We start from the raw sequence: 576,716 nt of genomic DNA, 5'->3' as shown, positions 1-576,716 counted from the left end.
AGGGGCAGAGGTGTCCTAATGCATTACTGACTTGTTCAGTTTGTGAAGCTCTTTTTCTTGAATAAATCCTGTAATTTTTCTGAAAATGTAATCATTTGTCCATCTGTACATGTGCACCACATCTACTGATTTCCATCACATTTATATAATTGCTTTGTGGTGTATTTGGGTATGTGTGATGTTTTAGAGAGTGTATGATTAAAATGAATGTCATTTTATTACATTGTGCAGTATATACAGTTATCTTCAGCTATAGTGAACCAAAAAGTAAACCTGTTATCAATATGCCTCTCAGCTTTTATGCTGCATTGTTGTAAATCAGTTTGTCAACTGAAATCAACTGCTTCCAGGACGCTTCAATTTTGTCCATGCTTTGCAGTACATCTTTCTCTAGTTTTGTTAATGCAATAGACAACTTTTTAACATTAATGAGGTAGCTAATGAAGTGTTCCTATTTGTGAATGTGCATAATGGATACAGGGAAAGTCATACCAACTCCGTTATATGAGTAGGGACAAATAGAGATAAAGGTCTTATATGTTTTCATCCCATAAATATTTTAGCTTTGGTCATAGCAAGCTTTTGAAGCCATGTTTACTTCTGTTGTGATGACTGATGTTGGTATTTACAATGTTTTTTGTGCTTCTAATTTCCTTACTTCTTTTTGTCTTTCTAAGGGCTAGGACCATGAATGGGTGGCTGTAGGGATTGTGGCTGTTGTAGGCTCTTGATGAAGAGTTGACTATAGTGAAGGATCCAATATCTCTCTCTCTCTCTCTCTCTCTCTCTCTCTCTCTCTCTCTCTCTCACACACACACACACACACACACACACACACACACACACACACACACACACACACAAAGATAGATATTGTGCTGATATTGAAGGGACTAAACAGGAAAAAAATATTAAAATTCAGCATTTAAAAATATATTAATGTGTGATGATACTACCATGGCAAGTTTTATTGCTACACATGCTCACAAAAGAGAAGTCTGAAACAAGCACTCTTTTATTGTAAAGTAATTTCAAAATGGATAAGGCATCTCCATTGTGGGAAACATAGCTTGCATTATTAAGACGCACTGTCTCTCTTGTATTAGGTGCAGATGAACAGGTACATTCTTTCCTCTTAGATTTCTGAAGGTTGTTTCACTCTGTAGCATGTTGTGTGGCCAATAACCACTACAGTCATATGCCGAATCTTCACAAGCATAAAATTGGCTCAAAGAATTTACAACTGATAGAGCCCATTACATTATACTTGATGGTGAATGTTCAATGGAAATTAAAGAAGCACCAAGGGTTCCCCAAGGAATGCTGGCAATTATTTTTGTTGCACGATTGTAAGGAAATACAGAAATGAACAAAATTTCCACATTGTGGCAGATCTCAGTGAAAAATGGATAAATGCAGCGTAATACCCATAAAATAGAGATTGGAGGTATCCATTTATAAAGATATTGTTAAACTTTTGGATGTAGTCGCATTTTCATTTTACATTGGATGAACTTGTAAAACTAGTTGGTGAGAAGGTAGCCAGAAACCTTAAATTTGTAGAAGTGCTCTTAGAAAGTGGAATGGATTCTGTAAAGGTAATCACATATAAGACCAACTCTAGAGTACTGTCTTGTATTAGGTGACATGTCAACTGACATCAAACAAATTGAGAGATGCACTGCTAGGTTCATATTTGTATCACACATACTAATATGTAATAGAGTTGAGATTGTGCTATAATTCTGATGCATCCATGTATATCTCATGGCGGCTTGAGGAGAAGATAAGAGAAATTAGGGCATGTATTGAGGCTCAGTATGCAGATGGAACAGGACATGAAACTGCTAAATTGCTTCAAAGTAAGTTGTCTAATTTGGAAGAGGGCATTTTAGGCTGAAAGCTTCCTTATTTCACAGCCTTTTTGTTGTGCCTTTCTGTGACTCAATATCTTTGCTATATGGTGAACAGCAATCTATTCTTTTCATAATACTGTCAGCTAATAATAGTGAATACACTGTTCAAAATTCACAAGAGGAAAAGGTATACTCGTGAAAAGGCCTGGAGACACACAAAGATTTCAGCTGGATTAAATCATCATCAGACAGATTCCAGTGTCAGATATTGGATTGTAAGACATATGCAGGAGAAGATATAGACTCAGATCACAATTTAGTAAGTGTGAAAAGAAGACTGAAGTTTATGAGAATCATCTGGAAAAATCAGTGGTCAAAGAAGCAGGATAATGAAGTACTGATGAATGATGAGATGTGTTTGAAGGTCTCTAAGGCTGTAGATACTGTGATGAATATCACAGTAGGCAATTGAGTAGAAGAGGAATGGACATTTTTAAATAGGACAATCACAGGGGTTGGACAGACAAACATAGATACAAGAAATGTAACTGCAAAGAAACCTTGGATAACAGGATAAATTCTTCAGTTGGTCAGTGAAACAAGGAAGTTAAAAATGTTCAGGAAAGGACAGTAATACAGCAGTATAAGTCACTTAGGAATGAAATAAATAGAAAATGCAGGAACATCGAGACAAAATGGCTGCTGGAAAAATGTGAAAAATCAAAACATAAATTTGTTGGAGTGCTGAGATAAGGAATGAGGAGATTCTCTACAGAACATTTTCAGCATCTGTCTACAAATTCACAACTCAAATGCTTTGATTCTCTTCATAAACTGGTGTTCCTACAACATGTGATTCACTACTACAGAAACCTATGCTCCAGATGTACATTCTCAGAGATTCTGCAGAGAACCTCCTCATTCCTTATCTCCAACAAATTTTCAACATCTGTGTATAGCATCACAACTCAAATGTGTTGATTCTCTTCTTTGTCTGTGCTCTTACAACCCATGATTCATTACTACACAATCCTAAGCTCCAGATGTACATTCTCAGAAATATCTTCCTCAAATCAAAGCCTATATTTGATAACTATTGATGACTTTTGGTCAGGTATACTGGCTTTGACTGTGCTTGTCTGCTTTCTGTGTCTCTACAGAACAGGTGAGGAAAGGAAAATATGGAAAACACTGAGAAGAAAATGGGACAGGATGACCGGACATGTGTTACGAGACCAGGGGATAACTATCATGGCACTAGAGGCAGCTGTGGAGGGTAAAAACTGCAGGGAAAGACCTAGATTGGAACACCAGTACATAAAAAAAAGTTGAGGATATAGGCTGCAATTGATACTGTGATATGAAGAGATTGGCAGAAGAGTAAAATTCATGGTAGACTGTGTCAAACTCATTGGAAGACTGACAACTAATAAAAATGGTGCCTAAGTGTTTTCTTTCAGCTTTAATCACACGAATTACCCAACCTAATGCCAGAGTAATTCATTGTGTGCCACTAGGAAGTGCATTGTTCTGTGATAGCTGTCTTTTTGTGTCATTAAGAGTAAGAGGCTCTGGCATCCCTTTTACTATTTTTGACTATATGAACTGTCTGTTCAAATAATGGCAATAATGCTGTATCACATCTGCAAGGAAGTCGTAAATAAGAGATCTCCATAGGTGTCAAGTCATTTTTGATTGGAGAGGACAAACAATGAACCTTCATCCACTCAATGTATGGTTTTCTTTTATGTTGCTAACTTTAACTAATATGTCGCTGACATAACATAAATAGTCCATACTGTTCTTCACTAAGCTCTTTCCATTTGGTGCAGACTCTCTACAGAAAGCATGCTAAATTCGACACATCGTGTACCTGTTGCTAAAGAAACATGCTTTCCTAAGCTGTAGGGAATAACCCCATGATCGTGCTCAGAATCCATGTGCACTGCCTCTGTGCTCTACGAGCTGGACTCGGGCAAGCCCAATGCTTCACTACGCATGCTGTCCGAAATGAGTTTGAGCCAACTGGCAGCACTGTAGTGTGTGCTCTATGAATGATGCCTGGACTGACAGTCGGCAACACTCAGAAGTAACTACAAAATGTTTTCAAGATTTGTTTATCAGCCACAAGGGTTGCAGTACCTAGTGTTAGTGATACCTCGCATGTGGCTCTGGCTTTTCTGTTGCCTGAAACAGGTACTTCATTGGGTAGTAGACAGGAGTAAACGTGTCAAAGTATGTAATATCCTCATCAGTGCATGGTGGGCTATTTAAAGATTATTAAAGTGGTAATGAATGATCTAGTAAAAGCTTTTCAAGCAGTGGTGAAGTTAATGATGATGAAAGCTGTAGTGACAGTGGTACAGAAATGTCAAGTGGGAAAGGTGAAATCATAAAAATGCTGACTACTGACATTGGTTGTACAAGAACAGGGTCTGTTAATTGTAGTGCAAATAGGAGTACATTTGCATTTACAGGTACACCAGTTGGAAAAATTAATTTTGCAGATAAACCAAATTTTCGCATTCATTTTTGATCATGGGTTGTTAATAATGAAAACTAAAGAGATGAGAAAATTTGCTGAACAGTTTGTAGTTTGATATGTGGACACTCCGAAACAACGATCGTATACGTACAAAAGTGAATCAACAAGCAAATATAGAATTATATCCTTGTTTGTGATGTTATTCCTAAAAGATATTTTGAAATGTATTATACAAGGAAATAAATTCTGCAAGCATCAATTTTCCAAAAACTAATATCATAAAGTAGATTTAGTCTTCTGTTGAAGTTTCTTCACTTTAAGAACAAAAGTTTTTATTCAAGATAGTCTGTTATTCCTGATAAATTGTGCAAGTTAAAATCATTGGCTGACCATCTGTAGAAAAAGCTTGAAAAAGAGTGTAAGGGCATAACATTTTTACTGGCAAATTTTATACAAGTCCCCACTTATTTTATTTTATTGTTGCAAAGCACAGTCACCAGTAACAGGAAGGAAAACTCCAGCTGCTTTGAGGGAGACAAAACTCTAGAATGGGGAAGTTAAGAGTTGTTGCAAAGGGAAATTGATGGCAATGCAATGATGGGATAAGGAAAAGTATTTACATGTTGTCAACTATTTACAGTGACCAACTACAACAAACTCAGAAGAAGAAAACAGTGACAACAAAGTCATAAATTATCTTGAAATACATTGACAAAATGGATGATACCGACATAGATGACCATTTCATCAAAAATTATCCAGCAACACGGAATCATCCCTGAAAATATAACATTTTGCCATCTGATGGATGTTGCAACTCTAAATTCATACTTTCTGTACAAGAAACTTGGAAAATTTGGGAGACTTGATTCCTGAATTAAGCTTTTTGAAAGTTTAGTTGAAAAATGTAATGCACTTGTTAATTCTTCATCTCAACAAATAAAAGTGAGTCACCTTTGCCAAATTTCAGCCTCACAATGATTGGATGATGCTTTTCATAAACATATTCCTTCTAGTGAGAAGAAACAAGACCCTGTCAAATGTGCTGCAACAAAACATACATCAAGGGAAATAAAATAAGAAGATAAACCTGTTTGTTGCGAAGAGTGCGGTATTCGACTATGTGTAATATCTTGTTTGGAATTGTACCGTATGAGAAGTAATTTCTAAGTGAATATTGTACAGCAAAAATCTATGCATTGGTTCCCGCAGTAAAATCCTACCAAAATGATTCAAAAGGAATCTGCTATTTTTCATAATACATGTTGCTGTTGCACAAAGTTTTGAATTGTTGGCAAATTACAATTGCAACAATCATTTGATTTGAGAAAAGTGCAGTAAAATGCATCAGATTATGCCACACCGTAAGAAAGCATGGTGAGGCATGCGAAGAATTACATGAGTGGGAGCAGCTAGTGGCCCACTCTAATCCCTGCAGCAACAGCACCACAGTGGCAGATATAACCAACACAATGGTCATTAATTCAGTGCGAGAAACAGCCAAATTGTTGGGTTTAAGCAACCTTATATGTCTAGTAAACTACACCTGCCATGTGACCAAGTTACTAACATTTTGTCAGTGTAGCAGAAGAAGGTAACAGAGTTCATTAAAGATAACCTCTGCATTTAATTTTTAAAGACTGCAGTTAATTAGTAGACAGTAACAAATTTATAGGCACCCCCCTTAAAAGTGTCAACTGCCTATTCATGTTTTGTCCATTATTATTTGTCTAAATAAAATTTCAAATTCCAGGTGGAAAGGGAAAGAGCAAAAGATGCACAGAATAATGTTAAAATTGCCCAGGTGTTGGAAGGATTTGTGCAAAGAAAAGTGATCAAACAGACTGTTATGACAACAGTTTATGGAGTCACCAGATTTGGTGCAAGGTTGCAGATAGCACGCCAGCTGAAAGGTGAGTTTCAAAAATTTAAATTTGCATTACATTGAGTTGTTAGATGAAATTTGCATACAAATGAGAAGAAATATTGCAAATAAACATGCAAAAATGTTAAATTGGTTAGGTGATATAAAATAATTAACAAACAAATCAAATATTCTTACCATGAATCATTCATTTATAGGTATATCATGTCCCATATTCCTTTGGAGAAAGAGAATGTTGTAGGCTGTGGATCAAGCTTGGTATAAATCAATAAAATCCACTACTGTAGGATATATTTACAGTTATCTGATATTAATATGCTGTATTCAGTTTGTGTTTAGAGAAGTTGTAAAGGGACGTAGCAAAATATTAGAAAAGCTGTATTTCCAGGCATATCGAACAGATGTTGCCTATTTACTAATGCTTCCTTAATATTTACATCTATACACCAATATCTGTAATGGAATGATCATACCTACATCCCCTAATCATGGACATATTTATAACAATCATGAATACTTGTGCTGCAAACAAGTTTTTGTAGTTCTTGCATCTTCGTAGATCTTTGCACTAATTTTTGAGACAATTGCTCAGAATTGGTTCTGCATTTTTGTAAAATGCCATTGATACTGATATGTTATTACATGATTGATATGCATTGATAAACTGATAGTAAGAATGTGCCTATATGTTCCCAAGTTGATATGCATGAAGTAGATGGTATGTGATATTGATTGAAACGGGGTCCTCTTTACATTTGGAAGATTTATTGAGGAAAGAATAAAGATGTGTACTTGTATAGAACACTTCTTAATAATATGTTAGATGCCATACACCATCCAGCTAAGGTCCTACTTGTGCTCAGTGGGTTTGAGTCGTAGAGATCTAAAGGCTCAGGATAGAAGGGGTAAACTGTGTGTTGTATTGCCCCTGTGGTAATCTCAATCTACCTCAACAACTATGCTCTGCAAGCCACCTTACAGTGTGTGGTGGATGGTACCTACGGCACTGTTATTTTTCTCCCAGCCCTGGGCTCTAATTTCTCTGATTTTCTCATATTGGTCAATTCGCAAGATGTAAGGGAATCATCTTTGAATGTATGCTCCTCAAATTTTAATGCTAACCATCTCAGTGATACAAAAGGCACCTCTTGTAGTGACTGCCACTGGAATATATTTAACATCTCACACTTACTAAATGATCCCATTACAAAATGTGCTGCTCTTTGTAGGATCTTCTCCATCCCCTTTGTTAATCCTACTTGGTGTGGGTACCAGACTGACAGGTAGTATTCAAGAACCTTCTATTTACACTACGTTGATAGTCCCTACAGCAATTGTTGATCCTCTGCAAGGCTTCTTGCATTTCACTACAGTCTCCTAGCATTGCAACTTTCCCATAGACAACAGCATCATCTGCAAAAAAAACTGTGTGGCACTTCCAGTGTTATCCATAGATCATTTGTGTATTTCATAAACAGTAAAGTCCATGAAGACTACCTTGGGGTACTTCAGAAATTGCCTTTACATTTAAAGATTCCTGTTCTGAATAAAATATTGAATTTAATCTTGAATCCAATCACAAATCTGGACCGATACTTGGCAAGCTTGAATTCACTAAACAGCTGTGTGGAACTGTATTCAATGCCTTCCAGAAGTCAAGGAGCATATCATCAATCTGGTGCCTTTGTCTGTAGAATTCTGAATTTTATAGACAAGCAGAGAAAGCTGTGTTTTGCAGATACCTGTTTACGACATCCAAGGTGAGTCGTATAGAGGAGATTTTCATTCTCTAGAAATGTTATAGTGCGTAGAATGATCCATATTGTTCTGTTTGCTGGAATACCAGATCACGCAAGGTGTCCTTTTACAATGTCATAAAAAAGAAGAGTTAACATCAATGATATATAAACCACTTATCACTGGTTGCTGGATAAATGCCAGAGGTAACTGGGGTGTGTAACTCATAGCTGAGAACAGACTACTCGTGTTGCTCTAGACTGGAGAGTGCAAACATGTGAGAGGTACTCTTGGTCATCAGTATGTCTATGAACATAAACAGAACTATCATTTTTTCCTAGACAAAAGTGATTCTCACCACTAATTTCTACTGGTTTAGATCAGTTCTCAAATGTGCTCTATTTTGTAGACTTGTGTCTAGCAAATTGCTGTTGAGTGTAAATGTGGCAAAAAAATATTGGATTACAGACCCACTTTCTGCAAGTGATTGTTTACCATTCATGTGACCACATTTGCATCACGAAAGCTTTGCTTTCTGGACAGTTGCTACACTGCTCACCACGGTGACTATAGTGATTCCCGTATCCACATGTTTATCATTGCATGGAGGTTGCACTAACAAAACACATATTTGGAGGGAACTTTCTGCTCTCGATCATCTCCACCATTGGTAGATTATTGTTATATCACAATCCTCAAGCGTTGCAGTTCTTTGGAATCCTATCCCACAAGCCTACTATTCATCCATCTTTTTCCACTTAATCACACAGTTAGTCTTTATTGTCATGTTCTTGGCACTACAGACACTACTGTGAGAAGCGTGACATACAAATTCACTACTTTGGGGCATTCAAACGAAACCCAGTTGCTAGTGTAAAGTAACAGTAATGATTATATTAGCTCAAAAATGTATTTATACACAGTACTCATACTCAGAAATAGTCGCAAAAACTGTTGGCACATTGATCCCATTGCGACACTAGCCGGTCGATTCCATCCTTGAAGATGCTAGTAGGCTGCTGTCAGATCCAGGTCTGGACCCAGTCACACACTTCATTGTCTGTTGCAAATCGATGTCTGTGAATAGCTTGTTTTAGAGGTCCAAACACATGGAAGTCACACAGTGAAAGGTCAGGACTGTGCAGCAGATGTTCCAGCATTTCCCTGTGAAACGGTTGCAATGTTGTCTTCACTGCATTGGCCGTGTGTGGGCGAGCATTATCATGGAGGAGGATAATGCCACTCTACAACATGCCTCAGCATTTCGACTTGATGGCTTGTCTAAAGTGGCTTGATAACGCTGGGCATTGATGGTGGTTCCCCGTTCCAGGAACTCAACAAGCAGTGGCACCTTGTGGTCAAAAAAGGATACCATGACCTTACCAGAACTGGTGTGCATGACCTTTGATTTTATTGGAGGTGGTGAAGTCGCATGTTTCCACTGCTTGCTCTGATGCTTGCTTTTCGGTTCAAAATCGTGACACCATGTTTCGTCACCTGTGACAGTAAATGACAGAAAGCCGTATTCTTCCTCATGATAACGTTGCAGATGACTCAAAGACAGCGCCATTCGAGTATTGCACTGTTCGGCAGTCTGTTGGTGGGGAACCCACTGTGCACAGATTTTTTCAAAGTTCAAGTGTTGATGCATTATGGTGTGGGTGGTGCCCACGCTAATGCCCAGTAACCAATGGACCTTATCCTCAATGATTCAGCGGTTGTCCATGACTAAAGCATTCATTTCCGCAGCCATTTCCAGTGTAATGAAATGATAAGCATGTCCAGGATGAGCATTGTCTTCCAGCAACTCGCACCCCCCAAGGAATCGTTCGTGCCATTCCACAACACTTGAAAGACTCAGACTGTACTCGCTGTACACAGCCTTCAACTGTTGATATATTTCACGGCCTCAAACTCCCTTCATTGCCAAAAATCGAATCACTCCTCATTGTTCCTGCTTACTCACCTACTTGTTCAGTAGTAGACGAGACTTGTCAGACCATCTCCTCTTCGGTGTGGAACCACTCCTGCACTATGCAATATCAAACTGTGTACACGCATCAGTCTCTCTACCAATAGATGCTGCCACCATACCCCCGGTTATGTGGTGCCAAATTACGTGTAAGGCTAAGCTAGATGCACTGAGCAGGTTTCATTTGAATGAACCTCATAGTTTGCCAAGTTGCTGACTCATCTTGCTGGTAGGTGTGTGAACATGAAGAGCTAAATTGCAAAGATCTCTCTATAACTTTTTTTTCTTGCGCCTTAGTGCAGGATTGACGCAGTTGTGAATGGATTTGGTGTGATTATTTTAAGGGATGTACTGGTGCCCTTCCTCTCGCCATTCCTGGAATGGAATATGTGTACCCCGACTGTTTGCATGTAGTGTTATTCATGTGAAAGTGAGTGAAAGTTTCTTCTAAATTTTGTGAATTGTCTTATTGAGACAGTTTGTGGGTACCAGCCTGGTATGCACATAGTGGAATGTGGGAAACCATCTAACAGCAACATCCAGGCTGGCCAGCACACTGACCCTCATTGTTAATCTGCTGAGTGGTTTTGATCTGTGGCTGGCACACCTCCCCATCCCAGAAGTGGTGCTTTAATACACTCGGCTATCAGGGCATGTGCAGACCTCTTTATATATGTGCATGTTATATTGCAGTATCTGCCCACTTTAGGCATTTTTAACTCTGTGTTTTTGGTGTGTTCCATCAGTGTACATTGTTAGTATTGAACAAAACAGTGTGAGTGATTTTTATTATGACAACATTGTATAACTCTTAATCAAATTCAGTTTGTGTACATAGTGTACAAACAAGATTGTTATATTTGGGATTTATGTATTTATGCCCCAATGACCCTGCACTGTCCCACAAGCAACACTGGGCTCTTGCCCAAACGTCACTCTCCCGCTACCCTGTATCCCTCCCCTCTTCTCCACACACCTCTTCTGTCCCTCACTACCCACTCCAACAAGGACTGCTGCTCACCTTATATGCAGTCAGTCAGACGTTAGTGCACAGAGATGACAACGTGTGTGTGTGTGTGTGTGTGTGTGTGTGTGTGTGTGTGTGTGTGTGTGAGTGGGTGGGTGGGTGGGTGGGTGGGTGAATGAATTTTTGGGTGCAGCCATCCACTATAATGAATTTTGTTGTCTTCTGTATGATGAAGGCCCTAGTCTGATAGTTGAATAACATCCAGCTGTTTTTTTAATTCTTTTCTGTTGTGGCTGTCTGCCATTCACAACATCCTTTATGTGGTGTGTAGCATAATGTAAGTTACATTTTATTTTATCCATGTTTGCAACATTCCATTGTCACCAAGAAATTGCCTACAAAACTGAAAACCAAAAGAAATACAGTTTGGCAGACCATTAGGCAGTGTTTCCTATTTAATATTGTTATCATGTTCTGTCAAACACCAATAGAAATTTTAGTTAATGTTAATATAAGGTTTGTTTTTGATTCATTGGATACTAGTTGTAGAGTTAAACATTTTGGTCTAGGACAGTAATTGTAAGTCCTAATGCTGAATGGTATAAGTATTGTCAGTTATGTTTTATATTAATTATTTTAGAAAATGCATTGGGTATCAGTTCAAGGATTTTGGTGATAGTGTCACATCTTGTTCTTTTGGATAACAACACTCGGGCTGTTCCCAGTATTAAATGTTGAAATAAAATTGCACTTCACATTCAACAGAGAACTCTTTTCTTTAGTTCTGGTTGCATTTGTAACCAATGAGGAACTTATTATCTCTGAGACAGATTCTAGAGAAAAATATGAAATAAAAAAATGATTATCATCTATGGGTGCAAGATTTGCCTCCACACTTTTCCCTGCACTCATCATTGATCATATTTAGTCAGGACTGTAGGCTGTGTTAAATCAAGGATGTCAGAGTGTATATGACCCAGGACATCTGGGAGATACGGGAAAATTCCGTGAATTTTTTAGAATTCCCTTAAGTTTACGTTGTTTTAATTTTCAGTTTAATTTTTTGGACCTGTGACTGGTAAGAACCAATTCTTTAACAAAGGATATTACTATATCTCACTACTGCAGAATAATACTGCAGTAGTAAAACACGAACAAGAAGATGGGGGGGGGGGGGGGGGTGGAGAGAGGGGGGGGGGGGGGGGGAGAGAGAGAGAGAGAGAGAGAGAGAGAGAGAAACTTAAGTTGTGAAGGAAATGCGCCATATATAACAGCAAAATGCAGTGCTCATTCAAGCGTATGTCAACGGCAAAATGTGTCAAAGGCTTTGGGAAGATTATGCAGTGCTTTATAACAACAAAGTGCCTCCAGTGAGTGTGACTTCACAACTGGTTACATTAGATTCGTTTCAGCAGCTGCAAGCGAGTACATGCGCATGTGCAGTTGAGTCGCATGTGAGTAGTACATCCTCCCACTTCTGGCTACAGAAGTGTTGCAGTTAGCAGTATAGGCAGTAGCAGCAAGCAGCCAGATGTTAACCAGAAAAACTTTACTGGCCCGCCTAAGCTGCTACATTTATGCATGCGCAACAGGCCCAGATATAGGGGTGGGGACAAACCAAGGTATCTGCCTCATATGGCAATTTCGGGGGGGGGGGACCTTGTTTCACAAAGTGCCTAGCATTCAGTGCACATTGGTCTATCATTATTCATATGATTTTGAAACATATCACTGTTCATTTTTTAACAAATTTTAAGTTGATTTCTGAATGAATCATAAGATGATTTTTGAATTGTGTGATGTGTCTGCCAAGGGAATCCCTGTCGTGTCTAGAAATAAACTTTCCTGCAGACAAAAGGGAATGGGGCTATACGAGTGATAACAAGATTGTTTGTTAGAATGAGGAGGGAGAAGAAACAGGTTGTTATTGTTATTGTTGTTGTTGTTGTGGTCTTCAGTCCTGAGACTGGTTTGATGCAGCTCTCCATGCTACTCTATCCTGTGCAAGCTTCTTCATCTCCCAGTACCTACTGCAGCCTACATCCTTCTGAATCTGCTTAGTGTATGCTTCTCTTGGTCTCTCTCTACAATTTTTACCCTCCATGCTGCGCTCCAGTACTAAATTGGTGATCCCTTGATGCCTCAGAACATGTCCTACCAACCAATCCCTTCTTCTGGTCAAGTTGTGCCACAAACTCCTCTTCTTCCCAATTCTATTCAATACGTCCTCATTAGTTATGTGATCTACCTATCTAATCTTCAGCATTCTTCTGTAGCACCACATTTCGAAAGCTTCTATTCTACTTGTCTAAACTATTTATCGTCCATGTTTCACTTCCATACCATCTAAAAGCCACATCCAGACTGGCCAGCACACTGACCCTCATTGTTAATCTGCTGAGTGGTTTCAGAAACAACTTCCTGACACTAAAATCTATAGTCGATGTTAACAAATTTCTCTTCTCCAGAAACGCTTTCCTTACGATTGCCAGTCTACATTTTATATCCTCTCTACTTCGACCATCATCAGTTATTTTGCTCCCCAAATAGCAAAACTCCTTTACTACTTTAAGTGTCTCATTTCCTAATCTAATTCCCTCGGCATCATCCGACTTAATTCGACTACATTCCATTATCCTCGTTTTGGTTTTGTCGATGTTCATCTTATACCCTCCTTTCAAGACACTGTCCATTCCATTCAACTGCTCTTCCAAGTTCTTTACTGTCTCTGACAGAATTACAATGTCATCGGCGAACCTCAAAGTTTTTATTTCTTCTCCATGGATTTTAATACCTACTCCGAATTTTTCTTTTGTTTCCTTTACTGCTTGCTCAATATATAGCTTGAATAACATCGAGGAGAGTCTACAACCCTGTCTCACTCCCTTCCTAACTACTGCTTCCGTTTCGTGCCCCTTGACTCTTATAACTGCCATCTGGTTTCTGTACAAATTGTAAATAGCTTTTCGCTCCCTGTATTTTACCCCTGCCACCTTCAGAATTTGAAACAGAGTATTCCAGTCAACATTGTCTAAGGTTTTCTCTAAACCTACAAATGCTAGAAACGTAGGTTTGCCTTTCCTTAATCTTTCTTCTAAGATAATCCGTAGGGTCAGTATTACCTCACGTGTTCCAACATTTCTACAGAATCCAAACTGATTTTCCCCGAGGTCGGCTATTACCAGTTTTTCCATTCGTCTATAAAGAATCCGGGTTAGTATTTTGCAGCTGTGACTTATTAAACTGATAGTTTGGTGATTTTCACATCTGTCAATGCCTGCTTCCTTTGGGATTGGAATTACTGTATTCGTCTTGAAGTATGAGGGAATTTCGCCTGTCTCATACATCTTGCTCACCAGATGGTAGAGTTTTGTCAGGACTGGCTCTCCCAAGGCTGTCAGTAGTTCTAATGGAATGTTGTCTACTCCCGGGGCCTTGTTTCTGTCAAACTCTTCACGCAGTATCGTATCTCCCATTTCATCTTCATCCTTTTACATTTCCATAATATTGTCCTCAAGAACATGGCCCCTGTATAGACCCTCTATTTACTCCTTCCACCTTTCTGATTTCCCTTCTTTGCATAGAACTGGGTTTCCATCTGAGCTCTTGATATTCATGCAAGTGGTTCTCTTTTCTCCAAAGGACTCTTTAATTTTCCTGTAGGCAGTATCTATGTTACCCCTAGTGAGATAAGCCTCTACATCCTTACATTTGTCCTCTAGCCATCCCTGCTTAGCCATTTTGCACTTCCTGTCGATCTCATTTTTGAAACGTTTGTATTCCTTTTTGCCTACTTCATTTACTGCATTTTTGTATTCTCTCCTTTCATCAATTAAATTCAGTGTCTCTTCTGTTACCCAGGGGTTTCTACCAGCTCTTGTCTTTTTACCTACTTGATTCTCTGCTGCCTTCACTATTTTATCCCTCAAAGCTACCCATTCTTCTTCTACCATACTTCTTTCCCTCACTCCTGTCAATTGTTTCCTTATGCTCTCCCTGAAACTCAGTACAACCTCTGGTTCTTTCAGTTTATCCAGGTCCCATCTCCTTAAATTCCCACCTTTTTGCAGTTTCTTCAGTTTCAATCTACTGTTCATAACCAATAGATTGTGGTCAGAGTCCGCATCTGCCCTTGGAAATGTCTTACAATTTAAAATCTGGTTCCTAAATCTCTGTCTTACCATTATATAATCTATCTGAAACCTTGTAGTATTTCCAGGATTAAGTTATGCTCTGCGTAAAATTCTACCAGGCAGCTTCCTCTTTCATTTCTTAGCCCCAATCCATATTCATGTACTACGTTTCCTTCTCTTCCTTTTCCTACTGTCGAATTCCAGTCACCCATGACTATTAAATTTTCATCTCCCTTCACTACCTGAATAATTTCTGTTATCTCATCATACATTTCATCAATTTCTTCATCATCTGCAGAGCTAGTTGGCATATAAACTTGTAATACTGTAGCAGGCATGGGCTTCATATCTATCTTGGCCACAATAATGCGTTCACTTTGCTGTTTGTAGTAGCTTACCTGTACTCCTATTTTCCTATTCATTATTAAACCTACTCCTACATTACCCCTATTTGATTTTGTATTTATAACCCTGTATTCACCAGACCAAAAATCTTGTTCCTCCTGCCACTGAACTTCACTAATTCCCACTATATCCAACTTTAACCTATCCATTTCCGTTTTTAAATTTTCTAACCTACCTGCCTGATTAAGGGATCTGACACTCCATGCTCTGATCCGTAGAACGCCAGTTTTCTTTCTCCTGATAATGACGTCCTCTTGAGTAGTCCCTGCCCGGAGATCCGAATGGGGGACTATTTTACCTCCGGAATATTTCATCCAAGAGGTCATCGTTTAACCATACAGTAAAGCTGCATGCCCTCAGGAAAAATTATGGCTGTAGTTTACCCTTACTTTCAGCCATTCACAGTGCCACAACAGCAAGGCCGTTTTAGTTAGTGTTACAAAACCAGATCAGTCAATCATCGAGACTGCTGCCCGTGCAACTACTGAAAAGGCTGCTGTCCCTCTTCAGGAACCACACGGGTACATCACACGCATTGTGGAAGAATATGACGAATACAAATTTATATAAAAAGTTTGTACTGCTACTTTTTGATCTCATGCTTTAGAAGCTAGAGCGTATGAATGAAATGTGAAACAATTTTCTAACATAAAACGTTTTGCTTGTAGTCGGCCTAATAGGCATTTGATATTGGTACTTAGTGAATTATATTCTGTTGTGTTATAAAAAGGACCATTTGTGCCAAAAGTGTTAGTTTATTTGGTGTGTGTTACAATTGCTGCAATAATGGTCAGGCCTATTTCGTTTCACCTAGCAGACAGTGAGAAAATATATGTAGTCAGATCAAGAAATCACAACCAGTCTTGGGTATTATTTGTATTAAGAGCTTTTTCAGTGTTAGACAACTACATTTTGTTTTTTCATCTAGCAAAATGTTTGACGAACTTTGATGAGGTAATATATTTTTTCCCAGAAAGGAAAGCATGCCATGTAAAGTTGTAGCAAGATTAGAGAAGAAAAAAATGCTAGTAATTTAGGATTGAAGAAATGTGTACTGTCTTCGTTGTCTCTTGTCATTACAGGTTTTATGTATCAATACCAGAGAAGGAAAATTGCTACTCACCGTATAATGGAGATGCTGTCGCGATAGGCAACAATTAAACAATTCACACAATTAAACTTTCAGCCATTAAGGCCTTTTTCAGCAGTAGACACACATAAACACATGCACACATACATACACACTAACATAAACGCAACTTGTACACACATCTGCAGTCTCAGAGAGCTCAGACCACACTGTGAACAGCAGCACCAGTGTATGACGGGAGTGGTGATTGGGTGGGGGTAAGGAGAAGGCTGGTCCGGGGAGGGGGAGGAATAGTATGGTGGGAGTGGCGGCAGTCAAGTGTTGCACTTAAGACGGAGGGCAGGAGAGAAGGTGCGGAGGGTGGGAGGGGGTAAGTAGCAGAAAGGAGAGAAATAAAAGAAATTAAAAGACTGGGTGTGGCGGTGAAATGACGGCTGTGTAATGCTGGAATGGGAAAAGGGAGGGGGCTGGATGGGTGAGGACAGTGACTAACGAAGGTCGAGGCCAGGAGGGTTACGGGAATGTAGGATGTATTGCAGGGAAAGTTCCCACCTGCGTAATTCAGAAAAGCTGGTGTTGGTGGGAAGGAATTGTGTGAATCTTTTTATTGTGCCTATCGCGACTCAGCATCTCCGTTATATGGTGAGTAGCAACTTTCCTTCTCTGGAATTGTTACATTCCATCGTAGATTTTCCATTGTCAGGTTTTATGTATCCTATATTTAATTTTATGCCACACAAAATAGCAAATTTTTAGCTAATAGGCAATAAAAGGTGCAAATTTTCAGAGGGGTTCTTGTTATCCTGGTTAGAAATAATTCCATCCAGTAGTAATTGCAATTAAAAGAGAGAGAGAGAGAGAGAGAGAGAGAGAGAGAGAGAGAGAGAGAGAGAGAGAGAGAGGGGCAGGATGTCAAACTGGCCAAATGGGAGCAGGAGAGGCACCACAGTATATTTTAAGTTCCACTGTCCTGAATGTAGTTTGGTGGCACCAATTACAAAATAGTATACGTTTTAATTCCACAGAGCAAAATACAGTGATGTGCGATAGAAGAATGTTGTGTGAAGAGATGTGGCACTCTACTTTGGCACACTTAAGACCAAATAACGTGTCTTACATTTCCTCGGACACACATGTTTTACATATCAGACTCTTCAGAAAGATGTGCACTACGAAATGGACATATTTTTGAGAAGTCGATTTTTGCCTGACATACAATGGCAAGCAGATAGAAGAAGTGGATGGTTTTAAATTTTTGGGATTAGAGCTTGATAATAAATTCAACTTCGAGGAGCACACCACAGAACTGCTGAAGTGTCTTAACAAATCTCTATATGCAATGTGAATTGTGTCAGACATAGGGGATATAAAAATGAAAAAGCTGGCATACTATGTTACTTTCATTCCATAATGTCATATGGAATTATATTTTGGGGTAATTCATCAAGCCAAGCTAAAGTTTTCCGGGCACAAAAACGTGCAATAAGAGTTGTATGTGGTGGGTACTCAAGAACATCCTGCAGAAGCCTGTTTAGGGAACTAAGGATACTAACTACTGCTTCCCAATATATTTATTCCTTAATGAAATTTGTCATTAAAAATGTATCACTTTTTCAATTCATGGAATCAATACTAGAAACAAGAATAATCTTAACAAGGATTTAAAGTCACTTACTCCTGTACAAAAAGGTGTGCATTATTCAGTATCACACATTTTCAATAACTTGCCAGCAGCCATAAAAAGCTTAACAACCAATGAAATTCAGTTTTAGAGAAGCATATATAGTAATATGTTCATTGTAAATAAGTATTGTAGTATTTTTATTATACATTTATTATCTTATAAATAAAAAAACATATTCTTTCTACATTTTAAATTCAGTGCATTAATGTGATCTTAGTAAATGGGTGTTGTATAATGAATCTTTCATATAGTGTTCCATTGAAAAAGGTTCATTGGTTTCTTTGTTTTAGTTGTAAATGTTTGTCATGTATTATTGTTTTTCTGACATGTTCTACATCCTGGAGGACCTCCTCACTACGGATCAACTGGAATGAAAGAAAAAAGTAATATAATCTTATCTTCTTTTGTTGTAGTTGGCTCCAGTTCTTGATGTCTAGGGATCTGATTCTTGAAACTGAAATTTTCACATTTTAGGTACTCATGTTTCAATTGAAAAAATTTTCACATTTTAGGTTCTCATGTTTCAATTGACATAAATAATTTTGATGAATGACTATGTAGATTTTTTGTTTTTGTGATAATTTATTGTCTCGCATTGTACTATATCACACTGCCTTCAGAATTTTCAAATTAAGAAAGCAGAAATTACATTGTTCTTCCAAAATATAAAAACACGCCCGATCACATCAGAGGCATGCCAACTACTACCTCCTCACTCTACAGGGATAACAATTTTCCAAAGAGTTTACAGATTTTCTTGACAAATGAATTTCTATTAATTTTGAACGAATCCAAAAATAAACATACTAAGCAGTATCAGATTACATAATTAATAATAGAAATTTTAAGTGTGCCAGATATTTCATAATTTCAAATATTTGTTAAAAAAAGATTTCAAGTGTGCAGAAGAGTTGGTACATATCGATTGTAACAACAAAAATAAAGTAATTCAATTTCATAGTTATTAGCTTGAAATATAACACATTGTATGTAAAATTATATGAAATTTTTCATATAAACAGTTGAGATAATATTGACCCATTCAGAATTCAAAAAAGTAGTTCTGGTATTGACTACTTCTGTTGAGGAAAGGTTATGCTAGAGTAAGATGTCCCTTTACAGTACTCAGATACAGAGGTAAGTAAACAGGGCATAATATGTTGCTGCAGTCGGCAATGCCTATATAAAACAACAAGTATTTGGCTCAGTTACTGCTGCTACAGTGCCAAGTTATCAAGATTTAAGTAAGCTTGAACATGGTGTAATAGTTAGTACACAAATGGTGGGACACAGCATCTCCGAGGTAGCGATGAATGGAGATTTTCCCATATGACCATTTCACAAGTGTACCTTGAATATCTGGAATGCAGTAAAACATCTAATCTTCAACATTTCTGCAGCCAGAAAAAGATACTGCAAGAACAGGACCAATGACGACTGAAGAGAATTGTTCAAAGTGACAGAAGTGCAACCCTTATGCAAATTGCTGCATATTTCAATACTGGGCCATCAGCAAGTGTCAGCGTGTGAACCATTCAACAAACCATCATCAATATGGGCTTTCGTAGCCGAAGGCTCACTCATGTGCCCTTGAAGACTGCATGACACAAATCATTACATCTCGCCTGGGCTCGTCATCACCATCATTGGACTGTTGATGACTGGAAACATGTTGTCTGGTCAGATGAGTCTTGTTTCAAATTGTACCGAGCAGATGGACATGCATGGGGATGGAGACAATCTCATGAATCCATGGACCCTGTGTGTCAGCAGGGTACTGTTCGAGCTGATGGAGGCTCTGTAATGGTGTGGGGCATGTGGAGTTGTAGTGAGATGGGATCCTTGATATGTCTAGATATGATTCTGACCGGTGACACTTACATAAGCATCCTATCTGGCCACTTGCATCCATTCTTGTCCATTGTGCATTCCGATGGATTTGGGCACTTCCAGCAGGACAATGCTCCACCCACACATCCATAGTGGCTCCAGGAACACTCTTCTGAGTTTAAACACTTCCGTTGGCACCAGACTTCCCAGATATGAACACTAATGAGCACATATGTGTTGTCTTGCAATGTGATGTTGAGAAGCGATCTCCACCCCCTCATACCCTTATAGATTTATGAACAGCCCTGCAGGGTTCATGGCATCAGTTCCCTCCAGCACAACTTCAGACATTAGTCGAGTCCACGCCACATTGTGTTGTGGCACTTTTGCATGCTCGCAGGGACCTTACATGACATTAGACTGTTGTACCAGTTTCTTTGGCCTTTCATTCTATATATATTTAATTTAAACCATTAACTTTTCCTATTTGTGAGTTCACATTACTTAACAGTAACATCATTATTGGTTGACTACAGAATGTGTCCCATGCTCTGAATATATGGTCATTGGCTGGTGAGATCATGTGACACAAGCTGTGATTCATTGACAAAAGTGTTTCACGTCACAATTTTAATGGTTTGGAAACTAATGTGCGTTACTTGATGGAATTCATATTTATACTTTCATAATAAGAAAATACGTGGTGCACATGTTTCTGCGCATGAAACATCTTTCCAAAACATATTTTTCTTCCATATTTCTTTTCCTAAAGTGTTGGGAAGTACTATGACTGTGTATAAAACCTTTACTGTTCAAAAAATTGATTAATTTTACAGTTCCACAGGAAAGTATACTGTCCCTTAACAAGGAAAAGTATATTTACTCCCAGAAAAAAACATATTTTTATCTGGGAAAAATCCATAATATTTTTTTCTTGTCCATGTATACACCCAGAAATGAAATAACACTGGAGGTGTAATTGAAGTCTTTATTCAAAAGTAATCACCAGAGGCCTGAGCATAAATATTCCACTGTTTCACGAACTGAAGGATTCCCTGTTCCCAGATTTCCTGTGGCTCAGTCAGGAGCCAGTCATTCACTGTACCATTCAGTTTGTCATCCGAGTTGAAACACTTTCCTTTGAGGTGTTTTTTTAGCAGACCAGACACATGAAACTCTGGACTGTAAGGTGGATGGTCAAGCTGCTCCCACTTCGACTTGGCCATTACACTTGGTGTGACCTGGGAGATGTGTGGACAAGTGGTGTTGTGGAGCAGAATCACTCCCTCTGTCAGCAGCTCAGGCCATTTCTTCTTCACAGAACTTTGTTGGCTGCAAAGTGTCTCACTGTACATGCCACTGTCCATAGTGTTTCCATGCTGGAGGAATTCAATGAGTGTCAGACCATGGATGTCTTTGAAGATAGTAAGCATCATCTCACCTGCTGATGAAGGCTCACCATTGAATTTTGTTGAGGGAGGTGACGACACATGCTTCCACATCCTTAGAAGTCTCATAACATTACCCCAAACACCATATGCAAATTTCAACGGGTTTGGTTGTTACAAAGTTTTGCATCTTTACATTCGAAAAAAGAGGGAGGGGGAGGGGGTAGCCTAAGAAAAATATCAAAAAGTTTAAAAAGTAACCAAATAAGAGTGCCACCCCCTAGTGGCCATTTTACTCATTAATACTGTCATTAGATGGCTCTCATTTATTGGTCTGACTAAGAACTTTACCCTTGTTAGGTACAATTCAAAAGACTTCGGAAGCCACACCATGTATACCTGTATGGTCTGGGGTTAAGTAATTCTATGGTTAGTTTCTGGTGTTATCCCTCAATCCAATAATTATTCTTAAATTACCTTCAAAAATCTTTCCAATTCTGGAATTCTTTTTCATTAAGCATTCCCCTTTATCCAGCTTCGACCTGAAGTTACCTTGATATAAATTTAATGTTCTTTTCATCATCACACACTAGTGGAAAAGCATCTTCAAATGTCTTCAAAGTGACTATAGGGTGTATTTTCCTTCAGGCTTGAAAAATGGAAACTTATTGTATGCATAACCTTCACTTACTAAACAAATTATCTCCCACTGCTTATTCGGATTTCTCACTGTCATTCTGGCTGAGGGCTTAGTACTTCCTTTTAATTTTCCTCTGGTTGCAGATTCCTCAAATTTCTCCTTCAAATGAATAGTATAAGTCTCACCATGTCTATCCCCACTATCTTTATTAGTAGTACTATCTGTACATTTAACATCAGTGTTGTTAGCGATCTTTGCCATCTGGCTAGTAATTTCATGTAACTTATTCAAGGTATGCTCTGATCTGTGTACAAAATCTATTGGTATTTAGTGTAATATTCCCATTTCGCTAGCCAGATTTTCTTGAAATATTTCTTTCAGTTCTGTAATCAAGTGAATGTTACAGTTGACCTATTTGTGTATAGCTTTGAATTCCTGTCAGTTTTTCCGTAACTCAGTTGCTACATCCAAGAAGCCATTTCCCATAATTTTCTTTGTGAATTTACATCAGATGACACTTCCTGCACAAATTCCAAGACTTCAGTTCTCAGAACTACTAATTATTATTAAACTCTTCTTTCAAACACTTGTTATTTACATCAGCTCTTCTTCTAATGTTAATTTTAAATTGTTCAGTTATCAATAATTATATTAATATCTAATATTAATTGTTCCTTTTCTGCTTGCAACTTTGCAGTATGATTTTCCAGTTGTTTGTCAAGTTTTGGCATATTTTCATTTAATTCAACAAATCAATGAATATTACATTGGTTAGATGCTTCAGTGGCAGCTGACAAGTTCTCTGTTTTTTTGTTTTGGCTATTTAGCTTTTTAGTTAATTATCCACTGGGAGATTTAATAATTTGTTTTGATTTGATATCTGCAGGCATAATTCTTGTTTAGCCCTACTATCTGTAGGTGTGATTAACTGCCATTATCATTTCATCTAAGTCATTGTTGTCTATAATTATCATTACTTTAGCTGCTAACTTTAATGCAGAAAAGAACTTATTTGTACTTTCCTGGTGTTCCTTCCACTGTTAAAGTTTCAAAAACTCCATCAGTCCGCACTGCAGGTTCAAAAGCTGCATTCATTCTCATGATGATGATCATAGGCATTGAAGAGACAAGAGGCACTGCAACCACAGCATTGATAACAGCCTTACTCGGAACAGCTGTCTTGGCTGTTCATCACAAAACTAAGACAAATATAATATGGGAATGGACATATTTCTCGGCACTCACTGCTGCTGTAAAGATCAGTCTTGAGTGAGTAAGATTAAAAGTTTATTCCCAGTTAATAGCATGATGTTGAATAAAGCACTTTAGTGTTCAAAATAACTTTTCGGTTGATGACCACATTCCTTGTAGGCACAGAGGGAAAGGGATTTGCTAGATTTTGTAGACCATCAGAAGATCCGACTAGAGGAATCGCGCGACTAAAGCATTTATATGGCAATCTTAGTGTACTCACCTGAAATGTCACGTAGTTTATTTAATCACATAATAAGATTATTAATTTCAGTAACAATATCATGTGTAGAAGTAAGTGATCAAGTACTACTGAATCATAGCTGGTAATGTTGTGAGTAAAATCATGTAGCAAAACATCAAAATTAAGGTTAGAGCACTTTGATTAAAACTACGCATTCTCTTCTGGCAATTAAATTTTACCCCATAATTGTATAGGCTTCTTGATATTCATTACATTTAGTATTATAACCCTGATATTCTCTTGATTCCGTCATATTGTTGGTTCCCATTCTCAGATGCTTTGTCCTGTATCTATTCACCGTGTTTTGATTGCATTTTTATGTACTCGCATACATTATTATGTACCCCCTCAAAAAATTAATAAATAAATGACATAAATCTTACAAAAGGGTCCCTTTTAAAACATCACATTCAAATTTCTGTATCTATATCACATTGGTTTTATAGTATATTCCGTTAAGGTGACAAAAAAGATATCTAACAATGGAAAATCCACAATGGAATGTAACAATATTGTCACAGAAGAAGCTGAGTAGGACCATGGTGTAATGGTTATGATACTTAACTGTTGCATGGAGGGTCATGAGTTTAAACCTCACTTGGACTGTACAATTTTAAGTTCTCTATTCGGTTCGAGTACATTCTAGAAGTATCCACAAATGTCACGAATCATTGTACTAGAATCATTCTGTAGCTGTATATATACTGTATATGTTCTGGCTGGATGCAGTTCCCTCTGTGCTCTTGTATGTGCAATTACTGAATAAACCTTTGTTAAATGAAGTGAGTGTTCGTCATTCATCTAATTACACCTTCTTCTACGTAACATTATTCTGGTGAATTGGTGAATTCTGGTGAATAGACGATGGCCAATATCAAAACAAGTGACTGAAGGTATATGAGCGTATAGCCAAATTTAGCAAATGGGATGACACCATGTGTTTGGCTAACATGTCTCTCTGCTTGGAGGGCACTGACAAGCAATGGTATGAGAACAATAAGGAGAAGTTCACAAGCTGGGTAGTATTCCAGGCAGAACTGCGCAATTATTTTGGCAACACGCAATGAGAGAAGTGCAAGGCTGAAGATAAATTAAAGTGCAGGACACAGCATCCAGGAGAAACTACAGCATCCTACATTCAAGATGTCTTGGAGCTATGTAAAATAGTGGATCCTAGAATGAAGGAGGAAGACAAGATTGCACATCTCATGAAGGGTGTTGCTGAGGCCATGTATCAAGCCCTACCTCTGAAGGAGGTTTTGACAGCAGACCACCTCATAAAATTGTACCAGTATATCAAGACAATGCGTCAAAAAAGAATTACACAGAAGAAGTTCGAATGGCTTCCAAATGTTGTATTGATGTCTGTGATAAAGGAAGAATCAGATTTCTGAAGTATTCTTCGTCAGATAGTGAGAGAGGATGTTCAGAAGGCACTTGGATTACACGGCGAGCCAAAAAACCGAGATGCTACAAGAGGTAATAAGGGAGGTAGTGGAACAGACATTGAACCCAGTCTCTCGTCCTTCATTTCCCTTTAAAAAGGTGAAAAATCGACACCCAGGCGAAGTTATGTTCCTGCAATGCCGCATGAGGGACCTGTTTGGGCACCAAGGAAGACTGACATCTGGAGGACCCAGGATAACCAGCCAGTATGTTTCCACTGCAGACGACCGAGACATGTGGTGTGCTATTGTCTAGAAAGGCAGCCCACGCCAGAAGACAGCAGACCGATATTAGCCGACGCCAACTCTGGGACGACAAAGATGAACAAGAAGATGTGGGTGCAGGACGATGTAGGTCACCATTGCAGCAAGCTAGCCGCTGGAGAAGACGCTCCCCAACACACCGATCAAAGTCTACATCGCCGTTTAGAAGCTCCAGCCGATCACCTAGCGGCCGCAACCTGCAAAACTAAAGTGTGCAACAGCTTGCAGGTGAGGCCGCCAAAGAGAAAAATCCTCCGCCGTTGATGACTACAAAAATGATAGGAAACTACGTCGATATCCTCGTGGATGGCTGACCAGCCCAAGCTCTTTTGGACTCTGAAGCATCGTATTCACTCATTTCGGAGAAGTACCATTGCCAGTTCCAGAAAACTGTATTCGTCGGCATCAACACATCTTTGCTGAAGGTGGCTAATGGGAAATATGTAAAACCTACAGTAAGATGTATCATTCATGTGGGTATAAGTGCCCATATGCAGCCCTTAGTGTGTAGTCATGACACCATTCTCGGATGAGACTTTTTGAAAGCTTCTCAGGCAGTTATAGATTATTGTCGCCTGAAGATTATGCTAGACGAGATGAGATACTGTGGACAGGAAGTTGTGCATCTGAGTGTGTGGAGACTGTATGGGCTGGAAGAAGTGATCATTTCTGCAGTCACCACTAGAAAGGTAAGTGGCACATGTCATGCCATGCATCAACCCTTGGATCTTGTAGTGGAGTGTGAGAGAAGCATACCACCGAAGAACAACTTGGTCATCCCAGTCTCTGTCATCTCATTTAAGAACAGATTTGATGAATTGTGGAGAGTTAACTGTCGCTGAGAGCCACAGATCCTTCCAACATGCATGTACATAGCAAACGCTGAGCCATTAATTGCAGAATAGCTGAGTGTCATAGAAACCTCCCATGCCGGGTCTGTGGGCGAAATTAGCGCTACCACTATGAGACAAGATCTTCTAGCTCAACTATCACCAGATCTCACAAAGGAACAGCAGAAGAAGCTACTTGCCATTCTTCAAGAGTTCTCTGATTGCATCAGTCCACAGGTGAAAAGCAAATTAGAAAATCGACGGTGAAGCAACGGATTAGCACTGGAGACCATCAACCAATAAGCCAGAGAGCATACCATGTGTCAGAAGCGGAACCTCTAATAATTCGCAATGAGGTAGAGCAAATGATGAAAAATGACATAATTCAGCCTTCGCAGAGCTCATGGTAGTCACCAGTGGTCCTCGTCAGGAAGAAGGATGTCAGTTGGCACTTTTGTGTTGGTTGCAGGAAGCTTAATAAGATAAAGAAAAGGAACATTTACCCTCTTCCATGAATTGACGATATACTAGATGGTCTGAAGGGGGCCAAGTTTTCCTAAACCATGGACATGTACTTGGGATATTGGCAAATAGAAGTAGATGAGGCTGATCATGAGAAAACTGCATTAATCACCACTGAGGGCCTGTATGAGTTTAAGGTAATGCCATTTGGTTTGTGTAATGCACCAGAAACTTTTGAATGGATGGTGGATAATCTTCTAAGGCACCTGAATTAGAATATGTGTCTTTGTTATTTAGATGACATTATAGTGTTCTCAGAGACATCTGATGAGCATATAAAAAGACTGAGGGCTGTTCTTAAGTGTCTCCGACTAGGCGGACTGAAACTTAATCCAAGAAAGTGTCTGTTTGGAGCAAAAGAAATCAAAATATTTGGACACCTTGTGTCAAACAAAGGTGCACAGCCAGACCCAGAAAAGATGAGATCCATAACGTAATTTCCTATTCATAAAATTATTATAGATCTGAGAGGCTTCCTTGGATTATGTTCTTATTACTGTCATTTTATCAAGGACTTTTGTATCAAAGCCAGGCCACTCCAAGAGGTGTTAAAAGCTGATGCTAAATTTATCTGGGGTGGTGCTCAACAAGATTCTTTCGATGTGCTATGAAAAGCTCTGATGACTGACCCTGTACATGGTCTGTATGATGAGAGAATACCTACAGAACTACAGGTTGATAGTGTTAAATTTCTGGGATTGCAACTCGATAATAAATTCAGTTGGGAAGGGCATACCACAGAATTGCTTAAGCACCTAAACAAGTCTGTATTTGCCGTGAGAAAGATGTCAGATGTAGGAGATATAGATATTAAAAAGCTTGCATATTTTGCTTACTTTCATTCTATTATGTCATATTGGATCATATTCTGGTGCAACTCATCAAACCAAGCAAAAGTTTTTAGAGTGCAAAAGCGTGTGATAAGAATCATTTGTAGTGTAAATTCAAGAACATCTTGTAGAAACCTGTTCAAGGAACTTTGTATTCTAACCACTGCTTCTCAGTATATTTATTCCTCAATACATCTCTATTTCAAACCAATAGCTCAGTACACAGTATCAATACTAGGAATAACAATAATCTACATAAAGGCCTAAAATCACTCACCTTGGTCGAAAAAAGGGTCAATATTCAGGAACACACATTTTTAGTAAATTGCCAGCAACCATTAAAAACTTGGTTTCAGATAAAGCACAGTTTAAACAGAGTTTGAAAGACTTATTGATTGGCAACTCCTCCTACTCCATAGTTGAATATCTTAACAGAGACTGTTAAGTCAGCTTAAGTAAAAATACCTGTTAGATTTCAGTTTTAACAACACTTGGTCATAATAGTAAAGATTAGGTAATTTGCATATGGTAAATTTATTAATAGTGCACAAACAGTGTTTCATTCTGACAGTGTGTTAATTCTGTAAATATTAGCTGTCCCAGTTTACTGCATTGTATCAACTTATTTTCCTGACAAATGATCAGGGTAGTAAGTATTATATTCAAATGTTTTATGTTTCTGTGTCATACTTTCTGACATGTTCCACACCCATGAGAATCATCTCATTTTTTGGCTCATGAAAGAAAAACCGAATCTAATCTAACCCAATCAACACATATGCCAGCAGGTATGGGATCGGTGCTGTTCTGGTTTAATTTCAGATGAAAAAGAGAAGGTTATAGCCAATGCTTCTAGGACACTTACAAAAGCCGAGAGAAACTACTGAACTACAGAAAGAGAATGTCTTGCTGTGATCTGGGCCATGTACAAATTTCGACAGTGTCTCTATGGAAGACTATTCACAGTTGTTACAGACCATCATTTACTTTGTTGGTTGACAGGTGTTAAGGAACTAACAGGAAGACTTGCAAGATGTGCACTTCTTGTTGAAGAGTATGACATTACCATAGTGTACAAAAGTGGAAGAAAACACCAAGATGCCAACGGTCTCTCAAGAAAACCTGTGCAAGACCATCAAGACTATGATGAAGATAGTGATTGTCTCGCTGCACTCCAGGATCTCTCAGCTGACCAGAAGGAGGACAACAAGATATCTCAAATTATGCTTGCCTTAAATGACTCGGAGGATGTGAAAGGACAATTTAAGGTAGTTAATGGATTACTTTGCAAGAAAAACTTTGATCTGTTTGGAAAGAGGTGGCTACCAGTGATTCCTAAACACATGTGCTTAGATGTTCTACAGAAATTCTATGACATATCTCAGGCCGGACATTTAGCTTTTATTAAGACATACGATAGTATCTGCAAGAGATTTTTCTATCCAGTTTTATTTAGGAGTCTCCGTCACTGTGTGTCGCACTGTCGAGAGTGCTAGAGGAGAAAGGCAGTTTCTCAGAAACCACATGGCTGACTCATACCAATTCCACCAGCCGAAACGCCTTTACAGTGTGTTGGGATTGATGATTTCCAACATTTGCTTGTGGCAATAGATGGATTATTGTTTGCACTGATTATCTGACATGCTATGCTGTGCAAAAGCCATGAAAACAGACTAAGCATCCGAGGTAGCCAAATTCATCATGGAAGACATTGTATTAAAACAAGGTGCTCCGAGGTCATTAATTACGGATCGAGGGAAAGTTTTCCAATCGAATCTCGTGACAGATAGAAACTGTTGGTGCAACATTACTCATCACATGACAACTGCCTACCATCCAACTAACAGGCTTACTGAACCCTTAATGAGACCTTGGCTGACATACTATCAATGTTTGTCAGTGTTGAGCAGAGAGTGGGATGAGGTGCTACCTTTCATGACGTTTGCCTACAACACCGCCAAACAAGACACCACAGGATTTTTGCAAGTTCTCCTGGTGCATAGGTGAGAGGCAACTATGACGAAGGGCACTGTGTTTCTGTTGCATCCTGATGACGTGGAAGATGACTACATTAACCAGAGCTGAGGAAGCTTGACAGTTCGCTCAATTCTGCATGCTGCAGGCTCAAGAAAACGGCCACCGAAGGTATGATATGAGCCACCACCCTGTTGTCTACCTCATCTGGATCTTCACTCCTGTTTGGAAGGTTGGTCTCTCTGAGAAGCTCCTATGACACTACTTGGACCTTATAAGGTTGTAAGACTGTTATCTGCTGTTACTTATGAAGTTGAAGATTTCGACCCCGACAAAGACGATGAATGATCAGAGATACAGTCCACTTCCTTCGAACGAAGCCCTATAAGGACTCTGCAGCCCAGGGTAAATTCGAAGCTCCAGCGACAGGCAACAAGTGGAAAGTTGATGAAGAGCGTAGCGGCAAAAGAAGTTCTAAGAAGTTCACCGCCAGGTCAAGAATCAGTCATCAGTAGTAGGAGTATGCAGGACAGATGACTCATTCCCAGACTAGGAGGACATGACACCAAGACACTGTTCTCTTAAGGGGGGAAAAATGTCACAGAAGAAGCTAATTAGCACCGTGTTGTAGTGGTTATGAAACTAAACTGTTGCATGGAGGGTTGTGAGTTCAAAACTCACCTGGAATGTAAAATTTTAATTTCTATATTCAATTTGAGCATTCTAGAAGTATTCACAAATGTCAGTAATCATTGTACTGAAATGTTCTATAGCTATATATATACTGTATGTGTTCTTGCCGGAGGCAGTTTGCTCCACGCTCTTGTATGTGCAAGTGCTGAATAAACCTTCATTACGTGAAGTTAGTGTTCGTCATTCATCTAATTACATAGTCGCTACTCACCATATAGTGGAGATGCTGAGTCACAGATAGGCACAACAAAAAGACTGTCACAAAATAAGCTTTCAGCCAACAATGACTTTGTGAGAAATAAATGACAGACACACACAAACACACTCACATAAACACAGCTCTCACACGTATGACCACAGTCTCCGGTAGCTGAAGCCAGACTACCTGGTAGTGTGAGTTGCATTTGTGTGTGTGTGTGTTTGTGTTTATTTTTGACGAAGGTGTTATTTGCCAAAAGCTTAATTTGTGACAGTCTTTTTGTTCTACTTATCTGCAACTCAACATCTCCAAAATAAATTACTCTTATATTGAATGCATGTTGAATTATTTTCTTCTAACTGTTTATTGCAGATCTGGAAGGCTTCCCAAAGGAGTTTGTGTGGCCAGCATCAACTTACCTCGTAACTAAAACATTTGATAGTTTGCGAGAGATGTTTACATCCACGAAGGAGATACAGGTACTTAATTATTCTCATGATTTGGTCAGCTATCAAGCCTTGGAATAAGTGTATTTAATCTGGTTTTGTGAACATAATTTATTGCATAAGTGTATAGAATACAAGGGTTCTCTCTTTCTCTGCTTATGAGCTGTTGCCAAAGTTTTACATTTATCCTGACTCTGGAAGCAATCAAATTATTTAATTTTATTTTTATCATAAAATGTAAAAATTATTGAAGGAACAAGCTGCCAGAAACTATTACATTTGTAAAAATTTCTTTTGGTGACAACAAGAGCCAAACTCAAGTTGTGGAGTGCCAAAGGAATTATAAATAGTCTAAACCAAACTGTAAACAAATATAAGTAACGGATTTCTCTACTTACTATTACATGATCAGAGCTGCCTATGGGATCTGTGACATTTGTACATTTGTACAACTGCAACACTTTGCAGCAGTGTCCCATAACCTGCAGAAAAGCTTGTATTCAGCACTTCTCAATAGCCCCCCCCCCCTTTTTTTAACAGTCTTTTCGTATCTCTTCACTGTATTTACCATGTCATCATTAATATTTGAACCATTACTTCACTTGCATAAATCTGTTCTGGTCTTTTCTTTAATGTTGCAAGTAAAAATTGTATATTTCGTTGTTTTGCATAGTACGTATTTTGGTGTGACTCTGGTCAGATAAGTAAGTATCAGACTACAACTTACAAGGCCTGAGGTTCAATCCTTAGTTGGTCCCAGAACTGTGTCTGTCACTCATGTTTTCTTTTACATGTGGAAATGGTTTGTTAATTAGAGAAATGCCAAATTATGACCTGGTTCTGAGTCCCCCTATAACTAAGTTAGTTTAAAGCTTTGAGGCCTCCAGTAGGACAAAAGTACAAAGTTATAACAATGAATATTATAAACTTATACAACTAGATGCATCATATACCTAATAATGAATTAAAGAAATATGAAGGTTGTTCAAAAAAAGGCACATAAGAACAATGTGGTTGTAAGTGAAGTCTTTATTCAAAAGTAATCACTACAGGCCTGAGCACAACTATCCCACTGTTTCTCGAGATGTAGTATTCCCCGTTCCCAGAATTCCTGGGGCTATGGCAGGAGCCAGTCCTCCACTGTGTTCTTCAGTTTGTCATTCAAGTTAAAGTGCTCCCATTTCAGATGTTTTTAGCAGGCCAGCCACATGGAAGTCACAGAAGACATGTCCAAGCTGTAGGGGGATACTTAGGCTGATCCCACTTCAGCTTGGACATTATACTTTGTGTGACCTTGGAGGTGTGCGACATTGGAGATGTGTGGACTGGAGCAAAATTACTCCCTCTGTGAGCAGCCCAGGCCATTTGCTCTTGATGGATTTGCACGGACTAAGGAGTGTCTCACAGTACACATCACTGTTAATGGTTTTTCCGTGCTCGAGGAATTCAATGCATATCAGACCTCGGACATTGACGAAGATGGTGAGCATCACCTTGCCTGCTGAGGTCACTGTCTTGAATTTGTTAGGGGAGATTACAAAACTACATTCACATCCATCACTGACTTACTACATTATCCCAAAGTGACATACGCAAATCTCAACCACTTTGAATGTTACAACATTTTGTACCTCTTCATCTGAACGATCCTTATGTAAATGAAGCAAATTCTGGATAGATGTCAAGAGATTATTAAGTAACTCTTAAGAAGTGCTAACAACTGCCCACATTAGGCTACCAAATGTCATAATTCAGCTGCAAGAGATTTAGTATAGCTCAATTTTTACATTTGTACAACTGCAACACTTAGCAGCAGTGTCCCATAACCTGCAGAAAAGCTTTTATTCAGCATGTCTCAATAGCCCCCCCCCCCCCCCTTTTTTAACAGTCTATTTCGTATTGCTATGAAATGATACTGCATTGGAAGTGTTACTTGAATTCCAAACTTTTGGCATATTCTGTCACTACAAACATTAAACATAAACAACTATTAATGCACAAAAACAGCAAATGGTGAAGTAGTGAATGTCCATCACCGTCCACACCAAGACAAGTATGGAATTGGAGAGCATCTGAACTTCCTTAACTGATATGCTGTAAGTCAAAAAATAGAGGAGGCACCAGTGAATGCAAAATGAACATGACCAGATACTGTTTTCTCTCACACACCAACTGTTTACAATGAGAGAAACTTCATTTCACTAATGCATTTTTGTTAGTGTTTGCTCCTGTATAAGCCAGACTTTGCAGAGGTCTGTGCGTAGGCTTTGACTGGGGCACTCAAATAAATAAATGTCATCGGGAATAAGAAAGGAATGCTGGTTTAAGATCTGCCCTTTCCAGTATAGTATGGCTGACAAACACAAGTCATTGTCACTAAAAGAAGCAGTAGCTGATGAAATTAAGCATGTGATGGGCTGGGAATAGTAGTGAGAGCACAAAACCTTTTCAGTACCTCTTGTCCAGTAGTAAAGAAGAATGATGGATCAGCCAGTATGTAGTATGTTTGTAGATGTTTGGTTGCTAAATTAACTCATGCAGATGAAACAAGACTGACTGATTGCTATGGACATACTTATGGATAATTTCTCAGGGGCCTAAGACATTAGCAGTGTGGACTTCATGTTTGGCTACTGGTGGATGCCATTACACCCTGAAACACATACATACACTACTTTATTTATTTTTATTTCTAAGCAAATCATATAATTCTGTGTGTTGACAATTGGTTTTAATGTATCCGTAACAGTATTTATAAGAGTTTTAAGCTCATATCTTGGAGAAATATTGTGAGAAAAATTAATTAAGTATATAGATGATGTAGTAATTACCAAGATTGTAGAAAAAGGGTATTGCATCAGTAACCTCCCCATCATCCACATACGGCTTTCCATGGAGTGTATTCTTCATTGGGCCAAACGGGTGGAAGTCAGGAGGTGTGAGATCTGGGCTGTAGGATGGGTGAGGAAGATGAGTCCAATGAAGTTTTTTGAGATCCTCTTGGATGCACAGACTTGTATGAGGTATTGCTTTGTCATGGAAAATTTGAAATTCATTTGCAGTTTTGTGATGAGGAACACACTGAAGTCATTTCTTCAATTTCCTGAGAGTATCACAGCCACACTTTATAACCCTACCTTTACTATTGTAATTTATATGTTTTTATCTGAATAACAGGAAACCCTGTCTCAATGTTGTCGCATATACCATACCCCAACAGAAAAAAATGGTGCTGTTACGGGAAATGCTACATATAACACTCTTACTAAAATTTAGTTTAGTTTCCAACTAAAGTACACTATGGGAGGATATTCCTCTTACTAGGAAAAGCTAATTAATAGAGTTACTCTCTTTACAGGATTTGACCTTGTGTTGTGTCTAATGGATAAGTAAATCAGTCTATTCAATTCGTTTCCTAAGATTTTTACCCAGCAGTTAAATAGAAATGCAGAATGAATAATATTATACTGAAGCTAGGACAACTCGGTTCCAAGTACATTTAGTGGTTTAAAACATGTACTAATGGTCGCCAGCCTATCCAGGCAATGAAACACTGAAGTATTGGAAAAACAGAAGTATGAATTTTGCCTACTTTCTTCGTACTGTTTAATTTGGTTTTCCAAATTAAATATTACTGCACATAAACAATATTGGTGCAGACACTGGAATTTCTTTTTGACTACTGCACCCTTATACATTATATTTTTAAAAGAGAGAAAGCCCAGTAGATTAGGAAACTAAAAAGTTTGGCCAGGGGGGAGCTATAGAAAAGCATTTTCTATAATAAACAACTTAAATACGTAATTACTTAGATACTAAAGCACACACTTTTTATACTGATCAATTCATTTCAAGAAAACCTCTTCCTCACTGGAATTTACTTTCAAAGGCTATTATTATTTGAACAAACTCTGTATAGTCGTTTACCAGGTTCTGATAACTTGGCTACGTTCTGATTGAATTTTACCTGAGCAAACTTTTACTATAACACTTTGCAATTGTAAAGAAAACACAAAAATAATTGAAATGGTATGTCTTTATATTAACTTGGCACTTAATAAGTCTGTAAAATAGGATACTCAGATTCATCACACACCAGAAAGGAACCCTATACAGGTTTATGATTACGATGAAATAACAGGGTGAACTACTTTCTTTATAGTTCAAGAATGATTATTAAAATACAGTTTAAATTAATGTTTCACACTGTACAAAAGTAAATTTACTATAAAAGTCTTATCTGGTAGCTGTAGCCTCCGGTGTGGCGAACAATTATGGTGGTTACACTACCTGCAGTGCGACCTGCAAATCTCTTGCGGTATGGCTCAATTTCTCTCCTTGGCATCAGTCAGTTCTACATACAGTAGCCCAACAACTTGTAGCTATGCTGTAAGCCATTTGCAGTCTCCATCCAAGGCATTTTGTGTGAATTTGCAGGCAAAGCTTCTCCTGCTCCACACAGGTGTTGTGTCAATCACTGCTGCCTACAGACTGTGTGATTTACTTCCTGTGCTTGCTCTAGGTAGCATGTCAGTTTGCCCTTGCCACCTTTTCCGCTCCTCAGAGCCACTTTCGTTTTAAACAAAAGCACACTGGCTTTTACATAACACCTGTTTCTTATATTGTTGCTAAGTGTGACCATTTCTTAAATTGTCATATTTACAACAACATGAACAACTTATGCACACAAATATTTTTAAATACGAAAGGTCATCAGAAAATTATTTAACATAATAAACAATTTACATAGTATTTTACTTACATTACTCACATACAATACAAAGAACTTCAATCTCCTGTATAACACACTTTTCTTTACATATACAGAAAATATAGTACCGATATGCGAAAATTTTAAAGGAAAAAAAATTATAACAAAATTAAGTGAACCATAAACAAATATTGTTATAATGTCAGAGTTGATTGTTGCCTATGAGAGAGAATGTCAAATGGAATAACCCCTTCAGAGCCTCAGAAGACTGTTGCAATGACTTTACTGTCTGAGAATGTGGCTTTGAACGTTTTCTTCAGAGATTGCCATTTTGTTTCCAGTTCAAAGTGATGAACCCAGGTTTCACCACATGTGATGATGTACACAAAAAAATTATCATGATCAGCCTCGTAACAGTAGCATTTCAACACATATGGCCCTTCATTGCTCTTTATGGTCTTCTGTTAGGCAGTGAGGAACCCAGCATGCGCACACCTTTGAGTACCCCAACTGGTGGGTGAGTGTGTCAGCACTATCAGCAGAGAGATCCAGTTACCAGTGAGGTGTATGATTGTGATCCATTGATCACCTTGAATAAGAGTGTCTGCATGTTTCAGCATTGCTGGAGTCACAGCTGTGTGTGGGCTGTTGGCACACAGGAGATCGGACTGGTTTTCATGATTGCATGATCTTGTGATGATGACAAACTCCTTGTCCAACAGCTCACCATACATTTGTTCACTGCCAGATCTCTATAGACATTCTACAAGTGCCTGTGATGCTCTGGTTTTCCACCAAAAGACACTCAATGACAGCTCTCTGCTTGGAATGCACCTCCTTTACAGACTCCATTTTGAAGGCTATATTATGACGTCGCCACTTATCAAGACTTCATGAAACTATAGGGACTGAAATAAGTTCTGCATTTTTTTCAACTGAAGTCGGCCAAGAAAAATATGTGTTTCACTACTTATTGAAAGCCCCTCGTGCTATCCAAATTTTTCGATTTAGATTTCAAGCTTGCAATGAATGATTCAAACTATGGTATTGATGGTGAGGTGTTTCAAAGAGCACTGTATGTTGCAGGTGGGCCAAATCATATTATTGCTTTTGCAAGTACTATCTGGAAATGTCACAAGTCGAATTATTTGTTTGAAGAAGAAGAAGAAGAAGAAGAAGAAGAAGGAGGAGAAGAAAAGTAGATACCCCATAGCAGGATGAAAAGCCACTGTGTATACTGAGAATATATTACGTATCTCAAAGTTTTCAGTAAACAGCCGCGTAATCACTTTTGTGCTTTATTTGCAAAAGTTTAATTTCAAAGTTATCAAGGGTACCCATAATTTTGTACCTGATGCTTAGCCATGATTACCATTGTCATTGCCACTGCCATTGTGGAAACAAGATTCTGTGCAACAAAGTAATACAGAACCAGATATCAGGGTTTATTTTGTAAAAGGATTGTGTGATTTTTTGGCAGTACAAATAATGTAGGTAGCAAAATTGTTGGAGTGATGAGTGATGATTAGGCTCATAAACAAGGCTGAGAACTTTGCCAACTTTCATCTAAATCCTCTGTCAGAACTAGCAAGGACGTACTCATGAAAGCATTGTGCTCATATCCTGTAATCCTCCTGGCCTCAGTCTCCTCTAGCCCATGCCCCCAACACCACCCCATCACCCTAAATTCACCCATCCTACACCAGCACCCTCTTCTCCACAATCTCCGCCTTCATTTGTTCTATCTCTCCCTGCTAATCCACTCCTCTGTGTCATAATATGCTGCTTACAACCACTCTGCCTGTGGGCAGAACAAGCACATTGGTGCCACATCCCTATCCCGTGTGCAACTGCCTCTTCATCGCACCTGTCGGTCATCCTTCTCCAAACCTTCCCCTTACTCCTCTCCTCTGCTTTCTACTGGCACACTCCACTCAACATAACCATCTGTTGCAGTGCCACCACAACATTGTGTGTGTGGGGGGTTGTCTTACTCTAGCTCAGAACAATGATTAATCCAAAAGCTAGACAATTTCTCATTGTTGTTTATGTGTTTATCAAAACTTCACAATCACAGCTGTGCAGTTAGTTGATTCCTTTACTACTTAAATTATTTATATTGCACCAAGGATTTTTCAGTGGTGCAGTTATTCAGTTTTATTACCTTTCTAATAACATAATTTGTGCACATTTCTAAATCAGATGTCATGAGATTTAGCTTCACCTCATTCTACTATCTTTCCAATATACAATTCAGGAAATGTGCTTCTATTTCTCTTGACTGCATTACTTTTGAACGCTAGCCTCTGTATTCATTAGTAATAGAACCAGTTGCAGAAATCTGAAATAAGTGTATAGTAATATCAGTGGTGCTGTTGTTTGTGTGTAGTTTCTCTGTTTCATGTTAAAACTATATTTCAGGTTGTCCTTATGTTTAGAAAGAAACTTGCATATGAAGGTGCCGTTATTAAGTGTGGTTTAGTAAATGTATTTCCAGAATGTTTGATTGTAATTATATGGCAATTAAGTGTATATAAATAAAGCTGTGATGAATGCAGAAGTTGGTTTGAACACTACATTCCTCTACTAGGCATGGTTCTTTTGGAGATGGTATACCATTGCCTTCCTCCAAACTTTAGACTTTACTATGCACTCATTTATAAGGCTCCCTACAGTTCAACACTGACCCCAGACTATGGTGCAAGTTGGCATTTTCTCATTAACAAGTTTATATTATTTTAAATGTATTAGACACATGAAATAAAAACAGAAAACTTCTCAGAAAGCATTCTCAGGGTAGTCATGTTCCAGAACATTCATTGCTGATCAGTCATGTGGGGTTAATGTGATACAGCCCTTGGATGTGATTGTATAACACATCTCTACATGTTTATAGGTAAAAAATCTACTCACCAATCAGCAGTAGAAGAAAACACACAAAAAGTTGAGGAAATGTGCAAGCTTTCAGAGCCAGTGATGCATCTTTTGGCAGAAGGGTTGGAGGGGAAGGAAGAGGGGTAAAGGAAAAAGGGTGATGAGGTTTAGAAAATGGGGAGATTTATGGGAAAATGGAAGCTCATGGAAGGCTTGCCAGACTGTAAGTTATTGCGCCTTCAGCCCTTCTGCCAGAAGAATGAGCCACTGGCTCCAAAAGCTTGCACATATCCTTAACTTTTTTGTTTTTTCTCCTGATGCTGCTTAGTGGCTAGATTTTTTACCTATCCTAGTATATTATATTTTCAAAAATTGATTTTTTCATTGATACAACAGCTCTTTATGTGCAGGTCATGTTTTGGTATCCTGTTTTTTCTATGTTTTAATTAGCTGGTCCCTATAGTTGTATATCTTTTGTGTCATTATTTTGAATTATGCTTGGTGTAAATCACATATCTGTTCTAGGACTGGTTTACGGAATGTGCACGGTTGATATCTCAAATATGTGGTCAGAATGTAGAATGGATTACACCTTTGGGCCTTCCAGTAGTGCAACCTTATTTTCGACCACCAAAGAATTTGAAGTTCAAAGAATCAAAAGTTGAAGATCACTTTCATGTGGATATGTTTGAGTACGTACACTTTTTTTTGGTTTACCATTAAAGGAAGATTTACAGTTGTAGAACTTATCATTTTGTAGATATAAGTACCTTCTAGAAAAATTTCCATGTGAACCAATTGCATTAATTGGGGTTACATACAGTGTGTTAACTGTATGTTGGCCTGTTGCTAGAGGGCATTATATGGAGTGGATGTGAATGAGGCAAGCTGAACCCCTGTATAGACCACCATGAAGTGAGGAGCCACTGGGGGAAAAGGGGGGGGGGGGGGGGTGGAATAGCCCTGACTATCTCCTACAGTGCAGACATCTTAACTTGTGCTTCACGCTTCTGTTAAAGCAGAAGCCATGAACACAGGTAAAAAAGTAAAACAAATTTATTGAGTTCACTTGGTTCTTTGGATTCCCACTTATAACAGTTTGATTTTTGTTTTGTGTTCGAATGAAATTGCCTAGAAAATGGGTGAGTCTAGACCGACACTTGTTGATGACAAGCACTGGGATGAGACTCTGGCTGGTGCATGTGTTAGTAATAGTCCACTTTACTTGATCATTTCTTTGCCATTTTGCTAGTATTTTGTGCCCTTTCTGATACTGCAGTGTTGTGGAAAAATAACAGGTTAGGGTGGTGAAAGACTTTTATAGGAATATTGGACAAAATATTGAAGTGAACTGAATTATAGTTCGTGTAATTATGCTCATAATCTTTGCTTTGTGGCTATTCAGAATTTGGTTATGCCCATAGGAGGAAATCCTCTCCCTCATTACATCTTTCCAGTGCCATTAGAAGAAGGCAAACGCATCAACAGAGAGTCTGCAGCAAGTTATAACCCAGCAGAACTTTCGGAAACCTTCCAAAATGTCATCCAAAATCTATCAGAACAGCAGCACACAGTATTTGAACACATTTGTCAGTATGTTGACAGTAATATGGAAGAAATTCTATTTCTGGATCCACTTAGTGGGACAAGAAAAACGGTCCTCTCTAAAATCTTATTATCACAATTACAAGCCCAAGCAAAAATAGCTCTTGCTATGACTTCATCATGAATAGCACCCAGTTTGTTACTCAGTGGTAATACTGCTCATACAACTCTGATACATGTGGATGTAACTGAACACACAATCTGTGACACCTCTGGGAACAGCGACAAAGCTTGGGTTCTACCCACTTGCTGCTTAATAATATGGGAAGAGCACACCATAACTAAACGAAAATCAGCATGCTTGAAGAGCTCAAGTCTGTGGCAACACATCATGTGGCTGCATGTAACAGCTTAATTGCGGCTGTGAATAGGAGCTTTTTGATATAGTGTATAAAGTTGATGTGGGCACATATCCAAAAGAAGAGGGACAAATAATTTTGCCTGGTAATTTGTGCTGTGCAGTACTTCCACTTTAAGACATCATTTCTTCTATTTATGATGATCAACAAAGGCAAACAGCAACTAATGAAAACCTTTGGCTTTGTGGAAGTGCTATATTGACACCTAAAAATGATCAAAGTGCTAGAATTAACTTGTACATCCTTACTCATGTTGAAGGAGAAAATGTAGAGCATATCTCTATTAACAGAGTTATGGAGCAATTATCCACTTAAATTTTTAAACTCTTTTAGCACATCTGGCCTCCCATCACACTAAATTAATTTGAGAAACAGCATCTCAATTATTCTGTTGCAGAATTTAAGCCCACTGAAATTGTTTAATGATGTTGTTGTTGTTGTGGTGGTCTTCAGTCCTGAGACTGGTTTGATGCAGCTCTCCATGCTACTCTGTCTTGTGCAAGCTTCTTCATCTCCCAGTACCTACTGCAACCTACATCCTTCTGAATCTGCTTATTGTATTCATCTCTTGGCCTCTTTCTACGATTTTTACCCTCCACGCTGCCCTCCAATACTAAATTGGTGATCCCTTGATGCCTCAGAACATGTCCTACCAACCGATCTCTTCTTCTAGTCAAGTTGTGCCACAAACTTCTCTTCTCCCCAATCCTATTCAATACTTCCTCATTAGTTATGTGATCTACCCATCTAATCTTCAGCAATCTTCTGTAGCACCACATTTCGAAAGCTTCTGTTCTCTTCTTCTCCAAACTATTTATCGTCCATGTTTCACTTCCATACATGGCTACACTCCATACAAATACTTTCAGAAATGTCTTCCTGACACTTAAATCTATACTCGATGTTAACAAATTTCTCTTCTTCAGAAACGCTTTCCTTGCCATTGCCAGTCTACATTTTATATCCTCTCTACTTCGACCATCATCAGTTATTTTGCTCCCCAAATAGCAAAACTCCTTTACTACTTTAAGTGTCTCATTTCCTAATCTAATTCCCTCAGCATCACCCGACTTAATTCGACTACGAGACCTAAAGTTACTTCTCTCCCATGTAAAATCATAGAAGCAGAAGAAGCGGCATAAGCAAGCAAATTTTTATACCCTGAATCCCATTTACTCCTAGCAATTTCCCACTTTGCTTTAAACATCCGCAATTCCCAGTGAGCTTATATTATTCCATGACAGAGGCAGCATTTTATTGGCATGGACCTAATTGGCAGTAGTTTTTGCACGGCCAGCTGTAGGTGGATGTCTCTCATGTTCGTGAAGCAAACAAGCTCTTTGTTGATGTCACCAATTGTACTGCTTCAAACCTTGTATACATAGAAGCTTCATAAGTCAAAAATAAATTCCATACATACAAAGGCTTGGGCACAGGTATAAATACACTGAAGAGTCAAAGAAACTGGTACACCAGCCTAATATCGTGTAAGGCTCCCGTGAGCACGTAGATGTGCTGCAGCATAATATGACATGGACTCGACTAATGTCTGAAGTTATGCTGTAGGGAATTGACACCATGAATCCTGCAGTGCTGTCCATAAATCCGTAAGAGTACGAGGGGGTGGAGATACCTTCTGAACAGCATGTTGCGATCCGTCCCAGATATGTATAACACTGTTCATGTCTGACGAGTATGGTGGCCAGCGAAGTGTTTAAACTCAGAAGAGTGTTCCTGGAGTCACTATGTAGCAATTCTGACCATCTGGAGAGTCACATTGTCGTGCTGGAATTGCCCAAGTCAGGCAGAATGCACACTGCACATGAACGGATGCAGGTGATCAGACAGGATGCTTACATACGTGGTACCTGTCAGAGTCGTATCTAGACGTGTCAGGGGTCCCATATCACTCCAACTGCTCACTCCCCACACCTTTACAGAGAACCCAACAGCTTGAACAGTACCTTGCTGAAATTCACAGTCCATGGATTCATGAGGTTGTCTCCATATCTGTACACATTGATCTGCTCGGTAATATTTGAAAAAAGACTTGTCCAACCAGGCAATGTGTTTCCAGTCATCAAAAGCCCAATGTTGGTGTTGACTAGGCCAGGTGAGGCATAAAGCATTGTGTCATGCAGTCATTAAGGGTACATGACTGGGGCTTAGGCTCCAAAAGTCCTCATCGATGATGTTTCACACAATGACAGTTGTTGATGATTCGGCACTGAAATCTGCAGCAATTTGCAGAAGGGTGGCACTTCTGTCATGTTAAACGATTCTCTTCAGTTGTTGTTGGTCCCGTTCTTTCAGGGTCTTTTTCTGGCTGCAGCGGTGTTGGAGATTTGATGTTTTAGTGCATTCCTGATATTCACAGTACACTCGTAAAATGGTCATATGGGAAAATCCCCAATTCTTTGCTACCTCGGAGATGCCAGTTACCCCTCCAATAGCTTCTTTTATACCCTCAGTAGAGATATGTAAAGAGGCAGAAGAAGGCACTGTGGTCGCCAATGCCTATATAAAACAACAAGTATCTGGAGCAGTTGTTACATCGGTTACTGTCGCTACAATGGCAGGTTATAAAGATTTAAGTGAGTTTGAAAGTGCTGTTATAGTTGGGGTGCATGAGCAATGGGACACAGCATCTCTGAGGTAGCAAATTGGAAACAGTCTGCAAATCAGTGCATGGCTTCAGCGAGGCGTGTTTTCTTCCTGGTATGTGTGTGGAAATGCGCTGATGGTTCTCTTGAAACTGTTTGTTTAGGCTGTCATGTCCATGCTCAGTGACGCTTCTGCCCTGCCACCACTTGTGGCCTGTTGATCTGTGATAGCTGACAGCCAGAATGCCGGAAGTTTGTGGCCATCCTCTCTACTGATGTTGTCAGGCTGTTTAATGATTTCAGTCACCTCTTGCCAGCACACGGGCTTCCTGAAACGTAATAGGCTGTCCACAATCACGGTGGTGTTCCACTATTGTTAGTTTATTATGCTGTGCTAATCGCACAGAGCATCCATGTTCCACTGTTTGTGTGATAATTTTTTAGGCAGCCCCACACTATACAACATACTTCATATACTCCTGCAGTATTTAGTTTGTTGACTGCAGTCTTGGTGGGGCCTATCATGTCATGATCCTGTGGCTGCTGCGGAAAATCAGTCTGAAACCTCATTGGCAGACTGTGTTGCCTATCCATTCACTGATACTTTTCATATGTGGTAAGTGCACTAATGGAAGCTGCTCTTCCTTGTCCTCCTCCCTTGTTTTATTTCTTTTGGCCTTTGTCATCTTTCTTGTAGTGTTGTCATAACCAGTGGTGCGAAAAATGTGGTTTAGTGCCCTCAATTCTTCTTTGATGTTGTTAGTATCACTTATCTGTTAGGCATGGGTAGTCAGCATGTGCAGAACTTAATTCCTGTAAGTTGGGTTTTGGTGGCTCTCCAATCTTGCCCTGAGGAAGGCCATTGTAATAAGGTCAAAATGTTGGTTTTAAGTTTATAATTAAAGTATTTTACTGTGATGTGGATAGCACCCAGAAGAATTTCATTGATACTTCCTGCCAGATTAAAACTGTATGCCAGACCGAGACTCGAGCTCAGGACCTTTGTCTCTCACGGACAAGTGCTCTACCATCTGAGATACCCAAGCACGGCTCACACCCCGTCCTCACAGTCTTACTTCTGCCAGCATGTCGCCTCCAAACTTCACAGAAGCTCTCCTGCAAACCTTGCAGAACTAGCACTCCTGGAAGAAAGGATATTGTGGAGACATGGCTTAGCCACAGCCTGGGGAATGTTTCCAGAATGATATTTTTACTCTGCAGCAGAGTGTGTACTGATATGAAACTTCCTGGCAGATTAAAACTGTGTGCCAGACCGAGATTCGAACTCGGGAACTTTGCCTTTTGTGGGCAAGTGCTCTACCATCTGAGCTACCTAAGCATGACTCACGCCCCCTCCTCACAGCCTTACTTCTGCCAGCATCTCATTTCCTACCTTCCAAACTTCACAGAAGCTCTCCTTTCTTCCAGGAGTGCTAGTTCTGCAAGGTTCACAGGAGACCTTCTGTGAAGTTTGGAAGGAAGGAGACGAGATACTGGCAGAAATAAGCCTGTGAGGGTGGGGCATGAGTCATGCTTGGGTAGCTCAGATGGTAGAGCACTTGCCTGCAAAAGGCAAAGGTCCCGAGTTCGAGTCTCTGCCAGGAAGTTTCATATCAGCACACATTCCCCTGCAGAGTGAAAATCTCATTCAAGAATTTTATTCATCGTGACTCCAGCTGCAGTAGCCTATGTAGTTAGTCAACTCCAAAATTTCTTTTTTGTGACTGACAAAGAAATTAAATAGAGAAAAGACACAGGCAAGTGATAGGCTTAGCAAAGAATAGATCAGCGTACCCAGACCATAAGGTGAACAGACAGTGGTTGTCGTGAAGAAGTAGATAAAAATGAATTTCAAATAGTCATAGTAGTAAAAAAAGTGAAAATCAAATAACAAGTATTGCAAAAAGTAGACCACTTTAGTCAGAGCTTCAGATGAATATGGTTCAAATGGCTCTAAGCTCTATGGGACTTAACATCTGAGGTCATCAGTCCCCTAGACTTAGAACTACTTAAACCTAACTAACCTAAGGACATCACACACATCCATACCCGAGGCAGGATTCGTACCTGCAACTGTAGCAGCAGTGTGGTTCCGGACTGAAGCACCTAGAACTGCTCAGCCCCAGCGGCCGGCTCAGATGAATAGACAGGGTCAGTGGCGAAGAAGCCAATAAAAAATGGTAGCTATGATTGATATTTGACTCTGATTGTTAAATGTTGCCCCACCTTTCTGCAGTGGACAAGTATGACTATTACTTGCCTTAGTATGTGTGCAGCTACCATTTGATATTTGATTTAACTGATCAGTATATTCTACAGGTCACTTATTTCTATATGTGTAAACCTTTTTTTCTGACCTTTTTTTTCATGAAGTGCCATATGCAAGTCAGTATATTTTTTTGTAGCTGTTATTCTGAAAATCTAAAAATATGTTTGTCAAATTTGTTTTTATTAATTTCCAATTGCACTTAAAAATATCTGCCATCGTATTTCACTAATCTCATTGATTTCTTTTACAGACGCCCAAATGTGATGAAACAGAAAAATGCTTTCCCACCAAATTTTATTCATTCTCTGGACTCTAGCCATATGATGCTGACATCATTGTTTTGTGAACGAAATAATGTAACATTTGTATCAGTTCATGATTGTTACTGGACACATCCTTCAACTGTCAATGTTATGAATAAGGTAAAAGTTAGCTTACATTCTATGCGATTAGGAATTTGTGCATAAAAGTATATTGACCTGGGCATCATTTTGTTACATTGTCATTTGAGATAACATGAAAATACAACTTGTGGTCCACATATTGCATGTTTGAAATCTGATAATGTATGTGTGAAATTGAATTGTTTAATGACACATTATTCTCAAATTATAAGTTACAAGTCAAAAGCAGCATAGTCATTTTCTAAATTATTTTATTAATGTTGTTGCAGTATAAGTTACCACTAACATCCAATTGACATCCATTGCTGGACAATAGCTTTTAAAAGACTTTTCTATGTATGATGATCTTCAGTTGGATACTGTCTTCTGTTAAATACTTCCATCTTTCTTCTGCATATTTCATAATATCCATTAAGTTGTTATATTGGTCTTTTCTTATCTTGTGAAATCCAGCAAAGAATTTCTTCGTCCATGTACCATCCATTCTGTAGAGTAGACGTGCAGAAATGAGGAATTGTTTCATTAAAGAGGAACTGTCATACATTTAAGAACATACACATTAATAAATTTTACTTATATGCAGCTCATTGAAGAGAATTTCATATCATAGCCCTTACAGTAGTTAGTGTATACCAAATATCTGTTTGGATATAAATCACCTTGAAGTTCTATTGGCCTGTTTACTCCTGCTGTAAAATTCTTAACTGGGTAGCTAATTGCCCAAAAACCATTATTGATAATATATTTATAGAAATGTCTAATGAACAATATTTAACCAGTAGTCTGTGGCCTACCAGATTCTGACATGCAGTCGCTTGTGTTGAGTGGTAATGCTGAAAACAATACATATCAGTTCAGCAAATGCATTACAAGAGAAAGATTGTCACACCAGACAATGAAATGAGGACAGTATGAGAAATAGCCAAGTAGGAGAATAGTAGATCCATAGATGAGGAAGCGGAGCAAGTAGCTTCAAAAGTAAATGATACATCAGTAACAGATGTTTATGATTTTAGAAAGTTTTTAATAAGCATTTCATACCACTTATTGAAAAGATAGAGTTGCCAGGTAAGTAGCTGCTGCCAGGATAGTTGCTTCCTGTGAAGGAGAATAATAACAGCATTGTTCTGATTTTGGAGAATTGTCATCATCTGCAAATATTGTGGAAACTGTTTTTATAAGCTCTTTTTGTATTACTGTTCCCTCTAATTTTAACCATCAAATAGTTGTATGCACCCTAACCACCACTACTCCTGGAATGTCGTTATCTTCATTGCCACCTTTATCTGTTTCTTGTTCATCTCTTGAACTGTGAAAGTGTTTAAAGATATCTTCAAATACCTGTACACTCACTTCTTTTCGAAAACACTTTAAAATAGTTTTTTTTTTTTTTTTTTTTTTTTTTTTTTTTTTTCATTCGGCATATTCTATCACATTCCCATTATTGTTTACATTGAACTGCTGCCTCCTCTTTAATGTCCTCCTCAATCCATTTGACTTGTTTTTTAAGTTGCTTCCTTTGTACCTGGAACACCTGTGTTATGTGCACAAGTAACTTGCTTAAATATTTTCTTATTTTATCCAAGATGGAATGTAACAATATTATGAAAGGATAGTTGCTACTCGAAAAATAGCGCAGATGCTGAGTCACGACTCAGCATCTTCTTATGTTATCGGTGCCTTTAGATTTTTGTTTTCTAAGATGCTGATCTTATTGCTTAATTTAATCAGTAAACAACCCCAGAGTGTGGCTTGGTTGATAAGTGTCATGTTATATAAATCCAAAGATCTGTGGTTCAGTTCTTAGATGGTCCTCGGAATTTTTCTGTCACTTGTCGCTTCATTCAGGTCAGCCAATGATTATTAATTTGAAAAATTATTTTACACATATACCTCCTCAGTGTCATAATCTAGATTCCAACTTCAGACCTAATGAATCTGTTTTTTTCTAACTTCATATCTATTTTTACTCTGCATATTACGGGTCTACGACCATTTAAAACTCTAAAGTGACCTTAACATCATGCAAAAAATTCATTATTCTTTCATAAAATGTGATTTTTAGCTCCAATTGATCCTTGCCAAGTCCATTTTCCTTTTGCTTTCTTCTTGGGAAAAAAAGTGCGCATTGGAAAATTCTCTTAACATACAAACTCCGGTATTTACATTATCATGTCAGAAGTTTTCCATTGTTTTTTAGTTTTACCCTACTTTTGCATTAAAAGCCTGTAATTTAATCTTGTAGTGCAATTTGTTGTCATTTATCAGCTCCTGTAAGAATTAAAAGTAATCTGTGATCTCATCGTAATATAAGCTTATTGGAGCATTGACTTGGAAAGATTTCTGTCTAATATATTTGATGTATTTTGGGAACAAGTCTTGCTATTCTATCCGAGATCCTGTCTGTACCTTTAATGTTGTTCTTAATTTTTATGTTTATAATAAAACCTACACTTTTGAATTCCTGTGTGCTCTGATCCTCTGTTGTGAAAAGTATGCTCCTGTAAGAAATGTGGTACCAGTGGGAGTGCATATGTATTAAATGGTACATGGAGTGTGGTAGACAGATCCTTACTTTATTTGCTGGGCAGAGTTACATTGTACTCTTTACCAGTCAGAGGTTTGACACATACTAAACCATCAAGGATATTATTGTTCACTCTACTGCACAGGACAGAGATGTTTATTTTGTAAGTCAGAGGTGATGTATAGTTGCTTTGTCACCAAGGAACCTCTCCCCAACCCCTTTCACCCATACTGTGGAACACAGGTGAAGGGGAAGTATTGCGAGGAAGTGAGGTGTCAGCGTTGATGTGTGGTAGGGCAATGGGCACTGTGATGCCAGAGATCTCATAGTCTCGTGAGGTGGGCAGGAGGCTGGAGGGCGTGCCCATAGTGGGAAGTAGCCGTTCCGTGTGGCAGCTAGACAGGAATGTTCATGGAGAACTTTGATGATAACTCCAATGAATGGGTGTTGATAATCGCAGCGTAATAACAAACCGTGGACGAGGTCAGGAAGCAGGTAATAGTGACACAGAAAGTCTTGTCCTGGGGCCGGCTTGACCATCTTGATGACAAGGAAGGTCCAGTGCATGTGACTCTCCACCCTCAAGTCCATTGTGATTGAGGTGGTGTCTGCAACTGCGATGACAGTGTTGTTTGTGGCACGTAATTCGAGCGATGATGGCAAGAGAGTAGTTTGCACTTGAGATGACAGAAGGGTGCTGACAGTGCCCATACTGACAAGGAAGTAGATTGGCGTCAGACAGCCTTAAACAAATAAGCGTGAGCTACCGGAAGGACAATGTGAACGGCAGGCCACTGTGCTTTGTTTGGATAGGCACAAGGCACTCTGCAGTGTTTAGTCTCCTGCCCGAATCTGCTATGGAACCAACAGTATCGCTCGCCCGTCGAAGGTGCGGAGGCGGGTGGCATTGTTCTTCGAAGTTGCATCTGTGTCTAAAAAGTGCTATGCAGCAGTGGGCTGGGGAGATGAGCACATTCGCTGTATTGTTCAGCGATTGTTGTTCGTCGGCACTGTGAAGGTCGCGTGGAGTGGTGGTGAGAAGGGGCTTGGTCCTTCTACATCTACATCTACATCCATACTCCTCAAGCCACCTGACGGTGTGTGGCGCAGGGTACCCTGAGTACCTCTATCGGTTCTCCCTTCTATTCCAGTCTCGTATTGTACGTGGAAAGGAGGATTGTCGGTATGCTTCTGTGTGGGCTCTAATCTCTCTGATTTTATCCTCATGGTCTCTTCGCGCGATATACGTAGGAGGGAGCAATATACTGCTTGACTCTTCGGTGAAGGTATGTTCTCAAAACTTTAACAAAAGCCCGTACCGGGCTACTGAGCGTCTCTTCTGCAGAGTCTTCCACTGGAGTTTATCTATCATCTGCGTAACGCTTTCGCGATTACTAAATGATCCAGTAATGAAGCGCGCTGCTCTCTGTTGGATCTTCTCTATCTCTTCTATCAACCCTATCTGGTGCGGATCCCACACTGCTGAGCAGTATTCAAGCAGTGGGCGAACAAGCGTACTGTAACCTACTTCCTTTGTTGTCGGATTGCATTTTCTTAGGATTCTTCCAATAAATCTCAGTCTGGCATCTGCTTTACCGACGATCAACTTCATATGATCATTCCATTTTAAATCACTTCTAATGCGTACTCCCAGATAATTTATGGAATTAACTGCTTCCAGTTGCTGACCTGCTATTTTGTAGCTAAATGATAAGGGACCTATCTTTCTATATATTCACATCACATTACACTTGTCTACATTGAGATTCAATTGCCATTCCGTGCACCATGCGTCAATTCGCTGCAGATCCTCCATTTCAGTACAATTTTCCATTGTTGCAACCTCTCGATACACCACAGCATCATCTGCAAAAAGCCTCAGTGAACTTCGGATGTCATCCACCAGGTCATTCATGTATATTGTGAATAGCAACGGTCCTATGACACTCCCCTGCGGCACACCTGAAATCACTCTTACTTCGGAAGACTTCTCTCCATTGAGAATGACATGCTGCGTTCTGTTATCTAGGAACTCTTCAATCCAATCACACAATTGGTCTGATAGTCCATATGCTCTTACTTTGTTCATTAAACGACTGTGGGGAACTGTATCGAACTCCTTGCGGAAGTCAAGAAACACGGCGTCTACCTGTGAACCCGTGTCTATGGCCGTCTGAGTCTCGTGGACGAATAGCGCGAGCTGGGTTTCACACGACCGTCTTTTTCGAAACCCATGCTGATTCCTACAGAGTAGATTTCTAGTCTCCAGAAAAGACATTATACTCGAACATAATACGTGTTCCAAAATTCTGCAACTGATCGACGTTAGAGATATAGGTCTATAGTTCTGCCCATCTGTTTGACGTCCCTTCTTGAAAACGGGGATGACCTGTGCCCTTTTCCAATCCTTTGGAACGCTATGCTCTTCTAGAGACCTACGGTACACTGCTGCAAGAAGGGGGGCAAGTTCCTTCGCGTAATCTGTGTAAAATCGAACTGGTATCCCATCAGGACCAGCGGCCTATCCTCTTTTGAGCGATTTTAATTGTTTCTCTATCCCTCTGTCGTCTATTTCGATATCTACCATTTTGTCAACTGTCCGACAATCTAGAGAAGGAAGCACAGTGCAGTCTTCCTCTGTGAAACAGCTTTGGAAGAAGACATTTAGTATTTCGGCCTTTAGTGTGTCATCCTCTGATTCAGTACCATTTTGGTCACAGAGTGTCTGGATATTTTGTTTTGATCCACCTACCGCTTTAACATAGGACAAAAGTTTCTTAGGATTTTCTGCCAAGTCAGTACATAGAACTTTACTTTTGAATTCATTGAAAGCCTCTCGCATAGCCCTCCTCACACTAGATTTAGCTTCGCGTAATTTTTGTTTGTCTGCAAGGCTTTGGCTATGTTTATGTTTGCTGTGAAGTTCCCTTTGCTTCCGTATCAGTTTCCTAACTCGGTTGTTGAACCACGGTGGCTCTTTTCCATCTCTTATGATCTTGCTTGGCACATACTCATCTAATGCATATTGTACGATGGTTTTGAACTTTGTCCACTGATCCTCAACACTATCTGTACTTGAGACAAAACTTTTGTGTTTAGCCGTCAGGTACTCTGTAATCTGCTTTTTGTCACTTTTGCTAAACAGAAAAATCTTCCTACCTTTTTAATATTTCTATTTACGGCTGAAATAATCAATGCAGTAACCGCTTTATGATCGCTGATTCCCTGTTCTGCATTAACTGATTCAAATAGTTCGGGTCTGTTTGTCACCAGAAGGTCTAATATGTTATCGCCACGAGTCAGTTCTCTGTTTAACTGCTCAAGGTAGTTTTCAGATAAAGCACTTAAAAATATTTCACTGGATTCTTTGTCCCTGCCACCCTTTATGAACATTTGAGTCTCCCCGTCTGTATCCGGCAAATTAAAATCTTCACCCAGAACTATAACATGGTGGGGAAATCTACTCGAAATATTTTCCAAATTATTCTTCAGGTGCTGAGCCACAACAGCTGCTGAGCCCGGGGGCCTATAGAGACATCCAATTACCATGTCTGAGCCTGCTTTAACCGTGACCTTCACCCAAATCATTTCATAATTCGAATCTCCGTCAATTTCCTTCGATACTATTGCACTTCTTATCGCTATAAACACGCCTCCACCTTCACTGTCCAGCCTGTCCAATTTGAGTTTAGGATTGCATTACTGTTTACATGTGGTTTCAGCCAACTTTCTGTCCCTAGTACTATATGGGCGTTGTGACCGTTTATTAATGAGAGCAGTTCTGGGACCTTTCTATAGACGCTCCTGCAGTTTACTATTAGCACATTAATATTGTTATTCCCTGTTGCATTTTGCCTACTCCTGCCTTGCCGCATCTCAGGAGGCGCCTTGTCGGGCCTAGGGAGGGAATTCGCTAACCTAAAAAAAAAAACCATGTGCACTCCACACGTACTCCGCTACCCTCGTAGCCACTTCCGGCGTGTAGTGCATGCCTGACCTATTCAGGGGGACCCTACATTTCTCCACCCGATAGCGGAGGTCGAGAAATTTGCACCCCAGCTCTCCGCAGAATCGTCTGAGCCTCTGGTTTAAGCCTTCCACTCGGCTCCAAACCAGGGGACCGCGATTGGTTCTGGGAACGATACTACAAATAGTTAGCTCTGATTCCACCCCGCGAGCGAGGCTTTCCGCCTTCACCAACTCCGCCAACCGCCTGTACGAACTGAGGATGACCTCTGAACCCAGACGGCAGGAGTCATTGGTGCCGACATGAGCAACAATTTGCAGTCGGGTGCACCCAGTGCTCTCTATCGCCGCCGGTAGGGCCTCCTCCACATCTCGGATGAGACCCCCTGGCAAGCAGACAGAGTGAACACTGGCCTCCTTCCCCGACCTTTCCGCTATTTCCCTAAGGGGCTCCATCACCCGCCTAACATTGGAGCTCCCAATAACTAATAAACCCCTCCCCCCGTGTGCCTGCTCGGACCTTGCTGAAGGAGCAGCCACATGTCCACTCACAGGCAGAGCGGGAGATGCCACACGGCCAGCCTCCACATTGACCCTCCGCCTCGTGCGCCACGAACGCCGCTGAACCCGCCACTCCCCTTGGGGAGAGGGTGGCCCAACCGCGCCCGGTACCCGCGAAGATGTCTCGGCAGCAGGGACAGTGCGTGAAGCATGTAACACCTGGGGTGTACCCTGCGATGCACCAGACTTCCCCCTGCCGCTACACTCCGAGGCAGCAGCCTGAAGACGGCTGACTGCGGCCATCAACATGCTCAGCTGTTCGCGAAGAGTGGCCAGCTCCTCCTGTGTCCGTACACAGCAGTCACACATCCCATCCATCCTAAGGAATCAATTTACTGAAGAGACTTAATCAACTTTTAACTAGACTGCTAATTCACTAAAGGCAGCTGATTATTGACTAAACAGTGATTGTTAACCAGTTCTTGTAGAAAACAATGAAAATATCACTACCTGTCTCTGGACTGTATTGAAAACAAACACTAGCACTACTTGCACTATGACTGACTAAAGGGACTCTCTCTGACTGTATTCAAAACAAACACGAAATCTATGGAAGACTATTACTAGCACGCGACAATTAAAGCTTCCTAAAAGCAAAAACACACCGAAGAAGAAGTGACAAGTAAGAAAAATACAGTTAATACTTAAATTAAGGTAGCTCGCTGCACAGCAGACGTGAAGCAGACGACGGCTAGGGTCCTTATCGGCCAGATTCAGCTGAGCTCGGAAGTGTTTCAACTGCGCAAAATGGAGGCAGTCGTGGCGGCTGGCAGCAAGTGGGGGGGATCTCTGGCCAGCTCGGCAGTAGTCGATTAGCCGCGGTCACTTCATAGCTGAGCAGGGCGATGGCCTTGCTGCCATCGGAATAGCTGTTGATGAGAGTATGATACTGCACCAGAGTATGAATTCAGTCTACAAGGTGAAATCTGGCATCAAGGGGTAATCCTTGTGCAAGACATTGTGGGTTGGATGTGTGTGGGAAGTTTCAATATCCACTGTGTCCAGAGCACGTGATCACATATAGCATAGGATCAGTCTGTGTCCATAGGCATTGCCAGAGAGAGGATAGTGGGCTGTCTCTGATGGTTTCTTCATGCGTAACTATGTGTAGATGCTGTTCCAGGCAGTGTAGAGGCGATGGAGCAGCAAAGCCTTAGTCATCTTGTACTTTTGGCTGGGTACTGCCAGGAGTTGGTTGCAGATTATGTTCTAGTCATTGTCGAGGTGGCTGAGTAAGGTCATAAATATTCCGTTGGGATCAACGATCCCATTGGCAGGCATCAAGCACTCGAATAGAGCGAACCATAGTGTTGGGAGGTCAGTACGGAATGGCGACAGCTTAAAACGAGGCCGGATTGTGTGGAGACTGTCCATTCCTGTTCCTGTCTGGCAGCGACACTGAAACACATGATGCGGATGGCATGGACGTCTTGTCGTATGGAGCATAGATTGTGGGCGATGTACCATACTGTTGAGGCAGTTGCAGAAGCACGGTGTTGTGTGGCTCAACAACCATTGCTGCTGGCAGGGGATGTATAATGCCCAGTCAATCTAACAGATGCATTCCATCTCTGTGAGCAACGTACAAGGGATTAATTATGTGCAGAGCAGCTGACGCATATTTGACGTCAGACGTGGGTTGGCACAATGTAGATGGAACCTGAAGGGGTTAATGTTGCAAAATTTCAGGTGTGCAGAGCATGTTACCACTGTATGGAGAATGCACCTGAGAGGTGTTAGAGGCATTGTGTGTAGCTGTGAGTAGGTTAAACGCAGTATGTGTCACGAGAGGTGCGGCTGGAACAAGTGTGATGTCACTGCTCAATGCACTGGGATCACATTTGAGCAGAATGAACATTGCAGAAATAGTTGTGACATGATATTCAGACACCATGGCTGGCTTGTCCATTGTTGCAGAAATAGTTGTGATATGATACTCAGACACTGTGGCGGGATTGTCCATTGTAATTTGCTGTCTGTACATCGAAGCAGTTGATTAAATAATGGCAAAATTATTTGACAGAATCCACTGTTGCTATGTTGGAAATGTGCTGTTAAGAGCTTCCGTGTAGCATTGTTGCTGGAGAATATCACTCTAGAAGACAATGGAAAGGTTTGGAAGTCTGCGGGTTGGCATGGGACCTAGAACAGAGGAGAAACTAAGCGTACATGAGAACAGTTGTAAGATAAACAGGCCACCATTATTTGATACTCCACCCAGCATTGATTCTGTCTAAATCACTGTGCTGAAGTTCCTCTAGTCGAGGTCAAATGTTACCTTGTATATTGTCACATGCATTGTTTGTATCACATCGTGGCACTGTATGAGAAATATCCTCAACACCATCATTGATAAAGTGAGGTGATGCGGCAAACAGTGGCAGCATTTTTGAGGACCCAACTGCCATGGCAGATTTGCACAAAATCACTAAGTGGAGTGGTAGACAGAGTCACCACTGTAAGGACTGTGGTTCCAGTGCGAGTCCATATGTAATAAATGGTTCGTAGAGTGTGGTAAACAGATACTTACTTAATTTGCTAGACAGGATTACATCTTCGTCTACACCTATCAGAGGTTTGACACATACTACATCGTCACAGATATTATTGTTCAGTCCACTGCACAGCACAACAATGTTTATTTTGCCAGCCAGAGGTGATGTATAGTTGCTATGTTTTGACACTCTCATTTAAATTTTGTTCGATCTTCATTTTTTTACAGCTCCTCTAATAGTAAAATTATATTCCATTAGTATTACTTAGTACCTCTTCTGAATCCACTCACCAGTCTTCAGATTCATAAGTTATCTCATTTTTTGCTCCTAAATACTAAGCAATAGAAGCACTTAGGTTTCAATGTTGATATTACCTATTTAGACAAACATGTTGGAAAAGCGGAGATGCTGAGTCACAGATAGGGAGTGTGACTGCAGTTGCCAGAGACTGCAGTCATGTGTGTATGAGTTGAATTTGTGTGTGTGTGTGTGTGTGTGTGTGTGTGTGTGTGTGTGTGTGTGTGTGTGTTTTGTCTATTTTTGATCATGGCCTTACTGGCCAAAACCTTATTTGTGGCAGTCTTTTTGTTGTGCCTATCTGCTACTCAGCATCTCTGCTATATGGTGAGCAGCAAAGTTTCATAATATTGTTACATTCCATCCTGGATTTTCCACGTGAACACAGAGATTGCTGGATGTGGCCTGTAGCCTGAAGCCATTGTCTGCACACTTACATTTACATTTGAATACTTATTCTGCAAGTCACCGTATGATGCGTGATGGAGGCCACCATGTACCAGTGCTAGTCATTTCCTTCTCGTTCCACTTGCAAATAGAGTGAGAGAAAGTACTGTCCATATGCATCCATATCAGTCCTAATTTCTTGTAGCGTATTGCCAAGGTCCTTATACAAAATGTATGTTGTGGCAGTATTGTTGTTCTGCAATCAGTTTCAAATATTGCCTCTTTCAATTTTTTTGGTAGCATTTATTGAAAAGAATGTCGCCTTCCTCCCAGGGATTTCCATTTCAGTTCCCTAAGAATCCCTGTTATACTTGCATATTATTTGAACCTACCAGTAGAAAATCTAGCAGCCCACCTCTGAATTGCTTCGATGTCTTCCTTTAATCCAGCCAGGTGTGGATCTCAAACACTCAAACAGTACTCAAGAATAGGTCGCACTAGCAACTATATGCAGTCTCCCTTCAAATGACACACACTTTCCTAAAATCTACCAAAAAACCAAAGTTGATGATTTGGCTTCAAATATTGATTTGCAGTGTTATGCCCTAACAGTTAAACAACATGACTGTGTCAAGCAGGATCCTATTAATGCTGTATCTGAACATTGCAGGTTTGTTTTTCCTACTCATCTGCATTAACTCACATTTTTCTCATTTTTGATTGATACATTTTTCTCAATAATGGATGACTTGATGGAGACCTTGGTTGAAGAAATCTGTATTTTGGGTTCTTCAGGATACACTCCACATTGAAATTCACACCACTGTCATTCTGAAAAATTCCTTCAGTGCAATGTCTCCTTCATCCCAGGAGAAGGGAAGAAGTCACTGGACACTGTTTCAGCAGAATATGAATAGTGAAGCAAAATTAGATAACCCAAAGAATTAGCTTGTGTAACTGTGCCCTATGTGGAATTAGCTGCACATTGTCACAGAGCAAAACCACCCGTTGTAACGCATCAGCAACTGTCTGCAAATTCTGGTTGATGACAGCGTCTGTTTCCTGGCCTCTCGGGGATGGGAACTGTTTTCATGCTTGGAGAGAAATGGGTGCTCCTTGCTTAAGCTGGCTAACCGGTGTGGTTTGGTCTGACTGGGTGGCTCTCAAGGGGGACTGTTTTGCACAGAATGGCTGCTGTTTCCCAGTATCCTTTGTGAACAAACTACTGAAGTTGTTGGCAAACAGCACTGGTTTACGGTGATGGCTGCTACTACGAGCATTAGCAGGAAGTGGCCAGTAGCCTACTTACTTTCTGCTCTGGATGCTGATTGGCCAAAAGTCCATTTGAAAAGAATGTCATGGAGCTGTGAGCAGGTGGCTAATTTGAAGAGTTGGACTGTGGTCCTGGATGGATTCAGGGTGTGAATTTGAGCCCTCTGGAGCAGAGATGTGTGGAGGTGTATTTGGTAAGTTTATAGTCACGGATCAGTAATGTGGAGTGAATGGAAAGTTTAGAAATTGTTCAGCAGTGCATTTCTTTTCATGCACATGGGAAGCGTCTTAGCCTATTCGTGTTTTCAAGGCGGGTGTTGATGTTTAGTGAGCATACACAGACTGTTTAGGAAGAGGCTGACTAACCGAGTATCGAACAACTGGCTAGGTGGAGGCATTGGTGAACAAATGAGGTGAACTAGGCAAGGAAAGTAGAAGAAAATAAACTGTGTGTAGTTTATGGAGGAGATGGTAGGAACCGGTTGGTGGCAGTGCAGAGGTTGATTGCAGTGTTTGTTGTCCAGTTCAGTGGTCAGACTTGGGAATCTTTTTAGAGTAGCTATATTGCTGCAAGGCATGGACAAGTGGTATAGAGAAAGTGACTAATTTAACCCGGTCTCTTGAGTCAAAGCGAGACTGGTGGCCCTTATTTACCATGATAGGGTATGTGTAGCAGGGCTTAGAAATTATTCGGGTCTGGCAATAAATGTTTCGGAGAGAATCTTCGGAGCAATATATATGACGTGTGATTTGTCTCATGCACTGCATGGCAGTAAGAGATTGTTGACCATGACCATGACCATGACCATCACTGTAAGGGGGACTTCACCAGATTCTGCAGAAGCTCCAAGACATTGGATGAGGAGAAACATTTCACTTGTTGACCATTGCACAGAATTTTTCGAGCCAGAGACATTGACGATTTGCTGCAAAATGCAGAATACCGAGCGTGGTAAGTCAGTGTGGTGCTGTTTTGCGCAATCGTTGGGCCTGGTTGCTTTTGTTGGAGGTATCCTCTTGATTGGGGTGGACTCCTAACATTTATTTGAAATGTGTACCATTTAAATGAGAAATGTTTGAATAAACACTAAGAGTATCTATTTTGGTTGAGTTTGGGGAGTGAAACAAAGAAGGAAATTGAAATAAATTTAGTGCACATAAAAATGTATCAAATAGCAAAATTGTTGGCTAAGTAGGAGGCAGTAAAGAAAGTGAGAGTGGCAAAAAGAAAGATAAAGAAAGAAACTAGGAAGGCACAGAAAGAGGGTGAAAACGAAAGGAATGAAGCTGAGAATAATGCTGAGGAAGAGTGTAAGATGAAGGAAATGGAGGAAGAAGGGGACAAATGGTGTGAAGGGGTAGCAGAGAAGTTCAGATCATGCAGCAAGCTTGTAAAAATAAACTAAAGGAACTAACAGGACAGGACACAGTTGAATTAGAAGACAGAAGTTTAACCTCAATAGATGGGACAAACTGTCAAGAGCATGGCTCAAATGTTGATCTCCCACAAAATAATTGAGAGATGGATAATGTTTTATCCTCACAGAAACGGATATGGCCATGCTCCATGCCTCCAGTAACAAAAAGGTTGGGAACCAAGGAAGAGACAGTTTCACCTGAACTAGAAGATGCATCTGGAAAGAGGAGATTAGATTTTGAAAATGTTGTGGCACACTCTCATTGCTGAGCAGTTGGCAATGACACTTAATAATGAGCTCCCAGAAATAAGTTCCCTATAGAAGCCAGAAGTGGAAGGTGAATTAGAGGGAATCAGATATGCAGAGTGAGAAAACTATTATTCTGTTATCAAGTGTGAGAGGACTTAACGTAAATATTTCAGAGAGAACGAGTAGTAGGAAGAAGAGAAGAAGAAAAAGAATTTAAGGAGATTGAGAATTTTTTTATAATTTAAGAACCAGAGGAAAGCAAAATGTAATTCAAAAACTGGTACAACAGCACAACCTGCTATTAGGTGGCACATCTACAAGATAGGCGACATACAGAGCAGAGATCGCATATGAAGTCAATGATGAAGCGCAGATGGACCTGGAGGAGGAACCATTTCCATGGGTGCATCGTTGATTTATGAAATTGCAGGGTGAAGAATCAAATCCTCCCCAACAGTCTATGTGACCTCCACTACATCAGATGTTGTCCCAGCCTGAATCCTCCTCAGTGATCCCACGTAGTGATAGGAATTTCCAGCAAGTTTGCAGTGATTATTATCAGTGGTACATGTGCACTCCAAATATGGAGATGCTTCTTGCTTAATTTATTCAATGAAAATGTATGTGGATCATGAATATCATGGTTGTGTCAGTGACCATTGGGTTCTTATGTCTTGACAAATGATTTTTCAGTAATGAGCATTTTTCATTTCTTTGTGATACAGGTATGCTCAGCTTTTAATAGATGACTTGACAGTAGCAAATTCCGTTATTGAATGACAATGTAGGCTTCATTTTAATTTAGTTTCTTATAAATATATCCTACTTGGGGTTTTACCTGCTCACTTCATAGGCATTTGGTTACCAATAATGTGGTGGACTGGCAGATCTTTTAAATTTTAGGCTCTTGAAGTGTTTGTTTACAGTGCTTCTGAGATTAGAACTGATCTCACAGTGATGTAAATTTAATCCATTATTCCAAAAAATTTAAAGGTGCAGAACAGATTTATTTTGGCTTTTTAATATGGAGAATTATGTTTTGTATGTTTTCATGTTATTTACTTTGCACTGATTGACCCTGATGTATTGTTTCTAAATTTATATTCTAATATTTAAATCAGTTATTTCGTGTTGCTTAGGAGAGTTGTAAGTTTATTTCTTTGTCAGGTTCATGTTTCTTGTGGAGGGCTGCAAAGTTATATTCATATTATGTTAGATGGTTGAGTATTTCTTTTTATTTGCTAATTTTTTTTTTACATTATGAGAAATGATTGCATTTTTGAAGCAGTAGATGGTAGCAGCCAATTACATGGTGTTGATTTTTTTTCCTGTCATATAGACAACTACGTTTAAGAAGTATTGTAACTGTTACCTTTTAAATTGTTGTGTCTTTATTTAATTTTTTAAGATCAAGTACTGGAAACACTATTTTGTGTAACATAGGGCTGTACGTCAAGTTCTGTTCTCAAACAACAGTTGAGAAGTGTATATATGGCGTGTGTAAACAACATCTATGTTGCTATTGTTCCTTCATGTTACATGAATGTTTCAGTTCCAAGATTTTCATTATCCTAGCTAACAATAATGTCACCTGTCACTGAAAAATGAGAAGCTCTGCAGTGGTTCATTTCTGGGCCACAACAGTTGCTGAATGGTGTTCGTTATTGCAGGCGAAGTGTGTTTCCTGGTGTCTGGGATCAGGAACTGTTGTTATGCATGGAGCAAAGTGAGCGGTCTTTGCTTAATCCAGCTGATGGATATGACTTGGCCTGACTGGGAGGTTTTCAAAGGCAAGTGTTTCATGCAGAATGGCTGCCGTTTCCTAGTACCCTTTGGGATCAAACTATTGAAAGTGTCATCAGGCAGCAGCAGTTTATGGTAGTAGGTAGTACTATGAGCATTACTATTAGCAGGAAATGACCTACAGCAGTGCCAACTTGCTGTTTTGGAGGTTGATTGGCCAAAACTCCTGCATTTGGAAAGCATGTTGTGTGACTGTGAGCAGCTGGCGAAATCAAGGAGTCGTTTTGTGGCCCTGGTAGGAGCAGGAGGCAAGTTTCATCCCTCTGGAGTGGAGGGGATGTGGAGGCGTATTTCAGAAGTTTGTATACATTTATCAGTAAGGTTGTTCTCTATGTATAGAGAGTTCAGAAATTGTTTGGAAGTTGTTCCCTTTTGCACGCATGGAAAGCAAGTTATTGCCTAGTTTTTGGTGGGTGTTAATGTTTAGTGAGCATACATAGACTGCTTAGGATGAGGCTGCCTAGCAGTGTGTGGAGCAACTGGCTTGGCGAGGAATATTAGAAAACAATGGAAATGCCTGAATGGAAGTTTGATCTGTGGAGTTCTTGTGTATGTCCTTATCATCTTCAGCTGGAGATTGTGAACCTGTGTAGTTTTGGTTTGGAAGTCTTTTGTGAATAGTGGTATAGTGGAAATGACAAATTTAACCTGATCTCACAGGTCAAAGTAAGGTTGGCAGCCCTTATTTATCTTGATAACATATGTGTAGCAGGGCCTAGAAATTACCCAGGCCCACCAATGAACGTATCAGTAGGTGTCTACGTAGCAATACAGGGCATGATTAGTCTCATGCACCACACGATGCTAACAGTTCATATACTTCAGCCTTGGCTGTGAGTGGGCTTCACCAGAATCTGTAGAACCTCTAAGACAAAGAAACATGAGGAACGTTTCACGAATGGGCAGTTTCGCGTGAGGTTTTGTCTCACTGGCCTTCCATGACCACCTCAGGAGATTTTGGTAGTATGCTCCTGTGACAGTTTGCCCCTTACGAGCACGATCTGTTGCCACCACATAATCAATATTCTGAAAAATACTCGGCATCACCTCGCCTAATTGTGGTTGCTTTATTACTCATATTGACAATGATGAATCCTTGTTTCCAGTACTTGCATTGCTCCTTTGTCTTATGGTCATAGTGATACACCAGTACTCATCCCCAATAATTAGGTGGCTAAAAAAGTCGTCTCGATTGGCCTAACATTTTCACTGCTGCATCAGTTCAGAAGGCATTTTGAATGGTCGTGAGCAATTGGGAAACCTATCCGAAGACCTTTGTCCTATTTAATAGATGTTGAAAACTAATTCAGGACTGATTTTCACATTTTCTCATATCAGTTATGATGCACTGGTCTTTAACCGCCAGTGCCTCCTTTTACTTGAATTCCTGGTTCTTCACAAACGGATGATCTGCCAGTTCAGTTTGTCACTCAAACTTGTTTGGTGACACTGGAAGCATCTGTATCACTTAACCACTATGTCATTTAATGCTGCATTATTCTCATACTGTTCTAGTGCATCATTTTCTGCACTGTGGTACAGTGGCACAGGACTATGTACCAGGACCAGTCACATATACCTGCAAGCAACCAAAATATTAACTACATATTATTTTTTTAGTTGAAACTTTATGCCATGTTTTCCATTGAACCAAAATACTAAAACTGCATGAACTCTCACTTGTTAGTGAGTCTTCTACAACCCTGTAAAGGACACAAAGCATTGGGTGAAATGTGTGAACAGCGGTAAACCATGCAAAGCAATGATGACAACAGTGTCAGCTCAGATCTCAATGTTTCTTAGCGTCAGAGCCTGAGATCAACATGAGCAGTTTGCTTGTTAACCATGTGCACAGAGTCCTCAAGTCTCCAGTCAGTATCATCATTTGGCAGTCACTCGGTCTGTCTGTGTATTCTTAATACATTTACACCAGAGTGGAGCAGTCTTTGATTTACCACATTGAATGCAGGTTGGTGAGCAGCCCATATATATTTGCTCACTATAAAGTGATTCATCAAGATTTTTACCGTATGGGTAATAGCAGCTGTGTGGCTTTATTGGTTTCTATCCTAGTTCCTGTCCTTTAGTGCGCACACAGTGTAATTAAAAGCTTCCCCCCTCCCTCTCCATTCTTCACAGATTTTCTCTTTGTAGTATACCATGTACACAGGGTGAGCAAAATAAAACTGGCCTGGAAGAAATTATAATAAGACTGACATGGGTTTGACCCTTGTTAATGAACATCACAGAAGATGCTGGAAATGGCCACCATACTGTGCTGTGCTTAATTTGTCAAATTTTGAGATACATGTAGCAGCTCTGCATGAGGGGTACCAGCAGCTGCATTTTCAATGTTGTTGTAGCTCTTAAAGTGTGTGAAGATGACTTGAGCACAACTGAGCCTTCAATTTGCCCCACAGGTAAAAATCACACAGAGAGAGAGATCATTGATAGAGGTGGCCAAGAGATTGTGCTGCCTATGCTGATTGTCCTCTCCTTGCTTCACACACTCATGACAAGGTTGTTTAGTTACTATGTGCTGTTGTTATGTTATACTGAAAATTATATCCATACAATTATTGGTCTTCTGTGAGTTGACCCACACTTGGATTAAACAGTTTCTGGACAAACTAGTTAGCATTAACTGTTTGGTGAAAGAATCGTTTTATGATTTGAACACCAGGTGTTGCACAGTAAACACCAACCTCGAGCCTATGGAGTGGCTGTTTACTGTTCTGATGAGGATTTCATGATGCATATTGGCACATGTTTTATGACTTCACGTATTCTGTCGGGCTGAACCAGGCCTCATCTAAAGAAATGAAAAACTGAGGATCCACAAGTCACGATTCCGCTTTATGCAGAAATTAAGATTATGACTTAGTTTGGCATTCTGATCTTGATGCCATGATAGGAACATTGTCAATAACAATAGAGGGGTAAGAAATGTCGGTTGGTCGGTTGATTGATTTGGAGGAGGGGACCAAACAGCAAGGTGATCGGTCCCATCAGATTGGGTAAGCATGGGGAATGAAGTCAGCTGTGTTCTTTCAAAGGAAACATCCCAGCATTCACCTGAAACAATTTAGGGAAGCCACACGAAATCTAAATCAGGATGGTTGAATGCAGGTTTGAATCGCTTACTTCCCAAATGCAGGTCAAGAACAAGTGTTAGCGCTTTTCCCAATTTTGGTATTAGCTGGTCTATGAATACTTGGTAAGTGCATTATGAATCATTTCTTCATGGTAATCTCCTGACTTCTTTGATTTAAATTATAAGACAGAGTTTCAGAGAAAATCTTGTGATGCGCATACATGCGTGAAAGCAAAATGATAACTCCATCTCCCATGCAGTTATTCCTTCATTTGTGTCATCTGTTCAGGCTTGCTTGAATATGTGGCTAGAAGTCACCCAGTTTGATCAAACCACACGTCTGTGTTGATAATTACTTCCACAGACCTGTCTTAAAACTGGCATAACCACACAGCTATATTCTCCCTCTCCATAAAAAGCTTACAGACCTTGGAGTGACCCTAGTGGAACACCATGTTTTGCAGGTCGGTAAATAATGATTTATCTTCAGAATGGCCCATCACCTAAAGGGAAGTCGATAATTAACTGAGTATCAGGTGTTCCATTCTGTGATGATAATCATGAACATGATAATGTGTCATATCTTAAACAAATGAATCTGTCCTGGTAATTCCTTCATCAGTACAATGTTTTTTCTCCAGAGTTTGCAGACCCAATAATTTTGCAATTCCTTCTTTTTTTCTAAAAATTGAAGTAGGCAGCTAAAGCACATACTACTTCTGTCGGATAAATAGTATAGAACATTAGATGGATCCTTGTGGAGTCCCATATGTGATCTCCCCCTATGACAGAACAATCTCACCCGCTTACATTGGTTGAATTATTTAGTGCAACTTTCTGCATTCTTCTGAATTATCAAGCCCCATCATTCTGGCCTGAGGCTGATCAGTTGGGTCCGATAGACTGCTGTAGCATTCTCAGCCAATGGTGTAATTTGGATGCGATAAGGAGAGGTGTGGGGTCAGCACACTATCCTTCTGGCCATTGGCAGTTTTGCAAACCTGGGAGCTGCTACTTCTCAGTTGGCATCACAAGGCTATGTAGACCCCATTCCAGCCCTCCTACCAAGGAAAAATCCTTGTCAGTACTGGGAACTGAATCTGGGTCCTCTGCCTGGCAGTCAGCCATGTTGACTAATCAGCTACAGAAGCAGACATTCTTTTGATTTCATATGATGATAAGCATTGGTTGGCTCTACTGTAAATTTCATGAAACCTCTGTTTATCTGGACAGATCTTATAATTCACACAGTGGAAGGCCTTCATTTTCCACATTTTCATATGCTGATTTTTAAGTTTTTATTTCCAGATAAGATTTACAGTTTAGGAAATTGTTACACAATTTGATGATCGTATCACCATCCGGTGAATGTTATTCTGTTTAATCTGAGACTGCATGTGTCACATAGACATGTGGTGTGTTGTTGACACAAATGTGAGACAAGAAGATTATGTGTGGTAACATATTACTTGTGTAGAAGAGAAGAAACATTGCTGTATGCTGCCACCGTACATCACGTATCTGCCAAATACATATCTTATGAGCATATTACAAATGCAATCTAAGACATATATAGAATGAAGGTTATCTGGTGGGATGGTGGTCGTGTCAATATCAATGATGACACTGCCATCAATACACATAATCAACTTAGCTAAGGAGCGACTGACACAGTGTGTTGACTATATTTTGTGTATTAATATTTGTACTAGGTAACATGTACAATAACCAGTGGAGTAACAAAGTAAGAATAATTTGTTGTTAGTATAAAAAAAATAAATCCACAAAAATAAAATAGAACATTTTTATACATGTTTGGCTATGTAATGAAGTGTCAGTGCTTATGGTCTATGCCATAAGCAACCAATGGAGCTGAGGTAGAATACTGTTCATGATGTTCACCCTACATTACTAAGGGATCAGTGCTATTGTTTGTAAGTAATGCTTAGAGGCCTAAGTGTTAAATGGTTCAAATGGCTCTGAGCACTATGCGACTTAACTTCTGAGGTCATCAGTCCCCTAGAGCTTAGAACTACTTAAACCTAACTAACCTAAGGACATCACACACATCCATGCCCGAGGCAGGATTTGAACCTTCGACCGTAGCGGTCGCTCGGCTCCAGACTGTAGCACCTAGAACCCCAGGGCCACTCCGGCCGGCTCCAAAGTGTTATTTTGGAGAGAGTTGCACTCTGTCTGGGTCTAATTAGACAACATCCAGGACTGTTGTATTCTTCTCAGGTTACTTAAGAGCCATAATTTGTAGGTAACTGTCATCAGTGGATAACCATTATGAAGCAGTTCTTCAGTGTTTTGTCTCTCTCAGTAATGATTGAATGTTTGAAAGACATTGCAGTGTTGTATGCCAATTCATTATGGAACTCCTTGTTCAAACAATTCTTGCTGTAAAGTTACAAGGAACAAATGGTTTGTGCTTGAAATGATCGTTTGAGGCATGTCGACAGACTTTACAGTACACAAGATGCATTTTCCCATTCACTATTCTAGGCAGTGCTCTCTATTGAACTTTTTAAACATAAAGTGCAAAACTTATTATGACTGGTTTATGTCATAGAGATGGTATAAAATATTGATAAAAAACTAAACTTGACATTTACTATTAGCCACAGTAATTATTATTTATTTGAAAAGGAGATTGTTTTGTAAAACAGTGTGTACATTTTCTGCTCAACTACTGTTCTGTGAAAGAGATCTTTGAGAAATGAGAGACCTTTTTGAACAACAGATGTTTTTCTATTTCTTTCATTAACACTCTCAGTTTATGCAGATATTATAACAAAATTATTGTAGGACTTTGTCTCATTAATTTTCCCAATAATTTCATGTCTTAAATTATACTTTTCTGTTTCAGATTTGCAGGGATCAGTTTGTTGCACTGCACTCTCAGCCAATTCTTGAATCTTTATCAAGATATTTGGTGGAAAAATATAGTTATCCTACCAGGTATAGATATGTTTTGTGTTACATCATCCTCTCTTTTTCATATATTTTTTTAATTTTGTTGATTTATAACAACTATTTTCTCTATTATTGACTTTAAATATTATTCCACCTGCTTGTTATGTTAATTTAGGCTCAAAACTCATACCCTCTCCCTACCCAAATGAGTTCGTAACACACATCATTTTATTCCTCATGTATTGCTAACTGGTCCCATGTTGCTTTAACCCTCCAGAGGATGCGTTGCCTTTTTCTAACATGAGCGGGTTTGTGGCATACTATGTACACAGGTAAAGAATAACAGTTTTATTAAACAATGATAAAATAAACCCTCACTGCGAGTATACGACCCGGGACAACCGAGAGATCTGGGAAAAACCCGGGAATTTTTTCATCCAGGAGAAAACCGGGAAAAACCCGGGAATTATTTAGAATTCTGTGAATTTTTCATTGTTTTAGTTTTCAGTTACATTTTTGTAATTTTGATTGGTAAGAACCGATGCTCTAAAAAATGAAGAACAGGTACTGTATCTTGCCACTGTAGAATAATATTGCAGCAATAAAACATGAACGAGAGAAAAAATAAAACTTAAATTGCAAAGGAAATGTGCATATACAACAAAGCACAGAACACATACAAGTGTGTGCCAACAGTAAAATGTTTCAAAGGCTTTAGAAAGATTATGCAACACTTTGTAATAACAAATTGCCTCCGATGAACGTGATGTCACAACTGTTTACCTTAGATTCATTTGAGCAGTTGCGAACGCGCTCTTGCGCATGCACTGTTGAGTTGCATGTGAGTAGTACCTTCACCTGCTTCTGGATACAGAAGTGTGGCTGTTAGCTGTACAAGCAGTAGCAGCAAACAGCCAGATGCTTCCTGGAATAATTTTACTAGTGCGCCCAAGCTGCCAGATGCGACCATGCACAGGAGGCCTGGATCTAGGGGGCGGAAGGGAGGGAGGTGTTTGATATTGGTACTTCCTGAATTATATTTTATCATGTTATAAAAAATGACCATTTGTGCCAAAGCAGTCTCGTTAATTTGATGTATGTTATAAGGGCTGCAATATTAGAAAGGCCTATTTGTTTTATCTAGCAGATAGTGACAAAATTGACGAAATCAGATTGAGAAACCACAATAGTCATGAGTACTATTTGTATTAACAGCTTTTCAGTATTAGATAATAGCATTTCGATTTTTCATGTAGCAAAACATTTGATAAACTTTGATGAGGTAATAGATTCTTTCGCAAAAGGAAAGCACACCATGTACAGTTGTAGCAAGATAGAGAGAAAAAATAGCTAGGACCGGAGGATTGAAGAAATGTATACTGTCTTGCGTGTTTCTTGCCTTTACTGTTTTTATGTATCCTATGTTTAATTTTATGTCGCACAAAACAGCAAGTTATTAGCTAATAGGTAATAAAGTGTGCAAATTTTCTGAAGAGTTCTTGTTCTCCCGGTTACAAATCATGCCATCCAGAACTTATTGTGAGGGTTTTTTTTTTTTTTTTTTTTTTTTTTTTTTAAGAGGTGTAGGATGTCAAACCTGTCCTGAATATAGTTTGATGGCATCTATTACAAAATATACACATTTGAATTCCACAGAACAAAATTCAGTGACATGCAATGGAATATTAATGTGTGAAGAGGCATGGCGCTGCACTTTGGCACACCTAAGACAAAATAACATGTCTTACATGTCCTCGAATATATATGTTTTAGCTATCAGACTCTTCAGAAAGATGTGTGCTACAAAATGAACATATTTGTGAGAAGTCCTATGTCAGACACTCACAGGAGGGGGTAGGGGCACTATCTAGTACTGCCCCAGTTCGGAAATATCATAAATCTGGGGCTGATGCGCAGAGCAATCTGAGCTGTAGTGGGGAGGTGGGTCATCCTCACCTGACCCGTGTTTACGTTTAGTAACTTTGCTGTTTCCTCTTTGTTTACTGCTCTCATGTCAAATAAAAACAGAACAGATTTCTGTGGCCTGTAGCTATCTAGTGAATTAAAATACATTCACATAATTTCAGAAGGCTAAAATGTGTTGTTAGCATTAATCACCTTGCAGGACAATTAAGTATTTTTGTTGGTTTGCTACAGAAATTTGGCTTTTATTAATCTTTTTCACTCAGGCATCAATTTATTTGAAACAAAGTTTTTAATTCGACACTATTGGCCAGTTTCAACTGTCCGCAGCATTTCAAGTGCACGTTTTCAGTTTCTGGTACCAAACATGAGAAAATTTACATCCCGAAAAGCACGTTGAAAAGCCTACTTCATTGTCGAGGCCTACTTCATTGGGAATCTGGACATACGAATGTGCACTTTAAGCCAGATCATGCATTTTAGTTGGTTTACAAAATTCCGATGCTTTTGGAGTAGCCTCTGATGTCTTATTTCTTTTATGACATAATATAAAATCTATTAATGTTTTACACATATGAACATATGGGCTTCCCACATCATCGTAGCTACCCAAGCCCAATGAAGCCTATCTGGTGCTCTGACAACTGCTGGAACAAACCTGTTTCTAGCAAGTCGCAGGAATATATTGCGAATGGTGGTTTGAAAAGCGTTACTTTCAAAGTAAATTTCCTTTTACGCAAGATGAACTATTTGTGAGAATGTACAATGAATTTCTTACATCAGAGCATTTGACTCTCATTTAAAAATCAACTCTATGATGACGAGACAGTTAGAAGAATTTCAAGCCCGGAAGATTAGACATTTATGTCGTTATTAAAAATTTTACATACGTGTTTGTGTATGTAAAACATGCAAAAAAGATCAACATTATTTGTGAAAGCTTACCTTCTCTTGCACCTTATTAATCTTCGAGGCCAATATTGTATGTGAAAGCTTTGCTGTTCTTGTAGCAACACTATCTATATTAATTTAAACCGTAACTTTTCCTATTGACGTGTTCACACTACTTGACAGTGCTGTTGCTATTGGCTGACTGCATCACGTGTCCTATGCTCTGAATATCAACTGTCATCGGCCAGTGAGATCATGTGAGATGAGCTATAACTGGCTTACAAAGGGCATCAGTCTTGATTTTGATGCTTCAGAAAGTAGCATGCGGTGTTTAGTGGAATTCAAATTTAAATAATATGAAAATATGCAACATACATGTTACTGCATTTGAAAGATCTTTCCAAAAAGTGTTTTTTCCCCGTGAGTTTCGTTTTCTAAAGTGCTCGGAAATTCTACACCGCTGTATAAAACCATAACCATTCAAAGGATTGATAAGTTTTACAGTTCCGATGGAAAGTATACTGTCACATAACACGGAAAAAGTGTATTTTCACCAGGGAGAAAGTGTGTCTTTAACCGGGAAATCCGGGAATTTTTTTTCTTGTCAACGTATACACCCTGTTACATTATATGAGCTAAATCACTGTTTAATTAAACAATAATAAAAAAACTTTCATTACATCATTCTGATGCGCATACAGGTGTTACCCCATGGTAATGACACACTCAAGGTGTTAAACAGCACAGCTGCATCAAATTGCAGCCAGCTATTTATTTGATTTGCTAATTATCTTGTAGACTACTGCTTCTATGTGGAATTGTGCTGCTAGCTTGGAATCGGGAATTTTCTTGCATGGATTGTACATTTTTTGTTGCCTATCTTGCTGTTCATTTTACATTTCTGCTGCTCAATTGAACATAAGATGACACGACTTAGCATTTTGTTAGCTGAAGCAATAATGAAAGAATAGATATGGGCTCACAATTTTAAAACAACAGTTGAATAGTACAAGACAATGTTATTTGTGGTGGGCGCACTTTATATGTAGGCGCGCCTGCTCAAGGGTTAATAAAATCAATAAAGTACGCACTTAACATAATTCTGAGAGCCAAAGTCCAGACAGGTGACAATCAAGATAAATAGAATAAAAGAAACTTCATGTACAGTAAATAGGGGTAAAGCTAAGGGTAGTATCAACTAACTTCATCAAAATATCAGGGGAATAAAAAATAAAGTAGGTGAGCTATTAGTGTGTTTAGATGATCTCCAAAATAAGATTGAGATTGATATACTCTGTCTGAACACGATGTTACTGTGGGCATGGATAGTGTCAGTATAAGTGTGTATAATTTAGCATCTTACATTTGTAGATCTAGGATGGATAAAGGAGGAGTTGCCATTTTCATAAAACAAGGGTATAAATGCAAAACTGTAGAAGTAAGCAAATTTTGTGTTGATCAGCACTTTGAGGTTTGTGCATGTGAACTTCAGCTAGATAATGTGGTATTGATATTAGCAACAGCGTACAGGTCCCCATTAGGAGACTGGGAGCTGCTCATAAAAAAGTTTGACTCCCTATTATGCTGTCTGTCAGACAAAAAGAAGAAGTTATTAATCTGTGGTGATTTCAATGTAAACTTTCTAAGTAAGTCTGGTAGGAAAAGTGAACTAGAAGTGTTATTAACAACATATAACGTAGAATCAGTGATCCAGTTACCTACACGTATAGCTCAGGACAGTAGCACACTAATAGATATTGTATTTGTAGAAAAAGAGGATGTAAAACAAACACGCGCTTTCCCTGTGGTAAATGAATTGTCAGACCATAATGCACAACTGATTAACTTACAAAACCTAGCAGGGTGTACAGTTCAGAAACAATTAAGTTAAAGTGTGAGGTCATTCAACCCGGTATCTATACACCACTTCAGAGAAAGCTTCAGAAATGTTAATTGGGGAGATGTATATAATGAGCGAAATGCTAATGATAAGTGCAAAATATTTCTTGATAAATTTATATCCCTCTTTGAACATTGTTTCCAAAAAAAAAAAAAAAAAAAAATTAAATTTTGCTAAGTGTAACACCACGCACTTTTCAAAGAAACCTTGGATTACCACAGGTATGAAAGTGTCTTCAGAAAGAAAAATAAAACTGTATGAGACAGCAAGAACTAGTAAAGATCCAGAAGTAGTTGTAAACTATAAAAATTATTGTAACATACTGAGAAAAGTTGTAAGGAAATCAAGAAATATGTATGTTGGAGAAGAAATTAACAACTCCAGCAATAAAATCAAATCAACATGGAATGTTGTTAGAAGGGAGACAGGAAAAGTAACCGCTGGGGATAGTATTACTTTTAAAGAGAACGAGACCATCCTAACCAACAGTACACAAGTAGCTAATGTATTTAACAATCATTTCTTAAGTGTAGGAGAAAAAATTGGTGATAACAGTTCCAAAGAAAGAGCTAGGCAGTACATGGAAGAGTCTGCGTTGAAAAAATGTAGTCAGATTAAGTTTCACCTAACAACCTCTTGTGAAATAAGCAAAATTATTAAATATCTGAAAAATAAATGTTCTGTTCTAACAAGATATTAAAACAATGTGGAGCAATTACAGCTGATGTTCTGAATCACATATGTAATGCATCACTAACTCAAGGTATTTTCCTAGACAGGTTAAAATATGCCATTGTCAGGCCTCTCTACAAAAAGGGGACACCACAGATGCCAATAATTATCGGCCAGTATCCTTGCTTACAACATTCTCAAAAATCTTCGAGAAAGTAATGTACTCAAGAGTGGTTAGCCAACAGTAAGGGATACTTAGTAAATCACAGTTCAGATTTCAAAAATGCTGTTCCACTGAGACAGCAATATACAATTTCACTGTCCACATAACAGAGTCTTTAAATAGTAAAATGTCACCAATAGGAATATTCTGTGACTTGTTCAAAGCATTTGATTGTGTGAACCATGACATTATGTCACAGAAATTACAATCCTATGATATAAATGTAATAGCATATGAGTGGTTTAAGTCATACCTACAGAACAGGAAGCAAATAGTTTCCTTATATGGGTCAAGTGATTTAAATAAGTTTGCCACTTCATTTAACTGTGATGAAATTACATTAGGTGTTACACAGGGTTCAATCATGGGTCCCCTTCTGTTCGTGATATGCGTGAATGACCTCCCTTCCTATCTGAAACAGGAGGCTGAACTGACACTGTTTGCTGATGATACAAGCATCATTATTAGTCCAGTAAAAGAAAGACCAATTAAAAATGATACAAATATGGTCTTTGGAAAAGTCATTAATTGGTATTCTGCAAATGGGCTTGCTCTAAGCTTTGAAAAAAAAACACAGTACATCCAATTTTCTGGTGCAAAAAGTACGGTTCCTTCAATAAATATAACACATCAACAGAAGTCAGTTGACAGGGTAGAGCATACTAAGTTTTTGGGTGTACATATAGGTGAGAATTGTAATTGGAAAATTCATATTTTGGATCTCCTAAAGTGACTAGGTTCAGCAACTTTTGCGATCAGAATAATTGCCAATTTTGAGAGTACAGAAATTAGTAAGCTAACATACTTTGTATACTTTCACTCTCTGATGCCATATGGAATAATATTTTGGCGTAACTCAAAATTTAGACAAAAAGTATTCACTGCTGAAAAGAAAGTGGTTAGAATAATGTGTGGGGTTCATAGTCGCACATCTTGTAGGCATCATTTAAAAGATTGGGGGATTCTTAAAACAGCCTCACAACACATCTACTCACTAATGAAATTTGTTCTCAATAAAATGGACCAGTTTAAAAACAACAGTGATATTCATTATTAAATACCAGAAAAAAGAAAAACTTACTCTAGCCTTTGCTCAACCTATCTTTGGCACAGAAAAGGGTAAAATATGATGCTATAAAAATTTTCGACAAATTACCAGATGAAATAAGGTGTCTGACAGACAGTAGTAATAGCTTCAAAAATAAATTGAAATCATATCTCCTTGAAAACTCCTTCTATACCATAGATGAATTCTTGAATGGGAATAAATAAATCTACATATATAGTATATGCATTTTGTGCCATTTAAGGGAATGGGGTACATAGGAATATTAATCTTTAAATATTAAAAAAGCTTTTTTGTTTCATATGTGCATTTCTTGTGCACTTGACACGTTCCACATCATAACGGCTACCGTCAATGGAACAAGCAACCAGCCAACTAACTAACTACCTACCTACCTATTAGGGACATCATAAATTGCATGCAGAGATACACAACTCCATACCAAAGAGATTTCATTTAAATTTCAATATAAACATTTCACTCCAACACTTCCCCTAAATGTATATAGTGATATGTATAGTAACAAAAGCATTCCAATTAATGATTTAAAATATTCAAACTGGAGACATGGTACTGGTTTGGTGAGAATATCTGCAGCTTCCTCATTGCTTGGTACACATTTGATGGCTAACTGACCTTCTTGAAGTTTCTCAAGGATGTAGTGCATGCATACATCAATGTGCTTCAATCTCCAGTGAAGTTCAGGGTTTTTGCCCAATGTAATGGCACTTGCATTATCAACAGGGAGAACATCGATACACTCCAGTGGTGAAATTTCTTCAAAGAGTTTGAATAGCCATATTACTTCTCTTTCCCCTTCACTAGCAGCCACATATTCCTGAGTTGTTAGCAATGATGTGCATTGTTGTCACTTACTTGTGCAGGTAATTGCTCTTCAACAAAATCTTGCAGACACTCCACTGAGAATGGAGTTGCTGGATCACTGGCACAATAAATATCAGTATATCTCAAGTCTTCCATTTGCATGGCTAGCTTCATACTTTATACCCAGTGGCACTGAACCTTTGACGTACTTTTGAATTCTTAGTACCAAAGACCAGTGATGTTCTTGAAGATTCTGTAAAACTTTTGATGCACAGCTTAATGCAAATGTTACATCAGGCCTTCTTCCAATAGCTAAATACATATTATAGTTAATTACTTCTTGATATGGAGAGTTCAGTGGTTTATCTTTGGTCACCTCATGTGGATGTAGATATTGCCTGATTAGATTTGCCACAGGTTTTGCATTTGTCATGTTAAACTATCAAAGTATGCCTATAGCATAAGTTTCTTGATTAGTCTTTACTGATCCATTCTCTTGACATATTAACACCATGTTTAAAAATACCATACTGGCTTACCAGTAACCTTAAACACATCTTGAATTTCCCTTTAATTCATCTTTGACATACAGAACTACCTTCAGTTTGTCATTATTCTTGCCGATAGAACAAGCAGGGATCTGCCTTATTTCTACAATGCCAATATTCACTGGGAAGTCCATGGTCCATTGAGTCCAGCACCTCGACCACTGCTTTAATCCATACAAACTTTCATGATGCTTGCACATCCGATCACTCCATCATTAAATTCCTTAGGCTGCTGGTATATCTCTCTTCTTTTAGTAATCCATTCAAAAAAGTGGATATTACATTAAACTGTGCCAAATGATGGTGCTCACTAGCAACAGCACTCAAAATTGCTTGAATTGTATTGTATCTAAGTAGTACTGCTTTATAGTGACCAGTTTTCCCACACTTCACTCCATAAACCCAGTAACGGGGTTTATGACATGGTGGCAGAGGTTCCAAAGTTCACATAGCATTTCTTCCTTAATGAAAGAGTACATTGTCCATTGTAGGCTGTACTGTGCTTTATTAAAATCGTGCTATTAGCTAATTTCGCCCATGAGCCATCATCAAGCACATTTGCTATGTCATGTATTTTGTATCGTGCCCATCACGTTCATGTATGTCACATACATAAAACCAGAATTCATACTTCATCGTAACACTCTCTTTAGTGCTGCAGTCTGACAGGCTTGATAACGGCACACAGCCAAAATTAGCTAATAGCACAATTTTAATAAAGTGCAGTATGACCAGTGGCTATGGGTCCCCATGGAAACAAAATCTTCACTTTCTTCACTGATTGTGTTTCTCCAATGTTCATGGCCTGCGGACTTAATAGCCTCTGTACAATTCTTAGTCTTGTTTTTGTTTCAGCCAGCAGTATTTCAATAAGACTTTCTGTTTTTCCAATTCAGTCCACACTCATTTGTGCCCTCAAAATCTTAGGCAAGTCCTGAGATAGCAACATGATTTGACCTAGTTCCACAACAGTTATGTTGGTTCTCTCAGCACATATGTTCTGCTCTGGAGAGTAAGAATTTAAGATGATGAGTTGTATGCCACTTAATCTTACATTTCAGTATTGTCAACTTCCCATCTGCCACCATATTGAAATGCTTTTGGTGGGTGTCCACAAATTATTCACAGCACTCAGCATTTCCTCAATATTCTCTGCAGTTTCAGACTTCTGCTTAAGAAAATAAACTGTGTGTCATGTTGAAAAAAAATCACAATTACAGTACAGAAAGTATTCTTATCCTCCCAGGGATTTAAATTTCCTAGGTCCACACAGGTCAGCGTGAATCACTTCTCCAGGTGGTCTAGCACACAGCTGTCATTAGTGAAAACAGATACAGTGCTACTTACCCTTAACACATGCCTCACAAAATTCTTTACCAACGTCTTCACTGTCATTGTCATGTTGTTGTTGTTGTTGTTGTTGGTGGTGGTGGTGTTTTTTTTTTATGTGTTGTTTGTTCTGATGACCCAAGCATTCCCACCAAATTTATAGAGATTCTATTGATGAAAGGTTTACTGCAGGACTATGAGGATGAATAATGTTCTCACTTGAATCAACATCTTCAACAAATTGCCAATTCTTATGCCATATGCTTTTACAATGCCATTGTTTCAGAACTCACACTTGTGTTTCGACGAGTAAATGTCTAATCCCTTATCCATAGCAGTAATATAGAAAAGACGTTTCTTCATCCATGTGCAATGTATAAAACATTGTCCATATGGTGTAACTTTCACTCTCCACCAGTAAAATCTCTGAAGTAAATAGTACTCCTCTGGTGTGTTCTTAGTCGAATCATTCCCCATACACATCTGCAGTGGTTTTGCAAACTTGTAATGATGTGTACCACTCAATTTTTCTTAGGGTGTGATTTGTCACTCCGCAATCAACGATTCACAAGTTCTTGTCCAATTCAATGCTCATTACTCCACCAATGAAAGCTTTGTCAAACGTTTCACTTTTATATTGTTAATTGACACTCTTTGCGTTTTTGTTTAATATTCGGGTACAGTTAATATGGTCAAATCCACCATAAAAGATTCACTTAAGCTTCTTTTCGTTTGTTGATTTTTGTGTTTGTTAGATTTAATCCTGCCAGAGGCACCATCTGCATTTCTCATTTCTTTAACATATGCATTGGTAGCCAACAGAGCAGCTCATTCCTCTTGTTTCTCCTTACAATAAGCACGAGTACTTTCATCAGATGTTAACACATTCATTAATTTTATTAGTGTGAGTTGCGCACCACAAATGTCGTAGACTTTCATAACTGTCAGGCAGTGTGTCAAGCAGTTACACCGTAAATAATGATTCACAATTCAAATGACACATCCAAAAATATTTCCAGAATCACAAAAGATTATAATCCCCAATTTTTTTTTCTTTGAAAGAACCACGGACTTGTTTCAAGAGTTATCACAGATGGCACTGTTATTATATTTAGTACAAGTCAGTACAAAAACAACATGTAGGTTTTTTGCTGTTAATTGGAAACCAATTTTGTAGATAATTTTTTTCATATCTAACTCCTCTGGAATGCAGAGATGAGCAAGCAAGATATTGCAGCGTTCCTGTGTTATCCTTAATTTTCTTCATCCATCAGTAAAAATTCAAAGATATTTCATTTGAATGACTGGACTTTCAGCCATGGGCTGGGCATCCTGCTGTATTCATTTCTTCTTCATCATAGTCAAAAAGCCCTGTTACATGCTTTCTTACAACATTAAAAGCTGATACGTCTAGTTTGATTCAAAATTTTATCACATATTGTTACTCTAAACTGAGCAATATTTTCACTGTAATTCAGTATCCTGGCACTCCGCTGGTACAGATCAGAGATGACATAAGTTGTATAGTATTCTCTACCTAACATTACCATGAAACTGCTGTTTTCAGCAGATACTAGTGCTCATTCTGCCAATTTTACACTTCTGAAGATAACTGTATTATCCAAGTTGCGATTTTCATAAGAAATTTTCACCTTGGTGTATGAGGTGTGTTGCTGGAAAGAGAATTCATAAGAAAATGATTGTATACAAAGTTTGTTTAATTAAGCATTCCCCTATGTTTCGTATTTGATATCTGAACTATATGTCTTGAGACTAGATTAAACCAAACTTATTTGAGCTATTCACTTGGGCACTAGTGTTGTGAAGGGACATCTGCTGCTGTGAAGGCATTGTGCTGTTTGTGTAGACATTGTGTTGGAGGGAAGGAATATGTAATGTACACAAGGAGACAATGAAAACTGATACCCTGAAGAAGTTGTGTCAATATGTATACCATTTTATTCACATTTTACACAGATTGTAAAGTGTATATTATAATAATCATGGGGTTCATTCAATTCACACATGGACAGATTCTCTTGAACAATTTTTCAGCATCTTGCTTAGCCACTTCTATTGTACTGTTTTGCAGTTGTGTGTAGAGATGATCAAGGAGACAGAAGATAGCATTCCAAGCTACTACCACTTGTTACTGAAGTTGATCAGTGGGTTTCGAGTTAATGCATTCAAGATAAAGACACCATCCAGCCATGTACCACACTTGATCAAAGTAGGACACATCTAGTGTACCTACTAGCCAGGGGATTTGATGATGGTCTTGGTGAGAGCATTGGGTAATGTGAAGGCAGAGCTATTGCCCTCCCATGAGAGCACATCTCATTGACATTACATGAACAGCAACAGAATGAGTCATCGCTAGTCAGGATGTATCCTACACTGTTCAGTGCTCCCTTAACAAACACAGAAATGTTCATATAGAGTGGGATGTGCCTCCTTCCTGCATGGTGACATGATTATATGTGCCATTTTGTTAGCATTATCAATGTCCATCACTGATTTCAAGGCAGAATTTGGTGTAATGAAGAAACATATCTCCCCACCATTTATCCATCGAAATGCTGCTTTTGCTTCACAACTTGTGGCAGACTGCACAGGACAAAGTGTAATGGATACAATATTGTGCCTAATTGGTGTTGCAGTCATTGAGGATGCAGTAATAGTTGTCCATCTAGTGTGGTGGTTCACAAGTCAGACGTAACTGTAATGGGTGCAGAATTTTCATGTTCAGTGTATGGTTCATACTCTCTGAACATCACAGGCAAGCAAATATGGTGTTTCTACATCATATCTCATTCATTTTTAACTTTCTTCTAATATGGAATACATAATTATCAAATTAAAAGTACTTGTGTTCGCTGGTGGATCACAGATAGTCACAAATTAACATAACTAGGATTAGCATTTAATCCGAATGTAAATTTAATGGTAAGTGGGAATTTATTATCTGGAAGTATATTAGTCATCAGTGGATTAATACAAACCACTAGTTATTAGAAACCAATAATATCATTCCTAGATATCCATGATGAAGATCTGGTTAATTAAATTAATCTGAACATTGTGATGAGCTTTCACATCTTGTGTCTACAATGAAATGGTTGTTGTCAGAGAAGATGGCCAGAAGTAGATACTAGGAACACAGGGTTTATAAGTATGTTAAATTATTCCAATTAAGATTCCATGTTAGCAACAGATGAACATCAGGCAAATGAATGGCTGAAAAGGAGAGAAAAAGCAAGAAAGGAGAATAAGAGTATCTAGAACGAACAATATCAGACAAAAATAAGAAAGGAGACCCTACTGAATAAGTAAAAACTGTGGAAAAATAATGGAAGAGTTTTAAGAAGACAGTGTTAAAAGCAGCAGAGAAGATGTGTAGAAGAACTGGTAATGTGAAAAGTTACAGACAGACACCTTTATTGAATTTTGAAACTAAATAAGCAGTGTTTCAGAAGCATAAGATGCTCAAAATATTATTTGAAATAAGGGCATCAAAAGCAAGGGAGTAATTTAGCATGAGAAAGAGAGAGGCACAAAATGTTTGTAGAGGAAAAGAGAAAGTGGATGGACAAATGGGCCACAATGTTGGGGCTGGTTAGTGAAGGAAATATGAAACATACCATATGGTGATCATATGTAGTAGAGGCTGAATGAAGAAGAATGCAAAAATGGTTGGTAAATATGTGAATGGCATAGAGGAGGAGGACCTCAAGGAGATTTATTTATAATGTACATTGCCTATTTCATTTAACTTGTTTTTATCTTATTTTAATCCTACATTATGTAGTTACAGATATCAGGGATAAAAATGAGTTCCTTGTATGGATAATTAAAATAATACAGAATCTTGAGAGCTTTTCAAACAATTGTCTTTGTTGACATGGAACAAGTAATGGGTCATACGATTTTCCTTTTGATATAGCATAATTTCATGGTGATGAGTGCTTTCAGGTTATTTAAGTTAATAATTAGCATTGTATTTAACTTCTGTTTTTTGAGGGTTTTATATTATTTTACAGGGATATTAAGGATGATGGATCTCTGACAAGTGCTGCTAAGTTACGACTCAACAAAATACTGCAAAAAGTGCCTCAGAAAGGTGATTTCAATTTACAGGAAGTTCTTGAGTCTATATATTTCTTCAGTTGATCAAGAAATTATGGTAGCCTATGTTTCTTCATTGAACTGTACTGAATTTACAGTAAGCACTTTAATAATTTCCTCTGTTGTATCACTTCAGTGTAATCATGGATTGAGTCATATGATGCCTAGTTAAAAAGAGGCTGTAAATAATCATCCATCACTTTATTTGTATAGCACCATTTTTGTGTGAGTATATAAATAATTGAACCATGTATTTATAAAAATAAACACTTTTTTATGTATTGTGTTGTCAGACAGTAATACTGTGTCATTTTCAGATTGTCTCTCATACCAAAAGTGCTGGGCATCTTTTTTCCCCTTTCTTAGATATGGAAAAGAAATAAAAACTTAAAGGTTTGCTGATGACACTGTAATTGTTAGAGATAGCAAATGACCTAGAAGATTAGTTGAAAAGTGTTAGAATGTTGTATACTTAAATAAAGCGATGCTGGGGGGAATCAGAATAGGAAATGAGATCCTAAAATTAGTTGAGGAGTTTTGCTGTGGGGGTGGCAAAATAACTGATTGTGGCCAAAGTAGAGAGGATATAAAATGCAGACTTACAATGGCCCCAAAAGTGTTTCTGAAAAAGGGAAATTTGTTAACATCAGAAAATTTAAATGCTAGGATATCTTTTCTGAAGATTTTATCTGGAGGGGTGTAGTCTTGTATGGATGTGAAACATGTATGATAAACCTTTCATACAAGGAGTGAAGAGAAGCTTTTGAAATGTAGTGCCACAGAAGAATGTTGAAGATAATATGTATAGACTGCTAACTTATGAAGAGTTACTGAATCAGGCCAGGAAGAAAAGATATTTATAGCTCAATTTGACTAAAAGTCTGCAGGTAAAAAATTGGAGAGTAAAATTAACTACAGTAAGCAGGTTCAAGCGGATTTGGGTTGCAGTAATTTGGCAGAGATGAAGAGGCTTGCACAGGGTAGTCTAGCAAGGGGAGCTGCATCTAACCAGCCTTGAGACTGAAGACCCCACAACAGCAACAACAATAACAACAAGGCAGGGGAAAAAGAGACATTGAAAGTAGATATCTTTATTAGCGTGTAATAAATTTTCCGTTCATTGCACTGCATATGGATCACACATGTAAGAGTCTCATAATGCTTTTTTCACTGAAATCAATTAGAAGTGAAGGGATTATCCGAAAAACTTAGTTGCACCTCATAAGTTTTGTTTTATTGATCTTCGTGCACTTGTCCTTTGACAAACTCAAACAACTGTTAACATGAGGGGACCCATCTGGGTTTTAGTGAAGGTGTGGAAGGGTTTCCAAACATTTATTGTTGATTTGTTTCCTTGGGAACCATTATGTGTATTGATGAATATCGTCATGTTGCAGAATAATGTTACTATTTCTGTAAATGTTTGCTTTGTTGACATTGTAGTTTCTGCAGTATTTCAGGTAAAAGGAAAAGGGAAAAACTCACTATGTACTCTACTCAGTTATTTGCCAGAGTTACAGTGCGAGTTGGAAAATTCCAATATTGGTTTTCTATCTTTAAAATGTTTATGAATTAAGTGATCACTATACTACATACTAAAATTATTAATGAAGCATTAATTTACCATGAGTGGAAAGTGGCTGATTAACCATAACTGTTAGTTCAGGGTATGGTGTGATGGACGTTTAGTTGTTTTCATGGTGTGGCTGTAGTGGTGTGGGAATTAGAGAAATAAATTAAGCTCTTTGTAGGATATGCAGTAGAGATAGGAAGCCAGTGGAACAGGGGGAAAAATTGCTGTCCTTCAGGCTGAATTTAAGGCCAGGTAAGATCTGGACAGATTAAAGAGAGAGAAGGGTTAAGAGAGATGGGAGGTGGCAATAGGTAATAGAAAGAACAGGCAGCTTGGCAATGAATGTGGAAAATAAGTTTGACCTGTTTGCTTCAATTAAAAATGGATGTGTCTCAGACTAATGCAAATATTGACAGGCTACAATAAACTTCTGCAATGGATTGAAAATTTATAATTTATGAAAGGTCCATAAAGAGAAAGAAAGTTTTGTCGTTAGGCAGTTCTCCTGTAGAGGAGTAGGCTAACTTTTGGAAGATGAACTAGGATCCATATATCAGGTCACCAACTTCGTAAAACCCAGTGTTGGTCTAGATCATGTGGTACGATTTAGGATCAATTTGTAGAGACTTCACTAAAGACGACATTGTGGTTATAGTGAGTGGACCACACTATAGTATTGACAGAATCTTGGGTACAATAAAGGGTGTGACCTGCATCAGCGTCAAGACATACCAGTGTTCAGAATGTATCTGTTCTGAGATGCCTTGGCTGACCTCATTTGAAAAATTAATTTGGAGTTGGAAAAACTGCTTGTCAGGTGCAAGGTTACATGTTGGTATGGCTTCTGTTGATGCTGTCAGTAGATGGGATTATGCTACAGCTCTGGCCAGGCATATTATCGGTTGCCTGTAAGTGCCATGATACCTCATCTAATCTTGCACAACGCTCTCTCTCTCTCTCTCTCTCTCTCTCTCTCTGTCTCTCTCTCTCTATCTGTAATATTAAAAAATGGCATTGCTGAGCATCTATAGTCTGTTGACCCGTAGAGTGTCACTAGCGAGGTGGTGGTGCAAACGCTTTTAGACAGTCCTTGTTTTTTGTTCCTCATTAAGTTAGTAGTTGTGGTAGCTTGACTCAAAATAAGAAAGTTTATTTTGTGCTCCTATTTATGCAATTTATTTGCCAAGTGTAAGTATTTGTGTAAGTTGAAAATGGAAAACCAGGAAGAAAGAGAGATTTCCCCTGTGCACAACAGTGCAACTGAAAAAGGCAGTTGAGCTTCAGTTGCAAAGTAAATCCGTAATCCACAATTCTCCTGATGTGCAACAATAAGAAGCGGTGTGACTGTGGATTGCAAGCAAAATCCACATCTCTCTCACATCAGTTGACTTACTAGATTTGTGCAGCCGATCTTCTTTTCTGGATTGCTGGCTCCGTCGATCTCCAAAACCTTCTTCTGCGAAAAATAATGCTGATTACGGGAATTTATAAGACACTCTCTCTATTTTTGAAATAATTTAGTACTCGAAGAATACTTTTAACTCAGACATGGTATATTTCAACTTCCACAGAGAACAAATTAAATGTTTCTCTCAACAATATTCGAATGTTTATAAGTCAACTGACTCATCTCGCATTAGACTTGATAAAATACATCTGCAATAGTAGTTTTTACAACCACATAATTTATGAAGATGTCTGGCTTCTGGCAAGTCCAACACCTGAAGTACAATTAAATGTCTATAATCAATTGTTCATTTTTTCTTTAACAATAATCACAGTCCCTAAAACAGCAAGGAATACTACATGATTACTTCTTGGTCTTCCAATATGATTTTCGAGGCACGAGCTGAAAACACTTGTCGATGCCCTTCGACCGTCGCGTCTACCTTGTGCTCGTGACTCCTTTCCCCTGCACACACAAACATGTGTCACAGTATGTACGTTCTCTCACACTTATTTTTAAAATATCGAGATGGTAGAAGGACGAGTGGCTCTGGAATTTACATGGAAATTCTCGAAGCACTACATATCCCTCACCTCAGCTCAAACAAGTGATATTTTATACATACTCATTATGTACATTAGTGTTACATAGAATAACAATTCATAATTCCATATATATATATATATATATATATATATATATATATATATATATATATATATATATTCCTGTGTGCACAGTATAGGTGAGCCTTTTATAGGACTGCCTATCCGCCCTTTTTCTCATCCAATAAATGTTGAGTGCGCCCTCCGTGTCCTTCTTGAGTATTCTCTGACAAAATTACTAATCTACTTTATACCTCAACTCCACTTTCCAACCCTCCCTCTAATACCCGAGAGTCGTCTTTCACTCTTCACTCCCACTATGTAAACAGACATCATGCCTACACACAGTAGATGCTATGTCTACCTGTATTTACCAACTCCCAGTACATACTATGCCTTTTCTCAAAAGACTAGAACAACTAACTCCAATTAACTTATCCCTATTTTATACTTATTGCTCCAGTTCTCGTGCTCCTGCTTCTCTAGGCACATGCATTGTTTGTTATTCTCCTGTCTTTATATACATGTAAATATATATGTGAGAGCAATAAAAAAATTATGATGCAGAACCGTCACATATCAACAATGTAATATGTGCATCTACTCAGATGTACAAATGTCTTTATTCCCCTACATCCCTTGGCAGTTCGGACATCACTTCAATTTTCTAATCCGTAATTTTCACGTTTGTGTGTAAGTTTCTCTTTGTGTGTGTGTCTATGTGTTTGTTTAGCCTGATTCTTTGGCCTACTTATATGAAATAAGTTTTAGGTTCTTGGAAACCACGGAATATAAGGAGGACTTCAGTGATAGAAGTCTATGCATATGGAAAGAGGGAAAGATAGACTGGTACTCAGATAAGAAGTAAGAAAGGAAAAAGTATAAATGGTTGCTAAGATTGAAGAAGAGAAAGAAGATAGCCCCAAAGACAGGAAACCCTTCCTATCTCCCTTCCCCAGGATCCTTACTTCACCCGTACTTGAGTGAGGAACCCAGAGGTATAATGTTAAACGTCTCCTAAAGAACGGACGTTCTCACCTTCATCTTTGAGGTCCCCAAAGAAAAATCTTAGCAACCCCTATGGAACAGCATATGGCGAAGAACCAGTCTCACTTGTCTGCATGGGTTGTGTGAAAGGTGTGGTGTGGGTTTAGTGTTAGTCATGCTTGTACTTACACTACCCACCCCTTCCAAAACTAATACAAACCCTCCCCTATGCATCACATCTCATTAAGATAAAAATGTTCTATAAAAAATAGAAAATTATACACTACGATAATATAGTTGTTTAGTCATTCAGTTTATACTATACTTTTATACACACACAAAATCCTCTATTCAGTTTATGTCATCTCAACATCACTTGGTTTAAACAGTACCATCATATCACACTTCCGACCAATATAACATTCTATTCGTTTCGCTTCATGTCTAGAGATCACTGTTCATCCATGATTCTCTTAAATTGGTCTCAATCTTACAGACATATCCAGTTTCCTATGTACTAAAATTATAGGATAGTTTAAGAATTCAAGAATAAATTACAGAATAGTTTAAGATTTGAAAGGAATTCGGTGCTGGAAAAATAGTACAGAAGAAACACCGAAAACAACTAGGGATGTGACAGTCGTCACTCCGCCCGCTAACACAGAATATTAATGTCCCTGGGAGATATACGTGACCCCAGCCAGACCCCATGGATCTGATATTGACTTTACTTAAGCAAGTGCAGTCTAGTACTTCTCATTAAATTTTGAGTTAAAGTTTCCCCACAACAAGACAATTACTACTTTACTAGGAAAAACAACGTTAGGTAAAGTTATTCTATTCCCTACTTTGTCATGGACAAGTTTGAATTCTTCACACAAGTCATCCATAACCTTGCTTTCATCATTAAGTCGAAAAAAGCAACCATGAAAATGTTTCCAGAGATTATACTCTCGGTAACTTCTCAATCTTTAATTAGTTCAAATGGTTCCACCAAACTACTTACATATATAATGTCAAAGTTGGCTATTTTTCCTTTAAAACTTCGTCCTATATTATGTACTCATGAATGGACAACTTGTGTACTGACACCTGGGATTTTCGATTGACTAATCAACATTACTTTCTTAAGGTCGATCTGTGCTCTCTTCCAGAGTAATCATTTCCTGTCATACGAAATTAAATTTAACATTACGTACATTTTTACAAGATTCTAACTTTTCATTAAGATCGGCTTCTTTATTCATATATTTGACATCAATAACCAATTCCAAATTTTTCGCGAAGTACAGAAATTGGTGACTCTGTGTCTGACTAAAGTTACTGAACAGTTGGTTTACATGACTACTTAACGAACCAGTTAATTCCTCTTTCAAATATATTTTAAAATTTTCCACTTTAGCAGTTAAAGCGTTAAATTCAGTCTTCAAATTTCCCATATCTTCACATAAATTACTAGTCTTTACTTTGTAAATCTAACTTATCAGTTAACAATCCTAAAGTTTCTTTCTGAACATCCAATTTATTATTTAATTGAGTATTCACTGTGTCCATTTCTCTACTTAAATTAGCACTCTGTGCATCGAGGTTTTCACTTTGAGTTACACTTATTTCATTTCTCAAAAGTATTTTGAGCAGTTAGTTCCTTCCTTAAAGCTTCTGAATCTACCCTTTGGGCATTCATTAAATTTGCTACTTCAGACCAGTCAGACACCTCCTTACTCTCTTTCATTGCCATGGCTGGTTCTGGAGTTTCCCCAGTTCTATTATTCAACAGTTTCTTTTTAACTTTACTCTCAATTATTGTTTTGTGCTCACCCAGCATAGAGTTCTAGCTGTGTAGTGAGCAGATGCATAGTCAGTGCCGATGAACAGCACTGGCGCTGTCAAATGTTGGTTTCGGTGTCGGTGGGCGTATATCAAATCAGCACTAGTGATCAGCGACTGGTGCCAGCATCGTTGGACTTAGGCTGGTTTCCTCATATGCGTCCCCTCGATGTCTGAGAGCTGCTTACTCCTCACACTGAATCTTCTTCGATGAATTATTTGCATCGTATTTCTTCTTAGTCTAAACTGTTGAGATTTTCCTTGCGTCTTTCCTTGTATGGTTTTTTTATTGTTCATACAGAATTTAACTCTGCGAAACAGTTCTCTTGTCTTGTTGTACCGGGTTGCTATGGCAACACATCATATCTTATGCTTTGATTTCCTCTCAAAATTCCTATTTTTTCAAGTCCTTTCCACTGGTCACCATGCTCTAACAATGTGGATGATAGAAAGTGCAGTACATATACAAACTTCATATTTTCACCAATTAACGATGTAGTTAACTATGCAGAATAACATTCTAAATGAATAATGGAAAATCTCATATAAAGATGTGAAACAAATACTAACAAAGAGATAGAGGGGCTGGCCAGTACTTACCTCAGCCGATAAATACACAAAACAGAACAGAAAATTTACATTCGTAGCTTTCAGAACTTTGTCCCTTCATCATGGAGGAGAGAGAGGAAAAATGGGAAGAAGGGAAAGTGGATTCAGTTACTCACAACCCAGGTTATGAAGCAACAGGGAAAGGTAAACAGGGAGTGTAGCAAGGATGGAGGCATGGTTGTCAGAGGGAAGCCAAAGATATTCTACTGTTAGTAACAGTGCCAGCTTCAAACCAAAGAGGATGCTTACAGAAGTAAAGAGGTATATAGAATAAACACAACTATGTAGGATGAAAAGATGCGTGAATGACTAAAGAGGAGAGGGAAAAAGGAAAAGACTGAAGAGTAAATGGGAGTGAGGCTGGTTAACGTAGGTCAGTCCAGGGGGATGGCAGGATGAAAGGATGTGTTGGAGTGCAAGTTCCCATCTCCGCAGTTCCGAGGGACTGGTGTTGGGTGGGAGAAGCCAAATAGCACATACGTTGTAGCAGGTTCCTAGGTCCCTAGAATTATGCTGCAGGTTCCTAGGTCCCTAGAATTATGCTGGAGGGCATGCTCTGCTACTGGGTATTGGACATCTTCTAGGCGGACAGTTCGTCTGTGCCCGTTCATGCGCTCAGCGAGTTTAGTTGTCGTCATACCAATGTAAAGGGCTATGCAGTGCAGGCATGTCAGCTGATAAGAGCCCCTGCCTTGAATTGTGTATGTTTTGCCAGTAGCGGGACTGGAGTAGGTGGTTGTGGGGGATGCATGGGGCTGGTTTTGCAGCGGGGTTGGTTACAGGGGTAGGAACCGCTGGGTAGAGAAGGTAGTCTGGGAATATTGTAGGGTTTGACAAGGATGTTACGGAGGGTGGGGGGACGACGAAAGGCAACTCTGGGTGGTGTGGGGAGAATATTGTCAAGGGATGATCTTATTTCAGGGCTTGACTTGGGAAAGTCATATCCATGGGGGAGTAATTTGTTGATGTATTCGAGGCGAGGATAATACTGAGTGACAAGGGGGATGCTTCTGTGCAGTCTGGGGGTAGGAACATTGTTGTTGGACGGGGAGGAATGTATTGCTTGGGAGATCTGTTTGTGGACAAGGTCTGCAGGATAGTTGCAGGAGAGGAAAGCAGTGGTCAGCTTATTGGTGTAATTGTTGAGGGATTTGTCACTGGAGCAGATACGTTTACCACGAATACCTAGGCTGTAGAGAAGGGAGCATTTGATGCAGAATGGATGGCAGCTATCAAAGTGAAGGTACTGTTGTATATTTGTGGATTTGATGTGGACAGAGGTGTGGATGTGAGCTTGACCAAGATGAAGGTCAACATCCAGGAAGGTGGCTTGGGTTTTGGAGAAGGACTAGGTAAAATTCAGATTCGAAAAGGAGTTGAGGTTATGGAGGAAATTAAAGAGTGTTTCTTCACCATGAGTGTAAAGAAATGTAGCATCTATGGTGACAAGAAAGGTTTCAGGTGGGAGGGGACTGGGAATGGATTTGAGGTGTTCAAGGAAGTGACCTCGAATACATCAACAAATTACTCCGCCAGGGATATGACTTTCTCAAGTCAAGCCCTGAAATAAGATCATCCCTTGACAATATTCTCCCCACACCACCCAGAGTTGCCTTTCGTTGTCCCCCTAACCTCCGTAACATCCTTGTCAAACCCTACAATATTCCCAGACCACCTTCTCTACCCAGCAGTTCCTACCCCTGTAACCGACCCCGCTGCAAAACCAGCCCCATGCATCCCCCCACAACCACCTATTCCAGTCCTGCTACTGGTAAAACATACACAATTCAAGGCAGGGCCACATGTGAAACAACACGTCATTTATCAGCCGACATGCCTGCACTGCATAGCCCTTTACATCGGTATGACGACAACTAAACTCGCTGAGCGCATGAACGGGCACAGACGAACTGTCCACCTAGGAGATGTCCAATACCCAGTAGCAGAGCATGCCCTCCAGCATAATTCTAGGGACCTAGGAACCTGCTACAATGTACGTGGCATTTGGCTTCTCCCACCCAACACCAGTCCCTCGGAACTGCGGAGATGGGAACTTGCATTCCAACACATCCTTTCATCCCGCCATCCCCCTGGACTGAGCCTTTCACGCATCTTTTCATCCTAAATAGTTGTCTTTATCTTTATACTATATACCTCTTTACTTCTGCAAGCATCCTCTTTGATTTGAAGCTGGCACAGTACCTAACAGTAGAATATCTTTGGCTTCCCTCTGACAACCATGCCTCCATGCTTGCTACCCACCCTGTTTACCGTTTCCTGTTGCTTCATAACCTGGGCTGTGAGTAACTGAATCCACTTTCCCTTCTTCCCTTTTTTCCTCTCTCTCCTCCCTGATGAAGGAACAAAGTTTTGAAAGCTAGGAATGTAAATTTTCTGTTCTGTTTTGTGTATCTATCAGCTGTACTGAGCCCAGGTAAGTACAGAATAACATTCACACATTCCACATATAAATATCTTCGTCTTCTCATATTTCACTCTTAGTTAAAGAGCTTTAGAAACATGGTTTTTACTTCTTGCTCTTCCAATACGACTTCCATGGCGTGAGCAGATAACACTTGTCAATGCCATTCGACCGTCGCATCTACCTTGTGCTCGTGACTCCCTTCCAGCCTGTACACCCAAGCATGTATCACACAGTATGTACGTTCTCTCACACTTATTTTTAAAATATCGTGTGTTTGAGATGGTAGAAGGACGAGTGGTTCTGGAATTTATGCAGAAATTCTCGAAGCACTACACAGTGTCTACAAATTTTAAAACATCTTTTAGACAGTGATGGTGAAGAATTTCACGAGGTAAATATACTCCATAGCAATGATATTAAGAAATGCAGTGATATGTTATCGTGGGGGGAAAAACAGCAAAAAACAGCCATTGTAAAAAAAAAAAAAAAAAAAAAAAAAAAAACCTTGCTGATGTACAGGCTATTTGTGCTGCAGTTATGGCACTGGATTAAGAACTATCCAGAATGTGTGTCATAAGGGAGAATCCTCAACATCTGATTCTCTCAGGAACAAAAATAAACAACACAGTCCATTAACCAAACTAAATGACTTTGATAAAGTGTGCCAAGTACTGTTTGTTAGCCATGAATTGAGCTGCAACAACAAAAACACAGATGCCAGATGTAACTGCTTGGTTAACTGTGGGTGATATTGCCTTCTCACCTACAGAGAGAAGAGCTGAGATTTTGGATAAGTTTCATATAAACCAAGAACAACATATTTATTAGCTGGATGTAGTCGCAAATGGAGTAGAGGAGGGCACTATCATACATTGTTAAATGCCAGTAGTTACAATAGTCAGAGTAGCACCTTTCTTAGGATGTGGAGGATAGAAAGAAACAAATTAAGTAAAGCTGGAATTGAAACTAACCTGCAGAAATTAAACAACATAATTCTGGAATTCTGCATCGATACAAACAAATTTTCAGCAGTCACCAGAAATTTTATTTACACTCAGTTATATTTCAGTCAGTGTGAATTGCTAGCTGTCTTTAGTGCATCAAAATATTTGAGACCTGCAAAATAAAATTAATTAGCTGCTTATTTGCATTGATGATTTACAGTTATCGAACCTATTTGACAAACTTTGCCTCTCTGAATGTCGTGTGACCACTGGTATAGATTTGTTAAATGTTACAGGATTTATGTTATCATCTCCCTTCTGTAGAACAGAAATGCAGAAAGGAGGAATTGCACCTTCATTAGGTATTTTCATCGACTTAACAATGTAAACTTTCACAAATTTTGCTTAGAGCAATGCATGGTTGGGTGTGTGACAGTAGCACACTTTTATAATAAAAATCCTTAATAATAGTAAGTGTATACCAATTAATGTTACTATCTTATTGTTTCAAAAGAAACTTATTATTTGATTTTCGCAAGAACAAATTCCTTTTACTGGAGATGTAATTTAGAATGTTAAACCAAAATGTTTCATTACAAGTTAACTTTTAATTAGATATGGTTAGAACAGTAATAACATGAATACTTACCTTTGTTGTTGAATATAGAGGTCCTGGGTTCTACAATGTATTTAATAATTTGACTACTTTTTCGTCTGACTTCCCATTTATTTTGTTCAAGTGCAGCAGATGAAATTCACAAAATTTTAACAAACTTGGATTCTATTCATCTGATTAATTCACTTACAATTACTGATATTATGAGTAAATATCTTACACTTCATGCAATAGCTGCTATGATATCACTTAAACAACCACTAACTAATTGATTGCACAGACTCATGCAGATGCAGCTGCCATGGTGTATGTAAAGATACAGCAACACAAGATTATAGCCATATTAATTATCTTACACTGAAGAAACTGTATATTCACAAACATTTAAGTGTAATATTGTGCTTTACAATAAAGATTAGTTTTAACAAGATTTTCTATGCAACATTTCGTGAAACAGATATCTGCTACAGAACTAGTTACTACTATGATGCTTGATTATTTTAATTAGTACAAGATTCATAATTGTTTCAGACAGTATTATATAATGAAAAATAAGTTTGAAAATGTATTCACATAATAAAACAGTGTGATACAGTGTGTTGTGTTTTTCGTTAATCAGACTTATCATGCATAAATTTTATACATAAGTGTCAATTTCAAATTCAGGGCTTCAAAGATACAAAATATGTAGTCAAATATTAAATGTCATGTGGATATACTATTAGTACCTTCAAAAATGTTCAAAAGTCAAATTATGTAAGTATGTTACTAAGTATATCTAAAGTTAAAGAAGAATCAACTCTATCTGCAGTGTTAGTCTAACGTGATTACACGATTAATCAATGTATACAAGTTATACATACATTTTCATCAACTGTGGATGGCATGGCATTAATTTGGCGATGTGAGCAAATGTTTAAGAAAGACATGTACATTACCTAAAATATATTGTTATTTTATACAAATTACAAATGTAATTATTAGGCAAGGCTGCACCATTGCAAGACACAGGTGTTCTCATTACAGTGCTGGAATAAACTCACAATTGCTGCACATACCATAAATCTTGTTCATACATAGACTATCCCACTGAAATAAAATACTTGTTTAGTATATTCCTTAGTAACAGAGGAGGGAAACTGATCATTATTGTACTTATTTGTCAATAAACTGGTTGATACCATTTTCTACACTAAACATATCTTCTCCGACCATTTTTAATGTGATTTCGAGACAAAAACTCCATACTCTTTTTATATAGATATTGTACCATTAAACTGAAAAACTAATCTGCAAATGGCTACTAAGTGTTAATATGTATAAAGCAAGAAAAAATTGTACTGTGATTCATAAATACGATATGCAGAAAAAAATCTGGTTATTCCTTTGCAGTCAACATTTTTCACATATCCAGTAACAATAACTCCCCAGTTTATTTCTTAAATTCTTCATTAGTTGTCACTGTTTGTCTGTCACAACTTGTTTCTACTATTCTCTAGATGGTACTTAGAACATGACAATTACATCTTCAATAATTATTCAGTTAACTGATGCTGAATCATTTTATCTCATCTACTGTGTCTCTCAATAAAGTAAACTATTCAATTCAGGCATTCACTACCCTTTCACATTCATAAAATAAATAAATCACGGATGCTATATTTCATTTGATCTTTTCACAGTTAATCACATTCACAAAATTACTTATACTTCATCATCAATACATTCCAAATGATTCCATGAACACAACTCACTATAATCTCATCTTTCTGGTGATATTTGTTTTATGGTCATTAGGCCTGGTCCAAGACATATTTCTTTGCCTAATATTTCATCTTCGAGAGCTGGGGACACCATCAGCAGCTCTAATAACTCAGAAAGCAGTTACAACCGCAAACATGATCATTAAGCTGTACAGTTTGTGTGTTTCCACTCAATAATTATCTCTCACCTAATGACAACATTATGAAAATAGTGCTCTATAATTCATCTAATCATGACTTCAGTACACACAAAGCAGGGTGTATACGACCCGTGAGATCCGAGAAAAACCCGGGAATTTTTTCATCCGGGATAAAACTGGGTAAAACCCGGGAATTTTTTAGAATTCCGGGAATTTTTCATTGTTTTAGTTTTCAGTTAAATTTTTGTAATTTGGACTGGAAAGAACCGATACTCTAACAAAGGATATTACTGTATCCCGCTACTGCAGAATAATACTTCAACAATAAAACATAAACGAGAGAAAAAAACGAAAATAAATTGCAAAGGAAATGGGCCATATAACACACAGTGCTCACTGCTCATGCAAGCGTCTGCCAACAGCAAAATGTGTCACAGACTTTAGGAAGACTATGCAGTGCTTCATAACAAATTGCCTCCAATGAGCATAACGTCACAACTGTTTACATTAGATTTGTTTTAGCAGTTACGAGCTGGCGCATGCGCAGTTGAGTCACGTTTGATCAGTAGATTGTCCCGCTTCTGGCGACAGGAATGTGGCTGTTTGCTGTGCAAGCAGTCGCAGCAAGCAGCTAGATGCTACCGGGAAAAGGGGATGCCAAATTCATATTCTTTAGGGGAAAAAAACTTGTTTCACAAAGCGCCTAGCATCCAGCGCACGTTTGTCTATGGATTATTCATATGATTTTGAAACACTTCCCTGTTTGTATTTTAACGTTTTTGAAAACATTTTAAGTTGATTTTTGAACCATCAATACCTGCCAATTCGGAATGTTTTAGTCCATTTATTGCTTTAGCTACTTCATCTTGTGAAACAGAACTGATGTACATTGATCCTCTACATGCACTTATTTTATATTCATTTGCCTGGGTGTTCTTTACGTTTGATTGCAACACATTATCAGCAACACCTGTGAAAAAGTTGTTAAATGTGTTGGCTACTTCTAAGGGGTTTGTTAACTTTTTATTTTTATGTGATACTGTTATGTTTTTGCAAGGTTGTCTGTATTCTCCACATTCTTTTTTTTATAACACTCCACATAGCCTTTGATTTATTAGCTGAATTATAAATGTTTTCATCATTATGCATTATTTTTGCTGCTTTTATTACTTTTCATGATATTTTGGAGTATTTTTTATAGTATGCGCATACTACAGGTGAGGAATTTTTTGAGTTACAATTTCATGAAGTAGTCTTTTCTTCTAGCATGAAACCCTTATTCCCTTTGTGATCCAGCTGTTTGTTCTAGAGTTCCCCGTATGGTTAATGTTTTCAGTGGGAATGCAAGTTCAAAGAAATGAATTAATGTATCAATGAAAGTGTTGAATTTTTCATTTATATCGTTCATTTTGTACACTCCTAGCCATTTTTCGTTCCGTAATAAGTTGTTGAAGTAGTTTACATTATGCTGAGTATAACTTCGATATGCTGTTCTGAAAGACATGTTCTTAATAATACTGCCTTGTACTTTTATGCTTAATATTTGAGCAATATGGTCACTAAAACCTGCATCGAAAATTTTTAGTGAGGTGTTGTGTAAACTCTTCTTGACTAGAAACTGATCAAGAGCTGTTTGGCAAGTTTCTGATACTCGGGTAGCTGCTTTTACTTCAACCTTTAAATTTTGGGATGTTGCAAGGTTCAAAATTCTCTCCCTATTTCCACGATTCCTGGGGAAGTCACCACAGATTATCAATTCACAGTCCATTTTATTTACTTTATTTAGCAATGACTCCATTTTGTTTAAGAATAGCATTCCCAGATGGTGATTGGTAAACTGTAGCAATAACCAGATTGAACTGAGTAATTTTTATAGGTGCAATTTCATAATCCTTTTCGACATTTGCCATAGTTAAGTCAGGTAGTGTAATGAAATCTACATTATCCTTTGTGTAAATTGCTACCCCACCCTGCTTGATGTTTTTCCTGCAGTAGTAAGCAGCCAAGACAAATTTGTTTATTTTCGTATTCTGGGTTAAGCCAGTGCTCAGAAATGCTTAACACTGAGATATCGCCGGCCGCGGTGGTCTCGCGGTTCTAGGCGTGCAGTCCGGAACCGTGCGACTGCTACGGTCGCAGGTTCGAATCCTGCCTCGGGCATGGATGTGTGTGATGTCCTTAGGTTAGTTAGGTTCAAGTAGTTGTAAGTTCTAGGGGACTAATGACGACAGCAGTTGAGTCCCATAGTGCTCAGAGCCATTTGAACCATTTGAACCACTGAGATATCATTAAGTTCATGTGTTAATAGGGATTACGCAGGGATTGCACATTATGGTGATAAATTTTTAGTTCGGGCGTATTCACCATTTGGTAATTGGGAATCATATTTACAGCATCACATACCTCTAGATTAAATTAGGAACGTCAGCAGTGTTGTATTTTCGTTCTTCTTTCTTGTTTACTTTGTTGTCCTCGCTGTTGTTGGAAGGATGTTCAGAAAGCTGATTGTTCTATCCCTTGCAAGTCTTTCTTTAATTATTCCACTAACACGATCACAAACAAACCTTTTCCCTTCATAGTTCAAATGCATTCCAAGGCTCCGTGCGCAGATTTCGATGCAGTTTGCTTATACCTGTATGTAGTACATCGCACTTAGTGTATTGAGAACACAGTTTCTTTATTTTAATGTTTGTGTTCTGAATTTCTTTGTTTACATACGAACTATAAATCAGATCATGCCTATGAGGAAGTGTGGCAACTACTATGTTTGTGCATTTATTAGCTTGTAAAAAATTCTGCAGCGTTTTCTCGCGTTCTCTGCTTCATTTTTTGCCACATCGTTTGAACCCATTATACAGACGTAAAAGTCATTTTCTTGCATTAATTTCGTCTGAGAGTTAATGTTTACAATATTTTTACATCCCGCTCCCGGTTTCATTACACTAGTCACTGCTATGTCTCGATTTTTCTCACGGAGCATGCTGGATAGATTTCTGCCATTTCAGATTTTATTTTATTACCACCTTTCTGACAGTCAAGCATTAATCGCCTTGCAGAGCAATGAAGTTATTTTTGCCTCTTTGCTAGAGAAATTGGACTGTATTAACCTTTTCCGCAGAGGCAGTCTGTGTATTCGAAATGAAATGTTGAATTCCACAGTACTGGCTAGTTTCAACTTTTCGCTGCATTTCAAGTGCACACTTTCATTTTCTAGCACACATGGCATAATGCCATAATAAAGAACCAAACATGATACAATAGAGTAATGGAACTCCAAGAAAATTTACATCCCGGAAACCACACTGAAAAGCTTAATATCAGGTGGAGGTCTATTTCATTGGGAATCTGGGCATACGAATGTGCACTTAAAGTATGCTCATTTCAATATGGTTCACGAAATTCTGATGCTCTTGAAATATCTACTTATGTCTTGTTTTTTTATTACATAATTTATGATCTTTCAATGCTTTACACGTACATATAGATGGGCTTCCTATGTCTTGGTAGCTACGCAAGCGCGGTGTCACCTGTTATCTAAGCCCTCTGGTAACTGCTGAAAGGACCCTATTTCTAACAGGTCGCGAGAAAATATTGCAAATAATGGTTTGAAAAGCATTACTTTCAAAGAAAATAAGTATTCTTTTACGTAAGTTGAACTATGTGCGATAATGTACCATGAATTTCTGAAAACACAGAGCATTTGACTCTCATTTTAAAAATCAACTCGGTGTAAATAAAACTTTTTTTACAGTCACGAAAGATGGAATATTTATCAATATTACATACGACACCTAACTGGCACTTAAATTAAATGAGATTTGTTATACAGTAAATTTTATATGAAATTTAGGTATCTTGTCCACATTTCATTCTCAACATTGTGGCAACTAAAATCGACCATATGAAAGTATACACTACGGACTTTTACCTCTGCAAACTCTTCAAAATTTTGTGCAACGGTTTACTACATTTAATGCTACACAACAACTGCATTGAACATCGAAACAAAACGAAGTCATTTATGTGGGGAAGGGAACAGTCAAGAAGATGTGTAAAAATCAAATTTTTGGGGCAAATAGTTTTTGTTAAATCGAATGATAAGTGTGTCAAAGCAGTCGAAAACAGCATGTGTCTGCACAAGTGAGCAGTGCAGTGATTACAAAATCGTGCACAGTGCGGGGAGCACATCTCTGTAGCAGTGAAAGGGTTAATGAAGAGACAAAGCACTAGAAATTTCAAAAAATTACATGAAGTAAAACACTTCAAAATTCCTTTTAAATAAAGAAAACATTAAGCACCGCACAGGGTTTGAACTCTTTTGCTTCGCAGCCCAACATTTTCACCATTACACTAAAGCAGCTCGTCAGTCGATGAAAATAATTGAGGGCTCTAAACCCTCACACAAAATACCGACATGCACTCTTGATATGACTATGAATTGCTCACACTTCGTCGAAGTACAATAGGAAATAAACAATTACCACTGTACTTTATTGCGAAAAAGCGTTTCGTGAGATTGATACAACACCTTTCCTTGATATCGCCTGAATTAGGAGGCTTATTGCTTGTTTGGTTTAATTAATTAATAGAATATGCAGCAATTGGTATAAAGAATGCTTTTTCCAAATTTTGTTTAAAAGAAAGTCTGCTATCAAGACATTGCTTTTGTGCTATTACTTTATTTATGACTGAACGTTTCTAAAACTGCAGACACTCATCTGTGTTCTGCACTGCAGTGGAGCTCTGGCAACGTCATTCTCTGTTCATTGGCTGACTATGATTTGTGACGTCAGATGCGCAGAACGAACCTAAACTCTGCCGTCGTAATAAATGAAGCGCACAATAGTTACAGAAGTGTGGCTGGGCGCCACTACTTAATGTTGCACCTATTCAGAAATATCGTAGATCCGGGACTGATGCACTGAGTAGTACGAGTTGTGGTGGGGAGGTGGGTCGTCTCAACGTGACCTGTGTTTACATTCAGTGACTTTGTTTCCTCTTCGTTTATTGCTCTCACCTTAAATTATAACAAATCGGATTTTTGCAGCCGGGAGCTATCAAATGAATTAAAATACATTCGCATAATTACGGCAGGCTAAAATATGATAATAGTTTCAGATTTTATTTCCACCTTTGACAGTCAAGCATTAATGGCCTTACAGAATAATGAAGTTATTTTTGCCTGTTTGCTAAAGAGATTTGGCTTTTATTAATCCTTTCTACTGAGGCAGTCAATTTATTTGAAACGAAATGTTTAATTTCACACTATTGGCTAGTTTCAAGTATTCGCTGCATTTCAAGTGCACGTATGGTATTATGCTATAATAAAGAACCAAACATGAATACTGGTACTCCAAGAAAATTTACATATGGATTTTAAGCTGAATTATGCATATTAGTATGTTTCGCAAAATTTCAATGCTCTTGAAGGATCCTTTGATGTCTTGTTTCTTTTATGACATAATGTAAGATCTTATAATGTTTTACACATACAAACACATATGGGCTTCCTGCGTCATCGTAGCTGCGCAAGCGCGGTGACGCCATTTATCTGGTGCTTTCTTGCAACTGCTGAAACGAAACTGTTTCTAACAGGTTGCAGGAAAACATTGCGAATGGTGGTTTGAAAAGCGTTACATTCAAAGCAGATTTCCTTTTGCGTAAGATGAACTATGTGTGAGAATGTACGATGAATTTCTTAAATCACAAATCTTAAATCTCATTTAAAAATCAACTCTTTGAGGATGACCATTTAGAAGAATTTTGAGCCCAGAAGATCAGACATGTGCGTCGTTATTAAAAATTTTACTGGCACATTTGTGTGATGTATCTCAAAGTGTAACACGCGCAAAAAAGATCAACATTATATGTGGAAGCTTAGCTTCTCTTCCAAGTTATTAATCTTCAGGACCAATATTATATGTGAATGCTATGTATATTAATGTAAGCCATTCACTTTTCTTATTTGTGTATTCGTGCTACTTAAGAGTGATCTTGCTATTGGCTGACTACATCACTTGTCCTATTGTTGTCACCAGCTGGCGAGATCACGTGAATTAGCTATGGCGCTTACAAGAGCTCATCGCATATCGATTTCAATGCTTCGGAAAGTGACATGCATTGTTTGGTGGAATTCAAATTCATACCTTTGCAATATGAAAATATGCAGCGTACATGTTGCTGCACATCAAAGGTCTTTCAAAACGTGTTTTTCCCCCTGAGTTTCGTTTTCTAAAGTGCTGGGAAATTCTACGTTGGTATATAAAACCATGAGCATTCAAAGGATTGATGACTTTTCAGAGCCGAGGAAGAGTATGCTGTCACTTAACACAGAAAAAGTGTATTTTCGCTCGGCAGATAGTGCATTTTTAACCGGGAAAAATCTGGGATTTTTTTTTTCCTTGTCCACGTATACACCTTGTTCAACAGTTGGATTACTTTTTCCTTCTGTATCTTTATTTTCTACTTTAGTGAAAAGGTATTTGGATAAAGGTCCAGCAAGTGATTTAGCTCCTTCAGTCTTTACTTTACTTTGCTTTCCTTTCTGAGAGCCAAATGAGTGAATTCTTTTCACTATGATTATTTCAATGACAGATCATGGCCTACATGCACATTAATTGTAATTTTTTCTCTTCATGTAGCCTGTTGGCTCATAGTAGAGAGTAAATAGGTACTATTGTGATTGTAAATTCATGGTCATTTCTATATAAATTTTGTGTGTAGCATTTATGTTGCGTCTGACATTAAGTTTATTTTTATTTTAGTGCTTGGTAAACCATTGTTTATTTGTTAAACATCATGATTCTACTATGTGTAACACATTTTGATATTATAACAAATTGTTATTAGCTGTAAAACAGTTTAAAGAATGAATATAATGTTTGCAAAGGATTATAGCTTTTTAAGTGCCCATGCATTTCTGATCCTGATAGTATGTACTGGAAAATTTCAAGATAATAACAACACAATTAGAAATGTAGGTACTTATTTTTTGGGCCGTTCTTAGATACACCATAAGAAACTAACTGTGTAAACTCGTTTCTCTTGTCACAACAACACTCAATGAAAAACTGCATGAATTACATAGCATTTCTAATTGAGTTTTATGAAATATGAAACATGATGAAGTTAACATTAAAGTCAACATATTCTAAAGTGTATGCATGAATGGATTGCTTGGGTTTTCTCTGTTCTGATGGGTATTCACTGAGATTCTTAAATGGAAGTCTGAGGGTAGTCCCCTAATGGTTACTATCTTCATCTGACCTCCTAATGAGTTACAAGCTATAAAATAATTTATGAGACTAAGGTTCAAATTGATTGCCCTCATTGCTATTCTTGAATAGTATGTTGCTCCTTTTATGGAAGAATTTCTCTCTTGCTAAGATCTATTATTTACATTTCATCTCGAGGCTGCCATAAAGCGAGTCGAGTGCACACCTGTAAGGTGCTGACTGTAACTAGATAAAGGTTTATGTGATACTTCATCTGTTCAGCAGATAAAAGTTACAAAATGTTTTTCTAGAGATAGTTACGAAAGCTCATCTAGTCAGGGTTTCAGGTTCATAAAATAAACTATATAATTATTATGTATAATTTCTGGAACAGTAATTTTTAAAATGTAATACTGTAGTTAAAAAAATTATATATCACTGATAAGCTCTTCACTGCACTTGAGCATGTATCTTTAAGCTGTACTTATAGTACACCTGTGGGGAAGGTACAGATATCAAAAAACATTTCATGTAGGATAAATTTGTATAGCATACAACTGATTATCATTGTATACTTTTAGAATTCATGCAACATTCTATACTAAACATCCTGAACACACCCATTGACAATTGCCATGGCCTGATAAAACGAGGGCTGTTCGGAAAGTAAGTTCCAATTGGTCACAATATGGAAACCACTGTGAAAATCACAAATGTTTTATTTGCAACAGTTAGCTACACCTTACAACTGTTTCTCTACATAGTCACTGCTCTAACGTATGCATATGTCATAGCGTTGTACCAACTTTCCAATACCCTCATCACAGAAGGCAATCACCTGTGCTTTCCACCAATTCTCTACACCACAGCTCATAGATCTGTGACAAAATGTTGTCTTCATAGCCAGCGGTTCATGTGAGCAAAGATGAAACTTAGGCTGAGCCAATCACAAGCTGTGTTGTGGTGATCAAAGACTTCCCACCGAAAACAAAGTAGAATCAACTCCATTGCCCCTGCAGAGCACAGCCAAGAACAGTCATGAAGATTGAAAGGCATGAAAGTTACATGGGCTGCACAATGAGATGTGAAATCTCTGAGCAGGCTCTCATACTTGGTGGGAGATACTAATTTCTATGCATCTTTACATGCTCATTGTATGCTCAGAATTGAAAGAGCGACATGCCGCGATTCATGCGAATACTAGTGCCACTACCAAACACATCTGTGCAAAACTTCTTCGGATTTTCGCAGTGGTTGCCGTTTTGTGACTGATCAGAACTTACTTTCTAGCCCTCATACATAAGTAGTCACCTATGTTTATATTTTGCATATATCTGACGTCTCCACATCCAAGCTGCCTCTTAATTACTGAACATATTGTGGCCTTGTTTGGGATTTGATTAAAACTGGTTTGGTCCTGGAGAGACCTCCAAATTTCGAGGTCCTTGAGATTTGGAGGGCCCCCAGGATAAGAGGCAAGTGGTGGACTACCACCTCTGCCCTTTCCAACCCACTAGTGACAATCAAACTTGATATTACTAAATGTTTTTTCTAGAACTTTCTGTTCATTAAGTTTACATGAAAACAAATGCACTACAGAAATCTCACTAGTACTCCTCCACCTTTGAGAACATTTCCTCGGCAAATCACAACTCATAAATACACTGTTACAAATTATTAAAATTTTCAGACCTCAGCCATTGTACATCAGGAACAACTTGGTGGAGCCATCTAGTTGCTTCTCATGTGAAACAATAGATATCCGAGATTGCTGACAGTGCAAAGAGTGGGGCAGGGTGTGGTGTCACTTGATTACTGCTATCAGTGATGTCTCTGGATGTGACCGTACACAGCTGACGATGGCTATGAAATTCCTCCAGCAAGTGGGTGCCTCCCTCATGACTCAGGCCAGGCTGCATTGTCTTGTGGTCAAACACACCCTTACTGTATTCCAGAATGTTGCTGTGGGTGTCATAGGCTCATGGTACAGGCTGTGATATTGAGGCAAGTGATGTAGTAATTGAATGTCCGAGTACTTACACACTCCAGACTTTGTTCATTTAGGGCTTAAGTTACGTACTCTAAACACTTCAGTGGTGGCAAACGAGGAAAGGCTTCCACCCTTCCACTAGCTTATTGCAGCATCAGCTGTTGATAGACCATGCTCAGCTGGCTTTGCTTCGCAGCATCGATTGGTTGTTTTTTGCTTTGCAATGCGTAAAACACTTGCCTACCTGGGGCTGACTGTTGCAACTCACTTCTGCTCTTGTGTATTTTTTGACCAAATACAGTTGCTACACTTCATTGCCCTCCTTTTTTTAAAACCCAGTCCCTTGGGTCAACCGAACTAGATTATCCTATACATTAGAGTTCCAGCCATTCTGGCCCTGTTTTGTCTCGTAAGAATTATTCTAACAGTTGGTTCCCTTAACCCTATCACTTAATCCTACACATTTCCGCAGGGGCCCTTTCCCTGCTCCTTAACTAAACACCATGGAACTTATTTCATTACCAGCCTCCTTTCACAATCACTTCTAACTCTCTATTCTGAAGTTACAACCCAAAATTAATCAATTTATCAGCTTCCTTCTGCCGCTGTATGCTTGGGGTGTCCAATCCACTGGTGTGTGGATGATGGCTCAGTCCAAGCTGCTTTGTGCTTCATCTTCTACATACCAAATACAAGGACTAAGCTCAGCAAAACAAATGCTGCTGAGGTAGCTGGTATGACAATAGTCACTGTTGTGTCTTTCCAGTACTGATTTTCCAAATGTGGTTTCCAGGAAGACTCGTCCCTGCACCTGGTTGAGAAGCGTGTTTATACACTCCTGGTAATGGAAAAAAGAACACATTGACACCGGTGTGTCACACCCACCATACTTGCCCCGGACACTGCGAGAGGGCTCTACAAGCAATGATCACCCGCACGGCACAGCGGACACACCAGGAACCGCGGTGTTGGCCGTCGAATGGCGCTAGCTGCGCAGCATTTGTGCACCGCCGCCGTCAGTGTCAGCCAGTTTGCCGTGGCATACGGAGCTTCATCGCAGTCTTTAACACTGGTAGCATGCCGCGACAGCGTGGACGTGAACCGTATGTGCAGCTGACGGACTTTGAGCGAGGGCGTATAGTGGGCATGCGGGAGGCCGGGTGGACGTACCACCAAATTGCTCAACACGTGGGGCGTGAGGTCTCCACAGTACATTGATGTTGTCGCCAGTGGTCGGCGGAAGGTGCACGTGCCCGTCGACCTGGGACCGGACCGCAGCGACGCACGGATGCACGCCAAGACCATAGGATCCTACGCAGTGCCGTAGGGGACCGCACCGCCACTTCCCAGCAAATTAGGGACACTGTTGCTCCTGGGGTATCGGCGAGGACCATTCGCAACCGTATCCATGAAGCTGGGCTACGGTCCCGCACACCGTTAGGCCGTCTTCCGCTCACGCCCCAACATCGTGCAGCCCGCCTCCAGTGGTGTTGCAACAGGCGTTAATGGAGGGACGAATGGAGACGTGTCGTCTTCAGCGATGAGAGCCGCTTCTGCCTTGGTGCCAATGATGGTCGTATGCGTGTTTGGCGCCGTGCAGGTGAGCGCCACAATGAGGACTGCATACGACCGAGGCACACAGGGCCAACATCCGGCATCATGGTGTGGGGAGCGATCTCCTACACTGGCCGTACACCTCTGGTGATCGTCGAGGGGACAATGAATAGTGCACGGTACATCCAAACCGTCATTGAACCCATCGTTCTACCATTCCTAGACCGGCAAGGGAACTTGCTGTTCCAACAGGACAATGCACGTCCGCATGTATCCCGTGCCACCCAACGTGCTCTAGAAGGTGTAAGTCAACTACCCTGGCCAGCAAGATCTCCGGATCTGTCCCCCATTGAGCATGTTTGGGACTGGATGAAGCGTCGTCTCACGCAGTCTGCACGTCCAGCACGAACACTGGTCCAACTGAGGTGCCAGGTGGAAATGGCATGGCAAGCCGTTCCACAGGACTACATCGAGCATCTCTACGATCGTCTCCATGGGAAAATAGCAGCCTGCATTGCTGCGAAAGGTGGATATACACTGTACTAGTGCCGACATTGTGCATGCTGTGTTGGCTGCGTCTATGTGCCTGTGGTCCTGTCAGTGTGATCATGTGATGTATCTGACCCCAGGAATGTGTCAATAAAGTTTCCCCTTCCTGGGACAATGAATTCACGGTGTTCTTATTTCAATTTCCAGGAGTGTAGACTGCCCTCTGGCCAACACAAATGAGGCTGCAGAATATTCATGTCAGTTATCCCTGAAATCGTGGGAGCCAAACGGAAAGTAGAGCCCATTATCTCAAATGCTGTTTCATTTAATAACAAACCACTCCTGTTTAATTCTAGCCTCTTTGCTTCCCCTGCTCTAAATGACTTGCCACTAATACCATCTTCTCAAAGGTACAGTACAACCAATGCGCCTCGACCTGCTGAAACTACAATTCCAACTTGATCACTTCTTTACTGCATTCTCTTACCTCCTTTTGTCCCATTACCAATTTTATTGCACAGGAATCATGCCCTCATATTCAGACAGACTGTGATTTCCTCTTGGTGGCATTTTTGTAACTTTGCTTTCTCCTTTTCTACATACCCTCCCTTGCCTTTGGAATTAATAGCAGTCACTGCATTTTTATTGTTACAAATTTCTTCAATATCCTCCACTTTGACAGGTTACACATGTACTATGTAGCACTCACAACGTCCTTGTTTACCTCCTACTGGTATAGAAACAGAAATGTAAACTGTCGTGCCATCAGTTCTCACCAATACTGTGGTACGTTCAAATAAAAAGAAAAGTTTTAGTGCTCGGATTCTAAAATCAACCTCAACTCCAGTGGTAGTTCCTTCTGTACTTTCGTTAGATCCTCTACATACTGCTCTGGCAACACCAAGTTTATTTCTAGCTGACCTCTTACAGCCTGCTGTATAGCCTCCTGTAGTTCTGTTACTTTCTCGCATCCTTCCCAAACGCTACCTTCTATGGATTGCAACCATTTTGTCATTACTACTTCCCTATGTAAGGCTTCTACTTTGGTTCGTTGGTTTCCTGATTAACTGCCTCTTCTGCGGCTTTGGCATACTGCATTACTTTTCCAGTCAGCTGTCATAGTAGATTTGTTATTCAGTATGTCCTCTAAACCTCACCTACGGGCAAGAATACCTATTACTGTCCTCCGTCTGAAATTCACTACTGCTCCACAGCTGCTTATACTAATTACACTCATTCTATGAGTGACTGTCTCCTAGGCCTTAATCCATACAGGTTCCTCATTACCGTTTCATTCACAACCTCTTATTTATCTTCCAATACCTTTCTCCTCACTCTCCCTTTCTGGTCTGAATCTCCTACTCCTGGAACTTCTGGATTCCCTTGAAAGGATTTCAACCACCCTACACACACAATTATCATTCTTGTTGCAAATGAATACCAACAATTACTGGGGTTGTCATCTCAACCACTTGGTATGGCACCTGATACTTTGCAAAAAATTTCTTTGCTTTTCCCTTTAGCACATCTGCCCCTGAAAATGTCTTACAATTTAAAACTTGATTCCTAAATCTCTGTCTTACCATTATGTAATCTATCTGATACCTTTTAGTATCTCCAGGATTCTTCCATGTATACAACCTTCTTTTATCATTCTTGAACCAAGTGTTAGCTATGATTAAGTTATGCTCTGTGCAAAATTCTACCAGACGGCTTCCTCTTTCATTTCTTAGCCCCAATCCATATCCACCCACTATGTTTCCTTCTCTCCCTTTTCCTACTGTCGAATTCCAGTCACCCATGACTATTAAATTTTCGTCTCCCTTCACTACCTGGATAATTTCTTTTATCTCATTATACATTTCATCAGTTTCTTCATCATCTGCAGAGCTAGTTGGCATATAAACTTGTACTACTGTAGTAGGTGTGGGCTTCGTATCTATCTTGGCCACAATAATGCGTTCACTATGCTGTTTGTAGTAGCTTACCCGCATTCCAATTTTCCTATTCATTATTAAACCTACTCCTGCATTATCCCTATTTGATTTTGTGTTTATAACCCTGTAGTCACCTGACCAGAAGTCTTGTTCCTCCTGCCACCGAACTTCACTAATTCCCACTATATCTAACTTTAACCTATCCAGTTCCCTTTTTAAATTTTCTAACCTACCTGCCCGATTAAGGGATCTGACATTCCACGCTCCGATCCGTAGAACGCCAGTTTTCTTTCTCCTGATAACGAAGTCCTCTTGAGTAATGCCCACCCGGAGATCCGAATGGGAGACTATTTTACCTCCGGAATATTTTACCCAAGAGGACGCTATCATTTAATCATACAGTAAAGCTGCATGCCCTCGGGAAAAATTACGGCTGTAGTTTCCCCTTGCTTTCAGCTGTTCGCAGTACTAGTACAGCAAGGCCGTTTTGGTTAATGTTACAAGGCCAGATCAGTCAATCATCCAGACTGTTGATCCTGCAACTACTGAAAAGGCTGCTACCCCTCTTCAGGAACCACACGTTTGTCTGGCCTCTCAACAGACACCCCTCATTGTGGTTGCACCTACGGTACGGCCATCTGTATCGCTGAGGCACGCAAGCCTCCCCACCAACGGCAAGGTCCATGGTTCATGGGGGAATAATAATAATAATAATAATAATAATAATAAGATCCATTACAATTGCCCCCCCCCCCCCCCCCACACTGTACACTGGTGTCATACAGAGGTGAACTGTGTCTGAGCTTATTTCTCTTATTGTGGGTTGATAAACCTGGTCGGTATGGGCATAGCCTTTATTTTTCAGCCAGTGGACTTATCCTGTATGGTTATCAATTTATATGGCCTCGTCAGCTTCCCTTGACACAAACAGATGTAAGTTTTATTTTATAACAAAGTGCTTGCTGTAATCACATTGTCAGTCAGTATCTGCCCAATGTTTAGCTTGTGAAGTACACGTGCGCAGCTGGATGTCCGTTACCATCTTCGCTTGCTCTCACATGTGTAATACAAAGTCAGTGTGTCCATGTTGTGTGTTCACAGTAGGCTTCACTGCACAAATTTGTGTTCAGTGGCTCAATCCTTTGTGAAATCTTTGATGCAGTGACAACTGGTTCCCATATCAGTGGTCGAGGAATTTATTTCACCTCATTTCTCTCACTTATTCAGTGGCAACCCCAGCCGCACATCCGACATCTGTTGACAAGGTAAGTTTCTTGCCACTTTTATGACATTGTCAGGCACAGAAAATTCATGTTTTTATGACATTGTTGAGCTTAGAAAATTCATGTGACACCAAGTATTATCATCTTTAGTTTGCCATTATCGTTGTTTACATACATTATAGTCTGATTGTCATTTTGTTACAGTACATTTTGTCAAATTATAATTTCATTACATTGTTCAATTCCAATCATATGATTACACTTTTTACTCTCATTTGGTTTTAAATTCTTTACATAACGTTCATACTATAATAGATTCTGTTTTCCTTTAAGGCATAAATTGACACACATTTCATTTCAATTCATAGTGACTCCTTGTCGGAGCATATTTATCAAATCCAAAGAGTTAACGAAGTAAACAATAGTTGCTACAATAGACTCTAAGCACTGCTCAAATAACTACACATGGCTTCAGCTCTCTAGCATTCTGTAGGAAGGATCTGCACGCTATGGGGTAAAGGAAATTTCACGGAAAGGCATTTATGTGATCAGATATGTCTTATTACTGGTCTTAACTGTGTTCCCAAGAACAAAATAGACAACACAAATCTGACAATACCAATCCTATCAAATATTTATTCAGTGTTTAAAGTGCAGCTCAGTATTGACTTGTTATGTTGATTGTATAAAGGATAACCATTTCATATGGTGAGGTATACAGGATTGTATCATCAATACTATATGTTATGTACAATGAGTGTAAAACAGTGTTTACATAAGGGGAAGAAAAAACAATAGTAGTTCAATGTAAATCAGGTATTTGGCATTTTCATGGGTAGTCGATTTTCACAGTAGTTTGGTTTCGACCCCTTGTTTATTTGGTAGTGCTCCACCTTAGTTCAGCTCATGATATGTGACATACTGCAACTGTTTTATTCTTCCCATACTTTCACACTATCACATTCATACATATCATAAACTTATAACTATTGTCTTGCAGTGCGGTCCTCCTTATTTTTACGTGGTACCTAACACTCTGCAAGCATTTATCTTTCTTCACTTTAGGACGTGTCAATGCATAGTTCACTGAAAGAGAAACTTAACAATAACTTAAAACTAAATCTTCATAGAAAAGTGCACAGTGGCTCAATGGCTACTAATACCTCTTTCATATTTTCAACTATGTATTCATTCACTTCAGTGTGCAGTCATGCTGTCACAAACTCATTTAATATCATGTGTGCTTCTCTACTTACCTTACTAATCTGAAAGATAGACTGTATTATAGGCGTGGTGCACCCTCTTATTCAGTTTGCCACTTATACCGTACTCGCTTGTTTACCTTTCTGGTCCATCAATTGTAATTAGTGTGTATACTTTCAATACATATATTTGTAAATATTGTACATACATAAATATAATGTATACAGTGGCATAACTTAAGTAAATATTTTGTAGTTGAGGATAAATTTCCATGGTATATAATCCCTTAGCTTATCTTTGTTTGTGTGTATTGTGTAGATAGTCTTAATTGTAGTACAGACTCTCCCTTAATTTTCTATGTCCCTGTTTATGCAATAGGCTTTAAAAATGCTAGTAAAGGTTGTAGCTCATAGGGTTTGCTTGTTTTGGGTGATCCAACACTTTGAGCTGTGCCTGTCTGATGTGCACATGCTTGCATTTTGTTGACTAGTTTGCTCCCCAATGTACATGCGCTGCGTCACTCTGATACCACTAACGTCTTGGCAAGTTGTGTATTGCATTGCGCCCTACTGTGTGTTTCACAAGATCATTTATTTGTTTACAACAGGCCTACATGCAAGGCAAAGCATTGTATTTAAAGTATCATTGTCTCTAAACACATAAAAATAAAATTCTTCCTTGTTACATCATCTCATCTTATCATTTTCACATTTGACGTATAGGAAAAAACACATTTTCAGATTTGACGTATAGGAAAAAACACAGACAAAAATTTTCCTCATCAACTAACAACAAAAATTCTGGAATATGCTTTTTCAGCTTCCTAAATCTAATATTATTATACACATATACAACTTAGAAGGTATCCAGCCGTTCTTCAATATATAAACTTTCTCAAGTCTTTGTGTGGTAAAGGCCTTTGTCTTTACCTGTGCTCCTGTGTACTAATCTGTGTGCTCCCGGATAGGGGATTTTGGTAACTATGTATGGTCTGGTGTATAGCAGTAATGTTATGTGATCTACCCATCTAATCTTCAGCATTCTTCTGTAGCACCACATTTCGAAAGCTTCTATTCTCTTCTTGTCCAAACTAGTTATCGTCCATGTTTCACTTCCATACATGGCTACACTCCATACAAATACTTTCAGAAACGACTTCCTGACACTTAAATCTATATTTGATGTTAACAAATTTCTCTTCTTCAGAAATGCTTTCCTTGCCATTGCCTGTCTACATTTTATATCCTCTATACTTCGACCATCATCAGTTATTTTACTTCCTAAATAGCAAAACTCCTTTACTACTTTAAGTGTCTCATTTCCTAATCTAATTCGCTCAGCATCATCCGACTTAATTCGACTATATTCCATTATCCTCGTTTTGCTTTTGTTGATGTTCATCTTATACCCTCCTTTCAAGACACTGTCCATTCCATTCAACTGCTCTTCCAAGTCCTTTGCTGTCTCTGACAGAATTATGTCATTGGCGAACCTCAAAGTTTTTACTACTTCTCCATGAATTTTAATACCTACTCCAAATTTTTCTTTTGTTTCTTTTACTGCTTGCTCGATATACAGATTGAATAACATTTGGGAGAGGCTACAACCCTGTCTCACTCCTTTCCCAACCACTGCTTCCCTTTCATGTCCCTCGACTCTTATGACTGCCATCTGGTTTCTGTACAAATTGTAAATAGCCTTCCGCTCCCTGTATTTTACCCCTGCCACCTTCAGAATTTGAAAGAGAGTATTCCAGTCAACATTGTCAAAAGGTATCTCCAAGTCTATAAATGCTAGAAACGTAGGTTTGCCTTTTCTTAATCTTTCTTCTAAGATAAGTCGTAAGGTCAGTATTGCCTCACGTGTTCCAACATTTCTACGAAATCCAAACTGATCCTCCCCGAGGTCCACATCTACCAGTTTTTCCATTCGTCTGTAAAGAATTCGTGTTAGTATTTTGCAGCTGTGACTTATTAAACTGATAGTTCGGTAATTTTCACATCTGTCAGCACCTGCTTTCTTTGGGATTGAAATTATTATATTCTTCTTGAAGTCTGGGGGTATTTCGCCTGTCTCATACATCTTGCTCACCAGCTGGTAGAGTTTTGTCATGATTGGCTCTCCCAAGGCGGTCAGTAGTTCTAATGGATTGTTGTCTACTCCCGGGGCCTTGTTTCGACTCAGATCTTTCAGTGCTCTGTCAAACTCTTCACGCAGTATCTTATGTCCCATTTCATCTTCATCTACATCCTCTTGCATTTCCATAATATTGTCCTCAAGTACATCGCCCTTGTATAAACCCTCTATATACTCCTTCCACATTTCTGCCTTCCCTTCTTTGCTTAGAACTGGTTTGCCATCTGAGCTCTTGATATTCATACAAGTGGTTCTCTTCTCTCCAAAGGTCTCTTTAATTATACTGTAGGCACTATCTATCTTACCCCTACTGAGATAAGCTTCTACATCCTTACATTTGTCCTCTAGCCATCCCTGCTTAGCCATTTTGCACTTCCTGTCGATCTCATTTTTTGAGACGTTTGTATTCCTTTTTGCCTGCTTCATTTACTGCATTTTTATATTTTCTCCTTTCATCAATTAAATTCAATATTTCTTCTGTTACCCAAGGATTTCTAGCAGCCCTCGTCTTTTTACCTACTTTATCCTCTGCTGCCTTCACTACTTCATCCCTCAGAGCTACCCATTCTTCTTCTACAGCGTTTCTTTCCCCCATTCCTGTCAATTGTTCCCTTATGCTCTCCTTGAAACTCTGTACAACCTCTGGTTTAGTCAGTTTATCCAGGTCCCATCTCCTTAAATTCCCACCTTTTTGCAATTTCTTCAGTTTTGATCTACAGTTCATAACCAATAGATTGTGGTCAGAGTCCACATCTGCCCCTAGAAATGTCTTACAATTTAAAACCTGGTTCCTTAATCTCTGTCTTACCATTATATAATCTACCTGATACCTTTTAGTACCTCCAGGATTCTTCCATGTATACAACCTTCTATTATCATTCTTGAACCAAGTGTTAGCTATGATTAAGTTATGCTCTGTGCAAAATTCTACCAGACGGCTTCCTCTTTCATTTCTTAGCCCCAATCCATATTCACCCACTATGTTTCCTTCTCTCCCTTTTCCTACTGACGAATTCCAGTCACCCATGACTATTAAATTTTCGTCTCCCTTCACTACCTGAATAATTTCTTTTATCTCATCATACATTTCATCAGTTTCTTCATCATCTGCAGAGCTAGTTGGCATATAAACTTGTACTACTGTAGTAGGCATGGGCTTTGTGTCTATCTTGGCCACAATAATGCGTTCACTATGCTGTTTGTAGTAGCTTACCCGCACTCCTATTTTTTTATTCATTATTAAACCTACTCCTGCATTACCCCTATTTGATTTTGTATTTATAACCCTGTATTCACCTGACCAGAAGTCTTGTTCCTCTTGCCACCAAACTTCACTAATTCCCACTATATCTAACTTTAACCTATCCAGTTCCCTTTTTAAATTTTCTAACCTACCTGCCCGATTAAGGGATCTGACATTCCACGCTCCGATCCGTAGAACGCCAGTTTTCTTTCTCCTGATAACGACGTCCTCTTGAGTAATGCCCACCCGGAGATCCGAATGGGAGACTATTTTACCTCCGGAATATTTTACCCAAGAGGACGCTATCATTTAATCATACAGTAAAGCTGCATGCCCTCGGGAAAAATTACGGCTGTAGTTTCCCCTTGCTTTCAGCTGTTCGCAGTACTAGTACAGCAAGGCCGTTTTGGTTAATGTTACAAGGCCAGATCAGTCAATCATCCAGACTGTTGCCCCTGCAACTACTGAAAAGACTGCTTCCCCTCTTCAGGAACCACATGTTTGTTTGGCCTCTCAACAGATACCCCTCCATTGTGGTTGCACCTACGGTACGGCCATCTGTATTGCTGAGGCACGCAAGCCTCCCCACCAACGGCAAGGTCCATGGTTCAAGGGGGGAGGGGGTGGGGGGTATGAAATATGGATACTAAAATGTGTTTGATTTGGTTGGAATCTTCAAATTCTTTCCATTTACATCCAACAAAATATGAGGTATTATCTGTTAACATGACTTCTGATTTCTCTACTCTTGCAAAATAATCCTCTTTAACTTGTCTGATAATTGAACTGGCTGTATACTGTTCTGTATAGCATACAGTTTTACATATTTTGTGAAAATATCATTCAGGCCCACTATATATTTTACTCCCCCCTTACCTCCAGTTTAGGGTCCAGCCAAGGACCAAATTACAGCCAAACCCTTCAAATCCGCGACTGAATATGAACGTTTAGCTTTGGATAAAGTGTGGCTGGTGTAGCTAATTACTTAAGGGATGAGATTTCCCTCTTCTTCTACCATTTGAAGAAAAGCATGCACCCAGACCAAGAGAAAACACGTCGGTGTATTAAAAAAAATCTTTCTTCATGTCTGGCTGAGATAAAATATTTGCATTTAATAGGGCTTGTTTTATGTTCTCGAAATCAGTTTGACATTGCTTGGCTCATAACCAAGGTCTGCTTTTCCGGAGAAGATTGAGTAGAGCGTCTCTGTTCATAAGATGGTTAGGGAAGAATTTCCTGGAAAATGAGACTAGGCCTAAGTCTGCCTTTAATTTCTCCTTTTTTTGAGCAACAGGGCAGTTCTTAATGGCATTAAGTTTTTTTAGGATCTGGCAGTATGCCTTCCCAAGAGATTGTGTGTCCTATAAATTTTACTTTTTCTTGTCCAAAATTAGATTTCTTGAGATTTGTTGTTACTCCATATTTAGAGAAGTCGCTCAATACCTGTTCTTAAATGTTCTACCCAAGTAAGTGTAGTGACTAAAAGGTTGTCCACATACACTGTTAACTTACTCAAAAGTTCGGGCCCTAGCACTCTGTCAAGTGCAGAGATAAACACACCTGCACTTATATTTCAATCCAAACAGTAATACTTGACATTCGAAGCTCTTGCCCCCCGACTTTCTTAATGTAGTTTTATTTGCCAATATGAAGACCGGAGGTTGATTATAGTAAGAAATTTAGCATTATGGAATTTCATGAGCTGTTCATCTAAATTGTCTGGGTGTGTTCGGAGTGGTACAATAATGCTACGTGCGTCGAGGACCAAGCACACCTTGCCATCTGGCTTTCTCATGGCAAAAATATGACTGCAATAAGGGGAAAATGATGGTTGTATTATGGCCCATTAAAGCATTCTGTTAATGTCTTTGCTTACTGCTTCCGTCATTGTCCGTGGTATAGGGTATGAGGTAAAACAAAAAATTTCGTGAGAATGCACTTCCATTTCATACATAAAATTATCAATAATTCCTGGTCTTTTTTAAAACACCTTTGTGCTTACTGTGTCAGCATTTACTACTTCTGCTGCCAACAGCCCATTATTATATGTGTTGACAAAGGTAACTGTGAGATTTAACAAATGAGCTTCAAAATAGTGAGTAACTTCAGTTTTACATCTATTAATACTTCCCCTGATTAGGCCTATTAAAAATAATTGGTTATTTACAGTGAAATGACATTGGCCTTTTCCTTTATCAATTTGTACTTGGTATGTACTAAATGTATCCATACCAATTAAACAATCGACTAATAATTTCTCTACTATAAAAAATTGCATCATACAGAAAACTATTCTAAATGTATGGGAATTAAGGCTTGTATTTTGACTCCTTTCAATTTCTGACCAGTGGCACTGCACCTTGGAATTTTGCAGTGGCAGTGTGGGTATATGCCCACGTTTCTTCAGTTCTTGAATGAATCCCTTTGACATTCCATTCTGCAAACTTCGCTATTTTCCTTCAATTGGCTAGCCCCGGGTTGTGGATAACCAGTGAAAGTGTATAACTTCTTTAAAACCATGGGTTTATTTTCTGTCAAATGTTGTTTTGAAGTGTCAGTAGTTTCAGTAACACTGCCTCGTAACCTTCCCTCTGCTTCCTTTAACCCTGAATCTATTTAGCAAGAAGCTGACTTTCTTCCTCTTTTAGAGCTTCTTCTACAGCATCTACATAAATTTTGCACTCTGACACTACCTTCAGCAAGAGTGCTGCCCTTATCCAACATCCCGGCTTAGCTTCCTCAGTTATTTCCTTTACTTCTTCACATATTTTATCTCTCTGTTTTCTGACAAATTTTGGCTCTAAACTTAATTGGTCTACTCTTAGACTTAACTTTTATACTTCTGAAGGTAAGTTTTTGCATATGTCTTGCAGCTCACTGACTGCATTTGTCACATTTTTGCCAATGCATCCACTTGGCATTGCGTCTCCTGAATTTGAGAATATGGTTCACTAAGGTTTTGTAACTCACCTGCAAGCTGTACCTGTTTAACAACTACTGATGATACTTTTTCCGTTAAAATATTTATATGGCGGGACATGTCAGTAATTATTTCTTGTTTTAGTTGTTTACCGAACTCTGTCAACTTCCCGTATAGTTCGTCCAATAATTCAGTGCATATAGTTTTGCTTACCTTACTGAACAGTTGACTAATACTATTCTTGAAATCATTCAAGGCCTGGTTTTGGTGTGTAAGCTATTGTCCTACATGTTCCTGGTGTTTTGTGACCTGTTGTGTGAACTGTTGTGTTACTAGTTGCATGAGTTGTGTCAAATTGAGTCTCTCACTAGTATTTACATTGCTTTTACGAACTGTTTCCTGTTCTTGCCTTCGCGACATCATGAGTGAATACTCAAAGGAATTTTCGGTGTTGCATGCTTCAGTTTCACTATTTGAAAAAATGTTTCCCAGTGAGAACTGAGAAATTGTCTCATCAAGCATCATAAAAGTGACATCATGATTCGTTATATTACCAGTGTCATTTTTTAATAGAGGGATGCCAATCCTGTTGTTTTTGTAGCCATTGGCCAGTTCACTAGTTGGCGCATTACTTTCAACTGTTGTCAAATTCAGATTTCTGACATCTTGGCATATGATTTTGAAACGCAGCTCAGTTGGGATGGAAGTCATTAAAGCAAAGACGTTTTTTGTCGCGGCGAGATCTAGTTACGAAATTTCAGTCACCAACTTTCTCTTCCGAATGCGAAAATATTTTGTTGAACCCAACCTACATAGGTAGGAATGATCATCAAAATAAAATAAGAGAAATCAGAACTTGAACAGAAAGGTTTAGGTGTTCGTTTTTCCCATGCGCTGTTTGGGAGTGGAATGGTAGAGAGATAGTATGATTGTGGTTTGATGAACCCTTTGCCAAGCACTTAAATGTGAATTGCAGAGTAATCATGTAGATGTAGTGTACGTGATGTCTCTGCCAGGGGAATCCCCTGTGCATCTAGAAATAAAAAACTTTTCCACAGACAAAAGGGGATGGGGCCAGACAAACTGAGCCAAATAAGCCCGAATGGGTGAATGCCAATCACTGTTTGTTTATGTGTGGGTGATTGGGTATGTGAATGATTGGCATTATTATAATTATTGGCAAAATCCTTATATTCAGTCTACCAGAGTGGAAATAAATGACTAACAGGGATAAAAGGCAAGAAAGATCACATATTATCTTCTCGGTGCAAAAAAAAAAAAAAAAAAACCCACAGATTTTTTTTTGCCAGAACCCTGCACTACTAGTGGCCAGTTTTACAGTCCCCGGTTAGCAGCTGGTTAAGTCCTATTCTCAGAATAGTGCGGAAAATGCATTGCACAAACATGTAATAATGCCTAACCGGAGAATGAACACAGGATAACTGAACTGGTGATTCTGGTAGGGTTAGGGAAATTAACCAGAGTTAAGTTTTGACAATGGCAGGAATAGTTACAGAATTAGTGATGACAAGATTGTTTGTTTTGATGAGGAAGAAGAAGAAATGGGGCCATTACACAAATTATATGGAGGAATCTAATGATTCCAATTTAAGATAGGAATCTCATACTACTGGTTTTCGATCTCGTGCTTGAGAAGTTGGAGTGTATAAATGAAATGTGAAGCTATTTCCCAACAAAAAGCTTTTTGCTTGTAGTAGGCTTAATAGGCATTTGATATTGGCATTTCGTGAATTATATTCTGTTGTGTTATTTATATAAACAAGGTACATAAAAATGACCATCTGTGCCAAAACAGTCTTGCTTTTGTGGTGTGTTACAATTGCTGCAATATTAGGAAGAGCTATTTTGTTTTATCTAGCAGACAGTGACAAAATAGATGTAATCAAATTAAGAAACCATACCAACCTCGGACACTATTCATGTTAACAACTTTTTCAGTATTAGACATCTTGATTTTTCATGTCTCAAAATGTTTGACAAACTTTGGTCAGGTAACAGATTCTTTCGCAGAATCGAAAGCATGTTGCATAAAGCTGTAGCAAGATTAGATAGAAACAAAAATGCAGGGACCTAACAATTGAAGAAATGGGTACTGTCTTGGCTGCCTGTACCTATATTTAATTTTGTGTCACACAAAAGAGAAAGTTATTAGGTAATAGTGCAACTTTTCTCAAGAGTTCTTATTCTCCTGGTCAAAATAATCCCACTCACTATGGACAAAATACAGTGTCATGCAATAGAAGAATGACATGTGGTGGAGTGTGGCACTGCACTTTGGCATACTTAAGACCAAATAACATGTCCTGCATTTCCTCAAACACGTACGTTTTGTATATCAACCTCTTCAGAAAGATGAGTACTTCAAAATGAACTATTTTTAAGTCCTATCTCAAACACTTGTGGGCATGGGCAGTGGTGGGTGCCACCACTATCAGTTTTTGCCCCAGTTCGGAAATAAAGTAGATCCAGGGCTGCATAAATATCATTTTAATGTTAGTTGCCACACAATTTCTAATACTTTTACTTATATACAAATTTATACATGAATTTGTCCCATCATTTTTGATACTTGCGTAACAATATTTACATACGAGTGAATAACAAGAAGTGGTTTTTGACTTCAAAATTCATAAGGCATAATTTCCATGACAATTTATTTAATATTAATTATCATTACTAAATGATTTATTTTTACAACTTTTACAGTAAGCTGGTACTCCCTTTAACTTTTAACCTCATGACATGATCTTCGTTTACATGAATAATCTGCAAAACATGTTACATGTCAGGACTGAAAAAGCAATATACACATATGCAATCTGAAAATATGCATGGACTACCGCTACCATCTTATTTAACTGAAGCAATTGTAATTCCAAATTGCTAATGATAGGAACAAAGAACTTCACTCTCGTGTTCCCAACACAAGAAAGCATAACTGTGCTTAGCCACACTTCTCTCAAATCTACCAGATGGTGGTCTACAAATGTACAGGGAGTTATCAAAAGGAACGGAAAGAAGCATTCATCACCTCCTGCTGAAATCCATTGCTTATACATCACACAATAACAAATAAAATTCTCTGTGAATGCTTCCTTGCATTGTGTAACAAACTATTTACTCAATGTTTGTAGCATTGTAGATAAAATTGGAAATAATTGTGTATACAAGTTTATTAATGTCATTTTCTTAAAAACACCTGTAATAATTGTACTTCAGTGTACTTAATTTATACTTTTCACTGCAAGGTACAGCTCCTCTGTACTATAATATGTATATATGTAAATCTTTGCTAAAAAAAAGTTGTGTCCAAATAAATGTTCATGGAAGGACAGTCAGATAAGCCGTGATCATGTGTAATTGTCTTGAATACTTGTATTCATCATTCATATCTGATAGTTGCGTTCTTCAATACATGGCGTGAGGCCACCGCCCCCCCTTCCACCTTAAAAAATCCTTAGGGTAGTACAGAACCTCAACTACATTTCACAGCATTTTATGTACTATAATTTTTTTACATTCATACACATATTTATATAAATAAGTTATTACTCATATTGTGGTGTGGCCCATTTCTTTTGGTACCGGCTACCTAAATCATCCTTATTCTCACTATTGGAAAGTATCTTCCCTGTAAAAAAAACTTAATATTACCTTACGAATGAAGTACATCGTTGCTCCAAGACCAGCCGACATATAATGTTTTTATTTCATTATTTTCTGACTAATTCTCAGAATTCAACCTTTTTTTATGAGTGCAAATATTAACAGCATGTCTCTCTCTTCAATTTACCTTTTCCATCTCTTCCATATTCGTACAATGAGCGCACATGAAACTAACAGGTATCTTTCTAGGCGAGGCAATGTCGTTACTCCTTCTTATAACTTATTCAGAGCATGAGCATAACCCTAGAATTATTCATTCATTCATGGTATGTGCAGATTTCTTACACTATAGTGCCTAGTTTATTTTTCATATAGCCATAATGTGGATCTTTGAGTGTATATTGTATATAGTGACCTAGTGTGTTGATATCTTTCTGCAGTTAATTCATTTTCATTCCTTCCATGTAAATATTTCCTGATCTTAATTCTCTTTTCTTATATTAGTTTTATTCTTACAGAGTATATCCTGGCATTTATTTTAGTAATCAATTTATATTTATAATCTTTTGGGTATATTACACTTGATGTACAGATACTAATATTAGCTTAGCATCTGGCACGTTAAGCAGCATGTTGGGCTCATTTTTCCTTCACGCTGTACTAATATGAGAATTTCTGTGTAAATTATAGAACCACTCAGCCTTCTACCATCTTAAACACACAATATTCTGGACATGAGTGTGGGATGGTAAAATCCTAAATACTGCGCGTCACATGTTTGTGTATGCAGGTTTCAAATCAGTTGCAGATAAAAGCAGACGCAGTGGATGAACGGCACCAACAAATACCTGCCGGGTACTAATAATAATTTCCGGGTATGCAGCCGGATCCCGTCGACATTCTGCCACGATATATCGGCCCAGAGACGTCCGGCCATCATCAGGTGAGTACACAACTACTGAAGAGCCCAGGTGCAGTATACCGCGACTGCACCTGGGCTCTTCAGTAGTTGTGTACTCACCTGATGATGGCCGGACGTCTCTGGGCCGATATATCGTGGCAGAATGTCGACGGGATCCGGCTGCATACCCGGAAATTATTATTAGAACAAATACGCCGGGAAAATTTCAGAAGTCACACCTGCCGGGTAATCCATAGATGTTTCACCGAGTGAGTAAGGAAGAACCATGGAGTTCATATGCAGCTCTGTGCTTATTGTGTCATTGACTATTGTTATTAAAACAAGGACAGTTGATAAAGAACTCTTGACGTGACCTTGCTGTAGGCAAGACTTTTTCTGATTCATGTTAAGAAAAGTAACGGTATCTAAACCAACTTTCTTTTAACTGTAATCAATTTGTTTCTGAAGTTTGGCTGTACAAGAGACTTACAGGAAGTTACATATGTATGAGGAAACTGAGAGTTTTATTGTGTATGGAGGGCAAATACATCGTTAATAGACAAAGAGTAAAGTTTGTATGTCTACTTATTTCATAAGTAGAATGAGTCTAAAAATTCCTGTACCTAACATTATTTGATGGAGAAGTCAAGAGTGTTTCCAGGAGCCGGCTAGACAGTAAAGAAGAGTGGCTGCAAATTCCAAGTCACCTCATAAAGAAGTGGAAGGTGGTTTGGAAGAATAAACTGATATAACCCAGATTCACACTCGCACTTTAAGTCATTAGAATGCATGCCCCAAGATCACTATCCTGTGTTGCAAATCTCTACTGTGCTCACGCGTTGCCTCTGTTCATAGCGCTACATCACTTATTTCTCCCCACCAGATTTATTAATTTGTGGTTGGAAGGTGTATATATTTAAGTAGTGAATTTGCATGATGGTGATTAAATTTAGCTTTTTAATTATTTCCTTTTATCAGGGAACAAAATCTAAAATAAATAACGACTTGTCATATTTCTATTTATACACATACGAAGGTAAGTCAATTATTATCTGCAAAGTAGATATAAAATTTTATTGTAATCAAATAGGAAACTTACAAGAACATCATTTTTTAACATAGCCTCCTTGCATTTCAACACACTTGGTCCATCATTGTACAAGCTTCTTTATGCCCTCATAATAGAAGGTTCTCAGTTGAGCTGCGAGCCAGGAATGCACCACTTCTTTCACTGATTCGTCCGAGGCAAACCGACGGCCCATTTAATGCATTTTTGAGTGGACCAACAAGTGATAGTCAGAAAGGGCAAGTTCGGGACTATATGGAGGATCATCCAGTAGTTCAGATTCAAGTTTCTGAAGCGTTTCAGCAGTGTGGGCAGCAGTACGCAGACGGGCATTGTCGTGCAACAACACAACACCTTTTGACAGCAATCGTTGGCGTTTTCTTCGAATTGCAGGCATTAGCCTGGCAGTAAGCATCTCACTGTAATGTACACTGTTTATTGTTGTGCCCCTTTCCCCATTATGTTGCAGTACAGGACCTTCTGCATCCCAAAAAACCATAAGAATCAGTTTTCCTGTGGATGGTTAGGTCTTGAACTTTTTCTTGCATGGCAAATTTGGATATTACCATTCCATACTCTGCCGTTTACTCTCCGGCTCATAATGAGGGACCCATGTTTCATCACCAGTAATGATCCTGTGTAAGAAGTTGCCCCCTTCATTCCCATAGCAATCCAAATGGTTTTTGCAGATGTCCAGGTGCGTTTGTTTATGCAACTGTGTGAGTTGTTTCGGGACTCATTTTGCACAAACTTTATGAAACCCAAATCTGTGTGGGTGATTTCGTAGGCAGAACCATGACTAATTTGCAGACAATGTGCCACTTCATCAATAGTTAATCGTCTGTCTAAGAGAATCATTTCACCTGAATGCTCAATGGTTTCTTCATTTGTGGCGGTAAACGGTCATCCAGCACCTTCATCATGCGTAACACTTGTGTGACCATTTTGGAATTTTTCAATCCGTTCATAGACACTTCGTTGTGGCAAAACATTGTTCCTATACTGTACTGGAAGTCTTTGATGAAATTCGGTCCCTGATATGCCTTCCGATCGCAAAAAATGGATCACTGAACTTTGCTCATCTTTGGTGCAAATAGACAACGGAGCAGCCTTGATTAACAGCAGGGCAGCAATAATAAAACTAACCTAGCACCTTGAAAATTGCAAAGATATAACAACAAATAAACAAAGCATGTGTCATCAATGTAAAATGACAGTACTACCAAAATAAACAAAAATATAACTGAATTGCAGATAATAATTGACTTTCCCTCATATAAATTACAAGAAAGAAACTTATCCTAAAACTAAGTGAACATCTTTCATAATTTATAGTGAAATTTTTCACTGTACTTAAACACAATAACTTCACGAGTTGGTTTAACCTTTTGTCAAACCCAATTTCAAATAATTACTTTCAGCTTTTATTTGAAAAGTGTGGAATTGTTATTCTGAAACACGTCACAATATAACTCTAGCTGAAGTATATTACCAGTTTTTCAGATTGTATATTTTTATACTTACGACATGATCCTTTTTCTCATGATGTCATAGGACGCAAAACTTTTTTTAATCCATTTGACTTCTTCTGTTTTGTTAGGTTTGTGCATAAGCTCACAGTGTTTTTGTGTTGCACGTTGGTATTCTGGCTACTATGGGTTTATTTACCAATTGTGATTTTCTGTTTGTAGTTCACTGTTGCTATTTGAGTAAGTATATCGTTATTTTGGGATAGTGAGTGGAGCTGTGGATGCTAGAAAATGGAGTGCCAAGTGGAGAAATCAGAACATTTCTGACATTCCTTCTGTCTGAGCTCAATAGAGGAGTGACAGTATCGAAGGCAGACAGAAAAATTTGCGCTGTGTTTGGGCCTAATGCCAAGAAACGGTTTTCTTGTGTTAAGGAGGATCATTTTTGAGATTAGTTACTTTCCATGTTCAAAAAGACCTTCAGTATTTGATAAAGATTGTCTAAATGCATTAATCCACAATGATCCTGTCAGTATATTCAAAAACTGAAAGATTTGATGAACTGTGATTATTCCATCCTCATGCGACATTTGCATGCAACGGGGAAAAGTCAGCCATCAAGCATATGGGTACTGCATGCTCTACACCAAAATCACAAAAATCAGCAAGTGGCCATATGTGCATCTCCGCTTGCTCATCATCAATTGGCTTTTGAACAACACCAACATTTCTATCCTGCACTGTTACTGGTGGTGAGAAATGGTATCTTTATGCCAGCATAAGGAAAAAGAAAGGAATGGTTACACCCAAACAAAGCAGCAACTCCCCATCAAAGACATGGGCACATCGACAAAAGATATTGTTATGCGTCTGGTGAAACAGCGATGGTGTAATGTACTACAAACTGCTTCCTCAATTTGTAGCCATCTCTGCTGAGATGACTCACAGGCACAGTCCAAGAATGATGACCAAGAAGACTGCATGAAGCGGTGCTACCCCACAATAATGCTCACCCGCAACTCTATACAGGAGCTGGGTCGGAAGTCATTCTGCACCTCTCTCATTCACCTGATCTTGCACCCTCAGATTTTCATCTTTTCCGCTCTGTATCGAACAACCTTCAAGGAATTTCCTTTCTAGATATTTGTACGATGTGTTTTTCCCCACTTCAAATCACCCATCTAAGGGGTATGTCACATCAATCACTTCTTAGATGTTCTCTTTTTCTCCCAATAGTTCTTCATTCTATCTGATCTCTTCTTTCTGAATTGGTTTCCTACTTTTGTCTTTGGTCATGGTCTTGGCTGTACCAGTCTGTCAGGATTCATTCGGAGTAAGTGTCCATACAAATCAATCCTCCTTTTCTTGTGAATCTCTCCGACTTTGCATTGGAGGGCTTTGTTTTTATAGAAAACTTGTCTGTTATTTTGGAATTTGGGACCCATGATCTTCCTCGAAATTTTCCTCTTCTTCCAATTTCTCCATTTTCCCTTTCCTCCTTGTGACTAGTTTGTCTGCTAGATAGTGTCTGGCTTAATTACTGTGTTATAATGCCATATTTTGGTGTTCCAAGAGCAGGCTTTATTATTGTATGTGTTTTTGGTTTTCCGGAAAGCTAGTTCCATTTTGGTCCTCCTTGCTTCCATTGCTTTCCCTTCGAGGTTGTTCCATTCAATCCATTCCTTTAGATACTTGAATTCATTCTCTTAGGAGTAAATAGTATATTTGTCATAATCTTTGTGTGTTTTTTTTTTTAAAGAAATCTTAAGTCCTATCTTCCCTGCCTGCCTTGTAACTCGGTGATTTGTTCTAAAAGCTTCCTCCCACGTTCCTGCAAGTAGTGCCATGTCATCAGCAAATGCTAAACACTTAATCATGATTCCTTTGTTTTTTTGTTCCAAGTTGTCTGTTTAAACCCTTTTAGTGGAAGAAACTGTTAGAAAGATGAAATTTTTCTAAATATGCAGTTAATTGAAGGAGTTAAGTTTCAATTGTAATTTCTGTAAGTTAAACATCAAACAATGTGTAGTTTCAGTAATTATTATTGTGATGATTATAAGGGCTCAATTTTTGGCCCTGAGACAGTCAGTCCACAGCTGAGTTTCAGACGAGGAACCCGTATTTGTTAGATCAACAACAATGGATCCACTCAACTGTGAAATACATGTAATACGCCATGTGCTAAAACAATGGCAGTGTCTGTTCAATACGTACCATATTATGCGGCAAGAACTGTGTGGTTTGGTTTTTACTGCTCATAGATGTTCAACAGTAAACTCCTGTAGCAGTATGTTGATATTTGCTTGCAACCTATTAATAAGACTTATTGCAAGTTAAACAATAGTACACTGGCCACATAACTGTGTATTATTAGGGGTTTGTGAACAGTTAAAGTAACAAACTGTGAAATGCAAATGTGCACCTATCACCTACAATATTTAAAGTAGTCGGCGTGGAACTTCCAACACCCATTTTTCAGCCAGTGTAGCAACGCAGTACATCAATGCCGAGGACGATCAATGAGGAAATAACGCAGGCGAACATCACAAGAAGAGCACTTTCTTCTGTGTCAACCTTGTTCTCCCCCCCCCCCCCCCCCCTGCCCCCCTCCTCCAGCCACCACAAGTTTCAAATGACCGAACAATGAGGATAATAAGGTTCAGTTATGTTTCTGCCTCTAAGTATTCTATGAGGATTATTCCTTGAGTCTTGCAAATTGTGACTATAAATCACCAGACATTGTGCTGAAATGTTGTGCCAGGTGCACTTTTGGTTGACTGTTAGCAGTCATGTCACCCACCCTTTTTATAGCCTGTTCTCAGTGATGGATAGTATGCACTCACCTAGTTGAGATGCGTAAAGTTTCCGGAGTACCATGAATCTTAATTTGGTATTTCTGCATTACCATATCATGGATTTTGTCAAATGTTTCCTTTGTGATGCCCTCAATTGGAGAACTGGAGCATGCTTTATATTCAGTGCTTGTCCGACTACATTTAAATTCATTAATCGAAAAGTACTCTTCAGTGATGGTGCAGAGTCTATGAGAACTTCATCCAATTCTCTTCTAATTTGTGTGGCAATGAAACCTTTAATAACAGCATGAAACACTGTTTTCTCGATTTTCAATTGCAGTTTACACACTGACCAATTCAGATGTATGTTGACAACAAATTTTATGCTGTACATTGTTGACATTTATTACACGATACTTCAAATAGTCATGCTTACCAATCCCAAAGGTGATCCTGAATGGAGCATTCCATTATTGCCAAGGCTTATAACATTTAGTTTGGATCGATATGGATAAAGTTGATTGTAAAAATATGAAGTTTTTGACTGACTGGACTGAACAATACTGCTTTATGCTGCCTGATGGCTCTGGAGCTGTTCCAGTTTGCCTCATATGCAAAAAAACAACTGCTGCTCTTGTTAAAAGTGCCAATTTAAAGTGACACTACGAAACAACTCATAAACAGTTCCATAAAAATTTACCTCTGGGTAGTGAAGTTCAACAAGAAAAACTTCAGGCCTATGCAGCTTCTTACAAAAAAGTATGGCCTTCCTAGTTCACTCTATGAGCAAAAGCGGCAATGTGTGTGTATTGGACTTTTATAAATACCAGAAGCCATTTTCTGACTCCGAGATAATTCTTTTACTATGCTGGAAGCGGCCGTGGCACTTTTTGAAGAGAAAAAGGATGTTATTGCTGCAATTCAAGATATTCCATTGTCAGCAAGTAGTAATACAAGAAGAACCAAAACTTTGGCTCCTGACAAGAAAGACAATTTGCTCAAACTTCTAAATCACCTTGCTACACCATGGCACTAGATGAATCGTGCAATGTTGTTAATGAAGAACAAATGTCCATTCTCACGCAAATTTTGGATACTGAACATAAAGAATAAAGGGAATAAGTGCGAGACCCGCAGATTATTCCAGACTCCTGATGACTTCATGAAAAAATCAAACAATAGTTACGATAATATGGTTTCTCTTTCAACTGGTGGGGACTCAGCATTGATCGGCAAAGAAAAAGGATTAGAAAATATAATTAAAATTAAGAATGCTGGTCTACCATCTTATCAGTGCACAATTCACCAGACAGCCCTTCGTGAAAAACTGAATGTGGCTCTGAAAAAGGTAATGGACAGGTTGATCAAGTTGATTAATTTTATGAGGTCTCGTTCTGCTTTTGGCCACAACAGTTCTAAGCAAGAAACCATCTGGAGTTCCTAGAACATGAAACACAGTACACTACTTGAAACATTTAAATGCCATAAAATACCTCGTAAGAGGAATACATTGCAACTCAAGAATTTTTTCACTTTCCAGCAACTTTTAATATAAAAATAAATAAAATATTCAGTATTCTTAAATTTTATGTCATATCTTAAGAAGGAATTTGCAACAAGATTCCAAGACTTTCAGAGATAGAGAAGCTATTCCAATTCTTAAAATTGTCTTTAGAAGTTTCTCCAGTGGCAGGATGGATGGGTGTGAAGTAGTTCTGCCTTCCAAAGCCTTTACTCCAATGGAGATAAAAGACTTGCAGGAAGACATTTCCTTCCAAATGTATAAAACTGCATCCATTCAAGAATTCTGGAGTGGGGAAGAAGAAGAAGAAGGAAAAAAGAGGGTAGGGGGTCTTGTGCCTGGCTACTACATTTGTCTTTGGTACTCTCTCTCTCTCTCTCTCTCTCTCTCTCTCTCTCTCTCTCTCATACAAAACGAAGATGCTGTAACTTAGCAAACGAGAAAGCGCTGGTATGTTGGTAGACACAATAAAAAACACAAACACACACACAAATATTCAAGCCTTCGCAATCCAAGGTTGCTCCATTAGGAAAGAGGGTAGGAGAGGGAAAGACGAAAGGATGTGTGTTTTAAGGCAGAGGGTAAGGAGTCATTCCAATCCTGGGAGCAGAAAGACTTACCTTAGGGCACACACACACACACACACACACACACACACACACACACACAGGCAGATTTATGTAAAGGCAAAGAGGTTGGGCAGAGATGTCAGTCGAGGCTGAAGTACGAAGGCAAAGATGTTGAATGACAAGTGATGTACAAGGCGTGGCAAATTGAAATTAGCGGAGGTTGAGGCCTGGTGGGTAACGGGAAGAGAGAATATATTGAAGGGCACGTTCCCGTCTCTGGAGTTCTGATAGGTTGGTGTCAGTGGGATATATCCAGATAACCCGGACAGTGTAACACTGTGCCAAGATGTGCTGGTCGTGCACCAAGGCATGTTTAGCCACAGGGTGACCCTCATTACCAACAAAAACTGTCTGCCTGTGTCCGTTCATACGAATGGATGGTTTGTTGCTGGTCATTCCGACATAGAAGGCTTCACAGTGTACGCATGTCAGTTGGTAAATCACGTGGGTGCTTTCACACATGGCTCTCTGCCTTTGCTCGTGTACACCTTCCGGGTTACAGGACTGGAGTAGGTGGTGGTGGGAGAGTGCATGGAACAGGTTTTACACCGGGGGCAATTACAAGGGTAGGAGCCAGAGAGTAGGGAAGGTGGTTTGGGGATTTCGTAGGGATGAACCAAGAGGTTATGAAGGTTAGATGGACGACGGAAAGACACTCTTGGTGGAGTGGGGAGAATTTCATGAATGATGGATATCATTTCAGGGCAGGATTTGAGGAAGTCGTATCCCTGCTGGAGAGCCACATTCAGAGTCTGATCGAGTCCCGGAAAGTATCCTGTCACAAGTGGGGCACTTCTGGGGTTTTTTTTGGGGGGAGGTTCTGGGTTTGAGGAAGTGTCTCTAGCTATTTGCTTCTGTACCACATCGGGAGGGTAGTTGCGGGATGCGAAAGCTGTTTTCTGGTTATTGGTGTAATGATTCAGGGATTCAGGACTAGAGCAGATTTGTTTACCATCAAGGCCTAAGCGGTAGGGAAGGGACCGTTTGATATGGAATGGGTGGCAGCTGTCATAATGGAGGTACTGTTGCTTGTTAGTGGGTTTGATGTGGACGGATGTGTGAAGCTGGCCATTGGACAAATGGAAGTCAGTGTCGAGGAAAGTGGCATGGGATTTGGAGTAGGACCAAATGAATCTGATGGAATCAAAGGAGTTGAGGTAGGAGAGGATATTCTGGAGTTCTGCTTCACTGTGAGTCTAGATCATGAAGATGTCACAATAAATCTGTACCGAACTTTGGGTTGGCAGGCTTGGGTAACCAAGAAGGCTTCCTCTAAGCGACACACAAATAGGTTGGCTTATGAGGGGGCCACCCTGGTACCCATGGCTGTTCCCTTTAATTGTTGGTATGTCTGGCCTTCAAAAGTGAAGAAGTTGTCAGTTAGGATGAAGTTGGCCAAGGTAATGAGGAAAGAGGTTTTAGGTAGGGTAGCAGGTGATCGAAGTGAAAGGAAGTGCTCCATCGCAGCAAGGCCCTGGGCGTTTGGCATATTTGTGTATAAGGAAGTGGCATCAATGGTTACAAGGATGGTTTCCAGAGGTAACAGACTGGGTAAGGATTCCAGGTGTTCAAGAAAGTGGTTGGTGTCTTTGACGAAGGATGGGAGACTGCATGTAATGGGTTGAAAGTGTTGATCTATGTAGGCAGAGATACATCCTGTGGGGGCTTGGTAACCAGCTACAATGGGGCGGCCAGGATGTTTGGGTTTGTGAATTTTATGAAGTAGGTAGAAGTTAGGAGTGTGTGGTGTCAGTGAGGTCAGGAGGTTGATGGAGTCAAGTGAAAGGTTTTGTATGGGGCCTAAGATTCTGAGGATTCCATGAAGCTCCGCCTGGACATCAGGAATGGGATTATCTTGGCAAACTTTGTATGTAGTGTTGTCTGCAAGCTGACGCAGTCCCTCAGCCACATACTCCCGACGATCAAGTACTACGGTCATGGAACCCTTGTCAGCCAGAAGAATGACGATGGATTAGTCAGCCTTCAGATCATGGATAGCCTGGGCTTCAGCTGTGGTGATGTTAGGAGTAGGATTAACGTTTTTCCAGAAAGACTGAGAGGCAGGGCTGGAAGTGAGAAATTCCTGGAAGGTTTGGAGAGGGTGATTTTGAGGAAAAGGAGGTGGGTCCCGCTGTGACGGAGGACGGAACTGTTCCAGGCAGGGTTCAATTTGAATAGTGTGTTGGGAAGTTGAATCATTAGGAGTAGGATTAGGATTATTTGTCTTCGTGGCAAAGTGATATTTCCAGCAGAGACTACGAGGGTAGGACAGTAAATTTTCGACGAGGGCTTTTTTTGGTTGAATCTGGGAGTAGGGCTGAAGGTGAGGCCTTTGGATAGGACAGAGGTTTCGATTGGGAGAGAGGTTTTGAGGAAGGTTAACTACTGAATTGGGGTGTTATGGTTCCAGATTGTGTTGATTAGAATTTTGAGGTTTTTGTGGGAGTGGAGCTGCAAGTCTGTGTGCAATGATAGGAGGTTGAAGTTTTTTGGAAAGGTTATGGAGGGTGAGTGAGTTGCCTTTCTGGAGGTGGGAAACCAGGAGATTGGATAGTTTTTTGAGGTGGAGGGTGGGATGCTGTTCTAATTTGCAATTGGCCTGTAGGAGGATGCTGTGAACAGCCGGTGTGGATGTGGGAGAGGAAAGATTGAGGACTTTGATTAGGGATAAGATTTGACGGGTGTTTTCATTGACTGAGTTGATGTGTAGGTGAAGGATTAGGCAGGTGAGGGCTATGGTTTGTTCGGTTTGGAACTGGTATAGGGACTGATGGAAAGAAGGGTTACAGCCAGAGATGGGAACTTTAAGTGTGAGGCCTTTGGTACTAATGCCAAATGTCAGAAAAGCCTGAGTAAATAAAATATGGGAGCTTAATCTGGCTAGGGCGAAGGCATGTTTGTGGAGGGAATGTAAATAAAACTTAATGGGGTCGTTGTGGGGATGTTGTGAGGGTGACATGGTATTTAGAAGGTAGGAAGTGTAGCATAAGGCTAAAATAAAAATGAAATAAAAATATATGGGGAGAGATAAAGGTGAACTAGAAAGCAACTGGAGTTCCAGTGTGTAAAAGGTCAAAAAAGTGTTGGTTAAAGCTGAGCTATGTTGATCCTGTGGTGAACTTAGGTTGGTAAACAAAGGTTAGGTAGTTGTATTGCCTCCAAAACACGTTAAAGGGTGAAGAAATTTGGGAAAATTTCAGAAAAAACTGCGTGTAAATGTATTAAAAGGGCTGGTTATGTGGTGGCAGATTATGAAACTGAGGCTAACAATTGTCAGATGAAAGAATAATAATGTTAAAACCTGTGGGAAGCTGCTAAAAAATGATCGCTGATGTGGGGAAAATGGGAATGGAAATAAAGCGAAAGTTGTTAGAACTAGCTGAAATGGTTGTTTAATATGTGAAAGGAACTGAAGCTGTGAAGTAGTATTCACGAGGTTACACGAGAAATGTTTGAAAACTGGGAATGGTGGCTTTTATAGCAGCGGTAGTGTTGAATGTGGTAAAAAAAATTTTGTTATGGTTTGGAAGTAAGTTACATATTATTGAGTATATCTATTTTTTTCCTCCTAAGGTAAGTCTTTCCACTCCCAGGATTGGAATGACTCCTTACCCTCTGCCTTAAAACCCACATCCTTTCGTCTTTCCCTCTCCTTCCCTCTTTCCTGATGAAGCAACCTTGGGTTGCGAAAGCTTGAATGTATGTGTGTCAACATACCATTGCTTTCTCGTTTGGTAAATTACAGAATCTTTGCTTTTTATATATATTTTTCCCACGTGGAATGTTTCCCATATGAAATTTCACTTTCAAAAATGAATTTTTTGAAGAACAAATGCCGCTCTAGATTAACAGCTGCCCACCTTAAAGACACTACTCGCATAAGTTGCTCCCCACCTGAACTTTTGTTTAAACTGGCTCAAGACCACAAATGTAATTTCTCTCATTGATTTTTATGCAAATATGCCTATTTCTTGTATTTCATATTTTGTGAGGGAAAATCGAAATAAAAAATAATACAGAGATTTTTTTTCTGGATTTTTTAATACAAATATATCTGTGTTGTATTCCATGTTAGTATGAGAGTGAAAATTAAAGTAAAAAAATAGTATGGAATACGAGATTTTTCTGGACTTTTGAATACAAATATGCCTCTTTAATGTATTTCATATTATTTTGTGAGTGAAAATTAAAATAAAAGGTTAGTAAGGAATATGAGGTTTCTCTTCTGGACCTCGATAAAAATATTTGAAAGTATCCAGACTCCATCTAAAATTACTTGCCAACCCCTACTCTAAATATTCTCGATTGGGGAGATACAGTGACCTTGCTGCCATGTGCGGGAGGAAATTATCTTGCTGAAAGGGAAGCCCAAGATGGCTCATCTTGTAGGGTCACAAAACAGGGCGTAGAATATTTTTGACAAACTGCTGTGATGTAAGGGTGCTGCTGATGGTACCCAAAGGGATTCTGCTAGGGTGGGGGAAAATTGGCACCACAGACCACCCCTCCTGGCTGTCAGGCCATATGCCAGGCGACAAGTCACGTTGATATCCACTCTGTCTGTGGTGTCCCCAGACAATGCTTTGCTGATCATTGGGGTTTAATTCAAAGTGGGACTCATCAAGACAATTCTATTCCAGGCCCAAGATGTGTCTGGAGATAGGTCAGATAGCCAGGTGCAACCTCCTAGTCACAGCTTTTGACTGTGTGAACCACAATATCCTAACACAAAAGTTAAAATATTATGGAAAGTCAGAGATGGCAGGTTTGTGGTTTTTTTCGTATCTGAATGACAGAAAGCAATGAGCTGCAGTTCCATGTCAATCAGATGACAACAGGCACTCAGAATTTTAAGAGAGCAGTTTACCACAAGGTTCAATTTGCGGTCCTCTCTTGTTTCTGACATATATAAACGATCTTCTACTTGTTGTTTCATAAGATGCAGATTTCGTCCTTTTTACAAATGATACAAGTATAGGAATGAAAAGTAGTCCAGTCTCCATATTCAAAAAACAGCAGTAAATGGGTCACAGCTAAATGGCAGACCCAGTACATACACTTCAGTGCTTGTAGAACTCCACAAGCTATGAAAATAGGGTTCTCAAACAATGAAATCCAAGAAGCAGAACGTATTGTTACATTTTAGAACTACATATAGATCACAGCCTTAATTTACAGGTAGTTGGGTACATACACTATCAACAACCAGAGCACATTGAATGTCATCTGATCAGCTGGTGGAGCTGAAGAGTGAAAGAACTTTCTGTTAGGCAACTATTTCTACTCCACTGAAGAATACCTGCAGAGAAACTCAAATTTGATGTTTTAGTTCACAATGTTAAGTTGATAGTTAAAATTGGCACTGAAATAGTAAAGTCATTTCACTGTATCACAATTTAATTATGTGTAATGCATATCCAACCTCTTTCCAAATCCCAGAGACCACTTTCTGTGGGTTCCATAGATTTCAGGAATGTAAGCTTAGATAGTTTCAGGTGCGGAACCCACGTGTGAAAAGTCATATTTCATAATTTTTTTTTGCAACTTCCAGTGCAAGCCAACAGCTGAAATATTGCACATGGATTTTTCTGGAAAATTTACTAACAAATTTCAACACAGGATTGCTTATGACACGTCTTGACCACTCCCTTGTCATGTACAATGTGACAGCTCGGTATTACTATTCATAATATAATACATCACAAAATCTTGCACTATACAATGCATCTGAAACAATATTTGTATATAATATAAATAACTACAGAACTACAATAATTTTTAATTCAAGTGAATGGCCACATAAGGTGTTGAATGTATTAACAATTGTTATAAATGTACAATGTAAATAAATATTTTTTTGGCTCTATTTACATACACATAGAACCAATGAGGTATTATATACTTACTGTTATGATTAAATTACATATAAAATATGCTAAGTAATATACAGTTTAGAACTGTTATTAACAAATTAACCCAAGAATGATACCAGGACACAATTTTCCTCTTAATTGATTAATTCCTTTGAGATAACACTTATGAGATTTGACCACACAACCACTGGCCACTCCTTATTTTGATCTGGTACTCAAAAATCCTCAGACTTACAGTAATTAGTCTATTATATATCAAATACATCAAATATTCTCATTTATTTCTATAATGCTTTTCATATGTCAGACCCACCTTGAAAACAAACTCATCTGGTAAATATTTTTCCCCAAATATAAGGTAGTGTGCATAAGTGTTTACTGATAAGTATTTTCTGAGTAACTTTTGTACACTGTATACATGCACATCCCAATTTTTTCTTTCACGAATGCAAGCCGTAACTTCGGTACAAAGTACTTTTACAAACTCTTCGCACTTTACACTACCATTGAGACCAAATTTTCTGTCAAATTTTGGTAAAATATGATTATAAAATCTCTGATTAATCCAAGGCTTTGGACGTGCCAGTTTAGGTTTGTGATATGGTTCACCGTCAATCAAGAAACGAGCGTGTACTGTTGTTTTACCATGAGTTTGCTTGAGATCTGATTTTTTTTGGTGAATAATACATTTACTTTCCTCTGGAGGCACTTTGTTAATCACTCGTCTCTCCTCCTCTGTACCATCTGCATCATTATCTACCATTGGTTGTGGATGGACGTCCACATAGCTTCGTCTTTCACTTCTCATTTGGCTGTTTCTATTTATACTGTCTTTGAAGTGGTCATCATTTGGCGTTTTATCATTATTTGCATTAGACAGACCATATGAAACTGAGTGAATTATTTTAGCATTTGAAAGAGGGTTAACTATTGAATTTTTGTTGTTTTCCTTACTTCTCGCTTTACTGCTGTTTTCAGTGTTCGGCGAGAAGTTTTCCTTGTGAGATGTATTTATCTGAGATGCTGAGCGAGGAGGTGTAGTCAATTCTCTTAACCCTCCGATAACCACTGAAGTCCTTCCTTCTGCACCGTTTGCATCATCATCATCATCATCATCATCATCATCATCATCTGTCAGTTGTGGTTGGGTGTCAGAAAAACTTTGTTTCTCATTTTCGGTTTGCCTGTTTCTGTGGAAACTGTCTTTCAAGTACTCATCATGCCCTTTACCATTATTTGCTTTAGAGAAACGAGGTGAATCTGAGTTAACAATTTTTGCATTTGACACATTGTTAGCTGTTGAATTTTTGTTCACATTTTTTCTTACTTCACTGCTGTTTCTAATGCTCAAGGAGAAGTTTTCCTTGTGAGATGTTTTATTTATATGAGATGCTGACAGAAAAGGAGAAGATAATTCTCTTAATTCTGGTGTTCCTTTCGATGTACAGTGTTCCTCACTAAAATTAGATGCTACTGCATAATCAGTTTTATTTTCTATGGAAGCACCTGTCATTTTGGTGATACTCCTCACGTTACTGCCTTTTTTGCTGGTTGAGACATCTGTCTCAATCAATTTACTAGATGAAACTGCCACATACGAATAATTTGAAGACTTTCTGCTCTCAGCTCTCAAACTTGCTTTGTCACTCTTTCTCAGATTAAGCTCTTCAACTTCTGAATTACAAATTTTCTGAGCAAATGTGTTAAATGGAGATATCTGGTCAATTTCAGCATGACTTTGACACTTTTCTTGTGCTTTACTAGTAGAGTATGAAGAAATGCTTCCCATACAAGGCAAAGATACACTCTGTTTGGTATCACACCCCATTTTTTGGAATACAATATGATCAGGAGAGTTTGTAAGTTCACCAGGAGCACTTTTATTGTTTCCTTGCTTTTTCTTCTCATTTTTACTGTCTGCATTGATTAATTCGTCTTGAGAATTTAAGGATCTACTTTTTGCCAAGCTTTTGGTTTTGTTTCTCACATGTCCCAACACTTGACTAACATCGTTATCACAAGCAGACTGTTCTGATGTCCTGTAGTTTGATGTTAGGAAATTCAAAACGTTTGAGGGAATGCTTTCTGTAATGGGTTTGTGGTCTGACACAGCATGTAAGTTTTCTGGCACAGGAATTTTGTTAGCAAAACTGGCATCTTTCCTTACAGTATTTGAGTGATGCTCATTTGTTTCTAATTCACTGTATTTCATTCCATTGACATTTATTTTATTTTCAATAGTTGGTTCGTTTCCACTTTCCCTGCCATTTAATGTGAAATTATTATTTCTGATACCTGCTTTCTCTGTCCCTGAACTAACTGTTTCACTACTTTCTGTGGAAACATGCACTAACTCCAGAAATGAAGCTGCCAGGCTCCTTCTCGTTTTAGTCTCTATTTTGTGCATGGCAGAAGGTGGATGTTCCTTCTTACTGCTTGATTTCACCATTGTTGAATGTGGTACATTGTCTGGATCAAATGTTAAATCTGATGACAGAGTGTTGTCATAAACACTATTATAACATTTCTTTCTTTCCTTACAGTTAGTTTCCTCACACTCATGATCTGAAAATCTTGGCTGGTGAGCAATGGGGTTATCTGACTGATACGTTTGTTTCTCTTTATGAGTTACTTTTAACATGTTAGATGTTGCCTCTTGCTGAAGTGCAGCCAGAGTAGGTGGACACTGTTCTATAATCTCATCTTTATCCACAACGATCTTAGAAGATGTAATTTTTGGTTTGAATTTAGAGATTGTAAGAGAATAACTAGGTGATTCCATGGGTCTCCCAAATTCAGGTAACGTGTGACAATCATATTCAGAGGTACGTTTAAGGCCATGGAAGGCTTTTCTTTTAACTAATTTATCAACTGAGTGGTTATAGTCCCCATCATTTGTTTGTCTACTACCTTCTAAGTTGTGATTTTTATGTGAATCCCCCTGCATTCCTGAAAGCTCGAATGTGTGTGGTGACACTGGATCAATTTTCTTACCAAGTACCTTCATTATAAATAAATTTGTGGCAGAAACTTCTACACTATCCTTTGTATTAGCTGCCAATCCATTTTGGGCATAATTCTCGTCCAAGGCAATATCACTGTGCTGTTTCTCAACAGTGGGCTCAGCACTTTTGTCATTACTTCCAGCAACTAATTCAGAGTAATTGGGCTGAAGATGTTTTTTGTTTCTTTTACCAACAATTTTAGCAGATGCAGGAGCTTTCAGAACATCCATTTCTGCAGAAATACTACCTGCAAATGTATTTTTTGCATAATTCTCAGCCAAGGCAATATAATTGTTCTGCTTCTCAATATTTTGTTCAGCACTTTCATCATTATTTCCAACAACCAATTCAGAGTAATTAGGCTGAAGATGTTTTTTGTTTCTTTTGCCAACGATTTTAGCAGATGCAGGAGCTTTCAGAACATCCATTTCTGCAGAAATACTAGCTGCCAATGTATTTTCGGCATAATTCTCAGCCAAGGCAATATCATTGTTCTGATTCTCAATATTTTGCTCAGCACTGCCATCATTATTTCCAATAACTGATTCAGAGTAATTGGGCGGAAAATGTTTTTTGTTTCTTTTGCCAACAATTTTGGCTGATGCAGGAGCTTTCCGAACATCCATTTGTGCAGAAATGTCTTTATTCTGTTGCTCATTGGTACATGTATCATTCGCCTGCATGTTCCGAACAGAATCCTCAGCAACAGGATTCTCAACTACTGAGTCAAACATACCATGCTTCAGATGTATCTGCTTAAAATTGTATCTGACATTTTTAGGTACTGGAGCAATGCTACTAGCTGATCCTGAAGAAACATTTCCAGTTTTATTTTCTAATTCAGCTATAGGATCAACGTTATTGCTGGTACCCATCAAAGATTCATACGGATTTTTCCCATGAGGCCTTGACACCTTCTTCCTCAATGTATTTTTTGGTCTCACATTCAAAATAGAGTCTGCACTTGATCTTGATTCAAATATTTTTGGTTGGTCACAACTCTTGGTGGTTTCTGGATCTACATCAAGTTTACCAGTCTTCTTCAAAATATCTTTCATAAGTTGCTTCGTCTGATTTAAAACAGTAGGTGATGTTATATCAAATAAATCCTGCTTTATTACTGCATATTTCTTCTTCTTGAGTTTATGTTCTGGTGTTCTCTTTTTGGAAAAACTGGTATCTGATGATTCCATGCTATTACTCATCTCTCCTTCTCTTCTCGTCTGAGTATGGTGTTCGCTTATGTCAAGTGCGTCATCATATATTTGTGGTTTTCCGCCACTTGTTCGTTGTTTCTTTTTCTTCCTTAAGTGTATGTCCATATCAATATTGTAATCAATCGCATTCTTTGAATTTGTTTGTTCCTCATTATTTGAATTTGAAAGTTGACCTCTCTTACAACTGCTTTTGAGCTGATGACTATTATCTGATAAAGAGGATGAACCATCTGATCCAGGGGAAATTCTTGAAGTCTCCCTCATATGTGCCAAAAGATACTGACCAGAATTTGACATTTCAAGAAATTTCTCTGAACAGTGTGCTGTTTCCTCAACTCTAGTTGTATTTGGGATGAAATTTTCTGTGACTGAACTGTCTTCCAAATGCTTCTTCCACATCTCCCTTGCTGAAAAAAAGTAAAGAGTTAACGTCACTATCTAATTTTACTACACCATAATAGAATTACGAGGGGCATTTGAAAAGTCTGTGCAAAAACAGAAACTACTTATGTGTTTGGGGTAAACCTTTTTTTATTTTTCAACATAGTCTCCTTTTAGACTTATACACTTCGTCTAATGCTGTTCTAATTTGTTGATCCATTCTCAATAATAGGAATTGTCGAAGTCTGCAAAATAGCTATTAGTTGCTACAATCACCTCCTTGTTTGAATAAAATCTTTCTCCCACCAGCAATTTCTTCATATTGAGGAACAAATAGTAGTCCAAGGGAGCCAAGTCTGGAGAATAGGGGGGATGTGAAACGAGTTGGAATCCTATTTCCATTAATTTTGCAACCATAACTGCTGAGGTGTGTGCTGGTGCACTGTCGTGATGGAAAAGGACTTTTTTGCGGTCCAATCGCAGGCGTTTTCCTTGCAGCTCGGTTTTCAAACGGTCCAATAATGATGAATAATATGCACCTGTAATAGTTTTACCCTTTTCCAGATAGTTGATGGGGATTATTCCTTGTGAACCCCAAAAGACAGTCACCATAACTTCTGGCCGAAGGAATGGTATTTGCCTTTTTTGCTGCAGATTCTCCCTTGGTAGCCCATTGTTAAGTTTGTTGTTTGGTCACAGGAGTATAGTAATGTACCCATGTTTCATCGACAGTGACAAAACAACACTTAAAGTCCTGCGGATTCTTCCTGAACAGCTGTAAACCATCATTGCAACACTTCACATGATTCTGTTTTGGTCAAACGTGAGCAATGGCAGAAGCCATCTTGCGGATAGCTTTCTCATGTCCAAATGTTTATGCAAACTGTTATGTACTCGTTCATTTGAGATGCCCGCAGCACTAGCAATCTCATACATCGTAACACTTCTGTCATCCATCACCATATCATGGATTTAATCAATGATTTCTGGAGTCGTAACCTCCACAGGGTGTCCAGAACGTTCAGGATTAGTTGTGCCCATATGGCCACACCGAAAATTTCAAAACCATTTATAAATTGTTCTAATCAAAGGTGTAAAGTCACCGTAATGTTTATCAAGCTTTTCTTTAGTCTCCTGAGGCATTTTGCCTTTTATAAAGTAATGTTTAATCACCACACAAAATTCTTTTTTGTCCATTTTTTGATAATTACTCAACTTCCTTGATTCACGCGAATGCCAAACACAAAGAAATAGACCAATATGGCTGAAACTTGGAGTGCGTTCTTTCCAAAGATGCTACTAAGTAAACATGACCTCAATATGCGCCAGTGGTGCATCTCTCGGACTTTGCACAGACTTTTCAAGCAGGTCTCATAGTACAAAATCACAAAGCAGATAAATAGTAAATACAAATTATTTTCCTTGTATTACATTTGCAACGATAATTCACATCCTGTTATTCCTTTCTCTGTACACAAAATGGTGAAAATTATTTCAGTCCTCTAACTTGTTGCTATTCAAGGTTTAGGATTCATGTTATCTTTCTTTAAACACAGCAGTGATATCATAATCATTACAGAAGTAAAGAACTACATATATTCACAAGGTCAAAGATGAGTTTATCTTGGTCCAAACTAAGGCATATAAATAAATAGTAAGGCAAAACATTCTTGTAAAAATACATAAATAATGTGGTGGTGGTCGTGGGAGGAGGAGGAAGCTGTTATTCTATGCAGCTAACAAAAAGACCCTGTTTTTGAAACACTGATTTGAATCACCCTTTTCCTTGTTTACCATCACTCTCATTGAAATTTTTTTGAGAATATACATACTTTAATATTAGTTTTAAACTTTAATGCACCATACTTGATGTCTGTTCATTGTAAAGATACATTTTCAACTACATCCTGGTTTTTCCAACAGCAAACACTTTTCCTCCTGATGTGATTACAGCACAGCCAATGTGTCAAGGTCTTCCAAACTAATTTAAACAAAAGTTGGTGGGTATTTTGTTATGTTATGACACAGGCTTTGTTTCTAACACCAAAACAGTTAGAACATAATAAAGATGATAAATAACTTTTGAACAGTATATTCTCAGTTGTACTCCGTGGGAAAGAGGGGGGACGAAGACTTGGGCAAAAGATTAGTTACTCAGAAGAACTATGAAGGGATACACCTCATCCATAATAACCATTCTAGCTGATAGCCATCTTCCACAGAGGTTAGGCAGACTGCTACTCTGTCTCGAGATGGCTCATCACGGCAACACATTGGGAATGTGCTTGTGTGACAGATGATGGTAGGGAGGGTGCTGCAAAGACTATGGGACAAAGGCTTTGCCTTACAATACAATACAATGTAATGTGACCACACTATGGGAGGTTCAAGATATTGGGTGGCAGGCAATCTGAGACCGACAGTAACAGCACAATTCTAGCAACTGCAATGCTGCTCCTACTGGTCAAGAGTTATCAGGGCAAACAGTTTAAATGGTTGCGGGAAACACATATTCACCTGTAAACATCAATGGAGATGCCTAATTTTACATGTGCACATTGTGTTGCCAGGTTGCATTTGTTAGCACAGTGGGATTTCATTTCCACACAGTCAGCATACACGGGCTAATGTGCAATGGTTTGGATGGGCATTAGATTAAACAGGCAAACACCTCTCATCATAGTGACGCCTCCACGATTAAATGTCCAATGCTAGTGGGACAAGATAGTGGAGCTGTGCGTCATTCTGGAGGCTGCAGTGTTTGGACCATGCTTAACACTGATGCAGGGCAATGTTCAGGCTCACATCACCTGGCCCATCCATGATTGTCTCAATACACCGGATATCTCAGTTATGGAATGGCCTGCCAACAGCTCTGACTTAAACCCAACTGAAATTAAAGTGTGTGAGATTTCATGGGTCGAAATTGAGAAACTGCCCGATTCATACAAAACATCTGGAACAACATCACTCAGGCCTACATCAATTTCATATCTGTAGCTTTGGCCATTGATATCACGATGTCATTAATTTTGGAGCTGGAATCATCTGTTATTAAGAATTCATTTAAATCAATAAGAATAGCCTTAAAATTTGAACTTTTTTCCTTTCTTTGTCCTGAAATTGATTTGTGCAACAAAACAAAGTAGCAGTGTAGCGCCAAAACGCTGCTGCAGCAGCATTGCTGGCAGCATGCGAAGCCTGAGTGGTGTATGAACAGTTGCTTATCCCGGTGGCTCTTATGGAGCAGTGAATGGCCAGTTTCTGTACAAGGAAATGTTTAAGGTGTCCAAAAAAGATGCATGGGTGCCACAGAGGGTTTTGCCGAACAAATATCCCATGCTCACACCACAGGAGGGTGAGGAAAGGAGGATTTCAAAAGCATTAACACCTTTTTCTGCTTTGGATTTACATTTTGAACAGTCCCCAGCTGGTTGGTTGGTTTGACGTTTAAAGGGACCAAACTACGTGGTCATCGGTCCCTTGGTCTATTGAACTAAGTCCATGGGATAAAACGGAAAACAAACAGGACACACCACAGGAGTTCTAGATGGGCAAACCAAAAAAGAAAAAACACAAAGCTGAACACACTAGGGACAAAAGAACACAAGAAAAGCACAAACATACAAGAAACAGGCAGAAGAGCAGATGTCCTGGGACGGCTAATCATGAGGATAAGAAAGGATGAGCCAGCCACTCTGCAACACTTTAAAGTCTCTAACCTAAAAGTACTAGGATAGAGAGCACTGGGAGACAAAGTACAGAAACTAAAATTTAAACCGAAGAATAATAACCAGTGTCACATAGAAATTGTAAAACAAAGTTAGCTGTGGAGGCATTGTCTCCTAAAATCGAAGGAAGGGAGTCAGGGAGATTAAAATTTCGTATTAGAGTGGCTAGATGTGGACAGTCCATCAAAAGGTGGACCACTGTCAAACGGGAGCTGCAGAGACAACATGGTGGGGCCTCACGCCAGAGAAGCCAGCCAAGTGCGGCCGATGCAAAGGCAGCAGAGGACCACAGAGTCCCTGTGAGGAGCCTGCAGAGAAGACTTCCAATGAGTTGTGCTCTCCTTGATGGTATGGTGTTTAGTGAGCGTAACCAATCTACACCATTCAGCATCCCAAATCCTGCAACCCTTGTGGCTAACACTGATTGGATGTCAGGTTTGGGTATTCCAATCACCAGAAGCAGCTTACGCGTGGCCTGTTTGGCCAGCCTGTCAACGAGCTCATTTTCTGGGATTCCAACATGCCCCAGGGTCCATACAAAGACTAGTGATATACCAGATCGTTCGAGGGCATAAACCGACTCCTGGATAGTTGCTGCCAGAGGATGACATGGGTAGCACTTATCAATGGCCTGTAAACCACTGAGCAAATCACTGCAGACCAGGTAGGACACACCGGAGCAGGAACAAATATGCTCAAGGGCATGAGAGATGGCCACCAGCTCGGCAGTGAAGACACTGCAGCCATCTGGCAAGGAGCACTGTTTAATATGCACCGAGTGAGCATACGCAAAGCCTATGCAACCATCAACCAGTGACCCATCAGTGTAGATGACTTCAGAACCCTGGGATGTGTCATAGATCTATGAAAAGTGACTGTGGAGTGCCTCAGGAGAAACAGAGTCCGTATGGAATAGCAAAAGGTCCAGCTATAGTATCGGCTGAGGCATACACCTCGGAGGCATATGTGCATGGACCCGCACGAAACGCTGTACAGAAAATGACTGAGTTCAGACTACAGGGAATGGACACGAACAGCGATCGTTATCCCTGACTGACGCCGCCATTCCGGGAGATGAACCACTGTGTTTGGGGACAAAAGACAGTAATTCGGATGCTGAGGCAAGCTATGGGCATGCGCTGCATAGTGGGCGAGCAGTCGGCGGCGCCTGATGTGCAATGGAGGGACTCCAGCCTCCTGGACTCGTTCGAAAAGTGCCCGTCGCTAGACAGCCCCCACAGTGGTGCACAGGGGCTAGCAACTTGAATGCTGAGGGCGCTGACGAACCATACGCTACACTCCCATAGGCAAGTTGTGAATGAAGTAGGGCTTTGTAGAGCCGCAGCAATGTAGAGTGATCAGCCCCCCCACCCCCCTCCCCCCCACCCCCGACCCCGCCAGGTGGTGTAGCTCATGCAGCGGAGGGCGTTAAGATGCCGCCAGCAATTTTGCTTAAACTGACGAATGTGGGGGAGCCATGTTAGCCGGGCGTCGAAAACCAGTCCTAAAAAGCGATACGTTTCGACTACCTGCAGTGGATGGCCATCAAGAAGAAGCGCAGGGTCAGGATGGACTGTCCGTCGCCGATAGAAGTACAAAACGCAGGTCTTGTTGGCAGAGAAATGAAACCTGTGGGTGAGATCCCATGACTGCGCATTCTGAATGGCTCCCTGTAGTTGGTCTTCAGCATCACCAATGGTGAACTGAAACAATTGCAGAAATCGGCAGCATATAAGGAGGGCAACACTGGCGGCCCTACAGCTGCTGCTAGGCCACTTATAGAAACTAAAAAAAGTGGAATGCTCCATACAGAGCCCTGTGGGAACGCATTTTCTTGGATACAGTCCCCAGTGATTCCATCATGTATACCAGAGCAAAAATTGCAGTGACGCTGCACTCCAAATGGGTGAGATCATGCTTAGTGCCGTTAGAGAAGGGTTGAATTGTCCAGGGATGTCAGCAGTGTCAAAGTTTGTCAAGATCGTCATCCTGTTGCTTATCACACAACAAACTGTTGTTTTCAACTGCAAAATGTGTAGAAATTAATGCCACAAGGCAATGAGTATTTTCATTCACACTCTTTTTGCACCTCCTGAGGCATTTTCGTGATGACTCTGAGCAGCCACTGTCATTAGTCAGCCATTAGAAAACAGCACGATTTCCATCCTGGGCATTGCAGTTCTGATATCTGTCACACAGTCTTCAAGAGAAGGAGTGAAATGGGTAGGTAAAGCGAAGTCTGATGACCTTCTCACAGAGTGACCCATCCACAATGGCAATGGGAAGAATTGTGGTGAAATGTGATGTCAATGAGATATCATTAACCTACCATTAATCTCACACAGATGTGTGATTCATGTGTCAATAGTTTCTGCTTGAAGTGTCGCTGAGCCTGAGGTGATGTCACATTATTACAGAGAAAAGATGAAGGCACCTTTGAGCAAGATTTCAAACCTCTGGGTCACAAAGGGAGAAAATCGCATGGCCTCAAAAAAGTCCTTGAATTTTGTTGCGCAATGTAGCTGGTATACAAACAAAATTGATGTGGTACTAATTGCACTATGCAAACTATCAGCAGCACAATAAAATCCACCCTTATCACATCGTTACCATCCTTGAGCCACATAGCATCAACTAAGGCATGGCACAAAAAGGGACTCCTTAGAGAGCACCACAAGATTAACAATAACCCTCAGCTACCAATTCATAATAACATATCTGACTAGGGCTTTAGAAAACCGATATCAAAAAGACCAGCACTATTCAGACTCAAAACTTTGACGTTCGCAATGCCTGGACACAACACGGGTAAGATCACTGCCCACCACAATGCCCAAGTTTCACTATCACATCCTGAAAAACAAACAACCTGACACATACTGGAAGAAAATCCAAATTTTAAACCTGCAAAGTACCCACCTCTGATTGAGTATAAAAGATGCTTGTATATTAATCTGTGGCTAAGTGGGGCACGTAACATGTACGTATGCATTGAACCATCTTACCTTTAATATTATATGAATAAATATGTATAAATATGTACATCTTACAATAGATAAATAGTTCAAATATCATGTTCTGTAAATGCAGTCATATAGATCTTAGGGCAAGTCAAATTATACATTCACAGAAAGCCACCAGAGGCTACTTCTATAAAGTAGCAAGGTAAAGTTCTTTTCAATGTAATGGTTAGTTTCAACAATAATGATCTTTACTGGACTTGGTCTTACTGGAAGTGGTATGCACTTGCCTCCCTCCAGTCTTTGAATTGCCTTGTCCAAACCATTATGTACTCTAGTCTACGGTGGAAAAATCAGGGGAAAAAATTTGTGTGGTCAGAAATTTTTTGTACTGTGGTAGGGGGGAGTGCCATGAGCAACACACAAAAAACTGTGACTGGTGGGGTGAGAGTGTTGGGGTGGGTGTGATGGTGGTGATGGTTGTGGTGGGGATGTTTAAGGTAAATGTTTCATGTATTTCTTGAATTTTTTAGCAAAAATGTTTACTAGCAAAAAATTAAACTACATTAAATTTCCCACAAAACATGTCCTATTCATTCTGTATCTAGGGCTTACAGTTTCCGCATTGCATGGGGCAAAACAATCACAAGTTATTAAAAATAATATATTAATAGTATAAAACTAATTTTGTTCTATGATGAAGTAGGTAAAGAACAGATATTAAACGAAACAATGGAAAATCCACGTTGAAATGATGACAATATTATGACAAGGATAGATCAGTTTGTTGATTTGGCAGAGGGGACCAAACAGCAAGCTCATGAGTCCCGTTGGATTAAGGAAGGGACGGGAAGGAAATCAGCTACGCCCTTTCAAAGGAACCATCCCGGCATTTGCCTCAAGTGGTTTAGGGAAATTGCTACTCACACCATATATTGACTATTTTAGGACACTCCTCAGAGACATTCACTGGACTGATGTTTACAGTGCTACATCTACATCTACATTTATACTCTGCAAACCACCCAACGGTGTGTGGCAGAGGGCACTTTAAATGCCACTCTCATTACCTCCCTTTTCTGTTCCAGTCGCATATGGTTCGCGGGACGAACGACTATCGTAAAGCCTCCGTGCAAGCTAGAATTTCTCTAATTTTAAATTTGTGATCTCCTCAGGAGGTATAAGTAGCGGGAAGCATTATATTCGATACCTCATCCAGGAACGTACCCTCTCGAAACCTGGCGAGCAAGCTACACTGCGATGCAGAGCGCCTCTCTTTCAGAGTCTGCCACTTGAGTTTGCTAAACATCTCCGTAACGCTATTACGGTTAACAAATAACTCTATGACGAAATGCGCCGCTCTTCTTTGGATCTTCTCTATCTCATCCGTCAACCCGATCTGGTACAGATCCCACACTGATGAGCAATACTCAAGTATAGGTCGAACGAGTGTTTTGTAATCCACCTCCTTTGTTGATGGACTACATTTTCTAAGGACTCTCCCAATGAATCTCAACCTGGTACCCGCCTTACAAATAATTAATTTTATATGATCATTCCACTTCAAATCGTTCTGCACGCATACTCCCAGATATTTTACAAAAGTAACTGCTGCCAGTGTTTGTTCCGCTATCATATAATCATACAATAAAGGATCCTTCTTTCTATGTATTCGCAATACATTACATTTGTCTATGTTAAGGGTCAGTTGCCACTCCCTGCACTGTTGCCACTCCCTGCACCAAATGCCTATCCGCTGCAGATCTTCCTGCATTTTGCTACAATTTTCTAATGCTGCAACTACTCTGTATACTACAGCATCATCCGCGAAAAGCCGCATGGAACTTCCGACACTATCTACTAGGTCATTTATATATATATTTTGAAAAGCAATGGTCCCATGACACTCCCCTGTGGCACGCCAGAGGTTACTTTAACGTCTGTAGACGTCTCTCCATTGATAACAACATTTTGTGTTCTGTTGGCTTAAAAACTCTTCAATCCAGCCACACAGCTGGTCTGATATTCCGTAGGCTCTTACTTTGTTTATCAGGCGACAGTGTGGAACAGTATCGAACGCCTTCCGGAAGTCAAGGAAAATAGCATCTACCTGGGAGCCTGTATCTAATATTTTCTGGGTCTCATGAACAAATAAAGCGAGTTGGGTCTCACATGATCGCTGTTTCCGAAATCCATGTTGATTCCTACAGAGTGGATTCTGGGTTTCCAAAAACGACATGATACTCGAGCAAAAAACATGTTCTAAAATTCTACAACAGATCGACGTCAGAGATATAGGTCTATAGTTTTTCACATCTGCTCGACGACCCTTCTTGAAGACTGGGACTACCTGTGCTCTTTTCCAGTCATTTGGAACCTTCCGTTCCTCTAGAGACTTGCAGTACTCGGCTGTTAGAAAGGGGGGCAAGTTCTTTCACGTACTCTGTGTAGAAGCAAACTAGTATCCCGTCAGGTCCAGTGGACTTTCCTCTGTTGAGTGATTCCAGTTGCTTTTCTATTCCTTGGACACTTATTTCGATGTCAGCCATTTTTTCGTTTGTGCGAGGATTTAGAGAAGGAACTGCAGTGCGGTCTTCCTCTGTGAAACAGATTTGGAAAAAGGTGTTTAGTATTTCAGCTTTACGCGTGCCATCCTCTGTTTCAATTCCATCATCATCCCGGAGTGTCTGGATATGCTGTTTTGATCCACTTACTGATTTAACATAAGACCAGAACTTCCTAGGATTTTCTGTCGAGTGGGTACATAGAATTTTACTTTCAAATTCACTGAACACTTCATGCATCGCCCTCCTTACGCTAACTTTTACATCGTTTAGCTTCTGTTTGCCTGAGAGGTTTTGGCTGTGTTTCAACTTGGAGTGAAGCTCTCTTTGCTTTTGCAGTAGTTCCCTAACTTTGTTGTTGAACCACAGTGGGTTTTTCCCACCCCTCACGGTTTTACTCGGCACGTACCTGTCTAAAACGCATTTTACGATTGCCTTGAACTTTTTCCATAAACACTCAACATTGTCAGTGTCGGAACAGAAATTTTTGTACTACTCTGTTAGGTAGTCTGAAATCTGCCTTCTATTACTCTTGCTAAACAGATAAACCTTCCTCCTTTTTTTTTATATTCCTATTAACTTCCATATTCAGGGATGCTGCAACGGCCTTATGATCACTGATTCCCTGTTCTGGACTTACAGAGTTGAAAAGTTCGGGTCTGTTTGTTATCAGTAGGTCCAAAATGTTATCTCCAACAGTCGGTTCTCTGTTTAATTTCTCGAGGTAATTTTCGGATAGTGCACTCAGTATGTCACTCAATGCTCTGTCCCTACCACCCGTCCTAAACATCTGAGTGTCCCAGTCTATATCTGGTAAATGGAAATCTCCACCTAAGACTATAACATGCTGAGAAAATTTATGTGAAATGTATTCCAAATTTTCTCTCAGTTGTTCTGTCACTAATGCTGCTGAGTCGGGAGGTAGATAAAAGGAGCCAGTTATTAACCTAGCTCGGTTGTTGAGTGTAACCTCCACTCATAATAATTCACAGGAACTATCCACTTCCACGTCACTACAGGATAAACTACTACTAACAGCGACAAACATGCCACCACCGGTTGCATACAATCTATCCTTTCTAAACACCGTCTGTGCCTTTGTAAAAATTTCGGCAGAATTTATCTCTGGCTTCAGCCAGCTATCTGTACCTATAACGATTTCAGCTTCGGTGCTTTCTATCAGTGCTTGAGATTCCGGTACTTTACCAACGCAGCTTCGACAGTTTACAATTACAATACCGATTGCTGCTTGGTCCCCGCATGTCCTGACTTTGCCCCGCACCCTTTGAGGCTCTTGCCCTTTCTGTACTTGCCCGAGGCCATCTAACCTAACAAACCACCCAGTCCACGCCACACAACCCCTGCTACCCGTGTAGCCGCTTGCTGCGTGTAGTGAACTCCTGACCTATCCAGCGGAACCCGAAACCCCACCACCCTATGGCGCAAGTTGAGGAATCTGCAGCCCACACGGTCGCAGAACCGTCTCAGCCTCTGATACAGACCTTCCACTTGGCTCTGTACCAAAGGTCCGCAGTCAGTCCTGTAGACGATGCTGCAGATGGTGAGCTCTGCTTTCATCCCACTAGCGAGACTGGCGGTCTTCACCAAATCAGATAGCCGCCGGAAGCCAGAGAGAATTTCCTCCGATCCATAGCAACACACATCATTGGTGCCGACATGAGTGACCACCTGCAGATGGGTGCACCCTGTACCCTTCATGGCATCCAGAAGGACCATTTCCACATCTGGAATGACTCCCAATGGTATGCACACTGAGTGCACATTGGTTTTCTTCCCCTCTCTTGCCGCCATATCCTTAAGGGGCCCCATTACGTGCCTGACGTTGAAGCTCCCAACTACCAGTAAGCCGACTCTCTGCGACTGCCCGGATCTTGCAGACTGAGGGGCAATCTCTGGAACAGGACAAGCAGCCACATCCGGCTGAAGATCAGTATCAGCCTGAGACAGAGCCTGAAACCGGTTCATCAGACTAACTGGAGAGGCCTTCCGTTCAGCCCTCCGGAATGTCTTTCGCCCCGTCACACCTCGAGACGACCTCCCACTCTACCAGGTGAGGGATCAGCCTCAATGTGGGCAGTATCCTGGGCAGCCACAGTCGTAGTCCGATCGGGGGATGCGTGGTACGAGCTGGCCGTCCCCGACAAACCCCCATCCGGACCCCCACAGTGATGCCCATTGGCAACAGCCTCAAGCTGTGTAACTTAAGCCAACACTGCCTGAAGCTCGGAGCGAAGGGATGCCAATTCAGCCTGCATCCGAACACAGCAGTTGCAGCCCCTATCCATGCTAAAAACTGTTGTGCAAAGAACGTCTGAACTAATCTACAGAGAGCACAAAAAAATCAACACAAAATTTAAACAGTTATTAAAATACAAGATTGCCTGGTAAATGCACTGCTCGGTGGCGGAAGGAGACTACGCGATTTTACACTATTCATGTACTAAAACGCGATGCTACAACTCTCAAATACTATAATACGCCCGAAATTTATGAATAAACAATGCAAGTATCAAAAACACGCAAACAAATTAAAAATTAAACTATGTAACAAACAAGTGAGCTAGGAGTATACGACTTTCTGCTGGCAGCTGCTTATCCAACGGCGGCAGGGAGCACACTGGCATGGCATGAATGAAAAATATAACACTTTTTCTAATAAAGAGCTTACCTTATTTGAACACTGTTTTCCCCCAAAACTTACCAATGTTAGAGCAAAGTCTACAAAGAAGCCATGGATTACTCAAGGAATAGGGGTATCTTGTAAAACAAAAAAAAAACTGTATCTGTCAATCCGAAAGAGTTCCGGTGTTGCTGCTATAGCACATTACAAGAAATACTACAAAATATTGAAGACTGTAATACGGACATCAAAGCAAATTATTACAAGGAAAAGATAGTCATATCAGATAACAAAATAAATACTATACGGGATATAGTGAAGGAGGAGACCAGTAGAACCAGAAATGAAGAGGGACAAATAGCATTAAGAGTAAATGTGACAGATGTGTATAGTATTGCAGAACTTTTTAACAAACATTTTATAACTGTTACTGACAAGATGGGGTTGTCAGGTTCTGTAGATGCTGCTATGGAATACCTCAGACCAGACATTTCAAGTAACTTCCATAAGATGAATGTGACGCTCACTACCCCAGGATGAAATATCAACAAAGGTAAATAAAGAATGTGATTCTGAGTTAAGTAACATATTAATGTATCTGTGTAACCAGTCGTTTATCAGTGGTATTTCCTGAATGGTTGAAATATGCTGAAGTGAAGCCACCGTTTAAGAAGGGAGATAAAAAAAATAGCATCAAATTTCCGTCCAATTTCACTTTTGCCAGCACTGTCAAAAATTTTCGAAAAAGTAATGTATAATCGGTTTTATAACCATCTTATCTCAAATAACATACTGTCAAAGTCACAGTTCAGATTTCTAAAGGGTTCTGATATTGAGAAGGCTACCTACACTTACAGTGAAAATGTGCTTAATTCATTAGACAAAAAATTGCAGGCAACTGGTATATTTTGTGATCTGTCAAATGCATTTGACTGTGTGAATCACAATATCCTTTTAAGTAAATTAGAATATTATAGTGTAACAGGAAATGCTGCAAAATGGTTCAAATCTTATATCTCTGGCAGGAAACAAAGGGTGTTATTAGGAAAGACACACGTATCAAGCTATCAGGCATCATCCAACTGGGAACTAATTACATGTGCCACAAGATTCCATTTTAGGGCCCTTACTTTTTCTTGTGTATATCAATGACCTTTCATCAGTAACATTACCAGAAGCCAAGTTCTTTTTGTTTGCCGATGATACAAACATTGCAATAAATAGCAAATCAAGTTTAGTCTTAGAAAGGTCAGCTAATAAAATATTTGTGGACATTAATCACTGGTTCCTAGCCAATTCTTTGTCACTGAACTTTGAAAAAACACACTACATGCAGTTCAGAACTTGTAAGGGGTGTCCCAAGAGTATATGCCTAACATACGATGACAAGCAGATAGAAGAAGTGGACAGTGTTAAATTCTTGGTATTATAGCTTGATAATAAATTCAACTGGGAGGAGCACACCACGGAACTGCTGAAGCGTCTTAACAAATCTCTATTTGCAATGCGAATTGTGTCAGACATAGGAGATATAAAAATGAAAAAAGCTTGCATACCATGCTTACTTTCATTCCATAATGTCATATGGGGTTATTTTGTGGCGTAATTCATCAAGCCAAGCTAAAGTTTTCCGGGCACAAAAATGTGCAGTAAGAGCTTTATGTGGTGTGAACTCAAGAACATCCTGCAGAAGCCTGTTTGGGGAACTAGGGAAATTAACTACTGCTTTCCAATATATTTATTCCTTAATGAAATTTGTAATTAAAAATATATCATTTTTTCAAACCAACAGCTCAATTCATGGAATCAATACCAGAAACAAGAATAATCTTCACAAGGATCTAAAGTCACTTAGTCTGGTACAAAAAGGTGTGTATTATTCAGGAATACACATTTTCAATAACTTGCCAGCAGCCATAAAAAGCTAACAACCAATGAAATTCAGTTTAAGAGAAGCCTAAAGGATTTATTGGTGGCCAACTCCTTCTACTCCATTGATGAATTTCTCAGTAGAAGCAACTTATATATAACTTCTGCACAATTTCAGTGCAGTAATGTGTTCATTGTAAGTAAGTATTACAGTATATCTAAAAACAAAGGTGCTATAACTTACCAAACAAAAGCATTGGTATGTTGACAGAGACAAAAAACACACACACAAACTACAAGCTTTCGCAACCCATGGTTGCTTCATCAGGAAAGAGGGAAGGAGAGGGAAAGACGAAAGGATGTGGGTTTTAAGAGAGAGGGTAAAGAGTCATTCCAATCCCGAGAGCGGAAAAACTTACCTTAGGGGGAAAAAAGGACAGGTACACACTGGCGCGCACCCACCCACCCACCCACCCACACACACACACACACACACACACACACACACACACACACACACACATATCCATATCCATCCGCACATAGACAGACACAGGCAGACAGGAAGACAAAGAGGTTGGGCAGAGAGGTCAGTCGAGGTGGAAGTACAGAGACAAAGATGTTGTTGAATGACAAGTGATGTACGAGGGGCAGCAACTTGAAATTAGCAGAGGTTGAGGCCTCTCCTAATTTCAAGTTGACGTCCCTCGTACATCACTTGTCATTCAACAACATCTTTGCCTCTGAGACCTTCTTCATCCAACTGTGACTGTCCTAAAACTTTTCTCAGGCAGCGTTTGACAGATCCCACCATCCGTTCCCAGAATCCTCCACACCAAGGCGCGAGGTACTTGTGCATCTTGCTTGTCATGAGAGCCCGCCAGAGCTCCTTCAGCTCTAAGTGCGTGGCATGAAAGATAGTAGCATTAGCAGTGTAAATTGTGCTGGGCACTCCTCGTCTTCCGACAAACCATTGTAGGGCTTGAAGAAATCTGTCAGTTGACATATCTGAGCATAGTTCCAGGTGTACCGCTTGTGTTGTTGCGCATGTGAATAGAGCAATATATGCTTTCTTCATAATATGTCCTTGTCTGACATATAATGGATCAGCAAAGCCAATACCTGTTTCTGTAAATAGTTTCAGTGGTGAGACTCGTTCAGCTGGTAATGGAGCCTCAGTTTGTTGAACCACGTCAGCTTTCACCATCTTACAAGGTAGGAAATGGTATAGAACATGTTTAATTGCCTGTCGAGCTCTAAGGATCCTGAATTCTGTTCTCAGTTCAGATAACACTATGTTTACTCCAAGGTGATGCAAACGAATGTGAGTCTGCTGGATCAGTAAACGTGTGAAATGATTATGTCCTTCAAGAAGAATCGGGTGGCGTTGATCTCTGGGTAATTCTGCAAACTGCAGCCGTCCACCGAGACAAATGAGACCATTATCCAAGAAGGGGTTGTAGCGAGCTATCTGAGAATTATGTGGTAGAGGCATGTTGTTGTATGGTGCATGCAGTTCGAGCGCAAAATGTTGCTGTTGAACAATTTGATTTCAGTAAGTGCGTGCTTCGCCCAAATCTGATGCTCTTAGTTTTCTTTCAATAAGTGCCGATTAAAGCGAAGTACCCATCCTGTAACTCTTAACAGCTTGAAGTAGCTACTGTACCGTGTAGCTGTTAAAATAGGAATCATTGTTTGTACCATGAAGACTTGGTCTGTTAATTTCTTCTTTTCTTGTAAGGAGTGCTCTTCCATCTGTAAAATTCGAGGCCACTGTGTTCTGTTCTTTCCTAACCAAGCAGGTCCATGGAACCATACAGAAGCATGGTGAAGTTTATCTGCTGTGTACCTCTGGACGTTAGATCAGCTGGATTTTCGTCACCAGGGCAGTGCCTCCACTGTGATGGATTCGTAGTATTTCTGTAACACAGTTTGACACAAAGGTTTTCCATCAATTAGGGTCATGTTGTATCCATCCTAAGGCTACAGTTGAGTCAGTCCACAATGTTGCACGACTTGCATTATAGCTCGTGGCCTTACAGAAATAATGAAGTAGTCTTGATACAAGAAGTGTCGCTAGAAGTTCCAGCCGTGGAAGAGTTATTTTTTTCATGGGAGGTAGTTGGTTTTTACTGCAAACTAAATGGACTGATACCATATTTGTTGTGGTGCACAGTACATAAAGGACTGCTCCGTAGGCCTTTTCTGATGCGTCACAAAAGACATGGATTTATGGCTGAGTGTTTCCAGATACACCAACCCATCGGGGCACTTTTATGTGTGAATATGACGGCAATGTTGATACCCATATTCGCCAGCGCTTGCTAAGTTCAAGGGGTAAAAGCTCATCCCATTCAATTCCTCTTGACCAAATTTCTTAAAAAAATATTTTTGCAGTGAGGGACACAGGCGACAACAAAGCCAGCGGGTCATAGAATATAGCAGTGTTTCCTACTACTTCTTGATTAGTGGCAGAAAGATTTATAACATTGTCGGTAACATTGTTGTGAACAACACTGAGCGTATCAGTCTGTGTGTTCCAGTGGACTCCCAGTACCTCCGTATCTGTAGTGTTTATGACACCTTCTGATTGCCATATTCCAATCAGATGGTTTGAATTTGTAGCCCACTTTGCCACTGGTAGACTGGTCTGTCCCATGAGTGATGTAAGCTCATAATATAAGTTAATTACGGCATTGTCATCTTGAGAACCTGCTACAAAATCATCCATGTACATATTATCTTCAACAAGTAAAGCACCTTGCGGAAAATTCGTTTTGTGCATTACAGCAAGTTCTTTCAGCATGGCTGCAAGAAGAAACGGACTGCAGGTAAGTCCGAAAGGTAGCTGGGTGAAGCGGTATGTAATACTTTTGTCAGTTGTAATATAGTTTCCTTGTTGATCTACGATTACTTTGTACCAAAAAAACCTCGTGAGATCTCCATCTTTCCTATGAAGAACTAACTGTAGAAATGCTTGTTTGATATCGGCAATTAAGGCCACTTGATGTAGACGATATCTCAGTAATATTGAAAGAATTTCAGGAAGTAAATTAGGACTTATTTCTAAAGAGTCATTCAATGAACGTGCATTCTGGTCGTGTGACGAACCATCAAATACAATCCTCCATTTGATGACACCTAACTTTTCTTTCTTTACTGCATGATGTGGCAGACAAAATGCGTCACGCAATTTCTGTCCAGAAGGGGTGACTTCCACATGTTTCTTCTTGATCTGTTCTATCATTTGCACCTCGTAAATTTGTTTCAGTTTCTTGTCCTTTGTAAATTTTTTCTCCAGTGAAGCAAATCTCTTCTCTGCTTGCTGAATATTATTAGATAACATAACATTGGGTTTTCTGGGGAAAGAGCATCAACAGCCGCACAAAACTGCGTAGCATTAGTCCTATCCCTAGTTCGCTTTCTTTTGAAGTTTGCTAACTGTATCTCTGATTTGTCCTGCATTATGTCTTACTAAAGACGACTGTTGTAAGATTGTTTACAAGTGCACTTGTGAATAGGTTAAATGTTTAACAAGCAGTGTATGCCCAAACATAAGTGAACGAAAACTTTTCAACAAAACTAGCTACTCTAAGTACAAGTTTCAGGCTTGCAACATAAAGCCACAAAAATTGTTTTGAAGCAACCAGTTCATGCAATCATATCATATTGGAATGGACATAGCTTGTGATGCGGTGCGACATCGTCTCTTGTTTCCTACAGCGTGAAGTAAGCCGTTAATTGTTGAAATCACGCAGGAAATCGCAATTTCTTCCCGGGTTTTGGCACCAAAATATTATGGACACACAACACCGTGATTCCAATACAACATTAATTTATTTCTCCCCAAGGAACGTACACATGGATATAAAACATTAATCCAAGGATAATCAATATTTCCAAAGTGTCTATAATTACAAATATCAATCTGCAACACGTCTTACAACCTTTCTAACCCAAGTACTTAGTTCTTGACTGTCCTCTCATATTATTCCCTCTTGGCTCTTGTACATATTGTATATTACCTGTCTCTCCCTATAGCTTACCACTATTTTTCTCAGAATTTTGAACATCTTGCACCATTTTACACTGTCAAATGCTTTTTCCAGGTCTCTTGATTTTTCTTTAGTCTTGCTTCTATTATCAATCACAAATTCAGCATTGCCTCTCTGGTGCCTTTCCTTTCCTGAAGCCAAACTGATTGTCATAACACATACTCAGTTTTCTTTTCCATTCTTGAGGGCAGGATAGAGAAACCACTCTATATTACAGCCAAGATAAACACAAAGCTCACACTGACCATAGTAGTAGAAGTTAATATGCCAACTAGATCCACAGCTGATGAGGAGATTGAAGAAATGTATGATGAAAGAAGAGAAATTATTCAGATAGTTAAGGGAGATGACAATTTAATAGTGATGGGGGACTGGAATGCAACAGCAGGAAAGGAAGAGAAGCAAATATAGACTGGGGAAAAGGAATGAAAAAGGAAGCCGCCTGGTAGACTTTTGCACAGGGCATAATTTAATCATTGCTGACACTTGGTTTAAGAATCATACAAGAAGGTAGAAGAGACCAGGAGACACCAGAATGTTTTAAGATTGATTATTTAATGTTAAGACTGAGATTTAGGAAACAGATTTTAAACTGTAAGACATTGCCACATGCAGGCGTGGACTCTGAACACAATTTATTGGTTATGAAGTGTAGATTATAACTGAAGAAATTGGAAAAAAGTAGGATATTAAGGGGATGGGACCTGGACAAGTTGAAAGAACCAAACATTGTTGACAGTTTCAGAGAGACATTAGGCAACATTTGACTAGAACAAGGGAGATGAATACAGCAGATGACGAATGGGTGGCTTTGCGAGAGGAAAGAGAGAAAGCAGCAGAGGATCAAATAAGTAAAAAGACAAGGGCTAGTAGAAGTCCTTGGGTAACAGAAGAGATATTGAATTGAACTGATGAAAGGAGAAATTATAAAAATGGAGTAAATGAAGCATGTGAAAGGGGATACAAACTCCTAAAAACTGAGATTGACAGGAAGTGGAAAGTGGCTAAGCAGGAATGGCTAGACGGCAAACAAGAATTTAGAAGCATATATCACCAGGGGAAAAACATTGTGGAACTGTTACGTCTGGCAAACCACCTTCCCTAACCTCTGGCTCCTACCCTTGTAACCGGCCCCCGGTGTAAAACCTGTCCCATGCACTCTTCCACCACCACCTAATCCAGTCCTGTAACCCGGAAGGTGTACACGATCAAAGGCAGAGCCACGTGTGAAAGCACCCACGTCTTTTACCAACTGACATGCCTACACTCTGAAGCCTTTTATGTGGGAATGATCAGCAATAAACTGTCTATTTTTTCATGAACGGACACAGGATGACAGTTTTTGTTGGTAATGAGGATCACCGTGTGGCTAAACATCTTGGCACAGTCTTGCACCGTCAGGGTTATCTGGATACTTCCCACTGACACCAACCTATCAGAACTCCGGAGATGGGAACTTGCCCTTCAATATATTCTCTCTTCCTGTTACCCACCAGGCCTCAACCTCCACTAATTTCAAGTTGCCAACCCTTGTACATCACTTATCATTCAACAACATTTTTGCCTCTGTACTACCGCCTCGACTGACATCTCTGCCCAATCTCTTTGCCTTTACATATGTCTGCCTGTGTCTGTATATGTGCAGACGGGTGTGTGTGTGTGTGTGTGTGTGTGTGTGTGTGTGTGTGTGTGTGCGTGTGTGTGTGTGTGTGTGTGTGTGTGTGTGTGTGTGTGTGTGTGTGTGTGTGTGTGTGTTAGGGCGCGCGCGCGAGAGTGTATACCTGTCTTTTTTCCTCCTAGAGTAAGTCTTCCTGCTCCCGGGATTGGAATGACTCCTAACCCTCTCCCTTAAAACCCACATCCTTTCGTCTTTCCCTCCCCTTCCCTCTTTCCTGATGAAGCAACCTTGGGTTGCGAAAGCGTGAAATTTGTGTGTGTGTGTGTGTGTGTGTGTGTGTGTGTGTGTGTGTGTGTGTGTGTGTGTGTGTTTTTTATTGTGTCTATCTACTAGAAGCTGTGCAAGGACTGCAGCAGAGCTGATATATGACATGGTTGCTTCTACAGGTAACTTCACTCTGATGGGACAGGATAAATCTGAGACAGGAATATAGTGGAACAGGAAGTGCAGGGTGGGTGAATTGGGCAGGTTTTGCACCTGGATCTTTCACTGGGATATGATATCTGTGACAAGGATGGACTAGGATGTTGTGGAGCTTGAGTGGGCAAGTGTCGCACGCCCATGCTTTCTACTAGAAAGAGCCAGAGCTTACAAGCTAGTGAACACTTTTCTGTTGTTTGTGTCTTTGCTCAAACATCAGTCCACTATAGGTGAGTGGTTGTCTTCCCCTTATTTTACATATTACTATATTTTGATGTTAGCAGAGGAGGTGGTCTCATCTTTATCCTGGTTGTCATAAAATTACTCTCTGAATCTCTTGGAAAAGCTTTGAAATAAATAAATTCACGATTCAATCAATACACCGTGTAATACAAAAGTTGCTTTTAGGTTGTTCTTGTCACTATCCCATCTTCTGGTTGTTTTTGGCAATGGGTGCCACTCTGTGTCATATAGTGGGAGGTAGCACCACTGTCCAATATACTTGAGCTTCTGTTACAAAAAACTCTGGTGATTTTACACCACTGCATCGAAGCTGTAGTGACCCTTATCTAGAGGCATCATTTGTGATACCAATATTTAGTATGTGATCTGGAAACTTTAATTTCTGCAGTAATGGAACCAGGAACTTGCATTTTACCAAGTATTTGATCTTTGGGAATTGATATGGAGGCCATGCTGTTGGAGTCTACCGCAAAACTTTTCAGTTTGTTGCAGATTTTTCTCTAGCGGTGGTACCAAGCATATTATGTTCATAGTATACCAGAGCCTATGGGAATTCCTTCATAAAATCCTCTGTGATGGTGTCGTTGATAAGTATTTACAAAAGAACTAGCAAAGTAGATCACTGGTACTCTTGATGATAGCAGCTTTATGACAGTCCTGCTGTGCATTTCACTAGGCTGCCAATGCCTTCACCCAGCTAAGAAGTATCTCTGGAATATCACAATCCCATCAACTGCTGGGGCACACAATCAAAGGGTTTTCCCAAATCAATGAAAGGCAGGTAGAGGGGCTTATTTTCTCTCTGTGTTTTTGTGTAAGCTGGTAAACTGAAGAAAATGGCATCAGATGTAATTTGTATGATTTTATCATCATCGTTTAACACTGATTATGCCTTTCAGCGTTCAGTCTGGAGCATAGTCCCCCTTGTCAATTAGAGGTGGGACTCCATCACCTCCAAAGGTCCGAGGCATTTTGCTCTGATTAGGATTATCATATTCTTAAAATAATAATAAAAAAAATTGTATACTATCTATATTGTTGTTGTTGCTGTGGTCTTTAGTCCTGAGACTGGTTTAATGCAGCTCTCCATGCTACTCTATCCTGTGCAAGCTTCATCATCTCCCAGTACCTTCTGCAACCTACATCCTTCTGAATCTGCTTAGTGTATTCATCTCTTGGTCTCCCTCTACAATTTTTAGCCTCCACACTGCCCTCCAATGCTAAATTGGTGATCCCTTGATGCCTCAGAACATGTCCTACCAACCGATCCCTTCTTCTAGTCAAGTTGTGCCACAAACTCCTCTTCTCTCCAATCCTATTCAATAGCTCCTCATTAGTTATGTGATCTACCCATCTAATCTTCATCATTCTTCTGTAGCACCACATTTCGAAAGCTTCTATTCTCTTCTTGCCCAAACTATTAATCGCCCACGTTTCACTTCCATACATGGCTACATTGCATACAAATATTTTCAGAAACCTCTTCCTGACACTTAAATTTATATTCAATGTTAACAAATTCCTCTTCTTCAGAAACGCTTTCCTTGCCATTGCCAGTCTACATTTTATATCCTCTCTACTTCGACCATCATCAGCTATTTTGCTCTCCAAATAGCAAAACTCCTTTACAACTTTAAGTGCCTCATTTCCCAATCTAATTCCCTCAGCATCACCTGATTTAATTCCACTGCATTCCATTATCCTCATTTTGCTTTTGTTGATGTTCATCTTTCAAGACACTGTCCATTCCGTTCAACTGCTCTTCCAAGTCCTTTGCTGACTGTGAGAGAATTACGATGTCATTGGTGAACCTCGAAGTTTTTATTTCTTCTCCATGGATTTTAATACCTACTCCGAATTTTTCTTTTGTTTCCTTTACTGCGCAGTGGTCAGCACACTGAACTCGCATTCGGGAGGACGACGGTTCAATCCCGTCTCCCGCCATCCTGATTTAGGTTTTCCGTGATTTCCCTAAATCGTTTCAGGCAAATGCCAGGATGGTTCCTTTGAAAGGGCACGGCCGCTTTCCTTCCCAATCCTTCCCTAACCCAAGCTTGCGCTCCGTCTCTAATGACCTCATTGTCGACGGGACGTTAAATACTAACCACCACCACCTTTACTGCTGGCTCAATATAAAGATTGAATAACATCGGGGAGAGGCTAGAACCCTGTCTCACTCCCTTCCCAACCACTGCTTGCCTTTCATGCCCCTCGACTCTTATAACTATTCTTTTCTGCTGCCGATCATAATTACCAGAGTAAAACTGAGTTTTTCAACTTTGGACTTTACTTTCAATTTTATACACCGTAAAAATGACACTGCATCTGATTTCACCACAGCTGTCCTCATCCTCATTTTAATCATGCCTCTGTCACTTAACATTCTGAGATTGTAGGTGAATAATTTTGGTGGCCAAAATAAAACTAGCTGAGAAAGTAACAGATCACACAACATTAGCATTGTGAGACATCTGTTGAATGTGACAATGAAATTTTTCTGATCTACAATTGCATGTGTTTTGTGCGCTAAATAAAGTATAATCTGAGGAAATGATAAAAATCTAGGACCCAACTGTCCGGTATCACTTCATTCAGACCTGAATACATGCTGGTTTCCCTGGAATCTTTAACTCAAACACAACAGAATTTTTTGAGAATAAAGATGCAGGTGCTTTTTGATAATGTTGTTCCAGCTGTAATGCTCACAAGCACAACTAACCAGTGTTAGAATTTGTTGGACTTTTTCTGGAGACCATCTTTCAAATAAAAACTATTACTGGTGTTTTGACTTATTTTTGAAAGTTTCTAATAATCTCTGTTGTTTGGATTCCACTGTCATAACGTGCTGATAACCTGCTTTATTTTGACCATTCTTTAAAGATAAAAAAATATAATGCTACTTAGTCCGGGAAAGTTGGTTTACTGGCCAAAGGAACAAATAAATTCCCATGCGTCAGAATCTGTCTGTCTGTGTCTGTTAGTCAGTCATTTACTGATAACTAGCTTAGCACCTTCTCCTTCGCTCATGTAGACTGTATGATCTGCACAGATTTTTTTCTCCCTTTAATTTGTATGTTGTTCACAAATTCCAACACCTAAATTTTTCACACTATAAAGCATAGCATCCTCCAAATGTACATCTGATCAATAAACAATTCTTGTAGTAGGACAGCAAGGTTTTTGTTAACCATGCATTTTGCTACCTTGTGGTGATATTTCCATAGAAACCCTCATCCCTTGCACATATTTCATTGTGAATAATTGAGAAGTGAAATACAAATTTTCATAGATTTAACTTTAATAAAATATCTCCTTAAAAATTTTCATCCCCTATTTCACCCTTTTAGGGGCTGATTACCCAAAATCACTGAAACACGTAATTTTTTTTATTTCTAACAGAGAAGAATAATACAAATTTTCATGATTTAGCTTTGAAGATGCTTTCATAATAAAATAGGTTCAAAAATCTTTTATCCCCTATTTCACTCCCTTATGGAGCTGAATTTCCAAACAAACTGAAATTATATTCTTTAATTTGTAACTGGAAAGGCAAATACCAATTTTCGTAGATGTAGCTTTAAAAATCCTTTAGTAGTTCTTTAATAATGATTTTATTTTCAAAAATGTTGAAACACATACTTTTTTATTTCTGACAGAAACCAAATACAATTTTTGTTGTTCTAGTTTCAAAATTGTCTTAATAGTGACATATTTTCAAAAAGCCTTTCGTCACCTATTTCACATCCTTATGAATGGAATTTCGAACAATCCCATCTTAAACGATGCCTAAAATATGAGATCCACACCCTCTCCAAATTTCAATTTTATATCCTCTGCAGTTTGCACTGGACAATGAATCAGTCACTCTGTCGGGACATTGCCATATTACTTACATTCCTGCACTTTTTCTTTAATCTGATTTTCCATAGACTGCTTAATTTGCTCTGGTCTTGTTTAGGTACACAGAAAATCTGTTGAACTCTTCACAAAGTTTCAGCAACTCTCATCTTGCCTATTGTTTTCCTGCTGGCTTGCAATTACTGATGGACCTCTTGTACATCTGAACTATTTTCTGTTGTCCTCTGACGTGTCCTTGACTTATGAGAACCTTTAATAATAAGACAATATTTTTCGGATAGAGTTTATGACAAATTGTGGATGTTATCTATTGCAGCGGCACCACCATTTAGGATAGGGAAAGTTAGTTTTGTGCAATATTCTGAGTACAAGTTACAGCCAGGTGTGGGCCAGATTGCAGTGAGTTACTCATACCAACAGTCGTGAATCAGAATAGAGGCCACAGGGCCATCAAATTGCTGAAAGAGTATACGTAGCAGTTTTGCACGTCGCAAATCACAGGCAGAAGGGGCACACTGGCCAACCTAGTGTGTTACGACTATGTGACAGGAAGCAGCGCGTATGGCAAAACAGAGGCATGCAGCCGCGCATAAATAGGTGCGGGTTTCTAACGTGAGTCATTCCAGTGTGGCAGCTCTCCTGGACGGTGGGGCATGTCACACCACCAACTAACAGCAGCAGCAGATGGGGCACCAGCGTTCCAGTCCATGGCGTGTAGCCCGTTCAACCCTCTGAGGCCAATGCAGGGTCTGTAGACAGCCAGCGGCAGGCCACTCTATGGCTCGCTACCGCGGGCAGTCGTCCTGGCTTCCAACACACGGCAGAGGCATCCTGGGGCAAGGGCCGCAGATTCAGATGCCGGATTGCAGGCGCTTGTTGCTGCCACATCGTAAGACACACCGATGAGGGAACACAGCATGGACAATCTTGCAGTTGTCAGCGGGCTGCTCAGCAGCTCCTCGGAACGGCGCTTACACAACAAGGATGCGGACAGTTAAGTCAGCAGGCGGCACATCCTGATGCCATAGGAGCTCTGCAGATGGCCGAGGCCGGCTTGACACAACATTGCATTGCACGGGCCCCTGGGGTGCTACCTCAGCATTGCGGGGGCCCTGTGACGCAGACAGAGGTGTACAAGGGCACTGTGGTTGGAAACAATAAATAATTTGGAAAGCTCACACGAGTCTTAATACAGTGCCTTCTAACTCTTCTTGCTCAATTTGGGGATCCTAATACATTCAAAACAAATCTCCATGCCTTATCTTCCCACTCACCCATCTCCCACAACCTCCCAATGTCTCACCGCCCAGCCACAGATTAGCATTCCCCTTGTGAATCAGTACCACCCAGGATTGGAGCAATTTAATTACATTCTCCACCAGGGTTTCACTACCTCTTGTTGTGACCTCAAATGAGAAAGGTCCTGCCCCCTACTCTTCCCACCCCTCCTATAGTAGTAATTCCTCCATCCACTGAACCTACACAACATACTCGTTAATCCCTACACAACCCCTGCTCCCAACCTCTTACCTTATGGATCATATACCTGTGGTTGACATGGATGAAAGACCTATTCCATACATCCACCCACCACCACCTACTTCAGTCCAATCACAAACATCACCTATCCCATCAAAGGCAGAGCTACCTGTGAAACCAGTCATGTAATCTACAAGTTAGGCTGCAGGCAATGTACTGCATTCTATGTGGGCATGACAACCAACAAGCTGTCTGTCTGCATGAATGGCTACCAACAAACTGTGACCAATAAACAAGTGGATTGCCCTGTTGCCGAGCACACTGCCCAAATGACACCCTTAATTTCAATGACTGCTTCTAAGCCTGTGCCATCTGGATCCTTCCCACCAACATCAGCTTTTCTGAATTGCTCAGGTAGGTACTGCCCCTGCAAGTGAGGTGTGTGTGTGTGGGGGGGGGGGGGGGGGGGGGGGCTACTTTTACTAAGACCTTGCTGGCCGGAAGTGTATTTGTGACAGTCAGGGTGAGAGGCAACTTTCCTTTCAATAATATTGTTTTTGGTTCTCTCTCTCTGCATTTCGCACTTGATCTCCAACACTTGTCTATTAATCAGTCTGCTGCCTAAACTTTACTTTAATATCTTACATTCTTTCTGGACTAATATAATGACTAGTCCTCATCTATTTATAGTCAAAGTCTCCAAAGCTTACAATCTTTCTGGTCTGACAACCATACTGAAGTGTCTTCACTTCGCACCAATGCTCAGCAACTTCTTATTATAGACATTTTTGTCAGGTTACGCACTAGGTATAATTTGCAGATTGTAAGATTGACCATTTCCTCTTCTAAAACATTAGGTTGGATTATCCCATCTAGGTATATTAATTTTCCTTCACAAAACAATCATTCCTTGGTTTAAAATCTTCCATTCTGGTCCATTGCTGTTTGTCATGTATTTTGTCTTCTCAAAGGAGATATGTAATCTAACTTTCTCAGCTATAGATACACATCAATACACCAATCTGTCAGACTGCCGTGTTAATACTGTTGGCAAAAATGGTTAGGTCATCCGCAAAGCCCAAGCAATCAACATACATCCATTTCAGTTTGGGTCCTAGTCTGAGCCATTTTTCTTTCAGAATTTTTCCGGGTTGTATGGCTGTGGTCCATGGGACTCTTCAACCCTGATGTTTCGTCCAAGGCTACGTTGGACATCTTCACAGATGCTCCTGGTTGTACTGAGTCTTGCCGACTGACGAGTCGGACGTCAAAGAGTGGCCTAAATACCGTGGAAAGTGGGCGTAGTCTGGACATCACATAATAGCAGAGATAAACATTGTCAAAGACATTTTTTTTAACATATCAATTATAGTACTGTAGTGACACAGTCCATATATCACTGAGTTTCATGGCTTCTCCTTTTCTATTAAAATTATCCCTATGTTTATATATTTCGATAGCTTCTCTATATAGCCATGATAATAGATCGTCATAGTACATAAAACTTCAGTTTCCGAAAATTTCACTACGTGATCACCTGATTGAAGAGCATATTCTGCCACGGCTGATTCGTCCATTTTGCCTAGTCGCAAAGACTTCTATGTTCCTTCAACCGTGTATTCACACATCTCTTTCTAGTTCCAATGTAGACCTTGCCACATGTACACAGGATCTTATATACACCACTTGCAGACAGAGGGTGCGGTGGCCCGGTGTAATGTTAAGCTCTCTCTATACAGCTTAAGCGTTTTCGTGGACATACTTGTTGAAGAATGCTGGATCTGCTTTCTTGCAGCGCCGATGTCTTCTGCTAGCACCGGACGCTTCTCCGAAGATTTCACTGCTTGGAAGGGGAAATTTTCACTCTCTCTCTACTTATTTTTTAAAAAAATACGCTACTCTTGGAATGTCATTCAATGCACCAGAACATATTTATTTCCATTTGTACAAAAAAAAAAAAAAAACTAAACTTTATGACGTAAGTCCACACATTACCGGGCACCCAGAATCAGTTAATTACACATTTTGAATACAATTAATACATAAGCTTTTAGCGAGGCTGACTATCCACGTCCAGTCCATGTACTCTCAACAGCAGTTCAACGTTTAATAAACAGTCACTATTTCAAGTCTCTCCATTTGTTTTTTAACAATACAATGCTACATTACTCTTTGCAGCCAGCCACGGGCCATATTTGCTTATTCTTGGCAGGTTGCACTGAACACTTGCCAGCGCGAATGAATTATCTCCCTTCCAGTTTCGCCTGCCGCCAAACAATAAATTGGTGCAGTATCCCATGCTCATCCTTATGCCCTGCTTTAAAATAACGCATGTTCGAAATGGCTGGAACACAAGTGTCTCCAGACTTTCGTAAAATTCTGGGGCTGATACTTAATGGAATGAAGTGCTTGGACTATTTTCTTAGTTGGTCTGAAAATCAGTCGAACGTCGTGTTTCCTTAGAATCTTGCCAATCTGATCCGTCACTTTTTTTGATGAAGGGTAGAGAAACCCTGTTCTTCCATCGCTGTGCCCTACCGTTGCCCTTAGGCCTCCTGTTATTTGGTCACAAAACTCTATTTATTTCCTTACTAGAGGATCAATTCTTCTCAAAAGCCTGCTTTAGATGTTTTAACTCAGCGTCCAGGTGTACCGGCGTACAAATTCTTTTAGCTCTGTCCACTAGACTTTTAAATACACCTCTTTACTGTTGTGGATGATGACTGGAATCCTTATGCATGTATCTGTCGGTATGTGTAACCTTCTGAAATACTTTATGTTTCAAGCTGCCATCAGTCTACCTCATGATGAAGACATCCAAGAAGGATATTCCATTGTAAACTGGATATTTTGATTTATACTATTTAAATAACAGAAGAATTCCTCTAAAGCTTCTTTGGCATGTGACCAAACAACAAATGTATCATCCACGTATTGATCCCATCAACACGGTTTCTTACTCACTTTTTCCAGAGCTCATTGTTCGAATTTTTCCATATAAAAGTTAGCAATCATAGGACTCAATGGGTTAGCCATGGCCACACCATCATCCTGCTCATAAAATTCATCTTCGCACTGGAACTGACTAGAGGTAAGGCAGTGTCTGAAATGAGCAGTCAAATCTGCTGGGAAAACATCCACTATGTAAACCATAACTTTTTTAAGTGGAATCACAGTGAATGAAGACACTATGTCAAAACAGACAAGAATATCCTCAGGAGCCAAAGTTAATCCCTTGAGCTTCTCAGTAAAATGATGAGAGTCTTGTACATAAGAATCAGTTTTGCCAATATGTGGTTGTAAACCAGATGTCCAACGTAGCCTTGGACAAAACGTCAGGGATTGAAGAGTTCCATGGACCACGGCCATACAACCCAGAAAAATTCTCAGCAGTTGAAACATCCGGTCGGGAAAGCCTTCATTGTATCATTTATCTTTCTTCTCTTCTTGTTTCATATTTTCCTCCATTATCAAATAATCTTTTTGAAGGCACAGTTAAAAAGGGGTGGAAAGAGCTCACCACCTTGACCTACACTGGTTTTGATTTCAAAGGGGTCCAATTTCTTGTAAACGAACTTCAATCTTAACACAGACTTAGTGTCTGCAGAGTAATCAAACAGGGTTCTATATTTATGACCCATCCCAAATTCTTCTAGAATATTCAATAATGACCCACAATCAACCAAGCTGTACACTCTTTAAAGTCAATGAGCACAACCATATAGTCGTACCTACCAGTCGTCTTATACCTGATCATATTTTTCATATTGAAAATCTGCTCTGGGCAAGAATGTCCTTGCCTGGAACTTGCCTAGTACTTGCCAACCTTTTTATCAAGATGATCTTTAATTCTTTTCTGGGGAACTTTGGAGAGGATCTTGCATGGTACAAATATTAATGGTAATGGAATATCCCAGTAATTACTTATGTCCTTTTTGTACACCTTTCTGCAGAGTAGAAAATCAAACACGGAATCAAGTATGGAATAATGGCAATATTATGAAAAGGATAGATTGATACTCACTGTATACTGATGATGTTGAGTTGCAGATAGGCACAATGAAGAAACAGCTAAACACATGAGCTATTGATCAGAGGGTCTTCTTCTGAAGTAGAAAATACACACACATACATACACACACACTGATCTCTGTCTCTGGCCAATGAGGCCGGACTGCTGAGTGGGTGGATTAATGTCGACTGCAACTCAGAGGCTAATTTAAATAGTAGTATTGTAGACACCCAATTGTGGAGTCAGAAGCATACATCTATCTGGTGCTTTGGTAGGGGAGGAGGGAGGGTGGAGGCCTCAGTACATGTCATACTGGATGTCCCTGGCGTTTGACATTTATCATTCAGTTACAAATGCTACCAGTCGAATATTTCCTTGTCAGTTATGCACTATAACTAAAGATAAAAACAACATATTCTACATGCAGAAAATAAATTGTATTTTCTGGAAATTAGTTTGAAATACTGGCAGGACCAGTTCCAAATAACTTTTTTAAAGTAATATTTCCTCCTCTTTGTGTTTCCCATGTAAATGGTAAAACTGACATGTTACATTTCATTTGGACCAGTTCTGTACAGGACTTTAACTCTGGCTGTGATTACCAATAACCAAATTTAGTCTTGTGCAGACAACAATATGACAAATGAACAAATATTATGCTGTTTACATTCAACCAAAATATCATCGATATCTTATTTGAATATTCTCACACATAAGTTAGGCTGTTATTTCACTATAATAGTTAAATTGAACTAAGAATTAAGTGTACAACATAAAAATAATTCATGCAGCAACAATCTGATGTCAGTTAACTATGATCACTTACGTGATACAGAAATCTTGACTTTAGTGCCGTTCATCAAATAGTTTATTCCATCCATATGATTCATATTCTGTTCTTTGGGCACTGAAGTCCCTGTATGAACCCTTGCTTTCCTAATATTCCTTCTTTGTGTTTTTAGCTCTCCATTTGGAGCCCGTTTGGTGTGAATCATTCGTGCTTTTGTATAGCAGCTAAGAATACAAGAACCAAAGCCTGCCAGAAATATCTGTAATTACAACAAACATTTTAATTATTGGCTTGTGCTTACTTCAGGAGAAAGAAAACTGACATTCTATGGATCGGAGTGTGGAATGTCAGATCCCTTAATTGCGCAGGTAGGTTAGAAAATTTGAAAAGGGAAATGGGTACGTTAAAGATAAATATAGCAGGAATTAATGAAATTCGGTGGCAGAGGAACAAGATTTCTGGTCAGGCAAATACAGGGTTATAGATACAAAAGCAGATAGGGGTAATAGTGCAGGAGTAGGTTAAATAATGAATAAAAAATAGGAGCACAGATAAGCTACTACGAACAGCATAGTGAACGAATTATTGAATGCAAGATAGACATGAAGCCCAAGCCTAATACAGTAGTGCAAGTTTATATGCCAACTAGCTCTGCATATGACAAAGAGATTAAAGAAATCTATGATGCGATAAAAGAAATTATTGATAGTGAAGGGAGACAAAAATTTAATAATCATGGGGGACTGGAATTTGATAGTAGGAAAAGGAAGAGAAGGAAAAGCATTAGGTGAATATGGAATGGGGGTAATGAATGAAAGACGAAGCCATATGGTAGAATTTTTGCACAGAGCATAACTTAGTCATAGCTAATATTTGGTTTAAGAATCATGGCAGTAGAGGCCTGGAGACACTGGAAGATTTCGGATAGATTATATAATGGTATGACAGAGATTTAGGAACCAGGTTTCAAAATGTAAGACATTTACAGGGGCAGATGTAGACGCTGACCACAATCTATCGGCTACGAACTGTAGATTAAAACTAAAGAAACTGCAAAAAGGTGGCATTTTAAGGAGATGGGACATGGACAAGCTGAAAGAACCAGAGATTGGTGAGAATTTCGGTGAGAACGTTAGGGAACGATTGACAACAATGAGGAAAAGAAATACAGTAGAAGAAGAATGGGTAGTTTTGAGAGATGAAATAGTGGTGGCAGCAGAGGATCAACTAGATATATATATATATATAAATAAAAAAAAAAAAAAAGGGCTAGTAGAAATCCTTGAGTAACAGAAGAGATACTGAATTTAATTGATGAAAGGAGAAAATATAAAAATGCAGTAACTGAACCAGGCGAAAAGGAATATAAATGTGTCAAAAATGAGACTGACAGGAAGTGCAAAATGGCTAAGCAGGGATGGCTACAGGACAAACATAAGGATGCAGAGCCATATTCCACTAGGGGTAAGATAGATACTGCCTACAGGAAAATTAGACAGACCTTCGGAGAGAAGAGAATCACTTGTATGAATATCAAGAGCTCAGATGGAAAACCATTTCTAAGCAAAGAAGGAAAGGTAGAAAGGTGGTAGGAGTGTATAGAGGGTCTATACAAGGGCGACATAGTTGAGAGCAATATTATGGAAATGGGAGAGGACATAGGAATGGGAGATATGATACCGCATCAAGAGTTTGACAGAGCACTGGAATACCTAATTCAAAACAAGGCCCCGGGAGCAGACAACATTCCATTAGAACTACTAACAGCCTTGGGACAGCCAGCCCTAACAAAACTCTATCATCTGGTGAGCAAGATGTAGGAGACTGCGAAATACCCTCAGACTTCAAGAAGAATGTAATAATTACAATCCAAAAGAAAGCAAGTGTTGACAGGTGAGAAATTACCAAACTACCAGTTTAATATATGAAGATGGTATCTGTTCTTCTTCAGTGTAGATGCACTCACATTGCTCAAACTCTTACGGGAATCGGTAGAGTTACTGCCGCAAGTAATGGGTATAGTGGGTAGGGGCATTACAAATGTAGTGTGTGGACAGTAAGTTGGAAGTGTGGGTCTCAGAGGGAGCGTGTCAGAGGTAAGTCCCTGCAGCTGCACTATCCCGTGTCTTTGATGGCTCAATCGGATAGAGCGTCTGCCATGTAAGCAGGAGATACCAGGTTCAAGTCCCGGTTGGGACACACATTTTCAACTGCCCCCGTGGATATTTATCAATGCCTGCAAGCAGCTAATCGTCTGGATTTCATTGTAATGTCAGTTTAATAAGTCACGGCTGCAAAATACTAACACGAATTCTTTACAGGTGAATGGAAAAACTGGTAGAAGCTGACCTCGGGAAAGATCCGTTTGGATTCCGTCGAAATGTTGGAATATGTGAGGCAATACTAACCCAACAACTTATCTTAGAAGATAGATTAAGGAAAGGTAAATCTACTTTTTTAGCATCGATAGACTTAGAGAAAGTTTTGAACATGTAGACTGGAACACTCTCTTTCAAATTCTGAAGGTGGCACGGGTAAAATACAGGGAGTGACAGGTTATTTACAATTTGTACAGAAACCAGAGAGCAGTTATAGGAGTCGAGGGGCATGATAGGTAAGCTGTGGTTGGGAACTGAGTGAGACAGGGTTGTAGCCTATCCCCAATGTTGTTCAATCTGTATATGGAGCAAGCAGTGAAAGAAACAGAAGAAAAATTTGGAGTAGGAATTAAAATCAATGGAGAAGAAATAAAAACTTTCCAAGGTTCACCGATGACAATTTACTGTAATTCTGTTAGAGACAGGTTTGCCGATCAAATAGTAAGTCTGTCAGAGACAGTAAAGGACCTTGAAAAGCAGTTGAACGGAATGGACAGTGTCTTGAGAGGAGGATATAAGATGAACATTAACAAAAGCAAAACGAGGATAATGGAATGTAGTCGAATTAAATCGGGTGATGCTGCGAGAATTAGATTGGAAAATGAGATACTTAAAGTAGTAAAGGAGGTTTGCTATTTGGGGAGCTAAATAACTGATGATGGTCGAAGTAGAGTGGCAAGGAAAACATTTCTGAAGAAGAGAAATTTGTTAACACCAAGTATAGATTTAAGTGTCAGGAAGTCGTTTCTGAAAGTATTTGTATGGAGTGTAGCCATGTATGGAAGTGAAACATGGATGATAAAATGAGATGATGATTCAGTTTACATAATGGTAAGACATATTATGAAAGCCAATTTTAAACTGAAAAACATTTTCAGAAACTTAAGAATCCTTATGCTACCTTAATAGTTACAAAATACAGGCTGTGTAAGTTGAAATAATGTGAGATTGATGAGATTTTGAACGTGCACACTAGACTGCAAGAAGCTAAAATGGGTAAAGGGAATATAACAAAAGATGAATGAGTGGTTCTGGGTGATACAACAGTAAAGGCAGCAGAGGAAAAACTAGGCATAATGGTAAAGTCCAGCAGAAATGTTTGCACAACATATCAAAATATTGAATTTTATTTGATACAATGTATTGAACTGAATTGACATAAGAAGAAAATATATGAATGCAGAAGATCCCTTAGCGATCAAACCAGGTGCAAGACCTGTCCCACATAACCTCCTGCCATGGTCCACTCATAGACATCATTCCCTCTGTGCAATAAAAAGTAAGGCAACATGTGAAAGCAGCCATATCATACATCAGCTATGCTGCAATTACTGTACAGGATCCTATGTGGGCAAGACAGCTAAGGAACTGTCTTCTGATTATCCACCACAAAAAACTGTGGCAAAACCACATATTTCACTATCTAGTTGCCAAACACGTTGCAAATTACATCAGTAAAGATGTCACTGGCTATTTAGATATTTCCCACTGCAAAAGTTTCTCAGTTGTGAATTCAGCACACCCTGTGTTCTCCCCCTGGCCTAAATATCTGCTAATCTGTTTACCACTGTCTCACATTACCTTTTCCCCTTCTCTTCTGTCCACACTACTCTCTCCTCCTTGCTGATTGTGTACAGCCTTCTCCCAATACTCTTCTTCCTCCCTCTCCATTGCACTCACTCCACACATACACACACACACACACACACACACACACACACATACACACACACACACACACACACACACAGCTGAAAGACCTGCCTCACACTACCCTGTTATCACTCTGTGCCTCGTGCATCCTTCCCTATCGCAACGCCTCCCCACCCCCATCTGCACAGTCTTGCTGATACCCAGGGAGTGTACTTTTGAGTGTCTGTGTGGTTGTGTGCGTGTGAATGTATATATATATTGTACTACAAAAATAGCAAGAGCTTAAAAGCTAGTGTGAATATAGTTTTCTGTTACAGGTTTTTGCGTGCCACACATCAGTTTCCTTTAGGTGAGTATGGTACTTGTATTTCCCTTATTGTACATATTTTTCCACCCACAAATTTCCGTTATTAGAATACTAACATAAATTATTTACAGAAGAATGAAACAAATGGTAGAAGTCCATCCTGAGGTTGGTCAGTTCCAGATATATGTAGAGATGTGTGAGGTAATATTAACCATTCAGTCTGTCTTAGAAGTTATGTATGAGAATACCTGTGTATTTAGCATTTAAAGATGCTGAAAAAGCTTTTGACAACATTCTCTAGAATGCCCTCTTTGAAATTCTTAAGTTATTGAAGATAAAATACAGACAACAAAAGCTTGTCTATGGCGTGAATGAATACCAGGCTGCATCAATATGAGAATAAGGGCAGGAAATAGAAGCACTAATTCTTGACAAGGGGTGAGTGGTCTGAAGCTTGTGTCTCATGTTATCCAATCTATGCATAGAGCAAGCAGTAAAGGAAAATGAATTAAAATTCAGAGGGAAAAAAACTTTATTGTCTGCTGAGGACCTAATTGTCTGCATATGCGAGGAACTATGTAGATCAATTATACAGAACGGACTTCGCTTGTCAAGAGGTTGTATGAAGAACATAAATAAAATGAATATAAAATGTAGAATGCCAACAGCAAAAAAAGCTATGCTAAACTGTGGAATATGTTAACATCTAATATACATTTAAGTGTCTGTAGGTATTTTCTGAAACTATTTGTCAGCAGTGTGGCTCTGTACAAGGATCACTTTTAATTTTTTTTACAAACAACCACTAGAAGACACTACTGAGACATGACACTGACATAGTTTTAAAATTTATTAGTTTTAAAACAAATGTAGGTCAGACATCACCTGACTAGTTTCTTTACAAGGAATATTTAAAGAAAAAGCATTGTGTAGAAATGGAAATTTTATGTGCAGGTTTCCACAAACAAAATTTTTGAAACTTATTTTAAGAGACCAACTCAACAACCATGTTGAATTGCTTCATTCAACTTTTGGTAAACAGCCACCTCCAGAAAGTTAGCTAGTTTCAAGATCCATGGATATTTTTGCACAAAAATAGTGATGATGTGGAAAAAGTCAAAGAGAAACTTAACATGGAATAAAGAATGTCATTACCATCTGGTATTGTAATTATGTACATCATTATTCCTTTTGAACCTTGGTGTATTATTTATAATAAACTACTTGAGGCAATAAATAACTGTGAGGCAGTAGACAGAGTGCCTGACTCCTTACACAGATGTCTACAAGATGATTATGGGTGAGCTCCACATATTATTTTTACAGCACACTTTTGAGCAATGAAGACTTTCGTAAAGATGAATTATCCCAGAACATTATTTATATGACACTGAATGAAAATACGCAAAAAATGTCACCTTACTGATCTGTATCTTCCACAAGATCAATAATGATTCTAAATGCATTTATTATTTCCTCACCATGTGTTACATGTATCATTGGCACAGTACCCCTGGATGCGCAGAACTGAATATATTGTAAGCAAATGAAATTAGATGGTTCCGGAGACTTTTTCACCTTTGAAATATCTTTGCTGTATATATACCAACAGAAGTAATGAATGAAAATTTGTACGGGATTTAAAACCGGGTCTTCTGCCCACTAGGCATTTGTTCTAACCACTATACTGCCCTGACAAAAAGCCTATGAAATTTAGATAAAAATTAAGTGCCTTATGAGTTCCAATAGCTTTCTTTACAATTTTTCGCCCTGTGGAATGGTGGAAAACAAAGAGGAGCCTTCAGGTGTAAGGGTAATATATGGCATAACCCACATGATCCCAGAATCAGAATTCCTGAATTACATGTTTTTCTTTGACAATTGTTTCACCAGTATTGACACACATATCACATCAGAAAATAAAAGCTATTGGATCGATAACAGACATATGAACTAATACATGCCTCCTTTGTTGATTATTTTAAAGTAATAGTAATAGTAATAATAATAATAATAATAATAATAATTGGGGGAAGAAGAAGAAGAAGAAGAAAAAGAATGGGGAGGAGGATACACAGGATAGGAAAATTGTTAAATAATAAGCACCACAAGTCCACATAATCATTTTAGATGTCAGACTGAATTCTATTAGACTCTCACAAAATACTATGTTACATTCTGTACTGAAACATGTTAGTGCAACAGAACATTTTCTTTTACTAATGTGTAAAAAGAAATGTGATTGTTGTTAAGTACTTGCTGATAACTACACCACTTGGAGAGCAACACATGTACCTTATACCTTATGAATAAGGTGAAATTGTCACCAGCTAACATGGTAATGTTGGTAAACTGGCTCGTTGTTTCGTTTTTGTCATTGCGCCTGCTTCGTGTAGTCTATCTTTGAGTCACTGCCCCTCCTTCCTGTATGTACAATGCCGTATGTTTCTGTAAATTAAGGAATTATGAACATTGTAATTATTTGCATCATAAATCATATTCTACTAACAATACCCTAACTAATTACATCTGATTGTGACGATGTAAAAGGGGTAATAACCCCCATGAACCAAACACCTTGAGAGTAGTTGGAAGGCTTGCATGCATCAGTGATACTGATAGCCATACCGTAGTTACAACTACAACAGAGGGTATCTGTTGAGAGACCAGACAAACATGTGGTTCCTGAACAGTGCCAGCAGCTTTTCAATATTTCCAGGGGCAACAGCCTGAATGATTGACTATGGGCTTGTAACATCAACCAACACGGCCTAGCTGTACTGGTACCGTCAATGACTATAACCAAGGGGAAACTACAGCCATAATATTTAACGAGGACACACAGCTTTACTCGACGGTAAAATGATGATGGCATTCTCTTGGGTGGGTAAAATACTCCAGATGTAAAACAGTAACTCATTCAGATCACATGGTGGCTAAGCAGGCAATCATCATTATCAGCAGAAACAAAACTGGCATTCTACCAATCGGAGTGTGGAATGTTAAGATTGCGTCATTGGGCAGGTATACTAGAAAATTTAAAAAGGGAAACGGATAGGTTAAAGTTAGATATAGTGGGAATTCATGAAATTAAGTGGCAGGAGGAAAAAGACTTCTGGTCTTTTGAATACAGGGTTATAAATACAAAATCAAATAAGAGGACGCAGAAGTTGGTTTAATAATGAATAAAAAAACAGGAATGTAGATAAGCTACTACAAACAGGATACAGAATGCATTATTGTAGCCAAGATAGACACAAAGCCAAAGCCTACCACAGTAGTACAAGTTTATATGTCAACTAGCTCTGCAGATGAAGAGATTGAAGAAATGTATCATGCAATAAACGAAATTATTCAAATAGTTATGGTAGATGAAAATTTAATATTCATGGGGGATTGGAATTCGATAGTAGGGAAAGGAAAAGTAGTAGGTGAACATGGACTAGGGATAAGGAATGAAAAGTAAGCAACCTGGTAAAATTTTGTGCAAAGCATAGCTAACACTTGGTTTAAGAATCATGAAAGAATGCTATATGCAAGGAAGAGGCCTGGAGACACTGGAAGGTTTCAGATACATCATATAATGGTATGACAGAGATTTAGGAACCAGGTTTTAAATTGTAAGACATTTCCATGGGCAAATGTAGACTCTGACCACAATCTATTGGTTATGAACAGTAGATTAAAACTAAAGAAACTGCAAAACGGTGGGAATTTAAGAAGATGGAATCTGGATAAACTGAAAGAACCAGAGGTTGAAGAGAGCTTCAGAGAGAGCATTATGAAACGATTGACAAGAACGGAAGAAAGAAATACAGTAGAAGAAGAATGGGTAGTTTTGACAGATGAAATAGTGATAGCAGCAGAGGATCAACTACATAAAAAAAACAGGCCACTAGAAATCCTTGGGTAACAGAAGAGATATTGATTTTAATTGATGAAAGAAAATATAAAAAAGCACTAGGCCCTAAATGAAGCAGGCAAAAAGGAATACAAAAGTCTCAAAAAATGAGATCATCAGGAAATGCAAAACGGCTCTGCAGGGATGTCTAGAGGACAAACGTAAGGATGTCTAGTCATATATCACTAGGGGTAAGATAAATACTCCCTACATGAAAATTAGACAGACCTTTGGAGAGAAGAGAATCACTTGTATGAATATCAAGAGCTCAGATGGAAAACCAGTTCTAAGCAAAGAAGAGAAGGTAGGAAGGTGGTAGGATTGTATATAGGGTCTATACAAGGGTGATGTAGCTGAGAGCAATATTATGGAAATCGAAGAGAATGTTGATGAAGACGATATGGGAGATATGATACTGCGTGAAGAATTTGACATAGCACTGACAGCCTTGGGGGATTGAACCATGATAAAACTATCATTTGGTGAGCAAGATGTATAGAGGGATGAAATACCCTCAGACTTCAAGAAGAATATAATAATTCCACTCCCAAAGAAATGAAGTGTTGACAGGTGCGAAAATTATCGAACTATCATTTAAATAAGTCACGGTTGCAAAATACTAACACAAATTCTTTACAGACGAATGGAAAAACTGGTAGAAGCTGGCCTCGGGGAAGATCAGTTTGGATTCCGTAGAAATGTTGGGACACGCGAGGCAATACTGACCCTACGACTTGTCTTGGAAGATGAGATTAACGAAATGCAAAACTCCTGCCTCTCCTTGCAGCAAATCACGTTCGTTAAAATTCCAAGTTCCGGACAGTGTCGTCTTAGCAACAGTGATTGTCAAAGGATTTTTTACTGTAAGGAGAGCGTCGAGGAAAATCCGCAAAATCTGAGACGTACTAAGATGGGACTTTTTGGATCAAACTGAATTTTCGGTACCACATATTCGCTAACAGTGTACCTAGCTCAACAAACACAATTACGCATTGAATGCGGCTTACTGTCATTACGAAAAACATAAACAAATATAACCACTCCAAAGCCAAAAGCTTAATAAGAAAACTAGTACATCGAAATTACGCTTCGCATTTTCACACTACGGAAGACAATATAGTTTCACAGTCGTAGACGTTCTAACATCATACATACCTTGTCAATTCATAGAATATTTCCCGGTACTTCTATCACAATGTCAACAAACAAACTTTCTTTGGGAGGAAAACAACTGAACAACCACAACATGTCAACAACGTTTAAAATTTCATTTTCGTTGCAAAGATAACAGCATTGAAGATATACCTACTGTAAACAACTGTTACTTTCGTTTTATTTTCATAAGTTCGAGTTCAGCTACTAAAGAGAAGCCTTTAAAAATGTTGGACATAAGTATTACGTTATTTTGAATTATACATAACAGCATTTGGGTAACCTGATAGAACCAGGGGCTGCAGAGAGTTTCAGAGAGAGTATTAGGGAACGACTGTAGAAGAAGTATGGGTAGCTCTGGTGGAGGTAATAGTGAAGGCAGCAGAAGATAAGTGTGTTATAAGGTAGTGATGGGCTAAACTGCGATTTTCCGATATCAGTGAATTCTGTGAATGCTACTTTTCAGTATCTGTTCTTCTTAACTGCGATTTGTCGCAGTTAAGGAACGTAGGTCGTGTATCCCTCCTCCACTGCGATTTCTGCTACTTTCGCGATTTTTGTGACTTCTGCTGGTTCCGTGATTTCTGTGACTTCTGCGACTTACCAACGTATGAAAAAGTTACATCTGCCCACACAGAAAATTGCATCCCAACAAACCTATCATTGGTAAGTATGTTTTACGTTTGTTCTTCCGTTGGCTTTAATTATGTATTAAAGAAACAACTGTGAAAATATTAATAGTGTAATTAATATGTAAGTAGCCATACAGTAGCGTAATAGTTAGTGTTTAGAAAATGAATTCTAACATATTATGTTCACAGGTACCCGAACTACATTTCAGTCACTCAGTAAATTGATAACTCAAAATATCATTGTCAACAGGTCTGGAGAAATTGCCACTGCGTCTTTAGGCCGTTTTCGTCAGACAAGAGGTTAGTTTCTAAGTGTTTCGATGGACTTAATTACTTCAGTAAGATCGTTCTTGCAAATGTGAAATATACCCCATTGAGTGGCTTTTATTACAGCAAATATTAGCAATCTACTCTGTCAATTATATTGCTTGTAATTAGTGACAGCAAAAATTGTTTAATAATCCTTGTGATTTTGCAGACACAGTTCTGACTCTTGTTTACTGGTTGCTGTACGTATCTATCCACACCAAGGCTGTTGAGAGAGACTCGTGAAGACTCAAGACAGCTCTTAGAGGATTTGCAGTTTAAAAGTGACATAATTGTGAAATACGTGTGCAGTTGAGTGATTAAACTGTGTTTTATTGAAGTTGTTATGCGATTTTAAAGGAATAATAAATGTTAAATACAGTGAGTGAATAATGAAAATCTCATTTTCCTCATGTTTAAGCTGTCCTATACCCGTAATTTTCCGCCACTTATTTACTGGTAAACACTAGTTGGAGAGTGACATGCCTCCCCCCCCCCCCCCCTTCTCCACAATCTTGGTGTGACACTGACCTGTAACATAGCCCAAAGTCTACAATATGCATTTTGAGGCTGTTGATATGGAAGTGGGAAGTACAGATCTTCCAGTTAAATCAGAAATAGCTTAAGTGCAGTACTTGAAAGTAACACAGGAAAAGCTTACTTATGTAGGTGGTGGTAGTGTCGGCAAAAAGTTCTTGTGTGTGAAGTTGCCATATAGAACACCAGGTGTAAAACTTTTATCCCGAGTCTTGAACTGTGTCGGAAAGAAGTGAGGCATTCATATGACTCAATAATGCTGTTTTCATTTCGCTACACTTATACAGATGTCTGAGTTGTGCTGTGTTAACATTGCAAAGTCCTGTAGGCATGTGGAGTATTAACCAAAACTGTCATATTGGAAGCAGAATCCATTTGTTACGTTACTTGATATTTTCAGGAGAAAAATGCAATGTTGCTTCTTATTAATATAATACATTCAGAGTCACAGCTGTTTTTGTCCAACCATAAGTGATGCTGAATGTGCATGTCGTCTTCTAATGTGAAGGGCTTATTTCAGTAGTGGTACAAGTCCATTACCTCCACTTTTCTGTCTATAATGCTTCTGAAATTAATGAACGAAACAAACATTAATAAAGGTTAATTTCTAGCAAGAAGCCATATGCTCGAATATTTCTGGTATCTCAGCTGCAGATTTTTCAGCGCTCATTTAACTTTACGACTCCGTATCTCAAAATGAACAAAAATGGACTTGTACCACTAATGAAATAACTCCTTCATATGCACAAACAGCACACCGATCTCGTGAGGCACAAGGCTCTCATAACGAAGTACGTACGTCGTTCAACAGATGGTACTAGGAAAAGAATGTTAACTGCGCTTTTTAGTTTCTACTTGCGACTCTTAGTTGCGATTTGTCACGGAAATCGCAGTTTGACTCGGTAGCGAATAGCATAGTACGAACTTTGGCCAAAAGATGGCACTGTTAACTGCGCTTTTTAATTGCTACTTGCGACTTCTAGCCGCGACTTGTCACTGAAATCGCAGAAACCAGTACGGAATTCAGCCAACAGATGGCTCACGGCGTTGAATGTGAAATGCTACTTGCGACAGCTAACTGTGACTGAAATCGCAGATAGATTTTGTAAAGTTGTTATTGTGATATCTGTGACTTCTCAATCACTGTGATTTCTAACAGATACGCGATTTCCTGCCCACCACTATTATAAGGCGAGGGCTAGTAGAAATCTCTGGGTAACACAAGAGATATTGAGTTTAACTGATGACAAGAGTAAATATAAATAGCAATGAATGAGGCAGGTGAAAGGGAATACAACTTTGAAATCTCAGCTCTTGAACTAATGTCTGAAAAAACTATTATTTTATGTGTGTATAGATCTCCTGTTGGCAACACAAGTGTTTTTTTTTTCGAAAAATTGGATCTTGCTTTAGGCAAACTTAAGACAACTGGGAAAACAATGGTACTATGTGGTGATTCTAATGCTGACTTTCTGAGCCATAGCCCTCGCAGGGAAACGTTTTTAAATATTATAAAAGCCTACAATCTTTGTCTGACTGTAATCTCTGCAACACATGTAACAAAAACTAATGTAACTCTCCTTGATCAGGTATGTATAAACATGGACAAGTGTACATCAGAAAACTTTGATAGCGCCTACATTTCGATCAGTATAGAAAATGTTATCCATAAAAGGATCTATAGTAGAAAAAATATTGAATACTTCCAGTGCCTAATCAGTGACAATCTTGGAGAGAAGTATATGTTACCTTTATTACCAACGAAAAGATGGAACATTTTTTTGACATTTTCAAGCATAACTTTGACATAGCTTTTCCACAAAGGAAAGTGATTTCCAAAAGCACAGATAGATTCAAAAACTGAATTACACGTGGCATTAGAGTATCTTGTAAAAGGAAGTGGGAATTTTTTCTGCAGTCAAAAACTCACAGCAGGTCAGAATTTATTAATTATTTCCAAAACTACAAGCTACTTTTGAAACGTGTCATAAAAGAGGCAAAATTTAAGGAAAATGACAAACATATTATGAATTCATCCAATGAAACTAAGTCCATGTGCAAAGCTATGCAGGGTCTTACATGGAAGAAGACAACTCACAAAAATACTGTGACATCACATGATGGCAAGAATGTCACTGACCCTAGGGCAGTTGCAAACAGTTTCAGTTCTTATTATGCAACTCTTGCTGGAAAGTTAGTGAAGTAAAAATTTGGAAATCCACCTAATACAACATGGAAAGAACTTTCATCTATTGAAATAAATAACATATCCATGTTCCTCAGTCCAATAAGCCCAACAGAGCTCCTAAATGCCATTAATTCATGAAGAGTAAGTATTCAACTGGTATTGATGATATTTCTGATTATATTATAAAAATAACAGCAAGACAAACACTTTCGCCTGTATTGGACACATGCAATTCATCCTTATAATGTGGTGTCTTCCCTCAGCAACTGAAAATGGCAAAAGTAATACCTCTATATAAAAAAGGTGGTCATCAATGTGTCTGTGTCTCTATTGTCAGGGTTTTCGAAAATTATTGAAAAAGTGTCCTTTCAAAAGTAATTACATTCTTCAACAAGAATAATATTATTTCTGGATGTCAAGTGGCTTCAGACCACAGCAGTCAATTGAAAATGCCACTTTCAATCTGATAAACCATGTCTTAAATGCAGTGGACAACCACAGAAATATCTCAGGTTTATTCTTGGACCTAACAAAAGCTTTTGATGTGATTGATTATTCTATGGTTCAAATGGTTCTGAGCACTATGGGACTTAACATCTGAGGTCATCAGTCACTTAGAACTACTTAAACCTAACTAACCTAAGGACATCATACGCATCCATGCCCAAGGCAGGATTCGAACCTGCGACCGTAGCGGTCGCGCGGTTCCAGACTGAAGCGCCCAGAACCGCTTGGCTACCAGCGGCCGGCGATTATTCTATGCTCCTGAGGAAGCTTGAATGGTATGATGTAAGATTAGGTTAGATTAGTTTTTCGTTCCATAGATCTGAGCTGAGGAGATCCTTGTGGATGTGAAACATGTCATTTTTTTTATTTTTAAGCTGAAGTAACAATACTAACAGTATGAGTATGTACAATACATCATTTTTTAAGCTGAAATAACAATACTAATGGTATGAGTATATACAACACATTTGTTTCTCTTAAAAAATTCGTCAACTGAGAGGAAGGAGTTGGTCACTAGTAAGTCTTTCAGGCTCCTTTGAAACTGATCTTTTTTGTAACTAAATTTTTTATGTGTGCTGGAAAAATTATTGAAGATAAGTGTTCCTGAGTAGTGTACCCCTTTTTGAACTGAAGTGGTTTCAAGTCCTTGTGTAGATAATTTTTGTTTCTGGTATTGTATGTATGAACTGTTTGTTGGAAAAAGAGATATATTATTTAGGACAAATTGCATTAAGGAGTAAATATACTGAGAGGCAGCAGTTAGTATACCCAGTTCTTTGAAGAGGTTTCTACAGGACACCCGTTAATTTACCCCACAAATAATACGTATTACACGCTTTTGGTTGACTTGTAGAGTTACCCCAAAATATTATACCACTGACACTATGGAATGAAAGTAGGCAAAGTATGCAAGCTTTTTCATTTTTATGTCGCCTATGTCCGCTAACACTCGAATTGAGAATACAAATTTGTTAAGGCCTTTCTGCAGTTCTGTGGTGTGCTCCTTCCAAATGAATTTATTATTAAGTTGCAATGCCAGGAATTTAATACTGTCAACCTCTTCTATCTGCTCTTCTTCATTCTTTATGCATATGCTGGGTTGAAACCTCTTACAGGTTCTGAATTGCATATAATGAGTGTTTTCGAAGTTTAATGTCAGTGAGTAGGCTTTAAACCATTTATTAATATTCATGAAAATATCATTAGCAGATCTTTCTAGAACAACACTCGACATACTATTTATTGCAATACTTGTGTCATTTGCAAAAAAAAAAAAACGAACTCTGCTTCAGGCAGTGTAACTGATGAGAGATCATTAATGTACACAAGAAAAAGCAATGGCCCTAAGATGGATCCTTGTGCGTCACCACATGTAATTTCTTCCAATTCTGATGATGACTGATGACCTAATTCACTAGTCCCTTGCACTGACACCCTTTGTTTCCTGTTGGCGAGGTATGACTTGAACCATTTTGAAGCACTGCCCATGACACCATAGAATTCTAATTTATTTAAAAGGATGTTGTGGTTCACACAGTCAAATGCCTTTGACAAATTACCGAAAATACCTGCTACTTGTAATTTGTTATTTAATGAATTAAGTACATTTTCACTGTAGGTGTAAATAGCCTTCTCTGTATCAGAACACTTCAGAAATCCAAGTGTGTTCTTGATAATATGTTATTTGTGGCCAGATGGTTGAGAAACTGCCTGTATATTACTTTTCCTAAAATGTTTGAGAATGATGGCAAAAGTGAAATTGTCTGTCGTTTGATGTTATCTATTTATCCCCTTTCTTGAACAGAGTCTTAAGCATCTGCATATTTTAGCCAGTCAGGATATGTCCTAGTTATGATTGTCTGGTTACACAAGTAACTTAGAATTGTACTAAACTTACAATAACATGCCTTAATTAACTTTCTAGATATTTCATCGTAACCACTAGAATGCTTTGTTTTTAAAGAATTTACTATGGAAGTTATTTCTTTGGGTGAAGTAGTGACAAATTCATGTACCTGAGGCTATTTGTAAAGGCTAGTTTCAGATTTTCAAGAGCATTATTTACTGAGCCTGACAATCCCATTCTATCAGTAATGGATATAAAGTACTTGTTAAATAGATTTGCCACACTATGCCCATCAGTTACTCATGTGTCATCTACCCTTAATGCTATTTGCTCCTGTTCCTTTCTGGTTCTACCAGCCTCCTACTTCACTACATCCCATATTGTTTTTATTTTGATCTCTGACATTGCTATCTTCTTCGCATAGTGCATTTGTTTAGATGTCTGAATTACGTTTTTAACATTTTACAGTATTCCTTGTATTTAGCTAAATCATCAGCATTGGAACTATTCTTGGTTGACAGATAAATTTTCCTTTTTATCTTACCGGAAATCTTTAGTCCTTGTGTAATCCATGGTTTTATTACAGACTTCTGTTTAATTTGAGTAACTTTTAGAGGAAAACAGTTTTCAAACATGGTACTGACATGAATGTGTTATATTTTTCGTTAATGTCATGAGCACTATAAACATCCTTCCAGTTCATATCTTTGAGCAGTTTTCTAAAACTCTCAATTTTTGGTTGATTGACTACTCTCCTGTAATCAGATTTAGCAGTCTTGATAATCTGCTTAGAATTTACAACTAAAACAAGGAGCTGTATGTCATGATCTGACAATCCATTTATTACAGGTTTTATGATATGATTTTGTTCCTTTGATTTGTCTATAAGAATGTTATCAATGGCTGTCCTTGAGGATTTAGTGATCCTAGTTGGAAAGTTTACGGTGTGAGTTAGATTGAAAGACAACATTACTAACACAGTAAATGTTTACTGGAAGATTGCATTAGAAAATCTGTATTAAAGTCACCAGCAATCAAAATTTCTTTGTTTCTTCCTGTTAAATAACCCAAAAGAGCTTCTAGATTATTTGTGAATAGACTATAATTTCCTGCAGGTGCTCGGTAAATAGTTACTATTATATTGGATCTGTTATGGAACTCTACTTCTGTTGCACATGCTTCTAGATGCTGCTCTAAACAGAATTTATTAATGTAAATGTTCTTGAATTTATGGCAGTTTTTAATAAATGTGGCAACTCCTCCTCCATCCACATCTAGTTTGCAGAAGTAGGAAGGTAGCTTAAATCCTGAAATGTCTAACATATTTATCGCAGTGGTCACTTGATATTCAGAGATGCAGATTATGACAATTTGGTGATATGAATTCATTTCATCAATACAAATGATTAGTTAGTTAAGAGGTGTGCCAAATCAGTGGATTAAATCATGTTTGGAATATCGCTCTCAGGTAACTGAAATTAAGTACATGAAAGGAAATAAACTGCAGGTACAACTTTCAGAACCATGTGGACTAAGTCATGGTGTTACACAGGGCTCCCTTTTAGGTCTCTTTCTTTTCTGGCCGACATTAATGATTTCCCATCACACGTTAGGGACTCTGAACCAGTACTGTTTTCAGATGACACCAGTCTATTGACTGAAGGGAATAAAGAAGAAAGTCTTACCATATCTGCAAAAGATATTACAAAAGGATTGTGTCTGAATGGTTTAACAGAAACAGGGTAAAAGTTGACCCCCAAAAAACGGTACTCATAAATTTCCACATTGATCAAAATAAAAATCTAGCACATCCTAGTATAGATAACCAGAACATTAATGCTGTCAATGAAATTAAATATCTTGTGATTCATATCCAGTAAAGTCTTAAATAGAGCACTCATAACACAGCCCTAAATTCAAAACTACCAAAAACGAGCTATGTAGTAAGAATTCTCTGTAACAGTACTAGGGCTGTATACTTTGCTCGTGTACATTCAATACTGAATATCTTTTTCTGGGGAAATGTACACCAGGCCATAACAGTTTTCAGGAAACAAAAGGCAGTTATAAAAATAATGAAACAAGTGAGCAGCAGAAAACCATGCATACCTTTCGTTAAAGATCTAAAGATCCTATCCCTTCCCTGCATTTATATATTGGAAGTAGTCACACATGAAAAAAAAAAGCAAAATGAGAAAAGAGACCCTATATCCTCAAAACAAAAATGTCCATGGTTACAGTACCAGGTCAGTGACATACATGTTAATCATTGCCACAAAAGGTGTACATCATACAGGAACAAAACTTAACAACAGATTACCAAGACATATAAAATCTCTTCCTGAACTACAAAGCTTTAAAAAGTCTCAGACACCCTATCTTCTGAAAAACTGCTGCTATTCAATCTCACAGTATCTTATGCAAGAAAAAATGTAATCTGTATATTTAATTGTAGAAATAAGTTATAAATATACAGTATTTGAAAAATTTGTAATTATTAACTGTATAGATCCAATTTGTCATAAAAATTAAAATAACATATGTTTGACAATTGAAAAACCAATAGCTAAAAAGGCTTTGTGTCCAATATCTTGTGTACAATATATGTACTGAAAAAGAGATTTATATGGACAAATAAATAAATAAATGTGATAGACAGGAAGTGCAAAATGGCTAATCAGAGATGGCAAAGGGGCTAACGTAAAGATGTAGAGGCCTATATCACTAGTGGTAAGACAGTTTCTGCCTACACAACAATTAAAGAGACCTTTAGAGAAAAAAGAACCACCTGTATAAATGTCAAGTGCTCAGATGGGAAACCAGTCCTAAGCAAGGAAGGAAAGCAGAAAGGCGGCAGTAGTATATAGAGGATCTATACAAGGGAGATTTACTTGAGGGTAATAATGCGAAAATGGAAGAGCATGTAGATGAAGATGAGAAGGGAGATATGCTACTGTGTAAAGAATTTGACAACGCACTAAAAGATTTAAGTCGAAACAAGGCCCCAGGAGTACACAACATTCTGTTAGAGGTACTGATAGCCTTGGGAGAGCAAGCACTGACAAAACTCTTCCGTTTGGTGACCAAGATGTATGAGACACGTGAAATACCCTCAGACATAAAGAAGAATACACTAATTCAAATTCCAAAGAAAACAGGTGCTGACGGGCTTGAAAATTACTGAACTATCAGTTTCATAGGTCATGGTTGCAAAATACTAACATGAATCGTATACAGAAGAATGGAAAAACTGGTTGTAGCCTACCTTAGGGATGATCAGTTTGGATTCTGGAGAAAGGCAGGAAGACGTGAGGCCATCCTGAACCTACGACTTCCCATAGAAGATAGGTTAAGGAAAGATAAACCTATCCACATCTACCTCTAAATAGATACTCAGCAAGCCACCGTATGATACATGCAGAGGGTACCCTTACCAGTACTTCTCATTTCCCTTCCCAGTCTACTCGCAAACAGAGCGAGGGGAAAACGACTGTCTGTATGTGTCCGTAACAGATCTAATTTCTGTATTGAGCTTCAAATGATGGTTCTCTAAATTTTCACAATAGTGACAAGAAAAGATCGTCTCCTTCCCTCCAGAGATTCCCATTTGAATTCTTGAAGTATCTTCACAACACTTATGTATTGTTCAAACCAACCGGTAACAAATATAGCAGACGACCTCTGAATTTCTTCAATGTTTTCCTTCTATCTGACATGGTACAGATCCCAAACACCTAAGCAGTACTCAAGAATAGGTCGCACCAGCATCCCATATGTGGTCTCCTTTACAGTTGAGCCACTCTTTCGTCAAATTCTCCCAATAAACTGAAGTCGACCATTTGCCTTCCCTACCACAATTTTCAAATGCTCGTTCCACCTCAAATCACTTTGCAGCGTTACACTTAGATATTTAGAGGAATTGACTGTGACAAGCAAGACACTAGTAATAATGTAGGCGAGCATTACAGGTTTTTTCCTCCTACTCAGCCACATTAACTTGCATTTTTCCACATTTAGGGCTAGGTGCCATTCATCATACTAACTGGAATTTTGTCTAAGTCGTCTTGTATTGTCCTAAAGTCACTCAACTTCGACATCTAACCGTACATAACTGCATCTTCAGCAAACAACTGCAGACTGATGCCCACCCTGTTCACCAAATCACTTATGTACGCAGAGAACAACAGTGGTCCTATCACACTTCCTTGGGGCACTCTTGACGATTCTGCCATCGAGGACAACATACTGGGTTTTAAGAAGTCTACGAGCCAATCACAAATCTCTGAACTTATTCCATAAGCTCATACCTTCATTAACAGCCAGCAGTGGGGCACTGTGTCAAATGCTTCCAGGAAATCTAGAAATATGGAATCTGTCTGCTATAGAATTTGTAGACATAGAGAAAGCTTCTGACAATGGTGACTGGAATACTCTTTCTCAAACTCTACAGGTAGCAGAGGCAAACTATAGAGAGTGGGAGGCTGTTTAGAATTTGTACAGAAACTAGATGGCAGTTATAAGAGTTGAGGGATACGAAAATGAAGCAATGGTTGAGAAGGGTGTGAGACAGCATTCTAGCCTATCCCCGATGTTATTCAATCTGTATATTGAGCAAGCAGCAAAAAACGTAAAAGAAAAATTTGGCGTAGGAATTAAAGTCCAGGGGGATGAAATAAAAACTTCGAGGTTTCCCAGTGGCATTGTAATTCAGTCAGAGACAGCAAAGGACTTGGAATGGCAGTTGAACAGAATTGAGTGTGTCTTGAAAGGAGAATATATGATGACTATCAATAAAAGCAAAACGAGGACACTGGAATGTCTTTGATTTAAATTAGGTGATGCTGAGTTAATTGGATTAGGAAATGAGACACTTAAAGAACTAGATGAGTTTTGCTATTTGGGCAGCAAAATAAGTGATGATGGTCAAAGTAAGGAGAATATAAAATGTAGATGGACAATGGCAACAGGAGCTTTTCTGAAGTAGAGAAGTTTGTTAATATCTGGTATAGATAAAAGTATCAGGTATTCCTTTCTGGAATTATTTTTATGGAGTGTAGCCATGTATGGAAGTGAACTGTTTAGATGTGAACAGTTTAGACAACATGACAACAGCAGGTTTTGAGTGGTGGTGCTACAGAAGAATGCAGAGATTGAATGGGTACAACACATAACTAATGGTGATATATTTAATAGTATTGGGGAGAAGAGAAATTTGTGGTACAATCTGACTAGAAGAAGGGATCAGTTGGTAGAACACATTCCGAGGCATTAAAGGATTACCATGTAGTACTGGAGGGAAGCATGGAGGGTAAAAATCGGAGAGGGAGACCAAGAGATGAATACAGTAAGTAGCTTCAGAAAAATATATGTTGCAGTAGTTACTCAGAGATGAAGAGGACTGCACAGGTTAGAGCAACATGGAGAGCTGTATCAAACCGTCTTTAAACTGAAGACCACAACTATAAAATAGTAGCATGTAATACACTAATGAATTTTAGTGTATTATGCCTCACATCGAAGGCTAGAGTGGCCGAGGGGTTCTAGGCGCTACAGTCTGGAACCGAGCGACCGCTACAGTCGCAGGTTCGAATCCTGTCTCGGGCATGGATGTGTGTGATGTCATTAGGTTAGTTAGGTTTAAGTAGTTCTTAAATTTTAGGGGACTGATGACCTCAGAAGTTAAGTCCCACATGTCTCAGAGCCATTTGAACCATTTTTATACCTCACATCAGAAAACACAATCTTGCATAGTTTTTTATGTCATCATTTTATTTACGATCTGTTGATAATTATTATTCGGGCTCTGAAACTGAGTCATGATTTTACTCAAGACTGAGCACAGGAGCTACATGACGGCAGATAAATATTCTATCTAAGAAGTCCGAATTGGGTAGTAACATATGGTCAAACATAGAAACGCGAATTGGGAAACATATTTTTTTGTGACCAACGTAGAATTATATTTCGTTTTTTCATTTAACTGACGGTGACAGCCTTCATAATCCATAATGTGACTCTGCTGTGGGAATTCTTTGATGAGTGCTATTTTGTCAAAACTGAGATTTTAAGCCCTTGTCTGTGTAAAAAACATAGTTTGACCCTTACACAATAAATTAGAGCAACCAGCCACTTTTAACACTGCTATTTATTTATTTAAAAAGCGCCCTTACCGGTTTCGAACCGATAGGTTCATCTTCAGACAGCTAGTTCACGTTTTACATTACATTTCATGTTTTGTTTCAGCACTCGACGAAACTTTCTTGGGGTGGTGGTGCCCTACAACCAAAACAAAAGTGAGATTACGGGTTTTTAATTGTATTTGAGCCTGACGACGATTTTAAGTGCTGTAAACAAATTATTATTATTCATTGTAAGAAATCGAAACATCTTCCATTTAATATCAATAATTTGTTTACACACACTTAAAATCGTCTTGGGGCACATTTAAAAGGACATTGACACGCTTTTTTGTTGTTGTTGTTGTATGGCACCACCACACCAAGGAAGTTCCATCAAGTAGGGAAACAAAACATGAAATGGAATGTAAAACTTGAACTAGCCATCTGAAGATGAACCTATTGCTTCGAAACCGGTAACGGCGCTGTTGAAATAAATAAATAGGTAAATAAGTAGGATTGTTAAAAGTGGTTGGTTCCTGTAATCTTTTGTGCAGGAGTCAACCTATATCTTTGATGAGTGTCACATAGGCGTCGCTGGTCAGAGTTAAGCAACTGCTTTGTGTGTACTGTGCACTCAGCACTGTGTATAGTGTTTACTGTCTGTGTCTGGTGTTGTTGTGTGCCATGCGGAGTAGGGGGCGAGAGTGTTGTTCAGTGGTAGTGTGTAAACATTAGTGTAGTGCGAGTTACTTTGCGTTGCTAACATAATCACAGTTTCACATTTAATATGGCTTCTGATGACGTTGATTATATGTCAGATGACATATTGTTTCAATGGTAATGGAAGTTTATTTCTCAGTTTACTGACAAAATAATGTTACCGAACAAAACTAAGGACCACAACTGGCTAGTTGATCACCCTCATCACTGTCGAACTTCTGCAGTCTGTCTCTTAGCATTAGGTTTTATAATGCCGTGTTAGACAATATGCATCTTCTCAATATTTACTTAAATGTTGTAAATGCCACTACCAGTGAATGAATTCGTGCTAGGCTACCTTATCGGAGAAAGTTTCATATTTATGATTCGTCCTTTTACCATTCGCCACAACACTGTGGTTAAGTTGCATATAGTCATATTAACGATTACTAGTTGCAAAAGCTTGCATTCATTTTCGAATCAGTCTTTAAATGATAGCGTACAATGTTAATAAAAACATGAAATACAAAACGTTAAAATACATACGTAGTTTTCCAACACTCCGTATTGTTGGGTATTTCACACATAATGTGAGTGAAATATTTGTGAATGATCGTTTTATCAAATGGCAATGAAACGTGCACACAAGGAATGAACATCTACATCTGTACCCTGCAAACCACTCTTAAGTGCATGGCAGAGTGTGCATCATATTCTGCCAGTCAGTGTGATTTCTTTCTGTCCAGTTCACGTATGCATCGCAGGAAGAATGAGTGTTTAATTCCTCTGTGTGCGCTAGAGTTAATCTAATCATGTCCCCATGATCCCTATTTGATCCCTATAGATGGTTGCAGTATATTCCTTGAGTCATTAAGTAAAGCCACGTCTTTACAGTTTGTAATTAGTCTTTCTCAGTATCATTTACTTGTATGTTCTAGAGTTTGTTACTTGAGCTTCTTCAGACCCTGTGTGACTCTCCCACAGCTTAAACAAACCTCTGATCACTTGTGCTGCCATTCTCTGTAAATGTTTACTATCCCCTGTTAGTTCTATTATGTTTGGGTCACACATACCTGAGCGATTTTCTAGACTGGTCCACACAAGAGATTCGTAAGCAATCTCCTTTGACGATTTAGTGCATTTCCCCAGCATCCTATCAAGAAACTGAAATTTGCCACTTACTGTATGCATGACTGAGCCTGTTTGATAATTTGTATGAGTTGGCCAATTCCAACTGCAGCTCATTGATTTTATATGTTGTTCGTTTTGTGAAGTGCACAATTTTACGTTACTGAAAGCACAAAGCAAGTTGCCAACCTTTCGCACCACTTCGAAGTCTTGTCAAGATCTGACAGAATATTTATACAGCCTCTTCCGGGCAATACTTCATTATAAATAATTGCATCATCTGCAAAAGTCGGTGTATATGGCAAAAGCCCGAGGTTGGTATTAATATTCTTCACGACGTCATCAATATGGGTCATTACCACGTCAAACGGGCCAATATTAGAAAGGTCCCCACGTGACCACCTCCAAATGTAATGAACTTTTGTGTGAACTTCTATATGGTCTTTGATGCTTATATATAAAATTTCAGTTCAGTATGTTGAGTGTTTTATTAATTTTTAGAGGTAGGCAGTTTTAAAAGCTCTAGAAAACATTTGATGATTCACTTTAATGTACATTGACAACATTTGATGCTGAATCACACCATGGCAAAGATTGGGGAGTTAGCAATATCTATAAATAAATATGAACCTCTAAAGTGGCTATAAAAATCGATGCACAATTCAGGGAACCTATGTTTGACTGAACACTGCTTCTGTTAATGTGAAACAATCACAGCAAAACTTCAGAGGGTTATTTCTATCTGATATCTATATATGGGTCAAATTTAATTGACATTGAATGCCTAGAGGGAAAAGATATGCTTCTGCAAATTCGGCCTCAAAATTTTCTACATGCAAATTATAGGGTAATATCTCTACTGTCTTGTTCAATCCTCTTCTCCTCCCCCCCTTCCCCCCACATACACACACAGCTTGAAGGTGCTGCTTTAAGCTTTCGGAGCTACATTGATTAATTTCTGGATCTTACAGTTTGATTAGTAAGTGTACCTATCAAAAGTAGGGAAAATGGATTATCGATAAACAAAAAAAAATTATTACAATTTGAAGTTGTAGGCCTATGTCAAAATATGTATAAATTGTGGTGTCTGTCAGTAGTATAAGATTTACCTGTGATTTAGGGACTGTAACTGTGCTAATAAGAAATATTTTTATATTATTTTACAATATAGAATACAAATACAATAAAACCTCATAAAATCTTCTTAACACTATAAGACCCAGAAGATCATAATGGAATGCAGTGTTGCTTCAGAACGTTTTAACCCTGTAATGTGTATTGGTGCATATATAGGTGGGGGATTCCATGGTGACTCACATTACATTTTGAAATCAGTGTTTTATAATGTTGACTTATTATTAATCTATAAACCCATTTTTTTCTTTTGTAAATCATCATTATAAATTGTATTATTCAGGCAAAGATCTTCAAGTGGTACTGAAGCAGGGAAGAGCATTAAAATTAAAGAACAAGAATGCAATTTATGTTGTGACTTTCATTACAAATTTGGGCCATCCTATTTCTGATGTGCGTTTTAGGTCAGAAGTGTCCTCTAACTATTAGGAGAATCAATATGGTTTTTATCACAGAAAACACATATTAGGTTGACATTCAAATGACAGCGTTACAGATTTCTAAAAATATTTATACCATGTGAAATATTGTAATATGCTGAAAAAGGTGCGTGACTCAGTGTTCCATACCTCATGTTACTTGCTGCTTCTTGTTGGAAAAACTCTTTTTTTCTGCAAGCAGAGAAATGAACAGATGACATTTTGTGCCAAATAAGATAAACCAAGAGTCCCCCTTGCATCCTTCTACTTTGGTGGATCAGATGAAACTGCCATAAGTCATCACCATTCAATTACGGCAAAAGTCAACTACAACCACTTAAGGAAATGTCACCAATGGACAAGCAGCTTCTATGACATAGGTCTGGGCTTGATTTTACTGAAGATAGGCTACATCAATTTGTTTATACCATGTGTCTTCTTGATGACAAAATTTCAATCTTGCAAAACACTTGCTGCAGTGCATTTGCAAAAGAAAGACACTTAACCAAGAAGGCTTTAACACCAGTAACCATTGCAATGTGTGCTTGGTTGAAGTTACTTACTAATGAAGTTTTTAAACCTGATTAGAAAATGTGTAACAAATGTAGACATGAAGTGGCCCAAAAAGAATCACCCCATCAAGATAAACAAGAATCACCATCCAGAAGACATCCATATCTTTGATGCTTGTTTTGCTACTAATACGTTATTATTCTCACTTGAAGAGTTACCGTCAGCACTTCAATGGATCAGCTAAAAGGGTTCAATAGGATATTTAATGTGCAAAGTTACAAAAACCGAAGGCGGCATTACTAAGGTAATTGCCCCAGCTACTGGTGCAAGCCAATTAGATACTGCTCACATTCAAATGCAGGAGTGCCAAAAAAGTAAATGTATGGACAGCTTAACTGAAGAACTTAAAATTAAACTCCAGGCTTGAAGCAGTTGCAGTGAAGTTCAAATTTTGACCCTATCTGCAAATAGCTAAACTATTCAAAATAACACCTAAACATTTCACTCTTCCAACCATAGTGGTGAAGAAGGCCAGGCAACCAAGGACAGAAAGTGGGATTTTAACACCTGCAAATCAAAAAGGAAAAACAATCAATGGTGAAGTAAACCAAAACGTCTGCACTCATTTATGCCCAGGCAAAAAGGATTGTGTTGCAGTAAGACTGATGAAGGAGGAGAAGATTCACAAGCAGAAACACCTATTCCTTCCTCATCGGCTTTATGCAGCCACGTGGTTCTGTATGTTCCTTCCCCAGGCCAACTGCTGAAGGCACTTGCTAGACTCATGAGGAACATCTTTTGTGACTTAAGAAGCATCATCATCATCAAGACAATACAGCTATCCACAATCTGTCCTTTACAAAAATTGTAGAACTGTTATCTAAAAATGGAACTGACTGTTTAGTATTTTGTTTTACAAATTTGCTTTGTTGTGTATTGTACTTGTTTTTATGGCATGTGTTAAATTAATATTTGAAACTGATTCACATATTCAAATAAAAATTAATTGCCAGTAGTGATATGAGCGTTAATGAGCAAAATATTACACTTTTTAATCTTCTTGAAGTGCTAAAATAATAACTTTTGAAAAGTATTCTCACTCATCAAAATGCAAGATCCAGAAATTAAACGATTTAGCTTTGAAAGTTTAAAGTGTTCTCCTTTCAGCTGTGGCAAGCAAAAAGATTGAACAAGACAATTGAAATATTACAACCCCCCCTCCAAAATTTGCACTTAGTAAATTTTGGCCAAATTTACTGATGCATATATTTTCATCTAGGAATCCAATGTTAATTAAATTTGTTCCATACATAGTCATCATCAGTGGGAATAACCCTCTGAAGTTTTGGTGTGATTGTTTCATATGAAAATTAGCAGTGCGTGGTCAAACATAGGCTCTCAGAATTGTGCGACAAATGTTTTAGCTACTTTATAGGCCTGTGTCTATATTTAGGTATGACAAAATGCCTAATTTTTGCCATGGTGTGATTCAACATAAAAAGTTGTCTTTGTATATTAAAGCAAATGACCAACTGTCTGCAAGAAATTTTTAAAAAAGCCTAGCAAACATAGCAAATTTGCACCTTCGTGCATGATGCAAATGTGAGTAGTCTCTTTTAAAAGCCCCTAAAAGTTCAACTACTGAATATACTGAACTGAAATTTGAGTCGGGATCTTTAGTTCCCTTGACGTGGATTATATATATATATATATATATATATTTCCCTTGTAGGCAAACCCGAAACTACTTCTACATTGGACAATGACTCTACATCTAAGGTAACATGTTAGTTTTTATCTTTTAACACGTCTAGTTCCAGAGGACCAAATTGAGGAGCAAATCTCCAAGATAATGGAAATTGTAACATAAAAGTAATAACAGATAAAATAAAATGTTGACGAACCCAAAAAGACAAGCCACAAGTTTATATAAACACAATCAACAATATAACACAGGAATGAGCTTAATTTTTCAAGGAACTTCTCAACAGAATAGTAATAACGCGCGAGGAAACTTTTCAGTTTTGATTTGAAAGTGTGTGGATTACTGCTAATTTTTTTTGAATTCTTGTGGTAGCTTATTGAAAATGGATGCAGCAGTATACTGCACTCCTTTCTGCACAAGAGTCAAGGAAGTGCAATCCAAATGCATACTGGAATTCTGCCTAGCATTACCTGAGTGAAAGCTGCTAATTCTTGGGAATAAGTTGTTTATGTAACAAGAAATGACAAAAAAATATAAATATTGAAAGGCCAATGTCAGAATACACAGACTAAGGAGTAGGGTTCGATAAGAAGTTCACAAACTTACACCACTTATTGCCCGACCTGTTTCAGGGCCAAAAATATTCTTTGACAGTAGGAAAGAGTTACCCCAAGATATAATACCATACATCATAAGCAAATGAAAATAATCAGAGTACATTACTTCTCGTGTAGAACCATCACTTCCTTTAGATACTGTTCAAATAGTAAAAATGGCAGGATTAAGTCTTTGAACAAGATCCTGAATGTGGGCTTTTCATGATAGTTTACTACCTATCTGAACACCTAGAAATTTGAATTGTTCAGTTTCACTAATCATAGGCCCATTCTGTGAAATTAAAATGACAGGTTTTGTTGAATTTTAGTGTAATCACCTCTTGGTCTCCCTCGACGATTTTTACCCTCCACACTTCCATCTAATACAAAACTAGTGATCCCTTGATGCCTCAGAAAATGTTCTACGAACTGATCCCTTCTTTTAGTCAGGTTGTGCCACAAATTCCTCTTCTCCCAATTGTATTCAGTACCTCCTCATTAGATATGTGATCTAGCCATCTAATCTTCAGCATTCTTCTGTAGCGCCACATTTCAATAGCTTCTATTCTCTTCTTGTCTAAACTATTTATCGTCCATGTTTCACTTCCATACATGTTACACTCCCTATAAACACTTCCACAAAATACTTCATGACATTTAAATCTATGCTCAATGTTAACAAATTTATCTTCTTCAGAAATGCTTTCCTTGCCATAGCCAGTCTGAATTTTACTACTTCGACCATCATCAGTTATTTGGCGCCCCAAATAGCAAAACTCATCTACTAATTTGTGTCATTTTCTAATGTAATTCCTTCAGCATCACCTGATTTAATTCGACTACATTCCATTATCCCAGTTTTGCTTTCGTTGTTGTTCATCTTATATCCTCCTCACGAGACACCATCCATTTCATTCAACTGCTCCTCAAGGTCATTTACTGTCGCTGACAGAATTACAATGCCATCAGCAAACCTTAAAGTTTTATTTCTTCTCCATGGATTTTAATTCCTACTTCAAATTTTTCTTTCCTTTACTGCTTGCTTAGTATACAGATTGAATAGGCTAAAACCCTGTCTTACTCCCTTCTCAACCACTGCTTCCCTTTCATGCCCCCTCGACTCTTATAACTACCATCTGGTTCCTGTACAGATTGTAAATAGCCTTTTGCTCCCTGCATTTTGTCATTGCCACCTTCAGAATTTGAAAGAGAGTATTCCAGTCAACATTACCAAAAGCTTTCTGTAAGTCCACAAATTCTAGAAATGTAGGTTTGCCTTTTCTTAATCTTTCTTCTAAGATAAGTCATAGGGTCAGTATTTCTTTTTGTGTTCCAAGATTTTTATGGAATCCAAACAGATCTTCCGTGAGGTCAGCTTCTCGTAGTTTTTCCATTCATTTGTAAAGAATTTGTGTTAGTATTTTGTAACTGTGACTTTTAAACCGATAGCTCGATAATTTTCGCACCTGCCAACACCTGCTTTCTTTGGGATTAGAATTATTATATTCTTCTTGAAGTCTGAGGGTATTTCATCCCCCTCATACACCTTGCTCACCAAATGATAGAGTTTTGTCATGGCTGGCTCTCCCAAGGCTGTCAGTAGTTCTAATGGAATGTTGTCTATTCTGGGGGCCTTTTCTTGACTTAAGTCTTTCAATGCTCTGTCAAATTCTTCAAGCAGTATCAAATTTCCTATTTCATCTTCACCTTCTTCCTCTACCATTTTCCCCTCAAGTACTTCACTCTTGTATAGGCCCTCTATATACTCCTTCCACCTTTCTGCCTTCCTTTCTTTGTTTAGAACTGGCCTTCCATCTGAGCTCTTGATATTCACACTGGTGGTCCCCTTTTCTCCAAAGGTCTCTTTAATTTTTCTGTATCTGTCTTACCCCTAGTGATACATACTTCCACACCCTTCATTTGTCCTCTAGCCATGCCTGCTCAGTCACTTTGCTCTTCCAGACAATCTCCTTTTTGAGACTTATGCATTCCTTTTTGCCTGCTTCATTTACTGCATTTTTATATTTTCTCCTTTTATAAATTAAAATCAATATCTCTTCTGGTACCCAAGGATTTCTACTAGCCCTCATTTTTTTATCTATTTGATCCTCTGCTGCCTTTCATCTCCAAAAGCTACCCATCCTTCTTCTACTGTATTTCTTTCCCCAGTTCTTTCAATTGTTCCCTTATACTCTCTCTGAAGCTCTCTACAACCTCTGGTTCTTTTAGTTTATCCAGATCCCACCTTCTTAAATTCCCACCGTTTTGCAGATTCTTTATTTTTAATCTACAGTTCATAACCAATAGATTGTGGTCAGAGTCTACATTTGCCCATGGAAATGTCTTACAATTTAAAACCTTGTTCCTAAATCTCTGTCATACCATTATATGATGTATCTGAAACCTTCCAGTGTCTCGAGGCCTCTTCCTTGTATATAGCCTTCTTTCATGACTCTTAAACCAAGTGTTAGCTATGATTAAGTTATGCTTTGCACAAAATTTTACCAGGTTGCTTCCTCCTTCATTCCTTATCCCTAGTCCATGTTCACCTACTACTTTTCCTTTCCCTATTATCGAATTCCAGTCCCTCATGAATGTTAAATTTTCATCTACCATAACTACTTGAATAATTTCTTTTAGTGCATCATACATTTCTTCAATCACTTCATCTTCAGAGCTAGTTAACAAATAAACTTGTCCTGCTGTGGTAGGCTTGGGCTTTGTGTCTATCTTGGTTACAATAATGCATTCTGTATCCTGTTTGTAGTAGCTTATCTGCATTCCTTTTTTTTTTATTCATTATTAAACCAACTCCTGCATTCTCTTATTTGATTTTGTATTTATAACCCTGTATTCACCTGACCAGAAGTCTTTTTCCTCCTGCCACTTAATTTCATGAATTCTCACTATATCTAACTTTAACCTATCCGTTTCCCTTTTTAAATTTTCTACCACACCTGCCCGATGAAGCGATCTGACATTCCACTCCCCGATTGGTAGAATGCCAGTTTTGTTTCTGCTGGTAATGACGACCTTCTGAGTAGTCCCAGCCCGGAGATCCAAATGGAATAGTATTTTACCTCACGTGTATTTTACCCATGAGAACAGCATCATCATTTAACCATACAGAAAAGCTGCATGCCCTCGGGAAAAATTACGGCTGAAGTTTCTCCTTGCTTTCAGACAGAAATTGTGTGTTAGAAACTGTAAAAACTGGGTCTCACTGCGACTTAGCATTAGTTTATTTTCTACAAGCAATGAACTTATGCCTTGAAATGTGCTCTTTGAAACAGTGCCAGTGTTGCTCACAACATCTTTTACTACCAGGCTACTGTCACCAGCAAACAGAAATATTTTAGAATCACCTGTAATAATACAGGGCACATCATTTATGTAAATGAGGCACAAGAGTGGCCCCAGCACTGATCCCTCAGGCACCCCCATTTAACCATGCTACTCTCAGACCCCAAATTATAGCCATTATGAACAGGGTGGAGAATGACATTTTGCTGTATGTTATTAAAGTAAGAGGTGAACTAATTGTGAGTTGCTTCACATATTCCATAACGGTCCACCTTCTGGAGCAATATTTTGTGTTCAACACAATCAAATGCCTTAGTTAAATCAAAAAAAGATGCCTAGACTTCGAAACTTTCTCTTTAATCCTTGCAGTACCTCGGGGACAAAAGAGAATATAGCATTTTCAGTTGTTAAACCACTTCTAAAACTGAACTGTACATTTGATAGCAAATTATGCAAAATAAAATAATCAATTATCCTTACATACACAGCTTTTTCAATAACTTTAGCAAACGCCGATGACATAGTAATAGATCAAAAATTGTCTATATTATCCCTTTCTCCCTTTTTATAAAGTGGCTTTACTACTGAGTATTTTAATTGTTCGGGAAACTGACCTTTCTTAAAGAAAAATTATATGCTCGGCTAAGTACAGGGTGAACACGAGCAGCACAGTACTTTAATATTCTGCTAGGTACTCCATCATATCCATGAAAGTCCTTAGTCTTGAATGATTTAATTATTGACTCAGTCTTGGAAAGGCGTTTTCAAAGAGAGTTATACAATTCCCTGTAGAAACTAAGTTTTTATTTAATTCACCAGCAATGCTCAGAAAGTGATTGTTAAATACTGTACATATATCTGACTTACATTTTTTGCTATGAACTGACTTTGTATCTTCGACCTTGCCCTGCTAACCACACACTTGCTTCATGACTGACCATATGGTTTTAATTTTACCATGTGAATTAGCTATTCTCTTTGTGTACCACATACTCTTTGCCTTCCTAATAACATTTTTAAGCATCTTACAATACTAAATATTTGTAATGGGCTATTGTAATTCAGTTGTGACTACTTCTAACATTTTGATATAATCCCCACTTTGTTCTACATTACATCCTTATCCCACTAGTCAGCCACCCAGGCTGCCATTTGCTTCTAGTACCACATTTAGAACACACTAATGGAAAGCAACTTTTGAAGAGCACGAGAAATCTGTTAAGGAAAGCATTATATTTGTTATTTACATTATTGGTACTATAAACATCCTGCTGCTCTTATTCTTTAATGAGGTTGCCATTGGATTAGCTTTTCTACATAGTTTGTAATTATGTATAACTTTTGTTTGGGTATAAAAACCTTATAATGTTAAAATTTGTGCATCATGGTCTGAAAGCGATTCACCCTTTTAGTAACAGAATGCCCATCTAATAATGAAGAATGAATGAAAATATTGTCTATATTTGTGCTACTGTTCCCCTACACCCTGTTTGGAAAAAGCACAGACTGCATCATATCATATGAATTTTAAGAGATCTTCCAGTATCCTTTTTCATGCACGATCACATAAGAAGATAATGTTGAAGTCACCAAATATAACTAAGTTTTGGTACTTTTTACAAAGTGAACAAAGAACCCTATTTGGCCTTAGCAGAAATGCTCTGAAGTTAGAGTTAGGGCACCTATACATAACAATGATTAGAAGTTTAGTTTCACTAAATTCAACTGCCCCTGTACAACATTCAATTATCTGTTCAGTGAGTCTACAGACTCCAGTGGAATACTGTTTTTTACATACATGGCCACTCCCCCAGTCCGCAAAGAACTCCTTGAAAAATTACTAGCTAGTCTTTATCCTGGTAAAGAAAGCATCTGAATTTTCTAATTATTTAAGTGGTGTTTCAATATTCCAATTTTTGTATCCTGTCTGGACAGGCATGTGGATCAGCTCCTGTGAACTGCTTCTGCAAAATAGGCCGAGAGTGAGGTAGGCGAGCAGGAGCAGGAAAAGATGAAGTCCTTCGGTACTGCATGTAAATTTAAAGCATCTTTACTATAGGAAGAATATGAAAACATGAATTGTTACTTAATTTTGGCTGGGATGAGCACATAGCTGCGAATCCGTACATCAGTCAAAGATAACATCAACTAGAAGTTACTACGGCAAAATCTGTAGTGGCTCGTGCTCTATGCGATAGAAACAATCTTGCTAGGTCATCTGCTCATGACCAAAAGGGGTGAATGTGGAGCAGCGCATGTCGAGCTCCACAGTGTCGGCTAGAGTTCGCTGTGGTCGGCGCTGTTCATTCGCTTTCATAGTGCCCAACTACGAGAGCGCACCTACGTTTTGGCATCATAGCTATCTGTACCACACCAATAATGTCAGAGCCAACATCTATAAGCAGTTCACTAACATTATCTATGTTATTGTTGTGGTCTTTAGTCCTGAGACTGGTTTGATGCAGCTCTCCTTGCTACTCTATCCTGTGCAAGCTTCTTCAACTCCCAGTACCTACTGCAGCCTACATCCTTCTGAATCTGCTTAGTGTATTCATCTCTCGGTCTCCCTCTAGGATTTTCACTCTCCACGCTGCCCTACAATACTAAATTAGTGATCCCTTGATGCCTCAGAACATGTCCTACCTACCGATCCCTTCTTCTAGTCAAGTTATGCCACAAGCTCCTCTTCCCCCCAATATAAGAATTCCAATCCCAAAGAAAGCAGGTGTTGACAGATGTGAAAATTACCGAACTATCAGTTTAATAAGTCACAGCTGCAAAATACTAACGCGAATTCTTTACAGATGAATGGAAAAAATGGTAGATGCGGACCTCGGGGAGGATCAGTTTGGATTCGGTAGAAATGTTGGAACACGTGAGGCAATACTGACCTTACGACTTATCTTAGAAGAAAGATTAAGGAAAGGCAAACCTACATTTCTAGAATTTGTGGACTTACAGAAAGCTTTTGACAATGTTGACTGGAATACTCTCTTTCAAATTCTGAAGGTGGCAGGGGTAAAATACAGGGGGCGAAAGGCTATTTACAATTTGTACAGACACCAGATGGCAGTCATAAGAGTCGAGGGGCATGAAAGGGAAGCAATGGTTGGGAAAGGAGTGAGACAGGGTTGTAGCCTCTCCCCGATGTTATTCAATCTGTATATTGAGCAAGCAGTAAAGGAAACAAAAGAAGAATTTGGAGTAGGTTTTAAAATTCATGGAAAAGAAGTAAAAACTTCGAGGTTCACCGATGACATTGTAATTCTGTCAGAGACGGCAAAGGACTTGGAAGAGCAGTGGAACGGAATGGACAGTGTCTTGAAAGGAGGATATAAGATGAACATCAACAAAAGCAAAATGAGGATAATGGAATGTAATCAAATTAAATCGGGTGATGCTGAGGGAATTAGATTAGGAAATAAGACACTTAAAGTAGTAAAGGAGTTTTGCTATTTAGGAAGTAAAATAACTGATGATGGTCGAAGTAGAGAGGATATAAAATGTAGACTGGCAATGGCAAGGAAAGTGTTTCTGAAGAAGAGAAATTTGTTAACATCAAATATAGATTTATGTATCAGGAAGTCGTTTCTGAAAGTATTTGTTTGGAGTGTAGCCACATATGGAAGTGAAACATGGACGATAACTAGTTTGAACAAGAAGAGAATAGAAGCTTTCGAAATGTGGTGCTACAGAAGAATACTGAAGATAAGGTGGATAGATCACGTAACTAATGAGGAGGTATTGAATAGGATTGGGGAGAAGAGAAGTTTGTGGCACAACTTGATTAGAAGAAGGGATCGGTTGGTAGGACATGTTTTGAGGCATCAAAGGATCACAAATTTGGCATTGTAGGGCAGCGTGGAGGGTAAAAATCGTAGAGGCAGACCGAGAGATGAGTACACTAAGCAGATTCAGAAGGATGTAGGTTGCAGTAGGTACAGGGAGATGAAGAAGCTTGCACAGGATAGAGTAGCATGGAGAGCTGCATCAAACCAGTCTCAGGACTGAAAACAACAACAACAATAACAACAACTTATCAGCTGACTTCAATCTAAAAAAAAAGTTACAGTGCTAACACCAACAGGTACAGTAATTTTTTGTTTAGTGGTCCCACCACAGGCCACACAACACTGTCACCTATAAGCTTTGCCAGCCTCCCCTTCCCATACCTATTGAGGTGCAGGCCATGCCTAATGAAACCTGATCTATTGATAAACTCAACTGGCACCACTGTGGTGTCAGCTAGACCCTCCACCATCAATGCCTTTTGCAGCCCCATGTAACATGCTTAACAGCACCATCAAGATGAGGCCAATCAAGATGCTGAAATAGTAGCATGAAATGCACATTAGTGCCGTCAGCTTTGCTAGGTCACCACCTACATCATACTCCCCATTCCTGTCAAGACTATTCCCAGCTCCACCAACAATCACTGCCTGATCCTCTTTCGTAAAATTCCTACATAACTTCCCTACATTAACTGTCACCTGAGCCAACACTGCACTAGGCTTCGCAGAGGTGGTGACCTGGTACTCACTGCTCGATACTTCCTGCAATTGCTGGCCCATACCTCTGCCATACGAACTACGTAGCAGCAGAACCTTCTTCTTTCTATTAGAATTTGCAACTGACTAACATCCTCCCTATAAAAAAATTCTTCGTCCAATCACAAATTTCTATTGATACACCATATGATCCTACCTTTGGCAATAAGAGTAGGTGTGCTGAGTCCAATGGTTTTCGAAAAGCAAGAAATACTGCATCAGCATATCTCTATGCTATGTGAGTGTAGAACTTTGTCGTCTAAGCATAGAAATGCAGCGCCCCTGTTGGTCCATGTGTCTTGCATATCATTTGTTGTAGTTTGGCAAACTGTGTGTGACAAAGGATTCATCACTTATTTCTTGTTTTGAACTATATGTAAATATGCAATGTAACAGGCTGATGTGGGAGTAGAATCGAAAATTATTATCTTTTCCTGTTCCAATGACATTTCTAGCAGCCACGGTATATTTTGGCAATAAATGAAATATGAGCATCTATGGCTGACCCTATCAGACAGCTAGAGTTTTACTAACTGTGGGGTGGAGTTCATTATCTGGGTTGTATAGAGACCACTGCTACATACATATGAACAAAAGACAACCACAGAGTAATAGTAACAAAATGAAGTAAACAAAAAACTGTTGATAGGCTAGGATTTGTAAATTGATGTCCCCTTAAATTGACATTGACACTCAATGTGAATTTCAAATGTACAGTGACACCTTACATGAAGTCACAAAGCTAACGTTTTTTACACATTTTGTGTTTTGGATTATGGACAGGTTTTGTAAAAGTATTAGCTAACATTTCTTTAATAGGTAGATGTTCAATATTAATAGCATCCGGCTTCAGATACTTTCTTGTAAAATAATATGAAGGTTGGAGCTTTAATAGTGGCAACTATTTATTTACAGCTCATACGAAGTAGATACGTGTTTCAAAGTTTTTATGACCTTCAAAGTAGTCACCAGCATTGTGTATAACCCATTGTCAGCAATGTGGAAGTCGTAGGATACTCTTAGCAGTGTCAGTTGTGTTGACAGTTCGAGCAGCACGGTCTGTTGCCCGATAAATTTGTAGCAGTTCTGAAGTGAATGCCGTGAAGCGTGTCCTTCAGTTTAGAAATAGAGTTGAACTTCCGATGGCTTACGGTAAGTCAGGGGAGTGCAGTAGGTGGTGTAGCACTTATCAGCCCCATCTGTCAAACAAATCAGCAACAGCTAGCACTGTACATGCTTGAGCATTGTCCTGCAAAATTCAAATGGCTCTGAGCACTATGGAACTTAACATCTGAGGTCATCAGTCCCCTAGGACTTAGAACTACTTAAACCTAACTAACGTAAGGACATCACATACATCCATGCCCGAGGCAGGATTTGAACTTGCGACTGTAGCGGTCGCGCGCTTCCAGACTGAAGCGCCTAGAACCGCTCGGCCACATCGGCCGGCTGTCCTACAAAATGATGGTCAAGTCTTGCAGAAAGTGCCATAACTTCAGTCCCTATGCTGTTCATTTTTGGAACACAACCTACGACCAGTTTAGAGACAGAAGTGATGACACTTTCTGCAGGATCTGACCATCATTTTGTAGGACAATGCTCAAGCGTATACATTGCAAGCTGTTACTGATTTGTTTGACTGATTGGGCTGCTAAGTGCTATACCACCTACTGCACTCGCCTGACTTAAGCCCTCGTGAGTTCAACTCGATTTCTAAACTGAAGTAAACACTTCACGGCATTCACTACAGAACTGCTACAAACTCGTTGGGCAATACACCACGCTGCTCGAACTGTCAACACAACTGGCACTGCTAAGAGTATCCTACGACTTCCACATCGCTGGCAACGGGTTATACACAATGCTGGTGACTACTTTTAAGGTTGGTAAAACTTTGAAACGCGTATCTATTTTGTACGAGCTGTAAATAAATAGTTGCCACTATTAAAGTTCCAGCCCTCATATTTTGTATGTATATATAGATTCTTGCTAACCAAATGGCTCCTTTATCATCAAAATATGCTTTAAATGACTTGTGACACTACTTGGATCTACCTCAGATATGTTGTCGTAATCCTGAGCAGTTTATGTCTAAGCCATATATTCAGCTGCACATGTGGAAACTACAGTAGTTCTTTTTGTCTCCTAAACTGCAAAATTAAGTGGTTTTATGTTTTTGTGCATGAACCAGTTACATAGTATCAGCCCTTGATTTTATTTCTCCTATCTGCATCACTAAAGGCAGTTGTTTTCCTATTGGCTATTGCCATCTCTAGAAAATTCTAGCGTGTAACCCAAGGCCCCCTTTAAATATCTAAAAATTCTTTTTAGTCATAACCAATAAAAAATCTCTTCAGAGAATTTTTAACTTGATTCAAAATACTTCTGTCATTTGAGAATAATAGCATGTCATCAACATGGAAAGCTATGATGACTAGTTTGGTGTCATCTCTATGAAAGCAGATACATAGATCAATGTTAGATCTGTTCAATTTCACTTTACTCAACGTCTCATCAACTGCATGATTCCAATTCTGACCAGCCTTTTTTAAGTTGATAAACGGCTTTCTTCAGCCTCTGTACTTTTCCAGGAACTGCAAAATTTTCTGATGGAATAATATAAAGTTCTTCCTTTAGGTCTCCATAAAGATTAGTAGTAGTGATGCCAACATGGTCAACCTTCAGGAACTCTCGAGCTGCCTTAGATAAGAAATGTCTTATGGATGTATGCTTGACAACCAGTGTGGAGGTTTCATTGTAATTAACACATTGTGCTTGAGACCACCTTTTTGCCATTAATCATGCCTTAAATGTTTCTGGTTCTGCTAATTTATCTTTAATAACCACTTAGTTCTGGAGAGATTCTTGTCCCCTGGGTGGCTACACCAGAGGTGAGAATTATTTCTTCATTGTTTTTTCCATTCTGCTTTATTTGTCCATTTCAAGACCTCTTTGACATCATTGTCTTCACTTGGAAGCCCTTCTTGCGCATGGTAAGTAAAATGATCAGGCCATTTCTTGTAGTTTGTTTCTCTGCTTGACCTTCGACATTTGATGACTCGTAGAATTATAGGATCCATGTTTTTACTCTGCTGTTCCTCATATTGAGCTTCAGTTGTCATTGGATCACTCTCAAAAGCATAAAAGAGTTCATTGTCATTGTCTACTCGTGGGATTTCTTCTCCAATATGTGAGGTATTGATGTTATGAAGAATTGCTTCTTGTTCTGATAGTAAGATATTTGTGTTTGTCCCCCCCCCCCCCCCCCTTTTTTTTGTGAATGAGCATAATCTTCCAGTTTTCGGGGATTGCTTTAATGTCCCAGACCTTATCTAGTTTTTCTTTTATGATTGTAACACCTAGATATCAACTAGATTGTAGAATTTCTGCAGTGAGGCTATCTTCGCCTGGGTTTGTTGTGTTTTGTTTGATGTAACTTTGAATCATATCAATGCTTGGTGGTTTTGAATTTTTTTTTGGAATATTATCATGGAGGTCCAGTTGTTTGATTGGTTTTTCACAGTTCAGTAGCTTTTCTAAGCATGCTACCAGTAGCTTACACTTTTCTTCATTGTTAAGCGAGTTTTCCATTTTCATCCCTGAAGCACAGCAGTTGCTGAATGTAGATAGACATATAATTCTTCAGTGCTTTGTGATAGTCTCTTGTATGATTTTTTTAAAAGTGGTCTTCTATGGGTGTAAGTTGCTCCCGTTCAAAGCATTTCATTTGATTCTAATAATTTTATCTGCTTGCTTCTTCTCAAACTGATAGTGTTTCCTGTACTTCTTGTCTTCCTGCTATGTCAGTTGTTCCAAACTTTCTTTTTTTATGCAAGAGCTTCTTCACAATATTATTGAAATGTCTATGCTTTCTTCGCTTGTTTTCTAGTTCTATTTCATATGCAATATCTGTAATCATTTCTGTAAAATGGTTGGCTTCAATATCACTTCTTTCATTTTCTTCTGAAAGCCGCATTCCTTTTCTCTCAAGGTTTTGTTACTAATTCTCTTAGTCATACTGGCTTGTTTCATGCTTCTATGGGTAGTGATTTGAATCAACTTCCATTCATCTTTTAACTCTTGATTTCTCGATAATTGTAGCTGCAGATGGTGACATGACCAATTGGAAATCATTACATAAATAAAATATATACAACATAGGATAGGATTAGTCAAGGATTGCCAGGAAATCGTTCATGGCCTTATCAGTGGAACTGACTCAGCATTCACCTTATCAACTGGGGAAAGTAGGTCAACTGAAAGTTGCAATTCCACCCCTACTGCTTTGTCCCATGAGTTAAGTGTTGTGTTGTATGACATTGTGCTGATACTGTGTTCTTGAGTGATGTGTTCCAAACTGTTTGTGGAGAAAAAATAATGTTGACATGATGTTGGCCATCCAGTAGTATTTACAGATATTACGTGGTTAAGTTTCTTTACACCAGGGTGCTCTACTCAGTGGATTTTAACCGCTAAACATGTAAAAGTTGGAACAATTCATACCATTTCTCCCACTGCTGCCAACCTCTACTTGGCTTGGTGGCTGATGGGAGTAACTAGGTTCCTTCAAATGAAGATATCATGACTAATCACAACCATTTCCAAACTGTCTCTACTTTACAAATGCAGTTTCGTGATTGTTGTGATCAACGTGACAGCTTTGTTGAACCATATTTAGCATGTTTCGGCGTATGGCCACTTGGAGCGCTAGTTGACACAGTCATTCACTTTGTGTTGCTCAAATGTTTTTAGTTAAACACTGTGTCAGTTACGTATTTTATTCATGCTGAGCAAACCATGTTTCGAGAAATTATTGTTTCGAGAATTTATTCTCTTTGTCAAGGACAGTATTTATGAATTTCTTTTTGTGGTGTTACACAAACAAACAGTGTGGAGTTATAGTGTGTGTGTGTGTGTGTGTGTGTGTGTGTGTGTACACACATAACTGATGAGGCAGCGTACCTGATAATCTCAAAGAGATGACTACATTGCAATGGATGCAGAATAACACATATTCAAACGCCACACAAAATACTTATTTATGATGTAAATAAAATAGAAAGAAACTTCCACATGGGAAAAATATATTAAAAACAAAGATTCCAAGACTTACCAAGCGGGAAAGCGCCGGCAGACAGGCACAATGAACAAAACACACAAACACACACACAGAATTACTAGCTTTCGCAACCGATGGTTGCTTCTTCAGAAAGGAGAGGGAAAGACGAAAGGATGTGGGTTTTAAGGGAGAGGGTAAGGAGTCATTCCAATCCCGGGAGTGGAAAGACTTCCCTTAGGGGAAAAAAAGGACAGGTGCACACACACACACACACACACACACACACACACACACACACACACACACACACACATCCATCCGCACATACACACACACAAGCAGACATATTTAAAGGCAAAGAGTAAGGGCAGAGATGTCAGTCGAGGCGGAAGTACAGAGGCAAAGAAGTTGTTGAAAGACAGGTGAGGTATGAGCGGCGGCAACTTGAAATTAGCGGAGGTTGAGGCCTGGCGGATATCGAGAAGAGAGGATATACTGAAGGGCGAGTTCCCATCTCCGGAGTTCGGATAGGTTGGTGCTGGTGGGAAGTATCCAGATAACTCGGACAGTGTAACACTGTGCCAAGATGTGCTGGCCGTGCATCAAGGCATGTTTAGCCACAGGGTGATCCTCTGCCCTTACTCTTTGCCTTTAAATATGTCTGCTTGTGTGTGTGTATGTGCGGATGGATATATGTGTGTGTGTGTGTGTGTGTGTGTGTGTGTGTGTGTGTGTGTGTGTGTGTGTGTGTGTGTGTGTGTGTGTGTGTGTGTGGGCGCGCGTGCGCGCGCGAGTGTACACCTGTCCTTTTTTTTCCCCTAAGGGAAGTCTTTCCGCTCCCGGGATTGAATTGACTCCTTACCCTCTCCCTTAAAACCCACATCCTTTCGTCTTTCCCTCTCCTTCCTGAAGAAGCAACCATCGGTTGCGAAAGCTAGTAATTCTGTGTGTGTGTTTGTGTGTTTTGTTCATTGTGCCTGTCTGCCGGCGCTTTCCCGCTTGGTAAGTCTTGGAATCTTTGTTTTTAATATAAAATACTTATTTACGTATTTGCACTTGACAACGAGACAAAATTTTCGAAACGCGTCATGCTGAGCATGAAAAAATATGTAACTAGTGCAGTATTTCATTATTTAAATAATGAATGAGGGCTGCAGACTTTCAACAACATCAATTATGACATATGAAATTGAATCAAATGTTCCTGCTTCCCAGACAGTTATCAGTTCCAGTTACATCAGCAGTTTTTATTAGATAATAAACCTTCATTAGATAATAAACAAGCCCCTGACAAGTCTTTTGATGCCTGTTATATACCCATATCCTACATAAAGTGCAAGGGGGTATCCTATAAGTAACTTTTACAGCTTAAAACATTATTTACCACATTTTACATTTTCCTGCATTTTACACCATTTTTCTGAAGTCCCTTGAAAAGTGTAAAAACGGGGTTTCACTGTATTTGGTGGCACTCTCTTCTGATGGTGTTTATTTTGAAGTTGTTCACTACATCAGTAAGTCATTTGACATTGTGACTTAAGCAAGTCAAGATTGCACTGAAAGATTTTGTGCTGGTTTTCTAGTGAAGTACTTTGATTTTGCATTTTAGGGGTGATGAATTCATTTTTGTTTTTGGAGCTACAAGTGCCATGTTTATCTTATTGTTAGAGATTTAGTATTATTTTTCTTTTTTTGTGTCTCATTTATATGACATGGAAATGTACAAGTATGTCATTGATTATTGCAATGGGCAGAGATACACATTGTACACTGTAAACGAGTCTGTGGTCATGTTTGTTCCTTTATTTATGAATGTATATCTTGATCACATATATTATACAGAGTTACATTACCGATTTCTGCTTACTGCCATCATCAGATAATGAAAAGTGTTCTGATACAAATATCATAGCTGAATAATCAACAATATTATGAAAGGGATAGATTGCTACTCACCATAAAAATATGTTGAGCCACAAGCAGGCACAATGAAAAGACTGTCACACATTTAGCTTTCAGCCAGAGTCTTCTTCAGAAAAGAAAAGAAAATGCATATTCACACAAGCAAGCACTTGTCACACATGTCTGCTAACTCTGGCTGCTCTGGATTATTTTGATCAGGGGGCAGAATTTAAATCTTACTTTAGATGACAAAAGTATTGATGAAATGAGTAAAGAAGTATCAACTCCTAAAATACTGAATGCTTCTTTTGTAAAAGTTACTCGGCCGGTTTCTTCCAAACCTTACCTTTAAACTGTGTAAAATAAAGAAAGAAAGTACAAATCATTAGTTTCACATTTTCCTAACATACAGGCACAATTCCTGGAAGAACAACAAACACATAATGGGGAAAAAATTATTTATATGTGATGTGTGCTGTTTCAGACAAGTGCGAAAGAATTCTTTGGGACGTGTCTGTAAGAATTGATGCCTTTTGACCCAATAGCCGCTTTGAATTAAGCGCATACGAATTACAAATGCTGGCTGTGCATAGCCATTGATTGAAATCAATGGGGAACGTTGAAAATTTGTGCCAGGCTGAAATTCGAGCCCGTGTCTTCTCCATACTAGACGATGTGCTGACCACTGGGCCAGCAGGATAATACCCAAATTCTCAACTTATCCGTGCTCTACTTATTGGTTGAGAAAAAGTGTTTATGTTGAAGGGACCAAAAGATGGAGAAAAGGTCTTTTAACAAGTCCTTTATGGCTGAACTAGTGAGTGGGGCAAATGGTAAGTCCTGTGTAAGGAACTGATACTTCTGTGGGAATAAGTATTGTGGAGGAAATGTTTATGGCTGTGTTTCAAGTCTGTTTTGATTAGGATTTTGTGTGGTTATGGGAGGGAGCTCTTGAGGCTGTGGTCTAAGAGACAGAGTTTGTCAACTATGAAGAGATGTGGGGGAGATGTAGAGATTCTTGTTGACATTTTCATAGTGCTAGTCTAAGATGGGAGTTGCAAGCTACTCTAGTTAGTGAAGGGCAAGACTTTGTGTTTGAATTGCAGAGCAGGAGAATTCTACAGATGGAGAAGATGTATTGCAAGGAGGTTTGAGCCTGATTTACATAGTTTTGCAGGATTGAGATGGTGAGGACTATGGACTGATGGAATTTGAACTGATACAGGTCTTAGTGGAAGGTGAGTTTGCAGCCAGAGTTGGTCAGGTCATTTGGAGGGATTCCGTAAGCTAGACAACAATGTGGGAACAGTATGTGGGAATGGGTTCTGGCTAGAGATAGGGAAACTTTTCTGTGTTGGCACAGATGGAATGACAAAAGATAAAAAATGGGTAAAACTGCATAACAAAAATGGAAGAAGCCTGATGTAAATACACAGTCACCCTGGAATAGCTCACAGGAAGGATAGACTGGGTGAAGTATGAGACAAAAGAGGTGAATCATGAGGGAGTAGAGCCAGTAGTGAAAGGTGAAAACAAACTAAAAACAATGTGAAAACACAGAAATCAAAGAAAAAGTAAATAAAAAGATGATAGTGGGATGCAATTTGATGGATTAGTATTACTCATGAGAGGGCACAGCAGGTGTAAATGGATTTTGTGAGGTTAGTAAGTGCATTCTGGAATAAAGGAATAGCAAGGGGCAGGGGCATTGGTAAGCTCGAGGTTCAACAAGTTTTTGTGGCACAGGAAGGTATGGAAAACACATGAGAATATGTGCTAGAGTGACAGAGGAAGTGTAATCAATTTGAAGGTCTATGATTGATTACATCAGTGATAAGAACGTGACATGAGATGTCGCACCAACAGTCTGCACAGTCACCTAGTCAAGTGGTGTGCGAGCACAAGATCATCTATACAGTTTGAGTTGTAAGTGAGAGCTTGTGCAGTCTGGAAGGTGAAAGAAAACAGGCAGACACGGAGTAAAGCAATGCTTGAGAGAACAGTAAGAAAGGAAAACAACACTGGGTTCTGGGAGGGAAGAAAAGCCATTATGCAAAATCAAACAATGGATAGTCCAGGATGGAATATGAGTAATATGAAAAGGATGGACTGCTACTCTCCTCCTCCCCCCCCCCCCCCCCCCCCCCCCACACACACACACAAAAAAGGGAGTAATTACAGTTTCTCTGGCTCCAGGGAAAGAAAATGGTATAGAGGAAGAGAAATGTCAACATTAAAATGGATTCTGTCTTTCGGTATAACATAAATGGAATTTATATTAGGAACTCAAGGGGTACATCTAAGTAACCTGTCAGCCAGTTGCAGAAGCGTTGAAAAATTTTCCAGAAAAGTCTCTTCAGTGTGAAGAGGGCTAAAAATGGAGTGATTGTATTTCACCTGTGATGGAAACCACTCCTCACTTCCTCCACTCAACATTTCACATGCAGCTACTATAACTATGTACATCCCACACAAGTCAACTTTTATGTTCTTTGTACCTGCCTCCTATTGTTTATTTGAACCTAGTAGCTCTCTGTCACCTTATCATACAGCCTTCCCACCCCATCCTCCTTTTTGCTGACCTTCATGCACATAACATGTTAGGCTCTACTGCCAACTGTCTCTGGAGTTGGATTGTTGGGAGCTACATCTTCCCAAAAACTTTGTCTACTGTAAAAACACCAGAGGACACATTTTAGCACTGCTACATAGCCATTGTCTGCCATTGATCCCTTGATATGTTCTTCTTTTCTCTGTGATGGCTTTGACTCTGCTGACCACTTCCCCAGTTGGATATACGTAGTTGGTTGAGCAGTGCCCAAGAGAGAGACACTGAAATGGATGTCCAGTGAGACTAACTCAAGTCTCTATAGTCAGTAGGCTATGTACGAGTATTCTAGCAGTGCCCAGGAATGTTTGGATTGAATATGATCCACCAAGACACTAATGTGTCCATTATAGTCTTCAGGCTATTCCTGAAGACTCCTTATCACCTTACAGAGTGAAGAGTGCCCACTTTGCAATTAAGGGCAGGACTGTAACTGTATGATGACTCGGTTGGCAAACACCAGACAAAAATCTCACAGCTATTCTGTTATTGTATGTCAAATACAGAGAAATTATAAGGGAGAGCAAGAAGCTGTTGTGGAATGTGTTCTTGAAATCACCAATCATGCCATTACATTTGCAGTAGTACGGACATGGTGCAGTGGTGAAATCTCCAGATCATCCTGGGAGACAGTGTGTGCAGACATGGATGGACCTGTTCTTAGAAGTGACCACCACTCCCACCCAGAATGTAGCCTTCTGCCACCTCATGTATATCACTGAATGGGGAGTTGGGACTTGAGTTCCATGAAAGATTTTTGTAACTAACCACTTGCATATATTAGAACAAGATTTGGTGTTTCCTGTTACATTTGACACTTTACCTGGTCATTATAAGGGAATGCATTGTTCTGCCTTGCCTAGCCCTATTCAGTTGAAGGAGTCAGGACATTTATCAGACTCCTGGTGGCAGAGTATATTAAGCTATGGAACTAAGGAAGGGTCATACCTGTCAAATTGGTTATCAAAGTATTTCAGTCAAGAGTGCCATAGGATAGTGTTGTGTTTCATATGGTTAAGTGAATTAGTGATATCCAGGTTCACAACTTATTAGTACTGCCAATATAGAGTCAGAAGGTGTCATTCCATCATTAGTAACCGGACCAGCTGTAAGTGGCTACGTGTTGTTAGGGTTTACAGTACCACTTAGAGGAATAATATATGCAGACACTTTCACCAGTGGGGCTTATGGAGACATGCCCATATCATTATGCTCTCCTTCCTGTGTAAATCATTTTCCCGCTGCCAATTTGGAAAAGTCTTATCAGATTGATTTGAGCATCTGTAAATTGTCCCCTCCAAGGAAGCAGCATAAGCACCTTTACTAATACCAAAACATCCATCACAAGGAAGCCAGAACAGTATTCCACATTTATGGACAATTCCAATATATTTTGCTCCTCGCCCAGCTTTGTAACAACAACATGTCAGTTTTAGCAATTACCTCAGAGCTGCTTTCCAGGGCTTTGGTAATTAATTTCAGACCAACAAAACAAGGGCAGGTAGACTTTAACTGAAGAGCTTTAGTCCACTTCATTACCAGGTGGTGACTGGTTTGTAATCGGCATCAGCAGCATGATGTCCAGGCTATGACACAAGGAAAAGACAGCCATTGCAGACAGTGGTGGGTGAGAGCTGCAGTAGCCAGCTGTTCTGGGCCAAGCATCTACCAGCTAAGATTCTGAAGGCGCGTGGTGGGATGATGTGCAATGGCAAGAGGCAGTTTACCACATAGCGCTTCAGCCAGTCAGTAGCATCATATTGCCACATTATCTTGTTGCTGCATTTTGATTTGCACATATAATATTTAGCATTGATTTTCGTGTAAGTTTTGACTTGGTGAGAGTACGTACCCAGTACAGCATTTGTTAGGGTGATATAAAGCAAATGTAAAAAGGATTACAGTAAGAAGCAACAACAGTGATAGTTTCTGAGCATATAAATCCTACTAGGGAGACTCACTAGCAGAAACAGTGGGCCGATTTAGAGCTCACCTGTGTTGCTAGTTACCAAAGTTGGCAGTGGCTTGAGAATGTGGTGTGGGGCTGAGATAAAGTATAAACTGGCGATCCTGCAAAGTTTTCTATGTCGCTTGCTGCACAGGATGCATCACCTGGCCACTTTCTTCCATGCATACCACTAGACAATTGCTTTCTTGGTCCCCTACTGTGATATTTTCTGAGGGAAACGCTTTTTCCTGTGACAAGGTGACATGGACGTTCCCTGGAGAGACTCATCATAAGTTTCCAGCAGTTATATTTACTGCTAGTCGAACTGCTAATGTACCTGGTTGGATAACATTTCTGATTGTTTCAATTAATATTATAAATAATATTAATGCAGGTGGTGTTCCTTGGGGTACAAGGTGTGTAAATATATGATTAGTGTGATTGGTTCATCCAAATAGTATAAATCTTAGTCATATAAATGAAACAGTTGTAAATGTTAATGTTGTCTCTTACTGTGTTAGTGCATCATTTATGTAGCAACAATGTTTTGAAACTTGTAGTTGATAATATAAGTACAAGTGGAAACACTTCTTTTGTTGAATATATTTTTGAGTCTTTATGTAAATGTCTTTTGGATTCTTACAAATGTGCTCTAAACTATTATCGTGATATGTTGTAAAAAGTTGCCTGAGTGAGCAGCTTTCGTGGTAATTTCTTTGCTGTTATAGGTAAAATAATTGTTAGAAATGACTTGTATCAAGATAAATGTAATGTAATCTGAACCTTTCCAGTGAACAACAGGACATAAGACCGGGCTTAATACTTAACCACAGTCAGAAAAGATCACATACAATATATAAACAAAAATTGGTGAAAGATGCAGAAAATAAGAAAATATTTCCAAGAAAAAGTGTGCTTGAGGAAGAAAGGAGGGACGAAGGACTAAAAGAAGCAATTTCCAGTGACAATAAGGGGTTTGCGCTTCTGCAGAAAATGGGCTACAAACCAGGATCAGCTATTGGAAAATCAGGTTAGAGTCATGAAGTTTTCCTTGTTACTGTTTCAGACCTTCATACTACAACCCATCCCACATTCAAAAAGTCATGTTTGTGAAAAAATATCTTGTAGCTCACAATTCTTTTTCCCCTGATAATTTTGGAAATGTTTGTTTCCTAAAAGTTTTTGCTGTTAAGCAATACTGATGTGTTGCCACAGGAACAGTTTGTGAATTCACTATTCAACCTCAAGATTTTAGTGCCTCATTTGTTTGTGTGTGTCAGCACAAGTGCCCCCCCCCCCCCCCCCCCCTCCCAGAATGGAAATTGATTGTTGTGATATTAATTTTGTTAAGTATAAACAATGTTGTTCAAACTGTGTCAACAATGATTGAAATAATAAAACACTACACCAGTTATTAAAGCTAATTAAACTGGCAAAGGCAATAAGAAACAAGAAAATGTCCATACTCCTGACAGATATGCCAAGAGAAGGGGAATTTGCAGTATATTTAGATGACCATAGGAACAGAGAATATGCATTCATAAACATTCTTTCTCAGGGATAAATGTTACCATGCTCAGTCTTAAACCTACTCATTTCAGATTTGCTAAAGCTCATAGTATAAGCATTTGCATATACTAGTGATGTGGCTGTAATAACACAGGCAACAACATTTAAAGATCTGTGAAAGATAGTACTAAAGGACTCACAGCCAACACATGTTGCGATAAAAAAAAGCCATCTAATGCTAAATATGTGTAAGGCAGTGGGCTCAGAGGTGCTCCTGATTATCTGGTTTGTGCACAGAAGCCACAAACAAACAATCAGGGGCTAACCTGCCAGTCGTGTTTCAACTCAAGATCTAGAAGTTAAAGTAGATTGCTTACTACCATACAGAGACCATCTCAAACAATCTAGATATTAAAAAACAGAAATATCTTATCATGAGACCTGAAGGGAAGTATTGGGACGGTAATGCTAACACCTTGAATACCTGAGCCTTGGCCTTAGTGTACAGTGTTGGGGAATAAGACTGGTTTTGCAGAAGGAAAAGTACCCATATTTATTGCAGACAATTGATTTGGGTGAAACCTCATATTTGTGCAACTTTATTGGCTCTAGAATATAATAAGCTAGTCTTGATGAAAGGTAAAGAGTAGGACAGAAGCTATTCAAGGAGTATACAGCTTATCACTGTTTGGTGACAGTATGTAAATCAGTGGTTTGCTTCTGGTGGGGGCATGTTTCTATCCTGGTGTACGTGGAAATGCACTGACAATTCCTCTTTTACTGTTTGTGAAGGCAGAGTTCTGTGAGGCTTCTGCCCCATGACTGCATGCAGCCCATTGGATTGCGATAGTCAACAACTGGGATGCCAGCAATTGTGCTTTAAAAATGAAATGATCGTATTGCATTGTTGGCTGGGAAGTCCCATTCAGGTTCGCCCGTCAAGTGCAAGTCTTACTTCAGTCGGTGCCACATTCGGCGACTTACAGCCAATGATGATGAAATGATGATAACATAACACCCAATCCCCGAGCGGAGAAAATCTCCAACCCAGCTGAGAATCGAATCCGGGCCCAGTGCATGGGAGGCAAGCACATTACCACCCAGCTAAGCAGCGGATAGCAGTTGTGCTTTGTTAATACCACATAGATTCACATTCCAGTACTCGCGTCTGACTGTCCTACCCGTCTCACCTATTTAGGTAGTTCTGCACTCGCAACATAGCTCAAATGTGAAACTTCCTGACAGATTAAAACTGTGTGCCGGACCGAGACTCTAGCTTGGGTCCAGCACACAGTTTTAATCTGTCAGGGCGTTTCATATCAGCGCACACTCCGCTGCAGTGTGAAAATCTCATTGTGGATAGCTCTTATATTCCTGCAGTATTAAGTTTGTTCACTGCATCCTTGGTGAAACCTATAAAGTCATGGATCCTGGCTGCTGCTGAAAGTCTGTTGGAAACCTCATTGGTGGAGAATGCTGATGACCGCCACGTATAGTAAGTGCACTAGCAGAAGCTTACTTTCTTCTCTTGTTATGTTCCAGTTAGGCTTGGCTGACTTTCTTATAATGTTGTTATCATAAATGTTGGCACAAAATATGCACTGTAGCTGTCTGCCATCTGAACAGCCTTTTCCAGACGACAACACCTGATTGCTGCCTTTTTTTGACTTACTTAAAGAATACGACACGACTTGATGACATCATATCCTTGCCACATTGTATGAGTAGGGTCTCTGGGGGACCACTCCCAATTTTTATCCAAAACTTCCTGTCACTCCGTACTTTGCGTGTCCAAGTTGGTGACTCCCATAGTTCCATTCATATCCAGGAGAATGGAGTCCCGCAGGGCTCCGTATTGAGTGTCTCTCTATCTTTAGTGGCCATTAACAGTGTAACAGCAGCTGTCAGGCCCTCCATAGCACTTTCTCTGTATGCAGACGATTTCTGCATTTCGTACTGCTGCTCCAGTATTGTTGTTGCAGAGCAGCACCTTCAGGAAGCCATCCACAAGGCGCAGTCATGGGCTGTAGTGCATGGCTTCCAGTTTTCAGCTGCAAAGTTGTGTGTCGTGCACTTCTGTCGGTGTTGTACTGTTCATCCGGAACCCACACTTTATCTTAATGATGAACCAATCACTGTAGTGGAGACATATCAATTCCTAGGACTGGTTTTTGATGCTATATTGATTTGGCTCCCAAATCGTCATCAGCTTAAGCAGAAGTGCTGGCAGCACCTCAATGCCCTCTGTTGCTTGAGCAACACCAATTGGGGTGCAGATCGCTGTACACTACTGCAGCTCTACAGAGCCCTTGTCCAATCCCGAATTGATTATGGGAGTGTGGTTTATGGTTTGGCAGCACCTTCAGCATTGCATTTACTTGACCCTGTGCACCACTGTGGGGTTCTATTAGCAACAGGGGCTTTTAAGACGAGTCGGGTGAACAGCATACGGGTGGAGTCTGGTGTCCCTCCACTGCAGATCAGATGTGCGTAACTGCTCGCCAGTTACGCAGCACACATTCATAGTTCCCCCTGAGCATCCAAATTACCCTCTCCTTTTCCTGCCTGCGACAGTCCATCTCCCTCATCAGCAGCCCATATCGGGGCTAACGATTGTGGTTCGCGTGCGGTCCCTTCTCTCTGGACTGGAGTCCTTCTCTTTACCACCTCTACTTGCGGTCCATTCATGTAGACCTCCATGGTGTACGCCTCGGCCACAGCTTTGTCTGGACCTTTAGCATGGCCCTCAGGCCTCCATTAACCCTGCCACTTTCCACTGTCACTTCCTCTCGATTCTTGACGTGTTCCAGGGCTCTGAAGTGGTTTACTCCGACGGCTCAATGGCTGATGGTCATGTAGGCTTCGCATATGTTCGTGGAGTACATGTTGAGCAGCACTCCTTGCCAGTTGGCTTCAATGTTCTCACTGCAGAACTGGCGGCCATATCTCCTGCTCTTTACATCTGCTCATGCCCTGGTGAGTCATTTCTCCTGTGTACTGACTCATTGAGCAGCCTGTGTGCTATCGACCAGTGCTACCCTCGCCACCCTCTGGTAGCATCCATGCCGACAGGCTGGTCAAATGGGTGACGCGGAAACAGCTTCTGGAGATAGGCATCTCCGAAGCTGACCTGTGTTCTGTCTTAGGCCACAGGGTTTTCCGGCTTTGGGAAATGGAATGGCATAACAGCACACACAACAAAGTGTGTGTCATTGAGGAGGCTATGAATGTGTGGAAGTCTTCCATGCAGGCCTCTTGCAGGCAATCAGTTGTCCTTTGCCGACTCCGCATTGGCCATACGTGGCCAACGCATGGTTTCCTACTCCATTGCAATAACCCACCTCAGTGTCGCTGTGGCTCCCAAATGACAGTTGTCCACCTCTTGCTGGACTGTCCACTTTTAGCCGCTCTGCAGCAGACTTTTAACGTTCCCAGTACCCTGCCTTCGGTGTTGGGCAACAATGGCTCCGCAGCAGCTTTAGTTTTACGTTTTATCTGTGAGAGTGGGTTTTATACTTCTATGTAGGTTTTAGAGCATATCCTTAGTCCCTCCATGTCCTCCACTGTAGTACTTTTAGGGTGGAGGTTTTAATATGTTGCAGAGTGACTAGTATTCCCTTTTTATTCTCGTGGTTGGCCAGCCACTGTATTCTGCTTTCATGTTTTACTCTCTTCTGTTTCTAGCATGTCTCTGTTGTTTTCTTGTCCTCTTTTGTTTCTTTTGGTGTTCGTTGCCTTCCCTTCGTTCTTGTGGCTTTTCCTTTCTTTCCGTTTTGTGTTATGTGTTTTGTCCATTTTATTCTCACCCTTGTGGCATTGTTTTATTAGGAACAAGGGACGGATGACCTCGTAGTTTGGTCCCATCTCCCACCTTTAAACCAACCAACCAACCAACCTGTACTTTGGCCAACATCAGTTTTTTTGCTGATGCAACTCATCTGCTGCTTTTAGTGTCCAATTTTCTAATGTAATTCTATCAGCACCACCTGATGCAATACAGTGTTCTTCCATTAGAGTTGTTTTACTTTTTTGCTGTTCTTCTTATAATTTATTTTTAAGACTATCCATTCCGTTGAGCTATCCTTCCAGATCCTTTGTTGTCTCTGACAAAATCCAATGTCGTTAGCACAGACCGAAGTTTTATTTCTTTTCCGTGAACTTAAATTTCCTATCCAAATTTATCTTTGGTTTCCTCTAATACATGCACAATACAGAGGTTGAATTATGTTGGAAATCGCTACAACCCAGTCCTTCTCACTTCTCAGCTGCTGCTTGTCTTCCACGTCCTTTGATTATTATAGTTGAAGTTGGTTTTGTACAAGTTGCAGATAACCTTTCACCCGATATATTCCAACTCAGCTACCTTTAGAATTCCAAAGAGCGCATTCTAGTCATAATTGTGAAAACATGTTTCTAAATTTACAAATGTTATGAACATAGGCTTAGATTTCTTCAGTCAGGTTGTAGGATCAGTATTGCCTCTCGTGTTTCTGCATTCTTCTAGAACTCAAACTGATCTGTCACAAAGTGTGTTTCCAACAGTTTCTCCATTCTTCTGTATATAATTCCCGTCAGTATCTCGCAGCCATGAGATACTATATAATTAAGGACATAATGTATATAGGCTACCATAACCATTCACAATTTAATGAAAGACATTGTATTGGTATTAAAGTTACCTAGATGGTGTTTGTTTTTGTTGACATGATTCATTAAACTAATGGCCCAATAATATTTGTACTTGACAGCATCTGCTTTACTTTAAATATATTTTTCCTGAGGTCTGAGGATACTATTTCACCTATCTCATATACCTCGCATACCAAGTAAACTAGTTTCATCATTACTGGCTGTCCCAAATATCTCAATAAGTCTGAGATAGTGTGATAAGGTACCTTCTTTTAAGTCTTTCAATGCTATGTAAAATTCTTCTTCCAGTACTATACTACACCTCTACTTTCTCTTCTCTTTCTATAATATTTTCTTTAAGTTTTTTTCCTTTTTATAATCTTTCTAAATATTCCTTCCACTTTTCATCCTTTACTTTTCGTATTTTGTGCTGTCTTGTCATCTGTGTTCTTGATATTCATACAGCTGCTTCACTTTTCTCCATATAGTTCATTAATTTTTCTACAGGTGGCATCTACCTTTCCCATAATCATGCATGCTTCCCCAGATTTGCATTTCTGTTCCAGGCGTTCTTACTAAGCCATTCTTTACTTTTAGCGATGTCATTTTTTTTTAAATTTTGTACTGCCATTTGGCTGCTATATTTGCTGCATTTTCATATGGTCTCCTACCATTGATTAAATTAAGTATCTTGTGTGTTATCCAAGAATTTCTACCAGGCTTTGTCTTTTTGCCCATGTAATCTTTTACTTCTACAGTTTTTTATCTATCGAAACAATGTGTTCACCTTTTATTGTAGTCCTTTTCTACTTTTCTTTCATTCAGTGCCAATACTCCCTTTGAAACTCTCAACAACCATTAGTTCTATCACTTTATTCAATTTCCAACTTATTAGTTTCTTAACTTCCTGCAGTTTGTTCAGTTTAAGCTGCAGTTCACAACCAGTAAATTATGGTCAGTCCACATCTGCCCTTGGAAACGCTTTGAAGTTCAAAAACGGGTTTCAAATTTTTTATCTTACCTTTATACAACCTATCTGAAACTCTCCAGTGTCTCCATGTCTCTTCCACATATGCATCTTTCGTTCATGCTTCTTAAACTGAATGTTAACAATGACTCAATTATCCTCTGTTCAAAATTGTACCAGGGGGATCTCCCTTCCCTTCCATTCCTTTCCACCAGTCCATATTTGATGAAATGTAGTCTCCCATCACCACCTGTTCCTTGTTAAACGACTGGAAAATTTGTCATGATGAAATTTTTCAGAAAATTTGTAGGGAGATTGTGTGTGGGCATTTGCTATGTGGTAGTCACTTACATTGTTTCTGTAGTCTGGATAAAATGGGTGTAGGCTCCTAGCTCCATTCAATGAGGAACACTAGCTTGCCACACTTGAGAATCTTTTTGTACATTTCTATTTTGAAGAAGTTAACCTTTCATGAAAATGCTGTACATACATCTACAAGGTTACAGCTAGAATTGAAACTGGGTAGGAGGTTGTACAGATCCCTTAGGTAATTTCTGTAAAAATGTCAACAAAATGAATTATGGTCATGCTGGTAGCTCTAGTTCCCCTACTAAGACTACAAATAATGACAATAATAATAATAATAATAATAATAATAATAATAATAATAATAGTGATAGTAATAATATGGTGGTGAAGGTGACGACGATGATAGTAATGCATTTGAGTATAAAAGTGAGAAGGTATGACATAGCTCTCAGAGAGGAATTCAGATAAACTGCCCCAGCTAGGGATTTAGGAAAAGGAGGGTACTTAGTTCTGACAGAGCAATGGGTGCAGTCAAAAACAAGAACAACCTTATAGTTCTTATGTGATTCAGTTATCCAGTATTGTGAAGGAGATATTCCAAAGTCAGGTTCCAGCCACTAGATATACTTTGGAGTAGACACTTGTGTGAATACCTTGGTCATTTTAGGAACATAGAGCCTTACTGAGGAATGACTGACTGTGTTCAAGGGTCAGAATCAACAATTCCCTCAGGAAGGATATAGACCCAAAAATAAAAACCGAGGATCGAATATCTGCTTAATGCTGGCTCAATCTGTTGTGGTTTGTAAACACTTCATTAACAACTCAATTTTTTTTCCATTCATTTTCTGTATGGTTTCCCTCTTATAATAAGTTTTAAAGCATGTGAGCACCTTGACCTGAAAGATAATTAATTGTAGAATTCACTCTATGATTTTAGTGTTCCCATAATAAATATTATGATAAGGTTAGATTGCTACTCACAGCGTGTGTGTGTGTGTGTGTGTGTGTGTGTGTGTGTGTGTGTGTGTGTGTGTTTATTTTAGAAGAAGGGCTTTTGGCCGAAAGTTCAAATGTATAGGAGTCTTTTTGTTGTGCTTATTAGCAACTCAGCATCTCTTCTATATGATAAGTAGCAATCTATCCTTTTCATAATACTGTCATTATTCCATCCTGCATTTTCCATTGTTTCATTCCCATAAACATTATTTCATATTGTGCAAAGTGAATATGTGAATATGTGAAAAGGCAAGCAACTCAATGTTTATTTGTGGTCTAGAAGATTTAAACTAAAATACCAACTCAAAATTTGTAATTCTGTTTAGAAATTCAGAAGTTTTGTAAATACTTCACAACTGTCTCTTGAAAGAATGTGTGAATTTCTGACTGTCTAGCAAAAGTTAAAAAATCCTGAGACTACACTGTACTGATAACTGATGTGTCTTTTTAGATACAACATACAGTTTTATAGTTTTGTTTTTCTAATCTCAAGTTTTACAATGTACCATAATTCCCAATATATATTTCATTATTAGAAATGTGTTTAATTTAAAGCAAAGAATATTGTCTTACCTAGGTTCAGGAATTGTGGAGCCCGTACCAATAGCTGTGAAGACAAATAGAGGAGGTCTTGGGAGGGAAGCAGCATTGAAAGAAATTAAAGAACAAAAACTGGCAATTAAGGCAAGATTATTAAAACACAGGAATCAATTAAATGATATAGAAAGTTACAGAAGTCAGATGACAAGAAAAATGGAAGAACGTCAGAATGAAGCTGATCTAAGGAAAAGTCAGAGAATTTGTGAGCAGCTTGACAAAAGAAAGGTTTGGTATTTTAATCTAGTTGTTCTGTTTATAGAAGACCATTTGTTCTTTTCCTGTGGTCCATTGCAATAATTCATTCTCACATTTAATATTTTTATGTATAAAATATTACGAAATGTTGCAGTCACTCTATGTACAACCTTGTGTTTTGTTAACCACATATCTGTGAGCAAGTGGAAGGGTTATGTGTGTAATCTGGACGTGATAAAAGGTCTAAATATTGTCATTGTTGACCAAAATTAATTACCAAATTAATAAACTTTTATAGTCCCTGATTGGGTATATAATAAAATAAATAAAAGTAACCATTCACTGTATAGTTGAGAATATGTTAAATGGCCTACAGGTACATAAACAAGTTGACATTTCGAGAATTGCTACGATTGTCTCCTGTAAGTGACACAGAAAAAAAAAAAAGTTTGATCTATTTGCTACTTCAGTGCCAACGATTCAGTGGGGGAAAAAATCTGACATGTGGCACCTCATAATGAACAAAAAAGGGTAGTTTCTAGTCATTTGTTAATAAATTTAGTTGCAAATCCCTTTCCCATCATATGTGTAAGTTTAAGTCCTCAGCGGACACCAGAATCCCCACTTCATCCACTTGATCTTGGGGACCTTCTTTTTGGATTTCTCTCTCTGTTCTTTGGGTTTCACTGGCAGGGAGGACTTCACTGGTCCAGTCTCCGGGACTGATTATGAGCATGAAACCCTACAACCAGCTGATTCTGGGCTCTTCAGCCACTGATGGGTGTCATCTTTCCCATTAGGAGAAACCTGGGAAGGTAGTGACCCTTCCTAGCGAGAGCAGCTGAAGAAGTAGTACGCTTCTCTGGCTTAGAAGTGGGGACAGATGTCCCTGATGGTTGAGGGGTGTTGCTTCTGAAATAGGTGGTGCAGGAGCAGCAGGGAGGGAAGTGCCCCCCACCATCAAGGGGGCAGGTTTTGTCTTCTGACTCTGAGAGGTGACTAGGGTTGGCAGAGCTGATGGGGCTAGAACTGTTGTAGCTGCGGTGTAAGACGATGTCGTGCATACAATATGTAGGCATTCAAATTTCTTCTTAGCCTCAGTGTAGGTCAGTCGGCCCAGGGTCTTGTAGTCCATGATTTTCCTTTAATTTCTGGAGAATACTGCAGTCTGGCGAGCAAGGCGAATGGTTCTCTCCACAGCTGACACAGATGGGAGGCGGGGCACATGGAGTATTGGGATATGGTGGGCATCAGCGATCTCGACATGTGACGCTGGAAGTGCAGCAGGAAGACATATGGCCGAACTTCCTACATTTAAAGCACCGCATTGAGGGAGAGCTATAGGGAGCAGGGGTTGTGTAAGGATGAGCGAGTATATTGTGTAGGTTCGGTGGACGGCGGAATACCATGGTAGGAGGGGTGGGAAGGATAGTGGGCAGGAAATTTCTCATTTCAGGGCACAACGAAAGATAATCGAAACCCTGGCAGAGAATTTAATTCAATTGCTCCAGTCCCAGATGGTACTGAGTTACGAGGGGAACGCTTCTCTGTGGCCGGACTGTGGGACTTTGGGAGGTTGTGGGAGACTGGAAAGATAAGGCACTGGAGATTTGTTTTTGTAGAAGGATGGGAGGATAATTATGGTCAGTGAAGGCTTCAGTGAGCCCCTCGGTATATTTTGAGAGGGACTGCTCGTCACTGCAGATGCGATGACCACAGGTGGCTAGGCTGTACGGAAGGGACTTCTTGGTATGGAATGGGTGGCAGCTGTCGAAGTGGAGGTGTTGCTGGTGCTTAGTAGGTTTGATATGGACGGAGTTACTGATGTAGCCATCTCTGTGGTGAAGGACATCTAGGAAGCTGGCTTGTTGGGTTGAGTAGTACCAGGTGAAGCAATTGTTACATTCCATCCTGGATTTTCCATTGTTTGATTATTGCTTTTTCATCATACTATGCTGAAGACTCATTGCCCTAGGAGTCATTTGAAACAATGTCATTGTTTTCAATGAATTTTTCTCGGATGCCTTCCTTCAAAAAGTCATTTTCTTCCAGAATTTCAGTATGGCATACACACTTAATCCACTCTTGCACTGTGACATCATCAGCTGCTTCCTGAAGTAAATTCAGATCTTTTGTTCTGACTGTGCAGTTTGTGGATGTGAACTTTCCTTTCACTGTGGTCCATAGATCTTTTGTTGTTGTTGTTGTTGTTGTTGTTATTGTTTTCAGTCCAAGGACTGGTTTCATGACAGCTGTCCACTCTACTCTATCCTGTGCAAGCCTTTTCATCTCCAGATAACTACTGCAGCCTACATCCTTGTGTATTTCCTTGACGTATTCCTTTATTGCTCTCTCCCCCCCACAATTTTCCCCCTCACTCTTCGTTCCAGTACTAAAACCCCTTGTGTTGTTGTCTTCAGTCCTGAGACTGGTTTGATGCAGCTCTCCATGCTACTCTATCCTGTGCAAGCTGCTTCATCTCCCAGTACCTACTGCAACCTACATCCTTCTGAATCTGCTTAGTGTACTCATCTCTCGGTCTCCCTCTACGATTTTTACCCTCCACGCTGCCCTCCAATGCTAAATTTGTGATCCCTTGATGCCTAAAAACATGTCCTACCAACCGATCCCTTCTTCTAGTCAAGTTGTGCCACAAACTTCTCTTCTCCCCAATCCTATTCAATACCTCCTCATTAGTTACGTGATCTATCCACCTTATCTTCAGTATTCTTCTGTAGCACCACATTTCGAAAGCTTCTATTCTCTTCTTGTCCAAACTAGTTATCGTCCATGTTTCACTTCCATATGTGGCTACACTCCAAACAAATACTTTCAGAAACGACTTCCTGATACATAAATCTATATTCGATGTTAACAAATTTCTCTTCTTCAGAAACGCTTTCCTTGCCATTGCCAGTCTACATTTTATATCCTCTCTACTTCGACCATCATCAGTTATTTTACTTCCTAAATAGCAAAACTCCTTTACTACTTTAAGTGTCTCATTTCCTAATCTAATTCCCTCAGCATCACCCGATTTAATTTGACTACATTCCATTATCCTCGTTTTGCTTTTGTCGATGTTCATCTTATACCCTCCTTTCAAGACACTGTCCATTCCGTTCAACTGCTCTTCCAAGTCCTTTGCTGTCTCTGACAGAATTACAATGTCATCGGCGAACCTCAAAGTTTTTACTTCGTCTCCATGAATTTTAATACCTACTCCAAATTTTTCTTTTGTTTCCTTTACTGCTTGCTCAATATACAGATTGAATAACATCGGGGAGAGGCTACAACCCTGTCTCACTCCTTTCCCAACCACTGCTTCCCTTTCATGCCCCTCGACTCTTATTACTGCCATCTGGTTTCTGTACAAATTATAAATAGCCTTTCGCTCCCTGTATTTTACCCCTGCCACCTTTAGAATTTGAAAAAGAGTATTCCAGTCAACATTGTCAAAAGCTTTCTCTCAGTCTACAAATGCTAGAAACGTAGGTTTGCCTTTTCTTAATCTTTCTTCTAAGATAAGTCGTAAGGTCAGTATTGCCTCACGTGTTCCAACATTTCGACGGAATCCAAACTGATCCTCCCCGAGGTCTGCATCTACCAGTTTTTCCATTCGTCTGTAAAGAATTCGCGTTAGTATTTTGCAGCTGTGGCTTATTAAACTGATAGTTCGGTAATTTTCACATCTGTCAGCACCTGCTTTCTTTGGGATTGGAATTATTATATTCTTCTTGAAGTCTGAGGGTATTTCGCCTGTCTCATACATCTTGCTCACCAGCTGGTAGAGTTTTGTCATGACTGGCTCTCCCAAGGCCGTCAGTAGTTCTAATGGAATGTTGTCTACTCCGGGGGCCTTGTTTCGACTCAGGGCTTTCAGTGCTCTGTCAAACTCTTCACGCAGTATCGTATCTCCCATTTCGTCTTCATCTACATCCTCTTCTATTTCCATAATATTGTCCTCAAGTACATCGCCCTTGTATAAGCCTTCTATATACTCCTTCCACCTTTCTGCCTTCCCTTCTTTGCTTAGAACTGGGCTGCCATCTGAGCTCTTGATATTCATACACGTGGTTCTCTTCTCTCCAAAGGTCTCTCTAATTTTCTTGTAGGCAGTATCTATCTTACCCCTAGTGAGATAAGCTTCTACATCCTTACATTTGTCCTCTAGCCATCCCTGTTTAGCCATTTTGCACTTCCTGTCGATCTCATTTTTGAGACGTTTGTATTCCTTTTTGCCTGCTTCATTTACTGCATTTTTATATTTTCTTCTTTCATCAATTAAATTCAATATTTCTTCTGTTACCCAAGGATTTCTAGCAGCCCTCGTCTTTTTACCTACTTTATCCTCTGCTGCCTTCACTACTACATCCCTCAGAGCTACCCATTTTTCTTCTACTGTATTTCTTTCCCCTATTCCTGTCAATTGTTCCCTTATGCTCTCTCTGAAACTCTGTACAACCTCTGGTTCTTTCAGTTTATCCAGGTCCCATCTCCTTAATTTCTCACATTTTTGCAGTTTCTTCAGTTTTAATCTACAGGTCATAACCAATAGATTGTGGTCAGAGTCCACATCTGCCCCTGGAAATGTCTTACAACTTAAAACCTGGTTCCTAAATCTCTGTCTTACCATTATATAATCTATCTGATACCTTTTAGTATCTCCAGGGTTCTTCCACGTATACAACCTTCTTTCATGATTCTTAAACCAAGTTGTGCTCTGTGCAAAATTCTACTAGGTGGCTTCCTCTTTCATTTCTTAGCCCCAATCCATAGTCACCTACTATGTTTCCTTCTCTCCCTTTTCCCACTACCGAATTCCAGTCACCCATTACTATTAAATTTTCGTCTCCCTTCACTATCTGAATAATTTCTTTTATTTCATCGTACATTTCTTCAATTTCTTCATCATCTGCAGAGCTAGTTGGCATATAAACTTGTACTACTGTAGTAGGTGTGGGCTTCGTATCTATCTTGGCCACAATAATGCATTCGCTATGCTGTTTGTGGTAGCTTACCCGCATTCCTATTTTCCTATTCATTATTAAACCTACTCCTGCATTACCCCTATTTGATTTTGTGTTTATAACCCTGTAGTCACCTGACCAGAAGTCTTGTTCCTCCTGCCACCGAACCTCACTAATTCCCACTATATCTAACTTTAACCTATCCATTTCCCTTTTTAAATTTTCTAACCTACCTGCCCGGTTAAGGGATCTGACATTCCACGCTCCGATCCGTAGAATGCCAGTTTTCTTTCTCCTGATAACGACATCTTCCTGAGTAGTCCCCGCCCGGAGATCCGAATGGGGGACTATTTTACCTCCGGAATATTTTACCCAAGAGGATGCCATCATCATTTAATCATACAGTAAAGCTGCATGTCCTCGGGAAAAATTACGGCTGTAGTTTCCCCTTGCTTTCAGCCGTTCGCAGTACCAGCACAGCAAGGCCGTTTTGGTTAATGTTGCAAGGCCAGATCAGTCAATCATCCAGACTGTTGCCCCTGCAACTACTGAAAAGGCTGCTGCCCCTCTTCAGGAACCACACGTTTGTCTGGCCTCTCAACAGATACCCCTCCGTTGTGGTTGCACCTACGGTACGGCCATCTGTATCGCTGAGGCACGCAAGCCTCCCCACCAACGGCAAGGTCCATGGTTCATGGGGGGGGGGGGGGGGGGGGGGGGTGGGAAACCCTTGAGATCTCATAATATGTCCTATCAACCATTACCTTCTAGTCACTTTGTATCACAAATTTCTTTTCTTCCTGATTCTTTTCAGTACTTCATTAGTTATGCGATCTATTCATCTAATCTTCGGCATTGTTTTGTAGCGTCATATTTTAAAATTTTCTGTTATCTTTTTGTGTAAACTGTTTATCATCCTTGTTTCACTTCCATACATGTCTTCACTCCATACCAACATTTCCAGAAACACCTTCCTGATGTGTAAGTCTATATTCAGTATTAACAAATTTCTCTTTTTCAGAAATGGTTTTCTTGCCATTGCCAGTCTACATTTTATATCCTCTTTACTCCAGCCAGCTTATTTTTCTGCCCAATTAACAGAACTCATGTACTACTTTAAGTCCTTCGTTTCATAATCTGTTTCCCTCAGTGTCACCAGATTTAGTCCGACTATGTTCAATTAATCTTGTATTGCTTTTGTTGATGTTCATCTTATATCTTCATTTCAAGGTGCTGTCCATTTGTTCAACCACTCTGAGTCCTTTGATGTCTCTGACAGAATTACAGTGTCATTGGGAGCTTCAAGGTTTTTATTTCTTCTGCCTGAACTTTAATTCCTATTCTTAATTTTTCTTTGGTTTCCTTTACTGCATACTCAATGTACAGATTGAATAACATCGGTGATAGGCTATAACCCTGTCTATTCCCTTCTCAACCACAGCTTCCCTTCCATGCCCCTTAATTCTTATAACTGTCATTTTGTTTCTGTACAAGTTGTAAATAGTCTTTCACTCCCTGTATTTTATCCCTCCTACCTTCAGGATTTTAAAGAGTATTCCATTGACATTGTCAAAAGCTTTCTCTATATCTACAAATACTATAAACTTAGGTTTGTCTTTGCTTAAACTATCTTGTAAGAGAAGTCGTAGGGCCAGCATTGCCTCGCATGCTACTACATTTCTCTAGAATTCAAACTGATCTTCCTGAAGTTGGCTTCTACCAGTTTTTCCATTCTTCAGTAAGGAATTCGTGTTAGTATTTTGCAGCTTGTTCAACTGATAGTTCAGTAATATTCTTACCTGTTGGCACCTGCTTTTGTTGGAATTGGAATAATTATATTCTTTTTTTAAGTCCGAGCCCTTGATATTCATACAGCTGCTTCTCTTTTCTCCAAAGACGTCTTTAATTTTCCTTTAGGCAGCATCTTTCTTTCTCCTAGTGACCCATGCTTCTCAGTTCTTAAATTTGTCCTCTAGCCATTCCTGCTTCACTATGCTGAACATCCTGTCTATTTCATTTTGTTAGACTTTTGTCTGCTTCATTAATTGTGGTTTTATGTTTCCTACTTTCATCAGTCAGATTAAATATCTCCTGTGTTATCCAAGGATTTCTTCTAAGCCATGTCTTTTTACCTGTTTGATCCTCTGTGGCCTTCAGTGTTTCCTCTCTCAAAGCTACCCATTCATCTTCTACTGTATTTCTTTCTCCTGTTCTTCTCAATTGTTGCCTAATGGTCCCACAGAAACACTCTACATCCTCTGGTTCTTTCAACTTACCCAGATCCCATTTGCTTAATTTCCTACCAATTTGCAATTTATTTTATTTTAATCTACACTTAGTAACCAGGAAACTGTGGTTGAAGTTCATGTCTGCTCCTGGAAAAGTCATACAGTTTAAAATCTGGTTCATAAAACTCTCTTTTAACATCATATAATCAGTCTGAAACATTCCGTTGTCTCCAAGTCTCTTCCACATGTGCAGTCTTTTATCATGATTCTTTAACCATCCTACAATTTTTCGTTCTTCTCTTCCTTCTCTTCCTTGTCCTACTATTGGTTCCAGTCCTCCAGCGCTAGCAAATTTCTCTCCCTTAACTATCTGAATAATTTATTTTATCTCACCCTACATTTCTTCAATCTCTTCGTCATCTGCAGAGTTAGTTGGCATATAAACTTGTACTGTGGTGTCTGTCTGCTTATTGTCTATCTTGGGCACAATAATGTGTTCACTATGCTGTTCATAATAGTTTACCCCCATTCTTATTTTCTTATTCATTATTAATCCTACTCCTGCATTACCCCTATTTGATTTTTTTATTTATAACCCACACAAATGTGTGGTTCCTGAAGAGGGGCAGCTGCCTTTTCAGTAGTTGCAGGGACAACAGTCTGTATGATTGACTGATCTGGTTTTGTAAAACTAACCAAAACGGCCTTGCTGTGCTGGTACTGTGAACGGCTGAAAGTATGGGGAAACTACGGCCATAATTTTTCCCGAGGGCATGGAGCTTTACTGTATGGATAAATGATGACGGCGTCTACTTGGGTAAAATATTCCGGAGGTAAAATAGTCCCCCATTCGAATCTCCGGGTGGGGACTACTCAGGAGGACGTTGTTATCAGGAGAAAGTAAACTGGCGTTCTGCGGATCAGAGCGTGGAATGTCAGATCCCTTAATCAGGCAGGTAGTTTAGAAAATTTAAAAATGGAAATGGGTAGGTTAAAGTTAGATACAGTGGGAATTAGTGAAGTTAGGTGGTAGGAGGAACAAGACTTTTGGTCAGGTGAATACAGGGTTATAAATACAAAATCAAATAGGGGTAATGCAGGAGTAGGTTTAATAATGAATTAAAAAAAAAAAAAAAAAAAATAGGAATACGGGTAAGCAACTACAAACAGCATAGTGAACGCATTATTGTGGCCAAGATAGATACAAAGCCCAAACCTACCACAATAGTACAAGTTTATATGCCAACCAGCTCCGCAGATGATGAAGAAATTGATGAAATAAATGTATGATGAGATAAAAGAAATTATTCAGGTAGTGAAGGGAGACGAAATATAATAGACATGATCGACTGGAACTCGACAGTAGGAAAAGAAAGAGAAGGAAATGTATTAGGTGAATATGGAATGGGAGTAAGGAATGAAAGAAGCAGCCGCCTGGTAGAATTTTGCACAGAGCATAACTTAATCATAGCTAACACTTGGTTCAAGAACCATGAAAGAAGGTTATATACATGGAAGAAGCCTGGAGATACTGGAAGGTATCAGATTGATTATATAATGGTAAGACAGAGATTCAGGAACCAGGTTTTAAATTTTAAGATATTTCCAGGGGCAGATGTGGACACTGACCACAATCTATTGGTTATGAACTGTAGATTAAAACTGAAGAAACTGCAAAAAGGTGGGAATTTGAGGAGATGGGACCTGGATAAACTGACTAAACCAGAGGTTGTACAGAGTTTCAGGGAGAGCATAAGGCAACATTTGACAGGAATGGGGGACAGAAATAGAGTAGAAGAAGAATGGGTAGCTTCGAGGGATGAAACAGTGAAGGCAGCAGAGGATCAAATAGGTAAAAAGACGAGGGCTAGTAGAAACCCTTGGGTAACAGAAGAAATATTAAATGTAATTGATGAAAGGAGAAAATATAAAAATGCAGCAAATGAAGCAGGCAAAAAAGAATACAAACATCTCATAAATGATATCGACAGGAAGTGTAAAATGGCTAAGCAAAGATGGCTAGAGGACAAATGTAATGACGTAGAGGCACATATCACTAGGGGTAAGATAGATACTGCCTACAAGGAAATTACAGATATCTTTGGAGAAAAGAGAACGACTTGCATGTATATCAAGAGCTCAGATGGAAATCCGGTAATAATCAAAGAAGGGAAAGCAGAAAGGTGGAAGGAATGTATAGAGGGTCTACACAATGGCGATGTTCTTGATGACAGTATTATAGAAATCGAACAGAATGTAGATGAAGATGAAATAGAAGATATGATACTGTGTGAAGAGTTTGACAGAGCACTGAAAGACCTAAGTTGAAACAAGGCCCCGGGAGTAGACAACATTCCATTATAACTAATGACAGCCTTGGGAGAGCCAGGCCTAACAAAACTCTACCATCTAGTGGGCAAGATGTATGAGACAGGCGAAATATCCTCAGACTTCAAGAAGAATATAATAATTCCAAATCCCAAAGAAAGCAGGTGTTGACAGATGTGAAAATTACCGAACTATGAGTTTAATAAGCCACGGCTGCAAAATACTAACACGAATTCTTTACAGACGAATGGAAAAGCCGACCTCGGGGAAGATCAGTTTGGATTCTGTAGAAATGTTGGAACATGTGAGGCAAATTTACGTTTCTAGCTTTTGTGGACTTAGAGAAAGCTTTTGACAATATTTAGTGGAATACTCTCTTTCAAATTTGGAAGGTGGCAGGGGTAAAATACATGGAGCGAAAGGCTATTTACAATTTGTACAGAAACCAGATGGTAATAATAAGAGTCGAGGGGCATGAAAGGGAAGCAGTGGTTGGGAAGGGAGTGAGGCGGGGTTGTAGCCTATCCCCAGTGTTGTTCAATCTGTATATTGAGTAAGCAGTAAAGGAAACAAAAGAAAAATTTGGAGGTAGGAATTAAAATCCATGGAGAAAAAATAAAAACTTTAAGGTTCCCTGATGACATTGTAATTCTGTCAGAGTCAGCAAAGGACCTGGAAGAGCAGCTGAATGGAATGGACAGTGTCTTGAAAGGAGGATATAAGGTGAACATCAACCGAAGCAAAGCGAGGATAATGGAATGTAATCAAATTAAATTGGGTGATGCTGCGTGAATTAGATTAGGAAACGAGAGGCTTAAAGTAGTAATTCAGTTTTGCTATTTAGGGAGCAAAATAACTGATGATGGTCGAAGTAGAGAGGTTATAAAATGTATACTGGTAATGGCAAGGAAAGCGTTTCTGAAGAAGAGAAATTTGTTAACATCAAGTATAGATTTAAGTGTCAGGAAGTCATTTCTGAATGTATTTGTATGGAGTGAGCCATGTATGGAAGTGAAACATGGACGATAAATAGTTTGGACAAGAAGAGAATAGAAGCTTTCGAAATGTGGTGCTACAGGAGAATTCTGATGATTAGATGGGTAGATCAGATAACTAATGGGGAGGTATTGAACAGAATTGGAGAGAAGAGAAATTTGTGGCACAACTTGACTAGAAGAAGGGGTCGGTCGGTAGAGCATCAAGGGATCACAAATTTAGTATTGGAGGGCAGCGTGGAGGGTAAAAATCATAGAGGGAGACCAAAAAATGAATACACTAAACAGATTCAGAAGGATGTAGGTTGCTGTAGGTACCGGGAGATGAGGAAGCGTGCACATGATAGAGTAGCATGGAGAGCTGCATTAAACCAATCTCTGGACTGAAGACCACAACAACAACAACAACAACAACAACTCCATATTTGCGTGACCAGAAGTCCTGTTCCTCTTGCCACTGAGCTCCAGTGATACCACACTATCTAACTTAAACTGAGCCATTTCCCTTTTTAAATTTGCTAACCTACCTGTCCAATTAAGGAATCTAACACTCCACATTCCAGTCTCTAGGCTGCCAGTTTTGTTTCTCCTGATGACTACATTCTTTGGAGTAGTCCCCGCCCAGAGATCTGAATGTGGAGCTATTTTACCTCCAAAATATTTTACCGAAGAGGATGCCATGAACGTTTAACCATACAGTAGGGATGCATGGCCTTGGGAAAAATTATGGCTGAAGTTTCCCTGTGCTCTCAGCCATTCACAGTTGCATCACAGCAAGGCCTTTTCAATTGATGTTACAAGGCCTGATCAATCATCCACACTATAGTCCCTGCATCTTTTGAAAAGGCTGCTGGTGCTGTTCAGGAACCTCACATTTGTCTGGTCTCTCAACAGATACCTCACCATTTTGGTTGCACCTAGAGTACAGCTATCTGTATTACTGAGGCATGCAAACCGCCCCACCATTGGCCAGGTCCATGGTTCAGAGGGGAATAGATTTTCTGTCGGGTTGTGTTGGTAGTAGTAAGGGGGCAACCTCATGGTCCACTTTGATGCTAAACTGTCAAGTTCATATTGACTATAAAGGGCTTTGTCATGCCCGAATTCCTCCAACATCCTCGCTTTTGTATTGCAGGATGAAATTCAGATACTTTTCTTTTCCAGCCACTGTGCAATTTCCTACTTCTCTGTATGTGAATTAAAAGTTTTCTCCTTTTTTCTTGAATAATAACTGCCTTTAGCTACCTGACGACTGCACAGCCATCCTCTAAACCATGTAATAAATGTAAAACAATATTTAAATACATCATTATTATTTTCTTCATGATAACCACTGGATTTGCTGTATGTAAATATAAGCTATGCACTTTTGATACAGCCATATTCAGAGAATCCTGCATGACAGACAACAAGGTACTTTCAGCCCTCAATCGCCTTTCGAATCCTGTCAGATGTGCTTGCTGGTACGATTTTGATAGAGCCAGGCCTCTTCAAGATAAAAAATAAGTGATGGTAATTGTCTTTCTAATCATTGTCTATAGATCGCAAATCACCATGAAGTGCATGCCAGAACCTCCCTCCTGGGGGCTCGCTGCTCTTTGGCGGGTATGTACTTGGCTACCATTGGCCCCCAGCCTTTGCAGCATCTTTTCCCATCCATGCTGCATGCCAATTCTCTTGCTGTTCTGTTTCTCCTCCCTGGGGGAACATGTCTGGGATGTTTTTGGAAATTGTTCTGCATTTTCAGTAGCCAATATCAAACAGTCTTTACATTGTTTTTCGTGCATTTTTCTTTCTTTGTTCCCCTTCTCCTATCCTTCCTCCTTTTCGGCATTTGAGGTTCCTCATTTTTCCTTCTTCCTCCCTGTGATCTGCTGAAGACCAACCCAAGCATCCAAGGTATAACAGGTGACTGGGTAACATGTAATTCCCAGCCTGAGGTCAACAGGTAGGCTTTGCCCATACCCCCTGGTACAGGCCAGGCCCAGGGAGGGGTGATACCAGAACTGCTACCTTCCGAAATTGCCAACTGTCCCTCTATCAGGTGTTTGGAAGGTGTGACCTGAGTTGTGAACAATCACCTAAGGCAGGTACAACCCCCCTCTGAGGGTGCCCCAGCTGGAAGGAGTGCACAATTGGAGACGCTGGCAATCATGGGGATTTTCTCACAATCAGCCAATCATCATCTTCACAGTCAACGTCACTACATGTAAACGGAAGAAGGCTAATGACTACAAGACCCTCCCAGCTGCACCATAGTCCCTTGTGGTATCACACACTGAAGGTGGTCAGTCCCTTGCTACAGTAAAACTGTTTATTATTCAGATGCAATTGCCGGCCCTGTGAAATCCTGTTCTTTTTTACCCAATGGCACTTTGCTTTGGAAGACTACTTCTGATTCTCAAGCACAACAACTGCTTGCAGCTTCATTTCTGCACGGCTATCCCATTCATGTTGAACGCTGAATTCTTCCTGTAGTGTTATCTACACTAGACTGCTTGATGGTCTGACTGAGGCAGAAATCCAAAGGTACTTCTCTGATCAGGGTGTCGTTGCAGTCCATTGGATGATGAAAAAGGTAGATGCATTCTTAGTGCCCACACAAACTCTTTTTTTCGCTTTTGATAGAGTGGTGCTTCTGTCAAAGATCAAAGCACACTATGAAGTTATCACAGTCCGACTGTACATTCTGAACCCAATGCACTGCTACCAGTGTCATCATTACAACCACATGCTAATGTTCTGTTGACACCCAACTAAATGTGTACCCTGTGGTAGGGATGCTCACATGGGCGATTGTCCACCTCCTTCTCCCCTCTGTATCAATTGCATTGGCGACCATGCCACTGCCTCCCAAGATTGTCCTATGTATCTCAATGAGTCCAGGAGATACGGGTAAAGGAAAAAGTGCCTTACCCAGCTGCTGGTAAGTTGGCTAGTTGAAAACTTTGCGTTCTACCAACTGACACTTTCAGTACTGTTCTTGCTACATCTCGCTCCATGAAGCACATGGCCATGCAGACAGGAGACCTCAAATTCAGCACTGCATTTGTAAAATCCCCCAGTGTCATGGTAGCATCCCTGTGTCCTACTCCAGCTGTGCAACAAGTCACCAAAGTTTTGCCTCCTGGGGCAAAGTCATCTACTAGATAAACAGCAGGCCGGAAAGTACAGAAGGAATACTCCTGTGAAGACTTCTAATGTCCGTTCAGCCAATAAACGTCTGAGTCTTCCTCTGCCAACCGGAAAGGCTCCAAGAAATCAAACAAAGGCAATCGGTCTTCTCCTTCACCAAACCGGAGATCCTCTTCAGCAGTGTCGCCACATGATACCCCCCTCCGGCCGACTTCCATGTCAGCAGTGTGCACTGCTAGTCCTTTTTCTGCCCTGGACTCTGCAGACTGACAAAAGGAGAATGCCAATGCCTCTGTAGATCTCATGGAGCAGGATCCTCCAGCCTCTGCACCATGTAGCAGTGAGTCTTTGTAGGCTGGCACTTGGCAGTCGCCAAGGTGACACAGCTTCATTTTTTCCCAGTTCCCTTTTCCTCATTATGACTCTCCTCCAATGGAATGTTTGAGCCTTTGATCCAACAAAAAGGACTTACGGCTGCTCTTGGAAGTGCTGTGTCCGCTTGCTCTCTGCCTCCAGGAAACAAAGTTACATCCTCATGACCGCTTTCAGCTCTCGCATTTCTTCCCAGTCCGCTTCGGCATTCCCCCAAGGATGGCATTCCGTCTCAAGAAGGAGTTGTACTGCTCCTCCGGGATGATGTTTGTAGTCAACCCATCTCCCTGACTACCCAGCTTTAAGCTGTTGCAGTTTGTGTTTTCCTTTCTCACTTGATCTTTTGCCTTGGTATCGTTTACATCCCCCCGTCATTCTGTGTCACCAGGGCAGACATCCTCCAGCTTATTGAACAACTCCCTCACCCCTTACTGCTGCTCAGTGCCTTAATGCAAACCATCCCCTTTGGGGTTCTCCTAGAACCTGTCTGAGAGGTGCCCTCTTGTGACCTCATCTCCCCTAAAACGGGAGCACCCGTATTCCTTTCAGACCCGCGCATACCTGTTCCCATTTGGACCTATACTTCTGCCCTGCCCAGCTTGCCCGTAGTCTCGAAATGGTCCATTCTCTTTGACACATACTCGAGTGACCATTTCCTGTGTGCTATCCGTTTGCTGACACTCACTCCACCTATGTGCACAACCAAATGGCAATTTACTCAGACTGACTAGAGGCTTTACTCCTCCCGCACGACCTTTGACGAACATCATTTATTCAGTTATGGTGACCAGATAAATTATCTCACAAATGCTATTCTTACCACTGCAAAACGTTCTGTTCCTTGCACTCCCTCTTTATCATGCAGTGTCCTGGTCCCTTGGTGGACTGAGGTGTGATATGATGATATTTGCACTTCATCATCCTACAATTGCAATTCTTTACAAACAGTTGCATTCACAGTGTCATCGCGTCATCGAATCCTTAGGGATAGCAAAAAAGCAAGCTGGTTTTCCTCTACTAGTTCTTTTAATAGTTCCACTCCCTCTCCGGTGTGTGGACCAACCTCCGACAGCTCTCTTGAGACCGATGTCCATTCCCCAATTTCTGGCCTGACAGTAGTAGATTATGTCATAGTGGATCCTGTTGCTATCTCCATCACCTCGGGCTCCTATTTTGCGGAGATTTCAAGCTCCACCCACTATTGCCCATCATTCCTTCATCAGAAATGAGCAGAGGCAGCTCAGTCGATACCGTTCTCTTCTCATAATCATGAGTGCTACAATGGAGCATTTACTATGGAAGAGCTGAATCTCGCTCTCAATTCATCCCAGTCCTCGTTCCCAGGGCCGGATGATTTTCACATTCATATATTGCGGAACCTTTCTCTTTTGGCCAAGCACTTTCTCCTTCATACACATAATCGCATCAGAGCAGAGGGCATGTTTCCCAGACTCTGGTGTGAAACTGCTGTCATACCCATTCCTAAGTCCAACTTCCTTCTAGTTATCACCCCATTTCTCTGACCAGCTGTTTTTGCGAGGTGATGAAATGTGTGATTCATGCATTTTTGGTATGGTGGCTCGAGTCTCGAAATTTACTAACCACTACACAGTGTGCATTTTGAGTGCATCATTCTGCTGTTGACCATCTTGTCACTTTTGTCAACCCATGTCATGAATGGTTTTATGCAGAAATACCAGACTGTGGCCGTGTTTTTCAATATGGAGAAAGCCTGTGATACCTGCTGGATGACTGGTATCCTCTATACTTTCTACACATGAGGCTTCGATGGCCACATGCCCTGTTTCCTTCAGGAATTTTTAAAAGACCAAGTGTTCAAGGTATGTGTGGGTTCTGCCTTGTCGGACACTTTTATCCAGGAAAACTGCATGCCTCAGGGTTCCATTCTGAGAATCATCCTCTTTGCTATTGCTATGAAACCTATTATGGCCTGACTCCTGTCTGGCATCTCTGGCTTCCATTTCATTGATGGTTTTGTGATCTATTGCAGTTCTCCATGGACTTGTCTCCTTGAGTGGTGTCTTCAGTGATGTCTCGATCGTCTTTACTCATGGAGCATCAGTAATGGCTTCTGCTTTTCCATTGACAAAACCGTGTGTATTAATTTCTGGCGGCACAGTTGGTTTCTTCCACATCTTTACATTTTGGGCCTGTCACTCTTCAATTCATTGAAACTACGAAATTTCTGGGGCTCATACTTGATAGGAAACTTTCTTGGTCTTCCCACATGTCTTATCTGGCTGGCCACTGTATGCAGTCCCTCAGTGTCCTGTGTGTTCTCAGCGGTACTTCCTTGGGAGCAGATCGGACCACCCTTCTCCATTTGTGCCAGTCCCTTGTCCATTCGAAAATAGACTATGGCAGCTTAACTTCATGCTACCTGCCACTTTCCCAATGTGCGTGAACCCTTCACCACTTCATGCGGCATCCCGTGTTCACCTTACCCTTCATTTGCTTCCTAAGGACTCTACTCCAGCATGGCTCTATCACTGTAGGTTTCACAACCTTCGTATAGAACTTCACGATAATACCTTTGTGTATACTGATGGCTCTTGGACTGACTGTGGTGTTGGGTGTGCTTGCATGATTGGCAGTGATGATTTTCAGTATCGGCATGTGGAACATTGCTCAGTATTTTCAGCAGAGCTATTCACCCCATATCTAGCCACACAGTACATCTAATGACATAGGTGTTTCAATTGCATCATCTGCTGTGACTCTCCCAGTGCCCTTCATAGTCTCTGTGTGCTGTACACCATCCAACCCTTAGTGCAATAGGTCCAGGTCACTTCCTCTTCCTTAATGTAGCCACAGTGATTTTTCTGTTGGTTTGTGGTCATGTTGGTCTAATGGGAAATGAGGCTGCTGATCCTGCTGCCAAGGCTGCAGTCCTTGTACCTCAGCCCTCTTCTTCCATTCTCTCTGATGATATCTGTGTTGACGTCAGTCAGCAGATGGTGTCACTTTGGCATCACCACTGGGAACCAGATCTTGGGAATTAAGCCTCTCACAGTGGCTTGGATGACCTCCTCTCGGCCCTCTTGCCATGAGGAGATCATTTTAGCTGGGTTGCATATTGGGCACTATCTTTTTAACTGCTGCCATTTGTTAAGTGGTGCTCCACCACCACTTTGTGCTCATTGCTCTCAACCTTTGATGGTTTACCATTTCCTGATGGAATGCCCTTTTTCTAACAACTTAGATTCTCATTTATGTATGCCATCTGAGTTATCGGCCATTTTAGCGAACAGTGCGCGGTCTGTCGACTGCATTTTACTTTTTATCCATCATACCAATATAGCGAAGGACATTTAATCTTCAGTCAGGACCTCCATTTCTCTATGGCATATTTTATGGATCTTTCTCAGAGTCCCTGTTTTTAGCTGTCTTTCCTCCTGTTGATTGGGCTTAATGTGTAGTCATTTTTAACTCATTTTTCGTCTTCACATTCTACGGTTCTGTCAAGAACACATATGACCCTAGTTGTTTTGTGCCCTTAAAACAAAACAAAAGCCATTGCACCAGTTATTAGGGTTTCCTCCTGTTCCATTCACGTACAGATTGCGGGAGGAATGGTTGTTTGGCCATCTGTGTGCATGCTTTAGTTATTCTAACCATATCCTCACAATCCCTATATGAGCAATATGTAGGGGATTGTAGTACATTCTTAGAGTCATCATTTAAAGCTGGTTCTTGAAACTTTGTTAATAGACTTTCTCAGGATAGTTTACATCTATCTTCAAGTGTCTTTCAGTTCAGTTCCTTCAGTACCTCTGTAACACTCTCCCACATATCAGACAAATGTGTTCTCATTTGTGCTGCCCTTCTCTGTATACATTAAACGTCTGTGTTAGTTCTATTTGGTATGGATACCACACACTTGAGCAGTATTCATGGATACCACACACTTGAGCAGTATTCTAGAACCGGTTGCATGAGTGATTTGTAAGCAATCTTCTTTGTAGACGGATTGGAGTTCCCCAGTATTCTACCAATAAACTAAAGTCTACCACTTGTTTTACCCACGCTGAGCCTATATGAGCATTCCATTTTGTGTTCTTACAAAGTGTTAACCCAAGTATTTATATGAGATGGCCTAATTTCAGCTGTGACTTATTGATGTTATAGGCATAAGATACTAAGTTCTTTCTTTTTTTGTGAAATGCACAATTTTACATTTATGAACATTAAAAGCAAGTTGCCATCTTTGCACCACTTTAAAATCTTATTAAGATCTGAAAGAATATTCATGCAGTTTTTGTCAGATAGGACTTCATTATAGATAACTGCATCATCTGCAAAAATTCTGAGGTTACCATTAATATTGTTGCAAGGTCATTAATGTATAAAATGAACTACGAGAGTCCCAACACACTTCCCTTTGGGAACATCTGGAGTTACAACTGACAGTGACTTTCCATCCAAGATAGCATGCTGCATCTTCATTACAAAATGTCCTCAATTCAGTCACAAATTTCACTTGATTCACTATATTATCATACTTTTTGCAGTAATATGTTCTGCATTTTTCACAGAAAAGTAGACTTAACTGCAACAATATCGGATGTCTCCCTCAGAATGTCTCTTCCATTGCTACATTTTCTGTAACAGAATCTGAAAGATTTCAGACCCCTTGTGCAAGCAAGCAATCTTGTTGGTTAAAACATCTGCTACCTTTTGGCTTATACGATACTCTCCACACTCATAAAATTGTAATACAGTGTGACGAACAACGCCTTTCTGGAAAGAAAGTCATGACAGTTCTTCTTCCACTAATATCTTTTTCAGAGACTTTATTTCTTGGCACAGTTTCCCGTTGGCTGTGTTTCTGCTATTATTCTTTGCACAGTTCGTCTTGAAGCACCAAGTGTCTTTGCTGTTGTAGTCGATTGTGCTGTTAAGGTTTTGTCTCTTCTGGCACATTTTTGAGGCTATGGATAAATTTGTATACCTTATTTGGCTGTGTGTGTCAAAATTCAGCCATGTAAACTCATAGACTCAATACTACCCGATGAAAATCACTGCTGGATAGTGGGTAACAATAAAATTGTGAAGCCTTGTCTGCAGCAGCATGAATGAAATGTAGTATTGGCATATAAACCCTTTTAATGATAGGGTGCTTGTCTGGTAGCGGTTGCTTCTAATAGGGCTACCTGGACAGCACCTGTGGTGGAAATGACACTGTGGCAACAGTGTGAGCTAAGAGCCACGGACTGAGGCTGACTAGGCCAAAGGCTTCTCATTGGCACTTAGAAACAAAGTGAAGATGAGGTATGGGAAAGCTGACCTAGCCTTCTCAGCTTCTTATTTAGCAGTCACATTGGCTGTATGAACGTTTTTCATTCGCTCTCAGGGTTTCAGTGGCTCCACTTAATGTGAGACAGCTGATTGACATTAAATCTCTGACTGTCACATCAGTTATACAATTTTTTTGCTTAGTCTTCTGTTTTGAGTGATTTCATTTACATACTTTTCAGCCTTTTTGGCTAAATGTGAATCATGTCTAGTACTGCCAACTTCTTTGGAGAGAAGTAACATATCTTATTTCAATAAGAGGTGGATTAAAAACATATCTCTAAAAATTAAGAATTTTCAAAAAAGTTATTGAATCTTCTTGCCCTGCTAATTTACACCCAGCACTGATAATTCTGATGTGGCATGAATGGAAAGGATAAAAGATACAATTTTATTAATTGTTTGGTGACTTAATCACTTGCTGTTCAACTAAGTAATTTTCTGTGAATTTCTTTACCCAATATAATTTCAGAATATGAATTATCCTTAGAGATACTGTATGTTGTATTGACTCTATCCTGAAGATCACTTTTCCCCCATCTTAGGATTTCTTCCAGTCCCACATCACTTGAGTGTTATGGCATTTCGATATATTTCACTATTATGAAAATGTCTCTTCATAAACATGGATGTAAAACTCAACTGAAAGCTAATCACTGGCATTTGATAAAAATGAAGCAACAGAAAAACAGTAACAGTAACTAAGGGTGATAAACAAGTACGGTGAATGATAATGATTTAACAGTGCCAAAACAACTAAAATGTTTTCACGCAGAACAGAATTTGCTGGGAATCCGGCTTCCCCAGGTGTTATTGCCAGCAGCTCAGAGGGATGCTAATGTGGTTACAGACAGTTTACAGTGGTGGCCATGATATGCTTAACTGTGAAATTGAAGTACCAATATGTGAATGTGAATAGTACGTGTCCTTGCTCATGAAATAGCATACCTGTTACTTTTCAAAGGCTCTAAAATATAAACAGTTTTGCCTGCGTGGATACAGTTCATATGTACATAGACAGCATTGTAAATTTGTGCATATTATATTTACTTCCCACACAAATAAATGGCTATTCTGTTTATGGGCAAAATTCAAATTATTTTTAATTAACCCTCAAGCAGGTGCGCCTATTCTAAAGTGCGCCAAACACAGGAAGCTTTATTCTTGTACTATTCTGTTAGTTTTACAGTTGCAAGCCCATACCTATTCCTTCATCATTGTTTCAGCTAACACAATGATAAGTTGTGTTGTCATACTTCCAAGAGAGCAACAGTAATATAAGATAAACTGAGCTAAATGAGAAAAAATTTATGACCTGAAAATGACCCAGATTTCGTGGTAGAAGCATAATACCATGTCGAGGAAATTGTCTACAAGATTATTAGTAGTCAAATAACTGTTTAGCAGCTGTGCTGTTTAATGCTCCGAGGGGTCATTACTGTGGGGTAACACTTGTACATGGCAACAGAGTGATACAATGGAAGTTTTATTATGTTTAACTAAACTGATTTAGCTCATTTACTATAAGTTATTTTATTGTTTTTTAACCAAACTAAGATTAAATTGTTATTTTGCTCATACATGTTTCCATAATAACACAAAGACAGCTATTTTTTACATTTTTATGAGATATGGCTTGTGCCATATGATGTTACAAAAATCAGTGTGGCTGCTTGACCGTTAATGAACTTTGTCACACTTTTTCACCAAAACAGAATGCAGTCACTAAAATTTAGCAATTATCCTTTCTTTTTCATGTACTTATAAGGGAACTTTCAACAATTGAAAATTCAGGATGGAATGTAACAATATTATGAAAAGGGTCATTGCTGCTCATGATATAGTGGAGATGTTGAGTCACTGAGCATCTCAATTATATCCTTTTCATAATATTGTCGCATTTTAAGGGAACTGTGTGTCATTGTGGGGAGGGGGAGGGGGGCGGTAGGTACATAGTTGACAATAAGTGTAGTACTAGGAACAAAAAGTTGGTTCAAACTGGAAATGGACAACAAAACCCTAAACACGGATTGGAATATAAATTGTAGGGATAGGTTAGATATCAATGGTAGTTATGTATTTATTACAGTAAAGAATTCGGTAATATTTAATGAGCTTATTACAGATTCCGAATGTCAAATAATATGACTGAAGTTGAAGTTGGGTATCAGAGGGGAAGCCATTTTTTTTTCCTTCAAAACAATGGAGAGATTTGTAGTTCTGCCTGTGAACAAATCACTGTCTGACAGTGGTGCCATCAACTGTCGCATGCTACTTCCTGCTGTAGTACGCATATGTGTGTTGCCTGATAGTGCTTTCGTCAAAGTTATCTGTTTCAGTGGCACAACACGATTACCTCGTTGACTTTCCAGGCTTGCAGCTGAATTGGCAGCCTCTTTATCATTTGTGACTCTCTTCACTGCCGCTGTAGAGATGTTCAATGGTTCCGCCACTCTGTCAACCACTTTACTAACTGATACCAAAGGCCCATCATTGTCCCTTCCCCTTTCAAAGTAAACACACAATCTGTATATAAATTCATGTACTTTGGATTTCAGTGTAGCTCTTTTCCCAAAAGCCCTCTTCTCTGCACTGCAGGCAGTCATTTTCCACTTATACACACTTTTCCACTTATACACATGGCAAGAAACTCACAGAAGTAGCAGAGAGCGCACGTATAGACACAAACCTGAATGTAGCACGTGGCACAACTGACTGAAAGCAGTGGTCGCCCAGCACTACTGCAACACTGGGGCGTTGCCATGAAAATGTAAACAAAAGCTCACAATCTGATTGGCTGTCGTGAATGTGTGAAGCATATGCGCCAAGGACCCGTCAACTTCTCTAGCCATGTGGAGTATATGTTTCCAAGTATTGGACCAGATTTCTTCCTTGCAAGTAGAACTCAACATTTCACACTTAATAAAACAAAACTGACATATGGAAAGGTAATTTCAGGAGAACCCCAAGAAAGTATGACAGGGCCATTGCTGTTGCAATATATGTAAATATGTAGTTGATAATGTCAGATGCTCCAATAGGTTGTTTACAGATAATGCAGTTGTGTGTTAGAAGGTAACAATGCCAGAGGACTGGTGAACTGTAGGACGACCTATAGAGGTATTTGGTAAATGGTGCTGGAACTGACAGTTGGCTCTGAACGTAAATAAATTTTAGTGACAGATTGCTGGAAACAGTAACTACTGGAAAATACTTCAGAGTAACCATCTGGAGCAACCTTAAGATGAATTACCACCTAAAACAAGTAGTGGGAAAAGCAGACACCAGGCTAAGATTTAGAGGAAAAATCTCAGGGAAGTATAGTCATCCATAAAAGTATTTGCTTACAAAACAATTGTTTGGGCAATTCTTTAGTTTTGCTTATCAGTCGTAGACCTATACCAGGCAGGAGTAATTAAAGAAAGGCGCAAGATACAATCAAGAGTGGCATGTTTTGTCATGGGATCATTCAGTCAGCATGTAAGCATTATTAGATGCTAAACCAACTTCAGTGGTAGGCACTTCAAGGCAGGCACTGTGTATCATTTAGAGCTGTACAGTTGACATTCTGATATGTTCAGGGAAATGTGTGACAACATATGACTTCCTCTCACATACATCTTGCAAAATGATTGTAATGAGAAAATCTGATAAATTTGAACTGACACGAAGATTTACCAACAATCATTCTTCACACACACCAAGGAGGTAGGGCAGAGGTAACCTATGCAGCACATCGTCAGGTGTCTTGCAGTGTACAGTTGTAGATTGTGTGTTAATAGCGTCTGGAATAACTTAATCCACAGCAATATAGTAATCAGTTTTAAATGATGAAAAGAAGACTGTCCATTCATTAAATAATTAAATGAATATGTATAATGCTTGTAAATTATAGATTGCAGCAGTCAGTTGTCCTTTTTAAATTTTATTATCAATGAACTGTGGGTAAAGCCCGATCAACGGGCACTTACATGCTTTGAGCGAAAATAATAGTGCATTGAGAATGGCTAACTTCTACCCAAAATCTAGATGTGCATAATAAAACTTAAAAAGGATGACTGATTGCTGCAATCTATAATTTACAAGTCAATATAACAGTCACTGAGTGCAACCGCTTTCCACATGGAAGGAAACATGATGTATAATGCTTTTTTTACTTTGGTGTATCCCCTGTGATGCTTTCACTTACCCCCAGTGGCAGGGCTACCCTTCGGGAAACTAATGATAGTACGGTAGTGGGCGGGTTGTGTAATGACCGCTGGTGGGTGATGGGAGCCACCAGGAGGCATTCAGCTCCTGTTTGAGATGTCCGTGGCTTGGATGATAGTGAGGGGAGGCAGATGGACATTTTGTGTACTGCAGAGAAAAAATTTCTGGGCAAAACATTTTTTTAATTATTCCATTAAGTTGAACAGCAGTTTGAGTGTGCAATCAGTCTCTGGAATGGTGTAGCATTTCTCTCTTAATATTTCCTCTCAGTGCAACGGGTGAGGTAGGCATAGCAAACAGCTTGCAGCGACTGGCATTACTGAAATGCTGGGCTGTTCAGTTGGTGGGAGTGGTTAAGGACCTCGGGGTGGAACAGATGGCCAACTGCAAGACAGTGAAGGCCTCTCTGTTATAGCAGTAATGTCGTAGTGGCACAACAGCGAGCAGTGCTGCCCAGGGAGATGAACCCTGGGCTGCACGCTGCATCGGGCAGTGGCCTTTCCTCAGCAGTGCAGAGCTGGCTGGTCGTCCGTACACGCCTCAGGCCAGGAGATGGAAGCAGCTGCAACAGCAAGGGAACTCATGGAGACTGTGGTGGATTGTTGGCTGCCAAGGAGCCTGGCAATCAGGCAGCAGTTGGCAGTGTATTGCCTGATAACAGTGGTGACAACAGTATCATAGTTATGACGTAGATTCCAAGACCAGATTTGACACAGCCTGAGCATGGCAACATTGCCGAGCTGTGCAGAATGATGATGGGCTTGTCCTGTTATGAAGGGAAGAGAGGTAGAAGCTAAGGTTTTGAATCACATGAAAATGTCTTGAACAGGGGCCAGTGACTTAGGTTCAGCTGTTGCCATACAGTAGTAGTTGGCGGGTATCCCAGGTCATTGCCTTGTTGACGTCCGATGTGTAAATGTCTCACTGCTGTATATATATGTCGTTAGGTAGGCAGATTGTTGTTCGGCGATGGTCATTGCTTGAGACTCAGTGCTCTGCCTATGGCACTGGCACTGGCAGTGTTCTAGGCTGTTACTGTGATGCAAACATACATAAAAAACGCGAGGCACAGAAAAATACATGTTGCAGAAAAAAAATCTGGTACCGAAAAAGCACTGATAATGTTTTGGGGGGAGAGGGGAATCGCGGGGAGGGGGGCTGATCTCAGAAGTTAGGGAAAAGAATAAGTGGATAGCTCAGTCAACTAAAACACTTAAGAATGGTTTTAGTTGAAATAATGAGTTAATGTTTCAGTCAACACAACAACAACAACAACAACAGACTGGTTTCAGTTGAAAAGAAAGAATGAATAATTCAGTCGATATGCTAACCTACAATGGGTCGTGTCGGCTGTTTTGATTCGGCCAACCAGGATGTAAATCTACAATTGAATAAGTTGATTGTTTTCCGTCAAATTACTGGATCGATAGTTTGCATTCAGTTGTTCCTGTAATTCATTAATTGAGAGAACAACCTGCCCTTTGTGGTATTGCTCTCTGTTTTAAAGTGATCTTTGTTTCATTTCAGCATATCTCTTCAGAGTGATTAACTTTATTTCTGACTAATATTTTTTTCTAATGTATATTAAATTTTACATGTACAGAGTGTTACAAAATTATGTTTTAAAAATTCAGAAAATTAGAGGACAAAATTGAGAATGTCATTCAATAAGCAACCTGTTACAGCAAAGACAAACACGATTTACGGAACATAGAACTTAATAGTGCAACATGTAAGATACATGTTGTGTGCAGCACTGAGCACATTGACTGGACAACAGTAATACAGCTTAATTAATAGGCTGAGCACTCATTTGCGATCACATAAATGATGCTTTTTCTTTGATGGATTACCATAGTGTGTCAGGGAGCCTATCCAGGTGACCTCTATAAGTGAGCCTGCGAACTGTATGGACACACACACTCTCTGAAATTGTGCCCTTCATGAGTGAAGGTACGTACATACAAACATAAAAGAACACTAGACACAGAAAATAATCTGATACCAGATAAGCACTGGTACTGTGGGTAGGTAGGGAACTGACCTCACAAGTCATGGAAAACACCAATGATGACACTGTATGACAGCAATCCCCCACATTCATGAGAGGCCATAGGTCAGGACCAGTGAAGGTGTCTCCATAGCAGTGTCCTTGTCAAGATCAGCAGCTGACGTCGGAGACAATGGCCTTACAGGTCCCAGTAATGGAGGCAGTGTCAGCAGTGGTGGCAGTGTCATTGCAGCAGGGGTTGCACAGGTGACAGGAGTTGAGGAGTGAGGGTGGAGGCAGGAACCCTAGACAGTGCCAGGCAGCGACCCCCTCTGTGGCGCAAACTGACAGTAAGCAACACAGGAACAGGCATCGGTGGCAGTGGGGGCGGTGGAGGTGGTGGGCCCTCCAGAAGAGGCCTGCTGTGCATGGCCGCAGACCAAGTGAGGTGGCGCAGTGGTTTGCACACTGGACTCGCGTCAGGAGGACGATGGTTTGATCCTGCATCTGGCCATCCTGATTTAGGTTTTCCATGACTCCCCTAGATTGCTTCAGGCATGTGCTGGCATGGTTCATTTGAAAAGGCACAGCTGACTTCCTTCTCCATCCTTCCTAATCCGATGGGACCAATGACCTCGCTGCTTGGTCACTTCCACCAAATCTATCAATCCTGGCCACAGCTGGTAAAAGTGATGGGACATTGTAGTGTTTCAGGATATTTGTAAAAATCCCAACACACCATTGGAAAGCCGTTGACAAAAGATGCTCGTGAGTAAGTTGAATAAGAATAAATGTAGTGGGAAAGGGAAACTGTGTGTTTTCCTTTCTTGTATGCAGTGAATGTGCAGCAGTGGTGCAGCTGGCAAGGAGGGGACCAGTAAAAATGGTATTGCAACCACTGGTCGTCCAGGAGTCATTTGTGCCATGGCGCAGCAAGTGCCTGAATCTGAGAACCATGGAATAAATGACTCACCATCATGGCATAGTTGTTTATCTTTGTTACTCTTTCATGTCCTAAAGTACGCATGTACGGATGTTTTTGAATGCACTCACGTGAATGGTATTACCGTAGCAATTGTTTGTTGTGTTGTTAAATGAAATAGTGAAAATGTTGGGAAAAGTATACCCGTGTTTGTGCGAAGTATGGCTATTTATTTAGTAGTGCAGTAGAGGGAACTTGCAGAAACATTCCAGAAATCTTCACCACAATTGGATCGACAGGGAGGTGGCATGGAAGGATCTGGACCACCAAACAACTACCCTGAGAAGAGAGGATAAAGGTAATACTACTTTCATCTGGTGGTGTATTAGGGTCAACAATATATTGCCCAGTTACATCGGCTAGGGACGCAACTCCCTGCTACTGCTGGTATGAGGTCCACCATAAATCCTATAAAATATACATGAGCAGGAGAAGAGGGAAAAAATACACCCTAACATCCACCCAGCTTGAGTGTGGATGACACACATTTGCCAGCCCCAGTGAAGCTTGATGGGGGCAGGAACCCAGATCAGCCCATGGCTGAAACCATGGAACCAAACGGGCACACCCAGCCGGAACTTTCGTGGAGCCGGCTACACTGGTGCATGTGGCGTTGGATGCAGCAGGTGATGGATGTTTTGTGGTTGGCATCCATGTAGCACCTCCTCTGGGCTCTTATACCCCAGCAGAGTGAAAGGGTATGAACTAAAAAAAAAAGGCGTAAAGCAGTTTCATGGACTTGACGGATACATACTTCAGTTGCAAAAATCTTAGACAGGTCCAAAATAGTCGCCGCTGCAGACATGGACAGACAACACACCATGCAGGGAAATTTGTAATAGGCGTCCACTACAATGAGCCAGTACAGTTTTGGAAAGGGTTCAGCAAAATTGACATATAGATGCTCCCACAGGTGCTGCGACTTCAGCCATGGGGACAAAAAGACGCCCTTGGGGCTGCCTTTTTTCTGAACACAGTGAGTGCAAGCAGCGGTAAACTGTGTGATGTCCCAATCTATGCCCAGCCAATACACATGCCGGAAGGCCAAAGCTTTGGTGCGAGAGGTCCTCTATGACTGAAATGCAGAAGCCACAGTTTATTAAGACCTAAGGAAGTGAGAATCTCAACCAGGGGAGCAGTGTCCTCCATAGCTAACAAAATAAACTTCGTCAAACACAGAAAGGCGGTGCTGGAGGGATCCGAGGCATGGCCTGGGGTTTTTATGGCCACTGTGCTGCACAAAAGAGAGGACCCAACTAAGTACAGGATCCACAGCAACTTGTGGTTTCCAGTATCTAAATAGAAACAAAGCAACTCTCCCTGATCAAATGCCAGGTCCAGCCCAATTAGAAGGCAAGATAAGGTATTGTCCAGTAATTGATCCGATAATGATAATGGAAGAGGAAGAACGCTCACTGCTGCAAACAATGCACCTGCCTTGTCTGGTACAGAAGTCAAAGGGTTAAAAAGAGTAACCAATGGTTTGTAATCCATGATTAAATGGAACTTAGAACCATAAAAGAAGAAGTGGAATTTCTTGAGGGCAAACACAATTGCTGAAGCCTCATTTTCGATCTGAGAATACTGCTGCTGAGCAGTAGTTAAAATATTAGAAGCGTAAGCAAGGGGCCGTTCAATACCATCCCTGTATTTGTACACCAACATCATGTCAAGACCGTGCTGACAAGGGAAACTCCCCATCGCACCCCCACTCATATTTAGTGGTAAGATGGCCCATCACATAGCCCGTCAAAAAATGAACACAGATCAAACATGAAAACAGGAAGAAAGTGTACTGAACTGTGAAAAAGAAGCAAAATAGAAACAGTGAATGATCCAAGATCAATATGTGCAACACTCAGCTTCTTACAAGAAGAATGGTGTCATGCTCATGTGGTCATGGTGCTGGACTGCAAGGGGGCAAATCTTGGTTCAAATCTTCCTCATACCTGACTCTTTCCTTGTTTCTTTCTTTCCTTCGTTTCTTTTTCTTCTTCTGCTTCTTCTTCTTCTTCTTCTTTTTCTTCTTCTTGTGAGAGGCATTTGTAGCCAACACAAGATGCTGACCTGGCTGAAAAGTGGCCAGACAAGGGGCAGATTGAAGCTTAGATTTAAGCAAAGCAAGTGCTCAGTCACAAGCTGGGGACCAGAAAAAAGGCACATTTTTATGCAACAGCGCATGTGGTAGTTGAGCAACTGTTGATGTGTGCAGTAAAAACTTATGGTAGTGTGCAACTTTACCTAGAAGCGCCTTCAGTTTCTTAATGGAGGTTGGCCACAGCAGTTGCGTCAGTATGGTGGTTCAGTGGCTTGACTCTTGTGTGACAAACCTCAAAACATAAGTACTCGAATGAGGGCTGAAAACATTGAGATTTGCCAAGATTGCTCTTGAGACCAGCAGACTGAAAAACAGAAAACAACGATTGGGTATTACTAAGGTAGTCTTCAGGAGAAGAACCTGAAACAGTGATATCATTGAGATAATGGATACAGAGTGTGCAGAGGCTGTCAGCTGTTCTAAAAAGTTGTGGATGCTCTAGTGACACCATAGGGCAAGTGTTTATAGACTGAAAGGTTTATTGGCAATGAGAAGGTGCATGGTGGCCTCATGCAAGGGGAGTTGGAGGTTCACTTCCGACAAATTAATCTTGGAAAGCAGAGGTCTCGAGCAACTCATCAGGACAGAGCAAAGGGTATGTATCTATCACAGTCTGTGCAATAATCAGGATACTGAAGTCACTAAAGATATGAAGCTTACCCATCGATTTCTTTACGATGATCATTCCTGTAGTCCATTCACTCGAGGAAATAGGCTGAATGACTTTGAGTGACACCAATCAGCCTAATTCGACCTCGACAGAGTCGAGCAACACAACAGCCACCTATCACACCCAAAAAAAAAAAAAAAAAGGGCAGATGGACTCTTTCACGGTATTGTGGGCTCGAAAACCAATAGCACAGCCAATCTCAGGTGAAAACAGAGATGAAAACTCAGAGTGGAGGGTCCCAGTTGCTGATATGGAACTGGAACTGACATTACATTTACCTCATCGGCAGTGGAGAAACTGAATGCATTAAATGCATCTAACCTGAACGGGCCTGTGTTATAGGAATGATCCACGAAGGTGAGAGGATGAACAACAGATTTGTAAGAGACAGGAGTGGAGAGCTGACCTAGGATTGGAATCTGCTTTTTATTGTAGCTAACCAAATTCCGTGAAACTTGTATGAGGGTAGGGTAGCCCAAGTCCACGTACATTTGTGCATTTACTTAAGTCACTGCGGCTCTTGCGTTTTTAGTGGAGGAAGTACTACAAGCGAGACAGAAGGAGGACGTGGCTGCTGCTGTGACGTGGCCTGTTGCTGCTGTGGCCATAACTGAAGCTCCCCCATGCAATGCTTAACTGAAGGTTGTACTGCTGCAACAGTTTCCCCTGTCGTCCTGAACACTTTCAGCAAGCCTAAAAGAAGTTGACTGAGCAACTTCAGATACCTCCCCCCGCGCAACAATCTGGTAGCCTGTGGCTGGTGACACTTCCAAGGACTGTGCTACATTGAGTGCATCTGTAAACATTGGATTCTCATGCTGAAGTGCTTTTTGTGGACTTCCCTATCTTTGGTTAGATGAATAATGACATCACACACCATGTGATCAACGTAGGATTTGTGATGGGTACTAGTGACAAGTTTATGATGGCGGCTCAGCCCGTGTAATTCTGCAGCCCAGGCTTTGTAAGATAAGTTTGAGCATTTCTGACAGTGGCAAAATTTTACATACATTGCAGTGACCTGCATTCTGTCACAGTAATAGGTTGAGAGAAGCTTGCACATTTCTTCAAATCATAAGTTGGCTGTTTCTCACAAAGGTGTAAAGTTGTCACAACTAATACATGCGTGGCAAAAGCCAGGGAAGAAAGAAAGCCCTACACAGTTTTGCATCATCCACACAAAAAAGCTGGAAATTTTGTAGCCATGTCTCTTAGGAGTCCCAATCTTCAGCCAATCCATCACATACCGGAAAGAGTGACGGTTGCACTGATGTGGGAGTCCCTTTCAGTGAACGTGCAGATAACACTTGAAACCAGTGGCAAGTGTGCAGTTGTGCAAAAGCTTGCTGCTGGGCAATGAGACGTTTGAGTATTTTTTCTATTGAGACATTTATCGGGTAACATAGGACAGACACTAACAAGCGGAAGAAACATAACCCTCACTCACCGCCAAGTTTGATGCAGCAAGAACAAATGTGATTTATGTAACAGAGTACTTTATAGAGCAACATGTGAGATACAGGTTGTACATAGCACTGAGGTCATTGACTAGACAACAGTAATACAGTGTAAAGAATAGGCTGAGAACTTGTTTGTGATTGCTTAAATCATGCTGTTTCTTTTGTGGCTCACCAGACTGTGCCAGGCGGCTGACTCAGGGGCCCCTATAAGTGGGCCTGTGAACTGTATGGGCGCACAGTCTCTTGAAATCATCTGTGTCATGAGTAGAGATACATCAGAACTACAGCTGGAAATAATAAATTAAGTTTCGTCGGCGGTAAGTGGTGTTTGATCTCACTTGGGTAGCTACCCTTCCATCCATTGATGTTGTGTTATTGCTGCAGATGGTGGACTGTAAAGACGCAACTACAGTAGTCTATTTGAGGCTACGTACAGGAAGTTGTTTACTTAGTGATTGTCATCCTTCAGTTCAGTCTTTCTATCCATTGACATTGTGCTACAATCACACATGTAGTCAAAGTGAGTGCAGTTGTCTTCTAATCATGCTTTATGCACTGCAGTTAAGTTCTGACTTCATGGAGGGTAATTATGTATTCAGAGAACTTGCCGATTCCTTTTTTGTTGTGTTAAAGTTTGCAAGAATGCCATTGCAGCTCATTGGTTGTGCACAGGAAGACAACCAAACAGAGGACTCCCTAGCATCCCATTATTAATATTGATCGTCAGGTGAGGGGGAGATGAACCTTGGAAGCTGATACATGTCCATCAGGTGCAGGGAGGGCAAAAGCTCTTGAATTTGAAGAAGGTATTATGGAAAGTGTTGCTGTTAATTGAAGAACAAGTACATGTGTAATTGCCCATGCAGTGCACATGTGTCACGTGTATGACAGGTGGATTTTATGCAGTGCCCACCTACGTTCATGCAATGAATAACCAGTACAAACCAATCTCACAGTGGTTGCTTCCTCATTGTGTTGCTATCTCCATTTTTTCAGACCTCGTACTGTTTACTGTGAAAGGTATTTTAAACTCCCACAACAGCCACCAATGGACTTTTGAAAATCCTCTCTTTGCCCAGGCAAGATTCTCCGTAAACTCTTAGCTGGACTTTTTATAGATCATCTTATTGGACCACACACCTTACCAAATTGTTTGACTGGTTCTTGGTATTCTAACTTTGTGGAGAACAGCTTGTCTGAACTTCTGGAGGACATTCCATTGCAGTTGCATGCTAGTTTGTGGTTTCAACAGGACAGTGCTCCAGCAGGCTCCATTCATCAAACCAAAGTATGTATCACAGACAGCTTCAGGCAGAGAGTAATTGGTAAGGGATGACCAGTCCCTTAGCCCATATGCTCACCTGCCCTTACCCTTCTTCAGTTTTTCCCTGTGGTTATATACAGACTATTGTTTACTCAACACCAGTAGGAACAGTGCCTGAACTTATTGAGTGCATCTTTGCAGTGTTTGATATCACCAGAGGGAAGTGTGGAATCCTATAGACAATAAGACAAAACATAGTTTGTTGTTGCACATTATCAAACAAAGTTGGTTGTCATCACATTGGACATTGACTGTAAAGTATTGATACTAAAGATTTGATCTGCAGAATTTGATTGTAGTCACTAAGTTTTCTAAACGGGCAGAACTTTGGTGTTTCATTGAGACCAAGTGTAGAAAGCACATAGTGCTGTAGAAACCTTTCATCATGTTTCCAGTTGTAAGTTCCTCATTGCAAAATTTTCTGATTTTCGTCCTCTGAGATCACCCAGATTTTCATTTTGGACCCTCTACTCTCTCTCGACCTCTTGCATTGGTCAATTCACACAGATCAGCCAGAACATTATGACCTACTGCAGATATAAACCCAACCAGGGAATAGTGGCATCACCGGGCTCAGCATATGGCTAAACTAAGGTGAAACCATGTCAAGACGTCATGAGGTTGGGCAGTCACCTTTCATTATGGATGTCGGACCTCATAAACTGGGCAAATTAGTAAAATAGGACAGGCGGCAAACTGTGGTGGAAGTAACGTCAGACCTGGTGGGCAGAATACAAGTGTGTCTGAACTACACAGTGCACCAAACACTCTAGCAGTGGGCCTTTGTAGCCGACCAGCCACTACTCAGCAGTAGACTCAATAATGACACGAAGTGCACGGTATATATTTTTTTGGGGATCAAGGTCAAATCATTTATTAAAATAAAAACAAATTATACATCATGTTATAGATCATGCATGGTAATACAAAGTAATATCACCATTTACAACACTTCCATTAATACCACTCTGCTTAACCCAAATATAAATTCCATCATCTGAAACAAGACGTCGTCTTCCTCTTGTCCTTATCCACATAGGTGCAGTAGACTCAATGTAGTTAGTACTGCACCTATGTGGATAAGGACAAGAGGAAGACGACGTCTTGTTTCAGATGATGGAATTTATATTTGGGTTAAGCAGAGTGGTATTAATGGAAGTGTTGTAAATGGTGATATTACTTTGTATTACCATGCATGATCTATAACATGATGTATAATTTGTTTTTATTTTAATAAATGATTTGACCTTGATCCCTAAAAAAATATATACCGACCATCAGCAATTGAAATGGCATGTGACCATCGACCATTGGCACTGGACTTTGGTGCAGTGGCATTGTGCTGCATGGTTTGATGAATCACGATACCTTCTTCATTATGCCGATGGGATGGTCCAAATTTGTCTTCTTCCAGGGGAACAGCTCCTTGACACCTGCACTGTGGGATGGCGACAAGCTGGCAACGGCTCCTTTTGCACTGTGGAGAACATTTGTGGGGGCATGCATGGTCAAGTGGAGCTCGTGCAAGGCACCTTGATGGCCAAAGAGTATCGGACAGTGGGTGCAGACCTCGTACACCTCTTCAGGATCATCACGTTTCCCAACTGCAGTAGCATTTTTCAACAAGATAATGCACCATGTCACAAGGCCAGTGGTTCGAGGAACACAGTGGTGAGTTCCAATTGATGTGATGGCCCCCATAGTCGCCAGATCTGAACCCGATTGAAGACATCTGGGACGTGATTGAACGTGGCATCAGAGCTCATCAACACTCTCCCCAGAATTTACGAGAATTAGGTGACTTGCATGTGCATGTGTGGTGCCAACTCCCTCCAGTGACTTACCAAGGGGTTATGGCTTACATGTCGTCACACATCGCCTCTGTTATCCATGCCAAAGGTGGTCATATCGGTAAAGTTCAGAATGTGCTAGGCGGTGGTGACAGGTGCTGGCGTGCAAGGCCCACAGCACCAGATAGGCACATACAGGTGAAATGGCATGGCATCCTGAACCCAGGACCTTGGTGAAAGATGCAGTATGGATAGCCTACAGACATAAGTATGTGGCAGCAGAGAGCGTGTGCCACACAGGCAGTGGCTCGTCAGTCAGTCATGAGCGAGATGTGTAGGCTCCTAACCTGACACTCTTTGGAGATGTCCAGAAGCCAGTAGATTTTATCCTAGAGGTAGCCCCAGCTGGATGACTGTATCAGGTCTAGGAGTGACCCATAGAACAGTAGCTAGCAGAGATAGCAGCTAGATGTAGATGGGGCTAAGTGACAGAAATCGGGTTGTTGGATGGTGTAAAGAACATCTTGATGGCAAAAGTAGCTGAAGACAACATACTTGTAGGTCTCTGGAATTTCAGTTAAATTTCCAGAGTCTTTAGTGTATCAATACTCAGTGTTTGTGACAGAAAACATAGTGAATTCTTGATATAATAATGTATTAAATTCATGTAGCAAAATTCTTTGTGGTAATTTTTATCTCTTATTTTGAGTTTGTTTGATCCAGATTCACATGTAACTCAATGGGTGGCATGTGAGAGTGTTCTGTGGGACAAAATGATGATCAATTATTATTCTTGAAATATCTTCCTTTCAAATATATTTATTATTATACTCTCCCTTGTACTATCCACAGGATTAAATAACCACAACCATTTATTGCTTGATTCTCTACAACCATGCTAGCAATATGGAACTCTGAATACAACTTTGAATACAAGCTCTCAACTTTTCTGTACAGATTGTTATGTACGCATTCTCGCATGAACAATAGTTTCCATTGACAATATTGGACATTTCTTATTCCGAGGTGCTCCTCATGGCATCCACACCAAGTTGGAAGTTCTGTGTCATACTTGCTATGATGTAAACATGTCTGTTGATGAACTTCAAAAGCCACATGGCACCCAAGGAGCACCTGAAAACATATATTTGTACTAACATATGTATCATATTAAAAATGAAAATCTTTGCTCTGTTTGGAACATTCTCTTTTATCCTGCATTTAATAAACTACATGATTACGAATTTATGTGCGATGATGAGAGTACAGAAAATTTCATCTCTCTTTCACTTAAAGGAAAATTCCAGTTTTAACTACACAAAATTCTGTGCCCTCACAGTATATACATACAGATATTTTCTTTAATGAAGGTAAACAAAAGGGTAATTCCTCTCTTGTCAACAATTTGTCCAATTTCATTAACTGTGAAAAGTGTCTACACCACTAGCATGTTTACAAATAAAGTCTGTAGAGCAGATACATGCTTTGAAGTTAGCCTTATCACTCATAAGGTCTCAAATTCAATTTTAAGTGCAGTCTGACTGATAACAGCTGACATCAAGTGTAACTTTTTTTAAATCTTTATCTACAACAATGTTTGATACATTTAACACCACCATATACATATTGTCCATTCAGAAATTTAGCTGTGGAGTAAAAGAAATTGTCAAGTAGAAATTATTTCAATTTGTTTCTAAAACTTTCATTATCTGCGTGCATGTTTAATTCACAATGGAGGTGGTCATATAAGAATAGATACAAAGTTTATTTTAACTGAGTCAAATGTAATGGTTCAAGGTTAAATACACACTAGACCCTGACTGAAGGTGCAGAAGACAGTGCAGACAGGGTGTCCAGCATCCAGGAAAATGCAGAAAACTCACTTAATTTTTGCATTTTGTCTAAAAACCTTGGAAAAGAGCCACTTTGTTTGATTTTGGTCAGAGGCATTGGCTTGTCTTCCACTTGGCCTGATACAGTGTCATACTCAATGTTCACCCTTAGCTCACTGTTATATATGTGCCCGCCACCCCTCTTCATTCCCCTCTCTCAGTCCACCAACACGGTGGCCAGCCAGCCAAGACAGGCTGAGCTGTGCAGAGGTTTGTTGTTACTGATACTAAATGGCTTGCATCCCCGTCACTGCAGCCTGGCCATGCTACCCTGGTTTGTTGTTGTGGTGTGCTTTTGTGATATGATGTGACCAGCAAAGAGCTGTGAAGAGTGTTTGGTGTGGTTTACATTTACATTTGTTCAAAGGTAAACATTGCCTTGTTTGCTAACACAGTGTGATGACAGACATGTGATTTTAGGTGAGTTTCCGGCCTATTCAGATTCATTTATTTTGAAACAGGGATACTAGGGCATGGTAGGTTTGCATGCTATACATTGTTTTGGATATACACCAAAAAATTACTATTGAAGCATGCCAACACCTATTCATCTGATTGCTGTTGTGTAGGAATAAGATTGATTATAGATTGCCACACATAAAATAGTGTCATCAGAACACTTATGAGCAATAACTGGGCTAACGGTATGCAGTGGTTGGTTGAGATAAAACAGAGCTAAAGTATGCAATGGGAACTATGCAATGCAGGTGTCCAGAGGATGAGTGAAGATTGTGCGTGTAGGGGACTTGGACAATAGGGGCAACTCTTTGTGTCATTTCTACCCTCGTTGTCTAACATTTCAATGCTGCTATGGCTCTTAATTGACACAAACTACTTACAATTCTGCACACACTAGGAAGGTTGTATTGCCTTTCTTTCGACGAAGTCAAGGAGGAATGAGGTGAGGGAGGGGGCGGAAAAAGCAAGCCTGTGTCACAAAATTTTTCTTTTTTAAGTAGCATGTTTCCATCTTTCTGAACTCTTGGCCATATCTCACTGTGTTGTTTAGGTATGAACCCCTCTAATGCATATGTCAACGAAGGATTTACGTGGTGAACTGGAAGTGGGCATTCAGCACCTACTGGGCTCAGGATCCAGAATTTTGGTGGGTTGAAGAGCACACATCTGAATTAATTCAATGTTCAGTTCATGCTCTGTAAAACAAACTTCTCCCTCAGAAAAATAGGCAGTTAGAAGGAAAAGAAGCATACTTGTCCTGAGGCTACTACACTACTGGCCATTAAAATTGCTACACCACGAAGATGACGTGCTACAGATGCAAAATTTAACCAACAGGAAGACAATGCTGTGATATGCAAATGATTAGCTTTTTAGAGCATTCACACAAGATTGGCACCGGTGGCGACACCTACAATGTGCTGACATGAGGAAAGTTTCCAACCAATTTCTCATACACAAACAGCAGTTGACTGGCATTGCCTGGTGAAACGTTGTTGTGATGCCTCGTGTAAGGAGTAGAAATGTGTACCATCATGTTTCCGACTTTGATAAAGGTTGGATTGTAGCCTATCGCGATTGTGGTTTATCGAATCGCGACATTGCTGCTCGCGTTGGTCAAGATCCAATGACTGTTAGCAGAATATGGAATCAGTCTGTTCAGGAGGGTAATATGGAATGCCGTGCTAGATCCCAACTGCCTCGCATCACTAGCAGTCGAGATGACAGGCACCGTATCCGCATGGCTGTAATGGATCGTGCAGCCACGTCTCGATTTCTGAGTCAACAGATGGGGATGTTTGCAATACAACCACTATCAGCACATACAGTTCGACAATGTTTGCAGCAGCATGGACTGTCAGCTCGGAGACCATAGCTGCGATTACCCTTGACGTTGCATCACAAACAGGAGCACCTGCGATGGAGTACTCAACGATGAACCTGGGTGCACGAATGGCAAAATATCATTTTTTCGGATGAATCCAGGTTCTGTTTACAGCATCATGATGGTCGCATCCGTGTTTGGTGACATCGCGGTGAACGCACACTGGAATTGTGTATTCATCATCTCCATACTGGAGTAATACCCAGCGTGCTAGTTTGGGGTGCCATTGGTTACACATCTCGGTCACCTCTTGTTCGCATTGACAGCACTTTGAACAGTGGACGTTACATTTCAGATGTGTTACGACTCGTGGCTCTACCGTTGATTTGATCCCTGTGAAACACTACATGCCAGTAGTGTAGGAAAAGTGGTTCAAATGGCTCTGAGCACTATGGGACTTAACATCTGGGGTCAGTCCCCTAGAAATTAGAACTACCTAAACCTAACTAAACTAAGGACATCACACACATCCGTGCCCGAGGCAGGATTCGAAACTGCGACCGTAGCTGTCGCACAGTTCCAGACTGAAGTCCCTAGAACTGCTCAGCCACACCGGCCGGCACTACTAGGAAAGTTACAGTTCCTGTGTCCGTGCCAATTGCCACAAACGGTCATGGCTTCAATGCCATTGCATCAAACATAGCACCTCGAGTGCTGCCTGTCACTGCTGGACACACTCACCTCATCTTCGACTCTTGACAACAGAAAGAACAATCCTGACAGAGTCGTTGGTGCGGTAAATGCACTGGAAAATAAAATTACTAATTTCAAGGAGGTCCTCATGTAGCTGTGATACTGGTAGGGAGTGCGCCGTGCAGTTGTGATGTCCTACCCCAAAGCAATCACATCAAGCACTTACTGCAGGAACACTTGGATGGTGGCCGATGATGCTACATTATGTGCAAAGGGATACAGAGACGAAGGCAGATACCAGTTTGTGTCCGTTGCCTGCTGTGAGACACCATTCTTCTTAGGAAACTGGCTGCCTTGTTAATATCTTACCAAATGTGTTCACAGGCTATAACATTGCCTACAAAGTGCAGCTTCAAAAGTCAAAAGTAAATTATAGCATATTGTCTGGGCTTGGCGTTTTTCATGCAACAACTACAGGATATTGTTGCTGCCAGTGACATGATCATGATTCGGTTTGTTGAGAGTTTGAGTAACGGTTATCAAAACCAGCAGATTGATCTGTGTGTTCGCTTTGGGTTAGTTCATTGTGCCAGGTTTTGATTAGATTCCTCACTTCAGTATTTTTCAGAAAAAGGTGCTGCAGGAGATTTAGTTGGAGGATTTGAGGCAGGTGCAGCCCAATCAAATGTAAATCTGAAAAGCCAAGTTGTTCAGGCCTCCATGAATGGCCCTAATGTTACTAAGGCATTCCTAACAGAACTGAAAGGCAAGCTTAAAGTAGAGGGTAATCCTTAGGACCCTGTGCTTTTGGACTTTGAAACATGTGACTTGCATCCAGTGCATGGTGCCCTTAAGACAGGTTGTACTAATTCTGGCTGGAACTTTGTTGAGTCAGTGAGAACCCTATATAATCTGTATAAAATCTTTCCTTCCCTCCATGCTAATTTCCATAACATTACAGCTACATCTATTTTCTTGCAAATGTTTGGAGCTGTTTGGTGGGTGGAAAATAAAATGGTGGCAGTTGGGCTCAGCAAATATTAATAACTGTTGAAAAAGTTTGAAGGAAGTAGAAAGGATAAAAAAGGAACAGAAGAAGGTAAAACTGAAACCGAAAGTCACTTCTGGACTTTCTGAGAGTCATAGCTAGTAGTGTGTTAGTCTTCAAGAGAAAGGTATCAGATGCCCCATTAGTTCCCTTTCTCTGTACTTCGCTCCAGTCTATGTTCTACATTTACATCTACACTCGGCAAACCGCCATGAAGTAGATAGCAGAGGGTGCATGTTCAGAGAATTAATGAAAAAAAATTGTCAAGCAAGAAGTTTTGTTGAAACAGACTAACTTCAAAATAAATCTGAGTGGCAACATAAATTTGTTGCAACATCAGAAACTGGACATCAGGTACAGAACCAAAAAAGCTCAGAGTCAATGTGACTTATTAGAGAAAGATACCATGGTACTCCAGAATGAATGCCTTACTTTTATGAAGTTACAGAACTAAAATTCTGGATAAATCACCCCTGGTGTATTCCTTTACAAAGGACATCACGCGTTTTAGACCCAGAAGTGGCTGTTAACACAGACATTAAGAAGAGGCAGTTAGATATAGCATTTTTTAAATTGCTTTGGTGGTAATGAGGCTGATGCCATTGCCCATGAGTTCCAAAATCTATTAGAGATAATGCCAATGAAGGAAATCCTCAAAGAACATGAGGGGGATCATGTTTGTTTCATTCAGTTCTGAATGATGGTCTTCTGGTTTAAGAGTGGTCATGAAGAGATATGTCAAACTTGCTTGCATTCTCTTCCACGGCAATCCCAGCTTTGGAAGAGGTTTCTCTGACAACTTCATTTTGTTCAGAAATTCCGTGGAAGTGCCTCTCATAGCTCTTTGTGCTGTTCATGTTTTGGTTAAGGTCACTGGGATGGTTGGATCTGTAAGCTTCATGAAGTGGTTAACCCACAGCTTCCTAAATACACATGGTAGCTACAGTGAAGCAGTAGCAGAGGAAAGGGCAGATGAGAAGTCCTTGAAAGAAATGAGAGAAAGAGTTGAAGAGTAGAGAGAAGACAAGAGTGCCACAAAATAGGAGAAGAAAACTCATGAAAAGTGCTGAGAAAGAGATTTTTGTCAGACTGAAGTACTACTTCTATCAATAAAAATCGCCTGCTTGTGACTTCACTTTATGTTCATGTACATGTCCTTGCCAAACTAGTCTATTACTGTTCCTTCCATAATTGTTTTAAATTATTTTTTACTTTCATTCTTGGATATCTCTGTAAAAAGAGTACTTTTTTACTGAAGTAGATAAATGCTCATTGTTTTTATGTCAGTGTAGTTTTCCTGTAATTGTTTTTGTTCGTGTCAAGTTTTACACAGAAAGATGATCAGCATTGGCTATAATACGGTCAGTGCTAACCTTCTTTCTGTCCTGGATTACATCACGGTCGTGGGGCACAATAGTCTTGTGAGATCCTACTTGCTTTTACGCGTAATTCTGTTGTCAGATTGTGGTGCATTTATGTCTGTGTTAAAACAAAACACACTCATTTTAAGGGCTTTTTTTTCCTTTTAACTCCAAGTATAGCCCCACCCCTACCCCAGTATGTTCCTGTATTTTGACAAATTTTGTATATTTCGTCATAAAATTGGTTAGGAACTAAGGACAGTATGACCGTGGATAAATACAAAAATTGGCCTGGAAAACTTATGGGATTTTGACACCATGTTGTTTAACTTTCACTCATTACAAGTAAGATAGTTGTTTTTGTTAATTACATGTTAGTAATTCAATTCATTTCATTTTTATAGGACATTGACATTCCAGCAGAACCGTGGTTTTGGCCTGATGGTTGGTCACAAGAGGAAGAAAATGGGTCAGATGAAGAGGAGGAGGAGGAAGAAGAATGTGATGGGGATGAGGAGGAGGAGGAGAGCAGTGAGGAAATAACATTTCAGGTTGCATTGCATTATTACATTTGTTTTCCTTGAGACACTTGTGAAAAAAGTTTACATTAATAACATTTTATATTTATGTAAGGGCCTAAGATTTTATGGTTTATTTTAAAGTGTCATTTGAAATAACAACTTTTGGTTACATTATCATTTTGAGTTGTTATAGATACTTAGGTTTTTAGAAATTATGGGGAAAATTACAAAAAAATAACAACTTAAAAATTAGTACCATGTAATGAAAGCCAAAGTGTTGAACATTTGATGTATAACACATAAAAGCTTAATTTCAGAAATATAGTTTATGAGACCTGAGTTTGTCGCAGTGTGAACCATGTTTGAGTAACTTAATGGGAGTGCAGCCGGATGACATGATTGGGATGACATGATTGACAACTGCTGATATTTTGAAAAGCACACACACCGTCATTTTCAAGGAAAAACTGCAACAAGAAATCATGGTGCAAGAGAGTTTAAACCTTAGTACGCAGAGCAATTCTGGAAAGATAAAAAAACACACATACACACACTGTAAACACTAGCACCACCGCACAAGATGACTGAGATCAAAGTTATCAACAGCACAAATTAATAAACAACAGATGAGGAAGCATTACCTCTGTCCCTCTGTGTTTTTTTAAAACCAGGGGGAGAGAGCAGTATTCCACACAGGGTTTAAGCAGAAACCTCCATTTCCCTTTATAAGGCTACTTTCTAATTTAATTTCGACTACTTCCTTAATAACACTAACCAAATAGCTGGATGTGTGTGCCAGAATCTCAGTATTACATTTCCTGCTGTTGAAATTAAATTAGCAAGTTACCTTATAATTGGAAATAGGAGTGTTTACTTAGATTCTGGATGAAATCTTGCTCTCTTCCTACTCTAAAAATGGAGTGACAAAGTTTATGCTACCTCAATCGTTGGTTTTGCAGTTGTGCTAGTGTTTACAGTATGTGTGTGTGTGCGGGGGGGGGGGGGGGGGGGGGGGTTGGAGGTGAGGGTGCATTTGCGTGCACATTTCCCCTTGGCGCAGTTTTGCCTTGAAAATGACAGGGCCTGCCCCTGTCAAAATAGCGGCAGTTGACAAGATCAACTAGCTGCATTCCCATAAGTTATTTGAACAAAATTATTTATGTTAAGACCTAGAATTTATTGAAGTACAAAACAAGTGTATCATTTGCTGCAGAGTGTGAGTGTCTTTAACTGCAATTCTGTCTTTAGATGCAATTCTGCAAAATTTTATGCTGTAAATTAGCTGTCTGTGAGATGCAGAAAAGTGAATGTAATTCTCTTGCAAAGCTGTTCTCAGTGTTGCAAGAGCCAAGAAAGGGGTAATGACACATCTTCCAAGAGCGTACCAAATAATGCTGTTTAGGATTTATGTCGGGCTCAGTTCACAGGTAAAGCAGTTGGCAGGCTTTAGTTTACTGGTGCCCATTTGTCAATTGACACTTTCTGCTGCCCTTTCATTGTAATTTACTTTAAGAACATAATGGTACGCTAATTACTGCTGACCGACATAACCTGAAGAATCTCTGGTTATTAGCAACTGGAGACATTCGTGATAGTAATTGTTTCACATTTCAGTAACTGGTATATCTCTGAGTGCTCCTGGTATCTGCAGTGACATATGCAAAACACTTAGAAAGATTTGATTGAATTGTTTATCAGGTAGATAATTTCAGTAAAATGTTATTAATGAAATGTAAAGCACACATACAAGCTATCATACAGGCTGCTTGATACAATCTGCTATAAAGTTGGAGGGCAGGTAGCATGATCCCAGATAAGCAGTTTTTATTTATCATCAAAAATCTCAAATGTAGCAGTGTTACACCACCCATATAATTACATCTACCATGAACATTAGTGACTGGAATGATCAGGGCTTTTGTATATTTTTGATTTTAATCAGCATAATAGATACATATTCACACTTGTTTGCCTTCAAGGAAATTTATTTTGCTGTTCCTTTTTAACAAAAAGAAATACAAAAATTTTGTTTATCTGCTCAGCTGTTGCCTGGTGCTAGCACCTAATGAATTTACATCTTTCTCACCTTTGAGTGCTTTGACAATTTTCTACTTAACATACTTCGTTTCCTTCAGTATTTGTCCTGTGCACATCTTGGAGCCCAAAAGCACCCATGATTATATATTATTGTATTGTGACATTATATTGTCTTCAGACCACCCCATTACTTCTGCGACTCATGTCAGCTACAAAAGTAGGCCGCAAACAAGACAGCAGACAAATGCCCGCGTACTGTTAGGGCTGAAACAGAGAGGAAGTGAAATTTCTTTGATGGCTCGCTAAAAGACCAGCAACCAATGGAACACGAGTGAGCACCAGTAAATGCAAGCAGAACATGACTGAATGCTGTTTGCTTATGCTCGCCTACCATTTCTCTGATGTATCAGAGAAAATTCTGGTGTAAATGAGGCTCTGTATGTTTTGTGTAACCCAAGCTGTATAAGTTTTGTCTATATTAACTTGTGTGGCCACAAGACTCTATGGAAAAGCAAGAAAACTGTATCAGTTGTACAATTGGAATTCGAAGAGAGAGAGAGTGGGGAAATGGCGGGTTAACATCCCATGACTGATGAAGTTATAACAGACAAAAACTGAGCGTAGGTTCAGGGAAGACGGTGGAGGAGATCAGCTGATTTTCCTTCGAAAGGAACTATAGCAATTGCTGTAGGTAATTTAGGGAAAAAATATTGTTCTGGATGGCCAGATAGGGATTGGGACTGCCATTTCCCTAATATGGGTCCAGTGCCTCAGTACTGTGCCAGCTTACTTGGTGTCATGGCAAAAGAGGATACTGCTGGTCCTACACGTACACCATCTCTCTCCAAGCTTAGTCAGTTACACACTGCTAAACACTCAAGGAGTGTCATAACTCCTTTGGGCCATGCCTTTTGGGCGCTGCAATTTTCACAAATGTTAGTGTGAAATTGTTGCAAACTTCTTATCTTAGAATTACCTTGTGTATTTAATCAGATAACTATTTCATGAAGAAAACATCTGAGTTCTTCTGGTTAGAAGCAGGCTTGAGCTTTTCAACTCAGTTGGCACAGGATAAGAAATCAGTGATGATAAGGCCATACTAGCATTACTGGATATTGCTGTAAAATGGAATGTGTAGAAAAGTAGGCAGATATTTCTTCTTAGCAAATGCAGCAATAAAGAGATTTCAGATTACCTGTGCACTCAACGTGAAATGTGTATCTGTAAGACTTAAAAGGTTGAGTATACATGGACAGAGTTTGGGTATTGTACTATTTACTTTAGACAGACGTGCTGAGCAAAGTTGTTCAGGGTAGAAAATACCCACTGTGGTTCGACAAGTTTGTTAGAAATCTGCCTTATAAGCAGACATAGCTTTGCTACAGATTTAAATGTAGCCAAAGCCTCGAGGCAAACAAAAACTGAATGAAGTCAAAATTAGCCTAAGGAGAAACTTGCATAAACTGTTAGTGACTTCAAAAATAAAATTCTGTCTACTGATATGACAGAAAATCCTAGTAAGTTTTGATCTTCTGTTAACTCAGTAACTGATGAGTTATATGTCCAGACACTCTGTGACCATACTGGCAACAAAACTGAGAATGACACAGAAAACCAAAATACTAAATTCCTTTTCCAAAACTGTTTGATTGAGGAAGATCGTACTATGATTTCTCCTTTAAATTGTTACACAAATGTCCAAATGAAAGATATCAAAATAAGTGGCCATATGATAGAAAATCAACTGAAGTTATTTGACAGAGGAAAGATGGCTGGACTTAATATAATATCTATGCAATTCTACATAGAGTAAATGAACAAACTTGCTGCTGTTCTACCAGCATTGTAACATAGTTTGCTACAGGAGCAAAGCATTCCCAGTGATTGGAAAAATGTGCAGATCATTTCTGTTTTTAAGAAGCATTGTTGAACAGACAGTCAGAACTATATGCTTATATTGCCGATGTCAGTATGTTGTATTAACATATCTGACACTTCTAGATACCAAACTCTCCTTTGAGTGTATCAACGTGGATTCCAAAAACAACCATCATCTGTGACTTTTAAAAGGCATTGATAAGGTTCTGCATTGTTGCCTAATGGACAAAACAGTAGTTTTGACGATATCGGACCAGTTTTGTGATTGCATTGAAGAGTTCATATCAAAATGGATCACAGTATGTCATTTTTAATGAAGAGAAATAGTCAGGCATAAGAGTAATCATGAGTGTACTTGGAGTACACGAAAGAAACTTCCACATGGGAAAAATATATTAAAAACAAAGATTCCAAGACTTACCAAGCGGGAAAGTGCCGGTAGATAGGCACAATGAATAAAACACACAAACACACACACAGAATTTCGAGCTTTCGCAACCGGCGGCTGCTTCGTCAGGAAAGAGGGAAGGAAAAGGAAAGATGAAAGGATGTGGGTTTTAAGGGAGAGGGTAAGGAGTCATTCCAATCCCAGGAGCAGAAAGACTTACCTTAGGGGAAAAAAGGACAGGTATACACGCGCGCAATACACACACATATCCATCCGCACATACACAGACACAAGCACACATTCGTAAAGGCAAAGAGTTCAGGCAGAGATGTCAGTCAAGGCGGAAGTACAGAGGCAAAGAAGTTGTTGAAAGACAGGTGAGGTATGAGCGGCGGCAACGTTGGTGGGAAGTATCCAGATAACCCGGACGGTGTAACACTGTGCCAAGATGTGCTGGCCGTGCATCAAGGCATGTTTAGCCACGGGGTGATCCTCATTACCAACAAACACTGTCTGCCTGTGTCCATTCATGCGAATGGACAGTTTGTTGCTGGTCATTCCCACATAGAAAGCGTCACAGTGTAGGCAGGTCAGTTGGTAAATCGCGTGGGTGCTTTCACACGTGGCTCTGCCTTTGATCGTGTACACCTTCCGGGTTACAGGACTGGAGTAGGTGGTGGTGGGAGGGTGCATAGGACAGGTTTTACACCGGGGGCGGTTACAAGGGTAGGAGCCAGAGGGTAGGGAAGGTGGTTTGGGGATTTCATAGGGATGAACCAAAAGGTTACGAAGATTAGGTGGATGGTGGAAAGACACTCTTGGTGGAGTGGGGAGGATTTCATGAAGGATGGATCTCATTTCGGGGCAGGATTTTAGGAAGTCGTATCCCTGCTGGAGAGCCACATTCAGAGTCTGATCCAGTCCCGGGAAGTATCCTGTCACAAGTGGGGCACTTTTAGGGTTCTTCTGTGAGAGGTTCTGGGTTTGAGGGGATGAGGAAGTGGGAAGTGGCTCTGGTTATGGTTATTTGCTTCTGTACCAGGTCGGGAGGGTAGTTGCGGGATGCGAAAGCTGTTTTCAGGTTGTTGGTGTAATGGTTCAGGGATTCAGGACTGGAGCAGATTCGTTTGCCATGAAGGCCTAGGCTGTAGGGAAGGGACTGTTTGATATGTAATGGGTGGCAGCTGTCATAATGGAGGTACTGTTGCTTGTTGGTGGGTCTGATGTTTACGGATGTGTGAAGCTGGCCATTGGACAGATGGAGGTCAACGTCAAGGAAAGTGGCATGGGATTTGGAGTAGGACCAGGTGAATCTGATGGAACCAAAGGAGTTGAGGTTGGAGAGGAAATTCTGGAGTTGTTCTTCACTGTGAGTCCAGATCATGAAGATGTCGTCAATAAATCTGTACCATACCTTGGGTTGGCAGTCTTTGGTAACCAAGAAGGCTTCCTCTAAGCGACCCATAAATAGGTTGGCAAACGAGGGGGCCATCCTGGTACCCATGGCTGTTCCCTTTAATTGTTGGTATGTGTGGCCTTCAAAAGTGAAGAAGTTGTGGGTCAGGATGAAGCTGGCTAAGGTGACGAGGAAAGAGGTTTTAGGTAGGGTGGCAGGTGATCGGCATGAAAGGAAGTGCTCCATTGCAGCGAGGCCCTGGACGTGCGGGATATTTGTGTATAGGGAAGTGGCATCAATGGTTACAAGGATGGTTTACGGGGGTAACAGACTGGGTAAGGATTTCAGGCATTCGAGAAAGTGGTTGGTGTCTTTGATGTAGGATGGGAGACTGCATGTGATGGGTTGAAGGTGTTGATCTACGTAGGGAGAGATACGTTCTGTGGGGGCTTGGTAACCAGCTACAATGGGACGGCTGGGATGTTTGGGTTTGTGAATTTTAGGAAGTAGGTAGAAGGTAGGAGTGCGAGGTGTCGGTGGGGTCAGGAGTTTGATGGAGTCAAGTGAAAGGTTTTGTAGGGGGCCTAAGGTTCTGAGGATTCCTTGAAGCTCTGCCTGGACATCAGGAATGGGATTACCTTGGAAAACTTTGTATGTAGAGTTGTCTGAAAGCTGACGGAGTCCCTCAGCCACATACTCCCGACAATCAAGTACTACGGTCGTGGAACCCTTGTCAGCCGGAAGAATGATGATGGATCGGTCAGCTTTCAGATCATGGATAGCCTGGGCTTCGGCTGTGGTGATGTTTGGAGTAGGATTAAGGTTTTTCAAGAAAGATTGAGAGGCAAGGCTGGAAGTGAGAAATTCCTAGAAGGTTTGGAGAGGGTGATTTTGAGGAAAAGGAGGTGGGTCCCGCTGTGACGGAGGACGGAACTGTTCCAGGCAGGGTTCAATTTGGATAGTGTCTTGGGGAGCTGGATCATTAGGAGTGGGGTCAGGATTATTTGTCTTCGTGGCAAAGTGATATTTCCAGCAGAGACTACAAGTGTAGGACAGTAAATCTTTGACAAGGGCAGTTTGGTTGAACCTGGGAGTGGGGCTGAAGGTGAGGCCTTTGGATAGGACAGAGGTTTCGGATTGGGAGAGAGGTTTGGAGGAAAGGTTAACTACTGAATTGGGGTGTTGTGGTTCCAGATTGTGTTGACTAGAATTTTGATGTGTTGGGGGGAGTGGAGCTGGAAGTGGGAGATTGAGTAGATGGGAGAGACTGGGTCTGTGTGCAATGAGAGGAGGTTGAGGTTTGTTGGAAAGGTTGTGGAGGGTGAGTGAGTTGCCTTTCCGGAGGTGGGAAACCAGGAGATTGGATAGTTTTTTGAGGTGGAGGGTGGCATGCTTTTCTAATTTGCAGTTGGCCTGTAGGAGGATGCTATGAACAGCCGGTGTGGATGTGGGAGAGGAAAGACTGAGGACTCTGATTTGGGATAGGAGTTGACGGGTGTGTTCATTGGCCGAGTCGATGTATAGGTGAAGGATTAGGCGGGTGAGGGCTATGGATTGTGCAGTTTGGAACTGGTATAAGGACTGATGGAAAGAAGGATTGCAGCCAGATATGGGAACTTTAAGTGTGATGCCTTTGGGGGTAATGCCAAATGTCAGACAAGCCTGAGTAAATAAAATATGGGAGTGTAATCTGGCTAGGGTGAAGGCATGTTTGCGGAGGGAATGTAAATAAAATTTAATAGGGTCGTTGTAGGGATGTTGTGAGGTTGACATGGTATTAGAAGGTGGAAAGTGTAATATGAGGTTAAAGTGAAAATAAATAGAAATATACATAGGGAGAGATAAAGGTGTGAAAAAAGTCGAAAAAGTGTTGGTTTGAGATGAGCTTGTGCTGAACTTAGGTTGCTGAACAACAATGGATGCAAAGGTTAGGTAGTTGTGTTGTCTCCAAAACACGTTAAAGGGTGGGGAAATTCAGGAAAATTTCGAAAACAATCAACAATCATACTGCTTCTCGTACATTTGCCTTGGGAAAAGACCACATAGGTAAAATTAGATTTGAGATCACATGGCGGCTTACCAACAGCTGCTCTTTTCCATGGACCATTCACAAGTGGAACAGGTAAGGGGGGATGTAAGTGAGTGCATACAAAATATGTTATACTATAAGATAGCTTGCTGATTATGGATTTCGTTATAGTTTATTTGTTACTATGTCTTGTGTGTTTTAGATTGAAAATATGAAAGGTGCAATAAATTTGCGCTGCAAAAGTATCAGATGTATTTACTACTTCTTAATTATTGCTTTACTTTGGTTTCCCACTTTTTCTTCTAGACTCCAGAAAAACTGGAAATAATCACGTTGTATCTAAGAAGAACATATCTCTATTGCATCTGGTGTGGAACAGAATTTGATGATGAAAAAGATATGCAGCAGAATTGCCCTGGAAGCACAAGGGCAGACCATTAGTAATCTTATAATTATGAATAAACAAATAAAAAGAAGCACTGATCAACATCAGTCGACATAAGGTATGAAGTGTGGACATTGTTGATATGTGTTAGTTTCAGAACAATAAAACGAATATTCCAGAGTAAAGTAGATACAATCAGCAGAACAACACAGCAGTTAGAGTTGTGCATTTTTGTTTGAGAATGTGTTACCCACATTTGCTAGAATTCACAAAAACAAAGATCATAAGATGGGTTGTTTGTACTATACTTTCCTGCCCTCAGTCATTCAGTTCACTGCAAGTGCGTCAGAAAAATATTCCATGTCAATACACTCGTCAAAATGTAAAATTATATACAAAAATTAGACACTGGAATTATTGCTACTGAAAAATATGAGTACTTACCAGTATGAAAGATGTCACTAAATACTGCATATACATTTTAGAAATCTGATGTTTTCTGAGTTGATCAGCATTGCAATATGAAACTAGGCTTGGTTGATGGTGCAGCTGTCCTTGGGCTTGATTATTGTCCTTTATTATATTCTCATTATGTATGCATGATTACTATCTCATGCTCATCACACATAAATAGTGTAAAAACTAGTTTTTGGATGTGGCTGTAAACCTTAGGCTGAAAACCTTTGTGCTGCAAAAGTATCAGATGTATTTACTACTTCTTAATTATTGTTTTAATTTGGTTTCCCATTTTTTTTTCTAAACTCTAGAAAAACTGAAAATAATCACATTGTATCTAAGAAGAACATACCACTATTGCATCTGGTGTGGAACAGAATTTGATAATGAGAAAGATATGCAGCTGTGAGAATGCACATGCTATGCCCGAACTTGTAAGGGACTTGGTAGATTAATCTGCCACGAGTAATGAATATGATGGGCAAACATCTATTAGATGCACTACGAATGTAGTGGTGTGAACATGTTGGGAATATGGGTCTCACAGGGAGTGGCAAGGGATAAGTCCCTGCAAGCGCACTATCCTCTGTGCCCTCGGTGCTCAGATGGATAGAGCATCTGCCATGTAAGCAGGAGATCCCGGGTTCGAGTCCCGGTCTGGGCACACATTTTCAACATGTCCCCAGTGATGTATATCTACGCGTGTTTGCAGCTAGGGTGTCCATTTAATTATCATTTCAACCTTAGAACCCTTTCTGTACATGAATATGCTCCAGCTGTGAGAACAATAAGCCTTTGCAATATTTAAAAATGTGTGTTAATGAGAGGGATCAACTTTTAGTGAAACATTTTGCAATTTATTTCTTTGTCAAGAGGAACCAACCACAATGTTATTCAGTCAACTTCAATATCTAAGTGCATGCCATCAGTGGACAGGATGGAATAAGAATATGGAAAGGATAGATTGCTCCTTGCCACATAGCGGGGGCATTGACATCCATACTGGCACAATGAAAGAGACTGCTAAAATATTAAACTTTCATACAAAGTCCTTCTTATGAAATAACAGGTACAGCAGTGAAAGAGTGATTTAGCAACCCTGTGGGTGATTTTGGCATGTTACATTAGGAATCAGAAAACGAGAGTTGTGCCATCTGGACATCCGAATTGTGCCATTGACCTTGATATTGATGTTCAATTGAGATGGCATCATGGATTGCTGACCAATGAACTGTTGCCGTGAATGAGTTTTACGAGAACGATGACATCTGTACGGCCACTCAGCACATATTTCATGCTCAATACAATCTCACATGTCACCCCAGTCCTGTCGCCGCATGTGAGTGCAGAATTGTGAAAAAACCTGTGATAAGCTGCAATCGGCGCTGACTTTGGTCGCGCAGCTTGAGGCTATTGCCAATGGGCACCACTGTGGGGAGCCGGACTTGGGTATCACGGGGACGTCAACCTCGTCCCGTCTGTCCCCAGTTCGGTCTGCCCCTGTGGTTGCCCCGGTTGCTGCCCGCAGTGGGGCTCAGCCCTCGCCTGTGGTTGATTGGGAGGTTGTTCCAAGGCGTGGCAGACAGCGAAAGGCGTCCCCGGAGGCTGATCAGAAAGCCTCCCCGGTGCGTCTGACAAACCGGTTTCAGGCACTGTCTCTGGCTGAGCCAGATGCAGCTGCCTGCCCTGTTTCAGAGGATCATTCTCAGCCTTCAAGGTCCGGGCAATCGCGGAGGGTGGGCTTACTGGTAGTTGGGAGCTCCAATGTTAGGCGCGTAATGGGGCCCCTTAGGGATACGGCGGCTAAGGAGGGGAAGAAATCCAGTGTGCACTCCGTGTGCATTCCGGGAGGAGTCATTCCTGATGTAGAAAGGGTCCTTCCGGATGCCATGAAGAGCACAGGGTGCAGCCAGCTGCAGGTGGTGGCACATGTCGGCACTAATGACATGTGTCACTTTGGATCTGAGGAAATTCTCTCTGGATTCCAGCGGCTATCTGATTTGGTGAAGGCTGCTGGTCTTGCTTACGAGATGAAGGCAGAGCTCACCATCTGCAGCATCGTCGACAGAACCGACTGCGGACCTTTGGTGCAGAGCCGGGTGGAGGGTCTGAATCAGAGGCTCAGACGGTTTTGCGACAGTGTTGGCTGCAGATTCCTTGACTTGCGCCATAGGGTGGTGGGGTTTCGGGTTCCGCTGAATAGGTCAGGAGTTCACTACACTCAGCTGGCAGCTACACGGGTAGCGGAGGCTGTGTGGTGTGGACTGGGTAGTTTTTTTAGGTTAGAAGGCCTCGGGAAAGTACGGGGTGGGCTGCAATGTCAAAGGGTGCATGGCAAATACAGGACATGCTTGGATCAAGGAACAGTCGGAATTATAGTTGTAAATTGTTGTAGTTGCGCTGGAAAAGTCCCTGAGCTTCAAGTCCTAATAGAAAGCACAGAAATTGATATCGTTATAGGTACAGGAAGCTGGCTACAGCCTGAAATAAGTTCTGTAGAAATTTTTACGAAGTCTCAGACGGTGTTCAGGAAAGATAGATTAGGCAGAATTGGTGGTGGAGTGTTTGTGTCTGTCAGTAGTGGTTTATCTTATAGTGAAGTCAAAGTAGATACTCCGTGCGAATTGGTATGGGTGGAGATTATACTTAAAAGCCGAACTAAGTTAATAATTGGCTCCTTCTACCGACCTCCAGACTCCGATGATACAGTTGCGGAACAGTTCAGAGAAAGTTTGAGTCACGTAACAAATAAATACCCCACTCATACGGTTATAGTTGATGGGGACTTCAACCTACCCTCAGTATGTTGGCAAAAATACTTGTTCAAAACAGGTGGTAGGCAGAAAACATCTTCAGAGATTGTCCTAAATGCTTTCTCCGAAAATTATTTCGAGCAGTTTGTCCACGAACCCACGCGAATTGTAAATGGTTGCGAAAACACACTTGACCTCTTAGCCACAAACAATCCAGAGCTGATAGAGAGCATCATGGCTGATACAGGGATTAGTGATCACAAGGTTGTTGTAGCTAGGCTCAATACCGTTTCTTCCAAATCCATCAGAAACAAACGCAAAATAATTTTATTTAAAAAAGCGGATAAAGTGTCACTAGAAGCCTTCCTAAAAGACAATTTCCATTCCTTCCGAACTGACTATGCAAATGTAGACGAGATGTGGCTCAAATTCAAAGATATAGTAGCAACAGCAATTGAGAGATTCATACCTCATAAATTGGTAAGAGGTGGAACGGATCCCCCGTGGTACACAAAAAAGATCCGAACGCTGTTGCAGAAGCAACGGAAAAAGCATGCGAAGTTCAGAAGAACGCGAAATCCCGAAGATGGGCTAAAATTTACAGACGTGCGAAATTTGGCACGGACTTCGATGCGAGATGCCTTCAATAGGTTCCACAACGAAACATTGTCTCGAAATTTGGTAGAAAATCCGAAGAAATTCTGGTCGTATGTAAAGTACACAAGCGGCAAGACGCAGTCAATACCTTCGCTGCGCAGTACCGATGGTATTGTTACCGACGACTGTGCCTCTAAAGCGGAGTTATTGAACGCAGTTCGCACCAGTGTTTAAGAAGGGTAGTAGCAGTAACCCATTTAACTACAGACCTATATCATTGATGTCAGTTTGCAGTAGGGTTTTGGAGCATATACTGTATTCAAACATTATGAATCACCTCGAAGGGAACGATCTATTGACACGTAATCAGCATGGATTCAGAAAACATCGCTCTTGTGCAACGCAGCTAGCTCTTTATTCGCACGAAGTAATGGCCGCTATTGACGGGGATCTCAAGTTGTTTCTGTATTTCTAGATTTCCGGAAAGCTTTTGACACCGTTCCTCACAAGCGACTTCTAATCAAGCTGCGGGCCTATGGGGTATCGTCTCAGTTGTGCGACTGGATTCGTGATTTCCTGTCAGGAAGATTGCAGTTCGTAGTAATAGACGGCAAATCATCGAGTAAAACTGAAGTGATATCAGGTGTTCCCCAGGGAAGCGTCCTGGGACCTCTGCTGTTCCTGATCTATATAAATGACCTGGGTGACAATCTGAGCAGTTCTCTTAGATTGTTAGCAGATGATGCTGTAATTTACCGTCTAGTAAGGTCATCCGAAGACCAGTATCAGTTGCAAAGCGATTTAGAAAAGATTGCTGTATGGTGTGTCAGGTGGCAGTTGACGCTAAATAACGAAAAGTGTGAGATGATCCACATGAGTTCCAAAAGAAATCCGTTGGAATTTGATTACTCGATAAATAGTACAATTCTCAAGGCTGTCAGTTCAACTAAGTACCTGGGTGTTAAAATTACAAACAACGTCAGTTGGAAGGACCACATAGATAATATTGTGGGGAAGGCGAGTCAAAGGTTGCGTTTCATTGGCAGGACACTTAGAAGATGCAATAAGTCCACTAAAGAGACAGCTTACACTACACTCGTTCGTCCTCTGTTAGAATATTGCTGCGCGGTGTGGGATCCTTACCAGGTGGGATTGACGGAGGACATCGAAAGGGTGCAAAAAAGGGCAGCTCGTTTTGTATTATCACGTAATAGGGGAGAGAGTGTGGCAGATATGATACACAAGTTGGGATGGAAGTCATTACAGCAAAGACGTTTTTCATCGCGGCGAGACCTTTTTGCGAAATTTCAGTCACCAACTTTCTCTTCCGAATGCGAAAACATTTTGTTGAGCCCAACCTACATAGTTAGGAATGATCATCAAAATAAAATAAGAGAAATCAGAGCTCGAACAGAAAGGTTTAGGTGTTCGTTTTTCCCGCGCGCTGTTCGGGAGTGGAATAGTAGAGAGATAGTATGATTGTGGTTCAATGAACCCTCTGCCAAGCACTTAAATGTGAATTGCAGAGTAGTCATGTAGATGTAGATGTAGATGTAGAATTGCAAAATGTGTATGCACACCAGAAATCTCACAAGAGTGGAAGAAGCCTTCATCCAAAGTCCCTTGTGTTATGCACACAAGCATGTGCTGCAGTTTGACATATTGGATCACAGTGAACATCAAATATTGTAAAAGGAACTGCAGTACCACCCATACAAAATTCAGGTTGTGCAAAAACTGAATGTGGATGACCTTCCAAAGAGACTAAGATTTTGCCAAGAATTGTTGGAAGTCATGAACGACAACTCAGGCCTGTGTGACAATCATCATGAGCAGTGACGACAATTTTTGTATGTCAGGCTTTTCTTTAACAAGCGAAACTTTAGATACTGAGCACCTGAAAATCCTGAAATGGTTCATGAAAAGTCACTTCATAGCCAGAAAGTGGTAGTGTGCTGCAGTGTATCATCATTTGGAATCAGAGGGCCTTATCATTTTGAAGATGATTATGGCAATGCTGTTACCATAGATGCAGAACGTCATCTTCACATGTTGATCCATTTCCAGGTGTGCCAACCTGCTGATCTTCCTGCAACAGCAAACACATTCTTCCAGCAACACAGGACCATGTGCCATATTCACGGCATTCCATTAACACACTACAGAACATCTTTTCTCGTTATATCACCTCCAAGAATGAGGACATTTCCTGTCTTCAAAGATCCCTTTACCTTTCAGCGTGTGATTTCTTCTTTTGGAGTCATTGTCTGGTGTGATCCACGGCACACCATCCAGGAACTGAAAGATCAAATTCGGTAGGAAGTTAATGAAATTCCAGTGCCAGTTCTGCAAAGTGTGACGTCTAACTTCAGTAAAAGACTTGAAATGCGTGTGAAGGGAAATGGTAGCCACCTACATGATGTCATTTGCAAATGATCGGCATTTTAACTTGCAAGCATTGTAAATTCATGTTGTATTTCTTTTAAACTGCTATGGACACATTTTTATTGCCGATGGAAGTTTGAAAACCACCTTTTTCCCTGCCACACCTGTTGTTAGAAAAAAAAACACAAGCACAACTCTCATCCACATGGCCACTGTTCTCAGGTGATTGAAAACACACAAACACACACACACACACACACACACACACACACACACACACACACACCATATTAGATGGAAAATGGAAATTCTAAAATGCAGAATGTATATGACCCGGGAGATCCGGGAAAAACCCGGGAATTTTTTCATCTGGGAGAAAACTGGAGAAAAAAACCCAGGAATTTTCCATTGTTTTTGTTTTCAGTTAAATTTTTGTAATTTTGACAGATAAGAACCAATACTCTAACAAAGGCTATTACTGTGTCCCACTAATTCAAAATAATACTGCAGTAGTAAAACATGAACAAGAGAAAAAATGAAAATAAAACTTAAATTGCCAAGGAAATGCACAATATACAGCAACAAAACACAGTGCTCATACAAGCATTTGCCAGCAAAAAAATATTTCAAAGGCCTTAGGAAGACCATGCAATGTTCCATAACAACAAATTACCTCTGATGAGTGTGACGTCACAACTATTTACATTAGATTCATTTTAGCAGTTATGAGCAGGATCATGCACATGCACAGTTGAGTAGTACCTTCTTCCGCTTCTGGCTACAGAAATGTGGCTGTGCAAGCAGTCGCAGCAAGCAGCTAGATGCTACCAGGAAAATTTTACTGAAGCCCCAAGCTGCCAGATCCATGCGTGCGCAGCAGGCCCATATCTAGGAGGGGGGGGGGGGGGGGGCAGCAAATTCATATTCTTGAGGGAAAAAACCTTGTTTCACAAAGCGACTAGCATCCAGCGCACATTAGTCTATCGATTATTCATATGACTTTGAAACGCATTCTAAGTTAGTTTCTGAATGAGTCATAAGTTGATTTGTGAATGCGTGCATAGTGTACATGATGTGTCTGTCAGGGGAAATCCTGTTGCATGTGGAAACAAACTTTCCTACAGACAAAAGGGGCCGCATGAGCTGAGTGGAGTAAGGCCAAACGGATGAATGCCAACCGCTTTCTGATTGTGTGGTTGATTGGGTTTGCGAATGACCAGCTTTGTTATAATTACTAGTGAAATCCATAGATTCAGACTACAGGAGTGGAAATAAATGAATAATAGGTAAGAAAGATTACATATTACCTTCTCAGTGTATCCAAGAAAATGAAATTTTGACAGAAAATTTTTGGCCAGATTGCTGTACTAGTAAGGGCCAGTTGTACAGTTCCCGGTTAGCAGCCGCTTTAAGTTCTATTCTGGAAGAAGCAAGGAAAATGCAAAGCTTTTTGCCTGTAGTGGGCCTAATAGGCATTTGATATTGGTACTTTGTGAATTATATTCAATCATTACAAAAAAGACCGTTTGTGTCAAAACAGTCTCATTTATTTGGTATGTGTTACAATTGTTGCAGTATTAGAAAGGGCTACTTTGTTTTATCTAGTAGACAGTGACAAAATAGACATAATCAGATCTGGAAACCACACCTTTCTCGGGTCCTATTTGTGTTAACAGCTTTTTCAGTATTAGACAACGACATTTCGACTTTGCATGTAGCAAACTGTTTGACGAACTTTGATGAGGTAATAGATTCTTTTGCAGAAAGGAAAGAATGCCATGTAAAGCTGTAGAAAGATAAGAGAGGAAAAAATTCTAGGATCTAAGGATTGAAGAAATTTGTATTGTCTTGCTTGTGTCATGTCTTTACTGGGTTCATGTATCCTATATTTAATTTCATGTCACACAAAGCATAAAGTTGTTAACTGATAGTGACTAAAGAGTGCAAATTTTCTGAAGAGTTCTTAAAAAAAAAGGGACAGGATGTCAAACCGGTCAATTGTAAGCAGGAGAGGCACCACAGGACATTTTAATTTCCACTGTCCTGTATATGGTTTATGGCATCCATTACAAAATATACACGTGTCAATTCCACAGAGCGAAGTACAGTGATGTGCGGTAGAAGAATGCTGTGTGAGAATGCGAGGCACTGCACTTTGGCACACTTACGACCAAATAACATGTGTTACATTTCCTCGAACACACGTTTTATGCATCAGACTCTTCAGAAAGATATGTGCTACAAAATAAACATATTTTTGAAAATTTTTTTTTTTTTTTTTTAATGTCCTATCTCCAACGCTCAAGGGAGTGGCGGGGTATTGCCCCGGTTTGGAAATATCGTAGATCTGTGGCTGATGTGCAGAGGTAGTGATTCACTATTTCCTCTTCGTTTACTGCTCTCACGTCAAATGAAAACAAAACATATTTCTGTGGCTGTGGCTGGGAGTTATTAAGTGAATTAAAATACATTTACATAATTATGGAAGGCTAAAATGTGTTATTAGTTGCAGATTTTATTTTTTTCCCCACCTTTCTGAGAGTCAAGGATTAATTGCCTTGCTGAACAATGAAGTTATTTTTGACAGTTTGCTGAAGAAGTTTTCTTTTATTAATCTTTCCACAGAGGCAGACAATATATTTGAAACAAAGTGTTTAATTCCACTCACTGTTCGCGACATTTAATGTGCACATTTTCAGCTTCTAGTACATGTGGCATTATGCCATAATAAAGAACCAAACATGACATAACACAGTACTGGTACTCAAAGAAAATGTCCATCCCGAAAACCACATTGAAAAGCTTAATATCAGGTCATGGCATACTTCACTGGGAATCTGGACATACGAATGTGCACTTTTAAATGCACACCTTTTAGTATGGGTCACAAAATTCCGATGCTCTTGGAGTATCCTCTGATGTCTAGTTTCTTTTACGACATTATGTAAGATCTTTTAATGTTTTACACGTAAGAACATATGAGCTCCCTACGACATGGTAGCTGTGCAAGCACAGTGATGCTTGCCATCTGGCACTCTTTGGCAACTGCAGAAATGAACCTATTTCTAACAGTTTGAGGAAAATATTCTGAATGATGGTTTGAAAACCATTACCATCAAAGTACCATTCTGGCAGTTACACCAGAACTATGTGCAAGAATGTATGATGAATTTCTTAAATCACAGAGCATTTGACTCTCATTTAAAAATAAACTCTTTGATGATAAGCTATTTAGATGAATTTTGAGCCCAGAAGATCAGACATTCATGTCGTTATTAAAAATTGTACTCGCACATTTGTGTGTGATTATCTTAAATTGTAATAGGCGCATAAAAGACCAACATTATATGTGAAAGCTTAGCTTCTCTTGCAGTGTATTTATCTTAGAGACCAATATTATACATGAAAGCTTTGCATTTTGTGTAGCAACACTATGTATATTAATTTAAACCACTAACTTTTTCTGTTTGTCTGTTCGCGTTACTTAACAGTGATGTTGCTATTGGCTGACTACATCATGTGTCCTAAGCTCTGAATACCCGCTGTCATCGGCTGGCAAGATCATGTGACATGAGCTATGACTGGCTTACAAAACGCATCGAAACCTCGATTTCAATGCTTTGGAAAGTAACATGTGGTGTTTGGTGGAATTCGAATTTCATAATACGAAAATATGCAGGGTACATGTTGCTGCACATCAAAGATGTTTCCAAAATGCATTTTTTCCCCTGTGTTTCGTTTTCTAAAGTGCCGGGAAATTCTACGCCCTGCAGAGTGAAAATCTCGTTATTTGGACAGTTTAATAATATCTAAACTGGTTTTATATACCATTTGTAATTGTGAATGAGAGGTAGATTAACTAGAGTCAGTAACAAAACACTCATCAGAGCAAATGGTGTAAATCGGTTGTCTTGCACCAAAATGGGTGGTGTCAGTTTAACCAGCTGGGAAATTTATGGTCAGTGTTTTTTGGAATAGAGAAGAGATTCTTCTTAACGGTTACCTTGTAATGGCCAAAACAATAATGAATAAAAATTACACACATATTCAATATCAACTGGATGTCAAAATACATGAAAAGAGGCATGGACTGAAAAAACTGAAAATATCAATGTTCTTCAGGGTGGAATGCATGGCCACAAAGATGCTGTGGCTCTGGGAAAACTGAGATTTGATGCATGATTAGTTGTAACACCTATCCTGGTCATAAAATTTGACACCCACTTGAGTGCACCTGATCCTGCATCTGAAGCAATTGGATTCTTAAAAACATTTCTAGCTGAATTAAAAGTTTATGGCAGCCATAGAAGGTCATTTTGCAACCCTTTTAGAATCGCATATCTTGCTACAACTTACTCACTACAAAAACATTGAAAAAATGCTTTTTTATTCAGTCAACATATTTCACTTGCAGCTCAAGAAATTTTCTCGTTACAATAATAAAGCTGTGCTGTGATTATCATTAATTATATGTGATTTTTTTTCATTCGTCTTTTACAGTGACTTGTTCCCCATGTTTAATAACATTGGCTGTCAAAAACTTTAAAAACAAATTGTAATTTTCAGGCAAATGAAGAATGTGTTAGGGGAAACTCTTTCTATATACACATAATGGATAAAAGACTACAAAGTTTTATGACTAAACAGACTGTAAGCAAATACTTCCGAAGACTAGTCGCAGCTGAGACATTAATCTCAAGAATGTGTGTTTTTGGCAGTTAACGATTAAAGTACCTGAGCTATGAACATTGTAGTGTTGCATAGATTCTTTAGATGGTATGCTTATGAAGATGGTTCAGATGTACTGCTTCAAAAGAATTAGTTTATGCGCAATCTTGCAACATATTTTTAATTTTTGTCTTATGACAAAACTTGGTTTCTTAAAACCATGTGCCAGTAACTGCCTCAGCAATGAAAACATGACATAATCATTTATGTGGCAAAAGGAGTATTGTAGTAGGAGAGCATCTTTGCTTCTCTCAAAAACTGAACTGTGAAGAACCATTTAATATAATTGTAGTTGTTTATTGTATTTCATTATGACATAACTTCGAACACTTGTATAGAACTTCACAATTCAGAAATATTGTAACATAATGATTTTAAGAGAATGTTATAGTTTAATATTATTTATTGAAAATATTGTTCAAAATAAAACACAAAGGATCTTTGAACCGAACTGTTAGTGCAAATGTCCCTCAGATGGTTGAAATTAGATTGGGAGAGTGACTATGTGGTCATGAGGCTTTCATGTTCCCTGGTCCCTATTTACTGTACAACATATTTTCTGGCATGTGAGTAAAAGGAAGGTAGATATATAGGCCATCTAATGGAGTACTGTGTGTTCAGTATCATACTGAAGGTGGAGGGTTAAAAGCTGGCCTTAGTTAAGAGCCTTAAGAAAATAACAGAAAAGTTAACACAGGCTAACTGGATGGGGATTGCGCTCTCTCTATTGTGATGCCACTGTATCGCTTCAGTCAATCATGATCTTACTGATTGAAGACTTTGTGATTGGCTAATGCATATAAAATATTCACTGAGCAATAGATGGGAGTATGAAAACATAGTTTTCAAGTGTTGAAGATTCAGACCTAAATTCTATTATGACAAGATGCAGATCACAGAGGACAAGGTTATTGCAGTAACAGAACAGAAAAGGCACTGCAGCCCAGGGCATCAGTTATAAAAGGCTGCTCAAAGTTTCCCTGGAAGAGTACAATTTAGTCATTAAACATTACAGATAAATTTTGTTGCCACATCACAGATGTGCTCTGGTAATATTTGATATTGTAGTGTAGTGACACCTTTTCAAAAAGGAATGGAAAATTAAAGGTGAGTGGCTCCTTTTGCCTGTGTCAGGGTTTAAACCAATCCTCTTTTTCAGGGGAAAAAAGTGTAAAGGTAAATGGTGAAACTTCTTGTAAATGGTCGCATACTGAAACTGTGCTATCATCAGCATTAGTCCCTTCTTCAAATAGTCACACAATTCATAGATAACAAACAGCATTTCATTAGGTTCATACTGTCTTGGTTGTATGTGAACTTAGGTTGTGAGAAAACATAGTTTTCATGAAGTGTACAACATAAGGCACATAAAAAAGACAGGTCTGCAAAATTTTGACTCAGTGTGACCCCCCACCCCCACCCGCAAAGAATCAGTGGTATTGGATCTGCCGTAGTGTGGTTTTTACGTGACTTTAATATTGATCATGTGTCAGTACAAGATGAACCAAGAGTAATTACTTGACAGGAAGACCAAAATCTAGCCGTAAGTGCTCCATGCCAGCGGTGTTGGCTGAACAGTTTACAGCAGTACTGGCTTTCATGGCCAATGTTTGCATCTTTGGTAATTTTTGTAGTAGGGGCAGTAGGCCATGGTCCAAGGCTTGTTTCTGTGCCTTGCATTTCACTTCAAACTGCTGGAGACAGCAGCAGAGACTATAAAGACACAGGTAGTATTTTAATGCTTAAACCAGCTCAGAAAGCCGAATTGTGTACATATACTTCATCCAGGCAGTGGTAATGTTTTGTCATCAAGAGCACACTGCCTGAGATCACAGAGTCATTTTGACATGTGCTATGAAGCTTGTACTGAGGAATAGTTGGTGCTCTTTGCTTTAGTTAGCCATAAGGCCACATCCTATCTAAATTCACTGTCCTCCTTTATTAGATATTTTTGTGCTTTTGAATTTCTGTGGCCCTTCTTTAAATCCTAGCATAGTAATGATAGGACTTCGAAAACCGCATTATTAGATAAACAAATTTGGTAGTACCCTGGTCCCAGCACATGATCTCCCATTGCTGATTTGTCTGTTTTCTCTAGACAAAAGTTGCTCCTGTGTTCTTTAAGTGGGGTGTTAATGCTTGTTTTTGTAGTTCGTATATACATGTGATCATATGTGCAAGGGATATTGTACACTGCTGGTGTGCAACCTGCCGACGTAGGGCCTTTGCAGTGTTCAAATATTCACACACTGTTCTTATCAGTTTAAACACTATGTCAGTATAGCACACTGCGAATTTTACAAATGGGAGGAAAACTATTCCTTTTTCTGGTTATTCTTTGCTAAAAGCTCCAGATTTTTAGTATGCAGTGCTTATTTATCTTTTTGCCAGATTAGCCATTTTCTTTTGAAAGTAATTAGGTCAGTCCATGTCAAGTCATCCAGGCCATGACACCCATTATCTGGTTGTGAACTGAGGTTCTGTGTACTGCTTTTGTATCTAATATCATGAACTTTTGCCAGTTTTTATTGCTTTATATACATTCTGTTGGTAGCAATTGCTGAAAGTTTAATGCAATGCATTACTTCAAAGCAAACTGTAAAAATTTGAAAATTGGCTGTAAACATTTGAAAATTGGCTGCAGTTTTTAAACAATAAATGGTATGTTGACAGTTTTTCCCCTGAATATCCTTTATGACATGCAGTTTCTGAAAACATGTTAGAATTGTCCAATTAATTTTTTGTAAATTAATTCTATTTAATTTTATTGTGAAATTAGAAAAATAATATTTTGGACAATTGCGAGAGCTGCATATCTGATGAATCAGTGTGCGGAGTGGCATTCATCTGGGAGGATGTGTTGCTTGTCCAGTGATTTCCGTAATACTCTGTGTTTGGTGTGTGGCGATTTTACAATGGATCCGTGAACATAAAAATGCATGTGTATCAAATTATGTGTGAATCTCGGGAAAAGTGCTACGGTGACCATTGCAATGATTCATCAAGTGTTTGGGGGACAGAACATGAGCCGTACGCATGTGTTTGAGTGGCATGCTCGGTTCAGGGCCAGCCATACAGACGTCGAAGATGATGCTCACACTGGAAGGCCCATTAGCTGCACAACGCCAGACATTGTTGCCAAACTTTAACAATTGGTTCGTGCCGATCGACATAAAACCATTCAAGACCTTGCGGATGAAGTGGGTATTGGTTATGGGACATGCCAATGAATGTTGACTGATGAATTGCGTGTGCATCGTGTCACCGCAAAATTTTTGCCAAGGATCTTTACTGCCGATCAGAAGGCACAGCGTTTTGAAGTGTGCAGGACCTTCGTCAGACCGCATCTGATGATCCAACCTTCTTGTCATGGGTTATCACCGGTGACGAGAGCTGGATTTACAGTTATGACCCAGAGACAAAGCAACAATCGTCCCAGTGGAAGAGCCCATTCTCTCCAAGACCCAAAAAAGCGAGACGGGTGAAGAGCATGATCATTGTTTTCTTTGATACCAAGGGAATTGTGCACAAAGAATTCATCCCACCCAACCAAACAGTGAATTCTGCATACTACTGTGACATTTTGCGACAGCTCCATGAAAACACGTGGCGATGACAACCCAAACTTTGGTGTCAAGGGAACTGGTTGCTGCATCTCGACAACGCACTCTGTAACACGTCCTTGCTCACGAGGACCTTTTTGGCAAAAAACAACATGGCGCTTGTACCCAACCCACTGTACTCTGACAGATATGGCACCTTGCAACTTCGTGCCATTCCTAAAACTGAAACTCAAGTTGAAAGGCCATCGGTTCGACACTCTAGAGAGGATTCAAGAAGCATCGCTGGCAGTGGTAAACACCCTCAAAGAACAGGACTTCCAGAAAGTGTTTGACTAGTGGCAGAAGCGGAGGGACCAGTGTGTACATTCAGATGGGAACTACCTCCAGGGTGATGGTGACCATTAGTCCAAAAGTAAGGTTTCAACAGATGGCAGCACCAGTCTTGAAAATTTTGGATAGCAGCTCGTATAAATAGGGATGCTCATTAATAAAAAAATATTGAGGAGAGGCCCACACTGGGGATCTTGCCCTGGGAAATTTTCCAAATTTTAGATGAAAAATAGTGAGTTTTAAAGTTTTTTTTAAAGCATTTTAGACTCATATGATCAACATTAGAACCCCAAAATATGGACTCGTGATAACTTGACACTCCGGGTAACTCAACAAGCCTGACACATGTTTTGGCTTTGAAAACAGAAACAAAACATAAACACGCACGATATTTTTATAAAAATCTAATTTATGTTGTTGTACAGGGCGAATCAAAATTCATGCACTTGGGCTTCGCAGTATGATTCCTCACATGCCAGCGACAAAAAAATGTCTGTCTCAGAATTTCGTCCGGCGAGTACATCCGACAGAAAAAGGATGTTAAAAAGTGGCAATCTGGCAACACTGTAACCACATGTATGATGATTACCTCTGTCAGTACATATTAGTTGTGGTGTACAGTTAGTCCAGTGGATAGAGTTTTGTGTTAGCATGCAGGAGGTCGAGGGTTCGATCTCGGGTTGAGGCATATGTTTTTTATTTGGTAAATGTAGTCTAGGTGGTACAGTATCTGGCATCTTAATCCTCAACAGCGATTGCAGCAGGTCCTCTAGAAAACATTTGCACTTACATACTACAATTGTAGAAATGGAGGATTGGTCAGCTTTGAAAGAAGCCCTTTCCACGTCGTGGGTGTGAATTTGTTCGCACCATTTCATTTACTAGATGCGAAACCTGGTTTCTTTGTACCCTTCTCCAATGATCCCATAGATCAGAACCAACTATTATTCTTACCTTCTTGAGGTCCATTACATTCACTTAGGGCCAGTAGGGCTAGGAATGTGCTTTGAAAATAATGTCCAAACTCAGTTACTATTTGTATGTGTTATCACCAGGGTCCAATTAATTATGCCTTTCAACATTGAGTCTGATAACCGCATGCTGTTCAGTATGTATCTCAGTGCATTATTATTATTATTATTATTATTATTGTTATCGATGGGATTGTGGAAACATCACATCTGTTACTGTTAGGGAAACAGTGTAATTCGAAACTGAACGTTTCACAGTTAGCGCTGTCGGAGGGGTAATGCACATTATGTGCAACAGCATGTAGGACTGACTGATGAAGTGTTTATACTGTATGCACTGTCCACCGGACAGGGACTAGTTCTGAGCAGAGTAATGTGCCTGTGATAGATTCCAATGTACATGTGTACACACATTGAATTTTCTCATTGTAAACTTCTAAACCAGTGTGGCAGACGTATGGCATGGACAAAAATGCATATGTCCATATGCTTCTGGTCCTTGGTGCATCTCAAAACCGGGCTGGTGTTGCAACTCATGAATATGCTGCTAGATATCCTCATCGACGTCATCCAGATAAGTATGTATTTCGTTGTCTGGAGATGCACCTTCTGGAGTTAGTTTCTCTCCTTCCAAAAAAACGTGATAGAGGTTTTCCACAGACTCACCATACTCCAGCTAATGAATACCTATTCTGGAGAAGAACTTCAGTGAAGAACACTTAGTGTAGCAAGGCAGCTGCATCTCTCTCGCAATGCAAGGTCATTGACTTGCTGCACGAGTATGGGCTGCACCCCTGTCATTATGCTTTCATGCAACACTTGCATTCTGCAGATCACCATCAGTGGATGCAATTCTGTAAATGGATCCAACAACAAGTGGAAGCCAATGATGACTTCGTGAATGCAGTTACATGGTCGGATGAAAATGCATTGACTCGTGATTGTGTCTTCAATATGCACAATGCCCACCATTGGTATGAGGTTAACCTGCACATCACCCATGACGGTGGCTGTTAAGTTCACTTTGGTATAAATGTGTGGGCCAGAATATTGGGCGACAGATGTTTGGGCCCCTACGTGTTGCCTGACTGGTTGACTGCATGAAAGTATCATGCATTTCTCTCAAACTATGTGCCTGATGTGCTGGAAGATGTTCCACTACATGTTTGGCAAAGGATATGGTCCCAGCTTGATGGTGCACCTTCACACTCTGGAATTAATGTGCGGCAGTATTTGGACAGACATTTCTAGGGAAATGGCTCAGACGTGGAGATCCAGTTGTATGGCCACCGCATACACCTGACCTAAATCCCCTGGATTTCTTCCTGTGGGGACACCTGAAGGAGCATGTGTACTGTACTCTGGACGAATGTGGAACACTTGGTAGTGCGTATTCATGCTGCTCTTGTTACTGTGGATGGAGCTTTACTGCAAAGGGTCCAGACTTGTATGATCTGGCAGGTTGTGCAATGTTTGGATGTGCTGGGAGGTCGCTTTGAGCATTTATTGTTCTGAGGACAACATATTCTGTTGTGAAGGTCATGCGGTCATTAATACATACATTATTATTGTCACTGGTTGCTAATGTGCGACATCTGAGTGCTCATATTACGTGTAGTATAAATGACAAGTAGACGTGTTTATTGCACTGTGCTATCATCTCTAGCATCTTGAAACTGATAATGTTTTTGTAGTTATTTTGTCCTATGACAGGTCATTTGTTTCAACTGTCTGTTTCTTATTTATGTAACCACGTATTTGTTATGTTCAGCATCACAAAATGTTGTAAATTTAGGCTACATGTGAACTAAGAAACAGTGTATATTACAGCATTAAATGTCAGAATGAAATTAACTAATAAAAAAAGTGTGTCCCAACATAGGATCGAACCCTCGACCTTCTGCATGCTAACCCAAAACTCTATCCACTACACCAGCTGTACAGGCCAATTAATATGAGCTGACTGAAGTAGTTACTGTACATGTGGTTACAGTGTTGCCAGGTTGCCACTCTTTAACACCCTTTTTCTGCCGGATGTACTCGCCAGACAAAATTTTATGACAGTCATTTTTTTGTTGCTGGCATGTGAGGGGTAGCGCTGCGAAGCCTGAGTGCGCAGATTTCGCTTCACCCTGTATAGCTCTGAAAAGACTGAGATTATATTTTAATAAATCCTAAACTATTGTAAAAAGAATAAAACATAAAATACTGCTGTCGCACAGTAATAGCAGTTTGATTAATATGTGAAATAGCTAATTTAAGCTTACTCTGAATAAGGCTGAGGGTTCATTAAATAAAAACAATATCTCAATTGATGCTTTAATACAGTTAATAAAGTTAATACAGTGTGTCTATTACTTTTAGTCAAATAGTATGTAAATAGCGGGTTTTAATTGGGTCTTACATCCTAAAAATATTTAAGTATTTGAAAATAACTAATACAGTACTATAGTAATACAGTACTAAACTAGTACTAATATTTTGAAACTGAAAATTTAACGTTATGTATATATTTAATTCTCTATTTTATAAAGATTTTTAATATCGCTCTAAATGCCGATATTAGGGCTAGACTGTCTTTAGAAAGGTGTAAATGCTGACCGTCTGAGTGGATTAGTGAATATGAAGGTGTTGATGACTGGTCAGATATCCAATTCATCCAAAACATCTCGGTGGGCATGAAGAACAGCCAAGTTGTTCAGTCGCTTTAATCCCATTGTTGATCGGAGATATGACTTCAGACGTGTAAGGGCGCTAAATGATCATTCTGCTGTTGCTGTCATAATTGGAACTACTTGGAGAAGCTTAATGCACTTCACTACATCACATAACATTTCTCCAACTGTTGTCTCTTGTGTAATGTACTTTCTTACATCACACATGTTTTTTATTAGCGATATTGGCTAACATATTCAAGTGTAAACGCAATCTCTCGATGTCTAGGCCATTTTTTAAAAACTCAAGTGATTTTTCCAAATTTGTTTCACCTCTGTTTACTAAAAGCAAGCACTCTTGTTCAACTGCAATGACCTGTGTGAGTCTAGTTGAAGCAAGCCACTCAGTAATGTAAGATTGCGCCGTTTCACAAACTTCAATGTAAATAGCTTTGTAGTATTCCTTTGGGGTTTTGAAAGTGTGTGGTGAGCGGGCTTCATTGTTTTCATACTTCTTTGGTATTCTTTAATTCTGAGAAAGCAAAGGATCATCAACTTTTTAAGATTTTTCTTTTAAACACAATTACCAAAAGTGTTCAAAAGTATCACGCTTTCCATTCAATATACAAATCAAGCCCTCATATTTCTTTTCCAGACCAGCAACATTGAGGGCATTGAATTTTTCATTTACATCCTCCACTGGGTTTGTTGTGTAGCAATAAAGGCGTAAAAAGAGAGAAGTCTTGAATTCTAACATTGACTCAAGGTAGCCTGCACATATGTAACCTGCCTCTGCTTTTTCCTCTGCAGAAAATGTTTCAAATTACTCTAGAAGTTCTTCAAAGTTTTTCAATATTGTCAAGATACTACAAGCTCGCATAGTCCATAGAGTCGGGGAAAGGGGTCGTAGACCAGCTTGGTCGTTGGCGCTCTCACAGCGTGTGCTTCTGAAAAGTCCTATCCTTTTGTTGGATTACCTTGAGGTGTTTATTAAGTCCTTGGCTAAAGCCATAATATCCCTCATAGACGTAAGATGGCAGAGACTGTATACAACTGCCAAGTCTAAACTGTGAGCAGTGCAGTGCACATAACATTCTTTTGGTTGTATATGCAAAACTAACTTTTTTAGTCCTTTGAACTTGCCTCTCATATTCAAGGCACCATCATAGCACTGTCCTCTTAAGTCATCCATTGACAGATCAAGATGAGCAAAAACGTCTTTTAAAATACTAAACAGAGTTTGTGATTCAGTGTTGGGGGGTCTCGTATAAGCCAATAACGTCTGTTTCATCAACCATAATAGAAAAATGTTCAGTCTTCTTGATTGAAGTCATTACCATTCTCAACACAGACTTTCCTAGTAGATTAATGATCTCGTTTTGAACATCGTGGGATGTCCACTTATACCCCAAACTCCCTAACCAATCTTTAAACTCAGGTATGTCATTCTTTCGGAGTTCCAACCAGGGCCGGATGTAGGAGTTTTATGAAGGGGTGGCAAGCTTAAATTTGCCACCCCTTCTTTCACTCCCAGTCATAAAAATCAAAAATTTTTGAGAGTAATTTGGGAAATAGATTTCAAAATAAATGTCTGTATCTGACAACATTAACTTATTTTATTAAATGAATTAAGGTTAAAGAAAACAAACATAAACAATTTTAAAATATACAAGAATATACCATAAATCTGACACAATAATCAATTTAAAACTTTGCTTTCCAAGCTTTTTTGGCTGCAAAAACATTTTTGATATCATCATAGTTTACGGAAGCAGTTTGTGGATATTATACTGACATTTCTTAATCTTTGTTGAGCAGTCACGCTCCTCAAATCATTTTTAATTAGTTTCAGCTTGCTGAAACTTCTTTCTCCAGAGGAAGCAGAAACGGGTATGGTAAGGAATATTCCTAAGGCTGTAGTAATGTTGGGATACCCCTCTACCAATTTATTTTTGTAAATCAAACTTAATGTGGATGATGCAGTGGCATTTTGCAAGTCTCTCTCTATTACCAGGGCATGGTGCTTGAAACTTTCAATTTTGTAAATAAACTCTTCCTTGTTTAGATCTTCTGCGTAGGTATCAGACAATTCTCCTGCTTTGGCCTTTAAGTCCTCCACTTCCGTTTCTTGAATTTGGACACGACGCAGAAAACTAAATTTTGCACTAATGTTCTCCAGTGCAGTAAGCCGGCTACTCAGCTCCATTTTCACTGTCAGTTATTTCTGACAGGGACATCCTGAACAAATCTTCCTGTGAATGTTTGGATACTTCATCCTCACAAATCTTATCAGTCATTTCTTCCTTTCTTCTGGTCCTTTTTTTCTGAGAATACTGTTGATACCTCATTATCTTCTGCTAGCACTTTGGCCTCAGAAATAGCTTCAGGGGTACAGGATTCTCTGGAAATTTTCTGAAAGTTCAAAAGGCCTTGAATGTTTTGAATGGCTTTATCAATTTTAAGGTCTTCTCTTTGCAGAAACTGATTAACATGATCTCTTTCTTCAATATTGCATGCCAGAAACAAGTTACGGCAATAAATTTTAGTTTTCTCATATTTTTTTAAAAAAATAGGCCTTGCCTCTGTTTTTGTTTCTGATGTTGAGAACTTATAAGTTTCAATTTCTTCCAGAGCCTTTACAACTTCATGAAAATGCTTATAAACTGCTTCAACTGCCTTTCAGCTTTTTTGGTTGAGGTGATGTCTCAGTTGCCACTCCTCACGTTGCCACTTTGTCTCAGAAATGTGCTCAAAAATCAAGGATTAATCACCTATGATCAGATGACTGAACCATTCATAGTCATTGGTAATCCTCTCAAGATCAACGCACACATTTCTTTTTGCACTTCCACTCAGTTGTGAGGTTTTTCGGCACAAACCTTTCACATGTGCAAAACCTCGATCAAAATTCGATATATGGTGAAAGTGTTTTAAGTTTAACAGGTCACCAACCATCCTTATTGTTAAACATCAGTCTGATATCTCAAGAATATGCACTTGTTCAACGTTTTCGTCGGTTTTTGAAGTTGAAGATCTCCCTGGGCACGGTTCATCTTCTGCATGTTCTCAGCCTTCCAAAAATTGTTTGGACCAATAAAACCAGCAAGAATGTTCCACACAGGGCTGTTTCAACTTTTCAGAGGCCAAAATTGCAGATTCCCAAAGTTAAAAAAACTTGATTGCATGATGTTGGTTTAAATTCCTCTGTTCTGTTTTTGTAATACACAAGAAAAGCACAATTCCACTGATGGCGTTCTTAAAAATCACATGATGGCTGTACGAGACTGATACTGAGTATCTGGAATGGATGAACACACCGGTCTACACAAGAACAACAACACAGCATTGCCAGATTGCTCACAGTGTTGTCAGTCTCATTACTGTTCTCACACACCTCATATATTTTTTTAATACAAATTTCACCAGATTCTTATAGTATCTTTTGATTTGATTTAGTTTTGTAGACCTACGCTCTTCAAACAAATTTATTCTGTGCCAATATTCCCTTTCAATTAAAAATGTATTTGAAAGTATTACTGTATGTTTTCACTTTGTCATTAAACTTTTTGGCTTTTACATAGAATTCTTTTATTCTACAGGAATACAAACACTAACATTACATTTTGAGCAGTACAGAACAGCAAGCTTAAATTGCAAACACATGCCATTCTCACATTTAATAATAATGTTATTATTTTGTGTTTCATATATTCCAAGTTTCACCACCTCAGTATATACTGAACATCAAGCAGTTAATCACATTTTGGTTGTAGCATCACTTATGCAGCACACACGTTTTCACAACCTGTCTTTTGCTGATGATCCTTCCACAAAGGACCACAGACTATTTAAAACCAATAGAAAATTATTATGTGACGAGGGATTACTTGGTCATATACACCAATTGCAGTTATTTAAAACAATGGAAGGTCCAGGATATAACAATAAAATATGGAATGAGTAGATTCTTACTCACCACATAGAGGTGGTGTTGAGTCACAGACAGGCACAATGAAAAATAAATATCAGATTTTGGGCAAGGTACTTCTTCAGAAGTAGAACTCTCACACTAAGGCACTTGGAGGCAGTGGCCGTGTGTGTGTGTGTGTGTGTGTGTGTGTGTGTGTGTGTGTGTGTGTGTGTGTGTGAGAGAGAGAGAGAGAGAGAGAGAGAGAGAGAGAGAGAGATAGTTTTCTATTTCTGAAGAAGGACCTTGTCTAGAAGCTGATAATATTTCTAGCGCTCTTTTTCATTGTGCTCGTTTATGACTTCACGCCTCCTCTGTATGAAGAGTAGCAATCTGTCCTTTCCATATTGTTGTAATTGCAGTTCTTTTCATTTCCAGTTTTGTCACTTGGTCAATGAAAGTATTTGTTTGCAGACTCACTAAGTATCTCATAGCCTTACTCTTCCCCTACAAATACCTGCCCTGTAAATGAGCAAACAAGTACAGATTCATAAGCTAACTTGTACATTTCCAAGAAGAATAACATTATCACTGTTCGTATTAAACACTGAACCCACCATAGGCCATCCTCTGATGAGTCAAAACTTGACAGGATGGTAGAGGGATGAAAATAAGGCGACATCTTTTTTGGCTGATGTACCAATTCATTACAGCTTCTGGGAATAAGAGAGTCAAAATGTGAAGCGACTTCATCGAAGTCCCGTGTTCAAATCCAGTCTTACAAGTGCTTATATAAAATCATTATTTTTATGGCACCCTGAAACACAATGGAATTAATGGTAAAAGAAATAAAGATTTCGGGTCTTACCAAAAATTGGTTTTATCATCACAATTGACATGAGTTAAGCCTTCCAGAAAACTGGTACCAGCAGTTTTTGTTTGTCCTGGGGTCCAACAAACATTAACCAATTAATGGGATGACATTGGAATGTACAAGCACAAAATTTGGAAAACTCATGGAATAAACCTGTCATCCATTTCTGGACAAAGTTTTGCAACATTACATAAAAATTGAGACATTTCTGTACATTATTGGCTCATTGGGTGGGCAGAATGATCCCTCCTCATAAGACAGGCTGTTTGTCAATGAAATCATAAACCCTAGTTAGAATAAAAAAGGCAAGTGTGAGTAGGACTCTCACTCTCATGGTTCCGTGCTAACTTAATTATTAATACACACAATAATAATAATAATAATAGTAACTAGGGTAGTCCATGAAACTGTGGTAGCCGAGTGTCAGTGTGATGTAATGGCTAACACAACTGTCTAGTAAGCAGGGAACCTGTGTTGCTTCGGCCTACTTCATTATTGTAGATATAGGAGAGACTCAGTAAGTCTCCAAAACATCAGCTGTATACGATTAATATATCTCCTTTTCCTAAGAGATGGACAGGATTAAACGCTGTTTCACTCATCGCCAAGATGCTGTTCCAATATCGGAGAGCCATAGTAATTCTGATGCAGTGTTTTAGAAGGGGGAAAACAATGGGCTGAGGTGTCAGTTGGTATATGTATGGGGATGGAGATACATTAGGGTAGTCCATGCAGCTGTGGTAGCCAATGTGCTGGTACAGCATAGTGGCTAGCGCATCTGCCTAATAAGCAGGAGATTCGGGCTCGAATCCCAGCGCACGTGCCACTTTTAATTCTCACCTTTTGCCTACATCATTGTCATAGGTAAAAGTGAGACTCAGTATGTCTCAGGGACATAAACTGTGTATGATGAAATAAATATTCATCCAACCTTTTAATACCAGGACTAGTTAGGGAAAACATGGCAAGTGCAAGTTGGAGTCATGCTCTGTGGGTTCTTTTAAAACGTAGCTATGTATATAGCTAATTACAATAATATAGCTAATTATAATAATAATAGTTATTGTTTTGGTGTTGTTATTTCATGAGGCTCAGTAACGTGGCACAAGTCTTTCTATTGGGTGCCACCTCGGCGACTTGTGTGCGCTAACCTGCTCCAGTTATGCAGCCAAGGAAAAGGAACATACAGCTTAACGTTTAATCTGGAGCACTCTTTTTTTCCCCCTGTGACTCCTTGTATCATTGAGAGATGACAGCTAGGTTATAATGAAAACTGAAAAATCCATGGTTCAACTGGGATTCAAACCTGTGACCTCTGGGTTTACAGGTATGCACTTTTTCACTAGACCACCAGTTCCACCATGTATATAGATAGTACATCCATAGATCTTGATGAGTGAGTTTACAAATTTAAAAATATATGACATATGGGCTATGTCTGTTGATTTCCGTGGCTTAGAAGTTTAAATTATTTACACCACCAAGTGCCCATGGACCTTAGTATTTGGCATAAATGTCAACTTGATATCTTTGTGTGTACCTGAGAAAAAGGGTTCTTAACGGACTGCCAGAAACACATACAGACAAGGAATGGCAGAAATATGTATTTTTTGTTGTATAGTTTCTGTCAAACTTTGCTTCTTGCTAAACTTTATGACACTGCATCAATTGGAGGTAACCTGTAAGTTTGTGAGTATCAAAATATATATCACAAATGGTCTTATATTTTGACTGCATTGATATAGACACTTAAATGTTTACACCACCAAGGGACCATAGACATTAGTATCTGACCAATTCCAGCTATATATATCTTGTGGAACAAATTGTTGAACATCCTGTAGGATAATATTGTGCACTAAATCAGATTGTTTAAAGTTCAAAGCAAATGTTTATTCAAGAAATATGCAAATAGTGCCCTTCAGGCCCCTATAATCCGGGACAGAAGAGAAAGCATTTGGGATGTGGTGTTACAGAATAATATTGAAGGAAAACATTGACAAGAAGAATGGAGAGGATGATAGGACATTTGTTAACACATCGTAGAACATAAAAATTGTGGAGGAAGACAGAGATTGGAATGCATCCAGCAAATAGTTGAGGACGTATGTTGCTAGTGCTACTCAGAGATGAAAATGTTGGCACAGGAGAGGAATTCATGGTGGGCTGCATAAGAAAGAACGTATTTCTTTATCAAGTTCACTGTATGCTCCCCATTGGTCAACCAAGCCCGCAGATGTACCAGTTGTTTGTCGAACTTAACCTCACTTTAGAAGCAACTGTCATGCTGTGCATATCATGGCAGGAAGTATGTTGGCGTTGGTAGGCAAAGCATGCAGGCAAAGCATTTTTTGCACTGGCTTTAGATGTATTTAAAGAAGAAAAAGAAAACTAGACACTGATCCAGGGAATGGTTGAAATTCAAAGATAAATATATCCATGAAATTCTGCTAAAAATATTACACCTGAAGTGCGATGAAATCATAAACTTTAATTCACATTTGAAGAGGACACAATTATGCAGAAATTTATTTCATTTTCTCAACAATTATCTACAACTCTTAGATACCTGCCAAATGTAGCAGGTTTCGAAGACTGAGTGACTTACTATGGAAAATGGAGTAATACATGAATTATTAGAAAGAAAAAAAAAATTAATACTCCTACTTGTTTGTTGTGCATAGACTAATGATTTTTCTCATGTCTTGCTGTGTAATATGTGCTTGGGAAAGACAGAACAACTGTACCATTCCGATAATGGTTGTGGTCTTTATTTTTTGTCCATGTAAACCCTCGATTTCAGTTTCCAGAATTGTGGAAGCTAACAGTAAAAAGAGATAAATACCAACAAAAAGTTATTTTTGCTCAAATTGCGTTAGTGAAACATTAACATTTATATGTCTGTCATCTCGAAGTTGCAGTGTTCCATGTATTCTCTGCTTTGAGCATGTTGACTTTTCATGGTATTGATTTACACTGAGCTATTAAGTTCAGTGAAATTCTTGACAGTGACTGTGCAAATCTCCAACTTCTTTTCTTCTGCAGTCTGGGGTAATGCAGGAATGCTTTAACATAAAATCAAAATCTTGGAATTAAATATCAAGAGTTTCTTCAACAACATTCTTCCTATATTCTCCAATAACCATACATCAAATTCTTCTACACGGTTCTTTCTTAATACAGGAACATCAGATGTCTTGTTCTCTCCAAATCTGACATTTTTATTTTTAAATGGTTGCCAGTTTGATACATACCAAGAGAATTAACACATTTGAAAATGTTTATTGGTTTCTACACTCACTTTAAATATTTTTGACTGTGGCTCTTACTCCAGGGCCAATGTGCTATTCTAGCCTGGGACAGTGACCCTTGGAGTATGCACAAACACTGCCCACTATCACTTCCTCTAAGAAGTTAATGTGATCATGTTCCCACTTTGAAGACATGCATCATCTCTTGAGGTGACTAACACACAAGGTCACACGAAAATTAAGCTCTGCTACTTATTAAATCATAATATCATTTTATTTGTTTATTGGCATTATTTTTCAGAAAGGTAGATTTATCACTCTTCCAGAGTGGTATTTAATATCGCAAAGTCTGACAAGCAACTGGCTTTTGTTCATCAAACACAAGCTGTAAAGATACAGAATTCATACATAGTTAAATTCAGAATCTTTCACTTTAAAGTCAGAAGTGTGAAGTTTTCGTACCCTTATAGTCTTTGTAAAGGAGTTACCATGTATTTTAGCTATGTTACATACAGTGATGCATTTTTTAAATAGTGCACAAGCCCACATTTTGCATATGGTATTGTGTGTTAGTACATGCGTATCGTTTTATTATTATTATTATTATTATTATTCTGTTTGATGTATTTCTTGGGCAGTATCCAATTCATTAGTAGATGCCTTTATGCCACAAAAAGTGTATCACAGAGCTCCCAACACTGCATGGATCTGAAGAGGCACCTTTGAAGCGTACAGTTAGAATAACCATGGAAGGAAGTATAGTCAAGAAAATACCATAGCTGTAATAGTTAATTACGTTGTAATAAATAGTCATAGTTATTTAATCCTGTGGATAATTATAACCAGTGTAAGGAAGAGTATAATAATAAGGAATATAAAGGAAAATCTTTCAAAAAATCATTTTTCTTCATAATTTTATCACACAAAGCCTCCAACACCTGTGTAGTCAAACTTAATTGTTAAATCGCCTATCAGTGAAAAGTATCTTTCAACACTGTAAAATGATGTCCTTGTTTCATAAGCTGTGACTTGGTCATGAATAGAACCATGACCCAGAAAGTGTAGAACAAGTTCCCTTTATTTCCGTCTATGAACATAAAATAGTACGGTCTTTAGACTACCGGTTTTGCTCCATTATGACCATTTATAGATCTGCAGCAAAATACGAGAAAATTAAATACAACTAGTTGAGCCTACATCATAAAACAGTAAAATAGGCCATAATAAAAAATATTACTTGCATTTGTATGGAAAATATATGCTTAAAATATGATGAGGCATAACTGTTTTAAGACATGACCTAATACAGAGTGTGTCAAAAAGAAACATCCCATTTAAAGAAAGCCTAATTGTTATTTTATTAAAGATATGTGTGTGAACAACATGCTCTTGAAAGAGCAACTTCTCAAGTTTCACATGGTTCCCAACATGAGACGGACTCTGCAGAATTCAATGTGTTTTGTGCAGTTTTATGGGAAAAGGTGTATGGTCCATATTTCTTTGCAGAACACTCTTACAGGACACACGTAACTCGATATGCTTGAGAACTTACTTTTGCCACAGCTGAAGACTGATTGGAACAACTTCATTTACCACCAGGATGGGGCACTGCTACGAAAAGAAATGATTTTTTTTAACTGTTCATAAAAAAACAAAATTTATTGTATATATTCATTAGATTCAGAAGTATAGACATGCCAGATCGGATGATTCTTTTTGATACACCCTGTATATTGGAGCCATAGTGGTTTCATCAGAAAATACACACACAAGCAACTTAGCATCATTGCAAATGTTTAAAACATGGTGTGAAACAGACCACAGTGATGGAGTCATCCCATTAATAGTGCTTCTATACTTAACGAACTATGGTACAGTAGCCTCAAAATATGCTTTTATTGTAATCTCATTAGATGTCACTACCGTAATCGTACACATAATTGTCAATTATACAATTGTAAAACATGAAATAAAATGAAGAATAATAAGTAAAGTCTGTAGTCATCTTATCAGGTTTATAAGTTACTTCAGTGATAAAATGTAATAAATTAAAAGCATCAGTAATGTTAAATTTAAAATTGTTAAAAAGGAAATCGTTAAATGAAAATGTGATTTCAGAGACATCCAAGGTGATTTTAGATATAAATAATAACATAGTCAAGAACAAGCTTACAGAGCTAACAAAATAATATAAAAGTGATAAGATAGCTAAGGAAAAAAGTCAAATGGATGAAACAAAAGACTGAATTAGGTAATCAACACCATCTGTTAGTGTAGCCACCAGAATGCAGCAGAGGTGAGAAGTGGTTAGAAGAACTTAACTGCCACAGGGCCACCATACCCTGCAACACGCCATTCCAAGACAAGATTCGTATAATATTGTACATGTCAGTTAAAGAGATTATATAGTTGATGAAACATATACTTCCGGCCGCGGTGGTCTAGCGGTTCTAGGCACTCAGTCCGGAAACGCGCGACTGCTACGGTCGCAGGTTCGAATCCTGCCTCGGGCGTGGATGTGTGTGATGTCCTTAGGTTAGTTAAGTTTAAGTAGTTCTAAGTACTAGGGGACTGATGACCACAGATGTTAAGCCCCATAGTGCTCAGAGCCATTTGAACCATTTTTTTGAAACATATACTGAAGAAACTAGTATAGGCATGTATATTCAGATACAGAGATACGTAAACAGAAAGAATAAGGTGCTGCAGCTGGCAAGGCCTATATAAGACACAAAATGTCTGGCACATTTGCTAGATTGGTTACTGCTGCTACATTGGCAGTTTATCAAGATTTAAGTGAGTTTGAATGTGGTGATATAGTTGGCGCACAAGCGACAGTCTCCGAGGTAGTGATGAAGTGAGGGTTTTCCCATACGACCATTTCACAAGTGTACCATGAATATCAGGAATCTGGTAAAACATAAAATCTCCAGCATCACTGCCGCAGGAAAAAGATCCCACAAGAATGGGATCGACGACAGCTGAAGAGAATCATTCAGTGTGACAGAAATACAACCCTTCCACCGCAAATTGCTGCAGATTTAAATGTTGGGCCATCAGCGAGTGTCAACATGTGAACCATTCAACGAATCATCATGGATATGGGTTTTTGTAGCCAAAGACTCACCTGTACTCTGGATGACTGCACAACACAAAGCTTTACTCCTCGCCGGGGCCCGTCAACGCAAACATTGGACTGTTGATGACTGGAAACATGTTGCTGGGTCAGATGAGTCTCGTTTTAAAATGTATCAAGTGGATGGATGTGTATGGGTAAGGAGACAACTTCATGAATCCATGGACCCTACATGTCAGCAGGAAACTGTTCAAGCTAGTGGAGGCTCTGTAATGGTATGGGATGTGTGCAGTTGGAGTGATTTTGGGTCGCTGATATGCGTAGATACAGCTAACAGGTGATGTGTACATAAGCATCCTGTACGATCAGCTGCATCCATTCATGTCCACTGTGCGTTCTGACAAACTTGGGCAGTTCCAGCAGGACAATGCAACACCTCACATGTGCAGAATTTCTACAGAGTGGCTCCAGGAACACATAGTTTAAACACCTCCACTAGCCACCAAACTCTCCAGAAATGAGCATTTTTGAGCATATATCAGATGACTTGCAACGTCTGTTCAGAAGAGATCTCCGCCCCGTCGTATTCTTACGGATTTATGATCAGCCCTGCAGGATTCTATATACTCCTTCCACCTTTCTGCTTTCCCTTCTTTGCTTAGAACTGGGTTTCCATCTGAGCTCTTGATATTCATAGAAGTGGTTCTCTTTTCTCCAACGGTCTCTTTAATTTTACTGTAGGCAGTATCTATCTTACCCCTAGTGTGATAAGCCTCTACATCCTTAAATTTGTCCTCTAGCCATCCCTGCTTAGCCATTTTGCACTTCCTGTCGATCTCATTTTTGAGACGTTTGTATTCCTTTTTGTCTGGTTCATTTACTGCATTTTATATTTTCTCCTTTCATCAATTAAATTCAATATTTCTTCTGTTACCCTAGGATTTCTACTAGCTCTCATCTTTTTACCTACTTGATCCTCTGCTGCCTTCACTACTTCATCTCTCAGAGCTACCCATTCTTCTCCTGTATTTCTTTCCCCATTCCTGTCAATTGTTCCCTTATGCACTCCCTGAAACTCTGTACAACCTCTGGTTTAGTCAGTTTATCCAGGCCCCATCACCTTAAATTCCCACATTTTTCGCAATTTCTTCAGTTTTAATCTACAGTTCATAACCAATAGATTGTGATCAGAGTCCACATTTGCCCCTGGAAATGTCTTACAATTTAAAAGCTGGTTGCTAAATCTCCGTCTTACCATTATATAATCTATCTGAAACCTTCCAGTGATCCCCAGGCTTCTTCCATGTATACAACTTTCTTTTATTATTCTTGAACGAAGTGTTAGCTATGATTAAGTTATGCTCTGTGCAAATTCTACCAGCGGCTTTCTCTTTCATTTCTTACTCCCAATCCATATTCACCTACTATGTTTTCTTCTCTTCCCTTTCCTACTGTCGAATTCCAGTCTATTAAATTTTCATCTCCCTTCACTATCTGAATAATTTCTTTTGTATCATCATACATTTCATCAATCTCTCTGTTAATTGCAGACCTAGTTGGCATATAAACTTGTACTACTGTAGTAGGCGTGGGCTTTGTGTCTATCTTGCCACAATAATGTGTTCACTATGCTGTTTGTAGTAGCTTACCCGCACTCCTACTTTTTTATTCATTATTAAACCTACTCCTGCATTACACCTATTTCATTTTGTACTTATAACCCTGTATTCACCTGACCAGAGGTCTTGTTCCTCCTGTCACCGAACTTCACTAATTCCCACTACATCTAACTTGAACCTGTCCATTTGCCTTTTTAAATTTTCTATCCGACCTGTCCGATTAAGGGATCTGACATTCCACGCTCCGATCCGTAGAACACCAGTTTTCTTTCTCCTGATAACGATGTCCTCATGAGTAGTCTCCGACCGGAAATCCGAATGGGGGACTATTTTACCTCCAGAATATTTTACCCACGAGGACACCATCATCATTTAACCATACAGTTAAGCTGCATGCCTTCGGGAAAAGTTATGGCTGTAGTTTCCCCTTGCTTTCAGCCATTCACCGTACCAGCACAGCAAGGCCGTTTTGGTTAGTGTTACAAGGCCAGATCAGTCAATCATCCAAATTGTTGCCCCTGCCACTACTGAAAAGGCTGCTGCCTCTCTTCAGGAACCACACGTTTGTGTAGCCTCTCAACGGGATACCCCTCCATTGTGGTTGTACCTACATTACGGCTATCTGTATTGCTGAGGCACGCCTCCTCACCAACGGCAAGGTCCATGGTTCATTGGAGGGGGGATATAACCAGAGGATGCACAATAAAACATGAGAGTAATGCAATCCAGGTTAGAAAATCAAATCCCTCGGTACCAAGTAATCACATGGCAAGACATAAATAAGAGAAGCATTGTATGGTTAATGTGGAATATTGTCAAAGAAAGTAAAGTAGGCATTGGGTACAAAATTACTCTGTCCAGAGAGCACTCTTGGTGGCATTTGCTTTTTTTTTGTTAAAATTTCAAGTTGCATTCTGATAGCTGTACTAGTAGGCTCTGATCACCTTCTTCAGTCTTTTGTTTAATCCATTTGGCTTCTTTTCTTCGTTATTTTACCATTTTTATATTATGTTGTTAGCCCCAAAAGCCTTGTTCTTCTCCTCTAAGTTATTATTGTATCTAAGATAACAACCCTCGCCCCGCCAAAAGCACCTCAGAATCATATTACCTTATTACATTTTATCACTGTAATAACTTGTTCACTTGGTAGTCCCACTATAGACTTTACCTATTGTATTCTTCATTTTATTTCATTTTGTACAATTATGTAATTGATGAATATGTATAGGTTTACAGTCACCACATCTAACGAATTGGCAACACGAGCTTTTGTGACTATTGCATCACAGTTTGCTATGAATGGTACACTATTAACAGGATGACTCTGCAGGCACTGTGGTATGGTTTACACCATATTCTAAATATGTGCAATGACGCTTTGCTGATTACGTGTATTTTTCGATTATGCCACTATGACTCCATTAAATTTGGTCACGTTTTGAAACATTTATGCCTCATCATATTTTAATTGTATGTTCTTGATGCATATGAAAGTAGTACCTTCCTTTGTAGCCTATTTTTCGTTGTTTTAAGATGTCGACTGTACACTAGGTGTATTTTGTTTTCTTGTGGTTTGCTGCAAATCTGAAGATGGTCATCACTGACTGAAACGGATAGTCCAAGGAACAAACAATTTTATGATCATAGACAGAAATAAAAAGAAGTTATTCAGCTGTGTATGTTTGACAGACATGTCAAACGAAGTAGCATGTTGCTAAATAATTTGACAACCTAGTGAAATTCTATGAATTATTTGATTGTTTATGGGAGCCTTTACACACATTTGCAAAACTGATGAATCACTTGTAACTAATTAACTTATAATGCAAGCCCTGCATTCAAACTCAATAGCATGCATGAGAAATTTCGTACAGCAGCTTATTATCTCTCAAAATTTAGTGTCAGAATCTTTAAAATTCCATCAGCATGAAAATCTCTCTAACAGTCACTACAAAAGCTGAAGTTCATTAATCACCTTTACTATCATGAGAAATATGTAACATGTTCGTTGCTCTATTAGCAATAATAAGTGCGGCAAAATGTTATGCTTTAGAGCTGCCTTAAAGTGCTTAATGTTTTTAGCAAAAATCTTGGCTGATTTACTTCAAATGTTTACACACTACTGTAATCAACATTTGATGGAAATAGGCTGTATATTTTAATATATGTAATATGTATGTGGTATATAAAGAAGAAACTTTTTACCAAAAATATTGAAATGTTCTTGTCTGATTTACTTCAAATTTTTAGATGATGCCCTAATGAATTTTTATATAGGCTATATATTTTGTAATATATAAATATACATGTAATATATGAGGAGAAGCTTTGTTTCCAAAAATCGGGAAAAGTTCTCGATCAAATTACTTCAAATTTTTACACGATGCTCTGGTAACATTCAGACACTGTCAGCTATAGATTTTGTAAAATATGTATAAAGCGGCTATGTTGTCTCAACAAAACTCTCAAAATGTTCTTGCCCAATTTACTTAAAATTTTTACACAATACGCCAATACCATTTGAAAGGACAGAGAGAGAGTGTGTGTGTGTTTTATTTATTTTATTAATTTTTTTTATCGACAATGAACTAGCTTTCTGTTAAAACTGACTATGCTGTGCTATGTGATTTTGATTTCTTTCTTGCAATCAGTTTCAAATACGACAGGAGGGTGTGTAGACCGCTATTATTTTGCCTCCTTAAATATATTTTCAAACAATAATTGTGTACACAACAGTGTATGTGTTCGTTGTCTTCCTCACCCATCAGTTTCACAGAAAACAGGAAAGTTGTATTTTTGGCTTATCGGCTTATGATTAGAATACTGCTACAGAATCTGAATCATCTAAAACTTTATAATCCTATACATTCGAAGGTTAAAACTATGCCGAATACTGTCACTGAAGCGGCCGGCCGAAGTGGCCGTGCGGTTCTAGGCGCTACAGTCTGGAACTGCGAGACCACTAAGGTCGCAGGTTCGAATACTGCCTTGGGCATGGATGTGTGTGATGTCCTTAGATTAGTTAGGTTTAAGTAGTTCTAAGTTCTAGGGGACTGATGACCTCAGAAGTTGAGTCCCATAGTGCTCAGAACCATTTGAACCATTTTTTGTCACTGAAGCTACTACCCTCGCAGATACAGCTGCTGGAGAGGACTTTCATACCCCATATATCTATTATCTTTACTGATTTACTCATTCATTTTAATGTTTCATTTGTAATAACAATAAATAAGGCTCAAGGTCAGAGAGAGGGGTAAGAGGGCAGAGTGGGGGACAAGTAGGAGAGGGGGAGGAGTTAAGCATGTATATAAAATTCCCATACATATTTAACAATTACGAAGCATTGTCGGGTTTGCTAGTGTTTCATATTTATAAATGACCAGCATTCAATTATAAAAGACAATTACACATACACAACATACTAGTGCGTTGAGAATAAAATCTTGTGGTTAATTTGCAATCTCTCATTAAAATATCTATAAATTTTTGCATTAGTTGTCAACAAAATAAATGAATATGTTTCCATATATGGCACTGTAACATGTTCGTATTTAACAAAAATTAAAATATTTCTTAAATTATTGCACTTCATTGCTTGTATAACAGGATTTATGGGATAATGGTCAGGGACATGCATGTTGATCTCGTGCTATGTTTATATGTGGAGAATTCATAGTAATGGCAAAGATTGTGACTTATTCTAAGTACATATTGCATGATTGGTTCATTTGTTAATTTTTAATAAAGTATTACTATTAAAACATTTATAATTTGAGATGTACTTTCACATTCTGTGTTAACTTTGTTGTGTCTGATTTTTACATAGTAGGTTTGTAAGGTATGTTATGCATTTTTGAAGAAATACTATTATCCATCTCCACCTTTCAACCTGCTTTTGCACAGCAGACTAGTAATTAAGTAAGGAATAAAATTTTGTTGGTAGGACTTGGACGACACTAAGTGGAGCATGCCCGCCAAGGATGCAGTTATGGCGTAACCACTGTCATCGCTCGGAAAAACCGAAGCACAAACAAGCAGGGAGCTCATTGCCTCAGACTGTGGAAGGGAGAGTGTCAGCAACACCTGATTCAGCACCTTGAGAAAAGTTCAGAGCAGGCACAATGCTATCCTGTGAACAGGGCTACGTGTAGTAACTACACGTAGGCATGTCACAAGAATGCATTTCAGGCTGCAAACTTTGCATAAAAAAATGTTCTGACACTCTGAAACAACACATTAGACCAGCCTCAAGTCATCGACTGCTATAAAACCTTCTTCTTCCTTCCATTCAATCTGAATTTTTCCACCCCATTTGGATCACTGATACCAATGTATGGTCACCTGTACCAGTTACAGAATGACTTGGTGAAGACAACAAAGTTTTACTGCCCACCACCAGCTTGGGAGTCATTGCTACAAGTCTGCAGCTGTCTTGCTGTGGAGGGAACTTCAACTCTGCTAGCTGAATTCCTGCCAGTTACTCCTGTGACTACCTGAAGATGAGGGCAATGCTAGTCTTCCATGAATGAAGAAGCGATGTGCTCACGTGTGAGCTGTTCAACTTGAGAGCAGGAGGAGAGTGCCTGTGCTACCTTTCACGAGCAATACAAGTATTGGGACCAGCTTTCAAGTTGTCCTGTGTGTGTCTGTTGGGTCCTCCACCTACCCACCATCACGACAACTGGCAACAGGTGCATGGTGATTTCTGGGGACAAGCCTGAGTGCAACTACACTCAATGAGAGTGCAGAGAAATGCCTGCTGTCGCACCATTGTGTGACAGGGCTGCAGCACAAATCTCTGACTACGCCAGGGCGCTGCTCTGTGCCTCCTTGTAGTGTGGGTACAGCACACCCACTGCTAAGCCAAATCGAGGAGAAGACAGTGTGATTGTATAACTCTTGGAAATTGATGACCATTTATTGAATGATGTCTTACTAGTGCCTTGTAGAACTGCTGGACAACACCTCCACTCTACAATCCTACACCTCCACTTTACAATCCTACACCTCCACTTTACAATCCTACACCCACCTAAGGAGGCTACATTTGGTGGACACCTACATTATTAGTGCCTCCATCTGGCTGCTGTCCAGAAAGAGAGCAGCCTCCTATCCCACACTTGGAATTTTCCCCCTCAATCTCTGTGGTTAGTCTCAGTCTCCAAGCATGCCTGCACTCTGTTCTCGGCTCATCCACCTCAGCTAGCTGGCCCCACTTTGGCTGGCCAGCTGTGCAATCAAGTATACTTGTCACTGTAATCACCTAAAAAATATTTGTCATTGTTTCTTACCATTAACAGTGTAGGAAAAGATAGATTGCTACTTACTGTAAAGAAGACAAATTAAGTTGCAGACAGGCTCAATTAAGACACTTGCACAAAGCTTTAGGCCACAACCTTCATCAGCAAGTGAGGAAACACACACACACACACACACACACACACACACACACACACACACACACACACACACACACACACACACACACACAGTGCACTGTCAAGAGTTTGTGGGGCTGGGAGGTGGAGAGAAAAGGAGCAAAAAAAAAAGGCAAGCAACGGGGTAAGATGGGTGGACATATTGGCAGAGAATGCAGACAGAGGGTGGAAGACAAGAATGGTAAGGAGGTGATTCAATGGGAGCAGGGGAAGGGGGTAGACTGTGGGTCATTGTAGGTTGAGGCCGGAATAATTACGGGAGCGGAGAATGTGTTGTAAGGATAACTCCCACTGCACAGTTCAGAAAAGCTGGTGGTGGAAGGGATGATCCAGGTGGCTTGGGTAGTGAAGCAGCCATTGAAGTCAAGCATGTTATGTTCAGCTGCATGTTGTGCTACACGGTGGACTAGTTTGCTCTTGGCTGGAGTTTGGCAGTGGACATTCATCCTAGTGGACTGCTGGTTGGTAGTCATAACTATATAAAAAGCTGTGCAGTGATTGCAGCAGAGCTGATAGATCACATGACTGCTTTCACAGGTGGCCTGGCCTCTGATGGAGTATGATAAACCTATGATAAGACTGGAATCGGAAGTGCTGAGTGTGTGGATTGGGCACGTCTTACACCTGGACCTTCACAGGGAAATGATACTTGCAGCAAGGGGTTGGGATTGGCATAGGGATATACTTGGATGTTGTGGAGGTTGAGTGAGTGACGGAACATCACTTTAGGAGGGGTGGAAAGTATCTTGAGTAGTATGTCCCTCGTTTCAGGGCATGATGATAGGTAATCAGAGCCCTGGCAAAGGATTTGGTCCAGTTGTTCCAGTGTGGGGTGGCATGAGTGACAAAGGGGGCACTCCCTCAGATCTAGTCCACAAACAAACCTGCTGCGCCATTTCCCCTCACTGCCCCAGTCGTCCCACCACCCCCAAGAACCAGCCCCAAAGGAATCCTAAAGTGCTGTTCCGTCGCCCACCCAATTTGCACAGCCTCCAATTCCATACCTGTGCCACTCCCAATCCCAAACCCTTGCTACAAGGATCATATCCCCATGGAAGACCAAGGTGCAAAAGCTGCCCAATCCACCTGCCCAGCATTTCTTATCCCCATCCTGTCACAAGTTTATCCTACCACATCAGGGGCCGGGCCACCGGTGAAAGCAGCCATATGGCTTATCAGCCCTGCTGCAATCACTGCACCGGTTTTTATATTGTTATGACTAACAGGTAGTCATAATGCAGCTATCACTTGGGGTGAAGCAGTCATCTGGAAGGGTCGGGGAAGAAGAAGGGGAAGGGATAGTGTACAGCTGTCCACTAAGATGAATGGGCCCTGCCAAACTCCAGTCAAGAACAAACTAGTCCACTCTATAGCACAACAAGCAGCTGAACATCACACACCTGATTTAAGTGGCTGCTTCACTACCCCAACCACCTGGATCCTCTCCTTCATCACCAGCTCTTCTGAACTGCGCAGATGGGAGCTGTCCTTACAACACATTCTCCGCTCCTACTACCCTCAGACCCTCCACCTGACAGTTTCCACTCCCTCTGTCCTGTCATCTCCTCTCCATCTTTGTCACCCACCCTATGTCGATGCACCTGCACATCTTTCCCCACTCTTCTCCTTTTTCACTCCTTTTTCCTCCCACCTCCCTGCCCGCAACCTCCTGACCTCGTGCCTGTTGGCATTCTACTTCTGCACACTCTGGCAGACAGCTTTTCTCTCTCTCTCTCCCCCCCCCCCCCCCCCCCCTCCCCTCCACCTATACACTGCTGCCCCTTTCCCTTTCCAGTGCCCTCCAGATTGCTGCTTCCGTCCCAAGTGATTGTTGCATACTGGCCAGAGCTGCCGAATTTGGTGGTCATGTGTGCTTGCTTGAGTGTATGAATGGTGTGTGTTTCTCTTTTGCCGATGAAAGCTGTGGCCAAAAGCTTTGGGTAAGTGTCGTTTGATTGTACTTGTCTACAACTTAAAATGACTTCTTTATGGTAAGTAGCAATCTGTCATTTCTTACTTTGCTGATATTTCTACCTGGAGTTTCTATTGTTTGATTTCTTGCAATCAGAATATGCATTAGACACATTGTTGCTTCCTAGTCTGAAGAAAATTAATTTATCTTTTATTGTTCATGTCACAGTGGTTCACTGCATTTTGTAGCAAAAATGTCAAAGAAGCGAATCTATGTGAAAGATATTTACAAGAACCATTGGAGTTTCTACTATCACTACTTAGTGATCCTGAGGATTCTGAAACAGATAATGGATATGTTTCAGACATGTGGACACTGAGCCATGTTTAGTTCTACATCCAAATAATAATAGCAGTCCAAATAGTACCAGTGTTTGGAGTTGAGGTTTCTAGTGATGATAGCACTGTTGTTGACTTGCTTCATGTTGATACATATGGAGAGCCTGTTGCAGGTAGCAGATTGACAAAATAAAACACATCCTTTATTTGCCACTGAGATGTTAGAGTGTGTGGTTCAGCAGTCAAATCTGTATGTTGAGCACTTGAAACAAAAATGGCAATCTGATCAGACTGTGAAACAACAAAGAACTGGAAACAATTGACTATAGATGAGTAAGTGGAATGATATGAAAATCTTGAAGAGTATATTTGTGTTTCCATAAGTAGTGCACTGCTGGAGTACAGAACCTGCTGTTGGTCAACCCGATATATCAAAGTCTGTGACATGCAGATATTTCAAAAAGATATGTCAAACTATTAAAAAAAATATCAGTAGTATGAATCCTCCAACACAGCATCCAAATCATGAAAACTTCACAAGGTCATAACTCTTATAACTTTTCTAAACAACACACACTGCCAATGAGGTATTAGCTGTGAATGAATGGAAGATATATTTCAAAGGGATGCTCATTGCTCAGGCAGTATATGTTTTTGAAATCAGGTAAACAAGTGTACAAATTGTGGTGTGTAGCAGACTCAAAAACAGGCCACGTCACAAAATTTGTTATTTGCACAAGGAAGTCAGACAACAGGTCTACAGAAAATTCTCTAGGAGAGTGAGTAGTCATTAGCCTGAGCCATGACCTGTGCATAGCATTTGACAACTTCTTCACCACTGTGAACCTAATGCTGATGTTGTTGATCAGTTGCATCTATTATACAGACACTGTGAGGGGAAAAAAAAACAAGAAATGACTGCCTTGAGTGGTGAAAGAGAAATGTAACTAGAAAAGAGGAGAAGTTCAATTCCAATGCAAACTTGGTACTGCAGCTATAAAATTGATGGACAACATACCTGCCACTATTTTGACTACTTTAGATGGCACAAGACACACTACACTTGTCTCAAGAAAGAGCAGGGGTAAAACTGCCAGAACTGTAACAATATACAGTAGTATAATGGGAGACATAGATCACTTTGACCAACTAAGAAAACGTTATGCATTAAATCAATGTTCGCAAAAGTGGTGGCATCAGATTATCTACTTCTTACTAAATGTGGCAATTCTAAATGCCATTGTATTGTGCAAAGTGAATATAGGTTAAGAAAAAAACTAAGATTCGTTTAACTTTCAAGTAGGACTCTCAAAGCAATTGATAGATTCGTTCTCATCCTGCTCAAAGAAAGACCATCCACTAACCTGTATAACCAAGAGAAAAACCTTAGCAGATCATGTTCATGCGGCAAAAGTGGGAGATCATATGCCTATTTAGGAAAAAACACACAGATGGTGTTGCATGTGTTCTACTAAAGCGCGAGGCAAGATGACTAAATACATATGCAGCGACTGCAGAGTGCCCCTGTGTGTACATAGAACCATGATGCCTCCAATATAATAGACAATAAAAAGATAAAAGTTGAAAGTTATTTGAACATTCATTTGGGAAATACATATTACTTGTCTACAGGCACTTAATTTACTATGAATATAAATCATTTGGAAAGAAAGTGGAAATGTTCTTGAAATAAAATACACAAAATGCAGTTGATTTTTCACTTGAAATGGCAACTTACAACAGCTCGCAAAAGAGTCAGTGGGAAGAATACTTACTACCTTAGTTTTTGTCCTAATTCACAAAATTAAATATAGTCAGTTGATAATAGCTATAATGTTGTACCAAAAATATTAACTTCCGTGAATTGCTACAAAAAATGTGCCCACAAAATGAGTTAAGTAGCTAAAAATGATTTATCTGTCTTCTTATAGGCACCTTTCATAGAGGTTTTCCTTTCTTTCTGTCATCTGATCTGGTGATCAAGTGATAAGTGCGTGTCTGGAGGCCATACGGTCATGGCAACAGATCCCAGTCTGACCATGGAATTTTCAGGATGCCTTTGACCTAACTTTCGCCTCTCAGTAGTGAGAATTTGCCAGGAGCAATATGTGGTTCAAATCCCATGTTAAACTGTAGGTCCCCTTTCTCCCATAGGATTACTCGGTTATCTTAGGGACATGCAAGTCACCAAAATGTTACACAAGTGCAAGACTTGCATCAGACATTGAGTCTCACAGAATTATAATTGTAATCATATTTCTTTCTGTTCTCTAGTAGTCTCACATTAGCTTCACAGTCTACTCGTAGAGCCCTCACTTGCAACACAAGTATAAAATCTACTTTGTGTAATGTTTAATATTTTACATGAAATTGCTTGAAATGATTCATTCTCTAATACCAATTTCTGGGGGCAATGAGAATCGAAGTTGAAGTGTAGATTTTTACTGAAATGTTCCATGGATCATATTCACTCATAGATCACAGTCACAATGAATATTATTATGTGGAATGTTTTAATTGAACAAAAGAGTACACAGATAATTTATAAATATATTTATATAGTTGACCGTTCACAGGTTTTTGATTGATTGCTTATTTCCATTGAAGAACTGTTAAAGAGAGAAAGTGTTAATCAATATTTTTTTAACCCATTTTGCTACCCGTCAAACATTCTGTTTCCTCATGCATATTGTTAGATACACTGCTGTGTATTTCCTTCCTTCCCGTGTCCTGAGTTAGATTCAGTAGAGAGCAATACATATAATTTGTCCTTATAGTACTGTATTTATGAATTTCACTGTAGCCCTTTAAGTGCAATGAACTGTTGAGAGCAAATTCAGCGTCTGCAGCTCCTGGTCTAGTGGCTAGCATTGCTGTCTCTGGATCACGGGTTTGATTCCCAGCTGGGTGGGGATTTTCTCTGCCTGGGGACTGGTGTTTGTGTTGTCCTCAGCATTTCATCATCATTCGTGAACATGTCAAGATTGGGCTGTGGAAAGATTGGACTGTGTAACAAAGTTTACAGATTGGGACTTTGTACAGGTACTGATAATAGTTCAGTTGAGCGCCCCACAAACCAATTGTCGTTATCAGCAGATTCAATTGGTGAATAAATATACTGTGGGGCTGTAGTTAATATTCATAACTGCCTGAACAGGTGTGTGTGTGTGTGTGTGTGTGTGTGTGTGTGTGTGTGTGTGTGTGTCAGAGAGAGAGAGAGAGAGAGAGAGAGAGAGAGAGAGAATCTGGCACTTGTTTTTTCCAGCCTCTTTTGTTGAGCCTACACTGCATGATAGGCGTGTTGTGTGGGAATAGTATCGTCTGCCTTATTGACCTGCTTTGCAGGGCAGCCTGCACTTAATGAGCAAGAAATAATTTTCTGACATGTAGGCTGCCCTGTGCGACAGGTGTGTGGCATTGAAGTAGTGTTGCTTGCTTAATCAACCTGTTGTGCAGGGACTACACGTGGTGAAGGGTTTGGCTCAAGGTGTATTGAGACTGATATAGATGTTGGAACAGAGAGGGGACAGGAGGGGATGGACAGAGAGAGGGGGAAAGAGTAGAAGGAAAGTCAGGAAAGTGGGGAGGAGGTGATAGACAGATATAGGTGAGAGGATGAGGCGGACACACAGTCGGAGGGAGGAAGAAGTGGACACTGAGAGGGGAAGGAGGAGATGAGTGTGACATATGTGTTGAATGCATTTGCAGGCAAAGACATGAGGAAGAGGTTAGTTTCTTATAATGGTGTTTGAGTAATATATTCTTTACAAATTTCTTTTTCAAAACTGCAAACTAAGGCAAAGACAAATTTTAATATTTATATTTCTCCAAAAATAACAATCCAGAGAATGTTGCTTCACAAAACTGTTCGTTAAAAATACTGAAGTTAAAGAAGACCCAGAAAAACGTTTGAGTTAATTATTTTAGGTTTGGTACCATTAAATTATGAAGGTAATATTACATATATTCAGAAATTTGAAAATGCTTTTGATTTCTATTATTTAATTTCTAATTGCAAAATGGGGTATGGGATAAGAAAAAACTTGCAAAATTAAAGTTTGATAACATTAAAACGTATCCTAATAAAGATATGGGAAGATTAGTACCATATTTACTGCTTAAGCTTTGAATTTTTATCTTTAAAACATTTGTTTCATATTCAAATATGCCAAGGAAAAAGCAATTCTACACAGCATATGAATTTAAATAGCTGAAATATGCTCATCAGAATTTTTGTGGTATTTCTATTATATTTCCTTTAAGATAGTTCTAAATTGTATAAAATATCATTAGTTTTCCTGTTTTCTTCGTCTTCTGTTTCACAGTGTTATCCCCAAACAACACTAAGATAAAACTTCAAAGATAACTTCAATATCCCTAATTGCTTTCACAAGTAATAACTAGAATCTCAACAAGACAAACTCTGATAACGTTGTACCACATTGGCATTCACTAAAAAAAATATGAGTTTAGCTAGTAAATTTGACAATCAGTGTGGGCTGGCAGTTGACCCTGCACGAAAATAAATTTAATATATTGCACCTAAATAGGCAATGGAATCCACTATGGTACAATTACACTGTAGATGAAAAATAACTGGAAACAGTAACTGCCGTAAAGTACATAGAAGTAACCATCTTGAGTGATGGTAAAAAACAAACTGTAGGAAAAATAGATGCCGGTGAAGAGTAATAGAAAAAATCTTCAGGAAATGAAATTCGCCGTAGAAAGAAGTGGTTTGCAAAACATGTTTTCGGCTAATTCTTGAGTATTACTCAGTCTCGATTGATAGAAGCGACCGACAAAGAGGGGCATGTTTCATTACAGGACTGTTTAGTCGGTTGGAAATAGTTATTAATAATGCTCAACAGTTGTCTGTGGCAGACACTACAAGAGAGATGGTGTGCATCACAGAGATTTTTACTGTTGAAATTCCTGCGGTGTATGTTCCAGGAAGATCAGATAACATATACCTCGCAGACAAGAAAATCATCAAATTACAGCTAATATTGTGTTCTACTGACAACAGTTCTTCCCATAAGCCATTCCTGAATGGAGCAGAGAAGAGGCAGCATGTACTAGTACAAGAGGTGCCCTCTACCATACACCACGAAGAGATTCTGCAGTATAGATGTAGATAATATTTAATAAATTACACAAGATTTTTACTTTTTATACAAACTTAATGTGTATTTTCTTCTTTACTGATTGCTAATAGAAATTCATCCTTTATCTGTTACGAGCAAAAAGTTTTCTTAAAATCAGTGACCGCCAGACAAAGCAGCAATTCTTACGCATTTCTTCAATGTAATATTTAAGACAATCTTGCAAAAGATATGTTTCACCGTGTCCACTTCTAAAGCTAGATTTTTCCTTTGGCTGATTAACATGGTGTTGATAGACATTACTTTGTACGTTATGGAGAGGTAGTTGCTAGATTTGTAATTTTTATGTCTTGTTTGTCTGGTTTTTTTGTGAAGTGACATAATTAGAGCATTGATCCAGTTTCAGGGCATTGTCCCCACCCCACTTTCATTTTTAACAGTTTTGCAAATTATTTATTTTACTTTTTCCAACTTAACCCATATTTATTGACACATCATCTCCATTCCTCAGGGGCAACTTTCTTTTTTCATTCTTCATACAGATTTATGCGCCTCGTTTGGTATTAATTCCATAGTGCCATTATTTTTATTAATAGCTGCCTGTGTCTTGAATTATAGAAAAATTTAAAGAATCTTGAAATGCTTATATAGTTTTCTCTATGTTATCTGTTCCTGTGTCATCTGCATCTATACAGATGAAGGTCAAGGCCACCCAACACAAACTTATTTTCTTTTCTCAAAACTTTTATTGCTTTCAGTACCCATTGCATTGTCTGTCCTCATCCTCTTGAAGACATCACTGAGCAGTTTTGTTTAGATCAGTAAATTCTATAATGCCCATATTATTATTTGCTTGAAATTTTCACCTTCTCCTTGATAGTTGTCTTAATGTTTTAATCTCCTTTTGTCATATTTGAACATCATTTGTTCTTTGCCTAAATACTTTTGTTAAATAAATTCTTCATTCAGCTGTGTCTGCCACAATGTACGTTTCCAACATGCTGAGACTGCAGCTTAATTTTATCTGACAGACCTGCGTATTCTTAAATAAACTAACATAATCTCAACTTAATTACTTGCAATTCAAATCCTACATTGGAACCTTATATCCTGTACATTTTCTTTATTACCTGGTATAGCATTATAAAATTCTACGAATGTATGACCTCTGTAATTTCTGGCAACATATTAGAAACATTGCAGTGATTAATCAGTTTTTAGTCTTGCACCAATAGTCGACTGAAGTTTCCCATTTTCATCTTGTAATGGTCATTATTGTGGCCAAGATAGATACGAAGCCCACACCTACTACAGTAGTACAAGTTTATATGCCACCTAGCTCTGCAGTTGATGAAGAAATTGAAGAAATGTATGAATAAATAAAAGAAATTATTCAGATAGTGAAGGAAGACGAAAATTTAATAGTCATGGGTGACTGGAATTTGAGTATAGGAAAAGGGAGAGAAGGAAATGTAGTAGGTGAATATGGATTGGGGCTAAGAAATGAAAGAGAAAGCCGCTGGTAGAATTTTGCACAGAGCATAACTGATTCATAGCTAACACTTGGTTCAAGAATGATAAAAGAAGGTTGTATACATGGAAGAATCCTGGAGATACTAAAAGGTATCAGATAGATTATATAATGGTAAGACAGAGATTTAGGAACCAGGTTTTAAAATGTAAGTCATTTCCAGGGGCAGATGTGGACTCTGACCACAATCTATTGGTTATGAACTGTAGATTAAAACTGAAGAAACTGCAAAAAGGTGGGAATTTAAGGAGATGGGACCTGGATAAAATGAAAGAACCAGAGGTTGTACAGAGTTTCAGGGGGAGCATACGGGAACAATTGACAGGAATGGGAGAAAGAAATACAGTAGAAGAAGAATGAGTAGCTTTGAGGGATGAAGTAGTGAAGGCAGCAGAGGATCAAATAGGTAAAAAGGCGAGGACTAGTAGAAATCCTTGGGTAACAGAAGAAATATTGAATTTAATTGATGAAAGGAAAAAATATAAAAATGCAGTAAATGAAGCAGGCAAAAAGGAATACAAATGCCTCAAAAATGAGATCGACAGGAAGTGCAAAATGACTAAGCAGGGATGGCTAGAGGACAAATGTAAGGATGTAGAGGCTTATCTCACTAGGGGTAAGATAGATACTGCCTACAGGAAAATTAGAGAGACCTTTGGAGAAAAGAGAACTACTTGTACGAATATCAAGAGCTCAGATGGAAACCCAGTTCTAAGCAAAGAAGGGAAAGCAGGAAGGTGGAAGGAGTATATAGAGGGTCTATACAAGGGCGATGTACTTGAGGACAATATTATAGAAATGGTAGATGAAGATGAAATGGGAGATACGATACTGCGTGAAGAGTTTGACAGAGCACTGAAAGACCTGAGTCGAAACAAGGCCCCTGGAGTAGACAACATTCCTTTAGAACTAGTGACGGCCTTGGGAGAGCCAGTCCTGACAAAACTCTACCATCTGGTGAGTAAGATGTATGAAACAGGCGAAATACCCTCAGACTTCAAGAAGAATATAATAATTCCAATTCCAAAGAAACCAGGTGTTGACAGATGTGACAATTACCGAACAATCAGTTTAATAAGCCACAGCTGCAAAAATACTAACACAAATTCTTTACAGACGAATGGAAAAACTAGTAGAAGCCAACCTCGGGAAAGATCAGTTTGAATTCCGTAGAAATACTGGAACACGTGAGACAATACTGACCTTACGACTTATCTTAGAAGAAAGTTTAAGGAAAGGCAAACCTACGTTTCTAGCATTTATAGACTTAGAGAAAGCTTTTGACAATGTTGTCTGGAATACTCTCTTTCAAATTCTAAAGGTGGCAGGGGTAAAATACAGGGAACGAAAGGCTATTTGCAATTTGTACAGAAAGCAGATGGCAGTTGTAAAAGTCGAGGGACATGAAAGGGAAGTAGTGGTTGGGAAGGGAGTCAGACGAGGTTGTAGTCTCTCCCTGATGTTATTCAATCTGTATATTGAGCAACCAGTGAAGGACACAAAAGAAAAATTTGGAGTAGGTATTAAAATCCATGGAGAAGAAATAAAAACTTTGAGGTTCGCTGATGACATTGTAATTCTGTCAGAGACAGCAAAGGACTTGGAAGAGCAGTTGAATGGAATGGATAGTGTCTTGAAAGGAGGATATAAGATGAACATCAACAAAAGCAAAACGAGGATAATGGAATGTAGTCGAATTAAGTCGGGTGATGCTGGGGGTATTATATTAGAAAATGAGATACTTAAAGTAGTAAAGGAGTTATGCTATTTGTGGAGCAAAATAACTGATGATGGTCGAAGTAGAGAGAATATAAAATGTAGACTGGCGATGGCAAGGAAAGCGTTTCTGAAGAAGAGAAATTTGTTAACATCGAGTATAGATTTAAGTGTCAGGAAGTCATTTCTGAAAGTATATGTATGGAAGTAAAACATGGACAATAAATAGTTTGGACAAGAAGAGAATAGAAGCTTTTGAAATGTGGTGCTACAGAAGAATGCTGAAGATTAGATGGGTAGATCACATAACTAATGAGGAAGTATTGAATAGGGTTGGGGAGAAGAGATGTTTGTGGCGCAACTTGACTAGAAGAAGGGACCGGTTGGTATGACATGTTCTGAGGCATCAAGGGATCACCAATTTAGTATTGGAGGGCAGCGTGGCGGGTAAAAATTGTAGAGGGAGACCAAGAGATGAATACACTAAGCAGATTCAGAAGGATGTAGGTTGCAGTAGGTACTGGGAGATGAAGAAGCTTGCACAGGATAGAGTAGCATGGAGAGCTGCATCAAACCAGTCTCAGGATTGAAGACCACAAAAACAACATGGTCTCTGCTGTGAGTTGTGAGGTTCTAAAACTGTTTTGAGACACATCCTACCTCCTCAGTGGTGCATCAGTGTATTGCCACAAAGCCTTCATTCATTTACATGGAGTATCTTTTCATTCTCTTTAAACTGAATCTTACTAATTTACCTGTGATTCTTCTAATAGTTCTTGTATCATTCTTCTTTTTCTTGCTTAAAACACCAAGCCTACATGTGTGTTTCATACCACAACTTAATTTCTGATCATCCCATTTGATTGTATTTGTCTTCTAGTTTCACTAACCCATTGTGAGATTCTAAATTGTACAGTTTATTGTCCCTAAATTAAAATTAGTTTAGTTTCTATTGTCCATATTATTGTCACTTCAGCCAAATGTGTTGTGGAAATGTATGAGCATAAAAGTATGTGGGTATACCTTAAACCCATATTACATTACCAGAGTTAACTCATTGCAACACTATGCCCAACACTATGCCACCTGGGCCAGACTACTGATGACCCAGGAACAAGCACTTGGCTGTAGGATCTCTGAAAAATCTATCCATGATACACCGGGTACCCAAAGTCTGAAGAGTTTGGCAAGGCATATGAACTGTGCTAACATTGGTATAGCATTTCCTGTTGGAATATCAGCCTAGATCTGAGTGCTTATAAATCTCAAGCAATGGATTTAACAGAAACATTTCATATGCTGCTCCATTACATTTAGGGCATTCAGCATATGAATTCCACTGCTTCTTCTGATTTTTCTACTCTGAGTCATTCAGCCATCTTCAGAGTGAGCCGAAGGACTGACACTTATGCACTCGCTCCATCCTTTGGCTGCAGATATACAAGGCACCAGAAACATTGATTAGCAGCAAATACATATGCATGAATTAGATGTGTGGTTGCATGGTTGGTCCACAGTGGAATATCGAAGTATCGCTTGAACTGTACTGTGCTAACATCTTTGTGAGTTTATTACAGAAAGACCACACACACAGGGGATCTTGTAAACCCCAGGCCTCTGGAGTGCCAAACTATCATCAATGGCACCCAGGAATGCTCCTGTCTTTGTTGGAGGGGGAAAAAATCACTGTGTGTTTGCTGAGGATCCATCCTATTTTTGACGATAGGCTTACCACGTATAGCAGGAAAGCGATGGATTTAAACCTTTCCATGTCTTCCTCTGCATTCCTTATGCCCACTGATGGTTTCATTCATAGTACCTTATGTATCTGCTGTGGAGAATACCCATTGACTTCAAAAAGTCTCTTGCTCTCATGAGCAATGATTTGTGTACCTGAGTTCTGAGAACACTCATTATCTAGAGAGAGTTGTGACAAATAGGTAAACAAGATGGCGGCTAGTGTTGATATGCATAGTGTTCGTGCGGAAAAAAGTGAAAATTACACGGATAAAAACAGCGTGCGCACAAATTGTAGTGATGAAATCACAAAGTTAAATGATCGTTTAAGTAGTGTGCAAATAACTATTAACACTCTGATGAGCAAACTAAAAAAACTTACCGCCGGAAAGTGTGAACCTACGTCAAACTTGCCTCACAGTAACCACGAAATTCCAGGCAAAGTGAAAAACAAAGTGCCTCATTCTCAACAAAGGTTATTGTATGAGCCTAATACCGCGTTTACAAGCAGATTCAGTGTGCAATCAACCATGCAAGGTAAGAAACATTGTGCATATGATAAAGCTAACTTCCGAGCTGAATATGAAAATACAAATACGCGGAGTGATACATCCAAAAGAATGCCTAACAACTCAACAACTGTTATGAAAGGAAATGAAACTGAAAGACCTGAACACTTGTGTGATCCAAATATCAAGTATTTGCCCAGTGCTGATACTAAATTGTTTGGCCATAATGACGGTGGACCTTCTAAACAGGCAGAGAACCCTAAATGAAGAAAAGTAGTTTTGATGGCAGACAGTCATGGTCGTGGATTTGCTCGCCTTCTGAGCGGTCAGTCCAGTTTACGAACAATTGCTTACATAAAAGCCTGGTGCTTCTATGTCGGAAGTTTACAATCATGTACGATCCACAGACGTTGCTGACTTATCCTCTGAAGACTTTGTTGTGCTAATTGGTGGGTCAAATGACGTATATAAAAACGAAACCCACAAAGCAAAACAAGAACTAAAAAGGTGCTTAGGGCAGTTGACACACACACACACACACACACACACACACACACACACACACAAATGTTTTAGTGCTGAACATTCCACATCGGCATGACTTACCGTCTTGGTCATGCGTAAATAAAGAAATAATCAATGCCAACCAACAAATTTCATTACTTTGCAAACATTTCAGAAATGTAGAACTCGTAAATGTTAATAATATTGGGCGCAGATTCCACACATTACATGGATTGCACGTTAAGAACATGGGGAAAAAACTGCTCGCCGGAAAAATTGAAGAAATGATCACCAAGAGGCATCAAACACTCAAAAGCAAAATCATCCTGGATTGGCCCCCCAAATATTCGAAGGAAACAAGGCCAGCGAGACCTCACTCACCAACATCAACAACAAAAGAAGGAAGTAGGTGCCTCCAATATCCAGACACAGTGAATGCAGTAACAGCTCTACCAATTGCAGACCCAACTCTATCACCAGCAGCAATATTATCAACAGTAAGAGCAACAGCTGAACAACTACCAGGGGAGCCAGACACAGAAGAAAATTCTACTGCAGATGATAATAGAAGAATATATGCAGTCGGGAAAAGAAAAGCAGTACTTCCAGCACACCTGAATGATTTTTAATTGACAAGGTAAAGGTAAGTGATCAATTAAATATGCCAAAGCCCAACAAACCCTTTAATTTCATGCTGATTCATCAAAATGTCCAATCATTGCTAAACAAATTAAGTGAAGTTGAAATTTTATGTACTGATGAGCTAAAAATGATCACTATGCACAGTTTATTGCTTTGCACACCCCAAGTGAAACAATCTAGAAAGAGGAACTTGTAAAAGAAGCAAGGAAATTCGCTAACAAACAAATAAACCTTTTTGTACTGAGGCTAAGTGAAGGAACTTGGTATGAAATGTATACTTGTGAAAATACTAACAAAAAGTTTGAAAAATTCATGGAAATCTTCATGTCATAATTTGAAGCTGCATTTCCATTAAAAAAGCAAAAATGTCAACCTAAATTCAAAAAGAACAAATGGATTACAACAGGTATTAGAATATCTTGTGCAGAGAAAAGAAGATTACACACTATAGCAAAGACACAGAACATGCCTCCTGAATTTCATTTGTACCTGAATAATTACAAGAGGATCCTCAAAAATGTTGTAAGAAAAGCTAAAACAATGGCAAATGACAAATACATTGAAAATTCAAAAAACAAATCTAAATCTATATGGGAAGTTATAAAAAATCAAACAAGTGAAACTAAACAATATAAAAATATGAACTTATGTTATGAAGGACAAATGATTTCTTGCCCAACAGAAATAGCAGGGACCTTCAACAAATATTTTGCAAACGTAAGTGAACAATTGGTGAGTGGACTGGAAGAACACAACAAAATATCACCTCCATCAAGCAATAGTGTGAGAAATGTGTCTACATCTTTGTTCCTTTTACCCAAAAATTCTGAAGAAATTTTATCAGTTATAAAAACCTTGAAAACAGGGTACTCATGTGGAATTGATGGAAGACCAGATGCAATTATTAAAAAATGCTGTCTTGCCTTAGCTGAACCTTTGACACATTTGTGCAACAGCTCACTGGCATCAGGAACCTTCCCTTCATGCTTGAAAACAGCAAAGCTGAAACCACTGTTCAAAAAAGGAAATCCAGAAAGTGTTTCAAATTATAGACCAATAGTCCTACTGCCTGTATTTTCTAAAATTTTAGAAAAAGTTTTTATAAGAGATTGTCTGATTTCCTAAATAAAATAAAATTCTATCTCCTTCACAACATGGCTTCAGGAAAGGCTATTCAACTGAAAGTGCAATATTTGAATTTTTTTAATGAAATCTATGCTAAACTGGATGCAAGTGAGTTTGTGACAGGCATATGTCTTGATTTATCTAAAGCTTTTGACATCATTGACCATAATGCCCTACTGCAAAAGCTTGACCAGCTAGGAATTAGAGGTATATCTAATGAGTGGCTCAAGACATACCTATGTGGTCGCAAACAGGTGGTTGAAGTCCAATATACTGACCATAACAAAATCAGCTACTTCTATTCAGGATATGAAAATGTGAAATATGGTGTCCCTCAAGGATCAGTATTATGACCCATTCTGTTTCTCCTCTATGTCAATGATCTTATGTACAACAAGTATTGCCAAACTACCCTCCAATTTGCAGACGATACAAGCTTCCTTATTAGTGGTAAAACAGAAGAAAAACTAAAAGACTCCGCTATACAAGCAATGAACAGTGTAGAGCAGTGGTTCAGCTACAACAAGCTAATTATAAACAAAGAAAAGACAGTAGCACTGAACTTCTATCATGTAAAAGGAAGACACTGCCCAAACATAGAAATAGAACTTAGGGACAGAATTCTTGAAAATGTTAACAGCACTAAATTTCTGGGACTCTGGCTCCAGAACAACACAAAATGGGAGGTACATATGGAATATATGCAAAGAAAACTAAGCAAAACCTGTTACATGATATGGATCTTAAAAACTTGTTGCAGGAAAGCTAGCCTGTTAAATGTATACTACTCCTATGTGCATTCTGTAATTAAATATGCCATAATCTTGTGGGGCAATACGACAACAAATATTAAACTTTTCAGGATGCAAAAGAGAATACTAAGAATTATTGAAGGGGTAAACAATACGAAATCGTGCAGACCCATATTCAAAAAGCCATCAGTTCTTCTTCTTCCTTGCATTTTTATCTACGAAACATCAGTTTTCATCAAACAATATATTGATAGACACGCAGATATCTTATTAAAAAATGAAGATATACAAGCACACAATACAAGGCAAAAATCTGACCTTCATGTGAAACAGGTGAGAACATCATTGTGCAAAAAAGGCACACTACATACTGGGATAAAGATTTTCAGTAATCTACCTAAACATATTAAATCAATAGGTAAACTCTGTAGTTTTAAGGCTGACGTAAAGGCATATTTAATTCATCATTGCTTTTACAGTCTGACAGAATATATAAAAGCCAAACAACAAAAATAAAGATGCATTATTAATATTCTACTTTGTATGTTGCCTGTGATGTTTGTTGTATTTGAGAATCTGTGCTAAATTACATGACTATCTAGTCCTTAGCATTGCAATACAAACTGTATTTTTATCTTGTAAATACCTAACCATGTCCAATATCCTTGTATATGTTCTATACATATAGGATTTGAAGGACTAAATAAATAAATAACTTAAATGTAAATATTTATGCTTTGGTTTCCGATATACTGCTTGTCCCAAAGTACCATCAACTCTGTGTCGTACCAAAACATCCAGAAATGGAAGGTACACTTCTTTTTCGATCTCCAATGTAAACTGGATTTGTCTATTAAAGGAATTCTGATGGTTTAAAAATTCTTGTAATTTATATTCACCATGGGGCAGCACTAAAAATGTGGCATCAGCATACCTATTCAAAATACTTTGGGACTCAAGCTAGGAGATTCCAGTGCCTTTTCCTTGAAGTCCAACATAAACCAGTTGGCCACCAAGAATGACAAAGGACTACCCAAGGCGACACCGTCTGGCTCTTCAAAAAATTTCTTATTAAATAAAAACTATGTTCAGTCCGTGACATGTTTAAATGAAGCTGAAAGCTCATTATCAGAGGTTTTTCCAATAAGAGATGATGATTCTAAAAAGGGAACCTTTGTGAATAACAATACTTGATTAACATATCAGAACTGTTTGGTTTCATTGTTTTTAGTCTGCCAGTGAAGTCAACAGAGTTACATATGCGATGAGCATATTTCCGCCCAGTAGGGCCATAATATTGTGCCCTGCCCGCGAGCTAATGAAATATTTTTTTTCTATCGAAATATTAGGAATTAACGATATAATTTAAGCACTAAATCAATGAACTGCGCTGGAAGTCAGTGAATATGTATGCCCAGAATAATGTGACCGGCGTATCATTATTATCTGTGTTTTGTCCTAAATAAGGTGACCGGCGTATCATTATTATCTGTGTTTTGTTCTATATAAGAATGTGCTCCCGTCTTTTCTTCTTCGATCGCGTGCCTTTCCGACAGCATCGTACGCTAACAGGCTCCTACTTTCTTCTACTTTGTTCAAATGAACTAAACTTGTATTCCTTTTAGGAATTTATTTAATCAATCCATTATTGTCGTCAGTTGCGACTACTGATAGGATCTTAATGAATACTTTATTCTTTCGCTCCAGAGTTGAGCTAAGATCATTGTAGTTCCAAAGTATTTCGCCGAAATACGTCACAATTCTTTGTTATGTCCAAAAGTGCAAATTATTCACAAAATGTTAGTTTCAGTACAAAAACTTATTTTGTGAAATAATAATTGTATAATTCAACATTTCTTTCATTTCGTAGTAGCAATCACAAATTCCCAATTTATAAATGTTATAGATGTTTATTTTACTACATTTTTCTTATGATGCCAACACTACACTCACGAGATAAAATTAAATTGTTCTGAATATCTCGTGAGACAAGAAGCTAGTTAGAAATTTCCTTGAGATTACAAAAACAAATTAAACGCTTTTCAGCACGCTACAAGGCTACTGACCTTCACTTCAAGCAATAAAAGGTAAAAAAGAGTAGAATAAACTAAGAAGTGAAGTGATTATCTTATGCATTCGATAGTATTGTGTGCATTATCTGATAAAATAATTTTTCTACTACAAAACTAAAAAGTGGCATGTGTGCAATACTTAATTCATTTACTTTCAGTTAATGATATGAAGTGATATTTAAGCAATAAAAAAACATGTCTCGTGCTCATATTTAAAAATAAAAAATAAGGATAATTGGGATACATTAAGTTGAAGAAATAATCACAAAATGCTAATTCATACGAATTACGATAAGAACTTGAGTATAAGGCCTACATGTTTGACACAGTTATAGGTTGGAGAGCCAATATTGCTAACTATCGGACACATAGGAACATCTTCCTTACGGATCCTTGGAAGTCCATAAAGCCTCGGAGGAACCGTACCACTTGGTTTCAAATCTTGCGCAACCTTTCTGGTGGAAAGGCATTCAGAAGTGTCTGACAGTTTCCCAATTGGCACAACCAATAGATTTGCCTTGCTACCACAGTTAAGTAAGGAAGAGGCTCCAGTAGAAGTAGATGTAGTTAAGATGCAACAGAATTTCACTAGGAAACAAAATGTTTTAAAAAAATATAAAGTAATAGGAAAGTTCTGTTGCTAGGTAGCAGCCATGGAAGAGGTGTGGGCCAGATTTTGCAGGAAAAATTAGGTGACAGGTACCAGGTCAAAAACTTTTTCAAGCCAAGTGCAAGTATTAGCCAGTTGGTAGACGATATAGGTTCCTTGTGCAAGGGATTCACAAAGGAGGATCATGTGATGGTAGTGGGTGGAGTGGGAAACATTATTGATAGGGATCAGGGCTACAGCATTGAGTGTGACCTGGTGAAAATAGCCTCAGCAACGACCCATACCAATGTTGGGCTGGTGCCTGCTTTCGTGTGGCATGATCAGCCCCAGTTGAACCGCTCTGTGTAGGAGGGTAAATATGGAATTGGATCAGTTGCATAGGGTGGTCACTCTGTCATACATTGGATTGGTTCCTGTCGAGGCTATTGATAGGGGGGATTTCACAAAGCATGGCCTACATCTCAATAGGAAAGGGAAGGGTAAACTGGCAGGGTTGTTAGTGAAATCTATAAGGGGGGGGACACTAGTACTCATGGATGTACCTCTTTTTTTAGGCTAATATCAGTGTCCAATGAGAAGTTCAGGTAGGCAGGTGCTAAAGAGGTCCAAAATTCTCACAACAGTAAAGTAAATAGAAATGTTACCACATTTAACCAAAATATTGGTGGATTAAAGAGAAAAGTAAATTCGCAGAAAAGTAAGGTAAAAAATAATGTTACCATTTTTCACCAAAATATTCCAGGATTGAAGAATAATGTAGATGAGCTCCTGGTTTGTTTAGATGACATTGAATGTAATAATGTAATAGATGTACTATGCCTGTCTGAGCATCACATTGTGACTGATATGGAAAAGGTAAATATCAGTGGTTATAAACTAGCTGCACATATGAGTAGAGAAGAATAAGGTGGGAGGAGGAGTTGCCACATAATGTCAAAAGTTATCACTGTGTAGAAAGCTTAGATACAAAAAAGTTTTATCTAGAGCGACATATAGAAGCATGTGCCTGTCAACTTAAACTGAAGGAGGGCTCTTTTATAATTGTAACAGTGTATAGGTCCCTTTCAGGAAACTTTCATTTATTCCTGGAAAACTTGGATGCCTTGTTGTGCTATCTGTCAGATAGGCGAAAGCAAATTATTATTTGTGGGGACTTCAAAGTTGATTAATTGAAAGAGTGTAATAGGAAGAATGACCTGGAAGTCTTGCTTGGTTCTTTCAATTTGACATCTGTTATTAATTTTCCTACTCGGGTAGTAAAGGACAGCAGCACATTGATAGATAACTGTTTTATAGACCAAGATAGGTTTAAAAACATAAATTCTTGTCCTGTTGAGAATGGGTTTTCTGATCATGATGCTCAGCTAGTTTCAGTATATGACATAACTCCATTCAATAATTCAAAACTACCCTCCAAAGTTGTGCATTCAATTAATGACTCAACAATTAGAAACTTAATAGGAAATCTTCAGCAGTTAGACTGGGATGAGGTGTACAAGGAACCCGATGCTAATTTAAAATATAACTTATTTCATGATACACTTGTAAGAGAATTTGAAAACTGTTTCCCCAAGAAAGTAGTTAATTCTAATTATAAGAAACTATGCAAAAAACCTTGGCTTACTAAAGGAATAAAAATATCTTCTAACCACAAAAGGGAACTGTATGTAACAACGAGAAAGAGTAATGACCCAGAAACAGCCAAATATTATAAAAACTACTGTGCTACATTAAGAAAGGTTATTAAAAAGTCCAGAAGCATGTGCATCATGTCTGAGATTAATACCTCTGATAACAAAATCAAAACAATTTAGAATATTATTACAAGAGAGACAGGACAACCAAGAGTACAAGATGAAGGCATCACCATCAAAGTGAATGGAAACTTGATAAACAACAAGCCGGAAGTCGAAAACATTTTGAATAATCATTTTTTAAATGTTGTAGAGTAAATAGGATCTAAATGTTCATTAGCAGAAGCAAGGCAGTTAATGGAAGAGGTCCTACCCACACCATTTGATACAATTGAAATTCCACCCACCACTCCATTGGAAATTAGGAAGATAATAAACTCTCTCAAAAATAAAAGCTCACATGGCATTGATGGCATTTCCAGCAGGAGAATAAAAGCTTGTTCCCAAGAAGTAAGTGGGATTCTTAGCCCAGACAGACTGAAGTATGCCATTGTTATACCACTGCATAAAAAAGGGGATACGTCTGATGTCAACAACTACCGCCTAATCTCTCTTCTGACTGCCTTATCCAAAATTCTTGAAAAAGTGATGTATTGTAAAGTAGCTTCACATCTTTGTAAAAATAAAGTTTTAACAACATGTCAGTTTGGTTTCCAGAAGGGTTTTTCAACGGAAAATGCTATATATAGTTTCACTAATGAACTATTAAATGTTCTGAGTAACCGGAAGTCACCTGTTGGGATTTTTTGTGATCTATCAAAGGCTTTTGATTGTGTAAATCATGGAATACTTCTAGATAAGCTCAAGTATTGCAATCAAGAATGGGGTGCTGCAAGGTCTGACTTGGGTCCTCTGCTGTTCTATATTCACGAATATGCAAAGCTGGTACTTTTTGCCGATGATACAAGTATAGCTATCATACCCGACAGACAAGAATTAACTGGTGAAATTGTAAACGATGTTTTTCAGAAAATCATTAAGTGGTTTTCTGCAAATGGGCTCTCATTAAACTTTGACAAAACACAGTATATACAGTTCAACACAGTAAATGTAATGACCCCATTAATAAATATAGACTTCAATCAGAAATCGATAACTAAGGTAGAATGTTCAAAATTTCTAGGTGTATGCATTGATGAGGGGTTGAACTGGAAAAAACACACTGAGGATCTGCTGAAATGTTTGAGTTCACCTACTTACGGTATTAGGGTCGTTGCAAAATTTTGGTGATATACATCTGAGTAAATTAGCTTACCACGCCTCTTTTCGTTCTCTGCTTTCATATGGCATCATATTCTGGGGTAACTCATCGTTGAGTAAAAGAATGTTCATTGCACAATTGCGTGTAATCAGAATAATTGCTGGAGTTCATCCAAGATCATCGTGCAGACACTTATTTAAAGAGCTAGAAATCTTCACTGTAGCCTCACTATATATATACAGAGAAACATTCCACGTGGGAAAAATATATCTAAAAACAAAGATGATGTGACTTACCAAACGAAAGCACTGGCAGATTGATAGACACACAAACATACACACAAAGTTCAAGCTTTCTCAACCAACAGTTGCTTCATCAGGAAAGAGGGAAGGAGAGGGAAAGACGAAAGGATGTGGGTTTTAAGGGAGAGGGTAAGGATTCATTCCAATCCCGGGAGCGGAAAGACCTTAGGGGGAAAAGGACAGGTATACACTCGCGCGCATCCATCCGCAAATACACAGACACAAACAGACATTGGTAAAGGCAAAGCCTTATATATTAACTTATGAAATTTGTTATTAACAATCCGAACGAATTCAAAAGTAATAGCAGTGTACATGGCTACAGCACTAGGAGAAAGGATGAACTTCACTACTCAAGGTTAAATCTAACTTTGGCTCAGAAGGGGGTAAATTATGCTGCCGCAAAAGTCTTTGGTCACTTACCTAATAGCATCAAAAGTCTGACAGATAGCTATATAGCATTTAAAAGGAAATTAAAAGGATTTCATAGTGGCAACTCCTTCTACTCATTAGACGAATCTTTGGATATGGTAAGTGGGTAATTTACCAATCACAAAAAAAGTGTGTTGTGTAATATTTTGTCTAAAGTAATATCTTGTATAGACACTTTTTATTAAACTGACACGCTCCACATCATTACAAAGTGTCATATTCACGATCTAGGGAACTAGTACTAATCTAATCTAAGCAGTCTTTCTTGCTACCTGGTTGTTGGGATCTTTATGATCTTCCAGTGTGTGCCCTCTCTCAGTAAACTGTACATTTTATCATAACAGTCATCACGAGACATTAAAACAGTGGCATTACTTTTATTGGCTGGAGGAACCACCATCATGGTATCCTGGCGAAGCTTATGTAGTGCAGCCCCCTTTGCCACAGATTTATTACTCCTTTGTGGGCAGGCCTTCATACTGCTGTACAAGTGACACATATTTTTCTGCTGAATCAAAAGAAAGCTTTTGAACAGCCTCTTCAGTAGCACTGATGAAGGAAGGTTTTGGTAATTCTTGTGGTATCGGCGCGAAGTTAAATCCTTTACTTAAAACCATAACTGTAGCTTACCTGTCATATTAATGACACAAGTTACATGACCTGTAGGGTAGCTCCGCAGACATCTCCAAACACAGTGCTAGAGTTGTTCAGAAACCAGGTCCAGTTTTTGATTGGTAAGCCAGATCCTTTCCTCAACAATAGCAGCACAAGTCATCCTTAAAATCTTCTTCATGGCAGTCGTAAAATGTACTAACCTGGTAAACTATGGAATTGTGCCATGGTCACGGCATATTAATGAAAAGGTTGTTGTTGTTGGTGGTGGTGGTGGTGGTCTTCTGTCCTGAGACTGGTTAGATGCAGCTCTCCATGCTAATCTATCCTGTGCAAGCTGCTTCATCTCCCAGTACATACTGCAACATGTCCTACCAACCGATCCCTTCTTCTAGCCAAGTTGTGCCACAAACTCCTCTTCTCCCCAATTCTATTCAATACCATCTCATTAGTTATGTGATCTACCCACCTAATCTTCAGCATTCTTCTGTAGCACCACATTTCGGAGGCTATTCTCTTCTTGTCCAAACTATTTATCGTCCATGTTTCACTTCCATACGTGGCTACATTCCAAACAAATACTTTCAGAAACGGTTTCCTGACACTTAAATCTATACTCGATGCTAACAAATTCGTATTCTTCTTTCCTTGCCATTGCCAGTCTACATTTTATTTTCTCTCTACTTCGACCATCATCAGTTATATTGCTTCCCAAATACAAACCACCTTTACTACTTTAAGAGTCTTATTGCCTAATCTAAATCCCTCAGCATCATGAAACTTAATTCAACTACATTACATTATCCTCGCTTTGCTTTTGTTGATGTTCATCTTATACCCTCCTTTCAAGACAATGTCCATTCCATTCAACTGCTCTTCCAAGTCCTTTGCCGCCTTTGATAGAATTACAATGTCATCGGCGAACCTCAAAGTTTTTATTTCTTCTCCATGGATTTTAATACCTACTCCAAATTTTTCTTCTGTTTCCTTTACTGCTTGATCAATATACAGATTGAATAACATCAGGGAGAGGCTACAACCCTGCCTCACTCCCTTCCCAGCCACTGCTTCCCTTTCATGTCCCTCGACTCTTATAACTGTCATCTACTTTCTGTACAAATTGTAAATAACCTTTCGCTCCCTGTATTTTAACCCTGCCACATTCAGAATTTGAAAGAGAGTATTCCAGTCAACATTGTCAAAATCTTTCTCCAAGTCTACAAATGCTAGAAATGTAGCTTTGCCTTTCCTTAATCTAGATTCTAAGATTAGCCATAGGGTCAGTATTGCCTCACGTGTTCTAACATTTCTATGGAATCCAAAGTGATCTTCCCCAAGGTTGGCTTGTACCAGTTTTTCCATTCGTCTGTAAAGAATTCGCATTAGTATTTTGCAGCCGTGACATTAAACTGATAGTTCGGTAATTTTCACATCTGCTTTCTTTGGGACTGGAATTATTATATTCTTCTTGAAGTCTCTGGGAATTTCGCCTGTCACATACATTTATTCACCAGATGGTAGAGTTTTGACAGGACTGGCTCTCCCAAGGCTGTCAGTAGTTCTAATGGAATGTTGTCTACTCCTGGGTCCTTGTTTCGACTTAGGCCTTCTTTGCTTAGAACTGGGTTTCCATCTGAGCTCTTGATACTCATACAAGTGGTTCTCTTTTCTCCAAAGGTCTCTTTAATTTTCCTGTAGGCAGTATCTATCTTACCCCTAGTGAGATAAGCCTCTACATCCTTACATTTGTCCTCTAGCCATCCCTGCTTAGCCATTTTGCACTTCCTGTCGATCTCATTTTTGAGACGTTTGTATTCCTTTTTGCCTGCTTCATTTACTGCATTTTTATATTTTCTCCTTTCATCAATTAAATTCAATATTTCTTCTGTTACCCAAGGGTTTCCACTAGCCCTCATCTTTTTACGTACTTGATCCTCTGCTGCCATCACTACTTCATCCCTAAAATTGTCTTCAGTATTAATCTACAGGTCATAACCAATAGATTGTGGTCAGAGTCCATATCTGCCCCTGGAAATGTCTTACAACTTAAAACCTGGTTCCTATATCTTTGCCCGCATCTCGTGGTCGTGCGGTAGCGTTCTCACTTCCCACGCCCGGGTTCTATTCACGGTGGGGTCAGGGATTTTCTCTGCCTCGTGATGGCTAGGTGTTGTGTGATGTCCTTAGGTTAATTAGGTTTAAGTAGTTCTAAGTTCTAGGCCCTGATGACCATCGATGTTAAGTCCCATAGTGCTCAGAGCCATTAGAACCATTTTTTTCCTATATCTTTGTCGTATCATTATGTGATGTATCTGAAACCTGTCAGTATCTCCAGGCTTCTTCCATGTATGAAAAGCTTAAAGAGCTTAATAACTTCACTCTCAAGTGTCATAGCTTATCCAATCGCCAAACACTTAAGATTGTCTCCTCCACGAAGAGGTACTTGGTGTGCATCTTTTCTGGTGCAATGATTGCTCCGTTATATTTTAAGTTGTGCAGCTATGTGTTGTTCAACAATCTTCAGTGTGAGTTGAAAGACTGAGCCTCAGCACTCACATCCTCTTTTTGAACTCACAGAGTGCACCACTGTGCATGCAGCACAGATACACAAGGCGCCAGATACGTCGATCGGTGGCAAGGTAGAGTCCGCGCAGAATACCATTGCCAGTAGATTCGCAGTCGGCAGAGCTGGCGCGGAACTCTTTGTGTTCGAATGGAAAATGGTTGTATATTCGTAACTTTAAAATGTGTATGCTTTTCCGCAGTTTTATCCGTCAGTTATCTACATGTATTAAACAAATTAGTGAATATATCAAACTGCTGACTGCTATTAAAGGGAAAAATATGGTGCCAATTACATATCAGTTGTGCGTAAGAATTTTTGCCTAACAGAAAAAAAAATATTGTGATTTGTATTTTTTCAACAGATGTGTGTCACTCCGTTGTTGCAGTAGACTCAATATTAAACAGCAGTCGTCATTTGTGTAACACATGTGATTAAGTTCTTTACCATTAAATATTGAGAAATGCATTACAGTTCTGAAGCTTTTACCACAATATTAATACTAAACCACACCATACAATACTGTCATATTCGGGGTTACTTTCAATACGAGTACATTTGTACAGATATTGTAATTATGACTGTATACCCATAAAGTACTGTAAATAGCGTCAGCTTCAATGATATTAAGAATTTGGAAGCTACGTGAAAAACAATTAAGAGGATCCTATCTACTTTCTTTCCCACCTTAAATATAGGATCATATTCTGGGGTAATTTGGCAGCAGCTAAGCGAGTTTTCACCATACAAACAAGGATGGAAGCCTAGAAACTCCTCTAAGCCCATGTTTAATAATTTAGATGTTCTATCTTCACCTTGTAATTACGTTATGGAGATTCTTTTTTTTATTTTTTAGCTAACATAATAGGCAAGGAATAGACTGTTTGAACCGTATTCATCTCCTTGACAGCATAAACTACGTAAGAAGCAAGCACATTCCACCAACAAATAAAAAACTAAGAAATAACAAAGCAAGCGATATGAAAAGTAGGCAAGGACAGCAAATGTCTAGCAGCTACCACCATCTAACGGTGGCAGATACTTTCAGAATGGGGGTCACAGACCATATGTAACATGGTCTATGATGGTAGTATACATGTAGCCAAGTGTTCCGATAAGGCAGGTGGATATGGTCACATGATGTCAGTTCCGGTCCGAAACGTTAGTGCAGGCAGGCGTTGCAGATACAACACCTGCATGATTTACAGTCAGATCAATGAAAGATGGCGGCTCGCGCATGTCGAGGTACAGACAGGGATTGGATTGTTGACGATTCTAATCGTCAGTTGCGGTACACGCATGCGCGTGTTTTCCGGTTTGAGGTAAGTGTATATCCTGCAAAGTATGTCTCTCGCTTGCTTATGCAGACTTTATCACTTAACCGACAATCATCGATGACAGTTCGCAACAAGTGGAATCGAAATTCACTAAACAACTCGCTACGATCACGTTTAATGTTCACATTAGGTACTGCATTCACAGCAGAGCGCTCAAAACACTACTGAACGCTAATTGGCTGTTGGAGAATGCGTGACGTAAGTGCGCAGTACAAGCCTAAACTCGACTGCCATCGTTCGTGACTTCAACTATAGATCTGCAGCTGCACTGTGGCGACATCTTTGTGAGTTTATTGCAAAAAGTGGTGGGTTCCATGATTTATGCAAGCTGAACCTATCTTTCTTAGTTGAATTCGTCGCCTACCGAATTTAATTTGCTTCTTTCACTATTGAGTCCCAAAAGATGAAATCGAGACCTAATTTTTGATGTTTTCATACACCATAGAGTGCCAAGTGTCAATACAGTGCTCTGCCACCGCCGATTTATTGGGTTGTAAGAGCCGGGTGTACCTGCAGTATTGTGTGCATCTTTTGTGGATTATATGTGCCGTCTCTCCAACGTGTGAAAGGTCACACGCACAGGAGATCTCTCAACCCCCAGACTTCCCAAGCCACAAAAAATCTTTAATGGAACCCAGGAGTGCTGCTGTTTTGAGGGAAGGGGAGGGGACGAAAAATCACTTTTACTTTGTGTATGTTGGGCCATTTTTTGGCAGTAGACTTCCCATATATGGCAGGAAATCCATGAATTTAAAACTTTCCATGTCTTCTTCTGCAGTCCTTAACCGAGCGTTGGTTTTATTGACAATATGTATCTGCTGTGGAGAATACAAATTGGTTCAAATGCTATGTTCATATGTGGGAGCTCGTTCTCCAGATTACTCTATGTGGGAAGCCTATCATCAAGAATAGGAGGGATCCTTAGCAAACACAAAGTAAAAGTGTTTTAATTCTGTAAGTCCGGACCTATGCTTTCCCATTGCTATAGTAGGGCACAAAAATTTCATTGCTGCATACATTGGATCCCTAATTGGCAAAAGTGTTTATATTTATTCAACGCATACACATAAAATTCCAGTCATCTCTTTCTAATTTCATCAACACCAGAAGCAGGTAGATCCCTTAAGCAATTTTTCACTCTTGGGCCCTATATCCAAGTAACTTAAGGGAAGAAAATTTTGAGGACATTTTGGAAATAGTAGTTTGCTCTTATTGACAAAAATTTCTAACATGTTTCTGTAAGAAGTTTAACAGAATTTTCTTCTAGGGAATGAATAAGAGTCTCTCGACTCTGGAAGATAGCATCGAAGAGAAAATTAAAAGCACATTTCAGAAACAAGTGTTAAGCTTTGATGTAAAGGTTATTTAGATCACTCAAGACTGAATCAGCAGCTTTTAGTTTATCCTCAAATGCAGTTACACTAAAAAAGCACAGTAATGCAGACCAGTTACCTACTACACAACATAGGCATTGGTGCATTGCTAGCCATCTTGTAGTTGCTCGTTTCAGGATCTTAAGTCTTTTCCATGTTCATAAAGTCTTGGATCTCAACTAATATGCCACAACGCTTGGAACAGTAATATAAATAAGAAGATATATTTCTTAGAACGTTTTCTTCGGCATGAGTGAGATTCTCACGAGCTTTACTACCTACTAAGGCTGCTGAATGACTAATGCATTACATTATGACATGATGTACCTCATGTTTAAGGAGAGGAACGAAAGATTCTCTGATACCAACCATTAAATTGATTCCATCACACGAAATGCCTACAATATTGGTTATTTGGATCACGATGAATTCTAGAAGTCTTGTTCTAATCATACCTGAAACTACAGACATACCTGACCACAACACACAGAAAATTATCTAAGGTTATGTATGAGCTTCCATCCAACAACACTTAAGAGAGCGTCTCTTTGATATCAACAAATTCAATTGTTTCTACTTCAGCAAAAATTTCATTTATGATGCTGGTGCACTTCGGCCTTATCACTTAAATGTTCTAAGCTCCTTTAGAATTAGAAAATACATGATTCTATAGGGTGATTAAATGATCATCAATCTGGAATGCAACATTATGTTCCGGGGGTTGGGGGAGGGGGTGTGCTTTTTTGACTGATTTGTTAATGGGTTATTTCCGTTTTAGGTATGTATCTGCTTATGGATGGCTTGGTCGTGAAAGTATGGGCACACCGCTACAAATACAAGGGCGAACCGAAAAGTAATTCCTAAGAATTTTTTATGTGAAATCTCTTAAAGATTTTTCAAGAAAACAAACATTATTAACACTCTACAGATTTATTCTTCATATCTATATTTATTTCCCAACATAGTCACCATAGTGATGAATGCTTTTCTCCCAACGAGACACCAATTTATCATACTGTCGCTGTAGAAGGTTGACATTGATGGAGCCACAACCCAACCTCTACACAGCTGCATCACTATCAAAATGAAGTACTCGAAGACGTTCCTAAAGTTTTGGAAACGGATGAAAACCGGGTGGTGCCAAGTTGGGACTCTGTGGAGTATGATCATGACAGTGAACCCAAGGTGTCAGATTATTGCAGTTGTTGTAGTGCTCACATGTGGTCTTGCATTGTCATGCTGAAGGAGAGGGTGCTCCATGAGTGGACGAACTCTTTGAATTCGAAACTCAATTAAAGCACATTGCTTCTCACACACCGACACAGAGATGTTACACGCCACCATGTTTTATGCTGCAATTCGGAACCCTCTTGCGGCATAGGGCTGCAAATATGTAGATACGAAGAAAGAATAGAAAGTGGAATGTTGATAACGTTTGTTTTATTTTAAAAGGTTTTAAAATGGTCATATAAAAAGCTTGGAGATATTCCTTTTCAGCAGGGCCTCACGATTGATGACTAGCATTCTTGCAAATAGGAGTGGAATATCAGTGGCTGGGATTGGCAGTTTGCTCTCTAACTTGTTACAAGGTTACAGTTATAATATCTGGTGTATTATTGGTACGCTCCCCGTATCATACATGAGAGAAACTACCTATACTGGTGGCCGAGAGGTGATTTGAACACACGATCTTCTGATGTAGGTATTTTCCCAAATATAGGATTGGGGAACACACTTTTAATACACCCAACATGATATACGGATAAAAGCATTTATTTGCACACAACACAATACAATGTGTACACCTTGTAACATGCTCTACACTGAACTGTAGTTCCAGTAACAGACATTTCACTCTTCTGCACGAGAACATCAGTCAGCAACCCTATTTGTGGCGGTGTAACCACAAAAGTTTTGACTAACTTTATATGTTTCTGTCTTCGAGTATGCTTGTATAGTTGCCTGCCCACCAGCCGTGCGGTCTAACGCGCTGGTTCCCGAGCGGGAAGGCATGTCAATCTCCACCATGAATCCGCCCGGTGTGCCGGCCAGCCTGTGGATGGTTTTTAAGGCGGTTTTCCATCTGCGTCAGCGAATACGAGCTCGTTTCGCTTATTCCACCTCAGTTACACTATGTCGGCGATTGCTGTGGAAACACTGTCTCCACGTACGCGGCCACGCAGTGGAGGGCAGCATGTCACGGATTGCACAGCCCCTCCCTCAGGCGTGTGTGTGTGTGGCGGGGGGGGGGGGGGGGTTCTTAGCATAAGTTAGTTTCAGTAGTGTGTAAGTCTAGGGACCAATGACCTCAGCAGTTTGGTCCCTTAGAAATTCACACATATTTGAACATTCCACATGCACATACATTATAATTACTCTACCACGCAAACATTTGGGGCTACACTCGTCTGGTATGAGACATTCCTGGGGAGGGGGAGGGGGGGTCCACTGGGGGCTGAACCGCACAATAACCCTCCGTTCAGTGTGGGGCAGAGGTGGGGTGAGTGGACTGGTTTAGCCTGTTGCAGGGTTGTGAAACACTAAGGGCTACGGCAGGGACATAGCCTCTCCATCGTTTGTAGGTTCCCAGTTCAGTACACAATACAATACTCAATGCTTATATAGTTCATTTTTTCCACATTACATGCAGCACACCTACATTTGAATCCATTGTGAGGAAGATGTCTTAACCATATTTAAAAAGTAGGATTACTTAGGCACTGGTCTCGAAATTTATTTTTTCTCGAAACTTTCTCACCGTCTTCTCCTGGTTTTCTGGCCTTTATTCACCATGAACTTTCCATTTCTTTTACGGAGAACAATTACTGTTTGTACACTTTATACTGAAATGTTAATACACTATAAGACAAAAAAAGGATGCACCACAAAGGAATTATCTGAAAGGAATGGAAATCAGTAGATATGATGTACATGTACAGACAAACAAATGATTTCAATTAAAGAAAAATTAAATAATTTATTCAAGAGGAAGAGCTACACAAATTAAGCAAGTCAATAATACACCAGTCCACTTCCGGCCCTTATGAAGGTGTGGATCGTTAGAGTTTTTAAACGCTATCCTCAGGGATATTGTGCCAAATTCTGTCAAGTTGTTGCACTAGAGCATTAGAATCCCAAGTTGATTGTTGGACCATGCCTATGACACTACAAACGTTCTCAATTGGCGAAAGATCTGGCGATCTTGCTGGCCAAGTAGGGTTTGGCATGCACAAATACAAGCAGTAGAAACTCGCGCCGTGCGCAGGGAGGTATTTTCTTGCTGAAATGTAAGCCCAGAATGGTTTGCAATGGAGGGTAACAAAATGGGTGGAGTATCATCGACATACCACTGTGCTGTCAAGGTGTCATGGATGACTACCAAATGGGTCCTGCTGTGAAATAAATGGCATCCCAGATCATCAGTCCTTATTTTCGAGCCGTGACAGTCAGGTTAGTATCCCACAGCAGTCCATGGCGTGTCCAGACATGTCTTCACTTCTCATAAGTCCTGGAATGTTATTAACTGGAATAGAGTTGTCTTTAAGTGATAAACTCCACATTGAACTGAGCCCCGATGACCTGCAAGGACTTGTCTAAGGACGTCCAGGACTGTGGAGGGATACCAACCTGACTGTCGCTTGCCCTATGGCCCATCAACCAGGATTGCCATTTCATTTCATGTCAGGATCCCTTTGGTTGTCATTTGTGGCACCCTTACAGCACAGCTGTATATCGATGAATTCTAAGCCCTGTTTTATTTCCTTCATGGCATGCCATCCTGGGCTTACATTTCAACAGGATTGTAGTGTGATTTGGTAAGTCTGGTAAATTTCCACGAAAGAATGGAACAACAAAAATGTTGTGCCTTCATAATTGGGGGCAACGGCCTTGCCGCAGTGGATACAGCGGTTCCCGTGCGATCACCGAAGTTAAGCGCTGTCGGGCGTGGCCGGCACTTGGATGGGTGACCATCCAGCCGCCATGTGCTGTTGCCATTTTTCGGGGTGCACTCAGCCTCGTGATGGCAATTGAATAGTAGCCCCTCCAGTCAAAGAAAACCATCATAACGCACTGAATAGTAGCGTCTCCGGTCAAAGAAAACCATCATAACGAGCGGGAGAGCGGTGTGCTGACCACACGCCCCTCCTATCCGCATCCTCACCTCAGAATGACACGGCGGTCGGATGGTCCCGATGGGCCAATTGTGGCCTGAAGACGGAGTGTTTTGCTTTTGCTTGCTTCATAATTGGCAAGCTTGATTATTGCAAGGGTTGTACAAAGAATTTCAACATGCAGAGTATAAGTTCATTGTTGACAGTCACCTGAATTGGTCAGTGTGTCAACTGCGATCGAAAATGGAGAAAATTTGAGTTTGTGCTGTTATTAAACATTTTGATTTGAAGGTTTGGACTGCTGCACGAATCAAAACGGAACTGGATGAAGTTAACATGGACGATGCACCATCATTGAAGACCATTAATGAATTTAAATGTGGTTGGACAAGCACCAAAGTCGAAGTGCGCTCCAGCCGTCCAAATGACGTCGTCACAAAGGACACCATTGACAAAATCCACGATATCGTGAAGCAAGACCTCTGAATAATAGTTCGTGAGATTGCTGAGGCTGTAGGAATATCAGCTTGGCGAGTGTGTAGTATCCTCATCGAAAATTGGCTGTGAAGAAGCTCTGTGTGAGGTGGGTGGTGAGATTGCTCATGGTCGACCAAAAGTGCATCCAGCAGAATATTTCAACACAGTGCCTGGCTATGTTTGATTGCAATCCCCAAGACTTTTAGTGCCGCTTTGTGACCTGAAATTTGGATCAACCATTACTCACAAGAGGCAAAACAGTAGTCAAAACAATGGATAAAACGTGGCGAACGTTCATTGAAGAAGGCAAAGGCCATTTTGTCATCTGGTGAAGTGATGGCTACTGTTTTTTTTGTGTGTGTTTCCCAAGGAATAATCCTCATAGAAAGGGGAGAGAGTGCCAAAACAGGCTAGTTTGAAAAAAAGTACCCTCCAGTCGCGGCTGTTATCTACTGGATTTTGCACTCTACTACTTCCTCCCATGATATCATCAGTGTCCAGTGAGCAAATGTTTGCTGTCCTTTGTTTAATGGCTTGTGTGCTTGAAACTTAATAATTAGCAAGTTTTATTAAATTATTTTCTCCAGCTTAAGTGCTGTTTCCACCTACTCATATTAAATAATGGGCTCGTGGTATGAGTTTCAATCAGCCTGCTGTGCTCAGTTTGTTTTCGCTACTAAAGCAGATTTATGATGAGCGCGACCTAACTCCAGACAGGATCTGCAACGTCAACGAAATGGGCATTGTAACTGTGCCCAAGAAAATATCCAGATGCTTGGCGCTTAAAGGAAAGAGGCAAGTTGCTGTCTCTCCTCAGCTAAACGAGGGGTTCTCGTCATTGCGGAAATTTGCATGAGTGCTGCTGGTGATTTCATGCCAACAATGTTATGTTTTCCCTAGATAAGGAGCAAACCAGAACTCCTGGACGAGACACTGCCTGGAAGTATTACTGCTTCGTTTCAACTACGGTTCCATTTCAGGACCTAGACGATCTGTGCGCGTCCTTTTCCTCCCTGTTTTCGGCAGACCTGGGCTGCGCTTCCGGTTTCCAGGCACACATCACTTTACTGCCGAACGCACGGCCTCGCTTTTGTCGGGCTCGGCCTATTCCGGTAGCTTTGCGTGCGGCCGTCAAGCAGGAACTCGATCGGCTCCAGGCTGCGGGGGTTATCGAGCCAATACAATCGAGTGCCTGGGCAACGCCCTTAGTGGTCATTAAGAAACACAATGGATCGCTTCGTCTTTGTGGGGATTTTGGGGCTACGGTCAACGCTCAGTCTTTGGTCGAAACTTATCCCATTCCTCGACAGGAAGACCTAAACTGGCAGGTGGCCAGTACTTTTCTAAAATTGATCTGGCACAAGCCTATCACCAATTGCCGTTGGATGAGGAATCGCAGGCCATCGTCGTCGTCAACACGCCTTTCGGTCTCTGTAAATACAAGCGTCTTCCGTTTGGCATTTCCTCTGCCCCTGCGATTTTCCAGCGGTATCTCGAGCACCTTATGCAACCAATACCGGCTTGTGTCAATTACCTCGATGATATTTTAGTCACGGGGCGCACGCGCCAGGAACATCTGGGCAACCTCAGTATCTTATTTCACGCCCTGCAGGCTGCGGGTTTACGTTGTCGGCTGGAGAAGTGCAGTTTTTTTTAAAACCGGAAGTGGAGTACTTAGGCCATTGGCTCAGTAAAGATGGCATTCTTCCTTCGGACCGCAATGTCGCAGCCATTGATGCCCTTCCCCGTCCACAAAACTTATCCGAACTCTAGGTATTTTTGGGGAAAGTTAATTATTACTTAAATCACCTGCGTAGCAAAGGGGCACCTTACATGTGGACTTCTGCCTGCGATCAGGCTTTCAACCGCCTGAAGACGATGCTGGAATCTGCCCCTTGCCTTACGCCTTTCTCTCCGGATCGTCCCTTGGTGAGGGCGGCCGATGCCTCAGCGTACGGGGTTGGGGCAGTCCTGGCACACAGGAATGAGGATGGGTCGGAACAACCTGTCGCATATGCATCCAAGACGTTAACCCCTGCACAAAGGAATTACTCTCAGATCGAAAAAGAGGCTCTTGCCATTATTTTTGCACTTCAGAAATTTCATGTTTACCTGTTTTGGGCGCAGTTCACCCTCCTCACGGATCACAAGCCCTTAGTGTCGTTTTTCGGGCCCCATTCGCACCTCCCAGAACGGACGGCTCAGCGTCTTCAGCACTAGGCGTTGTCCTTGCGTAATTACACTTACACCATCCGCTATAAGCCCACCAGTCAACACCCTAATGCAGATGCCTTGTCACGTCTCCCAGCAGGACCCGATCCGGCGTTCGACCAGCAGGATGTCCTATCGCCGCTTCTACGCGCAGGGACCCCATTCTGCGGCAAGTCCTCCACTGTGTGACCTATGGTTAGCCTCCCTACCTTACCTGACGTTTGAAAACTGACTTCAGCCCGTGGCGTCACGTCTCACAGAGACTTTCGGTGATGGAGGACGTCCTCCTGTTGTCCACGGGCTCGGACGCCCATTGGCTGGTCATCCCTCCGGACTTACGCCACCGTATCCTGCACTTATTACACCGCGGACACAGGGGATGTCTCGCATGAAGGCGTTGGCTCGACGACATTTCTATTGGCCAGGGATCGATGGAGACATTGAGCACCTGGTCCATGGTTGCACAGTGTGTGCGCGTCATCGAGCTAGTCCTCCACAATCTTTCGCGCCCCAGCCAACACCTAGCCAATCCTGGGACAGGATCCATGTAGATTTTGCGGGGCTCTTCTTAGGCTCCATGTGGCTCCTCATCATTGATGCCTATTTCAAATACCCATATGTGGTCCGCATGGCGTCCACCACCACTGTCGCCACCCTCACCGCCTTAGCCCAGGTGTTGGCCATTGGAGGCCTTCCTCAGACATTGGTCACAGATAACGGGCCCCATTTCACGGCGTCCTCGTTCCAGACCTTCTGCTCCACTAACGGTATCAAGCACATTCGATCTCCCCCCTTCCATCCTTCATCCAATGGCGCGGCGGAACGCCTGGTCCGCACTTTCAAACAGCAGCTGATGAAATCAGTGGAGCTGTCGGCCACCACCTCAGCCCTCACCTTGTTTCTCAGCACCTACCGCGCTACACCAGTGGCCAGTCATAATCCTGCTGAACTTCTTCACAGGTGACAACCTCGGACCCTCCTCCACCTGCCGACACCATCCCCTTCTGGGCCCTGCTCTCGCCCCTCCTGGCGCTATGCCCCGGGCATGGCCATGCGGTCCCACTCCTATGGAAGCACACCTGCATGGACGCCCGCTACGGTGACGGCGGCTCATGGGCGGCGGGTGTCGACCGTACAGACACTCAGAGGGCTCGAACATCGGCACCACAACCAACTCCGCCCTTGGGCCCCTGCCTTGATTCCTCCCCCACCGCCTCCCTGCTTTCTGGTGCGGACACGTCCCTCGGGGTGGAGCCCTTCCCTTCAACCTCCATCTCCTCGCCAGCTCTTCAGGCACCCCTTCCGCCTCGCCAGAGTATAGAGACATTCTCTGTCCCCCTGCCCTCTGGTGACACCTTGATGGATGCCACAGACAGTCTGCCCTCCCCTTCCCCAGTGGTCCCTCCGGACGTCTCACAACATGCCCTCGTTCCGCCCGCCTCAGCATCGTCCGAGGCATTTCCGCCCCTATGCACCAATTTCGGGGGGGGGGGGGGGGGGGGAGGGATACCTTTCGCCCGGAAGTTGAACACGCGCCAGAACAAATGGACGTGTTCAGCCCATAGAGGGCTCCGCCTCGTTGGACCCCCGATATACTGAAATAACAAGCATTACTGTTGATTGTGAGAACAATTTTACAAATTGTACAGTAATTTCAACACCAACCAGTGATGTGACAGCATGTTTCCCAATTTCAGTATCGTAGCTAAACCACCCCCTCCCCACTTTGCAAGTATCACCAAATGTGGGTAGATGACTGTGCAGCACGTGCATGCGCTGTTAATTCTCGAACACATCCATCATCAAAGTATATCAGACAGGGCTCTACATATTTCTAATACTTTGAGCACAGTGCTTAATTTACAATCTATCTCTATGTTAATGGGAGTCACAGAACATTCTCGCAGTCTTACGGTAAAATTAGAGACTGAAAGAACCCCTCACACTGTCATTGTCCAACCCACGCTGCAACATCATTACCAATTACATCTGCAATCGACCCTAAGTAGACCGCTACATTCCACGCCTCATGAAGGAATGGTGCTGGTCGAGTTCTTGCCCATCAAAGTGCGCAAAATTTATCAAGATGCACCCATGTCAAAGAGGTTAGCACTCCTAATTGATGTATAGTAACAGATTTGAAAGTGTTGTGGTGTAATAGTAGACGGTGAAGAAGAACAAGAAACGCATCATTTTTATGCATGATGGATCTCCAGACGGATGGAGTCGAAGCATTTTTACGTAAATCAACCAAGCTATCAATTTTAAAGTATTATTCCAGAGTCTAGTACCTGGAAGGTATTGGTCAGAGAGAACATAAACACACCCACTCCGAAAGCTACACTTAAAACGGGCTTTAATGTTAGATCGCATGCGTTTCTGACCTATCAGTCATATGGAATGTAGTGCTGTTAATATTCCAACTTAAGAAATATATTTGATGCATATGACATACATCTTTCTTCCCAGTTTCTCTACGATCAGCTACGTTAGCGAATTGTAAAACGAAAAAACTACTTCCTTAAAACATACGAGCGCAATATAGCTTTTCAGAGGTATTTAGCGTCCACTGTTCACATCTGATCACACTTCAGAAATTATACAATGCCTGCATCAGTCCTATGTAAAATTATGGTTAGTAATGGGGAATACCTCTTACAAGGAAACAGATAAATGCATAGTAGCAGTGTCCGTTATTTGAAAATTTCAAGTCATTCCACCACAAACTCTGTATACAGCACATCTGTCATGAAAATCTATACATGGGGATTTCAGTGTCTCACACGCACCTATCGCTAACTTAGTTATGAAGCTGAAATCTTGATTTTTACACCCAAGATGCGACATAGGGACGTAGTACATAGCATAAATCATAGTTCATTTAGAGGAATGTGTCACGTTTCATCACACATGAGATGGAAGTTCTCTGATAACCTACAGGTTTACCATTAACAATCGCAAGTAGTAAACGTCGACATGGAAGAGAGGGGAATTAGGGAAGCAGTTAATTTTTCTCCGTGGAGGCAGTACTACGCTGTGTGACTAACGAGGTACCAGTGATACACGCGAGTTGACTACTGGATTTGACGCTTTTCAGGAAGACAGAGAACCAGCCGCCCCAAACTTACTTGCATCTGTGAGGTAGGAGACGAGGTACTGGTAGAAGTAAAATTGTGAGGACGGGTCGTGAGTTGTGCTTGGGTAGCTCAGTAATAGAGCACTTGCCCCAAAGGCAAAGGTCCCAAGTTCGAGTCTTGGTCCGGCACACAGTTTTAATCTTCCTGGAAGTTACTTGCATTTGCATTAAATGATGACAGACTGGATGGGGTGATCAATTGAGTTGGAGCTGTAACGAGGTACAATTTAATTGTAGACTGATGATGCATTCTACAGAGGGAGAAGTTGCTGTAGGTAAATTTTACCACTGTTCTGTCAGGATGCATCAGTGACATGACATAGCCTGCATTTGACTCATATACAGCCATGTGTTATTGTCTATGTGTGATCGTTAACAGTAAAGCTATCGGTCATCGGAGGACTTCCATCTCACGGTGATGAAACGTGACACATTTCTCTAAACAAACTATGATTTATGCGATGTACTCCATTCCCCTCTCGTATCTTGGATGTAAAATCAAGACTTCAGCTTCATAAGTAAGTTAGCGATAGGTGCTTGTGAGGCACTGAAATCCTCATGTATAGATTTGTTGGGGTGATGAACGTGAATGGGCCGTGAAGCATGTGGATCTGTAGTGCCTTCTTCTAGTTTGGAGAAGCACCACAATGCAGTAGCAAAATCCACATCCTTCTCCCAGTTCCCGTACTGTCTTTTATACTACCTCGTGTTGCAGGAGCAGGCTTCATTTCCATCAAACGGTCAAACCACAGTTCTATGGCAGTAACTCAGCTTTGCCTGTTTCTACAAGGGTAGCAGAAGTTGGTAGATATAGCTTTCTCTTACTTCTACACAGTTCTGACTTACATTGAAAGAATAACATGCGCAAAGTTGCAGGGACAGCAGCGTAGAGTCTGAGGGGTTGTTGTAAGATGCATAGGGGCTACCTAAAACCGTGTTGGAATTTTACTGTAGCAGATGGTTTGCGAGAAAGGTGGCTCGTTACGAAATGTGAGAGTGCCAGAAATATGATTCACTAGTGGATGTAATCATTAATAGGCTTCTCCATAGGATCCAATTCAGGTATGTGGTTGAATGGAAAGACTAGATTCCAAATCATAGACATCATTTCTACTGAAAGCGTAGCGCTAGAGATCTGAAAAGCCAGTGTTCATTTCTTACGACCTCAGTTTGTAATCCTTCTCAATCAATCATCACCTATAGCTCAGTGGATATATCGCAGAACCTCTGACATGGCAACGAGACAGAAAGCATTACTAACACTACAGAAATATCTAGTGACAGTGGTATGAGGAAGTTGCAAATACTGGTTTCATACCACGCTCCTGAGCCGAAACACTTTCAAAATTCATTAATTTTATTACGAGGGTGCACCGTCAGCGACATGTAACCGCACTGCTCATGTGATAATATACACTCTAGCAATCACAGTCTATATTCAGTGTCACGGTATTTGACTGGAAAAACCACGTCATTCGTAGGTAATGCCATACATGGATTTATTAACCTGGTATAAGTTTTAACATGGATAATTGTGTGCGCCTGTAGAATGTGATTGTAATATAGTTGTGTTTAACATATAGCGGTTTGTAAGACGATTGCGCCTCTCTTTCTAAGACACGGTGGTAGCACTTGCAAGAAAAACTTATGAGACATGCCAACCAATGGTTAATCTTCAGACTGTATTATTTTGTATCGCCAGCAATTGGTTATTGACTGAGTTTTATACTTAGTAGTAGGGCGTGCGTGATAGGTTCGCCTTGAGCAACATCCTTATAAAGTATGTGTTCGTGTTCTGAAAAGGTGCATAGGAAATGACTACGTCCAATTAAAAGGAAGGTATGGATTTGACATGGAGTACTGTGATAGCAAAGTCATAAGAATGGTATCGATATTTCTATTTCCAGAGCCACAGCTGCCAGCAGGGTGTATTTACGATACTTCGCTCATTGTCGAATGTCGTACAACTGAGATCACAGTCGTAACATTTAATTGTAGGTACAGGGATAAAATATATATGAGGCCGGTTTTTTCCTAGGAGGATTCTGTCTATGTGTGCTTGGCGTGCAGCGCTGGTGAGCTGTGGCGAGAATGATTTACTGTTAACTGTAGGAGACGTCCGAATTAAAAGGTTCTAAAGGCTCTGAGCACTATGGGACTTAACATCTGTGGTCATCAGTCCCCTAGAACTTAAAACTACTTAAACCTAACTAACCTAAGGACATCACACACATCCATGCCCGAGGCACGTCCGAATTCAGATGCCTGTTGGAGTGCAGGAATGTAGCTGACTTAACTGTTGTCCTCCAGACAACTGAAAGATTCAATATGGACGTGTGTTTCCGCTGGACCGTTATTCCCTTCCATGTAAATTGTCTGGTTGACTGCTTCTGCGCCTTTCGCGCCTTTATTTATCTGAAGGAACATCGATTGTGGTTTGTGCATCTAGCAGGTGAAAGACAGGTGGAAGACACGTTTGCTGGTTCTCTCTAGACATGAGAAGCACCTTAGTTGTCTTTATAAATTGTAGGGTTGATTTGGAATCTGTTACATCACTGACATCTGTATTCACAAGAGGAAATATCAGTTTCACCTTTTTTTCTAATTGTCACATATAGGTCATTGCAGAGGGGATAAGTTTCTAGTTACTCGGTGGTTTACAGCACGCTCCACCTTGCTGATGTTTAGGGTTTGTAGAGAAATAGTTTGGGGTCTATATCTTAGGAACTGTGTTGTGCGAGCGATCGGTAGGATGCTGCTGTGTACTTGATATCGAGAAGTACAGCGAAAATGGTATAATATTATGGCTAACCATGTGAAAATAAATGTGTTCTTGTAATCCCAGAGTCTGGAGATGGGTGTAGAAAAGGAAGCAGTCAATCAGGTCCGGACCAAACAGTAATGCGTTTATGCAGAGGATAAGCCAGCCTGAATTTGTAGAACAGTTCTGAGAGTGACTTCGGTCTGCTGAGGGCACTCTGGTCCCACAATGAGAGTGGATCACTTGTGACCATCGGCTACGGGAAAATATCTATTGCTGCGAGGAGTATATATGGTGCTGTCTGTCTTCGCAGCGTATGTACGAGTGTCTGGTGGTTGATAGCTATATGAATGATATAAAAGGGGCGATTTTTGTATGGCACAGGATACGAATTGTATGTTTACTACATCGACACGGCATGCGGTGATATATTGCTGGGTTGGAGATCGGTTTCACGCCTTAATATTCAAACTCCTGGATAGCAGTGTATTTGGGTAAGAGTCTTTGCATATGTGACGATATGTAGGGCACGTTGCAAGGTTTAATTGTGGGTGCAATATAGCTATCTGTGTAAAATAGTTTTTGTGGCTGTAAGTCTCATCTGCAGAAAGAAAGAAAAAAGGTGGGCAGTGCTACCACATCATCAGCATCAGTAATTCGGTGGGTAAATTCAATAGGAGCCAATCATAATGCTCAATTCATTCAGAAGACGTCCTTTATGATGAGATGTAGGAGTCTCTACATAGTGGCGAGAACGTTTGTGTATGTTGAAAGCAGGAAGTGTAAGACGAGATGGAAAGGGTGCCACATTAGGACCATCAGGAGGTATGCATTCGGCGTCATTTCGCGCTATTTTCGTAAACAGGTTCTTTTAGGGCAAGAATTTCCGTGCATGCAAGCCAAGACATCAGGAAAGCTCCTACAAAAGCGCATGTTAAGTATTTCTGGGACACTATAGAATTTCCGAGAGTTCGACTTAGTTCTTATTTTAGAGAGCATGTGCCTTTCTTATAACATTGAGAACGTTGCTAGATGTGCTTACAATGGTGCGTAGCTAATCACTGCGATGGGTCAGCCACACGTCATGCATGTTAGAACTGCAAGCAGTCGAACAGATTTCTATTGCACGATCTGTGATGTCAGTATGCATGTTACACATGTCCTGTTAGGATCGCGAGGAGCAGTGCACCCTGTGTTATTCTGGAATGGATTTCTACAGCATCTGTGAGTGTGAGTCGCTCGACAATTAGGTCTTTGTTGGACCGCAGGTAGAGAGAGGCATCACACCAGCAATGGTGAACACACGTGCATGTGGCTCTGAGGATGTCTTGGCGCTTATTTAGATAGACATGTGACATCAGTATAATACTCGAAGAACTTTCACTGTATATGTGACTTTGTCACGTTGACAGCAGTGGCGTGAGAGTGATGGCTTGCACTGGCTTGCGTCGGCCGGCGGCTCACAGCAGTGTCGACACGCATGTGCCCTTGGAGCATCTGCACTCTGCAAATAGGTATTCGCTCCCGTCAGTCGCCGCAGCAATGGTGCCTAGTTGATCACGTATTTTAAGAAGAATTTTTCAGTTGTCTAGTATGAAAGGGATGCCGCAGCCTCATGATTGAGCGACCCAAACGGGCACCGGTGCATGGCTTCGCAGCTGACGGCCACGTCACTTCATGGGGGCTGCTGGTGCATCCCGATTTCTGGACGCATGTGCGGTAGCCTCCTGTGTGGTCCAGTGGACAGGGGGTGGCAGGCAGTGTCTGCACACGTTGTTTGTGTTACTGTTGCATTATTTTGCGAGCGGTCTGTGCTATACATTATTTGTACAGTTTATGAATTGATTTCATGTCTGCATATCAGTGCACTGCACTGTTTAGGAGGTGTTTGCATGTCTGTGTGCTGTATACTGAAATTATTTCGGTAATTTAGGAATTGTCTGCGTGTCTGCAGAGTGTTATTTCGGTAATTTACGAGTAGTTTACAGGTCTGTAGGCTGTGTGGCGTGATCCCAAGCATGTCAGAGTGTGTGTTTTGTATCAGCGTGATAAATATACTATCTCAGATCCATGCCTAAACAAACTGTTCCAAAATAAATAAAGTACACTCCTTCCTCTCTCCAGCAGCCCATTGCAGGCTGAGTCATTTTCTCCTCCAGGAAGCCATCTTGGGTCAAGTCACTGAACGGACGACAGAGCCCTCTAGTGCCGGTACTTTGTACAAGGCTCGGACACCCTGGTGAACACAAGGTTTCCCGCCATTTTCTCAGTCATCTTGGCTTATGTAACGAATGGACGACAGTGCCCCCTGGTGGCAGTACTGTGTACAAGGTCAGTTGGACTCTGGATCCCATGGTGACTACACTTACTTGTGGTACTGCCTCTAATTGGTTAAATAAATAGTGCATGCAAAAAACTTATGTCCAGCACAGGTCGAGTTCTTTTCCCCTCCAGTCCCTAGGAAGATGTTGTGGTTGGGTGACTTGGGTTAGTGGAAGTAGTCCAAGTGCCCTTTCTTTCGCACCATTTTCTTAGGTTAGTAGAGGTAGCCCAAGTGGCCTTTCTTCACCACCAATATTCAAATTTCCAGCCAATTCCTAGGAAAAGGTGGTGGTTGGATGACTTAGGTTAGTGGAGGTAATCCAAGTGACCTTTTTCTCGCCATCTTCTTAGGTTAGTAGAGGTAGCTGTGGTGTGTTGCTTTGTTCTGATGGAATTTGAACTTCTCGCCATTTTCTGGGGGAGGAGGGGGGGGTTAGCCCAATTGGACTATCTTCCCGCCAAAATCCGCCATCTTGGATGACGTCACGGCCACCATTTTGGATGATGTCATGCCCTGTTGCCAAGTCTACGGACTGCCATGTTCGGTGATGTCTTCGCCGCCATCTTCAATACATCTGGCAACAATGGAGAGGGGGTTGTGTGAACATAGCTCCACTACTAACGTGATGTGTTTATAAAATTAATCACTCTCAATGATGTACCAGTAGTGAAACTACAGTAAATCGAAGTCATTGTGGCCAAAGAATCCCAATCGCTCAGTATTACAACATCTACCTCTACATGTTTACTCTGCAACTTTCAATAAAGTGCTGGCAAAAGGTACATCGAACCACCTTCCGGCTATTTTTCTACCGTTTCACTCTGGAAGAGCGCGCGGGAGAAACGAACACTTGTATCTTTCCACCCTTATGATCATTGCACCCTACGTAAGCTGGCGCCAACAAAATATTTTCTCGCTATGTGCAGAAAGCTGGTGCTTGAAATTTCTCGCCACAGCAAAAAACGGCTTTGTTTTAATGACTGCCGCCCCAATTGGTGTTTCATATCGGCACTCTGTCCCTTATTTCGCGGTAATACAAAACGAGCTGCCTTTCTCTGAACTTTTTCGACGTCGTCCCCCAATCGTGCTTCGGATCCCAGTCTGCAGAGCAATACTCCAGAAGAGGGCAGACAATCGTAATGTCTTTTTGATAGATCTGTTACATTTTCTAAGTGATCTGCCAAAAACTCGCAGTCTTTGATTTACCTTTCCCCACAATAATATCTATGTGATCGTTCCTAATTGTATTTAGTTGAATTTACAAACTTTTTAGATTTGTGTGGTATATCATCATCATCATCATCATTTAAGACTGATTATGCCTTTCAGCGTTCAGTCTGGAGCATAGCCCCCCTTATCAAATTCCTCCATGATCCCCTATTCAGTGCTAACATTGGTGCCTCTTCTGATGTTAAACCTATTACTTCAAAATCATTCTTAACCAAATCCAGGTACCTTCTCCTTGGTCTGCCCCGACTCCTCCTACCCTCTACTGCTGATCCCACGAGTCTCTTGGGTAACCTTTGCTTCTCCCACGCGTGTAACATGACCCCACCATCTAAGCCTGTTCGCACTGACTGCTACATCTATAGAGTTCATTCCCAGTTTTTCTTTGATTTCCTCATTGTGGACACCCTCCTGCAATCATCCTAGCTACTTTCATATCCGTAACCTCAACATTGTTGATAAGGTAACCTGAATCCACCTAGCTTTCGCTCCCATACAACAAAGTTGGTCGAAAGATTGTCTTTGTACTGACTTCCTTCTTGCAGAAGAGTAGATCGTAGCTGAGCGCTCATTGCATTAGCTTTGCTACACCTCACTTCCAGTTCTTTCATTATGTTGCCATCCTGTGAGAATATGCATCCTAAGTACTTGAAACCGTCCACCTGTTCTAACTTTGTCCCTCCTATTTCGCACTCAATCCGTTTATATTTCTTTCCCATTGGCATTACTTTCGTTTTGGAGATGCTAATCTTCATACCATAGTCCTTACATTTCTGATCTAGCTCTGAAATATTACTTTGCAAACGTTCAATCGAATCTGCCATCACAACTAAGTCATCCGCATATGCAAGACTGCTTATTTTGTGTTCACATATCGTGATCTCACCCAGCCAGTCTGTTGTTTTCAACATATGATCCATAAATAATATGAACAGCAGCGGAGACAGGTTGCAGCCTTGTCTTATCCCTGAAACTACTCTGAACCATGAACTCAATTTACCGTCAATTCTAACTGCTGCCTGACTATCCATGTAAAGACCTTTAATTGCTAGCAAAAGTTTGCCTCCTATTCCATAATCTCGTATAACAAACAATAACTTCCTCCTAGGAACCCGGTCATATGCCTTTTCTAGATCTATAAAGCATAGATACAATTCCCTGTTCCACTCATAACACTTCTCCATTATTTGCTGTAAACTAAAGATCTGGTCCTGACAACCTCTAAGAGGCCTAAACCCACACTGATTTTCATCCAATTGGTCCTCAACTAATACTCGCACTTTCCTTTCAACAATACCTGAGAAGATTTTACCCACAACGCTGATTAAAGAGATACCTCTGCAGTTGTTACAATCTTTTCTGTTTCCATATTTAAAGATTGATGTGATTACTGCTTTTGTCCAGTCTGATGGAACCTGTCCCGACTCACAGGACATTTCAATTGTCCTGTATAGCCATTTAAGACCTGACATTCCACTGTATTCGATGAGTTCTGACTTAATTTCATTCACCCCATCTGCTTTATTGCACTGCAATCTATTGACCATTTTCTCCACTTCCTCAAATGTGATCCTATTTCCATCATCATTCCTATCCCATTGTACCTCTAAATCTGAAACATTACTGCTCGCATTTTCACCTAAGTTGAGCAACTCTTCAAAATATTCCCTCCATCTGCCCAAGGCATCCACAGGATTCACCAGCAGTTTTCCTGACCTGTCCAAAGTACTTGTCATTTCCTTCTTACCTCCTTTTCGAAGACTGCTAATTACACTCCAGAATGGTTTTCGAGCAGCTTGACCCGAAGTCTTCCCAAGATTTCTTCTTGGATGCTGCAATTATCTGTTTGGTTTTGTTTCTTTCTTCAACATAACTTTCTCTGCCTACCTGAGTTCTAGCATGTAGCCATTTTTGATAGCCTTCTTTTTCCTTTTACAGGCTGCCTTGACTGTGACATTCCACCAAGCTGTTTGCTTCATCCTACTTTTACGCACTACTGTTCCAAGACATTCTTTAGCCACTTCTAGTACTGTGTCCCTGTACCTTGTCCATTCCTTTTCCAATGACTATAATTGACTACATTCAACTAACTGGTACCTTTCTGGGATCGCTGTTATGTACTTGTGCCTGATTTCCTTATCCTGAAGTTTCTCCACTCTTATCCTCCTACATATGGACCTGACCTCCTGCACTTTCGGCCTCACAAACCCAATTTCACTGCAGATTAAATAATGATCAGTGTCACCAAAGAATCCCCTGAATACATGTGTGTCCCTCACAGCCTTCCTGAATTCTAGATATGTTGTTATATAGTCAATGACAGATCTGGTTCCCCTGCCTTCCCAAGTATACCGGTGAATGTTCTTATGTTTAAAAAAAGGAGTTTGTGATTACTAAGCCCATACTGGCACAGAAATCCATGAGTTGTTTCCCGTTCCTGTTGGCCTCCATATCCTCTCCAAATTTACCCATAACCTTTTCATACCCTTCTGTTCGATTTCCAATCCTGGCGTTAAAATCACCCATGAGCAGAATACTGTCATTGTCCTTTACTCTATCAACTACATCACTGAGTGCCTAATAAAAACTATCCATCTTCTCTTGATCTGTCCCTTCACAATGCGAATATACTGACACAATCCTAATTTTCTTGCTAGACACTGTCAAATCTATCCACATCAGTCGTTCGTTTCCATACCTTATTGCAACTACGCTGGGTTCAATTTATTTCCTGATGTAAAGCCCTACACCCCATTGTGCTATTCCTGCTTTGACTCCTGACAGGTAGACCTTGTATTCTCCCATTTCGTCTTCTTTCTCACCCCGTACCCGAATGTCACTAACAGCTAAAACGTCCAGCCCCATCTTACTTGCAGCCTGTGCCAGCTCTACCTTCTTCCCAGAGTAGCCCCCATTGATATTAATAGCTCCCCATCTCATTACCATTTGTCTGCCAAGTCGTATCTTAGGAGTCCCTGGTTTGTCAGTTAGAGGTGGGACTCAGTCACCTCCAAAGGTCCGAGGCATTTTGCTCTGATTGCTGCCAGCATCATATTTAAAGTACCAGGGAAGCAGATTGCTAGCCTTACTTGCCCCGAGTCCCATTGGGTTTTACCCCTAACGGTTGAGGGACTAACCGGTGGATTTGGTAGTCTTTGCCGTATGAGCACAAAGGTGACCACGACTCAGAATATGTCCGAGATGCCCAGCCTTATTCCAGAGTAACTGTTATCCCGACTGTCGGGACCACTTACTTGGCCACTCATACGTTGCCCGTGGTTCATGAACTAGGACATGACTACAGGAACCCACACCATGAACCACGGTGTGAACCATGTGTGATTTATCGTGTTACCGAAATTTGGCGGACTCATTTTAGTGCTCATGTAGATGACTTCACACTTTACATTATTTAGAGAAAATTGTCACTTTTACACCATCTTGTCTAAATAATTTTGCAATTCGTTTTGATCATCTGATGAGGTTACATGCCGGTAAATTACAGCATCATCTGCAATTAATCTAAAAGGGCTGCTCACATTGTCTCCTAAAACGTTTATGTAGATCAGGAACAATGGAGAGCCTTTACCACTTCCTTGGGGAACGCCGGATACCATTTCTGTTTTGCTCGATGACTTTTTGACAGTTATTACGAACTGCCACGTTTCTGACAGGAAGTCACGAATCCAATTACAGAGCTGAGACAATACTCAACAAGCACGCAATTTAATTAGAAGCCGCTTGCGAGTAACGGTGTCAAAAGCCTTCTGAAAACCTAAAAATGTGGAATCAATATGACGTCCCCTGTCGATAGCACTCATTACTTCATGAGAATAAAGGGCTGATTGTGCTTCACAAGAACGATATTTTCTGTATCCATGTTATCTATTGTCAATAAATCGTTTTCTTGGAGGTGATTTATAATATTCGAGAACAGTATATATTCCAAAATCCTACCGCAAATGGGTGTTGGGAAAATGGGTCTGTTTCCTTTCTTGATTATTTGTGTGATTCGTGCTTCTTTCCAGTCTTTGGGTACGTATCTTTCTGCAAGCGAACGGTTAAATACGGAGCTAGTGTATCAACATGCTCAGAAAGGAATCTGACTGGTACTTAATGTGAATCGGAAGCCTTGCGATTCTTAAGAGTTGTAATAGCCATGCCAACTTGGCGTAACCACTGGATAAATTTCTTCAATGCATCGGTCCACTGTTAATACTCGAGCAAAATTTTACTGTGTAAGAGGAAGCCACTTTGGTCTCTTAATCAACTGCGACGGCAGTGTACGTGTGGACAAGTTTACACACGATGCCGGTTTTGATATCCACATGTAGCCCTCTGTTTGTAAGTCTTCTTTGTAAGCCCAATATTCGGAAGGCTTTCCTATCTGCCCCTGTTAAATTAAAGCTATTGAGCAAATATTGTACTCTTTTCAGATATATTTTCATTGTTTTTAAGGTAGATAAATCAAGTTCTTATGATACATATTTGTTATTATTGTTTTCATTGTTTATTTCATTCTTTGGCGTCATATGATGTAACTTTTTGTGACAACAGAGTCTAGACCCAAAAAGCATTAGTCAAAGCGCAGACTGTCACTGCCGCACGTGATATTAATTTGTGAATAAGAACGAGTACTCTACTTAACAAGTTGTGTTTCTTACACAGATGTCGCAGTATATTAAGTCACTTGTCGATGATAGGCAGTGAAAACCTCTTAATTCCAGTAACTTCATTCTAGAATGAAATTTTCACTCTACAGCGGAGTCTGCGCTGATACGAAACTTCCTGGCACATTAAAACTGTGTGCCGGACCGAGACTCGAACTCGGGACCTTTGCCTTTCGCGGGCAAGTGCTCTACCAACTGAGCTGCCCAAGCACGAATCACGGCCCCTCCTCACAGCTTTAATTCCGAGTTCGAGTTTCGGTCCGGCACACAGTTTTAATCTGCCTGGAAGTTTATTAACTCCATTATCAAAGGGAGACTTGAAAGTACATAAAGTTCTCTAACCTGTAAATAACCTAGCTTCTGCCATGTACATGCGCATGTAGCAGCACTATCTGTATCACTTTATATATTTTTTTAGGAAGGAGCAATAACATTAATTCCGTTTACACAAATCAGATGAACAATGCCTGTTTTGCGGGCACATCCTTACGTAATGATATCTTTTTTTTTTAATATAATGTTTTCCGCTTATGCATTGTTAGCGACAAACCTAAGTTGAATTCTCGTGCTGATAAAATCATATTTCATCAAGGAAACTATAGTTGCAGTTAATTTGTAATTTTTTTTTTGCAGGAATGAGCAATAACATTTACTCAGTTTACACAAATCAGATTAACAATTCCTGTTTTGCGGGCGCATCCTTACGTAATTATTTCTTTTCTTTTTTTTTAATGTAATGTTTTCCGCTTATGCATTGTTAGCGACAAACCTAAGTTGAATTCTCCTGCTGATAAAATCATATTTCATCAGGAAAGCTGTAGTTGCAGTTAATTTTTATGAGACTGTAACGTGTTGAACTGAATGGCATAGTCACCAATACTAGCAATTTATGTTTGCTTTAGGTCTGCAGGATTGTATTACGGAAACCAGAAAAAATTCTTATAAGAGACTAATATGATCATTCTGCACCGGTACTACTCCATCGATATCAGGAGTGATGTGGAGCAGAGGAAATAATCAGAAGTCACCCTCGAAGAGGAGGCATGTCCATAAGCTGCCCTGCTGCAACTGCGCATGCGCGGATTCCCTGTCCGCTTCCCGTGTCTGGCCTGGTCTGTTGTCAGCCCTTGTGTTGTCAGTAGCCGGGGAGAAGCCGAGCTGGGCGCTAACGTTCTGCCAATGCTGCGAGCTCTCGGCTGTTCAGATGACAATTATCTCCGTAAGTACACGCAACGGCGCGCACTTTGAGAAAGTATCTGTAGTCAAGTGGCTGACGGAAGTTTTCAGTAAAATTACAATTCAAGCCCTTTAATCATATTGTTTGTTTACACGTAAAGAATACGGTTATAATCGAATTATGCTGTAAATTTATCGTGTTCTTCAATAACAGGAAAGTTCCGCCTCTTTGACGTTAATTTGATGTATGATTTGTTTGAAACTGAATGCATTTACTAGAGCAATAAAGAATACGGTTATAAACGAATTATTCTATAAATTTATAGTGTCCTTCAAATGACAGCAACATTCCATTTCACTGAAGTTAATTTGGTTTATGATTTGTTTGAAACTGGATGCTTTTACTAAAACAGGGTCTCCCAAATTGTTTTCCGCGGAAACTGGTGTTCCATGGGAAGTGTATAAGTGCTCCACGAAAAGCTGTTACGAACATGGCGTTTTTCTTTTTCCGATGTTCTGACGCTATTAATTTTTAAGAAATTGTTATGATGTCTATGCTGTTAATCGTGATTTAAAATTAAAGCAATCGTTGAATAAAACAAGACTTTTTCATTTTTTAATATTTTATTCATCATCGAAATAAACAAGATGTTCCATCAAAGTAGCAGGGTTCTCAGTGTTTCCTCAAAGGAAAAGTTTGGGAACGCCTGTTCTAGAGGAAAAGCACCAGTTACATGAATCTGATTCTTCTGCCATTCGCGAAATTCAAAACATCGTAAATACTGCAGTACAGATTGATGCCATGTTTCTCAACTACAGTCTGAAGCTGCGCGACCACTATAGTCGAAGGTTCGAATCTTGCCTCGGGCGTGGATGTGTGTGATGTCCTTAGGTTAGTTAGGTTTAAGTAGTTCTAAGTTCTGGGGGACTGATGACCTCAGAAGTTAAGTCCCGTAGTGCTCAGAGCCCCCCCCCCCTTTTGTTTCTCGACTTCCGGAAAACATTCTATACACTTCCGAATCGTCGACTAGGAAATAAAACAACTACTAAGAAACATTGGAGTAGATTTGAGATTTGTTTCAAAAAGACTGTTCAATAAAAAAAAATTCCTTTGGGTGTCAACGTTTCTAGCTGTCTGAGGCTCTCCGAAGACGTCGCACTTGCATTCATAGGAATTTGAAATTTGTGGTAAGGACTATGGGACCAAACTGCTGAGATCGTCGTTCCCTAGGCTTATGCACTACTTAATCTAACTTATGCTAAGGATAACACACACACACACACACACACACATACACACACATACACACACACACACACACACACACACCCATGCCCGAGGGAGGACTCGAACCTCCGACGGGAGTAGCTGCGCGGACCGTGACATGACGCCCTTAGACCGCACGGCTGTATTCAGAGATGTCATATCATTAGACAATAGTAGCAAAATAAAGAAACACTCCTAGGTTGTCGGTGGTTAGAGCTAAACGTGGAAGCTGGTCCTCAACATAAAGAAAAGGTATTGCGATGCGCGTCATTGGACGAAAATACCAGATATTGTTTTACTAAACGATTGGCAACACGGGGCAGGACAGCCAACTGTTTACAAAATAAAGGGAAAAATGTTACTGTACTGTGAATCGTAATAATAATAACTACTGTGAAACGTGACCTGCATTAGCTTCTAGGGTACAGGCCATATAAAAACAGCTAATACAGTCAAACTAGTGGTGTCTACCGTAGGTGTTTAGGGTGAAATGTTTACATAAATTTATATTTATACTCCGAAAGCTGCATTACGAACTGTGGCGAAGATACTTTGTTCCATCCCGATTGTTGTATGCTAACAACGACTGTCGGTTAACTAATCGCTGCGTCATGGTTATTTCGAGAGGCGTTTATCCGAGGAAGTAATGTATTTTGTGACTCTCCTTGGATCGTGTGCCGTCAGATATTTAACATTCAACATCTTCAGTTTGCACACACTTTTATGCTGGGTATCCTAGTAGGAATGGTCAGTATTCAGTGATGTGACATAATGCGAATCCGGGGGGGGGGGGGGGGGGGGGAAGGGGGAGGGGAGGCTATGTGGTTGCAGCCCCCCTCCCCCCTCCCACCCGCCTCGCCACCCAGAATTACACCTTTACTCTAAATGAAAAGAGACAGAAAGATTCTTTGCAACATGGCTTTCAGATTTAACGCTCTCGAAAATTTTATTGCTATTATAGTTGGTATTATAATTAAGAAAATATTCTCTTTCACTCTATAGCAGAGACCAACAACTTTTTTTTTCTTTTTTGTTAAACAGCCATTACTGATATTGTGCGGCGGCGGTACCTCGGGCTGCGTATGTACCCACCTATCCTATTATTATTATTATTATTATTTGCTAACTCAAATAAACTTGTAGTACTTATCGTTAGAAGTCGTCACCATTCGGAACACTCCGTATCGACTATTCAGTTTCAGATTGCTGCCAATTTCGGCGACCTCAAACTTGTCTGATGAACCGACATTGTATTGTATTTGTGAACGGATGATTAATTGACCAATAACAGCAGTTGTACTTTTATTAGTAAGACATTTAATTGAAACTGTCTCAGAGGGCATCATCAGACAGCATTTCATGAAATACATGATTTTACGTAGGTTAATTGTCGTGACAAGAAGACTAGTCACAGCGATGGCAGGCAACAATTTCCCTTTTAAGGTGCTGCGCGGTGCAGCAGGCTGGTAAATTGTGTAGTTTTGACTGAATTTTTATTTGCATTGATCCATCATCTTATTCCTTATAAGCGAGGGCTCTGGCAAGCCACTGAGTAGGTTGATTGGCGTCGTTTCCTACAGCGGATGACGATCAGACCTGTAGGATTCTTGCGAGTAAGTGTTACGTAAGGTAATAAAAATATCTCGGCCGTGCAGGGGGTTTCTAGCTTCAGTTACAGAACAGTTGAACGGAAGAACACGAGAGGTGTTCGATAGTTCACCTTCGAACGATCGACCTTCAACTTCTCTTACTTGGCCGCTGAAAAACGTCAAAATACAATAAAAGTTATTTTTATGCAAGAGAGATAGGATAGTAATCGCTTTTAAATAATTAACACAGTTAAGTTTAGTAAGTAAAGTAATCATTAAGCTAGCAAAAACGGGCGGGCTACACTTGCAGGTTCATGTTATCAGTGTAAGATCAGACAGCAGAAAGATGAGAAGGCAGGCAGAAGACAAGTGAAGTAACCTTTATAATTTGTCTCAGCGTTCTGAAACTCGCGTTTTACTGATTTCTAGAATTTTTTAAGTACAAATGTTCACTGTGATCGTAAGTGTTCTCTGGTTTCTTCGCGGTTTACACTACAGCAAAATATCACCAAATACGTGCAGGATTTTCCTTGTACTGGATCATTTTAAACATTAGTTAAATAAAACATAAAAGGTGACGATTTAGTATGTATTACAATAGCGTTAATTTAATTTCATATTCATTGCTACAAATGGGCAGCGCGTGTGAAGATGACGGTCTCTATAACGCGCATACACGAATCCATGTTAACATCCCTGTCAAAATTTATACCAAAGCAGCTGGTCGGTGCGAATCGCAAATGCCCGTTAGTTGTCAGCACTGGAAAACAAAACAGTGGAACATTCCCTCTCTCACATCCTGTAACCCCGCAATGGCCGCGATGCTTAACCCCTCTGCCCCTGAGGTAGGCTGACCAACTTTACTTAACTCACGACCTAATTCAGCAACATCAATTAAAATGAAGCGCATCGTAAAATGTTACTGTCTCTGTAAGTGTTTTTGTTCATTACTCAGCAGGAAAACGACACCCTTAAGCAGTTGACGTTTTTGGATTCGACTGTTACATGCATATTATTATAAAATACAGCTGACAACCGCGGACCGCACGAAAAACCGCGGACCGCACGAATACTATACTTCATTCGGGCCGCAGTCCTACGGCCACAACTGTAGAGAATTTGTAGTCCGTGCCGTGATACAAAATTTCTGTTAGCTCTACACGCCTCGATCCCACCCCCCACCGACCAAATTCCTTGGTTCGACTTCGAAGAACGATCATTCGAAGCAAAAAAGATTAGTAGACATGGGCTCTAAAATGCATACTGTAAGAGCTATGAGTATTTGTCCAGTAGAAGAGATAAATTTCACAGTAGCGAAGATAAAGTCCTCATAGCTTTTAAGGTATGCTCTTTAGAACCCTTGTTTACTGGACATTTTGTTCTTATTTTGGTTCTTACTACGATCTCCCAAAATATGAAAAGCAAAGAGATTGCAGTAGAAGAGATTTGTTTCACAGTATCGAAGATATAGTGCTCATAGCTCTAAAGGCATTCATTTCAGAGCCCATGTTAACTAGACTTTTTTCTTCGAATGATCGTCCCTGCCATATCTCTGAATACTGAACATTCCTCCTCGGACACTTTGCATACCGTCTGCCAATGGAACTTTTATTATCTCCTTGACGTTTTCGCGCCTACTACTATAAAAGAACCCGTGGCGAAACGCGCCGCTCTCCTTTAAATCTTCTCTGTGTGTTTTACCACTCGTAATCAAAACATGGAGAAGACAACTGGTTCAAATGGCTCTGAGCACTATGGGACTTAACATCTGAGGTCATCAGTCCCCTAGAACTTGGAACTACTTAAACCTAACTAACCTAAGGACATCACACACATCCGTGCCCGAGGAAGGATTCGAACCTGCGACCGAAGCGATTGCGCGGTTCCAGACGAGCGCCTAGAACCGCTCGGCCATGGAGAAGACATTCTTCTGTCTAAGGTTCGCCGGAAGAATCACAAGGAAATGTATCTAGCCACAAGTGACGCCGTTTACAAAACCGTCTTTCGAATAATTATTGAGTATTTGTCTTCAGTTTGGGAACCTTGTCAAGTTGAATTAACGCAAGAGACAGCTAGAGAACAGTTGCGTTCTAGTACACTTTAGCGGCCTATTACAGGGTGTTACAAAAGGTACTGCCAAACTTTCAGGAAACATTCCTCACATACAAAGAAAGAAAATATGTTATGTGGACATGTGTTCGGAAACGCTTACTTTCCATGTTAGAGCTCATTTTATTACTTCTCTTCAAATCACATTAATCATGGAATGGAAACACACAGCAACAGAACGTACCAGCGTGACTTCAAACACTTTGTTACAGGACATGTTCAAAATGTCCTCCGTTAACGAGGATACATGCATCCACCCTCCGTCGCACGGAATCCCTGATGCGCTGATGCAGCCCTGGAGAATGGCGTATGTATCACAGCCGTCCACAATAGGAGCACGAAGAGTCTCTACATTTTTACCGGGGTTGCGTAGACAAGAGCTTTCAAATGCCACCATAAATGAAAGTCAAGAGGGTTGAGGTCAGGGGAGCGTGGAGGCTATGGAATTGGTCCGCCTCTACCAATCCATCGGTCACCGAATCATTTCTTGAGAAGCGTACGAACACTTCGACTGAAATGTGCAGGAGCTCCATCGCGCATGAACCACATGTTGTGCCGTACTTGTAAAGGCACATGTTGTAGCAGCACAGGTAGAGTATCCCGTATGAAATCACGATAACGTGCTCCATTGAGCGCAGGTGGAAGAACATGGGGCCCAATCAAGACATCACCAACAATGCCTGCCAAAACGTTCACAGAAAACCTGTGTTGATGACGTGATTCCACAATTGCGTGTGGATTCTCGTCAGCCCACACATGTTGATTGCGAAAATTTACAATTTGATCACGTTGGAATGAAGCCTCATCCGTAAATAGAACATCAGCACTGAAATGAGGATTGACACAATGTTGGATGAACCATTCGCAGAAGTGTACCCGTGGAGGCCAATCAGCTGCTGATAGTACCTGCACTCGCTGTACATGGTACGGAAACAACTGGTTCTCCACGGAAACAACTGGTTCTCCCGTAGCACTCTCCATACAGTGACGTTGTCAACGTTACATTGTACAGCAGCAACTTCTCTGGCGGTAACATTAGGGTTATCGTCAACTGCACGAAGAATTGCCTCGTCCATTGCAGGTGTCCTCGTCGTTCTAGGTATTCCCCAGTCAAGAGTCATAGGCTGGAATGTTCTGTGCTCCCTAAGACGCCGATCAATTGCTTCGAACGTCTTCCTGTCGGGACACCTTCGTTCTGGAAATCTGTCTCGATACAAACGTACCGCGCCACGGCTATTGTTCCGTGCTAATCCATACATCAAATGGGCATCTGCCAACTCCGCATTTGTAAACATTGCACTGACTGCAAAACCACGTTCGTGATGAACACTAACCTGTTGATGATACTTACTGATGTGCTTGATGCTAGTACTGTAGAGCAATGAGTCCATGTCAACACAAGCACCGAAGTCAACATTACCTTCATTCAATTGGGCCAACTGGCGGTGAATCGAGCAAGTACAGTACATACTGACGAAACTAAAATGAGCTCTAACATGGAAATTAAGCGTTTTCGGACACATGTCCATATAACATCTTTTCTTTATTTGTGTGTGAGGAATGTTTCCTGATAGTTTGGCCGTACCTTTTTGTAACACCCTGTATAACCGCAAACCGTCCGGCAGCTTGCGAAGTACAGATATAATTGAAATCGGCCTTGGTTTCCTTGTGCTTTCCAGTATTGCTACAACAATTTTTCTTCTGTAGTGCCAAAATCAGTAGCATTTCTCTTGAGGCAATAATTAACTGATGTTAGATATCAGCTCTGAATCAGAGTAATGTGAGCTATTTCTTTAGATACGATAACGTTGGAAGCTGAAGAAGTGAATTAAAATTTGTTCTGCGGCTGTGATCTTTTTTTTTTTTTCGTAGTTGATCGCTGTTTTGGTCGTTACGGTCGTCACATGACACCCGTTTAAGTTCGTTGTTCATCCTTTCACTCAGTTTTTTTTATTACAGAGGCGAACCCGCTCTCTGACCGAACACGCTGAGCTACCGTGCCGGCTGTGACTCGAACCCGGGACTTCTTGCTTAGTAGGCAGGTATGCTGACCATTACACCACAGCATTAGGATCAACAAACTGCACGGGACCGGGCTCGAGACGTGGCCGCACAAATTTTAATTCACTTCTTCAGCTTCCAACGTTATCGTAGATAAATTATAGACTTAAATCTCTCAGGGAAAATTTAATTTAAGATCTATTTCTTTAGATGTTACAAAAAGTTATAATCATTGTCAGACACAGTCCAGTATTCTTATATCAGCAGTTGGAGGAATGGTTTCTTTTTGTATTGTAGAGAATCTGCGTGAAAAAGCAGACTCGCATTGTACAGAGAATGGAGAAAGTATCATCCACGGATTTAAATCCTGAATCATACTAATAGGAAATGTTTACTATTCAGGCAAAAAACTTTCAGTTCTTTTATGAATGTTGAAAGAGGGCAATATACTGTTATCTGTTTTTTCGAATGTAGACTACAATGACCCTGCAATATACAAGTCTCTCGTGGAAACGAGAGAATTGGTCGTTATTTCATTTTTACCTTCTTGGACCAAAATTGGACGTATCATATCCTTGAATAGGGACATTATCGTCTTGGAATATCTACTGCTAGAGAAAATACCTGCTTACTGCTCACATTAAATGACATGATAAACATTACCACCTATCTTTCCTTTCAATGCCACAGCAGGGCCTAATGGAAACCGCCTGTGAGCGTCCAAATAACTGCAAAGTCTCTACCATTCGTCGCAGTTGATAGACGACAGTTTAGTGTGTGCCCTTCTCCTGAAGCACGCCGTGTATAAACCTATCCTGGAAAGATAACAATTAGTTAGACTCCTCTGACGGCATTACGTGTTTACATTTGTCGATAGTGCAAGTTTTTGGTCCGTGTGTGACTGAACCTTTTCTTTGTATTCGCCTGGTGTGAAAGTAGCAGTCACGTCTAATTTGCTTGTTAGAAGAAATAGCACCTTTATAGACAAATTTAAATTAGTTGCCATTTGACGTCAAAGTCCCAAACTGCGACGTTGCCACAAGTAGTGGATGCACAGTTCCCCGCTTCCTGTTGCGACAGTAAATGCTTAAAACTCTTATATTTCCTATAAAAATTGTATAAAAAATCTGAGATTAACATTTTTGTAGAGGCTTGTAGCACTGCTAAGAGTTTTAAAAATTCGTTCCTTATTTCATTTCACTTAGTACTGAATTTCTGTTTTTCAGTTCGGGAAACAGTTTTAGACTTAACAAATGTCCTATCTAGAAATCTATAGAACTCATCGAATTACGTTGTTCTTTTTCCTTGATTATGAAAGTATCTCCTCCAGAAACAGATCTTTCCAAAGTTTGGTATCGTTTTCGTCTGATGTGCGCAAGTTTCGTACAACGACGTTCACCTTCCCCCACCCCCGCCCATCACTTTTTGATTTTTATCAATGTGTAGTTAGTAACAAGAATGAATCCCAAACTGTCCGCTCGCTATTAAAAAATAAAAATTTCTCAAATACTTGTATCGTATGGCTATCTACAACGTCTACTCTGAGGAAGTCGTGGAATAGCGATAGGCACATGCACAGATGGCGCTAGTATCGCGTACACAAGGTATAAAAGCGCAGTGCATCGGCGGAACTGTCATTTGTACTCAGGTGATTCACGTGAAAAGGTCTCCTACGTGATTATGGTCGCGCGACGGAAATTAACAGGCTTTGAAAGCAGAATAGTAGTGAGATCTAGATGCATAGGAAATTCCATTTCGGAAATCGTTAGAGAATTCAATATTTCGAGATCCGCAGTGTCAAGAGTGTGCCGAGAATACCAAATTTCACCACGGACAACGCACTGGCAAACAGCATTCACTAAACGAGCGAGAGATTATAGTTGTCAGTGCTAACAGAGAGCAGTACTGTGTGAAATAATTGCAGAAATCAATGTGGGACGTTCGACGAACGCATTCGTTATGACAGTGCAGCGAAATTTGGCGTTAATGGGCTATGGCAACAGACGACCGACGAGAGTGCCTTTGCTAACAGCACGACATCGCCTGCAGCGCCTCTCCTGGGCTCGTTGGACCCTATATGACTGGAAAACCGTGGACTGGTCAGGTGAGCCTCGGTTTCATTTGGTAAGAGCTGACGGTAGGGTTCGCTTGTGGTGCAGACCCCACGAAGTCTTGCCTTGCTGTCATGGACCCAAGTTGTCAACAATGCATTGTGCAAGTTGGTAGTGGCTTCGTAATGGTAAGGGTTGCGTTTACATAGGACGGACTGGGTCCTCTGGTCCAACTGAACCTATTATTGACTCGAAATTGTTATGTTTGGATACTTGGAGACCTTTTGCAGTTATTCGTGGACTTCATGTTCCCAAAAAACGATGGAATTTTTGTGGATGGTAATGCGCCATGTCACCTGGCCATAATTGATCGCTCCTGGTTTGAAGAATATTCTGGACAATTCGAGCGAATGGTTTGGTCCTCCATGTCACCCGACATGAATCCCAGCGAACACTAATGGCACATAGTCGAGAGGTCAGTTCGTGCACAAAATCCTGTACTGCCAACACTTTCGCAATTATGGACGGCTATAGAGGCAGCGTGGCTCAGTATTTCTGCAGGGGTCTTCCAAGACTCGTTGACTCCATGCCACGTCGAGTTGCTGGACTATGCTGGGCAAAAGGAAGTCCGTCACGATATTAGGAGGTATCCAATGACTTGACACTTCAGTGTATAAGTATGTCAAAACTCTCAAATTTTAAGCAGAGCAGGTGTTGTACATCTTCTTGAAATAGGCGAGTTTCCTGCTTGGTAAGTGGAAGGGACGATACTCTTTGTGCAAGGGAAGCGACGAGATAGCGGGAGCGCACGGTGTCAGCCAGGCGTCCGTTGGTGCATTGCAGGAGGGAGCAGCCCAGCCGGCTCGCTGTTATTTGCCAACTAATTTTATTTCCTGTCTCTGTGAGTATATTTAGATTTTCTATCACTCTTGTGTTTGGCGTACGAAATTCGCCAGTGCACATTGTATCACGTCATGACACTGATTACAACAGCTCTAGATACTTTTATAGAAGATTTGCTACAGTTCTCGCGAAAGCTCCAACAAAGCGGGCGCTAGCAATGTGGCCCATTTAACAGTGTGTGAAGTCCGACGTGGCTCCAGAATTCAGTGGCCGTCAAGCTGCGGCTCGCAGTTTTCAGCCGTATTTTTATAATAATATGCATCTAGCAACTGACAGCCTAATCCAGAAACGCCAACTGACGTCAAGAACTTCTTAAGAGTGTAGTCTTAGAGCTCAGTAACAAACAAAAATAGTTACAGAGACAGTAATGTTTTAAGAAGTGCTGAATTTCGACATTGGTGAACTCGGCCGTGAGCTAAGTGTAGTTGTCCGCTTACCTCAGTGGCAGAGGGGTAAGTAGCGCTGCCATTGCGGGGTTAGAGGATGAGAGGGGTAATGGTTACGGGTGTGCGCTACTCGTACCGACCGGCTGCTGTGATACATATTTTGACATGGAAGGGATATGGATTCGTGAATGCGCATTATAGGGACGGTCGTGTTCAAATGCGGTACATACACTGCCGGAAAAAAATAGATCGCTCTCAGAGACCAGTGTGGCCTGAGCTCCCAGTTGGTGCACATCGACAGCACAGAAAGATACGTGTATAGCTTGTTTTCTGTGTTTACTTCTTAGATTCTTACGTGTTCTTGCGTATGAGTTTCGTATAGGAGATGTAATTTCGAGTGTTAGTTACTGTAATCGTAAATTTAGGCAGATTGTAGCGCAGTCTTTAGGCATTTGTACAGGTTAGTTCATACATTCTTTGCATGATTCCTTTGTGTTATTTAGGCCCGGACTAGTGTTTCAATAAATGTTCTTCAACATCGATTAGAATTAACAGGGACTGTGATTGCTGTGTTCTGATGAGGGCTGAGTTGGCATCCCTTCGATCACAGCTGCAGCTGGCGCTGACTTCGGTCGCGCAGCTTGAGGCTGTTGCCAATGGGCACCACTGTGGGGAGCCGGACTTGTGTATCACGGGGATGTCAACCTCGTCTCGTCTGTCCCCAGATTGGTCTGCCGCTTTGGTTGCCCCGGTTGCTGCCCGCAGTGGGACTCAGCCCTCGCCTGTGGTTCCAAGGTGTGGCAGGCAGTGAAAGACGTCTCAGGAGGCTGATCAGAAAGCCTCCTCGGTGCGTCTGACACAGGCTTCAGCTACTGTCTCTGGCTGAGCCAGATGCAGCTGCCTGCCCTGTTTCAGAGGACGATTCTCAGTCTTCAAGGTCCGGGCAATCGCAGAGGGTGGGCTTATTGGTAATTGGGAGCTCTAATGTTAGGCGCGTAATGGGGCCCCTTAGGGTATGGCGGCTAAGGAAGGGAAGAAATCCAGTGTGCACTCCGTGTGCATTCCGGGTGGAGTCATTCCTGATGTGGAAAGGATCCTTCCGGATGCATGAAGAGCACAGGGTGCGGCCAGCTGCAGGTGGTGGCGCATGTCGGCACTAATGACGTGTGTCGCTTTGGATCTGAGGAAATTCTCTCTGGATCCAGCGGCTATCTGATTTGATGAATGCAGAGCTCACCATCTGCAGCATCGTTGACAGAACCGATTGCGTACCTTTGGTGCAGAGCCGGTGGAGGGTCTGAATCAGAGGCTCAGACGGTTTTGCGATCGTGTTGGCTGCAGATTCCTTGACTTGCGCCATAGGTTGGTGGGGTTTCGGGTTCCGCTGAATAGGTCAGGAGTTCACTACACTCAGCTGGAGGCTACACGGGTAGCGGAGGCTGTGTGGCGTGGACTGGGCGGTTTTTTAGGTTAGAAGGCCTCTGAAAAGTACGGGGTTGGCTGCAATCTCAAAGGGTGCATGGCAAATACAGGACGTGCTTGGATCAAAGAACAGTCGGAATAGTAGTTGTAAATTTTGCAGTTGTGCTGGGAAAGTCCCTGAGCTTGAAGCGCTAATAGAAAGCACAGAAGCTGAAATCGTTATAGGTACAGAAATCTGGCTAAAGCCTGAAATAAGTTCTGCAGAAAATTTTACGAAGTCTCAGACGGTTTTCAGGAAAAATAGATTAGGCAGAATTGGTGGTGGAGTATTTGTGTCTGTTAGTAGTGGTTTATCGTATAGTGACGTCGAAGTAGATACAACGTGCTAATTGGTATGGGTGGAGGTTATACTTAAAAGCCGAACTAAGTTAATAATTGGCTCCTTCTACCGACCCCCAGACTCCGATGATATAGTTGCTGAACAGTTCAGAGAAAATTTGAGTCTCGTAACAAATAAATACCCCACTCATACGGTTAAAGTTGGTGGGGACTTCAACCTTCCCTCGATATGCTGGCAAAAATACTTGTTCAAAACCGGTGGTAGGCAGAAAACATCTTCCGAGATTGTCCTAAATGCTTCCTCCGAAAATTAATTCGACCAGTTAGTCCACGAAAACACACTTGACCTCTTAGCCACAAACAATCCAGAGCTAATAGAGAGCATCATGACAGATACAGGGATTAGTGATCACAAGGTCGTTGTAGCTAGGCTCAATACCGTTTGTTCCAACTCCACCAGAAACAAACGCAAAATAATTTTATTTAAAAAAGCGGGTAAAGTGTCACTAGAAGCCTGCCTAAGAGACAATCTCCATTCCTTCCGAACTGGCTATGCAAATGTAGACGAGATGTGGCTCAAATTCAAAGATATAGTAGCAACAGCAATTGAGAGATTCATACCTCATAAATTGGTTAGAGATGAAACTAATCCCCCATGGTACACAAAACAGGTCCGAACGCTGTTGCAGAGGCAACGGAAAAAGGAAGCGAAGTTCAGAAGAACGCGAAATCCCGAAGAGTTGCTAAAATTTAAGGTGGCGCGAAATTTGTCACGGACTTCAATGTGAGATGCCTTAGTAGTTCCACAACGAAACATTGTCTCGAAATTTGGTAGAAAATCCGAAGAAATTCTGGTCGTATGTAAAGTACACAAGCGGCAAGACGCAGTCAATACCTTCGCTGCGCAGTGCCGATGGTACTGTACCGACGACTGTGCCGCTAAAGCGGAGTTATTGAACGCAGTTTTCCGAAATTCCTTCACCAGGGAAGACGAATGGAATATTCCAGAATTTGAAACACGAACATCTGCTAGCATGAGTTTCTTAGAAGTAGATTCCTTAGGGGTAGCGAAGCAACTAAAATCGCTTGATATGGGCAAGTCTTTAGGTCCAAATTGTATACAGATTAGGTTCCTTTCAGATTATACTGATACAATAGCTCCCTACTTAGCAATCATATACAACCGCTCACTCACCGATAGATCTGTACCTACAGATTGGAAAATTGCGCAGGTCGCACCAGTGTTTAAGAAGGGTAGTAGGAGTAATCCATCGAACTACAGACCTATATCATTGACGTCGGTTTGCAGTAGGGGTTTGGAGCATATATTGTATTCAAACATTATGAGTCACCTCGAAGGGAACGATCTATTGATACGTAATCAGCATGGTTTCAGAAAACGTCGTTTTTGTGCATCGCAGCTAGCTCTTTATTCACACGAAGTAATGGCCGCTATCGACAGGGGATCTCAAGTTGATTCCGTATTTCTAGATTTCCGGAAAGCTTTTGACACAGTTCCTCACAAGCGACTTCTAATCAAGCTGCGGGCCTATGGCGTATCGTCTCAGTTGTGCGAGTGGATTCGTGATTTCCTGTCAGGAAGGTCGCAGTTCGTAGTAATAGACGGCAAATCATCGAGTAAAATTCTCATCGAGTAAAATTCAAGTGATATCAGGTGTTCCCGAGGGAAACGTCCTGGGACCACTGCTGTTCCTGATCTATATAAATGACCTGGGTGACAATCTAAGCAGTTCTCTTAGGTTGTTCGAAGATGATGCTGTAATTTACCGTCTAGAAAAGTCGTCCGAGACCAGTATCAGTTGCAAAGCGATTCAGAAAAGATTGCTGTATGGTGTGCCAGGTGGCAGTTGACACTAAATAACGAAAAGTGTGAGGTGATCCACATAAGTTCCAAAAGAAATCTGTTGGAATTCGATTATTCGATAAATAGTACAATTCTCAAGGCTGTCAATTCAACTAAGTACCTGGGTGTTAAAATTACGAACACTTGGAAAGACCATACAGAAAATATTGTGGGGAAGGCGAGCCAAAGGTTGCGTTTCATTGGCAGGACACTTAGAAGATGCAAGAAGTTCACTAAAGAGACAGCTTACACTACACTCGTTCATCGTCTGTTAGAATATTGCTGCGCGGTGTGGGATCCTTACCAGGTGGGATTGACGGAGGACATCGAAAGGGTGCAAAAAAGGGCAGCTCGTTTTGTATTATCACGTAATAGGGGAGAGAGTGTGGCAGATATGATACACGAGTTGGGATGGAAGTCATTAAAGCAAAGACGTTTTTCGTCGCGGCGAGATCTATTTAAGCAATTTGTCACCAACTTTCTCTTCCGAATGCGAAAATACACTCCTGGAAATGGAAAAAAGAACACATTGACACCGGTGTGTCAGACCCACCATACTTGCTCCGGACTCTGCGAGAGGGCTGTACAAGCAATGATCACACGCACGGCACAGTGGACACACCAGGAACAGCGGTGTTCGCCGCCGAATGGCGCTAGCTGCGCAGCATTTGTGCACTGCCGCCGTCAGTGTCAGCCAGTTTGCCGTGGCATACGGAGCTCCATCGCAGTCTTTAACACTGGTAGCATGCCGCGACAGCGTGGACGTGAACCGTATGTGCAGTTGAAGGACTTTGAGCGAGGGCGTATAGTGGGCATGCGGGAGGCCGGGTGGACGTACCGAATTGCTCAACACGTGGGGCGTGAGGTCTCCACAGTACATCGATGTTGTCGCCAGTGGTCGGCGGAAGGTGCACTTGCCCGTCGACCTGGGACCGGACCGCAGCGACGCACGGATGCACGCCAAGACCGTAGGATCCTACGCAGTGCCGTAGGGGACCGCACCGCCACTTTCCAGCAAATTAGGGACACTGTTGCTCCTGGGTTATCGGCGAGGACCATTCGCAACGAAGCTGGGCTACGGTCCCGCACACCGTTAGGCCGTCTTCCGCTCACGCCCCAACATCGTGCACCCCGCCTCCAGTGGTGTCGCGACAGGCGTGAATCGAGGGACGAATGGAGACGTGTCGTCTTCAGCGATGAGAGTCGCTTCTGCCTTGGTGCCAATGATGGTCGTATGCGTGTTTGGCGCCGTGCAGGTGAGCACCACAATCAGGACTGCATACGACCGAGGCACACAGGGCCAACACTCGGCATCATGGTGTGGGGAGCGATCTCCTACACTGGCCGTACACCTCTGGTGATCGTCGAGGGGACACTGAATAGTGCACGGTACATCCAAACCGTCATCGAACCCATCGTTCTACCATTCCTAGACCGGCAAGGGAAGTTGCTGTTCCAACAGGACAATGCACGTCCGCATGTATCCCTTGCCACCCAACGTGCTCTAGAAGGTGTAAGTCAACTACCCTGGCCAGCAAGATCTCCGGATCTGTCCCCCATTGATCATGTTTGGGACTGGATGAAGCGTCGTCTCACGCAGTCTGCACGTCCAGCATGAACGCTGGTCCAACTGAGGCGCCAGGTGGAAATGGCATGGCAAGCCGTTCCACAGGACTACATCCAGCATCTCTAGGATCGTCTCCATGGGAGAATAGCAGCCTGCATTGCTGCGAAAGGTGGATATACACTGTACTAGTGCCGACATTGTGCATGCTCTATTGCCTGTGTCTATGTGCCTGTGGTTCTGTCAGTGTGATCATGTGATGTATCTGACCCCAGGAATGTGTCAATAAAGTTTCCCCTTCCTGGGACAATGAATTCACGGTGTTCTTATTTCAATTTCCAGGAGTGTATTTTGTTGAGCGCAACCAACATAGGTAGGAACGATCATCAAAATAAAATAAGAGAAATCAGAGCTCGAACAGAAAGGTTTAGATGTTCGTTTTTCCCACGCGCTGTTCGGAAGCGGAATGACAGAGAGAAAGTATGATTGTGGTTCGATGAACCCTCTGCCAAGCACTTAAATATGAATTGCAGAGTAATCATGTAGATGTAGATGAAAGGAGGAGTTGTGGGACGTAAACTGAAGTTGGTAGGCATGTTTCTACATCTGAAAGATGATGTCTGTTCAGCTTTCGCGCCAGTCGCTAGTAGCTCGTCTATGAGGAAGCAAATCAGGCTGGCTTTGAGTACACGCTGTAACGTTCGTGAGCGCTTTCAGATTGGAAGCGGTGAGTTAATGTTAGTCATGAATGCCATTAAGAAAACAAAGATGCTATTTATTATCAACACCTCACTGTGTTGAACAAGGCCATGTAATAGGACTACAAGAAGCTGGATGTTCCTTCTGCGACACTGCAGAAATACTTACCAGGAATGTAGCCACTGAACTGTTAAGAATCGGTTACTTCAAAGAGAGCTCCGAGCCAGAATTCCTGTATCGTGCATTCCACAGACGCCAAACCACCGCCGTTTGCTACTTCATTGGTCAAGCGAGAGCTCATTGGAAGGAAGGGTGGAGGTCTGTTATCTTTTCTGATGAAAGCTGGTTCTGCCTCGGTGTTAGTGATGACCCTGTGTCGGTTAGGTGGTGGTCAGTTGACGACCTGCACCCACCATACCTGCGTCCTACACACACGAGACCTACTTCTGGAGATACGGTCTGGGATGCGATTTCATATGACAGCAGGAGGACTTACAACACTAACTGCCTCTCGTTTATGTACCGAACTATATTGCTCACCAATTATGGCATTTAAGAGCAGTACCATATTAACCTCTGCAAGGACTTTCGTAGATTTGGCCGTGAAATGCCTAAAGGGTTTTTGCCTATCGGACATGAAATTAAATTTTACACAAGCACACAAAAAGTTACAGATCTAATTTAGAAACTGTTTTAACTACTCAAACTTACTCAAACAAAATATAAAGCGGTCCCCACCCTAATTAGCACAGAAATGTGAAACATTTCTTTTTTTTAAAAAAAAAAAAAAGGTAGATAGTTTTAGTGGAAAAACTCAGCCTATACATTTTTCTACGGAAGTGCAATGAACCCAGTCACAAGCAAAAAAAAGTTTATAGTGGGTAAAAGCAGTACCAGAAAGATATTTATGCTCTCACAAACACAAAAGACACTGTTACAATCATCAAAACTGATTGACTTGATCACCACTACAAAACCAAGTCACTGCTAAACTGAAGTTTGGACATGGGCCTAGTCTTATTTCTTCGGATATCTTCTACACAGTACAAATTTAAATAAGATTCACACTATTCTTTAAAGGCAAAAAAGTAACTGTTTTCGTGGATAGTGGCATTATTAGTAACTTTAGCTTCAGTGAGAATAAAACAATAAGTGGGTGCTCCTTTTAACACACAATGAGAACAAAACTCAATATAAATTTCAAGAGCAGTTGGAACTTTCTACAGTCAAGTAACTTTGCATTTTGAACAACTTTAGACGGGGGAGGGAGGGTGGGGGGGGGGGGAGGGGGGTTGTCCCCTAACCTTGACTACTATAGTAAAGCAAACTGAACACACTTTCATGAATAATTTAAAAAATGACAAATTTTGGAATTCGCCTTTTGAAATATGGACTCGCCTTGTATGCATTTTTATAAACGATTTTACAGTAAATATGTTCACCAGGTATTGCATTTCAAGCCATTCTTTAAGAACATTTACTTTAAAGCTAATTTCAAATTTTATTGTTATTTATTAGATATCACCATAGTTCTTCACTTTTGAAATCAGAAGTTAAGTAAGTAATTTTAAAAAGTCCACAAAACTTCAAAACGAATTCGTTCAATCACTGTGAGATTTTCACAAAAGCTACTCTTACTTCCTCCTCAACTTTACCAAAATCCACAATAATTGTAGATAACCTATTTTACTCAATTTTGAACACATTTAATTAGATAGTTGTCTTTCCTTTCGAATATCATTTTTCAAAATCTGGACACTCGGAAATTATAGTTCAAGAAGGAGAGGATCCTAATAGGTGTCACGATAGGGAAAAAATCAAGGTAGGTACATAAATTCTGGTGTGAGTTAGCTTATATTTGCACACACTAAATGTGCTGATCCGTCACTTTACAAATCTATAAATCTTCCTCTTTGCTGCAGTGATTGCGCAATATTGGTGGCGAGTATATGATGTCAGATGGACTTGCAGTTGTAGTTGATCTGCTCTGTTATTTTCTTCATGGCGTCGATCATCAAATTTTATAATAATTTCAGGCCACAGAGCAACATATTAAATCCATTCATGCACCAGAGGCTTTGGCGCATCAAATCCAGGCACTAAAAGCCTCACTCGGCACCTGCACAATGCACCTTCCAATCACAAGCTGCCAACTGTACGGTAGCTAGCCTCCGACTGACTCTCATGCGGCTGGTCCTGGCGGAGGTTCGAGTCCTCCCTCGGGCATCGGTGTGTGTGTGTGTGTGTGTGTGTGTGTGTGTGTGTGTGTGTGTGTGTTTGTCCATAGGATAATTTAGGTTAAGTAGTGTGTAAGCTTAGGGACTGTGATCTTACCAGTTACGTCCCATAAGATTTCACACACATTTGAACTTTGACTCTCATGCCCACTTTTTCACTCGGACCAACGACGTTTTGCACGCGATAACTCACTTTCGTTGCAGAGCGGAAGTACCAAAGTTTTAACTTGATATAAACCAAAATTCCTAAGTGTGGATCAGCAGTTACAAAGTAGCAAGTAAACATTTTTAAACAAACTTAGCATCTACCCATATTAACAAACCAATACAAAATTATTTAACCAAAACCACCCATTTCCAAATACAATCAAAGCTATTAGTCATTAAACAGAAAACATATTACAACATATCAAGAGCCCCCCCCCCAAATTAAAGAAAATACACTTTATGCAAAACATAATTAATCAGAAGAAAAATTGTTTGGTATCTTAGCTGTGGTGTTTCAGACTCTCTCGGTTATCCCGCGCGTCTTGACTGCAAATTTGTACGTCAATCTATTGATTCGACCTGTTGTGCTGCCATTCATGAACAGCATTCCAGGGAGTGTTTTCCAACAGGATAACGCTCTCCCACATTCCACTGTTGTAACCCAACATCTCTACAGTGTGTCGACATGTTACCTTGGCCTGCTTGATCACCAGATCTGTCTCCAGTCGAGACATCATCGGACAACTCCAGCGTCACCCACAAACAATATTAACCGCCTCTGTATTGACTGACCATGTGCAACAGGCACTGAACTCGATCCCACAAATTGACATCCTGCACCTGTACAACACTACTCGTGCATATTGCATGCTTGCATTCAACACTCTTGCGGTTTCCCCGTTTATTAATGTACCAGAATTTCACATTTGCAATGGCTTATCTCGCACTTACATTAACCTGTGATTTTGCAATGTTAAACACTTAAATTAATTACCTAGACAAATGCATTTCACTACTCTACATTATTTTTCGGTGTTGCGTTTTTTTCCGTCGGAGTAGGGAATATGAAATTAAATTAAGGCTCTTGTAATATAAGACAATAAGTAGAAGAAAAATGACGTTTGAATCATGTTTGATCGTCTCTGATAAATATAAGTATAGCTGCTGTTATTAATCAATCGTCCGATCACACAGACAACACAACACTTCATCACACTGTCGCGGTGTCACTATTTCGGGGTCACTGAGGCTGGTAGCTGTCTGACGCAGAAATGTTGCACATGATGTCGACTTTTAACGATCAGTAACTAGGGGGCCGGATACCAACTTACCGCCCCTTGCTCTCTATCGGTACTCAGCCTGGTCCTTACAGCCCACTAGTGGATCTTCCAGCTGTCATGGTGGATGGCTGTCGTTACGGGTTTTACAAATTTTTACAGTAGGTTTCCATAAAATTATGACAACGTATTTGATAAGTAATTATTGTTATATGCTTTAACTTCTTGCAGCTCTATTTTATAAATTTTATGAAAGTAACTTCCCTGCGTTATAAATCACGATTGCTGTGTAACTCATGGGTGGTTAGAAAATTTTACTACTACCAGAGACACGAAAATGAGCGGTAGGAAAAAAAAGATCGACTACGTCCTCTCTGCATCAGCTCGACGGCGAGAGACGTATCAGCTTTACACCAGCTTCTTCACCCCTGTACAATGTACTGAACTGTACGTCCAAATTAAAGTAGCCTTCTTACAAGTCGACGAAAAAGATTTTTTGCTAGTTGTGAGAAACAATGTCAAACATCTTTTTCATTGAGACGATGTTTGCGTAAAATTATTCACATTTTGCCGTTGTCAGTATATGTCGGTATTGCCACAGCACAGACTTTTCCTTTCCCTTTTTGTTGGTGCAGACAGGTAACCAAAATACGTATCGTCAGGTCAGACATAATGATTTCATTGAACAAAATGGCCCCATCCGTGACAACCAACGTGGGTTCCTAAAAACACTGGTCAAGTGAAATCCAACTCCTGCTTTCTCACATGAAACCCTTAAAGCCCTGGATCGGGACAGTCAGGTAGGTGCCGAAAAAGCTTGACTCCCAAGTCAGTACTGCACCAATGCTTCTTAACGCCAGTTCTATCTTACGGGACATCAAACGAAATTTGTGACTAGATTTAGAAAATCTTGGTAGGGACGTCACGGCATGAATGGAGAGTCATGGACAGATGTAACTTCAGACGTGCTCCGTATTGATAATAACCTCAGATTTTTGAAGATCATGTGCAGCACTATCCGAGAAAAGCTGCACAGATATCCAGTCAGGTCTTGATAATAAGTTGATTTGATCAAACTATTGACAAAGTGCTTTAAATATTTATAAATGTTAAATTATGAACTCCACAAAACGCAGAGACGTATTACCCAGCGAAAAAAAATGTTTATGAGTCTCATTTGGAATTAGTCGGCTCTTGTAAATAATTGGTTGTAACGATTATTAGAGATAAAGCGAATGACAGGCTTCGGCTCATTGGTTCGATACTAGGAAAATGCAATAAGTCTACGAAGAAGTTTCTTTACTAAGCATACGCGCGACCCTTCCTAGAATGATATTTCACTGTAAAAATGACCTTCCTAGAATGTTGCTAACTGCGTGCGACCCATAACAGATGGGTCTAACACACGGTATGGGACACATACAAAGAACTCCAGCACGGACAATTTTTGTGTGGCCGCAGGAGAGCACCACGGAGATGCGGAAAAATGGGCGGACACTTGAAGATAGACACAAGCTGTTCCGTGAAAGACTGCTTGATCACCTTTCCCTAAGACCAGTTAACGAGCGTACTGTGAATGTCAGGAATCCAGTAAAACATCAAATCTGCGGCGTCACTGTGATCGGGAAAACATCCTGTGGGAACGGGACCAACGACGACTGAAGAGAATCGTTCAGCGTGACAGAAATACAACCCTTCCGCAAATTGGTGCATATTTCAGTGCTAGGTCATCAACAACTACCAGCGCGCGAACCATTCTACGAAACGTCATCGATGTGGGCTTCCGGTGCCGAAGTCCCATTCGTATACCCTTGATGGCTGCACGACACAAAGCTTTACATCTCGCCTGGACCCTTCAGCACCGACTATTGACTGTTAGTGACTGGAAACAGGTTTCCTGGTCGGACGAGTCTCGTTTCATATTGTGTCGAGCGGATGGACGTGTACGGGTATGGAGACAACCTCATGAATCCATGGATCGTGCATATCAGCAGTGGACCGTTCAAGCTGGTGGAGGCTCTGTAATGGAGTGGGGTGTATACACTTGGAGTGAAATGGGACTCCTGATACATCTAGATACGACAGGTGACACGTAAGCATCCAGTCTGATGACCTGCATCCATTCATATCCATTATGTATTCCGACGGACTTCGGCAATTCCAGCAGAACAATGTGACACCCCACACGTACAGAATTGCTACAGAGTGACTCCAGGAGCAATCTGTAGAGTTTAATGACTTCCGCTGGCCACCAAACTTCCCAGACATGAACATTATTGAGCATATCTGGGACGGCTTGCAACATGCTGTTCAGAAGAGATCTCCACCCCCTCCGTACTCTTACGGATTTATGAACAGCCCTGCGCGATTCATGGTGTCAGTTCCCTCCAGCACTACTTTAGACATAAGTCGAGTCCATGCCACGTCGTGTTGCAGCATTTCTGCGTGCTCGGGGGCCCTACAGGATATTAAGCAGTTATACCATTTTCTTTGGCTCTTCAGGGCATATAGAGGATGCTCGACTCCCTTCTGGTGAGTGTAGAATATGGCAGCGCTGTAATTCCAGGATAGGAGCTGGACCGCAGCAGTCGCGACCAGAATATGTGATCCGTGAAGGAGTCAGCGTCCGTTCTGAAGGTGCATTTACACAGGCCATATTTTATGACGATATTTGGTTGCAATAGTGTTACCATGAAAACTGCAGCATTGTGGCTGAAATACATGCAGCATTGTGGCATGACCGGAAATATTGCTGATGTTCAGGTAGTTGCCGACGCATTGCCGACAGAGCTCTTGAAACTCTCGAGCAAGTTCTGTGACGTCATCACCGATCTCGATTTCTCCTTGCCCGTAGAATCTACTCTCGAATCTCTGCCTCAGCCCACCCGTAGTCCGAGTCTGTCTTGTAGACGTGGACTCGAATCGCTCAGAGAAGAGGCGAGCATGCGGACAGCGGACGTGCAGCATTCCCGCTACATACTCAACCGTTCTGAACGATATTTCTGCCATTACATTGTAAATTAGTATTCATTTATTTCACACAATCATGACTTCGGCTTTTCAGCGATTCTCGAGTGCAAATTGAAATATCACAGAATGTCCGACCCGCCTAAATGACAGAAACAACCATTAGGCATGACAGTTATTATATAACAATTTAATGTCTAACCGGGTAGCAATGAATATCATTCTGCTTCTAAATACATTTATGTAGGTAAAACTTTTCCCAAGACTGCTGTAAATTTATTTTAATATTTAATATCTATTCAGAGAATTTTTTATAATTACGTTGACATATAAACATTTTCGAGGCATTACCGAGTCTGTAGCGACAGTACCAGAATACATGACATGAAGATGAATTGCAATCTCTAAATGGCGATTAATTATGGAAATAAATTACAGAAATGAATGATAAGTTACACAACTTGCTCTTAGTCCATAACGCAAGTTGTCATGACCAAATGAAAACAATAGTGCGCTTGTTTGACACAGCGACATAACAGCGACGTTGCTCTGTACCTAATTATCGTTTGACACAGCATATGTTTTCTCGCGGTGGAAGTGGAATAAACAAGATTGGACGATATTTTTATGTTTATCGTCTGAAGCGTGGACTATAACGTGAAACTTATTCCAGATATCACTCTTCCTATACTGGAGCACATTTGCAGTTGTACATTTTGCATCAATTTTTCGTCTTACATCCTCCACATGTCTCACAAAACACAACTTCGTTAAATGCCATCATATCCCGACAAACGCTCTTTTCGCCCTGTCAATGTTACTTTACAGGAGCAAGATAGTCTACTCATCTTCCGTACTAACAATATGTCACGACTGGCGTTACACTCCTGCGTGCTTCAGAAAAAGAGAACCAGTCGGGGGGTATGAATTGACCACAGCGCCACTCGTCATACTCGCGGAACTACGGCAGGAACGTTTGTCTATTTCGACGTATTTCATTGTTGTATTACACCATTTCGTATGTTTTCTTGTACTCCAGTACATAATAGAAATTTCGCAGCTTTCGGTCTTCTTTTGTTTCCCAGCACTAGTATCAGTAAGATTTTTTAGAACCTGTACCGGCAGTATTAAAGGTGAAGTGCCCGACACAACTAAAATTTGTATCCCGTCCTTCAGTTGACCTTTACACTGACACTACCTATTCAAAAAGAATGACATATGTAACATTGATGAGATTTACTTATATATGTCAACTGGAGAACAGGGTACAAATGTTGTGTATAGCTATACAGCTCAACTAAAGAATGGGATACTGTTGTCACTGTTGTGATCAAAACTATAAATTTCAGTTGATACTATTGGCGTTGAAAGTGGGGGGGGGGGGGGGGAATGTGGCTTATAGTGAAATACAGGATACAAATTTTGTGTGTGTCGTCTTATTGCCTCTTCATGTAGTTCAACTGAGGTACTGGTTGCAAGTGTAACGTACGTCCATATCTACATTTTCGTTAGCAGTGTTTGTTAGCAGCATAGGTCAACGGAAGTTTTGGATACAAATATTATGTACATAGCTCCTTCAGCCATCGGTGGTACTACTATCTACGTAAGAACAGACTATTAGTGGTAGCAGAGGCAAAAGAAACAACACATGTAAAATTTGTATCTCGTACTACAGTTAACCAACCTAGTTCAACTGAACAACAGGATATGAATGCTAACGAGAACAAAGAAATCGGCGTACGCTAAACTTGTATCCCGTACTGCAGTTAACCAATACAGTTCAAATGAGGTTCGAGATACAACCTATATACATGTGACGTGAGGTATTCTATGCTACCAATATTTACATTGATTTTTCCCCTTCATTTTCCACAGAAATAATAAGATACAAACATGTGATATCCTTAACGTGAAAATACTACTTGCCTTGATACATATCAACTATATTTTCTGTCTCTTGTATTCCTTTGTTTCTGAACAGTCTTGTTTGCTCTTTCATCTGTGTAATAAATGCTCTCTTGCCAATTCTGATGTCATTGGTCAAAGCCGACGAGTTGTATCCTTTGCTTCACTAGACCAGGAAACTGCACAATTGCAGCGGTAATCCAACCATTACCATGAATAGCAGCATAATTATTTGTAAGTATAAAATCAGAACACACCCACAAAATATGGATGGCCCTTGCTGAATCACTTGCACTCCAATTTCACTACTCGTTGTAATTAATATATCATCAATGACCTTATGCACCATCATCACATGTAGCAGAGGCGCCTTGATTTGTGAAGTATGCATCCCGCAACATCAGACTCACACTTGCTCCATTTCTAATCTACACTGCTGGCCATTAAAATTGCTACACCACGAAGGTGACGTGCTACAGACGCCAAATTTGACAGGAAGAAGATGCTGTGATGTGCAAATGATTAGCTTCTCAGAGCATTCACACAAGGTTGGCGCCAGTGGCGACACCTGATATGACGAAAGTTTCCAACCGATTTCTCATACACAAACAGCAGTTGACCGACGTTGCCGGGTGGAGCGTTGTTGTGATGCCTCGTGCAAGGAGGAGAAATGCGTATCATCACGTTTCTGATTTTGATAAAGGTCGGATTGTAGCCTATCGCGATTGCGGTTTATCATATCGCGACATTGCTGCTCGCGTTGGTCGAGATCCGATGACTGTTAGCAGAATATGGAATCGGTGGGTTCAGGAGGGTAAAACGGAACGCCGTGCTGAATACCAACGGCCTCATACCACTAGCTGTCGAAATGACAGGCATCTTATCCGCATGGTTGTAATGGATCGTGTAGCCACATCTCGATCCCTTGTGCAACAGATGGGGACGTTTGCAAGACAACAACAACCTGCCTGAACAGTTCGATGATGTTTGCAGCAGCATGGAGTATCAGCTCGGAGACCATGTCTGCCGCACCTGGGTGCACGAATGGCAAAACGTCATTTTTTCGGATGAGTCCAGGTTCTGTTGACAGCATCATAAAGGCCGCATCCCTGTTTGGCGACATCGCGGTGAATGCACATTGGAAGCGTCTCGGTCACCTCTTGTTCGCACTGACGGCATTTTGAAAGGTGGACGTTACATTTGAGATGTGTTACGACCCGTGGCTCTACCCTTCATTCGATCCCTGCGAAACCCTACATTTCAGCAGGATAATGCACGACCGCATATTGCAGGTCCTGTACAGGCCTTTCTGGATACTGAAAATGTTCGACTGCTGCCCTGGCCAGCACATTCTCCAGATCTCTCACCAATTGAAAACGTCTGGTCAGTGGTGGCTGAGCAACTGGCTCGTCACAATACGCCAGTCACTGCTCTTGATGAACTGTGGTATCGTGTTGAAGCTGCATGGGCAGCTGTACCTGTACACGCCATCCAAGCTCTGTTTGACTCAATGCCCAGGCGTATCAAGGCTGTTATTACGGTCAGAGGTGGTTGTACTGGGTACCGATTTCTCAGGATCTATGCACCCTAATTGCGTGAAAATGTAATTACAGGTCAGTTCTAGTATAATATAATTGTCCAATGAATACCCGTTAATCATCGGCGTTTCTTCTTGGTGTAACAATTTTAATGGCCTGTAGTGTCTATTCATTGACGTAGTGTATAAGATCCTTGTTCTATATACCGTCAAAGGTTTTCACTATATCTAAAAATACTCTCCCATGCTATGGCATATGTTCCGAGCATTACAAATTTCAAAAAAAATGGCCTTGAGCACTATGGGACTTAATATCTGAGGTCATCAGTTCCCGTAGAACGTAGAACTACTTAAACCTAACTAACCTAAGGACATTACACACATCCATGTGCGAGGCAGGATTCGAACCTGCGACCGTTTCGTTCGCGCGGTTCCGGACTAAAGCGCCTAGAACCGCTCGGCCACATCGGCCGGCCATTACAAATTGTACATTTAATGTATAGTACTATGTTCTTCTCTGAACCAAAACGGTTTCGGGATAATGATGGAGCTTTCTTTGAGGAATTTCTTCAAATCATCTAAAATTTTTCCTCCCGTACTTCTCCTGTGATGTTAAGCAAAGAAATTGGCCAGTAACATTACTGAAATAAGAGGTTGTTATTTGGTAACATTATTATTTGAGCCTTTCACAGTTCCTCGGATAGTGGTTCTGGTCGAGGCAGGCATCATAAATTGTCGTCAATTGGATGGTGGCTATTGACGTCAGAAGTTTAATAGGCATGGCTAGATTTTGGCAGAACCTTTAACGTTCAGGATTGAGTTTCCTGATATGCTGACATACAGACTCCATACTTACATGTCGGAAGGAGGATCTGATGGAGGTATGCAGAATACGAGCTACTCTTATTATAAGAGATCGACAGACTCAGGCGCCCTGAATTGTGTTCGTAGTGAGTCAGCTAATGCTTCTGTACGATCTTGCGGGTTGTATACGATTTAATTCTCGGCACGAAGTAGCTAGATGGAGGAGCCGTTCATTTTTCTAGATTTAATTATTTTCCAAAATGTTTCCTGGTTTTTCTCTGCTTGCTGGGGCGTGTGCGTTTCCAAGCCGCAATGCGAATGATCGCAAGTTCCCGTTTGATTCTCGTGGCTAAACGATGCGTGATCATACTATCAATGGAATCACGTCAGGTTTGCCACCTGTGTCTGTAAAAGCACTGTTCTGCTATCAGGTCTTGCATGTCATGAGTTAGTGATTTTTTTGTCTGTGGTACGGGCGAAAATCGTGACCTTGTTGCCGCAGCCCGTTGTGATTTTGTTGAAGTTTTCTATTGCAGAATCTGTATCTTTTTTAAGCGAAGGCCCGGGTTGCCAGGTTAGATTCCCGGCGGGATTAGGGATTTTCTCTGCCTCGTGATGACTGGGTGTTGTGTGACGTCCTTTGGTTAGTTAGGTTTACGTAGTTATAAGTACTAGGGGACTGATGACCATAGATGTTAAGTCCTATAGTGCTCAGAGCCATTTGAACCATTTTAAACGAATAGAGGTAAAAGTGGAGTGCTGATCTGAGCCAGATAATTAAATCGGATCTACTTGGTGTGCGTGATCTTCATTGTCCTGGTCCCGTGAAAGCTAGCCGAATCTCCACAAGTTTCCAGAAGCAACGGATAGCGGCCGGAGCTCTGTGACATGTTGCAGTGTCCTGTTCTTAGATACCATCGTGCTGAGGAAAACCAAACTGCATGCAAGGGCGGACTTGGTCCCCAAGGATATATGCGTAATTGTGTTGGTCCACTGAGCCTTCCAGGCATTGCCACGAAAACATTCCCCAGACCATAACGTTCCCTACTACAGCCTGAACCTTTCCCACGATCCAACGCTCGTCTGTCTGATGGAGCATAAAACGTGATTCATCTGAAAAGGCCACTTAGTGTACATCCATTTGCGGTAATGGCGTCAAATTCCAACTTTTGTCTCCAATGAACAGCAGTCAGCATGGGTGAATGGACCAAGCGCCTGCTGCAGAGACCCATATGCAGCAATGTTCGGTGAACGGTGGTTGACGAGAAACTGTTGGAGCCTCTTGGTTCATCTGGGCGGTCAGTTGCAGGTCCGTCCGCCCGTGCACGTCTTCTCCGCCGTCGCTCATCTCTGTCATCTATCGTCCGTGATAGACTACAGTTGCGTCGCCGCCAGTTTTGGATGCACGTGAACTTTAACCACGGCGGCACACGATCAGTTTTCTCTTTCGGGAATGCTTCCATAATTGGCCCTAAAGCCAATGTTAATGCTCTTTTGGGCGATTGATGACTCGCTCCGTTTGCTCGTTACGACAACGCCTGGACCGTTTCCTGTGTCTCCCAGACACGCTTTTCATCCCCTGCACTTCCAGTGCTGCCACCTGCCGTCTGTGAGTGGTTACTGCACGCTGACGCCGAGCATAGGCAGTGGTCATATTAATGTGACTAGACAAGACAGTGTGGATCAAAGCAACTATTTATAGTGCCGGCCGCGGTGGTCTCGCGGTTCTAGGCGCGCAGTCCGGAACCGTGCGACTGCTACGGTCGCAGGTTAGAATCCTGCCTCGGGCATGGATGTGTGTGATGTCCTTAGGTTAGTTAGGTTTAAGTAGTTCTAAGTTCTAGGGGACTAATGACCACAGCAGTTGAGTCCCATAGTGCTTAGAGCCATTTGAACCATTTTTGAACTATTTTAGTGCTGACAACTTATCACAATACCTTATTCATGAATATTCATTATTTTTTAGATTGATCTGAAGAAGATCTTAACAATCGAAAGCTGTTACTGAATAAAGCAAATATTTGCCACCACAGTCTGTGTTGATTTTCACATTTTGTCAGACTTTGGGTTACTGTTATCTTCAGATTAGATTAGATTAGTACTTGTTCCATAGATCATCAATACAACACTTCGTAATGATGTGAAGCGTGTCAGGTTAATAAAAGGTGTCTATACAATATATTACATTACACAAAATATTAGATGTCACTTAATATTTGTTGTCGGGGTTGGGGAAATTACCTACTTACTATATCCAAAAATTCATCTAATGAGTAGAAGGAGCTGCCATTAAGAAATTCTCTTAATTTCCTTTTAAATGCTATATGGCTATCTGTCAGACTTTTGATGCTATTAGGTAAGTGACCAAAGACTTTTGTGGCAGCATAATATAACCCCTTCTGAACCAAAGTTACATTTAACCTTGAGTAGTGAAGATCATCCTTTCTCGTAGTGTTGTAGCCATGTACATTGCTATTACTTTTGAATTCGTTCGGAATGTTAATAACAAATTTCATAAGTGAATATATATATTGTGAGGCTATAGTGAAGATCTCTAGCTCTTTACATAAGTGTCTGCAGGATGATCTTGGATGAGCTCCAGCAATTATTCTGGCGTTGAGGTTGTTGTGGGGGAGGAGATCAGACAGCGAGGTCATTGGTCTCATCGGATTAGTGAAGAACGAGGAAGGAAGTCGGCCGTGCCCTTTCAAAGGAACCATCCAGGCATTTGCCTAGAGCGATTTAGGGAAATCACGGAAAAGCTAAATCAGGATGGCCGGACGGGAGAATGGCAATTATTCTGATTACACGCTTTTGTGCAATGAACACACTTTTACTCAATGATGAGTTATCCCGTCATATGATGCCATACGAAGGCAGAGAATGAAAATGGGCGTGGTAAGCTAATTTACTAAGATGTATATCGCCAAAATTTGCAGTGAACCTAATAGCATCAGTAGCTGAACTCAAACGTTTCAGCAGATCCTCACTGTGTTTTTTCCAGTTCAACCCCTCATCAATGCATACACCTAGAAATTTTGAATATTCTGCCTTAGCTACAGATTTCTGAACCGAGTCTATATTTATTAATGGTGTTATTCCATTTACTGTGTGGAACTGTATATACTGTGTTTTGTCAAAGTTTAATGAGAGCCCATTTGTAGAGAACCACTTAATGATTTTCTGAAAAACATCGTTAACAATTTCACCAGTTAATTCTTGTCAAATTGGGTGTGATAGCTATACTTGTATAATCGGCAAAAAGTACCAGCTTTGCATCTTCATGAATATAGAATGGCAAGTCGTTAATATAAATTAAGAAGAGCGGAGAACCCAAGACCGAAACTTGCGGCACCCCATTCTTGATTGTTCCCCAGTTTGAGAAATCACAAGTTTTTTTATGTGAACTGCTTATTTCAACTTTCTGCACTCTTCCAGTTAGGTATGATTTAAACCATTTGAGCACTATCCCATTCATACCACAGTACTTGAGCTTATCTAGAAGTATTCCATGATTTACACGGTACCCATGTCATCTCTCGTCAAAATATTGAGAAATCTCTGCTATATCCTCATTGTTTCATATGACTGAATATAAATATTGAGCCATTGCGTGTCGTGGATACCGTTTATATAGGGTGTTCGGAAATTCCTGTTACAAACTTCTAGGACTTGCAGAGAGGAGTGAATATATAATATTCTGAATAGGAACTCATGTCCGGAAACGTACCGTTTCCGTGCTTACAGCTGTCTGAAAACATTCTTGCTAGTTAGGTATTCAACAGGACATGGTGGGGGATGATTACGTCGGATCGGCTGCTGTCATTTGACATGTATCGTACCGTTCCGACCTGGTTAGGGCGTCAGTGTTAGAGCAACACGACTGAATAAACGTTTGCAGAATACACCGACATGATTCTTCTAAATAGCGAAGCTCATGGTAATGCACAAGAGCTGCTCGTCGCGTTTATTTCACAGTGCTCGGTTTCATCACATATCATTTTCGCCACAATTAGGCAATGGCTTTGAGAAAAAGTATCTTTACCCTCAACAGACGTGACTGTGGTGCTTCAAGGAGGCGCCGCAACTCAAGTTGGAAGGGGCCGTACTGCATCACTTTGAAGAAAAGACGTAAACGTTTACACGAGCAATATTTTTGGATATTAGGGACTGGAATTGTAAAACAAGTGATGTACTGGGTCACGCCTAATCAATTACATGTATAACTGGTATCATTACCAACATGTTTTGAAATTGTTGTAGCACACGATGAGTACGTTTCTGGAGATGGGTTCCAATTCGGAATATTATCTTACTCATTACCCTATACAAGTGCAAGGAGTCTGCAACTGGAATTTCACCTTGTATCATTATGATAACTTGGAAACCACTACTACTGACAGGAGAACTGTAGATGACTAACAGTGCCAAATTAACAGATGTGCTGCTTAAGACAAACGTAACCGCCACCTACCAGCGGTATCTTAAAGTTTCAATTTTCATTTTCAAAAAAATCACGCTGTGACCATGAAATCTAGAGTGAGCTCTTCTCTGCATGTTTACTCACAATGTGACACACTTCTCCAACGATGGATGATTTGATTGTAGAAGTCTGCATTTTATCTGTTCAGGAATAGTTTCACCTCGAAAAACTCCTCTTTCCCGTTCTGGAAATGTCTGCCACGCAACGTGAACGGCGGGAGGGAGTGGGGAGGGAGGGGAGGGATAGGGGGGGGGGGGGGAGGAAAATTTTGTTAGCCCAAAGACGCAGCAGGTGTTGCTGTGTCCTGTGCAGAATGATCTGGAATGTTGTCATGAACTAAAAACACCTTCTTGGACAGCTTTCCGCATCGGTTCGTCTTGACAGCCTCCCATAACTTCATGAAGAAATTCCGGTAGTGTGCTCGTGTGACAGTTTTTCCCTTACGACCAAAATCCTTTAGCACCGGACCATGGCAGGCCCAGAAAATACCCAGCATTACCTTGCCCGGTTATGGTTGAGTGTGTGCCCAGAAACAAATTAAAATTGAGTGCGTAAATTTTTTCGAGATGGTAATTAAAGCCTTGTGACTGCATATCTTAAATGTACTGTAAGTACAATAAAGAAAAATCGTCTGTTGGCGGAGTAACTTGTGATACTACATAACCCCTCTTCTGAGACGTAAATTAATCCATGTCGGTATACGGCAGTGATCGTGTTGTTTGCTTTTGCATGTTTTTTGTCATCGATTAGCAGCGCACTTGAGCACCCACATCATTCATGCTGTTGGAGTTTCACTTGTGGTTTAAGCTGAAGAAAGAGACAGATGGAAACTCTTGGTGCCCGTACTTAAACGAAAGCAGACGCCATAGTATAGACAGTTGGAGAAGTAATAACAGGCGAATTACATGAAAATAAACTGAATCGCTGACAATAACCTGTTTCAACAAGTTACAGTAAATTCAGTATGCAGTTAATCGGCGCTCGAATTATCATGTCTCTCTAAACTAATAAAATATTCATAGATAGTTAAATCTGGCCAAGAGAAGTCTACTAGTAGCAAACATAGGCCTTAATTTGAGGAAGAACTTTTTAAGAATGAATGTTTGTAGCACAGCCTTGTATGGTAGTAAAACATGGACAGCAGGGGAACCGAAACACAAGAGAATGGTTCAAATGGCTCTGAGCACTATGGGACTTAACTTCTGAGGTCATTAGTCCCCTAGAACTAATAACTACTTAAACCTGACTAACCTGCCCGAGGTAGGATTCGAACCTGCGACCGTAGTGGTCGCGCGGTTCCAGACTGAAGCGCCTACAACCGCTCGGCCACTCTGGCCGGCAACACAAGAGAATCCAAACGTTTGAGATGTGGTGCTGCAGAATCGCCTAGGAAAGGAATGTGTGGAAAACACTGACAAGAGGGGACAGCATGGTAGTACATCTGTTAAGACATCGCGAAATAACTCCCATGGCACTAGAGGGAGTTGTAGAGTGTATAAACTATAGAGGAAGAAAGAGATTGGAATACATCCAGCGAATATTGAGGACGTAGGTTGCAAGTACTACTCTGAGACTATGGGATTGGCGCGGGAGAGGAATTCGTGGCGGCCCGCATCAAACCAGTCGGAAGACTGATGGCTCAAAAAAAACTAATCAAAAAACAGAAGAAAAAAGTATGAAGGAACAACAAGAAGAAAAAGACACACAAAAAACATCCCCGAAACAAGTCTGATTAAGCTGAGAGAAGCAAGTTATTGTGTTTTGCCGCAGGCGGAATCCTCAGAATGTGGTAGGAGTGCTGTCCTGAAGGGCAGCATCTCTGTTTTGGTCTGAGCTACAAGGCCGTATTAGTTGCTTCTGCAGCGTCCCTCCGTCTGACGGAAATTGGCGCCCCAGCATCCGCTCGGTCTCCCTCGCACTGCCGTTTTATCGCCGCCTGTGGCCCCAGCAAACGGCGCCCTCCGCCATCCACCATGGGGATTACATTCGCGAGGGTTGGGGAGGGTCGCGGACAAAGACCAACGCGCATTCCACCCCTGCTGACTCGCCTCCGCGCAGACTGCAGGGCGGTAGCTACCCCACGCGCCTCTCCCACCAACTGCACGGCTGCAGAATATTCGCAGTTACGGAGCGAATGCCAGACAATACACCCTCCTGACAACCTGTTTAGACACCGAAAGGAAATATTAAATGCTGTGGATATCCTACAGGGTGATTCGAAAACAGCTGTTGATTACAGACAAACTATGAAAGATGGAGAGATTAAAACTGAAGAAACTTCAGAAAAGGTAGGAATTTAAGGAGATGGGTCCTGGATAAACTGAAAGAGCCAGGTTGTAGAGAGTTTCAGACAGAGTATTAGGAAACGATTGACAAGAACAGGGGAAAGAAATACTGTAGAAGAAGAAAGGCTAGCTTTGAGAAGTGAAATAGTGAAGGTAGCAGAGGATCAAGCAGGTACAAAGACGAGAGCTAGTAGAAATACTTGGGTAACACAAGAGATGCTGAATTTAATTGATGAAAGGAGAAAATATAAAAATGCCGTAAATGAAGCAGGCGAAAAGGAATACAAACGTCTCAAAAATGAGATCGACAGGAAGTGCAAAATGGCTTAGCAGGGATGGCTAGAGAACAAATGTAGCGGCATATATCACTAGAGCTAAGTCAGATACTGCCTGCAGGAAAATTAAAGAGACCTTTGGAGAAAAGAGAACCACCTGTATGAATATCAAGAACTCAAATGGAAAACCAGTTCTAAGCAAAGAAGAGAAATCCGAAAGTGGAAGGAGTATATAGAGGGTCTATACAAGGGCGATGTACTTGAGGGCAATATTATGGAAATGGAAGAGGAGTAGGTGAACATAAAATGGGATCTATGATACTGCGTGAAAAATTTGACGGAGCTCTAAAAGGCCTAAGTCTAAACAAGGCCCTCGGATTGGACAATTAGAACAACTGACAGCCTTGGGAGAGCCAGCCATGACAGAACCCTAGCATCTGGTGAGCAAGATATGAGACACGCGAAATACTCTCAGACTTCAAGAAAAATATAATAATTCCAATTCCAAAGAAAGCCAGTGTTGACAGGTGTGAAAATTACAGAACTATCAGTTTAATAAGTCGCGGCTGCAGATAACTAACACGAATTCCTTACAGATGAATGGAATAACTAGTGGAAGCCGACCTCGGGGAAGATCAGTTTAGATTCCGTAGAAATGCTGGAACACTTGAGGCTACACTGACCCAATGGCTTATCTTAGACGACAGATTAAGGAAAGACAAACCTACGTTTCTAGGATTTGTGGACTTAGAGAAAGCTTTTAACAATGTTGCCTGGAATACTCTCTTTCAAATTCTGAAGATGGCAGGGGTAAAATACAGGGAGCGAAAGGCTATTTACAATTTGTACAGAAACCAGATGACAGTTATAAGAGTCGAGGGCATGAAAGGGAAGCAGTGGTTGACGAGGGACTGAGACAGGGTTGTAGCCTATCCCCGATATCATTCAATCTGTTTATACACCAAACAGTAAAGGAAACAAAAGAAAGATTTAGAGTAGGCATTACAGTCCACGGAGAAAAAATAAAAACTTTGAGGTTTGCCGTCTCTGTCAGAATTACAGTGTCACTGGCAAAGGATATGGAAGAGCAGTTGAACGGAATGGATGGTGCCTTGAAACGAGGACATAAGATGAACTTCAACAAAAGCAATGGAATGTAGTCGAATTAATTCAGGTGATGCTGAGAGAATTAGATTAGGAAACGAGACACTTAAAGTAGTAAATGAGTTTTACTGTTTGGGAAGCAAAATAACGGTCGAAGTGGGGAGGATATAGAATGCGTACAGGCAACGGCAAGAAAAGCATTTCTGAAAAAGAAAAATTTGTTAACATAGAGTATAAATTTAAGTGTCAGGAAGTCTTTTCAGAAAATGTTCGTACTGAGTGTAGCCACGTGTGGAAGTAAAACATGGGCGATAAACAGCTTAAACAAGAAGAGAAGATAAGCTTTCGAAATGTGGTGCTACAGAAGAATGCTGAAGATTAGATGGGTAGATCACATAACTAATGAGGCGATACTGGATAGAACATGGGTGAAGAGGAATTTGTGGCACAACTTGACTAGAAGAAGGGATCGGTGGGCAGGACACGTTCTGAGGCATCAAGGGATCGTGAATTTAGTATTGGAGAAAAGCGTGGAGGGTAAAAATCGTAGAGGGATGCCAAGAGATGAATACACTAAGCAGATTCAGAAGGATGTAGGTTGCAGCAGTTACTCGGAGCTGAAGAAGTTTATACAGGATAAAGAAGCATGGAGAGCTGCATCAAACCAGCCTCTGGACTGAAGACCAAAACAACAACAACAACATTAAAGATAGAAAAGTAACACAGTGCGCATGTCACTGGACAGAGGAAGGTTCAAAGATTTACGTTAGCACAGGCTACAATACCATAGGTCAACATGAGCACCGTTCCATTTATTCCACGCACTAATCAACTGGTCCCTATTCATTGAATCGACAGCTTTAATAATTCGACTTCTCTGCTCTTGAAGAGTAGTTTCCATAAGAATCAGTCTTTCATGTGCCCCACAGAGAAGAAAATCGTAAGGTGTGAGGTCTGGTGGTCAAAAGTAATGACTAAATCTCCTTGTTCACCTCTTCCAACCTAACATTGTGGGATGATGTTTAGATAGCACCGCACTTCGAGGTGAAAGTCCATCAACTTTGTGAACAGAAACAGCACAGAATACGTCCAGTTTCGTTGAGTCTCTTTTATGTTCGACGACGACGCCAGAATTTTGTGACCTGATTATTACATTACGGCGGTTTACTTTATCCGACACATGAAACGTCGATTTCTCCGGAAAGATGAGCGTTCGAAAAAAGTTTCCTCTGTCGTATCCCGGAGAACAGAAATGCAAATTTGTACCTTCTGTTCCGGTCACCGGAACGAAGCTGCGATGACTGCACCTTGCAGGGCTTCATATGCAGGCGTCGTTTCAGATCACGCCCCACCGTTGTATCAGGAAGCTGAGATTCCTGACCTGCTCGTCTAGGGTGGTCTTCCGAGGTCTCCATGTGAACAAATCTTAGATAGGCTCGAAATTTCCATCAGATGCTCGTGGCCGCAATACCGACCCTACGGCTTATCTTAGAAGATAGGTTGCAAAAAGGACAACTTCTCCTCATATCATTTGTAGATTTAGAGAAAGCTTTTGACAATATCGATTGGAATACATTCTTTGTAATTCCGGTGGTAGTAGGGACAAAATACAGGAAACGACATGTTATATAGCACTTGTATAGAAGACAGATGCAGATACAAAGATAGAAGAACATGAAAGGGAAGCAGCAGTTGAGGATGGAGTGGGATTTTTGAAACCTGCCCCCGATGTTATTCAGTCTACACACTGAGTAAGCAGTAAAAGAAACCAACGAGAAATTTGGAGTAGGAATTACAGTTTAGATAAAAGAAATAGAAACTCTGAGTTTAGCCGATGAAATTGTAATTCTTTGAGACGGCAAAGGATTTCAGGCGTTTCGTCTCAGGGTTATTTGGAAACCGTGATGGCGTTACGGAGATGTTTAACAAACTCAAGTGGCAGTCTATGCAAGAGAGGCGCTCTGCATCGCGGTGTAGCTTGCTCGCCAGGTTTCGAGAGGGTGCGTTTCTGGATGAGGTATCGAATATATTGCTTCCCCTACTTATACCTCCCAAGGAGATCACGAATGTAAAATTAGAGAGATTCGAGCACGCACGGAGGCTTTCAGACAGTCGTTCTTCCCGCGAACCATACGCGACTGGAACAGGGAAGGGAGGTAATGACATTGGCATGTAAAGTGCCCTCCACCACACACCGTTGGGTGGCTTGCGGAGTATAAATGTAGATGTAGATGTAGATTGGGAAATGAGACACCAAAAGAAATAGATGAGCTCATCTATATGGGCAGCACAATAATCCATGATGGCTGAAGTAGAGAAAGTTAGACTAGCAATAGCATGAAAAACATTTCGAAAAATAGACCTTTGTTGACACAAAATATCAATTTAAACTTTAGGAAGTAATTCCTTAAGGTATTTTTGTGGAGTGTATCCTTGTACGAAAGTGTAAAACGGACGATAAACAGCTCAGGCGAGAAGAGAATAGAAGTTTTTTAACTGTAGTGCTCCAGAAGATTAGATGGGTATGTCGGATAACTAATCAAGAGGTACGTACTGAATCAAATTGTGGAGAAATAAATTTTTGGGACGACTTGACTGAGAAAGGGAATGGTTGATAGAGTACGTCAGAAGCATCAAGGAATTATCAGATTTGTAATGGAGAGCAGTGCGGAGTGTAAAAACTGCAAAGGGATGTACATTGCAGTAGTTATGCAGGGATAAAGATGTTTGTGCAGGACAGACTAGCGTGGAGAATGTGTGTGAATTCCTATGGAACCAAACTGCTGAGGTCATCAGTCCCTAAGCTTAATCACTACTTAACCTAAATTATCCTAAGGACAAACACACACACACACACACACACACACACACACCCATGCCCGTGGGAGGACTCGAACCTCCGGCGGTAGGGGCCGCACAATCCGTGACATGGCGCCTCTAACCGCCGGGCCACTCTCCGCACTGGAGACCACAACAACGGCATACTGCAAACTAAGTCTGTAATTTGGTTCACGCTGCCAACACATACACTGAAACATTACTATAGACAGGGCCGCGGAGTTTCCGTGGTTTCGCGGCCAGAATCCACAGTAATCACTGCGCTCTGCTGCGCGCGAGACAATCTGCGCGACATACTACACTCCGGATTTAAGGATTTAAACCTCCAAGTAACACTGGTAAACATGGATACCATTCGCCTTAAATGCTGTTTATTTCTTTATTTAGTGAAAACAATCGATTGTGTTGATGACGTAAGTGAAACACTGATATCACCCTCAACTGGGCATTGAAATAAATTCGGTGGTCACGAGACAATATTTGTACCGGGACTCGAAGCCGGATTTCCCGCTTCACGCGAACGATTGCCCTAACCACTTCGGCGTCCGAACACGCCTACCATTAAGCCCCAGTTTCACATCTTGTCGCACATGAGGTAGATAATGTCTACTGTCCATTATCCTCATAGCTCTCAATTTCACTAGATTCACGCAAGAGTTCGGGTGTAGTGCGCATCTGAAAGAACAGCTCACCTCGTATAGGTTGTACTGATTCTAATATATTCGCAATAATTTGGAAAAATCATATTTGTGCCATCAGCTGTTCAATTTTATGTTTGTCTGTTGGTTTCGATTGTTAAACTTATCTTCAAGGAGAGAAACATTGTACACTAATAATGTACAATCCATTGATTTACAATGTTTTTCTCCTTGAAGGTAATTGTAAGAATAATGTTTTTCTCCTTGAATATGGCTGTGATAATCGAAGCTGGTAGAGAAAAACATAAAATTGTATAGCTGATGGCATAAATTGCCTTCTTCAAATTATTTAACAGCTGTAGACAGTTACTTACGAAATTTTCAGTTTCTCTAATAAATAGATCATTTTTTTTGTTCTAAATCAGTAGGCGTGAGATATAGGCGAAGGAGTGAAAATCGTATGAATATTTACCAATGGCCTTTGAGGCACTCGTTTTCAGAGCAGATCTTGTACTCAGCTAGCATTTGTCAACTGTGGATGTAGTATTTTGATATCCTCTGGTATAAACGCCACTATGTTCATTCACAGTAACATTGCCGACCTTATCTATACTCCTATGTAAATAAAGTCGTTATTTAACACACACACAGTTTATATTTTTTCTGTTTCTGATAGAAAATTGGGCAATGCCAGGTTTATCAGGCAGTACAATACATTTAGGGAAAATGTTATTTCTAATAAACTCCGAAAGTTCTTGATAAATTCACCTATAACTTTTACACAATACTCTAATATAGATTTCGACAGATATAGGCTAATTATTTTTTAATGTCTGTAATATATGAATAAATGTTACTGTGGTCTTGAATCCGAAGTTTGGTTTGATGCAGATCTCCATGCTACTCTATCCTGTGCAAGCCTCTTCATCTCCGAGTAACAGCTGCAACCAACATCCTTTTCGACCTTCTTAATGTATTTATCTCTTGCTCACCCTCTACAATTTTTACCCATCACACTTCCCTCCCATACTAAATTGGTGATCTCTTGATGTCTCAGAATGTATTCTATCAACCAATTTCTTTTTCTACTCAGTTTGTGCCACAAATATCTTGTTTCCCCAATTTATACAACACGTTCTCATTAAGTTACATGATCTACCCATCTAATCTTCAGCACACTGCTGTAACACTAATTCTAAAAGTCTCTTTATCTTCTTGTCTAAACTTTCACTTCCACACATGGCTACATTTTAGATAAATACCTTCACAAAAGACTTCCTAACTCTTAAATCTGTACTCGATGTTATCAACTTTCTCATCTTCAGAAACGCTTTTCATGCCATTGCCAATCTATGTTTTATATCCTCCTTACTTTGGCCATCATCAGTTATGTTGCTGCCCAAATAGCAAAACTCATCCACTACTTTAAGTGTCTCGTTTTCCAGTCTAATTGCTTCAACATTGTTTGATTTAATTCATTCGAATACATTACTTTATCAATGTTTTGCTTTTGTTGATGTTATATCCTCCCATCAAGACACTGTCCACTCCGTGCAACCACTCTTCTAAATCCTTTACTGTCACTACCAGAATTACTATGTGATTGGCAAAACTCAAAGTTTTTTCCTTCTTTTCCCTGAACATTAATTGCTATTTGTAATTGGATTCCTTTACTGCGTGCTCCATGTACAGATTGAATGATATTGATGATAGACTATAACCGTTTCTACTTCCTTCTCAAAACACTTCTTTCCTTTCATGGCTCTCGAGTCTTAAAACTCCCGTCTGGTTTCTGTAAAAGTAGTAAATAGCCTTTCGCCCCCTGTGTTTTACCCTAGATACCTTCATAATTTCCAGGAGTATATACCAATCAACACCGTCAAAAGCGTTCTCTAAATCTACAAATGCTGAGTTTAAGTTCAACTCCTTTGTATAGACCCTCTAAATAATTATTCCATATTTCAGCTTTCCTTTTTTGCTTGATACTGGTTTTCCATCTGAACTCTTGATATACATGCAACTGCTTCTCTTTACTCCAAAGACCTCATTAATTTTCCTCTGGGCCGTATCTATGTCTTTCCCTGGTGAAATATGATTCTAAATCCTTGGGTTTATCCTACAGCCATTCTTGCTTTGCAATTTTGCACTTCTTGTCGATCTCATTTTTAAAATTTTTATATTCCCAAACGCCTGCTTCATTTGCTACATTCTTAAAATTTCTCCTTTCATCAGTTACATTCAATGTACCGAGCGAGATGGCGCAGTGGTTAGACACTGGACTCGCATCCGGGAGGACGACGGTTCAATCCCACGTCCAGCCATCCAGATTTAGGTTTTCCGTGATTTGCCTAAATCGCTCCAAGCAAATGCTGGTATGGTTCCTTTCAAAGGCCACGGCCGACTTCCTTCCCCGTCCTTCCCTAATCCGATGAGACCGATGACCTCGCTGTCTGGTCTCCTTCCCCAAAACAACCAACCAACCATTCAATGTATCTTGTGTTATCCAAGGATCTCCACTAGGTCTTGTCTTTTTACCTATTTGATCTGCTGCCTTCATTATTTCATCTCTCAAAGCTATCCATTCGTCTTCTACTGATTCCTTTTTCCTGTTCTAGCCAATCTTTGCTTAGCGCTCCTTCTGAAGCTCTCAACAACCTCTCTTTCAGCTTCTCCAGGTCCTATTTCTTCGATTTTCTACCAATAAACTGTGGTCAGAGTCCATATGCGCCCCTGAAAATGTCTTACAGTTTTAAATCTGGTTGCTAAATCTCTGTCTTACAATAATATAATCAATGTCAGATCTTCTGGTGTTTCCATGTACAACATATAATAGGCAAATGTTGTTAGCAAAATCTTGAAATGTGCTTGGCCGATTTACATTCAATTTTTACACCATGCACTATTAGTCGGATTAAAATTACTTGACAGTTGACGTCTGTCACTTACCACTGCAATGTTGCCACATCGGCTGTGGCTACCGTTCAGTTACAGGTGACTCACAAACACGGCGGTCACTTCACAGATGTAGTTAATGCGTAATGCGGAGCAATGTTGGAAACGTTCGTCGCGAGGTATGTCGAAAATGCGAGATGCTCTAACGACAGATGATTTTAGGTAACCATTGACTGAACAGTGGCAGACAACACGTTCTCTACCCCTGAATGTAAACTAATATCCGAAGCTAAAAGTACCAGACCATGATTAGCGATCCAAACACATCGAAAAGGATGTTGGACAAAGAATTTGAAGTGAACTGACCATTTGTTGTGGCAATTTGGCTACTGCGAACGATTTGGGGGTGATGCTGAGCGCTCTGATTGGAGGAAATCAATTCCAACGCGTGAAGTGTTAAAGCCGACTGTGAGAAAGAAAATACTGTTGTATGAAAATGTGCGGTTATGTTTTCTTTCTGGCAGTCTGTTTTAACTAGGACCGTTGATAAAATATCGATATCTTTTTCAGAAAGGTATGGAGAAATAACGGCGATATCATCCTCCCGCTATATCCATATCAAAATGGCATTAACGAGTGCCGATTTTTTAAATTTTATATTATGTTTTATAATTTTTAAGTTGTTGTTTTAAAATTGTAGTAGAACATAATTTTACTTTCACTGCGTGAAGGAGTCCTACTATTTGTTGAGCTGTCATCACTTACAATCTTTCTCTCTGATTGTGTGAAGCAAGTATAGGGGACGCAAAAGTAGTAGTCCGATTTTACTTAGTGGTGCCGGTGTGACTGAAAAACAAGGTTTCCGATGTGAAGGAATAGCACACCAGTAGCGTTAAAAAACCATTTTTAACGCAACTAGTGTGTTATACTTCACATCGGCCTTCTTCAAAAACAGTTGCTGACTATGCTGAACGAAAACCTGAGTGACGAGATTGGTCTTAGCGGTGGGCGGAGACGTGTGAGGGAAATGCTGATGTAATCGGCGCTCGGCGGTACCGACAGAAACTGCAGTGTTGAGCTTCACCACACAATTGTGACACTACAACTGCTGGTTCACTGATGTTGGCAGGCATGAATAAACAGGGAAGTCAATATGATGTGTTCCGGACAAATCTAATATGTGACGAAACCGAACGACGGAACCATCGGACGCCTTTTATTTTGCCACTTACATTCATTTACCATTGTTAGCGAAGTGGTTTTCACCAAGCGTGAACATATGTCGTTTTACTTCCATTTCTTGCTCAAAGGGTGATAAGCGGGCTGCTAACTCATTGATAGACATAACATCTAATAATAAATCAACACTTAAATATACAGCTCTAAAGCCGGCAGTATATTCACAAACCGCGCGCGGTACCCGCATGATCTCAGGCGCCTTGCCACGTTTCGCGCGGTTCACTCCGTCGGAGGTTCGAGAACTCCCTGGTAAGTCCTTAGGGTAAGTTAGTTTAAATTAGATTAATTAGTGAGTAAGCCTAGGGGCCGATGACCTCAGCAGTTTGGTCCCTTAGGAACTTACCACCATATTTACAAAGTGCGGGCGTTATTTTTATAGGTCGGTAAGTGAATGTTTTTCAGTCGATATATCGAATTTTTTACTATATTGGAAGCCGGTAATGATAATTCTTAAATATCGATATGTCGAATTTCAGATATTTTTAAAAATATCAACAGTTCTAGTTTCAACTACAATAGTAGGGCATGTAAACTATTGGATAAATTGTTTCTCCCACATATATTCTTTCTCCTTATATACAATTTTAAACAGAGATTGTATATACAGCAATGAATTGTTTTGTTCCCGCTCTTCAATTTCACAGGAAACAAGAAAGTTGTATTTGTGCTTATCGGCTTACGATTAGAATACTACTGCGAAATCTGAATTGTCCAAAACTTTGTAATCCCACCCATTTGCAGATTAAAACTATGCGAAATAGTCATTGAAGCTACTGTCCTCACAAATCCAGCAACTGGACATCAGGTGGAATGGACATAGAGAGGGGAAGGAGGAGGGCAGAAAGAGGAATGAGGAGGAGATGGAGGGAGGAGGAGGAGATAGACAGACATAAGGGGGAAGAGGTAGAGATGGACAAGGAAAGGAGGAGGAGAAGGGAATGGACAGAGGGGGGAGGGAGGCGTTTAGGAGGTGTATCTGACTTCCTTTCATACATGGTGAAGAAAAAATGCCACACTTGGAGGTTGGCATGCGGTTCGTCATCCATGTTCAAGACAAAAGTTTATCTAGCAAAGACAGACCGGGTGCATTTTGAAAACACTTGTATGAAAACGAGGAGTTGGCAAAACTGTCGCATTGTACTGTGCATCTGAAGTTCCGGAGGAACATGCACCATCCCGCACTGCTGTACCAACTGTTATAGCTCACTGAGTAGACTCCTGAAACATCAAACCCACATCCACCATGGAGCTATGGTTCGAATTGTCGTCAGATTCCTTTTTTTAATTTTAGAATTCGTTCCCCAGTTCTCGTCAGTTATAAGAAGGACATCATAATGTCTCATTACAATACCCCATCACATGACCGTGAGCTCCAATAAACTGCATGTATGTGTCCGACAACCACGCAGTGCACAAAAAACTGGTCCTGTCAAGTGTATCTGTAGGGAGGCTTCCCGATGGAGTCCACAAACCAGGAATTCTTTGATATTCTTTTGGTGACGGATGCATCCGACAACAAAGCTACTACTGCTCCTGCTCGTGCGTATGCTGTGCGGAACTCTCAAAGGCACCATTTCGATAAGAATGTTTTTCGTCACCTGGAGCAACGCGTTCGCGAAACTGGTAATCTTGGTCCACTAGTAATTTTTAGTCGTAAAACTTGCACAGGTTTGTAATATTGCGTTGTTATAGAAAATTAGAGAAATGATCAGTGCAATGTCACTAAAAATGCCGACAGAAACGAGCAACAAACACGTACAGCACTGCAGAGACAGTGATATCCCTATTACCGTGTGTCGTGGCTTCGTAAGAAAGCGTGTACGAGCAGTGCGCGAGAGTTGGCCCCCACCCAATCTTTACTGTAGTTTCCCGCTGTCGTCATCGGACGTCCGTTGTACTGCAGAATGGCATCATACCTAGTCTGGAAAAATTTTTACCAAGTGATGTAGCAATGAAGCACAATACTTCATTTGCTTTAAAAGATTAAAGATTTGTCTGCTATTTCTGTGAAATAATAAAAGAGGAAGGAAATTACGGTAGCAGTATTAAATTAAAAGTTTAACAACAATTCATTCATAGTATGTAATGAAAACAGAAAATAGCATATCTACTGTCTGTGTCTTCATAATATGGCTCTATTGCATATAGCCCTTGAAAACCGACAATTAAACACGAAAAACAGAGTTCTTCGACCTTATTTCTCACCATTTAGCACTGACTATTCGTAATGCGCAAGCAGTGGTATGATCCCCGATTACAACCTGATTTTGGAACAAAGCTTCAAAAAATTTGAATCAATAGAATACTGATGACTTTGTGTATTATTTAACCACTTATCACTTTCCAAGAAAAGCAGCGAAGATTTCCTTTATTTTCCTATTTGATTTATGTTTTGATTCTATATACTTTGAAACTGAAAAATTTTTCAGTCTTTGTTCGATTTCTACGTTTATTACAGGAAATAATAGGAATAAAAAAACAGAAAATCAGTTATTTCTGAAACTGATTTTTTGAGCGAATTTAACAGACATGTTAAACTGGCAGACGGAAAAACCGACACAACCGAAAGCTCGATCTTTCGGCGATAACCAGCGTACCTGACAAGAATTAGAATACTATATACACAGAAGTCATGATTGTTGTAACCGTTTCCCAATCACCTCGGCGAAAGACGCGATATACCTAGGCAGTTCCAGATGTGTCAAAGACTGGTTGTTGATGTGTTGCACAAATAACTGCAGCCACATTATTACACGTTAACTCAACACCACTGATCAGCACAATTTTGAGAATGGGTTTTGTGCCAAGTGAAAGATAACGAACATTTTATAAATGACATGATATGGACTGAAGAATCTAGCCTCACTCACGAAAGTATTTTCAACCTCCATAACAGCCATTTTTGTTCGGAACACAACCCACGTCACCCTTGAACGTGGCATTCAGGCACGCTTTGGCATAAACCTGTAGGCTGGAATCGGGTGAGGAATGCTTCTGGACCCTTACCTATTGCCGCATAAGTTGAATGCGCCCCCTTATCTTTGCAATTCTTTGCCTCTACGCATTAGAAAACGCTCCTCTTTGTGTTCGGCGGTAGCTATGGTTTCAGCATGATGATGCACTGACACACATTGGAGAGAATGTGCATAACTATTTAAATGAAGCGTTTCCAGGGAAGTGGATTGGTAAGTATGATCTAGTGAATGGCGAAGATTTTGCAGATGCAAAGTGGTCGCTTTGAACAAAAGTGAACGATGCTCGTACGCGTTCGTATCGGTTCTGCGAAGATACGACTGAATATCAAACGTACACATAATCTGCGATCTAGTGTAGCCATTGTTTTGTTGTTTGTACTTCATTGGATACAGCCGGCGTTACTGTATCCACTATTATTTTCTTTCGGCTTAATTTGTTTCATGGACGAAACAAAGTGGTCGTTTACATCTGTAAGAAGTTTATGTTATACACTATGCGATCAAAAGTATCCGGACACCCGGCTGAAAATGACTTAAAAGTTCGTGGCGCCCTCCATCGGTAATGCTGGAATTCAGTATAGTGTTGGCCCAACCTTATCCTTGATAACAGCTTCCACTCTCGTAGGCACACGTTCAATCAGATCCTGGAAGGTTTCTTGCGGAATGCCAGCCCATTCTTCACGGAGTGCTGCTCTGGGGAAAGGTATCGGTGGCGGCCTGCGAGGCTTTGCACATAGCCGGAGTTCCAAAACATCCCAAAGGTGTTCTTTAGGAATCAGGTCAGAACTCAGTGCAGGCCTCCATTACAGGGATGTTATTGTTGTGTAAGCACTCCGCCACATGCCGTGCATTATGAACAGGTGCTCGATAATGTTGAAAGGTGCAATCGCCATCCCAGAATTGCTCTTCAACAATGGAAAGCAAGAAGGTGCTAGAAACAACAATGTAGGTCTGTGCTGTGATAGTGCCCCGTAAAACAATAAGGGGTGCTAGCCCCTTCCATGAAAAACACGACCACACCATAACACCACAGACTCCGAATTTTACTGTTGGCACTACACACGCTGGCGGACGACGTTCATTCGCCATACCAACAACCTGCCATCAGATCGCCACATTGTGTACCGTTGATTGGTCACTCCACACTGTTCAGTTGTCCAATGTTTAAGGTCCTTACACCAAGCGGAGTGTCGTTTGGCATTTACCGGCGTGATGTGTGGCTTATGAGCAGCCGCTCGACCATGAAATAAAAGTTTTCTCACCTCCCGCCTGTCATAGTACTAGCAATGGATCCTGATGCAGTTTGGAATTCCTGTGTGATAGTCTGGATAGATGTCTGTCTATTACACATTACGATCCTCTTCAGCTGTCGGCTGTCTGTGTCAGTCAATAGACGAGGTCAGCCTGTACACTTTTGTGCTGAACGTGTCCCTTCACGTTTCCACTTAACTATCACATTGGAAACAGTGGACCTAGGGATGTTTAGGAGTGTGGAAATCTCGCGTACAGACGTATGACATAAGTGACACCCAGTCAATTGACTGACTACCTTTGAAATCCGTGAGGCCGCGGAGCGCCCTATCTTGCTCTATCACGATGTCTACTGAGGTTGCTGATATGGAGTACCTGGCAGCAGGTGGTAGCACAATGCACCTAATATGAAAAACATATGTTTTTGGGGGTGTCCGTATACTTTTGATCACATAGTGTATGTAACTGCTTTCATGGAAAGATTTCGAGACCCGACTTCTAGAATGGAACATTTTCGACACTATCAGTTCAGTACACTGCCTCCAGCTGTCCGCAAGCTACTGTCGCCGATGATCGCCACAAGAACATAACAGGAATACAGTTCAAAGTCAGTGGTAAGAGTCACACTATGCGGACAATGAACGACAACCTAGAGAGAGTACATAATCGGTTGAGCTCACTAGACGGGAGGATGACTGTGGCTAAACTCGAATCGCTGTAACAAGATACCTGACTTTTACAGTGGGCTGAGCGCAGCAACTTCGCTCGCCAACCAGTCACGTTATACGATTTTCTAAACGTCTCTACAGAAAGGCCACAGTGTTGCTGGAGCGCTATAGACTGCTATTGCTTTCGTTTTCAGCCATTGTCACTGAAGATGAAAGCTGGTAGCAGCGTTGCCAGCTGTAGAAATCAGCTTACGCCAACTCGACTGTGGACTGTTGTAAGTATTGGTAGGCAGCCTCAACGACACAAGAGCAGAAGCAGCAACGCTGCAAGTAGCGGTTTAGCACACCATATGCGGGCAACTCACTTCTGCACTGGATTACGCCAGGCGCAAAAGGAATTTGCACTAGAACTGCAGCGAATGGAGAACCCAAAGGCAAGACAAAAGAAGAATTGTAAAACAGTGGCAGATTGGTAAATGGTACACTTTCGCCATCTAGCTACCGTCTCCTGTATGACCACCCTCAAGTTACCACAGTCTGCGTTGTATTGGCAGGAAAAACCGTTGGAAGTGCTACCAGTGCAAAACCTGACTTTCTTGATTAACACCTTGAATCCCGACCTATTACATTCATTGGATTGGCCTCTCAGCACGCAGAGAGGAAGAATTTCCGCGGAACAAATGTTCCAGTATATCCAGCAATACCGAGATAAACAAAGTTATGACACAATCTTGAACATTGATAATAAGTTGGTAAAATAAATAGCCAACCAGTTGCAGGAAGTTTATTTATTTAAACTTGACCTAGGTTTTGATACTCCTATGAGTGTCATATTGTTTCATTAGTTACATGCAAACATTATACGTTGAGTTCGATGTTTGCCTCTGTTCAGTATCCATACCTATCTTACTTTCACAGTTTCAATTGACAATTTTGTTATATTTACTGCATATGACATGAGCTGGTTAGGTTGTGGCTCATGTGTAATATTTTAATGTAGCCAACTAAAAACATGCACGTCTGAAGAAGATAGTCATAGTAGTATCGAAATGTGGGTCAAGTTTGTTTATTTAAACATCTGTCAACTGGTTGGATTTTTATTTTACCTATTCAACATTTTAACACCGTGGCTATGAATATTACAACTACCAGTGTTGCCATGGTTCTATTAGCAGTTTGTGTGTTTGCTGTAAACGTAGAACTGCACATCCACTGAGTTACCGGCATATAAAATACCTATAGAGTGGCTTACTAGTGTAAATAAGGAACAAACTGAAACGTAATTAAACTGTGAATCTGTATTAGAAAATAAGAAGTAAAGGAAGACAGAATAGGATTAAGTGGATGTGTTCGATGGACCAACATAGAAAATACTTTATTTTGTAAAATGAGCCGGCCGCGGTGGTCTCGCGGTTCTAGGCGCCCAGTCCGTAACCGTGCGACTGCTACGGTCGCAGGTTCGAATCCTGCCTCGGGCATGGATGTGTTTGATGTCCTTAGGTTAGTTAGGTTTAAGTAGTTCTAAGTTCTATGGGACTGATGACCACAGCAGTTGAGTCCCATAGTGCTCAGAGCCATTTGAACCATTTGTAAAATGAAGAAATCTCACAACAGTTACTGAATCAACAAACTGTTTCATACCGCGCCCGCATTATGAGGCGTGTGCGTCCTCAACACTCACCACTAGCAAGTGTTTACTATTACATAATTTTCCTTTTAGTGTACCTGGTCGGGTGGCATGGGGGAACAGTTTTTGTGGAATTTGTGTAAGTAATTCCACATGTGTGTCTTTTCCTTTCCAGTCTTTTGTGTATCTTACGTGTTTTACGAATCTGGTGACTTCCAGTGTCCACTCATGATGTCGGTTTTTTCAGATGTTTTTAGGTCCCCCTTTTACTCTTTTGACACAACGTTTTTTCCGTAATAGTGGGGTGAGCATGACCTCAGATGACTTAGTAATTCTATTTGTAAGTAACTTCCTGTTCTCTCCTTTCTTTTGTTTTAGAAAATTTGCATTATAGTGTCTTATCTGACATGTTTCTGAAACACCAACCATTGTCTTGTAACACAATATTTTCGTTGTTAGAATTGACACCAGATCATCGGAATTTGTGTTCCGAAACTAGTCATGTATACAATAAAAGATAGTTGTTTCTTCATTTTACAAAATGGACTTGTACCTCTGCGGCTGCCCCGCAATAAGAAGTCTTTGTGCCTAGAAAATAGTGTCATAGGACTAAGAAACAAAACAAGGCCTGAGAAAATTTTGGGGCGAATTTTCTAAAAGAAATAGGAATATTGCGCTGCAGAAAGATATCCTGGGTGAATGGAAATTTTTTTATGTCTCTCCCTGGCTAGTGCTGATTTAAGTCAAGGAGTGCTATTGCACAACGTCTGCATCGAAATGTAAGATAGGTAGGGGAGCCAATACCCGTAAATAGCATGGCACACAGCTGAGGCCATTGTAACACATCACTCGATCGAGGTGTCTGAATCGCCACGACCTCACTGTAAATGTAGCATAACGGCAGTCTGCCAACCAAGCACAGTGGAGTAACAACACATATATCATACGCAGGAACGTCTTTTAGCACAATGACACTGCAGAAATAATGAGCGGACAGCCTGAAACGAAAGATTAGGACGTTACGACACTGTGAAGAACACTAAGGACCCAGAAAACCAGGCCATATACTGTCATCATCGCCAAGCGATAGCGTCATTGCCTGCGACAGACAGGTAGAGACTCACGAACTACTGAGCCCTTCTTCTGTTCAGTTGCAGTGAGCCAGTTCCGAGGCAGGACCTGTGACGTGCTGACTACCGTCTGGCAGATGACGACTACCCTCGAGATAGCAGCCATCAGGCGTTCTGGACTTGGCCAGTGTGAGCTGATGTCCTCCCTACGCTCGTGTGAAAACTTTGAGTCTATCACCTTCTCATTAGGGGAAAAACTAATAGTGTATGGCGGACTGTCGTTCTTCCGAGAATTCACAGTAGCTGCTGCAGCCCTCTGCCTTGCGTCTGTAGATGAAGATGAGCTAACTGACGTGAAAAAAAAAAAAAAAAAAAAAAAAAAAAAAAAACACAGTTGCTGACAGCAGCAAAACTCAGCAGTTTCTCTAGGGTTCGAAGCCGACCTTTTTGCAACTACTCTTCTTTCGCCACGTTATCTCGCTGCAAGTGGCACACCAATACTTTTAGACTCGTTACACATTATGCGTTGGCACACTAACAAATCGGGCAATTTTATTCGCTTTTATGGTCATGGACACGTCCAGACACTGTATCTCGTTTTTGCCACTCTGTGACGACTGCATGTCGACATACCCTATTGTGGTGAGTCCATACAACCGACTTGCACAAAATCACACCACTTCACTGCCATGGTTACACCAGCGGTGGATGGTCACGTGACCGCTTAGAACCACTTCTGCGACATCTGTAGTGTTCAAGAGTCAAAAATATGCTTTTGTAAGAGGATGGCAATGTTTTTTTCCCGGTGAGTTTAGTTAAGAGGGACACACTCAAAATTAACCACTTTGTAGTGATTTGCTGAATATGGATGTAGCTGGTGGTAACGGACAGCAATTCCCCATCCCCATGAGCGTCTGTTTCTCTGGGGTGGGGAATCGGCCCGGGACAAGGGCAGAAGCCACTTGCGTGCTGCTGGGGACGGGAGTAGAGTTGGTGACGTCGCGCCGGTGAGAGTCGTGTCTGTGGGAAGCGGCAGGAGCGCTGCGCGGCGCGGTTCGCCACAGGCCGGGCCGGAAGAGGAGAGCCCGCCGCGTGACGGGCGGCCCGGAAGCGGTGTGTTCCACCACCGGCCTGGCACCTGCCCCGGTGCACGCCGCAGATCGCTCAGCCCGCACCCTGTCCGCAGGGGCTCCATCAACAATCAATACTTCCCAGGCAAAATAAAAACTAGTTACTACTTTTTTTACGGGGCTTCAGATACCGTTTCCTCTAACAAGCTGGTGTGGCTGCTTTACGCAGCAAGTACATAAGCATTCAAATCTCTACTTATAAACTACTGGCCATTAAAATTGCTACACCAAGAAGAAATGCAGATGATAAGCGGATACTCATACTAGAACTGACAGGTGATTAAATTTTCACGCAATTTGGGTGCACAGATCCTGAGAAATCAGTACCCAGAACAACCACCTCTGGCCGTAATAACGGCCTTGATACGCCTGGGCATTGAGTCAGAGCTTGGATGGCGTGTACAGATACAGCTACCCTTGCGGCTTCAACACAATACCACAGTTCATTAAGAGTAGTGACTGGAATATTGTGACGAGCCATTTGCTCGGCCACCATTGACCAGACGTTTTCAGCTGTTGAGAGATCTGGAGAATGTGCTGGCCAGGGCAGCAGTCGAACATTTTCTGTATCCAGAAAGACCCGTACAGGACCTGCAATATGCGGTCGTGCATTATCCTGCTGAAATGTAGGGTTTCGCAGGGATCGAATGAAGGGTAGAGCCACGGGTCGCAACACATCTGAAATGTAACGTCCACTGTTCAAAGTGCCATCAATGCTGACAAGAGGTGACCGAGACGTGTAACCAGTGGCACCCCATGCCAGGTGATACGCCAGTATGGCGATGACGAATACACAATTCCAATGTGCGTTCACCGCGATGTTGCCAAACACGGATGCGACCGTCATGATGCTGTAAAGAGAACCCGGATTCATCCGAGAAAATGACGTTTTGCCATTCGTGCACCCAGGTTCGTCGTTGAGTACACCATCGCAGGCGCACCTGTCTGTGATACGGCGTCAAGCGTAACCGCAGCCATGGTCTCCGAGCTGCTAGTCCATGCTGCTGCAAACGTCGTCGAAATGTTCGAGCAGATGGTTGTTGTCTTGCAAACGTCCCATCTGTTGACTCACGGATCGAGATGTGGCTGCACGATCCATTACAGCTATGCGGATAAGATGCCTGTCATCTCGACTGCTAGTGATGCGAGGCCGTTGGGATCCAACAGGGCGTTCCGTATTACCCTCCTGAACCCACCGATTCCATATTCTGCTAACAGTCATTGGATCTCGACCAACGCGAGCAGCAATGTCGCGATACGATAAACCGCAATCGCGATAGGCTACAGTCCGACCTTTATCAAAGTCGGAAACGTGATGGTATGCATTTCTCCTCCTTACATGAGGCACACAACAACGTTTCACCAGGCAACGCCGGTAAACTGCTGTGTGTGTATGAGAAATCGGTTGGAAACTTTCCTCATGTCAGCACGATGTGTGTGCCTCCATCAGCTCCAACCTTGTGCGATTGCTCTGAAAAGCTAATTATTTGCATATGACAGCATCTTCTTCCTCTCGGGTAAATTTCGTGTCTGTATCACATGATCTTCGTGGTGTAGCAATTTTAATGGCCAGTTGTGTAAAAGGCGATGTCTCGACTGACTGACTGACTGACTGACTGACTGACTCACTCACTCACTCACTCACTCACTCACTCACTCACTCACTCACTCTCTCTCTCACTGACTCATCATTGCCCAGCCCAAATCGCTAAGCATAGAAACTTGTAATTTCTACTTGGCTTTGATCTTATACTGTAGGCGTCGTTTAAGAAGGGAGTTTTCAAAATTCCTTCCCTAAGGGTATGAAACAAGAGTGAAAGGGTTTTCTAAAAGTGTCGGTATTAAGGCAATTTTGAAGCTACGCATACGAAAATTGGTTTTTGATGTCTCAGTCCGAAATAAAGAAATACATGTTTTAGCATTTTTGTAAACGTAGCCCCTATGAGGGTGAAATAGAGAGTGAAACATTTTAAAAAAAGTAAATCATTATTAAAGGACTACTAAAGTATTTTTAAAGCCAAATCTATGAAAATTGGTATCTGACTTCTCAGTTACACACAGAAAAATATGTGTTTTTGAAAATTCAACCTATAAAGGATGAAATAGGGGATGAAATGAAATGTCGCGTGGCTAGGGCCACCCAGCGGGTAGACAGGTCGCCTAGTGCAAATCTTTCGAGTTGATGGCACTTCGGCGTCTTGCGCGTCCATGCGGATGAAATGATGACGATTAGGACAACACAACAGCCAGCGCCTGAGCGGAGAAAATCTCCGCCCCAGCCGGGAATCGAACGCGGACCCCTTGGCACGATACGCCGTCGCGCTGACCACTCAGCTATCGGGGCGGACAGCGGGTGAAATATTTTATAAGATGTATCATTGTGAATGTAATTTTAAAGCTAAATCTATGAAATTTTGAATATGGCTTCTCAGCTAAAAATTAAAAAGTCGACAACATGACGGATAACGCAGTGCGCCTGTGCAAAATACGTGATAAAAAGTGTTTGTGTTGTTGCAAAAAAGAAGAAAAGCCAGGAAAAAACAAGGAGAGGAGAATGCCTGCTGCAGCATCCAAACTGCTGTCGAGATTGTACTACTGTAGTAACTGAAGATCCATGTAATTTGCCAGCTGAAGATGGGTGCAAACCCGAAATGCATATTGGCGTAAATAAAAAACGCATTAAAAAGTGGCTGGTTGCCGTATTTTTTCAGTGAAATATCATTATCCACGGCCACGGAGCTCAACAGTCCAAATAAAATGGACAAATTGTTAAAAATACACGTTTTAATGTTTTTGGGAATTCGACCCCTGTGAGACTGAAATAGGGGATGAATGTTTTTATGGAAATATTTCATTATGCAACTATTTTTGAAGCTAAATGTATAAAAAATTGTATTCGGCTTCTATCTTAGAATTAAAAAATGAGCATTTTACTGTTCTTGTAAATTCAACCCCTACTGGTGTGAACTAGGAATTGAAATGTTTATGAAAATAATTTGTTGTAAAAGCCGTTTTACAGCTAAATCGTTGAAAACCGAAGTTTGGCTTCACTATTAGAAATGGAAAAAAACAACAACTGTTTTTGGAAATTGAGGCCCGAAGGGAGCGGGACGGGGGATGCAAATTTTGAAGAAAATATTTAGATACCCGTACTTTTTAAAGCTAAATCTTTCGAAGCTAGTATTTAACTTCTCGGTTAGAAATAAACAAATATGGGTTAGGGAATAAAGTTTTTGTAGAAATATCTGCACAAGAACGCAAATGACATGACTAACAAAACCTCAGACTCCTGCTACCAGAATCGCTTTTTGGTCAGAAGTGCGTTCGGAAAAGACCATGATTTTATAAGTTCAGAAATTTTTGCAGTTTGTAAAGAGCATAAAAATTCGATTATAGGAAAATAAAAAAATTCTGTGCAGACCATACAGCCTATGCGAGGGAAGCAGCGGGCGCGAAGCTAGTATGAATTAAATCTTGTATAAATTTAAACGCCTGCTTCTTGCTGCGTCATAATAGTCGTTTCCTTCCCATACGCGTTTGGACGTTTACAAGCATCTCCGGTAATTTATTTCTGGAATAATAGTTTTTGTTTCATACACTGTGTGTTCAAAAGTATCCCAACACGCCGACATAGTACGGAGTTGACCACTAGATGTCAGGAGAGGCTGGGGCGGCAGTATAAGAGTATCGTGTTGTCAGTCGATAAGCAGCAGCACCAGTCAGGGGAGCTCGGTGACACCAAACGTGAACTAGCCATTGAATGTCACCTGAGCAACAAATCCACATTTCAACACTTCTAAAAGCTGCCCAACTCTACTGATGGTGGTACCACTGAGAAGTGGAAGCGCAATGGGATAGTCCAGGAAAACACCCATTGCTGACGGACAGCATTGCGGAGGATGACCGTAAAAAACCGCCTGAAATCAACAGATTCACTCATTAGTTCAGCTAGCACAGTGATTGTGTGTAGGGAGTCAAAACAACGGGGTAGAATGGTCGAGGAGCTTCTCATAATTCCCGTATTTCTGTAGTCAACGCTAAGCGACGCTTGAGGTTATATAAAGAGCGACACCATTGGGCAGTGCATGACTGGAAACGAATGATTTTGAGCGAGAAGTCGCGCTGTGGCCTGTGGCAGTCCGATAGCAGGGTTTGGGTTACCTGCCATCATCTGTAGTGCCAACTGTAGAATACAGAGGAGATGGTGTGACCGTAAGGGGCTACTTTTTGTGGTTATTTATTGTGCTACAGAAAACGGTAATTGTGAAAGGGTAGCAACACATCTTACAGCATTGCGTCCTGCATACAGTAGACAAATAATTCGGAGAGGATGATGGTTTGCACTAGTATGACGCTGCACCTTGTAAAACAGCTCCTGTGAGGCAATGGTTTGTGGACAATAAAATTCCTGAAATGGACTGGCCTGCTTAGAGTCCCGACCTGAACCCAAGTGGACACCTTCGGAATCATTTAGAATGTAGGCTTTGCTACAGACCTCAGTGCCCATCACTACCTTCTTTATTTCTGCTCTCTTGAGGAAGAATGGGCTGCTGTTCCTCTACAGACGATCAGACACCTCACTGAAAGTACCCCACAGAAGAGTTCAAGCCATCATTAAGGCAAAGGATGGACACACCCGGTATTAATGTTCACTATTAAGTGTCCGGATACTTTTGATCAGATAGTGTATGTGATGCTTATAGATTCGAAACAGTTCACACCATAAGTTTTACATGTATACAATGTTACTTACAGTTAATCGTCTGTCCTTTTGAAAAATATGATTAGACACCGTGAGAGAGCAGAATGGGGCGCTCGGCGGATCTCACGGACTTCGAACGTGGTCAAATGATAGGGTGTCACTTGTGTCATACGTCTGTAGATTTCCACACTCCTAAATATCCCTAGGTCCACTGTTTCCGATGTGATAGTGAAATGGAAAAATGAAGGGACACGTACAGCTCAAAAGCGAAATTGTTGTGGGTGCAAAGAGCAAACTCGGTAGGCGTGTCTGCTGTTCCGTTCACACTTCCGCGTCCGCAGCGGTCAAGTTCGCCAGACCGCGACGCTGCCCGTAATGTGAGAAGGGCGGGCAAGTAGCTGAAACAAAACACAAGCGGCGCACCGCGAACCTGCCGGACACCACGGCTCGCTTCCAGCTTCCGTTCTCACAGAGGTCTGTGTGCTCAGGGGCGTGCTAGCGACAGCGCCGGGGTTTCGGGCGCCGCGGGCGTCGAGCGCTCAGCGTTGCATGCAGGCCCACCCTCGCAGACGTGCAGCGACGCTGCTCCGTTTTAGCGAAACACGAACCGGTATGTAACACCCTGCCACAGATATGTTACATCGTGCATTTTTTTCTCGTCTTTAAGATGCACAGATTCAGTTTCACGTTTTCTCTGTGTGTATATACCGTCTGTCCCTACCAAGAGTTCAAATGGCTCTGAGCACTATGGTACTTAACATCTGAGGTATCAGTCCCCTAGGACTTAGAACTACTTAAACCTAACCTAAGCACATGACATACATCCATGCCCGAGGCAGGATTCGAACCTGCGACCGTAGCGGAACCGCGGTTCCAGACTGAAGCGCCTAGAACCGTTCGGTCACAGAGGCCTCTGCCAAGAGTCGTAAGACACATGTTCACTGGTGTTTCGACAATATTTGCGATTTCGTTTTTGAATTGCGTAGCTGGAGTCAACCCAAACAATTACTGCTCGGCGCTGTTTTCATGTGAAGCGTTTGTTTTCGATTACAAACAAAGGTCTATTTTGTGTAAAACTGACTTGGTGAGGCCGTGGCTGGTACAGTTAACGTAGGTTGATTCTTAGACAGAAGAAGACAGCAACCAGCCACTGTTAATACTGCTATCTACACTACTGGCCATTTAAAATTGCTACACCAAGAAGAAATGCAGATGATAAACGGGTATTCATTAGACAAATATATTATACTAGAACTGACATGTGATGCAATTGGGGCGCATGGATCCTGAGAAATCAGTACCCAGAACAATCACCTCTGGCCGTAATAACAACCTTTATACGCCTAGGCACTGAGTCAAACAGAGCTTGGATGGCGTGTACAGGTTCCCATGCAGCTTCAACACGATACCACTGTTCATCAAGAGTAGAGAATGGCGTATCGTGACGAGCCAGTTGCTCTGCCACCATTGACCAGACGTTTTCAATTGGGGAGAGATCTGTAGAATGTGCTGGCCAGTGCAGCAGTCCAACATTTTCTGTAGCCGGAAAAGCCCCAATAGGACCTGCAACATGTGGTTGTGCATTAGCCTGCTGAAATGTAGCGTTTCACAGGGATCGAATCAACGGTAGAGCCACGGGTCGTAACACATCTGAAATGTAACATCCACTGTTCAAAGTGCCGTCAATGCGAACAAGAGGTGACCGAGAGGTGTAACCAATGGCGCCGGCCGACGTGACCGAGCGGTTCTAGGTGCTGCAGTCTGGAACCACGCGATCGCTACGGTCGCAGGTTCGAATCCTGCCTCGGGCATGGGTGTGTGTGGTATCCTTAAGTTAGTTAGGTTTAAATAGTTCTAAGTTCTAGGGAACTGATGACCTCAGATGTTAAGTTCCATAGTGCTCAGAGCCATTTGAACCATTTGTAACCAATGGCAACTCATACCGTCACGCCGGGTGATACGCCAGTATTGCGATGACGAATACACGATTCCAATGTGCGTTCACCGCGATGTCGCCAAACACGGATGCGACCATCATGATGCTGTAAACAGAACCAGGATTCATCCGAAAAAATGAGGTTTGCCATTTGTGCACCCAGGTTCGTCGTTGAGTACACCATCGCAGGCGCTCCTGCCTGTGATGCAGTGTCAAGGGTAACCGCAGCCTTGGTCTCCGAGCTGATAGTCCATGCTGCTGCAAACGTCGTCGAACTGTTCGTGCAGATGGTTGTTGTCTTATCAAAGTCGGAAACGTGATGGTACGCATTTCCCCTGCTTACGAGAGGCCTCACAACAACGTTTCACTAGTCAACGCTCGTCAGCTGCTGTTTGTGTATGATATATCGGTTGGAAACTTTCCTCATGTCAGCACGTTGTAGGTGTCGCCACTGTCGCCATCCTAGTGTGAATGTTCTGAAAAGCTAATCATTTGCATATCACAGCATCTTCTTCCTGTCGGTTAAATTTCGCGTCTGTAGCACGCCATTTTGTGGTGTAGCAATTTTAATGGCTAGTAGTGTATTTAAGTAAATAGCGCCGTAAACGGGCAATTACCTTTTGGTGTGTGTGTGTGTGTGTGTGTGTGTGTGTGTGTGTGTGTGTGTGTGTATGTATGTGTATGTGCTGCTTTGCTCAATATGGTAATATGCAAATCATACAAGTGCTGCATATATTTTGCAATATTTCAAAAATACAATTCTGCAACTTCGCAATAAAATTGCGCGGTATTTTCGATGGCACCAACACACCAAGAATATTTCGCTACAGTTAACAGCCGTCTGACGATGAACTTGTCAGTGTGGTACCGGTTACGGCGCTATTTGCTTAAATATATAACAGTATTAATAATGGCTGGTTGATGTCTTCTTTGAAAGAATCAGCCTACATTAACAAACAAAATTACCTGCAAGTTTCTCAGGAGAGCTTTTGTGAAGTTTGGAAGCTAGGAGAGGAGGTACTGGCGCAGGGGTCCCGAGTCGAGATTGGGTAGCTCAGATGATAGAGCACTTGCCCGCGAAAGACATAGATTCTGAGTTACAGTCTGTCCGGCACACAATTTTAGCCTGACAGAAAGTTTCAAAATTACCTTTAAATCGAAATTTTACATGCCGCTTCGATTTTTATTTTTGTTTTTTGGCGCTCCCAAATTAGTTAAGTCCTATATTCCTTTATTGATAAGTATTAACGGGACAGTGAAACACGAAAAATAAGCAGCAGTTCAGGAGCGACTCAGTAACGCCGCGTGCTTGGCGTAGCAGTCAGCACGGGCCAGGGTAGTGCTGTCGTTGCTGGAGTACTCGTTTTACTTCGAGTCTTACTGTCCGACAACCCGACGCTTTCCGTCGACATTGGGCGTCACATAGAAGACGTGATGACCGCTATTTGTCTGGGCTGACTCCGGCTACTGTGATATATCTTTTGCATTTCTTACTTTTATGGTTTCATCCTCTTTAAAAGCAAAGAGAAAAGATGAGGTGGTAGTAGCCCAGCGTAGAGCCTGTGCCTACCGTCAGGTATTTTTGACTTTCAGATGTTAAAAGACAGAGCAGTTTTTGTTCTGGTACGAGTTGTTGGAAGGAAGGTTTCGCTGAGTAAGTGAACGAGTGAGAACCGCCTTTTTTAGCGAGTAATTACAGACCGCCATTGTGTGTATTTTCTATGTGCATTGAACAGAAATATAGTAGTGTTTTATTAACAGAATATTTGTGAGAGTTATTATTATTTCAAGTAGTAATGCAATAAGAAGAACGGAAGCCCACCTGTGTACTTCGGAAAATTTACGAAGATCCGAATATAACAACACGGCCACAGTCAAGGAGACGGCGATCGGACATAATATTAATAATTGGTACGCATAAAATACTATGAAGACGATTTATTTATATAAATATAAACTAAAATGATTCCTTTCCCGTTACAGGCAAAGCCTAGCTTATTGTGCTTGTCCTTCATGCCAAAGAATTAATCTCTTTAATTCATCCATTTTAAAAAAAGCCACACATTTCAACATTTTATTATCATTCATTCCCTATCCTATTATATTATCATTTTATTATATTATACTACGCAATGCAATATTTCAACTGCAAATATCTGCTGAAACACCAGAGAAAATGGGCCTAGCGACTTTTAGGGGAGACTCTCAGTATATATTTATAAAACCATTGCATGTATGTATGTACAGGGGTTTGACAAAAATATGGAAACACTGCGAGTAATGAATGCTTGAACGTGCATGCTGGAACATAAAAGCAGGATGTGTTTGTGTTGTGTTTGATCACGAACGACACGAGTGCAATGTACTTAATACGTTAAAAGTGTCCGTCGTGGGCCAGTAGTTGTGTGAGTGCTGTATGTGCTGTGGGCAAATTGTTGCTGCCCGCATAGGAGGAGCTTGCATCAAGTTAGCCGGAGTGTTTTGTGTTTCAAGAGGCGCCATATCGAAGATTTATATCACATACAGGGAAAGCGGAGAAAACATCATCCGCTAAGTCACAACGCGGACAAAGGTATGTGTTACGTGATCGTCACAGACGGTCATTAAAGAGTAATGTCACGATAAATAGGTCAGCTGCTGCAAAAGTCACTGCAGAACTGAATATCGGACTCGCGGACGCCGACAGGACCAAAACGGCCCTTGGAGCCGAAGCAGTGGAGCAGTGAAAGAAAATCATTTGGTCGGATGTGTCTTATTTTAAACTGTTCCCAACTTTCGTGCCAGTTTATGTTCCGCCAGTCAAACCTGGCGGGGGATCAATGATGATTTGGGCAGCCATATGTTGAGCCCCATGGCTACTTTACAAGTTCGCATTATTGTCAGGGTTTGTGTGTCCATTTTTTCTGATCAGATTCATCCCATGGCACAATGTTTGCTCCCCAAAGGTGATGCTGTATTCCAAGACTACAGGCCCCCACCACCCTGTTCACACAGCTCGCACTGTCCAAGAGTGATTTTGTGAGTACGAGAATGAACTTTCGCATCTTCGCTGGTCACCATCACCACAGTCACCAAATTTTCTTGATGCAATAATTTACCAACAGCCGTATGTATTGTTCAAATGGCTCTGATCACTATGGGACTTAACATCTGAGGTCATCAATCCCCTAGAACTTAGAACTACTTAAACCTAACTAACCTAAGGACATCACACACATCCATGCCCGAGGCAGGATTCGAACCTGCGACCGCAGCGGTCGCGCAGTTCCAGAATGTAGCGCCTAGAACCGCTCGGCCACCCCTGCTGGTGTCCTATGTATTGTAGAAATTTATTTTATGAACTTCTATGTGCTACCAGTTTCGGCATTACATTGATGCCATCTTCAGGCCCCTCTCGTCATAGTCGTAAAATCGCTATACACGGAAGGAGCCGTATAACTGGATCAGTGAATCAAATCGACCTGCAACAGCTCTTGGTGGCCAGGAGACACAGACTGAGCAGTCAAGGAATGACGTACCGATTATTCCGTGACTGAACGTTGCACACCACACATTCACCCGTTGAGGGTGAAGAGACTTCTCGATTGCAAAATGCGGATTCTCAGTCCCCCAAATGCACCAATTTTGCTTACTGACAAATCCATCCAAATGAAAGTGGGTTTCGTCGCTAAACCAAACCACACAGTACCTACTAATTCCTATCATACCCTGCGGCCAACCATGCAGTTTGAATGCCCAGATGAAAATCGTTCAGAAGTACGACGATTTTATCTCATGTAGTTCAATAGTTCAACAATTGTCGCCTTGTGTATTTCCATAAGCTATCCTACATATTTACCGACAGAAGAAGGTATTCCAATCTAAGACGCATTCATGCTAAAATTGCGGCAGGAAACAGTCATGAAAACATGAATTTAAGAACGAACCACTTACTATTACAGGACATCTACTTCGGTCCTGTCCTGTCAGTTTCCGAACACAAAACTGAACGCAGTGGGGTAGTGGTTAAGGCACTGACCCAACTTTCGAGGAAAATAAGGATAATATCCTTGTATGGCTAGTCAGGTTTAAGTGCTTCGTAGTAGCCTACATTATTTAATGATAATGCCAGAATGATGCCTCTCAAAAGCCACTGCTGATCTCCTGTCATATCCTTGTCCAATAGGAACTTTGGCTGCGTCTGCAGAAACATCATCGTCGATAAGACCGTAAACTCCAATCTTTCTCCCTTTCTCGGGACCAGAACTCAGTGCGAAACTGTATCACGCAGACATTTGTAGCGTAACTGCATGCAAGATGCTTTGGCACATTCGCTGTCAAAGTTGCCCGCTTTCTGTGGTTGAAGAAACACACACAGTGAACAGAGCAGAACCAAAACCTGAAGTTTGATTGCACGAATCACGCTTTTCGAACATGAGAATCAAAAAATGGCTCTGAGCACTATGGGACTTAACTTCTGAGGTCATCAGTCCCCTAGAACTTAGAACTACTTAAATCTAACTAACCTATGGACAACACACGCATCCATGCCCGAGGCAGGATTCGAACCTGTGACCGTAGCGGTCGCGCGGTTCCAGACTGTAGCGCCTAGAACCCCTCGGCCACACCGGCCGGTGAACATGAGAATCATTAACAGCGTTTTGTTAATCGCAGACACCAGTGTCTTCCATGATGACTGAACGCAAAGGGTGTTGCAAGGTAGAGAACGCTGATACCATTATCAGTACCTCTACTAACCCCCAGTTGGCATATGACGTCATCGTTCCAAAATCGATATCGGTTTTCCAGGTGTACAAATTTTGTTCTCGAAGTGTACATCGAGCAACAATTCGACTGCTTTCAGCGTATATTTGGCAGAGTGACCATGAGAATGAGATTAGAGAGATCAAGGTGGATACGAAACATGGAAGAGTCAAATATTCATCGCCTTATACGCAACTGGAATGGAACAGGTAGCGGCTAACATTGGTACGAAGTATGTACCATACGCCATATGTCTGAAATAGATTCTGGAGTACTCATCTGTAGATATCTTCTAGATCCAAAGCATTCTCAGACCCCTTAAAATGAAATAGCAGGCGTTATCAAAACTGTTAGGACAAAGATAATTACGGGCGAGGTAATTTTTATTGAAAGTGGCTGCAAAGAGGCATTGGCTACCGAGAAAATAACGTATGAAATTTCTTCTAGTAAGCTGCTTTTGGAGCGAACCAGTGTGTCTGATCTGTCAGATACCAGATATGCTGGGGCAAGAAGACAGACGAGGAGTTGGAGGGGAGGGGGGGGGGGAGGGGAAGGGGTCGTGACAGCTGTATCACCGCGGTGCCATGACGACCAAACAGGGCGTGTGCGTGGCGGCTGAATGATTTACGTGCCAGTTAGCTGTTTACCCTGCCGCTACCACATGTCACACGGCAGCAGTGGAGTGGTGGGGAGGGAAGGGGAGGGGAGAGGGAGTTGCGCGCGTGCAGCGTGCTCTCCTAGGCTCAGCTCCTGCCAAAATATTGCACAGCTGCCTCGAAAAATAAGGTACTACGTGACATCATAACCGATTAATGATACACCAGTGGTATCCGCCAGTATCTGAAGGCGTTATTGGTCTCCAGTCAACATTTTTATATCTACTGCGCTTTTTATAGCAACAGTTGTTTCTTTTGCTGATTTTCAAACTGTAAATCTGCCGTCTTTGTTGATTTATTTGAAATTGCTTGTTCTCAGGCTTTTAGCAAATGAGGAACGAATAACGACAAAAATATTTTCAAATCGTCTCCGACGTATCCATATAAGTACCGAAAGCAACGAGGGTAGCGGAAAATCGTGTACCTGTCCAAGACTCATGGACCCGCTACGTATTCCATAAACGATTATAGACATCGAAAAAAGTTTCAAGCAGTACCTAATGGTTTGAATGTTTTTACTGTGCATTGTACACCTGTAACTATTTTCTCAACTGAGATTTTTAAGTAACTATAATTATTTTAAAAAGAACGATATATTTTTTATGTCAGGATTCTTCATCTCGGAGAAAAGGAGTTCAACATATTTCCCGTTAATACTACTTCCATTAAAATTGCAACACCATAAAGATGGCATGCATCAAACGTCAAGTTGTCACGAATCGTACTACATGCATGAATATGCAAGGGATTAGCGTTTCACCACAACTGTGCAAAACGGGTAGGAGTAAGGACGTCTAAAATCCTTACTTCGTTACTGATATTATAAATTCCGCAAGTAAATCTGTCTATTATGTTGTCACGACTAAACCGCTGACCCGATTGTGATGAAATTTGCTGTGGAAGTACCTCGAACCCTGGGCAAGCACATAGACTACTTTCAAAAATAAAACCCCTCAAAGTGATGGGGTTGACAGTGAAAAAAGCGTAACGGTCCACGCGCAAATGACCGGACTATATTCGTACAGTATTTGAGAATGGCAGCACTTCTTGACTTGCAACAAAATTTATACTTAATTTCAGATATTCACGAAACTTCTTCATACTGACACTCCCAGAAAATGACGCAAGGAGAAAGATTATCGACTACTACATTCTCGCCGTCCATGCATCGGGAATGACGTTTCAATGTATTACTTCTTTACTACTAGCTCTCTTCGCAACACAGTTTGCAAAAAGTATCCACATACATCACTGAATGTACATGCAAAACTATATCATTGTATAACACAGAGTTCAGGAGATCTGTCGTCTTTAACACTTAAAAAGGGGTAACACTGAAGCAACACTCAGGGACACATGGAGTAATTGCATACAAATTTGTCGTGTACGCGACTTCGTTATTTGTAAAAAATATTGTTCGAGTAAGATAATCCTGCTACCCCTGGGAGTAGGGTGTGAATAAGCAAGAGTCCCAAAAAATGTTCCACAGATGAAATTGCTGGGAGATTCCCTAGAAATACGGGTGTTCAGGTGAAATATGTGTGAAACGTGGGTGAAATATCTCTGAGATGAGCGTGCGCGGGCGAATCGAGGGTAAAAGGCTAAGCGATATACGCTATAAGACAAAAAAATGACGAATCACGGAGTCAATATTCCTATTGGATGGAAATCGGAAGATGTGCTGTACGTATACAAACAAATGATTACAATTCCAGAAGAACTGTATGACTTATTCAGGAGAACGAACTTCACAAATTCAGACAGTCAGTAACACATTGGTCCACTTTCGGTCCTTAGGCAAGCAGTTATTCGTCTTGGCATTGACTGATAGGGCTAATGGATATCCTCCTGAGGAATATTGTGTGCAATTGGCGCGTCACTTGAGGGCCCTGCCCATAATGCTTCAAATATTCTCAACTGGGGACAGAAAGGGCGACGCTGCTGGCCAATGTAGGGTTTGGCAAGCAGGAAGGCAGAAGAAGCTGTCACGGTATTCGGGCGGTATTATCTCGTTGAAATGTAAGAGCAGCATGGCGTGCCATGGAGGGCAACAAAACGGGGCATAGAATATCGCCAGCGTATCGCTGTGTTGTCAGGGTACCGTGGATGACAACCAAAGGCGCCCTCCTATGAAATGAAATGGCACCCCAGAGCATCATTACGTGTTGTCAGGCCGTTTGGCAGGCGACAGTCATGTTGGTATTCCACCACTGTCCGGAGTGTCTTAGGTACATCTTTGCTGGTCACGGGGGCTCAGTTGGAAGCGAGACTCGCACTGAAGACAACTCAACGCCAATCAAAGAGCTTCTAGGCCGAAGACGTGTCTGGGGACGCGCTAGACAGCGGTGGGATGCCAACCTGTCACCTGTTATAAGGCCCGACAACCAGGAGCGATGCTCTGGGGTGCCATTTCATTTCAAAGCAGGACCCCTTTGGTTGTGATCTGCAGCACCCTTATAAAACAGCGGTAGTCAACGATATTCTACGCCCCGTTTTGTTGCACTTCATGGCAAGCAATCCTGAGCTTACATTTCAGCATGATAATGCGCGCCCACATACGCCTAGAGTAGCTACTGCATGTTCTCGTGCTTGCCAAACCCTACCTTGGCCAGCAGGGTTACCAGATGTCTCCCCAGTTGAGAAAAATTGGAGCTATGTGGGCAAGACCCTCCAACGAGCTCGGAATTTTGACGTTCTACCGCGCCAATTGGACAGAACCTGGCACAATATTCCTCATAAGAACATTCAACAACTCTGTCAATCAGTGTCAAGCGGAATAACTGCTTGCATAACGGCCAGAAGTGGAGCAACGCGTTACTGAGTTGTTCAATTTATGAAGCTAGTTCTCTTGAATAAATCATCCAGTTTTTCTGAAATTGAAATCATTTCCTTCTCTGTACATGAACATCCCATCTACCGATTTCCGCCCTATTCGGATAATTCCTTCCTCGTGCGTCTTTTTCTTTTGTCTCAGAGTGTAGAAGAAAAGATAATGCATTAGGTTTCTCGTTCAGAAATTACATTTGACTGTTGTTGCTTGCGAAAAGATCGTATTATCCATTAGTAAGAAGGACATATGTCTACCAGCATGCGACGGAATTCGATAGCTGCAGGATCGTGGTCTATTGAGAGTGAGCTTTATCATTCTGTCGCTTTGGTCGAGATTCCATTACTGGCGTGCGAAAATGAAATTGATGGATCCAAGAGGGCAAAAAAAAAAAAAAAAAAAAAAAATGGGACTCAACATCTGAGAACATCATTCCCCTAGAACTTAGAACTACTTAAACCTAGCTAACCTAAGGACATAACACTCATCCATGCCCGAGGCAGGAGACGAACCTGCGACCGTAGCTGTCGCGCGGTTCCAGATTGAAGCGCCTAGAACCGCTTGGCCACAACGGCCGGCCGAGAGGGCCACACTAAACCTATACAGGGTCTGTGCCCATGCAACTAGCACCCGAGAAGCAGACATGTTTACTCAGTTGTGCAGGATCGTACATTCACGTCACATACCCTGAGTCAGTAAATGGGCTTGTTTGCAGTGAGACAAGTATCCACACAAAGAAAGTGACATCTGCAGCTCCACATCTTGTCAGCGCAACGACCAATGATGCGGCTTGTCGTGATGCAGCAGCAGACTAAGGTCTGGTTCCCACAAGGACATTCTGTGCGGAAAAATTAGTGGTAGCGGCAAGGACGTCACGGAGAAACTGGCAGTCTCAGGGCATGTGAACGGTAGTGATTAGGTTTGTGGAAGTCGAATTTTTTCAATGTACTCTTGATGCAAGGGTACTTCAAGACGCCAGTCATAGAACGTTCTTGCCCACAGCTACCATATGAATTCTCGACGAAGTGCTGGAGCGGACATGTTGGGCACTATGAAATATTTCTCATACGATTCTGAAAAAAAATTATCGTGGAAAGACACTGATTTTGTGCATCTTACAACCTCAGATATTCACTTGCTGTTGGACTAGATTTGTATTAGTTATTCGTCATAGTTATTGTGCTACATCGAAATTAAGTAACACTTTGCACAAAATTTTAAGAGCTTGCGGTGGTGAAAACACAGCTTTGCCTATGGTTCAGATTAGATTGTACATTGCTGTGTATGAAATGTAGCTAACATATTGAAATTGAACACACACCAAAAAAAGTTTTGCATCACCTCGGCTCCGAGAGTACCAGAACGAGTACAGAAAACTGGAATAGCGATCAACATAAGCATCATTTCCGCTCCTTTTACTGCTCATCAGAACCACGCATTGCATGTTGTAGCACCATACAGCGAGAACTTCAGAGGTGTTGGTCCAGAATGCTGTACGCGCCGGTACCTCTAATGTCCAGTAGAACGTCCTCTTGCATTGGTGCATGCCTGTATTCGTCATGGCATACTGTCTAAAAGTTCATTAAGGCACTGTTGGTCCAGATTGTCCCACTCTTCAACGGCGATTCGGCGTAGATCCCTCAGAGTGGTTGGTGGGTCACGTCGTCCATAAACAGCCCTTTTTAATCTATCCTACGCATGTTCGATAGTGTTCATGTCTGGAGAACATGCTGCCCTCTCTAGTCGAACGATGTCGTTATCCTGAAGGAAGTCATTCACAAGATGTGCATGATAGGGATGCGAATTGTCGTCCACGAAGACGAATGCCTCACCAATATGCTGCCGATATGGTTGCCCTATCGGTCGGAGAATGGTATTCAGGCATCGTAAAGCCGTTACAGCGCCTTCCATGACCACCAGCGGCGTTCGTCGACCCTAAATAATGCCACCCGAATACGCAGGGAACCTTCACCTTGCTGCACTCGCTGGACAGTGTGTCTAATGGTTTCTAGCCTGACCAGGTCGCCTCCAAACACGTCTTCGACGAGTGTCTGATTGAAGGCATGTGCGACACTCATCGGTGAAGAGAACGTTATGCCAATCCTGAGCAGTCCATTCGGAATGTTGCTGGACCCATCTGTACCGCGCTGCATGGTGTCGTGTTTGCAAAGATTGCCCTCGCCATGGACGTCGGGAGTGAAGTTGCGCAGCCTATTGCACTCAGTTTGAATCGTAACGCGACGTCCTGTGGTTGCACGAAAAGCATTATTAAAGATGGTGGGGTTGCTGTCAGGGTTCCTCCGAGCCATAATCCGTAGGTAGCGGTCATCCACTGCAATAGTAGCGCTTGGGAGGCCTGAGCGAGGCATGTCATCGACAGTTCCTGTCTCTGTTTATCTCCTCCGTGTCCGAACAACATCGTTTTGGTTCACTCCGAGACGACTGGACACTTCTCTTGTTGAGAGCTCTTCCTGGCACAGAGTAACAATGCGGACGCGATCGAATTGACCGTCTAGGCACGGTTGAACTACAGACAACGCGAGCCATGTACCTCCTTCCTGGTGGTGTGACTAACTGATCGACTGTCGGACCTACTCCGTCAAATAGGCGCTGCTCATCCATGGTTGCCGGCCGTAGTGGTTCAAATGGCTCTGAGCAATATGGGACTTAACATGTATGGTCATCAGTCCCCTAGAACTTAGAACTACTTAAACCTAACTAACCTAAGGACGTCACACACATCCATGCCCGAGGCAGGATTCGAACCTGCGACCGTAGCAATCACGCGGTCCCGGACTGAGCGCCTTAACCGCGAGACCACCGCGGCCGGCGCCGGCCGTAGTGGCCGAGTGGTTCTAGGCGCTACAGTCTGGAACCGCGCGACCGCTACGGTCGCAGGTTCGAATCCTGCCTCGGGCATGGATGTATGTGATATCCTTAGGTTAGTTAGGTTTAAGTAGCTCTAAATTCTACGGGACTGATGACCTCAGACATTAAGTAACATAGTGCTCAGAGCGATTTGAACCATGCATGGTTGTTTACATTTTTGGGCGGGTTTAGTGATATCTCTGAACAGTCAAAGGGACTGTGTCTGTGATACAATATCCACAGTCAACGTCTATCTTCAGGAGTTCTGGGAACCGGGATGATGCAAAACTTTTTTTGATGTGTGTATTAAGGTTCTGAAAGGAGCAATATCTATCTACATTCTAGGGATATTGATTTGTACGTATCGTTGAACGGTCTTTCACACTCTGCAGAGTTATCTCTGAGTGCAATGTGAATCACCTACTTGTCAACAGTCGTTACATTGTATGTAGAGTTCAAGATACCGAAACGAGTTTTTCTGAAATTGATAGCACGTAAAGCGGCACATATTTCGAAATATAAAATTATAATTCTTTCCTTGAGGGTCGATGTACTTTTTTAATATCTCGTAAAAGATTAATACAGTGGCATGGCACAGGTTAATATTCACGATATTCTATGTGGGCTAGTGAGCTTCAATCTAAGCCTTCTTGGTGGTATATCGCAGGATGTAATCGTTAAGTAACTGTGACGGTGTGCTGAAGAGTTATGCCTCTGAATTTTTTATTCTGTTTTCAATATTAGTTGAGGTGTTAAATGTCATGCGTGTTACTCGGTCGACTTTCCAGCTTCACTGACAAGAGTTGCAACCCTCTGCCAATAGAGGGCTCCAAATCGTAGCGTGTAAAATGACAGTGTATAACATAAGTATATCTTTGCATCGTAAACAGCGTTCTGGAATCGAGTTCCCAAGCACAGAAGAGTTCGTCCATATATGGAGAACCCTCTCCTTCAGCATGACAATGTCAGACCATACACGAGTACTTGTGTTCACTGACCCCCTGATCATCCTCCATACAGTCCCAAATTAATTCAATCCGGTTTTCATCTGCTTCTAAAACTTAAAGAATACCTTCGAGGACTTCACTTTGATAGTGATAAAGTGGTGTAAGCAGAGATGAGGTTGTGGCTTCGTCAACAATGTCAGACAGTCTACAGTGATGGTATCAACAAACTGATCTCTTGCTAGGAGAAATGTGCTTCGTCTCCAGAGCGACTATTTTGAGAGATAAATATGTAGACATGAAGAACAAAGATTTAGAATGGTAATAAAGTTATTTCATCGAAAAAGCTTTAGGAGTTATCACATAAGAAATTCGGAGGTATTATTTTTCAGCACACTCTCGTACAAGTTTTAATTATTGCAGTTTACACAGACCTCTGATTTGTTTACAATATTTAGGACACTTTATGGCTACATGTAATAACATCAGTTTGACTTATAGTCTTTCCAGCATCGCTACTGAAATGGCGTTCACAGATAGGCATCTGAAAATTTACTTCAGTTTCTTTTATCGAAAGATCAGACATCCCTGATGGCTTCATCCTGTGATCTCAAGTACCAGATAAAACTGCCTGTTATCTTCAGAATCCAGAAGTCCTAGAGAACAATGCGGCTTGCTAGATGTTAGTTCCTGCTGATCAAAGAATGATTAGTAGGTATGTAAGGATATAGTTAGCCTAACTGTCCCCACTTCAACTGTAATCATACGATTCTAGAGTCGGCACCTGATTGACAAAATATCGAATGTACTTTTGATTAATCTTCATGACCAAACAGATAACAATTTAAAGTTGTTTCTTACGAAATCATTGTGCCTCTTGATCGGTTTGCATATGGGTGCATGATATTTTGAGTCGACAAAAAGAACTCCTCTGCACAAAATACGTATGACAAATGGTTCAAATGACTCTGAGCACTATGGGATTTAACATCGGAGGACATCAGTCCCCTAGAACTTAGAACTACTTAAACCTAAGGACATCACACACATCCATGCCCGAGGCAGGATTCGAACCTGCGACCGTAGCAGTCGCGCGGTTCCAGACTAAAGCTGACAGCATTTGGGGAGCACTACATTACAATATTTTGCAGCTTATGACTGCTACACAATCTGAGAACTGCCAGTGCATTCCAGTCATCGGCAGTATGTAATTAGTTATTGAGTGTTGGTTCACGAATTAATTGATGATAGAGGAAGTCGGACAGAGTTTGGACAGCCCTACGGTTACTGCTATAGATTGAAAAGTGACCAGCACAGCAATTCAACACAATCGTAAGCTGAAGATAACTAAAATACATTACAAGTTTACAAGGGCAACCTTTATGTGACGGTCAGGGTCAATTTATCGCGTACACAATGTATAAAAGGGCATTGCATTGGCGGAGCTGTGATTTGTACTCAGGTGATTCATGTGAAAAGGTTTCCGACGTGATTATGGCCGCATGACGGGAATTATGACTTTGAACACAGATTGGTAGTTGGATCTAGACACATGGGACATTCTGTTTCAGAAACCGTTGTTGTTGTTGTTGTTGTTGTTGTTGTTGTGGCCTTCAGTCTGAGACTGGTTTGATGCAGCTCTCCATGCTACTCTATCCTGTGCAAACTTCATCTCACAGTACCTACTGCAACCTACATCCTTCTGAATCTGCTTGGTGTGTTCATCTCTTGGTCTTCCTCTACGATTTTTGCCCTCCAATACTTAATTGGTGATCCCTTGATGCCTCAGAACATGTCCTACCATCCGATCCCTTCTTCTAGTCAAGTTGTGCCACAAATTTCTCTTCTCCCCAAGCCTATTCAACACCTCATTAGTTATGTGATCTACCCATCTAATCTTCAGCATTATTCTGTAGCACCACATTTCGGAAGCTTCTATTCTGTTCTTGTCTAAACTATTTATCGTCCATGTTTCACTTCCATACATGGCTACACTCCATACAAATACTTTCAGAAACGTTTTCCTGACAAATCTATGCACGATATTAACAAATTTCTCTTCTTCAGAAACGCTTTCCTTCCATTGCCAGTCTACATTTTATATCCTCTCTACTTCGACCATCATCAGTTATTTTGCTCCCCAAACAGCAAAGCTCCTTTACTACTTTAAGTGTCTCATTTCCTAATCTAATTCCCTCAGCATCACCCGACTTAATTCGACTACATTCCATTATCCTCGTTTTGCTTTTGTTGATGTTCATCTTATATCCTCATTTCAAGACACTATCCATTCCATTCAATTGCTCTTCCAAGTTCTTTGCTGTCTCTGACAGAATTACAATGTCATCGGCGAACCTCAACATTTTTATTTCTTGCCCATGGATGTTAATACCTACTCCGAATTTTTCTTTTGTTTCCGTTACTGCTTGCTCAATATACAGATTGAATAACATCGGGGATAGGCTACAACCCTGTCTCACTCCCTTCCCAACCACTGCTTCCCTTTCATGCCCCTCAACTCATATAACTGCCATTTGGTTTCTATACAAATTATAAATAGCCTTTCGATCCCTGTATTTTACCCCTGCCACCTTCAGAATTTGAAAGAGAGTATTCCAGTCAACATTGTCGAAAGTTTTCTCTAAGTCTACAAATGCTAGAAACGTAAGTTTGCCTTTCCTTAATCTAGCTTCTAAGATAAGTCGTAGGGTCAGTATTGCCTCACGTGTTCCAGTATTTCTACGGACTCTAAACTGATCTTCTCCGAGGTCGGCTTCTACAAGTTTTTCCATTCGTCTGTAATGAATTCGCGTTAGTATTTTGCAGCTGTGACCTATTAAACTGATAGTTCTGTAATTTTCACATCTGTCAACACCTACTTGCTTTGGGATTGGAATTATTATATTCTTCTTGAAGTCTGACGGTATTTCGCCTGTCTCACAACATCGTGCTCACCAGATGGTAGAGTTTTGTCACCAGTGGTTCTCCCAAGGCCGTCAGTAGTTCTAATCGAATGTTGTCGATTCCCGAGGCCTTGTTTCGACTTAGGTCTTTCAGTGCTCTGTCAAACTCTTCACGCATTATCATATCTCCCATTTCATCTTCATCTACATCTTCTTCCCTTTCTATAATATTGTCCTCAAGTACATCGCCCTTGTATAGACCCTCTATATACTCCTTCCACCTTTCTGCTTTCCCTTCTTTGCTTAGAACTGGGTTTCCATCTGAGCTCTTAATATTCATACAAGCGGTTCTCTTTTCTCCCAACGTCTCTTTAATTTTCCTGTAGGCAGTATCTATCTTACCCCTAGTGAGATAAGCCTCTACATCCTTACATTTGTCCTCTAGCCATCCTTGCTTAGCCATTTTGCACTTCCAGTCGATCTCATGTTTGAGATGTTTGTATTCCTTTTTGCCTGCTTCATTTACTGCATTTTTATATTTTCTCCTTTCATCAATTAAATTCAATATTTCTTCTGTTACCCAAGGATTTCTACTAGCCCTCGTCTTTTTACCTACTTGATCCTTTGCTGCCTTCACTACTTCATCCCTCAAAGCTACCCATTCTTGTTCTACTGTATTTCTTTCCCCCATTCCTGCCATTTGTGTCCTTACGCTCTCCCTGAAACTCTGCACAACCTCTGGTTTAGTCAGTTTATCCAGATCCCATGTCCTTAAATTCCCACCTTTTTGCAGTTTCTTCAGTTTTCATCTACAGTTCATAACCAATAGATTGTGGTCAGAATCCACATCTGCCCCTGGAAATGTCTTACAATTAAAACCTGGTTCCTAAATCTGTCTTACCATTATATAGTCTATCTGAAATCTGTCAGTATCTCCCGGCTTCTTCCATGTATACAACCTTCTTTGATGATTCTTGAACCAAGTGTTAGCTATGATTAAGTTGTGCTCTGCGCAAAATTCTACCAGGTGGCTTCCTCTTTCATTTCTTATCCCCAATCCATATTCACCTACTACGTTTCCTTCTCTCCCTTTTCCTACTACTGAATTCCAGTCACCCATGACTATTAAATTTTCGGCTCCCTTCACTATCTGAACTGTTAGGGAATTCAATGTTCCGAGCTCCACAGTGTCAATAGTGTACCTAGAATACCAGATTTCAGGCATTACCTCTCATCACGGACAAAGCAGTGCCCGACGACCTTCAGTTATCGATAGAGAGAAGTGGAGTTTGCGTATAGTTGTTAGTGCTAACAGACAAGCAGCACTAAGTGCAATAACCCGAGAAATCAGTGTGGAGCACAGACAAAGTGTCCATCAGGATAGAGTGACGAAATTAATGGGTCATGGCAGCAGACGATTGATATGAGTGCCTTCGCTAACAGCACATCACATGCAGTGCCTCTCGTGGGCTCGTGACCACACCGATTGGATCCTTGACGACTGGAAATCCGCGGGGTGGTAAGATGAAGCCCGATTTCATTTGGTAAGAGCTTGCGGTAGGGTCAGTGTGTGGCGCGGACTCCATGAAGCCATGGACCCAAGTTGTCAACAACGCACTTTGCAAGCTGGTGGTGACTCCGTAATTGTGTGGGCAATTTGTACATGAAATGAACTGGGCCCTGTGGACCAACTGAACCGACCATTGACCGCAAATACTTGTGTTCGGCTACTTGGGAACCATTAGCAGCTAGCCGGCCGCGGTGGTCTAGCGGTTCTAGGCGCGCAGTCCAGAACCGCGCGACTGCTATGGTCGCAGGTTCGAATCCTGCCTCGGGCATGGATGTGTATGATGTCCTTAGGTTAGTTAGGTTTAAGTAGTTCTAAGTTATAGTGGACTGATGACCACAGATGTTAAGTCCCATAGTGCTGAGAGCCATTTGAACCATTTGAACCATTGGCAGCTGTTCATGTTTTCCAAAACGACGATGGACTTTTTATGCATGACTGCGCCAGCCCACCGGGCCACAGTTGTTTGTGAATGGTTTGGAGAACATTATAGATAATTCGAGGGAATGATTTGACGACTCTGATCGCCCAACTTGAATCCCATCGAATATTTACGGAACGTAATCGAGAGATCAATTCCTGCACGAGATCCGGCACCGGCAACGATTTCGCAATTATGGACGGCTACAGAGGCAGCATGGCTCAGTATTTCTGCGGGGGCACCGACTTGTTGAGTCCATGTCACGTAGGGCTGTTGCACAACAACGGTTAAAATCAGGTCCGACACCATATTAAGAGGTATCCCATGGCTTTTGTCGCCTCCGTGTATAGAAGAATGGTAAATATTACATGGGCAGATTCTATAACTAATGACTAATTACTGAATTATACTACAGAGAAAAGGAATTTATGGTACAACTTGACTAAAAGGAGGGATTGATGATAGAACATATCCTAACGCATCAAGGAATCGTTAATTTGTCAGTGGAAGGAAGTGTGGGAGTTAAAAATTATAGAGGAAGACGTAGGTTTGACTATTGTAAGCATGTTTAAATGGACGTAGGTTGCACTAGTTTTTGAAGAGGTTTGCATACGATAGACTAGCGTGGGAAGATGCATCAAACGACTTTTCATACTTAAGAACACAAAAATAGATAGTGAGACGAATTGTCTTTCTGGTTATTACAATCTAGCCCCACCTAGTAATATGTCTGAAACTTCCTGGCAGATTAAAATTGTGTGCCCGACTGGGATTCGAACCTGGGACGTTTGCCTTTCACAGTCAAGTGTTCTGTCGACTCAGGTATCCAAGCACACTACTCACGACTTGCCATCACAGCTTCACTTCCTCCAGTACCTCGTCACCTACCCCTCAGACTTCATAGAAGTCGTCTGCATACCTTACGGGGCTAACACTCCTGGAAGAAAGGAGAGACTGTCACGTCACAACTCGCCAAAGCTACGTTTGATAAAATTTGGCAGATAACTAAAGAAGAATGGAATAACTTACACGTATTCGTCACGCAATCTTAACGTCTACTCCACGTCCATCCCGGTGAGAGTAACACAGCGTTCTAAATTTCGCATCCCATACACCTCCATATCAGCTACAAATATCATGAATTCGTTCTGCTACAACGTATTCACGCAATAACGACATGTTAAAGTTAATTAATTGCCATCATTCTTGGTCATTGAAGTTTAATATAATGAAGTTCTTCGCACAGAGAGCTCGGAAATGTTTTAAGTGAGAGGCTGAGGTTTTCTAGAACAGTGCAAGTCAGCCACATTATGCTACTTTTACTAAGAAAGGAGGTGAAGCTTCACCGTGCCAGTGGAGTTCAGTCTCATATCTATCTCAATCACCGGGTACTTTTATGAAATACGTCACTGCCAACTCTTATATACTGGCGTGTAAAAATTAAGGACGGAAGTTAGCTTCCTCATGATGTATCACTGGCAAGTAACAAAGCTTGATGAAACTTGCACCATAGTTAGAATCAACTGCGACAGTATAGTACGGAAGGTATATGAGACGATCAGAAACGACACGTTTATTCAAAGACAAAATTACACTGAACTCAACGCTATTTATGATGGTCCCATGGACATTACGAAAAGCAGGACATGATATGTGATCACCATGAAGGGCATTGAATCCTCTGCAACGTGCTCCCCCTTGGCCACAATGTTGGTGAGGAGTTCTTGTGATAGGGCGTTCCATTCCTCAGTCAGTGCGGATGATAAGTGCTGAATAGTCGTCGGTGCATGTGGACGTTCTGCAATATGTCCCCCCAACGTATCCCATACGTTTTAAAATGGATTTAAGTCGGGGGAACGGCCAAACCAATCCATTCTCCGAATATCTTCTCGTTCCAAGAGCTTCCCCACAGTTCATCTACATCTACATTTATACTCCGCAAGCCACCCAACTGTGTGTGGCGGAGGGCGCTTTACGTGCCACTTTCATTACCTCCCTTTCCTGTTCCAGTCGCGTGTGGTTCGCGGGAAGAACGACTGCCGGAAGCCTCTGTGCGCGCTCGAATCTCTCTAATTTTATATTCGTGATCTCCTCGGGAGGTATAAGTAGGGGGAAGCAATATATTTGATACCTCATCCAGAAACGCACCCTCTCGAAACCTGAATAGCAACCTACACCGAGATGCAGACCGCCTCTCTTGCAGAGTCTGCCACTTGAGTTTGCTAAACATCTCCGTATCACGCTTACCAAATAACCCTGTGACGAGACGCGCCGATCTTCTTTGGATCTTCTCTACCTCCTCTGTCAACCCGACCTCGTACGGATCCCACACTGATGAGCAATACTCAAGTATAGGTCGAACGAGTGTTTTGTAAGACACCTCCTTTGTTGATGGACTACATTTTCTAAGGACTATTCCAATGAATCTCAACCTGGCATCCGCCTTACCAGCAATTAATTTTATATGATCATTCCACTTCAAATCGTTCCGTACGCATACTCCCAGATATTTTACAGAAGTAACTGCTACCAGTGTTTGTTCCGCTATCATACAATCATACAGTAAATTATCCTTCTTCCTATGTATTCGCAATACATTACATTTGCCTATGTTAAGGGTCAGTTGCCCCTCCCTGCACCAAGTGCCTATCAGCTGCAGATCTTCCTGCATTTCGCTGCAATTTTCTAATGCTGCAACTTCTCTGTATACTACAGCATCATCCGCGAAAAGCCGCATGGAACTTCCGACACTATCTATTAGGTCATATATATATATATATATATATATATATATATATATATATATATATATATATATATATATATTGTGAAAAGCAGTGGTCCCATAACACTCCCCTGTGGCTCTCCAGAGGGTACCTTAACGTCTGTAGACGTCTCTCCATTGAGAACATCATGCTGTGTTCTGTTTGCTAAAAACTCTTCAATCCAGCCACACAGCTGGTCTGATATTCCGTAGGCTCTTACTTTATCAGGCGACAGTGCGGAACTGTATCGAACTCCTTCCGGAAGTGAAGGAAAATGGCATCTACCTGGGAGCCTGTATCTAATATTTTCTGGGTCTCATAAACAAATAAAGCGAGTTGGGTCTTCCATGATCGCTGTTTCCGGAATCCATGTTGAATCCTACAGAGTAGATTCTGGGTTTCCAGAAATGACATGATATGCGAGCAAAAAACATGTTCTAAAATTCTACAACAGATCGACGTCAGAGATATAGGCCCATAGTTTTGCGCATCTTCTCGACGACCCTTCTTGAAAACTGTGGCTACCTGTGCTCTTTTCCAATCATTTGGAACCTTCCGTTCGTCTAGATACTTGCGGTACACGGCTGTTAGAAGGTGAGCAAGTTCTTTCGCGTACTCTGTGTAGAATCGAATTGGCATCCCGTCAGGTCCAGTGGACTTTTTTCTGTTGAGTGATTCCAGTTGCTTTTCTATTCCTTGGGCACTTATTTCGATGTCAGCCATTTTTTCGTTCGTGCAAGGATTTAGAGAAGGAGCTGCAAAGCGGTCTTCCTCTATGAAACAGCTTTGGAAAAATGTGTTTAGTATTTCAGCTTTACGCGTGTCATCCGCTTGTTCAATGCAATTATCATCCCAGAGTGTCTGGATATGCTGTTTCGATCCACTTGCTGATTTAACGTAAGACCAGAACTTCCTAGGATTTTCTATCAAGTCTGTATACAGAATTTTACTTTCGAATTCACTGAACGCTTCAAGCATAGCCCTCTTTACGCTAACTTTGACATCGTTTAGCTTCTGTTTGTCTGAGAGGTTTTGGCTGCGTTTAAATTTGCAGTGAAGCTCTCTTTGCTTTCGTAGTTGTTTCCCAACTTTGTTGTTGAACCACGGTGGGTTATTCCCGTCCCTCACAGTTTTACTCGGCACGTACCGGTGTAAAACGCATTTTACGATTGCCTTGAACTCAACATTGTCAGTGTCGGAACAGAATAGTTGTGTGCGGTCATCCATGAAAATAGAGATGGGGCCGAATGCGCCCCTGAAAAGACTCACGTGGGGAAGGAGTACAGTGTCACAATTACGTTAACCTTTGAGTGTAATACGTTCAAAGATTTGGGGGTCAGTATGCTCATGCAACGTTATACCTTCTCACGCCATAACACCTGGACCAGCAAAATGATCATGTTCGACAATGCTGGACGTAGCCTCATATGGTGAGACGTGCCAAAACATGATGCACACAAGAACATTGTCGAACGTGATCGTCCACGTGTGGTGAGGGAAGTCTTAATGTTGCGTGGGCGTACTGATCTCCATGTCTTTGAACGTATTACACTCACGGGTCAACGTAATTGCGACAGTGTTCCGCTTCTCCATGAGAGTCTCCCCAGTGGTGCATTCAGGCCTGACGTCATTTTTATGGATGACATCGCGTGAGCTCGTGGATCTACGCAGGTGGAGGAACTCTTGGAGCGAGGGGATATTTGGCGAATGGACTGACCTGACCGTTCCCCCCTACTTAAATCGCGTCGAGTACCTGAGGAATGCGTTGGAGAGGCGTACTGCAACACGTCCATATGCTCCAATGACCATTTAGCAGTTGTCAACCGTGCTGATGGAAGAATGTAACGCCCTACCACAAGGACTACTTACCAGTCTTGCGGTCAGCATGGGAGCACGTTGCAGAGTAGCCATTACCGTCTGTGGTGATCACAGACCCTATAAGAACCATGACACACCTTTTGCAGTGTCCTGGGTGTAATCTCCCCCTCCCACAACTTGTTGATGTCACTGCTTTTTTCGATGGTATGGTCTCCTTTTTCAAAAATACGAGAGGAGTAAGATTTACAATAAACTTTTTACTTCTCTTCTTTTTCGTAGTTCGTTCCAGTTCTTCATGTCTAGGGGCTGATTCTTGAAGCTGAAATGTTGACATCATATGGTCTCGTGGTTCCAATTGCCATCATTAATTTCGAAGTAAAGCTGTGCAGATTTTTGTTTTCACTGTACTTTATTCTCTCATTTTTTTGTATATCACACTGTCCTTTGCATTTTCACATTAAAAAAAGCCGAAATTGCATTGTTCTTCCTAAACAGAAAACACGTCCGATCACATCAGAGGCATGCTCATTACTATTTCACTCTGCGGTAATAACAATACCCCGAAGGGTTTACAAATGTTCTTGTGCTAAATCTACGGCGCAAGAAGCTACTCATTTTGCCAACTTTTTTTTATTAAGGAAACAACTATAAACCACTAACAGCAACACACTCTTCAGAACCAACAAAACAATGATCCCTTCTGCAGATCAAGCAAATAACTAATTCTTTTATAGGAATTTATACCCGTACAACTGTTCCACGTCGAAGTTGGCTATTAGCAGCTGGTAGGTAACCTATTATGACGGAAGTGGCGTCTCAAAATCGTTGAGGAAGAGGGGATAGTCGAGGTGACAACTCTGTACCGGCCGATCTTCTCCGCACTCGGCGAGTCGAGAACTGCCTGCTGAAGGGCAGGGTGCCGGCTTATCTAGCCCCGGACGGAAGGATATTTTCGGGACTATTTGCACACACGTGATCGCCACGTGATCTGCTGCTGGTTGATGCCCTCTGATGGACGTTGGCCGTACCTACGTGTTTGTTGTCAACTGTGGCACTTGCTTGTAAACACTCTTGCGTCGGCCAGACTTCGCAGCGGAGCCGGCAACCCGCGTCGTTGGTTTGTCTGCGGAGTTGCCGCTGCAGTAGGCGTCTGTGGTGACTGCAGCATCTTCACAAATGAATTTCTATAAATTTATATTATTATCTTATAAATGAATCCAGAAATAAACGTAGTACATAGTGTCAGATTGCGTATTTGATAATCTAAATTTTTAAGTGTAGTGTACCAAATATTTAGCAATTTCAAATGTTCAAAAAAATTTCAAAAATTAATTTATTTTTATAGATTTTAGCATGAAATGTAACACCTTGTGTACAAAATCACATGATTTTTTTTAAGAAAACAGCTGAGATAATATTGACCTGTTCAAAATTCGAAAATTAGTTCTGGTATCGACTACTTTTGTTGTTCAAATGTGTATGAAATCTTATGGGACTTAACTGCTGAGGTTATCAGTCCCTAAGCTTACACACTACTTAACCTAAATTATCCTAAGGACAAACACACACACACCCATGCCCGAGGGAGGACTCGAACCTCCGCCGGGACCAGCCGCACAGTCCGTGACAGCAGCGCCTTAGACCGCTCGGCTAATCCCGCGCGACGACTACTTTTGTTGAGGGAAAGTAGTGATAGAGGAGGCTGTCCGTTTACGAGGGGACAATGTCGAACCCCGGTGACTTCAGTGTAATTACTGTCATTGAATAAAAGTATTTCTGTTCATCTCATTGTGTATTTCTTTCAATTACGTTCTGTACTATACTGTAGTACTTGTTTCTATGTATGGTGCTAGTGTGATAGACCCGTATTACTTAGCAGTGACACGTCATGCTAAAGCTACTTTAGTCCTTACGTTCCACAGTTTTTCACACTAGTGCGTGGTGCTATACTTTTTTGCGAACAGTTGAATTCTGTAAAAAAGGTATAGTGCCTCATATACAAACAATAGTTCCTTCAGGATCGCCATAAACACAAAAGCTATGAACATTACATTAAAATGCACGCCAATCACTATAGTAACACTTATCCGAAGGAATGTATTCATTATTTGATTCTGCACGTGGATCTTTCTCGAAAAATATGCTATTATTCAGCGCTCTCGGATACTTTTAGTGCCCACTATTGGATGCGGTGCATGCTTATTGATTGGCGTGCTGACGGTAGTCGCGTGCGCTTTCGCTACAGATAACAGATCGCCCTGCCGCTGTGGGAACGCTTTTAAAAGCAACAGTGGCGCGAAACGCAACAGATACTTCTGCAGTCACTCTTTGATACAGAAAATACTAAACGTCCAGATTAATATTCAACGCTGCGCACATGTCCATCCAGTCATCGAGTTCATTCAAGACATAAACAAGTTCTCAAACACGCACTAGGCCGTTTACATTTTTGTCTGGTACGTAATGTCACAGAAATAAAAAGATTAGTTCAGCGAAAGTTTTTGAGAGCTTCTCCTTGGTTGGATGGCAAATAATGAAACTGCAAATCTCTTCCCACATATTCCCAATTAAGGCTCCGTTACGTTCGTCTAATATATGGCTGGAAAAAACTGGTTTCCATAGTTTGTCAGATCTGGGATAGCCAGCTATACCGTTCGCGATAATGAGTGAAATGTATTTAAAAAGTTAAGTCTTCAGCGGTGAATGTGAAATGGTTTCACATTTCAGTATAGAAGTTGGTGCTCTTTTCTTTCACTGAGTTCTGTATTACGCACACACTGGTCTGGTAAGCTATACTCAGTATTTGTGTACTGCAGCATACCTGATCTAGCGAATCCTTCTTGGCACTTAGAGGCACTTGATTCCATACACAACAATATTTCGGTTCAATGAAGTAACAATAATGCTTTATCTAATACACAGGGTGGTCCATTGATAGTGACCAGGTCAAATACCTCATGAAATAAACATCGAACAAAAAAATACAAAGAACGAAACTCGTATAGCTTTAAGGGGCAAACCAGATGGCGTTATGGTTGGCCCGCTATATGGCGCTGCCATAGGTCAAACGGATATCAACTGTTTTTTTTTTTTAATAGGAATCCCAATTTTTTATTACATATTCGTGTAGTACGTAAAGAAATACGAATGTTATAGTGGGACCATTTTTTTCGCTTTGTGATTGATCGCGCTGTAACAGTCACAACGTATAAATGTGGACGGTATTTGCATCGTGATACATTACCCGTATTAAAATGGACCGTTTACCAATTGCGGAAAAGGTCGATATTGTGTTTATGTACGGCTATTGTGATCAAAATGCCCAACGGGCGTGTGCTATGTATGCTGCTCGGTGTCCTGGACGACATCATCCAAGTGTCCGGACCGTTCGCCGTATAGTTACTTTATTTAAGGAAACAGGAAGTGTTCAGCCACATGTGAAACGTCAACCATGACCTGCAACAAATGATAATGCCCAGGTAGGTGTTTTAGCTGCTGTCGCGGCTAATCCACACATCAGTAGCAGACAAACTGCGCGATAATCGGGAATCTCAAAAACGTCGGTGTTGAGAATGCTACATCAACATCGATTGCACGCGTTCTGTTTAGCAACGAAGGGTCATTCACTAATAGCGGTAAGGTAAACTGGCATAATATGCACAATTGGGCAACGGAAAATCCACGATGGCTGCGACAAGTGGAACATCAGCGACGTTGGCGAGGTCGATGTATGGTGCGGCATTATGGGAGGAAGGATAATTGGCCCCCATTTTATCGATGTTACTACAAGATGTTTCACTGCATGACTATGGCGAAGTACTTCCAACATGATGGTTGTCCGGCACAAAGCTCTCGTGTGGTTGAAGCGGTATTGAGTAGCATATTTCATGACAGGTGGATTGGTCGTCGAAGCACCATACCATGGCCCGCACGTTCACCGGATTTCTTTCTGTGGGGAAAGTTGAAGGATATTTGCTATCGTGATCCACCGACAAGGCCTGACATGAGTCAGGGCATTGTCAATGCATGTGCGAACATTACGGAAGGCGAACTACTCGCTGTTGAGAGGAATGTCGTTACACGTACTGCCAAATGCATTAAGGTTGACGGACATCATTTTAAGCATTTATTGCATTAATGTGGTATTTACAGGTAATCACGCTGTAACAGCATGCTTTCTCAGAAATGATAAGTTCAGAAAGGTACATGTATCACATTGGAACAACCGAAATAAAATGTTCAAACGTACCTACGTTCTGTATTTTAATTTAAAAAACCTACCTGTCACCAACTGTTCGTCTAAAATTGTGAGCCATATGTTTGTGACTATTACAACGCCATCTATCACAAAGCGAAAAAGTGGCCCAACTAATACATTCATATTTCTTTAGGTACTACACGAATATGTAATAAAAACTAAAGGTTCCTATTTTAAAAAACGCACTTGATATCCATTGGACCTATGGCAGAGCCATCTAACGTGCCAACCTAAGCGCCATCTGCTTTCCCCCGTCAAGCTAGACAAGTTTCGTTCTTTGTAGTTTTTTCGTTTGACGCTTATTTCGGGAGATATTTGGCCCGGTCACGATCAATGGACCACCCTATATACAGTGTTACCGATATACGAGGATAAATGCGTTCTCAGCGAACTGCGCTGATGATATCTTGAGTTCTTAGACAAGGGATGCAATGCGTGATGCCTTCAAAGACTACCGTAGCAGAATATTGTCAAGTGATCTTTCACAGAAACCAAAGAAATTCTTGTTTTTAAAGGCTGTTCGTAGCACGAAATTCAGTGTCCAGTCCCTGGCGAATGAGACAGAAACTGAAACTGAGGGTAGCACAGCAAAAGCTGAAGTGCTTAACTCCGTTTTCAAATATTCCTTCAGAAATGAAAAACGCAGGAGAATTGCCCGAATTTAATCCTCGTATACTGAAAATATGAATGAAATAAGTATTAGTTTCAGTGGTGTAGAGAAGCAGCACAAATCATTAAAATTGAACGAAGGTCCAGGCCCCTATGGAATCCCTGTCAGATTCTATACTGTATTTGCGACTGAGTTAGCCCCTCTCCTCACTATAAACTATCGTACATCCCTCAAACAAAAAACCGTACCCAGTTCTTGGAAAAAGACTAGTCACACGTCTACAAGAAGGATAGCAGAAGTGATCCACAAAACTACTGTCCAATATCCTTGACATCGATTTGTTGTAGAATCTCAGAACATACTCTGAGCTCAAACATAATGATGTATCTTGAACAGAATGACCATCTCAGTGCCAATCAGCTTGGATTTCGAACACATCGATCATGTGAAACCTAACTCGCACTTTTCCCACATGACATGCTGAAAGCTTTGGATCAAGGCAACCAGGTAGATGTAGCATTTATTGATTTCCGAAAAGTAGTTGACTCACTACCATATCTACACTTATTACCAAAAATGCGATCATATGGGATGTCAAGTGAAATTTGTGACTGGATTGAGGACTTTTTGGTAGGGAAGACACAACATGTCATCTTGGATGGCGAGTCAGTCAGATGTAGCAGTAACTTCGGGTGTGCCCCAGGAAACTGTGTTGGTACCCTTGCTGTTAATATTGTACATTAACGACCTAGCAGACAATATTAATAGTGAAACCAGGCTTTTAGCAGATTATTCAGTTAACTATAATGAAGTACAATCTGAAATAAGTTTGCATAAATATTCAGACAGATTTTGATAAGATTCCCACGTGGTGCAGATATTGGAAATTTGCCCTAAATGTTCAGTAACGTAAAATTTTGCATTCCACAAAACGAAAAACATAGTATCCTATGGCTATAATGGAAATAAGCGTTAGGCGTCATTGGCCGGGAAGCCCCTTACGGGGCAGGTCCGGCCGCCTTGGTGCAGGTCTTATTACATTCGACGCCACATTGGGCGATCTGCACGCCGGATGGGGATAAAATGGTGATGAAGACAACAAAACACCCAGTCCCTGAGCGAAGAAAATCCCGACCCAGCTGGGAATCGAGCCCGGGCCCGTAGGACGGCATTCCGTCACGCTGACCACATTTTTTTAAATCTCATTTTGTTCGCTTTTGTTCGTTGCATCTGCTCGGGGCGGACATCGTAAGACATCCATTGAAGTTCGTTGTTGATCGATTAACTCAGTTTTTTTATTACAGAGGGCAGCTAACCCTCTGACCGAACACTGAGCTACCGTACCGGCTACCACTTAGCTATCGGGGCAGACATGCCTTTAATATCATTGAGTCACTGTTGGAATCGGCCAACTCATACAATGACCTGGGTGTAACACTTTGCAGTGATATGGAATGGAATGATCACGTAGGTTCAGTCTTGGGTGAAGCAGGTGGTGGACTTCGGTTTATTGGTAGAATACTGGGGAAGTGCAATCAGTCTACAAAGGAGATTGCTTACAAATCACTCGTGAGACCCACCTAGAATATTGTTCAAGTGTGCGGGAGCCGTACCAGATAGGACAGACAAAGGATGTTGAATTCATATACAGAGAATGGCATCACGAATGGTCACAGGTTTGGTTAATCAGTGGAAGCGTGTTGCAGAGATACTGCACGAATTGAACTGGAAGACTCTTGAAGATAGACGTTCTCTATCCGTAGAAAGCCTGCTAACAAAGTATACTACAACCCCCTACGTATAGCTCACACAGGAGTCGTGAGGATAAGGTTAGAACAATTACTGCACGCACAGAGGCATTCTAACAATCATTCTTCCTGCGCTCCATACGTGAACGGAACAGAAAGAAACCCTAATAACTTGTACAATGGGACGTACCTCCTACCATGCACCTCACGGATTTTTACAGAGTACAGACGTAGATGTAAATGTAAAGCGTCGTCTCGAAGCGACATTTCGACGAGTTCCCTCTCGTCGTCTTCAGATAAAAACACTAGGCAACTCGTTGAAATGTTATTTCAGGATGACGTTGTCGCTTGTCTGATAATCAGAGAAGTGCTGTTACATTGATGTCTTTTCGCCTATGTCTCTGCATTGCTACTAAGACTTTGTCTGCAAAAAACTTAATTCTACAGTTTCCCTCGTTAAAACGTATGTCTAATAGTTAGATGTTCTTTATTGAAATAAGCTGTGTCTCCTGGGTCACACCAGATGGCGAGCACCTCAGGAGTCGCTACAAGTCTCGCCTGGGTAAGGAATGGCAAACACAGCTTTTCCGATCTAACTGCTAGTGAGTGACTATAACCGTAAGCTCTTGGCACGCTTCAGCGACCACCCTACGTCACGGCTGTGGTGCGTTACATATCAGAGCGAATGGGAACATTGACTTAATGCTCGGATCCAGGGGATCGTACAGATCTCTATTGAAGAAAGAACCATGGGTTTAGCGCCATTGATCTATGTCAACCACTCGGGAAAACGCGTTTTTAGGAGTCAAGATTGTGCAACCTTCACAGAGAAGATGAAAACTCAAGACATTAGTATTACTTATTTTGAGATAAAGAAGCTATAAACTATTCAAAAACAGCCCACTTTCATTTTGTCATTCGCTTCTCTGGCCAAATTGACGAATCGGAAAAAGAGTGTTTACAGACTTCAGCTGTTAAAGTAAGTGCGTATGCATTGGTGGACTTACATCTAGATTAGTAGTCACCAGGTCATCAACACACACTGCCAAAACATTATGACCACTGACCACTGTCTGCCGCGAGACTGAATGCCGCCTGGTTTCATCGCGGGACAGTGACGCGGTAAGGACAGTATAAAACCAGAGCAGAGACAAATGGGGTCTCATGCCAGCGACGATGCGCGTCGCGAAAGGAGAAATGACAAGAGAGTTTTACAAAGGCCGCCTGTGAACGAGCATTTCGGGAACGGCAGTGAATAATCGTGTGCTACTGTTCTGAGAATTATGGAAAGAACGGTGAAACCGCGAGTGGGCGATGAGATGGTGAACTTCCATGTCTCATCACGAACCTGGAGGTCGGAGGGTTGCTCGCTCTGTGAAGCAGCATATGCGGCTCTGTGAAGCAGCATATGCGGCAATCTTTGGCACATCTGATAACAATGTACAATGCTGGAGCAGGAACAAGTGGTTAGGAGCACACAGTCCAAGCACATTGTTCAACATGGCTTGTCACAGCAAACAACCCCTACATATTCCCTTATTGACCTAACGACATTGTCCATTATGACTGCATTGCGCACAGGACACCTGAGGTTAGACTACAAATCAATGTAAAGTGTCGCCTGGTCCGATGAACGACGTTTCTTACTGCACTAGGTCTACGGTCATGTCTGGGAATGTCTGCTCGGAACATGCAACATACACCGGGCACATGCTGGTGGGGGCTGTGCTATACGTGGGGGACATTCACTGGGGCTTCCAACGGAACCTATAGGCGGATAACTGTCCATGTCACAAGACTAGTGTCGAGCAGTAGCGGTTTGAGAAACCTGGTAATGAACTCAGTCACGCCTTGGTCAACAAATTCGCCTGATATGAACTCGAGGGAACACATCTGGGACACAAATGTCGCCAGTTCTGCGCCCACAAACCACTGGCCCGCAGTTTAAGGCACCTGCGCATAGACATCTGGTGCCGAACACTTCCCGAAACCTACCAAGGACTTTTCGAATGCATACCACACAGAATCGTTGATGCACTGCATTCCACTGATGGACCAACATACTATTAAGCAGGTGGGCGTAATGTTCGGGCTCATGAGTGTAGGATATAGGCAATTGTACATCTCTGACCACCCAGGTTTCCCTTCAGTCTGACCGAGAACAATCAGAGAGTCTGTGCCCAAATATGAAATCACATTTCTATTCGTCGGAGAGAAAAAGGTTGATAAACACAACCGCTAAAAGAAACTTTTCGAAGCCCTCCGACGTCGTTGCTCTGGTTCTATGTTTCGAACCAGAGATTGACCAAATCACAAATGAAATATATACTGAAGAGTGTTCTAAGGTGTCAGCAACCTCTCCAACAACCCTACAGCTGTCGCTGCATTTCCGCTTTTACAGAAAGATGAGGAGGACAAAGTAAATCCTCGTTGTACAGTGGAGTAAATGGTTTCAAGGCCATGTGAACGAACTGCTTCTGTTCACGACAAAATCATTTTAAATATTTCACGCCCCTGTTTTAAGGGATTTTAGCCTTCAGAAGAAGGACGAACTGGGGGGGGGGGGGGGAGGGTTCTCCATTTGGACCAGTCCTCTGTAGTCGATGCATAACATCTTTCTTCTTGCCTTCAGCAGCAATCTGCAAACACTGGCTTCCACAGGGCATCAGATAACTGTTCCCTTCGGTGTACCTTTAAGGAACAAACTGGACAAGCGGTTCCCACTAACCTCACCACACTTTTCTCCCACTCATTACTGGTCCATGGGGATTTTAATGCGCTCTATGTGCTATGGGGATTCTTACTGCCACGTGCCAACAGGGTAGAGTAATTGACATGGTCTTGCCACCAAAACATGGAACAGCACAAACCTCAGTATTGTTACAGTGTCATTCTCCGCCATCAGTCTTAGCTTCTTTCTATTAGCTACATCTGTACTTTGCAAACAACTTTGAAGTACATGGCACGGGGTGCTGCACACTGCAGCACTAATTAGTCTCTTTCCCCTTCGTGGGGTGTGGGAAAGATTGCCTGTATGCGTCTGTTCACGATGTGGCTAGTCTACTCTTGCCTTAGAAATTTCTACAGGAGTGATACGTAATATTCCTGTATTACGTATGTCTTCAAGCGCCTACCAGTTCAGGTTTTTCAGTATCTCCGTGACGCTGTCCCATTGGTTGAATAAATCAATCATTTGTGTTGCCCTTCTTTGTATACACTGCCCATCCAGATCGCTATGACCACTCACCTAATGGCCAGTATGTTCACCTTTGGCAGGGATAACAGCGGAGATGCGTCGTGTCATGGAAGCAATGAGGCCTTGGTAGGTCGCTGGAGGTAGTTGACATCAAATCTGCACATACAAGTCACCTAGTTCCCGTAAATTCTGGGGAGGTGGCTGATGAGGTCTGACGCCATGTTCAATCACATTCCAGATGTGTTCATTCAGATCTGGTGAGTTGGGGGACCAGTACATCTACTGTAGATCACCAGTTTGTTCCTCGAATCACTCCATCACACACTTCCGGCCTTGTGACATGGCGCATTATCTTACTGAGAAATGCCTCTTCCATCGGGAAATATGACCGTCATGAAGGGGTATACGTGGTCTGCAACCAGTGAACGGTACTCCTTGGCCATCATGACGCCTTGTACGAGCTTCACTGGGCCCATGGATTCCCATGTGAATGATCCCCAGAGCATAATGGAGCCGCCACCAGCTTGTCTCCGTCCTGAAGTACAAGTGTCAAGGAGCTATTCCCCTAAAAGACGACGGATTCACGCCCTTCCATCGGCATGATGGAGAAGGTATTGGGATTCATCAGACCATTCAGTGCTCTACCACTGCGCCAATGTTGAGTGCCGATGGTCATGTGCCCATTTCAGTCGTAGTTGCCAATGTCGTGGTGCTAACATCGGCACGTGCATGGGTCTTCGGCTGCTGTGGCCCATCATTGGGAGTGTTCGGTGCACTGTTTGTTCACACACACGTGTACTCTGCCCACCATTAAAGTCTGATGTTAATTCCGCCACAGTTTGCCACCTGTCTTGTGTTACCAGTCTGCCCAGTCGACGATGTCCAATATCTGTAACGAGGGGTGGCCGCCCAACCCCAAGACGTCTGGACATGGTACCACCTTGGTTTCGCCATGTGCAGAAGACACTCACCACAACACTCCTCGAACACCCGACAAGTCGTGCTGTTTCCAAAATGCTCGTGCCGATCCTCCAGGTCATCACAATCTGCCCTCGGCAAACTCAGGTACATCGCGCCTTCCCCATTCTACGCACGGACAGCACACTCACCGATACTACATGCAGCATGCTTGTGTCTGACTAGCAATCGTATCTCGCTAGGTGACACTGCTATCGCCTGGACGAATTGATATCGATAGTAGGACGGTGGTGATAATGTTCTGGCTGACGAGAGTTTGTTAAATATCCCTAGTTAGTCGTATTTTGTGCCGGTTCCACACACTTGGAATATTCTAGACTGGATTGCGTAACTGTTTCGTAAGCAATATCTTATGTGGACTCATTGCATTTCCCTAGCATTCTAACAATAAACCGAAGTCTGTCGTCTTTTATGCGACTGAGCTTATGTGATCATTCAATTTCATATTCCTACAAAATGTTAGACCCAAATATTTGTATGAGTTGACCGATTACAACTGTGACATACTGTGGAAGCAGGATACTACTCAGTTACGTTTTGTACACTCTCTTTACATCACACACATTTCTGTGGGGGAAATGGTCACTAGATTGTGATCCAATATAGAAACTGAAGTACTGTATTAAACATGACGATATAGTGGATATATTTGACTAGTAGTGGTACAGGGTACCCTCCGCCATGCACCGTACCGTGGCTTGCGGAGTGCCTATGTAGATGTAGATTTTAGTATATTGCTATGGTGATTTCCGTCCTAGCAGAGTCAGCGCAACTAGCGAGCACTGTTCTTGGTTTGTTTCAGGGTTTCCTGTATGTAGCGATGCTGCTGCTATATGAGGCGGCAGTCTCAGGAGAGACCACCACAGCACCCTCCCACCGCTGCCCGCAGGCTTGTGACTGCTCATCAGACGATGGTACACATGTTACAGTAAGTTTACGACAACGCAATGCCGTACAGAATACTGGTACCCACGGAATTACAGTTTGAAACGTATATGGTAACTGAGTGCGGTAAACGCTTCCTTCTGTCTTAGTGATTGCACGTAGCCTTCTGTGTTCCAAGATCCCAGTTTACCATACGTATGTAGTAGTCAGGTAGCACTTTAAGAATTGTAACGCAAGTAACTGAAAACAGTCACGGGTAAGTTCACTATACGTCTTACGGAAAACTTATTCTCGTTTCCAGAACGGATGCTTCACTGTGCAAAAGAGTGTGCGCCAATTTGAAGTTTCTTGTCAGATTAAAACTGTGTGCCTGAGGGGAACTGGGTAGGAGCACTGTTCGTGACTGGCAAGGTTTCAGGTTCGACTGCCAGTCCGATACTCAGCTGTTATCTCCCAGGAAGTTTCAATTGCAATCAAGACTATAGTATGACTGGCAAAGGTAATGTTAATCAGAACACTAGGAGGAGTTGTGGTCTAAATAACAAGAGATTTATTCATTCTTAACATCACAAGACAGAAAAATGACTAAAGAAGCGTCACACAAACATTTTTGCAAACGCTTTCACTAATATGCGGTCTATGGCAAACAAAGTGATCAGCTGGGGATCATCACAAGACCCTAACCAGAACTGATCGCTCTACCTGACTTCATACACGTGAATCCGTCTTATGACCCAAAAACTACGCTACTGTCAAGCATCTATACTCTACTATTCCACAAAGAAAAATTTGGTTCCAAAGAACATGGTGCTGAGAACCATATATTGGAACCCTACGGAATAGCAGCGAATACTATATATACCCTTCTGCAGGTCAGGGCAGCACACCACGATGCGCTCGGCGACTGGAGTCGTGGACGGCAGTAATTTGTTGTTAATGGCGCGCGCCTGCAAAAATGCAAGTACGTGGTCTCGCGTTTAGCGAAGTCGGAATACAGATACTTCCCTACGAGCCTCTGAAACCCCGGTGTATTCCAGTGTGCAGGTGGACCCATTTGCTGGTCTGCCAAACCAATTTGACTCCGTGCCCTGACTGCTTGACAGAATATGTCAAATGTTTAGACGGCTGACTAAAAGAAGTACACCCACACATCACTCGTTGTGTGCGTTATGCTAGGAGCAGTACCTTTGAGAGTTCAGATGGTAGCTGGCACAGGCCCTAAGTGACATACGAGCAAAGGACAAAAGTCTCACTGTTTAGGTAAAGACTTGCAGTTCTTTACTAGCTAAGCGCCAGTACAGGAGTGGCCTCTTCTCTTTATCTCAGGTTTCCTTGCCAGAACGGCAGCATAGCACATGTACATCTTAGACTACTTCCACTTTATTACAAGCCAATAACGAGTTGGAGCGCGGCATTAGAAGCTGGGAGACCGCTCCTTGCTCTGCATACCCAGATTTGACCAACCAGCTACTTTAAAAATTAATTGGGAGAAAAGGAAACAAGATTAAGCTTCGTGGCCTCTTTCCATGCATTTATGCTGTCTTTTTGCTAAAAACATGACATGGATGGAACCACAGCCCTCCATAAAAAGATCGTTATCTCTGCCGTTGCGTCCATTTCGAACTTTCCAAAGAACAGCCATAGGCTTGCTAAAAGCCTCAAGTCTTCACAAATATGTTTTGTAGCAGAGTCTGGACGTCTGGGCGCCACTGACCTGTCCCACGAAAGTTCGCAGAAACACACAATCGTCTCATCGGCTTCCTGCCTAACAAGGGTCCATCCTCTGCTTTATTGCCGGTCATCAGTGCTCTGCCCATAGCAGCAGCAACTCCTCCTCGGCGCTAGTCAGCCGACGTGGACGTGGCCGCTGGCCGACCGGCGCCATCAAACATGTCTGCACAATGAGACCGAGTGACTGGGCAGTCCACAAATATTTTTACCCAGGTTCTGCAGAAATAACGCTCCCCTCGACCCTCAGCCGCTGTATGCTTTTACTGCAGTCGTTTAAATCGGCACCCTCTTCCTTTGAACGCAGGTAAAGCTTGTACGAGGTCCATGACCAAGGAATTCATTGCTAGCGCACTCGATCAGATGTAATTTCGATGGATTGCTCACGCGCTGCCTGCCACATGTAAGCTGTAAGAGAATCTCAGACCAGAGAGCAGTGTTGGCTGCAGTAGGAACTGTGTGTCAGTAGGAGTAAGTTGTAGCAAGTAGTCTAGTGTATCGAGTTGGCTGGGCCGGTCGTGGGGAGCGATGGCGGTGCCTGAGCGATTTAGTATAAGGTAAAAGCAACCTCGCGCATATGTGCTATTGTTATGTCCCATGTAATTTTTTTAAATCTCTTAATAATAATCTTTCTTATAAAAATTAAATTTTGACAATCATTCATCTCAATTTAAAGCATTTACTAATTTCGCCAATCCACGGTCATCCCGATTATTGTAAAGAAAATCAATTGTTTCTTATTATACATGACAAATCTATCGGCCAGCATTGCACTAGGTTGTGCCAGAAAAAATTCTTATAGGAGCAGATATATACGCGTTATCTGGCGGCTTCATTGAGGTAAGAATTTTCAATTTGTCCAGAACGATGTTTCAGGGCCATAACGCAGCACTGCTGACGTCCAAGATTTAACAGTTTAGATTCACAGTCAGTTAATTATTGAAAGGTTATATATGACTCATATTCTTTATTAGGAGGTTAGTCATACTGTATTACTGGTAGGTTACAGATTTTTTTTATTGGGAAGTTACGCTAAATATGAATGGTATACATATTTATTTTTTACTGTTGGGAGGTTACACCTGTTTTTTTATAAGAAAGATTATTATTAAGAGATTTTTTTTAAACATTTACATGGGACTTGATATAACAATAGTACAAATGCGCGAGGCTGCTTTTACCTTACACTATATCGTTCAGGCACCGCCATCGCTCCCCACGACCGGTCCAGTCAACTCCATACACCCGACTGCTAGCTACTACTTACTCCTACTGCCACACAGTTCCTACTGCTGACAACACTGCTCTCTGGTCCGAGATTCTCTTACGGCTTACACATGGCAGGCAGTGCGAGAGCAATCCATCGAAAGTACATCTGCTCGAGTGCGCTAGTAATAAATTCCTTAGTCATGGACCTCTTACAAGCTTACCGCTATTCCTTCACTAGAGCACACAAGCAAGAGCGTTAACTACTGCCAACCATTTCATCATATGAAAGAAGTCAGATCGTATACAGGTATAGCAACCAAGTAATAAAGATCATCTTCTCTAAGAACATCAACACATATGGCAGGCAGTGCGTGAGCAATCCATCGAAATTACATCTGCTCGAGTGCGCTAGCAATAAATTCCTTAGTCATGGACCTCTTACAAGCTTACCGCTATTCCTTCACTAGAGCACACAAGCAAGAGCGTTAACTACTGCCAACCATTTCATCATATGAAAGAAGTCAGATCGTATACAGGTGTAGCAACCAAGTAATAAAGATCATCTTCTCTAAGAACATCAAGAAGTGTAACACCAGATCAGAAGTGAGAGTGCCCGGCAATCTCTCAATAGTATCCCAGTGAGATTCAAGTGTGTACATACATAAATCTCTTCTCTGATTATACTCTTACAGTTTATCTGTGACAAATGTCGTACTAAACCACTCATCCTTGAATAAGAATTACCATAATTGATAGGCATCACCTGAAAATGTGGCATCTATTTTAGGCGAAATTAGTTTCTATTTTCGGTTAAATTAGCATCTACTTTTTTGGAAATCATTAGACAGAAATTTAAGGGAATGTGCACTGTTAGTGCTCAGAGTTGCATTGTAGTTGTACAAGATATGCTCTCTTCCGATCACCCTCTGTACCGGGTGATTCAGAAGGAAAGAAGACGTTTCAGTAGTTTATTACAGACTGTAAAAGATAGCAAACCATGGCGCATGATGGTGAATAATGAAAGTTCTAAATTTTGATAGGGCTGCGCTGTTATTTTGTGGCAACATGGCAACTACACCACAACAGAAATCTTTCGTATGTTGTAATTTGCATGAAGTCAAGCCATTGTTAATGTCCAAAGTGCATCCTGCTGTCAATTCAGGAAGTAGCTGCCTCCGCAAAAGCAGATTTATGACTGGCATACAAAATTCTTGGAAGTTGGATGCATATACAAACGGAGAAGCAGTTGTCGGCCATGCAAGTCTGATGAAATGTCGAGGATATCTGATACGTATTCTTAAGGAGTCCTCGGAAGTCCACAAGACGGGCAGGCTAAAATTATCAGCTTTCTCGAACAACTATGTGGTGTGTTCTGAAACAAAAATCATCGCTCCGGTATTGAGCAGAGATGTCGTGGGCACACCCGGAGTTCAGAGGAGCATTGAATAGCACGATAGGTGTGAGGGATCGGCGTTCAGTCGAGCCTGCTCGGCCGACAGCCCCATCCGGCCTCCCAATTACAACGGCTGGCCATGTTGGTGTGGCAGACCGCCTTCCGAAGAGCCTGCTCCCCCCCACCCCCCGCCAGCCACTTACAAAACCCGACCTCCGTCCATCGACTCAGCGATGGAAGATGAGTATGACAAAGTCGACATGCTGGTGCACGATGCACCTGCCACGTTACTCCCAACAGAAGAGTGGGCGCGCGGGAAGATGGCCAGCATTCTGTTCCGTCTCGATGGTGAACGGCACAAAGGGTCGGGAACTGGAGCACATTCTGGCGTCAGAAAGGAAGAAGAGGAGTCACCTCGTTGTCTCTACCATTGGCAGCAGAAGGCGCACCATTGCCAATGACAGCGTGGCAGGGCTCGCCTGTATCATCGTCACATCTCGGCAGGTGGCCAGGAACAGCATGACATCCTCCCCACTGCCCACAACTACTGCCAACCACTTCAAAGTGCCAGATGACGCCAAGACGGTAGTCACCACCTACGCAGCAACAGACCACGGCCGCTGCTCAAGGAGACGACTCTGCAGAAGAGAATGCGACCTACTCCGGATCTGCAAACACAGCAAGTCGGTCGCAGCGTGGCTATTGCCTATAGTCTTTGAGATGCAGACTATTAAAAGGGGCTCGTACAGAGTCTGAAGCAACCTCGTGCATGTGCAAGCTGTGAATACAGAAGCTTTAATTAAGGTGATGGGTGAGGCATCAAACCAATGAATATGTTGGTGCACACACACAGCTGTCCCAGAGAGGCTTCTCAAGATAGTCTTCCCCAGAACACCTGAAAGATAGGCGAGCTCGAATGAACTTCACCATAAGAAACGTGACTTTTGTGAAATTGCATATCATGCACAAGGAGTCGACGTCTAAGCTGGTGATCGCCGCCGACACCCCAGAGAACACGCTGCTCTACCTGATTTAGAGGATGGCAAACAAAGTTCACAGTTGAAAACTTCAATCAGGAGAAAAGCTTGGTGCAGTGCTTCTGCCGCCAGGGTATGAGGAATGTTGCCCGCCACTACTCTTTCCCCGAGGTATGTTTGAAGTGTGCTGGAGGCAGAATCTGTCTGTTCCCCAGGACACACACCCCAAAGCATGCAAACTGTGGCTGCCCACATGTGGCGAGTTACCGTGGCTGTACGGTAGTTAAGGCCACCGCAGCTCACCAACTTAGGCAGCCACCCAAACAGTAGGCCGATGCTGGCCGCTGTCGCTGTCGCTGCTTCCACCACCCCCGCCCAAGGGGGCACCAAACGACAGCGTGTCCACTCCACAAAGCGCGTCAGAGACACACCTGAAGACAGCGCATCAGTCCACCAGAACAAAACGATGGGAACTCCATTATCAGGGCACTGGAGGGAGAGCTGGAATTCCAAAACACATAGTGATGAAATGCCTGTAATAGTAAAATGTGGCGCCTAAGCTATAAACCTGAACTAAGGAACAATGGAAGAATGACATTTGCTCAGATGAATCTCGTTTGGCATTGGCAGAGCTTATGTCCCAATAGAATGTGGCGGGGGTTTGGTGCTGATTTGAGCAGCGACATGGTGGTATTCCATGAGCCACAAGGTTACTCTGCAAGGTCGCAATTACTGCCAAGGATTATGTGGCGATTCTGCCTCATTAAGACCATCCCATCGTAAAACATTTGTTGTCCAATAGCGATGCTTTGTTGCAAGACGACAGGATCCCGGTTCACACAGCTCGCATCATCCAGGACTGGTTTTGTGAGCACGAAGATGAAATGTCCCATCTCCCCCTAGCACCACAGTCACCAGATCCCAATATTATTGAGCCTCTGTGGTCTACGTTGGAGAGAAGGGAGCATGATCGACATCCACCTCCACTATCGTTACCTGAACTTGCCACTTTTTTTACAGGAAGAAATATTTAAGATGCTCATGAGAACCATACAGGACCTGTATTTATTCATTCCAAAACGACAGGAAGCTGTTTTGAATGCCAACGGCTTTCCCACAACGTATTAGGCATGATAATGTGTTGTGTTTCAGTGTTTCCATATTTTGTCGTAGTCCCCCCACCCCTACACACACACACACACACACACATACTGGGGAGGCATTACAGCCCTTTCTTAACACAGTTCATGAAGTTTTAAATTCGTTTTCACTTAGCCTCTCCAGTTAGAATTCGATGAACACGTCTCTGCTGCTCTGACTACACAAACCTGTGACGAAGTGCGCGGCTTTCCTCTGCACTTGCTGTGCCCGCAGGTGGTGTGCGATCGCGGTGGTATGTCCGGCTCCGTGCCCACGGGCGAGATGCCCGCCGCCCTGGTACGACAGCTGCGCATTGTCGCTCCCGCTCGCGGACCACCCAATCACCTCACCATCGGGCCTCTCTTCCACAACTTCTCCAGCCTGCTCTCGCTCGTCGTCACCAATTCCGGAGTGCCTGCTCTCGGCTCCAGGTCCTTCGTCGGACTCATCGCGCTCCAAGTAAGTACAGTTAGAATAGGCATTTGTTACCAATATTTTAAGGTAAGAAGACTATTAAATACGTTTAAGGTAAGAAGCACCCGTAGTCTATCGGTAGTGTCTTTGACTAATAATCAAAACTTCCTCTTTCCCGGGTCGTACACCGCTACCACTTAAATTCAGTATAAAAATCAAGCAAAGGCGGCTGAAGGCTTCCGGCAAAAGAAGTCACCCTTATTCTGCCAACAGCCTTGCCGAAGAGAGCGGAGGAGACTGAGTTCCAGCGCAGTCTCTTGCCCTGAGGGTGGGAAACTGCCCCATAGGCGGAAGAATAAGCAATGATCAACGGCGTGAGTACGCAGAAGGCAATGGGAAAACTGCATTAAAGACACGTAACGCGTGTCCACAGGACATGTGGGCTTTAATTGGTCTCTCCATTGGCATAAAGCTCCAGACTAGTCCGCCAGTCGGATCTCCGAGAGATGACTGCCAAGGGGAAGATGCCTGTGAGAAAAGAGGATTACGTTCTACGAGTCGGGGCGTGGAATGTCGGAAGTTTGAACGTGGTAGGGAGGCTAGAAAATCTGAAAAGGGAAATGCTGAGGCTCAGTCTAGATACTGTGGAGGTCAGTGAAGTGAAATGGAAAGAAGACAAGGTTTCTGGTCAGACGAGTATAGGGTAATACCACCAGCAGCAGGAAACGGCTTAACGAGAGTGGGATTCGTTATGGATAGGAAGGTAAGGCAGAGAGTGAGTTCTACATTTACGTGGATACTCTGGAAATCGCACCCAAGTGCTTGACAGAGGGTTCATCGAATCACCTTCACAATAATCCAGTATTATTCCACTATCGAACAGCGCGCGGATACAACCGAACAACTGCACCTTTCCGTGTGGGCTCCGATTTCCCTTATTTTATCAAAAATGTTTCAAACGGATCTGAGCTCTATGGGACTTAACTGCTGTGGTCATCAGTCCCCTAGAACTTAGAACTACTTAAACCTAACTAACCAAAGGACATCTCAGACATCCATGCCCGAGGCAGGATTCGAACCTGCGACCGTAGCGGTCGCGAGGTTTCAGGCTGTAGCGCCTAGAACCGCTCGGCCACTCTGGCCGGCCTCCCTTATTTTATTGTGGTGATCGTTTCTCCCTATGTAGGTCGTCCTCAACAAAATATTTTCGCACACGGAGGAGAAAGCTGATGGTGGGAAGATTCCACCGCAACGAAAAACGCCTTTGTTTTAATGATGTCCAGCCCAAATCCTGTATCATTTCAGTTACACACTCTCCCTATTTCGCGATATTACAAAACGTGCTGCTCTGCTTTGAACTTTTTCGATGTACTCCGTCAATCCTATCTGGTAAGGATCCCACATGCGCAGCAGTATTCTAAAAGAGGACGGACAAGCGTAGTGTAGGCAGTCTCTTCAGTAGATCTGTTACATTTTCTAAATGTCCTGCCAATAAAACGCAGTCTATTGTTTGCCTTCCCCACAACATTTTCTATCTGTTCCTTTCAATTTAGGTTGTTCGTAATTGTAATTCCTTGGTATTTAGTTGAATTTACGGCCTTTAGATTTGACTGACTTATCGTGTAATTGAAGTTTAATGGATTCCTTTTAGCGCTCATGTGGATGACCTCATACTTTTCGTTATTGAGGGTCAATTGCCAGTTTTCGCTCTATTCAGATATGTTTTCTTAACAGCTTTGCAATTTGGTTTGATCTTCTGATGAGTTTACTAGACGATAAACAGTTTCATCTGCAAACAACCTAAGACGGCTGATCAGATTGTCTCCTAAATTGTTTATCTAGATAAGGAACAGCAGAGGACTTGTAACACTTCCTTGGGGAACCCCAGAAATCACGTCTGTTTTTCTTCCCTCATTTACTACGAACTGTGACCTCTCTGACAGAAAATCACGAGTCCAGTCACATAACTGAGACGGTATTTCATAAGCACGCAATTTCACTAAAAGCCGCTTTTTGTTACTGTATCAACACACAGAATCAATTTGAAATACCCTGTCAATGGCACTCAACACTTCGTGTGTGTAAAGAGCTCGTCGTGTTTCACAAGATCGATGTTTTCTAAATCGGTGTTGACTGCGTGTCAAACAGTTTTCTTCGAGGTAATTCATAATGCTCGAATACAACATATGTTCCAAAATCCTTCTACGAATCGATGTTAATGATATGGGCCTCTAATTTAGTGGATTACTCCTGTTACCTTTCTTGAATATTGGTGTGACCTGTGCTACTTTCCAGTCTTTGGGTACGGATCTTTCATCGAGCGAACGGTTGTATATGATTGTTAAGTATGGTGCTATTGCATCAGCATACTCTGGAAGTAACCTAATTGGTATGCAATCTGGACCAGAAGATTTGCTTTTACTAAGTGATTTAACTTGCTTCACTACTCCGAGGATATCTACTTCTACTTTACTCGTGTTGACAGCTGTTCTCGGTTCGAATTCTGGAATATTTACTTCGTCTTTTGCGAAGGCATTTCGGAAGGCTGTGTTTAGTAACTCTGCTTTGGGAGCACAGTCTTCGATAGTATCTCCATTGCTATCGCGCAGAGAAGGCATTGATTGTTTCTTGCCGCTAACATACTTCACATACGACCAGAATCTCTTTTGATTTTCTGCCAGGTTTCGAGACAGTTTCGTTGTGGAAACTGTTTAGACATGTCGCATTGAAGTCTGCGCTAAATTTCGAGATTCTGTAAAAGATCGCCAATCTTCGAGATTTTGCGTCTGTTTAAATTTGGCATGTTTGTTTCGTTGATTCTGCAACAGTGTTCTGAACAGTTTTGTGTGCCAAGGAGGATCAGTTCCGTTTATTTATTTGGTATAAATTATTCCTTTTATTTATTTGGTATAAATCTCTCTATTGCTGCCGATAATATTTCTTTGAATTCAAGCCACATCTAACCTACACTCACACTGTAATTTTGATTTGAAAGGAGTGGAGAATGTCTCTCAGGAAGGCGTCAAGTGAATTTTTATTTGCTTTTTTGAATAGGTATATTTGTCGTTTCTTTTTGGAGGAATTGAGGGTTTCAATATTCAATCTCGCTACGACAACCCTGTGTTCACTAATCCCTGTACCCGTTTTGATGCTCGATATTAATTCAGGATTATTTGTTGCTAAGAGGTAAAGCGTGTTTTCGCAACAGTTTACTATTCGAGTGGGCTCATGGTTCAAATGGCTCTGAGCACTATGGAACTTAACATCGGAGGTCATCTGTTCCCTTGGCTTAGAACTACTTAAACCTAACTAACCTAAGGACATCACACACATCCTTGCCCAAGGCAGGATTCGAACCTGTGGCCGTAGCAGTTGCGCGGTTCCGGACTGCAGCGCCTGGAACCGCTCGGCCACTGCGGCCGGTCGTGGGCTCATGACTTACTTCTTGAAATAATTTTTAGAGAACGCGTTTAGCACAATTTCGGATGATGTTTTATGTATACCTCCGGAATTAAACATGTACTTTCGCCAAAATATCGAGGGTGAATAAAAGTCACAACCAACTATAGTTGTATGATTGGGGTACGTGTTTGAAATCAAACTCGAGTTTTCTTTGAACCTTTCGGTAATTGTATCTTCTGAATTGGGAGGTCAGTAAAAGGATCCAATTATTATTTTATTCCGGTTGCCAATACTATCTCACCGGACCTATGTACTTCAGTTTCGCGACAAGATAAAGTACTTCTAGCCGGCCGCGGTGGTCTCGCGGTTCTAGGCGCGCAGTCCGGAACCGTGCGACTGCTACGGTCGCAGGTTCGAATCCTGCCTCGAGCATGGATGTGTGTGATGTCCTTAGGTTAGTTAGGTTTAAGTAGTTGTAAGTTCTAGGGGACTAATGACCCCAGCAGTTAGTCCCATAGTGCTCAGAGCCATTTGAACCATTTTTTAAAGTACTTCTAACAACAACAAACACGCCACCACCAACTGTATTTAGGCTATCCTTTCGGAACACTTATTTCCTCGCAAAAATTTCGGCCTGAACGTATCTCCGGTTTTAGCCAGAGAACGTTGTGCTCGTTCCCCTCAATATTGCGTCAGTGCCATCACTAGCAGAGGTTGCAACAGCTTTCGGTCGGTCCCAAGTGATGTCATCAGTGACAACACAAAACTTGTCACAGTGCTTACTCACTTGGGTGAACATGCGGATGAGATCAGCTATATCAACCTCGCTCCATCTGCGGACAATAAATACAGTCTACTAAAACAGCACTCCTCTGCTGACTTAACCGCTGCACCGAGGGACAGTTACACCGTGTCACCCATAATGAAGGTTTAATGGACAGGTCTCCGTCGCAACTAAGGAGTCGGTTAAGCACTCAATTCGATTTACACCCAGCTCCGGGTGTACGATATTTCAGAACCGGGGGCAAAAAACTTGATAGTGCCCCCTCCCCTGGTCCACCTCGAGCGTTTGTGATAGGACGTCAAAATTTAAAAAAAATTCAAAAATATTTTCATTTCGTAGCGCACATCTTTCTGAAGGATTTCATATATAAAACATATATGTTCAAGGAAATGTAAGACATGTTATTTGGCCTTAAGTGTGCCAAAGAGCAGTGCAACGCCTCTTCACACAGCATTCTTCTACTGCACGCCGCTGTATTTCGCTCTGTGGAATTCAAACGTGTTGGGAGTCATCAAACTGATACTCAGGACAGTGGGAATTAAAATGTCCTGTGGTGCCTTTCCTGCTGCCAGTCGACCGGTTTGACATCCTACACCCCCTTTAAAAAACTCAGTTAATACTGGGTGGGATCATTTGTGACCGGGAGAACAAGAACGCTTCAGAAAGCTTTCGCTCTTTATTGCCCATTAGCTAATAACTTCCTCTTTTGTGAGACATCAAATTACATACAAGAAACATAAAAGCAGTAAAGACAAGAGCCAAGCAAGACAGTACAGTCCTTAGATCCCAGCATGCTGGTTGTAGGGGGCAAGAGACCAAACTGCGAGGTCATCGGTCTCATCGGATTAAGGAAGGACGGGGATGGAAGTAGGCCGTGCCCTTTCAAAGGAACCATTCCGGCATTTGCTTGGAGCGATTTAGGGAAATCACGGAAAATCTAAATCAGAGATCAGAACAAATTGCAAAACGATTTAGAAAAGATATCTGAATGGTACGAAATTGGCAATTGACCCTAAATAATGAAAAATGTGAGATCATCCACATGAGTGCTAAAAGTAATCTGTTAAACTTAAGTTACACGATAAATCAGTCTAATATAAAGGCCGTAAAATCAACTAAATAGATATAAATTACAGTTACGAACAATTTAAATTGGAAAGAACACATAAAGAATGTTGTGGGGAAGGCGATGCGTAGGAGGAAGTCGAAGGATGAGTCACAGTGTCTGCTAACATTTTGTCACCGTCCTGTTTTAACGCTTTCATCTTAGGCAGTGAAAGTGTATAGGGAGACTGCCTAATGGGGTCTCGCTCCAATAATTGAATTCAGTACTCTACTTCAATCGTCATACAGGAAAGTAGATGCAACACCTGTTGTGCCTCTTCATTAGGTAAGACTCACCTTAAACTCACAGATTCAGAACACCTGGACGATGAGTATGCTTGCAGAACAAAATCTTTAAAGAGGGGTGAAATCCGAAATAAGATGCCCTTAACATAGTCCAACACTAACCAAGATTTTCCTATAAGATCGCACTTTAACAGGAGGTTGTTACACAACCGCTTCACCACAGTGTCCCGAACAGCCCGGGAAAATTCCCCATACGGCAATACACATGCAGTGTGCCCACCAAACCCAATTTTTGCCCATTAACTGCCGTACAGCTCCCTACAGTGCGCTGTACCTTGGGCAGATTACAAATACATCGATACCTGGAATACTACCGGTATTCCAACAAGGACATAATACTTCCAGAGTCGAGCAAGGCATAACTGGCTCATAGTTGAGGTAAGTGCAATCGAAAGGTAAAGAAGGACCTTTAACACCTGCCACCTTGTTACAAGCTCACGGAAAGTATGTGAAGCTGAGTGCCACTTTTACCCTCACGTCAGCTGTTCGAAGGCTACCCTTGGGTAAGCCACCAATTCCGAATAAAATGCCTGGGTTCACTGCAATGATAGCAAAGCCTTTGCACCCTGTTGCCCTTGCCCGAGTTTCTCGGTTTAGCGTTAACTACACGTGCTACGTGCTCATCAGAGCTGTGCCTTGCCTGGGTTAGGTTAGGTTAGGTTAGGTTAGGTTAGGTTAGGTGAGAAACTCCAATGATATTAGTAACCGAAAGAGCTAGGTCTCAGCTAGTTACTGGTTATCTTAAAAAAATGCGAGGAACAATCCTCAATTCCCTGTACAATAACACTGACTACCTGTGTCTCTTATAATTTCACATTGAAAGCGACCATGGTGGCACATACTTCAGTTCTTTACTTAGACATTCCCTGTGTACTGAATGCAGAAAGCATGTGATTAACTATAATAAATCACTCCGAACTCTTTCGGAAAGCCGTTCTCTTAAAATGCGTGTATGCAACTCTCATATGCCACCCTGACTAGCTAGGACAGTCACTTAGTGAAACTTTACGCAAAGGGGGATATCACCTCAAAAGCTACATCCCAAAGAACATTAAAAACACTGATCTACCTTTCCAGGTCGACTGAAAACAACAGATACTTTACTAACAAGGAACAGCATCAATTTCTAAATAATCTATTTATTGTTTTGCACTGAAAAGGACGAAATAACCAGAGTAACACCCCATTTGGGCTCCTGAAACACCTTGGTCCTGATTGGAGTTTTCCATTTTCACACCGCCCTCCAGTCCTCAGCAAGGCCATTATCCCAACAAGTAAATCGCTAACACTGCCTTTTAAAGGAGGATCAGTAGTTACCAAATTTAAATGCTCAGTGTGAGTATTTAAGTCAGTAATCTGCTCCTGAAGCCTATAGGTTTGGGACCAAGAAGGGGAACTGACTTCTAAAACATTTGTATTCTTGCCCAAGTTGCCGAAAGAGGCTAAAAAGCATCCCAACCTGGCACTTACCTCCTCAATATACTCTGGCATAATTTGCACTGGGAGCACAAGAACACCATGAACATAAATCAAGTACATAATCGTCTTCGAATTGGCAATAAATCTTTACCTCGTTCATGAGCTGCTCCTTGCCCAGTACACCCAGCCCAATCATCTGGCGTGGTTCCCTGTCCGTCAGAGAAAACCTGCAAACAACAACCGGTAGTCTCTGAGCTGACGGCAGAATTAACCAAAACCTAAAAATTACGAATATAGAAACAAACAATGCTCAGAAGACCAGAAATCCCAGAAAGTAAACAACAAAAATACACTCGTACTACCAGAATGGTTCCAGTGCATCTTTTCAACTTAACATGTTTGGAATGGCGAGACTGTTGGAGGAGGGGGGAACTGAGCATTTTTTGTTTTAAACATATTTAAATGTATTGGGCCACAAAATTCTTATTACAAATGCAAATTGAGTACCACATAATTGTTGTGAATTAAAGTGATTTCAACTAAGGAATTACTGTTTCAACAGAAAGAACATAAAACAGAACCATTAGAACTTAAGAATATAGGTAACATTTGAATGACCTTTCAAGATACATTTAAGTTTGATCCAAATGTCCTAATAAACAGGTTTAGGTTCAAATGGTTCTGAGCACTATGGGGCTCAACTGCTCTGGTCATTAGTCATCTAGAACTTAGAACTACTTAAACCTAACTAACCTAAGGACATCACACACATCCATGCCCGAGGCAGGATTCGAACCTGCGACCGTAGCAGTCCCACGGTTTCGGACTGCGCGCCTATAACCGCGAGACCACCGCGGCCGGCGCAGGTTTAGGATTCACACAATAGTAGACTTTACGATCAGTAAAAGATTAAAATTCTAAACATAATGGGTGGTATACAGACAGAAGTGATGCCTGTAAGACATGATCACCAACAGCGTGTCCTAAGACCAGTCAAGGATCCCAGCCGCCACCTCTACCAAAACAGCCATGCGCTAGGTAAACCCTGGCCGTGCCGCCACATGCCAAGGTTGGTGGGAGTGACAAGATTATAAATGACTTTTTTAACACACCAAAACTCTTTAAGACAAGTGAGGAAACGTCTATTACAATCCCAGTTTTTAACGAAATTAAAAAAAGAGGGATCCCTCGAGACAGGTTGTAACTTAACAGATTCAACATATCAAAAGGTGGCTTAAATAGCCAAACATCCTTCAAAAAAATTTACTGTATGTTCACTAGTGTGAACATAACATATAAATCCTATCAGCAGGTAAACACGATGAAACAGAAAGGTTTGTCAATAGAAGCCAAAAGCAAAAACTGTTCCATTCAAGAGCGAAGCGGAGTGTAGCATCGCTAGATCGACATGAACACACCAAAGGCGCACTAAGTAACCAATACGGTTATCCGTCGAAATAGAGAAGCATGTGATTCACCACTGAGAGAAAAAAAATTGAGGCTGCCGAATAATGTTCCATAAACTGTGCTACACACTCCAGTGCCTGGACCTGAGGAAAACCACCAATGCACGAGGCACTCACCCTGTCTTAATAAATCCAGGAGCAGCAAGGCTTCTCGATCCTGATAAAACAGCATCAACAGCGACGTCTGGAAAACAGAGGTTGCCATACGCCGCATGTCTTCTGGTCACGGCGTTTCTCCGATGCAGGAACGTCCTCCTTGCCGTGTTTACGCTGTTTCTCCTTACTCGTCCATCGAGCTCCGAAGTCCTTTCGTACTGAGCGCCTCGTAACTAAAACGAATCGCCAGCGACCTCTTTAAAGGGCAAGCACCAGAAAAAATCTCTGCCCGCTACAACAGCACAAAAAAATTGTTCAAATGGCTCTGAGCACTATGGGACTTAACATCTGAGGTCATCAGTCCCCTAGAACTTAGAACTACTTAAACCTAACAAACCTAAGGACATCACACACATCCATGCCCGAGGCAGGATTCGAACCTGCGACGTAGCGGTCGCTCGGTTCCAGACTATAGCGCCTAGAACCGCTCGGCCTACAACAGGACACTCTTAAGCAAAACAGAGCCTCACATCGCAGCACCACAGGCGTACTTGTATCAAGGAACAGCAAATCTTGGTGCCGATCGGGTACTCTCGGCAGCTCCTAGCGCTTCCAGGTGGTAGTCAACGAAAGCTTACCGTTGTTCTCTGTGCACTGTTCGCGTGTTTTGGTTATAGTGCGTTTGTTAACGTTAATGCTGCTCTAATTTGAAAAATGTAAAAAAATAGTTGCAGTTTGTGCTCCACAACGTCTGGCAGTAATAATAGTCCACATCGCCAAATTGCCCAGCGTATAACCAGGCAGTTTCTTAGCCAGTATTTCCTTGTGAAGCAATGGTTCAGTTCATGAATCTTAGTTCACTCAGATTCTGAGGAAGAAATGGAGCTGGTATTATTACATGAGACTACAAAAAAAAAAGAAAGAAAAAAACTCCTAGTGAATTCACTTTGGCGTTTGGGTTTCCTGACAAACGGTTCACTAACTACTCCCGCTAAGATCGGAGTCACTACCGCGAGGTATACAAGCTTGTACGGAAATCTGTCTGTTTTGAAGGTAGCGGTGCCCAAATACCACTTCGTATTGAAGAAAAACTGTTTGTATACTTGAAGTAAGTTTAATGTAAATTTCTTACGAAAATAAGTTAAATGTAAATCATATACAGGGTGTCTCTCCCAAGAGTGGTCAGGCGCATTTTCTTTGGTGTGTCGGCAGGTATCTGCAATTTCGTTTTTGCAATGTGTAATTGGAGTCAGCATAAATTGATCCTACTCTCACGTCTTTCATGCGACGCCCGGCATCGATGGAAAGCATAGGTTTGTATCCCATTACAAACAAAATGGTTTCTAAAGTGGCATTTTACTTGCGCGTTCGACAGAGCAGTCTCAAATTAGTGTAATGCGATTTTAGTTTTATCGATACGTAAAACAGTAAAACACGAAGAATAACCAGTATTCCTGCAGCTACAGCACACCCTGGTCCGCGCTGACTATTGCCGCCGTGCAGAAGCGCTGTTCATTCTCTGCTGGAATACTAATTATACTTCGTGTTTTATTGCCCTTGTTAAAACATATCGATAATAAAATATAGCACTAGACTAATCTGGAACCACTGTAGCGAGTGGGTACGTAAAATACCGATTTAAAAATCATTTTATTTGTAACAGGAAACAAAGCGACGCTTTCCGTCGAAGTTGGGCGTCATATGAAAGACATGATAAACAGGATTTGTTTGGGATGACTATAGCAACAGAGATACTTAGCTTTAAGAGTATTTATGAAAACTGTTGACGATGTCTATTAACTGAAGTGAGACCCAGCAGCTGATCCTGAAGGCACGTTGTGGCGTCTCTTCATGAACTGCTTCGTAATTTAGGAAAGATTCTCATTTCTCAAAGTAATTCCACGTATGTAATGGAAATAACAGGATTCTACAGAGTTATGATTTATGTAAACTGTCATGTTTGTCTAAGAGTAAGCCTACAATAAGGAGCTAGCGCTCTTGATTTGTTTCATGTTTCGGTATATTATTCGAAACAAAGACTCGCTTTTTCTATTCCATTTTCTTCTGTTTGTCTTTGTTTCCCAGTGCGATTGCTGCCTTTATTCTGATGAATGTAGGTATCTGCATTTCACTTAAATACACTCATTGAAATGGAAAAAAGAACACATTGACACCGGTGTGTCAGACCCACCATACTTGCTCCGGACACTGCGAGAGGGCTGTACAAGCAATGATCACACGCACGGCACAGCGGACACACCAGGAACCGCGGTGTTGGCCGTCGAATGGCGCTAGCTGCGCAGCATTTGTGCACCGCCGCCGTCAGTGTCAGCCAGTTTGCCGTGGCATACGGAGCTCCATCGCAGTCTTTAACACTGGTAGCATGCCGCGACAGCGTGGACGTGAACCGTATGTGCAGTTGACGGACTTTGAGCGAGGGCGTATAGTGGGCATGCGGGAGGCCGGGTGGACGTACCGCCGAATTGCTCAACACGTGGGGCGTGAGGTCTCCACAGTACATCGATGTTGTCGCCAGTGGTCGGCGGAAGGTGCACGTGCCCGTCGACCTGGGACCGGACCGCAGCGACGCTCGGATGCACGCCAAGACCGTAGGATCCTACGCAGTGCCGTAGGGGACCGCACCGCCACTTCCCAGCAAATTAGGGACACTGTTGCTCCTGGGGTATCGGCGAGGACCATTCGCAACCGTCTCCATGAAGCTGGGCTACGGTCCCGCACACCGTTAGGCCGTCTTCCGCTCACGCCCCAACATCGTGCAGCCCACCTCCAGTGGTGTCGCGACAGGCGTGAATGGAGGGACGAATGGAGACGTGTCGTCTTTAGCGATGAGAGTCGCTTCTGCCTTGGTGCCAATGATGGTCGTATGCGTGATTGGTGCCGTGCAGGTGAGCGCCACAATCAGGACTGCGTACGACCGAGGCACACAGGGCCAACACCCGGCATCATGGTGTGGGGAGCGATCTCCTACACTGGCCGTACACCTCTGGTGATCGTCGAAGGACACTGAATAGTGCACGGTACATCCAAACCGTCATCGAACCCATCGTTCTACCATTCCTAGACCGGCAAGGGAACTTGCTGTTCTAACAGGACAATGCACGTCCGCATGTATCCCGTGCCACCCAACGTGCTCTAGAAGGTGTAAGTCAACTACCCTGGCCAGCAAGATCTCCGGATCTGTCCCCCATTGAGCATGTTTGGGACTGGATGAAGCGTCGTCTCACGCGGTCTGCACGTCCAGCACGAACGCGCTGGTCCAACTGAGGCGCCAGGTCGAAATGGCATGGCAAGCCGTTCCACAGGACTACACCCAGCATCTCTACGATCGTCTCCATGGGAGAATAGCAGCCTGCTTTGCTGCGAAAGGTGGATATACACTGTACTAGTGCCGACATTGTGCATGCTCTGTTGCCTGTGTCTATGTGCCTGTGGTTCTGTCAGTGTGATCATGTGATGTATCTGACCCCAGGAATGTGTCAATAAAGTTTCCCCTTCCTGGGACAATGAATTCACGGTGTTCTTATTTCAATTTCCAGGAGTGTAATAACTACTGAAAAGATTCTTTCAACTTTCTTTACATCATTTCCTATGCTTTATTGTTCCGAAACATTAAATGTGGCCACTGTAATTGTACTAGTGGAAGCTAGTGTGGTTTGCGTAACGCCATTAACTTATTTTCTTTTTTAATAGGCATTACTTGTATCTACAATTCAACAGAACCCGCGCATAGTTTATTTGCTTTCGAGGTACGGTACTTCATTGGGTTACGCGCCGTAAGTAATTTAATAGCAGATATATATTTGAAACCCGACCATACAAGCCGAAGCTATTCAGTAACAGTATGCTTTTTCTTAAGAAACAAAATAATCTGATCCAATTGTGAGTAAAAAGGAAAGTATTACGTACAGTTTTTGTTAATAAATCTATACTAAACTCAGAGATATTATTTAACTTAGATAGCCATTTCTCTCAATTGCGCCAAATTTATAACTGACCCTCTCGAAATATTACTGCTACCTATAGAAGAAGGATTTCTTGATTCGCTTATAACTTCCATCGACCTATTAAAATGTCAACGATGCACTACTGTCTTCTCCAGAGTACTAAGGACTTGTAGGGTTGTTTCGAATTCTTGAGGTGAGTTAGTCTAAATTATCGGAAGAGATGCTTCAGCCTGTGAAACTATGCGATGTGCACTGTGTGGTGCAGGCGGAAGCAGGCGCGCTGGTGTGCTCTCCTCCCCTGCGCTTAAAATTCGATGTCTTACACTGAGGTGACGAAACTCATTGGGTTGTTGTGGGGAGGAGACCAGACAGCGAGCTCATCGGTCTCATCTGATTAGGGAAGGACGGGGAAGGAAGTCGGCAGTGACCTTTCAAAGGAACCATCCCGGCATTTGCCTGGAGCGATTTAGGGAAATCACGGAAAACCTAAGTCAGGATGGCCGGACGCGGGGTTGAACCGTCGTCCTCCCGAAAACGAGTCCAGTGTGCTAACCACAGCGCCACCTCGCTCGGTAACAAAAGTCATGGGATAGCGAACGCATGTATAAAATATAGACGGCTGTAGTTTCTCGTACACTGTATCTAAAACAGTTATTTATTAGTTGTCTCTTCTACTACTCAGATGTTTGTGTGAAAATGTTTCCGAGGCGACTGAGGCTGCACGACTGGAATTAATAGACTTTGAACGCGGATTAGTAACTGGAGCTAGACGCATGGGACATTCTCTTTCGAAAATCGTCAGGGAGTCCAGTATTCCAAGGTCCACAGTGTCAAGAGTGTACCGAGTACAGCAAATTGCAGGGATTATCTCTCACCACGAAAAATGCAGTGGCTGAAGACCTTCACTTAACGACCGAGAGCAGCGGCGTATGTGTGGAGTTGTCAGTGCTAAAAGACAAGCAACACTTCGCGACATAACCGCAGAAATCAGTGTGGGACGTACGGCAAACATGCCATTGGCAGCGGGAGTGACTTTGCTAACAGCATGACATAGCCTGCAACCCCTGCCTTGGGCTCATGACGATATTGGTTGGACCCTAGACGACTGGAAAACCTCGGCCTGGCCAGATGAGTCCCGATTCCAGTGGGTAACAGCTAATGGTAGGGTCCCAGTGTGGCGCAGACCCCGCGAAACCAAGAAATCCAATTGTCAAGAAGGCACTGTGCAAACTGTTCGTGACTCCACTATGGTTTGGGCTGGGTTTACATGGAATCGACTAGGTCCTCAGGTACAACTGAACCGACCATTACCGGAAATGTTTATGTTCGGCTACTTGGAGATCATTTCCAGCCATTCATGGCCTTAATGTTTCCAAACATCTATGTGCCGTGTCACCTGGCCACAGCTGTTCGCAGTTGTTTTGAAGAAAATTCTGGACAATTCGAGCGAATGATTTGGCCGCACAGCTCGCCCGACACGAATCCCACCGAATATTTTGGGACATAATCTAGAGGTCAGTTCGTGCACAAGCCGCAGCAACGACACCTCGCTATTATGGACAGCCATAGAGGCAGCATGACTCAAGATGTTACCAAAGACTTGTTGAGCCCATGCTGAAGGACTTCTTATTGGGGGTAGTGGCCGTTATTAAACATGAATAAAATATATTAATGTGACAGTGACGGCTAACCACCACCTACTACTGAATCAAAAGCGATATTGTAAAGAACTTGTATTTATTGTAAATTATCTCACGATAGAAATTAGATGATACTGAACAAATCATGAATGAAAATAAATTAAACAAATTGTACACTGTTATTAGATATACTACACTGGTAAGATTGGCTCTCACGTCAGCTCTTAATGTTAAGTTCATGCGAAGTTAGATTTAATTATGCCCCTGGATAGCAAATGGTAAATGCGATCTGACTGCGTTCCTATAATCTCTTTTGTGTCTGAAATAATACGCACTTCGGACACCACCACCACGAAACAGACCAAACAACATGCAAAAAGACAAATAACCAATAACGAATCGTAAGCAAAACTGCTCGGTTGCTCAGTGGATGGCGAGAACACGATCCAACTACGATTTCTGAACTTTACTGCCGCTGCTGCAAGTTTTACAATACCGTCTACCAGCGTGCTGGCTCCGTCGATACTGCTGGGGCGAAGTCGCTGAATTAAGATAAGTCCCTCAAATATCTTGAGCAGAATAAACTACCCAGAAACTACTAATACCACAAGCCCTATATTTCCTCTAAATGGTATATAACGCTTTCAAGACTGGCTCAACAACCTTTAAGGTGCATCTCAGTGTGTCTTGTACTAACGTGCAATACCAGTGTGATAGCTCTGTGCACTGGTTGACTACGTTCAATGGTGACTGACAGCATATAAGGCGGAATCAACTGCAATTATACTAGTAGTCAATGCAATGCCTATAATGGATGCTGATGTCCTACTGTAGCTGCAGACTCTAGATCATACACAGCACAGTATTCAGAATCTAAGTCCCTATCTCAGAGCTATCGAACTTTGCGACTGTCCGCTTTCACGGCACCAGACGCTCTCCGTATCGCCTGCACTTCTGTACGAACTGTCTTCACATCTTATGATAAACGTCCTCTCGTCGCCTGTGTTTCTGTACGGACTGTATTCATTTCCTGTGATAGACGTTCAAGATAGTCCAAAATGCTCGCCACACCTACGCCTAGATCTTGTTTCTTACTGGGTTGCCCTCCGTCATAACTCGCGGGTGTTCGTCTCCCGTCTTGTCTTACTCTTTGTGGACTCGAACAAAATTCGTCGCGATACATTTGCGTCGGACTGTTATCTCCTAAACTATATATTTGAACCTCACTGATATTTTCTGTCGGTGTTCTACGCACTCTAGGAGAAATTTCTCTGTATTCATGCACCCCAATAACCGGCTCTACGTATTGTTCCCTTTGCTCCTGATTGCCTAATTGGCCACGAGCTGACTGATCGAACGTTGTTGTTGTTGTTGTTGTTGTTGTTGTTGTTGTGGTCTTCAATCCTGAGACTGGTTTGATGCAGCTCTCCATGCTACTCTATCCTGTGCAAGCTTCTTCATCTCCCAGTACGTGCTGCAACCTACATCCTTCTGAATCTGTTTAGTGTATTCATCTCTTGGTCTCCCTCTACGATTTTTACCCTTCACGCTGCCCTCCAATGCTAAATTGGTGATCCCTCGATGTCTCAGAACATGTCCTACCAACCGATCCCTTCTTCTAGTCAAGTTGTGCCACAAGCTCCTCTTCTACCCAATTCTATTCAATACCTCCTCATTAGTTACGTGATCTACCCATCTAATCTTCAGCATTCTTCTGTAGCACCACATTTCGAAAGCTTCTATTCTCTTCTTGTCTAAGCTATTTATCGTCCACGTTTCACTTCCATACATGGCTACACTCCATACAAATACTTTCAGAAACGACTTCCTGACACTTAAATCAATACTCGATGATAACAAATTTCTCTTCTTAAGAAACGCTTTCCTTGTCATTGGCAGTCTACATTTTATATCCTCTCTACTTCGACCAGTTGTTATGCTCCCCAAATATCAAAACTCCTTTACTACTTTAAGTGTCTCATTTCCTAATCTAATTCCCTCAGCATCACCCGACTTAATTCGACTACATTCCATTATCCTCGTTTTGCTTTTGTTGATGTTCATCTTATACCCTCCTTTCAAGACACTGTCCATTCCATTCAACTGCTCTTCCAAGTCCTTTGCTGTCTCTGACAGAATTACAATGTCATCTGCGAACCTCAAAGTTTTTGTTTCTTCTTCCTGGATTTTAATACCTGCTCCAAACTTTTCTTTTGTTTCCTTTACTGCTTGCTCAATATACAGATTGAATAACATCGGGGATAGGCTACAACCCTGTCTCACTCCCTTCCCAACCACTGCTTCTCTTTCATACCCCTCGACTCTTATAACCGCCATCTGCTTTCTGTACAAATTGTAAATAGCCTTTCGCTCTCTGTATTTTATCCCTGCCATCTTCAGAATTTGAAAGAGAGTATTCCAGTCTACATTGTCAAAAGCTTTCTCTAAGTCTACAAATGCTAGAAACGTAGGTTTGCCTTTCCTTAATCTTTCTTCTAACATAAGTTGTAATGTCAGTATTGCCTCACGTGTTCCAGCATTTCTATGGAATCCAAACTGATCTTCCCCGAGGTCGGCTTCTATCAGTTTTTCCATTCGTCTGTAAATAATTCGCGTTAGTATTTTGCAGCTGTGACTTATTAAACTGATAGTTCGGTAGTTTTCACATCTTTGAACACCTGCTTTCTTTGGGACTGAGATTATTATATTCTTCTTGAAGTCTGACGGTAATTCGCCTGTCTCATACATCTTGCTCACCAGATGGTAGAGTTTTGTCAGGACTGGCTCACCCAAGGTTGTCAGCAGTTCTAATGGAATGTTGTGTACTCCCGAGGCCTTGTTTCGACTCAGGTCTTTCAGTGCTCTGTCAAACTCTTCACGCAATACCATATCTCCCCTATTTCATCTTCATCTACATCCTCTTCCATTTCCTTAATATTGTCCTCAAATACATCGCCCTTGTATAGACCCTCTATATACTCCTTCCACCTTTCTGCTTTCCCTTCTTTGCTTGGAACTGGGTTTCCATCAAAGCTCTTGATATTCATGGAAGTGGTTCTCCCTTCTCCAAAGGTCTCTTTAATTTTCTTGTAGGCAGTATCTATCTTACCCCTAGTGAGAGAAGCCTCTACATCCTTACATTTGCCCTCTAGCCATCCCTGCTTAGCCATTTTGCACATCCTGTCGATATCATTTTTGAGACGTTTGTATTCCTTTTTGCCTGTTTCATTTACTGCATTTTTATATTTTCTCCTTTCATCAATTAAATTTAATATTTCTTCTGTTACCCAAGGATTTCTACTAGCCCTCGTCTTTTTACCTATTTGATCCTCTGCTGCCTTCACTCTTTCATCCCTCAAAGCTACCCATTCTTCTTCTACTGTATTTCTTTCCCCCATTCCTGTCAATTGTTCCCTTATGCTCTTTCTGAAACTCTGTACAACCTCTGGTTTAGTGAGTTTATCCAGGTCCCATCTCCTTAAATTATCGCCTTTTTGCAGTTTCTTCAGTTTTAATCTACAGTTCATAACCAATAGATTGTGGTCAGAGTCCACAACTGCCCCTGGAAATGTCTTGTGATCTAAAACTTGGTTCCTAAATCTCTGTCTTACCATTATATAATCTATCTGATACCTTTTAGTTACTCCAGGATTCTTCCATGTATACAACCTTCTTTTATCATTCTTGAACCAAGTGTTAGCTATGATTAAGTTATGCTCGGCACAAAATTCTACCAGGTGGCTTCCTCTTTCATTTCTCAGCCCCAATCCACATTCACCTACTATGTTTCCTTCTCTCCCTTTTCCTACTCTCCAATTCCAGTCGCTCATGACTATTAAATTTTCTTCTCCCTTCACTACCTGAATAATTTCTTTTATGTCATCATACATTTAATCAATTTCTTCGTCATCTGCAGAGCTAGTTGGCATATAAACTTGTACTACTGTAGTAGGTGTGGGCTTTGTATCTATCTTGGCCACAATAATGCGTTCACTATGCTGTTTGTAGTAGCTTATCCCTACACCTATTTTTTTATTCCTTATTAAACCTACTCCTGCATTACCCCTATTTGATTTTGTATTTATAACCCTGTATTCACCTGACCAAAAGTCTTGTTCCTCCTGCCACCGAACTTCACTAATTCCCACTATATCTAACTACAACCTATCCAATTCCATTTTTAAATTTTCTAACCTACCTGCCCGATTAAGGGATCTGACATTCCACGCACCAATCCGTAGAATGCCAGTTTTCTTTCTCCTGATAACAACATCGTCTTGAGTAGTCGAGATCCGAATGGGGGACTATTTTACCTCTGGAATACTTTACCCAAGAGGACGCCATCATCATTTAATCATACAGCAAAGCTGCATGCCCTCGGGAAAAATTACGGCTGTAGTTTCCCCTTGATTTCAGCCTTTCGCAGTACCAGCACAGCAAGGCCATTTTGGTTAATGTTACAAGGCCAGATCAGTCAATCATCCACACTGTTGCCCCTGCAACTACTGAAAAGGCTGCTGCCCCTCTTCAGGAACCACACGTTTGTATGACCTCTCAACAGATACCCCTCCGTTGTAGTTGCACCTAAGGTACGGCTATCTGTATCGTTGAAGCACGCAAGCCTCCCCACCAACGGCAAGGTCCATGGTTCATGGGGGAGGGGGGGGGGGGCGAACGTTGTTGCTTCACTAAATTCCACTGCACCGGCTCTCACGCTGCCGAAACTGCTCTCTCTTTCGTCGTTGATTTCACGTAATTCGTGTAAACTATCAGTGCTAGCCCGATTCTCTGTCACCATTTCATTTCTTTCTCGACTCATATCGTCTGCCAATTTACGTGCACTTGCCCTTGTAATCATCAAATTACCCTTACTACAACCCCACTGATTTTGTGCATAACATAGATGTACTACACACGACTAAATCTGTTCTGTGACATACAATGAACTATCACACTAACCGTAATTAACACACAAAGTTTACTGTACAACCTGACGTAATTACGTATCCTATAATCTGATAATCCGAACCTGCATTCAAAGTCACACGCAAACAAATACACTCCTATTTACTATAGCACAGTTATACACAACACTCCTCACAAAAGAAAATGAAGCATAAACAAGACAATAAAATACAATGCACATATCAATACAAATCTCGCGAAACAAGCAAATGTTGGATCACAATTACTGAAAATTTTGCACTGAGTCAATTCTTCTCGTTATTTGGTTTGCCTCTCTTTCTGTCTTCCTTAATTACCAGTTTTAATATCGATCCTGGCAGGGTAAAGCCATGTGAATGCCACATCGGGTTGCTGCTCTACACCGGGCAAAAGGAGCTCCGACGCGATATTAGGAGGTATGCCGAGACTTTAGTCATCTCATTGTACATAAACCTGTGCGTCACAAAACACTCGCCGGCCAGTGTGGCCGTGCGGTCCTAGGCGCTTCAGTCTGGAACCGCGTGACCGGTACGGTCGCAGGTTCGAATTCTGCCTCGGGCATGGATGTGTGTGATGTCCTTAGGTTAGTTAGGTTTAAGTAGTTCTAAGTTCTAGGGGACTGATGACCACAGATGTTAAGTCCCATAGTGCTCAGAGCCAACCACAAAACACTCGCTGCACTATCCCACCGTGTATCCCTGACCCATAGTGGTTGTTGATCAGTTGTAGCAGACGACAGCGCGAGCAGTGTAGTTGACGCCGTCTTCCAGGAGCTGGACCTGTCGGGGAACGCGGTGAGCCACGTGTCCGGAGAGGCGCTGGTGGGCGTGCCGGCGCTGCGCGCCCTCAGCCTGGCGGACAACCGCGTCGAGTCTGCGCCCAGCGGCGCCTTCCGGCACACGGCCAGCCTGCGCCGCCTCTCGCTGGCCGGCAACCGGCTGGCGGCCCTGCAGCCGCGGCTCTTCCGCGGGCTCAGCCACCTGCAAGCTCTGGACCTCAGCGGGAACCCGCTGTCGCGCCTCGACGATGCCGTCTTCGGCGACGTGCAGGTATTCCCGCCTCTTATTGCCTTCTTCTCTCCACTGAACACGTAAAAGACCACAAGGAAGGGAGTGACAAGAGCCGCCACCCGAAAAGTTTCCCTGACCTCTGCAGATGGATGCTTACTCTCCAACGTATTTTCACTCCTTCAGAGTTTCTTGGCCTCAACTTCCATTAACAGCGCCCCCCCCCCCCCCTTCCCTCGCAGCTCCACTTAACCACCCTCCCATCTCTATTTTTTGCTTACATTTTTCTCATTCGTAGCATTCTGCGGTGTGCCTGCCTTTCTGGAGATGAACGGGTCAACAGAAAATAATTCAAAGTAAACGTCTTTACAAAATATTAATCTTGTCAATGGTAGCCGAAATAAATATTCCTAAAATTTGGTGGGTGTAGCTCAGTTTATCGAAAGTAATTGTGGTGCGCGTACTGTAAGACCTTCGGTACACACACCATCAGATTATTTGACTTGGCGCTCTAATGAAGTAGGCGAGTGTCAGCAATATGTCTCGTGGTCTTATCGTGTTTATCTTGTGCCGTTAGGTCAGACGATAGAAATACCACTTGCACGCTTAGAGTAGCAGATTGACGGTGACCAACTTTAAACAGAACTTGATTAATTTTCACACACGTTTATTAAAATAATAAGAAGCATAAAAATAACTTGGTTCTGGATGCTATTTACAATTGACAATCTGAAGTTCCTTTGGTCTTGGTACCTTAATATTATTCTCACATATCTCTGATACTTGACAAAAGTGTCTATACATTTATCTTCATGGCTATGTATAGGAATATGATAATATTATTTGGCGCGGAGTGAAACTTGGCTGCAGACTGATGCAGACCAATGGAGACTGACTAATCGGAGGTCTGTACACTCGTTATAATACCTCGAGCGTTCAGGTATCACTGCGCGAGTGTGATCCGCGAGGAGAAAAGGTTCTACGTTAGCAGCAATCTCATTGGCTGCGTTACGTATTAATACGCGGATCGGCGGAAGCAGAATTTGGTCCGTCTCTATGACAGCGCCATCTCGTAGTGCGGAGACGGACGAGCGCTGCGCCTGCGCTGTTGTGCTTAGCGGGGCGCGCTCTATTGGGAAAGTTGTGTACGCGCTGACTACGCGGAACTATGTACACAACAGTAATAAACGTTGACCAGAACTCAGCTTCATTTCGTTGCTTCGCTGCAGTTTGTTTCCTGTACGTTTCTTAGGTGTAAACGGGCCAGGAAACATCATGGTTCTCAAATAAAGTGAAAAGTCAGTTATTGTTTCAGTTTATTAAGTCAGAGAGTGCTGCTCAAGATCTTACGGCGTTCGAACCACGAAGGGGAATAAATGCCATACGATCATTTCTTTACATCACACTGAGCCTCCCACACGATTTCCCACAAGTCTCACATAATATTTCTGACAATTGATGTATTGTTGTGTGTAGTAAATTCGCTACTTACAATTACAGAAGTTATTATTAATTCAAAAAAAAAGTCATCTTCTTGTGGTTACAATTGAAACGCATTGAATGTGATACAAAGACGATTACATATGTCTTTTTTTCAAGAAAAAATGAGTGAAATGGTACGAATAAACAATGCTGATTACATTTACGTTTATTACACTGTAACCTATTTTTATGTTCGTTTCACTGGAACTACGTTATCCTCAGGATTCCTACAACCCGTCCTGCTTCAGATATGCGTAACGTACATTATTTTTCGGTGTGCACAGAATTTCGATGTATATTACAGCAACCCAAATAAACATTTTGTTTATACTGTTAATCTGGTTTCATTTTATGAATTACAATAATTACGAGGTAATTACTTGCTGTTATATTAGCTAATAGCATAGCAACCTGGCAGTATGATAAACAGACTTGTTACATGTTTCAAACAATATGCTTATAGTGTATTTGCATCTCTTTTCTTATTCCATTGTTCGCAAATGAAACCTAATTTCAGTGAAACGAATTGACAGTAAATGTTGCTACCTATGGGAGGACGTAATATTATTCAGCAATTTGTCATGGAGTTGTTCCAAATTACGTTACGGAGCGTAAAAGGCTAAATTACTTCTATGGATCGCAACTAATGCAATCCAAATTATCTATGAATTCGTATGAAAATGAGTTGTAACATTTCAATTCCTGTATTTCCTAGAATATTTTTCTCTCGTTCTTTTTTTCTTCTTTTATTCGTTTCTTTTGTCCCACCCTCTCTCTCTCTCTCTCTCTCTCTCTGGTTATTCTCCGTCTCCTTATCCTCCATCTCCTTTCTATCTTTCTTCGTAATGCTTAATGGCACTGCAACCTACATCCCATTTCTCTTCTTTGGAATCTGTCTTTACTTCTTATTCTGTCCTGCTTTCCAATTTACTTTCTTTGATCTACTATTGTGTTACTTCCTTTGGCACCACCCCTTCATTTTTGTTTCCCCTAGTCTGACAACATGCAGGCCACGGATTCCCTCGCTAATTCCATAACACAATATACATGACAGCAGTATACGTGCCAGTAGCCCATCACTGTTTCTCATAACGACACCCCTCCGCTTGCTCTGTAATGGAAATCACAGTAGTACCTTATCCCTTGATGGCTTCCTGATGCTACATTTAGTTTTACATGACAGGTCTGAAAGTTTTTGCTTAATCCATGGTCTCAGATACAAAGTCGACAACCGAAAACACGGTTTCTGGGAGAGAGGGAAAGTTAGTGCAGTTTTAAAGTCGAAAGAATGTACTATCTGGGACTGGGATTTTCTCACTTGTGGCTAAAACAAACTGACGCATGCACTTAATGCACTATAAAAGCTGCATTCCTTTTGGCAAAATGCATAATAACGAGAGAAACTGGATGACAAGAATTACTTGAAGCAGTCCTAGACAGGTAAAAGTAGATTCTTCTGGCCAGTTGGTAGTTTTTTTTTTTAGAGCTTCCTCCATATTTGTCTTGTCATAGGATGACTGTGGGCAATGTTTTACTTGAAACTTCCTGGCAGATTTAAACTGTGTGCCCGACCGAGACTCGAACTCGGGACCTTTGCCTTTCGCGGGCAAGTGCTCAACCAACTTAGCTACCCAAGCACAACTCACGCCCGGTCTCACAGCTTTACTTCTGCCAGTATCTCGTCTCCTACCTTCCAAACTTTACAGAAGCTCACCTGCGAAACTTGCAGAACTAGCACTCCTGTAAGAAAGTATACTGCGGAGACATGGCTTAGCCACAGCCTGGGGGATGTTTCCAGAATGAGATTTTCACTCTGCAGCCGAGTGTGCGCTGATATGAAACTTCCTGGCAGATTAAAACTGTGTGCACGACCGACACTCTATCTCGGGACCTTTGCCTTTCGCGGGCAAGTGCTCTACCATCTGAGCTACCGAAGCACGACTCACGCCCAGTCTCACAGCTTTACTTCTGTCAGTATCTCGTCTCCTACCTTCCAAACTTTACAGAAGCTCTCCTGCGAACCTTGCAGAACTAGCACTCCTGAAAGAAAGGATACTGCGGAGACAGGGCTTAGCCACAGCCTGGGGGATGTTTCCAGAATGAGATTTTCACTCTGCAGCGGAGTGTGCGCTGATATGAAACTTCCTGGCAGATTAAAACTGTGTGCCGGACCGAGACTCGAACTCGGGACCTTTGCCTAAAGCTGTGAGACCGGGCGTGAGTCGTGCTTCGGTAGCTCAGATGGTAGATCACTTGCCCGCGAAAGGCAAAGGTCCCGACTTCGAGTCTCGGTCGGGCACGCAGTTTTAATCTGCCAGGAAGTTTCATATCAGCGCACACTCCGCTGCAGAGTGAAAATCCCATTCTGGAATGTTTTACTTAATGTAGCTTTCAAAACACCTTTGCTCAACTTCAGTTATGTACGTAAACACAAAAAAATAGAAATATGAAAATAATGCAATAAATTCATCGATGTGAACAGATGTGAAGTTTTTAAAGGAATCGATGTACTTTAGATAGCATCAAAGCTAAATAAACATTTTTCAAAGTTTATTCCTTGTTTCTCCACTTCGACCGGTATTAACGTGGCAGTTTTGTTGATATCTAGCACGAATTTCTCAATTACTCTTTTTTTCCTATGTCTGATTTTTAGTTTTCAGTGTAAATCTTATATGGGAGTATGAATAAATTATTTTTGAAAAAATTCTTTAGCTTCATTTCCTAACTCATTGGATATCTTGGATTTAATCACCTGAGGATGTAATTTCAGATGGTTGAATGAAAAAGGTGGCACCCATATTCATATTATTGATATAAAAGTCGTACTACCGGTTCTACATCTACATCATACTCCACAAGCCACCTAATGGTGTGTGGCGTAGGGTACTTTCGGTATCACTATCTGATCCTTCGAAACCAGTTCCACTCGCGAATAGTGCGTGGGAAGAATGATTGTCGGCAAAACTCGGTATTGGCTCTAATTCCTCGAATTTTCTCCTAGTGGACAATACGCGAGTTCTATGTGGGGGGAAGTAATGTGTAGTCCGACTCCTCCTGAAAAGTGCTGTCCCGAAATTTCAGTAGTAAATCTCCCCGTAATGCACAACGCCTCCATTGTAAAGTCTGCGAGTGGAGTTTTTTTACCATCTTCGTATCGCTCTCTCGCCTGCAAAACGATCCCGTGACGAAATTCGCCGCTCTTCGTAGGATCTTCTTTATCTCCACTATCAGTCCTATCGAATACGGATCCCGGATGAACAATACTCAAGAATTGGGCGAACAAGCACATAAGTCACTTCTTTCGTTGATGAGCTACATTTCCTTAAGATTCTTCCAATGAATCTGAGTCTGGTGTCTGCTTTTCCCACTATCTGTTTTATGTGGTCATTCGACATAAGATTGCTCTGGATACTTACGTCTAGATATTTTACGGCAGACGCTGTCTCCAACTGTTTGTCATCAATAGTGTAGCTGCACAACAGTGGATTTCTTTTACAGTGTATACGCAATATGTTACATTTATTTACGTTCAGGGTCAACTGCCAGAGCCTGCACCATTCATCAATTCTCTGCAGGTCGTTCTGCAAATTCTTACTATCTTCTGCCGTTGCTACTTAGGTATAGACAACTGCATCATATGCGATTAGCCTGAAAGGGCATCCGATGCTTTCGATATAGTAAACAGCAACGGTCATACCACTCTTCCCAGTGGTTCTCCGGATATTACCTTTACATCTGTCGATCCGTTAAAAGCGCATATTTTAATTCATTATTTGAAATCATTTATCCAGTTGCTAAGGCTCTACAGCATGAAAATTACTAAGCAATGTTTTAAATATTCTAAGCGAAATAAGAAATCAAAATTCATTCCATGGTTTGCTAAACGAGTCCAGAGACCTACCAAAGGAGTGGGGGTAACAATTGTTTTCAAAGATAAAAGACAGAAGATGACGAAGCGATATTTTGATGAATTATCAGAAGATGAGAGACTTTCAGATCCGGAATCGTACTTCAAAGTCAATGTGTACTATTGCTGTTTAGATATCTTAATATCTCAAACTAAACAAAGATTTCAAAGCCTCTGTGACCTTAGTAATACTTTCTAAGCGTTACAGCTGGAGAAACTCTTACCATTTTCAAATTAAATAATGAAAAACAGGCAGCAGGAAAAGTGACTGCTAAATATAGTAAAGACATGTCATTTGATCTGTATGAACAATTAATTTCTTTGAAAATGTGCTTAAAAACTGAAATTCAGAAAATCCATTTCATTAAGGTACTCATGGAATTATCACTGATAAAACTCAGTAGCCTTGCATCCAGTTTCCGGGGGTAATAACACCATGTTTCCTATTTTTGACCCTTCATGTAGCAACTGCACCTGTGGAAAGAAATTTTACGAAATTAAAACTGGTTAAAAAGTATCTTAGGACTTCTATGAGCCAAGAACAGCTTTCAGACTTGTCAGTGCTGTCTGTAGAGGCAGAACATCTTGACAAACTAAAATTGTCATTCAGCTATGAATGATCTAATAAGTAAGACTGCCGAAAAAAGGAGAGAAAAGTATATATTTGAATTGTTTGGCTAACTTAGCTCGTAGGAGCATTAATTGTAAATAATAATTTACCTGTGTAACCTGCACTTAATCAATAAATATTTATTTTATTTAGAATCAGAGTTCAAGTTTCTTTTGTGAAAAATTTTTACCCTCCATCTAAGCTTCGCCACGGTCGGGTAAAAGGGCACAGCAACAATTTTTAAACAGGGCTCGTCTAAGGCAAACTATTCCACTGGCTCAAAGCCTTTGCGTTGTACCTGTCTGTTTACAAAGCCGTATGCTAACTACCTTATCTCCGAATAAAATGTTCTCAGGTTCCAACAGCGTTAATTGCTTAAAACTACACGAGCTTTCGGCCAAGCACTCCTTGGCCATTGTCAAGAGATATGACACTTGACCACTTGACAATGGCCAAGGAGTGCTTGGCCGAAAGCATGTGTAGTTTTAAGCAATTGACGCGGTTGGAAACCCGAGAAGATTGTATTCAATGTTATCGCCGCGAGACTCTGCATTCATACATTACCTAATCTCCGATTCCCGAGTCTGTAAGAGTATCTTAAATAGACGACAAGCAAAATATACACTCCTGGAAATGGAAAAAAGAACACATTGACACCGGTGTGTCGGACCCACCATACTTGCTCCTGACACTGCGAGAGGGCTGTACAAGCAATGATCACACGCACGGCACAGCGTACACACTAGGAACCGCGGTGTTGGCCGTCGAATGGCGCTAGCTGCGCAGCATTTGTACACCGCCGCCATCAGTGTCAGCCAGTTTGCCGTGGCATACGGAGCTCCATCGCAGTCTTTAACACTGGTAGCATGCCGCGACAGCGTCGACGTGAACCGTATGTGCAGTTGACGGACTTTGAGCGAGGGCGTATAGTGCGCATGCGGGAGGCCGGGTGGACGTACCGCCGAATTGCTCAACACGTGGGGCGTGAGGTCTCCACAGTACATCGATGTTGTCGCCAGTGGTCGGCGGAAGGTGCACGTGCCCGTCGACCTGGGACCGGACCGCAGCGACGCACGGATGCACACCAAGACCGTAGGATCCTACGCAGTGCCGTAGGGGACCGCACCGCCACTTTCCAGCAAATTAGGGACACTGTTGCTCCTGGGGTATCGGCGAGGACCATTCGCAACCGTCTCCATGAAGCTGGGCTACGGTCCCGCACACCGTTAGGCCGTCTTCCGCTCACGCCCCAACATCGTGCAGCCCGCCTCCAGTGGTGTCGCGACAGGCGTGAATGGAGGGACGAATGGAGATGTGTCGTCTTCAGCGATGAGAGTCGCTTCTGCATTGGTGCCAATGATGGTCGTATGCGTGTTTGGCGCCGTGCAGGTGAGCGCCACAATCAGGACTGCATACGACCAAGGCACACAGGGCCAACACCCGGCATCATGGTGTGGGGACCGATCTCCTACACTGGCCGTACACCTCTGGTGATCGTCGAGGGGACAATGAATAGTGCACGGTACATCCAAACCGTCATCGAACCCATCGTTCTACCATTCCTAGACCGGCAACGGAAGTTGCTGTTCCAACAGAACAATGCATATCCGCATGTATCCCGTGCCACCCAACGTGCTCTAGAAGGTGTAAGTCAACTACCCTGGCCAGCAAGATCTCCGGATCTGTCCCCCATTGAGCATGTTTGGGACTGGATGAAGCGTCGTCTCACGCGGTCTGCACGTCCAGCACGAACGCTGGTCCAACTGAGGCGCCAGGTGGAAATGGCATGGCAAGCCGTTCCACAGGACTACATCCAGCATCTCTACGATCGTCTCCATGGGAGAATAGCAGCCTGCATTGCTGCGAAAGGTGGATATACACTGTACTAGTGCCGACATTGTGCATACTCTGTTGCCTGTGTCTATGTGCCTGTGGTTCTGTCAGTGTGATCATGTGATGTATCTGACCCCAGGAATGTGTCTATAAAGTTTCCCCTTCCTGGGACAATGAATTCACGGTGTTCTCATTTCAATTTCCAGGAGTGTAGTTTCATTTTGATTTTAAACTTCTCAACACTGCATTTACATTTGAAGAAATTTTTGAGCTACTTCCTGCTGTTCATTTCCTGGAAACTGATACTGTCAGCCGATGATATTGAAGAAACAGAGAGCGTAGAATGACGTGTTGTTCTGGTACCCAACAAGCGCGCTGTCTTCAGAGCCTTAAAATGAATAAACCAGGCCTTGAGGATGTAGAAATTATATCAGTGCATTATTTTGTTCCATTGATATGTAAATAATGTTGCAATAGTGAGGTAAAAAATCAAAATTGATGTAACGTTTTGCCTGCCGCCTATGTGAGATACACCCATAGAATTGGAGGTAAGATACTTAGTAAATGTGTTGTAAGCAGGCAGGTACGACCACAAGGCTTTATTAACTAAATAACGAAACCAAAGTAGATGCCTGGGAACCTCGATGAAGAAACCCACTTAACACACATTGAAAAATCAAACGTGACTTTCTGAATGTTTGAAAACATGCTCTTTCTAACAAAGATTAGTTTGAAATCAATTACGGAAAACAGATTTTCTGAAAGCAAGTTGGATACGATATATTTTTTATAATTTTTTCGAAAATCAATTTTTCGTTGATTTTGTAGAAATTTGGGAATCAGAATGTGGACGATATTTTACACAGAGGTGACGAAAGTCATCCCCTCCCGACCCCTATTTCCCCAACCCTCCCCTCAGTTTTGAATTGGCTGGGAAAAAGACTGTCTGTGCTGAATTGCAGGAGAGGAAGGATGTAAGATACTGTCTTGGGAATTGAGTTCATTTACTTATATGTGTCATCCTCCCAGAAGAATATCGTAAATTTTACCGGGGAAACAGAGCTGGTTATTACCCCACAAACCTTGCTGTCTGAAATTCAGATAAGCACAACTGCTTAAAATTGGCGAGACGATAGAAAAAGCTCTCGTGAAAAAACGGATCTCATGACACGAAATGTGCGGTAAATTCGATACATATTTTCTTATTTATTCAGACATTAAGTTAATTAATTAAGCTGGTGGGTAATGTGTTCAACTGACGAGATTGTAGTACTGGATAGAGATGAGTTTAATAAGTGTGTTACCTGTGAGCGTACAGTTAAGGACTACATCCATAGCTTCATACTTAATGGTTGGAGAAAGTGGATACTGAATGAGCGTAGGGGAAATACTTTTCAGCAAATAATGATGCTGCAACAGGATGGACTGAGGATGCATTTCGCAACTCATAGAGACTACTGCCTGTGCAGGAGTTGTCCGTGTTTTTTGAAACGGCCAGTCGATCCACTGTGCAGGAGACAGATTCATCCTATTCCACTATCCCGAAATGAATAAGAGGTGCTCCCATTGGTGTATGGGGCTCGACAGAGGATGCTTGAAATCTACTTTGCTCCTCTTTTCAATCACGTGTGTGTATGTTCACCTTGCTATGTGCCCTAGTTCACAATACCACTCGAAATGGATGGCGAACTGTCCTACAGCCACTGGCAGAAGAATTGCCTCCTATCGATCTACAAGTGTGTAGATGCTGAGGAACTTGTACATAGATACATGGTACGAATTGATAGGGCAGCAAATTATCACTTTATTGTAGAAAAGGTAGCCTCCTACAGCTACAAGTGAAATATAGAAAGTTGTGCACACACACACACACACACACACACACACACACATATATATATATATATATATATATATATATATATATATATACTCCTGGAAATGGAAAAAAGAACACATTGACACCGGTGTGTCAGACCCACCATACTTGCTCCGGACACTGCGAGAGGGCTGTACAAGCAATGATCACACGCACGGCACAGCGGACACACCAGCAGCCGCGGTGTTGGCCGTCGAATGGCGCTAGTTGCGCAGCATTTGTGCACCGCCGCCGTCAGTGTCAGCCAGTTTGCCGTGGCATACGGAGCTCCATCGCAGTCTTTAACACTGGTAGCATGCCGCGACAGCGTCGACGTGAACCGTATGTGCAGTTGACGGACTTTGAGCGAGGGCGTATAGTGGGCATGCGGCATGCCGGTTGGACGTACCGCCGAATTGCTCAACACGTGGGGCGTGAGGTCTCCACAGTACATCGATGTTGTCGCCAGTGGTCGGCGGAAGGTGCACGTGCCCGTTGACCTGGGACCGGACCGCAGCGACGCTCGGATGCACGCCAAGACCGTAGGATCCTACGCAGTGCCGTAGGGGACCGCACCGCCACTTCCCAGCAAATTAGGGACACTGTTGCTCCTGGGGTATCAGCGAGGACCATTCGCAACCGTCTCCATGAAGCTGGGCTACGGTCCCGCACACCGTTAGGCCGTCTTCCGCTCACGCCCCAACATCGTGCAGCCCGCCTCCAGTGGTGTCGCGACAGGCGTGAATGGAGGGACGAATGGAGACGTGTCGTCTTTAGCGATGAGAGTCGCTTCTGCATTGGTGCCAATGATGGTCGTATGCGTGTTTGGTGCCGTGCAGGTGATCGCCACAATCAGGACTGCGTACGACCGAGGCACACAGGGCCAACACCCGGCATCATGGTGTGGGGAACGATCTCCTACACTGGCCGTACACCTCTGGTGATCGTCGAGGGACACTGAATAGTGCACGGTACATCCAAACCGTCATCGAACCCATCGTTCTACCATTCCTAGACCGGCAAGGGAAGTTGCTGTTCCAACAGGACAATGCACGTCCGCATGTATCCCGTGCCACCCAACGTGCTCTAGAAGGTGTAAGTCAACTACCCTGGCCAGCAAGATCTCCGGATCTGTCCCCCATTCAGCATGTTTGGGACTGGATGAAGCGTCGTCTCACGCGGTCTGCACGTCCAACACGAACGCTGGTCCAACTGAGGCGCCAGGTGGAAATGGCATGGCAAGCCGTTCCACAGGACTACATCCAGCATCTCTACGATCGTCTCCATGGGAGAATAGCAGCCTGCATTGCTGCGAAAGGTGGATATACACTGTACTAGTGCCGACATTGTGCATACTCTGTTGCCTGTGCCTATGTGCCTGTGGTTCTGTGTGATCATGTGATGTATCTGACCCCAGGAATGTGTCAATAAAGTTTCCCCTTCCTGGGACAATGAATTAACGGTGTTCTTATTTCAATTTCCAGGAGTATATATATATATATATATATATATATATATATATATATATATATATATATATGATGGGACATAACAGTAAACTGTCACTGAGTATAGGAAGAGTTACCTCCTATCGATCTAAAAGTGAAACAGCTGCTGAGGATCTTGTACACAGGTACATGGTAAGAGGGGATAGGACAGCAAACTGTAACTGGACTGTAGGAAACGTTGCCTGCTATCGAGCTACAAGTGTATTGCTGCTGAGGAACTAGTACTCAGATATAGAGATATACATGCTAAGAAAGGACAGGGCACCAAACTATCACTGAAGCGCAGGAAGATCAATATATGCTACCACAACTGATGCAAAATGCTTCACTGCTCCAATTACGCATTGAAAATCCCGTGAAAACAACGGACTATAATGCAACACATGCAGTGGGAATTGATAAAAATCATTGTAATAATATAACTACCACAAAAACTGAGCCCAAAAGATTTCGCCAGGAGAGAGTGGCAACAGCTGCAAGCATATTCACCTCAGTGTATGGATACATACTAAACAGCTTACAACCAGTCTCATCTCCCCTCCTGTCTGCCCTCGTCCCTTCCTTTCCTCCCCACGTAGGTGGAGATACTGGTTTTCCAAGCCTGTCCGATCCTGTCGTTGATGGCACACAAAGAGATCCATCTGTTGGAAGTGATGGACTGTTTCCAGTGTGCAGAGATCAGTCATAGATGGACAAAAGATACTTCCTGCAACCTATTAGACGTATTTCTCGACAGACTGGTCCCCTTGGAACAATTTCTTGGAAGGACTCTCCTCCTGGAACAAAATTCGTTATGGATGAAGAACTGAACGATCAACAACGATGTGCTTTTAAACGTTCTGGATGTTCTGCCACACTTCTAAAGTGGTCCTTAGCTGAGTAAAATCAGCCTCATGTAGAATAAACATTAGACTAGTCAAAACTACTATTTGATGCTTCTCACTGCTGATACTTCTATTCCTCCCACTTACCTATTCCTACTGAGAACTTTTAGCGCTGCAATATGGTCTCCTATGCATATTCCCATTATATTTAGTATCGTGCGTTAAACAAATGTTATATCGTATTAAGGTTTCCCAGGATAATTTCTCTGTATCCCTTCAGCTATAGTGTTAGGCTGGCCAAAGCTACTCTTTGGTGCTTCTCAAGAGCTATCCCATCCTTCACAGTCCTTCAGGTAGTGAGTGTTAGACTGATCAGAGCTACTCTTTGGCGCTTCTCACTGCTGCTACTTCATATCTATACCAGCCAGTAACTTCTATGGTCTCTCGTTCATTGGATTTCGTATCACGCGAGAGATGTTCGCAATACCACTTTCGAAAAAATTGAACTGAACGTTGCATTGTTGTATACCCTAGTCCACATGAATTTGACGACAGAGTTCACTCAAAAGTCTTCGCTAAACGTACGTACAGATCGTGCTCAAGATTGCTCAGCGAACGTATGTGGAGCTCCTGGACCCGAATCCGCGGCGGCGACCAGCGAGCGAGGCCTCAATTGCTGGGAGAGTGGAGCCTGCAGCTGGCTAACCGCACAGTCATGTACAGTGCCTGAGCCCGTAGTTACGAAGTCCGCAATATCTGCTATCAAAAACCTCGTCTTATACTGCAGTTCTCATAATAAAAATTTTCAAGACCACCACCCACCTACTCTACAGCCACGGTCTCTGAATGGTGCTCTCTGGCGACTTCTTTCTGTTCCACTGTCCCAAAGGACTGGCAGAGAGTTAATTTACAATAGAGCCTTCGTTAACTTCATCCACAAGGAAAAGTTCTAAAATTACAGATTTTATAACTGAACAACCGTGATGCTCGAAACACACATATCACAGTGACACAGCTCACCAAAATTGCATCAGAAAGATCTTCTGAAACAACCACCGCTCTAAATCGTCGTGAGACACCGTCACATGCCCTCGAAATAGTCATTAAACACTCACACACCACACTTTTTGATCATTATACCCATTGCTAATATCAGAAATAGAGCAGAACATCGAAAAAAATCACGAAACATCACTGTAATAAAAATCTTCAGCCAGAAAAGTGAAGGCAGCTGCAGGTATTCACCTAGGTGTGAGAAGACCAACTAAGTACACAATTCGACCGATAGAGGGCGCTGAGGGAAGCAACCTCCATCCTCCTCTCTCCAAGGGCGTAGCCAGTATTTTGTCAAAGGGGTGGAGGTCCGATTTGTTAAGAAGGATCTTAAAAATGCTCATGTTTTTCATTCTATTCTGGAAACATATTTAGTTATTTATTAACTTAATGTACATTATTTGCTTTAGGTAAACCTTTATACCAACAGCATTTGGTCTATAAAATTAAATAGGAAATGCTTCTCTTAAAAAGTATAACGTGTAATAAGGAACACCCAAATGTGCAATTAAATATTTCTTTCATAAAATAAAGAACAACCGTCTCCAGTCACAGTCGTGATTTTATTTCGATGTTCGATGCATTTCGAGCCCTGGTATCTCATCTTCAGTTGCTTCAACAGTGTGCTTCAATTTTTTTTCTTGTGTCAGATTTAGGTTAATTCTGGTCCTGGTTAGGTTACAAAGGTATATTACAAAGTGGCAAATTTGAATATAAGTTTACAAAACTAAGGTAAATCGAAACATAGCTTATTGCTTTCCAGTTGTGGATAGACGATTTTGAAGCATAGTGTGGGTAAAGATGTTTATAAGTATATACATACGCAGTATACAGAAGTATATAAACGCACATAAACGTGTTTATGCATACTGTACTTCAAAACCATGTTTCCACTGCCCTAAACAGTAAGCTATTTTTCGATTTGTCTTACTTTTGTAAACTTATTATCACAATGTGCCCCTTTTTAATATACCATTGTAATCTTAATAGGACCAGAATTGATCTAAATCTGAGAAAAGGAAAAAAGTCAATGTAGACTGTTAAAGCACCTGAAGTTGAATCTGCAGGGCTCAAAATCATCCTGCATTGAAATAAAATCACGATTGTGGTGGAAGGCGGTTGTTCTTTATTTTGCAAGGGTAATACAGTCATGGAAGAAAAACTGACAACTAAGGATATATTGTGCAAAATATTTCTTTATTTGGCAATAAGACAAATTCACTTACCGTCAAATGAATTAAATTTAATTGGAATACACAGATTCTAAGAGTTGCAGTTTTGGGAATTTAACATTGATTTACGCATTAATTTCAACTCGACCTCTAACGTATGCGACCTCATAAATGAGTGTGTATTTATCCAGGATAATTTGGGTATGAAGCCTTTGATGCTAATAAACTCTTCTACAATGTACAACATACGTTGTTGGTTATATGACGTTTTTATGCAAATACTTTAGGGCTGTGACGGTTGGGGCCTCTATTCCATTGACGTTACGAATAAGACATTTCACAACAGAACATCTTTCTTTCAGTAAAACTTGAAGACATGATATAACGCAGTTCCACAGGTGGGCCATCTTTATGCACAGAAACATAATTCAAAATGACGATCGCTATCCGCCTTCCAATGTAAATACGGCTTTTTAGTGACAGGTGTCTCCAAAGAAATGTTCGGTTCGGCTTCGATGCGGCTCTTTTCAGGTTGTATTTTTAAGGGAATTGGGATTTGACAGGAAAGGAAGGAAATGGTAAGGAATTCGCTTTGGCCTGTAGTAAGGACCCAACCCCGACGTTTGACTGAACTGAAAATGGGGAACCACAGAAAACCATATTCATGGTTGTCGCCGGATGGATTCGAACCACATCGCCTCCCGACACCAGGGATTGGTAGCTCAGCATCTCACGGCACAGAGCTACCCCGTTCGGCAGAGAATGTGAAAAAGCTGTTTGCTGTACATTGTTTTCAAACGAAATAAAATGCAACGCAACAGAAGATGGAAATCTTATACTGCGTGTTTGTCCTTTGTTTATGTATGTTTCGACAATTGGTGGAACATGACTGCACGCATTTTAAGATTTAATTATTGTGTAGGGAATTCGTGGCTTCAGTTATTATAGCATTGCAAGGGTGTAAATAGAGTCTGGACAAAAAGGGGGTGGGGGCAGGGCGCAGCTGGCTCGGATGAATTCAAGTAGCCCGCTGAAAAAATCTTTTAGAAACGAACGAACTGTAGAACGTGTTGTTATCACATACCCCTTCTGCCCTGCTCGCCACAAACCCTTCCCATCGTTTCGTATCGAAACTGGTTTTCATAACTGACTATCGCTTGTATTATCAAATTTGGGCTATAATGGCAGAATTTTTGGCAATTTTTTAAAGAAATGCAACCATCGTCATTTAAGCGATATTTTTGTTGATCAGCTAGATTTTTGGGCGACACAAGCAAATCCAAGTATATTTTTATTCAGTAATTTTAGTGTAGTGTTATTTGCAATGATTTACACCGCTCCGCTGCCTTGTGAAACACTGAAATATTTCAACCCCTAAGTTCTACCAATCTCCAAATAACGAAGCCAGTGCTAAAATTAATATGCCGCAGATAGGTAATTAGGCCATTACAATAGTGCCCACGTATTTTAACTTATCATAACGCTTGTGAACGAATCAAAATCTTTTCTTCTTCTTTCTTGTTACAGACGTATCTGTAGGGGAAGGTTCCCTAAAATGTCGTAACACAAGAAAAAACATCTACTGCGGGCATATTTTTCGAATTATAAGCTTTATTTTACGTAAGTTAATCTTAAGAATCATTAACTACAGTGATTCATGAAAACAAATTATATCATACCTTGTATCATTATTACAATGTATTATCAGAAAGCTTACACAATCGCACGTCATGGCAATCGTTGAGTAAAATGACATACCCTTATGTCTTCTATAGATTTTCACTTTTGTTTGCAAATGTCACATGTAAACATCTTTGCACTATACGAAATCTCAGCACATACACTGTGAGCCCACACTGAACACTTAACACAACTGAGCCATAAGGGTATTTACCCAATGATTGCCATGACATGTCAATGTGTAAGCAAAAAACCAAAATATGTTTAAATACATTTGTTTGTAAATAACATTAAAATACAAAAATCAGTTTGCAGTATTAAAAATACTCATAATAGTATGTAACCTATTAAATGCTTATTGTTTGTTTCATTCTTAAATTACGTGGCATTTACCTGCCATCAACGTCTCCTTGCTGAATTGATTGTCAATTTCAGTCCTCTTGGCTAACTCAAATGCCAGTTTTCTTATATAATTCAATGTAAGCCCAAATAGCCTGCACTCTAGGTCTTTAATAAGCTCTACTAGTTCAATTTGTAGCTCTATAGGAAGCGTTTTCCCGAATAGACCTAAGCCTTTATTACTCCTACATCTTGCTTTTTCTTGTCTTGTACCCTTCTTCTTAAAGTAGCTTGAAGAACACCGAACATGTCTGAGGCATGCTGCCAGTCCATTTGCTTGTTATAAACAGCATCAATATCCTTCAGCATGCTCTCTGAATCCCATGACTGGCGATAACTGATTGTGTTATAAATTCCAGCCAGTGGTACTGAAATAATAATAATAATAATAATAATAATAATAATAATAATAATAATAACGTGAAACGTCCCCTTAGAAAAATTATACAAGACGGTGCTTAAACTGACACACAATATTTTTTAGCGCAACGCAATCTGACTTTCAATAATCCCTACAAAAGAATGGCCCTGACTAACATTAACCTATACCTTTCACAAATCACTTACCTCACCAAAAATCTTCGTTATTCGAACTACTGCAATACAGCGAGCACCACTACTGTCAGCTAAATAAAAGATTCAAACTACGGAAGGCACTAACTACTGATAGGCATAGTTAGCAAATGAAAGATTTTAATAGAGAACAAACAATGTATTTACCTTAATAGTCATAATATATATAGCAGTTCATGACATCCATTCTTACAAATTTCAAAACTCCGCCATCTCTCTCCCCACATCCACCACTGCTGGCGGCTCACCTCCAACTGCGCAACGCTACGCGCTGTTAATATCCAGCTGCCGCTGCCCAACACTAGAATGGCAGACAACAATGCAAACCAGCCACAGACTGCACACAGCACAGCCAGTGATTTTCTTACAGAGCGCTATGTGGTGTTGGCGTTACCAATAAAAAAACCTAAACATCCTACTTACAAACGAACCACACGTTGAATTACCATGACTAGGAACGAACCATAAACTGAGTTAGTGGGTAAAATGACATACCTGTGTCGTTTTACCTCCATCGATCGTACTTCATTTTACTTGCAGTTGCAGCATCTCTTGTATTAGCGCACTACTAATAAATACGAGTACCTACACACCCAGAAACATGCTTAAAATGTTGCAAAGGAAGTATTTATTCACTTACTGCGTAAAAACCGTTATTACACTAATGATCTAAGCATAATGCGTCGCACAAGAAAAATTATCGCAATTTCTAACCACAACCTTCTAAACAAGCGGCCTCGCCATTTTTGCTATTGCAGCGTCGCCAACACTAGACCATAACCTTGTGTCATAGAGCAGTGGTGGCAGTAGCAAGACGCACAAGGTAGATCATTTTACCTGACTGTAATGTTAGGACACTTTCCCTTAATTAGAAACTATCAGAAAAGAACACAGCACAAAAATAATAATCGGCAACACTTACGTTAAATTAAGTCAGAACTGAACTGATAACAAAACAGAAACTGATCTCAGGTGTGGCCAACAATGTACATATTTGATCTTGGCTAAAGCCGGGACAGGCGAAGTCCGATAGTGCAGTCGATAGATCGACAGTTTAAAGCTATTAAATCTCTCGGTAGCCTTGTTGCTTGTCGATAGTGCGCGGCCCTTTTTCGTCGTATAATTGAAAATCGAAGTACAAGAAGCGATCAAACAGTTTCCGTTCGCAGACCGTACAATCCAGAATTGGTATGCTACTCAGGCAAAATTCCGTGGCCATAGAGGCAATCATTCCAACGACGCACCATACTGGTAAAATACTGTACACTACTGCACGAGGAAGTCCGCAACTGCCTGCAGCACGTCTTAGTCCGAGAGGAATCATCGACGTTTCAAGGCCTATTTTAAGGGGCCAAAGTAGTGATACCGCACGGAGGCAGATGACTATGGGGCGGGTGTTGGAGCGTCTCCCAGTTGAGTTGGCGTAGATTCTTCGGCTCCGCTGACTGGGTATGTGACGCGTCTAAGGCGCTGTACGAGTGTGCTGAACGGGAGAGCCAGCTTGCAGTAATCGCCAGGTTTCTGCGACCTGTACCTGCGTCACAAGAGGAGCGCGCGGAGAGATCACAACCACGTGTACGTGGCGCCAAACTTTTAACGTTACTGGATATTAGCTGCCAAGTGTCGTGAAACACCGCTCTTCAATTCTTTCAATCCTTCCAACCTCTAAAGTATACATCAGTATTTGGCGCAAATATCAACACATGGTAAAAAATGGTCTTTTCCGAACATTATGACATGTCCTTCCATCGCTTATAGTAGCGCGCTATAGTAAACGAAAACGTGGTTGGAAGACGGATTATTTCGTATCATCCAGTGGGGTATAAGGTTGGGAATGCCGGGAAAACTTTAATATTCTCGATGGAAACTGGGATTTACTTACCAAGTCTCATCAAATAGCGTAGTATTCACGCACACGAAATTTATGTTGGTAATTAGCGTAACTACACACACACACACACACACACACACACACACACACACAAACACAAACAATTAACATATGTCTTTTCTGGGCATTACAGCATGTATAAAGTTGTATTATAGTAAACGAAATTGTGTCTGGGAACAGTGTGCTACTTTAACTCTAATATTTCACAACATCGAGCTGTGTGAAAGGTCGGAATACCACCAAACTTTATGCTCCATAACGATGGCGTTTACTGACTGCCCTATAGTACCCATGTGCATTATAAGTTGCTGATTTGAATACCTCGTTAAATTAAGCAGGGAACAGTACTGTTCCCTCTGAGACGAAGTGCTTCCCACAGCTGTAAACTGATCAAGTTTCCGAACTTTTTGTTATTAGCAAACACCGTCCTTTTCGCTACCCCTCGCAGTTGATCTTACACCATGCGACGTCGAGCTTTCTGTGCACAGATTCGTGGAGGGTGCCTTGTTGTCAATAAGAAACAATGCCTTCCGGCATCCTGTGAACTTGCACACCATTCCTTATATTAAAAAATATCGTCGCTTTCCAGTGTGCGAGCAGCACATCAGCGATCTGTAAACAGAAAGCCATGAGCTAAACACATGACATCCTATAGATTATTCTCTCCATGCAAAGACATGGAGTGGTAATTGCGCATAACACTGCGAACATTCTGCGGTGTGTTACCCTCTCTCTCTACGCAAACTGATGCTGGTCCCGAATGACTCACCACAGTGAAGGGGGAACATTGATTTCCTCACAGATACATGATTTAAGCAAATTTTTGGGTGAAGCAGTATTGTGAACATCTCTCACGTGATACTAAATCCAACAAACGAGAGACTAGAAATGTATCCAACGAGTTTAGGTATGAAGATATCAGCGATGATAAGAGCCAAAGAGTAGCTTTGACCAGTGAAACACTCACTAGCTGAAGGACTGTGGAGGATGGGATAGATCGTGAGAAGCACCAAAGATTAGCTTCGGACAGCCTAACGAACTAGGTGAAGCGATACAGAGAAATTATTCTGGAAATAACACTCGTTTAACGCACAATACTAAATATGATTAACAGGGACATGCAGACGAGATCATATTTCAGTGATACAAGTCTCCAGCTGGTGTAGGTATGAGGGAGGTAAAGGGGTATCAGCAGTGAGAAGCATTAAAGTGCTGCTTTGACCATTATAATGTTTATACAACGTGAGACTGATGTACTTAGCCAAGGACCACTTCGGAGTGTGGCAGGACATCCAGAACATTTGAATGCACACAGCTATTGATCGTTGAGTTCTTCACCCACGACGATTAGTCAGGTGTTTAGCTTTTTGTTCTTGGGGCGCCAGTCCTTCCAAGAAATTGTTCCAGGCAGGCCAGTCTTTCACAGAAATACATTTAATGGCTTGCAGGAAGCATCCAGTTCTTGAGTCTTTTGTACATCTGTGACTGATTTCTGCAGACTGGAAACAGTACATCACTGTCAGCAGATAGATCTGTTTGTGTACCATCAGCAATAGGATAGAACAGGCCTGGAAGACCAGTATCCCCATCATGGAGAGAGGAGAGGAAGGGAGGAGTGAAGGTGGGAGGGAAGGCAAGTGTGGGATCCTGCCCACTTGTCTCTTATAGGGTGCCAGTAGTGAGACAACAGCAGTGTCACCCCATGTTGCATTGTTGCCAAATTGATTCAAGATGGTGGCGATAGATGTGGGAATGCTGCATTGACGTCATGGAAGAAAGTTCAAATTTTGGCGGAAAAATACGTCAATTTGGCTACCTCTGCTATCCTAACCTCCTCCCCTCCCCCAAATAGCGGGAAGTTCAAATTTTGACAGAAAAAGGTCAGTTGGGTTACATCTACAAACCTAACAAATTGGTGGGAATATTTTGATGGGAAATTAGGTCACTTGGGCCACCTCCACTAACCTAAGTCATCCAACCAACACCTCTTCCCTGGAAATGACGGGAAAACAACTCACCTGTCCTGAGTTGCTGGATAGGATGGACACAAGTCTTTTTTTGCATGGAGTGTTTATTTAAACAATTTGAGTTGCTGTAGGCAGTAGCTCAGTCCAGTGTGTTCACCATGAGGTCTGGGGTCCAACTAATCTAGCACACAGTACTGCAACCAGAAAGAACTGTCGTCCCTTCCATGATGTAATCCAAGATCGACGTATGGGGGAAAAAATGGCAGGAAAATGACTCAGTCTCTGTCCCGCTGCTGGGGGTTGGGAGGGGTGTAGGAAGGAGTGTGCTTTATTTATTTTCAGTGGGAAATTGGAACAATTTATTTAGGATCGGATTTCACATAGTTTATTACACCAATACGAAATACTAGCTCTGGCATATTTGGGGCAAAGTAAATAGCCTACAGACCTGCAAACTACTTGTTAATCACCAAAACAATGCAGTACACTGATGTACAGACACGCAAAAAACTCGTAAACTGTCACAATACTTCATGTATAACGCTCTGCAAACACGCTCACTAATTATAAACTGTCGAAATAATGCACTGCACAGCCTACAGGCCTGCAAACTACACATAAATCACCGAAATACTGTAGTGCACTGATGTACAGGTACGAAAACAACTAGTAAATTGTCAAAATAATGCACGTATAACATTCTGAAAACACGATCACTAACTGTAAAGTGTCGAAATAATGCACTGCAGAGCCAACAGACATGTTCACAAAATAATGCATGTATAACGATCTGCAAGCACGCTCACAACACTTAAACAGCCGAAATAATGCAATGTACAAACACGCATTGCATGTAAAAACGATTTCAGACTATCGTTAAGAAATTCAATCGCAACAAATCAGCGAACTGTTCCCTTCACAGTTCCAAGGCGGAATGATGACTGGATGTATTTTTCCTAACGATCCTAATGGGACAGCGCATCCCACATGCGAGACACCTCTGGCCACACATGTGTTTACCTAGCCACCATGGCTGACGTGGCTTTTATAGCTGCGGCTCCAACACAGAGCAAGATGTTTGCATAGTGGCTCACCCTTGCAGGCATGACTGAAAAGTTTTCACTGTTATGCTGAAGTCTTATGTCTATGTAAATAAGAGCCAAGACTCCCTCTCAAAAATCATAAAGTGTCACAGAACTAGTTAAAGGTCGCTTTTGTTACTGTGAGAGCTTTCGTAATGTCTCAGCTTCTCTGCATGGAAATTCTTGCCCGAACAGCCCAGAATAACAGCGAATGCACTCTTCCTGATGTTCCTAACAAAGCAGCCTGTGCTACCCTTCCTGGAAATCGTGACGTCCTGTTTTCAATATAAGTCTCAGATGTGGTAAACGTTCTCACCACTAAAAGCCTTCATCATGTATGTGCTCGCCTACAAGAACACCATTAATCGTAAAAGCTTTTCTGTTGTTTGGAAATAGAGCACTGTCTAAGCACAGACAGGAAAATCAGAACAATTACGCAAACAGAATTCAAGACACTGTCCTGCAAAAGAAAGAAAGAAAGAAAGAAAGAAAGAAAAAAGGCTGGAATTTTCGGTGTTCTACAGCTGTTGGTCTGGAGATATCCTAATGTGACAATGGTGGATGAGTTACAGCATCCCATCAGAGATGGATGGTCTGCTTCAACTTGTCTTTGAACACTTGAATATCACATTACCCTCAGAACTTTCTGTAGATACCTTGCCCCCATCTTAATCGAACCATTCTGTAGAGGCTCCTATGTCCCAATACAATGGATGTCTTGTGAATGAATTGTGCATTCTGATTGGCTCTTACTGAATTTACCTGCCAAATTACTGATGCTGTCAGTGTGGCAGCACTTACCGCCTTTTTTTCTGCAGATGAAACTTTCAGCGGAAAATCTATTTTGTACAGATCGTCGTATTGCATGGACAACCCTGCAAAAGTAGTCTACATATCATGAAATATGGGAAGACACTTCCTCAGTTACATTTCTCTGCCACTGACGACGGAAGCTTGAATATTTCAGTGTGAAACCGATCTCCAACCGGGCTATATATCACTACGTACTGTATCGATGAAGTAAACATGGATTTCGCATCCTGCGCCATACAAAATCATCACTCCTGCATCCTACATATAGCTAGTGACTATCAGACACTCGCACATATACCGCAAAGACAGATAGAATAAGCACATGGATCGTATATAGTCCTCGCAGCACTAGATATTTCCCACGAGGTTGGTAAGTCATCCTCTGCAGCCGATGGTCATTAGTCATCTGTCCCCGCACACCCACTGGCCCAACGCATGACCAGAGCACCATCAGCGGACTGAGACCACTCTCCAAACTGTTGTACAAAGGCTGGGTCACTGTTTCTGGTCCCACCGTGCTTGCTTGCTTTCTACATCCATCTCCAGACTCTGGGATTACAGGGGCACATGTGTTTTCACATGGTCTCCCAGAATATCATACCATTTACGCGATACTTCTCGATATGAAGCGCACATCACTATGCTACCTATCACTTGCACAGTATAATTCCGAAGATATAGACTGGAAATTATTTCTCTAGAAACCCGAAACTTGAGCGAGGAGCACCATGCTGTAAACCACTGAGTAACTGGAAACTCATTCTGTCTATGAAGTATCTTTATGTGAAAACTCGAAAAAATAGAGGAAACTGATATTTCCGCTTGTGAATACCGATGTATGTGATATAACAGATTTCAGATCATCCCTATAATTTACAAAATCAACTAAGGTGCTTCTCATGTCCAGAGAACCAGCACATGTGTCTTCCAACCATCTTTCACCTACTAGATGCACACACCACAATTGAAGTTTTCTCAATCAAATAAAGACGGGAAATGTTCAGAGGCAGTCAACCAGACAATTTACATGGGAGGGAATAACGGTCCAGCGCAAACACATGTCCATATTGAATGTTCTCAAATTTCCATGGAGAACACGTGCGATCATGAGGGCTGTCCAACACATAATGAGTGATAATAATGAGGTCCCTTACTCAGAGGAGCATAGGGGATGATGCGGGAGGCCCGCACCGCCGACTAGGCAAGGTCCTAGCGAAGGTGGATTGCCATTGTCTTCCTCCGACTGTAATGGGGATGAATGATCATGATGAAGAAGACAATACAACAACACCCAGTCATCATGAGGCAGGGAAAATCCCTGACCCCGTCGGGTATGAAACCCGGGACCCTGTGCGCAGGAAGTGAGAATGCTACCACAAGACCATGAGCTGCGGACATAATGAGTATTGGTTCACTATTCAGCAGTCTAGAGGGCGACATGGTTAAGTCAGCTACATTCCTGTACCTCAACCAGTCTCTCCATTCAAACGGCTCCTGCCGTTAGCTGGAAACGTGAATCATTCCTGCGACAGGCCACCGCCACCACGTACTCCTTGCACACCATACAGAATCGTCCTAGGAAACCAGCCAAACGTTTTATCACTGTACTTACAATTAAATATTACGATCACAGTCTAATTTGGATGGCATTCGACAATGAGAGAAGTATCAGAAATACCCCCTGCTGATGGCAGTGGCTTTGGAAATAGAAACATCTCTACCATTCTTATGACTTGACATACTTTTCCAAGTAAAAGAAAATTTTCAGTCCCTTTGTGGCTATCACAGTAGCCCATATCAAATCTATACCTTCCTTACGACTACACATAGTCATTTTCTTTGCATGTGTTGGAACACACACACACACACACACACACACACACACACACACACACACTTTATAAGCCTGATGCTCAAGGTGAACGTATCATGCATCCCCTACTACTAAGTATAATGCTTCGCCAGTGTCTGATTGCTGGCGATACGAAACAATACCGAGCGAAAATCAATGGTACCACAGTGTCTTAGAAAGAGAAACTTAACCGTCTTAAAGCCGCCAGATGTTAAAAAACACGACTGCTGCAACTGTGTGACTGTCACAAGCGGTCTTGGTTCTACAGGTGCTCACAAATATTTCTAACGATATCCATGTCAAAAACTATACTAGGCTTATAAATCGATGTATGGCATTATCTCTGAATGAAGTGGTTTTTCTAGGCAAATACCATGTCACTGAATATAGATGGTGATTGCCAGAGTATATATTAAGAGACCAACAGCGCCGTTACACGTCGCCGACAGTGTAAGCTCGTAATAAAATCACCGAATTTTGAAAGTGATTCGGCTAAGGAACACGGTATGAAGCTGGTATTTGCAACTCCTTCACGCCGCCACTACATATTTCTCCGGAATTTGTAATGCATTCTGTCTCGATGCCATGTCAGAGGTTCTGCGATATATCCACTGGGTTATAGTTGATGGCTGATTGATCACGAAGGCTGATTGAGCTCATAAAAAGTGTACACTAGCTATCCAGATCTCTAGTGCTACGCTTTCAGGTAGACATGCTGTCTGTGATTTGGAATCAAGTCTTTCCATTCAAGCACATACCTGCAATGGATCCTATGGAGAATGATTACAGCATTTAGTGATTCATATTTCTGGCACTCTCATATCTCGAAACGAGTCATCTTTTTGAACCCATCTGCTGCAATAAAATTCCAACGTTGCTTTAGACAGCCCCTACGTATCTTGCAACTGTTCCTCCGACTCTGCACTGCCATCCCTGCAGCTTCGTGCATGTGATCGTTCCAGTTTAAGACCTATATCTGCCACAATCTGCAGCCCACGTAGAAACAGGCTAAGCTGATTTAATGCGACAGGACTGTGTTTTGACCATCTGATGGAAATGGAAACATGTTGTCGTAGCTCTGCGAACAGTGTATGATGTGTAAGGTCAGTGCCAAAGGAAACCCACTCCTGCAACATGACTTAGTATAAAGGCAGTTTCTTATCGGGAAAATTAGAAAGACTCAACATCATACAGGTACTGTAGTCTGAAGCAGATCCACATCCCTAAGGGTCCATTCACGTCTATCACCCTAACATACTATCATCGTTATTCTGTACCATCCAAAAGAGAAAAATTATGAACTGTAAAACCTCCGCTAACTTCATCCAATAGAGAACTCGACAAGATTTTTACCACATCTTTCTCTCCCCATTTATCGAAAACACCAAATGGAGTGGGCACACAGTTCTAGATGCCATGTCACAGACTGCACGGCTCCTCCTGTCCGGTGTTCGAGTCCCCCCTCGGGTGTTTGTGTGTGTGTATTGTTCTTAGCATAAGTTAGTTTAAGTAGTGTGTAAGTCTAGGGGTCAAAGACCTCAGCATTTTGGTCTTTGGCCCATTAGCCTTAGGAATGCACACACACACACACACACACACACACACACACACACATATATATATATATATATATATATAGTGAGTCACCTAACGTTACCGCTGGGAATAATTGTTTAATACAAACCATACAAAAAATCACGGAAGTATGTTTTTTAACACAAACCTACGTTTTTTAATATGGAACCACGTTAGTTTTGTTAGCACATCTGAACATATAAACAAATACGTAATCGGTGCCGTTTGTTGCACTGTAAAATGTTAATTACATCCGGAGATATTGTAACCTAAAGTTGACGCTTGAAACCTCCGACGTTCAGCTGCGTGTTGTAACAAACACAGGCCACGGTCGGCGAGCAGCATCTGCAGGGACATGTTTACGATGACGACCGTGTTTACGAGTGTGGTCTAGTGCACTCTTGTGGTTTGGTCTAGCTGTCGCAATGTCAGCATGTCCGCCCCCGGTAGCTGAGTGGTCAGCGCGACAGACTGTCAATCCAAAGGGCCCGTGTTCGATTCCCGGCTGGGTCGGAGATTTTCTCCGTCCAGGGACTGGATGTTGTGTTGTCCTAATCATCATCATTTCATCCCCATCGACGCGCAAGTTGCCGAAGTGGCGTCAAATCGAAAGACTTGCACCAGGCGAACGGTCTACACGACGGGAGGCCCTCGTCACACGACATTTCATTTCAGTGTCCGCATGTAGCGCTTGCTGCTATTGTTATTCTGCATTCGTCTCCGCACGCAGACCAACTGTAGTACAACGTGTTACCAGACGTCTGTGATAGTGTAGTGTTGTAGGAACTGTGACCATGGTGTATTCGAACTCTGAAAAAGCGGAGATGATACTCATCTATGGCGAGTGTCGACGAAATGCAGCTGAAGCCTGCAGCGTGTATGCAGAACGGTACCCGGACAGAGAGCATCCAACGTGCCGCACATTGCAAAACATCTACCGCCAACTGTATGCAACAGGTATGGTCGTAGCACGCAAACGGGTCCGTAACAGGCCCGTCACAGGAGAAGCGGGTGCAGTTGGTGTGTTAGCTGCTGTTGCCATGAACCCACACATGAGTATACGGGACATTGCGAGAGCCGGTGGACTGAGTCAAAGTAGTGTCATGCACATACTGCATCGTCACCGCTTTCACCCGTTTCATGTGTCGCTACATCAGCAATTACATGGTGATGACTTTAATCATCGAGTGCAATTCTGTCAGTGAGCATTAACAGAGAATGCGTTGCAGTTCTATCTGTTTACCGATGAAGCGGGTTTCACAAACCACGGGGCAGTGAATCTACGGAACATGCCTTACTGGTCCTTGGACAATCCTTGCTGGCTCAGACAGCGACTGTGGACTGTAAATATATGGTGCGGAATCATTGGCGACCACTTCACTGGTCCTCTCTTCATTGCAGGGGCCCAAACAGCTGCAACATACATCGCATTTCTACAGAACGATCTGCCAACATTGCTCGAAAATGTCCCACTGGAAACGAGTCGACGTATATGGTATCAGCATGATGGTGCACCTCCATATTCCGCAATTAATACTAGGCTGACCCTAGACAGAATGTTCGACGGGCGTTTCATAGGACGTGGAGGACGCATAAATTGGCCAGCCCGTTCTCCTGATCTTACACCTCTGGACTTCTTTCTTTGGGGTACGTTAAAGGAGAATGTGTACCGTGATGTGCCTACAACCCCAGAGGGTATGAAACAACGTATTGTGGCAGCCAGCGGCGACATTACACCAGATGTACTACGGCGTGTACGACATTCATTACGCCAGAGATTGCAATTGTGTGCAGCAAATGATGGCCACCACATTGAACAATTAAACATCTATTGGCCTGACATGTCGGGACACACTCTATTCCACTCCGTAATTGAAAACGGAAACCACGTGTGTACGTGTACCTCACCCCTCATGGTAATGTACATGTGCGTCAGTGAAAAACACCAATAAAAAGGTGTTAGCATGTGGACGTAATGTGCTGTTCCAGTCTCTTCTGTACCTAAGGTCCATCGCCGTTCCCTTTGGATCCCTACGTAATTCGGTGCTCTCCGATACACACGATCGAACAGCGGAGGAGTGGTACTCAAGCTTCAACTTTAGGTTACAATATCTCCGGATGTAAATAACATTTTACAATGCAACAAACGGCACTGATTACGTATTTGTTTATATGTTCAGATGTTCTAACAAAACTAACGGGGTTCCATTTAAAAAACGTAGGTTTGTGTTAAAAAACATACTTCCGTGCATTTTTATGGTTTGTATTAACCAATTACACTAGCCCCTCTCCTCACGTTCGGTCTGTGGAATCGCTTCGTCAGTATTTGATGTGGTTTACGAAATATCCAGCGGTAATGTTAGGTGACTCACCCTATATTTAATGCCATTTGCATTCTAGATTCGAGCACATGTGGCTATCCTATTAAATACACAGGTATTTATCCATTGGAGCAGGCGGCCACTGATCGAAGTCACTTGCCCAGACCAGAGGAAAGTGTCAACGCCCTTACTGTAGGAGGAGGAGAATGACCGTTTCTCACAGATTACACTGTCAGTCGCAATGTTTGAAACATTGTCTTTTTTCTGTTGTAATACGCTTTGTACATTGTCATACATTTTGTTTTTAACGCCATGGTTTCGAGGCCTGTGTCAGGTTCTACACTGACATTAACATCTTCTGATCCACTGCCTCTCACAGAAAACTAGACAACACACAGTTGTTACTGCTGCTACCAAAAAATGGCTCTGAGCACTATGGGACTTAACTGCTGTGGTCATCAGTCCCCTAGAACTTAGAACTACTTAAACCTAACTAACATAAGGACAGCACACACATCCATGCCCGAGGCAGGATTCGAACCTGCGGCCGTAGCGGTCACGCGGTTCCAGACTGTAGCACCTAGAACCGCTCGGCCACAGCGGCCGACTGCTGCTACCACAAAACACACACACACACACACACACACACACATACACACATACTGGATGATTTTAAATATAAGAGAGTTACAACATAAGGAAAATGAAAGCGTTCTGCAGCACTGTGAAGCGTTTCCAAACTGCTGTCCGAAGGTGATTGATGACCTCTAGATTTAAACACATCTGTCACAGTGATGGCGTAGCTGATGACTCTGTGTTCTGTTTCGATTGATTCCTCATATTGCAGTCATGTATGCGATCACTGTTTCGGTGCTAGCCATCCCCATAAGGTGTTGCCCCTCCACCAAAACTTTTTCTCCACCTCAAACAAGTAATCATTATGCGGTAATCAACAGCATATCAGTGGTCGGATGGGATGGAATAGGTACTGTCGATGTACTGTAATAAGTATCACAGTTGATAGTGTGAACAATTTTAATAATTTTACTGTAATTTCAACACCGACCAATGATGCGACAGCATGCTTGCCATTTTCAATATCATCGCTAAACTGCCCCCTCCTCTCCTTTGCAAGAACCATTGGGAGTGTAGATAGATGACTGTGCAGTACGTCCATTCATTCCTAATTCTCGAACATAAACATCATCAAAGTATACCAGACACTGATCTACATATTTTTAGCACCTCGAGCATTGTGCGTAATTTTCGATCTTTCTCTACGCGTACGGGAGTCAAGAGACTGAAAGATCCCCTCGCGCGACCAACCCACTCTGCAGCACCATTACCGATTTAATCTGCAGCTGACCAGAAGTAGTCCGCTACATTCCGCAACTCGTGAATGAATGGAGCTTGCCGAGTCCATAACTAGTGTTCTGCACCCACCCAAGTGCAAAAGATTTCTCCAGATGCGAGCATGTTCAGGAGGTTATTACCCATTATCGGTGAGTAGCAGTAGATTTGAAAGTGTTCTGATATAATAGTAGACGGTTAAGAAGAACAAGAAACGGGTGGTTTTTATGCATGATGGAGTTCGAGACAGATGGAGTTCGAAGCATTTTACGTAAATCAACTACACTATCAATTCTATAGTATTCTTGTAATGTCTGGGATCTGGTAAGAGAGAACATAAACACACGCACTCCTGAGGCTACATGGTTTGCACTTAAAACAGGCTATAATGTTTGATTGCTTCAGTTTCGGACCTATTAGCCATATAGAATGTAATGCTGTTAATATAATTACAGCGCATGACATACATCAAATGGCTCAAATGGCTCTGAGCACTATGAGACTTAACATCAGAAGTCACCAGTCCCCTAGAACTTAGAACTACTTAAACCTAACTAACCTAAGGACATCACACACATCCATGACCTACATCCTTCTTGCAGATCTCTCTACTGTAAGCTATGGTAACAAACTATAAAATGAAAAAACTACTTAGTTAAAATATGGCTTCTGTGTGATATATGCCAATGTAGCTTTCCAGAGATGTATAGTGTCCAGTGTTCACATCCGATCATGGTTCAGAAATTATACTGTGCTCGCATCAGTCCTATATAAAACGATCGTTAGTAACAGAGAATACAACTTACAAGAAAACAGATAAACGCATAGCAGAGGCATTTGACCTGTGAAATTACACGTCTGCCGCCACTAACTCTGTAAACAGGACATCTGCCAGGCAGATGTGTACACAGGGATTGCAGGCCCTTACGAACATCTGTCACTAACTTAGAATCACCTTAGTTAAGAAACTGAATTCCTCTTACTGTTGCATTCTCGTTCTCTTGTATGAGAATGGTTCTGCGCCAACTAGAAGACATGCAAGTACTTCCTCAATTTCCCTGCATTTCGGTGTATTTTCCCTCAGTTTACACTTATTTTCCGTCATTTTTCGTAATTCTGTCGATTTTATGTCACTTCTACCCGTGTGATCATGACATCACTTCTCAGTCTATGTTCTAACATTGCTTGTATAGTATAGCACTGTACTCGATTGCATCCAGTCGCCTCCACCCACATATTCTACATTTGCAGTGCATTTGCTCTGTTTTCTGCATGTATGTATATGTGCATGTGTCGCAAATGCAGGTATAAGAGCCTCTACGGACTGGTTTGAATGAGGTGGGAGCAAGGCATCTACGGAAAGTTTAGAGAGTAACGTGATTTTCAGGTGTTCAAAGAAAAGTTGAAGCAGACCACCCATCTCTGGTGGGATGCTGTCCCTCATCCACCATTGTGGCATTAGGACATCTCCAGACCAGCAGCTGTAGGACACCGAAAATTCCAGCCATTTTTCTCTTCTGCAGGGCAGTGCTTCGAATTCTATTTGCATAACTGTTCTGATTTTCCCGCCTGTGCTTAGACAGTGTTCTCTTTCCAAACAACAAGAAAGCTTTTATGATTAACAGTGTTTTCACAAGCGTGCAGATACATGGCGAAGGCTTTTAGCGGTGAGAATGTTTACCATTTCTGAGACTTATGTTGAAAGCAGGATGTCTCGATTTCCAGGAAGAATAACACAGACTGCCTCGTTGGAGCATTGGGAACAATACATTCGGTGTTATTCTGGGATATTTTCGTAAAAATCTCCTGTTTGGGCAAGAATTTCCACACATACAAGCTGAGACATCTCGAAATCTCCTACAATAACAAAAGCGACCGTTAACTAGTTCTGCAACACTTTACAATTTCCGAGAGGAAGACTTGGCTCTTATTTACATAGACATGAGACGTCACTATAACACTGACAAATTTCTAGCTGCGTCTGTGATGGTGAGCCACTGTGCAAACATGTCAGTCTGCGCTGGACCCGCAGCTATGAAAGCCACGTCAGCTGTGGTGGCTAGGTAAACAACACCCCAGGGAGAGCCATCATGAAGAGTAAATTTGGCAACAATGCAGAGTAGCATCATTTCATCCATGACCCACTACTGCTCTGGGTAGTCAAATTATTCGGTCGAATTCTACATGGTTCTTGGTGTGGGTTCCTGCAGTCATGTCCTAGTTCATGAACCACAGGCAACGTATGAATGGCCAAGTAAGTGGTCCCAACAGACGGTGGTAGTGGTGGTGTGTTGGGGCTTATGGGCGCTCAACATCGAGGTCATCAGCGCCCTGACACACATTAAAAGGAACAAATGTGGACAGACCTAAGAAAACTAAAGCACACACTCAAAGAAAGCAGGAAAAGAAGGAAAATGCTGGATACCAGTTACTTTGGAATAAGGCTGGGCATCTCGGACATATTCTGAGTCGTGGTCACCTTTGTGCTCATACGGCAAAGACTAAAAAATCCACCGGTTAGTCCCTCAACCATTAGGGGTAAAACTCAATGGGACACGGGGCAAGTAAGGCTAGCAACCTGCTTCCCTGGTATTTTAAATATGATGCTGGCAACAATCAGAGCAATATGCCTCGGACCTTTGGAGGTGATGGAGTCCCACCTCTAACTGACAAACCAAGGACTCCTAAGATACGACTTGGCAAACAAATGGTAATGAGATGGGGAGCTATTAATATCAATGGGGGCTACTCTGGGAAGAAGGTAGAGCTGGCAGAGGCTGCAAGAAAGATGGGGCTGAACGGTTTAGCTGTTAGTGACATTCGGGTAAGGGGTGAGAAAGAAGAGGAAGTGGTAGAATACACGGTCTACCTATCAGGAGTCAAAGCAGGAATAGCACAATCGGGTGTAGGGTTTTACATTAGGAAAGAAATGGAACCCAGCGTAGTTGCAATAAGGTATGTAAACGAACGACTGATGTGGATAGATTTGACAGTGTCTAACAAGAAAATTAGGATTGTGTCAGTATATTCGCATTGTGAAGGGACAGATCAAGATAAGATGGATAGTTTTTATGAGGCACTCAGTGATGTAGTTGTTAGAGTAAAGGACAAGGACAGTATTCTGCTCATGGGTGATTTTAACGCCAGGATTGGAAATCGAACAGAAGGGTATGAAAAGGTTATGGGTAAATTTGGAGAGGATATGGAGGCCAACAGGAACGGGAAACAACTCTTGGATTTCTGTGCCAGTATGGGCTTAGTAATCACAAACTCCTTTTTTAAAAATAAGAACATTCACCGGTATACTTGGGAAGGCAGGGAACCAGATCTGTCATTGACTGTATAATAACAGATCAGGAATTCAGGAAGGCTGTGAGGGACACACGAGTATTCAGGGGATTCTTTGATGACACTGATCACTATTTAATCTGCAGTGAAATTGGTATTGTGAGGCCGAAAGTGCAGGAGGTCAGTTCCATATGTAGGAGGATAAGAGTGAAGAAACTTCAGGATAAGGAAATCAGGCACAAGTACATAACAGGGATTCAGAAAGGTACCAGTTAGTTGAATGTAGTCAATTACACTCATTGGAAAAGGAATGGACAAGGCACATGGACACAGTACTAGAAGTGGCTAAAGAATGTCTTGGAACAGTAGTGTGTAAAGGTAGGATGAAGCAAACAGCTTGGTGGAATGACACAGTCAAGACAGCCTGTGAAAGGAAGAAGAAGGCGTATCAAAAATGGCTACATACTAGAACTCAGGTAGACAGAGAAAGTTATGTTGAAGAAAGAAACATAGCCAAACAGATAATTGCGGCATCCAAGAAGAAATCTTGGGAAGACTTTGGAAACAGGTTGGAGACTATGGGTCAAGCTGCTCGAAAACCATTCTGGAGTGTAATTAGCAGTCTTCGAAAGGGAGGTAAGAAGGAAATGACAAGTACTTTGGACAGGTCAGGAAAACTGCTGGTGAATCCTGTGGATTCCTTGGGCAGATGGAGGGGACATTTTGAAGAGTTGCTCAATGCAGGTGAAAATACGATCAGTAATGTTTCAGATTTCGAGGTACAATGGGATAGGAATGATTATGGAAATAGGATCACATTTGAGGAAGTGGAGAAAATGGTCAATAGATTGCAGTGCAATAAAGCAGCTGGGGTGGATGAAAGAAAGTCGGAACTCATAAAATACAGTGGAATGTCAGGTCTTAAATGGCTACACAGGATAATTGAAATGGTCTGGGAGTCGGGACAGGATCCATCAGACTGGAGAAAAGCAGTAATCACACCAATCTTTAAATATGGAAACAGAAAAGATTGTAACAACTACAGAGGTATCTCTTTAATCAGCGTTGTGGGTAAAATCTTCTCAGGTATTGTTAAAAGGAAAGTGCGAGTATTAGTTGAGGACCAATTGGATGAAAATCAGTTTGGATTTAGGCCTCTTAGAGGTTGTCAGGACCAGATCTTTAGCTTACGGCAAATATTGGAGAAGTGTTATGAGTGAAACAGGGAACTGTGTCTATGCTTTACAGATCTAGAAAAGGCATATGACCGGGTTCCTAGGAGGAAGTTATTGTCTGTTCTACGAGATTATGGAATAGGAGGCAAACTTTTGCAAGCAATTAAAGGTCTTTACATGGATAGTCAGGCAGCAGTTAGAGTTGACGGTAAATTGAGTTCATGGTTCAGAGTAGTTTCAGGGGTAAGACAAGGCTGTAACCTGTCTCCACTGTTGTTCATCCTATTTATGGATCATATGTTGAAAACAGTAGACTGGCTGGGTGAGATTAAGCTATGTGAACACAAAATAAGCAGTCTTGCATATGCCGATGACTTAGTTGTGATGGCAGATTCGATTGAAAGTTTGCAAAGTAATATTTCGGAGCTAGATCAGAAATGTAAGGACTATGGTATGAAGATTAGCATCTCCAAAACGAAAGTGATGTCAGTGGGAAAGAGATATAAACGGATTGAGTGCCAAATACGAGGAACAGAGTTAGAACAGGTGGACGGTTTCAAGTACTTAGGATGCATATTCCCACAGGATCGCTACATAGTGAAAGAACTGGAAGCGAGGTGTAGCAAAGCTAATGCAGTGAGCGCTCAGCTACGACCTACTCTCTTCTGCAAGAAGGAAGTCAGTACCAAGACTAAGTTATCTGTGCACCGTTCAGTCTTTCGACCAACTTTGTGGTATGCAAGCGAAAGCTGGGTGGATTCAGGTTACCTTATCAACAAGATTGACGTTACGGGTATGAAAGTAGCTAGGATGATTTCAGGTACTAGTGGATGAGAACAATGGCAGGAGGGTGTCCACAATGAGGAAATCAAAGAAAAACTGGGAATGAACTCTATAGATGTAGCAGTCAGGGCGAACAGTCTGAGATGGTGGGGTCATGTTACACGCATGGGAGAAGCAAGGTTACCCAAGAGACTCATGGGTTCAGCAGTAGAGGGTAGGAGGAGTCGGGGCAGACCAAGGAGAAGGTACCTGGTTTCAGTTAAGAATGATTTTGAAGTAATAGGCTTAACATCAGAAGAGGCACCAATGTTAGCATTGAATAGGGGATCATGGAGGAATTTTATAAGGGGGACTATGCTCCAGACTGAACGTTGAAAGGCATAATCAGTGTTAAATGATGATGATTCTACAAACCAGTTGCTAAGAACTGTGACCCGATGACATGCCACATTGTCATTCATACAAATTCCATCGTTGTTTGGGAACATGTCCGTGAATAGCTGCAGTGGTCTCCAAGTAGAAAAACAAAACCATTTCCAGTCAATAATCAATTCACTTCGACCAGAAGACACAGTCCATTCCATGTAAACACAGTGGACCCCATTGTGGAGCCACCACCAGGCCACGGTTTTCCAGTCTTCTAATATGGTCACCAGCTGAGGAGAAGCGCTGCACGCTGTGTCGTGCTGTTAGCAAAGGCATTCCTGCTACCACAGCCAATTAACACCAGTTTTCGCTGCACTGTCCTAGCGGATACGTTCGTCATACGTCACACATTGGTTTCTGCGGTTATTTCATGCAGTGTTGATTGTCTGTTGGCACTGACATCTCCATGCGCACTGCAGCTCTACTTCGTTAAGTGAAGGCCGTCGGCCACAGCAAACGTAATGCCTGAAATTTGGTATTCTCGGCACATACTTAACACTGTGGATCTCAGAATAGTGAATTCCATAACAATTTCCAAAATGGAATGTCGGACGCATCTAGCTCCAACTATTAGTACCATTCCCTGTTCAAAGTCTGTTAATTCTCGACATGTGACCATAATCATGTCGGAAACATTTTCACCGGAATCACTTGAGTACAAATCACAGCTCTGCCAATGCACCTACCTTTTATACCTTGTGTACGCGATACTATCGCCATCTGTATATATGAGTTTAGCTTTGTCATAACTTGTGTCGTCTTAGTGTACACCGGAAAACCCTATGTCGCTAAGTTGTTGTGTCCAAAGTGCCTGGTTTATCACGGCTTTAACCGAGAAGGCAAATTTAAACTTTGTTTAGCGGAATATTTCCGGCTAGTTTGCCTTTATTTATGTTGCACTGATAACTTATGTTGGAAGTTTTAGCCTACCCGTTGTTTTGCGGGAGGGGGGAGGGGAGGAGATGCTGAGACTGTTTTCGAAGCATTCATAGAAAACAGTATTTGTAAAGGAACTGACGAATATACACTGTTTTCACCTTTTCACAAAAATCCCCATGTTTTGAAGGAATTTGCAGATGACAGGAAAATAGTAGGTGAATGAAATTTTGTATTCCGTATGTTGGGCTACCGAGCTATTGTGTATCAAATTTCATGTTCGGCACGTATTGACTCTACGAGACATGAGAATCCAAAGTTTACCCCTTGTGGCCTTTAGTAAAGTCTCAACAAAAGATGTAAAAAATGCTATTTTGCACTTAAAAAACAAAAACTCCGCATGATGGGATCAAGTGTCCACTAAAGTAAATTTGTCTACAATAAAATTGCACCCTCTCTATCTTTAATAATCAATCAGTCATCTGAACACGCCAACTTTCCTGATGTACTGAAGTATGCAGAGGTTAAACCATACACAAAAAAGAATCGGCGGCCGTTGTGACCGAGCGGTTCCAGGCGCTTCAGAGTGGACCCGCGCGACCGCTACCGTCGCTGGTTAGAAACTTGACTCGGCCATGGATGTGTATGATATCCTTAGGTTAGTTAGGTTTAAGTAGTTCTAGGGAACTGATGACGTTAGATGTTAAGTCCCGTACTGCTCAGAGCCATTTGAACCATAAAAGAATCAAGGGAGGGTATGGGAAATTACCGTCCTATCTCTATCCTCCCAGTATTATAAAATGTATTTGAAAAAATAGTTGCAAATACAAGACAATACAGAACTTTTTTTTCATGCCGGGATTTTCGCGCCCAACTTTCGATTCAAATTAGCATTGTTAGTATGCGTTGGATAAGCAAATACACTTTTGCGGGCGGTTAAAACCATGGTCTAATGACCGCAGCTTGAACAGTTTTTTTCCAAATTCGGGTCGAAAATACTACCACATTCTTTACCTTTTTACAAAACCATCAAATTTGCACTTAATTTTAACAATATTGGAAACTGCTATATGAATGAGACTTCATGTTTGAGAAACTTGTGTTGTTAGGTTACTACATTCCAAGTTTCACGCTCATCATACCTTCACTCCCTGAGATGAAAAAAGCCAAACTTTAAAAATTTTCGCGCGATTTTGTCCAGAATTTTCGGGCTGGATATGGCTCGTTAATTTCTTTTTTCATTATTTTTATTCTTAAGAGAACACATACATTTTTACAAGACGGTCAGATTAAATTTCTTTCGACAAAATATTGCCCGAAATATGACAGCTCAATATCCCCCAAAATTCGTGGTCGCTCTGCGCAAAGTCGCGGATGGAGTCATCCAAGCCAGTATTACTTCAACGAACGGTAAACTTAACCAGTTTTCATCGGGGACATGTACGAATGTTCACATAAAATTTCGTCACAATCGGTGGTGTTCGAACAGGAAAATGTTCTGAAATTAGGCGTTTTGACATACAATAACGCAATGGCATCAAAGTTGAATAAGTGTTTTTAAAGTTTATTTCCTGTTTTGCCGTCTTGAGGAGCAGTAATGTGGCATTTTGATTGATATCCAGCAGTCTTTTAATTCAAATTCCGACCTTTTTCTCCTGTTTCATTTATTTTCAATATTTTTCAGGTTCAGCCTAACATTAAGAGAGTAACAATGCATTATTTTTGCGAATACTTTCCAGCTGTATTTACAATCCACTGTATACCCTGGATTTAATCATTTTGATCATATGAGGATATAATTTCATATCAGCGACTCAAAAAGGTGAGATCTATTTGCATATTAATAAAGTAAAGAGACTTAGGCTACTTTGCATATACTGTTGAAATATGCTTACCAATTAGATACCAAAGTAACCTATACACCTTGAAAGAACTAAATAGATAACTATCAATCTTTTAAGAGACAAGTTTTTTGTACTTCTTGTCAAGTTTAGTTCTTGGGGCATGACGCATTTGAAACTCACTGAATCTGTTGTATCGAAACTCATAAGTTCAGAGTGAAGTAATGTACAAAGTTGCATAGCTCCTATGTAACATAAAGCAATAAATGAGGACTCACTGTCATTTCAAAGGAAAATTAAAAAGACCTCATTAGCCACTCCTTCAACAAATAATATGACTATCTAAATTCAAAGATTGAAAATCCCTGTTAGCTGCATGGAAAATATCATGTTCGTAACTATGCTACATAGGAACAGAGAAGTAGTTGTGTGTCACTTGATTTGATTTCAGTTTGATCCTGTATCAATTGACAGTTTACAATAAGTGTATATGTAATATGGGAGATTCAAGAATAGATAACATTCTGTGCCACTTGTTTCCTAAAGAGTCTTTCTGAACCTAGTGATAGAAAAGAAGAATATTTATGAATTTAATTGTTAGGTGGTGTCTCACACTGTAGTATTCCTTTCCACTATGTAGTATTTAAGTTTTTGTGTACAGGTATGCTATTTACAGGATCCTGCAGGTTTTTGGGTGGATGTATCATTAACGTGATACCTGAGTAATGTGATACTTTTCCAAGGGTTGGTAATGTTCGGGGTTGGCCACTGTTGTTACGGATGTAGGCAACTACTTTCTTTTAAAAGTAGCAATGTAACTGTCTAAATTTTCAGCTACCAGTAGAAGCTATAGAAGATTTTTAACATAACTGCGGAAGCAACAACTTGTTTTCTAACTGGCAGCTTTCTTTGTAATTTACTATAGCCTATTACATTTAGATGATGGAAGCAAAATTGGAGAAAACATCATAGTGATAATCTGTTCTTAATGCACTGTACAGATTAAGATTTTATGAGCTTCTTGTTTTCTGTTATTGTACATCATGACTTGTTCTACATCCCTGATGATTGTCCTTCTTGGTGGAATCTAAGGAACATTAGAAATGAATGACCATATTGTAAATCATGGCAGTGAAGTGATTACCTGAAATAGTCTCCATATTACAGATGCATGCAATTAGAGCATATAAATAACAGTAAAAAGTGTTCTTAATGACTAAAAGCACAGTGTATCTACATTTTTCTGATAAACTAATTGACTTATCCCCTCTTTGCCTGGTGTGACAGAACTTCATGGAGATGCTCTGAAATGGAGGTGCTTTTTTCTGATAGGAGTTTCTAAATGTTCTGTTGCAGGGGCTAAGTGAACTGCGATGCTGTGGCTGCCGGTTGGTGTCTTTGTCTTCTGTGCCAGCACTGCCACAGTTGCACCTACTTGATCTATCAGATAACCTACTACAACAGAGAACATTCCCAGCAACAGAGGCCTCACGCCTCTGGCCAGAGCTGCGGGAGCTGTCACTTGCGGGAAACGGACTGACGTCAGTACCAGTGACAGCACTGCCGGAACACCTTGGCACCTTGTCACTGGCACGTAATGAGCTGGCTGGGCTGAGTGCACTCAAACTGCCCTCCTGGCTGCGTGAGCTGGACTTGTCTAGCAATCCACTTGCATCTTCTGCTGTTACTCAACTTCTACAGGTCTGCATGGTCAGCTTTACATACTGTACAGAAAATCATAAATGTCTTCTTTGAGGTCTGGCTAGAGAAAGCAGTGTTTTATGGCTTTTATTTTCATTCTCTATTTTCAAGGGTTAATTATTTATGTGTAAGACAGGGTCCAGTCATATTAATACAACCATCACCCACGTTCTAGGTCAAAGGGCAATAACCACTCACAGACAGCAGGAGGCAGCACTATCAGTGGAAGGTACATAAAGCGTGTTGTGGGAAAGCAGAAACAAGTGCAGTTATTGTCATAATATGGAAATGAAGCTTTCTATCTGATATCCAAAAGGACATGAATGATGGCTTTCAGCCAAGGTTGGGAGCATTTGCAAAACGGATAAGTTTGTAAACTGTTCATGTGATGCCATTGTTAAAGCATACCAAGCATGCCAAAATGATGCTATCCAAAAGTGGTGCTGAGGCAAATGGTACACCGCAGGCCATAGACGACAGGGCTAAATGACACCTGCAGAGATGTGTACGGATGATACACATGCAACTGTTAAGCAACTGACAACACAGATGAACCTTGGGTTACCAAAACATCTCCTTAATGGCCATTCAGCAAACATTGCTGCATATGGGCCTCCTCAACAGGCACCTGGTTCAAGCACCCTTGTTGTCTGCGGTTCATTGGTGATGAAGGCTGGATGTACGAAGTCTGTTCAAAAAATTTCACAACTTTGCCCACAAAATTTTCCTATACTTACCTTTTACTTACTGCGCATAGTCTCCTTCGAAATACTCTACTCAAAAATTCATACACTACTCTAACGCCATTTCCACTTCTGGAAAGAGGCTTCATACGCCTCTTGCTGAATCACACAAAGTGCAGTCCGTGAATATTCTTTTTTTTCTTTTATCGTTGCAAATATTCTTCCTTTCAACAAGGTTTTCAACATTGGAAATAAAAAAAAAAATGTGTGCAGGGGCCAGGTCTGGAGACTTGTTCTCATTTGCACGATCCAAAAGCTATTCACAGATTGTGATGCAAAGGTCTTCCTGGTCTTGACTCATGAGCATGGGACGAACTTGGTGGCACATGATGCATTCTCAGATGCAGTGTCAGGATTTCATGACGTGATCCAACTGAAATGTTAATTCTTTTGAAACCTTTCAGGCAGTAAGTCTTCAATTGGCATCCATGATTTCATTGACATTTTTGATATGACCGTCATCGGTAGATGTCGAAGGGTGCCCTGAGCGAGAGTCATCTTTAACTTCTGTCTGGCCATTTTTAATAATAATAACGATAATAATAATAATAATAATAATAATAATAATCAAGATTTTATTGTCTTTAGGCCATTACAGCAATTGACAACGTCAAATGAAGTTACAATTTATAATACAGTGTGATAAGGTATTGACTGCTGAAATATTTTAGCTTATATTACAATAAATGTACAGTGAGTCATCTGTTGGATTACTGCATTTTACAGTTGAAAAATTCATTGATATCATAGAATGGGTGGCGATAAACCATTCATGCAGTCTTTCTTTGAATGTATGTACAGGTAGATCCTGTATGGCCTGTGGCAGTTTATTAAATAGTTTGTGCTCTGTGACTTCATAGCTATTTATTGATTTTGATAGTCTGTGGTAAGGCGTGTATATGTGTGAACCATTTGTAATGCCAAGTATGGCTTAATTACTCATAACTGTAGGCTTCCTGCATTATTTGGCGTGTCTCTGTAGAGTTTTTCTAGAGTTTCACACAAAATAATGCACATGTGTTGTTTCTCTAAGTCTGCCATCTCAAAATTCACAAACTGTGTGACACAATATATTACTCAATGCAGCACTGAACAATAACTAACAGACATATAACAATGAAATGTCTGACAGTTACACATTAAACACAGGTGTGTGCAGGGATGCCAATCACATATCTCTCCAACACATCATTGTCATTAAGTTGTGAATGGTCCAGAATTTTTTGAACAGACCTTGTATAGCCCTGCAACAATAATTGGAAGGTTCCAGGCTGGAGGAGGGAGTGTCATGGTCTGAGAAATGCTTTTAAAACATTCCCAGGGTGATCTCATGATTCTGGGAGGCACACTGGATCAACACACTGTGCATCTATCCTTGGGGACCATGTCCACCATACATGCAGTTTGTTTTCCTTGGTGTGGAGACATCTACCAGCAGGGCAATTTCAACATGTCACACTGTTCACAGTGTATGTGCATAGTTTGAAGAATACCAACATGAGTTTCCGATACTCCTGTGAGCACCAATCTCCCTGGATATAAACCCATTCGAGACTGTATGGGACCACTTTGATCTGGCTGGTCATGTCATGGAGTCTCAGCTGAGAAACCTACCACAGCTGGCCATGGCATTGGAGATGGCATGACTTGACATTCCTGTTGGTATCTTCCAGATCCTCATTTACTATCTCCCTGCATGTCCCGCACTGCAAAAGGTGATTACTCATGCTTTTGTCAGGTAGTCACATTAATGTGACTGGGTAGTGTGTATAAGCTTAAAATTACTCCAGGCTCAGTGTATCTGATTATCCACATATTAACATGCAAAATAATGGGTTTCATAAGTAAAGTTTATGGTTGCTTAATGAATTACTTACAATATTTCAACATTAAGTCTTACAAATTAATTATAGTATTGAAAAAGCAACACTCTGGTTATGGCTGACTCACTTTTATGCCATAATTTTGTATTCAGTTGCTGTAACATAAGTGATTTGTTGTTCATTTAGCTTGAAAGGTTTACAGTGTCATCTGATCTATTTACGTCATTGTCATTCATTTGTGGCAATCTTAGCGTATTTCACAAGTTATCACAAGACTTTACGGTAAAAGATTCTGCTTTTAAACAAAGTGCATGGGTTAGGTACATGACATTGTTGAGTCCAGTCTGGTGTAGACCAAGTGAGTTTGTGTATGGTGCACAATGATATGGGAAAGAGAACCAGGAAGGGAGATTGGAGAGATTGGAAGGAGGAAGAGAGAGACTGCTGAGTGGAGAGAGTGAGTGTAGAATGAGTGAAATGTGGGCATGGGACCTGGGGAGGCAGATCTGGGACAGGGTAAAAAATATGGAAAATTGAGACCAGGAGGAATGTGAAATTGAAGACTGTATTGTAAAGACGATTGCTGTCTACATGATTAGAGAAGTTCATATTGTGGAGGGGGACTCTTGAGGGCATGGGTTGTGAAGCAGCCATTGAAGTTGAGTGTGTTGTGCACAGCAGCATTTTCTGACACAAGGTGATCAGCTCTGCTCATGTCCACAGATTTTTGGAGGCCATTTGTTTGGATGGACATCTGTTTGATGCTTATGCGAACATAAAAACCTGGGCAAAAGTTACAGCAGAGCTGGTATATGAGGTGTGTTCAAAAAGAAACCAGACTTTTGCTGTATCATCTATACTGCTTATTGTACAACATTTTAAGCACTGTCCCCTTCAAAATAGCTCCTTCTACTGGCTATATACTGTTTCCATCATTTCTTTCAGTTTTGGAACACCTTTTGGAACACATTTTGTGGGATGGCACACAGGTTTCTTGTTGCATTATCCTGTATCTCCTCAGTGGTTTGGAAATGACGTTCTTTCAATATGTTTTTCAGTTTTTGGAAACAGGAAAAAGTCTGCTGGGGCTAGGTCAGGAGAATACATTGGATGAGGCACAACAGGGATGTGGTGGATTGCTAGACAGCCACAGATACGGAGTGATGCATGAGCTGGCACATTGTCATGATGCAACATCCAACTCTGGTTTTCCGACAATTCAGGCCTCTTCCTGCACACAGCATCCCTCGTCTGAACATGGAGGTGACCCTCCCCTCTACAATGGGACCTACCCTCTGCCACACACCTCACAGTGGTTTGCAGAATATAGATGTAGATGTAGGCAAGGTTGCAAGGCACAGCACTGAGTGATACATCCAATGACAATAGGTCAGGTGGGTAAACAACACTGGCAGATATAATAGGAGCTGTAGTCCACATCAGCCTCACTTCACTCAGCTAACTGATGTGTTCTACATAGTATCCAGTGGACTTATTTATGATGGCCTTGTGATGTGGGATATTTTAAGGACATTGAAATTGACTCTGTTATTCCCAGCCAACAATATTTGGCTTGAATATTGACATGTTTATTTTTCTAATGCAGTGCAGTCTTCGTTTGCTTTTCGATCGCATGTTGTGCCCACTTTGAATGCACTGACAGTGTGTGCATACACCAAGAGAGTGGTTCATACTACAGTGCTTGCCTGCCTGAAGTCTTATTTCTGTTGGCTCCAAGAAAAGTCAGCATTCATTATTTTCTTTGTTTTTTGTATTTAACTGATGATCAGTAAAATCTGTATTTATTTATATTTTGTAAAGCATGTGGAACATTTTACTTGTGGCTAAGTGTGTGAAGTGCAGTAAAATTGATGTCACTGGAAAACATTCATTGTGTTTTGCAGAACACTGTGTGCACCACAAACCAATGGATACTAATAACTCTACATTACTCTCACATTGTTGCAGACAATCAGTAAATATGTACCAGCTGATGATAAATTGCTGTGCACAGTCAGTAAATATGAATCATCTGATGATGAAATGTGAGGCAGTTTGAAACTGGCAAAGGGATAATAAAAATTGAAGAAAAAAACAACTGGTTGCAGTAATTTCAAAAACCTTTAAAACCTGTGTTGTTGAAGAGTAACTACACAAAGTCTTCAAACTATCTTCACAACAAAAACTAATAACAGTCCTGAGTTCAGGAGAATGAAAGCAATCAAAATGACACTATAAATTGGCAAATTATTAATTTTATGAGACTCAGTTTACTTATATTAAGTTGTAACATACCAAAAGAAAAAAACTGGTAACTATAGATTACAATGAGGTTTATGTTAAGCAAAGAGAGTTATAAGTAGGTTGATGGCTCATGCTTGCTATGTATCAGTATGGTAGTAACCATTACCACTATTTGATGTAGCATCATAAAGTACCATGTATATAATGTATACTGATATCATGCTAAGGGCATTTGAAAAAGTATCTTGCCAAAATATTTAACTAAACTGAAGCTTGTGTTTTTGTATTCTAGGATAATGTTTTATCAGTGAAATGCAACAGACACTTGGAAAGTTTTAGAATATGGCTTCAGCTTCATAATATGCACAAATGCACCACTACTTTTGATGACAGCAACACTGTGGAGGAAGCTTTCATGTAACATGAAGTTTTTAGGATATACAGGGCAGGATATAACATGCATATGACTGCTAGAATTTCAGAGTGATTTGCATTTGAGAGGGATTTTCATTTATTTATTTTTGCCTGAGTAGTGTGCCCTGACAATTTTAGGTATATACATAAAAGGACATACAGAAAAACAGACCATTTCGCATAACTGTCTATCGGTAATAGGTGTTTAGCTGCAATGTTGTTGTTGTTGTGGTCTTCAGTCCTGAGACTGGTTTGATGCAGCTCTCCATGCTACTCTATCCTGTGCAAGCTTCTTCATCTCCCAGTATCTACTGCAACCTACATCCTTCTGAATCTGCTTAGTGTATTCATCTCTTGGTCTCCCTCTATGATTTTTACCCTCCACAACGCCCTCCAATACTAAATTGGTGATCCCTTGATGCCTCAGAACATGTCCTACCAACCGATCTCTTCTTCTAGTCAAGTTGTGCCACAAATTTCTCTTCTCCCCAATTTTAGACGATACCTCCTCATTAGTTATGTGATCTACTCATCTAATCTTCAGCATTCTTCTGTAGCACCACATTTTGAAAACTTCTATTCTCTTCTTGTCCAAACTATTTATCATCCATGTTTCACTTCCATACATGGCTACACTCCATACAAATACTTCCAGAAATGATTTCCTGTCACTTAAATCTATACTCGGTGTTAACAAATTTCTCTTCTTCAGAAACGCTTTCCTTGCCATTGCCAGTCTACATTTTGTATCCTCTCTACTTCAACCATCGTCAGTTATTTTGCTCCCCAAATAGCAAAACTCCTTTACTACTTTAAGTGTCTCATTTCCTAATCTAATTCCCTCAGCATCACCCGACTTAATTGAACTACATTCAATTATCCTCGGTTTGCTTTTGTTGATGTTCATCTTATATCATCCTTTCAAGACACTGTCCATTCCATTCAAATGCTCTTCCAAGTCCTTTGCTGTCTCTGACAGAATTACAATGTCATCGGCGAACCTCAAAGTTTTTATTTCTTCTCCATGAATTTTAATACCTACTCCGAATTTTTCTTTTGTTTCCTTTACTGCTTGCTCAATATACAGATTGAATAACATCGGGGAGATGCTACAACCCTGTCTTACTCCCTTCCCAACCACTGCTTCCCTTTCATGTCCCTCGACTCTTATATTTTCACATATGTGGAATTATTATATTCTTCTTGAAGTCTGAGGGTATTTAGCCTGTTTCATACATCTTGCTCACCAGATGGTAGAGTTTTGTCAGGACTGGCTCTCCCAAGGCCGTCAGTAGTTCCAATGGAATGTTGTCTACTCCGGGGCCTTGTCTCGATTCAGATCTTTCAGTGCTCTGTCAAACTCTCCACGCAGTATCGTATCTCCCATTTCATCTTTATCTTCATCTACATCCTCTTCCATTTCTATAATATTGTCCTCAAGTACATCGCCCTTGTATAGACCCTCTATATACTCCTTCCACCTTTCTGCTTTCCCTTCTTTGCTTAGAACTGGGTTTCCACCTGAGCTCCTGATGTTCATACAAGTGGTTCTCTTATCTCCAAAGGTCTCTTTAATTTTCCTGTAGGCAGTATCTATCTTACCCTTAGTGAGATAAGCCTCTACATCCTTACATTAGTCCTCTAGCCATCCCTGCTTAGCCATTTTGCACTTCCTGTTGATCTCATTTTTGAGACGTTTGTATTCCTTTTTGCCTGCTTCATTTACTGCATTTTTATATTTTTCTCCTTTCATCAATTAAATTCAATATTTCTTCTGTTACCCAAGAATTTCTACTAGCCCTGATCTTTTTACCTACTTGATCCTCTGCTGCCTTCACTACTTTATCCCTCAAAGCTACCTATTCTTCTTATACTGTATTTCTTTCCCCCATTCCTGTCAATTGTTCCTTTATGCTCTCCCTGAAACTCTGTACAACCTCTGGTTCTTTCAGTTTATCCAGGTCCTGTCTCCTTAATTTCCCACCTTTTTGCTGTTTCTTCAGTTTTAATCTACAGGTCATAACCAATAGATTGTGGTCAGAGTCCACATCTGCCCCTGGAAATGTCTTACAATATAAAACCTGGTTCCTAAATCTCTGTCTTACCATTATATAATCTATCTGATTCCTTTTAGTATCTCCAGGGTTCTTCCATGTATACAACCTTCTTTCATGATTCTTAAACTAAGTGTTAACTATGATTAAGTTGTGCTCTGTGCAAAATTCTACCAGGCGGCTTCCTCTTTCATTTCATAGCCCCAATCCATATTCACCTACTACGTTTCCTTCTCTCCCTTTCCCTACACTTGAGTTCCAGTCACCCATGACTATTAAATTTTTGTCACCCTTCATTAATTGAATGATTTCTTTTATTTGATCATACATTTCTTCAATTTCTTCATCATCTGCAGAGCTAGTTGGCATATAAACTTGTACTACTGTAGTAGGTGTGGGCTTTGTATCTATCTTGGCCACAATAATGCGTTAACTATGCTGTTTGTAGTAGCTTACACGTATTCCTATTTTCCTATTCACTATTAAACCTACTCCTGCATTACCCCTATTTGATTTTGTGTTTATAACCCTGTAGTCACCTGACCAGAAGTCTTGTTCCTCCTGCCACCGAACTTCACTAATTCCCACTATATCTAACTGTAACCTATCCATTTCGCTTTTTAAATTTTCTAACCTACCTGCCTGATTAAGGGATCTGACATTCCACGCACCAATCCGTAGAATGCCAGTTTTCTTTCTCCTGATAACAACATCCTCTTGAGTAGTCGAGATCCGAATGGGGGACTATTTTACCTCTGGAATATTTTACCCAAGAGGACGCCATCATCATTTAATCATACAGTAAAGCTGCATGCCCTCGGGAAAAATTACGCCCGTAGTTTCCCCTTGCTTTCAGCCGTTCGCAGTACCAGCACAGCGAGGCCGTTTTGGTTATTGTTACAAGGCCAGATCAGTCAATCATCCAGACTGTTGCCCATGCAACTATTGAAAAGGCTGCTGCCCCTCCTCAGGAACCACATGTTTGTCTGGCCTCTCAACAGATACCCCTCCGTTGTGGTTGTACCTACGGTACGGCTACCTGTATCACTGAGGCACGCAAGCCTCCCCACCAACGGCAAGGTCCATGGTTCATCAGGGGGGAGGGGGGGGGGGGGCAGCTGCAATATATTTCATCAAAGCCAAAGGATGTTGAATAACAGATTGACCTTCATTAATGAGATATTTTTTGTAATAAGGAATTTTAGAGTATGTCATGCATAATGCTAATACTGCAATAAAAGAATGTGGGAACCGTAGCACTTGGATGATGACCTCGACCATTTAAGAACTGACTCACAAAGAAATGGCTAATCTGATAAAAAGATAAATAAGGCACTATAACCTAAAAGATCTAATGAAAAAGAACCAACTAAATGGAAAGTTTTCGTTCCATTTGTGAAAACTGTCATAGAGCACAATAGCAGAGTTCTCAGAAGACGTGGTAATGGTACAGTGTTGAAAACAAGAAGAAAATTGTGTGTATATTTAACCCTCAACGTCCCAGATGCAGTCTCACAGACTACTAGCATTTATTGTTACTCTGGTGATAATGCATAATAGTTGGCTAGAAGATTACAGCATTGTCTAGTTGCTGTGGTTTCCTTTGTCAGTAGCAACTTGAATGGAATGTGGACCTGTACTATTACTGCTTCTTTCATGCTAGTGGTTTCTGAGATGTCATATGGGACTTTCAGTTATGGATTCAGTAGCCAGGTCTTTGCCTACTCTTCACTTTTAATGGACCCTGACTTTGAGACTACTGTTTTAAAATGGGTTGAGGACAGTTTAGGAAGCGATGTTGGATCAGACAGAGACAACAAAATTGAAAGTGAACATAATACAGTATTGGAAGGGTGCGAAACAAAAGACAAATTTATTTTGCCACCTGTGAATTCCTTGAATGAAACATGTGATCAAAGTGATAAAGACAGATGTGTGGAGACTGAATCTTAAGCTAGAGGATCTGTTAGAAATACATTAGATCGAAACAAATATCTGTACTCATCAAAGCCTCTTCCAGCAATGGCATTATTTTTCCGCATTTTGGACATACGTGGGGTGAATGCATCCTTCACAGTTCCTCAGGTGAAACACTTTAATTTTTGAAGAAGCTTGTAAACCCATTGGTGACACCATAGATAAAAAGTGAGTCACCAAGTATCACATACTCCGTGCATCCTTGACCGTGTTTTGGTTATAGGAGAACCAAGAGTGGAAACGTTTGTAGAACGATTGGAAAAATGCAAACCTGTGGCCTAAAAAAGAAGAGAAAGACACCTTGTATTTGCAATTGTTGTGAGAAGCCAATCTGATGTGAAATCACCATAAAAATTTCCAGGGGGGCAAAGAAAACCTCTAAGAAGGAAACTAAACACATAAAAAGTACTAGTGTAATTTTCATTTTTGAAGATGTTTTGTGGGAGTTTTTTATGTTTTATTATTAAATGCATAATAAATAAAATATAGCAAAAAGTAAAACTTGAAGTGCATCATATTTTAGTTTTCATAGCATGAATATTATCATGTAATTTTATGTTCGTTTTGTGTAGTTTATTTGAATATATATATTTTTTGTGCGGTATTAATGTAACCTTTACATGAAATCTGAACTCTTCCACTGAAACTGCTAAATGCAATCACTCAGGTTGCGCCTGGGACACTGGTAACAAACTTTCTACCAAAAATTGGTAAGGAAAGTTCTGCAGAATAAACCAGTTTCTTCTCAGATTGGTGCTCCTGGGCTCTCTCTCTATTCAGACTTAGTTATTCCCCACAGAATTGTTTCTTGATCTTGTCAAATGAAGTGAAATTTCAAGTATTATAAGCAGAAATCAAACTCACATCCATGTGGTTTAGGTGGCATATCTGATTACCTTCTCAAATAAATCTGTCATCATGTGTTTTATTCACTGTCAGATTAATAAACTGCTCTTTGCTGTAGGGCTAATTCCCTAAAATTTTCACAGTAGTAGGTGTGGTTCCTCTGCTTAAAAAACTGGTAGAATTGATGTAAATAAGTACACACCCATCTCAAGCCTATAAAAAATACAAAGTTCTTGCGAAAGCAACTATGTTGCAAGTTGCTGGAAAGCAACTACTTACGCAGCCCTTACAAGTTCAGATTTTAAAAAGGAAGATCAATAAATGGGGGTTTATATTAATATCTAAATCACTCACATTTTGATCATGTGGATAAAAATAGAATAATTACTGTGTGCACAGGCGCATTCACACAATCATTTTCCTGCACTCCATACGTGAATACAATAGGAAGAAGCCCTAATAAGTGGTACAGTGGAATGTGCACTCTGCCATGCACCTCATGGTGGTTTGCAGAATATAGATTAGATGTAGATATACATGTACATGTCCAACTATTCCTGGAATATACTCTCATGGAATTTTCATAGTAAACCTCTGCGATGCACAACAGCCCTGTTGTAGCATCACATAGTGAATTTGTTGAGCATCTCCTTAATGCTCTCATGCCATATAAACTATCCCAGGATGAAAGGCACCACTTGTCATTTGGATCTTGTCTATTTCTTTTATTAATCCAATCTGGTAAGGGTCCCAGACTTCCTTATATATCACTCAGCACTGTTGCTACAACAGTGTAGCAAGAGAGCTTCTCAGTATCTTGGATGGTATGGAAAGAAATAAGTGACAACTGAAAGGTCCAAACCAGAGTATATGGAGAGCACTATAGACAGCAAAGATGGGGCTCTGGGTAGAATTGCATTTTCAGTGTACTGTTTTAACTTACTGCAAATGTTTGATGCAGCACTGCATTGAGTGTAGAAAAGTATGGGCCATACATTGTGTAGCTAGTCTGATTTATATGTTAGCCAGAAATTTGCACATATATTTCATTATTTGTACCATTTTCTTGTTGCAGCCATGGAGGCATGCAAGAGTGTGTGCTTATATCTGAATTTTGTACTTGTAATAGCAGAAATAGCAAAAGCTTTGAAACTAGTGTGATGTTCTGGTTTGTTATGCGTATCTGTGCAATGTTTGTGATTGTTGTAAGTAGTAAAAGAATACAGCAACTCAGGTAAAGCACAATAACATTTACCACCCCAAAATGTGATTGTTTTTGATACATTAAATAAGTTAAAATTATGAATAACAGAAACAAATGCCTTTGTGTTGAGAGTGAAATCATTGTTTTTACAGCTGTGATTTTCTTACTGTCATTTTAAATTAAAGTGGTAATTATTCTTAACTTTTGTTGTTCCCTGAACTGTGAACATTAAACCTCGTTTGCCTTGTAGAAGAATTGGCCAGTTCAAATCCTGTTAGCATCTACCTAATGATCTCAAAAATGTGTAATTGTGTCCTATGTTACAAGGGTTGAATAAAAGTAATGCTTCCACCTTCATTAATTGGGTTTGGATGGGAATATTTTAATAAATCAAACGCTGAAATAATCCTTAGAATGTGATCTTTAATTACCAATATTCAATTTTCCACATAATCACAAGCCAATTGGATACATTTCTGCCAACGATAAACAAGTTTTCTGAAGACGTCATGAAAGAAGTCGACACACTGTTTCTGCAACCACAGTCTCACAGTTCTCTTAATGTCTTCATCAGTAGCATAATGATGTCCCCGCAAATTGCCTTTCATTATCGGGAACAGATGTAAGTCAGATGGTGCTAAATCTGGACTGTATGGAGGATGCCGTATGTGGTGAGATTCAGTCTCTGAAGTTCTGCTGTGGTGGCACATGAAGTGTGTGGTGTGCCAAGCAAAGCTATAATGTGACCCACACATTCTTGTGAAATGCCAATTGTGATTGCAGTTTCTCTCTGAGTGATACAATGATCATCCTGAATCAGTATGTCAACATTTGGCTTGTGAAACTCGGTGGTTGCTGTCGCAGGACGTCCAACTCTTTGTTTGTCACGCAGTTCAGATGATCCCACCTCAACATCTTCAAACATACTCACCCAACAACACACAGTACTCACATCAAGACAATCACCATAAACAGCTTTCATTCCCTGATGAATCACCTTTGGGGTGACACCTTCTGCTGTCAAGAAATCAATGACTGCACGTTACTTAAATAGCATTGACTGACTGTCTGTGCAGGGTTTCATACTTTATAATGTAACAACAAAACTGTTCAGTGCTAAGGCTTCCTGCCAACTGGAGCTGTAGAGAAGAGGCTACTGAACAAGCCAGTGCCTGTCGCATACCAATGCTGCCAACTGTTGAAGAGTCATGAAGGTGGAGACATTACTTTTCAGTCAACCCTTGTACATGCCAAACATCAAGATTAGTGACCATAGAAGTTGATCTTTCAGTTCACAGACTGTAATTATTTTATTAATTGGCTTGCTGGGCACTGCTTTTTTTAGTCACATGAGTACATTTTTTGCAGTAATATAGTCCCTCATTACCATTAATATACAATTATATCATGTGTTCAGATCAAGGGAATGAAGTGAATAACATTAACGGGGTGCTTGTGACTAAGGATGTAAAAAACAAAATAATTTTAGTAGTTTTAATCCAACTCAAAACATAAAATATGTTTCTTGATGACTTATACACAGTTAATATCAACAGGTTCAAGCTTATCACTTGATACTTTTCAGGAGGAGCGGCAGCTTCGTAACTTATCTGTGGCCTACACTGCTTTGTCAGAGATACCAAGTTCAGCAATCCCTGCTGTGTTAAAGCTGCGGTTATTGGATCTTAGAGGAAATCCGTGGACCTGCACTGAGTGTCATGCTGCTCCACTATTGATAGCAACAGGTTTGTTATCATGAACTGCATTAACAATTCATAAATACACTTTAATGCCTATATAATGAGCAAACATTTTGATACTGCTTATAAGTACAGTATATGATAATAATCATATTATGGAAAGGACAGATTACTGCTCACCATGTAGGGGAGATGTTGAGTTGGAGATAGGCACAAAGACTGCTACAAATTTAAGGTTTTGAAGGCTGTCTTCTAGAGGAGAGAACACACACACACATTCACACAAGTGCAATTCACACACTGATGACTCCTGTCTCTGGCCATTGATAGTGCTCATGTGTGAGTGACTTGTGCTTGTGTGAACTGTGCGTGTTACCACTTTAGGAGAAAGCCTTTTGGCTGAAATCTCAGATCCTCTATATGATGTATAATACTTAGATGCATTTCATTTGAAAGATGGGAGACCCAATACTGATATGTGAGAGAAACACACAGATTCAGTAGTCTTATGTTCTGCCACATCAGTGTTGGAGACATAGATCACAACAGTGTTTGCTTTAATGTCAAGTTAACTATTATGTCATTTTGGGGATCGATTTCTAGTAGTCCTAGGATTGATTCTGTCACTAATTTCTTCTTTCACCTCTACTTTATGTTTGTCAAAAATGATATCTTGCATCAGGGTTTGGTTTCCACATTGTATAGTGTGTCTCCTGGCTGGATAAGTTAATTTACAAGTTGGACGAACGTGTGTTACCTGCATTAGGACCGTATACAATAAAACAGTTTGGTATTCTAATCAGTGTTTGATCTGATGATGGCTTCTTCTTTCTCTCTCTCTCTCTCTCTCTCTCTCTCTCTCTCTCTCTCTCTCTCTCTCTCCCTTCCTCCCTCCCTCCCTCCCTCCCTCCCTCCCTCTTCCTCTCTAGTTCTTCTATGACAACAATCATTTGTCACATTTTCACATTTGAATGCAAACCACAACAATAATTAGTTAGTTAATTTGTTTGGAGAAGTATACTGGTCTCTGCACACCAAAGTGTATCTTCATTTTAGCAATCTCACTCAAAGGCGTAGATGACTAGTACAGCTGTAATTGCAGCCCAATTTGTTATCTGGCAGAGTCCATAAGTATAGCATCATCATATAGGAAAATGTCACTTAAAAGAAAAAGACCAGAACATGGCTTAGGTTGACTTGCAGAAAATGAGAGTGAACTCATGGTCACGTGGGTGTAAATGAGCTGGCTAGCTGGTCTAACATGATTGGTCAGCCAGAGATGTTGTATCTCTGTTGCAGCACCCTTGCCAGATGTAGACATAATGACACTGTTGAGTAGTCTCATGTACAACTGGAAACAAATATCTACTTGAAAAGAACATCACCTTCCCTCCAGGGATTCCTATTTGAGTTCCTGAAGCATCTCCGTAATACTTACATGTTGTTCAAACCTACTGATAAAAAATCCAGCAGCCTGCCTCTGAAATGATTCTATGTTTTTCTTGAATCTGTCCTGGTAAGGATCCCAAACACTGGAGCAGTACTTAACAATAGATTGCACCAGTGCCCATGTGATGTATCCTTTACATGTGAACCACACTTTCCTTAAATTCTCCCAATAAACAGAAGTCAACCATTCACCTTCCCTACCACATTTCTCGCATGCTTGTTTCATTTCATATTGCTTTGCAACTTATGACCAGATAATTAAATGACTTGACTGTGTCAATCAGGACACTGCCAATACTGTATCCAAAAATTACAAATTTGTTCTTCCTACCCATCCACATTAACTTACATTTTTCCACATTTAGAGCTAGCTGCCATTCATCAGACCAATTAGAAATTTTGTCTAATTTTGTGAAACCAAATTGTGATTCCATCCAGACCAGGTGATTTATTTGCTTTCAAATCTTTCAGTTGTTTATCTGTGCCAGGGATGCGTATTACTATGTTGTCCATATGGGAGTCTGTCCAATGGTCAAATGATGGTATGTTTGTATGATTCTTCTGTGTGAACGATTTCTTGAACATGAAATTTAAAACTTCGACTTTTATGTTGCTATCTTTAACTGCCACACTAGACTGGTCAACGAGGGACTGAATGGCAGCCTTAGACTGGCTTAACAATTTTCATATGACCAGAGTTTTCTTGGGGTCTCTGCCATATCTTTTACTAAGATATGACTGTGGTAATTGTTGTTTGCTTCATGCATAGATCTTTTCACAGATGCATGATGCTCTACTAACCTTTCCTTGCCATTATTTGTACACTCTCTTTTGAACTGTGGGCCAACAATCTCTGTTTCCTCAGTATCTTCTGAATTTCATTATTAAATGATGGTGGGTCCTTTCCATCCTTTCTCCACATACTAGGCACATAACTCTCCAGACCATGATTTACGGTCTGCTTAAACTTCGCCCATAATTCCTCTACGTCATTCTTACCGGAACTAACTGATGTCAGTTAACTGTATAAATAAATGAGATGCTAACAAGTGCCTGTCTGCTCTATCTAGCAGAAACACTCTCCTAGTCTTCTTGATTGATTTATCAACTTTCATAACCGTAGTTGCTACAATGACATCATGATTGTCAATCCCTGTTTTTGTACCGACATTGTCAATAAGGTCTGGAAGTGTGAGGCCTTGATCAGCAAAGTTGGATGGCTATTTCTACAATGAGCTGGAACTTTCAACTTTGGGAGACTGTGTTGACATCGCAGCTCATTAGACATGTTATACAGTGTTTGTGCTGCTTCGGTGGTTTAATTTGTGTCCTTGTGAGCCTTTTAAGGCTGTAATTGCTAATGTTGATATCAGCTCATGTTCTGTTGAAGTGGCTGCTTGCATATTACTCCATTAAAGGTTGAAATTGCAGAAGAAAATGTTTTAGGAGGGTTGATATATCACTAATTTCACATTTGTGAAAGAACTGTTTTTGGCTTACTGTGTTTTGTCAATTGTGCATGGTGCAACTGCTAATAAGGCAAACATATCAAAGTGTATTTTATTTGAATTAACTAATTTCATTTCTCTGCTAGTTGTAGAAGGCTGATAATACTCTGTACATTAGTTTTCTGTGCTACTACAGGGTTTTTTGTAATTGCAAGCAACTTGCAGTAGGTTTGTCAATTCTGGTTCTGGTCCTGTAATGTTTAATTGAGCTGGATATCCTGGTGTGGTGGTACAAGAATTTTCTGGGCTTAAGCTTACTTTTTTTTACTTCTTTGCTCTTATGTAGTGTTATTGCAAACAGTTACCAATGATCAGTAGTTATTTTATGGTGACAGCATATCATTCTTAGGTTGGATGTTATGTGATTCTGTTATCTCTTGTAATATACTGCTGAAAGATAGTTAAAGCTGACATTATGTGGTCACCTATTAGAAACTGTTAACAATTTAAAAAAATTTTATTCATGAATACTTCAGAAAATTCCTTTTATAACCTCAGTTACGGGCAAGGACCCATTGAGATTTGTTTTGGTGTTGCAGTGTCTTATACTGTTTGATGTACAAGGAGTTGAATGAAATTGTTCTCTTTTAAAGCATCACTGTAGGCTAATAGTTCCTGTTTGATTGTATCATTCTGTTTTATATTAATTTTATTTCTACTGGGACTTGGTCCTGTGTGTTTTGGCTTTAGGGAATAACATTTTTACTGGTTAGTAGAGTTTAAGGTTTATCAATTCATTTCTTTTGAACACTATATTCTCTAAAATGAGCCTTGAAATTCCTTTCTGTGTGATCAATACCAAACTTTTCATAGTCATGTCAGCTGATCCTGTAGCCACCAGTTTCTAAATATTTGTTGCTGTTGCTGCCAGTTTCATGGATCAGCCTGGAACCAACTGTAACTTTCATTTGAAATCCAACTTATACATAAGTTTTTCTGAAGGCTTGTGCAATTCAGCCACAAAATGTGCCATTGTATGACATTGCAACAAACCTCATGCCTCCATATTTATTGTGTCCTTGTCACACATTTTTTACTTCAGCTTGTTATATAGTTTTGTTACATCACAGTCCTAATATCTGTTTGTCCTGGCTACTTGTTTATTCACATTTAATTCTTCTGCTTTGTCATTATGGGTGAGTGGTAGTCTTATCATTCTGTCATCTACATAATGTGTGTAATATATAAGAATGCAGGCTTTCTTGGTGAACCTTGGTGATAAAATCTTCTCAGGTTGACAGCCGAGTCAATGCATCATTCTCTGACAACGTTTCAGCAAGTTTCTTACTTGCCATCTTCAGGCAAAGTGTCAGGTTCACGTCCCGTCCAGGTCTTTATTGCCACTGGTTCAAGGGCTTCTCTGCATCCTTGTTGCTGGTAGGGCCAATCAGGTGTGATTGGAACCAGCACATCGGCTTGTGGTGGGGGGGAGATGCGGGCACCGGGTCCCGGCATCTCATCTCGGTGCGGCCTATTTATTCCATCCGCAGCCACCAACCTGCCTCTCATCATATTCTTGCTAATGCTGTGTTCCATGCAGTGCTAAGTTGGAAGCCGCTGTCCCAGTTGGCCAGCTTATCACTGACTCGTATCTCCACTGCTTCTTAATAATAGAGTCCCAGAAACCTTTTGCTCTTCACAGCATCTTGGTTTGCTCAAACTAAAACATGCATTCTTATTGAGGCTGTGCTCTGCTACTGCTGATGTATCCTCTTGTCCAAATGTTCAGAGATGCATTGTATGATGCAATGCTGCATCTGTCTGATATATTGTTTTCCACATTCACAGGAAATTCTGTAGACACCAGGTGTTCTTAGACCCAAGTTGTCCATCATTGCGCTGAGCATATTCCTGATGTTTGTTGGAGGACTGAAGAAGGTTTATATCTCATTCTTCTCCAATATGCTGGCAACCTTTGATGTGGGCAGCTATGCATATGCAGGGCCGCCCAAAGCAAAAATTGCCAGGATATGGAGAAGAACAAGATAAAAACCATCTTACGTCCTCCAACAAAATTCAGGAATAATAAATGACAACTTTGGTCTAAAAACACAAGGTTTCCTGTGAATGTGGAAACCAATATATCGGACAGACACAGCATATCATCACACAATGCATCTCTGAACATGTGAGAAGCGTTTGCCTCAGACAAAAGGATAAATCGGTGGTAATAGAGCACAACCTCAGTGAAGAACACATGTTTTAGTCTGAGCAAAACAAAATGCTGTGCAGAGTGAAAGGTTTCGGGGACTTTGCTATTAAAGAGACAATGGAGATACACTATGTGGTCAAAAGTATCAGGACACCTGGCTGAGAATGACTTAATAGTTCATGGCACCCTCCATCGGTAATGCGGAAATTCATTATGATGTTGGCTCACCCTTAGCCTTGATGACAGCTTTCACTCTCGGAGGCATACATTCAGTCAGGTGCTGAAGGTTTCTTGGAGAATGGCAACCCATTCTTCATGGATTGCTGCACTGAGGAGAGGTATCAATGTCAGCCGTGAGGCCTGGCATGAAATCGGCGATCCAAAACATCCCAAGGGTGTTCTGTAGGATTCAAGTCAGGACTCTGTGTAGGCTAGTCCATTACGGGGATGTTATTGCCGTGTAACCATTCTGCTACAGGCCATGCATTACGAACAGGTGCTCGATTGTGTTAAAGGATGCAATCACCATCCCTGAATTGCTATGGGAAGCAAGAAGGTCCTTGAAACATCACTGTAGGCCTGTGCTGTGATAGTGCCGTGCAAGACAACAAGGGGTGCAAGACCCCTCCATGAAAAACACCACCACGCCATAACACCACCAACTCCAAATTTTCAAATGGTTCAAAGCACTCTGGGACTTAACATCTGAGTCATCAGTCCCCTAGACTTAGAACTAAGTAAACCTAATTAACCTAAGGACATCACACACATCCATGCTCAAGGCAGGATTTGAACCTGCGACTACAGCAGCCGCGCAGTTCTGGACTGAAGTGCCTGGAACTGCTTGACCACAGGGGCCGGCCCTCCAAATTTTACAGTTGGCACTACACACATTGGCAGATAATGTTCACCAAGCATTTGCCATATCCACACCATGCCATCGGATCACCACATTGTGTACCGTGGCATTCATCACTCCACACAATGTTTTTCCACTGTTCAACAGTTCGATGTTCACATTCCTTACACCAAGCAAGGCATCATTTGGTATTTACCGGCATTATGTGTGGCTTATGAGCAGCCGCTTGACCATGAAATCCAAGTTTTCTCACCTCCTGCCTAACTGTCATAGTACTTCCATTGGATCCTGATGCAGTTTGGAATTTTTGTGCGATGATTTGGATACTTGTCTGCCTATTACGCATTACAACCCTCTTCAACTGTCGGTAGCCTCTGTCAGTGTACAGGCGAGGTTGCGCTGTACGCTTTTGTGCTGTACATGTCCCTTCACATTTCCACTTCACTGTCACATGGGAAACAGTGGGCCTAGGGATGTTTAGGAGTGTGAAAATCTTGCATACAGACAAATGACACAAGTGAGACCCAATCACCTGACCACTTTCGAAGTCCAGGAGTTCCATGGATTGTCCCATTCTGGTCTCTCACAATGTCTAATGACTACTAATGTCACTGATACGGAGTACCTAGCAGTAGGTGGCAGGATAATGCACCTAATATGAAAAACATATGTTTTTGGCGGTGTCCAGATACTTTTGATCACATAATGTAAGAGTCAGTGATAACCTGGTCAACCTTTATAGCGGCTTCCAACTCAGCTCCGCATGGGACACAACATTAGCAAGAATACATCGAGGGCGCACCGATGGAGGCTTTTTTGTGGCGGTGAATGAAATAAACAGGCCACATGGAAATGAGACCTCAGGACTTGGCGCCTGCAGCACCCTCCCAACATGCTGTGCCAATTCCGCTCACACCTGATTGGCCTGATCGGCGCCGAGGATGCAGAAAAGCCCATGGTCCAGTGGCTATAAGGACTTGGATCAGATGTGAACCCAACACTTCACCTGAAGATGGCTAATAAGAAACTTGCTGAAATGTTGCTGGAGAACAATGCATTGACTCAGCTGTCATCCCGAGAAGATTCTATCATGTAATAGATAATTTTTTCATACATTAGGAATTTGTTCAAAAAACTTATTTTCTAGTTCATTTATGAAGATCTCAGATAAAATTCCTGTAAAACAGTTGCCCATTGCGAGTCTGTCTTTTCGATAAAAAATCTTATGGTTAAATTTAGAGTAACGACAACACAAATTCTAAAATTTTCATGGGTTCTGCTATTTCTCCTTGACTAATCTTCTTGTATGTTAATACATTCTTTCCTATAATCCCAAATGTATTGAAACTTCCTGGCAGATTAAAACTGTGTGCTGGACCGAGACTTGAACTCGGGACCTTTGTATTTCATGGGCAAGTGCTCTGCCAACTGAGCTACCCAAGCACGACTCACACCCCCATCCTCACAGCTTTAATTCTGCCAGTACCTCGTCTCCTACCTTCCAAACTTCACAGAAGCTCTCCTGTGAAACTTGCAGAACTAGCACTCCTGAAAGAAAGGATATTGCAGAGACAGGGCTTAGCCACAGCCTGGGGGAAGTTTCTAAAATGACATTTTCACTCTACAGCGGACTATGCACTGATATGAAACTTCCTGGCAGTTTAAAAATAAAAGCTTTTTACAGAGAAGCTATGAGGTGGCACCTCTGAATTCCACTTCTAATACGTTATAAACTTCTTCTTCTTTCTTTTAGTGTTCAACCCTAAGGTTGGTTTGCAGCAGAGCGCCATTCCTCTCTTCTGTCTGCTTTCCTCTTCATTTCCACATATGTGTTACATCCAACGTCATTCATGATCTGTTGCATGTATGATATCCTTGGTCGCCCCCGCCGATTCCTTCCCTCAATAACTCCTTCTGCTATTGTTCCAATGATATTGTTGTGTCATAGGATGTGCCCTACAAGTTTGTCTCTTCTTGTTTGGATGTGCCTCCACAGAGATCTGGTTTCCTGTACTCTTCTAAGCACCTCTTCATTTGTTACTTTGTCTGTCCAGCTGATCTTCATCATCCTTCTATAGCACCACATCTCCAGGGCCTCTAGCTGTCTTCTCTCTGCTCTTCCAACTGTCCAAGTTTCACATCCATATAGGGCCACACTCCAAACGAAACCTTTCATGATGCGTTTCCTTATTTTCAGACTGATGTTGTTGCTGGTGAGTAAGTTCCTTCTCCGATTAAATGCAATTTTGGCCTTTTGTATTCTGGTCGCAATTTCTTTCCGGCTTCTACCATCCCTTGTGATTTTGCTTCCCAGGTAAGTAAATTCCTGTATCACTTCCAGCTCCTCTCTTCCAATTCTAATTCTCGGAGATTCATATTCTGCTCCTGTACTGCATACCATCACTTTAGCCTTTTTCTTGTTTATTCTCATTCCATACTGATTGTATAGAATTTTTTCCGTTGTTCTGAGGACTTCCTCTAGATCTTCTTCTGTCTCCGTGACTATAGCAATATCATCTGCATAACGTACCATGTCTATCTTCTGCCCATTAATTTTGATCCCCACCTCAGTAGTTTCTCGAACTTGGTCTATAGCTTCCTGGATGTAAGCATTGAATATAAGAGGAGAGAGAGCACATCCTTGTCTTACCCCTTTTCTAATATTTGCTTGTTGTTCCTGGTGACAGTTCCTAATCACTGCCACCTCATTCTTATAGAAACTGAGTATCACGCGGATGTCTTTCTACTTTATTCCAATTTTCCTCAGCACTCTGAACATCTCTTGCCAGATAACGTTATCAAATGCCTTTTCCATGTCTATAAAGGCAATATAAGTTGGTTTATTTTTCTGTAATTGCTTTTTGATAATGAGTCTTAGTGCCAGAATCGCCTCTCTTGTTCCCAATCCCCTTCTGAAACCAAACTGATCTTCACTCAGCATATCCTCCACCTTCTCTTCAATTCTCTTCAGAACTATTTTTATGAGAATTTTTGATGCATGTGATATTAGGCTAAGAGTTCGGTGCTGTTCACATTTTGTAGCTGCTGCCTTCTTTGGTATAGGAACAATGATACATTTCTGGAAGTCTGTCGGTATCTCTCCTGTGTTATAGATGGACCTAATAAGTTTAAGCAGCATCATTTTCATGCCGTCACCAGCATTCTTTATTAGTTCTGCAGGGATGTCATCAATACCCGTTGCTTTGTTGTCCTGTAATTCTTTTAGAGCTCTGTCAAATTCTTCTTGCAGAATGTCATCTCCCTTGTCATCTTCGTCTACTTCCTCTTCTCTTCCTATTACTTCCTCCGAAAGAAGTGTTCCAGCATACAACTCCTCTATGTATTCTTTCCATCTCTTCAGCATGTCTTCACCAAACAGCATTTTCCCCTCTTTATTTTCTATTGTGCCTGAGAGTACTGTTTTACGTTTGTTAAAAAAAAAATTGATTTGCTGTTCTGTAGGCTAAATCAGTTCTTCCGTTTTGCATATTTTCTTCTACTTTCCTGCACATTTCTCCAAGAAAATTTTCTTTTGCTTTCCTAGCTTCTCTATTAACTAAATTCCTTAGTATTCTGTATTCAGCTTTTCCTTGTTCCTCAGTTGCATTTTTGTATAATCTTCTGTTTTCTATAAGCTCAATAATATCTGCTGCAATCCATTTCCTCTTGTTTTTGGGTTCAGTTCTTCCAACTATCTTTCCTGCTGCTTTGTATATACCAGATTTAATCTGATTCCAGTCTTCATTTACTCCACCATGTTGAAAATTTTTAATTAGGTTGTCTGTTTCATGAGCATAGTGCTTTGCCAGTCCCTCAGTTTTCAGTTTTTCTAGTTCCCATTTAAGTTTTACTGGCTTCTTCTTCAAACGTTTGAATCTCAGTGAACTTTTCATCATGACCAGGTTATGATCACTGCCTATGTCTGCAGATGGATAGCTCCTGCAATCTTTTATCTGGTTCCTAAAACGTGCTTTCACTAGAATGTAGTCAATCTGTTGTCTCCTCAGGTCTCCAGGGGCCTTCCATGTATATCTTCTTCGTTTGTGGTGTTGGAAAAGTGTGTTTGCAACAACTAATTGGTGCTTTGAGCAGAACTCGATCAGTCGATCACCTCTTTCATTTCTTCTTCCAAGTCCATATTTGCCAACAATTCCTTCCTCCGGGTCTTCCCCCACAATCGCGTTCCAGTCCCCCATGGCAATCAGGTTTTCATCTCCCTTAACATTTCTCATCGCATCACTTATTTCTTCGTATATTTCGTCAATGACTGCATCTTCTTCTTTGGATGTTGGCATGTATATTTGTATTATCACAGTGTCCTTTGGTTTAGTTTCAAGTTTGACTAGTATTATTCGAGAGCTATATTGCACATATCCCTTGACACGTGAGCCATAGTTTTTCCTCAAAATTATTCCAACTCCTCCCATTCCCGGTCTATCTTGGTCAGTTCCGGTGTGAATGACTCTGTATTCTCCAGACCAGAAATCACCTGGTTGGGGCCATCTCATCTCCGATATGCCCAGGATATCGATTTCCAGTTGCTCCATTTCAAGTTTTACATTTTCTAGCTTGCTACACTGAAGCAGTGTTCTCACATTCCAAGTGGCTATGTTAAAATTGGGATTCATTTCCTTCACGTTGTCTATATCTTTTGCAGTCCCCACCCGGAGATCCGATTGGGGGACTATTTTATCTCCGGAAAATTTTACAGAAGATACTGACATGGTTTACTGCTGATGCTTGGGATAACAGTAGTTCTTTAATGTGGTGGTTTCCCGTTGCCTTCCACATCCTATGCCGTTGACCATCAGCTGGTTCTTCCGCCTTTGGAAATGATTTCTCATTTCCAGGGCAAGAGGGTGCCCTGTCCAGCAGATGCTGGGGTGATGACTTATCCGGGTCATCCTTCGGTCCCTGTCTACGTTAGCCATCATATGAAGTGATGTTGCCCACTCTCTACCGCTTGGAGGTGTAGATCAGGAGTTTCCCTTCATCGGGTCTAGGACCTTAATGGCATTTCCTAGTCCCCTCCAGTACTTTAGATTTTAATTAATAGTCATTATCTTGTTAATTGTCTTACAGTTATGGTCATGCTGAATGGTTTTAGTTTATAGATGTGATGTTGCTTTTAAACTTTTTATGCAATTCTGACTTTTACACAATGAAGTGTTATTTACTTTGTCAGCCCAAGAGCCTTCTATTGTTGCTCTCTGCATGTTTTATGTGGATTTCAAGTACTGGTATGGATTTTATTTCTACATATTGTATGTCAGTCCAAGTTTTACTGTCAAATGCCCTTTTTTGTCACATGAAAAATTTTCATTGGTGACCACGTATACTGCATTTTAACTATTGAATTTATGATGCTGGTTACTCATGCACCCTAGCATTAGTGCCCTCTACCAGCTTCAGTTAGGTATATAAATACAGGATGCGCCCAGGCCATTACCAACACTCATTATGTACCTAGATTTATGGCTATTGACATTGATAAGTACATCAGGATATTTTTATGGTGTTTATGGCTTGTGTGCATGGCTGTTAATAATGTCATCTTTTTTATTTTTGTATGGATTGCTGAGCCTGTTGTAGAAATTGCATCAGTTAACTAAATTTAGCTTGTTATTCCACTGTTTTTCTGTTTGTAGCAGATCTGAAGATGGTAATAACAAAAACAAGTAATTGGGAATCATACATTTTATGTGACCTTAAAGAAAGTGCCGTAACATGACCACAACTCCTTTACAGACTTTACGTCTTCAATTTGATTAGATGTAAACCTGATGGGAAATATCACATCATACGAGCAATACTATAGAGTACCTATGAATTTGTGTACCATATTGTGAGCATCACTATAAACACTCCTTCAATCAGTTTTAAGGAGAAAATGTGTGAGAGCTACTACATTATTTTTGTTACATAACATGAAAAGTGTAACACACAGAACTACAACAGTAACAACTACTAGTTCCTCTGCTATTGGCAGTTTTTGCATTAATACCAACATATCATCATTATGCACAGTAATGACAATTTGGAAACGTTTTTGTAGTTTTCTGTCTGTGTTTCTAACAAAGCTATATTCAATGTTAAACAGTTATGATTGGATATACTATTAAAAAATATCATTTACTGTGCATAATGATGATATGTTGGTATTAACACAAAAGCTGCTAATAGCAGAGGAACTAGTAATTGTTACTGTTGTAGGTCTGTGTGTCATGCTTTCCATGTTGTACCACTTTAACACATTCACTAGTTTTTTGCAAAGCTGAGGATTTTCTTAAAACATGTATGTTAAGATCACGACACAGTAAAGTATTAGTGTACTTTGAGCTACAGCTTTCTAACACTATGTGTATAGTTTTGAAGTAAATATTGGTATTCTACCATCAAGTGATTGGTGGAAGTATATAACTAAAAGCTTCCAGAATTGTATCTCTACTGTTGCATGTTCAAAATGTTTTTCATAGTTCAGTCATTTGGTTTGAAGTATGGGATTACACTCAAATGTTGTCTCTGGCAAGTATTAGACAGTTGTCCAGAAATTACTAACATAGTGGTAATGTGGAAGAGAAAAATAAGCTACTTAATCATCTTTGAGCTAGTTCTCAGCTACTGAGAAGAAATGTACAGTTTCTTAGTATTTTTTAAAAAATATTTGTAGGTCTAAGCTTTCTTTGTGTATTTCAGATTCTGGAAGAAAACACAAAAATCTGGTATTTTGTTTGAGTGCACTGCATTTATTCTAAGCTTCTCCTGCTTGCAGTCACTTTTAATGGGGAGTGAGTGACTCATAAATTTTAAATCATTGCAAGAGGGATTTATTTGTGCTCTTACATTTGTTAAATTTGGATTCTTGTTCAGTCAGAGTACCAGAACTCCTTAAGGCTTATTGCTCTTCCACTTCTAGTGATTCTTTTATTAACTTCTACTGATGTTCCTGCTGACTATGGACTGTCTATTGGTCTTGATGGAACTGCCTGTGTGGTGCTCTTGTTCCTGCTTCATGTGGTGGTGATGTATTTTTAAGTGCTGCTTCTGATGCTGCCTGTGTTTGTGGTGCTAGTGTTTCTGCTGTGTGTGATAGTAATGTTCTTCTTGGAGCATTCCCATTCTTTTGTCTTTGACTAAGAAGTTGTACCATTTACTTCATTGTCAACTGTTTCGTCTGTAGACACCATGTCTTTTTTTTTTTTTTTTTTTTTTTTTACATTTTCCACTACAAATGCATTTTTTGTTGGTACTGATATTGGCATCACTGTCTCTCCTTCTTTTAATAACACTGTTATTTCTCCTGTTTTTACTGTTGTTTTTGTTTGGAAATATATTAGCATATTTTAATTTCCTTGATAATCTGGTTCACAAGATAGGTATTTTGTCCCCAAGCCATTCACGTATAGTTCATGTTACTTCTGGAATCTATGTCATATGTTTCCTATATAAGTGCATTTCACATTTTGTAAATGATGGATTATCCCTATCAAAAATGTAAACTTATATAAGAGTGTAGCTACATTTATTCCAATCCTGAAATGTAAGTTCAGTGACATACAAGTCAGCTAACATATTTTACTAAGAAACTGATCTAAGTCTACACAAAATTGGCATGACTCAACAATTTTACCATAAATTAGTGATTACAATATAACAGAAAAACATAGTGAGGTACAGTCATTGAAGAGGCTTCTGTAACTGCTGCTTTATGATATGAAATATTGCATTATGTACTGCATATCATATTAAAACGAATACTAAATTTTATTTGAGCTACAGAGTTTTCTGACCATAGGATTCATTATAAACAGATTTTGTCTTCACTAGAAAGAAAGTGCCCCTAGTCTGCTAACACTCAAGAATTTTTTTTCTTTTCTATTTCTATAAGGCCTAGGATTAATAAGTGTAGTTTGGATGTGTCATTTTGTGCTTCTTTTATAGTCTAGCCAACTAAAACTAAAAATACAGTAAGAATTGTGGAAAATCTGGTCATCAGATCATAAATGACAAATTACATTTTTATTGTTGTATAAATATTTATTACTATATCATTTTAATTTAACGTTGCAAACAAGTGAATTATTTTTCTGAAAATTATTTTGGTGTTTGCAGAGAATGGGGATTGCACTTTCGTCACCATTCACTGGCCTACTTGCCACTGGCCTTCAAGTACTGAGGGACTTGTACTTTCCAGTTTGAGAGTAGAGCAGCTTCCTCCATGTGAAGTGTACAGGATTAATAAAAATGGTGGGATATTTGGAGACAGTGAAATATTTGCTGCAGTAATGGGGGTTTCTCTGCTAATACTGGCAGTAGGTGAGACTAACTCTGTTTTCCTTTGAAACTATTCAAACATTTGTTGAGTTCCTCACAAAGTGTAACAGTCTAGTATAAAGTATTTTCTGAGCACATAGCTAAAGTTGTTAAATCCAATCACTGATACATTTTTTACTGTCCCTTAATCCTGGCTACCCATTCCTTATTGCTTTGGTTGACTCTTTTAACATACAAATAGGTATTCTTCCCTTCTATGTTGTCCTAATGCAGTATTCTACTACATTCATTTAATTTATTTACATGCTAGAGGTGAAAAATGTTCATCTTGTGTGGTGTAATTTGCTGTTGTTAAGCCAACCTTATACCACTTTACTTACTGCAAGGGCAGTTTCTGTACATTGGCTATTTTACCTGTATTTGTCATGCTTACAGCATGGATGGTCTGAAAGCGGACACAGGTGTCGAATGAAAACTGGTCACCATCAAGGAATAAAAAATAGATACTTCTCCATGCAACTTATGATGAAGTTACAGCAATTTATTTAACTTATATTACCTTGTAGTTGCATGTATTTGGATTTTTATGCATTTACTAGAAAAGCAGCAAAAGCTCAACGCTACTGTGAATAATGGCTTCTGTTTTCCAGTGTTATGTACTACTGTCGATGACTCACAATTTAAGCAAATTCATCTTTATAACAGAAAGTACTACAAACACAAAAAAAACCTCAACATATTTTTGAAAATCATGCTCTTCATTGGCAGACACACTTTTTGAATTAATTGTTGGCAGTATATTGTAACCTGTATGTTCCACTTTGTATGTGTGTGATGCACATGACTTGGTGAAATTAGATGGATGTTTCTAGATTTATGAAATAAATAGGTATTCTGTTGCAAAACTTCTCATTTGCCTCTTGATTCTTGTAAAGCCAGCCTTTTTTTTTTTTTTTTTTAAACCAACAATGGTATCAGGACATGTGCAGTCTCTTTGTTTGTAGACGTACATAATGTGTACACCTGATTTTTTTTATGACTACAGAAACCACCAGTCACTCACTAGCCATTGAAAAATGAACATGTGTAAGTGATAGACTTCAGGTTTTGTACTGTGGACAAGATGAAAGAAAAAGTTGAAAAATTTAACTGCATCAAATTTTGTTTTAAGCTTGGTGATTCTCAAGTTGAAACAATCCACAAGATTTGACAAGTGTTTGTAGACAAAGCAGTGGGTATCGCACAATAAAGGAGCAGTGCAACTGCTTCAAAGGTGGCTGCTCATTAGTGGAAAGCGGAGCATGTCCAGGTAGGCCCTCAGCATCTGCAGATGAGGTTCTTATTGATCATGTGTGGACCTTGATGATGCAGAATAGATGAATCATGATCAAGAACTTGCAGATGAGGTGCAAATTAGTACTTGATCCATTCATTCCATTTTAATGGAACATTTGGACCTCAGGAGGATCTTAGCAAAATTTGTGGCAAAGTTGCTAACAACTGAGCTGAAGTAACTTTGTGCAGAGATCGCACAGAACATGCTGAATACTGTGAACAATAACCCCAACTTTATTAACGCATAGATCACTGGCGATGTGTTCTGGTTTTATGGGTATGACCCTGAAACAAGTTCCAATCATCACAATGGAACCATCCACCATCCCTGAGACCCAAAAAAGTGAGACAAATCCATAACAATGTGAAAGTCATGCTGTAAGTCTTTTTTGACTACAGTGGTGTAGTCTATCATGTGTATGCTCCAAACAGTTCTGTCATCGATAAGGAGTACTACCAAGAGGTTCTGCATTGCCTCCATGAGGCAATGAGTTGCGAACGACTGGACTTCGGACAGTGGGCAGTTGGCACCTTCTCCATAATAACACACCGACTCACGGTTCTTTAATTCAGAGTTTTTTGGCCAAACACAAAATAGTTGTGGTTTGTCAGCTTTCCTGTTAAATTGGCCTAGTACTGAGTGACTTCTGGCTTTCCCCTAAGCTGAAACAGACTCTGAATGGCACCAGATTTCAGAACAGGGAAAACATTATGCAGAATTTGATGGAGTAGCTGTGCAGCATATCGAAAGAGGCTCTCCAGCAATGGTTCCAGCAGAGGCATCCACATTAGGATAGCTATGCAGAAGCTGAAGGAGACTACTTTGAAGGTGACTAGTGTCAAACAACTGTATCTGAATAAAGACTGATTTTATAAATAAAAGTCAGATACTTTTTCAACAACCCTTGTGAAATTGTCAGTTACTAACGCTATCAACTGTTTTCATAGATAGCTTCTGCATTTTAGATAGTTTATTCTCACAATATTTGACCATAAAATACCATAGGATGAAATGTGTAACAATATTTTCTTCTTGTCCTTCAGTATAGAAATAAATGAAATGTAGTGAACTTAATTTCTTGAGCAACTGGTGTGTATGCTCACTCCATCTCAAATGTCTGTTCACTTACACATAAATGTGCAAGCTTCTGCAGCTGTATGTCCATTGACATAAAAGTTTCTGGGTTTGTGTCACTTCATCTTGTAAAATCACAATCACTGAATGAAACTGAAATTTCAGCCATGGTTGCAATGGCCTTCTGAGTCTACCAGTACTGCTGCAACCATGGCTTCAACATAATTTTATTCAGTGATTATTAATTTGCCCTATGATGTGGCACCATACCCTGAAAATGTGTATGTTAATTATCTTTGCAGATTCATTCATTTGAAATGCTTAGTTGTAGTTCCAGCAGTCTTTAGGTTATATCTGCCACCAATAATTGCATAAGATTTGTCGCTGAAAGATTTATAATTACTTTGTTTGTTGTGAATCATCTATTCATATATTTTGTTGTGATCTTGGATTCTGTTATGAGGATGGATACCTGATCAGGTTCTTTGCATTCTTGGTCAAGGTTGATTTTTTATTTGAACTAACAACATCAACTCCGTCAATAGTATATCTTGTTCATATTACTGAGGAGGTGTGAAGTTAGAGTTAAAATAGTGTCTAATACCAAAGTGAAAAAATACAGTTCACCTATGTGCATTAAATAACATAAAGGAGAAACCAACTTCATTATTAATTTCACAGTTGTCTTTTGGATACCGGTATTGTAGCTATTCTTACTTTCGTGCTTGCAAAGAAAAATTGGAGAGAATTTCCAACTAATTCAATATAGTCAGTTTATGTTTCTTTTGCCTAGATGTACTGCAGCACCTTTTGGGCTGTCTTCAATTTTTTTGGGGGGGTTTGATCTTCTGGAAGGTTTTTGTGATATGATAACTTCCTGTGGAGGTTCATATTAACTCTGCTTAAAGCTTTGAGAAAATTAGTGATGAATCAATGTCAGTTTACATTACATTAGTATACATATCACAAATTTACAACTACGTACATCATATTTCAAAAAGAAATGAGAGGATGAAGTACATATTGTGGAAACTTACATACTGCGGGAAACAATGTCTGAAAGAAATAATTGCTATTAATTCTGAATGTAGCTTTTATTTTATTTGCCCAAAAGTATCATGTAAGTCAAATTTAAACATGGTAATATAAAGTGTACATGAAATCCGGTACTGAATACTTCACATATGAAATTTAGCCATTACCCTGTTGCTTTACAATATACTGCTTGAGGTTGCAGCACAAATGTTACATTTGAACCATGAAATACTATATATCAGTTATTTCTTTTGTGTTGAAAATTAAGTCCACAATACTCTTTGGAAAGTAGGAGTTACACTTTTATATTTACCTAACATAATGCCATCAATTATTTTGTGCTAGTAGAGTCAGAGAGAGGGGCAGGACTTACCTGATGATTTGATAGAAGAAGAAACTGAATTGAAAAGTCCTTTGGTAGGCTTAATATCAAATAAAAGCAGAAGATGTGGATAAAATTAATTGAAATTTCTAATATCATTGGGGAAAATGGCAACCAAATGACTATCCAAGTTGGTGTGTAGAATTTATGAGACTGATGATGTGCTAAAAGACCCTCAAAGAAATATCATCCACATAATTCCAAAGACAGCAAGAGCAGATACATGCAAAAACTATCACACTATCAGCTTAACATCTTATACATCCAAGCTGCTGGCAAGAATATTATACAGAAAAATGGGAAAGAAAACTGGATATCTGTTAGATGAAGATGGAAAGGTAAAGGCACCAGAGAGGTAGTTCTGACTTTGCACTTGATAATGGAAACAAGACTGAAGAAAAATCAATATATGCTCACAGGTTTTGTAGATCTAGAGAATGCCTTCAACACTGTGATATTGTGCAAAATGTTTGAAATTCTGTGAGCTACAGGGAAAGATGGGTGATATAAAAGGTGTACAAGAATCAAGAAGGAATGATAAGATTGAATGACGAAGAATGAAGTGCTCAGATTAAAATAGCTGTAAGACAGGGAAGCATTCTTTTGTTCCTGCTGTTCTACATCTACATCCATACTCCGCAAGCCACCTGACGGTGTGTGGCGGAGGGCACTCTGAGTACCTCTTTCGGTTCTCCCTTCTATTCCAGTCTCGTATTGTTCATGGAAAGAAGGATTGTCGGTATGCTTCTGTGTGGGCTCTAATCTCTCTGATTTTATCCTCATGGTCTCTTCGTGAGATATACATAGGAGGGAGCAATATACTGCTTGACTCTTCGGTGAAGGTATGTTCTCGAAACTTTAGCAAAAGCCCATACCGAGCAACTGAGCGTCTCTCCTGCAGAGTCTTCCACTGGAGTTTATCTATCATCTCCGTAATGCTTTCACAATTACTAAATGATCCTGTAATGAAGCGCGCTGCTCTCCGTTGGATCTTCTCTATCTCATCTATCAACCCTATCTGGTACGGATCCCAAGCTGCTGAGCAGTATTCAAGCAGTGGGCGAACAAGAGTACTCTAACCTACTTCCTTTGTTTTCGGACTGCATTTCCTGAGGATTCTTCCAATGAATCTCAGTCTAGCATCTGCTTTACTGACAATCAACTTTATATGATCATTCCATTTTAAATCACCCCTAATGCGTACTCCCAGATAATTTATGGAATTAACTGCTTCCAGTTGCTGACCTGCTATTTTGTAGCTAAATGATAAGGGATCTATCTTTCTACGTATTCACAACACATTACACTTGTCTACATTGAGATTCAATTGCCATTCCCTGCACCACGCGTCAATGCGCTGCAGATCCTCCTGCATTTCAGTACAATTTTCCGTTGTTACAACCTCTCGATACACCACTGCATCATCTGCAAAAAGCCTCAGTGAACTTCCGATGTCATCCACCAGGTCATTTATGTATATTGTAAATAGCAACAGTCCTATGACACTCCCCTGCTGCACACCTGAAATCACTCTTACTTCGGAAGACTTCTCTCCATTGAGAATGACATGCTGCGTTCTGTTATCTAGGAACTCCTCAATCCAATCACACAATTGGTCTGATAGTCCATATGCTCTTACTTTGTTCATTAAATGACTGTGGGGAACTGTTTCGAACGCCTTGCGGAAGTCAAGAAACACGGCATCTACCTGTGAACCCGTGTCTATGGCCCTCTGAGTCTTGTGGACGAATAGTGCGAGCTGGGTGTCACATGACCATCTTTTTCGAAACCCATGCTGATTCCTACAGAGTAGATTTCTAGTCTCCAGAAAAGTCATGATGCTCAAACATAATACGTGTTCCAAAATTCTACAATTGATCGACGTTAGAGATATAAGTCTATAGTTCTGCATATCTGTTCGATGTCCCTTCTTGAAAACGGGGATGACCTGTGCCCTTTTCCAATCCTTTGGAATGCTATGCTCTTCTAGAGACCTACGGTACACGGCTGCAAGAAGGGGGGCAAGTTCCTTCACGTACTCTGTGTAAAATCGAACTGGTAGCCCATCAGGTCCAGTGGCCTTTCCTCTTTTGAGCGATTTTAATTGTTTCTCTATCTCTCTGTCGTCTATTTCGATATCTACTATTTTGTCAACTGTGCAAACAGTCTAGAGAAGGAACTACAGTGCAGTCTTCCTCTGTAAAACAGCTTTGGAAAAAGACATTTAGTATTTTGGCCTTTAGTCTGTCATCCTCTGTTTCAGTACCATTTTGGTCACAGAGCGTCTGGACATTTTGATTTCATCCACCTACCACTTTGACATAAGACCAAAATTTCTTAGGATTTTCTGCCAAGTCAGTACATAGAACTTTACTTTTGAATTCATTGAACGCCTGTCGCATAGCCCTCCTCACACTACATTTCACTTCGCGTAATTCTTGTTTGTCTCCAAGACTTTGGCTATGTTTATGTTTGCTGTGAAGTTCCCTTTGCTTCCGCAGCAGTTTTCTAACTCGGTTGTTGTACCACGGTGGCTCTTTTCCATCTCTTACGATCCTGCACGGCACATACTCATCTAACGCATATTGTACGATGGTTTTGAACTTTGTCCACTGATCCTCAACACTATCTGTACTTGAGACAAAGCTTTTGTGTTGAGCCATCAGGTACTCTGTATTCTGCTTTTTGTAACTTTTGCTAAACAGAAAAATCTTCCTACCTTTTTTTATATTTCTATTTAAGGCTGAAATCATCGATGCACTAACTGCTTTATGATCGCTGATTCCCTGTTCTGCATTAACTGTTTCAAATAGTTTGGGTCTGTTTGTCACCAGAAGGTCTAATATGTTCTCTGTTCTCTGTTTAACTGCTCAAGGTAGTTTTCAGATAAAGCACTTAAAAATATTTCACTGGAATCTTTGTCCCTGCCACCCGTTATGAACGTTTGAATCTCCCAGTCTATATCCGGCAAATTAAAATCTCCACCCAGAACTATAACATGGTGGGGAAATCTACTCGAAATATTTTCCAAATTATCCTTCAGGTGCTCAGCCACAACAGCTGCTGAGACCGGGGGCCTATAGAGACATCCAATTACCATGTCTGAGCCTGCTTTAACCATGACCTTCACCCAAATCATTTCACATTTCGGATCTCCGTCAATTTCCTTCGATACTATAGCACTTCTTATCACTATAAACACGCCTCCCCCTTCACTGTCCAGCCTGTCTCTGCGGTATACATTCCAATCTGAGTTTAGGATTTCATTACTGTTTACGTCTGGTTTCAGCCAACTTTCTGTCCCTAGTACTATATGGGTGTTGTGACCGTTTATTAATGAGAGCAGTTCTGGGACCTTTCTATAGATGCTCCTGCAGTTTACTATTAACACATTAATATTGTTATTCCCTTTTGCATTTTGCCTGCTCCTACCTTGCTGCGTCTCAGGAGGCGTCTTGTTGGGCCTAGGGTGAGAATTCTCTAACCTAAAAAACCTCCAAACCAGAGAACCGCGATCGGTTCTGGGAACGATATTACAAATAGTTAGCTCTGATTCCACCCCACGAATGAGGCTTTCTGCCTTCACCAATTCCGCCAACTGCCTGTACGAACTGACGATGACCTCTGATCCCAGACGGCAGGAGTCATTGGTGCCAACATGAGCAACAATTTGCAGTCGGATGCACCCAGTACTCTCTATCACCGCCGGTAGGGCCTCCTCCACATCTCGGATGAAACCCCCCGCAAGCAGACAGAGTGAACACTGGCATTCTTCCCCGACCTTTCCGGTATTTCCTTAAGGAGCTCCATCACCCGTCTAACGTTGGAGCTCCCAATAGCTAATAAACCCCTCCCCCCGTGTGCCTGCTCGGACCTTGCTGAAGGAGCAGCCACATGTCCACTCACAAGCAGAGTGGGTGACACCACACGGACAACCTCCACATTTACCCTCCGCCTCGTGCGCCGCGAACGCCGCTGAACCTGCCACTCCCCTTGGGGAGAGGGTGGCCCAACCATGCCCGGTACCCGCAAAGATGTCTCGACAGCCTATCTTGGATTACGTCTGTAAACTGAAGATGCAACAACAGAAATAAAAGGAAGGTTCAAGAATAGTATTAAAATTCAAGGTGAAAGGCTGTCAGTCATAAGATTCACTGATGATATTGCTATCCTCAATGAAAGTAAAGAATTACAAGATCTTATAAATAGAACAAGAACAGAACATGAAATGAGAGTTAACCATAAAAAGAAAAAAAGTAATGAGAAATAGGAGTGACGAGAATAGTGAGAAGCTTAAGATCAAAATTGTTGGTCATGAAGTAGACAAAGTTAAGGCATTCTGCTACCTTGGCAGCAAAATAATCCATGATGGACAAAGCAAGGATGATATAAAAAGCAGACTGTCACAGCCAAAGAGGGAATTCCTAGTCAAGAGAACTGTTTGTATCGAAATTGAGTCCTAATTTGAGGAAGAAATTTCTGAGAATGTGCATTTGGAGCACAGTGTTATATGGTAGTGGATCATGGACAGTGAGAAAACCAGAAGTGAATTAAGCATTTTAGATGTGGTGCTGTAGAAGAATTTGGTGGACTGATAAGATAAACAACGAGGAGATTCTTCATAGAATCAGTGAAGAAAGCAACTTATGGAAAACACTGACAGGAAGAAGGGACAGTGTGATAGAATATGTGTTAAGATATCCACGAATGGCCTCCTTGGTACTAGAGAGAACTGTAGAGGATAAAATTGTAGGGAAGACAGAGATTGGTTTACAGCCAGCCAATAATCAAGGGCATAGGATGCAAGTGCTACTCTTAAATGAAGAGCTAATTTTCCATCATTCTTTCATATCAGATTGAAAAATTCAATGTGATACAGCAGTTTTCAATCTGAAATGAAATAAAAACAGAAAAATAGAATAATGTTTTGTTCTTTGCAGATGACAAGCTGTGTAAAATATTTCAGCACCAGTACAAAATAACTAATAATGTTATGCGATGTACAGGAATATATAACACAATGATTACCTTATTTTTCAAATGAGTATTGTGGACATAAATTTTCAGCACAGGATAAATAACAGACACATAATGTTTTGTTTCTCAATTGTGTAGTGTGTGTCACATCATTTAGCTAATTATATTAAAAACAAAGATTCCAAGACTTACCAAGCGGGAAAGCGCTGGTAGACAGGCACAATAAAATAACACACAAACACACACACAAAAGTTCTAGCCTTTGCAACCGAAGGTTGCTTCTTCAGGAAATAGGGAAGGAGAGGGAAAGATGAAAGGATGTGGGTTTTAAGGGAGAGGGTAAGGAGTCATTCCAATCCCGGGAGCGGAAAGACTTACCTTAGGGGTAAAAAAAGGATAGGTATATACTCGCACGCACACACACACACACACACACACACACACACACACACACACACACTTACCTTAGGGGCAAAAAAAGGATAGGTATATACTCGTGCGCGCACACACACACACACACATACACACACATATCCATTCATACATATACAGACACTAGCAGACATATTATTTGGCCTTTAAATATGTCTGGGGGGTAAGGAGGAGAGTGGAGCAGGGAGGGGGAGGGATAGTATGGTGGGGATGGTGGACAGTGAAGTGTTGCAGGTTAGGCGGTGGGCAGGGGAGAGGTGGGGAAGGGGGGGGGGAGTTGTGAAAATGGAGAGAAATAGAGAGAAATAAATAAAAATATTGGGTGTGGTGGTGGAATGAGTGTAGTGCTAGAATGGGAGCAGACATATTATTTGGCCTTTAAATATGTCTGGGGGGTAAGGAGGAGGGTGGAGCAGGGAGGGGGAGGGATAGTATGGTGGGGATGGTGGACAGTGAAGTGTTGCAGGTTAGACGGTGGGCAGGGGAGAGGTGGGGAAGGGGGGGGGGAAGTTGTGAAAATGGAGAGAAATAGAGAGAAATAAATAAAAATATTGGGTGTGGTGGTGGAATGAGTGTAGTGCTAGAATGGGAGCAGGGAATGGGATGGATGGGTGAGGACAGCGACTAACAAAGGTTGAGGCCAGGAGGGTTACGGGAACTTAGGATGTATTGCAGGGAAAGTTCCTACCTGCGCAATTCAAAAAAGCTGGTGTTGGTGGGAAGGATCCATATGGCACAAGCTGTGAGGCAGTCATTGAAATGAAGGATATCATGTTTGGCAGTGTGTTCAGCAACAGGGTGGTCCACTTGTTTCTTGGCCACATTTTATTGGCGGCCATTCATGTGAACAGGCAGCTTGTTGGTTGTCGTGCCTATATAGAATAGAGCACATTGCCTGCAGCTTAGCTTGTAGACCACATGACTGGTTTCACAGGTAGCCTTGCCTTTGATTGGATAGGTGATGTTTGTGACCGGACTGGAGTAGGTGATGGTGGGTGTATGTAAAGGACAGGTCTTGTATCTAGGTCTATTACAGGGGTATGAGTCATGTGGTGAGGGATTGGGAGCAGGAGTTGTGTAAGCATGGATGGGTTTGTTGTGTAGGTTCAGTGGACAGCAGAATGCCACTGTGAGAGGGATGGTAAGGATAGTGGGCAAGACATTTCTCATTTCAGAGACGAAAGGTAATCAAAACCCTGGTGGAGAATGTAATTCAGTTGTCCAGTCCTGGGTGGTAGTGAGTTACGAGGGGAATACTCCTCTGTGGCCGGACAGTGAGACTTTGGGAGGTGGTTGGAGACTGGAAAGATAAGCCATGGGAGGATAATTACGGACAGTGAAGGCTTCAGTGAGACCCTCAGTATATTTCGAGAGTGACTACTCATCACAGACACTGCAGATGCGGTGACCATAGGTGGACAGACTGTTCAGAAGGAACTTCTTGGTACGGAATGGGCAGAAACTGACGAAGTGGAGGTATTGCTGGTGGTTAGTAGGTTTGATATGGGTGGAGATACTGATGTATCCAACTTCGAGGTGAAGGTAAACATCTAGGAAGGTGGCTTGTTGGGTTGAGTATGACCAGATGAAGCAAATGGGGAAGTTCTTGAGGTTCTGGAGGAATGTGGATAGGGAGCCCTCGCCTTCGATCCAGATAGCAAAGATGTCATCAATGAATCTGAACCAGGTGAGGGGTTTAGGATTCTGGGTTTTTAGGAATGATTCCTCTAGATGGCCCATGAGTAGGTTTGTCATAGAATGGTTGCATGCAGGTGCCCATAGTTGTATCCTGGATTTGTTTGTAGGTAATACCTTCAAAGGAGAAGTAATTGTGGTTAAGGATATAGTTGGTCATGGCGACCACGAAGTAGGTTGTTGGTTTGGTATCCATCGGGCATTGGGAAAGGTAGTGTTCAATAGCAGTAAGGCCACATGCATTAGGAATGTTATTGTACAGTGACAAGCAGGGCACCGTGTGGTAAAGAGACAGAGCTAGTGGAGGAAATGGTTGGTATCTTTTATATAGGAGGATAGATTCTGGGTAATAGAGTGAAGGTGTTGGTCTACCAGAGTAGAGATTCTCTCAGTGGGAGCACAGTAACCAGTCACAATGTGGCGTCCTGAGTGGTTAGGTTTACGGACTTTAGGAAGCATGTAGAAGGTAGGAGTGTGGGGATTGGTAGGGGTGACTCCAGGGGAGGGGTTCTGGGATGGGCCTAAGGATTTAAGTAGTGATTGGAGATCCTGCTGGATTACTGGGATGGTGTCAGTGTTGCAGGGTTTGTAGGTTGAAGTATCTCACAGCTGGCAGAGTCCTCCCACCAGGTAATCCTTGTGGTTCACAACAACAGTGATGGAGCATTTGTCCGCGGGTCGGATGGTGAAGTCGCAATCAGTTTTTAGATGGTGGACTGTGGTTCTTTCTGTGGATATAATGTTAGTCTGTATGTTGTGGGATTTGGGGAATGATGGTGAGGCATGGTGTGAGGTTAAGAAATTCTGGAAATTTAACAGGGTATGGTTTGGAGGCAGTGGGTGTGGTTCACAGTTCTATGGAGGAGTGAACTGAGTTAGGCAAGGTTCAGTATTTGTCTCTGGTTCAGTCTGATTGGTAAAGTTGGTGCCAAAAATGTTTTTCCATTGTAGGGACCAGGAGGAGGAGAGAAGGTCTTTAACAAGTCCTGCATGATTAAATTTGGAAGAAGGACAAAAGGTGAGGGCTTTTTAAAGAACTGATATTTCTGTGGGGCTAAGGCTTCTGGGGGAAAGGTTCATGACTGTGTTGTGGGTGTGTTTAGGTTCAGGATTCTGTGTGGAGGTGGGAGGGAGTTGTGGAGGGAGGTGATAGACAATAAATTTATTAAAGTAAGCGTAGATATTGCAGTAACAGACGTGAAAGTGACAAATTTTATACATGCACTCACAAATCTGAGTGACTTGGCTTGAAGCCATCTTCCTGTAGGGGAAAGAATTAAAAAAGGAAAGTACATCAAAACACATTGAAGTTAAATGAGATTATGTCCATTCCCTAAAGAGTGAGGAATGGTTGAATGAGAGAATGATGAGATGCTAGATGTGAGATCTGTGTAATGAAGACAGGCACTGGGGTTAGATAACAAAACTTACATCATTACAGTTTGTGAGATCACAGTACTGGGTGCTTGCTGTACAAACAGCATAATTGTTCACTAGCAACAACATGATTTCTGCAAGCTTCTGAAGGTGAATCATACTAATTTACAAAGGGATGAGAGATAACACTTCAGTAACAAAATGACAGTGCTTTCCACAACACTGTCTGTGAAATGAGGGCAACCGAGATCAGCAACTGAAGGGGTGGAATGTGGCTATTGGACCCATTTGTAAACTCAGGTGTCACACTGCAGTATGTGTCTGCAGTTCACAAGTAGATCCCAACAGCCAGCGTAACAGGTGGAGGGAACAAACCATTGGTGCAGCCTCGCCACAGGGGGCCTCTTTGCCTCTCTGGTTGGGACACCTACTTGGCTGCAAATTCTTAGAACCAGGGAAAACTGGGTATGTCTATGCTACTATGAGGCTTGACCTTACATTCAAATGTAACGGTGAGGAACTGCTAAAGAAATTCACCATTTTGAGCATTTTCTACATGAAGCATGTGGAAAACATATAAATTACTCTGCCCCTTCCATTTCATGGTCCTCCATGTAAACAATCATTCAGTGGTACATGTGTTCTGGGGAAAATTAATTCCTTAAAATGACTGATTTAGTTTTATGAAAATGGCCTGATGGCCCATACTCCTGTAATAGACCAAGATGCAAGACCTGTCCCAAACATCCTCCCACTACCACCTACTCCAGTCCATTCACAAACATCACCTAACCTGTCAAAGGCAGGGCTGCCTGTGAAACCAGTGGGATCTGGAAGTGGGGCCACTTCAGTCTGTTCCCATTTTTGGTCATTATCTATTCCCTATTGATGACTAATGTATTAGTGGAAGCTGTAGCAGCAGATGGCAGGCTGTGGTACAGCTTGCCCCTGGCATTATTATGTAGGTCATGCCCAGCAGGCAGCTGTGTGGAAGGGGTGAGGGTATGGTATGCCTAAATGCAGCCAGAGCTGATTTTGATGCATGAGTAAGTGCTCCCAGTTCCCAACAACCTCAAATGTTTGTTACCACCTGTTGCCAACAAAAATGCCTCGAGTTCACCAGGGGTCCGAGCCAAAAGTGAGTTCAAATGTGGGACCATAGGTAGTGGGCTTGCTGAGTTTGACACAGCATGTTGAAGGTGTGGGTCTGAGTCCATGTAAAACTATGGCCAGACTACATCAATTTATGGATGTGGACCAGAATGTGCCAAGGAAGCTGGTGAGTGCTTCCCTGGACTGGCTGTCATCATCATCTTGTGCATCTTTGTGTGGAGCTCCTGACTATTCTTGTAGCTTCCAAATTGGACACAGGTTGGAAGGGGCAGTCATCAGTTGCTCAATGTCATTGTTTTACAGAAGTCCAGTTTTTCATATACCATGAGCCGAGGGCATTTGTCATTATTAAGGGCGAAGGTGCACCCTCTTTTGCAAATATTATGGACAGGGCACAGATAGTATTTGTTGCAGTAGTGGTAACCATCTGTGCTACATGTGGTAAGTTAGAAAGGGCATCAACAAGTAGCATCTACATTGCTTCCTGGAATGGTCCAGCAAAATTGACATGCACTCTTTGCTGAGGGTGGTCAGGGCATGACCAAGGTTGAAATGATGTGCAGGGGCTGGGTGATTTTGGGAGGAGGCTTGGCATTTCTGGATGGCGTGTTCTGTGGTGGAGTCAGTGCCAAGCCAATAGACATGATGCCAAGCTATTGCCTTCATTCTGCCGTTCTCCAATGTGCAGGGTATAGGAACTTCAGTATGCAGGGGCGGAGCATGGGGGGAACTACCACCTGAAACCACCTGAAACTTACATAGCCCAGGAAATGACGCGCTTATTGACATTAAACCTCTGCTGTCATGAAAAATAGGTGCACCATTCCTAATTGGCAGTTGCTCAGGCCAACCCCACCATACATCAGATAACACCCTGCAGAGTAGCGGGGTATCCCCCCCCCCCCACTTTTTTTTTTTTTTTTCCCCCTACCTCATGTGCCATAATAAGAATTTCATCATAAGTGTATTGTTGATTTATGTTTATGGTGAAACTCCTTATTTTGTACCTGCCAGACTCTGCATCTGAGCCACACAGCAGGTGGGAAAATGAATCAGTGGTTGAGTGCTGCATGGTGGACCAATAATGGATGTCATAGGTATAATTTCTTAGGAACACCACTCGGCATTGTAGCTGGTGCACTATCTTATTGATACGTTTCAAATGGGATCTGACCAGTGGAATTGGGGGCTTGTGATTGGAGATTAGGTAAACCTTAATACCATACAGATTCACTTTAAATTTCATGACTCCCTATGTATTAACTGACACCTCTTTCTCAATGTGCAAATATTTTCTCTGTGTTCCATTTAATGTTTTAGATGTAAATACAATGGGCTGTTCAGTACTGTTGGTGTATTTGTGTGATAGCGCAGCACCAGACCCACAACTGATGCAACACTGACAAATATTAAACATTTGCCAGTATGGAACATTTGTAAGCAAGGGACCATCCTTAAGGCATTTTTAAGTGGGGAGAAAGTTATTTGGCATGCCTCAGACCATACACTTTTGTTACACAATTGATTAATCAGATATGAAATCTGGGCCGCAGTGAAAATAAATTTTGCGCAATAATTTACTTTGACAAGGAACAACTGTAGTTCATTGTGGTTCTCAGGAGCTGGTAAATTAGTGACTGCATCCATATGATCCTCTGTAGGTGTGAGCACTTCTTTGCATAATATATGTCCCAGATACTTGACACAGCTCAATAGGCCAGATGCCGCTTGGACAGCTTCTGTAGGACGTGCAGGTACTTCTCCAGGGTGTTCCCATAGATAGCAGTCATCTAAATAATTACAGTTGGGGATACCTTGGATGAGTTGTTCAAGGTATTTCTGAAATACCATGAGAGTGCATGCAACCCAAAATGGCAACCTGTTCTAATGATGCTGAATTATGTGTCACTCACTAAAAACTGTCTTGTCTGATTATCTACAGGTAACCAGAAACAAGTGACAGTGAGATCTACCTTTAGAAAATAATGCCCCCCCCCCCAGCCTATTTTGGCTACAATGTCTCCAACTTAGGGACTGGATACAGATCAACATTTGTTTGAGCATTGATAAAATGAGTTCCTTGTCCACCCAGTGAAGCCGAGGGATGTTGACTCCCTTTTGTGTCATCCTCCACCTTTCTGCATCATGCGGATGTAGTAGGGGGGATCATGTAGTCAGCACACAGCACTCCCAGTTATTTTGCAGACTTTCCAGGCTGTGAAACAACTATTGCTTGGTCAGGAAGCCCCTCAATTGTCATTGTGAAGCTGAGAGCACCCCGTACCATCCAGAAAATATCTCTGGGAATCAAACTTGGGTCCTTCAAATGGCAGCCATCTATTCTGACCACTCAGATACAGAGGCAGAATCTTGAGCATTAATGACAGACTGAAAATGATCATAAATTCTAGTGAGACATTTGGCTTCTTATCTCCAACCATTGGCATTGCCCACTGGCTAGATGACACTGGGGATATGGCTCTCATATTTTTCAATCTAGCCTGTTCCACGTTAACTTGATAGCGCATAGCAAAAGGCACTGGACGTGTTCTGTAAAGCTTAAGCACTGCTGATTGCTTCAAAGGAGTATGTAGGCTTGGAAACCTGTTGCACAACATATTGTAGGTTCACACAGTTGCTTGTATTATGCACATAATGTATCAAGTGCTGTGAATGGTATCCCACTGAAATGAGAATCACTATGACTTGATTCTGGAAACCAAAAAGCACAGAAGCATCTAACCCAAAAATGTTAATTGCCATTGAAGAGTTGACTACCAGCTGGTTAGTTGCCAAGCTACATTTTTTGTACTTATCTTCAGCCACAATCTGCTCCCACAATGGGATTAACCGGCCATTGTGCATCACACTCAGCATTGAGAGTGCCACAGATGTGTGAAGTCAGTGTGCTGGTACATGTCTGCATCAATCAGGGACAGTCATGCCTGTGTCCAGCTGGAGCTTTGCTGTTGCTCTATTAATTTCCAGCTGCAATATGATCTTATGCATCCCTCTACTGCTACTATGATCATCGTAAAGATAGGGTGCAGTGCACTGACAGCCATTACTGTACTTGTTGCATGCCAAAAGCTGCAGAAATATGCAAGGTATCTTGATTTGTGGCATGCAAAACAGATGATGTCACAGAAAGGGCACTGATGCCATTGATGTCATGGTCTCCAATCTGAACTTAATTTGATGGAATGAACTTTTCAGGGACCCTTCAACAATGATGGGGAGGAAACTGGTGCGTGAGCCTCTGCTCGCTTTGGGAAAATCTGGGAGCAAACAACGAGCTTCTGTTTTGGGTGCCTATCAATGACAAGAGCAGTGGATCACTACCTACTGCACTAACAACTGAATCCCCTGTCTCTGGAGTACTGGGCAAACAGCTGCTGAGTAAGTCAGATAATGACATTGACTGGATGTCACCAGTTGATCATAGAACACAATAGCCACTACTAACACCAAGAAAGTTGACACTAGAAGAATCTTGGAATATAACTCGTGGACACTGTAATTGGTGGGTTTTGGCAATTGTTAGAATATTGGTCAGGATTGGATCAGATGATTCTAAAGCCTTCACAGTAATGTCTGTCAGTTGCAAGATGTATAATAACATCATGGATTAACAATTCTACATACAATGCACCACATTATTTACAGGAAAAATCACCCTTGTATCACTTCCAAGTAAGCAGCCCATGTTGAGTAGGATTGCTTACATTGCTCAATGCATTGATTAAACTTGAGCCTAGCTGCAATGACGGGGGTCTGTTGGCAGTAATAATCAGTCAGCAAAACACAAGCATAAGAAAATCTCAAACTACAGGGGTTCTAGTGTGTGCTTAGTTTCCGTAGCCCTTCCTACAGTTTATTATTAGAAGACAGCAAGAGTGCACACTGATGTTCAGTGTCAGTTATTAAATTACCCTTCAGTGAAGAACAAAATAATGTAAATAGACCTCCCAACTGCTGCGTGCTTAGTTGAAGCAACTGAAAGGTGGAGGAAGAGATGAGTAAATTGCATTTCACAACTGCTATTGGTTTTTTAGCAGTTGTAACAGCAATTTCTGCTGTTGCTGGTGGGATTCTCCATGTTTTTCTTGCTCTTGCAACTACAACTGTTGCTGCTACAACTGTAGAAACTCAGGGTCTTTGCTTCACTGGAATAATTGCATGGTGAGAAAGTCCTGTTTGCCACTTTTCTAACCTGCTCTGCGTGGGTGGGATACATTTTATGATCTTCACACTGATTGTGGAATAAACTTGCAGTTCCTAAGGTCAATGATGATGGAGTTTACAAAATGAATGGTTAACCAAACACAAGAGCAGAGTATAGAAAAGCTGTTGTAAGCATATACAATGGTCGAGTGAGCAACCCGTATCACAAATGTAATACAGTCAAGGTCAGAACTCTACAGTTCAGTAGTGCATAACTAAAGGGTTTAAAGGCTGATTAGAGACTAACTGGCAAATATGAACCATTGCATTTATAGGCAGTCTCATATCTGTGGATGCATCCACATGACATGCTTCCGGAAGTGGCTGTGCCCTTTGTTGCAGCAAACTGTTGCAGCAATATGAACGTCAAGTGTCTCTGACCTGTCTTTGATATCAATACTTGGGCTGGGAAGAGAATCACTGGAGAAACACCCTTAAACCAAAGTCATATGAACATTGAAAAGATGCTATGATTTCACAAAAACTATTAAGTAAGAATAATAAGAAAGATAAATGAAGCTCACACATCAAGTGCTGAAACATCTATGGGTTAATGAAAATTAAATTACTTGTTGTTTTTATCTCTAACAAACATTTTATTTCCTTTCTCTTGTTAATATACATTTTTTTATTTAGCTTTCATGAAAATGGTGGAAAGGAGCTGTATTTTGTAAAAGATAAATGTAAACTATCTTTCTCGTCAGTAGGTTGCACATTTTTGCATGTATTTGCTTTATCTTCATGAGGGAAGATGTGAAAATATTTTAAAGATATCGTAAATCATTTTCACTTATAATAAGAACTCACAGAAAAACATTACATTCTAAACTAAATTGTAAATGCTACGAAAAATGAATCTGTACTCTCTTATCATTTTACATTTTTGTCAACTCTGTTGAGAAATACTTAAAGAGTACATAACAGAACATTTGTTTTTTTTTTTGTAGCACTAATGGTCATCGCTGCTGTACTTTATCGACGTTATTATGTGGCCCATTACTACACCCATGAAGAATTGCATGGGCCAATCTCAAATAGCTCACCAGAATTTGCCGATGATACAAACTATAATCTCTACTGGCCTTTAGTTTCGAGTACTAACATGAGTTCAATTGAGAAGTTGTCTTCATTTAATGGAAATGGAAATTTTATCACTGTCTCATGAAACAGACAGTGAGGAAGTATGGCTAGAAGAAACTTGAAGACTTGTAAGATGAACCTGTTTTGAAAGAATCTGATCAGGGTACAAACTGCAAAGCATATGAAGTGATGGTAATTATAATTTAATGTAAGACGTAATGGGCAGATCAACCTTGGAAAAGAAGTCCAAATAATCTTGGTATATTTCAAAACCAAAAGGTTTATCAGAGAAAGAGAATGGACCATTGAGGTTTGCTGGTAGACCTGATGACAGAAACAGAATGGGTAACAGGAAAACAAAAATGAGACAGCTACATAACTTAAAGCAAGTGACTGAAACATTGGAACAGGAATACAAAAGTAACTTGTAACATAGGAAATGGAAAGAGATCAGAGAGGACAGTTCAGCAGGTCGAAGTAAGTCAATACATCATCACTGGCATAATTACTGCCTTTACTGTCATAATTATAAATAGAGGCAAAAACAATTTTGTGTTTACTGAGTTTGTTATCCATTGAAAGGAAAAACAATGAAATGTCTTTGTACTTGATCAAAATTGTTGTAATAAAGCTGTCTATCGGTAACTATGAGTATTTGTTGTTTCATACACATATAAAAATAAAGGACCCTGTTTCTCAGTTTTTGGTAGTATATAGTTGAAAGAATTTGGAATTGAACATACATTAAGTTAGTCACCAATCCTCTGTTAAATTGCATATGTTGTTTGTTTCATAGCCTCAAAGAGAGGAGATCTTTGTGGTTATGGAACATGCCAGATAAAATGTAGAAGATAAAGTTTACACAGAAATTGATGTTAAAATTGGTGTAATGTCCCACACTCACTGGTATTCGAAAAGATTTATCATCATCTTGATTACATTAATTTTTTTTCATTTCAACATGAACCATCCTTAGATTTGTAGACAGCAGTGAAATAACTAATGAACAAATACAAATACTAGCAGTCACATAGGCTCAGTCATCGTGACATACTTCAGTTTACTGTTAGAATACAGGGGAAATGCAATCAGTCTACAAAGGAGATTGCTTACCAATCATCATACATATCATCCTTGAATATTGCTCAAGTGTATAGAACCCATACCAAATAGGACTTAACGGGGATATTGAACATATACAGAGAAGGGCTGCACAAATGGACACAGGTTTGTTGGCCCATGGAAAGTGTGTTACAAGGATGCTGAAGAAACTGAATTGGCAAACTCTTCAAGCTAAATGTAAACTATCCCAAGAATGTGTCCTTACAAAGTTTCAAGAACCAGCTTTAAATGATGATTCTAGGAATATACTACAATCTCCTTTGTGTCGCTCCCATAGGGATCATGAGGAGAAGGTTAGATTAATTACAGTATGCACGGCAGCATTTAAACAATCCTTCTTCCTGCACTCCATACATAAGTGGAATGGAAGAAACCCTAATAACTGATACAATGTGGCATACCCTCTGCCTTGCCCTTAACTGTGATTTGTGGAGTACAAATGTTCTATAGATGTATGTACTCTACAAAATACAAAATGTTACCAGACTACATCTACATCCAACATAAAATGCATCAGAATGAACCTGAATGTATTGGTTACAAGAGTAATCTGTCAAAGTACTTGAAAATTCACATGCTACATCACTTAATAATTAATATAGGGGTATGGTAGAATCCACAGTTTTAATTCAGCCCATAAGGCCACTGCTGACAGGTGGCATCTTGTATATTTGTCACATTTGAATAAAACGTAACATCCATACTAAAGTAATAATAATTTGTGTTTGTTTGGTGAGTTACTGTTTTCGAAGGTAATTAATTACAATTAAAATCCATGGTTTGTCCAAGTTAAAAGACATTATAAAAATTATTATAAAATACTTGTAAATCAAATATTTGAATTGGTTTTCATGCAGATAAGATGTTGTGCCATAAAATCTGTAACAGCCAGAATAAGTTTCAGAATTCAGGTGTGTGCAAATGCAGTGTCTGCAGTAGACAGTACAAAGGACAAATCAGAAGGAACTTCGAAACTAGATTCATATAGCACACATACTGTCAGACCAAAACAGCATTTGCAGGACGTACACAACCTTAAAGCACTCAGTCGCGAACACTGAGAAAAATTTGGACATTCTACACAAGGCTCAAAAGGAAAATTCCTTGTCTTGGAGGAACTTCAAATTTATGCTTACAAAGAGCAAGATCCTTATCTAATCCTGAATGAACAAAGCAAATTCTATTGTAATCTCTATTTTTAACACGTATGATAACTTTAAGTGATGATCGTTGCATATTGATTTCCAAGGCAATAGATGAGAGAGAGTGTGCTGTAGGACAGCTTAATGTGTATGCTGCACCTGACATTGGTGAAGGGGCTCCCCTGCATGGCTCCCTGCTTGTGGTAGCGGTCAGCAGATGATTGTTTGGCTCATTGCACAACAGCAAAACAATGATCACATGAGGAAGTAACCCATGACATAGAGAAGCCTACAACAACGCCATAGATGTGTATGCTGTCCGTCTTTTAAATTACAAATATTTTGTAATGGTTTTAACAACTTAACATATTAATTTTTTTACAAATTATGTTCCCAGAAATGGTATTTTTTTATTAATGAAAAATGCCCTGTAATGAATAATATTACATGTAAACGAATAAAGTCAGTGTATGAATGCAGAGTCTCACAGCGATAACATTGAATAAAATGTTCTTGGGTTTCCAACCGTGTCAATTGGTTAAAACTACACGAGCTTTTGGCCAAGCACTCCTTGACCATTGTCAAGTGTTATGACTGCCAGTGGGCTGTTGGTGCGCCCTTATATATGCTAGCTGCCGGCTGTGACATCACTGGTGCCCGTGACATTGCCATATATGGGCATGTTTTGAGTCAGCGTTCGATGTGCCCTCTTCAACCGCGCAATCGCTGGATCCCACGCAGCGCTGAGCTGTAAACCACCATCTCTATTCAGGGTGTTTGTGGTAATTTTTATTTTAATAGCTTCCAGTATTAAACTGTCCCAGAAGTTGTTAGTGCGAGCCACGATAGAGGTATCGTTAAATTTTATGTGGTGACCATTTTCTAACGCATGCTCAGCTAACGCAAATTTCTCTGGATAGCATAGGCGATAATGCCTCCCATGTTCTTTCCCCTCCCATGTTCTTTCCTGCGTTGTTCCACAGTGCGCACTGTTTGTCTGATGTACTTCTGGCCACACTCACAAGGTATTTCGTAAAGTCCAGGTGTTCTGAGACCTACAGCGTCTTTAACTGGTCTCAGTAATTGACGGATTTTCGTTGGAGGCCTGAAGATCGATTTGATCTTGTATCTTTTCAACAGGGGCTTATCTTGCCCAACACAGAGCCACAGAATGGCAGCAAAGCAAGTTTCTTTTCCTGCTCTTTGTTGCTGGTCCTATTCTGATATTTCCCAGAAATCACTTGTTTCACTTGATGGGTGCTGTAGCCATTATTCATGAAAACCTTGCGTAGGTGGCTCAGTTCGTGGGGCAGGTTGTCGTCATCTGATATTATTCTTGCACGATGCACCAATGTTTGCAATACTGTGTGCTGTGCTGGATGATGATGGCTAGTAGCATGCAGGTACAGGCCTGTGTGGGTGGGTTTTCTGTAGGCGCTGAGGCCAAGGCACCCATTTCGTTTACGGTGGACGAGGACGTCGCGGAAGTTCAGTGCATTATCTTTTTCCACCTCCATGGTGAACTGTATATTACTGTTGATGCCATTGAGGTGTTCCAAAAACTCGTCTAATTTCTCGCGTCCGTGTGGCCAAATGACAAACGTGTTGTCAATGTATCGAAAGAAACACTTAGGCTTCAATGGCGCAGTATCTATGGCAATATCCTCAAAATTCTCCATGAAGAGGTTTGCAACAGCTGGAACCAACAGACTACCCATCGTTACGCCGTCTGTCTGATCGTGGTTGAAGAGGGCACATCGAACGCCGACTCCAAACATGCCCATATATGGCAATGTCACGGGCAACAGTGACGTCTCAGCTGGCAGCTAGCATATATAAGGGCGCACCATAAGCCCACTGGCAGTCATAACACTTGACAATGGCCAAGGAGTGCTTGGCCGAAAGCTCGTGTTGTTTTAACCAATTGACGTGGTTGGAAACCCAAGAACATTATATTCAAATAAAGTCAGTCTTTAAAGTTCACACTATTGAGTTACAAATTTTTGAAGTTCACCATTAATAAAATCCCATGTGCAGTTGCATACCAGGCCTTGACTAAAATATTTTGAAACTTAGTAATATTTTAGTTTCTTTGTATGTAAGAAGTTGAACCATGTATTTCACAATGGTACACAGAAATCTTGGTGGAACTGGGTGGAGCACAGTGGACATATTTATCTTGTACCACTGGTGAACACCTGTCACTTGTGTGACAAACTATCATCATTTTCAATCTATTGAAATAATGTCTAATTTTTCTTTGCTTTCTGAGCCCCTAAATTCAGTATCAAAATCAGGACTGCTGTAGCCATCCATTTTTGGAAGCACTACCTAAACCACATTTCAGTTATCTGTGTAGTTACTAGTTTATTTTTGTAATTTCTAGCATGTTTGAGAGCTTACTAGGCACAACCCTTTATTTTAATAACAGTGTAGCGTACAGTACTGCCCTTGTTATTGACCCTTGTATCGACTCTCATATCATACAGGCTTTTGTTTGTTTTGGTTAGAACAACTCAGCATCAGTTAGAGGGTACTGTGAGTTCCTGCAGCTAAAAAGGCGAATATACCATTCATTTATTACATATTTTTACAAGCTTCAAACAGGAGTGACTTCAGTAATGGATAGGAACTGTGATTGCTGTGTACAGATGTGAACTAAGTTGCTGACCCTTCGCTTACAGCTCCAGGCAGTGTTGGCTACCATCACACAGCTTGAGGCTGCTGCCAAGGGGCATCATTGTGGGGGGTCGAACATGGGAATGCAAGGAATATAGAGCACGTCCCACATGTCCCCTGATCGGTCCACTGCTGTATGCCAGCCTGGGTACTGCCTGCAATGAGGCTGACCCCTCACCTGTGGTCAAGTGGGAGATCATTCCAAAGTCTGGTAGGCAGTGAAAGACATTCCGAGAGGTTGATCATAGGGCCATAGGGCCTCCCCAGTTCATTTGATGAATAGGTTTTGGGCATTAACTGTAGCTGAGGAAGTCCCTAAGCCAGATGCACTTGTCCATCCTGTTCCAGAGGAAGGTTCTTGGCCTGCAAGGTCTGGGCATTCACGGAGGGAGGGTTTGCTGGTAGTTGGGAGCACCAATGTTAGGCACATAATGGGGCCCCTTAGGAACATGGCTGCCAAGGAGGGGAAGGAAGCCAGTGTGCATTCCACATGCATGCCGAGAGGAGTCATTCTGGATGTGGAGAGGGTGCTTGCAGATGCCATGAGGAGTACGGGGTGCAGCCAACTGCAGGTCGTGACCCATGTCGGTATCAATGACGTGTACGTGTGTCGCTTTGTAACGCAGGAGATTCTCTCTGGTTTTGGGCTGCTAGCAGAAATCGTCAAGAATGCTAGTCTTGCTTGCAAGAATAAGATGAAGTTCACCATTTGTAGCATCGTCGACAGCACCAACTGTGGTCCTTTGGTGCAGCGCTGAGTGGAGGGTCTGAATCAGAGGCTCAGGCAGTTCTGTGACTGTGTAGGTTGCAGAGTACTTGACTTGCACCATCGGATGGTGGGTTTCCAGCTTCCGCTTAATAGGTCAGGAGCCCACTACACACAGGAAGCAGCTACATGGGTAGCGGCGGCTGTGTGGAAGGGACTGGGCAGTTGTTTAGGTTAAAGGGTCTCAGGAAACCAGAAAAGGGCTTCCATCTAAAAGGGTGTAGGTAAAACACCATAAGGCAGTTGTAGAAACGATCGGTATGGTAGTTGTAAATTGTCATAGCTGTGTTGGGAAGAACCAGAGTTCCAAGCCCTAATAGATAGCACTGAAGTTCAAATAGTTATAGCTATGGAAAGCTGGCTACAGTCAGAAATAAGTTAAGATGAAATTTTTTCAAATGACCTAACAGTGTTCAGAAAGGGTGGATTAAACACAGTTGGTGGTGGAGTATTTATTGCTGTCAGAAGTAGTTTACCTTATAGTGAAATTGAAGTAGATAGTTCCTGCAGAATAGTATGGGTGGACATTATACTCGACAATCTGACTAAACTATTAATTGGATCGTTTTACTGACCCCCCCCCCCCCCCCCCCCCCCGACTCAGAAGATATAGTTGCTGAACAGTTCAAAGAGAATTTGAGTCTCATTTCAAATAGGCACCCCACTCATAAAATTATAGTTGGTGGTGACTTCAATCTATCCTCGATATGCTGGAAAAATTATACATTTAAAGCCGGCAGCAGGCATAAAACGTCATCTGAAATTGTACTGAATGCATTCTCAGAAAATTATTTTGAACAATTAATTTATGAGCCCACTGAAAGCATAAATAGTTGCAAAAGCATACTTGACCTCTTAGCAACAAATAATCCTGGACAAATAGGGAGTATCATGACGAATAGAGGGATTAGTGACCACAAGGCAGTTGCTGCTAGGCTGAGTACTGTAACACCCATAACCATCAAAAAGAAACACAAAGTACATCTATTTAAAAAAGCTGATAATGTTGAAAACAATAGACTGGCTGGGTGAGATTAAGATGTGTGAACACAGAATAAGCAGGCTTGCATAAGCGGATGACTTAGTTGTGATGGCAGATTCAATTGAAATTTTGCAAAGTAATATTTCAGAGCTAGATCAGGAATGTAAGGACTATGGTATGAAGATTAGCATCTCCAAAACAAAAGTAATGTCAGTGGGCAAGAAATATAAACGGATTGAGTGCCAAATAGGAGGAACAAAGTTAGAACAGGTGGACAGTTTCAAGCACTTAGGATGCATATTCTCACAGGATGGCAACATAGTGAAAAAACTGGAAGCGAGGTGTAGCAAAGCTAATGCAGTGAGTGCTCAGCTACGATCTACTCTCTTCTGCAAGAAGGAAGTCAGTACAAAGACTAAGTTATCTGTGCACTGTTCAATCTTTCGACCAACTCTGTTGTATGGGAGTGAAAGCTGGGTGGGTTCAGGGTACCTTATCAATAAGGTTCAGGTTACGGATATGAAAGTAGCTAGGATGATTGCAGGTACTAGTAGATGGGAACAATGGTAGGAGGGTGTCCACAATGAGGAAATCAAAGAAAGACTGGGAATGAACTCTATAGATGTAGCAGTCAGGGCGAACAGGCTTAGATGGTGGGGTCATGTTACACGCATGGGAGAAGCAAGGTTACCCAAGAGACTCATGGGTTCAGCAGTAGAGGGTAGGAGGAGTCGGGGCAGACCAAGGAGAAGAGACAGTCCCCACTCCTTCCGATCTGATAATGTAAGCATAGAAAAGGTGTGGAATGATTTCAAAGAGATAGTATCAATGGCAATTGAGATATATATACCACATAAATTAATAAGTGATGGTGCTGATCCCTCATAATACACAAAACGGGCTAGATCACTGTTGCAGAAGCAATGAAAAAATGAAAGCCAAATTTAAAATAATGAAAAATCTCCAAGATTGACAAAGTTTTGCAGAAGTTCGAAATATAGTACGTACTTCAATGCGAGATGCTTCTAATAATTTCCAGAATGAAACTCTGTCTCGGAATCTGGCAGAAAACCCAAAGAGATTCTGGTCATAGATAAAGTACACCAGTGACAAGACACAATCAATACCTTCACTGCAAGAGAACAATGGTGAAGTCACTTATGACAGTGCCACTAAAGCAGAGTTATTAAACACGATTGTCCAAAACTCCTTCAACAAAGAAGACAATGTAAATATTCCTGAATTCTAATAAATAACAACTGCTAAGATGAGAAACATAGAAATAGATATCCTCGGTGTAGCAAAGCAGCTTAAATCACTTAATAAAGGCAAGGCCTCCAATCCAGATTGTATACCAGTCAGGTTCGTTTCAGAGTATGCTGATACAATAGCACCATATTTAGCAATTATATACAACTGCTCACTCACAGAAAGTTTCTTACCTAAAGACTGGAAAATTGCTCAGGTCACACCAAACCCAAAGAGGGAAATAGGAGTAATCCACTAAATTACAGGCCCATATCACTAACGTCAATGTGCAGTAGGGTTTTGGAACATATACTTTATTGAAGTAGAATTTTGGAACACATACTGCATTCGAAGATTATGGATAACCTCAAAGAAAATGATTTATTGACACTTAGTCAGCACAGATTCAGAAAACATTGTTCTTGTGAAACACAAGTATCTCTTTATACTCATGAAGTAATGAGTGCTATCAACAGGGGATGACAAATTGATCCCATATTTTTAGATTTCCAGAAGGCTTTCGACACTGTTCCTCACATACGTCTTCTAACCAAACTGCATGCCTATGGAATACTGCCTCAATTGTGCAATTGGATTCATGATTTCCTGTGGGAAAGGTCACAGTTCATAGTAATAGATGGAAAATCATCAAGTAAAACAGAAGTAATATCTGGCATTCTCCAAGGAAGTGTTACAGACCCTCTACTCTTCCTGACATATATTAAAGATATAGGAGACAATCTGAGTACCTCTATCAGTTTGTTTGCAGATGACGATGTCATTTGCCATCTTGTAAAGTCATCAGATGATCAGAAAAAATTGCATAATGATTTAGATAAGATATCTGTATGGTGCGAAAGGTGGCAATTGACCCTGAATAAGGAAAAATGTGAGGTTATTCACATGAGAACTAAAAGAAATCTGCTAAATTTTGATTATCCAATAAGTCACACAATTCTTCAGGCTGTAAATTCAACTAAATACTTAGGGATTACTATTACAAATAACCTAAATTGGAACAATCACATAGATAACGTTGTGGGTAGAGCAAACCAAAGACTGCAATTCATTGGCAGAATACTTAGAAGGTGTAACAGGTCTACGAAAGAGACTGCTTACACCACTCTTGCCTGCCCTATTCTGGAGTATTGCTGTGTGGTGTGGAAACCGCATCAGGTGGGATTGACGGATTACATTGAAAAAGTTCAAAGAAGGGTGGCTCGTTTTGTATTATCATGAAATAGGGGAGATAGTGTCACAGACATGACATGTGAATTGGAGTGGCAGTCATTAAAACGAAGGCGTTTTCCCTCAGATCAATCCCTCCAATTGTGAAAACATTCTGTTGGCACCCACCTACATAGGGAGAAATGATCATCACAATAAAATATGAGAAACCAGGGCTCACACAGAAAAATTTAAGTGCTCGTTTTTCTCGCATGCCATTTGAGAGTGGAACGGTAGAGAGACAGCTTGAAGGTGGCTCGTTGAACCCTCTGCCAGGCAATTTATTGTGGATAGCAGAGTAATCATGTAGATGTAGGTGTAGATGTAGATGTAAACAACAATAAAGAACAGAGTCTAAAGGGGCTCAAGAATCTAAAGCTGCACACACTAAAGACAATATATAGTGACAACCACCTCAACTAAAAGATGATAACCAGGCTACTAATGTAGGACTGGATGTTCTTTAGCAGCCAAACACTTAACTGTTATTGCTGAAAAGGATATAATGAGGTTTTATTTTTTCAATGGTCTGTTCTGAGGTTGCCTGAGTATACTGGGTATTTTAAGTTTCTGTGAAAATAATAAAAACTGTGTGGCTTCAGCTACCAGAGACTACAGCCATGTGTGTGTGAGTTGCATTTGCGTGAGTGTGTGTGTGTGTGTGTGTGTGTGTGTGTGTGTGTGTGTGTGTATGTGTGTGTGTGTCTGTCTGTCTACTTTGATAAAGGCCTTGTTGGCCGAAAGATTATTTGTGAGGTCTTTTTGTTGTGAATATCTACGACTCAGTATCTCCGTTATATAGTGAGCAGCAACTTTTCTTTTCATAATACTGTTACATTCCATCTTGAATTTCCCTTTGGTTGATAAAAACTAAGCAACTCAGAACTTTATATTAAGGGGTTAACAATATCCAGAATGAGATTTTCACTCTGCAGCGGAGTGTGCGCTGATATGAAACTTCCTGGCAGATTAAAACTGTGTGCCCGACCGAGACTCGAACTCGGGACCTTTGCCTTTCGCGGGCAAGTGCTCTACCAACTGAGCTACCGAAGCACGACTCACGTCCGGTACCCACAGCTTTACTTCTGCCAGGTTAACAATATATTGCAACCTTGCCAAACCACTGAATTAAATTAATTATCTCATAGAACAGTATTCTCCCAATAGAAACATATATTATTATTAATCCAGTATGGGGGTTACCTTTTATTCACATGTGACAAATGTACCAGGCACCACCAGTTGGCAGTAGCCTCACAGGAAATTTTAATAACATGAATTCTACCTCACCATTATTTTGTTACGTGACATAGTTTGTAAATTTGTTGATAATTGGACAAGTTACTCTTGGAGGCAATATATTCAGATATATCCTAATATATTTGATGTTGGATGTAGTCATTAAATGGTAAGATTTTGTATTTCATAGAGTATTTGCTAATAAGTTGTTTTACTGTTGTTTACAGATCTGAAGATGGTTCATGTTGACCAAACCCAGTCATTAAAAAAATAATTGCAATCAAGATGAATAATAAATCTATTAGAAATTGATGAGTTTATATTTTATGTTGATTCCACAGCTCTTTAATGAAATGGCCCTGAAAGTAAAAAAAAATGTAAATTGAAACTAATTTATTTCATTTACCGAGTGAGCTATAGTTGCCATAAGAATATGTATAAACACGCACACACACACACACACACACACACACACACACACACACACACACACAAACTAAAGAACATAATATTATGCCTAGGTTATCATTACCAAGCGTTACGAAAAGAAAAGAAAGCAATTAAAATAATTACTTGTACTGACCATATTACTACACTTCAGATGCTGATGTTGAGATATTACGTAGCCTCATCTTATGTGAAATAACAAGGAATCAAGCAGAATTTGCCAAATAACTGCACTTCAGAAATACACTGATGCACTAAAGCCATAATATGACAAGCAAGAAATGACAAATGGGCAAAAGTGTTTGCATGTAACCTAAGTTACTACAGCTAAAACATCTGAAGCTGAAGATTGCAGTTACTGATTACATTAGCTCAAAGTAATTGTTTAAGTTGAACAGCAAGAGACAGGTAAAATTTCCAATCGTATCCATACCTAGTTCAATTATACCTGAGTTTTCTGTGATGTTTATAGAGTAAAACATGGATATTAAATCACCTAGGTTCAAAGTAACTACTTTTTTAGCTGTACAGTTTCAAAAAAATAGTCAACATGTTGTAATGTACCATATTTCATATTTTGTACCATAAATAACATTGGCATAGAAAGAAAACAAGTAGAGATATGCTCTTACATTTTTTAATTTCTTTATATTCATCTGTTTGTCTCTATAAGTGGTGCGGGCAGATGTATGAAGAGTTCTGCCACATTAATATTGTTCAAAAATATGTCATATAATTGGACATTAAAGAAGTGTTATAAACATTATTTGAAAGATTAAGTTTATTAAAAAACCATCTGTTCCTCATTTTGCTGGCACCAAGAATCTTGCATCAAGAGGAGACAACAAGAATTTGCGTGAACAGAGGAGGGGTGATCTGGAACCATTATTGTTATACCAAGCTCTATGCACAACACTGGTAACAAGAAAAAAATGTATGTAAAGTTAAATGCTGAATATATGAATTGAATATTGAAGGTCTGTTGATATTAGTGCCAGTTAAGATCCTCTCAGGATATGTATGCCTTCCAATTTCTTTCAATTATTCTTTCAAAATTTCCTGTTTAGTTATTTAAGCAGCAAATTTTCAATGAGTTTTCCAACATATATTACATCTTATCCCAGTTTAGTGAAGTGAGCAAAACTATACTTACTGAATTATTTGAAGAATTATCCAGTAAGTTCGGTAAACAACTAAAACAAGAAACAATTACCAACATGTCTCGCGAGATAAATACGTTAATGGAAAAGGTAATGTCTGTAGACTTGCAGGTGAGTTACAAAACCTCAGTGAAGCATTCTCAGTTCAATTATAAGACAAATTAAAGAGGATTATTTTGCAAGAGTAGGAAAAACAGAAGTCATATTAACAGATAATGCCTCATATTTTGTGGGATGTAAATGGAAAGAGTTTGTAGATTCCAACTGAGTCCAACACATTTTATTATCCCAATTTCATCCTGAAGCATCCCCCATAGAAAGGGTGTTTAAGGAATTCAACATATCTGTGAGGACATATATATGTCATAAACATACCAAGTGGATTGAATATGTCACTTCTTTCTTATAAGTTGTTAACAACCTTCCCAATACATCAACCGACTTTACACCAAACGAGCTGATGTTCAATTGCAAACAGGTAGATGAATGGGCAAAAGCTTTACCCAAAATACTGATACTGGAATTATCACTGGAAAGCAGTAATCAACCTTGAAACCTGGGCTAAATATAGAAAAGAAATTTACAACAGAAAGTTGAAATGTACAAATCAGTTTTACATAGGAAAAAAGGTGTTACTTA

General features: G+C 40.7%; 4 protein-coding genes, 1 long non-coding RNA gene and 1 pseudogene across 18 annotated transcripts in view; 5 read left to right on the top strand and 1 right to left on the bottom strand.

The window, feature by feature from the left end:
- Window positions 1-80,385, top strand: part of LOC126326121 (DNA-directed RNA polymerase, mitochondrial) — a 272,901-nt gene extending 192,516 nt beyond the window's left edge. The window contains exons 19-24 of the mRNA XM_049995553.1: window positions 6,095-6,254; window positions 30,697-30,803; window positions 38,881-39,047; window positions 45,442-45,613; window positions 66,537-66,628; window positions 80,001-80,385. Coding sequence (XP_049851510.1) covers window positions 6,095-6,254; window positions 30,697-30,803; window positions 38,881-39,047; window positions 45,442-45,613; window positions 66,537-66,628; window positions 80,001-80,130 — 828 coding nt within the window. The 3' untranslated portion in view covers window positions 80,131-80,385. The remainder of the gene's footprint in view (window positions 1-6,094; window positions 6,255-30,696; window positions 30,804-38,880; window positions 39,048-45,441; window positions 45,614-66,536; window positions 66,629-80,000) is intronic.
- A 50,582-nt stretch (window positions 80,386-130,967) lies between these two features.
- Window positions 130,968-189,563, bottom strand: LOC126326043 (uncharacterized). 11 transcript variants are annotated; one of them, XR_007560495.1, is made up of 5 exons: window positions 177,110-177,233; window positions 174,349-174,501; window positions 167,752-167,974; window positions 132,362-137,441; window positions 130,971-132,238 (listed from the first exon to the last, which is right to left on the bottom strand). XR_007560495.1 is itself a non-coding variant. In XM_049995491.1 (4 exons), exons 2-4 carry the CDS (start codon window positions 174,388-174,390, stop codon window positions 133,087-133,089), a joined length of 4,620 nt encoding a protein of 1,539 aa, XP_049851448.1. In that variant the 5' UTR covers window positions 174,391-174,501; window positions 177,110-177,233; the 3' UTR covers window positions 130,968-133,086. The 11 variants fall into 11 exon arrangements, 10 of the variants coding, with proteins under 10 accessions (XP_049851448.1, XP_049851457.1, XP_049851465.1 ...); XM_049995491.1 differs by having other exon boundaries at window positions 130,968-137,441; XM_049995500.1 differs by lacking the exon at window positions 177,110-177,233 and adding an exon at window positions 189,293-189,563 and having other exon boundaries at window positions 130,971-137,441.
- Window positions 177,643-178,426, top strand: LOC126326141 (uncharacterized). The gene is made up of 3 exons (XR_007560543.1): window positions 177,643-177,772; window positions 177,928-178,038; window positions 178,217-178,426. It is a non-coding gene; the product is annotated as an uncharacterized LOC126326141 (long non-coding RNA).
- Window positions 189,564-189,793: 230 nt separating the features above from the next.
- On the top strand, window positions 189,794-313,055 carry LOC126326024 (G patch domain-containing protein 11). 3 transcript variants are annotated; one of them, XR_007560491.1, is made up of 6 exons: window positions 189,794-190,078; window positions 215,594-215,832; window positions 223,793-224,040; window positions 265,059-265,205; window positions 273,210-273,406; window positions 284,046-286,893. XR_007560491.1 is itself a non-coding variant. In XM_049995473.1 (5 exons), exons 1-5 carry the CDS (start codon window positions 190,029-190,031, stop codon window positions 273,342-273,344), a joined length of 819 nt encoding a protein of 272 aa, XP_049851430.1. In that variant the 5' UTR covers window positions 189,864-190,028; the 3' UTR covers window positions 273,345-274,081. The 3 variants fall into 3 exon arrangements, 1 of the variants encoding a protein (XP_049851430.1); XR_007560490.1 differs by lacking the exon at window positions 284,046-286,893 and adding an exon at window positions 308,396-313,055 and having other exon boundaries at window positions 189,863-190,078; XM_049995473.1 differs by lacking the exon at window positions 284,046-286,893 and having other exon boundaries at window positions 189,864-190,078; window positions 273,210-274,081.
- A 14,628-nt stretch (window positions 313,056-327,683) lies between these two features.
- LOC126325997 (insulin-like growth factor-binding protein complex acid labile subunit) lies at window positions 327,684-564,710 on the top strand. 2 transcript variants are annotated; one of them, XM_049995471.1, is made up of 9 exons: window positions 327,684-327,848; window positions 359,777-360,093; window positions 451,177-451,302; window positions 457,941-458,165; window positions 478,017-478,295; window positions 517,749-518,093; window positions 530,984-531,143; window positions 545,179-545,382; window positions 563,933-564,710. In XM_049995471.1, the coding sequence occupies exons 2-9, from the start codon at window positions 359,872-359,874 to the stop codon at window positions 564,148-564,150; spliced, it is 1,779 nt and encodes a 592-aa protein (XP_049851428.1). In that variant the 5' UTR covers window positions 327,684-327,848; window positions 359,777-359,871; the 3' UTR covers window positions 564,151-564,710. The 2 variants fall into 2 exon arrangements, with proteins under 2 accessions (XP_049851428.1, XP_049851427.1); XM_049995470.1 differs by lacking the exon at window positions 327,684-327,848 and adding an exon at window positions 362,359-362,397 and having other exon boundaries at window positions 360,034-360,093; window positions 563,933-564,701.
- On the top strand, window positions 341,836-341,952 carry LOC126337421 (5S ribosomal RNA; annotated as a pseudogene).
- Window positions 564,711-576,716: the final 12,006 nt, after the last annotated feature.

The sequence above is a fragment of the Schistocerca gregaria genome, chromosome 2 (genome assembly GCF_023897955.1).
Source record: "Schistocerca gregaria isolate iqSchGreg1 chromosome 2, iqSchGreg1.2, whole genome shotgun sequence".
In the NCBI taxonomy this organism is placed as follows: domain Eukaryota; kingdom Metazoa; phylum Arthropoda; class Insecta; order Orthoptera; family Acrididae; genus Schistocerca; species Schistocerca gregaria.
This window is presented reverse-complemented; position numbering and strand designations above follow the sequence as displayed.

Coding starts and splice junctions, on each gene's coding strand:
- LOC126325997 (XM_049995471.1), top strand. CDS start 359,872: ATGTGGAGCAGAGGAAATAATCAGAAGTCACCCTCGAAGAGGAGGCAT. Junction 478,296..517,748: donor CCGTCTTCGGCGACGTGCAG/GTATTCCCGCCT, acceptor GTTCTGTTGCAG/GGGCTAAGTGAACTGCGATG. Junction 531,144..545,178: donor TCCACTATTGATAGCAACAG/GTTTGTTATCAT, acceptor TGGTGTTTGCAG/AGAATGGGGATTGCACTTTC.
- LOC126326043 (XM_049995500.1), bottom strand. CDS start 174,390: ATGTTAGCTGGTGACAATTTCACCTTATTCATAAGGTATAAG. Junction 167,975..174,348: donor CCTTATTCATAAGGTATAAG/GTACATGTGTTG, acceptor TTGTAATTACAG/ATATTTCTGGCAGGCTTTGG. Junction 137,442..167,751: donor AGTCAAGATTTCTGTATCAC/GTAAGTGATCAT, acceptor ACTTTTTTTCAG/CAAGGGAGATGTGGAAGAAG.
- LOC126326024 (XM_049995473.1), top strand. CDS start 190,029: ATGGCTTCTGATGACGTTGATTATATGTCAGATGACATATTGTTTCAA. Junction 215,833..223,792: donor ATCAGCTATTGGAAAATCAG/GTTAGAGTCATG, acceptor TGTCTTACCTAG/GTTCAGGAATTGTGGAGCCC. Junction 265,206..273,209: donor GTGAGGAAATAACATTTCAG/GTTGCATTGCAT, acceptor TTTTTCTTCTAG/ACTCCAGAAAAACTGGAAAT.